Source organism: Sarcophilus harrisii, chromosome 3 (assembly GCF_902635505.1).
Source record: "Sarcophilus harrisii chromosome 3, mSarHar1.11, whole genome shotgun sequence".
Classification (NCBI taxonomy): Eukaryota; Metazoa; Chordata; class Mammalia; order Dasyuromorphia; family Dasyuridae; genus Sarcophilus; species Sarcophilus harrisii.
Window position 1 is genome coordinate 169,320,711 of NC_045428.1, and position 576,716 is coordinate 169,897,426.

At 34.2% G+C, this 576,716-nt stretch overlaps 6 protein-coding genes and 1 non-coding gene across 14 annotated transcripts; 1 reads left to right on the forward strand and 6 right to left on the reverse strand.

The window, feature by feature from the left end:
- Positions 1-11,225: 11,225 nt before the first annotated feature.
- On the reverse strand, positions 11,226-65,658 carry CCDC138 (coiled-coil domain containing 138). Of its 2 annotated transcripts, XM_031958773.1 has the most exons (15): positions 62,165-65,658; positions 58,869-58,926; positions 57,499-57,628; positions 54,154-54,281; positions 51,489-51,676; positions 49,548-49,706; positions 48,745-48,864; positions 45,441-45,518; positions 45,231-45,338; positions 43,476-43,637; positions 42,396-42,512; positions 35,737-35,926; positions 30,860-31,036; positions 13,547-13,685; positions 11,226-11,747 (listed from the first exon to the last, which is right to left on the reverse strand). In XM_031958773.1, the coding sequence occupies exons 1-15, from the start codon at positions 62,255-62,257 to the stop codon at positions 11,582-11,584; spliced, it is 2,013 nt and encodes a 670-aa protein (XP_031814633.1). In that variant the 5' UTR covers positions 62,258-65,658; the 3' UTR covers positions 11,226-11,581. The 2 variants fall into 2 exon arrangements, with proteins under 2 accessions (XP_031814633.1, XP_031814634.1); XM_031958774.1 differs by lacking the exon at positions 42,396-42,512.
- A 669-nt stretch (positions 65,659-66,327) lies between these two features.
- LOC100934513 (E3 SUMO-protein ligase RanBP2) lies at positions 66,328-139,530 on the reverse strand. The gene is made up of 29 exons (XM_012546188.3): positions 139,317-139,530; positions 110,254-110,321; positions 103,733-103,844; positions 102,908-103,060; positions 99,288-99,518; positions 98,466-98,611; positions 95,905-96,097; positions 95,020-95,110; positions 93,647-93,856; positions 92,954-93,135; positions 92,592-92,767; positions 92,274-92,397; positions 91,610-91,771; positions 91,162-91,299; positions 90,934-91,080; positions 89,295-89,474; positions 89,112-89,195; positions 86,544-86,682; positions 85,279-85,373; positions 80,324-84,728; positions 75,522-75,689; positions 74,857-74,949; positions 73,203-73,396; positions 72,501-72,699; positions 70,446-70,550; positions 69,762-69,907; positions 68,519-68,792; positions 68,069-68,403; positions 66,328-66,843 (listed from the first exon to the last, which is right to left on the reverse strand). Exons 1-29 carry the CDS (start codon positions 139,386-139,388, stop codon positions 66,538-66,540), a joined length of 8,928 nt encoding a protein of 2,975 aa, XP_012401642.1. The 5' UTR covers positions 139,389-139,530; the 3' UTR covers positions 66,328-66,537.
- Positions 139,531-146,001: 6,471 nt separating this feature from the next.
- LIMS1 (LIM zinc finger domain containing 1) lies at positions 146,002-354,608 on the reverse strand. 5 transcript variants are annotated; one of them, XM_031958778.1, is made up of 11 exons: positions 354,505-354,608; positions 314,573-314,683; positions 178,195-178,354; positions 162,573-162,639; positions 161,349-161,469; positions 159,523-159,672; positions 158,162-158,312; positions 156,360-156,452; positions 155,803-155,851; positions 153,726-153,801; positions 146,002-148,863 (listed from the first exon to the last, which is right to left on the reverse strand). In XM_031958778.1, the coding sequence occupies exons 1-11, from the start codon at positions 354,534-354,536 to the stop codon at positions 148,749-148,751; spliced, it is 1,125 nt and encodes a 374-aa protein (XP_031814638.1). In that variant the 5' UTR covers positions 354,537-354,608; the 3' UTR covers positions 146,002-148,748. The 5 variants fall into 5 exon arrangements, with proteins under 5 accessions (XP_031814638.1, XP_031814640.1, XP_031814641.1 ...); XM_031958780.1 differs by lacking the exon at positions 354,505-354,608 and adding an exon at positions 323,150-323,290; XM_031958781.1 differs by lacking the exons at positions 314,573-314,683; positions 354,505-354,608 and adding an exon at positions 268,595-269,731.
- Positions 240,870-240,976, forward strand: LOC111719999. Its single transcript, XR_002769893.1, has one exon. It is a non-coding gene; the product is annotated as a U6 spliceosomal RNA (small nuclear RNA).
- Positions 354,609-400,080: 45,472 nt separating the features above from the next.
- On the reverse strand, positions 400,081-460,367 carry GCC2 (GRIP and coiled-coil domain containing 2). Of its 2 annotated transcripts, none has more exons than XM_031958775.1 (23): positions 460,220-460,367; positions 459,684-459,740; positions 458,215-458,299; positions 457,193-457,260; positions 455,735-455,839; positions 451,421-453,880; positions 450,571-450,640; positions 444,735-444,835; positions 444,544-444,642; positions 440,087-440,206; positions 435,679-435,843; positions 434,001-434,105; positions 433,148-433,310; positions 432,090-432,190; positions 431,929-432,006; positions 429,735-429,872; positions 425,083-425,204; positions 418,119-418,295; positions 410,282-410,499; positions 408,766-408,960; positions 405,204-405,343; positions 403,317-403,518; positions 400,081-401,765 (listed from the first exon to the last, which is right to left on the reverse strand). In XM_031958775.1, the coding sequence occupies exons 1-23, from the start codon at positions 460,223-460,225 to the stop codon at positions 401,695-401,697; spliced, it is 5,046 nt and encodes a 1,681-aa protein (XP_031814635.1). In that variant the 5' UTR covers positions 460,226-460,367; the 3' UTR covers positions 400,081-401,694. The 2 variants fall into 2 exon arrangements, with proteins under 2 accessions (XP_031814635.1, XP_031814636.1); XM_031958776.1 differs by having other exon boundaries at positions 400,081-401,571; positions 460,220-460,323.
- A 25,838-nt stretch (positions 460,368-486,205) lies between these two features.
- Positions 486,206-503,592, reverse strand: LOC100933477 (sulfotransferase 1C4). Its single transcript, XM_003765694.4, has 8 exons — positions 503,352-503,592; positions 502,460-502,721; positions 498,160-498,285; positions 491,346-491,443; positions 490,493-490,619; positions 490,213-490,307; positions 487,406-487,586; positions 486,206-486,519 (listed from the first exon to the last, which is right to left on the reverse strand). The coding sequence occupies exons 2-8, from the start codon at positions 502,626-502,628 to the stop codon at positions 486,407-486,409; spliced, it is 909 nt and encodes a 302-aa protein (XP_003765742.2). The 5' UTR covers positions 502,629-502,721; positions 503,352-503,592; the 3' UTR covers positions 486,206-486,406.
- A 17,598-nt stretch (positions 503,593-521,190) lies between these two features.
- On the reverse strand, positions 521,191-557,717 carry LOC100933728 (sulfotransferase 1C4). Of its 2 annotated transcripts, none has more exons than XM_031958782.1 (9): positions 557,612-557,717; positions 557,044-557,100; positions 554,688-554,871; positions 542,658-542,780; positions 538,962-539,059; positions 534,323-534,449; positions 530,011-530,105; positions 525,773-525,947; positions 521,191-521,567 (listed from the first exon to the last, which is right to left on the reverse strand). In XM_031958782.1, the coding sequence occupies exons 3-9, from the start codon at positions 554,836-554,838 to the stop codon at positions 521,455-521,457; spliced, it is 882 nt and encodes a 293-aa protein (XP_031814642.1). In that variant the 5' UTR covers positions 554,839-554,871; positions 557,044-557,100; positions 557,612-557,717; the 3' UTR covers positions 521,191-521,454. The 2 variants fall into 2 exon arrangements, with proteins under 2 accessions (XP_031814642.1, XP_003765743.1); XM_003765695.3 differs by having other exon boundaries at positions 557,044-557,105.
- Between the last annotated feature and the right edge of the window lie 18,999 nt (positions 557,718-576,716).

A 576,716-nucleotide genomic window follows, 5' to 3' on the forward strand; every position in this document is an offset into this window, starting at 1 on the left:
GGACTGTGTGGACTGCTTGTACAACATAGTTTTATTTTTTGTTGTTGTTGTTTGCTTGTTTTTGGTTTTCTTTCTCCTTTTCCTCCCTTTTGATCTGATTTTTTCCTGTGCAGCACAATTGTGGAAATTTGTATAGAATAATTGCACATGTTTAACATAGATTACTTGCTGTCTAGGAGAGGGGAAGAGGGGAAGAGAGAGAAAAATTGGAAGGCAAGGTTTTGGTAAGGTGAATGTTGAAAACTATCTTTGCATGTATTTAAAAAATAAAAAGCTATTATTAAAAAATAAAAGTTAGAATCCAAGAAAATGCACAAAATGTAGAACATTTAGACACAAAGTAAACATCAATATACAGTGAAGATTGTCTATATAACATATAGATCAACCCATCTTCAAGCTGTACAATAGTTGGGAAATGCTATATGACTGAAAAAGATATAAATTAAGTATAAAATTGGATTGGGAATAGCAAAGTAGACTGTTTAATGTTGAGATGGCAGTGTTACAGTGATTCATTCTTTGGTGTTTATCTGGTTCCTGAGAAGTCCAAGAGAAGAATTAGGGTAAGGCAGATGAGACTTTGCCCTTTGCTGCTGAAATTCAAGGAGGATACCTCTTTCCTCAGCTATGATCACAGACTCATTAGCTGGCATTAGCTATAAAAACCAGTCAGAACACTAAAAGCATTACCCTTCTGTTTCACAAATCACATAATAATAACAACAACAATAGCTAGCATTTATATAGCACCTACGGTTTCTAGGCAGTGTGATAAATGTTTTACAAATACTGTCTCATTCGATTCTCTGAGAGAGAGATGCTATTATTATCTTCATTTTATAGTTGAGGAAACTGAGGGAAATGGAGATTAAGATTGCCCACAGTAACACTGCTAGTCAGTGTGTGACAAATTGGGTCTTCCTGACTTCAGGTCCAGGATGCTATCTCCACTGCACCACCTAGTTGCCTCTAATTACTAAACTTGGACTAAAATCCAAGTCAAACTACCCCCTTTGACCCTAAAACCTCTAGTCTTAAGCCTAATTTTCTCCACTTCTAGTAGCACATTTTGGAAATTTTGAAAAGAAAAATCTTTTTTAAACATAAATCTCATAGCCAAACTTCTTTTGGAGGTAAAATACCTCTGCAAACAGATTAATAAAATGATTCACATCTAGATTGTAGGTAATTCCCCCTAAAGATTTCGTTCCAAAGATTACAGCCCTGGGCTTTTGCAAATAAACTAGCTCTCCCAGGAGGGCAGTCATCTAAGGCGTGAAAACCATTGTTCTGCCTCTGGTTATAGCAAAATTTAGGCCAAGGTTCTTATTACAAAACCTATTTCTTTTAGCCACTCAAATGCCAACATTCAAGGGGAACAAGAGGGAAAAGGTAAAAAATAAAGTTTCGAGAGTTTCAGTATCACTGATTCTCTGATGAGGTTTCATTCAACAAAGGAAGGTGAGGAGGGACAGAGTTAAGGGGGCAACCCAAAGAAGGGTCAAAACTGGGAGATGATAGAGCTGAATGGATTCTTACTTATAAAATTCAAAGACCCAATCTCTCAGGAGCTACTAATAATAGCTTATGACCCTCCGTTTTGTAGCAACTGCCCGTTAAGATTGGGCCTAAAAATGCTAGCAACTAACCTGTTACTTTAAGTTCAATTTGGGTCAAAATGAGGCATTCATGTCATTGAACAGTTAACAAAATGGGGTTAATTTGTCCTAACACAGAAAGCACATGCAATAAGAAAATAGTAGCACTTATTCCCCTAGCATTTGGAAACAGTTTGGTGAGCAGGGCAATATATGCTAATTGACCCGGTATTCAGGCATCCCCGTAGTTGGAAAAGCACCAGTTCCACTGGGTTTTATGCTCTTAAGGGAATAGAAAGCAAAAAAGTACAAGTAAGGTAAAGACCAATCAGGTCCCTGATTGGGAGAATTAATAAATCTCTTTCAGGGTAATAAGAAACCCTGAATCTATCACTCACCCAAGCTCAACCACCATCTTTTCTGTTGCATATTATCGATACATCTCAGATTTGAGGGATACATCAATGCCTACCATGCTTTCCTCTTCCCTCCTCAACTTTGTGGAGCTTAGAAGAGTTGAAGGGAATGAATCACATCTCCCCCAACATTCACCAAAGATCCTCCTCCTGTGGTCCATAAAGGTGAAGGTCCCGTGACATAAAGGTGGAACTAGGAAACCTTCCTGCAACAGAGATGAGTTCCTCTTTGGTCCTAAATGTTCTGCTCCCTTCCTTTATTTGGCCTCAGATTCTACTGTATCTTTCAGCTTTTTTCCTAGGCACCTGAATTACTAGTTTTAACTTTGGGAAGAATAAACCTTTTATTGGGAAATATTGGGAAAAATAAACTTTTAAAATGTTCTCGATCATAGTCACTCACCAGTATTCTGAAATTGCTAATCTCTGAATTCTACTAGAGATTTGTTCTATTCTTCTACAAAGAGTGCCCTTGGATGCCCTCTTAACTATTTTTTTTTTTAAGTTCAATTTTCATCATACTGGATCTAGTAAAGAAAATCATTTCCACCTCACTGCCCATATCTTTCCCACCCAAACCACACCCAAACTTTCTCACAGAACACACACCCACTCTTATATTTCACAAAGGAAATTGCCAGTGAGAGATCAGAAAGGCAAAGGAGATTGAAAATAAAGATGTTGCCACAGACTAGGCCTCCTGGGGGCCAGGTATTGCTGACTCAAAAGATGTTAAGGTTTGGGCTGGAAACTAAGGAATAAAACCCTACCCTAAGTTCAAGAACACCACAGGCACAGCCTTGGGATGAAATGTCTGTAACATACTTGGAAATCACTGGCTGCAAAGATACTCATCATTTTTCAGAATAAACTATTACAAGTATAAAGGTTTTTTCATATATAAAAAAGTAGTAAGAGATGCTAAACTTATTTAAATGCAAACTCATGCTCGATATTTGTTGAATATCAATCCGATCTAGGAGTAAATTACAGGAAGAGAACCACAGTATTGGAGGAAATCATCTTTGACCAACAGTTAAAAAAATGTGAGTTTTTGACATGGGTTTTAACTAAGTATGTGCTTGTGAGCTAATAACCATTCAGGGTTTGTATCTTCATCTTTACAATGAGAGAGTTAGATTAAGTTACCTAAATTATCTTTAGCTTAAATGTTTTATTCACTTAAGCAAAAATACTTTTAATTCTACAAGGAGAATAATAAGTGAAAAAAAAAAAACCCTAATCAAATAAGTTCATGCTTCTAGACATTTACATACAGAAACCCTACTTCTATTTTGTTGAAAGATAGAAAGTCCAATCAAAAAGAATATTATGATTTTTCATCAAAAAAGAAAATCTTGAGTTTTTGCTTTTAGGGACTAAGTTTTGAGGCAATTATTCATTTTGGAACAACCATGAGATACAGTATGAAAAAAAATTCCCTTTTCTGCTACATAAATATTCTTTATTTCCTTTAAATCTACTTAAGTTGTAAATTAATTAATAAATTCTGTTGTTACTGCTGTTCAGTCATTTCAATCATGCCTGACTCTTCATGACCCCATTTGGAGTTTCTTGGCAAAGACGGTTGTTTGCCATTTACTTCTCCAAAGCATTTTACAGATGAAGATACTGAGGCAAATCTCTAGTAGAATTCAGAGATTAGCAATTTCAGAAACTGGTGAGTGACTATGAACAAGAACATTTTAAAAGGCATGGGTTTATTCTTCCCAAAGTTAACTTCCCAGAGTTAAATGACACACAATTGGTATCTGAAGCCAGATTTGAACTCAGGTCTTCCTGACTCCAGCCCTGGTATACCTAGTTGCCCAATTAATAAAAAGAGCACTCTTTGTTGGAAATAACATACATTTTATAAGAGTGAGAATCCTATTATCAAATTTCACTTTAGGTTAGATTTTCATCCCAAAGAACCTATATTGAGTACCTATCACCTAAAAGTATAAAATGTGCTAAAATTAACCTTGCCCATATACAGTGAGAATGATGTGAGTATCTTCGTGCTATAAGAGATGAAGAAAGAAAATGGCAGCATCATTGCCTTTCTGAAAATGGGATTTGAATGACTATATATAGAAAATGAATATATTCAAGGCTGCAAGGACATGAATTTGGCCATATTCACTGGTAGTTTTACTTACTTAAATTCATCTTTTTCAAAAACTCTATTTTAACTTTGAATTTCCCTGAGCAGGAGAAATTGCAAAAATTATAAACTGGGGATACTTGTTGTGAATATAAATAACCACAAATTGGCTTGGACATAACAACATAGGCTTATAAACAGTATCACATTCTCTGAAATAATTGTTTTACATATACAAGTTTTACAAAGAATTTTTAAAGAATTCAACCACTCCTTACAAACCCTAAAGGTAATTATAAATGTTCAATATTATTAATTCTTATTTTCTATTAGATGTATTGCTTGTGAGCACAATTCAGAGAAAATCATAGGATCATAATAGAGTTGGGAAAGACCTGAGAAATCAAATTCCCTCCCATTTTATGGATAAGGGTTATTGTTATTGTTTGTCCTTCATTCTACAAAAGGACTAAGGACATCTTGACTTTCAAGTGAATTGGATATAAGAGAGGCAGGGTTGCACAAAATCATTGATCTCTCTCTTCCAGAGTCATGGAAGTTCAATGACAAAACAAAGGTCAAAATGACTGGCAATGGCCTAAGTCATATAGTCATAAAAATAAGGGAACCAAAGCTCAGAGGGATTAAGTGATTTGCCCAATACATTGATCACTCAATCAGAAAGCATTTATTAAGCACCTACTGTGTGCCAGGTAATTCTAATTCTAGGTGCTAGAATTAGAAAAATAAAAAAGTCAAAAGTCCTTAAGGAACTTGCCTTTTATCTACTAAATTTGGGAACTAATACTTAAAATTCAGACCCTCTGACTCCAAATGCAGGAGGCTGCTTTTAAAAAGTAAAATCTCCAAAGAGGCAGCTAGATCTTGTGGAAAATGCATTGGATCTTAAGTCAAATTTACTATTTTGATTAATAACTTTGGGTCTTAGTTGCCTTATCTGTAACAAATAAAGGAGTTGGACTAGATTCCCTTCAGCTCTAAATCTATGATTCAATGCCAGTTCGATAATTGAAACTGTCCAGAACTGTATCTGGAGTCTGTGTCAACTGTGTGATTAGGCACTCATCTTTCAATTCATCCTTTTTGACCAGGGCACCTGGTAAAGATTCTCCTTTAGGGAGTTTTTCCTCCTTGTGTTGTTATGAATTTTAACCCACATATCTTTTTTATCTTTTCCTCCTCTTATCATCACCTTCATAGTCCTCAGTAAATTTTCCTAACCCAGATCTATTGATTTCTATAGAAATATATTTTCTTCATAGATAAGCAATGTCATTGTGGTAACACCCACCCCCTTCAAATCTATATGGCTTTCCAACGCTTGGATGGCAACCTCAAGTTGTATCCCAACAATTAATCATATTGATCTTGTATTAAGACCTCAAACTCTCCTTGTTTATACTTCCTACTTCTCCTTCTCCTCTGATATGGATGCTCTCTGACAGTCAAAAAAAACCAGATAACCCTGGAGACAAGGTGTTACAGACCAGATAATAGGTCAGAAAAGTAGTAAACACATTTTTCCTTGGATCATATCAACTTGGAAGAGCTGAAAATTTACAGATCTCCAGAAGGATCTCTGAAAACTGTTGCACAAAACTGCCAAAGCGTCTACCCTGGAACCAGAACCCCAGTTTAACTAAGACTTAAAAGTCAAGTAATAAAGTGGGAAAATGAGCAAACAACAGAAATAAATTCTGACTATAGAAATTTACTATGATGACAAAGAAGATCGAAATAAACAGTCAGAAGAAGATAACAAAGTCAAAGCTCCCATATCCAAAGCCTCCAAGAAAAAAAAAAAAGCAATAGTCTCAGGGCATGGTCTGAGTTCAAAAGAGTCCAAAAAATTCAAGTTAGAGAAGCAGAGGAAAAATTGGAAAGAAAAATGAGAGTGTTGCAAAAGGAAGTATAAAAGGCTAATGAGGAAAATGCCTTAAAAAGCAAAATTTCCCAACTGGAAAAGGAGCTACAAAAGCTCACTTTTCCTTAAAAATTAGAATTGAGCAAATGGAAGCTGATGACTTTATGAGAAATCAAGAAACAATAAAACCAAAAGAATGAAAAAAAAGGAAACAATGTGAAATATCTCATTGGAAAAAACAACTATTATGGAAAATAAATCCAGGAGATAAAATTTTTAAATTATTGGCATACCCAAAAGCCATGATCAAAAAAAAAAAAAAAAAAAAAAAAAAGAGCATAGACATCATCTTTCAAGAATTTATCAAGAAAAACTATCCTGGTTCTAGAACCAACGGGTAAAATAGAAACTGAAAGAATCCATCATCTCCTAAAAGAAATTCCAAGATGAAAACCCCCAGGAATATTATAACCAAATTCCAGAACTCCCAAATTAAGGAGAAAATATTGCAAGTATCCAAAAAGAAGCAATTCAAATATAGTGGAGCCACAGTCAGGATAGCACAAGATTTAGCAGCTTCTACATTAAAGAATCAAAAGGCTTAGAATATGACATCCCAGAGAGCAAGAGTTAGAATTATAACCAAGAATCACCTAGGCAGCAAAACTGAATAAATTCCTTTAGGAGAAAAATAGACATTTGATGATATAGAAGGCTTTCAAGAATTTGTGATGAAAAGACCAGAGCTCACTAGAAAATATGACTTTTGAATATAGGTCTCAGGAGAAACCAGAAAGGTGGGAAAAATTTTTAACATGCAGTGTTTCTGACAAAGGCCTCATTTCTAAAATATATAGACAATTGACTCAAATTTATAAGAATACAAGCCATTCCCCAACTGATAAATGGTCAAAGGATACAATTTTCAAATGATGAAATTAAAGCCATCTTTAATTACATGAAAAAATGTTCTAAATCAGTATAGAGAAGTGCAAATTAAAATAACTGAGGTACCACCTCCCACCTCTCTTGGCTAATTTGACAGGAGAAATAATAAATGTTGGAGGGGATGTGGGAAAACTGGAACACAATAATTGCATTGTTGGAGGAGTTGTAAATTGATCCATTTTGAAGTGCAATTTGGAACTATGCTCAAAGGACTGCTAAACTGTGATCCAGCAGTGACTCTACTAAGCCTATATCCCAAAGAGATCACAAAAAAAGGACCTATGTGTATAAGAATGTTTGTGGCAGCCCTTTTTGTAATGGCAAGGAACTGGGAATTGAATGCATGCCCATCAGTTGGGGAACGGATGAATAAATTGTGGTATATGAATGCTATGGAATATTATTGTTCTGTAAGAAACTACCAGCAAGATGATTTCAGAAAGGTTTGGAGAGACCTACATGAACTGATGCAAAGTGAAATGAGCAGCACCAAGAGAACATTATACACAGCAACAAGATTATATGATGATCAATTCTGATAGACGTGGCTCTTTTCAACAATGAAATGATTCAAGGCAATACCAAGACTTGTGATGGAAAGAGACAATTCTCTCCAGAGAAAGAACTATGGAGACTGAATGTGGATCAAAGCAAAGTATTTTCACTTTTTGTTATTGCTACTGGGTTTTTTTCCTTGTGCTTTTTTTTATTTTATCTTTTGGCCTAATTTTTCTTGTGCAGTATGATGAATATAGAAGTATGTATGGAAGAATTGCACAAGTTTAATCTATATTTGATTACTTGCTGTCTAGGCAAGGTGGTGGGGGGAGAAGAGAGAAAATTTTGGAAGACAAGGTTTTGCAAAAGTCAATCTTTACATGTATTTGTAAAAATAAAATACTATTTAAAAAATAAAAAGTTTACATGTAACTGGGGGAAAATAAAATATTAAATAGGAAAAAAAAGGAAAAATAGATGGCCCTAGTCTAGGTGGTATGATTAACAATGCATTCAGAACAGTAAGGGAATCTACCAATATTATGAGATCAAATTAGACTAGTGTGCATAAAGTTTTGATTTGCCAATCTTTAGGCCCTATGTAAATGTCAATTATTATTACTTAAACAAGTATTTAAAATTAAATGTCTATTATATGCTGTAATGTGGTTGGGACTATAAAGACATAAAGATATAAACAGAACAGTCCTGCCTCCCAAGAGTTTTTACTTTCATAACGATAAAAATAACAGTTACATGGCATCTTCTCTTCAGCATAGTCATGTTGTTTTGGCTCAGAAATCATCAATGACTTCTTATTACTTGTTGAGTCAAGTTCCAGCTCCTTAGTCTGGAATTCAATCTAATTATCACCCAACCTTTCCGTTCCCTTTTCATATTATAGTCTTCTATATTTCAGTATTCTGAATTTCTGTTAATATCGACTATTTTTTTTTAACTCCAACCCCAACCCAGCTGAACCCAATATAGCCCGCACTTTGTCCTCATGACATCATGGCTCACTGTTCCCTGTGCCTGGAACCTTTTCTCTTCTTATAAATTTCTATCCTCTAAAACTTAACACAAATGTTATATTCTCCATGAATATTTCTTTTATCTGATTTGTTAGCATAGACTTTCCTTACTCCTGGACATAATATTGCACTTCTTACAACTTTTTGGTGTAATATATTTGTAATCATCCTCATTTCCGTTTATTAATTAATTAAGCTTCACTTTGCTCATTTGTGAAATGGGGATATTAATAAAGGCAGTAGATAAGAGCACTGGGCTTGGAGTCAGGAAATCACAAGTTCAAATACAATCTCTGATACTTAAAGACAGTGCTGTGTGACCCCAGGAAAGTCGCTTAAACTCTGCCTGTTTAAAACTGTAAAAAGGGTTGTGAGAATCAAATGAAAAAATAACTGTAAAGAACTTGGCACAGTGCCTGGCATATAGTAAGAACAATATAAATGTCAGCTAGGCACTCTATTCACTACAAAACATTTAATAAATGCAAGCCATTAGTCTACCAGTTGTTATGCTTTGGAAATGTTTTGTTAAGGCCTTTTGGTTTTACATCATAAGTCATTTTTGAAAACCCACTTCTCAGATTTAATTCTCCTTTGTAATATATTAAACAAACAAACAAACAACTGATTGAATTAACACTACTTGGAGTTCACAGGGGTAAATGAAGAGGTAGTTAGTTCTAATTTCATTTATTACCATTTAGCAGCAAATGCTTGTTAAAAGAGATTTGGAGGTGAGGGTAGGAGAGGGAGAGATGTGGGTAAATCAGCATCTACACGAAGAAAAGAAAAATAGCCCAAATATGAAATATATTCAAATGAGGTTTATTAAAGAGTATTTTTAAACAACCAATAGATACTTCAGGAAGGCTAAAAATGGTGGAAGCATCAAGCCTTGAGTTTTAATGTGGACTTGTACAAGCAGATATATAGGCCAACTCATGGGGTGTGAGAACAAATTTGGTTATTTGTGTCAATGATTTATTATAATTTTCCTCCAACTTCCACAGGTTCTAAGGACAGTCATTGGTATGGAATTATTTCTCATACTCCCAGAATTATGCTGTGGACTCATTAAGAACTGTAATTACTCAAAGACAGCTTAGAGAGAAGAAAAAGAAAGTGGAAAGGAATTCTAACTCTGCACTTTATTGGTCCTGTTCCCATGGAGACAGAGGCCTGCTCCCAAGGCCCTGGTTAGATTCTACGAAAGATATGTGTAAATTTAACCAAAGTCCCGACACATTCTCCCACACAGATAACCATGGGAACCATAAGGGACTTCGTAGCAAAACAATGAACAAAAGTAACCTTAGAACTGTTCATAGTTTGTTACTTGACAATTCTACAGAATCTAAATATGTTATGAATTGTTATGCACATGAAAATGTACTCTGCTTTTGTTTAGGACTCCATATATTAAAATATCTTACATGTGAGACAGAGGAACATTCAATTCTACAAGAGTAACATGTTGAACATCTTATATGCGAATTTCCTTCCATTTTTAATCTTCAATTTCTCCTTATATACTTACATTTTCATATTTGTATATGTTTATGTATATATTATGTAAACTAGAGTTGGCTAAGTTTCCTCATCTCTAAAACAAGGATACAAACATATATATATATATAAATCCTTTCCATAAGATGTGAAGTGCTTCTAAGGTGCTCTGGTGCCTCTTCTTGTCATATCAGTAGAGCCCAAGTTCTGCAGAGGCTACTAAAAATAGAGATTTTAATTACTGGGATTGTTACAACCCCAGTAACATACTATCTATTTTCCAAGTTTGTAGAAAAAAGGTTTTAAGATGACAAATTTTTTAAGAAAGGGAATGACAAGGTTAAATCTGCATGATCTTAAAAATAATCTATCAAGAAAGTAGCTGCAATCTACACTGGTGGAGAAAATAGTCATTCTGATAAAACCAGGGTGAAGTGAAATAATGTAGAGGAATGAGTAATATGAGCTTGGTAACGAGCATGGTTGATGCTTTTTGATTCATGAATAAATTGGATTTAAGTGAGGCAGAACTATATGAAGTCATCAGCTTCACTCTCTCCTCCAAGAGTCAGTTGACTGTCTAGTGGCAGGACAGAGTCAAGACAATTGGTGATGGCTTGAGATACAGGGGATGACCTTGGCATCTTCAATGTCTACTAAGTGCTAAGTGTTCACTTCAACTGACTTCATGGCTGCTGGAACAAACTGTTCTCATCTGTCCATTCCACCTTCACATGTTTAGGGTAGACAATCCCCTAATTCACCAATAAGTTTAAGACCCCTTCAGTTACTCTCAATTTGGTGTAGCCCATCTGCCGAAATGGTTTACCAGGGTGTGGCCACTATGCATGCTAAAGCTTCTCAGAGCTACAGAGATTTAGGTGGTTCAGGTAGACATCAGAAGTGGAAAGCAATATTGAAGGGCTTAGTTAGCAGCTCTCATACCAGTGGTACTAGTCTTCTCTGAACATAACCTATTCCCCAGTAATGTGCAAAAAGCTTATTAGAGAACCAATAATATTATATAATCTCTTTGTGACTAGTCAAAGACATACACCTAGTGAGAAAAACCACAAACAGGCATTCCTAGATATTATAAAGTTTTCTCAAAGTATGATACTCAGAAAAGCTCATGACAAGAGTATAGCTAGTATACAAAGATGAAAAGTGGCTTCTACTTAAGAAAAAATTATTTCAGAAAATGGAAAAGACAAGCTCAAGCCCTATTTGCAAGTTAATATCAACTTTATTCAGAATTAACAATCACATAATTTTAAAATGATTTTCCTGAAAGACTTGTACAAAAAATAACCTTTACTTTTACAATTACCATGTACTCTGAAAGTTTGGTCTATTATATTGACTAATCAGTCTTTGAAAAAAAAAAAAGAATTTTAATAGTTCCACAATATCTATTTATTTAATTAAAAACAAAAACATTTAAAATGTTAACCATTTGTCCTTCATGATAAACAATGCTGTCCTACAACATGTTTTAAAACTTCACTTAGCAAAATTTTAGTCACTCTGGTCAATCTTTCAAATTTTACAAATAAGTAACATGCATAGAAAAAAAATAACCTTGTCTAACTGCTTGCAGTAGTAACAAGGGAATTACACTTAGTTAAACCCAAATTAAAGAGAGTTGAATTAAGGTTGATACAAAGAAAGATATGCTCTGGATTTGCCGTCCTCTGGATTTCTTGAAGCATCAGATGAAGTGTAAAGAGTTCAAAGAACTTCTTATTACTCCTGTAAGAAATATTTTTTCATTAAATTATTAATCATGTAAAACGTCAATAATGATATAAGAAATAAGTTATCTAGTAACATTAAAAATAAAAGAATGATAGAATTCCCTGGGAATTTTAATGAACTGCAATCACAATAAGAATCAACAGTGCCATTTAGAAGTACAAAAAGACTAATGCAATCTTAGCTTACATAGAGAAAAAACATAATGCCTAGAATTATGTTTTTTCTGTATATAGGAAATTTATATGATTGTTGACTTTAGGCAACAAAATTTGGTTGGACTCTGAACCTTAATTACATATTTATGGTAATATGCTATTGACAAACTGTGGAGTTTGAGGAAGAAGGAGAAAAGAATGTCCAAAAGACATGGAGAGGGACTTTGATACTATATTACCAGTTGAATGAACTAGGAATATTTCATCTAAGAAAAGATGAAACAAATACGGGGGGGTTTCTTCAAGTATTAGAATAGACTTGTTCTATTTGAGCTCAGAAGACAATCTATATCAGTCAGAAGAAACTGCTGAGACAAAACAGAAATGAACCTAAGGAAAAGATTCCTAACATTTAGGAAGTGGAATAAGCTGCCTTGACAGGGAGTGGGCTTTCCTTTACTAAAAGTCTTTGAGCCACAACTACAGGGACCACTAATTAATAGTCTTATTAGGAATTCCTATATAGGTTTAGGTTGAGCTTGGATATCCTTTCCAATTCAGACTCTTGTTATTCTGAGTTATGTTCCTTTTATAAAATTAAAGCCCCAGAATTGACTACCAAGTTTTTTATCTAACTTCTTACATTTGACTTAAATTCCAGAGATAAAGTCATTGCAGAGATAAAGATCTAGAGGTTTTCAAACATTCATCATTCATCACTTCTCCCCCACTGACTTTTCCCCCTAAACTCCCAGGCAATTTTGTCTGCAATAAGAATTAGATTTTATATATTTCAAATTTTCTTGCCATGGTACATTTATTTTATGTGAGAAACCATGAATGACCTTATGTATCCATCAATTTAAATATAAAAGGTTTTAATTTGCATCTTTGTGGCTTCAAAGCTTTACTAAAAAATTCGAGAATTATACTATTCCCAGCCCTTTATTCAAATTTTGTTCAAGTTGTTTATCTCAGTTTGAAATGGGCAGATCAAAAATAGGAAATTTAATAGTAATGCATGTGAAGCCAAGATTTTACAGATGAGGAGACTAAGGTGCAGAAAGGTTAAGTAACACACCCAATGAATAATAGCTAGGAACAGCTAGCTAGTAAGTCAAGTGAGATATAAATCCAGCTCCTGACTCCCCATCTAGCTCTCTTTCCACTGCAACAGGATACCTCTTCTACACCAGAGGTGTCCAACAAACAAAATTAAATGAAATTAGGAAACATTTAACAAAAGAAATAAAAATACAATACACAACACAAACATCATTTTCTACTTGAGTTTGACACCATTGCTCTAATTTTACCTTCACCATTAATTTTTAAGAGCATTTTTGGGAACGAGGACTTATAGATGTAATCTAACATCCATCTTCACTGCAAAGATAAAGAAAAGGATACCCAAAAAATAAAGTAACTTGCCCAGAGTAATACAAGAAAAATTAAGATTTCAACCACAGGTTCTTTGACTCCAAAGGCAGACTTATTTTCATTATATTTTACTGTCTCTACTAAAGCATTTTCTTGTAATAAAACTAATAAATAATAAATAAAATTTGCCTAAATTTAAAAGAAGGATGGTAAGAGAGGTGTAAAGAGAAAAACACTATAAATGAACAAAGTCTTTACTTGATTTTGGAGAGTTTCTGAAGTATAATGCTGAGTTTTTCCAATATTTGTACATCAAGTTTCGGGTGTCGGAGTAGTACAGAACAAGTACGAAAAAACAGTATATTGCTACAGGCTTCTAGGAAAGGCTGCAAGAATCCTATAAAAAACAAAATGAATTGTGTTAATAATGAACAATAAGAAAAATAGAAACTACATGTTTTTGATGATTTTTACTTGATTTTAAACTTTTAAAAAATTCTACAGTAACACTGGATCTTAGAAAACACTAGTCTTAGAAAGAGTCCAATGAAATTAATCTAGTCTGGTTTTTTTTAAAAAAACAAATGAAGAAACTAAGGGCCAGAAAGGCTAACTGATCTAAACCTCAGTTTCTTAAACTGTGATTCATGACCTCAAAAGGGATCTCATAATTGATTGTGGGGTTTGCAAAATTTGTGATTATCACTAAATGTTTGATTTGTATACCTGTTTTACATACTTATATAGTCAGGGCGATACAAAAATTTGGAGGACAAAAAGAGGTTACAAATGGAAAAAGTATGAGAAGCCCAAACCTAACCAAGTCAATTAAGTAATATGTAGCAAAGTTGAGATTTGAACTCATCTTTGCTGACTCTAAATCCAATGTGCTTGCTTCATATTATTCTAAATCATATTGCCTCTAAATCATTATTATATTTGGAGGAGTTCAGGGAGAGAAGAATCTACTACTTAACTTTTTTCTCCATTTTTTTCCCCCTAAGGCAATTGGGGTTAAGTGACTTGCCCAGGGTCACACAACTAGGAAGCATTAAGTGTCTGAGGCCAGGTTTAAACTCAGGTCCGCCTGACTTCAGATATTATAGATATATGCAATTATGTAAAATATATTTATATTTGCCATTTACAAGAAACCTTGAATAAAAGAAAAAATGAAAGTGAAAAACAGCATTTTTAGTCTATATTCAATCAATATCAGTTCTTTCTCTGGAAGTAGATATTAATCCATTCATTATTAATCCTTTGGTATTGTCTTAAACCACTGTCTTTCTGAGAATAGTTATTCACAATTCTTCATGGAATGATATTGTTATTACTATGAACCTCATTTTCATGGCTCATTTCATTTTACAATGCATCAGTTCAAGTCACTTTTTCCAAATTTTTCTTGAAAGCATCCTGTTTGTCATTTTTTATAATGCAATAATATTCCATTACAATCATATACCACACTTTGTTTAGCCATTCCCCAATTGATGGATATTCCTTTGGCTTTCAATTCTTGGTCACCACAAAAAGAGCTGCTATAAATATTTTTGTGCAAATAGGTCTTTTTCTTTTTGGATGTCTTTGGGATATAGACCTAGCACTGGTATTGCTTATAGCCCTTTGGGTATAGCTCCAAATTGCTCTCCAGAATCGTTGATCAGTTCACAATTCTATTGACAATACATTAGTGTCCTATCTTTCCCACATCCCCTCTAACATCCATCATCTTCCTGTTTTTGTCACATTAGCCATTTAATAAATGTGGGTTGGTATATCAGAGTTGTTTTAATTTGCATTTCTCTGATCAATAGTGACTTAGAGCTTTTTTTCATGAGACTAATAGTTCAATTCTCTATATATATGAAAAATGAGGCTGTTATCAGAGATATTTGTTGTAAAATCTCCCCCCCCATTTTCTTTATAATTTTGAACTTTTAAAAATTTTACATAATCAAAATTATCCATTTTATATTTTGATAATGCTTTCTATTATCATCTTCTTTGGTTCTAAATTCTCCCCATATCTATAAATCTGACAAGCCTTCTTACTTTACTTATGATGATATCACCCTTTATTCACATATAGCCATTTTGACACTATTATTCTCTTTTAAATTTTATGCTTTTCAGTGCTGAAAAATTACCTATGCATATATCTTGTAAATAAAAAGCTATAATAATAATAAAAAAAATTATGCTTTGATCCTCCCTATCTCCATAGTAACTTTTTATAGTCAAGTTTTTTTTTTTTTTTTTTGTATTTTGTTCATTTTGAGGGACTTCTTTTGGTGATTTTGTGTTTTTATGTAAAAGTTGGGCTCTGGTCTCGTAAGTGTTCAAATCTTTTTGTGGGGTTATCTGCCTGTTTTTTCCATAGGCTAGGCTTCCTTTCTGGCCTATACTGGGAAGTGCAGTCTCCCCATTGGCCTCCCATGGGTATAAAGTTTAGCTGTTGGCCTGTTTCAAGGATAGGGGCCTTGCTTTTGGGTTGCTATGTTAACAGTGTTTCTGGTGGCTGGGCATGGAGGAGGGATCTTATTACTTGTTTGTCCCAGGGGTGGGATCCTGCTGTTGGTAGCAGGATGGGGTCTTGCTCTTTGATGGCCTTGGGGTAGAGCTTCCTATTGGTCAGCAATGGGATCAAGGTTTCACTGGTAGCTTGTGCTGGTGGAGGATCACTGAGGTGGGGTCTTGCTGTGTATCACAAACAGCTCACTTACCTAATGGGCTGCTGGGCTGTGGTAAAATGGGGCCTCTCTGATAGACTGTCTCAGACTTGGAGTCTCATTGCATACCCTCTGCTATGAGGCTAGCTGCTAATACTGTACTTGGCTCTCACTTCCATTTCACCCCAGAGACAGACACCTTTCTTCCTGTGCTTCCCTGCTCCTAGACCAATTCTGAGGAGTTTTTTTAAGCTCTTTGGGGGGAAATTTGGGAAGGTTTTTGAGAGTTCCTTTCTCACACAACCATCTTTTTTTTTTTTTTTTTTTTTTAATAGAAGCAAAGCAAAGTTTATTTTACATTCTGGAGAGAAGGGTGTCCCCTCCCACCCATCTCTGGGGCAGACAATCCAAGGGAGGAAGCACCTTCTGGGGCAGGGTAAACACTTTTAATCCCCAATGCAAATACCCCCTCCTACCACTGACCCTCATCCTTATTGTCACACAACCATCTTAGCACTAGAAGTCTATGATTGCATTTTAAATGAAAGTACCATTTATATTTCAATAAATGCTACAAAAATCAAGGTTTTCTTAAGAAGTTTTCATCAAACCAGAATGTGCTAAAATTTTTTTTTGTTTTGAGAGGGGAAAGGACAAACTCTTCTTCAATTAACCTAAGCTAAAATACTGAATTTCCCTTGTTAATGCTATAAAATTTCCTTAAGAATAAGCTAAAGGATTACAGAAAACTTAATGAGGAACTTAAAACACCTCACTTTCAAGAATTGCTTGCATAACTTATGACTGTTTAAATTTAAATAGTAGCTGGCAATGAGATGGGGCAGTGGATAGAATACTTGACTTGGAATCAGGAAGATTCCTCTTCATGATTTCAAATGTGACCTCAGGCACTTTGTAACTGTGGGCAAGACTTAATTTAACCCTGTTTAATTCAGTTTCCTCATTTTTAAAATGAGCTAAAGAAGAAAATAGCAAACAACTCCAGTATGTTATCTGCCAAAAAACCAAACCAAAACAAAATCCAAATTGGGTCACAGAGTCAGATACAACTAAAAAAAAAACCTGAATGACAACATTAGGTATTAGACAACCTGAAAAAATGTGTGTGTACACATAGAGAGATAAATATGAATTAAAACAAGTTCAAGGTTTAAGTTTAAATAAAAATTTTTTATAACTCAAGTAAACAGAAAATACGCTAAAAGTCTTTTCAAAAATCCAGAGTTTTATTAATAAGTTGAACTTAAAACTCTCTAAAAGTGTTTCCATTAGAAAAGGAAACAAAAGAAATTAAAACAAGGACTATTTTAAGAATAATACTGATATTTCCATAATAATAACAAAAGTGTAAAGACTTTTCTGGTGGGGAAGGTGAGGTAGTCGGAATTAAGTGATGTGCCTAGGAATACACAACTAACATATGACTTTGGACTTACTTTTTAAGTGTTAAGTTTCTATACTTCAGTTTCTGATAAAATAAAAATGATATTCTTTTTACTACCTGCTATACAAGGAAGTTTCAATTATATACATTTCAAGACATTATTCAAAGGGTGCTATTTGAAAATGGACACTTTTTTGAACTAAGAGCACTAATTCTAGTCAAGCGGAAGAAAACTAAGCTAAAATGCATTGAGGTGAGAGAGTGTCTTATTGGGGAATAACAAGGAGGCTGGTGTCACAGTAGAGGATATAAAATGTAGGAAGATTAATGGAGGAGAATGGGCAAGGTGAAGGTTATGAAATTCGATTCTCCAGATGACAAGAACCCAGCAGAGTTAACTGAGAAAGATAGAGACAGAGAGAGAGACAGACAGACACACACACACACAAGATCAGATCAGCACTTTAGGAAAATTATTTTTACAAGTAAGGAAAAGATGAACTGGAATGGGAAGACCACTGGTGTGCAAAACCACCAGTTGTGTACTGCAATAGTCCAGGCAAGAGGTGCTGTCCTAGAGTAACAACACACACACACACACACACACACACACACACACATCCCTAAGGATTTAAAGGGTTAAAATGAAAAGTGCTTGTATTCTAGCAATGGGGATCAAGTCAAGGATGAAACAGTGAGGAGAAAAATGACCAACATTTAACACAGTTTTTCTGGAATATCTGGTTTAATTTATAAATCTTGACTTTCAGGAAGAAGTATGAATAAGATATATGCTCAGTAAAGAAATAGGCCTTTTGTTTGGTCACTGTTTTGGTCTTTGATCATATTAAGAGAGATGATTCTTGCATATCAATAAATGAATACTAGATCACATATGGAGTATATTCATAAAGACTAGGTACATTTAAAAACTTTAATAAATCAGATTGTATAACCTATACCTGATTGCTTACCATCTCAGGGAGGAAATGGAGGAAGAAAAAGAATTTGGAACTCAAAATTTTACACAAATTTCCCCCCCCCAAAAAATTAAATAAATCAGGTTTCAGGTACTGTCCATGAACATGTAAACAGCATTTAAAAGTTATTATATCAGGGGTGGAGCCACAGTGGCAGAGTAGAGGCAAGAATTCACCTAACCACTCCAAATTGCTTTAAATTATGGTTTTTAAACAAATTTTAAAGCATCAAAACACCCCCAAAAATAAGGAGTAGAACATTTTCCAGCTGAAGACAACTTAGAAGTTCAGCAGGAAAGGTCTGTGACACCAGAATGAGGTTCAGAGCGTAGCCCTGGCCCAGTTCTGATCTCTAAATCAGCGGCTTCCAGACCTCTCAGCTCAGGGACACTAGGGAAGACCTGGAAGATCAGCAGAAAAGGTCTATGGTTCGAGTGGGACTTGAGTGAGCAATCTCAGAATAGGCCTGGCCCCAGCTCCAGCATCCATGAGGGAGGACCTCTGAATCAGCAGCAGTGCTGGAGACTTCTGGACCTCTTAGCCTTGGGACACCAGGGAGGACTCGGAAGGTAATTGGAGAGGGTCTGTGGCAATGGGGAATAGGCTAGAAAAATAAGCAGAAAACAGAAAAAGTTTCTGACCACTGAAAATTATTATGAAGACAAGGAAAATTAAACTACACATTCAGAAGATGGTAATAAAGTCAAAGCTCCTACATCCAAAGTCTCCAAGAAAAATAAGAATTGGGCTCAGGCCATTCAAAAGGGACTTTGGAAATCTAGTAAGAAAGACAGAGGAAAAATTAGGGAAAGAATTGAGAGAGATGCAAAAGAAATATAAAAAGCTAATGAAGAGAAGAATGCCCTAAAAAGCTAAATTGGCCAACCAGAAAAGGAGGTACAAAAGCTCACTGAGGAAAACAATTCCTTTAAAAACAGAATTGAGCAAATGGAAGCTAATGGCTTTGGGAGAAATCAAGATACAATAAAGCAAATCCAAAAAAATGAAAATTTATTTTTAAAATGTGAAATATCTCATTGGAAAAAAACAACTGACCTGGAAAATAGATCCAGAAAAGATAATTTAAAACTTATTGGTCCACCTGAAAGTCATAATTTTTTTAAAAAAGAGCCTTGACATCATCTTTCAGAGGAAAAGGTTGCCATTCAATGAAAAAAGAGGACTTTCAAGCATTTTTGATAAAAAGATTAAAATTGAATGGAAAATCTGATTTTTCTTTTTCTTTTTGACGCAATTAGGGTTAAGTGACTTGCCCAGAAAAAATGTGATTTTCAAATAGAGGACTCTGGAGAAGCATAAGGAGGTAATGAGAAAAGTGACATTATAAAGGATTTAATACAATTTATCTGTTTACATTCCTACATGGGAGGATAACATTTAATTCATTATAAAGTTCTCATAATTACAGCAGTTAGATGGCATATATATAGTCAGAGGGCACAAGTGTGGGTTGAACATGAAGAGATAATGTCTATTTTAAAAAATGATGAAATTAAGGGGTAAGAGACGAATGTACTTGGAGAAAGGGAAAAGAAGTAGAACAGTGCAGATCTCTGCCATAAAAAAAGACAGGAAAAAGAGGGGAAGAGGGGGAGGAGAGGGTAAGTGAGTGAACCTTACTCTCATCAGAATTGGCTCAAATAGGAAATAATATATTCACTAGAGATAAAGAAATTTATCTATGGGATATGGGGAGGGGAGAAGGTGATAAAAGGAAGGGCATATTGGGGGAGAAAGTGGTCAATAGCAAAACCCTTTTGAGGAGGTACAGGGTAAAAAGAGACAGAATAAAGGGGGGAATATATAGAAGGAACAGTCAAGTGTATATTAAAAAAAAATAAGAGCCATGCTGCAATTGATAAATGATCAAAAGATATGATGTATGCCCAAAGGACTATAAATTCATGTATATCTTTTGATCTAACAATACCACACTAGTAGGCATGAATACCCAAAGAGATTTGGGGGAAAACAAAACAAAACAAAACAAAAGGAAAGTGACCTATGTGTGTACCAAAAAATATTTATAATAGCTCTCTTGTCAGGGCAAAAAAAATTGGAAATTGAGGAGATGTCCAATAATTGGGGAATGGCTCAATAAACTGTGGTACAGGTAATGGAATATTCTCATTCTCTGGAGATTGATGAGCAGGATGCTCTCGGAGAAAAAAAAAACACCTGGAAAATCCTCCACGAACAAAGTAAAATATACTATATACAAGTAGTAACAATGTTCTAAATGACCAGCTGTAGGTGACTTTGCTATTTTCAGCTATTCGCTACAACTATTCTGAAGGGCTTATGATGAAAAATCCTATCCATACCCAGAGAAGAAACTGACTGTGGCTGAATAAAGACCAAAGCATTCTCTTTCTCTATCTTCTTTTTAATTTAATTTTTCTCAAGAGTTTTTATTTTCATTAGGGTGGGAGATCCATATTTTCTCACAATTTGACTTTTGTGGAAATTTTTTGCATAACTTCACATATGATTTCTTAATTGTGGGTGGGGATAAGGGAGAGAACCTGGAACTCACAATTCTTAAAAATATGTAAAAAAAAATGTTTTAAATTAGGGAAAAATACTAAATAAATAAGTTACTAAACCCTGAAACTACACAAAAATTAATTTTCATTTCAGATTCTATAAAAAATGAAAAACCATTGCCACAGATCAGAAGGAGAAAAGTGTCATATGGCCAGAAAAATTAAAACTAATGTGAGAAGATAATTCACTTGGTGTAACCACTGAGTCTTCTATTTCCCTGAACTCTGGCATCTAATCACCTTCCTTTTACTCATATAGCCTCTCACTTTATTAAGTCCTTTATCTTTGTTTCTTCAAAGCTCAGCTCAAGTGTCATCTATTCCATGAAGCTGTTACTGACTTCCCTCATAACCAATTCATTCCTTTTTTCAAATTACTTTGTTTTCATTCCAGTAGAATGTGAGCTTATTGATGGCAGAGACTTTTTTGTAATTGTATCACCAGTGCTATATTTTAAATAGGCAACTAATTAATTAAAAGGTATCTGATAAAATATTTGTTGAATTGAATTAAAACAAATACATAAAATAAAATACTTAAGATTACATGAATTCTAAGATATCCTCTATCTTTTAAATCTATAATCCAGAGAGTTTATAAATATAAAAACCAAAATTATTAAAATTCAAAAAGCCTATCCCAGGAATTATTATTTACTTATCTGTATACATGTTGTTTCCTCTTAAAATAACATAAGCTCTTAGAAATTATTTATTATGTTTATTATTATTATTGATTATATTTATATAATATTTATTTATTTATTATAATTTATTTAAATTAATTATTTTTATTTATGGCTTTGGCTCAATGGATAAGTCAGGAAAACCTAAATTCAAACTTGGTCTCAGGCACTTCTTAGCTGTGTGACTCTGAGCAAGTCACTTAACCTCTGTTTGCCTCAGTTATCTCATCTCTAAAACAGGGACAATAGCAGCTACCTTGCAGTTATGGTGAGGGTCAAATGATATGTATTTGTAAAATATTTAGCACAGTGCCTGAAGCTAACATTATGTTAATGTTAGCTATTATCATCACCATCTTTATACCTTCAATACCATACTTGACACTTAAATATTTATAAAACTTTTGAAAGAGAACAGAACCTTATGAAGGATGTGCCTATAAACATGAATGTGAGTATCTATGTATTCCAATATAAAAAAAGACTAATAGTTTTTAAGAAACTGGTCTATCACATCTGAAATCAACCAATAATCAGTCAAAAAACAATTATTAAATAAATATTTAAATACTTAAGTATGGACCAGATACTGTTTAATGCTGGAAATACAAAGAAAGGCCAAAAATAATTTTGTTTGTGAGGAGAACAACTCATTGGAGAGAACATGCAAACAGCAAGGCACAAATAAGTTATATACAGGATAAACTGAAAATAATGAACAGAATTAAGATAGACTGAGAAAGATAACCTATGGAAAATGAACATTTTATCTGGGACTTGAAGGAATCTAGGAGGCCAAGATGAAGACACTTGACCAAGTCAGGCCATCCCAACTCAATGAGAAAGCCAGCAGCATCTCCAGCCCCAGAATGGAAACCTAGTAATGAGATCCTTGTCTCCTTGCAAAAGAAGCTTAGGACAGTCTCCCCTGTGCCCTAGGAGTAGAGCTCAATTTTAAAAAAAGAGCAGAAAATAAAAAAAGAGCCCTCACCATAGAAAGCTACTAGGGCAATGAGGAAGATTAGAATATAAACTCACTTAGAAGAGGATAGCAATGAGAAAATACCTTATATGTGAAGCCTTAAAGGGGAATATGAATTAGTCTCAAACTCAAAAGGCTCTCGTGGAAGAGCTCAAAAAGCATTTAAATCAAATAACGAAGAAAAAAAATTGGGTTAAGAAATGAGAACTATGCAGGAGAATTATGAAAAAAAAAAGTTAACAGCTTGGAAAAGGAAACACAAAGATTGAGGAAAACAAGTCCTAAAAAAATTGGATTTGGCAATTTGGGGGGGAAAACCCACTCAAGAAAACAACTCCTTTAAAAGAAGAATTGGCCAAAGAGAAATGGAGGCTTAAAAAACTAACTGAAATAATTCATTAAAAATTAGAATAAGAGAAGTAGAAGCTAATGAATGACTCAACGAGAGATCAAGAATCAGTCAAACAAAAACAAAAAAAAAGGGAAAGAAATAGAAGAAAATGCAAAACACCTCTTTGGAAAAACAACCAATATAGAAAACAGAACCAGAAAAAACAATATCAGAATTACTGGGCTACCTGAAAGTTATGATCAAAAAGATTGGACAGCATCTTTCAAGGAATCAAGGAAAACTGCCCAGAAATCTTAGAACCAGAAAGGAAAATAGTCATTGGGAGAATCTACTGATCATTTCCTGAAAGAGACCATTGTCCTCTCAAATAACTATTCTCAAACTCTGCCAACTTCATTGAAAAGAACTTATTTCAATAATGAACTCCCCAAAGAGTTCAATGTCCCCCCAAACTTAAAATACCAAAAACCAAAAACATTTTATATACACTAAAACATTTATAGCAGCATTTTTCATGGAAGTAAAGAACTAGAAACAACGCAGATGCCCACTGATTAGGAAATGGCTAAGCAAATTATGGTACAAAACTATAACAAACCATTATTGTGCTTTAAAAAATTATGAATAAGAGGAATACCAATAAGCACAGAAGGACCTACATGAACTAATAGAAGCAAAGCAGGCAAAGTCAGGAAAATAACACATACACAATGATTATAACAATGTTAATGCAAAGAACCACCACTATAAAACAATAAAAATTAAATATTGCAAAGTTATAAAGTTTGGTTCTTTGGAAAAAATATGAAAAGACATCCTCCCACAACTCCTTTGTAGAAATTTATGCACAATGGTTTGAATGCTGCATAAAATGCCAGATTTTTTTCTATTGTGTAATTGGTTTTGCTGAATCTTTTGATACTTTATCATAAAGGATGGATCCCTCTCAAGAAAGGAAAAGAATAAATGAAGAAATTTAGGCAATGTTAAAGTAGTTATCAATAAATAACTATTTTTAAAAAAAGAAGTCCAGAGAAATATAATTTTTTTTTATTAATTCATAATTTTGGAGTTGATTTCAAGAAGTTTCAAATTCAAAGTTATATGCCATAATAATTACTTGTCAGATCTCACTGAAGAAAAAAATAGAAGGGGACCCTATAAAAGATGATTTCCATTTCTGCATTTTGGTTACAGACCCCAACTCAGGCATCACTAAAACAAAAATCTAAACATTTGACTGAACCTTGAGCTTACCTTGCATTTAAGTCTGAAAGTCCATTTTCATAACTGCTAATTTTCTACTTTTTTAATGGTTGATAATATGTACCTTTGTCTTAGTACATATTTTAAGCTGCATTTAACTGAATTAAAAATATTTATCTGTTAAGAGATTTTCAATTAATACATTAGTAAGTCATTCTTTTTAAGAATTCAGTGCTAAAATGAAGTTTTACAAAGGCAGTCAGAATAAAAGACAACTAGAACAGGATTTCTTATTAAATAGGAGAGCTGGGGCAGCCAGATGAAACAGTGGATAGAGCACCAGCCCTGAAGTCAGGAGGACTTGAGTTCAAATTTGTTCTCAGACACTTAACACTTCCTAACTGTGTGACTCTGGGCAAGTCACTTAACCCCAACTGCCTCAGGGGAAAAAATAATAAAATAAATAGGTGAGCTGGATTCTTTATCCTGTAAGTTAGAAATCTTTTGAACTTTTGAGTTCACTATTTTGTGGAAAAAATTAAATTCACTTTATAAATAAAAGGGAAAAATATAATGTCTACCAATACTATTTATTAAAATGAAGTTTGAAGGAGGGTTCAAGTAAAAGATATTTTTTAAATTATTATGTTTTTCCTTCAATACTTCTTATGAGCAATTTAAAAAAAAGTTTAAAAGTAAACTTTCATTACATATCTACATAGTCCAGCAAAACAAATTCCCATAGTATCCATTTCTGAAAATGCTTCATCACCCTTCTGCCAATAACTGTCTCATCTTTACTTTTTTGTATTCCTGTTTTTTCACTGTATTGATTACAGTTCTAAATTCATTAAAGGTGGTTGTTCTCTACAACCTAAAATTTTTTCTCCTGAGGCAATTGGGGTTAAGTGACTTGCCCAGGGTCACACAGCTAAGATGTGTTAAGTGTCTGAGACCAAATTTGAACTCAGGACCTCCTGAATTCAGGGCTGGTGCTCTATCCACTGCATCACCTAGATGCCCTGATTTAAATTTTTTTTATTCAGCTAGTTTATGTTCAAAAAAGTGATTAACCTTTCTATATGCTATGTTACATAACTCAATACTGAATGATCTTGACTTACTAGTGGGTTATTAGTTTTCATTAAGACTTCACAAGGAAAAGAACTTATACCATAGTATGTGACACATTATTACACAAGTAGAACCTCATGAATTAATAAAAAATTCATTTGACCTATGCAGAATCAATCTAGAACCTAAATATTTTGTATAGTATTATTTACTGATCCTTTAGGTTGAAAGTTGACAGAGTAATTTTTTGGTTTGATTATTGTGAGAATGCAAATTTTATTCAGCATAATAGAGGTAATGCCAGAAAAAAGTAATGAGACTTTATCAAAAGTTCACACTCGTCTCATATTAGTATTTTTATACATCTTAAATGAGATGAGTAGGAAATACTCTGCTAACCAGAAATCCATATATTAGTTTCAGATCAACAAATATTGCCTCTGTACCAGCTTTTCCAAAGTTCTTCTCTAAAGGATCCCATGCCCCATCTTCCTTTTTTCATGGTAGTTAATTTCTCCTATATTAAGAATCTCATTCCCTGAGATTATAAATAAACTGGAAGAGCATAGGATAGTTTACTTCTCAGACCCGTGGAAGAGGAAGGAATTTTTGACCAAAGAAGAACTAGAGATCATTATTGATCACAAAATAGAAAATTTTGATTATATCAAATTGAAAAGTTTTGTACAAACAAAACTAATGCAGGCAAGATTAGAAGGGAAGCAATAAACTGGGAAAACATTTTTACAATCAAAGGTTCTGAAAGGATATGAACAGACAATTCTCAGACAAAGAAACTGAAACTATTTCTAGCTATATGAAAAGGTGCTTCAAGTCATTACTAATCAGAGAAATGCAAATTAAGACAACTCTGAGATACCACTACCCACCTGTCAGATTGACTAGAATGACAGGGAAAGATAATGTGGAATGTTGGAGGGGATGTGGGAAAACAGGGACACTAATACATTGTTGGTGGAATTGTGAATACATCCAGCCATTCTGGAGAGCAATTTGGAACTATGCTCAAAAAGTTATCAAACTGTGCATACCTTTTGATCCAGCAGTGTTTCTACTGGGCTTATATCCCAAAGAGATCTTAAAGAAGGGAAAGGGACTTATATGTGCACAAATGTTTGTGGCAGGTCTCTTTGTAGTGGCCAGAAACTGGAAACTGAGTAGATGCCCATCAATTGGAGAATGGCTGAATAAATTGTGGTATATGAATATTATGGAATATTATTGTTCTATAAGAAATGACCAGCAGGAGGATTTCAGAAAGGGCTGGAAAGACTTACATGAATTGATACTGAGTGAAATGAGCAGAAACAGGAGATCATTATATACTTCAACAACAATACTATATGCTATCAATTCTGATGGACCTGGGTCCATTTTCAACAATGAGATGAACCAAAGCAGCTCCAATAGAGCAGTAATGAATTGAACCAGCTACTCCTAGAGAAAGAACTCTGGGAGATGACTATGAACCATTACATAGAATTCCCAATCCCTATATTTTTGTCTGCCTGAATTTTTCATTTCCTTCACAGGCTAATAGTACACTATTTCAAACTCCAATTCTTTTTGTACAGAAAAATAACTGGACATGTATACTTATATTGTATTTAATTTATACTTTAACATACTTAACATGTATTGATCAACTTGCCATAGGGGGGAGGGCATGGGGGGAAGGAGGGGAAAAATTGGAACAAAAGGTTTGGCAATTGTTAATGCTGTAAAATTACCCATGCATATAACTTGTAAATAAAAAGCTATTTAAAAAAAAAAGAATCTCATTCACCAACTGATGAATGGTCAAAAGAAACAGACAATTTTCAAATGATTAAATTAAAGCCATCTACATGGCTTCATGAAGCTATATGAAAAATGTTCTAAATCACTACTGATTAAAGAAATGCAAATTAAATCAACTTGGAATTAAATCAACCACTACACACCTCTCAGATTGGCTAAGATGACAGGAAAAGCTAATGATGAATGTTGGAGGGGATGTGGGAAAACAGGACACTAATGCATTGTTGGTGGAATTGTGAACTGATCCACCACTCTGGAGAGCAATTTGGACTTATGTCCAAAGAGCTATAAAACCCTTTGACCCAGCAGTGCCATTACTGGATGGGTATCCCAAGGAAACCATAAAGAAGGGAAATGGACCTACATGTGCAAAAATGTTTGTAGCAGCACCTTTTGTGGTGGCAAAGTAGAAAATGAGCAGATACTCATCAATTGGGGAATGGCTGAATAAGCTGCGGTATATGAAAGTAATACAATATTATTGTTTTATAAAAAAATGATGAACAAGCCAATTTCAGAAAGGCCTGGAAAAATTTACACAAATTGATGCTAAACAAAACAAGTAGAATTAGGAATACATTGTATAATATTTTCAACAAATATGTGACTTGCTGTAACAGCAAGACTGTGCAATAATCAACTATAAAAGACTCGGTTCTTCTCAGTGGTTCAATGATCCAAGGCAAATCTAATAAACTTTACACAGAAAACGCAATTTACATCCAGAGATAAAACTATAGAGACTGAATGTAAATCAAAACATGCTATATTCACTTTTTTTCCTTTTTCTTGTTTTCTCTCTCGGTTTTTCCCTTTTGTTCTGAATTCTCTCCCAACATGATTCTTAATGAAAAGTTTTTTTTTTTTTAAAGTGTGTATGTATAACCAGAAAAAAAAAAAAAGAAAAAAATTAAGGAGGAAAAAAAAAGAAATTAGTTCAATAAATTTAATTTATCTAATACTTAAAAAAAATCTATCAACAATATTTATCTTTTCTTCTTCCAAACCTCAAATTTCATCCTACATCTTCATCTACACTCTCTCCCATCAGTCCCCATCTAATGAAGTGATGGTGGTATTCTAGCCACCACTTACTCTTCTCTGCTGGAACCCTGTAAACTTGATCCAGCTTCTCTTCACTTTCTATTTTAAAATCTCTTGCATTTTACTTGGTTTCTTAATATAAACATGATCACATCTTTTCCATTCTAAAAAAAAAGCTTCACTTGACTAGACTAATCCCCCGAATAATTATATATCTTCCAGTTTTCACTGCTAACCTTGAGTGGTCGAATGCCTTCATTTGCTCAACAAACAATCACTTCTCAAGCCCTTGGCAAATTGGTTTCTGGCCCTTCTCCTTGACTAAAATCAAACTATCAAAGGTCAAAATTGATCTCGACATAAATTCAGTGGCCTTTTCTCAGTCCTCTATGTCTTAAGTCTATCCTTGACATCTCAAACTTTTGATACTGATAATTACTACTCTTTAATTCCCTAACATAGAATATTTAGACTCTACCTAAAGTTTCCTTTTTCCATATCTTCTTCCTTAATGATCTCATCATCTCCTAATGTATAAAATTGTTATTCCAACTCAGATAATTAAAATATCCACAAATCCAACTTTAATATCTCTTCTGAACTCTAGTACTTCATTATCAATGATCATCATCTTCACTGGATATCCTTTCAGTATTTCAAAATGAATATGTACAAAATAGAGCTATAAACCAGGGGTAGGTAATGTTTGTCTCATAGCCCATAAAGTCATTTCTAAAGCAACCCACAAGTGGTGATGATCTGAAAGCTAGGGTACCTCCCACTGCTTGAGTTCCATAAGTTGATAATTTTGTATTGCTTGAGAATAATGTCATAAATATCCAAAAGACCCCTGGCAGAAAAAAGGTTCTCCAACTGTTAAAAACCACAACTAAGTGTGAAGAGGTAGGTCATTCTCCAAAAGCCTCCACAGTTATGAATCATAACACACTTGAAGGAATTGCAAATCAGACTTTACTGACTCAGGTGTTGCTTGTGGACTGGGAATGAAATAAATTGGAGGCAAGAGGAAAGAGGAGAGAGGTCAGAGAATGCAAGTGCCTCTCAGTCTCCTTGTATCATTATCAACCTCTCACATGAAGAGATCTATTCTGCTGGTCAGAATTAGATTCCCAGCAGCCACTAGCAGGTGGCTCCCATAATATCCAGCAGCCACTAGCAGGTTGTTCCCGTAATACCTAACCCTGCTATAAACCTTCCCCTATATCCACTGAAAATAAGCACCTGACTTCCAGTTTTTTTCATAATGTTAGGCTCATCTTTGACCTTTCCATGAATAGGAGACTTACAGGACAAATAAGAGCAGTAGAGATGGTCTGGTCAGGTAAGTGTTTTCTAAGGATGACAGAGACACAGAATTTTTGTAGGAAGCAAAGAAACAACCAGAAGTTAAGAATGAGAAAGAAGATTAGTGAGAAAGTGGGACTGAATCAGGAAAGGCACTGCTGGAGAAGACAGGACAGAATGGGATCATGGGAACATATCTCTTCCTTCTTTAAGCCCATTCTGAGTTTAACAACCACTTCCTGCAGGAATATATTACTATTTTAAATTGCTTCACTCCTGAGTTTGTTCATTTACTATGCCCTTACTTGGGGTTCAAAATTTTTGTTTCCTATATAACTAGATGCAAGAAAGGCCATCTCTCTTTATGTGAGATAAATAAAGGAGATAGAGTAAAGTGACATGAGGAGGTAAATGGCTTCACATTTTTTGGTGTAAGGCAAATATGAGGCAAGTCCCTTAGCAAAAAATGAGGAGTGGATACCATGGGAGGTATGAGGAGGGATATAAAGGTTTGGAATACTTAATATGATGAAATAGTGAAATGATTAGGGATATATAAAAGGAATGCATTGCTTCAGCAAGAGTCCAGTTGAGATTACATAGTGTAGTTGAGATTATGTTAACAAATTTGTAGTGAACCTAGTTAGGATGTTTTAGCTCCATTCAGCAGCTCTGTTACAACCAAACAGAGGATCCTCTCAATATAAAAAATCCTCTAAAGTGAAGATTCCATTGAGAATCAGGACAGGGGTGACCTCTCTCAATCTTTATTTTCCCTCAAGATTCACTTCCTGTGTCAATTTTTCAAGGGTTCCTTACTTCCTAATACTTTTTCATTCCTAAAATGACATCACATTTATCCATTTGAATATGTACTGTACTGCCTTCATGGAATGGAATAAGCTCCTTTAAAGGCAGAGAATATTTTATTTTTATCCTTGCATCTAATGCCACCCACCTCAGTTCTTTACTCGCTAATCAACATTCAGTTGAAATTAGCAAATAAAAAGATGATAAAATCTAATGTTGATGGAGCTGTGGGTAAAAAAAAGGAATCATGCCATTATAATGACAATAGAGCTGAAAATTGGTCCAAACTTTTGGGGAAATAATATGTAATTATGTATTAAAGTCAAAAAAGGAGCAGGAAATGTGGACAATCCAGGTATAACTACATTAAAGAAAATGAACATCACTTGACAGTAAGTTAATAATTAATAAATAACAAATTATAAACATGTATAATCAATTATAATATTTAACTTATTGTTCTCAGCTTGCATGCTAATTTTCTTTTCATATTAATATTAACTTGTAAATCAACATCAAATTAAAATTTTACTTTTTTAATGTGCTATAAATTTGTATTGAAATGAAATGAACTATTGTCCCTGGATATTCTAAAGGTGACCTCCCAGAGTAAAAGAAAAACATAATTCAATTTTTTCTAAAGATAGGCAATTTAAAAACTTACGAGATTCCACAGTCATTTGCAGTAAGCTATCCATGACATTGGAAAGCAGTCCTTTATTGGTTATTTTTAGATGACTTAGTATAACTGGTACAGCTTGATATTCCAAAAACAAGGCTTTTCCTTCATCTATCTTCAAGTCCAAACAAAGAGAATCAAATGCCTGAGCCAGGTAATCAACTGAAACACATTAAAAAATGAATCAACAATTTCCATAATCACTGCCATAATCATTAATCAGATGGAAGAAAACCAGAAATTGTCACTAACATATCTTCAAAAGAAACAAAAATTAATTATTTCGGAAAAGACTTTTTTTCAAAACTAAATCTAGTCCCCTCCCACTCCAAGAAAGAAAAAATATATGAGCATTTCTCACTTCCTTCAAGGCTCAATTTTAAGTCTCATCTTTTACTAGGCCTTTTTTGATTGTCTCAATTTTTAGCATTAACCTTTTTCCACAAAAAAATTATTTTTGTGAAAGTTTGGATAAGAACTTTGGAACAACTGCTACAAGGGCAATAGTTGTCAAAGTGAGACTAAAATATAGATTTCTGGCTAGTAGGGAGAGTTCAATAGATGTTTGGATAATTTTCTAGGATTCTCTAAGTATATCATCAAAGCATTTGTAGAGAGTGAAATATTTCCTCATTGCCTATTCTAATTCCTTTAAATTATTTTTCTTTTCTTACTGCTAAAGCCAACATTTCTAGTACAATGGTGAATAATAGCAGTGATAATGGGCACTCTTGTTTCTCCTGATCTAATTGAGAATGTGTCCAGCTTCTCTCCATTACAAATAATGTTTGCTGTAGGTTTTAGATAGATACTGCTTATTATTTTAAAGAAAGCTCCCTTTATCCCTTCTGCTCTCTAGCATGTTTATTAGGAATGGATGTTGTATTTTGTCAAAAGCTTTTTCTGTATCTACTGAGATTATCCATGATTTCTGTTGGTTTTGTTATTCATATGGTCGATTATGGTAACAGTATTCTTGATATTGAACAGCCCTGTACTCCTGGTACAAATCCCATTTGGTCATAGTGTATTATCCTGCTGATAAGTCTTTGCTATTATTTTATTTAAAATTTTTGCATCAATATTCATTAGGAAGATTGGTCTATAATTTTCTTTCTCTGTCTTGGCCTTTCCTAGTTTAGATATCAGTGCCATAAAGGGCATTTGGCATGACTCCCCTTTGTGTATTTTTCCAAATAGTTTATATAGTATTGGAATTAATTGTTCTTCAAATGTTTGAAAAAATTTACCTAAATCCATCTGGTCCTACAGATGTTTTCTTAGGGAGTTCATTAATGACTTGTTCGATTTCTTTTTTTTAAATTAACATACTTTCTAAGGCAGTCCATTATCGTTTTGGTTAGTTCTATTTGCTAGGGATTTTGTCCTTTCATGAAGCCTAAATCTTCCCAGTTTTACCTTTCAACCATGGCTCCTACTATGCCCCTTTAAGTCTGGAATAAGTCTGAATCCCTATTTCCAATAAGACACTTCAAATACTTAAAGATAGCTAGCTAAGTACATCCTTGCCAAATCTTCTCTATTCTAAGCTTAACATCATCATGCACCATCAATAATGCATTTTTCATTAAGTCTTAAGGATACTTCATATGTCAAAAGTAATGTAAATATAAAGATGGCACCTTGGTGGTGAAAGGCACCAGGCCTGGAGTCAGAAAGACTCATCTTGCTAATGACCCCATACAGTATTACCCTGGGCAAGTCACTTAACCCCATTTGTCTCAGTTTCCCCATCTGTAAAATGAGCTAAAGAGGAAAACAGCAAACCACTTAATTTGCCAAGAAAAGTCCAAATGAGGTCACAAAGAGTAGGATACAGTTAAACTGAATAACAATAAATATATAGCTTCCAAAATGCTTATGTGCTTAGCATTTAAAATCCTTTACAAACCTGGATTCAACTCAACTTTTCTATTCTTTGAAAATATCATTTGGTGTGTAGTGAATAAAGTACCTGCCCTGAAGTCAGGAGAACCTGAGTTCAAATCTGACCTCAGACACTTAACACTTCTTACCTGTGTGAGCTTGGGCAAGATACTTTACTTGAATTGCCTCAGCATTTAAAAAAAAAAAAAAAAAAAGGAAGAAAAGAAAAAGAAAAAAATATCATACCCTTCATATACTTGTACTTATTTTGTATATGTGCATGTTGTCTACCCTGGTGGAATATAATATCTATAAAGGCAAGAAGCATTTATTTGGGCTTTTTTTATTCCTCAGCACCAAGATAAATACTTCTTGACTGAAATGTAGTTTTAGAGTTGTCTTTGGTGACACACTTAATAAAACATCTAATGAGGCATTTATTTCACAAAAGAATAAATTATTTAAGCTGCTGTTATTAGTTTTAACAATTCAACATTTATTAAATTCCTACATCACTCACACTACTAGGCCCACATCATTCCTCACCATGACAACTACAAAAGTTTCCTCTTTTATTCCTCCTGCCTCAAGCTTCTGGCTAATAAAATCCATACTCCATAGAGCAACCAATGTATTTTACCTAAAGCACAAGTCTGATCGTGTCACTAACTCAAAAAACTCCAATAGTTCCCTACACCTCAAGGATTCAATATAAATTCATCACTTAGGCATTTTAATCTCTGCACAACCATTTTTATCTTCTTACACATTACCTTCTCCATATACTTTGCAATCCATTCATCTTGCTGAACCCCCACACTTTCCACTCTAGCTCCCATCTTCACACCTTCATATTGACTGTCCTTCATTCCTTCCTCTCAAAATCCTTCAAAAACTCAACTCAAGTGTCACATGTACCTGAAACCTTGCCTGACTCACCTACATATTAATGTAATCACCTCTTTGTATGCAATTTGTATGCATTATGTATTATATATACAATAATGTGTAAATGTTTTATCCTCTTGAAGTAGAATTCAAGTTCCATGAGTTTAGAAAGAAATTCATTTTTGTATTTGTATCTCTACAGTTTAGTACAGTGCCTAGCATATAGTAATAGGCCATTTGATAATTACTTATTGATTAAACAAAACTGTTTGCATTATATTTTAGAAAAGTTTACAAATGTCACAAAGCATAAAATCCTAAAATTCTCCTCCTATAGTAATGGCTAGAAAATAGTTGCTGTCCAAATAATAGCAATAGTTATTTGTTGCAAGAGAAATTTAATTTTTCTACTACATAATATAAGTTTAGCATACTGCAATTTATCCTCAAGTTACCTTTGTATTTTTTACATTTTAGGTCGCTTGAACAGAAATCTGACAAAGAAATTAGAATTGTAGATTGTATCAGAGTGCAAAGCATTGATATGAAAATATTATCTACATGAAGAAAAAAAAACCTTCAGAAATAAAGATTTTAACCTAGCAGGTACCAATTTAATTAATTATTTCTTATAAAATCTGATTCAAAGAACAGAGAATGGTCTCCCTAACAAAATTTCTAATGTTTTTCATTTTAATTTAGCAAGAATAAAGTAATCTGAAGTAGACGTAACTCATGAACTAATTTTTTAAAGTAGGAACAAAAGTTTAATCACAGCGCCACCTACTGCATTTTTTTAAGTTGACAAGAATGATAATTTCTCATTAACATCCAATCTTCTGATATAGTTTAAAATGAGTTGTATATTTCAAGGTATTATCAATTTTCCAAAATAGTACACAATATCCTTTTAAAATAACAGCTTTATGATCTTAATTTTTCTAACATTGAAGTTTCTAAAAAACAGCACCAAAAATTTCTTATTCCAAAGAACTGGAAAGTACCTGGGAGAGGAAATAAAGAAACTGAACTCCCTAAAGTTACAGGACTTGGTCTGAAGTCACAGGCAATGGCAGAACTGGAATTAGAAGCTGCATCTTAATTCAGGACTTTTTAGGTGTAAGCTCTCTATCTCTTGTTAGTCCCTACAAGTCTTTAATCAGATACTCTCTGATATATAGTAAGAAAGAAAGCTGGTTGTAGCAATTGGTATATGGATAGGTCTTCAAACCACAACAGTGATAAGTGTTTGTTGTAGTAAAAAATAAGTAGAAAATACCTCCAAAGCTTCATTTCTCTTCTGTATCTACTTTTCTCAAAAAAAAAAAAAAAAAAAAAGGAGCAATGATGTAATAACAGTTACATAGAATGAGTAATGCATTACAAATGAAGCAGTGTAAAACTGTAAAACTTTATGAGGATTTACTATTCCTTCCTCCTACTGGCCAGCAATATGAGATTGATGGGCAGGAAAGGGAAAGTACACATTCAAGAGTAAAAGGATTAGGGTCCCACCAAAGAATATAACCACATAATATAAATATAATGTCAAGTTTCAGATACTGGAATATCAATTTTTTTTTCTCCCCCTCCTCCAAACACAGCCCCTCTCCAGTCTAGTGTTAAAGAAAATTAAAAGCAGAAACAGGTAAACAACTTAAACTAAGTCATTTTTCACATAAGTAACTAAACAATGTGACTGAGAAAATTTAGGATTTGGCAGTAACTGTGTAAGAAACCATGGTCCTGGTTACTAGACTCAGATTTTCTAAAAGGATTTTCTCCTGTTGCTCATCCACTAGATGAGCAAAAGAAATTCACTCTGAATAAACTGTCTCTTTGAACTACAGAACTAAACTCTACTTAAAACACAATCAATTAGTGTCAACTTATGATATTCATGACATATCAAAAGCTACCATAATAGCATCAGAAAAGTGATAACCCAGATAAAATGATAACCCAAATCAGAACCTTACACCCAAAACCCATAAAATTGGTACAGACAGTAGAAACTATTGAATAATAGTTTTCCCTTACATCCCAGATATTTACCAAAAGTAAAGCTACAGATTGCAAGAGCTTACCTTGAGTTACTGTTTTGAGTACAATTAAAGTTGACAGAAATCTTAAAGATAAATTCGAGCTTTTAAAGAAAACTGCTGTCTTTGGCTTAGTTGCCACAAAAAGTTCTGGAGAAGCATCATGAATTCCCTTAGTTACTCCTTTGAAGAGTTCTTCACCCAGTCGCCTCATTGTTGCTGTCATAGTTGCATGCTATTAAAAAGATGTACTATTTTTACAATGTGGGCACACATACATAAATTGAAGCCAAAATACAAATTCTAAGTAGTTTGTGATTCAAATTCTATATTAAAAAATTAACGCAAGTCTAAATCATGAAAAAAAAATTTAATGACTTAGGGAAATAATGGCGAAAAAAGATCTTATTAAAATATAAAATGCTTAATTAAGAATTGCATACTGGGATATATTTAAGAAATTCAAACTCTTAACTGAAATTAACTGTCTACTAGAATCAAGATAAAATCGTCATTTAAATTATTTATATCCAGAAAAGAAGGTATACCAAAAATGAGAGGGTAAGAGATGGTCAGCCCAAGTGAAGTATCCATTGAATCCAAATGAAGTATCAAGCCCTTTCCATAAAATCCTCCTCCAATGAATCACTGTAATAGGAAGGAAATCCTAGGTTCCAAAGACCATACCAATACATTGCAAATTCTTTCAGGTTCTACACCAAGGTGGAAAGGCTTCAAGGTATGGTCACAGTCAACAAACTCTATTACCTAAAATTAACCTAGAAACATAAGGAAATATATTTCAATAGCAAACTGGCTATAAGTAATCAATTCTTTGGTCACAGGGAAACATGAAACAAAGAAAAATGTAAAAATGCTGTGCAGTCCTGTTCCACATCTATAGTAACAGTGACAGAATGGCAGAAAAGGAAACAGGAAGCAGCTCTTTTTGTAGTGGCAAGGAATTGGAAACTGACTGAATGCCCATCAGTTGAGAATGAATAAGTTATAGAATATGAATGTTATGGAATGTTATTGTTCTATAAAAAACAATCAGCAAGATGATTTCAGAAAAGTCTGGAGAGATTTACATGAACTGATGCTAAGTGAAATAAGTAGAAATAAAAGAATACTGTACACAGAAACAAGATTATGGGATGATCAATTCTGATGAACCTGGATCTTTTCAACAGAGGTTATTCAGACCAGTAATAATGATCTTGTGATGAAGAAAGCCATCTATACTCAGAGAGAGAACTGTGGGAACTGAGTATGGACCACAATGTAGTATTTTCACTTTTTTTGTCATTGTTTGCTTACATTTTATTTTCTTATTTTTTTCCTTGTGCAGCATGGTAATTGTGGAAATATGTATAAAAGAACTGCACATGTTTAACATATATAGGATTACTTGCAGTCTAGGGGAGTGTGTGAGAGGAAGGGAAGGGGAAAAATTTTGGAACACAAGGTTTTGCAAGGGTGAATGATGAAAACTATCTATGCATGTATTTTGAAAATAAAAAGCTACCGGAAAAAAGGAAAGGAATAAGGAAGTACTTTTAATGTCAAAATCTTTTGTCCAATAACCAATGAATTTATGCCTTCCTGGAGGAATGAATCAAATCCACATTGACATTCTTACTACAAATAAAACCAGAAGATATAAAAGGACTGCAATTAAATGGAAGGCTCATAGATTCTATTCTGAAAAGAGAAATAAAAGAGGATATGGACAACTGATTTCCTCCTAAGATCAAATGCAACACAAATATAACATGGTTCATCTGTACATCTCACATTGCAGTACCCATGATAACAACCAACAGAATACTCTGAAGATAACTGAAATTCTGTGCACTCTCCCAAAAAAGTCCCAGAATGGTCAGAAAGTTAGATCAGGGATATCAGGAGTACATAGTAGTACAGAGATCTAAACATCTCAGGGTTAGAGGTTTTAAGATCCCTATCCCTCTGAAACCACAAAGGGCCTTGAAAATTCAGCACTCTACCTGCCAAGATAAACCCAGAAACTGTATAAACACAATTATAAACTGTCATCTAAACAAGTAGGAAAATATCAATTTGCTCATAGATAGGCTGAGCTAATATAATAAAAATGACAATTCTATCTAAATTGGTCTATTTATTAAACTGACAAAAAATTATTTCCCAGAGCTAGAAAAAATAACAGTAAAATTCACTTGGAAGAATAAAAAAGCAAGAAAATCAAGGAAATAAATGAAAAGAAAATACAAAGGATGGTGACCTAGTCAGTACCTAGTAATAGTGCTTTATTATAAAGCAGCAGTAATCAAAATCATTTGGTAGTGGTTAAGAAATAAAGAATAATGGATCAGTGGAATAGATTAAATATACAAAAGACAATAATCAATGACTATAGTAATCTAGTATTTGATAAACCCCCAAGCTCTAGTTTCTGAGATAAGAAAATGAGTCCAATCACAAATCAAAGAGAGAGGAAGTCAATACAAAAACCAAATGGCCTAGGTCAAGACCAAGAGAGACCACTTTTCTTAAAAACATAAAAGGAGGCAGGGCCTGGCCCTTATACAAAATTCTCCATAGCAACTAGGGACAGTGAGATAAGTAAAGATAAGATGGTAAAGTCTATGCTAATTATAATAAATCCCCCAAAATCCAATTCAGAAGAACTTCTCAACTTTGAGATGAGATTGCAAAGGAAAAAATTCTCCACAGGGATATGAATTCCTAAGGGGGAAAAATCAAGTAAAAGGTTTTTTTTAATTGAAAATTTCTATTAACTATTGCCTGGAGTTTAAAAAAGGCAAAGCAAATAAGAAACACATGCAAGTCACTAACCCTGATATGAGATATGCCTTAAAAAGAAAAAAAAAAAAAAAAAAAAAAAAGGGAAGAAACAATAGTCAAGCAAACAAGAAAAAAAATGATAAAACGATTGAAAAAGGGAAAAAAGAAACACAAAAAGATCACAAATAAAAAACAGGTAAGAAAACAAGTAAAATCAAGGTAAAGAATATTTCAGTGGATCTTTCTTCATAATGAAGATTGTTATGTCTAACTGCAATAGCCTCAATCCAACCAACTTCTTAAACTTACGCAACTCTTGTCCATGTCCTCCTATAAACTTTCACAAGGTCCCTCCAATGTGCCGACAGCTTTCCTCTAGATTCCTTGATATCACATACATAAAAACGAGTCATATCAACTAGTTATCCCTAAATAACCCCTGTAACAGTGCCCTACTTCCTCAGGCTATCCAACTCCGATATCCTTTATACTACTTTTATTGAAGAACATTTCTTTTTTTTTAGAAGCATCATGGTGTAAGTGAAGAAAGCCTACCAAGGAGTCAAAAAGAACAAACAGGGTCCAAGTCTTACCTGATACATACTAACTATTGTGATCATGGGCAAATCGATTAAACACCACTGTGTCTCAGGAAACTTTCTATAAGTAGACAAACTGCCTTGTTGTCTTGCTAAAAGGAGTATCCAAATGAAATTACCTGAAGCAATGAAATCACCACTTCCTCTCCAACAATTAAATCTCATATTCTTTCTTCTAATCTGGTGATTTTTCACTTTTACGCCAACAAGTGACAATCTAGTGGACAAAGACCACTGATTGAGAATGTTAAGGAATTATTTTCTATCAGAATACAATTAATTGCTTTTGGGGAGTTAGGGGGAATAAATACTACTTAGTGCTTATCATGTCTAGACCCTCTCAATTCACTTCCTGAAGAAAATGAAGAATACGAAACTTCTGAATAATTTGTAAGTCTTTGACTTCTTTCCCTTTACTGAGTTATATGGACAACACATTCCACTTGCTACCTTTGTTTTAAAACTTATCAAGTACTAAAGTCTGTGTTGACTTAATTGGAAGGGGAATAGAATTCATCTCCACATTCTTTGCAAAAGCCATTGACACAAAACATACAAAAATCTTGGTGGTCAAAATAAATGTTCATCATAAGCAATGCAATATATTATAAGCAATATCCTATTAAATATTTATTGTTGCTTTTGGAGAGACAATGAAACTGACTTAATTAACTTTTTGTCTTTCCAAGGAGAATTTTGAAGTCATTCTTCCATTTGGCTATAACTTTTTTTTTTATTTTTTGGTTTTGTTTATTGTAAAAATGTCAATGTTGATATAATTGATAGTTCTTTTAGAAGTATGTTTACTGACTGGTTACTAGACAAGAAATACAATTAATCTACAAGCATTTATTGAGCATCTATTTCCCAGGCAACATGTCGGATGATAGGAATGTGAGAAAAAGTCAAAAATGAAATAGTCCTATCAGGAAACCATCATGAACACACACAGGATAAAAAAGCAATTTGGCTGTAGGATAAGGGGAAGGTACCTAGTAGTTAGGGAGAATCAGATATTTTAGTGCACAATATGATATTTAAGCTGAATCTTGATAGAAATTAGGGATTCCAAGAAGAAAGCTGTTATTTTCATAGTCCTAATGAAAGTTATAAGGCTTGAACTAGAGTGATGGCTATGTTAATAAAGAGAAAAGATCCAAAAAATGTCAGAAGTATAAATTGCAAGAATTGGGTACTGTTTAGATATGTGAGCTCACAGTGAGGAGTTGAGGTAAATAGGTATTCTGAGATGTAAATGTAAATAATGTTAAAAGTATTACTGATAGATATGTTCCCCAGTAAGAACAAAGAATAGCTGTTCACCACTACAAATGCTTCTGTATTCCCCCAACTCCCCACCCCAGAATAAACCTGACAATAAGATAGGCCAGTTCCATAAAGCACAGAAAAACTGCTAATGTCCACTTGCAGTCGAATCATTTTAATCAAATAGCTACAAATGAGATAAGAGGGACTCTCTATAATGATAGGTCAAACTGGCAAAATTTAGCGCCTCAAAGGATGATGTTATCCTTAACTAAAATAGTCAACTTCAGAATAGAGACAGGTTTGTGGGCAAGATGCAAGTTCTATATTGGGACATGTCAAGTTTGAGATGCCTATGAGATATCCACTATGAAGTGTATAATAGGCAGCAGGTAATATAGATCTGGAACTCAGAAGAAAGCCTGATCCTGAATATATTTATATATATAGATTCACAAGATCTGTTTAGGAACAATGAAATTAAACTCACAAGAGATGGTGATGTCACCAAAGGAGAAAGAATAGGAAAAAAAAAAAAAAAGAGTGGGGAACATCTATAACTCAGAGGTAAGAGATGGATGAAGACCCAGTAAAGGATACTGGTAGCACTAAAGAGTGACTAAATAGACTGGTAGAAGAACCGAAAAGAAAAAAATGTCACAAAAAACCAAATCGTAAAAGTATTCAGGAAAGGCTGATTAACCATTTCAAATGTTACCAAAAGGTCAAGAAAGATTAGGACTGAGGAAAAAGTTAATAGATTTGTAAATAAAGACATTGATAACTTTGAACAAAGCAGCTTGAGTGATGTGATAAAATGAGAGGCAAAATAAGTGAAAGAATAAGTGAAAGAAAAAGTAATTATAGACAAAGATTTGGAATGAAAAAGAGAAGAGAAATTTAAAACAGTAATTTAAAAGTATGCTTTTTTTTTTTTTGGGTGACTTCAGGGCTACTACATCTAGCTGCTCCCCAATGTGGTTTCTTAATTGGGGGATGGGGATTAGGAAGAGAACCTGGAACTCAAAAGTTTAAAAAAAAATTGTTTTAAATGTAACTTGGGAAAAATACTAAATATATCTTTAAAATAAAATTTTTAAAAAGATATAAGAAATTCTGAGTTCTTGAGTATGGAAGAAACTTCTTTTGGGTGAAGGCAAGATCAAGAGCATGACTATGCCATTGTAGAGCTTAAGGGAACAAAAGAGTGGGTCATGGGAGTTGAGTAAATTTAGAAAATTAAGAAGGTGGGATGTTTGAGGGAAATAATTAATATATATACCCTAGGGCAAAAAGTAGAATAGGCTAGGTACTTAATGAACTCTTCTGGAAACCAGGGAAAATGACCTGGAAGCCAGAAATAGCCATCATCAGGATATAAATTAGGTGATAAATTTAAATAAAAGTGAATCTTAAAGGGAAGATGCCAAGTAATGGTGACAAAGTGAGAATACAGAAATGGAAGTGGGAAATGAAAAATATATCAGTTCTCCTTCTAGGATTTTTGTGTGTTAAAGATGGGGGTGGGGTGGGGCAATGGAAGGTTTATAGGATCACTAAAAATACAGTATCAACTCAGGTGAACCATGTCTCTTTGGGTGCCAAAATATGGAAAAATCATGATAGGAAGAAGTCCTAAATGAAAGAAAGTTTATTATTTATAAAACAGGGGATACATATGACATAATACAAAAAGCAGGAAATCAATTGTATGGTTAGGACTGAACAATAGGAATGAGAGAATAGGCTGTAGCATATTCCTATTTAGAGTAGCAGCAACAACTAAATTAATATTTCTACCATTGAAAATCTGTGTTATCATTCACTGCCCCCTTTCTCAGTGCTCTGCATCGATCATTACAAGAGCAGACAGGAAGCTCAAAGGACTAAGTAGAATTTTGCACTTTTCTCAGTTTCATGGAATCATTACCTTATTATTAGGCTATTGGTAAAAAGACATTCTGTACTTAATTAGGCTGGTTATCCAGGACTATATTCAAGAAAGAATAATGGATGATTGTTAGTTGAAAACAGAAAACTATTAATTACCTGTGTTCCGTAATCCAGCTGCCTTATAGACCAATAAATAAATTTTATTACAGGCAAATGCAGTTTGAGGTTAACAAATGGCATCCACTGTAGTTGCTCTGCAATCACAGGCAAAAGCTGGAGGAAAAAATGTTTGGTTTTTTTTTAAAATGAAGGCATTATATTTGAATGTGTCCAAAAAATGTCTTCTGCACAAGACTTTTTTTTAAAAAATTTTTTTTGCAATTATAGTATTATTAGAATAATTATAAGACTTTCTTCAAATTGACTATAATAGAGATGATACTTTTAGACATCTAAGTTCTAATATTTTTGTTTAAAACAAAACTTACATGCATCAGTTCTGACATGTTGGTTCAAAAAAGTTATAGTCTCTTATAATTATAATTCATGAGTAATCAAAAAACCTTTTTATTATTTTATCTACTTTTTATAACAGCAAAGACCAAATAACAATTCGTTAACAAGAATTCTATTAATTCTCAGTTTATTATCAATACTATTCATCTTTAAGTAAGACATTTGCCTTAATTAAAATGTTTCCCACAAAACACTCCTTGTAAGTAAATGAGTTAAGAGGAAAACAAGATTGTGTCCTCATACCATGTTCTGATACTTAATAATAATCAACTAAGGTAAGTTCCTCATTCACAAAAGAAATTTAAACAGAATTCTAAGCCCTTAATATGCTAAGTGTTGTTCTCTTTTTGCTATTATAGTGTTGGTATATAATTGTCAGTTTTAATATCTGATGAATATTTTACCTTTTTTGGGAAAAGATTTACTTAACAGTGTATTTATAAATAAGGGAAAATATTTCTATTATTTAAAGACAATACACTGAACTTGAGGAGAAAAAGATATGGGCTACTCCTTTGGAGTTTTACCTAAGTAAAATGTACTTGAAATAAATAACAATAAAAGAAAATACCTTTAAAGTTCTCATTTCAAGAACTATGTTTAGTATTAAAAAAAAAACAATGAAAATCATTTTCAATCCTTTTAACATCTTCAGTTACAATGTTGTTTTTGGAAAATGCAATATGGTTTTATAAATATATTTTAAAATTTAAAATATACCTTTATACATTTCTCTTGAATATAGCTTTTATGAGTAGAAAACTGGCATGACTGCTTTTGATCATCTCCTTCACCATCTTCTGATGTCATCAATTTGCTAAGATGATGGTCTGAGATCCATTCCATCAAAACAATTAAAATCTCATAGACACGTCCATTAACCTATTAAATTAGAAATCGGGTCAAAATTCTTTGATTTCAATTCATTCTCACCACAGGAAATGTAAAACTTGATTTATCAGATGGATTGGAGAAAAACCAACATAAATATTTTACTACAAAAGTTTACACTTGATCCAAAATAACAAACAAACAAAAAAATCCTTATGGACAATGATAATTGTTAACATACTGTGCAATAAATAAGGCTCCCAAAGAATAAGCATGTATGAAAATATTTGCCTTCTCAAAACACTTTATATATAAATTTGAGATGATGGAATTTCCTTTTTTACAAATGGATATGAACAGCCACAATAAAGGATTAACAAACAAAAAATATTGATAGCAAATTTCTGTTTTAGGAATCTCTGCAGCAATTTCTTTCATCAAAGAATAATAGAGAGAAGTAATTTAAAAAAAAAAAAAACCTATTTAGTTATCTCTTCACTGAGATATCCTCAGTTTCTAAAAAGTTATGCTTGTAGAGCGCCACAGCAGATCCTATGCTAGGCTAGGAAGACATATATATCTGACAACCAACCCAGCTAAACTAGGATCATAGCAATTTACCAAATCATCTCATGGTACAAAGAGCAGCTTCTGTTTGCACCAAATTTCTGAAATTTTGACATGGGTATATACATATTTATACCATTAAAAAATATATATAAACTTAGAAAAACCTGGCTTAGATTTCACCTCTTATACTTCGTGGCTGGTAGATTAGTCTAACTGCTATGTGCCCCATGCAACTCCCTAAAATATCTTCTGAGTTCTATGGACAGATTACTGATCTCTTCAGTTGAAAGAAAGAGTTCTCACATTGGGACTCCCTGTACTAAAGAAAAAAATCCTTCAAATATTAAAGTATTACCATATTCTCTGAGAACTAATCAATGTGAAAGAAAAAAAAAAGAGAGTAAGGATGTAGTAACTCAAAAACAATTTATATAACTGCATAGATTACTCTGACCCGTTCTATATCAAAAGGTTACTAAATTGAGAGACAGAAAGACAGTATAACAGTGGAAACAATGCTGGACTAGACCTCAGAAGAGATTTGGGTTCAAATTCAGGCTCAAATGTTTCCTAGATGTGTGACCATGGAAATCTATCTCATCTGCAAAATGAGAATAATGCCTGTAATACTTATCTCATATTTACTGTGACTCATACAAAATTAACATATACATAAATCACAAACCTTAAATGTACTAAAGAAAGCTCTATGATCCAAGAAGGTAAAATAATTTAGCAAACACACAGCATTGGGTGACATTTTACAACAGATTAGGTAGTGGTCAAAAGATTTTTCAAGTATCAACAGGTAACAAATCTCAATGTAAAGAAAACTTAGGGAGAAATAATTTTTTTTTAAAGCCACAACAGCAAAATTTATTATAGCAAGAAGTTTTTATTCTGAGTTCCTGCTTCCCTATCTTCTTCAAACGCTTCACATATTTATTTAAGCATCAGACTATAATGCTCTAATTTTTTATTTTGGATTGCTTTTGATAAAGGGCTAGAAATGATCATCAAATATGTCCACTTTATCTTTCCTTTTTATTTATAAAGTTATTGCTCACATTGTACCTTGTTAATTCTTGAAGTTGATGTTTTTTCTTGTTTTGTAATTTTCATTTCATGAAGTGATGGAGAAATAGCTTTACATTTCTGTACTGCCACAAAATCACACTTTCTCTGTAAAGGCACATTACCCATGAAATAAATTATATTTATTTTTAAAACTATCAAAAACAAAAGGATCTTTTAAAAAATTATGTGAAAGAATAGGAAACTCACCTGTAAATTCTCTAAACGACCTTGAACTTTTTTAGCCTGAACTTCCATTTTCTTATTTTGTTCACTTATATCATTTAACTAAAAAAGTAGTTACAGAAATAAAATGTAATTACATTTTCAATCATACTTCAGTCAATCAATAAACATTTATTAAGTACACACTCAGTGCCAGACATTGTGCTAAACTCTATGGACACAAGAAAAGACAGTCCCCTACTCTCAAGGTATTCACAATCCAATGTAGGGGAAAATAGGCAAATAATTTTGTATAGACAAACTATACATAGAATAAACTGGATAAAATCAACAGAAGAAAGGGGCTATAATTAAAAAAGACTAGGAAAGATCTCCTGCAAAAGATGGGATTTTATCTAGTACCTAAAAGAAGCCAGGAAGAGAGAATTTCAATAAAGAAAGACAGTAAAAATATCCCAAGTTGGTAGTTAGGGTTATTTTGTTGAAGGAATAGCATGGAAGCTAGTATCAATGGACTGAAGGAGGGGAAGGGAAGTATAAGGAGTAAGCAAGATTTGGGGGTCCCAGAGATTTTTCAAAACTCCAAAGTACCAAAGTTCACATATATGTGTTTTTTATAACTCAAACTGAAATAGTTTTAAAGACTTACAAAATAAATAACTAAACCCACAACTCAGAAAAGAAATGTCAGGAGTAAATCTAGAAAGGACAATGTCCTTTCTATTCCAGAAACATAATTCTCAATGCATCATATATAAAATTCATATATACTGGCATAAAAAATAAATTATTTTTTTCTGTCAGCCATGGTGAGAAATGATTATTTGTGTTTCTAAGTGACAAAAGAGAGATATATATGTATAAAATCACACACATATTCACACACATGTGATATATATATATACTATATAATTCATTAATATAATTATAATAAATCATATAATAACAAATAATTGTGATATATGATAAAACTATAATAATATATAATTAAATATATATGTATATGCACATATATATGCTTATCTACATCTTCATATATAGATAGATAGATAGATAGATCTACACACACACACACACACATATATATGCATTGGCTTCTTTCAACAATTTGAGAGTACAAATCTATCAATATTCAATCTAGGCTAGCGTGAGGTCACTGTGAAAAAAACATTGTCGCTTAATAATGTGCAAAAGAATTAATCAATCCCAATTTTATTATAGTCCAGAACAAAATAGTCTACATTTGACCAACTATATCAATGAGGTAGGTAAGCCATCCAAGCTTAAAATAGGGAGGTGCCCTGAGTAGAGAGGAGTGGCATATGCCAGAGTGTCAAACCATTATCACACCATACCTCCTTTCTGCTGCCAGTAAAAACAGACCAGAACCCAGTGACTAAAAACACCAGGAAATGTAGTGCTCCTGAGACCAACAGTCCAATTTGTAGCCTAGCTCCCACAGCTATTATGTAGAGAAGCAACCTTTGTTGGAGCTCACCAGCCCCATCACAACCAATATTACAACTGGCAACCAATAGGCAGGCAAGCCCAAGAGACCGAAGGAAAACAGCACTCCCAGATCTCATCCAAAGGAGCAAACCTTATATAGAAGGGTCCTACCATTCCCAGAACCAGGTGCTGCCATATATATATACGGCAGGCAAGTAAGCCTGACTTAAGCAGCAAAGGTGGTTCAGAGAGAGAAATAAACAACATGTACCAAGCATTTCAAACCAATACAACTTTGATCACCACCTTCCCTTTCACCATAAAGGAGAAAACCTAGGACAATGAGAGTCCAAGAGCAGTGGGTATTGCAACATCCTCCAAACTACTAGTCCTGTTTTCCAATTAACGTCTCAAAACTATCATAAAAAAAGTCAACCACTGTAAAGAAGGAGCTTGCCACTGTAACTAGCACCAGTCCTCCCCACTGACCAACTGCTATCCATGGGCAAGTAAACCCAAGAGTCCCAAGAATATCAATGCCCTCTCAGATCACAAGTCATTATTTTGGAAAGTAAAATCTGTGAATCTACAACCAGTTATCAGCCTCTGTAGGTGCCATCATCCATTCCTTTTCTCAAAAGTCACAAATACTAAAGAACTAAAAAAGGAAATTCTCAACACAAAAATATCACCAAATAACTTAGCATCAGAAACATATATATATATATATATATATGTGGGTTTTTTTCAGTGGAAAAGAAATTTTAAAAGATGCATTATCATCTGCTTTGCCACTTTACCTTAGATCAGGAGCTGTCAATGCTTTCATATTTATCCTAATACTTAGCACATTATCCATACATTTTTCTTTATCAAATATGACAGACAGATAAAAGAAGATAAAGACAGACACAGACTCCTTTTTCCTGTTACAAATTTTCCATTATGAAGAGCCTAAGATTCAAAATTTTCAGAAGAAAAGAAACTTGTAACAACACTGAAAACAGTCTTTTAAAATATCATTTATTCTCAAAGACAAAGTATTTTTATTACTGGTTACTAATGGCTAATTAAAAAAAAAACAACTATAGTAATCACTTTGTAATCTATAAAATTTCATCTTGTCAAGGACCCATACATGCAAAAATGTTCGCAGCAGTCCTTTTTGTAAAGAAACAATCAGCAGGATGATTTCAGAAAGGTCTAGAGAGATTTACATGAACTGATGTTAAATGAAGAAAATAGAACCAAGAGAACATTATAGACAGAAACAACAAAATTATGCAATAGTCAACTTTGATGGACTTGGCTCTTTTCAAAAGTAAAGTAATTCAGATCAGTTCTAATGGTCTTATGATGGAGAAAGCCATATGCAACCAGAAAGAGAATTGTAGAGACTGTGTAAATCACAACATAGTATTTTCACCCTTCTGGTTATTGTTGGCTTGCTTTTTTGATCTATTTTTTCTTGTGTAGTATAATCGTGGAAATATATATAGAAATCGCATGTGTTTAACATGTACTGGATTACATGCTGACTCAGGAAGGGCATGAAAAGAGAGAAACCAAAAAATTTGTAATACAAGGTTTTGCAAGGGTAAATGTTTTGAAAACTCTTTTTGCATATATTTTGAAAATAAAAAGCTATTATTTTAAAAAACAGAAATTTCAATATTGTTAACATCTAAGCTAGTTGCCAAAATGATTGAAGAAAAAGATGATCACTTATGAAGAAAAAGATGATCACTTACGTATTGTAATATTGTTATGCTTAAAATAAGTCTTTGATAAAATTACTATTGTTACCAAGTATTTTCTAAACATAACATGTCTTCTGATTTAAGTTTTACACACAAATAAGATTGAAAATAGTTCTTGCCTGTTTTTTCAGGGTATCATTTAATTCTTTCAGTGTGTCAAAAGATGACTTGAGTCTCTTGTTTTCTTTAGTCTTTTCTTTAAGAGCTTCTGTTAAGTGCTTAATTTCTTCAATGTGATGCTTAAGGGAAAAAATAACTTCTAAAAATTAGGTAAGGATATAGTATCAGTATTATGTTCAGAAAGTCACCAATTAATATCAATTAATTAAAAGTTATTGATGTTTTGAATAGTCAGCATTTTAAATCATGCAAATAAAACTAAATTATAAAACTTTATGGCATAAAGCTTACTACACCTAATGACTTAATCATCATAGGAATTATGGTCACTTAATCTAAGTTCGTATCACTAAGAATGAAATCTTAAAAAATAATTTTATTTCATTAAATTATAATCAAGTCAAAAAGTCAACAAGTATTTATTCAGTCTAATACATGCCAGGCTAGTCACAAGCATCATAATAAGTTAACTTCATTCCGTTTTTCCTCATGAAACAACTTTCAAACTGCCAATTGTAAGCTTTGTTTGGTCTCAAGCTTTAGTTTTGGTTGAAATACATAAAAGAAAAAAAAAAGAAAGAAAAGAAAAGCTGCATTAAACACACCCACATTTACTTACACTGATTAAAGTTACTTAAATCCTACTTTCCCCAACTCCAAATGAAAATAAATGTTCATTTCTACAGGGCCATTTTCATACCAAGTATGTTCATAATGAAATCAACTAGTAAAACTTAAATTTTTTAACTAACTCTATGAAAAGGGAAATTGTACACTAAACTTAGTCTTTTTCTATAGTTACCTCTTTCATAATTTGAAATTTTGTATGAATTTCTTCTTCAACACTTTTAATTTTAGTCAAAGCAACTTCATGTTGGATTAGCAGCTCTTCTTTTTGACTTAAAAAATGTTCCCGCTTTTGAAGTTGTGCAGCAAATTCCTGTTGTCCCACAGTTTCTTGCTGTATCAAGATAACATCAAGTTTTTAAAATAATTTTTATTATAAAAATAATATCCAAAATACACATACATTGGATGCAAAACATTGCTTCTTTTGGTGCAAGTTTAACTCAATGCAATAAATCTTTAGAAAATACTTGGGAATCTCACTTAAATGTGAATTACACAATTACACAACAGCTAAAAACAGCATTATGAGGACATTTTAACAGAAATCTTACAAAAGATATATGTGTCCTAAATCACAGAAAGTGGTCCCTTAAGAGAATCTAATTACAGTTACCGACGTTGTGTTTTTGTCCTTAAACCAAAGCATGTTAAATGAAATGTCAGTTCTTTTAAAGAATAAAATGCTCCATTATGAGCAAGAAAATTATAATACTATTATAAGAATTAGCAATAATATTTCTGCTTGTTTCTGCTCAAAATTTCTTTATTAAAGAGTTGAGAACTGAAAGAGATGTTACACACGTAATTTCTTTAAAAGTGAAACTACATAAATCATAAACATAGGTAACAGGACTCTGAATTGCAGACTTACAGAAAAATGTGAATACCGTGTCTCTGAAAACTCTAATAATTTTACAACCAATAAAAGATGATTTTCTTCCACTGGGGTCCCAGAATTTTACCTTACATCACACTCTTCTATCATTACAAGAAAAATACCATCTACTTTTAGCCGATAAGAAATAAGGTAATTTTCTTTAAAAGTGTTTTCCTGAAGAACTTTTGTGAAAGAAAAATTTTAAAGTGTGTTTACTAGGGATATGAGGAACCATCAATGAAGTAATTTTCATCAGAGGGGACTGTTGAGATAATAAGTGGAATGGGCTAGAACTCTGGAGAAACGTACTTGAAACAAGGATTCTTAATACAAGGTGCTAACTCAGTGGAATTGATAATACAATGGTTATCTAGTTTAGCATGAGTTCTCTAGTTCAGTATGATTGATTTAATCCTCCAACAACAAGGTTTTAACTCAGTGGAATTGATAAGACAATGATTATCTAATTTACATATACTTAATACTTAGCATGGTAATGTAACAGTTCTACAGTTGATGTAATTGTAATAGAGTATATAAACTGAGGATAAAGTCAGCCACAGAAATTCCATCTTTGATCAGCTTCTTGGCGGCTCTCCTGCCTCCTGCACTTTGGGAGAGACAGGTTCAGACTGGGAGACTGAAGGAGACAATAAAGACTTTGGACTTTATTCCTGACTATTCTTGTGGTAATTATTCTGCTAAAATCAAGGTCCATTCAAAGGACCTCCAGAAAGTTAACCAGAACATTACAAATAAGGAAAAAGGATCATAATCTAAATCTCTGATTTTACAAATGAGAAAAATCAAAGCTCAGAAAGTAAACTTACTTTCTTTCAAGCTCTAAATTTATGATTTTATGATCTTGTATGTCAGGAAGATCTGGATTAAAGTTCAAGAGACTGATACTGTATGTTGCCTATGTAACCCTGGGCAAATCCATCAATACTAAATCTACAAATTACAGAACATGTGCTTATGTGAGTAGGAGGAAACTTCTTCATGAATTCGTCTGTACTTATCAAATCACAAATTTAACACTCTCCACTCTCCACCCCCCCCAAAAAAATTCCTCCAATTCTTCCCCTTAAAAAGTTATCACAGATGAACATTCATTCCTCTTCATTATCACTACTGCTTTTAATAATTAATATACATTATATTCAAATTTTATTGGATGCTAACTGCGAAGGATGTAAAATTATACATTTCAAATTTCAATTCATCATGTCTCACCTGTAGTTTCTGATGTATCAGAGATAACTCACTGTATATCCGATTGATATGAGGTGGAAGTGAACTTTTCCTGTGTTTGTTAGACATCTTGTTAAATGACGTTGACTTGTCAATATACTTTGAGGGAGAACAATATCCATCATAGAAATAATCACTACACGGCACTGAATCACATAGCAAGGTAACATCTAAAAATAAGTGAAAAAATTTAAAAAGTCAAATTTATTTGTTAATACTTAAAGTGCTAAGTAAAACTAAGTATATTTAAGCTTCTTTAATATCTGAATGAATTTAGGTTAACCAGGAGGATCTCTGAACTTCTTGGAAAAAGCTGTTTTCCCCCCTCCCCCCAAGAAATTACAAACAGCAAAAAGGGAAACATGGTAACAAGTAATCTCCTCTACTACTGGGGACTAATATTCTAAAGAATTTGGGATATTTCACATAAAACATTAAAAGATAATACAATTAAAATTATAATTTACTCATCTCCTAACAATGGCAACAAAAATGAATCAAAGACATCACTCAGACTAAATTATGTTAGAGTGTGTGTGTGTGTGTGTGTGTGTGTGTTGAGTTTTTTTTGGCTGAGGTAATTGGGGTGAAGTGACTTGCCCAGGGTCACACAGTGGTAAGTGTCTGAGGTCAAATTTGAATTCAGGTCCTCCTGACTTCAGGGCTGGTACTCTATCCACTGCACCACCTAGCTGAAGCTAGTTTGTGATTTTCTAAGTCAAAATGCTATCACTTCTATTTTGAGTTTGACATCAGTGGGCTAGACCTATGGTTTCACTAACCAGTAAAACTGGTTAGGTTAGGTCAGCTAGTAAATAAACATTTATTAAACAATTACTATGTGCTAGGTACTGTGCTAATTGCTGGAGATAAAGAGAAATGCAAAAGGCAGCTTATGTCTCTCAAGACCTCTAATGGGGGAGACACCAAGCAAACAAACCTCTAACAACAAAGGGAATACAGAATAAACTGGCAGTAGGAGGATAAGAAAGAATAAGGCATGATTTTAGGTGAGATTCAAAGGAAGTTAGAGGAGCCAAGAGGCAGCAATAAGGAGGGAGAGAACTTCAGACAAGAGAACAACCAGTGAAGATGCCCCATAAAAGAATATGGAGTTTAAAGAAGCCAGTATCAGTGGATTAAAGAATATGTGAGGGGGTGTTAAGATGAAAGAAAGAAAAGAAGGGATGGAGAGCCCAGTTATGAAAAGTTTTGATCATCAAACATAAAGATTTCATATTTGATCCTGGAACTAAAAAGGAACCACTGGAGTTTACTAAACAGATGAGTTACATATCAGACTTGTGCTTGAGGAAGATCACTTTGATAGTAGAGGGGAAAATGTAATGGGAAAAGATGGAAGACCAACAATCAAGCTACTTCAAGAGCATTTCCCATCCATACATGATAAAAAATGGAAATAACCACTGTTGAAAGAGTTGTGGGGAAAAAAGTATGAGTACACTAATACACAACTGATGGACATGTGAACTAGTTCAAGCATTTGGGAAAAAATGGGCAATTATTACATACATAACTATTCCAATTCCTTTGATTGAGCAATCTTTTTATTAGGCATGTACCCAAAGCAGGTAAATGACAGAAAAAAATATTTAGAGCAACTTTCTTTATAATAACAAAAAACTGGAAACAGATTAAGTGCCAATACATAAACAAAAAAACCAAGAAGACAGAATGGTACTGTTAAAGTGTCAGTATAAATTTGATCTCATCTCTGATTATAATCTATTTGTGAATTTAGAAATGTCTCAACTTCTTTTATGTGAACCTAGCCTTTTGGTAGTCTGGAGAACCTGGAGAAACCTATGGAACTTCTCAGAACAATGTTTTTAAAAACATAAAATAGAGGCAGCCAGATGATATGATGGTTAAAACACTAGGCTTAGAATCAGGAAGGGCCGAGTTAAAATAAAGCCTTAGACATTATAATGACCAAACATGATTCCTAAAAATTGAGAAAATTTATATTTCTACAGAGACTGTGTGGAATACTAAAGAAATCAGCCTCAATTGTTATCTTGGTTACATTTGTCAAGTTGTCCTCCCTAACCCCCTTTTTTAGTTCTAAGGGATGGAGGATGTTCAGGAAGGGAGGAAGAAAGGATATGTCTGGAAATGTAAATTATTTAAAAAAAAATAACTTTTTTAAACTAGAAAAAGCTTTATAGCTGGAAGAGATTTTAGAGGCCATCTAGTCCAATTAAAAGATAGGTGACCAGCCCAAAGTCACACAGAGATTAAATAAACCTGGGCAGAAAAAAACAAACAAAACAAAATCGAATGTGTCATTCTATGATTAAATTTGACTTAGTTGAAACAATAAACAGGTACCTCCTCTCTCTTCTTTGTGCAGAAGTACTTTCTTCCACACACACCATCAGACCAACCTGATGTGTTGATTTTCTTTTTCCTGCTTATTTTTTCACAGATAGTGAAATGGAGCAAGGAAAAGATTATCTTCAAAAATATAGATGAATTTAAAATTATCAATACAATTTATAAAAAGGTACATTTTTAATACATAGATAACTCAGCATCTAAACACTTCCAGAAATTAAGTTTTATTCTTCATTCTTGGCTAAGTTAAAATTAAATGACTATTATGAAACAGAATTTTTTTATTTACCTAAAGGTGTTTCTTTTGCAAGTGGTTTAACTGCCTGTGCAATACTGATGTTCTGATCACCTTCAACTAACTCTTCTTCCAATTCCAGTGGACTCAAATCATGAAAATAATCCAGGTCATCATCTAGACTTTAAAGAAAAAAATTATACATTTAAAAATCCTACAAAATATTCTATGCTATTAAAATTAAAATGAATTAACAGTTCTCATTTATGAGTGTGTGTATGTATATGTGTGTATGTACACACACACACACATATGTAAAATTTAAATAGCACTTTCCTCACCACAAAATAATGAAGAATAACAAATATCCTTATTTCATAGATGAAGTAACTGAGACTCATAGGGACAAAGTGACCTAGCCAAAGTCATTACAGAGTTGTAAAGATTTTAATGATATTTAAAGACAAATAACTACTACATATATTCAAACTTGTTTAGATACAAAATGAGAAAATTAATTTGTAAATTCTATTAGAATTATATTAAAAGGTTAAAAATTCTATAGAATACATAAGTAAAAAAGCAACATAGCACAAGACTATAGTAATAGAGGGATAACTGCAGCAATTAGGATGATCTAGTTGGCTTAAATCTAGTTTCTGAATTATACTGGCTATGTGTGACACAGGACAAATCCCTTAGCATCCTAGTGCTCCAATTCTCTAAGACTATAAATAATAAAAGGCTCAGAGGGTGTGTATGGTCACATATATATATATATATATATATATATATATATATATATATATATTTATTTATTTCATACATGTGACTCTCTCTATATATATATGGACAAATAACATGTAACAGAAGTATATGTAAAAGAAAATGCAGGGGCAGTTAGGTGGCATAGTAGATAGAGCAACAGCCCTTAAGTCAGGAGGACCTGAGTTCAAATCTGGTCTCAGGCACTTAATACTTCCTAGCTGTGTGACCTTGGGCAAGTCATAACTAACTGCCTCAGTCAAAAAAAAAAATTTGCAGAAAATCATTCTCCCTTATCCCACATAGCCAATTAGTTGCCCAATCTTATTATTCCTACTTCTCAACCAACTTTTATATCTTCTTACACCTATATCCACCATAATAACTTATGTTCTCAGTACTTCTCATTGGTTTCCTAATTGGCCCTCCTATATCTGGTTTCTCTCCTCTTCAATCTTTCATATCAGATATCAAACATAGCAGTCCACAATTCCAGATGCAGATTAAAATATAATTGGGAAATATTTAACAAAATAAAAATAAAATAGGATATATAGATGCTAATAATGGTTTTCTAAATCAATCTGTGGCCTACTCCTTGGGATAGTTTAATGATCCCCATTTCTATTTGAGATTGATATAAAAGGGGGCAGCTAGATGACGTAATGATAAGAGCACTAGGCCTGTAAACAGGAGATACCACTATTCTACACAGCTATCAAAGCGATTTTCCTTAAGTACAGATATGGCCATGTCTCTCCTTAATTCGATAAACTCTTAAGGATCCCTACAATCCTTTAAAAGAAAATCTATAATCTCTTTTTGTTTATTAAGTCCTTTGTAATATGTCTCCAATTTATTTTTAAACTCATATATTATTCCCTTTCCAAACTTGATAATCTGGCTAAGTTTACTTTCTATTCTTTAATCAAGACACAATCTCCCACCTCAATGATTTTGCACTAGTGATGCATATCTACAGAATGCACTACCTCATTACCTCTGCAATTCCCTCTTTCTTTCCAACACAGCTCCAGCACTACCATGAAGCCTTTCCTGACTTCCCTCTTAACTTCCAATTCCAATTTGATCATTTACTTTTTTTTTTTATTATTCTGAATACTCTTATTGTTTCCCCAATAGAATATAAGCTTCTTGACAGTGAAATGATTTCAGTCTTTGCAATTGTATTCCTGGCATTGTGTATATAGTATGGACTTAGTATATACTAACTTATTGACTGAAAACTGTATTACTGGTGTCCATTTTTGCATCTTATCTCTTTTCCTAGACTGTGAGATCCACAGCAGGTAGATCTTATCTAAATGTATTTTCTCTATTACAAAATCTTCTTCATATAAGATGTACTCATTACATGTTTTAAATAAAGCTAAAGTTATAAATCATCCCCAGATTATTTCCTAGAAAAATAGAATAGTGACAAAGCCGCATTTCTTTTTTTGCCTATACTCAAGTTCCAACAGCAAAAAGTGGCAGTGTCTGCGGATGCCAAGTAGAGAAATTAAAGATAAACATGTACTTTTCATTTGAAATCTGCAGATAATTTTACAAAGATGGGGGTAGTCCTGCTTGAACTCTCTGGAGAATTGCTCTTTTATGTTCTACATGTATATACTTGCTTTAAGAAAGCAATAGGCCCTAGACCTGTGACCAAAGGAATCAATGTTATAGTCAATTGCAACTCTCAAGTAAGGAAACCCCATCCAGTCCAGAATGTTTCCATGTAAACCATGAGCTTCTTGGGCACAAATTATGCTCTTCTTTTGTATCTTCAACCACACTGCACACAATAGGAACTCAATACTTTACAAGATCTAAAAAACTACCATGAAAATGCTATTATTATTATTTATTAAAGTGAATTAAACAGCTCATTGCCCAAGAAACATGGATTCAAATGAAAACAGACCCTCAATCTGAATTTTTGAATCTTGGATTATTCAAATGGTAAGAACAAATATAAAAATGTTATTCATATATTTTAGATGTTCCAATCCTGACTACTTCTAAGTAAAAATGAAGAAGTGCCTTTCAACCAGGTCTTCTACCTCTCTTCCTATCCACCTGCTCAAAATTCATTCACCACCCTTAACCCCTCCCCAGCATAATCTTGGGCTCAGACAACCAACATTTATTTAATTTCTATTATTTGCCCATCACTGTAAACAATAGGAATACAAAGAAAGGAGGGGAAAAAAAAAACAAAACTCTGTCTCCAAAAAAGCTCACAATCTACATGGAAACTACAGGACTTTAAATAATTGAACTTTCATTCAATTTTCCTGGAACACACCTACACCTCACACTTCCAGGGCACCAGTACTAGCAACTTCCCTTTTATTAACTGTTTCCTCTATTAGAAGGCAAGTTCCTTAAGGCCAGGCCCTGGATTGGTAGCTTTATTTATATTTTTCAGTAGTTGTTACAGCACCCTGCACCTACTTAAGCACTTAATAAAGCCTAATCTACCTATTTCTTTAATTGTAAAAGATAATTAAAGTTAACAACACTCAAATTACTAGGTTGAAATCTCTAAAGAAAAAAAAAATAATCTAGTTTTTAGCATGTCTATTAAACATTAAGTGGCCAACATTACTAGGGATACTGGCATACCAATTCACATTTTTCTTAAACAAGTCACAGAGGTGTTTTGCAGAATTTATTCTTGTATTATGAGAAAATGTTGCCGCTGAGTCAGTAGGCAGAGGCATGACTGGATCTGATGAAGAATTATCCAGTACATCTACAGCAAATAGAAAACATAAAAAATTACAGATTGAAATACCGACTTTTTCATGTAACACTGTTCCTAAAAATTTAAGACTACTTTAAGTATGTAACATCTTGACTCCATAACTAAACTATGAAGGACCCCCAAAGGCAAGTATATTGGATTTTTTAATATCCTCCTCAATATAGTTATTTCTTACATATATATATTACATATTATTACATTACATATAATACATGTAATAAGTTCTCAATACATATTTAATGAATAAAACCTTAGGTCATGTTCATTTGAACTCAATGACACAAAAGGGAGGATTATATGACCGAAAATTATAAATATTTTAAATTAAGATTTTTAAAAAAGTACAAGTCCTTCTTCCTTTCTCAGAAATTTAAGATTGGAACTGTCAAATAAATATAATTTTAATTTAAAATCCTGAACATCTATTCACCTATTAAACATATTTAAGTTCTCTTAAAATCAACTAATTTCAATTCTAAAATCTATAATCATAACTAAGAAGTATTATGTATAAAAGTAAATATTTTAAAAACTGTTTTATATATATTAATTGATGAATTTTTTTTTAAAGTTAATCTTAGAAAAATCCTGAACCCATTAAAGTTAATAATTGGAATAGTCAAAGACTAAATTTAGGAAACAATGAACAAATTTAAAAAAAAGAATTTTTGCATTTTTTTCTTTTTAAAGACATTTTAGTACCCAAACAACACTGAATAAATAACTAGCAATTCACAATTAAGTAATTGACATGTTATGAGGACTTTTACCAAGATATAAACCAAAGTAAATGTCACCTTGGAATCGGAGCTACATCCTGCTATTAATATAAACCACTCACTATAGTATATTACAATAACATTTAGTTAATAACTTAATTGTTTTAATTCAATAACTGGGATCTTAGTAACATAAGAATGGGTATATGCCACCAAATATATGTTTTTCTTAACCCAATATAAAGAAATTTCAATGTTGGAGGGAAGAAAAGGTAGGAGCAAACGAGTTTAAAAAAATGACAGAACCAATGCAGCTCATACAGTTTTATTACAGGTTTGTAAGAAATTTATTAAGCACCTATTAGTTTTGAAGAGTTGAAAAATCATAGTATTTGTTATTCACACTACTATCAACAAAACTTTCCACAAGCACAGTATACTAATTTTCTAGTACTGTCCTCTCAAATCGAATTTCATTATGAAATATACGATAGATTTAATTTTCCTACCTGTATAGGTAAGAGATCTTCTGCTTTTACATCTGACCTGAGTATCTAAATCAAGAAACTAAAGAAATAACACATTTAATATATTTTTTAATACTTAAAAGAATCTTTAAAATATTCAAATTTTCATTATAAGTTAAAATATAAAACCAAATTTTACAATTTTTATAACATATTTTTAACACAAATACACTTTTTAAAAGTTTTATTAGGTAGGGGAAAATTTTTAGAACAATTTAGCCACAAGGAAAATGAATTTGGTGCCATACTCATCTCATTTGATCCTTATAATCACTTAGTGATATAGAAAGAGCATTTCTACTTTGAGATGTCCCTAAAAAGGTTTATAATTCTCTATACCCTGATCTATCAGGTCATTAATGGCTTTCTTTCCCAGGATTCAGCATTTTATTTGTAACCACTTATACAAATAGTGTTTAAAACACCCCTCAATTAGATTGTAGGCTCCTGTTTTATCTAAACTTTTTTCAATTTCCATATTAAATAGTACAGTGCTAAGGGCACAGGAGATGGTGGATAAACATTTCTTGTGTTTTATCATTTCCACTTTTTTAACAGATATGAAAACTGAGGTCCAGAGGGATCAAGAGATTTAGAAAAGGTTTTCACCTAAAAAGCAAAGCAGGGACAAGTGCAAGTTAGCCTTATGTTCAACTCTCTTATCACTGCCTCCAGTTGTTTCTAGGGAAGGAGCAATAGTGTGGTGAAAGCAATAATGTATTTAAATATATAAATTCTGGGCTTAAGTCCTAGCTCTGATACCTATTATTAGCTTAGTGGCTATGCATGTTCCTTAACTCCGGAGCTGAAGAAGCATTATGGTATAACAGATAAGATAGTGGACTGAAAAGTCAAGAAAAAAGTCAAGTTCATTTCTCACCAACTATGTTGTGCCAATTTCCTTTTATTGTTCTGCCTCAGTTTCCCTAAATTATTCTGCCTCAGTTCCTTGAATTGTTCTGCCTCAATTCCCCTGGTTGCAAACGCCCCTTTCCTGTTCATCAGGACTTAAATAATTAAGGCTGTGGAGATCTGGCCACTCTGGCATTCTAAAAGATAAAACTCCAGATGTCCTATCTCAGAGATCTAATGGGCATCCTCTACCTCTTATCTCTCCAGATTTCCTGTCTCTAGCTGAATACCACCTTCACTCCCAATTTATCAGAATTTATGGTCCTACCCCCAATCTGTCAGAACCAAATTGATGAACCCTTTCTGGAAATTCCCTCCCTCACCAGTGTTCAGACACCACCCCTTTGTTTCTCCTGATCTCTAGAGCCATATAAAAATCAATTGGAATCTTACATTCCATGCTGAAAGTCCAATTCAGCTCTGGAGGGGCAAATGGATTCTGATCTGCTCCTCAGAAAATCTCTCCCTCTCAAAAACTCAAATAAAATATTAAAAACTTTCTAATCTCTATCTTGCTTCAGTTTCTCCGCCATTACAATGTTAACTCTCTTATCATTTTATCTCCTCTTAGCTTCAGTTTCCTTAACTATAAAATATGAGGAGTTGGACTCAGTAACTTATATGGTGCCTTCTAGCTCTAAATTCAAAATATCATGAGTTTTCTGAGATTATAAAAACTTTTAGGTATTTACCTTAAACCTCTAAGTAAATATGAGGTATCATTAACAGAAATATTTACACAGGGGATCATGTTAATTATTATTATCTTGGAGTAGTAGTATTCTTCAAAGGGTAAAGAAATGTCTACATATTAATTCTCATGACCATAGTTTTTTTTTTTTTTATGTTTACAAACTTCCAATAAACTGCTCTTCTTAGGAACACCTCCAAAATTTTCTAAATTCATGTTTGAAGGGTAGAATGTAGATGTTAAATGAAATACACATTTATGGACATGTCCACTGTAGAAATTTGCTTTGCTTGACTATTACATATTCGAGTTATAAGGGTTCTCCCTCCCCCCCTCCCCCATTTCTTCTATTGGAATAAGATATGAGAAAATAAATTTTTGGTAATTAAAAATGATACAATTTTAAAATAAAAAGTAAAATAAGGTGTTTCCTTGGGAGCTGGGCTCAAGATTGATAGCTAGGTAAGCAATGGACTTAGAAATTAGAAAGACCTATATTCTAATTCTATCCAAAGACACTATTTATAGGGTTGTCTCAATGCTCTCATCTTAAACCTGACATATCTAAACATAATTTAGTATTCCCACTAAAATCTCCCTCCCTTTTCCCTAACTTCTTTATTCTGAAATTTTACCCCAATCCCTCCCCCCCAATTAAATCAACTTCAGGAGCTCATCATTTCCAGTTCGCTGGAAGCAAATTCAGAATAAAATCCTGTTTGGCATTTAAAATCCTTTCTAATCTAGACTCTTCCTACTATTTCCAGGCTTCTTGTGCCTTATTTCTCCTCAAACTCATTCTTGCTGTTCCTCTCTCTGATACTCCATTTTCTAATTAGTATTTCCACTAGCTGCTCCCATGACTGGCACTTTCTCCCTCCTCCCAATCTCCCTTTCTGAGTTTCCTTCAAATGCCAGATAAAACCGCATCCCCAATGATGCCCTTTAATTAATCTTCTATGTCGGTCCCTAGCTGTCTCCATTATTACAAGGTGAGGAAACTGTCTTTTGCCTTTCTTTGTATTTCCAAGCACTGCCTGGTTCATAGCATAAATACTTGGCAACTTGATTTATGTATCTCCAATGCTTGCTCAAGGCACAATCCCGGCCCATAATAAGAAATTAACATCTCCGTGACTTGATTGTCTAGCTCCTGTGCTTTACGCTCGCCGGGACCATAGTAAGAGTTTAATTAATGCTCGGTAACTTAACTGTGCTTGCATTAATAAATGCTTACGGCTTCTACTCTGTGTAGTGTGGGTAATTAGATAGAGAGAGATAACACATGTAAAAGCACGCTGCAAACTTTAGAGCGCTACAGAAATGTCAGCTCTGTCAGTCCCCTAAGAATCGGGATAGCAAACTGCAGCCGTTCCCGCCCGCAAGCACCACCTCCGGCTCCCCGCCCCCTCCCCAGGAGGCGCCCCAGCAGAGATCTCGCCAAACTTAAAAATTAGCCAGCAGGAGAGGAGGGGAAAGAGGGGGAACCAGCAACCAGGCCCACGGATGCGAAGGGGAACGCGGGAAGGGCTACAAGGCTCCAGTCCCTGGCGGGGAATGTCAGGGGAGGAGGGGGACGAGCAGGCAGCTCCGGGAGCACGGCGGGACCCAGGAAACCGACTGGGGCACAAGAGGGAGAAGAAATAGCCTCTTTGCCCTCTGCTCGGGGGTTTACCTCAGACTGGAAAGCGCTACAGATTCCGTAACGGTTCTTGAGACGCTCCAAGGCCACGTCCTGACCCGGAGGCTTAACTAATTTCGGCTCCATGGCTCGCCTTTTTCTTGGGTCTCGCCCACCGTTGTCTCCCGGGGAAACCGCGTTCAAACCAAGAGCCGGGGATGGCGGGATCTCGCGACGCCGGAAGTGCGTCGCACGCGCTCTCGGATGCGCTCCGCCCTCCCCAGCTAGAACAAAAATGTAGCTGAACACCCCAGGGCAACGGGGCCGTGGAAGCCGAAGACCTAGGTGCCCACCTACATTTTCATCAATACTGTCATTATGAGTTCAAACCATTATCTAGGATATTTTCAGTTCAGTTGTTTTTCCGGTTATATCTTACTTTTCTTGATCACATTTGGGATTTTTTTGGCAATGATACTGGAGTAGTTTGCAGTTTCCTTTTTTTCCTAAGCAAGTCACCCGTCTTTCCTTTCTCCAAGCTGTCCTATCTTTCTACCTTTAGGATTTCCTTGTTGCCTTTAGGTTGGGCAATTCAGTAATTTAAAGCCCTCTGGTTTTTGGCACCAATATAATTTTCCATTTTTTTAAGCAGTCTACTCTCTCCTGTATAGCCTCTGTCATTCCAACCAAAGTGGATTAACACCTATTCTTTTATTATATTTTAATAATTACATTTAATAATTTACAAAATGTGTCAATATTATGTATCATAGTCGTTGATATTATACTATCTTTATCTTTTATACTATGCTATATACTAAAGATATACTATATTTTTATATACTATCGTTATATTATACTATCTTTAACTCGAATACTTCCCTGCATTTATTTGCACATGCCATTCCCAATGTCTGTTGAAGCTTTCTCTTTCTTCAAGGTCTCATTCATGCTTTCGTGAATCAATAAAAGGTATAGTGTTAAAGTTTTACTCTAAATTTCCTTATAATACTTTGAATTTTTACTTGCACTCCCATCACACCCTACCTTGTACTATACTTACTTGTACACCTATTATGTCCCCTCAAAAGAATGCAGTGCAGATTTTCATCTTTTTTTATTACCAAGACCTATATTAGTACCTTGCATATAATAAGCTACTGATAAACTTTTTAATTCTACAGTCATATTATCTGTGAGTAAAACCTAGCTTTCTTGACTCCTCACAACTCAGGCTGTTACACAAAACATACACCATAAACCTATTTATTATGTTGAAATCACAACTTTCTGCCACTTCTCAAGTCTGTTCTGCCTTACTAGAAGTCTACAGAGACCACAAAACTATTCTAATATAAAACCTCAATCAGGAGGATTATGGTCATTACTTTTTTGTGATAACAACTTCAAGTCCCACTCTAAAGATGCTATTTGATCATACTTCTATTAATTCTAATATCAGATTCTAAGATATTCAAATGTTATGTTCTGATGGTTTTTTCTTATTTCAGTCTCGCATATCTCTGGCATAAATCAGACCATGTATAGCCTACCTTTCTGTTGGCTTGAGGATTTGGGATTAAAAAGCCAAAGATTTAGGGATAGGCGATACCCAAAATAGAATATCTAGTCTAATATCGTTACTTTATTGATAAGAAAACTAAGATCCAGAAAAATGCAGTAGCAGAACTGGGTTAACTCAGCTTTAATGACTCCAAATCCAGACTTCTTAAATTGTTAGGTGACATATAAATATTACAGGAACCATTTATTACTACTTCTGTTATTTAAAAAGTACAAGCAAATAAGTGTAAGAGCATGTGAAGAAAATGCAATTTTGGCAAGTTTCTTTTATAGGTCTTTTTCTTTTTTCCATGCTCCTCTTCGATTGTGGTTTGTCTATCTCCAGTGCTTAGCACACTATAGAACATAATAAATGCTTTTTAATTTACTGTTCATTTTCCCTTTTCCTTTTTCCAGGAATTTTAAAACAATGGCTAAAATAGGTGGTACAAAACTGAATACTAAAGAACCAATCTAATACTATAAATTTACTAGGCCATTTTTACTTACCATGGACTCTTAGAACTTAACTCTAACTGTACAGATAAAGAATAATCAACTTTCCTACACTCAGTGAGACTGTAACATGATTTCTCAAGTAATGAAAATTATTCAACACCTGTCATTTCTAAAATATGAGACCTATTTAACATTTGTTTTGCCAAACCTAAATAATGGCAATGTTAAGTTATTATCTCCTTTGAAAATTTAGTTTTACTAATCACCTAAACTGATCTACATGAAAGCCATAATTTCATTTAATATTAGTTTTTAGAATTTGCTTAAAAGTTCATTTATAAATAAATGTACAAAATGGTGAGTTTCTATTCCATTTAAAAGGTTTTAATGAAGACAATATAAAAATGATCAGTGATACAAAGAAATTCAATAAAATGCTGTGCTTCTATACAGTTCATTTTTCTTTCAGTTGGGTCTTAAAACTCCTTCCAAAAATGTGACAAATAGCCTTTGGTACAATGTCTCAAGTCATTTTTACTTTAGAACAAGTATAGGGATTATCAGAATGGGAGAAGAACAGAATGCCATAAACATTCTTTGCCAGAGTATAAAAAAAAATCACTATCAGAATATAACATGACATCATTTATTAGTCAAGATTAAAGTTCCCTCAAGCTTTATAATGTATAGTTTTAAAATTTCATAAAGAAGCCAATTCAAAAAAATTTTTTACTGCCTTTAAAGTTAGTGGTAGTTGATATTTCAGAATTTCTAGGATTGTCACAAAGGCCATCAATCATTTTTAAAATCCATTTTCTATACCACCATATCACGAAATACCAATTAAGACAAAGAAACCATGTTAAAGAGCATTTCATGTATTAGTGAAACCACCATTCCCTTTATTTTCCTAGTCAATTTGGAGAATGTAAATTAGTTTTGAATTTAAATTCTTAGGACAAGCAAACTTTTTCTTTTTGATACTCCAAAATCACAGACACATAAATCCTAATCTGCTACCATAAAACGCTTCCCCAGAAATTTAATCTTAAACAGATAACTATGTAGGGCAAATTTCCATTTCTTTACAATTAAAACTGAGCTAAGTAACCTATTACATTGATTAAAAAAGGAAGAAAAGTAGATGTTATATACTCAATATTGGCATATACTAATCTTACATCACTCATAATAAACATGTCACGTTATTTTTAATAAGGATGCAGGGGAATGATATTCTCCTAATCTTATAATGTACAATCACCTCATTCTCCTTCTGTTTTATGATACAATCCACACCTTTATTATTTCCAAATGTTTTCAGTTTGCATCTGAGGAGGGAAAAATATGGCCTAAAATTTCATGGCCAACTAGTTTTTTCACCCTTTACCTGCCTTCCCTACTTTTGATGTAGTGCTAGAATGGATAAAGGAACATCTAGCTATACAATAATTTTAAAAATTGTTGTGGTTGATGTTTCTTTTATTTTACAAAATTCATCAAGAACAGATAGTGAAGTAACATAGTATTAAGTAACCAGAAAAGCAATGAACATGGTACAAAGCTATTTTAAAATGTGCAATATATACTCAATTGCAAGGGAAAAAAATCCAAGTTCTGTTGAAAGAACTAGGCTATGAACTCTGAGGTAGTAGAGACTGATGACAGGAAAATAAAGCCCAAAATTTCCTAAACACTAAGGAACTAGTCAAATGATCTATCTAAAATATAAGAAAATAAAGTCCTGCCTTTTATAAGTAACACAGAAAGCTACAAATGATTGGAAGAGGGAAGGCATTCAATTAAAAATTGACTCAAGACTACACATGGAGGTGAAGATCTCAGAAGAGCACTTTGGGTAAGCCACGGCTCTCTTCATAGCTCCACCCAAATATAAATGGGTCTCCATGCACTTTTGTGTCCCCCTCAAAAAAAGGCACACCAATAGGTAAGATATCATAGTAAGTATATTTAAAATCTAAAAAAGATCCAAGTTGTGGTCCCTTCATTTAAAAGGTCAGGTACATGGATGCACGAAGTAAAATACTTTAAAATCAATTTAACAGAATCAAATTGCTTATGTCATATTCTTTCAACAACCTAAAAAGGGCTATTGCTTTAACAATACTTATTTCATGTTGATTTTTAATACAAATCTCTGTCAGGAGTACATAAACACAAGTACACCTGAAATAGACCAGTGTTTAAACTTTTATTTCACACCATGCAATGTCAATTTTAACACATTAAAAAAAATGACAACAGCTATAAGCTGCAATTTTACATTTATACATTGGAAATGTCCATTTTCAAAAGCTGAACATAATCACTATATTGTTGAGAACAGCTAAGCCTCAATTTAATTGTTTACAAAGATAAAAGTTTGCTATGAAAAAGCAGTGATTTTATATTTGTCCACACTCTGTGATCATAATTCTTTTGCTCACCAACCCTGAAGGAGAACCAAATGATTCAATCTTTTTCACAGTATCCATGCCATCTTTAACAAATCCAAATACTACATGCTTAAAGTCCAAATGTTCTGCTTTCTTCAGAAGGATAAAAAATTGAGAGTTATTGGTGTCTCGGCCACGATTAGCCATAGACAATAAACCAGGACTAGTATGTCTCACTGTAAAGTTTTCATCTTCAAATGCATTCCCATAAATGGACCGTCCTCCAGTTCCATCATGTTTGGTGATATCTCCTCCCTAAAAAGAGAACAATTAAAATAATTATGAACAAGTTGATCTCAACCAAATCTAAAATTTAAAGTTAACTTCCTCAATAATAAACAATCAAAAAACATTAATTTCATTAGAAAATTAAGGACAATCTATTTCCGAATAAACACAAGCTTCAAAGCATTAATAATATCACATTGAGCCACAAACAGAAATTAAAACTTTTGATAATTTTTAAAGGCAGTGTTCATCTAGAAAAGAAACTTCAAAGAAGTTATTCACAAAAGGAAAAAGTTTTTCACAAAAGAAGCTATTTAATTTAATCCTTCATTTTTATGTATGAGGAAACTAATAAGAAAAGGATGTTAGACTGTCACAGAATCCTGGCTAAAATTTGAGTTCAAGCGCTCCGATTTCTAAGTCAGTGTCCTTTCCACTCTACCATGAGGCCACAGAGAAAGCCAAATACCAAGAGGATAAAAAAACCCATAGATTTATAAAGTGAAACTACATGTCATCCTCTTCATTTTATAGATCAAAAGACGTCCAGAAATTTGGGGTGACTTTTCCAAGATTACCCAGAATTTTAACTGAGTTTCTGTCATTTAACTCCTTACACTATTGCCAACTGCCTTTCCTAATATGACAAAAATCATATTTTAGGAAGGTTTTCTGGCAACAAGATACAAAACAGGTATATAGGAGGAAACTATAGCAGGAGACCATCTAGAAGGTTTTTGCAGTAACCCAATTACCAAATAACAAGGGCTTGGAACTGGGGATAAAAACATCAGGAGTCAAAAAAGATATGAATGTTTCTGATTCATAGAGTAAAAAACAATAAAAGTAACAGGCATTTAATAGTGACAAATTAAGGCAAGTCATCACAACAAATAAGACAAAAATCACAATAAAATTTTATTTTGAAAAAAGGATGTGGGCAAAACAGTTAAAAAGAAAAAAAGATCCAATAGAAAGTTTGATAAGGATGGTCTTGCACCTCCACATATAAATCTAATTAATAGAATTAGGATTTCTAACCAAGTATCTATAAAAGTTTTGGTGAACTAAAGAAAAAATTGGGAAAGAATTCATTATTTTACATATGAATTTGAGAAAATCAGTTGGCAACTTGGTAGAAAACGAATTTGGACTTATCTCATTTGTGGAAGAAAGATAAGTTATTCTGGGCAATTTATTTCTAATTAGTTCACTAAGTCTGTTCTCTAAAATAGTCTTGGTTTATACTTACATGGCAAACAAAATCTGGAATTACACGGTGAAAAAGTGAGTTCTTATAACCAAAGCCCTTTTCTCCTGTGCATAGTGCCCTAAAGTTCTCAGCAGTTTGAGGCACAATGTTTGCAAATAGTTCCATAGTGATACGTCCCAGAGGTTCATCACCAGCAAATATTTCAAAAAATACCAAGGGATTTGTTTCCTGTGACAATTCTGCTATAAGTGATACTTGTCTCTTCTGCAGTTTTGATAAATTTTCCTGACATTCTTCAAATCTCTTCTTAAAAGTATCGGACATTTCTTTAGTTTTAAATCTTACTGCAAGCTGTTCAATTTTTCCTTCTCCATCTATAAGCACCCCCCCCCAAAAAAAAGAGATACAATTAGTGACACTCAATCTTATGAATGGTTTCTATTATATATAAGTCAAACTGAAAAGGGTACTAGAAATGTTGAAACACACCTGCATAGTCTGTAGCGGTCCAAACTAAAGTATTATTTGAAACATTTAAGGATTTTAATTCCATTGCTTTGGTAATAGCATGATTTGCACAAACTTTAAAGACCTGGTCTCTTCTCATAAGGATTCGATAATAGTTCTTCATTGTATGGAAAAGGATCTTTATCTCTCCAACTCCCCGTTCTTTCCACTGAACAACATCTCTGTCCCACCTGTAAAGTTTGGCTCTTTCTTTAAACAAAATTTCTTCATCTTCTTCTCCAGATTTCACTTCTACCTAAAATAGACAAATGGAAAGGACATTTTTCTACAGGTGTAGCACTGAGTAGCACAACCTGCTGGATTAAATCCTAGATCCAATATTACTAGTGACATGTCCTTTAGACTGTCTGAACCACAATCTCTTCATCAGTGTCACATGCATTATCTCCCAAAGAAAGTTATGACTAGAACATAGTTAATAACCTGTAACTAGGAGCTATCATGTACTACTATACTTGTTGATCTTAGCTTCAATTACCACAAATACTACAAACCAAGTGGTTAAGAACCAGAAATTCCAATGAGTCATTCTTTTAAGATATGTGAGTAATGATATTTACCCTAAGAGTAATTCAGTAGTACCTTTTAGTGTTAGCAGAATACATCATTTGGCTAGACCACTGACAAAAAATATAGATTCTCTTCCCACCTTTTGCTTATATTTTTCTTTTGGGAATTAAATAATTTCCATTTCAAAAATCTATATGCACTACTTCTTTGTGTATAAAGGCATTTTAAAAACCTATCTATTCTTGATGTGGAAAATCAGCTTAATGGCTGAAGTTGGCCAAACAATTTGTTGACAAAGCAACTTGAAAAACTCCCTGAGTAATAGATGATATATTATCAGTATAAGTTTGAGGTATGGTCTTTGTTCAAAAATATTAAAATGTCAGTATCCAAATGACATTTAGCATAAATTTTAGCCTAAGCATAAAAAACCATTTTTTCTGAAAGCTCGAAATCAATAGGCAAATGCCTGTTAAAAACTTAAGTGTCTGTTATGGGACTGATATTTAATAATTAAGGATTGAGAGAGGGTCCACTTAATACCATTAATCATGAACTACCTCATGTTATGTCAGGATGTTATGAGGATTAAATGAGATTAAAAAATCTAAATAGTTTCATACAATTTGAAGCATTATAAAAATATATGTCAATAAATTCTACTGATAGCTTGTTAAGCAATGACTCTAATTACCTCTGGTAAAGATACAATTGGTTCAAAATGTATATCTTCATTATGTACAACTTCTTCATCACTACCTTCTTCATCTTCTCCACTTTTACTGGTTGCTTGTTTCCCAAACACAGTAGCTCCAGTATTTGCCCACTGGAAATTTTTATCTATGAAAATAAATTTTAAAAGATATTTAGTAACTTACTGTAATGCATAAATTCTGAATTCTTTGCCAAATGATAAATATATGGAAATTAAACTTTTTATAAGGTATTTATTGTCAAATATGTGACATTTCTTATAAACATTAACCTACTTCCACTTAAAATTTAAAATTCTTCTTAATTAAAGATCTATAAATTGAGGCTAGGGCCTACATAGAACAATGTTGAACCCATAACCTTTAATTCTCCTGGATAAGAAATGGGACACTTTATGGTTTACAACACACAACTTTACTACTAGAAAATTAATGCTGACACTGAAGCAATATATCTGCAATCATGTTATCTTTTCCCAAAACAAAGACAAAAGGCCAGATCATTAAAACTATAACTGGAAAGAAAATAACTAGTTAAAATGCCATATAGTTTATTATAATATTTTATGATTATTAACTGTGATTCTAGAGTTTCTTAAACAACAGCAAATAAAAAATATCATCAATTTTTCAAATTAGTTGCCTTGAGTTTAATGTTACCTTACCTTTTGAACCAAAAGCAAAATCCCCAGAATTACCAGAAGCCAAATCTGCAAATGACAATCCCGTACTAGTGCCAAATCCAAATGACACAGTTCTGCTTTCTACTTCTAAATGAAAAATATAATAAAAAAGAATGAAAATCTTCCATAGAAGATTTATGACATTTTATAACTTCTTTATACTAGACAAATGAATGGAAGAATCCAATAATTTCCAACTTCTAAGAGCTATACATACAGCTGGACAATAATATCATACTTTCTTATGAAAAAAAAAAAGTCATCAAAAATAATTAGATACCTACTTGCATATAGCACTTGTCCAAGCACTCTACAGAAGTATAAAAGCATGGTTTCATTTCTCTCTCTCTTCCCCCAACCTCTCTTGCTTGAGGGTAGATAAAATGCCAATTTTAAGAACAAGTAGGTTGGTTTGAAAGGAAAGTAAGAATAAATGAAGAAAATTAATGTAAAGAAAGCATGGAAAGGTAGACTAGTTGCAAATGTGAAGGCCTAGAATACTGTAGGAAGTGGCATAACAACTTAGGGAGATTATTTTAGCAGGAATTATTAGAAAGGGGAGAAAATGGATGCAAGGAGTCCAATTAGAATATAAATGCAATAGTCTAGGTAAGAGGTGAAGACCTGAACTAGGGTGGTAGCTCTCTCAAGGGAGAGAAATAAAAGGATTCAAGAGATGATGTAAAGTAAAATTGACAACACATTTCAAATGAATGAATCCTTGGAAAGACGGAGAAGTTAAAGGAAAGGATAAGGGATAACTTCAAGTTTAAGAAAAGAAGATAGTTGTTATTTTCCAACAGAAAAAAAAAGAAATTTGAACATGAGGTGTTTTGTTGTTGTTGTTGTTTTGTTTTGTTTTTTGATAGACTGAGCTTAAAATACTTATAGAACACTTGGTTGGAAATATACTTATAGAACACTAGAAATATCTGATAGGCAGTTCATAATGTGGGACTGGAAGTTACAAAAGATTAGAACTAGACATTTGTATATTAGAATCAACTGTGTAGAGTTATCTTTTGATCCATGAGAGTTGATAAAATTACCAAGAGAGAAAAGGAGTTTAAGGGTCAATTCACAAGGTGAAAAGTGGTCCAGAAAAAAAGAAACTGAGAAATAATAACCAGACTGAGGAGAATCAGAAGAGCATATCAAGAAGGCATAGTGACTGCTATAGAAATGTCAAGAAGGATTGAGTCCACTGAATTAAGCAATTAATAGATGATTGGCAACTTAAAAAAAAAAAGCTATTTGATTTGAGTGGTGAGGTTGATAGCCAGCCTGGAAGAAGTTGAGGAATGGTAAAAACTTAAATGAAATGCAACTGGCATATCAGGAGATGAAATAGAAAAGATGTGGGGCGAGTTATATTTGTCTTCAAATATTTGAAGAAGGACTGTCAAAAGTTAAATTTATATTCAGAATTCAGAACAAAGGAAATGGGAAGAAACTCTGGAGAGTCAGAATTAATTTCAGTAGAGTGAACCAAAATAGAATATGGACTGCCATGGGGGAGAAAGTCTTCAAACAAAACTTGCCAAATATGTTATATGAAGGAGATGCTTGTTCAGCTAGGAGTTAGAATAGATCAACTTTGTGATCACATTGCAACTCAAATCTCAAAGGATATACAGAGAATCATAGATTTAGAACTGAGAGAGTCATTTTACAGATGAACAAACTGCCCAAAGTTAAATGATTTACCCACAGTCATAGAGATGGTAAGCACTAGAGATAGGATCTGACTCCACAGTTGGTACTTTTTCTTCTATATCATTTCACCTCATAAAAACCCTTGTTTTGTAAACATCTTAATGAAGTCACCAAAGTAAGCTTAGTACTGAATTTAGTAAATCATTTTTCTGGTTACTGTTCCTGTAAGCCTTTATACAATTTACACATTAGAACAAGTTTGTAAATTATTAGGAAAGAATATATAACTTTTCTTAAGTGTTCAAATATGGATAGTTACTCAATAAACATTTTTCCTAAAAAACCTATCTATCCACAAGTAAAAGCCAGCAGAATTTTTACCTTGACTTGTGGAATCTGCCTCATTTTCTTTTTTATTAGATAAATCTACAGGTTTGTCATTAGTCCCAGATGTAGCATCAGAAGATTCAGTAGTAGAGTCAACTTCTTCAGATTTACATGTGAATGAAGTAGGAAGTTCAGTCCCTCTAGTAGATGCTGTATCAGTTGAACTTGTAACCTCTTCCTCATCATGCGATTTCTTAAAAAACAACAACAACAACAACTAAGTAACAATAAAAATATTTCACTTCAAATGAAACTATGAAACGTGTGACTGTAGTAACTAACATTTTTGCTAATATCTCTTTCTGTTTTCAACCCTTCTACCCAAGATTAAAAAAATCTTAAAAATCTACTTCTGTTTCAGTTATCTTCTTTGGAATAAAAATGCTAACTTATTTAAGAATTAAGTCTTGGGACCCAATAGGAAGTTTTAGAAAACGTATATAGAGTTGCTGATCACGCCTAAGGCAAATTCAGGACAAGGCAAAGAAAGGAAATAGAGGGGGCTAGGGCAGAGCAGTGGAAGAAATGGGGGGGGGGGGGGGGAAAGAATCAAGGAGGAATACAAAGGCATAACATATGTTAGAGATAATTCAGATTGTTATATATATAAAATGAGCTATTAGGTAAATCAGTTTGGAATTTTTAATGTTAAATGTACCAGGTGTCAGTTACATAAGAAAAGAAATAAATCCTTACCTTTGCTTCCTGGACTTTTTGAACCTCTGAGTTAAAGTCTTCTGGATGGCTGCTATCCTCATCAGTATCACTGCAAACACCACAGAAAAAAGTAGGAGGAAGTTGTAGTGTTTCTGCTTTTGCTTTTTCTTCAGATGTTGGTTTCTTTTCCCAGACAATCATACATTCTTTATCCTGGTCTGAAATAACTTCTTCTGCAAGAACAAATATAATAAAAGCAACAAATTTATTAACAAAGGGGAAAGAGGCTTAAGGCTAAAGTACTTCAATATGATAACATCAAAATGTATTCATAAACCAACCAATAGTAATATGTCTCCTAAAGAGAGGTTATAATGATTTTTAAAATGTCTCTGTAGGACTGGTCATTTACTATAGTAAAATCAAATCTTGCCTCTCCTTCCCTACTGATATTTCCTTCTCTTTATATTTTCAATTCCATTCCCTTTCCCCTCTACCCTTTTCATCTCATCAAAATCATTCTCCTTCATTCATTATAAAAAATTCCTCTCCTTTCTCCTTGTGATAAATAGGGAAAGAAAAAAATTATAATTGTATACAGTAATGTTCCCTTTTCAACATACTGCAATGTAAAATTTTTATTTATTTTACTTACATATTTATAATTACTTTAAATTATGTAAGATGTTTTTAGTTACACCTAAATAAATAATTTTGCTATGGAATTACTGATAAATTTTACCTTAAAGAACATTTACTAAAACATGTGTTAGACTAACACCTACTGCAAGAATACAATCTAGTTCCATTTTATAGTAGAAATTTCAAGATAAATGGGAGGAAAAATATGTGAAGTAAATGAATTTTAATATGGATTACCACATAGAGAGATCTATGTAGATCTATGTAGATTGAATGTGGATCAAAGTATAGTATTTTCGTCTTTTTGTTGTTTGCTTGATTTTTTTTTCTCTCATCATTTTCTTTTCCCTTTTGATATGATTTTTCTTGAGCAACATAATGAATATGGAAATATGCTTAGAGGAATTGGACATGTTTAACCTATTTCAAATTGCTCGCAATCTTGGAGAAGGGAAAGGGGGAAGATGGGGAAAAATTTGGAACAAGTTCTGAAAAAGTGAATACTGAAAACTATCTTTGCATCTAACTTGGAAAAATAAAATATTATTAAAAAAAAATTTTTTTAAAGTATGGGATTCTTAAACTTAGATTTTCTAAAGTTCCAGGAAAAGATTATGAATTGAAAAAAATGATGCAAAAGATAAGTAAAAAGAAAACAGCATAAATCCCAGAATCCATAAAAGTTGCTAGTTTCCTATAATACCCAGGATAATAACCTAATTATCTTAATTCCAATCCCATAGAATATTTTCTCTCCAGCACAATGGCAGATTTTATTTTATGATGATAGGGTAGGTAGATAGGGTAAGGCATAGGGTAAAAATAGAATTTCTATTTACCACTCACAATCAATTTTACTAAAATTACTAAAATTAATTTATTAAAACAATGGTCATTTATATAGTTTGAACTCATAAATCTCTATGGAACTTTTTATGTACTTTTCTGGTTAACATTAAATAGGTACTATGAGATTTATTTATTTACAGAAATAGACTTATTTATTTACAAAAAGTTTAAGTAGCATAACATTATTCTTCATTAAGTTTACCTCTTACAAATTCTTGGGATCCTTTACATTCATCTTGGTCATCTGGATATAGCTTTCCATTAAGTTTCTTGACAGCTGATTCAAAATCTTCATCTTAAAAATATGATTGGTAGTATCAAAAGATGATTAAATATTGGAAATTTGGGAGGCAATATGTGATGATGGAAGGTAAGTGAAAAAGTATTGAATTCAATTAATATAAATAGAATCCAATGACTAATTTGACCTAATAGACATAAATGTTAGAATTAAGAATTAAAAAGACTAGCTTTGTGAATAAGGCAAAGTCATCTAACTTAAGCATTAAGTAACTCCCCAAAACAGGTTATAACCTTCATCACTGAAGGAAATTTCCAATAACAAAATCATAGCAAACAAATATATTTGTATATGTTATATTCATGTTTTACTCTAAACCAGATGGACTACGATTTCTTTTAACTCCAAGATTCTTTAATTCTAAGATTGTTCTAATTCTAGAAAACAAACTATAGGATCTCTCAAAAAATTTCTTAGTGCAATTCTAAGTTTCAATAGTTTAATTAGCACTGGAAACATTGTAGTGAGTTATCTTAAATATTCATATTAATACTAATATTCTACAGTATTCTACACAAGAGATGTATTCTAAACAAGAGAGTAAGTAGGATGACACGGGGCCTTACCATCATCTTCTTCCTCACTAACGTAATCTGGTCTATTCTTATAGCAGAAAAAAGTCGGAGGAAGTTTAAGATCGACAGCAAGAGCTTTTTGTTCAGGAGTAGGAGTTAGTTCATATATAATGAGCACATCATCTGTGGAAAGTTCTTCTGGTTCCTTCTTTACCTCGACTATAAGAAATAAAGCAAAATTACAAAGCCTAAGTTTTAAATTAAAAAACAAACAAACCCTATTTGAGTCTAAAATCAAAATTATGGCATAATTTCTACAATAAGATATATATTTTAAAGCAAAAAATTATAATTTCTACAATAACATGTATATTTTAAAGCAAAAAATTCATGAAGCAATCTTTTGATTTATTTTTTTAAATTCTATCAGACACACTGCTTATCTTTCCTTTAATGAACACAAGATTTTTTTAGTTTTAAAGAAGTATTATTTATTTAGGTAAAATAATATATTATGATCCAATTCTTAAAATTTTGTAAAATGTAAATGATTAGAAATGAACCTTTTACATGCTAATAATAACTAGTAAAGAGCCATGCACATGCAACTGAAGAAATGCCTTAAATTAGGAAAACATAATATAGAATTAGTCTAATCTAAATTTTAAAAAATCAAACTTAATAACTTAGGTGAAACTATAAGGTAATCTCAGAAATACTCTAAAAATGTTGTGATATTAGTTTAAAAGTTCCTTATATGCCAGATTGTTTTGTGTGTGCATGTGTGCACATGAACACACTTGTGCACATACCATTTTACACAACTACTCAATACAGTATTAAAGAATACCCCTACCCCCACTCCCACTCCTGCTCCCACCCTGCAATATTCATCTGAGCTTCAATACTATACTCCTTTAGGCAAAACTCCTATAGCTAAACATAAAGCAAAAACTTAAAATTTCTTGATCCTAAAATGACTACTTGTGCTTAAAGGATAGGTGACTAGATCTAAAAACAGCCAGTGAAATTTTTGACTTTAAGGAGCAGCAAAAATATTAAATTAATTCATGGAAGGTAATGATTATTTATCAATTAAGTGAAATAAATTCTCTCCTTTCTCCCCTGCTGTCTTTTACTACAATCTCTCGTCACCATATTTAAAAATACTCATAACTTTATGTTGGAAGACTATATGGGAGGAAAGGGCATACAAATAGCACAATGATAATTATAGTAGAAATGAAGTCAGGAGACACTAGGTTCTGATGCTGGTTTTATGATCTAAGTGATTTCATTTTTCTAAGACTCAAAAATTTCCTCATTTCTAAGATGAAGGTATGTAGTCATTAGAGGACCTAAATCCATTCCAAATAAAATATTATATGCCTAAGACTGATTTCTGCTATTCTACTTCTGTTTACAATATAGTTCTATTTCTTTTCAACATCAAGGGCTCTAGAGTTTTGTTTTTTTTTATTTAAAATACCTACAACCATTATCACTTAATAACATGTATATTCAAAAAAATACTACATAAGTTGGAGCCTACTTATGTACATGGAGAGACATGAGATGAATGTACAATACTCTACTGAAATCTGTTCAATCAAGAACATAATGGAAAAATTTGTTACAGGCAGTCACCTTTTACTTGTAACACTTGAAGATTATTTCCTAAAACAGAAGTTTGATCATTAACTATGTAATACCTTATTTCCTGATTGTATATTTCCTATTGTCCAGCACTATCAATGGAACAAATGAACAAAGCATTGAGAAGTGAAGGCAGTAGGTAGAGAGTGTCAAAATGCACTAAAAGTGCAGTAGAGAAATGCAACATAGCAGAGAGTAGGTGGACTGTTTAAAACTTAACTAACCTCAAAATAGAATAAAGCAATGAAAATAACGACTATGTGCAAGCATTAAAGTGTGTTAAACTACTATCAAGAGACCTTTTCACCTAAACCAGCATACTTAACATGCATATTATAAATTGTTAAATATTCGATTTCATGAAGCAAAGCTACTTTTATCAAAGACTGCCAACTTCTAAGAAAACTAAAGTCATCTCACACTGAGTGCACTTTATACCTTTGCTCTCAGGCTGTGAGGAGGGGAAACTGGTCCAAAAAGCCATTGGATTAGATTTAAAAAGACTAAAGTTAAATCCTAGAAAATAAACAATATTAAGGATTTGGGAGTTTAGAGGGACAAAATAAAATAAAACTTAATTTCCCTTTTCTGGATTAAAAGCACACCATCCCCTCCCCATTCCACCCCCACATAAGAAAACATAAGATAATAGGGATAATAATTCAGTAATACTTCATAGTCCCCATAATGACTTGGGAATTAAACAGATCATGTATCAGTTCTCACTGCACTTCCATTTTAAGTATTTTGACCATATCTCTGAGAAAAAAAAAAAAATCACACCAGGTAAAAAATAAATTACCTGTGCTTTTTCATCTACACTTCAAAACATTTACAGGGAGTTAAAGAGGTCAATAATGATAATCTTATACTCTGAAATGTGCTTTTTAATTATTCCAGCATAACTATATTTTCTAGTTAATGTATTCTACAAATTAGTTAAGCAACAATAAGTGCTACTGTTTAAACATTCTCTAGTTACATTATATCAGTAAGAACAATGTCAAGACCCGATTCTGACACTACCTGTGTTACACCTTGGCAAGTCATTTAACCCCTGTGGACCTCAATTTCCTCATCTGTAAAATGAGGAGGCAGCACTGATGGCCTCTGAGGTGCCTTCCAGCTCTAGATCTATGATATTATATGAAATCAACTGTGTGCTTGGAGGACTGTCTAAAAAGAAAGTTAATGTTAACTGCCATAGTATTACACATAGAACAGTAACTTTGTTGCAAACATTTTTTGGTTTATGTAGTGTAGATCAATTATTCAAGAACTATTAATTTTAAAAAGCTGCTTGCTATGCTTCCCTAAGTACAAGAGCATAATTCATTTTTAAACACACACACAAAAACTTCTATAGAAATTCACTATCAATTTCTTAAAAATTTATAGGAAGAATTCTTTCAGGTAACAAAGTAAGTTTATCAAAGGGATATAACAATTGAGGACCAAATAAAAACTAAAATTTCACCTAAGAAATTACTTAGAAGTACAGCCATTTTCAAACAAAGGATAGAAATAAAACAAACAGCCACAAAGACTTATATTTTTTCTACTTTCAAAAGACTTTACCACATGTCTTCAACTAAATACTGTACTAAGAACAAAATTTCAGTACTATGTGTAATTTAAACCTATTAACCTTGATTCAAATATATATACTGCAAATATTAAAGTGAATTGGACATTCTACTGACTTTTGTAGAGGTGGTATGGTAAAGTTAAAAATACAGAAGAAAAAAAGAGTTCTTTTAAAGTTGAGGTAAAACTTCTTAAAAAAATATTTTGATAAATGTTATTTCAATATAATTCATTTCCTTGGTAATCTTCTATTTTGTATATTTAAAAACATATGGAGAAAAGGATGATGGTTTCACTAGGAGACCAGAAAAGTACATTAAAAAAAAAAAAAAAAAGAATTAGAGAATCCCTACTTTAAAAAACAAATTAAGAGCTTTATATATAACTTTTTTTTTTTTTTGGTGATATAACCTCTCTGAAATCTTAACGTGTTTTTTTCAGAATGTACCCATGCATGGAAGTTTTAAAAATAATTATTTTTCCTGTAGAGATTTGATTTTTGTGTTAAAATATTTTTTCTATCTAAAATATAGTTACTAAATTATGTATCAAAATATTTATAATATGTGATATTTTAAAAAACAAAATATGCTTAACTTCTTTTATCTGGAACCAAAATTTCCTCAGCCTACCCCCATCAAAGAGGCACTACTTTCTATCCTAAATATTCTGTGGAGAAATTAATTTAAGAAATTCTAAATCTAATTGCACATGTTTAACCCATATTGGATTACTCACTGTCTAGGGGACAGGTCACACACTTAGGACATACTGTGTGTGAGGGCAGATTTGAACTCAGATCCTCCTGACTTCATGGCTGGTGGTCTATCTACTGTGCCATCTAGCTGCCCCAAAAAGCTATTAAAAAAAAAAAAATCCTACTCTGCTCATGTCCCTTAATATAAACTGTTTCATATGACATGATAAAGAAGCCCAGATTTTTCAACTAGTCCAGTCAATGCCCAGATTCCTCTACAATTCAACCACCATTTATTTAGATAAAAGTTTATTTAATATAATAAGTTCTAAACTCAAATTCAATTCATATCAAATGCATATATTTTAAAACAACTCAATTTAAAAAATGCAGAGCATCAAAAATTTAAGATCTGTCTTTATAGGATAAAACACTAAATAAGAGTAATGAAAGACCCTGTACTTCTATAAGGGTGGGGAAAAAAAACACTTTTAAAAATTAGTTTGCAACAAGTTAAGTAGTATCATAATTTTGGGTGAGAATATGAAATTTAAATATTCTAAGGGTAAATTACATCTTCTTAACAAAAGTCTAACACTCAAGTACCTTTATTAAATGTTACACGAAAATATTAATGCTGTAAATTTTTATGACATAAGCCTCATGTCAAATATGAATTCTGTCCAATTACTGTAATTGGAATTCTGTCCAATTTTTACAAGACACACTTCCAAGTTATCTCTGAAAGAATTCAAATTAACCTACTTTCCTTTATTAATCCAATCTGTAAGGAAACTGGGTTAATTTAATTAAACAATCCTAATTAATACATATCTATATATAAACCAAAGTAATCTCCAATAAAATTTTAACATAATATTTTTTGAAATAAAAAAATAAACTTTACACTTACCCTTTTCTAATGTTTTAAATGCGCAGGTAGAGGGCTCTTCCTTTGAAAAAGGAGTCAAGGACTTTTCTGCTTTGTTTTCAACAAATGGTTTGATGTTCAAGCTCTTCTGTGCCTCACAATTAGTAGAATCTGATTTTCTTTCGATCTCACCTGAAACATCTTCGCCACTTTTGCTTTTCAAAGGTGCATTAAAACTGAATCCAAATAAAGAGCCTGTAGCTGAATTATTGCCAAATGCAAATGGTTTTGATTTCTCACTACTAAAAATGCTTTTAACAGATTCAGAGCCAAATACAAACTTTGGAGGAGAAACAACTGCTTTAGTTGGCGTTTCAGAAGTGCTACATACTTCTCCAACTTCTAGAATTGTATCTGTTGTATCAGAATCTTGGTTTAAATCTGTTCTCTCCCTTGTGGTTTCTTCTAATACGGCTACTGCAATTTTGCCACATGGGAATTCTCGAGGAGTGGCAGCACGGGAAAAGTGTGGTGTAAGCAAGGAATCTTTTTCTTGGGCCTGTTTTGCTTCATCAAAAATTTGTTTGAACGCATCTGCAACATCTTGCAGTTTAAAACGGACAGCTAATTGTTCTACTTTTCTTTCTCCATCAGCAAAGTCACATGCAGTCCAAACCCATACTCTTTCTGTCCCTTTCATGTTTTGCAAAGTCATATCTGGTGTTACTCTATGATTGGCACAAAGTTTCAATACTTGGTCCCTTCGCATCACTATGCGCACATGTTTATTATCATAATTCTGCAAAATCTTTATATCACCTATTCCTCTTTCCTTCCACTGGCCAGCATCTTTGTCATATCTATAGAGTTTGGCTCGATGACTAAAGATAACTTGTTCATTTTCCTCACCACTAGACACTTCTATCAGATCAGGTAATGGTACTACTGGCTCAAAGTACTGCCCATCTTTCTCCTCTTCTTGGGTAACATCAGACTCTTCATCAGTGCCAACAGAAGTCCTACTCTGATTCAACTTGGCAGGGGATTTCGATGGACTCAAAGCAGATTTAAAACTGAAATTAAACCCTGTTGTTGAATCACCAAAACGGAAGAGATTTTTCCTCACAGGACTATTTGATAATGGAGATGCATATACTGAGCTACTGCTTACACTATCATCCAAAGCATCCTCTCTTAAATCATAATTATCCCATTCTAATGAAGGTCCAGTAGTTTCAGCATGTGGTTTAACTGTTAAGTCAGAAGTACTGGCTGCTAAACCTGAATTGTTATTCTCTTCCTCAGTGAGCTTTTTGTCATTTGTCAAAAACGTTTTAAGATCCTTTAGTCCAGTTTTCATTTCTTCAGCTCTCTGTATTAGTTTGGCAGCTCTCCCAGTATCTACAAGTTTATGAGGTGTTTGAAGTGGTATATCTAGTAAAAGTCTCTGGCATTCTTCAAATTTCTGCTTGAATTCTTCAGCCAGCTCTGGTGTTTTAAACTTGGCTGCTAATTGTTCCAATTTAGCATCTCCATCAGAAAAATCGCTAGCTAGCCACATCCATGCTCTGTCTGAACCAGATAAAGGTTTAAGGTTCATTGTAGTAGTGATCCAGTGATTAGCACATACTTTTAGTACTTGTTCTCGTCGCATCAGCATTCTTAGTTTGCCATTGACTTCATTTTTAAGAATCTTTAAATTTCCTAAGCCCCTTTCTTTCCATTGACTTATCTCTGCATCAAATCTAAATAATTTCACTCTCTGCGAATATAGAACCTTTTCATCTTCTTCTCCTGTGACGAGTTCCACTTTTTCAGGCATCTGAACTACAGGTTCAAAATGGATATCGTCATTGTCCTCGGTCTTATATGCATCATCATCTTTCTCAATGTCTGATGAAGTATTGGCCTTAGGGGACATTTTAGCACTCTGTGATGAAAAAAGTTTTTCACCTGCACCTGAAAACCCTTTAAAATTTGGATCTTTTTTACCAAACTGAAATCCTTCCCCTGACTTTGCAAGGTCAGCAAAAGTGAAATTGCTACTACTATTTCCAAAAACTAAATCGCTACTATTTTGCTTGGTATCATGAGACTTGACAGCAGCATCTCCTTCAATGGCCTTCTCATTACCCTTTTGATCACTAGAGTCTTGTATCCCAAATTTAAATCCACCAGCAGATGCAGGCATAGTAAAACTAAATCCTTCTTTTGTGGGTTTGGCATCCGTACCAGAGGGAACCTGAAATGTGAAGGAAGAAGGTGAGCTTCCTTGCTCAACATGGCCAAATTTAAAACCTTGTTCTGCACTGCCAAATTTAAAAGTTTTTTCTGAAAAGTCACATTTAAAACCAGTTGCCATCTGACTCCCAGAAGGTTCAGATAATTTACTCTTGAAACCAAATGTAAAATCTGAAGATGCTTCTGCAACAGGTTTATTGACTGGATTTGGTGCTTCACAGGCAACACATTTCAAGGAAGAGCTTTCATTTCGTACTAAGCAAACACTACAGTCCCACTGTCCTTCCTTCTTATTAAACTTTCCCTCAAATCCATCTTTAGTAGACTTGCTGGTCTCTGCAGTAGTAAGCTTCAAAGCAGTAGGTGCTGGAATTGTGTAACTGGGCTGACTTTGTAAATTTGGATTCTGACAAGCAACACATTTTTTATCACTTACTTCATTCTGTACCAAACACACACTGCAATTCCACTGTCCATCCTTCTTAGGAAATAGAGTGCCCAAATCACTGGTAGTAGGTTTAGAAAGCTCTCCCTGACCAAACTTGAAGGGAGTTTGCTGACTAAATGATGGAATAGTTTTATTTGCTGTGTTTGTATTCTGGCAAGCTATACACTTAGATACCGTTGGTTCATTCCTCACTAAACATACACTGCAATCCCAGTGACCTTCTTTCTTAGCAAACATCAATCCAAAACCTTCTTGAGTCTTTTCTGTGCCAGGCTTAAAAGCTGGAGAGTTTTCAACTAATGGTGGGCCCAAAAGCTCCTTATTATTTGGATTTAGGGTTTTGCATGATACACATTTCTTTGCTGTTGCAACATTCTTTACTGAGCAGTTGTTACAATCCCATAGCCCGTCTTTCTTCGAAATTTGGAAACCAAAATTTGGATGTCCAGAGTCAGGTTTTCCAGTATCCTTGTTATCCTGATTCTTGGTGTCTTTCAGAATCCTAACATTTTGGTTTGTTGTGGAAATATTTGAAGCTGCAGATTTTAAGATTCCCTGGGCCTCTTCAAACTTGCGTTTGAAATGAGCTGCCTCCTCTGGTGTTTTAAATTTAATGGCAAGTTGCTCTGGCTTTGGTAATTCATCTGCATAGTCAAGAGCATGCCATACAAATGATTTATCTGAGCCAGCATTGGGTGTCAGCTTCATATCTGGATTTATATAATGATTAGCACAGATTTTGAGTACTTGTTCTCGTCTCATGAGAAGACGAATTTTGCCAGATATTTTATGCCTCAGTATCTTAACATTGCCAATGCCTCGTTCCTTCCATTCTTTGGATTCTGCATCAAAACGGAACAATTTTGCACGATTACAAAAGAATTCTTCTTCATCTTCCTCACCAGTTTTCACTTCTATTTTATCAGGAAGTGGAACTACTGGTTCAAAGTGAGGACCATCATCATCATCATCTCCATGAGTACTTCCTCCATCTGTTTCATGACTCTTGTTTGCTAAGTCTGGAGTTGGTGTTCCAAATACTGTTTTGCTTGGACTTTGGAAAGTAAACATGTCGTCATTACGGCCAAAAAGAGAATTTTTACATTGATTGTGTGCCATGCCTTCTGTAAATGAAACATTAGAAATATTCTTGCTACCAAAATTGAACGTATTCCGTGGTGCACTTGTCTGACTAGGAATTGGTTTTGTTCCACTGTAACCATCATCATGTGAAGGTTTATCTGAAGTTAGGAGACCTAAGAGACTCTCACTATTACTGAAAGCTGCAGGAGGAGGGTGCCCCACAACTTCAGGTGATGAAAATGTAAAGTCACCATCATTGGATTTAAAATTGGAGTTAAATTTAAAGGTGGTTGGCTGCGTTGCCTGTGCTGAAGTTGTTAAAGGTGGCCTTACTCCTTCACCTGGCATAGGCTGTCCAAAGTTAGATTTCCCAAATTCTATAACTCTGGATTCTGCAGATTTTGAAGGATGAGGCACAACTGGAGGTTTTGTGAAATAACCTGGTTCAGGCAAAGGTGGATTTGTGCTTGTCTGTTGAACATTGTAATTGAAATAATCATCTCCTCGAGGTGACAGAATTCCAGTTGCAGGGGAATCAAAACGCAAAGGAGGACCATACATCTCTTGAGAGAACATACAGGCAGGTGGATTTTGCACTGGAGGTGTATGCATTTGTTGTGGGTAAGCATAAATATGCTGTTGAGGTGTAAGCCGGTTCATGCCATAAACAGGAGCCTATAAATATAAAAAATGAGTGCATTTTCTTAGAGATATCTAAATATCTAATTTCCTGTCACTTCCCAGACAACTTTAAAATACATCTCAGAGCAGTCATTGGAGCCAATGGATGTGAAGTGATACCATGAAGGCTCACAGTATTTCTCTTCAGCAAATATATAATCAAATAATCTTGTACCATATTAGAACTATGAAAACACACTTCCTGCCATTATTTTTGCACATGGACAAAGAAGTAAAGCAAATTCCCAGGTCAACAAAAGCTTATCACAATGATGACTGAGAAAAGCATAACAAAGATTCTTCCCTACTTTTCCTTCAAAATGGATAGAATAATAAGAAATTTTACCTCTACTATAATTATTATAAAGGATAGATTCCATACTATATTTTTCTACCTGGAAAGAAATTTAAAATACATGTTTAATCTGAAAGAGTTTTACAAGTTTCAGTGCTATGTGATCTCTTAAATTCTTCCAAAGTCTCAATTCTTAAAAGGAGTTTAAACTAAGATGGAGGAGTATTTTTAAATATTCCCTTTTGTTACCTTTGTTGGTGTAACATTAGCTGCTGTTCTGAGAAGATACTGGGAATTATATGCTGGTGACTGACTGTAATACCCTGAAGGGCCAGTAGTTGCAACTGAAAAAAGAAAAACAGTCTGTTAAAGTTCAATAGTAAAAGTGAGATTAAATGTCCCTAGGGGAATGCTTATTTCTATAACACCTGAGAGTACTGGGCCAATTTTGCCAGTTATTTCAGTTGTGAAAAAATACATGAATTTGTGTATCTCAAGGGATAATTCTTCTTTTTTTAAATTTATTTATTTTTTTATTAAATAGCCTTTTATTTACAAGTTATATGTATGGGTAACTTTACAGCATTAAATTGCCAAATCTCTTGTTCCAATTTTTCACCTCTTACCCCCCACCCCCTCCCCACCAGATGGCAGGATGACCTCAAGGGATAATTCTTAACACTTGCTTTTTTCTACTTCTTACAAAGCATTACTCTAAAAGTAATGCAAAAAGAATGCGAGAAAGTATAAAATGCTATTTACACAAATGTAATATTGAAAGGTTTGCACACTTTTCAGACTTTATAATATATAATAGTATCAATGTTGAGACTTAATGGCTTTCTTCCCCTTCCTAATTTGTTTACAGGTCAGATTCTGCTGCCACCACCAGGTTATATCTTTTTCGTATTAACAGACAAGTTTTCTAGAAGCATACTTAACAGATATTTATAAATAATCTCTTTTGAAGAAGAGTATTTTTAAATTTATAATGAAAAAAGAACCTATTACATAGTTAAGTATTATGCAATGACCAAAATACTATTTTAAAATTATATACCACTGTACAAATGCTATTCTGGTAGTCTAATGACAGACCTTTCATTTGTTTTCACTTTTCTAATTTTACCATATCTAAGTGTCCAGGCAAGCCACCATAGCCACTAACTATACAGTACTTCAGCTAAGTTAATAATTCCTATTTTACTCTTCTTCATAGGGCCTACAACTAAAATAATTCCCCTGAGGCTCTCAGTATTCTTTTCTTCTTGAAAGCTTTTCGCTTTGAAAGCTCTTCTCTTTTCCCCATTTATACAGCAAAAAAATACTTAATAACAAGGATATCTACAAAACTTTTAGTAAGCTGTTAAAACAAATATAGGAGGATTTCATCCATTGTTAAATATAGGAGGATTACATCGAAGTTGCTTTCTAAGTTGGCTAAATAATTTAAAACAAAAAGACAAAAAGCTTTTTAACGTAAAATGCATTAGGTACTTACTAACTTATTTTACCTGTGAGTGGAGCTCCATGATAATTTTGGGATCCCTGATAACCATCAGGCACTGAATCTGTTCCATAGGCTTCTGCAGGCCAACGGTGAGGGGACATAGTAGAATTACTGCTGTTTAGCTTCAACTCATGCATTTCTTTCTATCAGAAACATAATTTAATCTGAATAAATTCTATGCTAGTCACTAAAAACATTAAAATTATCAGAACAAAGAGACAAAACCTTTAAATCAAAACTCTCCATACAAATGTTTCTTAGCAATAATAACATTTTTAAGGGCTCTAGATGCCACACATTGATTTATACCAGAAATTGATAAGCACCTTAAAAAAAATTTACATGTTTTTAAGAGTCAAGTTAAAAGGATTCAAATGGTTAATGCTGTACAGATAATTTGGTAGTAAAGTAGGCAGAATGTTGAATGTTGAAGTCTGGAAGTCACATCCTGCCTCGTCACTTACTAGCTATATGACCCTGGATAAGTTGCTTAATTTCTTTTCATCTGTTTCAACTGTAAAATACACCACCATCTAGCTCACAAGATTTGTTATGGAGAGAACATACACAAAGCTCTCTGCTAAAGCACACAAATATATTGGCCATTATAGCAGCAAATATTCAAGAAACTTAAAAAAAAAAAAAAAATCTAAAGGGAACTCCCTGTGTGAAAATGCTATTTAGCAATGTTGATAAACACCACCTGTTCTACAACTTAGTGCAAGAATGCTTAACCTGAGGTCTAAATTTTTAAAAAATTATCAATATTTCATGAGGAAAGGGAAAAAGAGGGAAAGGAAGGAAAGAGAAGGGGAAGGGATGAATGTAAAAATTACATTAAAAAGTTTGCTCCCAAAATATAGATTCTCCTTTCAAAAGAGAAACAAGAGAGAAATTGCATATATTATCAGATATGGCCTTCTGGCACAATCTGTTTTTTTGGTTTTGTCTGTTTTTGTTGCAAAGAAGGGTTCCTGAGAGTAATAAGGAGGAAATATCAAGGATGTCCAGTGTAATAAGAAGACAAGAATGAAACTTTTTAAAAAACGCTCTTGAGGGTTTTTAAAAACTCCTTTGTTAATGGCTTATATTTAGAAAAATGCTAGTTATCTTAAACTGGACTGAGAACTAGACATATAAACTTAATTACCCACAGATTAAAAAAAAAGCAAGTTATGTGCCTTGACCAAAGAAAATACATGCATCATCCATATCAATACAAGAAACCAATTTTTGCTCCACTAGAAGAAGCTATTTCACTTTTTGAATATAGTTATGAAAAATCATTCAAGAATCAAGCTATAAGTATTCCAACTTTTTCAAAATAACAATACTTTATTCCTACTATATTTATTGCTTAATTTTTCCTTTCTCCAAGTTACTTCATCTCAGATATTCCATATATCTGGAACTAAACAATAGTTTGTAAAGCAATAATCGCCAAATCATAATCACAAATCTAAGAAATTTAAGCCTCTAAAACCAAGAGATAAAAAAAAAAAAAAAAAAAAAAAAAGCTTTCAAATTCAGCTCTCAAGGATACTGAAAAGGAGATTTCTGCTTTGGATAAGAGCTGAAATATGTCTTATGCTTATCATCTGGACTATGATTTTTTAGAGGGTTCTAGAGTAAGTAGTGCTAGTATCAGGAAGATCTGAAATTCCAATTAAGTATTAGATATAATATTGTGTGATTAGATAAGTCATTTTTATCCTTTGTCTGCCTTAGCTTCTTCATCTATAAAATGGGAATAATAATAGCACCCATTTCACAGGGTTATAATGAGGGTATAACGTATCACTGTACAATAATACAATGAATATTGTAAAGTACTTTGCAATTCTTAACTACATAAATATGCTAATGAAAATCATTTATTTATTTCTAATAAGTATGGTCATAGATTTTTAAAGCTAGAAGGAATATTGAAGATTATCACTTGTCAACAATTTCATTTTACTTTAAGAAAACCAAATTCTACAGTTTACTGATCTGTCCAAGAGCAGGTCTCTTGATTCCACACAAATGCTTTTTAATCTCTGTGAAATCTTAAGTTTGTTCATCTCAAATAATATTCTTAAAAAATTCTCAAACTGTTAACCTAATTCAAAATAAAATCTCATTTTCATGCTAGAATGTGCTTGGAATGATTTTGTTTAGACTATACTGTAGAAGAATATCAGAAAAACTTCAAAAAACTTTTATTTTACCAATTACAACTATGAAAGTTATATTTCTACTGGTCCATTAAAAAAAAAAGTTAAAACTCCTTTATTCACTACAGCTATAACAACTGGTTTGAGAGTCCCTTTTATGATTTACATGCTAAAATATTCTATTATTCTTTAACTTCCTTTTAGAAATCGGCTTTGATGCTTTATTTTAAAGATCACATTGTATCTACTATTTCATAAAACACTTAGGATAGTATTTGACCAATAATGAAATTCTGACTTAACCACTTTTGTTCAAACAAATTTTTCAAACAAGTTTCAAACAATCTGTAAGATAAATGCAGAATATACTTAAATTCCTACCTTATAATCACTTCAAGAAAACTTAGTCAATTTACCTTAATAGCTTCTACTTGTTGGCAAATCATTTTCAATAAAGAATTTTGATCTTCTGCCCATCGAGGAGGAGTTTTAGGAGAAAACTAAAAAAAAACAAAAAACAAAAAACAAATAAAAACCCTATAAATGTTTAAAGAGATCACATATTATTCTATGTAAGACTCTTTGTTTTTGCTACATACCTTGTAACTTTTACTTGGTGATAAAGAAAATTTGGTTGGAGATGGTGTAGAATGTTTTATTTCAGAATCTATATTTCTAGGTGAACCATTTTTACCATGGGGACCTCCTTCACTATATTCCTCAAGTTCTTGCATTACTGAATTAAGCATTTCTTTTACAGACTCCAAAGGAACTGGAAGCTAAAAATAGAAGGCATTAAGTCAAGGGCTTTGGAAATATGCCAAAGCAAAGACCATTATGTGTATTAAATAACAAGTTTAATTATCTTATAGATGTATTATATATTATATAGATATTTACAAATCACATCTATATTATGTAATATAACATCTATAATACCTATAACCAGCAGAATAATACTGATAAAACTGCCAATGCATAAAAAACTGTACAGTTCAACTCTAACCTCAGATATTTATTAGCTGTATACCTTTGGGCAAATTCTTTAACCCTGTTTGTCTTTTCTTTTTCTGTAACTACTCTTATTATCTTTGCCAAGAAACCCCAAATGGGTCACAGAGTGAGCTATAACTGAAACCGCTATACAACAAAAGAATTAGATGCTCATCAAGTATAACCCCCTCACTTTATAAATTGAGAAAAGTGTGTAGAGGCACCATGTAAAGCAGAAAAAGAGATGGATGAGTCAGAAGATACAAATCCCAGTTCTGCCCTTTGTTTATCAACCATGCCACTCTGTATACATAACCTATTTTTAGCCATAACTTCCTCATCTCTTCCATTCTATATTCTATGATCCAATATTACTCATAGCAAGTGAAAGAAGTAGGTTTCCTAAGCCCTGGTTTTCCCTGAATCCCAGACCAAAACTCTACAAATCTTCAAGAGGATATCTGCAACATCATTTATACTGTTTAATTAAGCATCGTCATTTGATCTTAACGAAAATCAGCTTTTAATTCTTACCTCCTTTTTCAATACTGGTCTTATTTTTACTAATAAAGAACATTTAACTTTTTTGAAAAAATTGCCTTTGAAAGTACATTCTTTATATATTCCACTTTCAAAAATGTTTACTTTCACATAGAGCAAAAAGAAAATAAATTCTAACATGTGGCAGAAGAAAAACTATTAATATAGTACCAACAAAATCTGTCTAGCATTAGAAAAGAATGAAATTAACCTAAAGAATTTAAATGCCAATTATGTGCCAGGCATTTCACTTATTATTAGTTCTCCACAGAGGAGCGGTCTTTAAAAAAAAAAAAAAAAAAAAAGACTATTGAGAATGCATATTAATTATATTTCAAGGAGTGGTGGGAATGACAGCTATTAAAAAAAAAAAACCTGCAATAGCAAAGACATGAATGGCGATCACTGACTGTATGGTATTACTAGGTTTTATATGATAACTATTTGTGCCATCATATCCAGCTGAGCTGTTAGCTCCACAAAGACAAGAAGATAGCTCTCTAAAGTTTTGCATCTTTCCCAGGTGCCTAATATAGTACTTTTAACATTGAGATGATTAATAAATTTTTGAGTATTGCTAAAGAAAAAAATAAAAATAAAAATTCATCAATGAGTATTATTTGAAGGCTAGCAACATGTCAAACCATTAGATACTTCAGAAGAAAAATGGAGCTCAACACACAGAAAGAGAAATTACTGCCTCACCTTTCTAGCTACAGCAGGATCTGTGCAACTTTCATCTGAAATTTTTATTAAGTAGTCTCTAGATTTTCTTAAGTAGTTTTTGCATTCTTCTCGTTCTTCTGGGGAAAGAGCATCATTCTCAATGTCTTCTGCTTTCCTATGAAAAATCTATAATAAAAAGTTATGGCTTTATGAACTAGTAATTTCTTAAAAAGTTAAACTGACTATTACAAATAATTAGATATTTACCAGGGCAAGATTCCAATAGGAAACAACATTTTTTATAGCTTCAAATGCCGACATAGCATCTTCAGTTTTCCCATCAACTGCATCCAACATAGCAAATGTTATGTGTGCTTCTTCCTCATATTCCCCAACTTCAGATATCTAAAGATAGGGAATTTTAAGAGTTAATTTTATTTACACTTTTACTATAAATTTGGAAGTTAACTGTTTAATAAATTAGTCATAAATTAACTAGCCTCTTAGTATTATCATTATTATGTTACTTTTCAGAAAATATAGGCAATCTAGATTCAGGCTTTGTCTTTTTTGCAAATTATCATTACTGTAGATAAATAGAATCAATAAAAATAGTTAGTGAACGATAACATCTTCTCTATACTCAGGTGTTTTCCTCAACTATAAAATGGAACACACATTTCTCCATTAAATTCTCAACTTTATGCTGCAGTACCTGAATATCTGCACTATGAAAATGTTTGAACAGAGGATCAATGGGTTCAGGAATATTACTCTTCTTTTTAATTGTCTTCAATAATGGCAGAACTTTCTTCCAGTAATGAACACTTCTTCCTATATATTCCCGCTGATCATAAAAAGAATTAAGTCCACTGCCCTAGGATAAAGGACATTATATTAAAATGACAATTTTTAACCAGCACACATTACTATTCAACTCTGTTTAACAAATTCTAGTTAACAAGAAACTCACAACCTCACGCTTTCTAATTAGCCCTGAATAAATTCTATACACTGAACCAAAATTTATTTCCCTATAATATTCACTTATCAGTCCTAACTGCCCCCCCAAAAAACAAAATCTCATGTTTCTTTCCTCTTTATAGCTCTTCCGATAAAAACTATTCCCTATTTATTCATCCCACCAGCTTTGTCTTTTTTCAGACTTTAAGCCTAAGAATCCAAGTATCCCTTTATATAACAGTAATTTTATAAACAAGAAAAAGACAGGGGAAAACAACTTTAAATAGCATGACCTAATCAAGATTGCACTATATGCATAATTTTCAAAATGTCAATTAAGATAGTTGTGTTTTCTTTTAAGATTTAAATTGAGGGACAAATCTCTTCAAAGAAAATGTTTATGTAACTTAACTTACTGTTTTCTGAAGACTTTTTGCCCAATGTACAAGCATAGCAGGTTGAAGACCATGCTTGCCCTGACCCCTTAGTGTGTTTATTTCATGTTGAACCAGAAGGCGTAACTTTGCAGAGGTTCCAGACCTTAAATAAAAATTAAAAAAAATAAAATTAATAAAAGGACTGCATGAACATGGATATTAAGTGAGTTTGAAACACATTATTTTCAGAATTAACAATTTTCACAAGAGCTGAATGTAATTTTAGGTCAAAAGATATATCTACTTATTCCAAATAAAATTATAAAAGGGTTACAGTGTTATGGAGTAAGTACTTACACTGCTTTTCTGTGAATAAGATTATAAGCTGCATCCCACCAGGATTTTTGTCGGTCTGTACAAAGCTGTTTGCAAACAGGTAGTGGCAAGCATGGAGGTTGATGTGAATTGTAGTGAAAATTGGATTTCTCTTGTAATTGTAAGTGGCTGGTAAATATCACCCCAAGTAGAAACACCTGTTTTTGTTTTTAAAAATAATAATAAATATAAATATAATAATATAATATATATAACATATAATATTATATAAATATAATATATAATATAATAATAAAATATATAATATATAATAATATAATATAAATAATAAAAATAAAAGAGAATTTTTTCCAATCCATTTGATTCTTTAAAATTTTACTTACTTCAAGATCTAATAAACAAATTGACTCAGGAGCATTAGTTTCAAGTCTAGAGGTTTCTTGTGGCAAATGATGAAAAAGCTGTTTAAGCCATTTTCGGATTGTTGGTAAGGTAGACAATGAGTTCCACTGTAACCCAAGCCAAGTGAGATGCTGAAGACTACCATTATGTGCTCTAATGGCCCCTATGAAAGCAAAATAATAATATTTAGAGAAAAAAAACCTTTAGAATTTGGATCAGCTTTGCTTGTACAACACGTTTGTTTTAGTTTCCAACGATTTTTCTTTCAATATATTTCAGAAATGTTTACTTCAAGCAAATATCCATATTCCCCCCTCAAGACAAGACTTTTTATCTCATTAAAACTGATCAAAAAAAACACAAAAACAAAACAAACCCAAAACCTGTTTGATCATATCACTATCCTATCAATATCCCAAACAAAAAAACCCCAAAACCAAATAATCAGAAAATTCAATGTTTAAGCCTTTAAATTAATGGAGATTCACAAGACTACTAGTAGAAACAAAATGACAGTACAAAAATGACATAGAAAAGTTAAAGCAATGATCAAAATCTATCATTCAAAATCTAAGATGAAATTAAATGGGAGATTTATCAAAATTTCCAAGAGCCCTTATACTATATCATAATGCTTCTAACATGCAAATACTACTTAGGTGTTTCTTACTTACCAATATCATATCTAGCCAGTTCTTCAGGTTCTGGCGTCTGTATGCTAACATTTCTGATATCATCACTACCCAAAAATGATTTATCCTTAGGTGATTGACTATCGAACAAGGCATCATACAAGGCAGACTGTCCACTTTTATTGGCAAATGATTCCACAACCTCTTTTAAGAAGTCTTGTTTGCCACGACTTAAATTTAGCAGCATATGTCCTGTAAAAGACACGTTAAACAATTATTCACACAAATCACACAATTTTCCCTTTTGGGAAACAGCTGGGACTGGTAAGTCGAAGTTATAGAAAAATAAATTTTGATTCAGTGTAAAGAATTTATTCAAGCTAATAAAAACAAGAGTGAGGTACTGAAGTTTCTTGTTAAGTAGAATTGGTTCGACAGAGACTAACCACCTATAAAAGATGTCATATGGGGAATTCCTTCATTGGATGGGAGACAGTAGCGATTGACCTCAGAGATTTCAGCTTGCTTTATTCTAAGATTCAATGACAATTATTTTGAGGCAGGTTTGAAATAAATTAATATCAGATGGTAATATGTGCTGGTAAAAATTGTCATTTTAACACAATGTCATTCATTCTAGTGCAATGGACTTACATCTGATTTGTATACATCTAATTAAACTGAATACTGCTTACCTGAAATACTATGAGATAGCGTAAGGCCCATTAGATTTCTTTACATTTTCCCCTAATATTTTCATTCAAATAAAGTGTGATAGTTGATATTCAGATCTTTATTTTTTCATTCAGATCTAACTTAGAACAAATCCAAACTTAGAACATTTTACATCATGAATTTTAAAACATCTGAATACTTGATTATATATATCAGCATATCAAGAGCAGAAAGTTAAGAAAATATTTGATAGACATTGAAACATACCATTTTATTTTATTTTTACTTATTTTATTTTCAGGACTGAAAGGAAAAGTTTCAAGTATACAGAATTAAATTATCACAAGAAAAAGCAAAGTATGTAAAGAAGACTTACTTAGTCTAATACAGGGAATACTGCTATCTTTTGGGGTTAAAGTTTACCATTTATATGGCAGTTGTAATATTTCATTACTATTTGCGTATATGTCATCTCTTTCTTACCAGGGTTTAAGCTCCTTGAGGTAAAGTCACAATACATATCTGTATCCCACTGTATCCCTTGTATACAAAAGGTTTCAAATATTTGCTGAATGAAAAAATGAATCAATCTATAGAACTCAAAGCACTTTATGCATACTTCCTAGCAATTATCTTGCACTATAATTGCATGTGTGTGTACACACACACACACACACACACACACACACTCACTCTATCATACTAAGTAAACTAGAGGAATAACAAAACTCTGTTGTTACCAGTCTGGCTCAGACGATCATAGGCCATCATTTCCAACAAATTTTGTCCAGCATTTTCTCCTTTCATTAATTTAGTCTTTGGTCTTGGAACCTGATAAAAATATCAGAAATCAGAATATTTTCAATTCACAGATTGAAAATAAAAAATTCTATAGAGCATAATGTTGTATCCTATGAATACAGATTTAAAAAAAGACATATTAAGTTTCCAAAATTAAACTATACAGTATATTGAAAGACACTGTGTCCTAAAAATGCAGAATTAAACAATGAAAAACATACTAAAAGTACCTCTAAGGAATTCTCTTTTACTATATAAACATTCAATTTAACTTCACTTAAAAATGTTCATGGCAGTGAACCATTTAAATAAAATGTTGCAGATAGACTTTATAAACAGAGGCAGAGCTGGCCTTAGGATCATAAAGAGGGTTCAAGTTCAACTTATGATTCACACTGACCAGCCACTGGCACAGCCACTTATGTCTCAAGGCAACTCTCTAAGACTAACTTGCACAGAAAGATTTTCTTGACTACTTATTAGGTAGAGAATTCCCTCAAACCTCAAAACCACAAGTTTAATCACTATCCCAAGCCTAAGTCCCAACCATATTAAGTAATCTAGATATTAATGGGGAGGGAATTCAAATAGCTGAAAACAGAAAATTATGAGGAAACTTATTTGTTTAAATTTTTTTTTTTAATTTTCATTTTTACATTCTAATTCTTTCTCTCCAGTCCTTCCCTGAAATGGTAAGAACAATAATATTCATTATACATGTGAGGTCATGCAAAACATTTTCATATTATCACTTTTTTCTAAGTAAACAAATATGAAAATCAACTGGGTGAAATGTATACTGAATTAAACTGAAAACTGCATACCTGAAATGCTATGAGATAGCATAAGGCTGCCAATTCAGATAGAGCTCTCCATTGTACTTCACTGTGCTGAGCCATTTTCAAAAGCAGAGTACCAGCATGCATATAGAAGTGACCTTTCATTTCAAGGAAAGTAACTGATAACTCATCATTCCCACTCATAAAAGATTTCACAGACTGAAGTGCATCATCAAAACTATAACACAAAAATGTTGCAAAAAATAGCATTCAAAGTTACTGAACTGAGTATATAATCTATATCTTCCATAGTAAATGGTTAACTTTATTTCACAAAGAAAGGTAAATATATTTTTTAAAATGTGAAGATAAAGAAATAATGCTTAAGACAAGAGTTGTGGAAATAGGTTAGGTGATACAACCTATCACTACAACAGAAAAGAAGAAATGTGAAATATTAGTGAAACATTAAAAAATACAGCAAAGGGAAACTCAGACAGGGACACATACTAGCAGAATAGTTCTGATATTACTACATTACATTATGTTTTTAAATGTTCAATTTCAAATAATAATCTTTTTACAGATTTTGTATATTGAAATGTTGTTTATTGATGTTTGTCAAATTCCCTTACTACTCTCAAAAAATTGAGGGGAAAAAGAATACTTCAGATAAGAATATAAATTAAAATGTATATATCTTTACAAATTGCCATATAATTCAGCCACACATTTTGCTTTTGAAGATGAAGAACAATATTGACAATTATTATTTAATTCAATCTGCACAGTACCTGGTGAATTTACCTGGTCTTCCTAGGACTCATTTCCTAATATTTTATGTAAAAGAAGAGGGATTCCAGAGGAAGATTACAAAACTAGATCTATGATTGAAAAACATCATCAACCATTCTCTTTATTTGAATACTTATTTGAAACATGTCTTATTTTGCTCATATCCTAAAGTCCCACAAAAAATTGTTTAACCCTATATTCAGGCTCAACTATTGGGGAAAGGTTTATTGCAAAACATCTGAAAAATATGAATTTACTAGAAAATTTAAATTGTTCCTTTCCTTAAGGATGGTGAATCTGCCCAAAAGCAAGATGTCCATCCTTAACCTAAAAAGCAAGGACCTAAAATAGATTTGAAGACTGGGAATGGGAAGGGAAGGGAAATCAATTGTCTTTCACTTCCTTCAAATCTTTTTATAATCTATTAATTATTTGATTCATTATTAGGAAAATTCCCAGGCCAGGCATACACGCATACAAACACACACACACACACACACACACACACACACACTCTTAAATTCTACAGTCAAAACTCACCAAAACCTCTCCATTAATACCTATTCTTTGTTAAGCATATCCAACCATATACCATGTTGGTATATGTTATTCTGGGTTCTCAAAAGATGTCCTTTATCAACTTGAAAAGTTTTAAATACCAAAAAGCAACGGCTTAAGCTAATTTTGGAAAGGCTTATTACTAAGAGGCTGGCTAATTTCTTTCCCAGGAATTGATATGTTATACTTTAAAATTAGTGACAAGTCTAAGCTGCAATAAGAAATTCCTTTATATTACTACAAAGTTGAAAAGGCTTCAAATAGCCTTCATATTCCAGCTATAATCAACTAATAAGAGCCTTTAATATAGCAAAGCTTACTGATACTTTTCAAGAGATTAGTATCTTTTTTTTTTCTGAAAAGATTTATTCTCTTCCTCCTTTCTATTTTATTTCAGTTGTATTTAGCCAATTAATATAATCTTATATTTTATGTCAAGCAATAAATTAACACATTTTCATACAGGTAAAATGTAAATTGTGGATTTGTTTACTAATTTGCTAATTAACTAATTAAGGTAGGGATCTTTAAAACTAGGTTTAAAAAAACTGAGAAAATGTAATATTTGTAAATATTTTAAAAATATAAAAATAAAAACCACTAAGCACCTTTCTACAATACCAAGAATCCCCAATGAAGTCAAGTAAAATAGTCATCTTTTAAGGGTCATTTGAAAGTACTAAATATGAATTATACATCTATTCAGTAACACTAAGTTCAGATGGAAAGAAAATCCCACATAGAGACAGGAAATATAATAATAGTATTATTATATAACATAGTATAATAACAGTAACCAAAAAAATCACATTTATATAATGTTTTAGGAACTGAAAAGTACTATCCTCTTTTAAGTACATTACAGGATTTGCTCATGATCAAATAATTATTAAGTCTTTCAAGTGCAATTCAAACCAAAGATTGCTTGGTTCCGAGTCTAGGACTTAAGTCATTTTCATTATGCATTAATTTAAAATATTAACATAACATTAGTTTGTGCATTTTTGTTCTTTTTCAAAACCAAAGTAGAAGAGACTCAGAGAGACAAAATTATGCAAAATAAAATCTTAATACTCCTGCAGAGGATTGGTAATTGATAATTTTTATCATAGTCTATCAAGTTTCTACACTCCTCTAGATACAGAATGTGAACAAACATTTTGGGAAAGAGATTAGTTCAACCAACAAACAGTGAAGCTGTTCCTTAAAATATAAAATGTCATTTAGACTTAATTGCTTGCTTTCTATCATACCTTTCCAATAATTCTCTACTTTCCTGTACATCTCTAGTAGAAAGCGTAAGAAGCATAAGATTAGCATAGGCCAGAAGTAAGTCTTTATTGGTTGTTCGCCAGTTGCTTTTATTGGCCTCCAAACTCTGTAGAGACTCCAGATATTCCTATTGGGTAGAAAAAAATTAAAATGCATTTATTATAACTACATTTAATCACCAGATATTTTGTGTTCTTTGTTCTTGGCTATATAACAGTAAATATCCCTCAATGAAACCAAAATATATACACTTGATATGATAAATAAAATTTCAAAAATATCCTTTTTACCATTCTAGTTTTTCCTCAAATAAGATGAAATAAATTCATCACATACTTAAGTTACTCAAACAACGTAAATTACTAGTCATCTTGGACAAATACGGGATTTACACAGAGCCTGGTATAATGCTTTACAGAGAAATGACAGAAATTTACTGAATGGTTAAGAACTGCCTTATATATAAAAAATAGATATCAATGATGTCATTAATTTACTATCAAGAATTTTAAAAATGGAAAACAGAAGAAATTAAAGTACAAAACAAAAATGCCTCTTAGAGCAGTGGTTCTCAAAATGTGGAATCCTGGGTAGTCTCTGAAACCCATTTCAGAAGGTCTATAAATTCAAAATTAATTTTTATTCCTAATATGGTAAAAATCTATAAATATAACTCACATAAATAACTCTTTAGACAGATACAAAGATACTGAGAACAAAACTTTGAGAATCACTGTTTTAAAGAATATTAAACTAAATATTAAACACGACAAAAAAAATATAGAGAGTAGGCTTCTACGTACCTTAAGTGTTCGTACAACACATGAATACCATTCCAAACTTGTTCGCAGGGCAAGATTTCTTTCTGCCTCACAGCAGTGGGCCACAGCATCTTTCAGTCTCTTATTTGACCTATACAGCTCTACTAATCGGATGTTCACATATACATCATCTGGTCTTGCATAAAGCTCTGACTGAATCAAGTCAAAAAGTTGATTCCATCCATCTTCACCTTTACAATCTAAAAGCTGCTCCTATTAACATTTTTACATTCAGTTTAGAATTAATGCCTCTAAACATTTAAGTTTATCAATCAATCAACAATCATTTATCAAGTGTCTACATGCGAGGAACTGTGCCAACACCACAATACAAAAACGAGACAGTACCCACACTCAAAATAAATTTTTCTCTTTGGCATTTAATACCCACCCCAATCTAGCTCCAAGCTATCTATTATAAATTAATGCCTTTCCAACATTCTACATTATAACCAATCTGACCTTCTTGCTGTTTGTACTGGTAAACAGCAGGCCTGGAATACTCTCCCTCTTTTCTTCTAAATTAAAATAAATCCATTATTATTCTCATGACTTAGTTCAAGTATATCTTTTTATGATATCTTTCTTATCTTTTTATATTCTTATATTTTTCTTATCTTTTATGATATCTTTCTTAATTCTCAAAATGTCAGTGCCCTCCCCTCCCCAAAGAACCTTATATCTTACTTTGTAAATTATTCTGTACTTATGTATGTATGCATTATGTTCCCTGACAGAATATAAGCTCTGTGAGAGTACGAATTGTTTTACTTTTTCTATCACAAGCACCTAGCAGTTGTTTAATTGATGTTTTTAATTGAAGTGTTAAAAGATACCTTTAGTTATAAATAAAACATATTTAAATCAGATACTAAGGAGCTATTCTATTTTTAACCTTAGTCCATAAAAATGAGTGCTAGAGTTTTTACTACAGAATAATTTAGTTTCTAAAATTAGAAATAGCTGCAATTTCCAGATTAGATGGCTGTCTAAATGGAAGCAATTAACCCAGTTACCACATACCTACTCCAGGAAAAACCAAAAAACTGTACCAGACCAAATTATGATCAAGAAATCTAATAAGAATACATGATTTCAACCCAAGAAATGCACAAAAAGCAATAAATAAACAGACAAAACAGAGACAGTCAGACAGACAAATAAATAAGATGACCAGGATCTACAAAACCAGAACCAGTTATAGGCTTTGTATCCACAAACAGCAGAAATGGATATCTCCCCATGAAACTTAGAGCAGAAGAAAACCCAGAATGTGGACCTTAAAAAATAACAGAATATCACTTCATCAGTCCAGGTACATTTGTGTTCAGATGTGAATGCCACAGAGCTCCAAAGCCCCCCACTCTGTCCCAAGAGAACACAAAGGACCCTGAAGATCCACAGCTTTTAACCTCAAAGATTCAAGGGCAAATGTGGGATCAACTGAAGGGCAGGGATTAACTCCAAAAGATAGTGGTCACAGAAACCCAAGTGACCCTGGTTGGGATCAAACAGTGACAACTATCACAGGTGCAACAAAAGGCTGCTCCCAGACGTGTTACAAGGACAACAGTTCAGAAAATAAGAATGAAGAGATGAGTAACCAAAGTAAATACCAACAACTATAAAAAATTGCTAGATTAAAAGAAGCCAACATTCAAATTATGAGGAAAAAAATGCCATAACAGTTCAAGAGAGTCAAAAGAGAAAATTCATATAGTCACAAAACTATATGAATCCCTAGAAGAAATAAAGCAAAAGACTTGGAAAAAAAAAAAAAAGTAAAAGTCCTAAAAGATTGAAAGAATGATTTACAATAAAAAGTTGTTAAAATATATCCAAATACAGATTCCCTAAAAATTAATCTAAACCAAATTGAAATTAATTATTCCATAAATCAAAAGATTAAGAGAAAAGAATGAAATTTGCTATAGGATAAGGAGAAATAATTTTATGAATAATCATACTTAGATACTATTAGAACTATTTATTAAAACAAAAAGACAAAGAAAGAATCCACTGATCATCTGAAAGAAACACCAAAAGGTAATTCCATGATTACCATTGTTAAAATTCAGGGCTTCAAAGTGGTTTATGGACACACAAACATACTTTGCAGGTAGACAAATCAAATCAACAAGCAGTTGTATTATGTATATTATGTATAAAGGAGTTCAGGTACCAAGGCATCATCAAAGTAAGGATTCACACAAGACCTACCTGCTTCTGTTATAAATGAAATGAAATTTTAAAATACAAAGATCAGTGTCAGTTAATACAGTTGGCTTTTTGTCTTTTAAAAAAAAAAAAATACAAAGATCAAAGGTACAAGCTTGAAATTGAAAATAAGTTGCTTTGCAAAGTTGAGAATAAGTCTACAGGGGAAAAAACAGACATTTAGGGAAACAGAGGATGTCCAAGCATTACTGATGAAAAGAATAGAAAGGAATAAGAATTTTAAAATATAAGCAAAAAGAATCGAGAGTAACCGAGAGTGCTAACATTCTAATAAGGAATAAGTATCCCTTTCAAACCTGAATGTTTTCAAAAGGGTATTGAGAAAGTCAAATAATGAAAATAAAGGACTTGGGGATGTTTCACTTTTTTTTTGGAGGATTTAAAAAGGAGAAAGAAAAAGGAGGATAAAAGATTTCTTGTAATTGAAGTATATGGAAAACTATGGAGGAAAGGAGAGGGGATTAATTATCAAATAATTCTCACTCTTATTTAAATAAGACAAAGAAAGGTAGAACACATATACACATAGAGTTTGGTGTAGAAATATATGAAACACAACAAAGAAACAAGCAGTATAGGGTAATGGAAGGTATATGAGGAAGTTAAATCCAGAGAGGAAACAGTCACTCCCTGATAATAAAGAGGAAGAGTAAAAGAAAAAGAACAAGTAAGGAAGCCAATTAATGGAATATTATGATGCTGTAAAAAATGACAAAAAGAAATGACGTGGGAATTATAGAAAACATTGATGCAAAGTAAAGTGAGCAGAACCAGGATAAAAATTTATATACAAAGACAACATTGTTATGGAGGAAAAAACACAATTTGGAAAGTTTTAAGGACTCTGATCAAAGAAATGAAATGCTTTGTCATCAGAATAATGACTGATACAGATAAGAGTCAAGGTGCAAGAAACAAACACACATTATTAGATGTGGCAACTATGTAGAATCATTTTGTTGGAGTGTTTGTTTATGGAAGAGATTTCTTTTTTCCCCCTCTCTTAAAAGTGAGAGATCTGTAATACTATCACCATAAAAAGGAAAGAGGACCATTGAAACATTTTTTTAAATGCCACAAGTAGAACAGAACCAACTTCTAAAGAAAGCATAGATAAGTAGAATAGTTTTGAAAGTAGTATGTGTGTAAGGTTATAATTTATGTGTGTATATTTAGGCATGTATATGAATACATATGTGTGTGTATATATATATTTCTAAAAGCAAACAGTATGAAATTAGATTCATGATTTCATATGCAATGTTTCTGTTTTGTAGAATTTGTGGAAATAGCTTGTTTCTTGTATTTAAGTTTAGAAGGAAAAAACTATATAATTTTCACTTAATGAAAACCAAGATTTTTACCTTCAACCTATAAATGGTAGGATTTCCAGGGAAAAGCTTAGAAGCTCTTTCAACCCAGTATTTTGCCCTTCCATCAGAAGCATCATTTTCACACAACAATTCTGCAATCTTGAGCACAAGATCTTTTTGCGTTGGGTTTAATTCTACTGAACGCTGGCAATTTGAAAGAAAAAAAAAAAGGAACATTAACCAGTAAATAATGCTAAAATACATGCATAAGGTGACAAATTATGAATTTGTTGAATCATAGATAAATAACTGTATTTTGATAATCCTAGGAAAATGGCACTTCAAAATTAGTGAAATCAGTTAAGTTTGAATTGCAAATAATACAAGTACCTTTAAAAAGCAGTATTTTGCTCTTTTGTTTAATGTTTAAAATGAGCATCTTTATTCACACAAAAGGACTGAAATTTATAAACATCACAAAAATATGTCTAGATGAGCTGTCTGGAAATCTTAAGAAGATTCTAAAACACCAAAGAAATTAGTTAAAACCAAAGAATGTAGTTAAAAAAACTTGCTGTCAGATCAACTATAACATATACATACTTTAAAATATTTTCATTTATTCAAAGTTTTTAGAAATATCTTTTATTTTTTTTTAATTTTAATCAAAATTTTTTTAAGTGGATGGTTTTATTGCAGACATGTAAGTTCAACAATTTGGAAAATTTTCATTTTTAGAGAATTTCCTGGAATATTAAGAGATTAAATGATTTGCAACACAGCTCTTCCTGACTCCCAAGGTTCATGAAGCCTCAAATAACTACAGCTACAACAGAGGATGAAAGAATTCACATTCTAATCACACTCATTACCTACCTTGTAACATCCAACAGCTTTGTCAATATTTCCCTCAGCTTCATAGAGAAGACCCAGGAACTTGTGTGCTTTGGGATCCCTCTCTTGTACATTAAGGTAAGTAGATATATATCTATGAAATAATTAAATGTTCAATTTAAAGAGGCTTCTACAACATCTAAATTTAATGCAGCTCTAAACTACAACTTGACAGAAATTTCTAACTTGGAACAAAAAAAAAAATTACTATCAACCTAATACATTTCAAGATTAACAGAGCAACTGACACCTCTAATTCTAATGAGGATGATATAAAATCAAACCCCACAAATATCAAACTCATCTAATCAAATGTTTTAGGCGATGCTGAAAACAAGAAACAGAAAAATTCAACTTTTTACATTTTCCCCCATTCTATTCACCAGCCTAAATTCTAAAATTAATCAAAATCCTTGAAATACTTTCTTTCATGAATTTATGTATTATTTTAAAAATTATAAAGTACTGTAATATATATTGCTATAATCTCTTTCAATAATCCTTAAAATAATCACTCTATTACTCTGGGGGGAAAAAAAAACCTAGGTAGTAAAACCTGATCAGAATCAGAAAAGCAACTGTACATAAATACAAAAAGCTTTCAATCACATGGTATTAAGTCATCATTCCTTAATTTGCATGAAAACATAAAATTTACATATAAAAGATTTAGACTCAGTAATTTCAGACAATTACACCCAAAGACCAAGATTCTGATTGATCCTAGAGAAGTCAAATTAAAATGAAAGAAGTTTCAATGAGTAAAAATAACTTAATACATTTTAAGTTTAAACTGAAGAGATTTAAATATTTTGATCAGAATTAGAGGTTTGAAACCAAGGACATTTTCTACCTAATTGAAAGTTATGGCTCATACATAATATGGTAATTATGCCTATATAAGTGCATATAAAAGAGCAACAGATAGAAAAATAAAACACTAGGGTGCTAGTCTTCTGATTTTGCTAATGTAATTTTGGAAAAGTCACTTTACATTTCCTTGCCTCAATTCTCTCATCATTAAAATGTAAGATTATCATCTAGAAGAGATAAGGTCCTGGTTGGGTTGGCAGAAAAAACCTTAAGTACTGATGAGATTACTCCCTATGCTAAGCAGGGAAAGGAATTGATGAAGAATATCAGCTCAATTTTAGTCCCATGCCCTGTGAAGACTTTGAGTAACCCCATCTTAACTTGCCTTTCCCCTCATAAATGCTGAATTCCTTTTGAGTTAGGCCACCATGGCTTTCTGCCTCATGGTGTCTTTATTCTCATCCCTCCTCAATGCCTCAAAGTCTCTTTCTCATTATAGCTAACACTTTTAGGTGCTCTTTTAGAATTTAGCCTATCAATCAGTGCATATTTCTACTTCATGGAATATTCCCTTTATACTGGTTAATTGTGAGTTCACTGGAAAACTTGTCTTTTTTACTTTAATTGCTAAAAATCTCTTTCCTTGTTAACTACATGCTCTTTCTCAAACCTAGTTGATATTTACCACTCCTGATATCTATTTTAACTCTTCATTTTGTCTGTAACCTCTTAAGAAGCAAAAAGAAAGTCATTGTGAACCCGGTCATTTGATGCTAATTTTTCTCCTAAATCTCAACAGTTCCACCCTATTCCTTGTGTATTTTTCAAATTTGGTCAATGAGTTGGTTACTGAATTTCCTTTTTTATATTTTATTACAAAAAATATATAGGGAATCATGGGAGGGATATATCTTCATGACAAGCACTGCCTTGAAGATAATTTCTTTTAGGCTTAGGAATTTTATAGTTTTGAAGAATTCGTGAATCACGAGATCTTAGAGATAGAAGGGATCTTAAGAGACCATCTAAGTCCATCTCATTCATTTCAATCACAGACACTAAATGATTTGTCCACAAGGTAAAAAATTACTTAGTTGCAGAGAATGTACTATAGAAACAAAGTCTCTGATTTCTAATCTGGTGCTATTGCTAATAAAATGGCAAGCAACAATGACAAAAGGATACAATCTCCATAGATTACTCTCTGAGTAAATCAGTATCTGTGATAAGTCTGTTTCTTACCTCCCTTAACAAACTCTAAAACAAGGGGCAACACTCAACAGTTCCTCCATCTTGGAACTATCTTGCTCCCACACTAGTTTTTGCTTCCCACTCTTAAATGTAGGTTTTCAGTCTTCCCCCTTTGTCAATCTCAACATTCCCTATCTCTATTGTTCCAAGTTCTGTTTTTGTCTTGAGTTTACAAGCTAGATTTCTTAAGGAATAGGTCTTAACTTACATGAATTGATGCTAAGTAAAATGAGCAGAACTAGAAGATTATTATACAGGGCAACAACAAAATTATCCAATGATCAACTCTGATGGATGTGGCTCTCTTCAACAATGAAATTATTCAAACTAGTTCCAATTGTTTAATAATGAAGAGAGTCAGATATACCCACAGAGAGAGAACTTTGGACTACAACATAGCATTTCCACTCTTTCTGTTAAGGTTTGCTTGGATTTTTGTTTTCCTTCTCGGGTTTTTTTCTTTCTAGATCCAATTTTTCTTGTGCAGCAAGATAACTATATAAATATGTATAAATATTTGGATTTAACATATACTTTAATATATTTAACATGTATTGGACTACCTGTCATCTAGGGCAGGGGGTGAGCGGAAGGAGGGGAAAAGTTGGAACAGAAGGTTTTGCAAGGATCAATGTTGAAAAATTACCCATGCATATGTTTTGTAAATAAAAAGCTATTCAGTGTTACTACTGGGCTTATATCTCAAAAGACATCTTAAAGAAGGGAAAGTGACCTCTATGTGCAAAAATGTTTGTGGCAGCCCTTTTTGTAGCGGCTAGAAACTGGAAATTGAAAGGATGCCCATCAATTGGAGAATGGCTGAATAAATTGTGGTATATGAATGTTATGGAACGTTATTGTTCTGTAAAAAATGACCAGCAGGATGATTTCAGAAAGGCCTGGAGAGATTTACAAGAACTGATGCTGAGTGAAATGAGCAGGATCAGTAGATTATATACTTCAACAACAATACTACATGATGATCAATTCTGATGGATGTGGCTCTCTTCAACAATGAGATGAACCAAATCAGTTCCATTTGTTCAATAATGAAGAGAACCAACTACACCCAGCAAGAGAACTCTGGGAGATGAGTGTGAACCACAACATAGCATGTCTACTCCCTCTGTTTTTGTCTGCTTGCGTTTTTGATTTCCTTCTCAGGCTCATTTTACCTTATTTCTAAGTCTGATTTTTCTTGTGCAGCAAAATAACTATATGGATATGATACATATATATTGTATTTAACATACTTTAACATATTTAACATGTATTGGTCTACCTGCCATCTAGGGGAGGAGATGGGGGAATGGGGGGAAGGAGGGGAAAAGTTGGAACAGAAGGTTTTTTGCAAGGGTCAATGCTGAAAAATTACCCATGCATATATCTTGTAAATAAAAAACTATAATTAAAAAAAAAAAAGAAGTCTTGAACCCAAATTATTCAGGTGCTCATTGACTGACATACAATAGGTCCCAAACCAAACCCTATTTGGTCATAGTTTTGGGCCCAAATTGGTTCAGAGTAAATGTAAATAACTTATAGTTTTTGTTTGGGCCAAACTATTTAAAGACCTTAGCTTAAAAAGGCCAAGATCTCTTACTACATTCAGAGCTATCTCTAGTCATCCTGATTTATATCTGGTCACAAGATCCAGATGGCTCCAAAGGAAAAAGTGAGACTGGTAACTTTGCACAGCCCTCTCTCACTTAACTCTAATTCAGTTACAAATCATGGCATCAGCTCCTTAATGTCAGGATCCTCTTCAAGAACAAAAGACAAATAACCTGTATGACAGTGCTGAAATTTCAAATGTTTATTAGACATTAAAACTTGGTTGACCTACTGGAGCATCTCATTAAACAAGTACAAAACCAAATTCAGCTTCACCTGAAAAAGAGCTCCTCCTTCCTTATTTCTTCATTTCTGTTAAAGTAAACCACCACTAAGGATAAAAACGTTTTGCCTCCCACTGGTTATATGTGTCCAATCAGTTCTAATAGTTACCCATTTTACCTCACACTTTGATCTATGAGGGTTTAGACTCTCATACTAATGAATAGAGAATGTGAGAACATCCCAGTTATATAGATGAAACAACTGACATACAACCAGCCAAGGCTGAAGTCAGAACTTGAAGTCAAGTCTTTTGTGACATAATGCATTGTTTGTTGCCCATTGTACCTCTTCTAAGAAACCAAACATCCGAATTAACAGACATCATTAAACTGCTAAACAATATAAATGGTACATAATTGTACTTGAATAATACTACTGGCTAAAAAATTATGAATGTGAAGAATTCAGACAAACACAGAAAGTTCATATAAATCTAATACAAAGAGAAGAAATCAGGAAAAACATATATAATAAAAATGTAAAAGGAAAGAACAAAGACATTTAGGTGGAGGCAGTGTAATTATAAGGACCAAATTTAGCCTCCAAATAGAGATCATAAAATGCACTTCTCTCCTTTCTGGGAGAGATATTTTAAGATTAAACTGAAAATAGATTTAATATTTTAATACATATGGACATGCTGTCAGAATCCTTTAAGGAGTTGGCTAATTTTGCTGAAAATATTTCTCTTTTCTTCTTTGTTATTGTTATGAGTGGTTCACTAGAAAAGGGGGAAGCCTAGTTTCACAAAGAGATATCTTAAAAACTTATAAAAGAAATGTTTAATGAGATAGCATTTACAGTGCAGAGGCTCTACCAGTTAAATATGCTTACTCACAGGCTCTTCTCTCACTTAATTCTTGGAATTAGAATGTTCTAGACTAAAACTTTTGGGTCATGGAACCATTTGGGAGTCTGTTAAATCATATAAATCTCTTCCCAGAATAATGTAGCTTATTCTGTTCTGAATAAAACTCTAGATTTCAGTCCGACGTTACTGAAAATGAAAATGTGATTCTTCTTCATCCATGTCCATGAACACCTGGTTCAAAAACATTGTTCTGATGATTTAAGTTGTAACTGAGGCATATTTGCACTTTGGTACATTGAAATACATGATTTTCATTGGTAGAACACCATCCCTGACATCAGGAGGACCTGAGTTCAAATCTGGTCTCGCACACTTAACACTTCCTAGCTATGTGACCCTGGGCAAGTCACTTAACCCCAACTGCCTCAGCAAAAAAAAAAAAAAAAAAAAAAGACAGAAAAGAAATATATGACTTTATTTTACACTACTCCAAAATAAATTGAAAGAGAAAGTTATTTAAACCAAAACCATGACCAGATGTGAACCTGGTATGTAGAGTATGTATGCAGAGAAGTATGTAGAAATTCTACTTCAATAAATCTTAACAGTAGTAACTCTATTTTAATCTGACCTTTTAACATCAGTATGAGAAGTGACAAAGTCACTAGCATAATAATAGGAACAACCAAAAAGGTGAACCAGGAGCATAATGACAATTACATGATGTAATTCTGAAGAATTACAAAGAGGTTTCTTTAGGTAAATTCCTAAATTTAGGTGTCCATTCCAATTATGGTAATCTATTATTTGCTATTAACTACACTTCCACCTGCAGTACAGCACAAATAATTGAAATTACCTCTAGAAAAGAATTTTCGAAGACTACAACTAAATAATAAATATGTAAAATATAGTTTTTATCCAGAATAGCTGTTACAATGGTCAATTTTAAGTCATGTCACCACTAATTCTTGTTTCTGACTATAAATCCACTAAATTTAGATACAACAGAATATTTAAATCATTACACTTGAGTAAATCAGTTAATAATAAAATACAATCTACACAGAAAAGTTAAGGAATAATGCTTCAGCTAATAACTTTGATTAAAAATTTACCATATATACCAATTTTCAATTATAATAATTGTTAATGATTTGGAAGCTCATGGGGAACATTAATGCCTCCTAATTAAAGGAGATGGATTTTTGTTAAAATCATACTGAATCTTTAACATTTGACAAAGTTACACTACTGCGTTAGAGTCAAGTTAGTGTTCAATTGTGACTGATTAAACCAATACAAGCTCAGAATGTTCTATCACAACTCAGATACTAATGGTCCCTATAAACATTTGGGGTAGATTCTCCAACTTTGCCTTTCTGCTGAACTAATTCAATTTTGCTTTGCTCGTAAATCACAACACTTTCTCTGATAAAGGCTCACTGTGCTGGGTAAGCCTATAAGATGTCATGCAAACAGTTCTTAAGAGAGACCTTGAGAATATCTTTGTAACAATTTTTCTGATAACCAAGTGAGTGCTTGTCTTGTGTGAATTCTTCATAAACCATCTTTTTGGCAAGTGTACATTTGGTATTCAAAAATTGTGATGTGGCCAACCCATATTAGTTATACTTTAATGTAGCAGATATAGTAAAGCAATTAAAATATTAGGTTATCTTTTTTCTAAAAACTTAAAATGTTATATCTTATAAAAATATTACTTTACCTTTTAGCAAGATCATATTCTTTAGCTTCATAGTATAACTTAGCAAAAAGGAATCCTTTCATTGACTTCTAAAAAGGAAAAAAAAAATTTAAAGCATTACTGTCTGCATATTGTAATCTTTTTACTTTCTCTCTCAAAAAAGGGCTATCTTCCCCAGAAAATTTTAGTAAAATAATTTTACTTCATATGATAATCTATATGATTATGCCATTTTGTAATAGCACATACTTGCAGATATTACAGAACATGAATCACATACAACAGTTTTCAAGTCAAAATTCCAGCTACTTGACTGTACTGATTTTTTACAAAGTAGGAAACACATCTTTATGAAAAACAGTATTGGGTAGAAAAAAAAAGAGATTTAGCTATTCAACTTAAACTTTTATGCAAGGCAAATGATAAGTTTTTCTAACCTAATAATTGGATTGAAAAAATAGACACAGACAACAGGGATTCCTTTTTTCCTGGCATGACAAACTACATAGGACAGAAGTTCTTACTGGGGTTCCATGATCTTTTGTTTGATATATCTGTTTTGATACCTTTGTTTTAATATATTTAAACATTATTAATTCCCTTAAAAAGGTTAAGAACTTCTAATGTAGAAGGAAAAGGGAAAAAGCAACATATTTATTTGGTGATATCCTAGATGGGCACATATATTGCCAGCTCTTATCATAACCAAAAATCAACTTGTTAAGTGATCAAGTATAAGTAAGAAGAATATAAAGACATCCCCAACACTTGGCCATAGTGTTTCTACTTCCCTATTTTCCTATGAATCCTGCTGTATCTCCTCTTAGCTACAAGAGACAGGCCAAAGGTTTTTTGGTATATCAGTGTATCCTCCAGGTAAAGTCACATAATTAGAGATTTTTAGAATAAGAGAGTTCTAGGGCCATCTAGTCAAACCCAAACACAAAGGAATCCATCCACTAAAACATACAAATTGGTCATCCAGACTCCACATAAAGACAAACCAAGAAAAATCATGACTTTCTCATCACAACTGATTCTACTCTTGGCTACTGAATTACAGCAAAGTTCTTCCTGAAATGAGGGTGATTTGTCTCAAACTCACCCACTGTTCCTGGCACCTCTCTCACTGTCTTCCCACTCCCACCAAGGAACAGAAAAATCTGATCCCCTTTCAGACTTTTTTTTTAAGCTGAACATCTTCAATTCCTCCTCCAATATATACGCAAATGGCAGATTCAAGGCATTCAAGGTTATCCACCTTTAGATTAACCATCTTTTGTAAAAAATAGGCCCAGAACTTAGTGTACTGATCCAAGCCTTTAGAGCAAGAACTATCATATGATAAAAACAGCTGGTAAAACCAGAAAGCAGTTTGGCAGAAACTAAACATAGACCAATTATCTGAAACCATATACCAAGATAAAGTCAAAATGGGTATATGATTTAGACAAAGATGCTATCTTAAATAAATCAGGGAAGCATGAAAAAATTTATGAGTAACATCTATGGATAACGGGAGATTTTCTGACCAACCATGACAGAGGGGATCATGAGATATAAAAGATAATCTTGAAAACATGAAATTAAAAATAGGTCTCACAAACAAAAATAATGCAGCCAAAATTAGAAGGAAAGCAAGAACTGGGAGAAAATTTTATATAGCAAATTATTCTGATATTATTCTTCCCAAGGAGTAAGGGAGGCAAGGGAAAGAATAAAAAAGAAAGTATGAAACCCAAATTTTTAAAAATATATATGAATGTTTAAAATAAAGTGTAATTGAGTAATATTTAACAAAATAAAATGTTTTCCAAAAATAACAATATAGGTCAATTCTCCGAGAGCCTCCACAGCTGTGGATCATAACATCTGAAGGAGTTGTAAGGTAGCCTTAGCTGACACAGATATTGCAGACTGGGAATTATCTCATTCCCAGATAAACTGGAGGGAGAGGGAAGAGGAGAGAGGTCAGACAACACGCAATGGCTTCTCAATCAGAGAGGTCAGAGAACAGCAACTGCCTCTCAGTCTCTTTTTATCATCCACTCACAAGAGGAGATCCATTTTGGATTGGATCTCCAGCAGCCAGTGTCAGGTGGCTCCTGTGTATTCCAACAGGTCATAGCATAAATACTAATATTAATAATGTTCTATAGGTACTGGGATTAAATTCTGTAGTAAACAAAATGATGCTACTTTTTTCACCATAATGTTCTTATTAATAAGAAGTACCTGTACCCTTTACAATATTCTTTACTTCCACAAAATGTACATTATTTTTAAACCTACCAGCTATGAAAGTTCATGACAAATTTCATGTAGTGCAATACAAGATTTTTAAAAATCAGTCATATTCAAAGTGATACATTCAGGGACTACTCCCCAAAACACAATATTACTATTATTAAGGGAAATGATATACTGTATGGGGGGTTTAGTTGTACCCCAAAACAGATGTGCTGCTCTATCATGCTTTCTGCCTCCATTTTTCTTAGCACACAGAAAATGTGATGAGTCCTTGATATGGTAAGGGCAGATCTAAAACTAGAAGACCATTTTAACCCCAACAGGGTACTTTGCCATGTCTCAATTTATTTTTTTTTTTGCAACTTTCAAATTTAATATTTTATTCCTCCAATTAAACCATTTTTAACATTCATTTAAAAATCTTTTTCAGTTCGAAATTCTTTCCACTCCCTTTTTACAGAGAAGACAAGCAACTGATAAGTTATACATGTGTAGTCAGGCAAAACATACTTCTATACTAGCTATAGCCGTATTAACATAGACCAAAAAAAAAAAAAAATTAAAAGTATTAAATTTAAAAAAATAAATAATTCAAACTCTACCAGTTATTTCTCTAGAGATGGATAGTATTTTTCATCTTAAGTCCTTCAAAATTATCTTAAATCATTGCATTGCTGAGAATAGCTAAGTCATTCACAGCTGATCATCAAACAATATTGTTATTGCTGTACACAGCATTAATATCATGGCTCTGCTCACTTCACTTTATACCCATTCATGTGAAGTCAGTTTTTCTGAAAGCACCTAAAAATACAAGTTCAGGTTGGGATGATAACTATTTGAACTCAAGAGTTCTCAACATAGAATCTTACTATTTCTGTGTAAGATGTTTTCCTGATTCTGTTATTTCACTCAGTATCAATTAGCGTAAATCTTTCCAAGTCTTTCTAAAATCAGCCTATTTGTTTCTTATAGAAAAAAAATATTCCTTTTTGTACAGCAAAATAACATTTTGGTCATGTATACTTATTGTGTATCTAATTTATATTTTAATATATTTAACATCTACTGGTCATCCTGCCATCTAGGGGAGGGGGTGGGGGGGTAAGAGGTGAAAAATTGGAACAAGAGATTTGGCAATTGTTAATGCTGTAAAGTTACCCATGCATATATCCTGTAAATAAAAGGCTATTAAATTTAAAAAAAAAAAAAAAAAGAAAAAGAAAAATAATATTCTCTTACTTTCTTATACAATAATTTATTTAGCCACTTCCTAATTGACGGGCATCTGCACATTTTCCAATTCTTTGCCACAACAAAAAAAGCTGCTACATTCATTTTTACACATGTGAGTCCTTTTCCCTCTTTTATGATCTCTTTGGCATACAGATCTAGTAGAGACACTGCTGCTGAATCAAAGGTATGCAGTTTCTTTGCTCTCCAGAATGATTGGATCAATTCACAACTCCACCAACAATGTATTAGTATCTTATTTTCCCCACTTCTCCTTTAAGATTTATCATTATCTTTTCCTGTCATCTTAGCTAACCTGATAGGTATGAGTTGGTACCTCAAAAATTTTTTAATTTATATTTTAATAATTTTTGGAGCATTTTTTCATATGGCTATCGATTAATTTCTTCATCTGAAGATTGTCCATTTGTATCTTTTGATCATTTATCAATTGGGAAATGACTTGGGTTTTTTTTTTTTTTTTTTTAATTTAATAGCCTTTTATTTACAGGTTATATGCATGGGTAACTTTACAGCATTAACAATTGCCAAACCTGTTGTTCCAATTTTTCACCTCTTACCCCCCCCCCCCCCTCCCCTAGATGGCAGGATGACCAGTAGATGTTAAATATATTAAAATATAACTTAGATACACAATAAGTATACATGACCAAAACATTATTTTGCTGTACAAAAAGAATCAGACTCTGAATTATTGTACAATTAGCTTGTGAAGGAAATCAAAAATGCAGGTGGGCATAGATATAGGGATTGGGAATTCAATGTAATGGTTTTTAATGACTTGTGTTTTTATAAATTTGACACAATTATTTATATGTTTTAGAAATGAGGTGCTACAAAAATTTTCCCCAGTTTTCTGCTTCCCTTCTAATCTTGGCTACATTGGTTTTGGCTGTACAGAAACTTTTAAATTTAATATAATTCAAAGTTATCCATTTTGCATTTCCTAACCTAACATTCCCTATTTCTTTGGCCATAAATTCCTCTCTTCTCCAAAGATCTAATAGGTAAACTCTCTCACCTAATTTGTTTATAGTATCACCTTTTATACCTAAATCATGTGCCCATTTTGACCTTATTTTGGTATGAGACGTTAGATGTGGATCTATGCTAAGTTTCTCACATATTTTCCCAGTCTTTCCCAGGAATTTTCAAACAATGAATTTTTATCCCAAAAGCTGGAATCTTTGGGTTTATCAAACAGTAGGTTACAATAGTCGTTGATAATTGTGTCATGTGTACCTACTTATTCACTAATTCACTACTCTATGCTCTATTTCTTTTTTTTTTCCCCATAGAAAGTAGAATTATTTATTAGAATCTTTTTTTTTTTTTAAATAACTTTTTACTGACAGAACCCATGCCAGGGTAATTTTTTACAACATTATCCCTTGCACTCACTTCTGTTCCGATGTTTCCCCTCTCTCCCTACACCCCCCTCCTTCAGATGGCAAGCAGTCTTATACATGTTAAATAGGTTACAGTATATTCTAGATACAATATATGTGTGCAGAACCAAACAGTTCTCTTGTTGCACAGGGAGAATTGGATTCAGAAGGTATAAATAACCCGGGAAGAAAAACAAAAATGCAAGCAGTTTACATTCATTTCCCAGTGTTCTTTCTTTGGGTGTAGCTGCTTCTGTCCATCCTTGATTAATTGAAACTGAGTTAGATCTACACTCTATTTCATAACCAGTACCAGATGGTTTTGATGACTGCTCCTTTACAGTACTTTTAGGCCTGCTAACTTCTAGGCCATCATTCTTTCTATTTTATTTCCCATTAATTCCTTTGATATTCTTGACCTTTTCTTTTTCCAGATGAATTTGTTATTTTTTCAACTTACAAAATAATTTTTTGGCAGTTTGATCAATATGGCACTGAACAAGTAGACTAATTTAGGTAGTATTGTTGTCAGGGAGGAAAGAAACAACTTTAAAACTAGAATTGGGCAACAGGAAGAGAATGACATAATAAGAGATTAAGAAAGATAATGCTGTACCCTTTGATCCAGCAGTGTTACTACTGGGATTATATCCCAAAGAGATTATAAAGAAGGGAAAGGGACCTGTATGTGCACGAATGTTTGTGGCAGCCCTTTTTGTAGTGGCTAGAAACTGGAAACTGAATGGATGTCCATCAGTTGGAGAATGGCTGAATAAATTGTGGTATATGAAAATTATGGAATATTACTGTTCTGTAAGAAATGACCAACAGGATGATTTCAGAAAGGCCTGGAGAGACTTACACGAACTGATGCGGAGTGAAATGAGCAGGACCAGGAGATCATTATATACTTCAACAACAATACTAGATGATGACCAGTCCTGATGGATCAGGCCATCCTCAGCAACGAGATCAACCAAATCATTTCTAATGGAGCAGTAATGAACTGAACTAGCTATACCCAGAAAAAGAACTCTGGGAGATGACTAAAAACCATTACATTGAATTCCCAATCCCTATATTTATGCACACCTGCATTTTTGATTTCCTTCACAAGCTAATTGTACAATAATTCAGAGTCTGATTCTTTTTGTACAGCAAAATAATGTTTTGGTCATGTATACTTATTGTGTATCTAAGTTATATTTTAATATATTTAACATCTACTGGTCATCCTGCCATTTAGGGGAGGGGGTGGGGGGGGTAAGAGGTGAAAAATTGGAACAAGAGGTTTGGCAATTGTTAATGCTGTAAAGTTACCCATGTATATATCCTGTAAATTAAAGGCTATTAAATTAAAAAAAAAAAAAAAAGAAATATAATGCTGAATGTTGGAGGGGATGTGGGAAAACTGCGACACTGATGCATTATTGGTGGAATTGTGAATGAATTCAACTATTCTGGATGCCCATCAATTGGAGAATGGCTGAATAAGTTATGGAATATTATTGTTCTGTAAGAAATGACCAGCAGGATGATTTCAGAAAGCTGGAGAGACTTATATGAACGATGCTGAGTGAAATGAGCAGGACCAATATATACCTCAACAACAATACTATATCATGATCAATTCTGATGGACGTGGCTCTCTTCAACAATGAGATGAACCAATCAGTTCCATTTGTTCAATAATGAAGAGAACCAACTACACCCAGCAAGCGAACTCTGGGAGATGAATGTGAACCACAACAGCATTTCTACTCTCTCCGTTTTTGTCTACTTGCATTTGTGATTTCCTTCTCAGGTTATTTTTACCTTATGTTTAAGTCCGATTTTTCTTGTGCAGCAAAATAACTGTATGGATATGATACATATATATTGTATTTAACATATTTTAACATATTTAACATGTATTAGCCAACCTGCCATCTAGGGGAGGGGATAGGGAGGAGGGGAAAAGTTGGAAAAAAGGGTTTTGCAAGGGTCAGTGCTGAAAAATTACCCATGTATATATCTTGTAAATAAAAAGCTATAATTAAAAAAGAGAGAGATTAAGAAATAATAAAACAAAATAAAAAAGAATGACAAAAAAGAGAATGAGAAATGTAAGAAAAACTACTGATTTAAAAACAATCAAAAAGAGAAAACATGAGAATAAATGGACTACTTAAAAACTACAAGTTAAAAAACAAAAAGAATCTTGATGTAATAATACAAGAAATAATTAAAGAATATTGCCCTATAATTTTAGAAGAGAAAAGTAGAGAAAAAAATCCAGTGATTACCACCTGAAAGAGATTCCAGGAATATAATAGCCAAATTCCCAAACCCCCAAGTTAAGGGTAAAATATTACAAAACAACAAGAAAAAAACAAGTACTGCAGAGCTACAATCAGAATTAGCACCTGCTACATTAAAACAATGCTAAAAGACTAAAAGATCTTAAAACACTATAGAAGAGCAAAAGAACTGGGGTATGGCCAAAAATAACTTAACCAGCAAAATTAAATATAATTGTGAATAAACCAAAAACCAAAACAAAACAAAACAAAGAATATTCAATGAGTTGACAGATTTTCTGGATTTTGTCACAAAAAGGCCATAACTTAATAGAAAATCTGACAAAGAAGATGCAAGAGAAATGTAAGATAAACCTCAAAGATCAATTACAAGAGATGCAATAAGAACAAATTTTCCTCCCTCCCTTAACACCTCCCATTTCGCCCAGACAGCAAGCAATACAAAATAGGCCAAATGTGCAATTCTTCTAAACATATTTCCACATTTATGAAGCTGCACAAGAAAAATCAGATCACAATGAGGGAAAAAATACAATATATCATAATTTATTCAGTCACTTCCCAACTGATGGGCATCCATTCACTATATATATATATATATATATATATATATATATATAACACAAACCATATGCTTAAGATTCGCATTAATAATTGGATAGTTCAAAAGGAATACTGGGGAAGAACCGAGAATGATGTAGTGATGCTAAAAAAGCAAAACTGTGTAGGAAAAAGGTATATCATCCCTTTTTAGTAAATCCCCAATTAAATACTAAATTATAAATTCTAAAAATTAAAGATGAAAATAAAACAGGGTAAAACCCCTGCCATTAAACTAATTAAACTAGGAGTTGGTATTATTATGCAAAAATAAAATAAACCATTGGTTAGTATGGTTTTTAAAAAGAGAAAACAAAATTACTAGTATCAAAAATGAAAAAGATGCAATTATAAGGAATTATGCCCAATTATGCCAATAAATTTAACAAGTGAAATTAAAGAATGCTTACAAAAATACAAAGTACCCAGGTCAGCTGAAGAGAAATAAATAGGTTTAGTTTAGAAAAAGAAATTGAAAAAGCCATAAATGAGTTTCTCAAAAAAAAAAAAAAAAAAAAAAAAAAAAAAAAAATTACCAGGACCAGACAGATTTGCAAATGAGTTATCAAATACTTAGATACCAATTAATTCCAATATTAAATAATGGAATAATAAGCAAAGAAAAATCCTACAAACTCCTTTTAGGAACAAGTATGACAATAAGGATTCAAAAACAAATAAAAAAACTACCTAAAAGATTACAGCAATATATTAGAAATATATTATAGCCAAGTGGGATTCATATCAGGAAGACAAGAAAGGTTTAATATACTGAAAACTATTAACATAACTGATTACCAAAATTAACCTACATATTCAAAGTTATCTTAAATTTTACAAATTCATTTGAAAGAACAAAAGGTCAAGAATATCAAAGGAACTAAGGAATAAAAGGTAAAGAAAGAAGATTTAGCAGTATCAGATCTTTTGATCAGAACTATCTGATACTGGCTAAGAAACAGAAAGGCAGAAGAGAATAGATATACAATCTACAGCAGCAGACAAAAATAATTTTCCAGTGTTTCATAAGTGTAAAGACAAATCTAGAGAAGAATTTATTATGTAGTAAAAATTGTTCAGAATCAACTACCCAACAAAGTTGACCACAATTACCCCTTTCACATCATGACTTTATCACTGTTTCAATGTCACAGATCAGCTTAAGAAATCAAATAGGAATTTGGGGGAAGTTTTGCAGAAGTTACAGCTAAAACCAGCAAACACAGAAAAAGTTTAGAAATTCAGATATGCATAAAAAATGTGCTATATTGATATATTGATATTATAATATCAACCTATATTTTACAATAAGGTATACACTTCAAGAAAGAAAAAGGAAAAAATTCGGATTTCTCTGGTACAAAGGAGGGCCATTTAATAATGAAATAGAGGACTTGCAAGCATCCCTGATGAAAAGACCAAAGCTGAATGAAAAATCTGACATTGAAACACAAGACTCAAAAAAGCACAAAAAAATAAACCTGAAAGTATAATTGTAAGGATCTCAATAAAACTGTTTATCTTTCTATATGGAAAAATGACACATGTAACTTCTAAGAACCTTATCAGTAGTAGGGCACTTAAAAGGAGTTTGCAAAGATTTGATGTCATAGATGTGAATCAAATATATGATCTCCCCCAAAAAAATGAAGGGCGAGAAAGAAGAATGCACTGGGAGAAGAAAGCAGACACTCTCTCTCCTCTCTCTCAGGAGCAACAGAATAAATAGAAAAAAAAGAGAATAAAAAAAATAGAAAAAAGAACTAAAAGTAAGATGAAGAACATACAGTAATCACACAACTGTGAATGTGAAAAGGATGAGTTCATCCACTATAATATTGAAATACCATTATTGAGTACATATTGCAGTCCACCATTTTATGAAGTCCCAAAATTATCCGAGTTTTGAAAAAGTTACAAGATTACTCATTCCCCCACTCCTATAGTCACCCAATTTAAGAAGGTCACAAAATAACACTTTTGATTCTCTCTTCAGCGTCTCCTATCTTCCTAATACTCTCCATACAACCTTCACCTTTTGTCTCCAGATCTTGTCCTCCTGTAGGAAGCCAGGTGGCTTAACATCCTGTGTTTCATGCCTTCCAAAATGTGTATTAGCTAGGTAAAAATCAAAGTTCTGGGTGCTTGGCTACCAAAAGAAACCAGTCTACTTTCTAAGTGCATGCACAGCAGCATAAATTGCTTGTCTGAGGCCGATTTCAGAAAAGCCTGGAAACATGCACATGAATTGATGCTAAGTGAAGTGAGCAGAACCAAGAGCTCATTGAACATAGAAACAAGATTATGTAATGATCAAATGTGATAGACTTGGCTCTTTTGAATAATGAGGTAGGTGATTCAAGGCAATTCCATCAGACTTGGAATGGAAAGTGCCACCAGCAGTTAAAGAGAGAACTATGGGGACTAAATGTGGATTAAAGCATATTATTTTCACTTTTTGTGGTTTGCTTTTTTCCCCCCTTTCTCGTGGTTTTTTTTTTTTCTTTTTGATTTGATTTTGCTTGCAGCATGAAAAATATGGAAATGTATTTAGGAGAATTACATATGTTTAACTTATATTGGGATTGCTTACTGTCTTGGGGATAGAAGGGAAGGAAGGAGGGAGGAAGAAACATTTTGGAAAAAAAGGGTTTTACAAAGATGAATGCTGAAAACTATCTTTTCATACACTTGGAAAAATAAATACTACTGTAAAATAAATAAATGAATAAAAACAAGGAATAAATTGCTTGTCTGGATGAAAATCAAGTTTATTATTTAACTGGAATGCTCACAAAATGAAAGTAGACAACAAAATGGATTAGAAACCATTAACAAAATTATGTTTACAAAAGACATATGAAATAGGAAAACACACAGAATTGAAATAAAAGGCCAAAGCAGAATCAAATTTGCTTCAGCCAAATTAAAAAAAATAAATAAATAAAAAATAAACAGTAGCAACCATAATCTCAGATAAAAAAAAAAAAGAATTAAAAAGAATGAGCTTTAAGAAAACTACATTTCACTAAAAGGAATCAAAGACGATGAATATCAAAAATTCACAGCAAATTTCCCTGATAAGACTCTCATTTCTCAAATAGTGTATGGAACTAAGTCAAATTTATAAAAAACAAGAGTCATTCCCTAATTAAAAGTCAAAAGAGATGAACAGTTTTCAGAAAAAATTAAAGTTATCTACAATCATTTGGGAAAATGCTCTAAAATCACTATTGATTAGAGAAAGCCAATTAAATAAGGTACCATCTCCCACCACATCACACACAATGCTGGGGGGAAATGAGACTGTTGGTAGAATAATAAATTGGTCCAACTATTCTAGAGAATAATTTTAAACTACACACAAAGGGCTATCAAACTGTGGATATCTTTTGATCCAAGAATATCACTACTAAATCTATACTCCAAAGAGATCAAGGAAAAAAGGATCTATAGATACAAAAATATGTATGCAAGGAACTGGAAATCAAAGGAATGCTCCTCAATTGGGAAATAGCTCAACAAGCTGTGGCATGTGATTTTGATGGAGTACTAACTACTGTACTGTGGGAAGATGCAGAGGGGTGAGGTAGGCTCAGAAAAAAAAAATAGCAAGAACTATATGAACTCATGCAAAGTTAAGTGAGAACCACCAGATCATTGCATATAGTAACAAAAATGTAAAATAACGATTAATTATGAGACTTGTCTATTGTGATCAATACAATGATGCAACACAATTTCAAAGGACCAAGGAGGGGAAAAAAATGCAATCAAGTCCAGAAAGAACTGATGAACACTGAGTATAAATCGAAATATAATTCTCTCAATTTATTTACTGCCTTTTAAACAAATATATCAAATGAGAACATATCTGCCTAAGTGACAAGTTTGTCTTCTCAATAGGTGGGGAAGAGGTAGAAGAAAGAAATTTGGAAAAGACAAAAAAGAGTTAAACTGAAAATGTTTTTTAAAGGAGAAAAAAAATAAACCTTGCAATGGACAAAATGTGAAGACAAACTCACACTGGAAGAACTAGATAAATTCATACAAGTGACACAGGCAAGAACTTGTATCTGGTCCCAGATCCTGATTTCCAAATTCAACATAGTTTCTACTACACTGCCTTTCCCTATGAATCATTTATTAATGGAAATTAGTAATTTGATTATTTTTTTTTTTAAATCTAAAAGTCAGGGGGCAACTAGGTAGAGCAGTGGATAGAGCACCAGCCCTGAAGTCAGGAGAACCTGAGTCCAAATTTGTCCTCAGACACTTAACACTTCCTAGCTGTGTGACCCTGGGCAAGTAACTTAACCCCAAATGCCTCAGCAAAAACAATAAAACAAATCTTCAACTGTGATTTACTTACTGCCAAATCCTCAATCAGTATTTAAACATTTTCATAGGAAAATGACACCTTTTACAATGAAAAAACATTATAACACCATGTGACATCTGTTTTGTAACACAATTTCATCAACTTAATTTCATGACCTTTTGCAAAAATAACTAGTAACCTAGTTACTAGAAAAAGAAGATGGGATCTAACATGTATTTCAACATATTTAACATGCGTTTGGACTACCTGCCAGCTAGGGGAGGGAGTGGGAGGAAGGAAGGGAAAATTTGGAACAAAAAGTTATACAAGGGTCAATGTTGGCACCATGCATATGCTTTGTAAACAAAAAGCTTTAATTTAAAAAAAAAAAAAAAAAAGGATTAGGTTTGACAGGGCATAAGGTCAGGCAGTCTCTTAGTGGAAAATTTTAACAGACTGATTCAGTTTAAAAACCTGAAGATTACATATATAAGAAATTCCAGTATGTATTCTTGACAGCAGGGATCATATAATTTCTTTTCACATATATAATTTCTTTGTGCCTAAAACAGTGCCTAATACATTTCAGATACTTAATAATAAAAAAAAATCTAATGAATTCAATCTCTTTCAGGAGGGATTCTCTGTTTTCATTTCTGGCTGAGATGCAATATTCTTAGAAACTAAGTACATAATACAATGCTTTACACAAAATAGGAATTTAATTTTTACAAAAAAGCCAGAAAACCATGCAAGGAGAAAAAGAATGGCACAGAGGAGAATCAAAAGCACTTAAATGAGGGTGGCAAATAAATGATACAAAAGAAGACTTGTGTGTGTGTGTGTGTGTGTGTGTGTGTGTAAAATGATGTTCTTCCCAAAGATTAAGTATAGACTAGCTAAAGAAACATTAGGATGTGTGTTGGGGACACAACATACTTCTGATTAAAAAGTTGGGCCTACGGTCCATAAACTGTTGCAGACTGACACAGAGCAGCATGCCCAGCAACTTAGAACACCAACCAGTCTTTGAAGATACTATTTGCTATAGAGATGGAACATGAAGTACTTAACTAGGTCACAACCAAAGAATTCTACTAAAACTACCACCATAAGGTGGCAAGAGCATAAGTTCCATGGTCAGATGCTATGCAGATTGTAGCTGAAAACACAGAGCCTTAAGAAGCTGAGAAGAGAGGTATGGAAGCACCTTCCAGAGCCTCACATCCTACTCCTGATCATCCCTTCCATCACCTCTATTATTTATTCCTACATATCTTCTAGTTGTATGATTCTGGTGTTTGATGTGGGAGAGTTGTTTGACTACCTTACAAAGAAGACTGCCCTTAGAGGAGGGCCATGGCTATTATGTAGTAAACTGAATTATTTTCACAACAACAAATTTCATGCACCATGACCTATTCTCCTAGATGATAATTTGTAAATTTGACTTTCTGCCTTGTTTTTCCTGATGAGAAACTCTGAAAATTGTGTGGCACTCCAGGATACATTGCTCCAAAGATCCTGAAGTGCTCCACAGATGAAACTCACTGTGGTTATGGCAAGGGAATTAACATCTGCACTGGTGGGTAGTTTCTGGTCAACCCTTGTTGCAAACAAAATCTCAGTATTTTGGGAGATCCCAATTAAGGGCATAGTAAACAACCTCAGGATGAGTGAACAGTTTAAATTTTTATTATGTTTTTGCAGACACTGGTGTGAAAACTCAAAATGAGCTCACATTGTTTTCAGGAGCAAGAACATAATCCTTTATTCCTGATCCCGGCTGCAAAATCCCTCCCCCATCTCTCCATTGGCTGGGGAGATTTAATATTCTTTCCCCATCCTCCTATATTTAAATAATATATGTCTCTCTCTCCTCACCTCCCCATCCACCTCCAATTCCACCCACCCCACATACATACAAACACTAATGACCATTAAAATGAGTCTTAGCTTCTCCTAGGAAGGAGAATTTATGAAGCAATTAAGCATGGGCAGTCTAGCTAAGCTATGAACTTTATCCTATTTTCAGCTTTTATTTAATTGTTCCATTTCTTTCTTTCTTTTTTTTTTTTTAAAGTATTTATTTATTTGTTTAGCTGGGCAACTACTTATGTCCAGTTTTACCTAGTTTCAACTGGTTTCTGGCGCTCCCCTGCTCCCCTCCTGTGGACTACTTCCACTTCCAGACTTCCATTTTTCCTGCTATAGGAACATAACTTTTTGTTGTTTTTCACAATCCCTCCTCTTTCTTTTTGATTTTTATGTTTCCGTATGCTTCAATTCCCCTCAAGATTTCTCTAGGGCACAAGAACAAGTCTCCTTCAACTGGTTTTCTTGAATAAATTACTGTTTATACTGAATTGGTCTTTGCTTGGTCAAAGCAGTCTCCCTAAATCTCTCAGGTAAGGCCTCTCACATAAGGAATTATGCAGCATCCTATGGCCGTTAAAACTCCAGCCACCACAATTAGGAAGGTTATGATAGAGACCACCATCGCCTCCTATTTGCCAAACCATAATTCTAACTAACCTGTTATAGGATTGCTGATGCTATAGTGCTATAAATCTTTGTAAGCCTTATAGTTTCAGCAGGTGCAGTGATATTTGGGACAAAACAGCAACTACCTCTTGTCATTTTATATACCCCCCCCCCTTTCTCTGCTAATATATCCAATCTATTTTCCCAAGTCATCTAACTAATAGAGGCCAATTGTTCTGCTATTCCCTTTACTACATCTTTGGTATGTAATTTATGAACCTTTGTTGATTATAATAGATACAATTAATCCAATCCACATTTTTATTAATAGTGGCCCACCAAAATAGGAATGATTCAAACCCAAAAGCAATTTGATTTCTTATCTTGTTTCATTAGGTACTCCCCTTGGGACTCCTATACTACCTAAATAAATTGTTTCATCAAATGACCCATATGGCAAACTTTTTTCCTTCTGAAATTGTTTGACCTTACTTCTCCTGAATGCCAGCATAAAAAAAAAAATAAAAAAAATTGCTAAATGGACTAGTAGACAGGTGGTTGCCCAATCCCCAGGCAGAGTAGGTCAGACTGTGTTTCTTCCACAATATCTTCCAAGGTCAGCTGGAGGTATATTCATCTCTTGAGATATTACCAGAATTATCCCCAATTATATTCTAGCTTTGAATATATGAAGACAATCACCTTGGAATCCTTCACCCTGTCGTGAGACACAAGCCAAATGATTTCCCAAATCTGCACGAGACTATATTGTTCCCCCTTCTTTACAAAAGAGGATAGGTAGGACAAGGAACTGCAATGCTTTACAAAGACATTAACTCTGGAACAGGAGTACCTCATACTTGAATTCACTCTATATTTTTCCTGGCCTAAAGGGAATGGTACTATTTGGACAATGGGGTAACCAGTTGTGCAGTATAATTTACCCATTCTACCCAGACATTGATGTTTCCATATCCTATTTCCATCTTCATTCTGTCTAAGATCCTTAACATTGCTAACTTCCACTACCTTAGGGGTCATTTTGGAGATTCCCACTCCTTTACTAGAGGTCTTTTTTCATCTGTAGTTTAAGAACTTTGATTCCATATCTCCCTTAGGGATCTGTACCTATTACTTCTATTCCCAAACCATATGTCTGATTTACACTTTGATTTGCATTTTGGATAGTCAGAATTATAGGATTACACTTGAGGTTTTGACAATTAGGTTTGGTGCCCCTTGAAACACTTTACCTTGCAGTCTTAGTTCTTCTACCTAGATATTCACTCCCTCTAAGCTGTAGTAAAGCAAAGGTTATCCCAATAAGGACATGAAATCCTGACAAACTCACTTTCTCTCTCTTGAAGGCATAAATATTTATCATGACTGCTTAGTTGCCTTCAACTAGTCAAATCTCCACATTTTGTAATTTGGCAGGCCTCAAATTAAACTGTCTAAGGAGTAGTTTTTTTCAGTGATGTTTATCCCTATTTTAACCAGGTATTCCCCATACTCCTTATCCTAAACATTTTTGAAGCAGGAAGAAAATTATAGTTATGTACTAGGTTCATCAACAGTAGTAGTCTCCCTCCCCCTTCCTCCATAAATTTCCCAGCTGTTTCATAGTATTGTATTAATGTTTCTCATCCTAATTACTGGGCATTCCTCCTGGTCTCCTGTAGAACTAATATTCCCCATATAAGTGGATAGATGCTTGTTCTACCAATGATTCTTTCAGGAAATATAGTTCTAAGTATTGTCAAATTTATAACTCCTAAAGTTACACATAGGAGCCCTACACTTATCTCTACCTAACTTCTGTAACAAAAGGATCTCTTCTCTTTATCATTTGCAAATAAAAGTCAATCCTAGATATACCAACATTCCTTTCCTTTCTGGTACAAAGTAACGTTTAAGAAATCAGGCTCACTTTAATAGCCCTAGTCCATACACCAAGGGTTCCTTTGACTCTGCTATAAGTTATCTGTCTAACTCTTCTCGGCTGTCCAGACTGCTATTTCTGTAATCAGCAACACTTAGTAGGATTCTTCCCAATCAGGATAAAGTTTGGTTTTCTTCCAGGATTTTGCTTTCTTAATATCTTATTTATTTTTCTACATCTAAGATACTTTTCATAAACTTGTTTAACAACTACACACACACACACACACACACACACACACACCCTATGCATATGTACTTTCTCAAATTATTAAAGCTAGATTACATTGTTTGTATTCTCCAATAACTTCCTTGATGCAGAACTTTTTCCCCACAACTTGTTTATTAACCATTATTCTCCCAGCTGGTAATAACCAAAGACCTTGCTCAATTTCAATTGCTCCAATTTTAATAAATTCTTTCTTTTCAGCTTCCATAAATACAAGGGTCACTCTTGTCTCAGGGACTTAGTTAACTGGCATATGTATTTTTGTAGGCTTCCTGAATAAAGTTGCCTCCTTAGTCTTCTCATCTGCTCAATGTATATCCATCCCTTCTTGCACCTTTATATCGCTCCTCCCTGGTGTCCACTTATATATACTATGGCCATTTCATTTGATAACAGTAAATTAGCCAGCACCTATTTTACTTATTCTCCATATATTAATTCCTTCCCTTCGCTGTTTATCACACCAAATTTTCACTGTCTCCCCTTTCTGAAGGAAAGAAACAGGAATGATCTAAGATTCAGTCACTAATACTAGACCATCATCTTTCCAATTTATATGGCCCTCATATTTTAATATTCCTTAATTCCTTCTCTACAAACTGTAATTTCTTTTTAGATACTCTTAAGACTGTCTTTCCCAGGAAACTTAGCAAGAGTTACTTCTGTTAACCTCATTTTTCTCTTTTCCAGATATCAACAAACCATTCACATATTTCAGTAAAGATATTCCCTTTTAGAACTGGAAATTAATATAAGAATTCTTCTAACACTTGTTCAAATGACCTGGGGACTCTGTAAATCCTTAAGGTAAAAGAGTCCATCTAAATTCTTCCTTTCTTTCTGTAAAAGGATTTTCCCATTCAACAGCAAATAAACCTCTACTTTCCAAAGCTAAAGGGCAGGCCCCAAATCCTTTAACTCTACTACATAAACCATTTAAGCTGGTGAGGAATTTTTCTCAAGATAGTATAAGGTTTTAAGACCACAGCTTCTTCCTCTCTTCCATAGGAAGAGGATACTATCTTTTTTTAGACCCCTTCTGTTTTCTTCTCTAACCCAAACTACCAGGTCTAATTTTTTTTTTCCTTCTGTTAATAAAGATATTTTAAACTTGCCTTTCCTGATTGTACACTTCCATTTTAAAACATAGTTTTACTATTAAATCCCTTTCTAATATATTATTCCTTGCCTCAGTTGTCCAAGTAATTCTTCTTCTTTTAATTTTAACTTAATAGGTTCAAATATGCATACTTAAAATCCCTCTTCTTTTATTCCTGAGACCAAGTTTCTATGTGAAAAATCTTACCCTTTTTGGTTTAAAATTCAAAGATGAGCTAGTCACTCCAGTATTTGCTAAAAGAAAGTAAAATTAAAGGAGGAAGGGAGGGAAGGAGGTAGGGCAAAGGAAGGAACCTGGCAAGCTTGCAAATCCTAGAGAAAGGGGATGAGCTTCTTGTTCTAGTCTGGTCATCCCAATTATTCTTGTGGATTTTGTTCTGAAATCTCTTTCCCTTCTTCTGTGAAGAGGGGAAGGGAACAGCACATTCTCAGATCTCCCAAATTGCTCTAAAATGTTAAACCAATCTAGATAAGCTACTCACCTTATCCCCTTTGCACCCCCTTTCATACAAAGCAATTACCAAGTTTAGATTTAACATGACAATACTCCAAACAAGTTAGTTAGGTCTTACAATTTTTGTAAGAACTAAATTGTTTCAGCTGTAATTTCTTCTCCTAACTCAAATGGAAATACCCAATTCCTAAATTGCATTCACAAAATATTATATACAAAATAACATAACTTGTTCTAAACATTTTCCCACAAGTTTTTAGTTACAAGCCAAATCTCAGTACTAGCATTTCAGCAAGAACCTATTACTTGTTAATTAGAATTCACTGAGTCTCATCATTCAGTAGTGGACACAGGTAGTAAGTCTTTTTCTTGTATTAGGGAGAATACAAAAAAATTCTTGTAAAATTCAGACCGAATAGAATATATCACAAAAATGGATGAGTTCTCATTAATTTACAGTCAAGTTTCCAACTCATGTAATTTACTGTTGTTTCCAACACACAAATTAACATCTATTTTAAGTTATTTTAAATTAACCAGTACTTTAGTTTGTGAGATTCCCAAAGTTATTTTAAATTAACCAGTACTTTAGTTTGTGAGATTCCCAAAGTTATTTTAAATTAACCAGTACTTTAGTTTGTGAGATTCCCAATTCCCTAAATTCTAAGTAGATGTTATGTCGAACAAAATTTTCTTTCAGTTGTTGCCCAATTCACACAAACCTTTTTCTATTTGTGAGCTAAGAAAGAGTTAAGTGGCAGTTTTTGCTTTAAGATGCACACTTTCACCTTGAAATTTTCCCTGGCAGTTTCACAAACCTGAGAACTGATAATGCAGTTGCAGGGTCCTATTTGGGCTGGAGTTTGTAAGTGGCAATATGTTGCTTTTGTTTTCCCCAGAGTCTCCAAATTCTCAAATCCCTTTTAGCCCATACTCTTTTCATTCTTATTTTTTTCACCTACCTTTCTATAAACATATCTCTTTAATGAACTTTGATTAAAGTCTCTTTAAAACTGCATGTCTTCTTTCTTTCCCACTTTGAACTGACACTTCTCTTTCCCTCTCCTACTTGCTTCTACCATCACATTTCAAATAATTTCCACTATCCTAAGCACAGTTCTTTCCACTCTCATCCACCTTCCTTGCACTCAGGAAAGGAATGGGTAAGGGGAAGTAAAGAGAAAAACCCTCCTCCCTCTCTGCTCTGGAATAACTCTTCTAGTAGATTGTAACTTAGCTGGAGAGAGAAGTTCAGAGCAACCAAGATGGAACCAGGACACAGGCACACATAGAATCACACCCACAGAAATGGAGTTTACTTCATATATCCCTCCAAAAAAACAGAGACAGAGAAAAGAAAAAGTGCACACATTTTAAACCCCTTATCTTTTTATTTTTACCCCAGGTAGACTCAGTGTCTTCCCAGCACTTAAGCATTTTCCCCAGTAGGCTAGAGGAGGAAATTTCCACATGATCTGAACCTCCCTTCTCATTCAGGGAATTTTAACTCCATTTCAAAGCACCAACAAGGAAGTACTTAGACGCTGATAGTTCCTTGCATCGCACTGTGCCAAGTTACCTAGCACTGGCCAACCATTTCACTTTCTTATCATTTGTTGATTCATTCACCCTTTTGGAATATTGAATTCTGGGTCCTGCACAGTCAGAATAGAGAAGTTACTACCCAAACAACAAAGCCACTAAATTTGGCAGTGGGGATCCACTTCGTTCCCTGAGATGGCTAACCCCAACTTGGTATTGTCATCCTGGATAAGGCTCCCCGCCTCCTCAATTGTTGGAAATAAAAACCTGAACCCCAAATAAGGGTATAGTAAATAAACAACCTCAGGATGAATGAAGCAGTTTAAACTTTTAATACATTCCTGCAAGAGGTGTGAAAACTCAAAATGAGTTCATACAGTTTTCAGGAACAAGAACACAAACTTTTATCCCTGATCCCAGCTGTGATCCCTCCCACATCTCCCTATTGGCTGGGGAGATGAGGTTAACATTCTTTCCCAATCCTCCTACAACATATTACTCCTTAACATGTCTGTCGTCCCCCACTCACAACTCCAAATAGAACTATTGTCATAGAAACTCTTAGCAAATGGGAAGATTCATATTTACTACTGACAACACAACTTTAAGAGTTAATGACCTCCTATCAAGGAATACAGGGATACAGAGTATGTACTTGAATGTTACATTTCAAGAAAGTACTTTCTTCCTGAAGCATTTATCCAAGATGTAGACCATGCCAAACCCAGCAAATCCATTAATCAACACCTATTAATTGATGGGGAAATAAAGGATATTTTCAAAAGAAAACAAATGCATCGATAAAAACTAAAATCCTAAGCAAAAACTGAAGGACCCGAGGAGTCACTTTTTTTTTTTTATGGCAATTTAAAGTCAATAGAATATTGAAAGTAAACAGCTGGCTGTATTTTGTTGTTTGTCTTTCATTTTCAAAGAGTACTATAACATTAGGAAGTTGATGCCATGAAGAGAGAATGAAAGAACAGAGAGAGACGGATAGTGCTGCCCAAGTGACCAGGCAGTTGGGTCTTCAGTAGAGCAGCTGTACTCATAGAGGCAGTTTTTGTCTTCATTTTTAAAGAAGACCATAACAAGGGGAGGTGATGCCATGACATGCAAGTGAGTTGTAAAAAAGTGAGCAAGGGCTGTGCTATCTAGAAATTTGAATAAAAAAGTACTGAACCTATTTTGTCTTTTAATTGACACAAGCACCCTTCCTTCACACTCACAGGGATGGGGTTAGTTTGAGGTTTCACTTGAGAACTGCCACATCATACCAAAGTTCATGGGTCACCATTTGCCATGAAGCAGATCCCACACTTCCTACATAATCAACCAGGACCAAGAATTGCAGTTATAATAATGGCTCCCACAGACTAAATTAATGACTCTCATTTATACTGTGCTTTAACAATTTATTTGATTCTCACAACTACCAGTAAGATAAATGCTGCTATCCCCATTTACAGATGAGCAACTAAGTCTAAGACACATTAAGAAACTTACCCAGGATCACATGGTAAGCAATTAGTAAGTGTCTGAAGTAGGATTTGAAACTCAGGTCGCCTTAACTTCAGGTCCAGCACTCTTATCTACAATACTCCAGAGTATGGCAGGAACCAGATTAAAATGTAGATAAGAAATACTTAGCAAAATAAACTAAAATACAAATCACAGTTATTTGTGTTTTTTACTGAGGTTGGACCTCATTTCTATTTGAATATGACATCACAGTACTACATCATCTGATTACAATTCAACTTCAAAAGTTTGAGGCCCCAAAATCAAATCCATCTGGGGTAGAACTTTTAATAGGAAAATGTTTCTTGGGTAGTCTTTTCACTTTTTAGGAATCTTCTTTTTCTCTAATTAGAAAAATAAAATTAGAAATTCATCTTAACTAGTTAAGACTACATGAGTATTTCTACCAAATACAGAGAATGGAAAAACTGGAGGAACAAAAAAAGTACAAGCAACAGTGAGTGTGAGTGACATAAAGGAAAATATTGTTGGGGAGAATGATAGAATGCTGAGTAAATCTAAAACCAAATTTTATGATAGTCAAAAATTTAGGTATAGCCAAAGAATTTACACCATATACCAAAATAACATCAAAATGTTGACATAAAGAGCAAGTTAGAATATAGAATAGGTTACCCGTTAGATTTATGGAGAAAGGAAGAATTTATGACCAAGAAACAGAATTAATAGATATAAAATGGATGATATTCATTATAATATAAACATAAACGATACAACCAAAATTAAAAGGAAAGCTGAAAGCTAGGGAAAAAAATTATTTATATATATATATATATATATTTTTTTTTTTACAAATTTTACAAAATTTACTCATTTCTCAAATGAGTCAAATTTGTAATACAAGTCATTCCCCAATCCACAGTCAAAGGGTTATGAATAAACAAGTTTTCAAAATATATGTATATGTCAAAATGACTTGAAATCAGTCATATATGGAAAAAAAATGCTCTAAATTACTATTGTTTAGAGAAATTCAAATTGAAACAACTCTAAGGTGGCACCTCACATTTATCAGATTGGCTAAGATGAAAGAAAAAGAACATTATAAATGTTCAAAGTGATATGAAAAAATTGGAATACTAATGTATCATTGGTGGAATTGTGAACTAATCCGACTATTCTGAAGAGCAATTTGGCCCTTTGATGCAAAAACATTACTATATCTGTATCCAGAGATTGAACCATTTGTACAAAAATATTCATATTTAGTTCTTTTTGTGGCAAAGAATAGGAGACTGGGGGAATTAAGGAACGGTTGAACAAGTTGTGGTCTATGATTGTATTGGTTAATGTAAGTCTTTCCAGATGTTATTAGAAATGAGCAGGATGATTTCAGAAACATCTGGAAAGACTTACATTAACCAATGCAGAATGATGTAAGCAGAACCAGAACACCAAACCTAGTAAGAGAAATACTACACAATAATCAACTGTTAGTGATTTAGTCATTCTAAGTTATACAATCCAAGACAATTGCAAAGGACAATTTTTACAATTGTAAAAAATGCTATCTGCTTCCAGAAGAACTAATAGCATCTTAATGTGGATCAAAGCATACTATTTTTCACTTCACTTGCTACAGCTTCTTGGAGGCAGAGGTAAAAGTTGGGGAAAGATGGACACACCAATGATAGATTAGCAGCCCTGAAAAGCACTCAGCAAACTCTTATACCAGAGGTGCAAATACTCCCTGAATAGCTAAGAAATCCCAAACGTAGACAGCCAGGTAGTACTGTGCTGGGCCTGAAGTCAGGAATATTTTAGTACAAATCCAGTTTCAGATACTTACTAGCTTGTGTCACTCTGATCCAAGTCAGTTCTCTGCCTCAATATCCTCAATTATAAAATGGGGATAATAACAGCAGTACCTATTTCCCAGGGTTGTTGTGAAGATCAAATGAGATAATATTTAGCACAGTATCTGTCACATAATAGGTGCCATAAAATACTTATTTACATCCCTGTTCTTCCACCCCCACATCCCAATAAAATTGCGTGCAAACAGGTTCTAATATAATATGGAAAAAATAGCACTACATGTCAAACAGGCATAAACTTACATGGAAATCCATGATTTTAGGATAGAAATACAGTGTAACTATTTAGAAGACAAAAATTGTTTGAAATGTATTAGTATTATCACTGTGTTAATATGGTTTGTTGGGCAGAACACTGGATTTGAAGTTAAAATAAACTAGGATTGAACTGAATCCTAGCTGTCATTTATTACTTTTAAAATGAAGGAGGGAAGGAATGGCACAGAGAATGAAAAAGTAGATATGTGTCCTTTAAGATTCCTTCCAGCTTTAAATCTTTGATCCTAAAATCAGATGACTTTTATGATTTCGATTAGCTTTAAGTTCTTTGATGGGGAAAATAGATGATTATTTCCTAATACAAATTATAAAGCAATGATAAGGTAAGATATTATAGTAAGGAGAACAACTTCAACTATTTTAATATTTGCCATCATTTAATATTTGCCAGTTAATTCATGTCTTGATAAAAATTTTATCTTAAAAAAAAAAATAGTAGCAACAAAATCAACTGTTACCCTAAATCTTGACCCTTTATTTAATTAAAAATGTGGAAGTGTAGGGAATTTGAAAAAAAAGTGATTATATGTAAAAAATTCCAAATAAACAAATGGAGGGCTAGGCATAGACATTACAACAGATATTAGGAAAATATTCCTAAAAACTACAAAGACATGTAAAAATGGATTATGGGCTCAAGAGAGATGAAATACCATTAAATTTAAACAAAACAAAAAGAAACGTTTTACTATACAGAGATTCCAATACAAAACATCTTTAAAAAAACCTTCTATGATAACACAGGTATCCCTACTCCTCCCCCCCCCAAAAAAAAACTTAATGTGATGACAAAGGTACCCATTCCAATGAAGCTTTTTGTTTTTTCAAGATAGATAAAAGATTTATGGTATGACTGAATCAAAGAATCAAAACTAAAAGGTATGGCCATCTAATCTAACCGTACATAAAAAAATTTTTTTTTAAAAATAAAAAAGAAACTTCCCTACAATATACTTAATTGAGTGGTTATTTAGCTTCTCTTTGACTAACTCCAATAAAGGAAATCCTATTACTTTCTGAAGCAAGGACAGATAATCAGTACAAAATAAAAAAAGTTGCAGGTACTCTAAGAAATATAAGGTTGAAGCCCAAACGAATGAAGGAGATAAAGAACTGAAAGCAAAGATTTTTTTTTCCTAAAGGTTTAATCAAGACAAAAATAGAAAATATGATCCCTACTTGAGAGACTAACATTTACAGATGTTAAGAGAAAAAGCACAAATAGAGTATTTGTAATACTCACTCTCTCTGTGCCTTCTCCCTATGGAACTGTTAAAGGAGTGCTAGATTCAATTAAGAAGATCAGAGTTCAAATACCAGTTCTAACACTTACTACTTATGGGACCTTGGGTAAGTCACTATGGGCCTCAGAATCAGGGATTATTCAACAGTCTGTAAACTAACAGGAGTCATCACAGGTAACCACCAAAGTTTCAATAAGAACACCTAATACTAAATGCTTTTTGGTAAAATAAGTAAATTAGATCAGAAAAATGTTACAGACTAATTATATAACTTAATTTCAGCAAGGCATATTAAAAAGTCTTATGATATGTGAAGGCAAGGTACATAAGTGTGAACTGCATAATATAACTTCCCCCAAATTCATGGATTAATATCTGGAAGGAAAGTTCCAGTGGGGGGGGGGGGGGGGGGGGGGGGTTTTTTTTTTTTTTAAATACCAACAGAACCAGATTTTCAGAATGACTATAGTTTTATTTAAGACCAAAAAAAAAAAAAAAAGACACTATGGTAAGATAAAAATTTTTATTTCAAAGTAAATTACATTTTTGAATCAAAGGACACACCTGGTCTATCTTTAACCAACAACTTAGATAAAGACATAAAAGGTATGCTCATCCAATTTGAAGATGACACAAAACAGGACTATAAAAATGATCCAAAAAGAAATCTTAGAAGCAAAGGCTCTTAGAGCTGTAAGAGAACAAACATAGAAAGGTTTAAGTAGCTTATCCTGAGAGGTAGTGTGATGTAGTAGACTTGGGAGATCAGACAGAATAGGATTTAAATATCACTTCTAACAATCACTAGCAGTGTGATCATGGGCAATCTACTTATGTTCTTTGGGATATGGTTTCCTCTGTAAATTGGGCATAATACTCTAAATACTTACCTCACATGGTTCTTTGGAAATTCAAATGAGATAATGTACAAAAAGTACAAATTTAAGAATAACAGGCCAAATAATGTAAAATTTAACAAAAGATACAATTTTGCATTTAGGTTAACAAATTCAATTATATATAAATTGGGAGAAACTTCACTTAGGCAGTTCCTATGAAAAAAGATGTGTTTTTACCAGCCTACAAAGTAGAAAGTTAACTGTGTGATGAAGCTGTTAATGCAATTTTAGGAATCCTTAATATAAGTATAATAATATTCAAGTTCTATCTCAATCAATGCTGATCAGATTACATTTAGAAAAGTTATGTTCAGCTCTAGGACACATTAATGTGTTACATGTGCAAAACTGGTGTTATCAATTGTCAGAATGATATATGACAAAACATGATCTAAGTGGAAGTTTACTTTTGAACTACAAATTTTTAACTGTTAAGCCTAATGCACAACTATTAACTTTTTTATACTAGAAAAAGTATTATCTTTTGTAAGGTTTGGGGGGGTGAACAGTGTAACAGGCTGAATTATCGTATGTTCTGAGTGGTGAAGAAGACTGGTTACCTACTTAATAAGGAGAGAAATAACAGCATTTGGCAGATCATAGTAGCTCCTTAGTACATTAACAGATCTTAGTAAAGAGGGAAATAGTTTTTGGCAATCATCCCATTGATTGACATAATCAAGAAGCATCCTAATTGAGAACTATGTCTTCCAAAGAGATTGAGCCAAAGTTCCCAGATAAACTAATCCTAAATCAGCATGTAGGATATTGTGGAGCAGGAACAGTCATTCTCATCAAGGGCAGCAAAAGAATCAATCTTGTACTCAAGACCTACAGAAGAATCATGGAATCCAAACTAAAGCATTTTTTTTTGAAAATATCACTTTAGAAACACAAATGGCATCTAGTTTGGATTCTCTGTAATTTTCTTTTGTCAACACTTCTAATTACTTACCCTTATGTTATTTCAGAATTCATATATATTCATCAATTAGATATCAAGTGTAACAGACAGCTAAAACAGCATGCAGGAAAACTGAGAACAAAAATTTCATAAAGTCTGGTACAATTTATAAGTCAGTTAACATTAAAAGATAACAAAAGTAGGAGATCCAGGGCCAAGGTCCCCTGAGACTGGTTCCAAGGAGATATAATAAAGAGAACTAAACCAAAGTGTAAGATCTTTTACAGCTATGAAAGAAAGCTTATTCCACATCATTGCAGAAAGCAGAATTAGTATAAATGAAAGGGAGACATTTCTATTCAATAAAAGAACTTTTGAAAAATGAAATGGATTACCTCACCATTAAAACATGTTCAAAAAGAAAGAGGGCAACCATTTATCAGTCATATCGTGCTGAATTATAAGCCTCTCGGAAGGATCATATCTAATTTATCTTTTGATACCCCTTTGAGCCTAGTTTAGAGCAAGCAATTAAGAAAGGTTTGTTATACTGAAATAAAATTCCTGATCAGGTAGGAAGCTGAACTAAGTAACTTCTCTGCTCCTTTTTAAATTCCAATATTCTACCTTAGAAAGGATTTTGAAATGACCGGCCATCGGATACAGGTTAAATAAGAATCAAAAATTGGGTAAAGTCAAGTAAGGCTAGTTAAGTGAAGCCACAAAGGAGCTAATAGCACGGATCAGATAGGTGGTAAAAAGGCTGCGGGTCACAATGAGGACAAAGAGAATAAGTTCCAATGGCTTGGTAACAGAGAACAGTTAGGTAAGGATCATTATGCTCAGAAAATCTAGATTAAGATTTAGGGTTATAGTGAGTGATTATATTTCCCTTGCATTGCAGCTCAACAGTAAAACTCCCAATTATTCCTAGAACCTCCAACATCCCCAAAATATGGTTATTTCCATAAAGAGCTTTCCCTAAGCTAACTAAGCAGAGACCTCCATTCCTATTCCCTTTTCTTCTATGCCCTCTTCCCCCAATTCCAGCGCCTTTACACTACCTCCCTGGATACCCAATACCTACCTAAAACCCAGAAAACCCTACTTTCTTGAGGCATCCCAGATTAATCAGATTCCCAGATTAAAATCTTTTTCCTCTTGATTTATCAATCTCTCAAAATGATTATTTCCAGCTAGTTGTTAGGACATCCGATTAAAATTCCCTTGACCAGAAATGACTAAATACTTCCATCCTTTCAAAGGCTGAATTTCAACAGAACTGTTTGAATGGGATGAGCCTGCCTTTCATATTACATCTATACAGATGGCTACACTTGTGAATATGCGTGCTTAAAGAGCTAAAAATCTAAGCACTAGACTTAAATACATTAACGGTGGTATAGCAGGACCTGTCAAGCTGTTCTTTGTCCTAATCATTTTAAAGAGACATTTGATAGATATATCAAAACACGAGGCAGTGTGACAGCTCTGGAGTCAGGAGAGAAAACCTCAGTAAGTCCTACCTCCGAACACCTGTGTGACAACTCATTCAGCCACATAGGGCCTGTTTCCTTTTAGCCCCTGCGATCTCTCTAGTCCCCTTTCTGGGATCTTTTTATTTTTTTTTTTTAAATAAAGACTACCAAGAGCTATCTCAAAAACAGATTTAGGATGCAGCATAAACTTTCCTGAGAATCGTTTAAAAAAAAAAATAACTTTTTTCAAAGACAGCTTGTAAATATGTAAATAAACCACCGAGGTATTCTGCATTATGCAGCTTTCCTCTCGCTGCTTCTCCATTTCTCTGGCTATTTTTTTTAAGAGAGTCCACCATTCAAGACCCATTAGGCAGCCATCAGATCGCGAGATACACGAAGTATCCAGAACTGTACCCTGTCTCCCACTTTTCTTCCTTTCATTCCTTCTTTCTGAGTCACGGCACATTTGAGGCCTGGGCGATGTAAAAGGAGCGGGATCCGCGGACTTCAGGGACCTGCGACACAAGGCCGGGGCGGAGCTTCGGCCGCTCTCCCTCTCCGAGTCCCTTTCCTTCCCCTCCGGCCCTTCTCGGGGAAAGCCAACGGCGGCGAGGGGGGAAGCAGACTGGCGAGGCCGCAGAGCGGGAGAAGGGAGAGCGCGCGCGAGCAGCCGCCACCTTCTCCCGGCCCCAAGATAAACACTGACGTGGGAACGGGTGGCGCGAGAGGGAAAAGTCAGAGCAAGGGGGGAGGGGTGACAGCGACCGCTCTCCCTGCTCTCCCCAGCCTCTACCCGTTTCCCAGGCGGCCCTCGCGCGCAATCCCCGTCTTCCTCCTTCCCTCCCCCGCCCACCCTCGTGGGCTGGCGCGAGGCACCCCGCCCCAGGCGCGCGCGGGCGGCCGGCGGCTCAACGAAGCGCCACAGGGAAAAGGCAGAGGCATCGGGGATGGCAGTGGGGGCGGGGGTCCAGGAGCCTGGATCCCCGGGCTTGAGAGGGAGGCTGTCTTTCCCTCAGTTCACCAGCTCGTCGCTTACCTCTCGAGGCGAGGGGGCGGAGCCTTGTACGGAGGCGATGTACCGCTCCACCTCGGCCTTGCTGCGCCTCATCGCTCCAGTCACGCAGTCCGTAGGCTCTCCGGGAGTCCGGCTCGGGGAGCCCGGCAGCGTTCGTCTCCGGGCTGGTTGCGCCTAAAACTCAGTGACGCCGCCACCGTCGCCGGGGCCTAAACAGCGGGCTGACGTCATCTGCGTGTTGCGTCAGTGCTGCGCGCCGCGGCGGCAATGGAGGCGATGCCGCCGGGGAATCCCGCCCCGAGGGACCGGCTGACTGATGACTGAGGACGCACCGGGGCGGAGTCTGCGGAAGCCCTGCTAGGAATGAAGCGAATTCCCAGCATGTTGCTGTTTGAGTTTTAAACCTTCCACAGCTGCCCTGGACTCTGCCGGGCCCCTTCTGGGCCTTGGATAGGGTGGGAAGTTAGATAAGATGTTCTTTCACCTCCCACAAGGAAAATATGAAAATGCTTTAGAAAGAGTGAAAAACAACGTAGAAATAATGCATCTTTTATCTATCTATCCATCTATTCAACTATCTATCTGTCTATCCATCTATCCAACTGGCTATTTATCTATCTATCTATCTGTCTGTCTGTCTGTCTATCCATCTATCCAACTGACTATCTGTCTGTCAGTCTGTCTATCTATCCATCTATCCAACTGACTATCTATCTGTCTGTCTGTCTGTCTGTCTATCCATCTATCCAACTGACTGTCTGTCTATCCATCTATCCAACTGACTATCTGTCTGTCTGTCTGTCTATCCATCTATCCAACTGACTGTCTGTCTATCTGACTGTCTGTCAGTCTGTCTATCCATCTATCCAACTGACTATCTGTCTATCCATCTATCCAACTGACTATCTATCTGTCTGTCAGTCTGTCTATCCATCTATCCAACTGACTATCTGTCTATCCATCTATCCAACTGACTATCTATCTGTCTGTCTGTCTGTCTATCCATCTATCCAACTGACTGTCTGTCTATCTGACTGTCTGTCATCGTCTATCATCTATCCACTGCTATCTGTCTATCTCATCATGACTATCCATCTGTCTGTCTGTCTATCCATCTATCCAACTGATTATCTGTCTATCTATCCATCTATCCAACTGACTATCTATTGTCTGTCTGTCTGTCTATCCATCTATCAACTGACTGTCTGTCTTATCTGACATCTGTCACTGCTATCCATCTATCCACTGACTATCTCTGTCTATCCATCTATCCAACTGACTATCTATCTGTCTGTCTGTCTATCCATCTATCCAACTGATTATCTGTCTATCTATCCATCTATCCAACTGACTATCTATCTGTCTGTCTATCCATCTATCCAACTGACTATCTGTCTGTCTATCTATCCATCTATCCAACTGACTATCTATCTGTCTATCTGTCTGTCTATCCATCTATCCAACTGACTGTCTGTCAGTCTGTCTGTCTATCTATCCATCTATCCAACTGACTGTCTGTCAGTCTGTCTGTCTGTCTATCCATCTATCCAACTGACTATCTGTCTGTCTATCCATCTATCAACTGACTATCTGTCTGTCTATCTATCCATCTATCCAACTGACTATCTATCTGTCTGTCTGTCTATCCATCTATCCAACTGACTATCTGTCAGTCTCTTCTTCATCCATCTATCCAACTGACTATCTATCTGTCTGTCTGTCTATCTATCCATCTATCCAACTGACTATCTGTCTGTCTGTCTATCTATCCATCTATCCAACTATCTATCTATCTGTCTGTCTGTCTATCAATCAATCTATCTATCCAACTGACTATCTATCTATCTGTCTGTCTGTCTATCTATCCATCTATCCAACTGACTGTCTGTTTGTCTGTCTATCCATCTATCCAACTGACTGTCTGTCTGTCTGTCTATCCATCTATCCAACTGACTATCTATCTGTCTGTCTATCTATCCATCTATCCAACTGACTATCTGCCTGTCAGTCTGTCTGTCTATCTATCCATCTATCCAACTGACTATCTATCTGTCTATCCATCTATCCAACTGACTATCTGTCTGTCTATCCATCTATCCAACTGACTATCTGTCTGTTTGTCTATCTATCCATCTATCCAACTATCTATCTGTCTGTCTGTCTGTCTATCAATCAATCTATCTATCCAACTGACTATCTATCTGTCTGTCTGTCTGTCTATCCATCTATCCAACTGACTGTTTGTCTGTCTATCCATCTATCCAACTGACTATCTGTCTGTCTATCTATCCAACTGACTATCTATCTGTCTGTCTATCTATCCATCTATCCAACTGACAATCTGCCTGTCAGTCTGTCTGTCTATCTATCCAACTGACTATCTATCTGTCTGTCTGTCTGTCTATCCATCTATCCAACTGACTATCTGTCTGTCTGTTTGTCTATCTATCCATCTATCCAACTATCTATCTGTCTGTCTGTCTGTCTATCAATCAATCTATCTATCCATCTATCCAACTGACTATCTGTCTATCTATCATCTATCCAACTGACTATGTCTGTCTATCTTATCTATCTATCCATCTATCCAACTATCTGTCTATCTATCCATCTATCCAACTGTCTGTCTATCTGACTATCTGTCTGTCAGTCTGTCTGTCTATCTATCCATCTATCCAACTGACTATCTATCTCTCTGTCTGTCTGTCTATCCATCTATCCAACTGACTGTCTGTTTGTCTGTCTATCCATCTATCCAACTGACTATCTGTCTGTCTGTCTATCCATCTATCCAACTGACTATCTATCTGTCTGTCTGTCTATCCATCTATCCAACTGACTATCTATCTGTCTGTCTGTCTATCCATCTATCCAACTGACTATCTGTCTGTCTATCCATCTATCCAACTGACTATCTGTCTGTCTGTTTGTCTATCTATCCATCTATCCAACTATCTATCTGTCTGTCTGTCTATCTATCCATCTATCCAACTGACTATGTCTATCTATCCATCTATCCAACTATCTATCTGTCTGTCTGTCTATCTATCTATCTACCTATCTAGCATAGCTAACATGAGAGAGTTTTAAAGAGCTTCACAATTTCTTTTAGAAGAATTGCACATGTTTAAACGATATTGGTTTGCTTGTGTTTAAGGAGAGGGGAAGGAAAGGAGGAAAAATTTGGAACGCAAAGTTTTGCAAGGGTTCATGTTGAAAACCTTTGCATGTATTTGGGAAAATGAAAAGCTATTATTACAGAAAGAAAAAGGAAAACCTGAGTTAAAATCTGGCTTCAGATTCTTAACTGTGTAACCCTAGGCAAGTCACTTAACCCCAATTGTCTCACCAAAAACAAAACCAGAAAAACAGTATACTTCATGGGAAAAAGTGGATATTCAATGAAATAAAAGAGATTCAGGCATTCTTAATGAAAAGACTAGAACTGAATTGAAAATTTGGCTTTAAAAAATAGGATTAGGAGTGGATCAGTAGAATAGGGTAGGTTCACAAGACACAATAGTCAATGATTATAGTAATTTAGTGTTTGATAAACGCAAAGACTTTAGCTTCTGAGATAAGGACTCACTGATAAAAATTGCTGGGAAAACTGGAAAATAGTATGGCAGAAATAGTTGAAATAGGTTCAGGATTCAGACATAAAAGGTGATATTATAAACAAATTAGGAGAACAAGAAATAGACTACCTCTCAGATCTGTGGGAAAAGTCAGAATGAAGAACTAGAGAACATTATGAAATGCAAAATGGATAATTTTGATAACATTAAATTAAAAAGGTTTTGTACAAACAAAACCAATGCAATAAAGATTAGAAAGGGAAGCAGAAAACTGGGGGGAAATTTTTGCAGCCAGTATTTCTGATAAAAGCCTCATTTCTAAAATGCATAGGGAATTAGCTCAATTCCCTATGTATTGACTCAATTGATTCAAACCATTCTCCAATTGATAAATGGCCAAAGAAAATGAACAATTTTCAGATGAAATTAAAACTATTTCTAGTCATATGAAAAAATGCTATAATTGAAGTGAGCAGAACCAGGATATTATTGTAAATAGCAACAAGATTATGGGATGATCAGTTCTGATGGAATTGGCTCTTTTCAACAGTGATGTGATTTAGGCCAGTTCTAAGGATCTTGTGTTGAAGAGAACCCAGAGAGAGAACTGTGAGGACTGATTGTGAATCACAAACATAGCATTTTCACTTTTTTGCTGTTTGCATTTTTTTTCTTATTTTTTCTTTTTTTAATTTGATTTTTCTTGTGCAGCATGATAATTGTGGAAATATGTATAAAAGAATTGCACATGTTTAACATATTTTGGATTACTTGACATGTAGGGGGGGATAAGGGGAAGGGAGGGAAAAAATTTTGGAACACAAGGTTTTGCAAGGGTGAATGAATGTTGAAAATTATGCATATTTTTTGAAAATTAAAAAAAAACTTTAATAAATAAAAATATATATAATTCACTCAAATTTATTTTTAAAAAAAGTCATTCCCCAATTATTAAATGGTCAAAGGATATAGAGACAATTTTTAGAAAAATTAAAACTATTTCTAGTCACATGAAAAACGGCTATAAATCACTACTGATTAGAGAAATGCAAACTAAGGCAACTCTTAATGTACCACTTTACACCTCAGATTGGCTAAGATGACAGGAAAAGATAATGATAAATATTTTTGTGGGAAAACCAGGACACTAATACATTATTGGTAGAGTTGTGAAATGATCCAACTATTATGGAGAGTGGTTTGGGACTATCACCAAAGGGCTATAAAACTGTGCATACCCCTTTGATTCACCTACCCTTTGATTCACAAGGCTCTCTACTGGGTCTGTATCCCAAAAAGATCATTAAAAAAGGAAAAGGACCACATGTGCAAAAATGTTTGTAGCAGCCATTTTTGTAATGGCAAGAAACTGGAAATTAAATGGATGTCCATCATTTGGGTAACAGCTAAATAAGTTATATACCTAAATAAGGTATATAAAAGGAATGTAATATTGTTCTATAAAAAATAATGAGCTGGCTGGTTTCAGAAAATCCTGGAAACACATGAATTAATAGTAAGTGAAGTGAGCAGAACCAAGAGAACATTATACACAGCAACAAGATTACATGATGATCAACTGATAGACTTGGCTCATTTCAACAATGAGATGATTCAGATCCAATTGTCTTATGATGAAGAGAGTTGCCTGATTCCAGAGGGAGGACTGTAGGGACTGAATGTGGATTACAACATAGTATTTTCACCTTTTTTTGTTGTTTCTTTTTTTTGTTATTTCTCCTTTTTTTTTTCCTTTTTTTGATCTGATTTTTCCTGTGCAGCATAATTGTGGAAATATGTATACAAGAATTGCACATGTTTAACATATATTAGATTACTATGGGGGGGGGGGGAGAAGAAAGGAACACAAGGTTTTGCAAGAGTAAATATTGAAAACTATCTTGCATATGTTTTGAAAATAAAGTGATTCATTTTTAAAAAAGGCTTTTCCCATTGACATTTTTTATCCTTGAGCTTTCCATGGTCTTTATGATGGGAACCTTTTGCTCTTTCTCCTTTCACTCAATCTTGTCAATATATGTCTATAATGTTTTCCTTATTTTTCTGCTTCTAATTTTGGTCATATTCATTGCATAATCCCTTTTCGATTGAATGAAATCAGTTATCCATTTTACATTTCACAATGCCATTTCTTCTTTATTCATAAATCCTTCTTATCCTTAAGTCTGATAAGTAATATATTCTATGTTCTTCTAATTTACTTACGAGATCTTAGCAAATAGAAGATAATTGGTCTATACTTTGTTTATGCCAAACTGCTTTTCAGCTTTCCCAACAAATTTATTTAAATCAAATAGTTAATTCTTAGCCCCAAATCTTAAACTCTTTACATTTGTCAAACACGAAATTCCTATAATCATTTCTGCTGTGAATTGCATGTCTAATGTTCCATCTTTCAACTTCTTAACCAGTACCAGAGAGCTTAAAATCACTGGTACTGCTAGACCTCTTTTCTTTACATTTTAAAAAATTGATTTCTTTAATATTTTTGACTTTTTGTTCTTCCAAATAAATTTCATTTTTTCTAGTTTTTTTGTTTTTTTTTTTTTTGGTAACTTAATTGGAAGGTTATTAAATAAGTAGATTAGTTTAGGTGGAAATGTCATTTTTATTATATGAAGCTTTCCTTGTCTTGAAACTCAGATTTAAATTCTTTGTATGATGAATTTTCTGTTAGGTAAGAGAAAAACTGTCCTCTATTTGATACATTGTTAGTGTAAATATTTGTTGGGAACAGAGGGTTCTTCTCTCTTTTAAATCATTTTGTAGAGACCTGGGAAGATCTATGCTGTTTCCAGAGAATATTTACTAAAGAATGATTTATGAGAAGTTACTCAAGTTTGAACAGGACCTAGTTAACCCCTGGGCCATTGATTATACATGTGTCTGTACCTAGATCTGATCATGTCCCCATAAATATAATCCTCTAATGAAAGTATATATGTGAATACATGTATACACACATGTATATAATCACATTATTACTGAATACTGGATGTATAATTAGCCCATATAACACATTAAAAGTCTATTTGCCCTTTGACACTATTGAACGAATTCTCATGGTATCTCAAACCCATTCAAATGAAAAACACACAATAGACCATTGTTAATTATTTTAAATATTTATTAAGCACCAAGGATATACTGCTAGATAAGACATTAAAATATTAATATAGTGTCCCTGCCATTAGGCTTACAATCTAGAAGTCATAGATTTAGGTATATTATTAGCCTTTTTACATTTTCTTTCACTTGGAAAGAGCTATTTTAGCAAATAGGTAAGGCAACATAATGTCTTATTTCAAATATAGTGTTAATAGTCAATTTTCTTTGTACCTTAACATATTTCCCCTACATATTTGGCTTATTTCTAAGAGAAATTGCACCTACTCACATGTAAGTAAGCGCCATGGTTTATTTCATAACATTTAGTTTCTTACACCAAGGACTTAAATGTTAAGACAAAGATGTAGAACAGACTACTGTCTACAAATTGTGAAGCTTAACTAGTACTAACCTTACTAACCTGACAAGAATTGTGGTTAGAATAAGGTCTATGGACAAAAATTGCCCAGTAGGCAGCTTGTCTTTGGCATTCCTTTCCTAAGAACTTTCTCCCTTCCCTGATAATCTCTGCCCTTCACACTGCCAGTGGCTCTAATACTTTCCTCCACAAAGGACCTCATATGTAATGAGCAAATATATATTATAGAGTTAAGGGATATTGACCCTCTCAAGTAATCTGCATTTTAAATGACATCTATGCCAAAATATAGAAATGAATTGTTAATAAAATTTCAGTTATTAGGGATATACTAGTAGGCAAAAACCTACTTTGCCTACTTATGTATTGAGTATATCCTTATTAAACTCATACAATCCATGAACGTAGTGGTGTTTTTTCCTGTCTCTCCTCTGACAAATTTGTGTCGCTCTTCTTAATATTTAGACTAGTTTTGAAAATTCTCTCCAACTTAGTGACTGGTATTTAAAAAGTATTTTTTAGATTTTATGTTGCTGGTCATATTTGAGATGATAAAGGCACAATTTTAAAGAAAAGTAACCAAAGGTTAAATTGAAAAAATTATTTTTTTAGCATCTATCGATCCTACAACTTGCAAATAACAGGAATCCAGACTGTTGAATGAATACACTTAACTTCAATCTACCTATTAATTCAATGTTTTACATGAGGGGTTTACATGTTGGGCTACCATATGATGCTAAAACACTAAAAACAAAAACCCATGTAATTTGCTACAGCAAGTTTGAAATCAATACGAAAATTTACTTTGGTGAAAGTTGTCTGAGAAATAACTACTTATTCAAAAGTATTCAAGGGAGCCTAGTAGTTGACAGTTTATCAAAGAGATGGAAAAATCATAAAAATCATTTCCAAAGATGCTTTGGCAAACTAAGGTTTTTCCCTTTTAGAGTTCATTTTGAGCACTTTATCTTAGACTGATCCTGATGCCAAAAATAGTATTTTATAAAAAACGTTTCTAGAATTGCATTTCTATTATGTAACAAATTCATATGGACTGTCAGGTTGAAAAATTGTTGAGTATCTTATCTGGGGGCTAAAATTAACTTTTAAGAAAATGCTTCTGTCTAATCTAAGGTTACATTTACTTCCTTTCTGTAAGAAAAAAAAAAGTATCTTACTGAATAATGAAAACAAGATAGAAATTCTGAAGCATAGTATGTACATCTCTCCCTTTCTGAGAAACAAGTAATAAATTCCATGAACTTTATCTGGAAAAATATTTTTAAAATATTTAAGGCCATGGTAAAGGAATTTGGGTTTACTAGTCTAATTAAGTTCACTTTTTTTTTTTAATTTGGTATTGTACCAAGCAGCAAGAGCTTGTGATTAAAAGACACACTTTTCTAAGGCAAAGTGAGTTTGATTGTATATAAAGCATAGCTATTAGAGAGAATATTAAAAGAAGTCTGACCAATATAGATACATACATTCACTGTTTTTAAAAGTGTCAACATTCCAAGATTACATAAAATTGAGTTCTATATCCTATTCTAAGACTATAACTTGTCAAAACCTAAAAGCATGATAAGAATATTTGCTTTAATACATTAAAAAAAATACTTCATATGTCCAATATAGTTAAAGTATAATGTCTTTTCAAATCCTGGTATAAATTCTCTGCACACAAAAAAAGGAAATTTTAAAAACTGAATACATATTTGCTAGATATCCTAAACTATTATTATATATCTGAAAGAATAAGATTCATAAAGAATAAGAGTAAAATATAAAACCATGCAGAATAATCATTTCATTTAACAGAAAAATAGCAAACTTCAAGTAGTTCCAAATAAACTGTTTTCCTATCTTGGCAATCTGAAAATCAAGAACTCTTATCTGATACTCAAAAAAAGTTTTATGATTTACATGTTAATTTTTGCTCAAATGGCAGTAATTTTCTTTTAACTCTGATTCAAAATTATTCCATAATTTGGTAGCTGAATCATCCAAAAGCTAAGACTTTCATAAAAATAAGTTAGATTTTTTTTTGCCTTAATTAATTTGAATTTAATCATATGAAACTTGCCATGCAAATATAGTCTATATCTACAAATGAGTTTGTGTTGAGAGGGCAAATAGAGAATTTCAGATGTGTTCTACATACGGCCATATGAAAGTTAAAGTTTTTTTTAAAGGAAAAAAGGGCAGTAAAACAACATTGTGAAGCTATTTGAGTTATAGAAGCTTTTAAATCCTTACTCCTATGGAATAAAACCACGAAAGAAGGTTAATGAAATCAAGTAAAGTAACATTTCCTAATCTTTGTATATGAAACAAGAGATTTAAAAAACAAACAAAAAATAATTATTTTCTCCCCAAGGTTTCAGCCAATTTCTTAAGTCTTTTCTTCAGTTCTAATGGAAATTTCTCGTAGCATTTCTTACAGACAGGCTTCATGTCAAACTCCACAAATTTATTCCTAAAAATGTTTTTAAAAAGGTGGGGTGGGGGGAGGAAGAGAAAGAAGATACATTAGTGGAAATGTTTTAAACATGACAACCTAAATAATATGAAATGATTTTGCTGAGGCAAATTAATATATCATGATATCCTTCCTGTGTAAACAAAAGACTAAAGTCTTAACTTAATCCCTCTCACTAAGGGAAAGATACACTTCCAATCTACCCTGATAGTTTTATTATGCTAATGTACATCTGGATACGCACATCTGGCTTTGCCATTTTTAGGCAATTAAAAAAAATTGTAGAAGCTTGCCATTAAAAAAGTTTATGTTCCTGAAATGTTAACCTACATCTATTGTGTTCTCATTTTAACCGTTTTAAGTATTAGGAAATTCTTTATTTAAAGAAAATTTTTAGTAAATACTTTTGGTAAACTGAAGAATCTTTTAGCAATGCTAGTACTTTTAATTTCTCTTTAATAAAATCTATTATACACACACACACACACACATATATTATTTATGGGACTATAAACACATCATTGTATCACGGGTTTGCTGTGATCACTTGGTAGCAACATTGTATATTATCAAAAATTTTAGATTAAGTAACTTTGAAGATTTTATCCTTAAAATGGATTTTCCCAAAAAATAGTTGTTTTAACCATGAAAAAAGTAAAGTGACAAAATGGTTATGTTACAAAAAAATTTCACAGAAATCATAAAGTTTTTGAAAATTTTTAGACATCTTCCCATTCCCAGGTTATTCTGTAGATATATACAAATCCTAAATTAATATCAAAGGTCAAACAGCACAACTTTCACTTCATGGCAAAACTTGTAGCAAAAAAAAAAAAAAAAAAAAAAAGTAAGATTTGTGCTGCCTCCCTTTCTACTGCCAGAAGGTAGATACCATTTCAAAAAGGCCATCTCAATGATTTGCTAGTTTTAGAATCTAGGGTCAAGAGTTTGAAATTAAATAAGAGTTAAATAAATTAAATAATATTCTAACTTGTAAACATTATCTAACTCTTTGAAATTCAGTCAACAAGTATTCAATGATTGAGAAGGTCATACTCAAAAAAAAAAAGATAAATAGATGAAATATTTTAGATTTCAAAAAATTCTATTTTTAAGTAGTAATTTTTAAATCAACATAATAGCAGTACTTAACACTGAGCCTCAACAAAAGTTTAACATTTGAGCAACTTTGTTATATTAAATTATTAATAATTTGTTCTTAAGAAGATACTTTGTTTTGTTTTTTTTACATCAATTTGGAAATTACTTTTTAGATCTTCCTATAAAAAGGTTCTTTCATAGGCAATTCAAAAAAGTGCTATTTTCAATTGGAATAAAAATAGAGCTAAGTTTTATCACTACAAATAATGAACCTCCTGAATCTCCTGAAATGGAGGCCTGTATTGAAATTCACACTATCTAAAATGATAATTATATAAAATATGTTCGCTGGTTCCAACCTAATGGAAAGATATAATAGGAATTTTGTATTAATGTTGCCACTTCAGGAGATTCATTATTTGTACTAATAGGGATCTAGCTACTCAAATACTTCAGCACAACCCTCGCCACAAAATAATTTCTTAATAGATACTGTTTCTTTCATTAATTCAAATGCTATTATTAGATGATGTCTTTTCCACAAATGTGATCCTATTACTAAAAGTACTGAGAAATTCTACTCTTTTTAATAAAATTAGACATTATTTTCTAGAAAGATTTTAATAATCTCTCCATATTTTTATGTTTACTGCTGTGTTAGATTCCTTTCTATGGAAATTTTAAGTTTAAAAAAGAAATGCAAACATTGTTATGATAAGTCAATTTTTAAAAAAACAAAACCCGTAAGAATAGAAAAACAGGGAAAGCATGCTTGCTATGCAACAGGATGAAATACTATTCTTTGAATTCTAGAATTAAATATATATTATAAGTATCAAAACCATTTAAAGGCAAATAGACACATAAGATTTAATTTTTTTTTTTGGCTGAGGCAATTGAGGTTAAGTGACTTGCCCAGGGTCACACAGCTAGGTTTTTGTTTTTTTTTTTAATGATAAATTCTTGAGTAGAGAAAGAAGCCAGAGTCTGCCAGACAGGTGACTTTATTGAAAGGATTTTTAAAAAAGGAATCGTTTTAGGTTCGTACAGATGAAATTGTTGAATGCTACTGTGTTTAACACTCAAAAGTATTATGGTATCACAAGAATATAGTCACATATAAAGTGTTTTGAAAAAGTAAATCAAGGGTGGGCTAGGAATCAGTAAAAGCTAAAATACATCAGATTAAAATACACCTCCATATATTTGAGGTACTATGCTATTTATTAAGAATGCCAAAATGGATAGGATCTAGATCCTGTTCTCCCTAGTTTACAATCTAATTGGGGAAGTAGGATAAGGAGAGAGGCTCTCAATCCCTTGTAGCTGGTAGGAAGAAGAGGCCTTTCAAAGACTAAGAAGGCATTGAGGAAGTGGGAAGAGAGGGGAATAAACATTTTAGGTATAATTGGATGATAGAAGCAAAGGTATGAAGACAGAACAGAACTGGATGAAAGAGGAATCAGCAGTAGTTTATCTAGAAAGGAGAATACATGAAGGGGAGTAATATGATAAAAGTCTGAAAGGGTAAGAACCAGACTGGATGGTTTTGAATGCCAAGATTAGTTTAAATTTTATTCATCAGTCAATGGTAGGCCAAACCACTATGGATTGTAAAGTAGTGAAGATTAAAAAACAAAAAGCACAATAATGCAAAAATAAAGTACAATTATAGGTTGTGAAGGATGAATTAAAGACTGGACAGAATGGGGATCTGAGGACCAAATAGGATGATATTAGAATAGTGTAGTCAAGAGGTTTGAAGTTACAGGAGTGGAAAGTAAAGGATGAATCTGACAAATACTGTCAATGTAGACTTGATAAGACTTGGTGACTGATTGGCTGTGGAAAAAAGATGAAAATCAAAGGTAATTTTAATCCAGGAACCTTTGAGAGAGAGTGGTGGTATCAATAACAACTAAGAATTTAGGAGAAGGGGCAGGTTTTGAGGGAAAGAGGAAATAAATTCTGAACATGTTGAGTATTGGTGGGACATAAAAGTGGAGCTAGTCTAACTAGTCATCAGGCAGATTGATATAAGTGGAAAAACTACAGAATGGTTAGAAATCTTCCTCACAGGGTGACAACTAAAGCTGTGGATTGATGGATTTACCAAGGAGAAAGAAGAATGAAGAAAAAAGTATCAAAGACTGAATGAATCTCAGAGGAAAAATTTAAAGGTTGGGAGGAGCCCACAAAAGAGTTAAAGAGAGGTTCAGAGAGACCATGAGAATTTGATCAGAAAAGCCAGGGAATGAGACATTATTAAGAATGGTGGAGATCAACAATGAGAGATCAACAAAAACGTTATAAAAGAACAGAAAAAAAAAAATAACATTTAATGATAAGAAGGTTTTAATGACCTTACAAATGCTTTGGCAAGGAGAAGGACTATCATTTTTGGAGAAAATGTTGGGAATGAAGAAAGAACAGGTAAGGATATTGAGAAGTTTGGAGAGAAAATATTTGCAAAGTATTTAGTACAACACCCAATACATAACAGTCACTTTATAAATGTTAGCTATTATTATTATTATTAGGTAGAAAAAGGGAGCTTAAGGAGTCCATAATGGAAACTCAAGAGTAGGAGATGAGGGTATCTGTTGAAGTAAGAAAAAGGGATAAAATTTGAGGGCATAAGGATTAAAGAGGAGAGTCAACAGGAGACAAAAATCACTTGTGAGAATACAGCTGAGCTTAATTAAGCACAAATTAGAATGGATCCAATCGTAATAGTTTCATGATGTCCTTTAGCAGCATTCAGAGAATAGTAGCAGAAGAGGCAAATAGTAGGGGTTGAGGATCAGCAAAGCAGAAATAGAAGAAAAGTCAAGTGAATAAAAGTAAGGAATATTTACACAACTGTCCCATTCTATTTAACAAAATCAATGTTTTACTCCTATAAATACATTTATTTTGAGGGACTAGATAGAGTCAAGAAGACCCAAGTTCATATTTAGTCTTAGTCATTTAACTGTATGATACTAGCCAAGTCACAATTTCAGTCTGCCTCAGTTCCTTTATCTATAAAATGGAGATGAGTTTTTGCAAAATGGTTTGCAAACTTTAAAGTGCTATAATTAGCTATCATTTTTACACACTGATATCTAGGTAAAATAAAAAGAGTGTAAAAACAAAATTATTTGTCTTGCAAAAAAAAAAAAAAAAAAAACCCAAACCCCAAAACCAAAAAGCATACCTAACAGGATTAGTTGATAAGTAATCTAACTGGCAGACCTCAGATGCACATAATTATTACCAGTATTTCAACTTCTTGGACAGTCAAACACATGCAAAAAAAGAGGAAAAAAAAGAAAGAAAGAAAGAAAAAAAGGAGAAAAAATGAAAAGAAAAGAAAAAGTTCCTAAAGCACTAACCAAAGGAGAAAGTACTGGAAATGTTGAAAGAAGGGATAGAAAAGTTTACAAACAGATTGGCTTTTTCTTTTTCTGCTTGTCCTTATCCTTTGCTTCTTTCTCCCGTTTAGCAAGTCGCCGTTTAAATTCTTCTGGCATTTTCTCGTAACAGTGTTTGCAGACTGGTTTTAGATCAATTTCAATAAACTTATCCCTTTGAGCAGAACAAAGAAGAGACAGAAGAAAGAATACAGAAGAGTTAAGGAATCTTTGATTTTAAGAGTTCAGACAGAAAGGACAGAGAAAAAGTTGAAATCACAGGACCACTTTTTCTTTACCTCTGCTTATTTTTTTTTTTAAACATCTAAAAGATTCATATGGACTTAAATCACATTAACTTACTTGAGTGTTAACTTAGTGTTGCAAGTAGAACAGGCAAAGCAGTTCACACACCAGGCCTTATTCAGAGCTGAAACAACTAGAAAGAAAAGTAACAGATTCTGTCAATAGTCACAAAGTTGCTGGTATTGAGTCAAAAATATCTAAAATTCATTAACTTAAAATGTAGCCAAAACTATTTCATTCCTTTGCCTTGAATCAGCAATCAATGGCAACACTAGTGAAAGTATCCAGTAGTCACCTTTTAATAAAGATTTAAATTAAATGGTGTTGTCTCCAAATTAAAAATAAAACAAAACCTCTCACACAAATTTAACCTAACTGCCCCAAATTGGGTATTCATTTTTCACCTTTGAACAGGATAAAACTCAGGAGTGACTCTTGCCATTTTTTAATAACATTTTTCTTTTAAAAAATTGATTCCACAACTAATGTTTGGCATCAATATAACTAATTAAACACATTTGGTAGCTATTTATATTTAAATACATTTCAACACAAAGTATCTCACAATGTTTTTTTACTTCTCAACTTCCATCAGGATTCTGTGTCCTTCATTTTTCTCCTCTATTGATTTTATCAGTATATATCCTGTTCCCCCCCCCCCTTTTCATTATTTCATAAAAATTTTTCTAGATTTTTTACATTCCTTTGATTTGCCTTCATTGTTTTATAGTATTCCAATACATTATTGTTTATTTAACTCTTTCCACCACCATTCCCCCCCCCCTTTTTTTTTTTTACCAGTAAATTACTCTCCTTTTTTTTTTACCCGATAAGCTATTTTACACAGGAAAGAAGTAAGTATTTGTGACTTTCATAGGTTTTATTGCTTGCTTTCTGAACATTAATCCTTTGCCAATTGCATGGGGGCAGCCTGTTTGAGAAAGTACTTCCTGAGTAATAAAGCATGCTGGCAACAAGCACATTCAAAACTTGCATCCAGGATGTTTCTGGTAGATTTGTGCTTGACAACCATTTCCAAACACAGCTGTTTCCTTTTTGTTTCAGTCAAACAGAATTACATGATTACCAAAGTATATGGATGATAAGAACAACAGAAATGTTTCTTGGTGCCTGGGCCAGGGTATTAGCATTTGCAGGGTTAGGGTTGTCTTCCCAAACAACCTGAGAGGCTAGAGTTGTTCCTTATAAACATATTCTCTCAGCCTCCATGATTGCTAATCCATAATTAGTATGAAAATAAAACAGAATCCCTACTCCCTGTGTATTAGTACAAAATTTAAAACAATGGTTCTCACACTATTCATTGTCATCAATGACATCTTGTGAGAGTGAACATCTGTGACCACAAGAAGCAGAGGATCAAGTGCTATGTCATACTGAAGTCCTTGTTTAAAATTCCTAATTGCCCATAATCTAATTCTTTTAGAATTTAGCTTTATACTAATTGACTGAAATAAATATAATGCTGCATTTAGAATCTGCTTCTTTAATCATGAGCCTCATATAAGATATGAAATAACTATTCTGATTTATGCCAGTTCCAATGATCTTGTGATGGAGAGCTATCCACACTCAGAGAGCAGCCTGTGGGAACTGAATGTGGATCACAACATAATATTCTCACTCTTTTTGATGTTGTTCACTTGTATTTTCTTTCCTTACTCATTTTCTTTCCTTTTTGATTTGATTTTTCTTGTCAACAAGAGAATTGTATAAATATGTTTACACATATTGGATTTAACATATATTTTTTAACATGTATAACATATATTAGATTCCTTGCTATCTAGGGGAGAGAGTGGGGGAAAGGAGGGGAAAATCTGAAACACAAGGCTTTGCAAGTGTCAATGTTGAAAAATTATCCATGCAAATGTTTTGAAAATAAAAAGCTTTTTTAAAAAAAATGAGATAACTATTCTAAACTCAAGGTATTAAACATCTTTCCTTTTATTGGTAACAAATCTGATTCTGCTCACATTGTCAGAGACTCACTCCATAGTGGTAGAAAGAGAAATGAAGATGATAATCACATTTTATAATTAAAAAAAGCAAACTCATTCCTTATAATTTTCTACATGTTTCAAATTATAATGACATCTTATAAGAGGCTTACCATCCCCTTCAATAACACGATTACAGTGGAAACAAACATCACCAAATAGCTGTGGAAGGAAAAAAAAAAAAAAAAAAAAAAGGAAAGTTTAAAATTTCACTGGCAATACAAACAACCATTCTATATCTCTCTTATGCTTAGAAGCAAAAAGTATTGGGTAACTATTAAAAATTACACTTCAGGTTAGCAATCCAATTATCCATAGTAGGAATTTGGCCAAAACAAAACAAAACAAAAAACCACCCAAAACAAAACAAAGGATCCAATCGTAATAGTTTCATGATATCCTTTAGCAGCATTCAGAGAATAGTAGCAGAAGAGGCAAATAGTAGGGGTTGAGGATCAGCAAAGCAGAAATAGAAGAAAAGTCAAGTGAATAAAAGGAAAAAAATTTCGAGGAAAAAAAGCCCACCTCTTACATAGTTGTACTCCATACCCATAGTCCCCAATTTTTGCCAAGGAGGGAAAGAGGTAACTTTTATATTATTTTATTATAAGACAAAATCTTAAAATTCATAAGAACAAGCAAATATGGTTTTAAAAAATATAACAATCACCTGATTGTAGTGAGTTTCACAATACGCCAGGCCCTTCCTTTCATAATGACGATGCCCAAGAAATGGCTTCTCACACTTGGCACAGACAAAATGCTGCAAAAAAAAAAAAAAAAAAAAAAATGTATAGATCATTTCTGAGTTGCCTTGTTTTTATACTTGCATATTGAAAATCTGAAATACAAAAATCTACATCTGATAAAATGGCCATTTTTTTTTTTTTTTTTTTTTAAACCATTGAGCAAATTCTATACTCTGTCCTCTAAAAATCAGAAGAGGCTGCTTTGGAACATGACTTATTGAAATGCAAATTCAAAAAAAGGGATGAGGATTTTTTTGCTGCAGAAATAAGGAACTCTAGTGATACGGAGGGAAAATATCAGAAAGACCTATAGCACAAATCTGATACTCAAATATACTCTGTACTGGTGTGTAGTATAAACAACTGGTTTGGTTCTCATATTCTATACTTACCTTAACCTCTAGATTTCAGTGAATTTTTTCACACCCTCTATTTAAAATAAAAGGAAATAGATTCTGGAGTTTATTGTGTGTCTGTGATACATACATATATATATACACACACACACACACACACACATACATACACATACACATATGTATATGTAATTTAAAATTTACTAAAATTTTAGTTAGTACCAAATAGGTTTTTATAACAAAACTGTTAGATATTTATCAAAACATAGTGAAGTTAAGTCCCTTGATTTGGCTTGTCAGTAAATAGCATTATTTTTTATGTAGTTTTTGGAACAGATACCTACAAATTATGTTCAATTGCCAGTTCATTTCTTCCTTTGTATTTGATTGAGAGTGAAAATAAGGTGTACAGAGATAAGTTGTTACCATAAACATGCCTTGTAAGCATCTTTGGTATGAATGAGATAGGCTATTACAGAATATAACAATTCTGTGACTTCACTAACTATAAATCAATATGGAATTTTGGATTATGTAAGAGATCAGTTGGCTTGTCTTTCAGCAAGTTGCTGCCACTGAGATTTTTCATCTAAATCTCATTCATTTGATTTTGGTCAATAGGAATTATTCCTTCAGTCATCTCTTTCAAGTTTTTCAAATGCTCTACAATGCTCCCTCCTCCCTTTCCTACCTTATCTTCTAAGCCATTCTCTCTCTGTATTCCATAAATGTTTTCACTAACTCAACAACAACTGTAATATTTCAGTAGGATAAAAGTTATTTATAAAATATTACCTCTGCTCTTGAGAAGATTTGTGTAGTATATGTACTTCAGATTGGAAACAACTGTTCCCATTAATATGAAAGATCTTAAAAGTGTTAAGTGATCTCAGTGTTTCATCTCACAATGAAAAGTCTAATAGTTTTCTGTATTTATTTGAAAATTAAGAGATATTCTTGATATTTCAGGAGTGACTCTTTTTTAATAACATTTTTCTTTTAAAAAATTGATTCCACAACTAATGTTTGGCATCAATATAATTAATTAAACACATTTGGTAGCTATTTATATTTAAATACATTTCAACACAAAGTATCTTACAATGTTTTTTTAACTTCTCAACTTCCATCAGGATTCTGTGTCCTTCATTTTTCTCCTCTATTGATTTTATCAGTATATATCCTGTTCCCCCCCCCTTTTCATTATTTCATAAAAATTTTTCTAGATTTTTTACATTCCTTTGATTTGCCTTCATTGTTTTATAGTATTCCAATACATTATTGTTTATTTAACTCTTTCCACCACCATTCCCCCACCCCCTTTTTTTTTTTTTTTACCAGTAAATTACTCACAACCTAGTTCTTACCTCCACATGCCACTGCTTGCCCATAGCATTTACAACACGTCCTTCGATAGGCCGTCTACAGGCGCCACAAATGGGAACTCCCATTTTGTCATGACATGGCAAACAATATAGTTCTCCTTTCAATTCACGAGCATCAGCAGTCAATTCTTTCCTATCCCCCCAAAAAAGTCAGCAAAATTAGCACATATTCCTACATTCAAAGGATACCAAAACCAAAACCAAAACAAAAAAACCCAAAACAGTATTCTTCACCTATGCACTCTTTGAAATGATTTTGTTTTTAAGAACATCATTAGAGCGTCTCTTTTTATCTCACTTTCATTTTTTGGTTTCTATTTTCTTAAAACTCAAGTAATTAAGAGAGAAATGGGAATCACAGTAGCTAATAAAAGACTGGGCCCTTCAATTCTTATCAAAATCATCCAGGATGGTTACAGTATAACCAAAAATCCTTTAAGATAACATAATATGGATAGGCTGCAGGGAAAGTCAGATATATAGTACCATATTAAACAATCATATTTATCTTTTTTCTATCATGTAATCTCATTTTATTCTAGATCCTCTCATTTACACGTTATAGCAAAAACAATCACCATTTCTAAGATCAGTCTCAATGCAACTATCAAAGCTGAGGGAGTTTTTACTTTTTTTCTGTATTAGCAAAAATATAATTTTTCTCTTCTACTGCACTCTCCCAGGGGGAAAAAAGACAAGCAAAATCTTCATAACAAATAGACATAATCAAACTGAGGGAATCTTTCAAAACTAAGCTAGAAACCAATTTTATTTAATATTATTCATAATATAATGTTGCTATGAAGAACAGTCATTTCTGTATTAATAAATAAGTAGTATGAAATGGGAAGAACTTGACTGAAACCTAAAGAAGAAAAAAATTAAATTTTCTGTCAGTTTCTCTTCTGTTTCATTACATCATTTGCCAAGGCTGCTAAAATAAATCAAAAAGAATGGTTTGAGTTTCATTTCCATCTGACATTTCCTATGTAATAATATTCACATCTCTAATGAAGGTGTTAATAGAAACTAAATGGCCAATGGGTCACAAGAATGAGAGCACATAATTCTTAAGTTATATGATTAAATCTTTGAAAGCTTTCTAGTTGATAACACAGAAGAATTTTATTTTAACCTTTAAACTCCCAACAATATAGCATACAGAACAAATTTTAAATGGGCATTTTTCTGTTGTTGATAGCTAATTGGTTGAAAATGCATACCCCATGACATTAAAGGAAGAAGTGTTTTGTTTTAAGACAGAAACTGTTCTTTTCAAATTAAAATCAAACCAAATTAAACTATTCTGATTTAAATAAAGTAAAACTCTTAAAACATTTTACCCGCAGTTGGCACAGTTGAAATGATCTGGATGGTAAGGGTCATTCTTGAATATAAGAGGCTGCTCATCAATGATGGCATGGCACTTCTGGCAAATATATTTCCCAAGGCCCCTGGCTTTCTCACGATTATGGCAAGGACGACAAAGATGTCTACAAGAGCCAAGAAAGAAGACCAAATCCAGTAAATTTGTTTATATGGAATATTATATACTGAAATTAAGAAAAAACTTTTAAGGCTTTTCCCAGTGACCTAGAAAAATAAAATAGAATTTTGTAAGGGCGTCCCAAGTTTCAAAAAGAAAAAAATAAATCTAAAACCAAAGTGAGTTAATCTTTAGCCACCAGGGGGCCTAAACATTTAGCAAGATGAAATGAGCATAGAATCATAGATTTTATAGATAAGGAAACTGAGGGCAATTGAGGTTAAGTGAATTGCCCAATATTAAGTAGCAGAGCTGGCATTCTAACCTACATCTTCTGATTCCAAATTCTGCATACTTTTCACTGAGTCATGAAAGTCTGAAGGGGATGGTAGTAAAAGAAATGGAGCACTTCTTAGTATTTGTTAGTGAATAACTACAACAGAAATATTCATACAACCTCATATAATTATTTAAGACTTACTGCTATGTAAAGATGATTTAAAAAAAAGTTTGTTATAAAAAACACTAATATACACAAACACACATGCCAGAAAAAATAAATTTAATTAAAACAAAAAAATGTTTTATATCTTTGATGATATAAATGATCTCTTGAGATATCTTTGAAAATAGCCATTTCCTGATAAATCTCTTACAAGTATCAAAAACAGTTAAGCAAAACCGATTAAAACAGTAACTATCTTAATGTATGCAACATTCTGCACATGTAGTTTTCCACATTGTACAAAAAGACAACACTATTTTTCATCATCTATTAATTAGCTCAAGGAATGAAAGGCATTTCAGCATATCCTGCCCAGCTGATTAGATTCTGAGAATGAGTGGAGGACTAAAATTTGATTGCAACAATTCATGAAGACCACCTAAGATAGCAGGGACAAGGAGCTGGGATCTGTCCCTATAAGCAGTACTTACATGGATAAAATCTTTGGAAAGATTTAAGTAATGAGTTGGAGGGTGAAGTAATGGCTTTTCTCAGAGGAAATTGGTTTTAAAATCGCAAAGAATGTGATTTAGACAGTATTCACAATAATAATGGAAAGCATCATGGCAACAGAAATATGTCAATTAAAAATGTCCTTTGGGAATAAGACAAATCTAAAGACAGAAGTAAGTGTCTCAAAGTTTCTTGCTTGATACCAGATGATTTAATCTCTTTTCTGTATTCAATGCAATTCAACAAATATTTGGTAAGCATCAGGAAGACCTAAGTTCAAATGCCAGACACTTACTAGCTGCATAATCCTAGGCAAATCATTTAACTTCTGTCTGCCAAAATTTCCTCAATTGTAAAATGGGGATGATAATAATAGCACTTATATCTAAGAGTTGTTGTGAGAATTAAATGATTGATTTTTATAAATCAAAGTTACTTAGCACAGTGGTTGGTACTTAGGATGTACTTCATAAATGGAATACACATTCCTATGTCACCTTCTCCAAGCATCCTGGATCCCTTTCCTAGAAATTGAGTAGAACGGGAGACTTTAGTCAACCTAATGAATTCTCTCACTCAGGCCTTATTTCTATTCAGATTTCTAGAACTGACCTCAAAAAAGCCCTGGAAGAGAGGAAGGGGAGAAATTAATACACATTACTCTTATGATAATCACTTTCTGGAAATCAGAATTTTTGTTTGACATGGATATAGTCATACCCTACCTCCCAGCATTCTTGACAAACCCAATGTCTGCTAGGACTTGCTGGCAGAGATCACAGCAGAAGCATCCAGGGTGCCAGCTGTTGTTCATAGCTTTAATAACTCGACCAATGATAAATTCACCTGTGAGAAATAAAATCCTAGTCTGTTTAAAAGGGTATCAAAGGTGCTAGTGCTGAAGACAACATATAAAAGTTCTAGAAGAGACAGTTTCATTCTCTATTAATGACTATGTCTGTGTGTGTACACGTGTATAAAATTTTAAAATTCTAGGAGAATTTTATGGACTTCCTGCTGATGCTTGTTATTCAAGCTGTAGTTTTATGCTTTCACTATTTTAACCTTTCACTTGCTACTGCTATTCAATTTTTATTCTCTAAGAGGACCAATGAAATCATGAGGATAATATCTTAATTTGTGAATAAACTAGATATGAGAGCAAATCCATAAAGTCATCACCCTTTGACATATGTCCATGACAAGACAAAGGTCAAGGTGACTGGTGATCCTGACCTTTCTAAATTAAGGTCTTTCCATATTTCTGAAATTTTTTTTTAACTATATAATGGATTTTCTTCTATTTGCATATATTATTGCTAGTAAAGTACAGCATGAATAGTTGAAATTCAGAGATACCTTAAAATCTCCTTTTTAGGCCATAGTTAATTTTTATTACTAAACTTTTGCTAAGGTTCATGAACTACTGATCCCAGTTTTTCTCGACTTCTGCAAATTCTAGTGGAAGTACTAAGTTGCTAAAAAGCAGGCAAAGGAAAAAAGCACAAGCAAAAGACATGGCTAACTTATGAATAATGGCTGAATGTTTTCCTCCTTTGATTTCATTTCTTTTTTTCCCCTTTACATGGAACCAGAAAGCAAAGGCCTGTCTAGTAGGCTGTAGAACAGCATTAGAAGTATATTTCAAAGCTGTTATCCAAGAGAAGGCTGAGGCAATTGCAATCGATTTGTGAATATTCTGAAAGCCATCAAGTTCTAATGAATTAAGTTCAGTGTGGGCTGTGTGTGTATGCTTGTTTTGATGCCCCTAAAGTTATTTTTCTTCCTGCAGACATTTTAAAAGATTCACTAAGGATGTTGAAGTTTTTTGGCAGGTTTAATGGAAACTATTATTATGATTTACACTTTTTAATCCAGGTTTGTTGACTTGTTTATATGTGGAGGAAATCCAAAAAAGATTCACATCTCACTTAGGTGCTAGGACTTACCACACTGGTGACAGCAAGGGGCAAAAAGCATCTGAAAATCATGTTCACAGTATTTCCTTCCTTCAAACTACAAGAAAAATAAGCATCAGTTAACATGTGTTGAGCACCCACAGGGTTTAAGAGGTACTATGTTATGAAGAAATACAGAAAAGCAGTTACTAAAAAAAAAACAAAACAAAACAAAACAAAAACAAAACGTGTTCTACAAGTTTATAAATTCACTTGAGACAAAACAAACATTTTGCTGAAATAGATTCCTGTGTGTGTGTGTGTATGTACAAGTATATATATATATATATATATATATATATATATATATATATATTCAAGAATCAATACATGATTTGATAGAAAAGTCAAGTATAGGCTAGACCTGAACTTGTACTCCTTGCTAATGCTGTCAAAGGAAAAACATAATTTAATAAATGAGACTAAGGAGACTAACTTTAAGGTGGCTCAGGGTGAGAGAGGGCTATTAGGAAACAAAGAAAAGGAAGAGCAGACTGATAGAAACCGATGTGGAAGTGAAGATGCCCATGGGAAGAATGTTGTAAGATGGGAGGACTTAGGAGCTGCAAGGGAATAGAGATCACCTATCCCAAACAAAAGAGGAAACTGAAGCCCACTATCCACACTTTAAAAGTCAACTCAAATAGTACCTCTTTCTTCACAATGCTTTCTCTAATCTCCCTAGTTCATAAAGACCTTGGTCCTCAGATCCCATACATTTTAGGGATCCTCCAATACACTTTTAAATTTAAACACTGTGTGGGAGATTTTTTGTTTTTGTGGTTCCTGCTAAGACTGCATCCAAATCCAGCTCCTTCCAAAGGTCCCCACAGGCTGTTTCTGCAGAGCTAGCCTGGAATTATTTGCACTTCACACAGGCTAATCCCGAGCATGGGGTCTTTCCTTCGATCTTTTTGCACTCCATTCTACCCCAATTTTTCTTGGTTTTATACCAGTCTATGTTTTCCCTGAGGCTCAAATTTGTTCTCTTTGTGGAGGAAATTTGGAGAGCTTGAAATTTACTGATCTCCTACACATCTTCCCAGAATCCTCCCCTCACCAAACACTTTTCATTTAACTTCTGGAAATTTGACTCCTGTCAATACTCTACTGAAATTGCTCTCTTATTTAAGATCACCAAGGCCATTCTAATCATCAAATCCAATGGCTTTTTAACAATACTCGCTGCCCACTGTTCTGTTTACCAACCTCTTTTAGTGGGTAGGGCTATTTTCCTTTGGTTTCTGATTCCCCCGATTCTTTTCACTAATTTTGCTCCTTTGTACTCTCATTATCTTTCCATCTTCTCAAGTTGGGCATGTCTTGAAGGATGTCATCATCCCTTTTCTCCACTTTCTCCCCAATCCCCCCCTTTGGGGGGAGATTTAAGTTAAAGCCACTTTCCTGGATTTAACTACTCCCTCTATACAGGTGGCTCCCAAATTTGTATCTCCAGTTCTGGCCAATCTTCTGAAATTTAGATCCAGATCCCCATCTCAAATATTATCTTTTCTTGCATGTTCCACTGCCACTTTAAATTCCTCAGAAACCTTATGCCCCAGCAAAGATGATTTGACATCATCATGCAGAATGACTCTGTGCAGATATACTATACTTTTCTGTCTCCTTCTACTCTCTAGCTTTCCAATCAGATGGGAGAAGTTGAACACTAAACTCCTTCTAAGGCTTTCCTTTAGAGAGAGGTCAAAGATCTGGACTTTCCAGCTAACTTACACTTGCCTTTTGCAGTTGTTTGTTTTGGACTCCAAGTACCCCCAACTGCCCCTTCTTTTCCATTTATTTTTGTGTTTTCTTCCCCTGTTAAACTATAAAGTCCTTGGAGGCAGGCATTATTTTTCTTTTTCTTATTTGTATCCCCAGCATTTAGCAGTGTCAAGCCTGTACTAGGCACTTAAATGTTTATTGAATTTTAAAAACTAAACTAATTATGTTTCCCCAAAAACTTGTTCTTTCTTTTGAACTCACTAGAAACCTTGAGGAATTTTTGGCTCTTCATCTTGATCTAACTTCTGTTCATAGGTGCAGAGACTCAGAGGTAGAATTATTACATGTAGTAGCAATAAAGTTACATATTGGTATTTTATCCTTCTATTAGACTGTAAGCCTCATGAATGTACAAAATCATATCTCACAAAAATTTTATATCTTTCCTGTTGTCAAGCAAAGTGCTTTAATAAAGAAGAATAATAAATGTTTCTTGAGTGAGGGAATTTGGGATTTATATTATATGGTGCAATACTAGCCAAATACATTTCCATTTCTCTGCCTTTCCTGAATGATATAATTCACGATTAGAGGAAATGAGAACGATGGCTTTGCCAGAAATCTGTGCAAAGCAGCTTTCCAATATATCACTCATCATAAGGGCAGCTTTCCTGTTATGTATTTTTAATAGAGGAAAAATTAGGAGAAAAACATTTATCTAGTTAACATGGAGTATACCTTGAAGATATGTTTTAAAATGGGTTTTATCCCAAAATCTCAGAAGTAGAATTTTGATACCTATTTTATGGAAGAAACAAGAAATATTAGGCAAAAGAGCAATCCTATGGCACACATTGTCTCTGGCACACACACACAAAAAAAAGTGAGAAGTAGGATTTTGGATGTGCCAATCGTGTCATCAACTTCAGTGGAACTGTGATTACTCATCATTGCTTATTAGTTTTTATATCATTTAGAGTTTCATTGGAGCAAGTTCAAGACATCTTGGGATATCATAAAACCAGAATTAGGACTCTTCTCTCTTAGTGACTTAATTATGTATCATGGGACCTAATGATCATTGCCATGTAGATGATTCCTGCATCCATATGTTCAACCCTTCTTTCTCCTGAGCTCTACTTGTGTACCTCCAGCAATCTTATGGGATTTTGCCAACTAGATATCCCACTAATATCTCAAAAATCATCATCATCATCTTCCAGCATCACTATCACTAATATATGCAGAAATTATTATGCATCAGGTATTATACACTTTATTTATAATTATCTTATTTGAGCTTCACAATCCCTGGAAAGTAAGTACTCTTAGACCTATTTTACAGATGAAGAAACAGAGAAGAAATAAAATCCAGGTTATCCAGTGATACTTTTATCCCATATCCAAAACAGAAATCATACTTCCCAAACACATATGAAGTATGTATTTCTATTACTTCATACATACTTCATATTTCTGTTCATATAATCCAGGTCCCCAATTACCATATCCTTTTGACACTGTAGTGTCAAATTCAATAGAATTCAGTAGAAGCAGGGGCTGCTAAAATCCAGGTATACTATACTACATACTGATTTAGTAAACACATTGACATTAACAAAATAAATAAAATACAATAAAACATAAACATTTACTAATTACATTTATAATTATTATTATTATTTTACTAATTACATTTTTTATTTTGTTAACCATTTACTAATTACATTTATAATTATTATTATTATTATTTTACCAATTACATTTTAATCAAGTTCTGATCTAGGCTACTGAAATAGTGTGTGTGGGAGGGAGACTTTCATTCAGTTTTAAAAATTTGGAGTTCCAAATTCTCTTCCTCCCTCTCCACTTCCTTCATCACTCACTGAGAAGTAATATGATATGCATTATACATATAAAGTCATGCAAAACATTCCATATAGGAGAAAAACAATATGCTTCATTCTACACTGAAGACTTTGTCAGTTTTCTTTCTGGAGTCAGGTTGTATTTTTCACCATAAATTTTTTGGAATTGTCTTGTATCAATGAATCAATCAAAATAGTAAAGTAGTTCACTATTGAGCGTAGTTGTGGCTATTATGTACAATGGTCTCCTGGATCTGTTCGCTTCACTTTGCATCAGTGCATATGAGTCTTTCCAGACTTTTCTGAAAAAATTTCCCTCCTCATCATAACTTATAGCACATTAATATTTCATCACAATCATATCACAGTTTGTTTAGCTATTCCCAAATGATGGGAATTCCCTCAATTTCCAATTCTTTCCTACCACAAAAAGAGCTATATGTATTTTTGTACTCATAGAGCCTTTTCCTTTGAAATAGCTTCCTAACTGATCTTCCTTGTTGCCAATCTCTCCTCTTTCGGGGACCTCTTTCAGCAGCCAAACTAAGATTCTTAAAACACAGGTTTGAATATATGAAGTTCCTACTCAAAAAGCTTCAACAACTCCCTTTAGCATAAATAGAAAGTGTCCAGTTTGGCATTTACATGCTCCAGATTTATTTACACATAACTGGGAAAAAAAAACAAAATTCTCTATAAGTAAAATAAGTCCATTGTCTAAAGCTGGGTAAAGACAAAAACAAAAAACAACAACAACAACAAAATAAAAACAAATAAAAAATAAAAATATGCTATCTTCTAGTCAAACCAAGTTTTTTTTATTATTTCTTTATCAAACTTAGGATTCTCTCTCTCAGTTCATGACATTGAATAAGCTTCTCCCTTATGCCTGGAATGCAGATTTACTTCACTTTTCCAGGTAAAATAGCTCTTTTATTTTTATCTTTTTAAAGTTAATCATTGCAATCTCCTGAACTAGATTTCAAATTGGAGATACGAATTATCTTTTAAAGTCTTAAACTTTATACTTTTGTTCCTTCATAATTAATGATCTCACTTATACCTGTCTCCAGTAGTGCAGAATGAAAGCCATACTATACACCTTCTGAGTCTTGGTGATTCTCAACCAGATCCTCTTATAAATCCTCTACAGAAGATCTACCCAATGTCCTTGAAAGTCTTATTTTCTTGCTCTTTTAGCCACCCTTTTTCTCTTGAATTTCTTTTGTCTTCAACCAGTCAGAATAAATCATAACATCACAATAATATTTATTTTAAAAATAATACAAGATAAGGTAAGTAACAAAGAATAAAATCAATGCTCAAACGTTTTTGCCATCACTTACTACCGTGATCATTTTTACCCTTCAGGGACTAAAAATTTTGAGTTTACTTATCTATTCCCTCAATGACTTGTCAACCCAACACTGTAATCTAGAGCAGTAGAGTCATATTTCAATAGAAATGGATCTGTGTTACTACATATTAACAAAGAAAACCACAAATATTAACTATGCTGTATTAATTTTTAATTAGCTTGTTAAACATTTCTCAATTACATTTTAATATGGTTCTTCATTTGTAGTTTAGCTGAGAGTTTGACATCTCTTACTTAGACAATGATCAAAAATAGTGATAGTAACTTGTTCACTGGACACTCACAGAAGTCTCTATGTCTTAAATCTCTGAAATAGAGCTTGAATTTCTTGGAAGCTAATGCTTCCAAAGCATTACTGAGAACTTATTCCACCTTCTTGAGAATGACTATTAAAATGCCTCATCACAGTTTCTACCAAGTGAGTAAGAAGTCTTCTGCTAGTCCCAGCAAGCATAAAATGCAGCCCAAGGAATAGTCCTAGGTCCATTTTCCTCTTCTTTCCTCTCCATCTTTGTCTCTTTATTTTTTCTCTTCTCCTCTAGGATCAAAATTTTTCTTTCAAGAAACTGCTGCGGATCCCCGCCCCCCCATATGCTGCAAGTTCATGATGTAACTCTGAATGCCTAGCACAGAGTTCAGCACCCAATAGGCAAAACAAATGCTAATTGGAAGTGTTAGTGGTTTAAGGTTGAAAAAAATCTGAGGAATTTTCCTGGAGAAGGTGGCATTGGAACTGGAACTTGAAAGCTAGGAAAATTCTGAAACCTCAAGATGAGATCAAAAGAACTCTCCAAGGCACAGAAACAGCAAATTGTATTTATAATAGTTCTGAAGATCATAATTCAGGAATTAGTGATTCTATTTGGCCGAAACATAAGGGAGGATTAGTTAAACTCTGGAAAGATGGTTTGGGATCAGAAAGTGGCAAGAAGGCTGGACTTAATTCTATAGGCAACATGGAATCCTTGGTTATTTTTAATCATAGCACCAAACTGAGCAGAGCTGTGGTAAGTGGTAAAGCCAGTTCACCTCGTGAGTCAGGGAAAGATAATAATTTTGATTATTTATATAGCACTTTATGAGTTAGAGATACAAAAAATGCTTTCCTTACAATAATCCTGTCAAGTAAGTATCACAGATAGTTACTGTCACTGTATAGATGAGGATATGGAGGCTGAGAGATTAAGTAGCTTGCCCATGGTCCTGCAGAAGTGGAAGTACCAGCGCTGAAACCTAATTCTGATGGCAAATCCAATGCTCTTTCTGCTACACTTTTTCCACATCTGAAATATATTTGGGAATAAATCAATTTAATGTTTACCAACCAAGAGCCTATTTCCAGTGCTTGAAATGTTTTCCCCTTCTTAACTTCAATTGTTCAATTCTTTCCCACCCTTTAAAACAACAAAAAAAAAAAAGTTTATTTGCTTGCTGTCTTGGGGAGAGGGGGAGTTAAGAGAAGGAGACCAAAAAAATTTGGAACACAAGGTTTTGCAAGGGTGATTGTTGAAAATTATCCATGCATATATTTTGAAAATAAAAAGCTTTAATTAAAAAAAGAAAACTATCTTTGCATGTATTTGGAAAACTAAAATACTATTGGAAAAAAAAAGTTTAAGTTGTAAGGAAAAAACCCTATAACATGGTTTGAGAAAGAATTTTTTTTTTGCTTTGACAAGTAAATTAGTGAGCTAGGGCAAGGGCCACCATATCCTTTGTTATGTTCAAGTTTATAAGTGGCTTTAGAGAATCCATGTAGGTACATGTTGATTTGTCTTCACTTTTTACCAGTATCCCCACTGATCTAGAAGAATACTGCTAGCATGCTCAATTTAGAATGATTATTTAACCCAGGCTTTCTTGTCCCTTGCTTTCCTGAGTTTATATCACAAGAATCAGAAGAGACAACTATCAGTTCTTACACTGATTCACTTGGTAACCTTCATTTCACAAGCCCTTCCTGGCAATGTCTTCTTTCCTGAACACAGAAGAAGTGGTTATTCTGTTGGACTTAATGCAGTTTTCTACTATGTATAAAGCCCAGGAGGGCTTTCTGACAGTATAAAAAAAGTTGTATTTTTGCTTGAGAGAAGCATAAATTTTGAATGGGTAGCAAGACTATGAGCTAAAAAAGCAGTACCTATAAATTATTGTGACTCAGCTGTCAAGAATGGATAATAGACTCATCAATAAATATTTATTGAATGTCTATATTCAAGGTGCTATAATGGGTACATTAAAAAAACACAATACCATTTGTATGTAATTGGGTTTGAATATGTGTGTGTGTGTGTGTGTAACTTTCAGGGCACCTAGATGGCTCAGTGGATAGATAACTGGCCCAGGAGGATCTGAGTTCAAATTCAGCCTCAGACATTTAACATTTCCTAGCTGTGACCCTCACTTAATCCCAATTGCCTCAACTATATGTATACAAACATACATATATATATACACACATACATGTTGCTAAATCTACCTATCATCTTAAACCTTAAACAGTGAAAATTAGGCCAAAGAACTTAATCAACTTGCTATCTATCATCCAAGATCTCTATAGAGTAATTAGGAAGGGGGGGTGTCACCATTACTTTAGACTTTTAGAAGAGTCAAAATTAATGGACCACAAGTATTATCAATACTTATTCTTTATGAAACTCGCATGAACTCCTCACCTCTCCTCCTTTGCCACTGTGGATCATTATTTTGGGGGAGGGTAGTCTTACTTCACTTTTCTTACAATTCAATTAGAAAGACTCTTCCACCCCCACACCATCCTTGCCGACTGCTTTCTTTAATTAAAATGTAGACTTGTTTGTATTTGGATCATGGTATGTGACATTTGAATCATGATGACACACAGTATGTGCTTAATAAATACTCACTCTATATCTACCTCTGTTCTGCCAGTGCCATATTGGATAATTAGAAGGCAAACACAAATATCTAGGTACCTAGGGGGTTCCTTTATTGAACATACAGAAAATAATATGCTCTTCTCAGCCAGAGAACCATTTTCTGTGTAAATTATAAGAGGCAAAGAGGCCCAAATTTTAAATCAACATTGGCAGGAAGCTACCAGTGAAAAACAGATAGGTGGTGAAAAGGAATGATGATAATTAATGAAGTAGGATGAAGCATCTCCGTTGTCAGTAGAGAGAAAATTATTAGACAAATGATTAAAAAAATAACTCCATAAACTATTACAATCTTTTGGATTATCTCAAAAAGTAGAAATTTGAGGGTTTAAAAAAAAATTATTATATAATGTAACTTTGCTGAAGCCATACGATTAGGCATTGGTTTAAGCTGAACATTTCCATCTCATTGTAACAAAATTCCTATCTCTTTGCCTCCCACGAGATTATGAATTGTGTGAAATTAGACAGACGTTTCCTGATGTGAACAAAACATTCACATGCAGTGAGTCCAGATTATTGTAAAACAAATCAGGATACAATAGTACCAGAAGTCTGAGTGTACTGGGCAGCTGAGATATAGCTTATTTAAAAGTACTCACAATTTTGTGAAGTGTGAAAAAAGAAATCTCTCACTTGCAAGCATGAAAGCCTACTAAATAATCCTTAATCTAAGGTCAAGTGGTGAACCATTCTCTCAAGTGACCAGTGTCACAAAAGATGATGGAAGGGAAGGTTCTTTTGAGATTTTTGTCAAGCAAAGTCTATGCCTGTATAAACTTTAATCAGTACAGAATGAAGCCACAAACAAGTGAAAGCAAACATCAAATTGGAGGAGGCACAAATCTAGAGTATTGAAAACAGGGCTTCATAAATCAGGGCTCAGAATGTCTACTCTGCGCTTTGCCAATACCTCAGTACGTGCATATGGTCTATTTAACTACTGAGAATGCATTCCTAGCATATATTTGCTCTGCAGATGTGAGTATAAAGTTTAATACAAGTTTATGAGATGATTTGAGATCTTTTGATTAAAAGTACAAGGAGTTCAGAATGTGGCTCTTAATCTCTGGGGTCAGAAAAATGAGGTGCACAAATGAAACTTCAATACAGCAGCATGATGGTATATCAACTTTCAGTACAGAATATTTTAATCATAAATCTAATTGTCCTCTTTGGGCTTTGATGTTCCAGATCCAATTATGTGATAAGATTATCAGAGGTAGTTCTGTAGTCTATTTTTGAATGACTTAAATACCAAGGGCTATGTGACCCATTTCAGAGTAATACTAAAAATCTCATGAGAATTAATTAGTAATTAATCTAAGATTGTTAAGCACCTACTTGTGCTAAGTTTCTAGTTCAACTTCTTCATTTTTACAAATAAGGAAACTGAGGCTTAGAAAGTTAAAATAGTTTGTCCATGGACATATAGGATATGAATCTAAATCCTCTTGAATTACAATCTAGTGTTCTTTTTACTATCTTCTAACCACAATCAAAAAAAAAAAAAGCTCATATATAAATTCTTTAGGGACCATGGACTGCTAAAATCATCACTTTTAATTCAGTTTAAAGCAGAAAAATGACTAGTGAGATACATGCTGTCAATCTATCCCTTCCTTCTTATATTTTCTCTTCCCTCAGTTCCCCACCAACACCCCCTAGTCGGCTCTCTTACCTGTTGTGCCATTTCTCCATCTATTTTACAGATTCCACTTCCAATTCATGCTAAGAATAGATATGTCACCATCTCCTCAAGGTTCTCTTTTGAACCTTTTCTTTTAAAATCTCTTCCTTAAAACTATCCTATCCACTTCTGATCACAATGTAAGCTCACTGTGAGTAGGGGTCATTACTTTCTTATTACTTGTATTCCCAGCATCTACATAGTGCCTGGAACATTTTTGTTGTATTTCAGTCACATCCAATTCTTCATAATTTTATTAGATTTTTTTTCTGGTAAAAATACTGGAGTGCTTTGTCATTTCTTTCTCTATCTCATTTGACAGATGAGGAAATTGAGACAAACAGGGTTATGTGACTTGTCCAGGATCATATAACTAGTGAATGTTTAAGGCTATATTTTAACTTAGGAGGATGAGTCTTTCTGACGTTAAGCCTGGCACTCAATCCACTCACTGTGCCATTTAGCTACCCCATACAGAGCAGATGTTTAATACTTAAGTAATGCTATGACTTCAATGACTGCCTCTATATAAATTTTTATTTACAAGGGGGGCAAGCTAGGTTGCAAAGAGGATAAAGTTCAAGGCCTAGAACTTGGTCAAGATCTGACTTCAAATGCTACTTGGCCCCGAATTGATTAATGAATTTGCCTCAGTTTCCTCATCTATAAGATGGTAATAGGGTTGTTATGAGAATCAAATGAGATGATAATTTTGAAGTGCTCAGCACAATGCATGACACATAGTAAGTGTTATGTAAATATCAACTATTATTATCTTTCCTAAGATTTCTAATTGCCTCTCAGATATTATATTACAATTCAAAATTGAACATTGATAAAACGGCTTCCACAAATCTGCCATTTACCTTGTCTTCCACCCTATTCAGTCACCTAAGTTGGAACCATTTGAGTCATTTTTCTCTGATTTTCCATCTAATTAGTTAATAAATCCTATCAAATCTATCAGGGCAATTTATCTTCTTTTTCACTAGCCTAATTTTGGCCTTGTCTCATCCAGGCTACTTTAATAATTTCCTAATTGATTTTAATGAACAAGCCTGATTTTTACATCACTTATCTACTCAAAAACCTTAAACAACTCCCCATTGATAAAATATAAACTTCTTATTGTGACAATCAGAGATTCTAACAATTTACCTTTTCAAGATTTATTTTAAACTACTTGTTTTTACATCAACTATATTCTAGTCAAACTGTATTGCTAGCCATTCCCGGATCTTGTCTTGCTCACTCCTGTGTCCATATGTTCATACATACCATCATCCCTTATATCTAAATGGGAATCCATTTCCACTTGTGAAAAGCAGGATTTTTACTGAGGACTCAGTTTTTACCTCTCATATACCCCTTTTTAGATAGCTAAGTAGCTTAGTGGGTAGAACTCTGGGCCTGGAATAAAATCTCAGACATTCACTATCTCTGTGACTTGTCATTGTGATTTAAACTTTTTCCTGCCTTTTCTCAACTACAGAATGGTGATGGAGCCCTAAAATTTTTGAGAAACAAATTAAATAATACTGCACAGTGCCCGATATATGGAAGTTCAATGAATGCTTGTTCCGTTTTCCCTCCTTCCCTTTTTTCATTCTAAATCAAGGATCCAGAAGGTTAATTTGTATACATTTCATCTTAGATCCTTGAGAATAGAGATTGTCATTTTCCGATTGCAGCTTAGTATAATACACATAATCTCATTAATAAAAGCATTTAATTTTTTAAAATGTTTTATTTTTATATTAGAAGTATTTAGAGATTATTCCCACTCCATGAGGTCTCTTGCAACAAACTAAAACAATTAAGCAAAATTAACAATAAAGTAGCCTCTTCTGAAAGTGAATGTACCATCTATATCAATAGTACCTCTCTACAACCTCTATTTGAAAAAGAAAAAAACAAAACAAAAACAGCAAGCTATACTCTTTCCCTCTTGAATTTAATGAAACCCATGGTTAACACCTATCATTACCAACTACTGAAGCATTCCAGGAGATCCCAGAGCAGAGGGGGTGAGATCATTACTCTCCAGGCCTTCCCGATTTATAAAAGCAAAAAGCTGAGAGAGGATAAGAGAAAAAAAAAAAAAAAAAAAAAAAAAGCGCAAATGAGCAAAAAGCCCAGAAGATGTAGTGAAATTGTATGAGGTGTCAACATTCTACAACTAATTAGCTGGCTGATTTCAGGGATACTCTCTTGCTCTCAACTTCCTCAACATAAAATAAAGGTAAGTTTCAAGGGAAGAATTTTCACAGTTAATTTTTTTATGGCTTTTAAGTCAGAAAAACAATAATCTGATCTGAGAAGACTTTATGGCAAAATAATGAGAAAAATTAAAGAGCTCTAATTGAAAATCTCCAGAAGTGCTGCTACAACAAAATTATGCCATGGAAAACTAGGCAAAGAGGAAAAACAGGCAGTGTTCTAGAAGCCACTAACAAGCACTTTCCTGGTATGTTTCTGAGCAAGAGAAGAATAAAAAATGGGGCAACAGCTTGCTTAAATATCAAAGAAAAGGAACTAATCAACCAATGACACAAAACTGATAATGGAGGAAGAGATAAAATTATCACTGCATGAAGGCAAAGCACAAACTGACTCACTCTCAAATGGAAAAAAAGGCAAATGATTTCCCCTATCCAAAATGTTCTTTTGCAAAAAGGCAACCAATTGTTGCTGGGTCTTATTCTACATGCTGTTTGTTTCTAGAAAGCTCTGAAAAACATTCTTAAAAATCGTAAAAATCAACTAAAAACTAAACTAAAATTTTTTTCTATTCATCCTTTAGGGCTCCATCACCTGAAAATTTGTTTATGTATATTTTGTTTTTTACTTGATTTTTTAAAGGGGGGTGTGGGAGAAGGAGAGGTATTTTATATCAGAGACAGCTACCACCTACAAACTGTGAGAGACCAAGATAAGTGAGAAGTTCAGCTCAAAAACTGGTTCTGGGTATTTATAATGTCATTTTGAATATCAGGCAGACCTAGGAAGGTATTTATAGTTGGATAGTAGAAGGAAGGCAAGAGTAGGATGGGTGAGTCATAAATTATTCTGTTCTATTCAAGGATTGTTATAGTACTTTCCCTGAAACAAAGAGCATTATAGATAATGACCTTAAAATTTTAACTCATAGTCTATTTTTGAGATGGTCTCACCAGTTAACTGGGGGTAGTTTTTTTTGTTGTGGATAAAAAGACAATAGTGAAAGGAATATGGGACAAGCTTACAGGCTTTCAAATATGTCTGTTCCTCCCAATCTTTACTGAAAACATCTTTACTAGTTACTTATACTTTGAAAGTAACACAGAGAATGTCTTGGATTTTTAAAAAATTAGCATGTGAAATAGATTCATGGTTTCAACACAGAATCCTTTTTTATGTTTCCTTCTGTGCATGTAAATACTCCGTGAGCTTAAGTTTAGACTAAAAAATAATATAACCTTCCTTGGACTCTAGCATCTCTTCAAGCTATATTTCTTTGTTCTTTTTAAACCATATCCTTAATAAAGCAAATTATTCTCATTACCTCTACTTCCTCTACTTTCACTCTATTTAAACCTTTCTTTCTGGATACCTTTTCATATTTGGGGTTTAGCTTGGTTCTCCTATCTATCTGATGATTCCTTTTCATATTGCTTTGCAGGATCATCATTATCATGACCTTTGACTACATGGAGAGAGAGGAAAGCAGAACTCTCAAAACTCTGTCTTTGGCCCTCTACTTTCACTCTTAAATTTCTCTATTTCCATGTCAAGAGCTCCATGGTCCTTTCTACAGATCATGAATCCTTGGCCTGGACTCCCATTTCATGAGAAATCTGGGCCATGTTTGCTTCATTTCTGGTTCTACACTTTATTTATTTTTTTAACTTCTCTTTAGCCTGGACTCTTTCACCTTCTTCCTCCCTCCTGCCCCCCCCCCCCTTTTAAAACTTCTCTTTTATGTGCTATCTTCCCCCATTAGAATACAAACTCCTTGAAGGTAAGTTTGTGTTTTGTTTTGTTTTTGCTTATTTTACTAGTGCTTCAAGGGGTGCCTGGCCCTACTAAAGGTTGAATAAATCTACTCTCTATTTATCTCTTAGTGACCTTATTAGCTCCTATGAATTTAATCTTCACCACAATGTAGATCACTATATATCCAGTCCTAATTTCTGTACTGAGTTTCAGTCCCACATCACTAATGAACTACTGTGTTTTTCAAACTGGATGTCCCACAGATAACTCAATTTCACCATGTCCTCAATTGAAATCATAATCTTTCTCCCCAGCCAATCTTCCCCATTTCTGTCAAGGTTATCATCATCATCTTTCTGGTATCTCAGGGCTTCAACCTCAGTGTTATTCTTGGATCCTCAATTTCTTTCACCCCATATAACAAGTCAGATGCCAAAACTTAATTTTTTACCTCCATCATTACTTCTAGCATCTTGACATGTCTTTGAAGATACAGACATCATCTTATTTAAGACATCCATTACATTTATTGAGGTGATTTTTTTTTTAATTTTTGGTCTCCCCTCCTTAAATTTTTTTGCCCACTCCAATCCTTCAATATAGCTATCAACATGATTTTCTTTAAATAAAGATCTGACCAAAATCACTCTATTCAACAAATTTCTGTGGCTACTTATAAACTCTACAATAAAAAAAATAAACATTGTTTTGCCCTTCACAATCAACTGTTATCAACTTAACTTTCTAGTCTTACTATATTTTATTCCTCTACTGATACTCTACAGGTGGCACAAGGCGTGGATCCAAGTTCAACTTTGTCTTCAAACACTTACTAGTTACTAGGCAAGCCAATTAATCTCTACTCTCAGTTGAGGAAACTGTAAAATGATAATTTGATAAAATGTCCACCTACCTCTTAGGATTGTAGAGGACCAAATGAAATAACATCCATAAAGATGTGTAAGTGCAGTGTCTGACACCCAGTAGATGTTCCCTTCCAGTACTAGCCAAATGGGCCTTCTCTCCCATATGTGCCTCTGTATTAGCTGTTCCACATTCCTAGACTGTCTTCCTTGTCCACCTCTGCTTTACAAACTTGCCTCTCTTCCTAGTTCCTTTCTTTCCAAACTTAGCTGCAAGTACCTTTTACACAAGAACTTTGACTTTGCCAGCTGTTAAGGTCCTTTTTTTTAAACTAAAGCATCTAGTGTGTGTGTGTGTGTGTATATCTCTATATATAAAATTTTTTTGTGCAAACAACTATGCAAAAGAGATATGTGTTTCTGGGAGGGAGTAGTAGTAAAAACTACAATCTATACAACTGTAGTGACCATAAATAGCAACTCCCGAACAATCTGAACAATTTTTTTAAAATGAAGTTGTTAATGTAGATTACTGGTTATCCCATTTATCTGTGACACGCCTTTTCCAAGGTTTCAACTTGGCCAATTTTTGAGGGGTACTATGATGCTAATGGAGATTCAAAAGAGGTAGCAGAGGTGGAATTCTAGCTCCTGAAAGAGCTGGTTGAAAAATCTCTCTCTCTCTCTCTCTCTCTCTCTCTCTCTCTCTCTCTCACACACACACACACACACACACACACACACACACACACACAACAAAAGCAAAAAAGACAAGGATATAACTTAGCAGGGTCTTGTGTTGCTGGAGATTCAAAACAGCTCTTAAAAGAGCTGACTGAAAAATACACACACACACTCTAGACAAAAGCAGGTTATATGACTGCTTATAATTTTGTGATGCCCCAGAAGATTTTTAAAGTGGCAACAAAGGTACTAATCTGCCTTGGTGGAGAGTTTTCACTATTTATGAAATCCCAATTACAGTGAGAGAGAGAAAGAAAAAGAGACAGAGACAAGACAGAGAGAAATGTACCTACAATGGAAACTCATTGCTGTAGTGAAATTTTTAAAAAAGAAATTCATATTTTTTCTCAACATCTTAACCAAGAACAAAATACAGCATTTATCATTTTAGTATCATCTTAGAGGCTAGAAATTGGAAGCAGACAAAAATTTCTATGTCAGGGTTGGCTCACCTCATAGAAGAGGCCTTCAGGGAACTGCTGGAAACACTGGGCACAGACGAAGCACTGCTCATGATACAGCTCGCCATTGCTGTTCACAATCTTCTCAGCCGGTGCAAAGCCTCCTTTACAGCGCTCACACAGGGCATTAGCCAGGGCATTTGCCATGTTGCTGTAAAAGACAAAGTGGGGGTGGTGGTGGAGATAACAGAGAATGAATCTTTTTTTCACACTTAATGTTGCAGAGATAAAATGAACACAATTATAACATCCAGGGCTAGAATCTCCATTTTATACGTGAGGAAATGTTAAGGACCATGCACAGGTGAAAAGGCAGGTCAATTCTCTGAGAGCCTCCACAGCTGTCAATCATAAACTTGAAGGGATGCGAAGAGGCCTTTGCTGACACAGGTGTTCCTTGTGGATTGGGAATGATATTGGGAATGAAATAAATTGGAGGCCTCTTAGTCTCCTTCTATCATCTCAATCATCATCTTCTCACAGTAAGAAATCCATTCTACAGGTCTGAGTTAGATCTGGCAGCCACTGGCAGGTGGCTCCCAAACCACAACAAGGAAACATAGGAAAATGAGGTGATGGGCTCCAAATCTTTTATTACGGTTTAGTTGTTTCAACTTAAAAAAAATCTCCATTACTAATATGTTTAAACTATGGTGGATGTCAATAACTATGCTTTCTAATCTCTAGGAATTTACATTAAAAATTTAAATTAAGGGGCCTTTAGGTGGTAAAGTGGATAGAGCACCAGCCCTGTAGTGACGAGTCAGGGGGACGAGTTCAAATCTGATCTCAGACACTTAATACTTCCTATTTGTGTGACCCAGTGCAAGTCACTTAACTCCAATTGCCTCAGCCCCCCTCCCCCAAATTAAGACCTTTAACTGGATAATTAAGTACAAAGCATGCTAGAATAAATGCAAAACAATTTTGGGAATGAATATTTATAACTGGACTAAGAAGATTAAGATAGTAGAGTTTATAAAAAGTTAGGATAAGGAAAGTCAGTTTGGATGGCCTGAAGGACACTCATGAGATGAGGGGTGAAAAAATGGGTGACAGACTGTGGGATATTTGAAATGCCAAGTTTTAGGGCTACATTTTATCCAGAAATAACTGGAAATCACTGAAGTTTTTCTAACTTGTGTTCAATTTTTCTTAATATAGACAAATAAATATAATACTTCCTTTGGCATTACGCACAACTTAAAGGGTTTAAAAAACACCCCAAATGATGCGGGAAAACTGGGACACTGATGCATTGTTGGTGGAGTTGTGAATGAATCCAACCATTCTGGAGAGCAATCTGGAATTATGCCCAGAAAGTTATCAAACTGTGCATACCCTTTGATCCAGCAGTGCTACTACTGGGCTTATATCCCAAGGAGATACAAAAGAAGGGAAAGGGACCTGTATGTGCCAAAATGTTTGTGGCAGCCCTGTTTGTAGTGGCTAGAAACTGGAAAATGAATAGATGCCCATCAACTGGAGAAGGGTTGGGGTAATTGTGGTATATGAATGTTATGGAATATTATTGTTGTGTAAGAAATGACCAGCAGGAGGAATACAGAGAGGCTTGGAGAGATTTACATGAACTGATGCTAATAGAAATGAGCAGAACCAGGAGATCATTATATACCTCAACAACAATACTGTATGAGGATGTATTCTGATGGAAGGGGATATCTTCGACAAAGAGAACTCAGTTTCAATTGATCAATGATGTTCTCACAGAAGCAGCTACACCCAAAGAAAGAACACTGGGAAATGAATGTAAACTGCTTGCATTTTTGTTTTTCTTCCCAGGTTATTTTTACCTTCTAAATCCAATTCTTCCTATGCAACAAGAGAACTGTTTGGTTCTGCACACATATATTGTGTCTAGGATATACTGCGACATATTTAACATGTATAGGACTGCTTGTTATCTGGGGGAGTAGGTGGAGGGAGGGAGGGAAAAAGTTGGAACAGAAGTGAGTGCAAGGGATAACGTAATTTTTTTCAAAATAAAAAAAAATGAAAAAAAAAAACGCCCTAAATATTAAGCTATCAAATAAAATCATCTCAAAAGTCTCTTTAATAAAAATGCTAATGAGATTCTAAAATATAGTATTATTGCCAAACAGAACAAGTTTTACGGGTAGATATCTTGATACTTTAACCCAGGTGGCCCTTTGTTTATAAACTATGAAAAAGCTACCACTTAAGTTACTATTTCCATACGGTAATATTATTAGCTTCCATACAACGTGAGGGAGGTGGTGTGAGCATGACTAAACCCATTTTGCAGATGTTAAAACTAGGTGCTCACATTCATCAATAGCCAGACAAGAAGCAGCTTTTCAAATTGCACCTAGCACACTTATTAGTTCGGTCACCTTGGACAAGTTACTTAACCTCTGCCTCAATTTTCTCATCTGCGAAATGGGGTTGTGGGGCAGCTAATGACAGAGTAAATAGGGTGCCAGGACTGAAGTTAGGAAATCATTTTTTCTGAGTTCAAAGGTGACTTCAGAAACTTACTAGCTGTATGATTTGGGGAAAGTCATTTAACTCTGTTTGCCTCGGTTTTCTCACCTGTCAAACAAGATGAAGAAGGAAATGGCAAACCATTCTAGTATTTTCTCCAAAAAAAAAAAAACCCAAACAGGGTCACAAAGAGGCATGACTGAAATGATTGAACTTGGAGCTGTTGTGAAGATCAAATGAAATAATAACTATAAAGTGCCTGAAGCAGTGTAAGTACCTAATAAACGCTAGCTGTTATTAGTTAATACTTAAGAAAGGAATGTAGCATGTACTCCCCTCCCATTACTTGGGATTTAAAGCTTGAAGGTAAATTTTTTTTTAGAGGGCAGAAGGGTAGGAAGAAGGTAACAGAAACAAAATGAAGAGTTACTTAGTCTATTTCAAAATCCACTGTTACCCATTTTTCTTTTTAAAGGTAACATAATAACAATTCATATTTATGAGGTCGTAAATTGTGCAAAGTGCTCTTTTTACAGTATCTCTGTGATGTAACTAGCCCTAGTATTATTGTGTCTATATTACATAGGAGAAAACTGAGGTGCAGTATGACTCCTTGACTTGTTCAAACTCATACTGCAAGTGAGTTATAATTGGATTTTCTGACTCCAAGACCAATACTTTTTCCACAATAGCATTATAAGTTAAAATCAAACTCTTTTGTTAACCAAAAAGAAACATCACCTTCTCCTTCCTATGGAAGCTAGATCTTCAAGAAAGTGACTAGAAAAAGGAAAGAAAAAAAAAAAAAAACTAGCATAATATAAAAAAATCCCTGCCTAAACAAAGGCTATTATAAATAATTCTATAGTGAATAACTCAGATTAACAGACTAAAACCACAATTGTACTTGTAATGATTATAATTTGCAAATAAATTATACCTTGTATTTGCAGGGGTTTATGCTTTCCAAATACCTTTCACATACACTTATTTAATCCAGTATTGAGTCAATCAGAATATATTTATTAAAGACTTCCCAGGGGAATTGCTTAATTCTCATTTACATTTTATATATAATCAGGAGAAAGCACAGGATAGTTAAATAATGTGCCCTAGGTCATACATTTTGATTATGACAGTTTATCTGGATTGAATTCAAGACTCATTCTAGGTCCAAGATCTGACTTATGCCTTTTATAAATAATTAGAAGTTATATTAAATTCAGCTAAGGATTTAAATTATATCACATCAAGGTAGAGTTTTAACTCTTCTCATCTTCCTTCTCCCACCCACCAAAAAAGGGGGGGGGGAGGGGGACAAGGAGAGGGAGAAACAGGATAATATTCACAATATACCTCACTTGAATGGTATACTTCCTGTTTCCCTCCTTCGCCCATAACAATATAGTCCCATTTTTTAGTCTAACTGAAATGAAATCTGTGTGAAAACAGTATAACCATCATCCCACGCCTTCTACAGGAAGCCTTTCCCAGCCCCCTTTAATTCTAGTGCCTTCCCTCTTTTAATTATTTCCTATTTATGCTATAAATAGTTTAGTTTGTCACATATTTGTTTACTTGTTGTCTCCCCCATTGGATTATGGATTCTTTTAGGGCAGGGACTATCTTTTGTAATTTTTTTGTGTAGCAGGAATAGGGAGAGGGGAATTGGGGTAATGCCCAGTGCTTAAGCACACTGTACAAAGCAGGTAGTCAGATTTGAAGAAATGATGTAATCTAGTTTCTAAAAAACTCATTGTAGAATAATTGTTACATATCATGGAGAGTGTAATTTTGTGATAGAAATAATCAGACTATGAAGAATCATTAAAGCTGTCTGGTATCAAAGGAGAAATCAAATGAGAGCTCACAGAAGCAACATGACCAATTATAATCAGTTAATCTGCCAGGATGTAAAAATCAAAGTGTTCATGCAAAACCTGTGAACACTTAAACCCTCAGGATAGAATCTTCTGAAACAATCTATCACTGATTAAGTCAATTTACTCTAAAACAAGTATTACATATAATCTAAGCTTTCCACATTTAAATGTCAGCCTCTTCTCTCCTATTTGTTGTAACTTTCTGAAAACAATAATTTCATATATTTCTGTAGCATAACATTTTACAAAACATTATTCATAATAACTATGAAGTAGGTAGTATAATGATAAATACTTGTATCTTACAAATGAAGAAGCTGAGGCCACAGAATCAGAAATTTAAAGCTCAAAGAGAAATCACCCAATCTTATTTTACAAAAGAGAAAACTTGAGTCCAGAGAGGTTGAATCATTTACCCACTATCACAAGAGAAACTTAGACCTTCTGACTCTAAATACTGCAGCCTTTCTACTACATTGTACAAGAATAATCAATAATTCAACAACGAGCACTTAAAAAGAGCTTACAAGCATCATAGGCTAAGAGAAAGCATTTTTCTGGTTTTAATCAGAATACCACATAATTCTAGAGATCATCTCTAGAAATTCCACTTCCCTTTGGGTATAAATCTGGGTACAGAACAGTGCAAATAGTTTCATATTCTTCACTCCCTTATCCCCACATCCCACACCCCAAATCCCCACCTAACTTGCCTGGCCATATTAGATTGCATTTAAAAATTTTAAAACAAAAATTCATTGGATAACACAAATCTTGATTATAATATAATGATAGCATTCCCTATTCTCTCAACAAATGGGACCAAAGGGACCACAATCTAGTACTGAAGAGCACTTAAGCATCACACCAGGAAGAGTAAAGGCAGTTGCCAAGTGTGGTAAACCAGACAAATGACAGTCATTAATTCAGTCTTTACTCATTTGGAATTCTCAATAATACAAAAAAAAATAATCATTTAACTTGGGCCTGTACTACTGACTAAAAAAAAAAAAATCGGAGCTCACCTAGCAAAGATATTTTACTTCCATAATTGGGATCTCATTACTGTGGGTGTTCCTATATCATTGCAGACTGCTAATCATTTATGCCTTGTCATATTTTGTGATAACTGTCCCCTTTCCCCCATTAATCTTACATAGAAGATGTTACGGTATTATTTATGTGATAATCTCTTTAAGAAACTCTAAAAGCATTTGTTTATAGGTACCCAATGTGGCCTTGCTATAAATTCATATATCTCTCTATATATATATCTATATCTATCTATCTATATACACACATACATATATATGTTCATGTATATATATATATATATACTATTTTTTTTTATTAATTTAAATTCCCTAAGAACCAGTATTAGATTACAGCCTAGTTCTGGACACTGTAGGTAGATGTATTAAAATATTATTATGTATTAAATATATTAAAATATACAAAATGTACAAAAAAAATTCTTGATAAATATGCTGCCTGAGCCTCTTTGCGATTCCTTGAATTTGTCTTGAAATTTAATAGTGTCTGAAATGGGCAAAAATTTTAACATCTGACAGGAAAACATAAGACTGCATTATTTGGGAACAAAAATTTCTTCATCACACTACAAAAGAAATGAAAATTTGCTTTGCCTAGCCCCTACTAAATGAAGAAGAGACTATTATCACATTTAACCTGAGCACATTTTGTTAATAATCACATTAACTAGCAAAATCAAGAGAAAATACAGAAGGTGGCAAACCCATCAACTTGTTAACAGCAAACATATTTAGCAATGTATCAATCACCCTTCAAAACTATTCCTATAAGGACACAGTGTCAAAACAACCATGGAGTTTAAAATGCTGAGAACCCTAGATTCCCATCAGCAAAGTACCCACCCTGGGATAGGGAAAACTTACAATCTTGCATAAAAGTCACAGAATTCCTTGTAGACTTTTATGTCACTTTGCCTATGCTGCAGTTTGGACACAGCCTTCTCGCCTTCATTCCCATCAGCATCGTGGACATCATTAATTACAGTCTGTGGGATTTCTTCGTTTTCTGGGATGACAAAGGGGTGTACCCTGCCTTGGAATGCCATTCTGAAGCAGTAACTTATCTGAGAGCTCTGATACTCTGTTACAGAAAACTGCAGAGTACATACACCAGCGAGAGAAGCAGTGTAAAGGACTTCCCCCCTGATTCCCAGCAATGGGATTCACTTCCACTGTTTACACGTCAGTTAGGCAGGCTTTATAAGGGCTTCACAGAAGCTTCAAGTTAAGAGCCCAGAGGCACAGCAGACAGGATGACAAGGTATGATTTACTTGGGCTTGCTGGAAGCTCTACACAGCAAGCAAGCATTCCACCAGAGGAAGGGAGGGAGGGCAGCCCTCACTATTATGGACCATGAACATTCTAGTCCAGTGAAGTATTTTATGACCAGTCAAGACTCTCTCTGTGTCTCTGTCTCTCTCTAACTCTCCCCCATACACAGAATAGATTTATTTCCAGATTCTGAAAATATTGTGTGTTTATGTATGTCTAAAGCACTAGACTCTAAACTCAAACAGGGGTTATTAAGCCATGCCTAAGGATTCCTACAGGCCACATAATGACATAGAAAATCACATTTTAACATTATCTATGTTTTACTGTACTGATCCTGAATCACAAAGTAAGATAGTTTGAAATTTAGAAAAAAGACTACTATACCCGTGCCTTCTTTTTTTTTTCCACTTGTATTTTTTTTTCTACAACTTTGCCTATGATTACATCCTCGCAAGGCTCATAATCAATAATTTTTAATAATTCAGAATTATCTCTAGGCTTCCATCCCAAAGGCTCCATAAGCAGCCAATATAGGGGCAGTTTTGTAGTCAATGACTTGTTCCACTCCAACACATACAAGACCTGTTTTAGTATTTTGTGCATCAGATCAATTTGCCCCACCCAAAGGCTCATTGTGGCTAGAAATGGCCAGAATTGTGTTTGTCAGTACTCTTTAAGATATTTTTTCCAGATCTAAATTCTTATTACTTTCTTTCTAAATGATACATAAAATGTCTGAATTTTGTCAGAGATCCGAAAAAACAAAAATGATGAGACAAAGATGTATTTCTACAAAGAAGCTTCCTATGATTTACAAAAGGATACACACAAACACACACACACACCCCACCTATACTATATATACACATGTATTTATATGCACACATTAGTACTATCTGCAACATATATCACAGTATGGAGATCATATTTGTTCACATATGAACATTTGGGCCACCTTGCCCCATCACTTGGCACGTATTCAAGAAATGCAAAATTGTTTTAATATTAATGAGCAAAAACATAATTATAATGGCAAATATACTATGAAATATAGTGTACCCTAATGCCAAGTGTAAATGTTTCATAATAATCTGTGATTTTCCTACAGAACTTTCCTCCAATCAATTTAGATAATTTAAAGTTTACCACCTAAAGAAGAAATAAACTGAAATAGCAGAGGTATTTAGGTCTGTTGTTAGTAGGTAATTGGAGAAGAATCTCTGATTTAGTGACAAAGTACTAGAATTGGAGTCAGCAAGAACTAAGTTTAAATCTCACTTCAAGATATTTACTATCTGTATGACCCCAAGCAAGTAACTTTAATCTTTTTTTTTTTTGAAGCATTAACCATCAAAAAAGAAATTATTTTATTTATCTTTCTGTCTCTCTTAGCACTCAGCAAGACACTGTGTTAAAATGTAATGAACTAATTACTAGATGAGGAAAAAAGACATACCTATTGTAGAATAATAATAGCTGATACTTATTATGGGGTTACATACATTTGTCCCTCATAACAACCAGCACTTAGCACACAGTAGGTGCCTAATAAATGTTTATTGATTAGTTGACTATTGATTGTAAGGTAAAAATTGTAAAAATTACTGTTCTCATTTTATATCAGAATAAAAGATCATAGGAATTAAGACAATTTCCCTGTTCATACAAGACTCAGTTTCCTCATCTATAAAATGGGGCCATTAACATTAGAACTAACCTTATATGACTTGTGGGAATCAAACAAATACTTAAATCATTATATAAATGCCAGTTGTCATCCTCATCATCATTATTACTAGGGCCAGTGAAAATCTGAAATTTAGCATGTGGCTCATAAAAAAAATTACTGTAACATTAAAAAATAAAATAGATTCTATCTTTGACTTAAGAAAGACTATAAAATATATTCACTTGTGAGCAAAATATTTATATAAAAAAGGCAAGTTATCACAAGCCATTCATAAGGTAACAGATTTTCAGACAGAAGGAACCTTGGGATAATATAGACCAACATTTTCATTTTGCAGAAAAGGCAACTGTGATATAGAAATTAAATGACTTGCTTTAGATCATAAAGGCAGCAAGTGGGAGAACAAGAATTTTAATCCAAGCCCTCTGACTTTAAAGACAATGTTCCCTCCCCCCAAAGCACTGCTAATAATCCAATAATTCTTTTATATATATATATATAAATTAAAGATAGATTAAGGAAATAGTAATTTAGTTTGATTTAGGCTGAATCATACTATGAAGGAGTAGTAGGAAGGGCTGGAGAAATCATTTAGTCAAACTGGGGAAAGCCTTGAAGGCCAAGTTTTTACAACTGACTAGTTAAACTTTTAATCTTTTTTGATCAGGGAAGTGACATGATCAAAAATCTATAAGTTAGGAAAATTTCTCTGAAGGCATTATACAACATAGGAGATATATTAGGAAATTGAGAATGGAAGACCAGAAAGAGTCAAAAAATGATTGGTCTGGAGCCTGGATGGTTGGGAGGATGTTAGTGCTATCAACAGAAAATAGTTTTTGAGATCATAAAGGGATTGGTTTTGGACATATTGAGTTTGGGATGCCATCAGAGTATTAATAGAAAGATAGATATGTGACTGGAAATGTTAGGGCATATGGAAGCTAGAGTTATGTACATTTGGGAACTGTCCACATAGATGGAATAGTTGAAGCCATGGGAATTGATGTGATTACACAAGTCAAAGATCTGAGGAATAAAGAAAATGACAAAGGATAGAACCTTAGGGAAGAACCATAGTAAGGAAGTAAGGAAAAAGAGAGAAGCCAACATGAAGGGATTACTCATCATTTAGAAGCTCCTTTATAAAAACTATTGTTGAACAAAAAAGAAAAGTGTCTAAGAAAAAAAAAATACTATTGTTCATATTACTTATCCTTATTTCTTATTATTCTTATTGCTTATAAATTATTCACATAATAATTTAGAGATCTGCATACATACCCATCATTTTGATATGAAAATATGCGAGGTCCTAAAGTCAATCTTCAAGAAGTCAAGAAGCCTCTGAATAGGGAAACAAATCATCCACACATGATACCTCCAAAGAAGGCAGCTAGGTGGCGCAGTGGACAGAGAACTTTGAATCAGAAAGACTCATCTTCCTGATGGTTCCAATTTTAGCTCAGACACTTAGAAGTTACTTAATCCTGTTAGAACTTAATCAGTTCTTCATTTGTAAAAATTAGCTGGAGAATCAAATGGCAAACCACTCTAATAAGTTTGCCAAAAAAAACCAAAACAACCCCAATAAGGTTCTGAAGAGTCAGACAAACTGAACAAAAACAGCACAACCACTAAAGCACTAAATGAAAGTGCAGGATGATGGAGCTCCAATAATCTTAAAAGGGCCAAGGTTTCTCACATCCTGTATAAGAAAGGACTGGAATCAGCTCTTCTACCACTGTAACATTATTTGACCCTACTCTTCTCAAAAGCCTATAATAGATGATAATTTAGTCAAGTAATCACTCATTTCATCTAGATACCAAGGATTAGAACTAAAGGAATTTTTATTTTTTGGTTTTGTTTTTAATTTTCAACATTCACTTTTATAAGATTTTGATTTCCATATTTTTTCTTTCATCCCTTCTTCTACTCACTTCTCAAGACAACAATCTGATATAGGTCATATATGTACAGACATATTAAACATATTTCCACATTAATCATGTTGTGAAAGAAAAATCAGAACAAAAGGGGAAAAATCATAAGAAAGAATTTTTTTTTTAAGTGAAAATAGTATGCTTCAATCTGTATTCAGATTCCATAGTTCCTTCTCTGGATGTGAAAAGCATTTCTATCATGAGTCTTTTAGAACAATCATATATCACTGTATTTCTGAAAAAAGCTAAGTCTATCAAAGTTGATCATCACATGTTGCTGTCATTGTGTACAATGTTCTCTTGCTCATTCAGTATCAGTTCATGTAAGTCTTTCCAGGTTTTTCTGAAATTCTCCTGCATCATTTCTTTTAGAAGAGTATCCCATTATATTCATATCATAATTTTTTCACCCATTCCCTAACTGATGGGCATCCCCTCAACTTCCAACTCCTTGCTATCACAAAAAGCTGCTGTAAACATTTTTTGTACATATGAGGCCAAAGGAATGGCTTTTTTTTTAAAGAATCTAAATATTTGAGTTATTTCCAACAGGGCAAAGATGAGGGAGTATTTAAGGTCATGTCAACAGTTGCTGAAATTCAAGTTTTCAAATCCAACCATTTTGTTATTTTTAAAGCATTTGTTGGCACCTAATAAAATCGGTTAAGAAAAAAACCATAAACAAGCTTTGGGGAAATAATTAATTCTGAGAGAAATATTTATCTCAAGTTACTTGGATTTATGGTATTACTACCATAGAAGCAGTACAATCAAACCAACAGCTATTAATGCAAGGGTGAGGATTGGGGGACAGTTAGAAAGAGAACTGTCATGTTGGACTGTCATATTTTTGCTTTAGCAGAAAGTAGTGATTGCATCAGGTAGGCTCTCTAGGATCACTGAATCTAAATTCCTAAGCTGAGTTTCACTGAGGTTCCAAAGATTGGGTCAATAAGAGTTCTGCCCAAGAGTAACTTAAATTGACTTATTTAATACATTTAATCTCTATTTGTTGAATTGGGATTGAATCCAGATTGAGCCCACACAACAAAATATAAAACATCTAAATTGATAAGTATATGCATATCTGATAATTTGAGCAGGATAAGAATACTCATAGTTAGGAAGATAAGAAATGTTTCCTATAGGAAGTAGCATGTGAGCTGAACTTTTAAGGAACTGAAGAATTCTAAGAGGCAAAAGTAAGAAGAGTATATTCTAGTTGAAACATGGAGAACAGTCTGTATAAAGTTAAAGAGAAAGAAGATGTAACGTCCAGTTTGAGAAAAAGCAAGTCACTCAGTCCATCTAGAAAAGTAAAATCCATGAAGGAGAGTAGTAGAAAAGAATTCTGGAAGAGTTAGGCTGAAGCCAGATTGGGCAAGGTTTTAAATGTTGCACTGAAGATGTTAAAATGTTTCACTGTATTTTGTTCATTGGGCAATAAGGATTAAATGAAGTGGTCAATCTACTCTTTAGGACAATTATTTTGACAACTGTCTAGAAGATGGAAGAAAGAATCCTAGAATCTAAGAATGAGACTGGATCTCAGTACTCAACTTGTCCAACTTGTACCTAAACACAAATTCATTCCACCTACAATATAAATGGTCTTCGCTTGGTGGCAGCATGGCTCAGTAGATAGGGCACCAGTCCTGAAGTTAAGAGGATCCAAGTTCAAACCTGACCTCACACACTTAACAAAGATTTGGAACCCTGACAAATCCTTAACCCCCAAAATCACCTCTTCTTGTCCCCTGGCTTCTAATGAGAATCAATCTACTTTCTCAAGTCATTATTCTATTTTTTTTTTTAGCTAGCTCTAGTTATGAAAATTTTCCTTATATAATACTTAAACCTACCTCTGTAAAGTTTTCCCCACTGGTTATAGTTCAAGGAGAACAAATCTAATCCTTTCTCCTACAGGAGAACTGCCTTTAATTATTTGAAGGCCTAAATAATTCATTTAACTAATCACCAAATGGAATAAATTCAAAAATCTTTCTTTGATTATCTCCCTTTAGTATTCTTTTGCTCTTCACCAAACTTGTTAAAATATTTAAATGGTATTTGGGAAAATTTTTTTTCTTGGATTGTCTGTAGATGTTTTTTCTTTCATTGTCAATGGGCAAGAGGATTAGAAAGAGAGAAAGAAAAGATAATGTAGTTTTCAGTTGGCATAAATTTAATTTTTAAAAAAGAAGGTAGTGTTTGAGTTATGTCTTGAAGGAAAAGAGGGTTTTTAAGAGGTAGTATAGAAAAGTCAGTTCATTACAGGACCAGATAATAGCCAGAACAAAAATAACAAGGAGGAAATATGGGAACATTCCTGGTAAGGAACAGTAAAGTCAGTTCAGATGGATCTATTATCTACATGAAAGTTTCCTGATCTCCACAACTCCCTTCCAACTATCTTATATTAATAACAAGCAATATCATCAGTAAACATTTATAAAGCATCGACTATATGCCAGATACCATGCTAGATGCTGGGAATACAAAGAAAAACAATTCCTATTCCTCAGGAGCTCACAGTCTAATGGGGAAGACCACATGAAAACAACTATATACAAACAAGATAGAGACAGGATAAATTGGAGATAATCAAAAGATAATCAAAAGAAAAAAGTATTAGCAGTGGAGGGGATGAGAGTAGGGAGGAATAAAGAACCTAATATTTACTCTTTTTATTTTCATTCTATGTATAAGAAGTGATAGAATGTAAGCTCTTTGAAAGTAGGGATTATTTCATACCTCATATTTACATCAATATCTACCACAGTTGATAAAACACGGCAGGCATTTAATAATAGGTATCGTTCCTTTGCTTGACAATTTGATAACACAACCAAAGTCAACAATCATTTTAAGTGCTTATTATGTGCCAGGCACTAATCTATGTACTAGGGACTCTAAGGTAACTAAGGCAAAATCAGGGTTCCTGCCCTCAAGGAGCTTCCATTCCAATGGAAGAGACAATATGCAAAAAAACTTATAGAAGGAAATTCTCTTCAAGAATAGTTATCACCTGACTATGAACCACTACATAGAATTCCCAATCCCTCTGTCTTTGTCCGCCTGCATTTTTTATTTCCTTCACAGGCTAATGGTACACTATTTCAAAGTCTGATTCTTTTTGTACAGCAAAATAACTGGACATGTACACTAATATTGTATTTAATTTATACTTTAATATATTTAACATGTATTGGTCAACCTGCCATCTGGGGGAGGGGGTGAAGGGAAGAAGGGGAAAAATTGGAACAAAAGGTTTGGCAATTGTCAATGCTGTAAAATTACCCATGCATATAACTTGTAAATAAAAAGCTATAATAAAAAATAAATAAATTAAAAAAAAAAAGAATAGTTATTACCTAGAAAGTGCCATCCACATCCAGAGAGAACTATGGAGACTGAATGTGGATCAAAGCATACATAGTATTTTCACCTTTTGTTGTGGTGGTGATTGCTTATTTTTTTTCTCCTTTTGATCTGATTTTTCTTGCACAGCATGACAAATATGGAAATATGTTTAGAAAAATTGCACATGTTTAACCTAAATTGGATTGCTTGCTGTCTTGGGGAGGGGAGAGTTGGGGAAAGAGGGAGAAAATTTGGGGACACAAGGTTTTGCAAAGGTCAGTGTTGAAAACTCTTCTTCCATGTATTTGGAAAAAGAAAATACTATTTAAAAAATAAAATAAAAGGACAGGTATCACCCTAACTCAGAAGCAGCTTTTTAATAAATGGCACCATTTATTAAAATGCCCCTAAAAAGCACTGGCTGAATTATTCAGCAGGATCTAAGTGCATCTCTACTAAGTACTTCATCTAGCAGGTTTTAAAACCTAGCTCATTTGCTTTAGGTAGCTGCCTATAAAATAAGGGTATGTGGGTGTAGGAGGCTGGGGGAGGGGAGGGTGGAGGGAAGGAAAGGAAGGGACTCTTATATAGGCAAAGGCATTAAGTGTCCAGCAAAATGTTTTATTTTATTCCACAAATAGATATGCATCATACTCAGATCTCTGAACTAGGTATTTGGCAATAACAGCTGCCATTGGGCAATGTAATTGCACTGCTGGAATCAAACTAGCCATCTTGCTCCAGCTCAAAGGCTTCTCTGTGTCATTTTGTGCAGTCCAAAGTGACAAAATATGCCTGCTAAGTTTCTGTGCGGCCAAACTGAACATTTTCAATGTGATTTTCAAACCCACTCAAATGGAAAGTTTAATCTTGAACTTCCCCAGACAGCTCAAAACAGAAGTAACATGACATGCAAATAAAGATACTGCAACTGGAAAATTCTCTCTTATTTCCAAGGTTCTAGTACCATGCCGTTTTTTGCTTTCCACAGACAATAAGAGAAAGGATTTGGCCAGAAAAGAGATATTAAGATTCAATTAGTGTACATTTTTGTTCTTTTTTTGTCCTAAAATGATGTCCAAATTGTAAGCAAAAAGAAGTCTTCTTTCTCTCTAAGGAGATTGAGAGTTAGGAATATTTTCCTCTTTCATATCATTTCTTCAAAAGTTCAAAATGATGAAAATTATTTACTTAAAAAACACTATTATTCCTGATAAAGTTGAGTATTAATCATCATTTTCAGGGCATGATAATACTTTGGCAAAAACAAAAAACCAAAAATTCCACAATATAAATAGAAAACAGGTTTAAGGAAGTGAGTAGGCAAATTCTTTACTTGATCAAAGAAATTTAGTAATATTTCTTTCCCTGACAAAAAGAGGAGTATGGCAAAAATGCTTATATGTAATAAGGGTTATTATTCTCTTAAAAAAAAAAACCTTTAGTTTGGTTGCTGTCTATGGGAGGGAGGGGAATTTAGAACACAAGGCTTTACAAAGATGAATGCTGAAAACTATCTTTTCATATATTTGGAAAAAATAAAAAGCTATTAAATTTTTTTTTAAATTTAAAAAGTTTAGTTTAAAATCTTTCCCTATTCTCCTAAGTCATAACCCCTGTTCTGACTTCACTGTTTTCTTTCTTCAATCTTGATCTTTTTTTAAGGGATTTTTTCCTCTACCCTTGGATTCCCCACTCTATCCATAGCTGTTCCTACCCGGCTAATACTCAACCATGGATCACCCCTTTACCAGCTGCCTTCTCTATATTTGCTTCCAAGTCATTGGATGATGCTACAGAGCAGATTACTTGATTGCACAAACTGAAGTCACTCATAATACAGTGGTTGGTGGTTAGCTAATCATAATTGGGCCCTCCCCACTACATGGCACACATTCTCTTAACTTTAACTTATGCCCTACCATACTTTGCAGAGTGGCTATATATACCAAATCATTTTCTTTTGCCCCAATCACATTCCTCTCTCCCTCATTTCCCCTCTCCCTGGAGATAAGCTGTTCCTTATATTGAGAACAGTAATGGTCACAGAGCATGAGATTTCATTTTTCTTTCATTTTCTATCCAGTCCATCCTGAAAGACTATATATTCTTACCATCCTTTCCTCTCAACTCAGTGGACAAAATAATCTATGTCTTTGTCAGGATTAACTAATCTCTTTACTTGGGTTATATTCTTGGTCTCATCCTTTTCCAATTTTCCTGGAACCTTCCTCTACTCATCATTCTTTCCAACCTCCCCCTTTTTTAAAATTTCTCCCTTTTTATTTATTATCCTTAATTTATTTTCTCCCTTTATTTATTATCTCCGTATTACTTACAACTCAGAACTTTGCTGACTTAAAAACTCACTAAATATCTAAATTCACTTCTTTCTTTGATTCTGCTACTTTTTTTCACTTATCCTATCTCATCTTCCCTTCATAACAAAATATATATATTTATACTTGGCTCTAATGGGAGTGAGGAGAAGAAGGGAGAGAGGGGAATAAGCATTTACTTAGCTCCTATTAAGTGACAGGGACTGTCCTAAATATTATCTCAGTTGATCTTCATAACTCTGGGAGGTAGGAGTTGTTATTATCCCCATTTTACAGTTGAGGAAGCAAACAGGTTAATGACTTGCCTAAGGTTGCAAAGTTATTAAATAACTAAAACTAGATTTGAACTCAGATATTTCTGACTCCAGGCTCAACATTCACTCCCTGAGAGTAGATAGCTTCCTAATCTTAGGGTTTGGTTATCCTCAACCTGCTTTAGCCTGTCTGCCAAAACGATTCACCTATGTGTGACTGCTATGCATGCTACAACTTCTTGGAGCTACAGGTTGAGAATTAGATGGTTCGAATGTTTGTGGCAGCCCTTTTTGTAGTGGCTAGAAACTGGAAACTGAATGGATGTCCATCAGTTGGAGAATGGCTGAATAAATTGTGGTATATGAAAATTATGGAATATTACTGTTCTGTAAGAAATGACCAACAGGATGATTTCAGAAAGGCCTGGAGAGACTTACACGAACTGATGCTGAGTGAAATGAGCAGGACCAGGAGATCATTATATACTTCAACAACAATACTATATGATGACCAGTTCTGATGGACCTGGCCATCCTCAGCAACGAGATCAACCAAATCATTTCTAATGGAGCAGTAATGAACTGAACTAGCTATACCCAGAAAAAGAACTCTGGGAGATGACTAAAAACCATTACATTGAATTCCCAATCCCTATATTTATGCACACCTGCATTTTTGATTTCCTTCACAAGCTAATTGTACAATATTTCAGAGTCTGATTCTTTTTGTACAGCAAAATAACGTTTTGGTCATGTATACTTATTGTGTATCTAATTTATATTTTAATATATTTAACATCTACTGGTCATCCTGCCATCTAGGGGAGGGGGTGGGGGGGTAAGAGGTGAAAAATTGGAACAAGAGGTTTGGCAATTGTTAATGCTGTAAAGTTACCCATGTTATATATCCTGTAAATAAAAGGCTATTAAATAAAAAAAAAATTAAAAAAAAAAGAGAATTAGATGGTTCAGGTGGACACCAAAGATGGAAAATAGCCCTGTAAAGAGCCTGGCAGCCTTCACCCCAGAGGTATTAGTCTTCCCTGAACACATCTGACCAAAGTTTTCAATGAACACAAACACAGTATCAATCAGCTAGTGCTCTGGTGGTACTAAATTGCCAAGTATTCAAACTCTACTGCAGTGAGCACAACTCTGTTGGGTTGACTATACTGTTTCAGTGTCAAACTTATGCTTGCCAAAGAAAGAACTCCAAAAGTGAAGAATTCACATAGGGCAAGAACTCACGAGATAGTTAGAAAAAGAGACACAAGGATATTCTCAAGGTCTCTCAAGAACTTTAGAATTGACAGTATGACATGGGAAATACTGGCACAGAAGCTCCCAATATGGCATGCCCTCATCAGAGAAGGTGCTGTGCTCTATGAGCAAAGAAGAATTGCATTAGCTCAGAAGAAACACAAGACGTGCAAAGTTAGACAATCCACCCCAAATGTTCATAAGGACTATTTGTGTCTAACTTCTGGCAGAGCTTGTAGTGATATGATCAGCCACAATTAAACACACTAACTTGACTCTAACATAGTAATGTTGTTTTGGTTCCCTTTGAGAACAAGGGACAACAATCAGCCAACCAACCCTGTGTCTTATGCTAATAAATCCAAAATCTTTACTCTTTCCAATGAACTCTAGTCATATATCTCCAAGTGCCTTGAGGGGCAACTCCATCTGTATCTCCAACACAAATCCTATACTAAATTTATTTTTTCTCCTAAATTTACTGTTTCTATTTCTGGTTATAGCAATATAATTTTCAGTCACCTAGACTAGAAATCTTGACTTCCTGCCAATCTTGGAATCCTGCCCCCAACCTATCCAATCAGTGGACTCTAACAATCAATCTTAGCTATTTCTTAAACAAAGCTTTTTCACTCTGTGTCAACATTTTAGTCCAAGTCCTTGGATCACTTCTGATCTTGAACTATCCTTCTCCCAAGTGGTCTCTTTGCTTTTAGTTCAGGGATTCTTAAATTTTTTGTGTCATGGGTTCCTTTAGAAGTCTGGTGAAAACTATGCATGATTCCCTTTTCAGGAAAAAAAAAAAGTCTCTTAAAAAATCACAACTAGAAAGAAATAATAAATTTCAATTAGCGTTTAGCAGAAAAACAAAATGTAATTTTTTTCCCCTATCTAAATTTACAAGTATGATAAAATCTAACCATTGGCCGTCAGGTTAAAAATCTTTGTTCTAATTTCTTCTTTTCTATTTTTAAAATTTAGGCACAAATTTTTTTTGGCCCACAGTTGCCACAATAAATTTCTCAGAGTACGAGTTCATCCATGTCACATTTCCCTACTCAAATATAAACCTCTCAGCCTGACATTTTGGGCCTCTTCCATGCTATTCCTAATATACCCTTCCTAACTTTGTTTCACATGCACTCTGGGTTCTAGCCATATTATAACTATTAGTAGTCTTTCTTGCCTCATGATGTTCATTTAGGCTTTTTCTTTTATGCCTTAATCATTGTTTCATTTTTTGTAACCCCAACTCTAGTATGGCATTTAATGCATTGTTATTTTTAGTCATGACTGACTCTCTATGACCCCACATGGGGTCTTGTCAGAGATACTGGAGTGGTTTGCCATTTCCTTCTCCAACTCTTTAACAGATGAGGAAAATGAGACAACCAGTTAAGTGTCTGAGGTCGGATCTGAACTCAGGAAGATGAGTCTTCTGACTTTAAGCACAGCACTTATCCACTTGCCATGTAGCTGTCATTTGTGCATAATCAGGGATTAAAAATAATTAGTGAATGGTTGGGTACTTTCTTTAGGGACCCAGATTATAACCCCTCCTTATCTTAGTAGGTTTTGCTGGCCAAAAATAAAATGATGACCTGGTGGCCATTTTCATGATGGATGAACATGGATGACCAAGCTGATTCTTTGAGAACAGACATAGGGTCTCTGTCTGTCACCAGGTGCATAATTAAAACATTTCCATGTTGGTCGGAGCTGCTAAGCCTGTTAAGCTCAGTGACATAAACTTAAGAACTTAATGTTACCACCATGCCAAAATGAGGCAATAGAGTAGAGATTTCACAGAAGCTACAGAGCCACCTGTTATTACCACTGAAAACCTATATTACTGCCATATACATATGTAGATCTCAGAGTGGTACACTAGCTGCTAAAACTGCTTTAAATATGCTTTCTGCTTATTCTACACCTCCATTTATGTCTTGTGATCCCTGTTCCATTATTCAAATGAGGCCATTAAGTGCTGGACACAACGGAAAAACAGAAACATGACAAAATGACTCAAGTGCAGGATTTGGAATCATGATGTCTGAGTTTGAATGCTCTGTCTCAGATCCTTATTACTGTGTGATCACATCAAAGTCTCCTTTATTCAAGAGTTTCAGTGAGCCTTGTCTGTAAAATGGGGATAGTAACATTTCCTCTACTTACTTACCTCATGAGGTTGTTGAGAGGAAGATACTTTGCAAACCTTACATTGTCATATAAATGTGAGTCATTACTTTTATAGTTACAGAATTTTTAGAGTGTGAAGAACTCAAGATATCACATGGCCCAATCCCTTCATATAATAGGGAAACTAGGGGTCAGGGAGGTTACATGATTTGATTAGCATCACACAAGCTGGAGGAGTAAGAACCAATCAAAACATGCTCTCTATTATGTGATTACAGTTACTGGGTATGTAATAATAACAATAATTAAAACAATAATTGGTATGGAAATAGCATTTCTCACACTTCTCTGCAATTTCTTTGCAAAAAAAACACTTCTCATAACTACTCTGTCAAACGATTCTTCCTATTTTATGAATAAGAAAATGAGTGCTCAGAGGAGATTGAATGACTTGCTTTAACGTGACCAAAAATTCAGTATTGAATATAGGTTTTAAGTAGCAAAAAGGAGACCATTGCTTCTTATAGATCCTTCCTATCTGACTTAATTTTAAAACGTAATGTTATCAATGCTTTACGGTACTTTTATTTATTTTGTAAAATATTTCCCAATTACATTTTGACCTTGTTGGAGTGTTGCTTCATGTTCGCTACCTCTGGTCTTTTTTGTTGTTGTTTTTCATAAAATCTTTAGTTTTATTTATGAGTTCAAGAGTTTTCCTACTTTCGATTTTATTAATCTCTTCTTTGATTTTCAGAATTTTCAATTTGGTATTTAATTTGGAGTTTGATCCCTCTAGACTAAAGGATGCATTTACTATCCCTTCAATCAGGATTATTCAATAACTCTACCCTTCTGCCTTTTCCACCTATCCTAAGCCACACATATTCTTTAAAGGCCTAGTTCAAACCTTCTAGGACACTAATAGCCAATTCTCTTTAATTTAATCAGCCAGGGCTTACACCAGACTTATTTTGTTCTCTGTTCCATTTGTGTCTCATGTCCCCCAAAGAGAAACCAAGCTCCTTAAGGGCAGGGAGTGAATTTTATAATCTTTGTATCCCAGTGAGTCAGTCTAACAATGGGCTAAAAATGTAGCAGGAGAGACTAGGAACAATGGGTGGGAGTTAAGGGAGGCAGATTTCATCTTAATGTAAAGAAAAACTTTTCAATAATCAATAAGCTCCTCATAAGTGGAATAGGTTATTTGTGATGGTAATCGATTCCCAATCACTGAAAGTCTTTCAGCAGAGACTGGATGACTATGACGATTTCTCTGGAGTATTCTAAACGGGAATTTCAGCAAAGATTGGATTAGATGAAGCCCTCTTCAATTCAGGGATTCTGTGAATTGAATCTTTTGTAAAGGTAGTTTTCTGACAACAGCAAAGGAAAATACCTACGGAGAGGTCAAAAAGAAGCCTTTTCCCATTTGATGAAATCAGCAAGATTTTTAGTTATACAACACTAAGGAATACCTCTATCCCAAAACAATGCAACAAGCTCTCAGAGTCAGCAACCACTTTTCTGGGTTGGTGAGTTGACAAGGGACACAGAGAGGCAATCAGCAGCTTTTGACCTTGGTGCTCTTCAGCATGAATTCTCTCTATTGGACAAGTAATGTAATTCATTTAAATAGTAAACAGACTGTATTTGTATAACACAACTGATTCCCAGATATATTGCATAAAAGTTAATAATAATCACTTAACCAGAGAATCTAGGTTAAGTAGATATTATTACCATCATTTCCTATTTTGTTTGTTTGTTGAGGCAATTGGGGTTAAGTGACTTGCCCAGGATCACACAAGCTAGGAAGTGTTAAGTGTCTGAGACCAGATTTAAACTCAGGTCCTCCTGACTCCATGGCTGGTGCTCTATCAACTGTACCACCTAGCTGCCCCCACTTCCTATTTTTAAAAAAACTCATAAAAAACTCAATATCTTTTTTTTTTTTAATTTTTTTTTTATTTAATAGCCTTATATTTACAGGATATATACATAGGTAACTTTACAGCATTAACAATTGCCAAACCTCTTGTTCCAATTTTTCACCTCTTACCCCCCACCCCTCCCTAAATGTCAGGATGACCAGTAGATGTTAAAATATATTAAAATATAACTTAGATACACAATAAGTATACATGACCAAAACATTATTTTGCTGTACAAAAAGAATCAGACTCTGAATTATTGTACAATTAGCTTGTGAAGGAAATCAAAAATGCAGGTGTGCATAACTATAGGGATTGGGAATTCAATGTAATGGTTTTAGTCATCTCCCAGAGTTCTTTTTCTGGGTATAGCTAAACTCAATATCTTTTAACAGATATTTCCTAACAAACCATCTTATAATATATAGCTTGGGGAGACACAATTTGTTGATTGTTAATAGGAAAGAAGGATCCTTTAATTATTGCAGTATGACACTAAAGTTGACTTTTCTTTGGGCCAAATTTTGATGTCTTTATTTTTTTGGGGGGGGGCTTAAGTAATGATGTATATTGGGGGGGGGAGAAAGAAAGGGGTTGCTGTTTTTTTCTCTGTGCACCAATTAAGATCTAAGGATCAGGCTTGAATGGAAGGACTTCAGGGATCATCATGACCATCCTTCTCATTTTGAGAAGGAAACTTAAGGCCTAGAATCAGGAAGCATCTTGATCAATGTTTCACAGGTAGGAGAAAAGACAGGGTTAGAATTTGAATCCAGGCCGCATGACTACAAATCAATCAATCAATATTTAGTGCCTACAAGCATTATTCTAACTAATGGGGCTACAAAAAGAAGCCAAAGATAGATCCTGCCCACAAGGAACTCAAAATCTACTGGAGAAGGACCAATTAGGTAGATAGAGGACTGGGCTTGAAGTCAGGAGAACTTAAGTTCAAATCTAGCCTAAGACACTTACTAGTTTGTGTGATCCTGAGCAAGTCACTTAACCCCATTGCCTACTCAAAAAAATCTAATGGAGAAGAAAACAAATATGTATAAATAAAGAGTGTGTGTGTGTGTGTGTGTGATAAATAAGTAATTAAAGAGAAAGAAGACTCTTGAATTAAGAGGAATTAGAAGAACCTTTTTATAGAAGCAAAAGGATTTTATTTTTTTATTTAAAGCTTTTTATTTTCAAAACATATGCATAGATAGTTTCAACATTCCACTGGAAACTGAGTGGATGTCCATCAATTGGAGAATGGCTGAATAAGTTATGGTATATGAATGTTATGGAATATTATTATCCTATAAAAAACAATCAACAACGATTTCAGAAAGGCTTGGAAGAGATTTATATGAACTGATGCTAAGTGAAATGAGTAGAACCAAGAGAACATTGTACACAGCAACAACAAGATTATGTGATGATCAATTTTGATAGACATGGTTCTTTTCAACAATGAGATGGTTCAGACGAGTTCCAATGGTCTTGTGATGCAGCCAGAGAGAAGACTATGGGGACTGAATGTGTGTTTTCATTTTTTGTTGTTGTTGTTTGCTTTTTTGATCTAATTATTTTTCTCTCCTTTTGATCTGATTTCTTTTGCAATATAATTGTGGAAATGTTTATAGAAAAACTACACAGGTTTAACCTTTAGATTACTTGTCATCCAGAGGAGGAGGTGAAGAGAAAAAAATATGGAATAAAAGGTTCTGCAAGGGTGAATATTGAAAACTATGCAGGTGTTTTGAAAAAAAAAACTTTAAAAACAGAAAAAAAAATAAAAGAATTATAGACCAAAAACCCCCTTGTGTTCCAAAATTTTCTCCCTTTCTCCCCTTTTCTCCAAGACAGCAAGCAATCTAATATAGGTTAAACATACATAATTCTTCTAAACATATTTCCATATTTGTCATGCTGTGCAAGAAAAAAATCTGATCAAAAGGGAAAAAAACACAAGAAAGAAGAAACAAACAATAAACAACAAAAAAGGTAAAAAATACTATGCTTTGATCCAAATTCAGTCTCCATTGTTCTCTCTCTAGATATGGATGGCACTTTCCATCACAAAATATTTTTTTTTTTTACACATTTTAAGAAAGATAGGATCTGCTAAACAAATAACAAGGTGGTTCACTGGTCAGAGTTCTGGGTCTGGAGTCAAGAAAGACCCAAATTCAAATCTTAGTTGAGATGTTAAATACATTTCTTAACCTACTTGCCTCAATTTCTTCATCTATAACTCAAAAATTAATAATCGTAGTATGTACCTTCCAGGATTGTTATGAGGATCAATTGAAACAATAATTGTCAAGTGCTCAGCACAGTGCAGAGCTATTTGTTGTTTAGGTGTTTCAGTTGTGAAACGTTGTGACCCCATTTGGGGGGTTTTCTTGGCAAAAATACTGAAGTGATTTGCCATTTCCTTCTCTAATTGATTTTGCAGATGAGGAAACTGAGGTAAGCAGGGGTAAGTGTCTTGCTCAGGGTCACATAGCTGGAATGAAGTCTTCTTGATTCCAGGTCCAGAGCTTTATCCACTGAATCGCCTAACTGCCCCAGGTGCCCAAGCATGTGAATATATATGTGTGTGTGTGTGTGTGTGTGTGTACATATATAACTAAGAAAAAATAAATTGTCAATTTTAAGGAAACTATGCAAATCAGACACAGAAGACCCATAATCGTTATAGATATAACATTTTAACTTTTATAAAATAGCCAGACTGCCTTTGAAATCTGGCTAATATGTCCATGAAGTGCTTTTTACAGCTGAGATAGGTGTCAGCAGCAGATTCCTGGCTGTAATTCTACATTCTTATTATAGTTATGACTCAGTCAAAAGATACCACATCGAAGATTAACCTTCAGCTCAGCTGGTAGAGGAAACCAGTGAGTGGGAGTTTTTACTTTGCTACCAAGTATCAAATAAGAGCTAGTTATCCCTATGCTAAACTAAAGTATTAAACATCCTGAAATTTTTAAGGATGCCAGTTGACTACTTTGTTTCCAGAAATTGAGGCTAAGTTCCCATTGTTCAGTAATCAAGAGAGCCATCTATACCCAAAGACAGGACTATGGAAACTGAGTGTGGACCACGACATAGCATTTTTCACTCTTTCTGTTATTGTTTGCTTGCATTTTTGTTTCCCTTCTCAGGTTTTGTTTTTTTTTTTCTTTCTAGATCTTTTTTTCCTAGATTTTTCTTGTGCAGCAAGATAACTGTATAAATATGTATACATATATTGGATTTAACATATATTTTCACATAATTAACATGTATTACTACCTGCCATATAGGGAAAGGGGTGGGGGGAAGGAGGGGAAAATTTGGAACACAAGGTTTTGCAAGGGTCAATGCTGAAAAATTACCCATGCATATGTTTTGTAAATAAAAAGCTATAATAAAATAAAATAAAATGAGGCTAGCATACCCTTCCAACTTACATATGTTTCTAAGTCCTATGGTCAATGATTTTGTATTTTTAAGGAATTTCTTATTATATCAAAGTATTTTTTCTGTTTTTTTTTTTGAGCAGGATGAATCAAAGTTCTAATAATATTAAAAACAAAATATAGTCAAGGGCAGATAGATTAAAAAAGAAAGAGAACACTCTTCTGCCTAATTTAATATATTTCAGACATGTCTGAAACATCTATTAAAGGGCACCATATTATTTTAGTTGATATGTAATCACAGAATTTAGGAAATAGCAAAAAGACTTAAAAACACAAACAACATACTCTAGTAGGGGTCAACATAATTATCTCCAGTGAGACAGCTATGAAGTGAGATTGTTGAGTAAATTGGTTTTCTGATGCTTTTGGTTGGTATTGTCTCTAGGAAATGGTTCCTCTCCTCTCACTCAAAAGTGAGTATTTTCTCACCTTTCTGTTACTTTCTTTAGTTAGGTGGATTAAGAGACATTCACTATCAAAAGTATGAAATTATTCAAAGTCTTAAGGGGTATTTTTGTTTTGTTTTGTTTTTTGCTGAGGCAACTGGGGTTAAGTGACTTGCCCAGGGTCACCCAGCTAGTGTCTGAAGTCATATTTGAACTCAGGTCCGCCTGACTTCAGAGCTGGTGCTCTATCCACTACGCCACCCAGCTGCCCCAGTTTTGTTTTGTTTTTACAGTAAAGTTGCTCTATAAATCCAATAGTGAAGAAAATAGAGAGAGATAAGACCTCAAGCGCACCCACTTGCTTTCTGTATGTCTAGGAAACTAGAAAGAAACCCTGAAAATCTGGAAATTGCTTCTTTTTGTGGGGGAAAGGGGAGTACTATACTAGAAATATGAGAGCCCTTAGGTCCTAAAAATCCTGTGCAAGGTAATTCAATGTACAAGGTAAATTTATGGCCAGAAAATGACTTGCTCACATCACCTCCTTCTCTCTTACACTCTCCCTCCCCTCCCCCAACAAATACCAACAAGAGGGAATGAGCCAATCTTTGAGGCATGTGACTTACAACAATTTTATTTGTTCTTAGTAGGAGTTAGATGGGAAAGGGAGTGGCAGAGTATGTATGGTTATGAAGAAAAGGGGGAGAGAGGTGAAATGTGGGGCAGAGGAGGTGCAATTCTAGGACATCATTTTCTATATGAAACTTTGATCAGAAAGAACGCTGCAGTTCGCAGTGTTATTTAAACTTTAGACATAAAACACTAGAATTATTTCAAGGACCAGCGATTTTATTGTTCACTGAATCACAGATTTTGAGCTAAGAGGGAGTTTAGAGATCCTTGAGTTCAATTCTCTTACTTTATAGATGAGCAGACTAAGGGTTCCCCTTCAATGTCCACAGAGGTAATTATGCCTATATGAATAATCCCTAGAGGTTGAAATATATTAAATTTAATTTGTTCTACATTGCACAGGAATGTATCTATGTGAATAAGTGGAACAAAATATTCCCAAAGCAATTACCTTTCAGTATATTAAATATTCCTATCTCTAAAATTAATTTTTTTGCTACATAACAGCACTTAAATCCAAGTGCAAGTATTATTACATTAAGCTCTTCAAGTAAAGAAATACAGAGAAAAGAATAAAGAGCATTTTTTTTTCTTTTTCCTGGGGAAATAAGTTTTCTTATCAGTGGAAGAATATTTTTTGCTAATGTACCACTAATAATATTATATGTTATTGTTTAGTCATTTCAATCTGATTCTTTGTGAGCCCATCTAGGGTTTTCTTGGCAAAGAGCCTTGAGGGGTCTACCATTTCCTTCTCAAACTTTTATAAATTTGTAAAAAATATATTTTAAGAGTGAGGGAACTGAGGCAGGCAGGATTAAGTGAGGTTACCTAGCCAGTATCTGTTGTGGATTTTGAAAACAGGTCCTTTTGACTCTGTCTACATCCATACTAGTAGTTCTCACTGTGTCCATAGACCCCAGGGTGGGTTGGGGGAGTAGGTGGGAGGAGAGAATATCCAGACCCTTTGGAAAAGGAGCACATAATTATAATACAAAAGACATTATTTGCCTATTAAAATCTACTCCCTTTTCCAATTACATATCTAGGAGTCTTCATACTTCAAACAATAGCTATCCCAGGAACTGCCTGACCTGTAGAATTTTCATCCACAGTTTTACTCTTAATAATTCAATTAAATTTAAGCACAATGAACTCAATGAAGACTTATTAAGTGCCTGGTCTCTCCAAGGTACTAATAGGTGCTGGGAAGTGTAAAGGCAAAAATAAAAAATGTCTCAGAAAAGAACTTATAGTCTAATGGGGAAACATCAAATAAACAAGGAAGTTAATACATGATCTTTGAGAAAGAATATGGCACTTATTAAACATCCAGCCTACTCTGGATTCCAAAGGGTTCAGGGAGGTTCATGTTAGTATAATAGAAACTTTCTAACAGCTGATTGGCTCTCTACCACTTAACCCCTTATTCCCAAATTGCTGTGAAAAAAAGAATCCAAACTTGCAAGTTTTTAGATTAGCCATGGGCAAGGATTCTTTAGGGAAGCTGACTCTTAAGAGGACTTCCCAGAACTGACAGATTGTTTTTGCAGTGTTCTACCTGTTTAAAAACTTCCTTAAGTTTTTATATATTTAACATATAAATTATATATTTAATATATATTATACATATATAATATACTATATATGTGTGTGTATATAGAGAGAGTATATACTGCCTTAAATTTTTAAAAAAAGTTTTAAAAGCCCAATATTCTACCCAGCAAAATTTCATTTGAATTAAAACATCTACTTTTTAACTATCATCTACAGAAGCAGATTCTTATTTCTCTTGACTTCCCATCCAAAGTTATCTTGTATATGTCTTATATATACTTATACACATATAGGCTTTCTTCACTAATAAATAGAATGTAGTAAGCTTCATTTTTGTCTCTTTACCCTTAGCTCCTGCCATACAGTAGGTACTTAATAATGCTTTTTTGATTTTAATAATAATTCCTGTTGCTACTATAGTGATTTGGACAGCTTGACACAGTAGATAGAATGCTAGACCAATCATCTTCCTGGGTTCAAATCCAGCCCTACACATTTACCAGCTATGTGACCCTAGACAAATCATTTGACCCTATTTGCCTCAGTTTTCACATCTGTAAAATGAGCTGGAGAAGGATAAGGTAAACCACTCTAAGATTTTGCCAAGAAAACATCAAATTAGGTCACAAAAAGTCAGATGTGACTGAACAATAGCAACAAATAGAATGTTTTCCATACATATGTTAATTGTTCTTCACAACTAATTCATGACATAAGCACTACAAATATCATTACCTTTATTTCATAAAAGAGGAAACTGAGGTTATGTGACTTGACTGTGCTTAGTCATTTAAATATTAGAGGTGAAATCCAAATCCCAGGACTCTCTAGCCTCCATGTCAAGCATTCTTACCCACTTTTCATGACTACTTCTCCATTGTAAAGAATGTAAAATTCAAGGAAGATTAAACCTATAGCTTCCCAATTCAAAAGAATGGAAGTTCTGATTAGGGGGAATACAGACAAGTAATTTTAAAAAATATATTTTTTAAAAGGCAAGTAAGATATTGTTAGAAGGATAGTCCTGGGATGGGTGGTGACCTTCCTTTCTTAGGCTTTATAGAACAATTTGTTTCGCAATACTTCATGCAATTATTATGAAATACCAAATATTATAGTAACTTGTGTTTGTGCCATCCCCTGACAAGTCTGTAAGTACCATGAAAATTGGGAGCAAGTCCTCTAAAATTTCAATGAAATTATTTGGTGCTTTAAACTCTGTACATAGTTAATAAATGTTTGTTGATGAACAAATTAGGTCAATTTGAGGGCTCTGTCTATTTGACAGGTCACTGAAAAAAGTAGTGGTAGTCAGAGACATACTTCCTCTATTTAAAAATATCTGCAAGGGGCTAGCTCTGAGTCCTGGAAAGGAGAAGTAAACTCTCAAATTGTCTTCTGAACCATATGGCTTCATGCTAATCTGCCCTATTCTAATAGCACTATTATCCTAATTAGCATTGTTGTCCAGCTATATTATAAACCAAACAGATTTTCTTGTGAGTTAAAGTAGAATCTAACTTTAATAAAAGTGCTTTGGGTTGCTTGTCACAGTGGATAGCACTAACTTTAATAATATGGCATTGATGAAAATGTATTGGATTTAGCCCCAAACTGGCCAAACTGGATTACTGAAGTTGCTTGCTAGTCTTCCTTTCTACTTTAATCCACCCTTCTCTCACATAGTTGCCAGAATAATTTTTTTAAAAAGTACAGGTCTGACTTTGTTACTGACCTATACAATAAAATTCACTGGCTCCCTATTACAACAATCAAATAGAAACTTTTTGGTTGGGCATTTAAAGCTTTTTATAACTGACTCCTTTCTACCTTTCCAGTCTTCGTACACATTACTTCCTTCTATGACTCTTTAGTCCCATGGCTATACTGGCCTAGTAGCTGCCCCTTAATACATGACCGTTTTTATCTCTTATCCATCTCTCATCTCTGGAATATTCTGCCACCTTGCTGCTGCTGTTAGAATCTTTGGCTTATCTGGGAGAAGGGGTGGAGGGAGGGAGGGGAAAAGTCTGAACAGAAGTGAGTGCAAGGGATAATGTTGTAAAAAATTAACCATGCATATGTTCTGTCAATAAAAAGTTATAATTATTAATATATATGCACGCATATATATATATATATATATATATATATATATATATATAAACTTTATTTTCAAAAAAGGAAAAAAAAAAAAGAATCTTTGGCTTCCTTTAAGACTTAACTCAAATACTACCTTCTAAAGGAGGCCTTTCCCTGCCCTTCAATCTGCCAGTGCCTTCTCTTTAAAACTGGTTTCCACCTACTCTCTGTATGTGGGTAGTCAAGTAAATAGATAGATAGATGTACAGAAAGATGTATGGTTAAGTGAACACAGAGAGACAAATAGATAAGAGACAGATGGATAAATGAATGGATGGATTAGGTGGATAGACAGATAAGAGGATGGAAACAGCAAAGAAATGAACAGGCAGACAGGTAGATAAGTAGAAAGACAAACATGGATGGGTAGAGAGATAGAAGAATGGATGGACAGACAGGAGAATAGACAGATCAAAAGATGGATGGGTGGGTGGATTGATGGGTGGGTAAATAAGAGCAGATTATAATTACCCATTTACATGCATGATGTCATTCTTATTAGAATATAAAATCACTAAAGGCAAGGATTTTTTTTGTTTTCTCTATTGAATCCCTTGTAATTAGCAAAGTGTCTTGCATGTAGTAGGCTTTTAAATGCTTGTTAATTAACTAACTAAAAAGAGATAACACAAATTTTTGGAACAACCTACTGAATCCAACTACTCCTTGTACAGCATTTTACTTTTAACACTGATTCACATTAATAATATAAACAGAAAGCTTCCTGACTATAAGGTTAGAAAATATAGAAAAATATATATTATATAATATACATTGTAATATATATTATATGGTTCAATTCAGAATTTATACAGTGCAGGAAATTTCCTCAACTGAAGTCATTTTAAAAATAGGACTGATACCCATTTCTCTGAAATGGCTAATGTTCAATCTAGTTAGAAGGCAAGAGAGAAACTTAGACAACTTATTTATTTTTTTTCTTTTCTTTTCTTTTTTTTTTTTTTGGCAAGGCAATTGGGGTTAAGTGATTTGCCTAGAGTCACAAAGCTAGTGTTAAGTGACTGAAGCTGGATTTAAACTCTGGTCCTCATGAATTCTAGGCTAGTACTCTATCCAATGTGCCATCTAGGTGACCCAAAACTTACATAACTTCTAAAGATTTTTAATGAGTTTCTTTTCATCCCAGGACCCTGAGGTAAAAGCACCGGAAACTCACAGGTGATAGAAACTATAGAGATCATTTAGTCTAACCTCTTTATTGTACAGATAAGGAAACCAGAGTTTCAGTAACGTCCTCAAGATCACCACAATAGCAAAGGGGCACAGTCAGGATTCAAAAACCAGGACTTTTAACTCCAAATATACTATGCTAAGATTTAAGGATTAAACTTTTCATTAGTAGTTTGCAAAAATTAAAAAAAAAAACAATGCAAATATCACTCATATAAGTACTTTCTATAGTATAGGGAAAAATTAAACCAGGTAATAATAAACAAAAGCTGAATGATGATGATGAAGAAAACGGACTCCCTGATCATTATAATGTGTCCAGAAAGGTAGGATTCACACATATAAACTAAGTAAATGTTTACAGAATCCCAAAATAAATAATGACAAATTCATATAACAATCTAGGTAGGGGAACTTAAAAATTTCAGTCAAAGAGCTACAAGTGGCAATCAATAAAAGAATTGGACCTAACTATAATCCTGAATTCTAACCTACCAGATATGTACCAGTTATGTGACACTGAGCAAGATACACCTTTTTTTGAACCCAAGTTTTCTCATCTATAAAACAGGGACATATTATCTGCATCTATAAAATGTGGGGATATAGATACTATATACAAAAGGTTATTATAAGGATTAAATGAAATGCTTTGTTCCTAAAAAGCTGGCAATTATTAGCAGGGCATGGGGGTGGGATAGTGGATAAAATACCCTGCCAAGAGACTCAAATCCAGTCTCAGACAGATTCTAGCTGTGTGACTCTGTACAAATCATTTAATCCTGCTGCCTCCATTTTCTCAACTATAAAATGAGCTGGAGAAAGAAATGACAAACCATTCCAGTATATTTGCCAAGAAAACTTCCCAAGGATTACGGGAAAACCAAATTATTATTAGCCGTTATCATTTTTATTAATCCAAGGTAACTCCTGCCATAAGGACTAAAATAATCCTTATTAGGAATTAAAAATGTTCTGCTCAAAAGGAAGCTATGGTCAATCTAACTTTTTTTTTTCCAGAAAGTACTACTATATTTAGTTCTAAGGGCCAACCAGATAAAGTGACTAACATGAGTGCAACACACTTCTACATTAGTGAAAAGAGTTTTTAAAAGTCTACACATGAAAGAAGGGGCAGTAAGGCCAAAATGAAATAATCTGTGTAAACAAATATAGCCACATAAATTCTTCCCTTATCCAACAAGGACAACACTTTAAAAAAATTTCCATGAGGAGAAAATTTGTAATGCCAAATCAATTTAATTAAGAGGAAGGATGCTGGCAAGACTTAGAGCAGGGAGGAAAAGAACAAATACTAAAAAAAAAGTCCAAATAGCAAAAACTCAAATTATAATCATGATCACAGTGTTTTCAGTCACGTGGGGGAAGTGTGATAACATTTCCTGAAACAGCCGACTCTTTTTAACTCACCTCTTCCCCCAGAAGAAAATTTGCTTGGCACCAATTAGTAATCTAGGAGGCAAATATAATCAGAAAAATGATAATGTAATGGTTCACAGGAGAAAGTCAATATTTTCCTGTTCAGAAATTACTTTGTCTCCGCCTACAAAGCAGATATGAATCAATTCCAAACAAATTACTTATATAAACAAACTTAAAAGCCAATTTGTCTTCTTTTTTGTTTAATAGCTTCCATATATTTAAGACAGTCTGGAAATACAAACCCAGTTCTTATGGACATAGGACTAGTCATACCATAATCAATATTCCTGTTTTTCTGTTGCATTCAGTTTATGTACCCACTATCATTTTAAAGGTTAATGAGCAAAAAAGAGAAGTCAGCATCTCCTAAAAATCATCTTGCACTAGGTCCCAGTTATTGGACTAGGTTTAGAACAGAGAATAGCTCAGAGAGGACTAGCCAGATGAATTTCAGATTATCTAGTGTTCAAATTCAAATAGAGAGGAATCACTATAGAAAACTACTAATTAACATTATGTTATACTGCATTTTTATTTTGTTAAATATGTTCCAATAACATTTCAGTTTTCTCACAGATCCTTCTTGAGTTTATTTCTTACTTTTCCTTTTGTAGAAATTCTACAAAGTGTGCTTTGTAGACCTTGAATACACTATTTTTTTCTTACTCTCTCTTAGTCAGACAAGGGAATCATTAGACCAACATAGAAATACTAACTTGGAGAGGAGATATAGTTGAGTCTTTGTGAGTAAAATTACTAGAAATGCCACATTGACTTTTTTGATGTTCAATATTCATTCACTCAACAAATCTTTATTATATTAAATAATAATAGCATCAGGGTTGTATAATAAAACTTATAAGGTTTTGGGGGCATCGAGGTGGCACAGTATATAGAGCATCCAGCTTGGAGTCAGGAAGACCTAAGTTCAAATCCAACCTCAGATTCTAACTGGGTAATCTGGGCAAATTACTTTAACGCTGTTTGCCTCATTTTCCTAATATGCAAAATGAGATGGAGAAGGAAATGGCAAACCATTTCAGTAGCTCCTCAATTACAAGATTTACAAAGTAATGTACATGCTCTTTCATTTGATCTTTATAACAACCCTGGGAAGTAGGTGGTTATTATTCCCATTTTACAGGTGAGGAAACTGAGGCAGGTGGAGATTAAGTGACTTCTTTACATCCTAGAAAGTATCTGAGTTAGTACCTGAACCAACTTTTCCTAACTCCAAGTATCATATTCTGACCTAGCTACCCAAGAAAGAAAGTAAGGAGTAGCAGGTGGCCAAACAAGTATGACATACCCTGGCTATGTAATTCTGAACAAATCACCGACCTTCTCAGCGTCCCAAGCAACTCAATTTATGCTTATAAATTTCAGAGCAATTGCTGATCATTGTTATTAAAGGGAGTTTCCAATATCCGTGAAATCACTGATAAGTGAATCTGGTTAAAACAATATTTAAATTCATTGCTACTGTACAAAGAGATAGGAAACAGAATTTGTACTATAAGAGCTCAACAATTTAAGAAAAGAGAGGAGGAAGGAGAACATATACACATAAATTAACTATGATACAAAAGACAAATGTGCTAAGTGTGAGGGAGAGGGTCCAGACAAAATTTTAATTTAAAGGAATGATCATTTTCATCTGGAGGGTGAGAGGGAGGAGTGTCACTGGAACCGATCTGTGAATCAACTGAGGAACTTCCAAAGAGAGTGACTGAGGGCATCAAGTTCCTAAGATTCTGAAACAGACCTTGAGGGGCCATCAAACCTAATCTTCTTATTTTATAGGTGAGAAAACTGAGACCCAGAGAGGTTAAAAAGCTGTCCAAAGTTACAGGGGAATCTACTCTTTCAATTTATCTTTGCCTTTTGGCTTTCCTGAAACTTAGCTAAAATCCCATCTCATCTTCTTCAATTCTAGTGTTTGCCTGTTGATTATCTCCAGCCTAACCTGTATATATCTTGTTTGTACTTAGTTCTTTGCATGTTCTCTTCCCCATTATAGTCAGCTTCTTGAGAACAGGGACTTCTTTTTTGCCTATATTCATGCCCCCAGTGCTTAGCATAGTACCTGGTTCATAGCAGGCACTTGGTAAATGGTTGTTGATTGCAACTGTACTATAGTGTCTCCAATCATAGCATGATAATGCCTTTTTTTTTTTTTGTAGTAAGTATTTAGCAGATATGGAAGCATTCAATAAATACTTGTTGAATGGTTAGAGAATGGTTGAACAAATCACAAAATAAAACTACTACTCTCTGACTACTACTATCTGTTGATTCCTCTTTATTCCTCCAACATTCAGAGAAGAAATTACTGATAAATTATGATCATACACATACAGTAGAATACTATTGTGCTAGAAGAAAAGTTGAAAAAGAATTCAGAAAAGCCTAAGACTTGAATGAACTGATGCAGAGTGAAGCAAAGAGAATCACAACAATTTATTTGATGACTATAATAAGGTAAAGGGAAACAACTCTGAAAGACCTAAGGACTTTGTACAGAGCAATGACCAATCCTTTGAAAGACCTAAGGACTTTGTTCAATGCAATGACCAATCATGATTCCACAGTCTTACTATGAAACATGTTTCCCAACTCTTGCCACAGAGGGAATGGACTGGAGGTTCAGATTGAGATACAAGTTTTATAGACAGTTCTGTTATCTGTACAGTGAAATGTTCAATAAGTTCACAATAAAAATAATTTTAAAAAAATGAAATGAATTGCCAATGGTCATACAGAAAGCATTAGAAATGGGATTATTAATTATTAAATCATGAATTATTAATTATTAAATCAACAAGCAGTGAGATGGCACAGTGGATAGAGCACCAGCCCTTAAGTCAGAAGGACCTGTGTGACCCTGGGCAAGTCACTTAACTACAACCGTCTCAGCCTTACCCCCCCTCAAAAAATTAACAAATAATTAAGTATCAAGTATAAGTTCTTTTCTGAGACATTTTTTATTTTTGCCTTTACACTTCCCAGCACCTATTAGTGCCTTGCAGAGACCAGACACTTAATAAGTCTTCATTGAGTTCATTGTGCTTAAATTTAATTGAATTATTAAGAGTAAAACTGTGGATGAAAATTCTACAGGTCAGGCAGTTCCTGGGATAGCTATTGTTTGAAGTATATGGAGAAAATGAAGACTCCTAGATATGTAATTGGAAAAGGGAGTAAGATTTTAATAGGCAAATAATGTCTTTGTATTATAATTGTGTGTTCCTTTTCCAAAGGGTCTGGATATTCTTCCTGACTTCAGGCCTGGCACTCTACCCCTTAGACCACTTAGCTGCCCTATTTCTATCCTGAGCCCCTTCTTTAAATGGATAGGAAAAGCTCTCTTGATGTCCACCTTTCACCCTCACAAACCAGGAGGGAGAGGTCTAAGAGGAAATGGGTTCTGAAAAGAGTTGATTTGATCTTACAAGAAAATGTGCTGCCTTGGAATTGGAGTAGAGGAAGGAGATGAATAGTGCGAATAATCCTTAGTTTAGAGAAAGAGAAAAGAGAAAAGCAGCAACAAAAGAAGAGAACTCTATTACATTAAGCTAAATTGCTATAGGAAAAGTGGGTTAGAGGCACAATTTAGAGCATAGATGTCAAATAAATAGCCCAGAAGTAGTATGCAACATTCCTGCATAACTGGGAAATATTTAACAAAATAGACAAAAGTAAAATATAAGAGAGAATGTTAATATGTACTTTTCTAAGTCAATATGCTACCAGGAGGAATCCTTATGAACCACTTAGTATTCTATCATTTTCTATTTTGAGTTCTACACCACTGTTCTTGAAAGAATCTTGAATACTCAGGTCAAGTGATTAAAAGTTTACTTTAAAATTAAATATAATATGATCAGAGTAGTGAATTAAGATTATTCAAATCTTGGAAGAAACTTTATATAGGGGATATATTCATAGAATAATAAGTTCGTATCAACTGCCAAATCATATCAACTATTTCCACAAAACTGTTTAACCTCATTCCCTCCTTAATACTTTTATTGATAATACTTTAATTGAAGCCATCATTACTTCATGCCTGGAACCATCATAATGTAACTAATCTCCCTATCTCCTGGCATTTCATTTACCAATCATTGAGCTTTTCATCACTGCCAAAGAAAATCTGCCACTGGCCTTTGCACAAGCTTTCAGTGGTTTAGCATCACTTGCAGGTAAAAATTATAAAGTCTTGTCCTAACATCCCCCTCCCTAATTAATAAGCAATTTCCTTTTTCTCTCACCTCCCCCCCCAAAAAAAATAGAAAACCAAATATTTATTACCAGGAAAAAACAAATTTCTACATTGGTCATGTTAAAAAAAAAATGTCACTTTCTGAATATTAAATTCATCATTTCTCTGTCAAGAGATGGGCAGAATTTTTCATCATCAGTTGATGGAGTGAAAAGTTGGTTCTCTAAGTTCCTCTCATTTCACAGTTCATATAAGTCTTTGCATGTTTCTCTTTTGCAATTTCTTACAGAACAATATTATTTCATTATATTCGCATATTGTAATTTTTTAAGGCATTCCAATTGATGGGCATTCTCTTAGTTCATGGTTCCTTGACAACTCCAGCCTCCTCCAAAGAGCTGCTATAAACATACAGTATCAATTCTTTCAAGACAGAACTAAAGAAATCCTTACAATTAGCTTTCAATCTACTTTCCCTTGTAGAATTATTTAACACTACTCCTTTTCAAATATAATTTGGTGTTCCAGTCACACTGAGCTGTTCTCAATTTTATCCTACCTGTCCCTTTTCATCTCCTGAATTTTACCCATGACATTTCCTTTTGTTCTGTGATTAATCAAGTTCTCATTGCCTTGTTTCCTTTACATTCTGTTTTCTGAATTTAGACAGCATGCTATTCTAGAGATACATCAAGCAATTCAATATTTTCTATTCTTATTTAAAACTTTGCCCATTGGTAAACTGCTGTGATGATGAATCCAGAAAGGTATGTTTTTCATTTTTTATCTGGGAGCAAACAAGGGTTTTTAAATATTAACTTTTATGACCGCTATCTTCATAGAATGTCAATATTTAAGAAATGATCAGCTGTATTCAGAACATTCAATATCTTAAAAGTCTTGTTCTGAAATTTACCTATTATTTAATATAAAGGCACTTATTAAGTGCCTACTATATGCCCAAAATATTGTAATTGGACCCATGATTTCAATAGTAAAGGAAATTTCTAGGTAAGAAACTACCTCTATAAATACGTATCTTCTTTGCAATTTACACTATTAGAGAAAGTAAGGGCAGCTAGGTGGCATAGTGGATAGATTACCTGACCTCAAATCTAATCTCAGTCATATATATATGACCCTAAGCAAATCACTTAATCTCGACTGCCTCAAAGAAAAAAAAAATGGAGAGGAAAGTATAGTCCAGGGACCTCTGGAAGTACTTGGGACCTTTTTAGGGAGCTCCTTAAGATCAAAATTATCTTTCATAACACTAAGATATTTTAACTTTTTATCAGGCAAATACTAGTAGATTAGCAGTATATACTTTCCAGGGATATCTACATTGTTAAGATATAAGCCACATAAACAAAAGTTTTTTAGGGAAAAGCCCTTTATAATTTTTAAGAGTATAAAGTGATTTTGAGACTTAAAAGTTTGAGAATCACTGGCCAAAAGCACTGAGATGGCAAGTGACTTGCCCAGAGTTATACAATCATTATGTGTCAGGGGGGAGGGCTTGAGCTGAGGTTTTAGGGGCTTTAAAGCCACCCTTTCTTTCTGCAATATCATGCTGACTTTCAGATAGTCTTGTTCTCCAGGAGTTGGCATTATACCACACCACCTGCCTTTCAAATAGTCCTGCTCTCTAGGAGCTTGTATTATAAACATTATAAAATTCAAAAGTCATACAAAATAAATACAAGGAAATTTTAGAAGAAAGGTCACTAGTAGCTGGGAGACTGGGAAAGTCTTCTTGCAGAAGAGGTGGCAGTGGAAATTTAAGGAAGCCAGGGAAGAAGGAAAAAGAGGGCACATGAGTATTTATGTGTATTTGTATATATGTACACATTTATTAGGCACATATTATATGTGTAAAAACATTTATTTTTTAAAATTATTTATTTTTTTGGTTACAATTTAAGTTTTGAACTGTCTTCTTCCTTTCTAGCCTCAAATAGAGAAAGCCATTATTTCATCATTTCTCTCTCTCTCTCTCTCTCTGTTTCCCCCCCCCCCCCTCAAACACACACAATTTCTATTTATCAGTTCTTTCTCTGGAGGTAGATAGCATTTTTCTTTCCTAAGTATACTAGCATTTACTAGATACCCACTTGTTGTTATTGTTGTTTGTTCTTTTTTCTCAAAGAGGACCAAAACATCAGGAAGGAGATGCTATGCCATGCAAGTCAACTGAATTTGAGTGAAGGAGGGCTTGCAAGGTCACCTGCCTCACTTTTCCCTGCAGAGTCATCTGGGTCCAGTGGCCAGTTATAGATCAATAACTGAAGATGGCTCTGGTTGCAATGGGAGATGCTAGCCTTTTTTAAGCTAAGGTCTTCAACAAATCTATTTGACTGAGGCTATACCTATTCAGTGATTAAGGCTAGGTAGCAACTGAGGCAAAGAATCTCCTGCCAACTTTATGTATAAGTATATGAAAAGGGAGAAAGAGAGAGAGAGAGAGAGAGAGAGAGAGAGAGAGAGAGAGAGAGAGAGAGAGAGAGAGAATGATTATCTGGCAATATACATGATTCTCCTGGTTCTCCAAATATATTAGTATTATTTTACTTTTAACAATAGTAGAAAATAAAACCATATATCCAAGCTCAGTTTTAGTCAAATTACTTTTCTTGCTATGGTGAATGAATGACATCTGGATATTTCCAGAGATAAGAAAATTAGTTGTAATTCTTTTCCAATCTGATGATATAAAATATAAAGAATGTGGAAGTCAATGATAAGTTAGATTATTGGAAATTTAATTTTGCCATGGGAATCCACACTTGGAAAATGTGTGATATGCATGTTGTGCAACAACCAACAGAGTAGGTCTGTTAAGAATTCATGTTTATCTTTCAGATACACAGAGAACTGATACAAAAAGAACTCAATACATATTTCAAAGAGCTTTATTTCCTTCTACTTTGCCTCTTGTAGGCTTCAGTTTTGAAGGCAGCTACCTTAATTTTCCATTTCAACAATGCTCTCTACTACACAGAAACATTTCAAATGGCAGATAAACTAATATATAATATATTCCCTTCAGGAAATGTGTCATGTGGTCTAATCAGAGGTATGAGTTAGAGTGGAACTCAGAGATCATTTGGTCCAATCTCACTGGAGAGACTGAAATCTAGAAAGGGCAAATGAATAATTGCCTATGATTTATGTAGCTGGCAGAACGAGGGGAAAAAACCCCAATAACTAGCATTTATATAGTAATTTAAGGTTTACAAAGTGTTCTATTCAAATAAAAACTCATTTGAACCTTACAAAAACTTTGCATGGTAGGTGCTATAATTATCATTATTATTATTCTCATTTTAGAGAAGAAGCAGAAATCAAGTTTGACTTTTTCTGGATCACACAGCTAGTTGAGTCCCTGAGGCATGTGTTTTCCACTTTAAATCCTAGAATCATAGATTTAGAGCTTCAAAGAGACCTGAGGCATTATCTAGTCACAGTGGTTCTCAAAGTATGGTCTAGAGAATCCTGGGGATCTCTGAAATCCTTTTAGAGGGTCTACAAATTCAAAAATAGTTTTTATTTCCAATATGGTATGTCTATAAATATAATTCAGATAAACAAAAACGCTTTGGAGAGATCCTCAATAATTTTTAATAGGATAAAGATACTGAAAACAAAAGTTTGAGAACCACTGATCTAGTACAATCCATTCATTTTAGAACTCTAGGTAATTCTCTTAAATTTATTTATTTAATATTTACCTCTGTTACATTTAAAACAATTTTTTACATTTGTTTTTTAAAACTTGAGTTCCAGATTCTTTCCCTTATCCCCAGGCGGAGCCCCCATTAAGAAACCACAAGTAAAGTTGTGCAAAACTAGATAATTCTCAAAGACTATAGAGTACAGAGAAGGAACAGACCTTCTTCATTGACAGAGGAGTTTCATTAACCAATAAAATCATTTTATGAAGAGTAACAAAAGGGACATTAGTAGTATGTAAATGATAACAAAGTAGATCAAGAGAACAAAAATGGAGGGTGAGAAGATCAGTTTTACCAATCATTTCTCCTCCTGTTCTCTAAAACAGGGTTTCATAATGTGCAGCATGATGAATAGACATAAGTGCCTACCGCATGTATATGTATCATAGAGGTTATTTCTGGCACTATTATTTTTAAAAGTTAATATTTTGTGTAATGGAAGTATATACACACATCCATATTTTTAAAAAGTTAATACTTTGCATAGCATGTAGAATCACAACTATTTTGAGGTCAAGTAGGCTATATTTTCAAAAGGATTGCTTCAGTCCGCTGAAGCAATTGCTGAAATATAACCCATCAGTCCAAATACAGACCTTACATTTTCCTCAAATATGCCTCAAATAAAATATGGATGTCACCTATTTTCCAACACTCACATAAGCAAAAATATTTCCATTTTTTTTCTGGGGTTGAAACATGATATATCAGATTTCACTACAGAAACACAATGAGAAAAGTCATCTTGCCCAATAATTTTCTATTAGTAGAAGCAGTAATAATTACCTTTCTAGAAGGAAAATCTTTATACAATACTATAATTAAGTTGAAATTCTATTTTGTCATTTTTTTATTTTGTTAAGTTATTGTTTGGGGCACATTTTAACCAAAGGAAATTCAGGCTATGACTGTCCAGTGGGGCACGAAAACTGAAATCAGAGTTCTTAACTATGCCATGAATTATATCATTGTACTATAAGAAATGACAAAAGTGGATAGTTTCAGAAAAACCTAGGAAGATTTATATGAACTGATGTAAAGAGAAAGAAAGTAGAGATCACTGTATATAGTAACAGCAATATTATAACAATAAAGAACTGAGAAAGATTTAGCAACTCTGGTCAATAAAATGATCTACAATTTGAATAGATTCATAATGGAAAATGCTAAACAAATTTTCTTTTATGTTCCTTTTTTTTTTTGCCTTTTCATGAGTTCCCATGTATAATGAATATTACATTGCTTTTCTTCTCACTGGGGGGGGGGGAAGGAGAAAATTTGGAGGAGAGAAAAAAATTTACTAAATATTACCATAATTTCAAGGCATCCTCCAAACTTCAAAACAAATCCCTTGGAAGGCATTTATCAGAAGCACTACATTCTCTTTCAAACTAAGAGTCCCTATAGTCATACAATCTAATACCACACAGTTTTTTTTCTTTTGGAAAGCCTTATGTAGCTAGCTAATTATTTGTATTTTATGTTTAGGGTTAAGCTGATTGCCATTTAATATTTCATTTTTGGTATCAGGTATGTAACTTTTTTTGGCAACAGTAATATTGACTTTCACCCTACTGACATGATGCCAAGGAAACAAATCTATGAGTGAGAAAAGGATTAAGCATGTGTTAGTAGCTAACTGGGCATCAGGGTTTGATTATGTGTACCAACTTTTAAAATCTTAATTCTATTTAGAAATAGCATAAATCTGGGGGTGGGGAGTAAATTATCAAATTATCTAAATTAAAAATAAAATGAAAACTGACAAGATGATCTCTGTTCTCTGGCCACTGCTGCTACTAAAATAAAAAGTAAATGAACATGGGAAATAGAGTAGAAAACAGAACTGATACCTGTTTGTGAATGAATTCCTTAAAGTAGAGTGAGGTCAACCTTAATTGACTTAATTGTACTAACAGGATTTAGTTAGCCATGCACTTATCTTTTGGATTTATCTTTTATCAAAGCTCAAAGGCAAAAACAGCTGGTCTCTTCAAAAGATATAATAAAGAATGTCTAAATAGTTCATTCCCTGGATTATTTATTTATAGATAACAAAACTCATCCTTAATATCCCATGAAATATAACAAAGGTTTAGGTTTAGTCCAAAGTTATGTTGTATGAATGTGAGTTGAGCATTAACTGCATCTACTGCCTATAATATAATGTCCAATACTAGATTGCAAATATTAATAGAAAAACTCTTTTATTCTATTACCCAAAATCTGAAATAAAATTTATCCAGAACATCTAAGTAGCTTAGACCAGTGTTATATTAGACTTTCGAAGTAATTTTCAATATGTCTATCAAGTTGGGAGAAGAAAACTAAATACAAATAAATAAATAAATGGAAGCTCACCTCACACAAGCTTTTATTAAAGTGCTATGCTCTTAAGTTGGAGCTCTGCATCTTCTTCCCTTCACTATGATAAAATAGGTTAATATTTCTTCAATAACATATGTTTTTTTCACACAAACTATGATACACTTTGCATATAATTTAATATTTAAATATTTAATATTAATATTTAAAATGAAGGGAAAAGTCCAAAATTAAATGGCTTAAGGGCTAAATGATTACCTTCATCTTGCCCCAACAATTCCTCCCTATAATATTACCACTGTCTTTCAATGAAATATGAGTCTGAAAAAACATCTTTTACAGAAAATCAGAGTTTTACTTAAATTCAAGGTACAATATCTGGAAGTATGAAAGATAAAGCCCAATTCATAAAGGATAAAATGATCATTCAAGTGCTTCCAAATAGCTCTCTGAGTAAAAGGAAAAATAACTGTAAAACAAAATTTAAATGAACTTGTTTCTGAATTATAATTCCCATATAAATAATGCAAATATAAATTTAATCTTGAGGTTAAAATGTGCTTAGGATTAATCTTTATGTAAAATTTAAATTGGAAATGCTGAATTGCATCTGAAAAATGAGCATTTTATAGAAGAAAGATAATTCTTAACTGAGACTGTAGCAGTTTAATCAGGAAGCTCTAACGCTTAAATTAAGAATCTAAAAATAAGACAAAGTTTTATACAGTAAATGTAATTAAGAAACAGAGAACTCTCTTCCATTCCTTCTGTCTTTAGTTAACACTAAAACAGAAGTCCATTTCAGATCTGAAGCAAAAAGAACCTACATTCTTTCCTCAGTAGTTTATATATTTGTAATGCCTTTAAAGGTTTTTGGAAACTGAAGTGTAGAATTCTCACCACTTAAACTCAAAAAGTAAATTGTGTTATTTTAAGATAAATTAGACAGCCAGGAAACTTAACCTTTGTGGTAAAATAGTTCATAACTTTTTATTTCCCCTTCCTTCCTATTCACGTTAAGCAGATCTACAAGCAGTTTTCACTCTAAATTCATTTAAATAATAAATAACCCCCCTGGGAAGGAAGGGGGGAGTAGGAGACATCCCTACCCCAACTTTCTGTCTTAAAAAGAAATAAATAAAATTCCCTCGATCTAATAAGTTATATCAGGCCATTTTACAAATGTATACACACACACACACACACACACACACACACAGATACAGAATGTCATCAAAGATCCCAGAAAAGGCATGTATTCTAAGGTTTTAGCCAAATTATAAATTATAAATCAAAAATCATAACACATGTTTCCAAAAGAAAGTTTTACAAGATATCAGATAAAACCCAGAGGTATCATGGAAACCAGGAGACAAGGAATCTGTTTTTTTATAATTTGGAGCAAAAAAAGATCCTGAGTTTTTACAAAGCACCAATCTAATAATAGTGTAAGCTCCAGTGCTTCCACTTTATATCTGCCTTAGGGTTTTATTAAACTCTTCATTGTAGGCTTTAAATTACTACCTGAATTTTCTCTCCATTTATATTCCTTTATATTATCTCTATCTAAAAGTTCCGAAATGTAAGATGCCTTTACCTGGAGCTAACCATTAGTAAGCACTCACCTTAACTTCTCCTTGGGTAACTCATTTAGTCCCACACTATCTGGCCGTTCTCGCCTCCTCCTGTAAAGACCTGAATGGGAAAGTTCTTTCAGCTGTAATGTGGTCATACTTCTCTCTACACATCAATTTTTAAAGAATTTTTGTCGAAGTAAGTAGCTGCCAAGGTGTCTGGAGAGGAGATAAAATGAGCAGCTGAGCAGCCTGTCTACTGCACACCTGCACTAGCCTGAGTTAAAACCTCAACACAGGCAGTTAGAGTACAACTTCCTGTTTCTCGTATAGGTACACACCCTTGAGAGAGAGAAAAAACTGTACTTCCCTTATCATCTGAGCCTTGTACCTATGAGATCTTGTCATTTGCTGAAAAGCAAAAATGCAAAACTTTGTGTCAGAGAATAATCCCACTAACTTTTGAATGCCAAGGTTTCCATCAATGACTGAAAATCTGCAGTCATGAAATGACCTATTAACCACTGAGAATCTGCCTTTTTATTCCAGGAAAGCCATCTCAGCACTTCACAAGCAACAGTCCCCTTTAAAAGATGTGCCTCATCATCCCTGGTCTTGGGGATTCTTTGCTTAAGTAGGAACGCATGGCAACAGGAAGCAATTCAAAAGCAAGTTTCTAATTTATATGAAAGAAAAGGATGACCTGAGAAAAGTTTTGCCTTTCTCCTACCAAAATGTTTTCCAATCAATCATCTCTGAAGTTGTTTAATTGTTCAGCTAGGTGATTTCTTTTTCTAATTACATACTCATTTTCTGACCATCCACTTAAATTCCTCTTTACATTGTCTGCCATTAAACAATCAACAATTATTAAGAGCCTAACATGTGCAAGTCATTAATCAATCCCTGCTTTCAAGAAGCTTACCAGAGAGACAACATGAACATATACATTTATGGGACACCTATATGCAGGATTTTTTAAAACTGTGTTTTAAGCTAGTAAGACTTAAAAAGTGCAAGTGAGTTTTTGGGATAGCAAATAAAAGTATATAAAGAATAAAGAATATAAATAGGTGACACAGTGGATAGAATTCTGGGCTTGGAGTCAAGAAGACTCATATTTCTGATGTTGGACACATCACTTAACTCTGTTTGCCTCAGTTTCCTTATCTGTAAAATGAGCTGGAGAAGAAAATGGCAAACCACTTCAAAATTTTTGCTAAGAAAATCTCAAATGAGGTCATAGTCAGATAAGACCTAAAAAAAACAAAAAAACAAAAAACAAAAAACAAAAACCCAGACCAAATACAAAGTAGAGAAGGACAGAGGACATGAGCAGTTAGAGGAGATATTCTATCTTGATCTATCTTGAAATTGAGCTGAAAAACTGGTGTAAAGTTACACTAGAGTTTCTAAAATTGTTATTCTGAAACTGTGATTCCAAGAATGTAGGGAAACTCCTTTCCCCTCATGAAGATTTGTAACTCCTCCCTTAAAGGATAGCCTGCAGGCACTGAGAAAACCCTATCTTCCCTAAAACACAGAGCCACTATGTATGAGGAAGATAACATGAACCTCCATCTTGCTGACTTCAAGACTGGCCCCATAGTCATGAGAATTTATTGATTAATCCAAGCTGTCCCTTTCTAGAATTATTATTTTACAATATGCAGTCATTTTTCAATCATGTTTGACTCCTTGTGAGTCATTTGGGATTTTCTTGGCAAATATAGAGTGGTTTGCTTTTCCTTCTCCAGCTCATTTTACAGATAAGAAATTGGGGTTAAGTGACTTACTTAGGGTCACATAGTTATTAAGTGTCTGAGGCTAGATTTGAGCTCAAGAAGATGGGGCTGATTCCTGGCCCTGCATTTTATCCACTGTATGACCATGTATGAAATGGATACATTATAATATGTATATGAAATAATGTGTAATATAACGCATGTATATTTTTATGTACTTGTATAATATATATGTATACATTTCAAATTGGATGTCCAGAGGACATCTTAAACCAAACATGTTTAAAACTCTACTTAGTATCTTAGTACCCAAATCCCTCTCTCAACTTCTCTATTCTTTTTTTTTTTTTGCTGAGACAATTGGGGTTAAGTGACTTGCCCAGGGTCACACAGCTAGAAAATGTTAAGTTTCTGAGGCCAAATTTGAACATAGGTCCTGACTTCCGGGCTGGTGCTCTATCCACTGCGCCACTAGCTATTCCCCCCTTTTCTATTGTTCTTGAAATAGAGAAGTAAATTGAATAAAGAAATAAATTCGCTATTCTATTATCTTCCCAGTCTTTCAGACTGGAAACTTGGGTCTCACCTCAACTCTTCCTTACCTCTCACCCTTCTAAGATCCAATGTGTTGCCAAGGCCTGTGGATTTTACCTCTGCAATATCTCCTTAATACAGCTCCACATACATGCATACAGACACACAGACACACAGAGGCTTCTTTAGCCTTGTATGAAATAGTGCAGGGAGAAGACCTACCATAACATAAATGGAGGATTCCAACAATCAGCACAGGGGAGAGAGTGAGCAAGAGTTTATTTAGTGCCTACTATGTGCCAGGCGTTTTATATTTTCTCACTTGATCTTCATAATAACCCTCTGAGGAAGATCCTTATTTTACAAAAGAGAAAACTGAAGCTGACAGCAGCTAAGTCACATGTCTAGTAAAATGTCCAAGGCAGGAGTGTAAGGTCTTCTAAATTCCAAATAATACCTAAGCTGAAGACCTTCCCCTGCAAATCCCAGAGGTATCAAATAACAAGGCAGTAAATCCTGAGGGCAGCCAGATACAGATTACAACATTCTTAGGAAATACGTAAGGAAATACAATGTAAAAACAAAACAAAACAAACCAAACAAAAAAACAAAAAAAAACAAATGTAATAGAACACAGATAATGCTACTATATAGCTTTTTACATCAGGGATCTTCATTTATGGTTTGTTGGATCCTTGGTACTCGAGTGTGAAACCATTGCACTACACTAACCTTACTGCTCAGGGAAGAGAGAATGAGGTGAACTCTGCTTCAAATGCATTAACATACATGTCGAGATATTACTGGTCATGTCATTGGAAAACCAAGGACAACCAATAACAATTGTGCCTTCTCTTCTCCAAAACAGATGCCACTTGTATGTATTCTTGTGCCCAAATCTGCATCTTTTGTATTTTAACTAAATAAAATAGGAGACCAAGTTGGCAGGGGAATCATGTCTCTCCCCATTGCTATAAGATTAGCGTGGTGACTACTAGAACAATTTTTATATTCTCTCCTTTCTCATTTATAGCATATCTATTAGCTGTAAATAAAAGTGAGTGAATTTCAGCATGCCCCTAAGTATTCCACTCATTCTCAGGTTAGAGAAGGATCTGACATTACTCCTCAAAGGACTGTATTCTGGACCAAATGAAGATGAAGACACAAGTCGATCTTGAAAGGGGATTTCCTGGAATCAAGTTCCTTCTCCTCAACTTCTCAGTTGCCTTTGATACTATAATCACCCTCTCTTCCTTGATATTCTTAAACAACGCAATTAGGGTTAAGTGACTTGCCCAAGGCCACACAGCCAGCAAATATCTGAGGTTGGATTTGAATTCAGGTCCTCCTGACTTCTGGGCCGATGCTCTATGCTATCTAGTTGCTCCCCACTATCACCCTCACCCCCCCCTTAGATTTGGGGGACACTTCTCTCTTCTGGTTTTATTCCCCTTTAACTGATTTGATTGCTCCTTCTCAGTCTCCTTTGGAGACCATAGGATTCCAGAGTATTCTGTCCTAGATTGCCTTCTCTTGATCTCATCAGGTCCTATGGATGTGGATGGACCAATTTCTACACTGATAGATCTCTCTCTCTCTCTCTCTCTCTCTCTCTCTCTCTCTCTCTCTCTCTCTCCTTCCCTCCCTCCCTCTCCCTGTCCCTCTCCCCCCACCTCTCTCTCTTAGATTTTTTAATAGCTTTTTATTTACAAGGTATATGCATGGGTAATTTTACAGCAGACAATTGCCAAACCTTTTGTTCCAACTTTTCCCCTCTTTCCCCCCACCCCCTCCCCTAGATGGCAGGTTGACCAATATATGTTAAATATGTTAAAGTATAAATTAAGTACAAAATAAGTACACATGACCAAACCGTTATTTTGCTGTACAAAAAGAATTGGACTCTGAAATAGTGTACAATTATACGCTGATATTTCTCAAGTCTACTTCTGCCCAACAAACCTCTGCTGACCTCCAATATCCAACTGCCTTTCAGATACTTCAAACTGGATGTCCAATAAACATCTTAAACTAAACACAATCAAAACTGAACTTGGTATCTTCCTTCCTTCCTTCCCTCTCCATCTTCTCTATTATTCGTTTTTTTTTTTCTTTTTCTTTTTTTTAATTTAATAGCCTTTTATTTACAGGTTATATGCATGGGTAACTTTACAGCATTGACAATTGCCAAACCTCTTTTTCCAATTTTTCCCCTCTTTCCCCCATCCCTTCCCCCAGATGGCAGGATGACCAATAGATGTTACATATATTAAAATATAAATTAGATACACAATAAGTATACATGACCAAACCATTATTTTGCTGTACAAAAAGAATCAGACTCTGAAATATTGTACAATTAGCCTGTGAAGGAAATCCAAAATGCAGGTGGGCAAAAATATGGGGATTGGGAATTCAATGTAATGGTTCTTAATCATCTCCCAGAGTTCTTTTGCTGGGTGTAGCTGGTTCAGTTCATTACTGCTCCATTGGAAATGATTTGGTTGATCACATTGCTGAGGATGTTAAAGTCCATCAGAATTGGTCATCATATAGTATTGTTGTTGAAGTATATAATGATCTCTTGGCCCTGCTTGTTTCATTCAGCATCAATTCATGTAAGTCTCTCCAGGCCTTTCTGAAATCTTCCTGTTGGTCATTTCTTACAGAACAATGATATTCATTCATGACATTCATATACCACAGTTTATTCAATCATTCTCCAATTGATGGGCATCCACTCAGTTTCCAGTTTCTAGCCACTACAAACAGGGCTGCCACAAACATTCATGCACATACAGGTCCCTTTCCCTTCTTTATGATCTCTTTGGGATATAAGCCCTGTAGTAACACTGCTGGATCAAAGGGTACGCACAGTTTGATAACTTTTTGAGCATAGTTCCAAACTACTCTCCAGAACGGTTGGATTCGTTCATAACTCCACCAACAATGCATCAATGTCCCAGTTTTCCCACATCCCCTCCAACAATCATCATTATTTTTTCCTGTCATCTTAGCCAATCTGACAGGTGTGTAGTGGTATCTCAGAGTTGTCTTAATTTGCATTTCTCTGATTAATAATGACTTGGAGCATCTTTTCATATGACTAAAAATAGTTTCAATTTCTTCATCTGAGAATTCTCTGTTCATATCCTTTGACCATTTGACCATCAAGCCATGGAGATTGGCTTGACTTTTTATAAATTAGAATCAATTCTCTATATATTTTGGAAATGAGGCCTTTATCAGAACCTTTGACTGTAAAAATATTTTCCCAGTTTATTGCTTCCCTTCTAATCTTGTCTGCATTAGTTTTGTTTGTACAAAAACTTTTCAGTTTGGTATAGTGGAAAATTTCTATTTTGTGATTAGTAATGATCTCTAGTTCTTCATTGGTCATAAATTCCTTCCTCTTCCACAGGTCTTTCTCTATTATTTGTGAAAGCATCATTCCTCCCAATTCCTCAAACTGGTAATGTGGTTGTCATCTTCAGTTCTTCGCTCTCCCAGATCCAATCTATTGCTAAATTCTGTCAATTTCACCTCTGCAATAGCTCGTTAATACACCCTCTTCTCTCCTCCGGCACCATCACTGCCTGATGCAGACCGCTATCCCTTCATAACTGGACCATTTGCTAATACCTGCTTTGATTGTGCTTACTTCAAATGTCTCTCCACTACAATTCATCCTTTCAGCTACTAAGGTTATTTTCCCTAAAGGATATGGTTTGACATATCACCACATAACACAGTAAAATCCAGTGGCTTCAATTCTAATAGACTTGTGATGGAGAAAACCATCTGCATTCAGAGAAAAGACAATGGAAACTGAATGTGGATCACAACATAGTATTTTTACCTTCTTGATTTATTTTTCTTGTGCAACATGATAAATGTGGAAATCTGTTTAGAAGAACTGCATACGTTTAATCTATATTGGATGACTTGCTTTCTACGGAAGGGGGAGTTGGAGAGGTAGGAAGAAAAATTTGGAATACAAAGTTTTGCAAAGGTGAATGCTGAAAACTATCTTTGTATGTATTTCAAAAATAAAAAGCTATTACAAAAAAAATTCAATGTGTTATTATCATGTCTATAATCAAATACAAAAAAGCTGGTATTCAAAGCCCTTATAACTTAGCCCCCTCCTAACTTTTCTAGTCTTCTTACATCTGATTCCTCACCATATAACTTTTTCAACCAGAGACACTAGCACCCTGGCTATTTTATGAACAAGATAACCCATCTCTCAATTCTGAGTAGCTCCTCTGGCTATCATTTCCCAAAACTGGAATGTTCTCCCCTCCTTATTTCTACTTTCTGTAAATCCCTTCCTAAAAGGGATCCCTTTTCATCTTCTACAGGAAGTCTTTCCCAATCCCTTAAAATTCAAGTACTTTCTCTCTTTTAATTATTTCCTATTTATCCTGTATATGGCTTGTTTAAAAACTGGTTGCTTGTTGTCACTCACAAACAGTAATCTCCCTGAGGACAGGGAATGCCTTTTGCCTCTTTTTTTTTTATTCTGTGCTTAAGCACAACCGCCATGCCAAAAAAATGGAAGAAAGAAAAGACATGTCCAATGAACACATTTTTTTTTGCTCAACTATTCTTCTTTGATGAGGTCCTAAGTAACTGGGTGCGGTTGACAAAGAGAGGAGTTTTGATGGAATTGCTCCCTGGGGCAGGCAGAGAAGGACACTGATAATCCTCATAATTCCACCTTCTGTGGAGGTCTTACATAGAGGTACCTTGCTATGATGGTCAGAAATCTGAATTATGTCAAACCTCTGAGCCCCTCTCCCGTAGACATCTTGGGCAGCTCATGTCTCATCAGAAATCCCAGTCATGTCCCTGAGGTTAAATTTTTCCCTGTAAAATCTACTTATGGTCTATGCCATGACCACTATTCTCCTTGGGGTCAGTCTGCCCCCAAACTCTTCCTCCATTCCTTTACCTCTCCCATGCTACATGGTATCTCTCCCAACCCCACTGTGCTCCTAACTCCACTTCTCTTTTATAGCTAATTCTTTTAGGGGGCTAAATTCCTCTACAGTATCTAGCCTGTCAGCTAAGGCATATTCCACCCTCATGGGGTGTTCCCTTTCTAGAGAACCTGTCTTTTCCATCATTATTTATTAAAATCTCACTTCTTGCTGTGTACTCTCTCAACTCTATTTCATATTTATCCTTCATTTTGTCTGTAGCCTTTACTTTTATGTAAATCATGACCAAACCCCAACATTTAGTGCTTAAATCTCATCCTTTGGTACTAAACCCCAAACACATCATTTGGAACCAGATATTGTTCCCCTAATGCACATCGTAATTGTAACATTTGGTTTTTTTTTTCTCTCATTTACAATGGGGAAGGATGGGAGTAGGAAGGAGAGAGAACAGATTTTTGCTATGTGAAAAAAATTAAAATTAATTATAAAAGAGAAGATTTTTTAATATAGCATGTTCCTTGAGAAAGGAAGAGTCTTACAATTTCTGTTCAATTTTCTAACTGGAGAACAAAGGCAGTGAAGTTATTCAAACAACATGCAGGGCTGAAGTGTGGGTGGATAGGGAGATGCTCTTTAGCACTGGGTATCTAAAATGGAAACTATTATCTACATTTGAAACTTAAATGTGAGCAATAGGTAAGTTTTATTTTGAAGATATCTCTAAAGCAAAACTCCAGGGAAGAGATAACAAGTCAAAGACAGAAACTGACCATTTTTGGGACAGATGGACATTAGATCCAGTCCAGAATCCTTTGGGCTTCTAGCATTAGGACATGGGTTATACTAACTCAGTTGTTTTAAATTTACTCATCTGTGTACACACTATTCTCCTCTCCTCTCCCCTTACTTTTACAGGAAAATTTAAGTTCCTTTAGAGCAGGAGCTGTTTTTTTTTTTTTTTTTTAAATTTTAATCCTCAATTTCTAACATAGTACAAGACATAACACAAGCATTTAATAAATGTTATTGAATGGAAATTGAATCGAATAATTCACTAATAGAATTTAAAGTCATGAAAGAGGAAGACTCTTTTTTAAAAAGCTTTTTTCCTGCTGTCTTTAAATCAGAAGGTGTGGGGAATAACTATTCTATAAATGTCTAACATTCATCTTGATTCCCAATCCTACTACTTTTGATGACAGAATTTGGAGTGGACTTTGATTTCTCCTTTGATTTTCAAAATTTCTAATTTGGTATTTAATTGGGGGTTTTATTTTTATTTATTTATTTTGTTGTTGTTGTTGCATGACCAACTCATTGATCCCTTTCTGTTTTATTCATGTAAGCATCTAGAGATATAAAACTTCCCCCTAAGAACTGCTTTGGCCATCAGCTAGAATCTGGGTCTTCGGACTAATGGGCCAATGTTTGCATTATATCAATGTTAATGAAGAAGGGCAGTGTAACTACAGAAGTTTTTTAATTGATTTGGAATACCTGCCAACCAAATATTATTTATATATACATATATATTTACATATATGCTTGTTTAACAAGTTTTTGAGGATATAGAGGAGAAAAAAGAAAAATTATTTAAAACCTAGTCTAGTCTCAATTAAATAATGATGAGACTTGTAAAAGTTTCAGTGAATTCTGATTTTGTTTGCCATATGATGAGGATCCTATAGAAACTTCAAAACAGAGGGAAAACTTTTTCTTTCTTTCTTTTCTTTTCTTTTCTTTTTTTTTTTTTTTGCTGAGGCAATTGGGGTTAAGTGACTTGCCCAGGGTCACACAGCCAGAAAGTGTTAAGTCTGAGATCACATTTGAACTCAGATCTTCCTGACTTCAGGGATGGTGCTCTATCCACTGCACCACCTAGCTGCCCCCAGAGAGAAAACTTTTAAGCAAAGTGACTGTGAAGTTTACAAACTTCTATTAACCTAGGATGATGGATTCACATAGTTTTCAAACTTGTGTGACTCCCTCATCCTAGGTTCATAGATCACAGTTTTAGAGATGGAAGAGATCTCTGAGGTCATCTATATCAATCAATTCATTTTAAAATTGAGGAAATTGAGCAGAAAAGTTGAATGACTTGACCAAAGTCATATTGGTAGAAGAGGGGCCAAAGCTGAGATTTGAATTCCAATCTGTAGATTTCAAATCCAGCCCTCATTCCATTCTACCATCCTGCCTTTAAACAAAAATATTAGGAAACAAAATAGACCTCAGTAATTTTTTGAGAGGAAGTAAACATCCAAATAAAATGAAAATCAGCTGTATTCACTGTAAGCTGCATGCACACACAAAACTGATACGTGGGTGGTTCTTATGAAAAATAAATTGATAGGTCAAGATTTTTAAAAATGTTTTCAAATGTAAATGTGGCAGATTGAGGTGAAGAAAAACTGCTCAGTAGCTAAGCCATGACAAGGCAGGAAACACGTGACTGTGTGGGATACAATTTGTTTGATAAGCACATGTTGCTTGATAAATATGATGTAAAATACCAGACCCCAAACTACAAAAGAAACATGCAAAAAAATTTTTTTTCTTTGTTCGCTGACCAGAAATGAACATTGTCTTGAATAAAATGAGGGTTAAGTTAAATTAATTCTTATAAGTTAGTAAAAATATCAGAAAAGAAAAGCTTTTTTTTTTTTCTTTTCTATTTTACTATGATTAATGAAAGCTGCAAAGAGGCAGATCTAATCCTGGATGCAAAGGAAAAAACCTATTAATAATGACAGATATACAAAAGTAGAATGGGTTTAATTATTTGTGCCAAAGGGGGTTCTTGTCTGGAGGCAGCCTGGACAGCTACTTAACTCAGGTCATCAAGGATTTATTTATTAAATACCTACTATGCATTAGGCACTATGCTAGCATCCCTTTCTGATTCCATTCTACTGTAACATTTTTTAAAAAATGCCTTTAATTCCAGTTTTTTACTACCACAAAAATTGATGCTACCACTATTTTGCCATGTATATCAAATATCTCTTCCCATCTTTGGCTTTCTTGGGATATATACTCAACAGCGGGAAGATTATTGGATCAAAGGGTGTAAGTAGTTTGGTAACTTTTATTAATGCTAATTAATCAGTCCAAAATGATTCATATCTGTAGTAAGAAAGTACTAACTTTATACTGCTGGTAGATCTGTGAACTGGTCCAAACATTCTAGAGAACAATGCCTAAAGGGTTGTAAACTTGCACATACCTTGGGATCTAGCAATATAAGTATTAGGGCTATGCCCCCAAAAGATCAAAAGCAAAAGGACACATATATATTTCTAGTAGTTCTTTTGATGATGGCAAATAATTATAAACTGAGGAGATACCCATTATTTGGGGAATGACTGAATAAGGTAAGGTATATGATTGTGTTAGAATATTATTGTGCTAAAAGAAAAAATGAAGGAAGTTTCAGAAAAACCTAAAAAGACTATGCTATTTTCTTATTTCTAGGAATTCCTATTGCAAATATAATCAATATTCTACTGTCCAGGACTTCTTTTTTAAACTTTTAACAAGTATTAGCCTTGTTCTGTTCAATCAGTTATGAATTCCTTGGGACAGTCTATTTTAAATTTCTTTATAACTTCCAAAGCAAGTAACATAATGCTCAGCATAAGGCCTAACTTAATAAATGCCCAACTGATTTGGAAGGCCAAAGGCATGGAATGTCATAGAAAGAAAAGTAGATTTAGAGGTCAGAATTCCAGGTTCTGCTAACCTGTTACCCTTATAATCTAGCTCACTGCTCTCCTGTTCTAGTTTTATAAAATGATTAGGTGATCTAATCTTCATTTGAAAAATTTTTAAATATACATTTGAGAAATTTTAGAAAATAATTTTTAAGCTTCAATTGATGATTTCATATGTATTCAAAATGTTTTTTTGTATTCACATTAAAGAATTTACCACATAACATAGGTTTTATATGTAATTCCATATAAACTTTTAAATACACTATAGATTTTTAGAAAAGGCTCCTATAGTAAGAATGTGAAAATTCAAGCACTTTTCATGCTTACAGGGAATTATACAGTATTTTGCATATATACACTCAACACTTCACATATGAGGAAAATATCAAACTACAATCAGCCCTAGTTTTTGCTTAAGCTTATTAAACTTCAATTTTCAGTGTACTATTCCAAGTAAGCCCTTCATGCACCACTGGAGAAACTTCAAATATAATTATATATCACGCTCCCCCCCCCAAATTGGCAATTAGTGGTATTTAATGATCAGCTAATGTTTTCGCAATAATTTGTTAAGTAAGGTGATGGTAAACTTTTGAGCCTGAGCAGCTGTTAACAAGCTATCACTACCAGCAAGCCTGAGAGTTGGCTGAGTACCTGTGTATTTCCAAGTCACTGATTTCCATTTAAGACATAGAACAAGGGATAGATTTTATATTTTTCAACTAAGACCTAGAGTTTGATAGAAGTGAAACCTTTATATACCTAGAATAAATCATTGGCAGGGGAAACATTTCTGCAGGACAGCACAAATAACCTTTCTGTGCTCAGACATATTTTCTATGTGAGGGAATATGTACACCCACATATACATGTACACAACCAAGTTAAAAGTCCTGTAAAGGACACAGCTACACTTCCAACTCCAGGTTTCAGTTCTAAGTGAAGGCTCCTAGGGTAGATTGTGTCTTCTTGGTTACAGGCATTAACCAACGTGTTTTTGTGGATTTGCAGAAAGAGGTTCAAACCTCAACACTTACCACTGTGTGTGGGTTCAAGTTCAAACTCATGAGGTGAAGAATGTGGGAACAGATCACAATTCTTGAAACAAACAACAAAAAAAAGGGCAAGCCATGGAGATATGTTCTTTGTGGAAAAGCTATAAAAAAAGGTCATCAAGGTGGGAAGACAATGCCTCTGGCATGTACCTCTGAGACATGCAGCTGGACCCATGAACACACTTCATCATATTTCTGACACACCAATTTGACTATTGTCATCTACCAGATTTATTAACAAAAATGCTTGGATTGTTGTCTCACCTTATAACCAAAGGTCACCAAACAAATCACCACATTCTCTTGAAAAACGCATCAGAAAATATTATTAATATTTTTATTATAGTTTTTTACTTACGAGATATATGCATGGGTAATTTTTCAGCATTGACAATTGCAAAACCTTTTGTTCCAATTTTTCCTCTCCTTCCTCCCACCCCCTCCCCTAGATGGCAGATAGACTAATATATGTTAAATAAAAACATTATTAATATTACATGTCAAAAATATACCAGTTACCCAGAAACTTTCCTTTCCAGAGAGAGATTGAATAGCCAAATTGTCCATTAGGCCTAAATCTGACAAAGGAAAAGAAATTCATGGTAGCAGAATAGTTACTTAGTGATAACAGAGGGCTGACCTTGTCTGACTCCAGGAAAATCACTCAGCCTTTTAGCTCCAAGTAATTTTATAAGACTAAGGGTTACAGGGGAGTTGACAATCTGTACTGGTAGAAATTTCCTCATCAGAAATTTTTTTCACTAAGGAAATCATATGTCTGGAACCTGCCCTCCTCCTCAAATTGTTTTAAAGTGCTCTTCAGTGAGCCTTTATAAAGTGAACAAGATTTATCTTCCTAAATTCAAATCTGGCTTTAGGCAGATGTGACCCTGGGCAAATCATCTAACCCTGTGTGCCTCAGTTTCTTCAACTGTAAATAAGCTGGAGCAGGAAACAGCAAACCACTTCAGCATCTTTGCCAAGAAAATCCCATGACTGAAAATGACTGAACAAAAAGAGGAAAAACTACTGGCATGGATTATAATCCAATTACAGGCTTGATGTATCATCAGTATCTCAAGTCACTTCATCTTGGAGTTGCCATTGTCTCAGTTTCTTTATTTCTAAAGTTTCTTTGTGTTCTTAAAATTAGACTTTATTATGATTACCAGAGGGGACTATGGCTATCTAATGCTGAACAAATGATATTTATCAAATGATCTTAGATTAAAACCTGGAAAAGGGCCAATTAGTACAACCCCTTGTTTTACAGATGAGGGTGGGGAAGAACATAGAAATTAAATGAAGGGGCATTTAGAAGGCTCAGTGGATAGAGTACCAGCCCTAAAATCAGGAGGACCTGAGTTCAAATCTGGTTTTAGATAGTTAACACTTCCTAGCTGTATGACCCTGAGCAAGTTACTTAACCCCAATTGCCTCAGAAAAAGGAAAAAAAAAGAAGAAATTAGAATTAGAATTAGAATTAGAATTAGAAATTAGAAGAAATTAAATGAAGACCACAATGGTAATAATAACGGAAAGGATCTGAATCCATGTACTCAAGTGCCAATGTAGTGAAATTCCATTGCATGACCTCCAATGGAGGATGGCCAATAAAAGGTAGGGATTATATGGGTTTCTCATCAGGTGCTTGTTCAGAAATCTCATTTTTGAATGGAAAGCTGACAAATGAAAAGAAGAATGATTCATTATGTAATACATAACCAACACATCTGAAAAATAAAAGGCTGATTGCAGAAAGTTTCTATATTTCCTCATCAAATTATGAACCCTAAGGACTATAAAAAATAAAGAGGTAGTATTGCAGAATAGTGAATAAAGGATTGTCCTTGGAGCCAGGAAGGTCTTATTCCAAATACTACCTCTCTCTTAATTTCATAAGCCTCAGTTTTCATATTTGCAAATAATATAGGTAATAACACCTATAATAATACCTATTTCAAAAAGTTGTTTTGAAGTTCAAATGAAATATACATTCAATTCAATAAACATTTATTAAGTGCTAAGGCTGCCAACCACAGTGCTAATTCTTGGGGATATAAAAAGAGGCAAAAGACAATCCTTGATTTTAGGAAGTTTAATGGGGAAGACAGTAAGCAAACAAATAAGTACAAAAAGAGGCAAAAGACAGATCTTGCCCCCAAAGAGTTTACAATTTAATTAGGGGAAACAACACAGAAACAAATATAATGTTATATACAGGATAAATAAGAAATAATTTACAGAAGGAAGGCACTGGAATTAAAAAGGGTTGGAAAAGGCTTCCTGTAGGAGGTACGATGTTAATCTAGACTTAAAGGACACTAAGGAGGTCAACAGAAGGGGAAAAGGAGAACATTACAGATATGGGGTACAGCCAGGGAGAAAAGGTTCTGCAAACTTTAAGGTGATATATATCTAAATGTCTACATGTCTATAAATTTGAGTTACAATAAAGATACATCAGTGGTGGCTTTTTAATAATAGCTAACATCTTGCACAAAGAAAGTATTTAATAATTTATAGTATTAAGATCATAGCTTTAGACATAGAAGGAATCTCAAAGCTCCTTAGTTAAACATACCTTTTACAGACAATAAAACTGAGGCCTGAAGAACCTGACTTATCCAAGATCATTGTTAAATTCACAAACTCTGGCTACAAATCTAAACTCCCATCAAGAGAAAAAAAAAGAAGCAATAATCAGCCCCCTTCCTAGCTCTAAAGGTTAATCCTATTCAAAAACGTCATCAGGTTTAAAGAAGGAATAGCCTGGAGCAGTGGAACAAGAATAGGATTTAGAATCCCAGGCATCTCCTTTTCAAATCTTGGCTTTAACACTAAGTCTAGGCAAGTCATTTCACTTTTCTGGGACTCAAGTTTCCCCACCTGTAAACTAAGTGGATTATTAGCTTCAATGACCTCTGAGATTCCTTTTCTGCCTTTAAACATATGATACTCAAGTCCATGGAAGGGAATTTGGGGTATGCTGCATTATAGGGCACAGATGTATTCCAGAAAAGATGTGGCTAAATTTCATTTCTGTAAATTGCATCATGTAAAGTTCATCAAGGAAGTTCTTTGACCAAAGGTATTTTATTTTTAGTCATTTTGTTAAGTGAATAATTGCTTCCTAATGTCATTTTTTTTCAAAGCTAGAGTTTTACATGTTAATTGCCTTAACGTCAGATAGCACATGCCATATGGATCCCTGTAATGCTGCCAAATTTAATTCCATTTTGCTCTACCCACCTACCATGCACTTCATAATATCCAAATAACTGATATGATTTCCTAAAATAAACTTTTATTTTAAAAAATCAAAAAGTTCTTGGGCATGACAGGAGAGAAAATAAAAGCTTGTTTTATACATTCCAAGACGAGTAGAGATGAGAATCAGCAACTCTGTTTGTCTGAGCACTGTGGGCAACAAAATGGTTCCTCTCCCTTTCCTGGAATTCAGTGGTATGTACTCAAAATCTGCTCTTTTCTCTCTTCCCTCAATTTGGCACTAAAAGCCATGAACTTTGGATCTACTAAGCTGTCAAAATGTGCCTCTCATACCAAAATTATTCTCAAGTCATTGAAATGTTCACCAGCTCCTATGGAAACAGTATAATCTTGATATCAACATCTAAAAAAAATTGCTTCATTTCTGAAATCTGAAACTTTGTTTTTTTCATTTCTCTTTGCTCCCCTAATTCAGGCACAGGCCATTTATGATAACAACAAACAATCATATCTATAAGAAAGTATTCTCAAATCTCAGCTAAGGAACATCCAATTGAACAAAATTTTAAAAGAATGGTATATAGTCCGTGCGTTGGACTTAGTTGTTAATAGGAGTTAAACCAGATTTCACAAGAAAATGATATAACTTAACTTTTTGAATTATTCTGTAGTCACAACAAAGAGATACACAGCAAGTAGGAGTTAAGTATAACAAAGGAGAAGACAATAAAAATAATTAGTTAACAATAATTCCCTTCTAATCAAACAAAGATTATTACTGAGTAAGGTATTAAACAATCTACAGAATAAAGAAAAGAATTTGGCCTTAAAGTAAAATTTGGATAACATCTGAGCTGGTGAAGGATACAATATATTCATCCTTGGTGAGAAGAGCCACATTAAGAGAAAATACCATTTAATGGAAATAGAAATTATGTATAGAAGAATTGCACACATTTAACATATGTTGGATTACTTACCATCTAGAGGATGAGATAGGGAGAAGGGAAGAAAAAAATATTTGAAACACAAAATAAGGACATGAAAAGGCCTAATGCCATGTCCTAATTACTACTGTGAGGTAGTTAGCATTTAAAGAGATGGTGCTTATGCATATTTATAATCTCATTTGATCTTCCCAACAACTCCACAACAGTAGGTAATATTATCCCCATCTAACAGATGAAATGAGGGGTACAGGATGAGAGCAGCTAATTGATGTAGTGAACACAGGGCCTTGAGTTAGGAAGATCTGAGCAGTAAATAGTAGTTTGTGATCTTGGGCAAGTATCTTTGCTTGCCTCAGTTTCCTTGCCTGTGAAATGGGGATAATAGCACCTACTTTCCAGAGTAATTTTGAGAATCAAATGAGATAATCACTGTAAAGGACTTAGCATAGTGCCTGTCATATAATAGACACTACATAAATGATAGTGATGGTGATAAGGAGGAAGAGAAGGAGAAGGAGGATAGAACTTGTGAAGAGTCATACAGCTAAAAAGCATCTGAGGCAAGATTAGAACTCAGATTTCCTGATTTTAAATCCTGCACCCCATCTACCATGTTATCAAACTGCATTACTAACAAGCTATTTTTAATTATAGCTTCTTATTTGGTCTAGTTTCTATGATTTAATTGGGTTGGATACAGGAACTCTATCAATGAAGGTCTATCATTGTTCTGCAAATTAGTGTTGGAATGAAAGATTGACTTTCACAGTTATACTATGTGTAAAATAGGGAATTAAACCCCTGATGCCGGCTTTCTATCTGCTATCCAAATATTCCTTTCAGCAAAGCTCAAATTAGCTTGTTCCTCCCGCCTAATTACTTAGTTAATTATTTAACTTAATTATTTCCTGAACTCAATTAATTGAAGATGAAGTTACCCAGTATTGAAATACAGCATCTTGATGCCTCTTGTCCTTATTTGGGAAAGTGCACCTTGATCATCTTAGTTTTGCAACAGATGGCATTTTGGTCACATACTTCCCAACACCAAAGTTCAGCTTTCCAGGCCCCCTTATTCTTTCTTTCTACCTACTTTCTAATGAAAACAAGACACACATTTTATAAACTTCAAACCTTTTATTTCTTTCTCAGGTCTGAGATCTCTTCAGGAAATTTTTTACTATTTCTTTGTTTCTCTAAACATATTTTCAGAGGACTGTTGGGACTGAATGTGCATCACAACATAGTATCTTCATCTTTTTTTTGTTGTTTGCTTCCTTTTTGTTTTCTTTTTGATCTGATTTTTCTTATTCAGCATGATAATTGTGGGAATATGTCTAGAAGAAGTGCACACGTTTAACATTTATTGAATTACTTGCTGTCTAGGGGAGGGAGTGGGAGGAAGGGAGGGAGAAAAAATTTGGAACACAAGGTTTTATAAGAGTGAATGTTAAAAATGATCTTTGCATATATTTTAAAAATAAAAAAGTTATTATTAAAAAATAAATTCAAAAAATGAAGCTCTCCAATAAGGGGAGAAAAAGAAAAATTCAAAATAACAAAATAAATGATCGTTTATAGAGATTGTTTCTTCTCACCTCAGTTTTCTGTATAAGGGAATCAATTGAAAGGTTCAATTAACTTGTGGTTATATACAGAATAGATTAAAACTAAGATTTCTTGATATATTTTGAGGTCTTCCCAAAACATTGACTTGCAATCCTATCATATCTCCCCCATCTGCTATAGTAGCATTAACTGAGTTAAAATATAATGAGAGCTTTGCAGATTTTAATGCACTATATGTATGTTTAGCCATCATCATTTTTGTAGGGATTTTTGTTTAAGGCAGAGGCTGAATTGGATGATGTCTCTAAGATCTTCTTCAAATTCTATAACTCCACAGTTCCTTATCTAAGGCTTAGAATCATCCCCATTCCCAACCCCCATTCACCCCTTCTTCTTCTCATTCTCTCAAGTTTCTGTTTTTCTCTGTGTCTCTCTCTCTGCAGGTCTCTCTCTGTCTCTTTCTTGTCCCTTGAGTAGTTCCACAGACAGACCAGATAAGTAGATTGTAAATCAATGCCATTCCTATTTGGCACTTGCTTTTGCCCTTCCAAACTGACATTAGGTCCAGGCCTAAATGGAAATTTAGTGCCCATTTGCTTCTTCTCTTTTTCCTAACACATATTATAAATAAGTACATTTAATTGTTAACTTAGTCAGCATATAAATCAAAATTAGAATGATGCAACTAAGATTAGTATGGCATCTGCACAAGAATGACAACCAATTGTAAGAATTACTTTTCTTGTTTTCTCAATGAAGCAGAGGTAGGAGGGAGATAAAATGATTCTTCATTTGCAAACAAAATAAGATAAAATTAAAATAAGAGTGCATTCAGATTTTTTGTGTTATTTATTTAGGTTAAAGAAACAAAGACATTTTTGAACATTTCTGTCTAATGGAGAATTTTAATAATATGCATCTTTGACTAACTTTTTCATAATTATATAGAGTGAAAGAAAAGTAGTCAAACTGATGACCTTCAAATTAACGGAAATCTTGGTTTTTCTGGGGTCATCTGGTTGAATTTAGATAACCACACTTCATAGTTTCCTTGGAGGTTGTATCTGAATATTCACAAATGTTTCCAAGAATTCTAACTACCCAGGCCACATGTTGAGTCCTAAATTAATTGTCCTTTTCAAAGTGCTTCCATGGAAACTATAAAGATAATGCCACCTAAAAGCAGCAGCAGAAGCCACAGAGATGCACAATTTTGGAAAGCAGTGCTACTGATATGATACCAACAAGAATAATATCTAGCATTTATATGGCACACGAATGTTTTGGAGGGAGAGACTTGCAAATAGCTATTTTATTCATAGTCTTTGGGCAAATAATGCATTAAAGACAGAATCAGCAAAGAATATGAGATAAACATAAGAGCAAACTAACTGTTTTCTGGGTAGTAAGGCGCAGACAGGACAATCAGGACCCCAGATTTGGAGCCATTAAGGAATTCTTAGAGATCATCTAGTTCAGTCTCCTCTTTTTTACAAAAGAGTAAAATTGTGAGCCAGAGATCAAAGAGATCAAAGTATCAGAGCTGAAATCTGAACCCAAGACCTTAGACTCTAACATTCATCTAACATTTTTCCTATTTCACCACTCTTGCCTTCCCCCTCTAACAGCCTGCTGGGGCAGCTGAGTGATATAGTGGATAGAGCACTGGGCTTGGAATCAACAAGATTCAGTCATGAGTTCAAATCCATCCTTAGGAATTTACTAGTTGTGTAGTAACACACTGGACAAGTCCCTTAATCCTGGTTTGCCTCAGTTTCCTCATTGAAAAGGACTTAACAACAATAAGGACTTCTTTTCTTTCTTTTCTTTTATAACAGATTTTTATTTTTCCAAATTCATGCAAAGAGTTTTCAACATTCACCTTTGCAAAATCCTGTATTCCAAATTTTTTTTCCCTTCCTTCTCCCTTCCTCCCCTAGACAGCAAGCATATTCTATAAGTTAAACTATGTATGTTGTGCCACAGTTCTCTTTTAATTGTCCTCCTTCAGTTTCCCTAATTGGTCCTGCCTCAGTCTCCCTAATTGGTCCTGCCTCAATCTCCTTACTTGCAACCCCCCCCCCCCCCCCCCCCCCCCCCCCCCCCCCCCCCCCCCCCTTTTAATTGTCCTCCTTCAGTTTCCCTAATTGGTCCTGCCTCAGTCTCCCTAATTGGTCCTGCCTCAATCTCCTTACTTGCAACCCCCCCCCCCCCTCGGCCCTCCTCCCCCTTCCCCAGCCCCCTTTGGTTCATGAAGACTGATATAACTCAGGGCTATTTGCTCTAAGGTTATAAATTGTCAATGTGTAAATTCAGAAAGGGGGACTCCAGACTTTGTGTCTTAATTCCCAGTTGGTAAGAATTTAAGGCCCTCCCCCCCCCCACGCCCCAAACTGTCAGAACCGGATTTATGGTTCCTGCTTAGAGATTCCCCCTCACCAAAGTTTGGACTCCACCCCCTTGTCTTTGTTTAGCTACTGTGTATAAATATGTCACTGAGAACTCTCATTGGCTGCTGGCTGGATGCTGAATTCTTGGTGACGATAGTCTCATTCAACCCTGGGACCAAACCATGAATCCATTTGGTCCCAGTAAATCTCTCCTTTTCAAATAAAATATTAAAAACTCTCTAGTCTCTATCTTGTCTCAGTTTCTCTGCCATGACATGTGTAATTCTTCTAAACATATTTTTATATTCGACATGTTGTGCAAGAAAAATCAGATCAAAAGAGGAAAAAACATACACAAAGAGAAAAAACAAAGCAAACACCACAACCAAAAAAAAAAAAAAAAAAAAAAGGTGAAAATAATATGTTTTGATCCAAATGAATTCCCATAGTTCTCTCTCTGGATGTAGATGGCGCTTTCCATTACAAGTCTATTGGAATTGCCTTGAATCACTTCATTGTTGAAAAGAACCACATTCATCACAGTTTATTGTCACAATCTTGTTGCTGTGTATAACGTTCTTCTGGTTCTGCTCACTTCACTTAGCATCAGTTCATGTAAGTCTTTCCAGGCTTTTCTGCTATCAGCTTACTTATCATTTTTTATAGAATAATAATATTCCATTAACTTCATATACCATAACTGATGGGCATCCACACAATTTCCAGTGCTTTGCTACTACAAAAGGAGGTGTAACATATGCTTATACTTCTCTTCTGCATCCTTTAAAGGTGCAAACTTTTCCCACTTTTAAGTTGTGAAGCAATTAAAAAAATCCACCTTGGTAGAAGATCTAGAACAGAGATCTGACTTAGGAAAAATCATTATCAATAAAATAAATAAATAGATGAATAAACAACAAATAAATAACTCTTACAATTATCTCCATCTGTGATACTTCCACAATTACTTTTATTATATGATCAAATGACATAATATTTGTAAAAGTGCTTAGCACAGACCCTGGCATGTGGTTAGCACTAAATAAATGCTTGTTCTTTTCTTCTCCTTTTTCTAACATTTAGCTCCCTAGTGTGCGAAATGGTGAAGGGACAGAGCCCAGGACTTGAAGTCGGGAAGACTTGAGTTTGAATCTTGTCTCAGATAGTCCCTACCTGTATGACTCTCTTAATTATTCCATGCCTTGTTTCCTCATCTGTAAAATAGGAATTATAATAATGACTTAAATGTAAAGTGCTGTGAAAATCTTTAAGTATTATATAAATGCTAACTATTAATATCATATTTTATTACTTATGCTATTGAATATAGACTCATAAAATAGAAGGAAAGTATTTTTGAATTGGATAATTAAATTTAAATCAATTAAATTGAAGTGGATAATTAAAATTCTCAATGAAGGTGTTATCAGGAGTGTAGCACAAAAACATTAGTAGGATCAGATGGGGACTAATATTTCCGTAAACCAGGTTACTATTTATGTGGGAGATTGTAAAGCATGCTGTGGAGAGCACTAGACTTGGAATAAGGAAAACTTGGGTTAGAATTTAGCTTTTTTGCTAATTATTTTGCTCCTCTGAGCTCCACTCTATTAAATGGGAATAACAAGACCTGCACTACCTGTCTTACAGAGTTATTGTGAGGCTCAAGCAACATCATGAATGCAAGTGCAAGTGATCTGGAGTTTGTTTGTTTGTTTGTTTGTTTTTGCATGCTCTGCCTTTATTCCATACTTAAGCAATCCACAAAATCATCATAAGCCTCATAAGTCAAGGATCCTCCACTGTGATCTTATTCTATATTTCTTTTGTCCAACATGATAATTAACTACTAGTCACTAGTTAAAACACCTATTTTGTAATAATGGACCCTTAGGACACTGTCATATAGCCACTGAAAAAACTAGTCAGAGGATATGCTTTCTAAAAATTCTATTTGACAGTCTTAATGAAATATTCAACATTGAAATTTGCTCTCTGGTTCTTCTAGGGTCCTTACAATTTCAATCATTCTTAAAAGATCATAGTTTTTTAATTTTTTTAACTTTTCAAATGTTATTTTTGCCCCCATGTGGTTTATTAATTTTCAGAAAACTATCCCTTCAGAGATAATAATTTGAATTTCTCTTACTAACACACTCCTGGGTCAGATAATCCTTCATGAGGTTCCCTTTCTTTAAATATTAATTTCTCCTGCATGACTGTTTTTGAATTTTTTCCCCCAAATTCTTTCAAGAGATATTAATATTTACCACAAGAACCTGAGGAATTCTGGGTAGTCTGCTCAATTCCCAGGCACATATCTGGGGTCAACTAAGTTTCACAGAATTATAGATTTTGAAGGAGGCTTCAAAGGCCAATGATTCTAGCTGTTGCATTTTACTAATCAGGAAATTAAGGCACTGAGAAATTAAGTGACTTGCCCAGGGTCACATTCATCTAGTAATTAGCTTATACAGGATCTGAACAGGTCTTCCCGATTTCAAGTCTAGTGTTCTGCCCATTTCTCTAAACTACCTTTCCATAACTATTACCATAGAAATGACTCCTCTGAGAATGGGTCAAGCCCACATTACAAATGTAATGGAATATTATTGTAACTTAGGAAATGAATATTAACAATTCTGAAGCTAAAATGCATTAAATCTAGGAAAAAGTTAAGGAGAATCAGGAGAACAATTTACTTGAATATGATAGAGTAAATAAAAACAATCTTACAGGGAAGCCAATTTCTGACTATTTGTAATGACCAGTCGACTCTGGAGAATAAATGATCAATGTAATATATGAGATTTCTGTAGGATTTTAAAGTTCATAAGATAATTTACATATGTTATCTCAACTTGATCTTCCTGACAACACTGGGAGGTAGGTGATATTACCATCCCCATTTTGTAACTGAAGAAACAGACTCAAGAAGGTTCAATTATTTCCCCAGCATGATATTGGTGATAATGGTCCCCAGGTCTTCCTGACATTATTTACTATAATATGCTACCTCTGGCTCTACAGCTGCTAGACTGACATTTCTAAAATACAGATCTGGCAAGGTCTCAGTTTCCCCATTTGTTAAATAAGGGGGAGAAACTATTTGTTTTTTGAAGTTACTTCCAATGACTTTTTTTTTTTTTTTTTTTTTTTATCATTCCTTTTTAACCTTTAGGACAAAATACAAACTCTTCATTTGACATTTACAATCCTTCACATTATAACTCTAGCCTCTCCTCCCAGGTTGATTACTGCTTATTATATACTATAAATTCAAACCCAAATGACTTGTTTGCTGGCCTCCTACATAAAAGTCTCTCTTATCTCCAAACTTTTGCCAAAGCCCTCCCAGATACTTGGAATTCCTTCTCTCCTCACCTCTACCTTTCAGAATCTCTTAACTCCCTTCAAGAGTCAATCTAGAGAGTATCTCCATTATTGGTGTTATTCAGTGAATTTTAATCACTTCTAATTTTTCATTTGAGATATTGCCACTTCCTTTTCCAGTTCATTTTACAGATGAGGAAACTGAGATAAACAGAGTTAAGTAACTTGCCCAGAGTCACATAGCTAATAAATGTCTAAGGCTAAATTTGAATTCAGGAAGATGAACTTTGCTGACTCCAGGCCTGGCACTCTAAACACTATACTACCCAGTTGTTACTAGATAAATTCTTACTTCCAATTTTACTGGTTACTTTTGTAAATTATACTTTGTATATGTAAAGTATGTGCTTTTGTATATATTCATATATAGGTATATATGTGTATGTACACACACACACATACACACACACACACTGCTTTGTATTTACTTATGAGAGCTGGGAAGTTTACATGCTTTACAATTTTTTAGACTTCGTATCATTTCTCTGATGCCCCTACATAGAAGGGCATCTTAAAATGTTTGTTTCATTAAATATTTTCCCCCTCTCGGTTTAGAAAAAGAGAAAAAGAAATCTATGGATGCAACAGATTGTCAGGAATGAGTCTTATGAGCTTCTTGGAGGCATTTCATTAGTGTTCAGTACATAGTCTGCTTGGCACATAGTAAATGCTGAATAAGTGGTTACTGATTTACAGCTGGTTGATCTTATTTAATTGTTGGGCTTTTTTTCTTCTATGATACAAGAGAGAGTTCATTGAGAGGAGATACACAGGGAAAGGAATGTGATATACAAACAAAAAGCATGAATAAGCCTTTTTTAAAAAATAAACCTCGACAAAGGTGGGGAAGAGTGTATAAATTATTCAGTGGAAGAAAACTGAATCAGAAAGTATTAGAAGTAAGCTGTTGGTAAAGGATAAAGATCAGAATGAAACATATCTGAGTCTGAGAGATTAAAAAAAAAATCTCAGTTATAAGACTAATAACAATGGCAACTCAAGGGGTAGGCTGGGTTCCCGCCAAATTCAGTTGGAACAGTTGAATAAACAACCTTTCATAGCCTAAGCTTAAAATTCAGGAGTAAATATTTAGCACAAACAAGGAACAGAAAAGGCCAGTAAAGAAGCATTTGACTAGATCTACATGTGAAATTACTCACCAGCCTCTTTCAGAACAATACCTAGGGATTTCTCTAATTTCATTGTATAAATGGAGATTTTTTTTTTAAATAGTATTTTATTTTTCCAACTACATGCAAAGATAGTTTTCAACCTTCATTTTTGTAAAACTTTGTGTTTCCCTCCCTCCCTTAAAAAAAAGGTGAAAATACTATGCTTCGATCCACATTCAGGCTCCCTAGTTCTCTCTCTGGATATGGATGACATTTTCCATGCCAAGTCTGTTGGAATGGCTTCAAATCACAGCATTGCTGAAAAGAGCCAAGTCCATCAGAGCTGATCATCACATAATCTTATTAATGTGTACAATGTTCTCAATTCTGCTCAAGAAATGGAGCCCAGGCCAAAGGAAAACAAGTCCCATAACTACATTGCAATGGACTCCAAGGAGATAAGTTAGGCTGAATCAGTACATCTTGCCTCCTACCTTTGCCCCATCCTTAAGACACACTTATTCACAGAAGATTTCATACAATCTGCATTTACAATTTCCTGTTTCTCCCATGACTTCACCTCACTGATACTTGATAATTGGGTTCTAAGGCTTCCCTTCACTGCGGAGGGCATCACTGGAAATCCAGAGCCAAAGCAAAATAAAGAACAGAACATTTATGGAATTAAACACCTGCTATGTGCCAGATACCGTGCTATGTACTTTACAAATATCTCATTTTATCTTCATGATAATTCTGGGAAGTAAGTATTACTACTATTGCTATTTTATGGTGGAGGAAACCGAGGATAATTGAGGGACCTGCCCAAGGTTACACAATAAGGTAAATTTCTGAGCCTGGATTTGAACAAAAGTCTACTTGACTGCAGGACCAGCACTCCAATTACTTAGCGTATTCTTCTGCTTTTATGTTTTATACCTGGGAGGAAAAAAAAAAAACTACTCTTAAAAGATTCATTCCTAATTTTTGAAGTATGGATTTATCTTTGATCATTTCTTTTGCCCTTCAGCTTCAAACACAAGCACAGAGTTTCAAATTAATTCTAAGCTGTTGATTTGATAGGTAGATAGGTCAGAAATCAGGCTACCAGATGTTCTTTCTGTTAAATAGCCATGAAGTGCAATGGAAAGAGAGCTGGCCAAAAGATCTAAGATAAAATTCCCTCTGTAACACTTCCTCCTTATAGGGCCATAAGCAATTCACCTGGTTTTTTCCTTCTGTAAAATGACTAGCTGTCTTTCAACAACCCTTGAATCTCTACATCTATGATGCTCTGATTCTGTTGGTCAGTTGTTTCAGTTGAGTCCGACTCTTTGTGACCCCATTTGGGGTTTTCTTGGCAAAGATTCTGCAATGATTTTCTTTTCCAGCTCATTTTACAGATGAGGAAACTGAGGCAAACAGGATGAAGTGATTGCCCAGGATCACAAAGCTGGTAAGCATCTGAGACCAGATTTGAACTTGGGAAGATGAGAATCCCTGATTCCAAGTCTATTGCACCATCCACTGTGCCATCTAGCTGCCCTCTGATCCTAAGTACTCTCAACGTAGGCGGGAATCAGCTGCCAGAAGTCTTGGCTTTAATTTGCTATACTGTTATCATGACTACTTACCAACAGAGAATATGGGGTCAAGAGAACAGCAACTTTAGTTCTGTTTTTTTGCCTGGATTGAAAACAAGGGAACTATTTAGTGGCATTTGTAAGGATCCTGGTTTTGCAGCTAAGTTCTCTCCCCCCAACCCAGCCCAAACCCCAAATCTAATTAATTCTTGTTTAAATATGCTTCAGTACAGCTACCAGATGGTAGCATCCCAGGCACGAAACCAGCCCAGAACCAACAGGCTCCATTTGGCAGGCTGAGAAGAAAAGTTCCCAAATTCCATAATGTTAAAACATTCATCTAACCCTCCATTGAAATATTGCTCAAATAGGAATAAGTTGACTGGATGGGGAAAAAAAAAGTAGATCCTTAGAGATGAGTATCTTTTCTGTTAGTCTGACCATCTAAACAGAATATTGTATAAAGATGTATGTACTTCACGAAAGATTCATTTCAAGAGATAATCCAAAAAAGTACAGGCAGTGAAAGCTTTTTATCAAAGCGGACAGCTAGGTTGATCAATGGATAGAGTACTGGGCCTGGAGTTAGGAAAATTCCTCTTCCTGACTTCAGATCTGGCTTCAGACACTTACTAGCTATGGGACCCTGGAAAAGTCACTTATCCCAGTTTGCCTCAGTTTTCTCAATCTGTAAAATGAGAAGGAAAACTATGAATCACTCCATTATCTTAATCTAACAAAGAGTCAGATATAACTAAACAACAAAAACAGAAGAAAAACCATCAGCTTTCATTATCCATGTCAATGTTCCTATGAGTACAGAAGATTTTAAAGGGAAATAAACATTTATTAAGTGTCTCCTATGAATCAGGTACTATGTTGTATGCTTTACAAATATTATCTTTTTTTTCCTCTCAACCATCTGGGAAGTTAAGTGCTATTATAATCCCCATTTTATAGTTGAAGAAAATAAGGCAGACAGAGCTAATATTGTTAAATGAGTTGCCCAGGATCACACAGCTATTACATGCCTAAGGCTGGATTTGAACTTGGGTTTTCCTTATTCCAAGCAGCAGTTCACTATCCACTTTACCACCACCTCATAAATAAAATAAAAATGCAAGATTACCTCCCCCAAATATCAAATCTTCCTCAAATACCTACTGGCAGGAATATTCTTATTTTGTTTTATTATTTTGGCAAGACAATTGAGGATCACACAGCTACTAAATGTTAAGTGTATGAAGCCATATTTGAACTCAGGTCCTCCTTTCTCCAGGGCTGGTGCTTTATCCACTGTATTATCTAGCTGCCCCAAAATTCTTATTAAAAAGAGAAAGCTATGACTCATTGCAGTCGAGTAAGAGGTATACATGATTACCCCCACTCTCTCTCTCCCAATTTTCCTCCTCCCAAAATATCGTAGTTCCTAAGCAAAATTCTGAAGATTTGCTTTCTGTTTCTAGACTTGCTCCAGGTCCCTTCCATCCTCTGTTCTCTCTTTCTGTCTTGGACCTGACACTTTCTCAATAAGTACCCTAACGGCCCAGGGCACCGTACCAATACTACAATCCATCCCTTCAAAGATTATATGTCTGGTTCAGTTCTTTCCACTGTGCTAAATAACTACCAGACTGGTTTGATAAACTATCTTCACTAAGGTGGAAATGGCTTGTACTACTCCTGGACAACTCTCAAGATTTATTAATTTATATCAAAGAAGTAATAAGGGAATTTTACCCACTGAGAATGATAAAAGGTCTGGGTACTTTCCATGACAGACTCATAGAAGTACGCTTATTCAATGGATAATTTGTGCATGAATTCATTCAGGAATTAACTGTGAATCTAATTCAAAAGAAATTTGTATTCAGTACTAGAAAAGAATTAACCAAAACCCAGATAATTAATTTAGTGAACCTTCTATCTAATAGCCCTCTCTGTTCTCCTTGATAAAAGTTCTAAGGACGTTATGATAAAAAAAAATTATTACAATCTATGTTCTTAATTATTTTCTTCAAAATTACATTATCTTTATTATTCTGTTTCACCATATATGTAGAATATAAACTTTGAACAGCTTATAATCATCACTAACAGCTTACATGAATAAGTGGTAAAATATCACCCAAGTGGTTCTGAATCCAACTATAATTGCTGAGTAATTAGTTTTTTTGTATGCTGAATGGTATCAGGAAGGAGAAAGTATTTAATCACTGATAGAAAAATCCCAAATCACCTTTTTTTTGTCTGAAGTATTTGGATTTGTAATTTGATGAGTATTTAATGTGTTTGTATAATTGAAATAAATATTTGTTGCCTAGTCTTCACAAATCAGCTTGTCCAGATCTAAGAAATTAGACCTTTTCCAGATCTCCTTCTATAGTAGTGTGGTATCTCCTCACTTGGCATTTTGTTACCTTTTACTATTATTCATTTTATTATTATTCACTTCTCCACTTGGGCTGAAAAACTCTTAAGGAGTTTTTTAAGACTTCTTTATGTGTATCTTACATAATAGGGAGAGGTCTAGATAATGATGATAATAATAATTACTAGGATTTATAGAGTAACTATTGTATCCTGGGTGCTATGCACTTTACAAATATTTATTACATTTGATACTCACAATAACCCTGGTAGGTAGATGCTATAATTATCCCCATTTTACAGTTGAGGAAATTGAGGTAAGCAGAAATTAAGTTCACATAGCTATTTAGTTGTCTAAGGCAAGATTTGACCCCAGGTCTTACTAACTTCCTAACTTTCAGGTTTTATCTATTCTACTTCCTAAGAGGTAGAGAAACAGTAGGGGAAGGCATGGAGGAAGAATAAGAAGAAAAAGTGAAGGGCAGGACCAGCATGGAAATAACAGTTATCTTCTAGTATTTGAAGGGCTGTAGTAGTAAAGAGTATTAGTAAGAGAACTAGACATGGGCTGCTTGACCCCAGGTGAGAAGTAGAAGCAATTTTTTTTTTAAAGGTAAATAGCATAAGTTTCACATGATTGCATAAGTATAATCTTTATCAAATGGCTTACTGTCTTAGGGAGGGAGGTAGGGGAGGAAGAAGGGATAAAATCTATAAATCAAAATTAAAAATAAAGAATGTTAAAAGTTAATATTAACTAGAAAATTTTTGAAAGCAGATTTTGATATGAGGTGATTCAAGGTAATCCCAATAGAGCTGTGATAGAAAAAGCCATTCACATTCAGAGAGAGAGAACTATGGAGACTGAATGTGGATCTAACTATAGTAATTTTTCACCTTTTTTGGTGGTGGGATTTGCTTGATTTTTTTTCCCTTTCTCATGTGTTTTTTTTCCCCCATTTGAACTGATTTTTCTTGCACAGAATGACAAATATAGAAATATGTTTAGAAGAATTGCACATTTTTAACATATATTGGATTATTTGCTTTCTAGGAGAGGGGGAAGGAAGAGGAAGGGAGAAAAATTTGGAACACAAGGTTTTGCAAGGGTGAATGTTGAAAACGATCTTTGCATGTATTTGGAAAAATAAAAAGCTATCATAAAAATGGGGAAAAAAGAAAGCAGATGTTGAGCAAATAATATGCAAGGAAAACAAACCCACTTTATTGACCATGATTAGGAAGCAGATATTAAAATATATACCCTATATGCTTTCTCATCAAGAGTACTAAGACATCAAACATACAGTTCACAGGTCACATGAGGCCCTAAGTAAGGCTTTAACCAGATTAAATTGAAGTTCCTATCTTATTTTAATGAGTTGGTGAATAAATATATACACACACATACATGTATATATAAACATGTGTTTCTGAGTCAATATGTGGCCTTCAGAAAGTCTTATAAATATTTAATGGCCTCCATTTTCCTTTGAATTTGATGCCATTGGCCTTCCTTCATTGAAATCAGGTTGAAAAAATCATATATCCCGTACACAAATAACTGATTTATAATACAATGAAATATGGAAACACTGATTCTGAAACATAATATTTGATCATTTAGAAGTAAACTCAATGGATGTTTGCTAGTTGTATGATCTTAAACAAGTGGGACTCAGTCTGCCCATCAGTAAGATGAAGGAAGGGATTGAAATAGATGATCTTGGTGGTCCTTTCCAATGACTTTGGCATCTTATAAATGTCTAAGGAATATATTATCCTGTATCTCACAATGATGCTAATGATCCATAAAAGTAGAGTGGGAAGGAGGGAAAAGAAGAGGAGGAAGAGGGAGAAAGAGAGAAGTTCCCAAACTAGAGGTTAAAAAACTAATTTATTTATTTATTGCTAATTGAAAACAGATTAATACTAAAAGTTCTTCAATGTTATTGGAAACACTGCCCTCTAGTGACCACCATTGTTATATCTGCAGTATTTTTTCAGGAAATTAAATTACCTAAGGGGTGCCACAATATTTTAATTGGGTCCATTTTTGTTTAAAATTTAGACTCTAAGTACTCTAAACTATTCCAAATGGCTGGTGATATTTTTTTTACATTCTCTATTATGGTAGAGTGGAAAAAGAACGGATTCTGGAGCTGGAGGATCTGGTTTTACATCCGAACTCCGTTGTTCAATCATGTCCCATTTGGAGTTTTCTTGACAAAGATACTGGAATGGCTTGCTATTTTCTTCCTCAGCTTATTTTGCAAATGTGGAACTGAGGTAAATAGGATTAAATGACTTGTCTAGGGTCACACAGCCAGTAACTGTTTAAGGTTGGATCTGAACTCGGGTCTTCTCAACTTCAGTTAGGTATTGATTAACATGAAGAATAAATTCCCTGAAGTGGTTGCATGTAATCTAATTGATATTATAAGAGGTTATAATTATATACCATGCGATCCTGACTAAGTTACCCTTTCTGAGTCTATTTCCTCTTCCATAAAATGAAAGACTGGACTTAAATTCTAGAGTCCATCCTTTCCAATTCATAATCAGTGATCCTGTATATCCCAATACCCAAGAGTTACCATCATGCATATATAACCATATTAAAATAGTCAATGAATAGGAAATCTATCTCTTTTGGACCTGGCTCTTTTCAATAATGAGAATCTTCTTCAAGGCAATTCCACTAGATTTGGAATGGAAAATGCCATTTGCATCCAGAGAGAAAAATATGGAGATTAAATATAGATCAAGGCATAGTATTTTCACCTTTCTGTTGTTATTTGTATTTTTTCCTTTCTCATGTTCCCCCCCCCCCCTTTTGATCAGATTTTTCTTGCACAGCCTGATAAATATAGAAAAAGGTTTAGAAGAATTACACATGTTTAACCTATATCAGACTGCTTACTGTCTTGGGAAAGGGGGAAGAAAGGGAGAAAAATCTGAAACACAAGATTTTGCAAAGGTGAATGTTGAAAAATATCTTTGCATATAGTTGGAAAAATAAAATACTATAAACTAAAAAAAAAAAAGAAAATCTACATCTCACCAAAACTAAACCAAGACGAATTAAGATAAAAGAGATTATTTTAATCCTATAGGGATCATTTTTAGATTTTATTTCTTCATGTTTTCATATGTAAGTCATAGTTAGTCACCAAATTACTCTAAAACTCTCATTCATCTCCTCTTTACTTCACTCTAGACTCTCTCTCCATTTTATTGTAATTCAGTATCACCACACCCCAAATGGCTTCCCCCTTCTATCATACTACCCAAACTCTAGCTGGTGGAAGTTTCTCAATTTCCCTAAATTTACTTCTGTGAAATGTAATATCCTTTTGTTTCTTGGTTCAACCACATAACAGATTAAAACTGAGATCATGTAGTAAGAAAGAATGGTAGCTGTGGAGTCAGAGAGAATCTGAATTCACTTATCTGGGCCTAGTTTTCTCATCTGTAAAATGAAAAGGTTGGACTAAACTAAGGTCCCTTCAAACGCTAGAACAATTATCCTATGTTTTTATTAAATAAATACTAGACAAGGGTGTTAAAACAGCGTCCATATCTCAACATCCACATTCTCTTGGTTATTCTGAGTTTTTTTAAACAAATAGTTGTGGGTCCTGTTCATAATTCCTCTAAGACACAAACCTATGGACTAACAAATGGTAGGATGAAAGAAGCCAGTTTTTTAAAGGATGCTTGACTAGATTGTTTTTATTGTCAGTAAAATTCACAGAAAAGCAAAACATTAAGACAGTTTGAGGCAGGTTGGTTACTCTCAACCTGGTTTACCAGGAACTTGAACTGAGCTTTAAAGGAATTAGAACTCAGTTTCTCTGACTCCAAATACAATCCTCTTTCCACTCTGCCAAGTTTTCTCCCTATTAATGTCCCTTTAGGGATATCATTTTAAAAGGAATCCTGGTATGATTGCAAAAGGGGATGTTAAAATGTTCCATTAGCCATTCTTAGTCACAGTCATCTGGCACTTCAGTTAATTATAACTGAAGGAAAGAAAGCATGTAGTTAGGAGTCAAATTCCTATCCATTCAAAGTGAAACTGTGGAAATAAGTTCAAGGAACTCACTTTAAAACTAATTTTGAAGTAAATACACATTTAAATTGTTCTTTACCAATTTATTACAGATATTATTTAAAACAAATCCCTTTAATTTTTCCCCTTAAAAATTCAAAATCATTAACAATCCATTAGGAATGAAAAAACAATACAGAATAATTCAAATATACAATAAACAGAGTAATCTTTGGCAGACAGGGATAGGGAACTTAAGAAAATTAAATCATGAGTCAAAGACCACAAAAGTAAATTCAATACCACCCAAATACAAATTTAAAATAAAGTGAGAGGGTTTTTTTTTTTAAATGAAATCTCTCTCTCTCTCTCTCTCTCTCTCTCTCTCTCTCTCTCTCTCTCTCTCTCTCTCTCTCTCTCTCCCTTCCTCCTTCCCTTCCTTCCTCTCTCTCTCTCTTTCCCTCTTTCTCTCTCTCTTTCTCTCCCTCCCTCCCTTCTCCTTTTCTCCTTCTTCCTCTCTCCCTTTCTCCCCAACTCTTATTATTTTAATGTAATAGGGAACTCCCAATGAGAAAATCCTCCTCTATGAATGCAGATCAGCACCTGTTCGGAAACTTATATTCTCAGAAACAAGAGAAAGAAACATATAATACTCAATTCACTTGTTCAAGGAAAATAGAAATAAAACTTTAATATATAAGTATAATAAATGCTACATTCTCTTTCTTAATTGTGGGTAATTAAATGATACAAAAGATGAAAGGAAAAGAAAAGTGGATAATGAAGGTGGGAAAGAGAATACAGGAGGACTTGATAGGGGAAATAAAAGAAAAAAGGAAAACAAATTCATTTCATCTTTAGTTCCTAAGGATTCAGTTATCATCTCTATGCAGATGACTTCCAGATCTTTAAATTTAGTCCAACTCAGAGATCTAGTTCAATATCACCAACTACCTTTTAAAAATTCTGACCTGACTATATCTATATCTATATCTATCTCTCTACCTATCTATATATACCAATCACCAACTGCAGATATATTTCAAGCTCAACTTATATAAAGCTCATTATCAGTCCCCCTCAGAGCCATCTCCTTTATTTCCCCATTTCTAGTTTCATCATCCTCCATCAACCTCAACCTGTTTTATAACTTGCAGTCATTCTTCACACTTTACTCTCCATCATTCTCTATATCTAAATTACCAGGGCTTGTTGATTCAGCCTTTACAATACCTCTTGGATCTGTCTTCTCTCCACTCGTACTATCACCATGACTCTTGTTCATACTCTAATCATTTTTCAACCAGATTATTGTAATAGTCTCAAAATAGGTCTCCCTGTTTCATATTTCTTCCCTCTTCCATTCATTCTCCACTAAAGTCCTAAATTAAGATTCCTAAAGCAAAGGATCCATTGATCAAGAAACTAGGACAAAATACAAACTCACCTGTTTGGCATTTAGACCCCTTCAGATCACTGACTGAACATTATTCTCCTTCACATATTCTGTGAAGCCAATTGGATTACTTTCTGTTCCTTATATACAATATTCTTTCTTGGCTTTGTGCCCTATGCCTTATTTCAGGAATGCATTCTCTCCTCATCTTGAACCCTTAAAATCTCTAGTTTCATAGATCAATCCTGTTACCACTCTACATCTAGGATAAAATACAAACTCCTGTTTGGCATTTAATGCTTTTTACAACCAGGTTCTTACTTCATTTGACACATTATTCCTAATCTCCAGTTAAATTGGCTTTCTTGTTGTTCCTCACAAACTATATTCCATCTCCTAAACTCTGTGCATTGGAATTGGCAGACTCTAAATATACTTAAAATGCATTTCCACTCAGTTTCCAGTTCCTTGCCACTACAAAAAAGGCTACTACAAACATTTTTACACAAATGGCTCCAATAGAGACATTGCTGGATAAAAGGATATTTACACAGTTGGATAGCCCTTGGAGCACAGTTACTGGAATAATTTAGATGTGGGGTCTGCATTAGTGATGGCACTGTCAGAGGAAAAAAGGGGTACATATAAGAAAGAAGTTATAAAAATAAAACCAATTCAAACTCGTCTAGAGGAACTTCCATGAACTGATGCTAAGTGAAGTGAGTAGAACCAAGAGAACATTATGCACAGCAACAAGATTATATGATACTCAATTCTGATGGATGTGGCTTTTTTCAACATCGAGGTGATTCAGTCCAATTCCAATAGACTTATGAAAGAGAGAGCCATCTACATTCAGAAAGAGGATGGTGGGGACTAAATGTGGATCACAGCATAGTTTTTTGTTTTTTATTTTTACCTTTTGTTGTTGTTTCCTTGCTTTTTTGTTTTCTTCCTCATTTTTTTTCCTTTTTGATCTGATTTTTCTTGCACAGCATGATAATTGTGGAAATTACAGAGGAACTGCACATGTTTAACATCTATTGAATTACTTACTGTCTATAGGAGGTGATAGGGAGAAAGGAGGGAGAAAAATTTGTGGGAGGAAGGAGGAAGAAAAATTTGTAACACAAGGTTTTACAAAGGTGAATGTTGAAAACTATCTTTGCATATATTTTGAAAATAAAAACTATTATTTTAAAAAAATTAAATTAAATTAAAAAATGAAATCAACAGGCCTTGATATCCAGCTTGGATATGGGAGGTAAGATATAGTGAGGTGTCCAGGATTATTGCTGTGAGCCTGAGAGATTGGGAGGTAGATGTTGTTTTCTTTGGTACCTCTTTTGAAGATAGGAGGAAAAGAAGGCTTAGGAGGAAAGAAAATGAGTTCAATTTTGGATATAGAGAGTTTAAGGTATCTACGGGACATTTACTTCAAGATGTCTGAAAGGTAATTAGAGATGTGAGATGGAGGAGGCAAAAAAGTTGGGCTAAGAAAGGTAGATTTAAGATTTATCAGTTTAAAGATGTCACTCTAACAAGTGGAATAGTATAGAAGGAGAAGAGATCCTAAAATAGAACCCTGAGGGAAATCTATTGCCTAGAGGGCATGATTTGGAGATGATTTAGCAAAGGAGTCAGAAAAGGAGCAGTCATATAGGTAAAAGGGAAAGCAAAAGAGAATGACATTCCAAAAACCTTGGAAAAAAAGAGAGTATCAAGGAGGGAGTGATCAACAATGCTGAAGTCTATAAAAAGGTAAAGGAGAAGGAAGACTGAGGTTTGCTTGGTATCTTGGGGATTTGGCAACTAAGAGATCACTAGTAGCTCAATTTCAAGTTTAGCTCTTATTGTTCTGCTTACCAATTGTGAGATTCATGAGAAGTGACTATATAAACATCTATAAAACATTTATCTACCTATCATTCAATCTATAAGCATTTATTAAGTGCTCATGATCCAGGCACTATATGTATCAGATGTCAGAAATAGAAAAGACAAAAATGAAAAGTCACTGCCTTCAGAGAGCTTCACTTCATAAGCTTGCTAAGCTTGGAAAAAGAAGCATTAAGTGGCACCCAAATGGGGGTAAGCTTCTTTTATCTCTGGAAGAAAAAGAATTACAAGGAAAGAATTCAATACAGCCTTCAAGGTAACGAAGGATTGGAAAAAATGACTCAAGATATCAGACATAAGATCACAGAAACAGCTGGACTGGAAGTCAAACTGAGGCCACCATTTATCATGCATCTCTGACAGCTGGATTTTATGAAAATTCCCATATATAGTAGCTGTTCTGTATCATTTCCTCAAATGCACATTAAGCTTTTCCATCTGAGAAAGACATTAAGCCTTTGGGAAGGAGATAATTTGGCATCTGTTTCCGTGTACATTAAAGATAGTGCTATTTCCATGCTTAATCCTTTGCAGATTTGTCACTCAAGAGACCAGGACATGTCATTTCCCCCAAATATATATGCAAAGGGAGATAAAAGCTAAATTAACTTCATGAGCCTTTGACTCTACAAATAATAATCTAAGAATAACACTTAAAACGGGAACTTTTCCACCAAGTTTCTGTAGTTTTTATAGATTTAGCACTGGAATAGACGGACAATGGACCTTCCTTGGAAGTTATACCCTTCATTTTAGAGAGGGGTGGAACTGAAGGCTTGGGGAAAAAACTTAAGTCAAGGCCACATAGTAAGGATCAGAAACAGGGTTTGAATCCCGGTCCCCCTAACTTAAAGCTAGTGCTCTTCTTACTAAAACTTCTTTGACTATTACCCTCTCAATTTGTCTTTAGAATAGAGTTTGTTGTTCAGTCATTTCAATTGTGTCTTACTATTCATGACCTTATTTGGTGTTTTCTTGGCTAAGATACAGGAGTAGTCAGACATTTCCTTCTATGACTAATTTTACAGATGAGGAAACTGAGGCAAATAGGGGTTAAGTGACTTGTCTAGGGTCACACAGCTAATAAGTTCTGAGGACAGATCTGGACTGAACCCACAACAGTAAATCTTCCTGCCTCCAGGCCTAGCATTCTATCTACTACACCGCATAGTTTCTCATAAAAAGTGTAGGAGATATATAATTAAAAGATATTTAAATGGTTTTTCATAGCTGCCTTATTAGCTTTAACAAAAACAAGATTGTGATTATGTACAATATTAGAAGAAAGAAGAAATATTTCTATAAAACCTACTATTTGTTTTGTGCTAAGAGCTTTTCATAACATTGTATACAGCAACAATAAGATTATACGATGAGCAATTCTGAGAGATGTGGGCTTTTTTCAACAATGAGGTGATTCAGGCCAGTTCCAATGTTGAGAGATGGAGAGAGCCATTTGTACACAGAGGGAGGCCTGTGGAGACTGAGTGTGGATCACAACATAGTATTCTCACTTTTTGTTTTTGTTTGCTTTTTCATTTTTTTTTTCTTTTTTGACCTGATTTTTATTGTGCAGCATGATAATTTTGGAAATATGTTTAGAAGAACTGCATCTGTTTAAAATATATTGGATTATCTGTCTTCTAGGGGAGGAGGTGGGAGGAAAGGAAGGAAAAAATTTGCACCAAGGTTTTGTAAGGATGAAAGTTGAAAACTATCTATGCATAAAATGAAATAAATTGAAAATAAAAAGCTTTAAAAAGAAAAAAAAATTATCTTATTTGATTCTCACAACAACTCTGAAAGCTAGGTGCTATTATTATCTCCACTTTACAGTTGAGGAAACTCAGACAAACAGAAGTCTGACAGCTAGTAAGTGTCTGAGACCAAATCTGAATTTAGATCTTCCTGACTCCAGGTCCAGCATTTTAAAAACATCTTAGTCTTTTTCTCCTTCCTTCCTGATTTTCTTTTTTCCTTTTTTTCTTTCTTTCCTTTCTTCCTTCCTTCTTTTTTCTTCTTAATAGTATTTTACTTCTTTCCAATTATATATAAAGATAGATTTTAACTTTCATTTTTATGAGATTTTAAGCTCCAAATTTTTCTTTCTCTATCTACAAGACACTAAGCAATCTAATATAGGTTTTACATGTACAATCATGTTAAACATATTCCCACATTAGTCATGTTGTTAAAGAAGACTCAGAACAAAAGGGGAAAACCACAAGAATGAAAAAAAAAAAAAAAAGGAAAAATAGTATGCTTCAACCTGCATTCAGAATACATAGTTCTTTGTCTGGATGTGGTTAGCATTTTCTATCACATGTCCCCAAGGCCTAATATTGTAGCTTCTCAAAATCCTTTACATATAATTATTGTTAAAACACTTAGGTAGTTCTTCTACAATTATGGCCTAGCACCATGTACTAGCTCATTAGACAGTCTCAAAGACAGTCTGATGTTTGTAGTACTGGTTTCAGTGAAGAGACCTAGGTTCAAATTCCAATTGTGACAATTATCTACTGATGTTACATGCTGTTACCATGGGCAAACTTCTCTGGGCTTTAGTTTCTTTACTATAAAACGGGGATAATAATATTTACAATAAATAGGGATGACACTAGCCATAGAATTGTAAGAAAGGAGCTTTTCAAACCTCAAACTGTTATGTAAACACGTTATTTTGTCTTTTTTTAACTGGTGACCCAAAGTTGTTGCTAGTATATGACTACTAAAACCCAGAGGTTGTTATACTCTCAGTAAGTATTACAAAATTGACTTTAAATTAATTTCATAATTTGACCTCACTCGGGGTAGGAGGAAAAGGGGGCAGACAAGGAAACTAGTTTTAATCACTGCTTCACTCCCACCTTTACTCATTTACATTGACGAGGACATGTCTGATACATAAATAAAAGATTCAATTCAATAAACATGTATTTAGCACATTTTTTTTGTTAGGAATTATAATACACACTAACAATATAAAGACAAAAATGCAAAGTTTCTGTCCTTAAGAAACCTACATTCTTTTGCACTGCACAAATGATAGCATCTATGATTATGTGTCTATTCATAGATCCAATCCTCAGATCAGATGGAAGGAGACCTTCAAGATCCCCACTATGGCCTTCTAGTCTACTCAAATCATTATCTTCCTGTGCAAATCCCATTCCATCTCTTTGTCTTTGTTCATAATATTATTTTTATCCAAATTGTCTACTCAACCCATCTCCCCACCCAACTCTGCTGAGGAAAATCTGTAATTTCTGACCTCATTCTTAAGACCAAGTTCAAAGCTCCATTTATCCATTTACTCATTTAGCAACTATTTAAGCAGTATCTTAAAAGAAATGCTAGATACTGAGATAATAAAAAGAAGGGAGTTAGAATAAGACACTGAACACCAATCAAAGACATTAGATCAACTTCTAAATCTGCAACTGATTTCTTGTAGTCTTCTTGGGAATCACTTTCCTTATGTGTAAAAAAATTAAGCAATTAATTAAATTAGATAATCTCTAAAGTTCCTGGAAGATCTAACAGACTATAATTTTAAGGTCATTTCTATTACCTTATATTAGTACATATTATTTTATAGTTATTCTCTAACTGGTTAGTGTATGAATGATTTCTTTTCCCAATTCAGGACTTGACTTTTTAAGACATTTTAGTGCCTAATATGTATGCAGAAAGTGCTTAATAAATGGTTAGTGAATAAATAAATACTTGGCTTAAAAAAACAAAATAAAATGGAATGTCACTTTTTATCATTATCATTCCATTTATATAACTAAATTTTATAAAGGGGTGTGTGTGTGTGTGTGTGTGTATTAGCTAAGTGGAGTGCTAGACCTCAAGTCAATTAGACTCATTTTACTGAATTCAAGTTTAGCCTCAGACATTTACTTGCTATGTGACCCTGGACAAGTCACTTAACCCTATTTGTGCTAGTTTATTCATCTATAAATAAACAAGAGAAGGAAATGGCAAACCACTCAAATATCTCTGCCAGGAAAACCCCAGATGGGGTTATGAATAGTAAACCATCACTGAAACTTCTGAATACCACCATATATACACACTGAAATTTCTGAAAACACACACACACACACACACACACACACACACACACACAATTTCATTTGATTCTTACAATTCAATGAAGTATGTACAAGTCCCTAATTTCCAGAAGAAATAGTAGCTCTGAAAGGGTTTGGGATTGCCCTAAGGTCATTCAGTGGAAGAAGTGGTAGGACTGGAACTTAGATTTTCTAATTCCAGGTCCCAGTGTTCCAGTGTTCTTTGTTGTTCTTGCTTGTGTTTCTCTGGATCTGACAATTAGTGAAGAAAAGGTAGTGATCTGGTGATTATATAGGAATTACTGAACTGCTTGGTAGCTTAAAGCAGCTTTATAAATGAGGTCTCTCTGGAAAATTTGCTGGTTTCATATTCCCTCTTGCTAGTCACATGTGGGATTGTCAACCCCAATGACTAAATTATTCCTTAAGCATTTTTTTCCTTCCTCATTCATTTTCCAACTTTTAAAATTGTGATTCATGAACCTATATGGGGTCTTGAAATTATATATCAGTAAATGTTTGATTTGTATACCTATTTTATATACTTACATATCCAGAGTCATGTAAAAATATTTTGAGTGAAAAAGGATTGTGAATAGAAAAAGTTTAAGTCCTGATGTTCTGGTGCTGAATCTGAATATCCCATGGGATGGCTGAAGGTGCACAAGATTTGGAGTCACCTAATTTGTTCATTTAATTGCTATGTAATTTTACTTTTCTTTACTTCAATTTCCTCATCTGCCAAATGAAGATAATCCTTCAACCACCTGATTCATAAAATTATGAAAAAAGTACTTTAGACATGTGAATTATTATCTAGTGGAAAGTATGTATGATCAAGTGTTGAGAATGATTATCATTATTATAAGGCAACAATGATGAAAAGCTTTGGTAGTTTAAAAAATAGAAAAAAAAATAAGCCAGCTGAACAGACTAGTCATGCAAGAATTAGAAAGACAGGAACTCAAAATCTAGCATTTATAAACCCAACTAAGAAAAGGAACTACTTGGAGAAAGATACTCTTTCTAAGTTTTGGTCAATATTCTACAACATGCAACAATCAATTAATTAGTAAATACTTGTTTTTCAGTCATGTTTGGCTCTTCATGACTCCCATTTGGGATATTCTTGGCAAAGACACTAAACTGATTTGTCATTTCCTCTTCCAGATAATTTTACAGATGAGAAAAATGAAGCAAATACTGTTTAAGTGACTTATCCAAGGTCACCCAGCTGCTAAGTGTCTGAGGCCAGATTTGAACTCAGAAAGAGAAGTATTTTTGACTCTAGGCCCAGTACTCTTTCCACCGTGCCTTAAGTTGTAAAGGGCTGAAAGTCTGAATAGGTGCACTGGAATCAGACAACTGAGCACTTAAGGCTAATTATCTATTGAACAATGACTTTATTAGCATATGCTTGGAAAATGGCCCTTCCCATTATTCTGTGCTAGCTCAAGACAGATAATTGTAGGAGGGATTAGGGAGTGGAGTGACAAGCCAGAGTCACTTTGGAGGAGAAGGAGGAAGAGAACAAAGGTAGTGGAGAGCTCCTGGAGTTTTTGTCCATATCCTTTACTTCTTCTACTAAAGACCAAGGACTTTTTCTGATCCTGACTCTGGCTGATCCTGAAATCAACAGGGAACTGACCCAGACTTCACATTAAGTGCCTATTATGTGAACGAAGTGAGCTGCAAAAGCTGTTTCACAAGATGGAGACAGTTGTAAAAATTGAGTGAAGGTCAGCTGAGCCCCAGGGACAGGTTTTTAACCCAGACATCTTGTGGTTTACAAGGAGTGGGACCTTTTCTTTGTAAGACTAAATTAGGGCATCTTGACATTGAAACTTCCATATAAGGTAATTTAGTAACCCTGAAGATGTGGTTGGCTTGAAAGTTTTTCCTCATTTATGACTTAGAATGTGAGGTCATTTGTCCTTTGGATAATCATGGCAAAGATCCAGACTATAGGAAGTATTATCCCAGATTCCTATATAATTCTTGTCTGTTAAGTGGACCTCTCCTTTCCTTGCCTAACTGCTTGTGGGGAGGGAGACTCCCTTTCTTGTGAGACTGTAATAAAATTCCTTTCTGCTTTTACTTTGAGAAATATCCTTAATTTATTTGAGCCAGTGGAATTTGTCCCAAACATATGTGCTAAGCACTGTGCTAATCAGACAAAATTTTGATATTGATTTGGTTATTCAATCATAATTAATGACTACAAAAACATTCAATGATTGAACTGAATAAAAAAAAAAGGGAGATCTGGAAATGATTTTTTCCTACTACATATCAAATTCAATCAATTTTTCTTCCTTCTTTCCTTCCTTTGAGGTACTAAGAGTAAAGATAAAGTGGTAAAGCAGAAAAGCAATGCTGGAGAAAATTAGAGTCCTTGAAAAAAGCCTAGCAATTGCAACCCTGCCCTCTCCCTCTCCCTTTTCCTCTCCCTGTCCCTGTCCCTCTCCCTCTCTCTCAATAAAGTTAGTGGCCTTAAAAAAACATGCTTTTCCTTTCTCAGATTAAAAGACTAGAAAATTCAATTCTGAGAGAGCTTGATTCAAAATATTTAAGGAAAAAAAAGTATATAGTGAATTTTTAATTTAACTCCCTAAGTGTATTTTAGAAACCCTACAAAAATATTCTCTAGCAGTTCTCTAAACTTATAAATTACAAGATGCTGATCTGCATGGGCAGAAGATACTCCTAACCAGGAGCTCAAGACCAATCTATAAAAGTAGGGGAGGGGAGGCGAGGCAGAAGGATGTGGGAAGCAGGATGGGAATGTATTATTATTATTTTTTTAAGATTACAAGGATCATAGCTGCAGGAGGCTTAAAAGTCATTTAAGGCCAAGTCCTTCATTTTACAGAAAAAGGAACTGAAGATCTGATATGGCTGAGTTATTTAAGTTCAAAGATAATAAGACCTGTGACTCCAAATTTAATGCTCTTTCCACTATACCACACAGTTTCTGCTAACTATCTCCTAGGGATTGGTGGGGAGAAGCAAATATTTCTTCTGCTAAAATTGTCTTTATATAGAATCTTATTTGCTGTAGATCTAGGATGTCATCAGTAAGGTATTCCCTCTAACAATATGGATGCCTTCTCATTCTGTCTGATTCTTATCTCTTCAAAAATCTTCCAAAGAAGGTTGCTCAACACATCAGAGGCTCTTTTTTCTTTTCTTCCTTCTTTCCTTCCTTTCTTTCAAATATTTCACCAGTGTCAATGAAAGATTCTGGTATGTGCAACTGTTTTTGTTTTGTTTTTTAAAACATTTCTTACTCCTCTGGCTAAAGAAGCTGTCCATTTCCTTTTCTGATCCTAAATGTTCATGATGAAACAGGCCCTAAATATAGGAATTTAAATCAAAACTTCCAATGATTTCTTAGGGACACTTCAAGCTCTAAGAGTCATTGGTTCTTCTTCCACTCCTAGAGGCTAAAGCTGTGACAGAAATATTCCTATCCAAGTTACTGCAAAGCAGGCTGGGATATTATCATTGACTTTCTTTTTCTCTTTTGAACCTCAGAGTCTCCCTTTGTAAAAAGAAGCTCTGCATGAGATACTTCCATATTGGTAACTAGGTGCAGAGAGCCAGACTGAATGAAAAAATTAAGAGAATAAATGGCATACAGATGGATGGGCAGCACAGAGCCATCAACAGAGTGGAGGTAGGAATGGATGACTACAACAGTGACAAGGTGTAAAAAGAATCTTCTGCTTTCCTATCCTCCCAGTTCTCTGTTAATCCTGTACACAGCACATGAACTGGTAGTAACTTCCCCCCATCATTTATTAAAGTTAGACTTTAAATTTTAGCCTACAAGCTTCCAACGTTTAAATACCAGCTAATGATTCCATCAGCCAGTGCTAGAATTTACTTTGTAATATTCCAGGAAGCCTTTGTAAATAAATAAATCATGATTAAACATTAGTAAGAAGATAGAACTGAAAAGATCTTTTTGTTCTCCTGAACTCTCTCCTCCTTCACATCCCCCCTCCGCCTCCCCCCCCCCCCACACACATTGTCTCCCTGTAAAGAAGAGATAAACATTTCTACCTTGGGGTACACATAGATTTTTGCTACTGCATAACTCTTACAGGCATTAATTAGTATTACCCCAGGTCTATACCTACAAGTATACCTGTGTGGAATAAGAATATTTTTAAAGTTCCCTGCATAGAGTATTTTCTGGATCATGTAATTTAAACATACAAAGAGAATTCACATTTACACTGTGCTTTTAAAATTTATAAAGTGTTTTCCTCATACCTCTTATTAATAAGAGGTAGGTAATGAAAATACTGTTTTATAGATAAAGAAATTTAGGTTCAAAAAAGTGAACTTGTCCAGCGTCACAAAGTGATTGTCAAAGCTGGGATCTGAATCCAAGATTCTTCTAACTCCAAATCTGACATTCTCTACTACACTTTGCTGCCTTGCAGTGAATCATGGAGTACTTCTGAAATGCATATAGAAACCTTAGAATACCTCAGAAATTGGAAAAAACCTTAGAAGTCAATTAGTCCAAACCATATTTGTGTAAGAATCTTTTTGACAATAAGTATGACAAGTCATTGTTGAATCTTTCTGCATGAAGACCTCCAGTAGCCCCATATGTCCTTCAGACAGGCAGCCTACACCACCTTTGGACAGCTCTAATTGTTGGAAAAATTTTCCAGCAAAAACTTACTACTTGGAAACTTCTACTGCTACTCCTTCCAAGGTTCTGCTACTAAAGTCAAGCAGAATGAATCTATTTTTCTTTCACAGCCTTTAAAATACTTGAGGACAAGGATCATATCCTCCCTAAGTATTCTCTTTTTCTCAGTTTTTTTAGTGATCCTCCTAAGACATGGAGTCTAGCCCCTCTCATAATCCAAACTTGCCTCCTTTACAATTTGTCAGTTTTCCTAAAACACAATGTCCAGAACTTAATAATCCATATTCAGTCTAACATGCCAAGATACAAATCTAACTATTACCTTGCTCTGGGCACTATGCTCTTATTTAATAAAGCCTAAAATCTGGTTAGGTTTTTTTGCAGCTGCCATAGCAAAATGTTGACTCTTATTGCTCATAAAATGCTCAGCCAGATCCCTTCCATGTGAACTATTGTCTCTCATGCATCCTCATCTTGTAATTGTATATAGCTAAAATTTAAAAATCAACTTGAAGGCCATTATTTTTCTCCCCTATTAAATTTCATCTGATTAGATTGAGCAGTTAGATAGAACAGTGGTTAAAGTGCTGGGCTTGAAGTCAAGAAGACTCGACCAGCTTATCAGTCTTAGGTGCTTATTAGCTGTGTGACCCTGGACAACTTTTCTTTCCTCAGTTTACCTTATAAGTATTTACTAATAAGTAAAATGAGTTAGAAGAAAAAAAAAATGGCAAACCACTCCACTATCTCTGTCAATAAAACTCCAAATGGGGTCATCAGATATTACTGAAAAATGATTGAACAACAATAAAAGATTCTGTCTTATCATCTAATTACTGATTTCGGGGGGATATTGCTTCTGTCATCCAATACATGATTCTAACATATCCACTAAACCTCCCAGCTTTGCTCTTGAGCATATTACAAATTAGGGAAAGTCATAAGATAACAAACAAAAATCCTAATTGGTAATAGTTACTTTCCTCAAGTCATATTTGAAATATTCAATGAATAGTTGTAACAATAAATAGTAACAGTTATTCTGTTCGGGGTATATTAGGATGATCACAGGACATTATGTATTCTATGATTACTATTTCTTCTGGCAAAAAAGTATACTATTTCAAAATGTCCTGTCTTGAAATTAGCACAAGACAAAACTATTTTTATGTGTTTAATATATAAAAGCACACATAAAAGGTTAGAATAGGAGCCATATAAAAGAAACACTATTTAAAGAAACACCAAGACTCCTCACTCATGTCCCATTTAGACTCTTCTACAGTTCAATTCAGAGAAATTAACACTCACAATTCTTTGTGCATCATTCTCTCAAACTTTACATATTTTCATTCTAAAGCACTCTAAAAGCATATCATTCTTATTTCAGCCAATTCCCATTTTATATACTTTACCTAGTTTGCTTTTCCTTCTCCCTTTTGCAGATCCAGCAGAGAACCTCCTTTTTAGCAATTCTATTCTTTTAAAAATTCACTTATTGGACCTTTTAAAGTCAAACTTATATTTCAGTGAGTTATCTTTAACAGCTATTTCCTATATACTGCATAGTACTTCCTCCTCTCAATCTTGTCTCTGTAGTCTTCAACTATATTTAAACCAATGAAACCAAGTTGGGTTTTCTCCCTCGTATTCAAAGATACCATGTGACATGGTGTGTTGCATGATAACCCTACACTTCTGAAGGAACATGACAACACCCTAAAATGTTGTCATAGATCATATCCTGTTGTGCTATTACCAGAGTTCTATTAGCAAGAGAAGAAAATTAGTCAAAAATTAATCAATTATGAGCTGGCACATCCCTATGTCATAAATGAGTGCTAACCTGTTAGAATCCACAAAGGTATGTATCCTCTCCTTCCCTTCAAAAAAGTATGTTACCATTACTGAGCCAGACAAAAATAATGTCAAAATTCACTTGGAAAAAATAAAGAAAAAAGTATGAATGAAGTATGTAGCATTTCTAAGCCTCCAAGTAAAAACTATTTAATAGTAGTTTAAAATTATAAGGTTTTATATAAAAAATACAAAGATCAGTTTTAAAAAGGGAGACAGAGAATAAATGATAATGGGTCAGAAACAATGGAACTCAATCCAGTGTTTGATACGCTAGAAAATATAAACTATTTGTCAGTCAATAAACATTTATCAGAAATCTTTATTTAATAAGAACTGTTATGAAAACTGGAAAACGGTGTGGCAAAAATTAGGTTTAGGTCAACATCTTATCCCACAATCAATTCTAAATGGATATTCATATCATCAAAACATAACATCATCAAAGAACTGAAGAAAAATAGTCAGAGGTATCTTTCACAAATTGATAGAAGGACTAAACAACAGATAGATCACAAAAGACCAAATAAAGAACCTCATTTGAATAAAATTGAAGCATTTCTGCTCAGAGAAAAGGAATACAAACAGGATAAAAAGAGAACTTGTAGGGGGCATGTCATTGTATTAAATCTCTGGCAAATGGCAGATAACCAAAATATATAAAGAATTAACACAAACAACAAACATATCCCATTGGATAAAAAATTGGCAAATAAATACAGTTGCCTAAAGAATTGCATACTATTAATTATATTAAAGATAGTTCTCTTAATAAAAGAAATCCAAATTAATACAATTCTGAGATTTGATTTCACACACAGAAAACTGGCAAAGATGACAAAAAAAAAAAAAAGAGAGAGAGAACAGTTAATGTAGTGTTATAGGAAGAAAGACATGTTAATACACTAATCATAGAATTATACCAAGTAATGGTTTCTCATCTAATTAAGATAAATATGTAAAATAGTTTTGGTATAGTAGATAGAGTACCAACCCTGGAATCAGGAGGATCTGAGTTCATATCTGATCTCAGCCACTTAATAATACCTACTGTGTGACCCTAGGCTAATCACTTAATCCCAATTGCCTCAAAACAAAAATGCTATTTGAAATGATAATCTTTTTTTTTTTTAGTTGACTAAAACATCCATCTCCTTTGACCCAGATATTCCACATAAACCTCAAAGTAGACAAAGATAAAAGTTTCTAAACCTATCAAAATATCCATTGCAGCATTTTTTATGATAGCAAAGAATAAGCACCATGAATTTAATAGAATAATTATTATGTTGTAAGAAATAACAAATAGGAACAATGTTGAGAAACAAAGTCAGTCTTTGACTTGTCCTTCACTCATGACAGAGGTGGGAGACAATGGATATAGATGATTGCTTGTGCCAATGTAATGCCCTAAATAAAATTATTATACCCCCCCCCCCCCCCTCCCTTGCCATTAGGATTGGGAGAATTTAGTCAATAAAGAAGCCTAGACATACCATTGAGTCATAAAACTCCAGGAGTCTTATTTCAAAACTTGCTGGGATAATTCCTCCTCCATTTGAATACTGCCCCTGGCTGCTGTCTCCAGCTCTTGATCTTATCTTGACCTGTCAGGACTAAATTATGATTCTTTCCTAGAATTATGGCGAATTATGGTTTCTCAGCTCCCTCAATGTCCTCGCTCCCCCTTATCTGCCTTTATTTCCCCTATAAGATTGTAACTATATAAGTTCCCTGCCTTAGGTGCTAGCTGTTGAATGCTTTGGACAAGGGTCCCATATAGCCCACTAGCCTAAAACAGCAGCTAGTCTAAACTCTCCACAATTAAAATATTAAAAACTAATCTCTGTCTTGCCTCAGTTTCTCTAGCATTACATCAATAAATAGTAAATGTATGGGTTGGTTTTCCTGAATTTTTTCTTTCTTTCTTTTTTAGTCTTGCTATAAAAGAAGGTTACTTGGATGGGGGAAGGAAAAAGGATCTATTCAGAAATAAATGTGATCTATAAGCAAAAGGCATCAATAAAAGAGGGAAAAGGCTATAGAACTTTTTGTGGTAGCAAAGAACTAGAAATAAGAATAGAAGGACAAACTGCTAGTTTATCAGTTTAAAAGGCTTCAGAGAATATACCTTAAATGTTTTGTCCAGTGAGACTCTTATGAGACATCTGTTCAGTGTCCCCTAAGTCTCATGATTAAATTAACAATGTACTTCCTATGTGCCAGGCATAAATAGAAGAAATCAAGAGAGGAAATGAAGGAAGACAACACAAACCAGAGCTGAGATGGACTATGTATGGCAGTATCATCGAGAAATGGCCCAAAAGTACTATGAAGTCCTCATTCCAGGCAAGAGCTTGCCTATGACAGAATTTGCCCCATGGGCCAGTCTTTAACGTCTGTATGTTAAGTGCCTTAAAAATCATATTTAACAAGTCAGTATAATGCTGTCCAGGTTTATTAAAATATTCCAGGTTCAGCTAAGACACTAGTCTCCCTCTCACTTAGAAGTGGGAACTTAACGTTTCAAAACCTTTCAATCTCTCCCTTAAATACATTTGACAGATACCATGAAAAGAAAAATGATGCCCGTTTCTCCATAGACCTTTGCACAAGAATGCCTGAATGGGAAAACCTCCTGGGACTCCTCAATGCCAAATTTCCAATGAAGGATCAAGGATTCTTTGGTTAAGGCCACAAGAAAACCTCATAAGTAATTAATTCTCCTCCCTATAAATGCTGATTCCCTTGATCTGTTTCACTTTGAATATAACAGGGAAATTCTATAATACCTCTTAGTATTACAGTGGTATCTTTTTCATTCAATTTTATTTTATTATCAGGTCTCATTTCCTCTTTCCAAAGTCCCCTGTCCTCATAAAAAGCAAGAGAAATTAAAGTTTTACAATCATGGTTGTAACACAAGTTGGCAAAACAAATGTCCAGCACTGGGAAGTTGTAATTAGCCATCCCCATAGTACTGATCAGAATTCCAAAGTCTTTCGAAGTTGCTCTTAGAGTGGTATTCTTTTTAAAATAGTATTTTATTTTTCCAAATATATTCAAAGATAGTTTCAACATTCACCTCTTTTGCAAAACTTTGTGTTCCAAATTTTTCTTCCTCTCTCTCCTTCCATCTCCCCAAGATAGCAAACAATTTCATATAGATTAAACATGTGCAATTTAGAGTAGTGTTTTTATGAGTAAATATTGCATTGCTTAAAGATCATAGCATGTAATAACTGGAAGCAATCACCTGGTTCAATATTTTTTATTTCACACATTAGGAAACCCAGAGAAGGAAAATGAATGGGTCAATGTTACATAAGTAGGTAAGTAATAGGAAAAGAACTTAGAATTCACTATTCTGGACTTGCTTGCAGTGAATGATGTTACCATTTAGGAAATTATTGCTAGACCTAAGACATGTTTTTCTCCCAGGTTCAACTTTACCTTCCTTTTACTAGAGATACATCATCATTCACTAATATACATGGGGGAAATGGTTCAATTTTCCATTGGAAGAGAATGAACATATGCCTTGGTTCTATGCCATTTTAGCAATTTTTACAGCTACTTCTCTTTGTTCTGAAATGTGATAAATTCTTTTGAATAGCCTGAGATGAAGAAATACACAAGTAAACCAAGTTAAGGCTAAAAAAGACAGGAACACAAAAAGGATATGTGCTTATATTTGAAAAGGAAAATCTCATGAGGAAGTTACCTCTACAAAGAAACCAGCCCCTTCTCTACAACTTACATTCTTTAAAAAATTTTTAATAGTATTTTATTTTCCAAATACATGCAAAGATAGTTTTCAACATGCATTTTTGCAAAATTTTGTGTTCCAAATTTTTCTCCTCCCCCCTTCCCTTCTTCCTAAAATAGCAAACACATCTCCCTGATGTAGATTAAATATGTGCAATTCTTTTAAACATACTTCCATATTTGTCTTGTTGTACAAAATCAGATCAAAAGAAAAAAAAAAAACAAGCAAACAAACAAAAAAGGTGAAAACACTGTTCTTTGATCCACATTCAGTCTCCATAGTTCTTTCTCTGGATGTGAATGGCTATTTACATCACAAATCTTGAATCACTTATTGTTGAAAAGAGCCAAGTCCATCATAATTGATCATCACATAATCTTGTAACTGTGTACAGTGTTCTTCTGATTCTGTTCACTTTACTCAGCATCAGCTCATGTAAGTCTTAACAATAACGTTCTATTATATTCATATACTATAATTTATTCAACCATTCCCCAATTGATGGGCATCCACTCAATTTCCAGTTCTTTGCCACAACAAAAAGGGCTGCTACAAACATTTTTGCAATTTTGCAAAAGAGGGAAAAGGGTTCCCCCCTCTTTTATGATCTCTTTGAGATACAGAACTAGAAGAGGGAATATTAAAGAATATGCACAGTTTGATAGCCCTTTGGACATGGTTCCAAATTGCTTTTCAAAATGTTTGGATCATTTCACAATTCCACCAACAATGTATTAGTGTCCCAGTTTTCCCACATCCCCTCCAACATTTACCATTTTCTTTTTCTGTTATTTCAGCCAATCTTAGCCAATCTAAATGGTACCTCAGAGTACAACTTACATCCTTAAATACTCTACTCTAGCAACTGAGAGTTTAAGTGACAAGTAGGATGTGCCTAAGAAAATGTATTTTTGTAGTGTGTAGTTGCTTAATTGTGTCCGACTCTTCATGACCTATTTTGAGGTTTCCTTGGCAAAAATACTGGAGTGGTTTGCCATTTCCTTCTCCAGCTCATTTTACAGATAAGGAAACTGAGGCAAACAGGGTTAAGTGGTTTGTCTAGGGTCACACAGATAGAAAATATCTAAAATTGAATTTAAATTCAGGTCCCCCTGACTCCAAGGCTGGCACTGTGGCTCCTAGCTATCCCATTTTATTCTATACACAAGAAAATGGGACACAAAGAAGAAAGATGACAGCATTAGTAAGATAGCTAGGGTTAGAATTTGGATTCTCTAGAATTTTTCTGCAGAGAACATTAAAACTGAGAGTAAGAAGACCTGGATTCTACTTCTGTGAGTTATTCACTTATTTAGGTCTCAAATTTACACACAGAATTAGAGGATAGGGCAGACGACATAATCTGGAGAACCCCTTCCAGCTCTAACATTTTATGAGAATGATGACTAGAGTAGAATATAATTATTATGTGCAGAAAAAAGACCACATGTATCACTCTTTCATTTCATATATCACTCTTTCACGTTCAGCTACAAGGGAATGAGTTTAGGGTTCTCACTTAATATTCAAACCAGCTAAAAAAGAACTTAAAAATCAATGTGTTTATTTTGCACTTGAAGATGTGTGTGTGTGTGTGCGCACACACATACACATATGTGTTTGTTCCCTCTTTTGGAAGGGGAATGCAGAGTGATGAGCAGGGAAAAAAAACGAGGTAAGGATGCATATATTAGGAAGTTGGAGATAAAAAGCTATTTGTAGGAAAGCTGCAGGCTCTCTCGGGGATAGCCTTAGGTTCCATAGCCATTCATAAAGAGTTGATAGTCTATCTACCTCAGGGAGAAACAAAGCAGTCCAGCAACATTCCAAGTTGCAGTCTCCAGGATATGGAATTCTCTCTCGAGGAAAGTTTCTGAATTTGTTCCTTTAGCTAAAATCTTAATAAGTGGGTAGTTCATGTGAAAGAAAAATCTAAAGTCCAAAGAAGTATGTGCTCTCCTTAAAATAAAACTACTAGGAATTTACTTCAGATCCAAACTCAAAATACTTATTAGCTATATGACCCTGAACAAGTCACATAATTCTGTTTGCTTCAGTTTCCTCATCTGTAAAATGAGCTAAAAAGGAAATGGCAAACCATTCCAATATTTTGGCAAAGAAAGGGTCACAAAGAATTGGACAGGGGCAATTAGATGGCACAGAGGATAGAGCACTAACCCTGGAGTCAGGAGAACCTGAGTTCAAATCCATTCTCAGACACTTAACACTTCCTAGCTATGTGACCTTGGGAAGTTAATCCCAATTGCCTCAAACAAAACAAAACAAAACAAAACAAAACAAAGAATTGGACATGACTGAAACAAATGAACAACAAGAACACAGGAAGACATATACGTTGATGAAGAGGAAAAGAATTAGGACCAGGAAAACAATACATAGAGACTACAACAAGGTAAATAGGAAAAACAATGGCAAAAATAAAACAGGAAATTGGAGACTGTATAATTATAATGACCAAGGTTAATCTTGGTCAAGAGAAGTAATGACAGAATGTACTTCTTTTTCCCTACTGAGGGAGAAATGTGAAATAATGCATATACACAATTAGAATTAGTTGATGGCTAATTTTGCTAAACTGATTAACCCCCCTCTTTCTCTTTTATTTTTTGTTATAAGAAAAGACTTTCTTGGTAGGGGTGTATGTGTGTGTGATGGGAGAAATATACTTGGTAATGAAGATGATGTAAAGACAAAGGATATAAATAAATATTTTTAAAAATCTACTCCTGAAAGCACAAAAAATGCTCTTCAGAGATCTTTCTTGCTTTATTCCAGCAGATGGAACCAGAGATCTGTGAACCTCTTTCCTTTATCCTGTTATTTAAACACATTTCCAAGATATGTTTCAAAGGCTTGGGAAAGGAGCCAACCTTATTTTACCCACAAATTTTAGTGCCATTTTTTTCTCTTTACAAGAAAAAGTGTTCCACAAACACAAAAAAATCAAATTAAATATATTTTATACATTGTTATCTAAATGGATATATATCTATTATTTCTAAGTTGTCTGATTTCATTTATATTTGGGAATCTCTCCCTCTTAGATCCTTTCTTAATCTGAACTAATTCCTTCCCCTTTGAAATAAATAATAGTCCCCTGAAATCAGTCACGTTCATTCAATTTCTCCACCCCCAATATCTAATAAGTCTAACTGCTATGGAACACCATCTCTAATAATAAATGGATTTTATATAGGCATCTAGATAGTGGGCCTGGAGTGAGGAAAAAGAGTTCAAAAGCAGGTTCAGACACTTACTGTGTGATCCTGGGCAAGGTCACTTAAGCTCTGTTTGACTTAGTCTTCTCAATTGTAAAAATAAGGATAATAATTGCATTTAGCTCCAAAGATTTTGTGATAATTAAATGGGATAATTGTAAAGAGCTTAACACAATACCTGGCACATAGTAAGTGTTCTATAAATGTTAGCAGCTACTGCTCTCCTACTACTTTTACTACCCACCAACCTATCTAAACTCATTTTCCTTTACCCTAATACTTGTTCACCCTCTTTTCATTCTTTTTGTATAATGTTTACAGGCCAATACCTTCAAAAATGTCACTCTCCAGCCTTTAAATAGTTCAATGTCATTTCTTATGTGTCCCACATCTAAAACAAGTCTCTTTCCATTTCTCTCTCTCTCATGCTTTCATAAGCATTGCTTCCTTTAGTCAGTCATATCTAAGATTCTGATCTTTTGATTATATACTGCTTTTGTTTACAATCTACTTGCCCTATCAACTTTAAAATAGTCAAAATAGAACAATTAAAGAATAAAAACAAGCAAACAAAGACCACAGGGGAATAAGTTTCCCGTTAAAAGACATTTGAAATGAATTAATTACTACTTTTGGGCACTAAATTTGGTTCCAAGTTTCTTGGCTGCTAAAGTAAAAAGGGAAATGAATTGGTTACATAGTATTCATTGTCTGATAAGAGTATTCGCATTCATAAGCATACATTTTTTCCTGGAAATGAAACACAGTGGGAATTTAATACATGAGTCCTTGCATAAAATACTCTGGGATAATGTTGCTGATAATATCTCCAACTACAGATTTTTAAAAGGCACGGAAATATTACTCAAATGGACAATTCTTGTTATTGATTCCCTATAAACGTGGAGGACATAACATTAAACATAAGTCTGTGAAGGTGCTTCCGGGAGAGAGGTGGGAAGACTGCCAAGCATCCTTTGAACCAGCTAGCACATGGAAGCCATGTGCTCGTCATGATACCAGTCTCTCTCTTGAATGTAATGCCAGAGAAACTGAGGCAAGATAGAGAAAATTTTAATATTTTATTTGAAAGGGAGAGATTTACTGGGATCAAATGGATCCATGGTTTGGTCTGAGGCTGAATGAGACTATCGTCTCCAAGAATCCAGCAAACAATGTGAGTTCTCACTGACATAGATACATGTGGCTCAGATACAGGGGGTAGACCGAAGTGGGGGCGGAGTCAGGGTGCTGAGAGTGAGAAGGAGACTCTGACAGGGTGGGGTGAGCCACGGATGGGAATGACCTAATGGGGGGAGGTACCCCGAGATGGGGAGAGGCATCTTGATAAGACGGTATCTGATATTCAGATAGCTTGGGATGGAGAGAGGCATTCTGATATTCTAAAACATAAGATCTTTTATCCTTATCAAATATTCTGATAAAAGGGAGGGGAGGTTTTACAGGATTGAGCAGGACAATTTTATATATATATATATATATATTTAATTTAATAGCCTTTTATTTACAAGTTATATGCATGGGTAACTTTACAGCATTAACAATTGCCAAACCTCTTGTTCCAATTTTTTACCTCTTACCCCCCCACCCCCTCCCCTAGATGGCAGGATGACCAGTAGATGTTAAATATATTAAAATATAAATTAGATACACAATAAGTATACATGACCAAAACGTTATTTTGCTGTACAAAAAGAATCAGACTCTGAAATATTGTACAATTAGCTTGTGAAGGAAATTAAAAATGCAGGTTTGCATAAATATAGGGATTGGGAATTCAATGTAATGGTTTTTAGTCATCTCCCAGAGTTCTTTTTCTGGGCATAGCTGGTTCAGTTCATTACTGCTCCATTAGAAATGATTTGGTTGATCTCGTTGCTGAGGATGGCCTGGTCCATCAGAACTGGTCATCATATAGTATTGTTGTTGAAGTATATAATGATCTCCTGGTCCGAGCAGGACAATTATAAACTGAGGCAGAACAATTAGGGAAACTGAAGCAGAACAATTTAGGGAAACTGAGTCAGGATAATAAAAGAGAACTGTGGCCCAACAGAAATCCAAAATATACGTTATTTCTCTCTAGCATCTCTTCCAAACTTGCCTATTGCTGTCAAAGCTATCACTATCTTCCTAATCACCCAGGCTCACAAGTGGGGTACTATCCTTGACTCTTTATGGTCTCTCACTTCCCTGTATCCAGTTTGTTGCCAAACCCCGTCATTTCTGTCTTTGCAACATTTCTTGTATCTGTGTTTTTTCCTTTGATAAAGCCATCATCTTACTGTAGACCCTCTTCATCTCATAACTGGACTATATTAGCCTGTTGGCTGGTTGGTCATACTATCTCAAGTGTATCCCCATTTCTGCTCATATTCTAGTCATCTTCCTGAATTCAAATCTGGCTTTAGACCCTGGGTAAATCACTAAAACCTGTTTGTTTCAATAAAATGAGCTGGAGAAGGAAATGGCAAATCACTTCTTGTATCTTTGCCAAGAAAACTGCAAAGGGGATTACGAAGAGTCATACATGACTGAAATGCCTGAACAATATGAATGTAGTTTTCCACCCAGCAATGACCTTGCTATTCCTCACATATAGGACACTACTTTTCTACTCTGCCTCTGGTAGTCCCCCATGTTCTTCTTCCTCTTCTTCCCCTCTTGACTTCTTCAAAACTACTCAAATCTCACTTTTTGCAAGAAGCCTTTCCTGGTACTCCCTTCCCTCCATCTCCACCCCTTCATGCTAATGCTTCCAGTTTACATTTATCTTGCTCTTTCATAGTTCTCTGCATGTTATCTCTTCCATTAGATAGTGATCTGCTAGAGATCAGAAACTTTTTACTTTTCTTCATACTTCAAGGTTTTGCAGAATGCCTGGTACATAGTAAGGGCTTGATAAATGCCTAATGACTTATTGTTGACCTCTGTGGCAGTTTCTCCAGTAAAATACCTTCAGAAACCACTTTTCTTCTATGATTGGATAAAAAAAATCTCTTCATTTTCTGAGTGCCATGCTCACCATCTCTTCTCATCCCTGCTTTATTTTTCACAAGTATCAACATCTTTACATTCTTTTCTGCCATGTTCAATAACCAAAACAACTCCCTTTATTGATGCTTGCCAAGTCATCACCTCTGAAAGATACCTAAAATTTCATGGCCTAAAAGAAACCGAAATCAAAACAATCATTTACTATAGCAATCAACATGCCTTAGCTTGTGTGTCCTTTCTGTGCCTTCCTCAGACTAAGTAAACTCTGTAGATTTTTTTGGCAGCCCAGACTCTAAAGAGGCAGCAAATGCCAAAGTCCTAAAGAAAGGAAGAAAATCTTTTCTTGTTGTTGTTTTTTTAAATAGCATTTTATTTTTCCAAATACATGAAAAGATAGATTTCAACATTCAACATTCACTTTTGCAAAACCTTGTGTTACAAAGATTAAGTTAATAATCATCATCTTGGAATTTAAAAAAAAAATAAAACAATACTATATTGCACTGAATTCCCTCAGCAACCCTATTGCTTAAATGCTTTTACTCAATTTGTAGTCAATTTCTGATCACTCACACTAATTACAGAATGGAAGAGCAGCACAAATAATTTGAAACAGTAGGTAAATTAAAAAGCTATTTATAATCAGTTGTGGGATATTTTCTTAATTCACAACTACATTCAAGTAGCTCTAATATTCTGGGATTTCATAGTACTTGGAAATAAAGTTAACTTGTGGCTAAGTTTAAATCCTGGATCATCATGCAAAAATTTCATAAAGGCCCCTTTATCACTTGTCATCTGCATAATAAACAGATTTGTGATCCTTTCATCCCATGGTATTTATGCCCTTATGAGAATGTCTCAGTTGGTAAGAGCCTGTCTCTCTCTTCCATGAATAGAGAATTTCTTTATACTCTCCACTGCCTTTTACACCTGGCTCCTCCCCGAGATTAGAAACACATTTTAACCTTCGACAAGGAAAATAATTTATCTCCAAGTAATTGGGCAATACCTACCAGTCACGAAGGAAAAGATACTGAAGGGGTAATGGGCATAAGAATACCTTGCTTTCATTCCCTTTCTTCCCATACTGAACTCTGTCTTCAGTAGTTGCCTGTCCTGAGATGAAATCTAGTCAGGACCAGAGAAGCAGCCTTCTGGACTGAATACCCTTGGGCCTATGTCTGTTCTGGAAGGGCTGGTACTCAGCATGAATCCTGTCTGTCATCTTCTTGTCCTGGCTTTCACTTAACTTTGTACAGATCATTTTAATTCTCAGAATGACAGCGATCTACCCCTACCCAAATTGTTCTGTACTTAAGCAGTGTTGAGAAACACTTTATAAACATATAACATGAGATTCTAATGAAAAAATTAGAGTGATTGCTATGTGCTAGGCAAAACCACAAGCCCTCAAAGTGTTTACATTTTAATCAGGAATGACAATATAGCTAAGACGGTGGGAGTGAGGAGATAGGAGGTGAAAGAATGAGAATTTTCCAATATTCAAAGGGCATCATGATTGAAATCATTGGGCAAATAGTTGACATGAGCTTTCCAGGAAATTTAGTATTACTAAGATTACTATTCTCAGAATAGGGAGGATTGGTGAAGGAGGACAAACAGGATGGCTGGGATGATACTGAGAGGAAATAATGGATAATATTAACTTAATAATATTAACAAGAAGTTGAACAACCCTTGCCTTCCTTAGGCATCCAAAAATTTCAGAGGATCACATATTTAAGAGCTTTCAAGGTCATAAGAGGTCATCTTACTCAACTCTTTCATTTCACTGACTGGAGACATTAAGAAACTTCCTCAAGATCACACAAGTAGAAAATAACAGTTAATGTTAGAGCCCAGACTACCTAAATCACTTAATTATTATTTCTAGTTTAAAAAAACCAAATACTTTTATTTGCAACTTTCCCCCTTTTTTGCTCCATTCAAAAAGCAATTGACTAGTGATATAAGAACCTAGTTGTGCCATAGACTATGTGACCTTGGCTACCTCACTTAACTTCTTAGAATTGGATTAGATGTTTACTCCCAGCTTCAATGCACTATAATGCTAAAGTAAGTCATTAATAAAATACCAACACAGAAGGATTTGCCTGATTTTAATTTTTATTTATTTGGTAGAATCATAATGCATCAGTAGAGGTGATTTCCTCCATTCGTGGCAAATTGTAACTCTACTTAAGTACTGCATAATATATTAAATAACATATTACATACAAAGTAGAATTTAAAATTCATCTATAATTTGAATTTTTTGAATCAAAAGAACTGTTTTCCTAATACTTAAATCCCCAAATTAATTTTAAGGTTACTTTTATGGAACCCAGAAAGCATCTTCCAATAAAAAAATGTTATCCATAGTAATTTGTTTTTCTAGACAGTCTACAAGAATAACTTATCTCTAATAATACTTTTGTTGTCAAACAGGTACTTCTAATTAGTACTGTGGTATGTGTCCTTAAACCCCAAACTCTTAACCATGATTCTATGGGCACCCATCTCAGAATAAGCCTCTACAATAATGACCAAATGATCTCTAAATTTGTTCCTACATCTAGGATTCTATGAACAGTAAGATTGACTGTGGAAAACACATGCTCAGCATGAAGTTGCTTATAATTCAATACATATTAAGCACTGACTATACGCAAAAGTCCTAATGCTAAGTGCTAGAGATATGAAAAAACAAAACTGTCTATTCTCAAAGAACTTAATTCTATATTATTGTATTATTATAAAATATTCTATTCTATACATTCTATTTGAAGGACACAATTTAGTGTACACAAGATAATATTATCAGGAAGAGTGCATTAAATCTTTAAGACCACAAATATGTGGGTCTGAATTCCAGTTTAAGACTAAATCTATTCCTGAGAACAAAGGAAATGACACTCCTTCAAACATACTTTTGCGGGAGGCCAGAAGTTATTTCCTTAGAAGCAGTTCCCTAATATCATATATGGGAACTAATTTTTAAAAAATGTTTACATTCCTGGAAATCAAATAAACACTGTCAATATTTCCCACAGTTGAAGTGCTTTTAAGAGTTCAGTGAAAGCATTAACTCTTTTGTTAAAAACTCTAAGGGCTGGAATATGTCAAATGGTCAAGAATTTATGTTAACCACCAATTTACTGAAATATTTCAAAATAAATTTTTCAACTAAAAAGGTTATATTTGAATAGAGTAAAACTAAAGAGTAGTCAGTATGTGAAATAGTAATAGATGAACAAATGATTACATATCCAGATGCAAAAGATGAGCTTAGTAAAAATAGCTTAAAGAGGAAATGTGAGTCACATTCTGAAACTGTGTCCAATTAAAATCTTTATTGTAATTCAATTAAAGGACTCAAACATACACATTTTTACTACATTAGGTAAAAGGTATTTCTGGGAGTTAGAGGGAATAGTATATGTATGTATGTATATACTTATGTTTGTATGTATATCTATGAACAGAGGACCCAGATATGAGTTGAATATGAAGGGATGATATCTAAAAAAATAAAATAAAATTAAGGGAGGAAAGAAAAATGCACTGGAAGAAAGGGAAAGATAGACAAATGATCTCACATAAAAGAGGTAAAAAAAAGGAAAGATGAGGGAGGTGAGAAGGAATGAGTAAACCTTACTCACATTTGAATTGACTCAAAGAGGGAATAACATACACATTCAACTGGATATAGAAATATATCTTACCATACAGGAAAGGAGGATGAGAAGGGGATAACAGAATTGGTCTGGGAGTGGGGGGGGGAGAGGGGGAATTAGGTAGGGGGAAATGACAGAAAGGAGGACAGACTGGGGGCGGAGATAGTCAGATTGACAAATGATCAAAATCCATGAAGTTTTCAGATGAAGTAATCAAAACTAATTATAGCCATATGGGAAAAAAATGCTATAAATCACTATCGATCAAAGAAATGCAAATTAAAACTATTTGGAGGTATTACCTCATTAGATTGGCTAATAGGACAGAAAAGAAAAATGACAAGTATTCTAGGGGATGTGGGAAAAAACGGGACATTAATGAACTGTTGGTAGAGTTGTGACCTGATTCAACCATTCTGTAAAGCAAATTGGAACTATGTCCAAAGGTTTGTAAAACTCTGATTACCCCTTGACCTAGCAGTACCACTACTTGGTCTGTATCTCAAAAGAGATTTTAAAAAATGTTTTAAATGAAAAGGACCAATATATACAAAAATATTTATAGTAATTCTTTTCTGGTAGTGAAGAACTGGAATTGAATGGTACCTATCAATTGGGCAAAATGGCTGAACAAACTTATGATAGAATGTTACTTTTCTATAAGAAATTATGAGCAGGATGCTGTCAGAAAACCTGGACTTAGAGAAGCTGATGCAAAGTGACATGTATAACAATTAGACAATCAGCTGTTGCTGATTAACAGTCAGTACATAGATAATCTGACAGACAATCTCTTCTCAGCAATACAATGATCCAAGACAATTCTGAAGGACTATGATGAATAATGCTATCCATTCCCAGATAAAGAACTGATGGTATCTGAATACAGATAGAAGCATACCTTTTTTTTTTTCTTTATCTTTCTAGAGGTTTTTTTTTTTTTTTTTCTGGTCTATGTTTTCTTTGACAACATGACTAATATGGAAATATGTTTTGCATGACTACACATGTATAACCTATATAAAATTGTTTGCCTTCTCAATGAGGGAAGGAGTGAGAGAATTTGGAACTCAAACTTTTAAAAATAAATGTAAAAAAAATTGTTTTATATGTAACTGGGGGGAAATAAAATACTAAACAAAAATTTTTTTAGGAAAAAAAAGGAAGGGGAAGGAATCCATTGGGTTTATCATTCATTTAAGACTGAGGACAATATTTGACCTCAAAATAATTTTTAAAAAGACTAACCTATTATAAATTCTGTGTTACTAAGATAGATTAATATTGGGGATGAAATATGAATAAAAATGAGGAATTCATATGCAGTTCATCCAGAAGGAAAATCATTTGTTTGCAAGGACCATGGATCATAAGATATAGATGTAAATCTTAAAGGGACCTCAGAAGTCATGTAAACCAATTACATTGTATTTGGTTGTATCAATGTATTGTATCAATGAAGAGGCCTGAAGAAGTTAACTGAATTGCCAAGTCACATTTCAATCTATTAGCTTGCCCTACCTTGTAGAGATCTTTTTGGATCCATATTGTATTAATTAGTGTTTTAGCTATCCCTCCCAACTCTTGTCTACAAATTTATTAAGATACCACTGACACCTTTTTATCTATATTGTTGACAGAAATGTTGAACATCAGAGTGTCAGAGACAGATTTCTGAGTCTCTAATGGAGACAGCAGAGGAAAAGAAAGTTAATCCTCAAAAGAAAAAAAATAGAGAGAAAATTTTAAATTACCACAATTGGGAATGATTCTTAAACACAAAGTTTATCTTCCAAAGCCATTTACTACAGACATTGAGAGGGGTAGAATAAATGAACAGGCTATATAACCTGTATCTGGTTGCTCACTATTTCTGGGAGGGGGGAAGTGAAGAAGGAAAGTGTTTTGAGTTAGAACTCAAAACAACAAATAAACAAAACTCAAATGCTAAAAAAAAAAAATTGTTTAAAAATATAATATGGGAAAAAGAAAATATTTTATATGAATAAAAAATGGGCAGAGATTTCCCCAGGACTGGAATAAACTATCTCCATAACTCAATATGTTGAAATATTTTTCAAATTTTTTTTTAAAATGTATTTTCTTTTTTCTTCTTTTTGATTAAAGCCTTTTGTTTTCAAAACATATGCACAGATCATTTTCAACATTCACCCTTGCAAAACCTTGTGTTCCAAATTTTTCTCTTTCCTTCCCCGCTTCCTCTCCTCTAAATGGCAAGTAATCCAATATATGTTAAACTTGTGCAATTCTTCTATATATTTCCACAATTATCATGCTTCACAAGAAAAATCAGATCAAAAAGGAAAAAAAGATGGGAAAGAAAACAAAATGCAAATAAACAACAACAAAAAGGTGGAAAATACTAGGTTGCGATCAAAATTCAGTTCCCATAGTCTTTTGGATGCAGTTGATTCTCTCCATCATGACATTACTGGAATGGGCCTATATTATCTTGCTGTTGAAAAGAGCCATGTCCATCAGAATTGATTATCATATAATCTTGGTGTTGTTATGTACAATGTTTTCCTGGTTTTACTCACTTCACTCAGCATAAGTTCATCTAAGTCGCTCCAGAACTCTCTGAGATCATCCTGCTGATTGTTTCTTATAGAATAATAATATTCTATAACATTTATATGCCATAACTTATTTAGGCACTCTCCAAGTGATGGGCATCTACTCAGTTTCCAATTCCTTGCCAACATAAAAAGGGCTGCTACAAACACTTTTGCACATCTGGGTCCTTTTCCCTTTTTTTATGATTTCTTTGAGATATAGGCCCAGTAGAGACACTGTTGAATCAATCAAAGGGTATGCACAGTTTGATAGCCCTTTGGGTATAGTTCCATGTTGCTCTCCAGAATGGCTAGATCAATTCACAATTCCACCAACAATGTATTAGTGTCTCAGTTAAAAATGTATTTTATTTTTCCAAATACATGTAAAAATAATTTTCAGTATTCATTTTTATAAAACTTGGTGTTCTAAAATTTTTTTTACCTCCTCAGGTTAAATATGTACAATACTTTTAAAAATATTTCTATAATTGTCATGTTGTATAAGAAAAATCAGACCAAAAGGAAAAAAATTAACAAACAAACAAAAAGTTGAATATACTATACTTCAATCCACATTCAATCTGACAATTCTCTCTTTGGATGTGATTGGAGTTTTCCATTCCAAGTCCAAATACTGCTTTGTTTATGATATCTTCTAACTTCCCACTCCCTCCTAGCCTCCCTTCTTTTAATCTCTTACACTCCTATTTACTGACCTCCTAAGCAAACAGGAATTTCTATTACAGATTTTAAGTCTATCTTTTCCACCACCAAGACAGTAAGCTACTTCAGGCCAGGCACGGAATCATTTTATTTTCCAGATTATTCATAGCATTTAGCACAAAAAATTAGATATTATTAGGTATTTAGTAAATGCTTATTGTTGAGTTTGAACCCTTTCTTTTAAACTATTTTTCCCAAGAGGATATTTTAACTGATAATCAGTAGTTTGCCATCATTATTTTTCTCTGAAGAAAAGAACAGACATTCTGTTTTACCATCTTTTAAAAAAGAGTTGTCAACAAACTTAGCTTGGGACACATAAGGTACACTTCTGCTTGGAGGAAAGGGAATGAAGTAGAAGGTTTTTCAATCTCCTTTCAATGATATGACTGTCTATGCAGTGGTTTGCTATCACTTCCCCTTTAAGAAGACATCCTGTTCTATCACTTTTTAAGATTGGTCTGGGAATATATATGGTACACTTCTGCCTAGAGGAAAGGAAAGGGAGAAGCTCTTTCAGTGCTCCATTTAATAATACAACTCTCTGAAATCCTAAAAACAAAAACTATGCTACTTTGTTTACCATACATATTATATACATATGAATATATTTTTTAAATTCTGGGAAAACAATCAGTATTAACAAAATCTCTCTACCATTTGCTGAAAGACTATTGTCATCACAAGGATCAGTACCATTTTTTTCTCTCTTTTTTTTTGATGGGATTTTTTTGAGAGGCATCTGGGATTAAGTGGGGTTAAGCCTAGGATCACACAGCTAGCAAGTGTTAAGTATTTAAGGCCTGAGTCTAGGGCAGTTGCTTTATCCACTTTGCCTAGTTCTAGCTATCCCCCAACACATACCATTTTTGAGTTACTAAAAACAAACAAAAAACCAATTTCTCTTAATTGCTTATTTTATTCCCTGAAGAACTGCCTTAAACATTGACCTGCTTTGTTTTTCCAGGGTAAGTATGGAGCGCACACATGTATACTTCTTTTACTTTTTTTCCTTATGTCATTCTTTCTGGATTGGTATTGGTTGACTAAAAAGCTCCAAGATCATAGTAATGTTCTCAAAATATTTATTAAGCAACATTTTTAAAATAAAAAAAGAGGAGGATGGACATGAGACAATATGATATAGTACCAAAAACAAAAAATAAGCACTGATTTTGAAGATGTAGGTTATAAACCTAGCTTTGTCACTTATTGTAAGTCACTTCTGAGCTTCAATTTCTTTATCTTTAGATTGGGGGAGTGGAAGAGGGAAGTAACCAGATGACCCACTTCTAAAAAGGGGATCCTATAAGAAAAGTTTAAAAAACCCCAATTGACTCAAGACTACTTGCTGCACAGCCAGGTTCCAATTAACTTCCTTTAATGAATTTCCCACTAGTGTGACAGTAGTCACACTACTACAATTCATATGCATTGAGCCTGGATTTTGGGAAGACCTCAAGTTCAAATCAGATCTCAGATACTTATTAGCTCTGTACTAAGTTATCTTGTTCTGGGCAAGTCACTTACTGATTATTTCAATTTCTTCAACTATAAAATGAGGTTAATAACACCTATCTCAAAGAGATCAAATGAGATAATTTGTAAAAATGTAGGTACAGTAACTGACACATGGCAGACATTATAGAAATGCTTATTCTTTTCCCTTCCTTTAATATTGGATATACCCAAATTTTCCATAATTCTAACTCTGAAGAGTAGGAACTTGAATACATGGGATATATTTTTGGCACTAGAACTTAAGACAAAATAATGAAGGACAACTTTAAAATAAATGTTGTGGATGAAAGACAATATCCCCAGAAAAGGCCTTCAAGGGGTGATGAGGACAGGGGGTGATGGTGCAAAATTTAATCTGTGATAAACTAAAAATTTAAATTTTGTTTAAAATTATGTAATATGTGATAGTGCTTGAGATGTTAATCAAACAACAACAACCAGAAAAAAAAATTGGTGGGGGGAGCATTTTTATTTTTTCCTCAAAAGTATTTTATTTTTTCAAAAACATGTAAAGATAGTTTTCATCATTCATTTTAATAAGACTTTGTGTTCCAAAATTTTCTCCCTCCCTTCTTTACATCCCCCCTCCTAAAGACAATTAGCAATCTGATATAGGTTAAATATGTGCAATTCTTTTAAACATATTTCCATCTTGTTCATATTGTATAAGAAAAATCAGACCTAACAGGAAAAACTATGAGAAAGAAAAAACAAACCAAAAAAAAAAAAGTGAAAATACTATTCTTTGAACCACATTCAGTCTCCATAGTTCGCTCTCTGGATTAGATGACATTTTCCATCCTAAGTCTATCTATTGGAATGGCTTCGAATCACCTCACTGTTGAAAAGAGCCAAGTCCATCACAGTTGATCATCACATAATCTTGCTATTACAATGTTCTCGTTCTGCTCACATCACTCGGTATCAGATAGTTCATGAAAGTCTTTCCAAGCTTCATAAAAAATTTTTTAATTAAAAAAACAAAAGGAAATCAATGAAAGCTATATTGTGCTTATGTGTCATTTGTTCTTATATTGGAAAACCAAGATGATAGACATTGGCTTTAGAATCAGAGCAGAGCTGACATCTGACTTTCTTGTGCCTCAATGACCTGATTTATAAAATGGGAGAATTGGACGAGGTGACATCTTAGGGTCAATTTCAGCTCTAGAGCAATGATCCTAGATTTGTAGATGGTAGAACAGATAGGCAAGGTACTTCCATCACCATAACAACTCAAAGGCAGCTATCTGGTGATTAGAATACCTTGTGAATAAAAGGCAGCAAATACATTGAAGAAGGAGTGGAACAGAAACTTCTGTCAGAGGGAGGAGACCATAGAGCAGTTAATAAGGTAGTTTTCCTAGTGAAAAACAAAGGATGGGAAAGTGCAAAAACATCTGGATAGATAATAAGGCTCTGAACAAAAGAGTGATTATTAGTACTGGCTCAAACTATATTTAAGCTCCTTATGAACCCCGGGGGAAACAAAACTAACTTTGCTATTTCAAATTAAATTTAAGAAGACAGAGGTTTTTAGCATATAATTTACTATGACTAAAATTGTTGACTTCTGTTCTTTGCAAACTATTTTGGAAGGGATTGTGCTTAGACCATTTGAAGGCCTCGGTAATAATTTATTTTATGTTTTAATTTACAAAATAAAATAAGAATTTCATAACAGAATAAAAATGCATACCAAACTACAAATTAAACTTGCTATTCCTTTTAAATATAATAAAATTGCCATGTAATTTTTTTCTCCCCCACCCCCATGGCTATCATTAGATATATATGTATAAATATATAAAATTATTCTATATATGTTTCTATTTATCAATTCTTTCTAAGAATGCAGAAAGCATCTTCCTTCATAGTTCCTTTATAGTTAATTTGGTTATTTATAATAGTCAAAATTACTTTGTTGTTCAACATTGGGGGCCACTACCACTACTACCTGCCAAGAGCCCAGTGATGTCTTTTTTTAATTAAGTCAGAATGGCTGGAAAACCAGTGACTGTGAACAAAGTAGGCACAGTGCCTGAGACATTCCTATAGGGAGTATTTAAGTAAAACAATATTGCTATTATTGTATACAATGTTCTTTTGGTTCTGCTCATTTCACTCTTTATTATTTCATACAAGTCTACCCATGTTCTTTTAAGCTCATTATTTCTTATAGATCAGTATTTCATGACAATCATGTACCACAACTTGTTCGGCCATTCCCCAATTGATATGCATTTCTGCAATTTTCAGTTCTTTGGCACCACAAAGAGAGTTGCTATAAATATTTTAGAAAATATAGGTTCTTTCAGAAAGGCCTGGAGAGACTTACACGAACTGATGCAGAGTGAAACGAGCAGGGCCAGGAGATCATTATATACTTCCAACAACAATACTATATGATGATCAATTCTGATGGACCTGGCCATCCTCAACAATGAGATCAACCAAATCAGTTCCAATAGAGCAGTAATGAACTGAACCAGCTACGCCCAGCGACATTGAATTCCCAATCCCTATATTTTTGCCCACCTGCATTTTTGATTTCCTTCACAGGCTAATTGTACAATATTTCAGAGTCCGATTCTTTTTGTACAGCAAAACAACGGTTTGGTCATGTATACTTATTGTGTATATAATTTATATTTTAATATATTTAACATCTACTGGTCGTCCTGCCATCTAGGGGAGGGGGTGGGGGGAAGGAGAGGAAAAATTGGAACAAAAGGTTTGGCAACTGTCAATGCTGTAAAATTACCCATACATATAACTTGTCAATAAAAAGCTATTTAAAAAAAATATATAGGTTCTTCTTTTTCCCTAATCAATTTTAGAAACAGACCTAGTACTAGTATTGCTGGGTCAAAGGGTATAGGCAATTCAACAACTCTTTGGACATAATTTCAGATTGCTCTTCAAAATGGCTGCATCAGTTGACAGAACACTGAATTAAAATGCCAATTCTTCCCTCTAATATCTGCCATTTTCCCATTCAATCATTTTAGCAAATCTGATAGGAGTAATAAATTCATTCTCCTGACATGTTACACAATATATGTGAAGCTATTTGCAACCCAAAGGGTGTTGTGGCATGTTGCATAATAATGTTTGCCTACAGTTTATATCTATCCTAAGAGGGTTGTGGCCCTCGTAGGAACTAGGAGTTACCTGGAATCCCAACAAATGAAACATAGAGAAAATATATTACCTCTACTCCTAGCTTCTTAGAATGAACAATCTGATGATGAATTTTGACAGGTTCTTAACCTATCTTTTTTAAAAGTACCCACGTTTCAAATTTGGTCTTCAAAGTTGAGAATTTGAAGTTAATCAGGAGCCACTTTTGACACTTTCTATATTTTGACACACTTTATCTCACGCATTTCAGTTTTTTCATCTTAAATCATTAGACTAGATGTCTTTCTCAGATTCTTTCTCACTCTAGATCTAAGTGTTCACTTCCATTATTTTGTGATATAACCTACCAGCTAACCTCTGCTCTAAATTTACTATTTCTTGTCCCTACCTGCCTTCTACTTCCTTGCTCCTACTTGACATGAGTCCCTTTAGGAAAAAAAAAAAAAGTTATTTCAGATTCTATCTATGTCATTTCCAAGGTGGATCATTGCCTAAGGCTGGACTATTTCATTGAAAAACTAATCCTTTAATTGTCAAACCTCCAAAAAAAAAGCTTTGCAGGTGGAAAAGTCTAAGATGTTCATTTTATAGATGAGTAAACTTAAGCTCCAAAGATAAAATATCTTGCCTTAGGTCATGTACTTAGATGGTGGCTGGGGCATCTAGATGGTGTTATAATACTACAGCTGCTCAACAACTTAACACCATGTAATTCTTTTCACACAGGAAAAGGCCCCAAATGACTTCCCAAATTGTGTTTCTACTGGACTTGTTACTTCCTTTAAAAGTGAAAATAAAATGGCTGTAGCTATTGTACTTGAAGGAGGTACTAAAGGAGGAACTTTGAGACTGCAGTACAATTTGATTAGGACACCAAAGACCAACTTCCAATTTAATTATCCCTCCATGCTGTTGTATCTTCCATGAAATAGTATCTGTAAGCAGGATAGAGGCTATATTTGTAAAGAACTAAATTAAGTTTAGTAGAACTAAAATTTGGTAAAAATGTGAAAAACCAAACTCTAAATCCAAAATACCTTCCCATAACAGAGGTCTCCAAGAAAACGCTAACAGCTTTAATCAATTTTAATTTGGGAAAATACTCTTTCTTTAAACTGGAATGATTAAAAAAAACTTATGAAAACTTATGTCAAAAACATCTGTCTGAATCATTATTACTATATGTTTACTGAGCATTTTACATTGCTCTGAGCCAGGGCACCAGACATAAAGGAGAAAGGTTGTTGGCTAAAATAAAAACACATGCATGGGAAAGAAAAAAACAAAATACATTCGAGGACCGTAGAGACATGATGAGCAATTAAATGACTGGCAGATTTTTCCAATGAGTCAGAGTAAGCTAAGAAATTAAAATATTGGCCCTACCTTTCTTTTAAAAAAAAAAAGTAAAAACTCAAATACCAAAGCAATACCAAGTAGAAAGCAACTTGGCTTTACTTTCCCATTAATTTTCAATCTTTCCCTGGATATCTTCCCCATCATCGAGAAATGCTCACTTGATCTGTCCATCAGATCTCTCTCTTTCCTTTTTGTGAGAATGCAATCTACTAGGTGACTCTACTTCTTTCCTCCCACTTTATTCTTAACTTTCTGCAGTCTACCTTCCAAATTCATCATTAATTGAAAACACTCCTTTCAAAGTTATCAATGATCTCTTAATTGCCAAATCTCATAGCCTTTTTTTCAACCTTCATGCTTCTTGGTATCTCTGCAGTCTTTGACATTGCTGATCACTCTTTCCCCTTATATTTTCTTCTCTCTAAATTTTCAGAACCCTTCTCTATTTGGTTCTCTTCCTGTCCAGTTCAGTAGTCATTTTCCAGTCCCTTGCTGGATCTTTAGCCAAGTTGTTCCTGATAACTGTGGATGTTGCCCAAGTTTCTGTCCTTTTTTTGATCTATTTCACTAGGTGATCTCATTATCTCCAGGATTCATTACCTTCTGAATTCAATAATGATCTTTATGGAGATCTAATTGCCCAGTCCTAACTTATCTCTTATTTTCCAGTTTCACACCTTTAACTACCTAGTGGATCTCTTGAACTGGATGTCTGCAGAGATTCTTCAAAACTAAATTCATTATCACTCCTCTCAAACACCTATTATTGTTCAGGGCCCCACCATCTGCCCAAGACCCCCATGCTCACAACCTAGCTGTCACCCTTGACTTCTCACTGTCACCTCCCCCCTTCCATGCTTTGACTTATTTTTATCTCCCCTTGTAACATCTTTCATATATACCTTCTCTTCTCTGACACGGCCAGCAGCTTGGTGTAGGTCTCTATCACCTTACCCATGGACTAATGCTAGTGGGTCTATCTACGTTGAATCTCTCTCACTCAAAACCAGTTTTAAAATTCATCTTCCTATGGAGTGGATGTCCATCAGTTAGGAAATGGCTGAATAAGTTATGGTATATGAATATTTTGGGAACATTATTATTCTCTAAGAAATAATCAACAAACTGTCAGAAAATCCTGGAATTCCATGACCTGAAGCTAAGTGAAATGAAGTGAGCAGAACCAGGAGTCCATTATATACAGTAACAAGACTATATGATGATCAACTGTGATGGACTTGGCTTTTCTTGACAATGCAGTGATTCAAGAGACTTCCACTAGATTTGGGATGAAAAATGCTATCCAATCCAGATATCTATGGAGGCTGAATGTGAATTGAAGCATATTCTTTTCACAGTTTTTTGATTTGCATTTTCTTTCTCATTTTTTTTTCCCCTCTTTGGTCTGATTTTTCTTGCACAATATGAAAAATATAGAAATTTTATTTTTTTTTTATTTTTGGAAATATGTTAAAAGAGGATTGTATGTGTATAATCCATATCTGATTGCTTGTTATCTTGGGGAGGGAGGAATGTAAAAGAGAGAAAAAAAAGAGAAAAATATGAAACAAAAAAGACTGAAAATGAATGTTCAAAACTATCTTTACAGATATTTAGAAAAAAGAGAATTCTATTGAGAAAAAAAATTTAAAATAAAATTGATCTTCCTAAACCATCACAACACTTCAATAAACTACAGTGTTCCAAGTTCAATATATATAAAATCCTGTTTGGCTTTTAATCCCATTATAATCTTTTTTTCTAAAATTTTCAGTTTTCTAACATTTTACAAGCTACCTGATTTTCTTACCCATCATGTTCTCTGCTGTTTCAATGATGCTGAACGCAGATAAGACTTTCCATCTTCCAATTTTGTGCATTTTCACTGGCTGATTCCCATTGCCTAGATATCTTTCCCTCCTCAATTCCTTCAAGCCTCACCTGAAGTTCAACCTTCTTCTAGAAGCCTCACACAATTTTCCTTAATCTTAGAGGTGTCCTTCGAAGACTATATCTTGCAAAGTCATCTGCATGCTGTTTTTTCCATCAGACCATGAGCTCCCTGTAAGCTGGAACTGGTTTTTGCCTTTCTTAGCACAATGTATTGCATATAGTAAGTGCTTAAAAAATGCTTGTTGACTGTAAAGACTTATATGAACTAATGCAAAGTGAAGTGGAACAGAATCAGGAGAACAATGTACATAGTAACAGCAATATTTTGTAATGATCAGCATGAATGACAGTCGTTCTCAGCAATACAATAGTCCAAGACACTTTCAAAGGACTTATAATTAAAAATGCAATCTACCTCCAGAGAAATAACTGATGGAATGTGAATGCAGATCAAAGTATACTACTTTCCTTGTTTTGTTTTATTTTGGGGGGGAGAGGTCTGTTTTGTTTTGTTTTTGTGGCAACATGGCTAATATGGAAATGTGTTTTGCATGACTACACATACATAGTCTGTATTAAATTATTTGTTTTCTCAAGGAGGGAGTGGGTGGGAAGGAAGGGAATTTGGAACTCAAAATTTTAAATGCTAAAAATTGTTTTTACCTGTAATTTGAAAATAATATGAAAATGTTTACATTCAAAATGCTTATTGCCTAACTGCCTTTCATTTTTTAGACATGGTATAGAAAAATACCTTCTACTTCTTCGAATTTCATATAAAACCTGGCACAATGTCCACAGCTGAACACAGATGATTTTACCAGTAAAAACATTTTCGAATTCACTTAGTAAACTGTGTTACTTTGGACACGACACTGTCTAGGTTTCAGTTTCAACTTCTGTTCAAAAAAAAAATTACTGAACTAAGTGTCCAGGGTTTCTCAAGTGGGGTTTGAACTTATTTTGATTTTAAATATTAACTGTATCTCAACACAATTTATTTCATTTGTAATAACACATATTTTGTGCATTTGAAAACATTGTTGAGAAAGGATATATAAACTTCACTAGACAAAGAAGTTTAACATAAAAACAACTTCTGATTTGTTCAATCATATCCAACTCCTTCTGATCCCATTTTTTTATTAAAGCTTTTTATTTTTCAAAACATGCATGGACAATTCTTCAAAATTAGCCCTTGCAAAACCTTGTGTTCCAATTTCCACCTACTTCTCCCACGACCTCCCCTAGATGGCAAGTAGTTCAATACATGTTAAACATGGTAGAAATCCAATATATGCATACATATTTATACAATTATTGTGCCACACAAGAGAAAATCAAATCAAACAGCAAAAAAATAAAAATAATTTTTTTTTTAAAATTTAAAGGAGAAGCAAAATAAAACACAAGCAAACAACAAAAAGAGTGAAAATGCTATGTTGTGAACTACACTCAGCTCCCACAGTCCTTTCTCTGGGTGTAGGTGGCTCTCTTCACCACTGAACAATTGGAACCGGTTTGAATCATCTCATTGTTGAAGAGGGCTAATCCATCAGAACTGATCATCATGTAATCTTGTTGTTGCCATGGATAATGATCTCCTGGTTCTGCCCGTTTCACTCAGCATCAGTTCACATAAGTTTCTCCAGGCCTCTCGCCTCTCTGAAATCATCCTATTGGTCGTTTCTTACAAAACAATAGTATTCCAGATCATTCATGTACCATAACTTATTCAGCCACTCTCCAACTGATGGGCATCCACTCAGTGTTTCCAGTTTCTTTACACAATGAAAAAAGCTGCCACAAAGATTTTTGCACACGTGGGTCCCTTTCCCTCCTTTAAGGCTATAAGACCAGTAGAAACAATGCTGCTGATCCCATTTTTTAAAAGGCAAATTCTGCTTAACTTTATTTTTTTAAAAATGCATTTTGTCATTTAGGGTTTTCTTGGCAAAGACACTGGGAATGGTTTGCCATTTCTTTCTGCAGCTCATTTTACAGATAAGGAAATTGAGGCACACAGGATTAAATGACTTGCCCAGAGTCACATAGCTACTAAGTACCTGAACTCAAGTCTTCCTGACTCCAGGTTAGGTACTCTATTCACTGTGCAATCTTGCTGCCCAATTTCTGATGAGAGGACCTTTGTGGTACCTTCCAGTTCTTGCCTTCTAAGATTCTATCATTTTAAACCACCAAACCATCAAATTAAAGAGGGAAAATAAGAAAAAATTACAAAATGAAAAACATACCACAGTTCATATTATTTTCCTCAATACTGAAATCACAGAAATGAAAAAGTTGAATTTCAAGTGAAATGCTGAGTTTTGGAAAGTTTTTTATCCCCCGCCTTTTTACAACATAATCCAGAGAGTACTGAGTTTGCCAACTTAATTTTTAGTTTCTGATTCACTCAAATTATGCTTTTCTACCTAAGAAACAAAGGGGAAATTTCGAAAAAATTATCTCATAGACTGTCTCTTTGAAAAAAATTGACTTTCAAAAAGAAGGAAGTGTTCATTTGGGAAGTTTTAATTTCCTTTTATTGTGCAAACTTAGTAAAAATAGATATGTGATAGATCCAGATTGTACTCATTCAAAGTAATTTCCATCATTGTGTTTAACCTAGTTCCAATCTATTTGGAAACTAGAACAAAAAAATGGTCAGATAAAAGGAGAGGAAAAAGGAAAAAAGCCACCTAATCTATCCTTGAATGCAATAGCTTAGACTGGACAGTCAATCATATTAGCTTTTCAAAGGTAACTAGAAACTAGAAGAGAAATTTTCATACATTTTTAGGGGAGTGACAGCTAAAAATGAAAGGGATGCTTTATTTTTAAATTTTTTATTTATTTTTAATACACATTGGTTTATGAATCATGTTGGGAGAGAAAAATCAGAGCAAAAAGGAAAAATCATGGGAGAGAGGAAAAAACAAAAAACAAAAAAAGAAGTGAACATAGCATGTGTTGATTTATATTCAGTCTCTTTAGTTCTTTTTCTGGGTGCAGATGGCATTTTCTGTCCAAAGTATCTTGGGATTGCTTTGAATTACTGAACCCCTGAGAAGAACTAAGTCTTTCATAGCTGATCATTACACATTCTTGCTGTTATGTACAATGTGTTCCTGGTTCTGCTTGGTTCATTCTGCATCAGTTCATGTGAAGCTTTCTAAAATCATCTTATCATTTTTTAAATAGGACAATAATATTCCATTACCTTCATATATCATAGCTTGTTCAGCCATTCCCCAACAAATGGGCATTTACTCATTTTTTAATTCTTTGCTACCACAAAAAAAGCTACTACAAACATTTTTTATACATGTGGGTCCTTTTCACACCTTTGTGATTTCCTTGGGATACAGACCTAATAGTGGCACTCCTGGGTCAAAGGGTATGCAGAGTTTTATAGTCCTTTGGACATAATTCCAAGTTGCTCTCCAGAATGGTTGTTTTATTTCACAACTCCACCAACAATGCATCATATACCAGTTTTCCTACATCCCCTCTAACATTTAAAATTAGCTCCACCAACAATGCATTATATACCAGTTTTCCTACATCCCCTCTAACATTTAAAATTATCTTTTCCTGTCATCTTAGCCAATCTGAAAAGTGTGAAGTAGTATCTCAGAGTTGTTTTAATTTGCATTTCTCTAATCAATAGTGATTTTGAGCATTTTTTTCATATAACTATAAATGGCTTTAATTTCGACATCTGAAAATTGTTCAAATCTTTTGACCATTTATCAATTGGGAAATGGCTTGCATTCTTATAAATTTTCTATAGTTCTTAATATATTTTAGAAATGAGACCATTATCAAAAATACTGGCTGTAAAGATTTTCCCTTTGTACTTCCCTTTTAATTTTGTTTCTATTGGTTTTGTTTGTGCATTTAATTTAATATAAAAAATGTAAAACATAAAATAATATGGATACATTTAATTTAATGTAATCAAAGTTGTCCATTTTACTCTTCATAACGTTCTCTATTTCTTCTTTGGTTTTGATGACTGCTGCTTTATAATATAGTTTTAGATTTAGTATTGCTAAGCCACCATCCTTGGTAATTTTTTTCATTAATTCCCTTGATATTCTTGACTTTTTGTTCTTCTAGATGAATGTTGTTATTATTTTTTTTCTAGTTCTATAAAAATAATGTTTTAGCAATTTGATAAGTATGGCACTGGGGATTTTTAAAATAATTTTACCAGATATGGGTCAAAGTCTTTAATTTAATACCTTAAGCAATCAAGTACATGCTTCACATTAAATACAACATATTTGAAATTTACACGCAATGAATGAAAAGTAATCATATACTAAGAGTGTTCATACAACAGAAGTCAAGAGCCAAGTAAATATTGGATATAAATACCCTAGATTTAAAAAACTAAAACTCCACACATCCTTCTCAAAAAAAATTTTTTTTAAATAGATTGGAAATAGGTTAAACACAATGATGGAAATTACTTTGAATGAGTACAATCTGGATCTATTACATATCTATTTTTACTAAGTTTGCACAATAAAAGGAAATTAAAACTTCCCAAACGAACATTTCCTTCTTTTTGAAAGTCAATTTCTTTTTCAAAGAGACACGCTGTGAGATAAATTTGGCAACATTCTCAAACAGCAAGTAAGCCTCTAAATTTATGGAAAATTCTCAGCCACATTAGAAAATATGCTTAGGAAGATCATTATTGCCCAATATGTTTCTAACAGCTTTCCTCCATGCTTTATTGGTTTGAATAAACAGGAACATATCTTGCAATATCTCAGCAACCCTAAGTCTTTAGGGAAAAGAATGAGTTACATGTATTTGTGAAAGAGTTGAAAGTGTTGATTATTGTGCCCTCTCCTCTTAATATGGCTAACAAACATCCATGAAAACCCTGGAATTTTTCAGTAAGTTTAGATTCTGTGTCATGGTTAAAAATTACATGCCTCCCCAACTTGTGTATGTGCATATTTCTACCTATTTATCTATCCATCTAAACAAAAGTTGCTCAAAGTACAGAAACCTGGAAGCCAGAATCTTAATATGGTCTCCAGTGTATACAGACACCAAATATACACTGTTATTTTTTTTTAAAGTCTTGTTATTCCCATATAAACATTCCCATGAAATATCAGGCAGAAAGCAGCATATTGAAAGCCATGGAGGTGAATCCTGAACTCCTGACCAATTACCAAATCTTCAGCAATTCATAAAACAGAAATGCTCATAAAATCCCTTCTCTCTTACACATTTCTCATGTGGTTTTTATAAGAAGGATGAGATACAAATAGAGGAAATTTTGAGAAATATTATTTCTTTAAGAGTATGATTTCTTTAAATAGTATAGAACAGAAAAACCTTTATTATTGAAAACCAACAAGGAATACAGAATGGTTCAATGGAAAGAATACTGACTTTGCAACTGGAGGTTTGGGGTTTAAATTCTGCCTTTATTATTTACTTCTTGTGAGACTCTGGGCAAATAACAATCTCTTACAGCTTTGGTTTTCTTATTTATGAATATTTGTGAAAATTGTAAAGTAGTTTGAATTAGAGGCAGCTAGGTGATATAGTGGATAGAACACTGAGCTTGGAATTATGAAGACCTGAATGCAAATTCTACCTATAAATTTGGGCAAGTTATTTGAACCTCAATTTCCTCATCTGTAAAGTGGGAATAATAATAATAGTACCTACCTCCCAGAGTTGTTGTGAGGTTCAAAGTAAGATAATATGGCACACAGTTAGTGCCATATATAAATATTACTTATAGGTGGCTCCAGGATAGCTGGATAGCATGGTTGCACATGCCGGAACTAAAGTTGGGAAGACTCATATTTCTGAGTTCAAATCTGTCCTCAGCTAGCTGTTTGACACTGTACAACTCAATTAACTCTGTTTGCCTCTGTTTCTTCATCTGACGAATGAAGTGGAGAAGGAAATGGCAAATCATACTAGTATCTTTGACAATAAAATCCCAAGTAGAGTCACAAAGATTGGACATGACTGAAAAATGACTAAACAGAATACAGATGTCTCCATAACTCAATGGTTAAAGCACTTATAAATCAGGCTTAAGTTTGATCCTCTATGGAGCTTCTTTAATTGATCTGAAGAGACAATTCCTAATTGTGCGACCCTGATCAAGTCACTTAACTCAGTTTGCCTCAGTTTCCTCAACTGTGAAATGAGTTGGAGAAGAAAATGGCAAACCACTCCACTTCTTTGCCAAGAAAACTCCTAATGGGGGTCAATGAAGAGTCTGACAAAGCAGCATAATAACAATAACAAATTATTAGCATATCAATAATTCTTAAATTTTTGTTTTCAGTATCCCTTTTTACACTAAAAAACTGAAAATCCCTCAAAGAACCTATTTATGCTAGATTATATTTGTTGCTATTTACCATATTAGAAATTAAAATGTTTGGAGATTATTATGAAAATAGTTTCATCTTAGAACCCCCTGAAAGGCTTCCTGGAAAAGACTAGGAAAACCAATGGACTAATTTTTTTTTTTTTCAGTCCTAAATCTATTATTTAATCTCATGAAAACTCATGATTGAATGACAAATAAAATAGAGAAATCCCCCTTCTCCTGAAGAAAGTGGTACTGGAGCTAAAACTCTGAAGGAAACTGTATATTCTAAGAGCTGACAGTGGGAATGAGAGCTCTCAAATTGAAGAGGCAGTGGTGGGGTGGGTGGGGAAAGACCACAAGTCATTTTGGCCACAGTACACAGGGTATGTGGGGAGGAGTAATAGGTCATCAGCATGAAAAGATAAACTGGAGCCAGAATTTGAAGTACTTTAAATGCCAAACACTGAGTTAATCTTTGAGTCTTCTCTATTTATTGTTTTTTTGCCAATTGCTTAAAACCAGTTTTTGAAGACATGGAGAATTTTGCTCTGTTTCAGTTTTTTTAGGGACTGCTCAGGGGAATTGTAAAAGGAGGGAAAAGACTGTTTGGGGGAATTTTGGTTTTGAGCCAGGGTAATTTTTTGAAGCCAAAGCATTCCAGAGAGCAAATTTTGATATAGAAAAAATTTTACAATTTGAAAATGAGTTCCTCAGGAATTGCATTTCTTTCTTTAAATTTTTTTTATATCCCTAGTTACATGTAAAAACAACATTTTTTGGTTATATATGTACATTCACTTTAAATATATATATATACACATACATATATATAGATATATATACATACATACATACACAAATATTCTTACGAATCATATTGGGAGAGAAAAATCAGAACAAAAGAGAAAAACCATGAAAAACAGAAGGAAAAAAAAATGAACCACAGCAAGTATTTACTTTCAGTCTCCAGGAGTTGCATTTCTGACTTTGCAATCCTGTTTTTTTTTTTAAAATAATAATAGCTTTTTATTTTTCAAAATACATGCAAAGATAGTTTTCAACATTCATCCTTGCAAATCATGACTTTGTAATTCTTGTATATAGCACACTTTCTGGCCCATTGCTGTTATTATTCACCTGTATCTGATTACCTGATCCCGTGGATTTTTGTCCATGGGATTTTCTTAGAAAAGGTACTGGGAGTGATTTCCATTTCCTTCTCCAGTTCATTTTCCAGATGACAAACTAAGGAACAAGGTTAAGTGACTTGCCCAGGGTCACACAGCTAGTTAAGTGTCCGAGGTCAAATTTAAAGTCAGTTCTTCCTGACTTCAGGTCCAGTGCTCTACTCACTGTGTCACCTAGCTGTATAATAGGAATAATATTCTAACCTCCAAACCACCTTGCAATTTAAAATTAAACTGGCTCAGGAATCTAAAGGATCAAACCATGGGTATCAATTCTGATCCTTTTAGTACAAACAGTCACAAAGAGCTCCAATAGCATGGAGTATATCATTCAGCTGAATCAACCCTTAGGAAAGCATTTGTTCCCTGAGGTTTTGAAACACTTCATTTAGATCAAAGAAGATTATTCTCTGAATCTTGGCTATAACCTTTAATCATCAATGAGCAGCCAATGAGCAAATGGAATACAACAACCACCTCAAATCTTTTCCCTCAAAATTTGGGTAGAAGAAAAATGAATCAATCAACTACATGAAAAATACTGGGTTAGGTGATGGGATACACAAACATTCCCTTAATTTCACTAGTATTTTATTTTTCCAATTATATGTAAAGATAGTTTTCAACATTCATTTTTGTAAGATTTTGAGTTACAAATCTTTCTTTCTCCCTCCTTTCCTTCCTTTTCCCTTCCCCAAGAAAGCAACCAATGTGATATAGGTTATATATGTACAGTCATTTAAAACATTTCCATATTAAAATTCTCTTAGTAATTTAAGAGTGCTCATTCTAATTCTGTCACAGTCTATCAAAGTATGTCAATTATTTCCCCAAAATTCCCATATGAGACTTCATAGATAATGCAGCATTTACTAGACACCAATTCTAACAGATCAAAATATAGTATAGCTTAAAGAGAACATACTTTTATTGTGGTGATGTCTCCCAAGTGCCTGAGAAATCGAAATATTCTAAGCAGATGATACACAGGTTGTAGAAGTGGCAGAGACCATCTCTAATTAGATACAGTTCCAGACATTTAACCAAATGTTTTCAAATCAAACATGATTTATACCAAAAAGGTTTTTTGTTTTTTTAAACCTATAACTATACATTTCCTAAATCTTCAGACAGCAGAAGGGAAATAGAAATTCCAATTGGCATAAGAGAAATTCAATGTATGACAGAAAGTAACAAAAACTGCTACTTTACAAAACAAGTAAGAGTTGTTGGAGAAGTGAAAAGTGTCATCAACTGGTCTTTGTGTGATTTGTTACTGCTACACAATGCCAAATGCCTAATGACTGATTCTATTTCTTTAAACTAGGTCAACTGATGGTGATGAAATTCTGTAGACCACCTTCTACAAATGCCCACAAATTGCTTATAATTTCCTTTTAAAATAGTTTGGTGGGCAGGCATCTTAATGTAGCTATCAGGTTTTATAGATAAATCATACTTTTATCTTGTCAGGTTAGAGTACAATAGATATAAGATAGAATTAATACAGTGTAGCAAATATATAAAATTAAAACTAAATATTGCTTTCTCAGACATACATTAAGAACAATAATTTTCTTCAAATAGAATTATTAAGGAGATAGCAATACTCATTAACCTAAGAAAGATTCATTTGGTTACAGAGGAAGCATCTTTACTATACGAAGCCTATTTAGTTGTTAAGAACAACTTCAATGAATTGTTCATACATTAAATGGCCATTAAGTATCTGCTATATGAAAGACATTGTGTTAGAGGCTGACTTTATAAGGATATACAGTAGCACAGACTATGCCTTCAAGAAATCGGCACATGATAAAGGCACAAGATTCACATACTCTTAAATATAGGGCTGGAAAGGAGCTCAGAGACCACTATGTCAGGCCCTCTCATTTAACTGGGGATTTGACTGAGGCATTAGAAGTGGAATTTGAACCGAGATCCTACGTACCATAATGCCCACATAACACTGAAGCAAGAGAAAGTAGGATATAAGCAAAGAAAAGAGCCAATAAGAAAGTTGAGGAAGAAGAGCTAATTTTCACCAAAGAGTTCATTCCAATATCCTCTAAACTAATGGGTGAATAGAAAGGTTGAAACAAAAATCTTAGAAATAATTAAATCGAGGAGAAGGCCTACGGATAATGTTTAAAATTCAAAATTAGAAACCATACCCCCAAAGAGACTGGACCCTCTTACAGGGGTCCTCAAACTACAGCCCACAGCCAGATGCAACAGCTGAGGACAATTAGTCTGAGGGACAGTGAACTGGCCCCCTATGTAAAAAGTTTGAGGACCCTTGTATCTAGAACAATCCCAAAAGCTAATCAATCAATAAGCATTTATTAACATACACAAAGACTACTTAAAAGTAAGTCCTCTCCACTTCCTGTTGGAATGAAATAAAATTGTACTGTTGGTCTACCTCCTCCCCAGACTCTCTAAGGAACAGTTCCATCTAGTCTCTCACTCTGCTCATGAATTCTTCTCTGTTATCTGTTGCTCAAATGGGACTTGAGCCATTAGTTATTATTCCACATATATTCCAGTATTCACAGAACCTTAGATTTAGAGGTATAAGGGACCTTAGAGGTAATTTAGTTTGGTACTTCATTTTATTTAAATTTTAATGTGTTTTATTGATGCCATCAACCTCCTTTATTTTACAGGTGGACATTTTGAGTCCCAAAGAGGCTTAAGTGATTTGCCTGACACAACAGCACTATCCAAGGCACTTGGAAAAGTAGAACAAGGGAAGAAGAAGGGGAGAATCCCAAGGGCCAGTTTTCCTGATGGTTCAATTGTCTAGCTATTAAATACATTTTTATTATTCCAATGTCAGTGAACTCCCCTGGAGTGCTGTGAAAGGAGAGACATGAACGGATAACATGAGAGTTGGTACTTTTTCCATAGGTTAGCAGAGTTTACAGTATCCAATCCCATTTATTCTGTGAAGACAGTATGACACAAGAGAGAAAATCCTTCAAAATGTGGTTAAATTAATCTCTCAGAATTTTATTGTATTCAAAGAACAAATAGGAATAACAAAGGTGAATTTGGGAAGAGTGAACAAAGTGAGCAGAACCAAGAAAACCACAAATAAAATGATTATAATAATTGAAAGGAATATATTGATAAAAATCATCAAGGCAGCCACATGTTGACATGGATAGAAGGATAGATCTTGGTTGAATCCTACACCAGGCACTTATTAGCTAAGTGAATACTTAAATTTTGCCTCAGTTTCCTCATTTATAAAAATGGGGATAATAATAGGACCCACTTCCCAGAGTTGTGTTTTGCAAGCTTTAAAGCACTATAGAAATATTGTTAACATTATCATTACAGCTCAGATCAATACCATGACCAATTTTGACTGCAGCACTCTTTCTCTGTAATTCTTCTTCTATTTTGAGAGGCAGTGAATTACAGAAATGAAATGAGGAGCACACTGTCAGACACAATCAATATGTCCATTTGTTTCATTTAATTGTAATTCTTTGTTACAAGAGAGGACTCTACTGGGAGATAATGTGATATAGGGAAATGTGATATTAGAAAATATAGGATAATATGATATAGAAAAAGAAAGGCCGTTAGTTGGAACAGAGCACTGGTCTTAAAATCAGGAAAACTCCTCTTCTTGAGTTCAAATTTGACTTCAGATACTAATATTGTGACTGACCCTGGGCAAATCACTTAACTATGTTTGTCTAAGTTTCCTAATCAGTAAAATGAGTGGAGAAGGAAATAGCAAACCACTCCACTATCTCTGCTAAGAAAATTCCAAATGGGGTCATGAGTCAGAAAACACTGAAAAATGGTAACAAAAAAAACAGGAAAATAAAGAGGGGTCAATAAAAAATTTTAAATCTAGATTCAGATCCCTCTAACACCAAGTAACCTTGGCCAAAATTTTAAAAAAGTCTCCCTGAGCTTCAGTTTTGATATATAAAATAGATATGAAATCTGGCCTCCTTCTAGCTCATGGAGTTTGTTGTGAAGATCTTTTTAAAACTTAAAGAATATGAAAAACATGAGTTGTTATTCATATGAAACTATTTGAGACAAGAGGCCAATGGGTTTTAAGACAAAATTCCTTTAGGTTAAATGTATTAGCATTTTGATCACTGGTTCTTCTAACATTGCCTATTCACGACTAATAAAAGTGGGCAGCTTTATGACCTAAATGGGCACAAAATACACACTGCTGACAATACAAATAATGAGAAGTTAAAGTAATGATCAAATCACATATACGTGATTTTAAATAAATCAGCTTAAACAAAAATAACAAAGCTCTTAAAAATCCAACAATAGATTCTGAAAGACAGTGTATATGTCATTCCCAAACATCTCAATATTTCTGGCAGATTCCAAACAATAATCTACAAGTTGCCCATTCTCATGTTTTATAACTGAGTTCTATATACCACTGGCTGAAAATAATATCTAAGGCTATCAAGACACATTATGACTATTTTCATAATTCCCTATATAGGGCAAAGCAAATAATGAACTAAAAACAAACAAAAAAAAGTGTCACAAGGAATGATCTTTTATCCTAGACCAGAGGTTCTTAAATTAGGAGTCACAAACTTTGGAAAATACATTTCCATAAGAGTATTTTAATATAACTAATTTCCTTTGTAACCTTATATATTTTAATCCTTCATTTAAAAATGCTTTTCTGCAAAAAAGACCCAATTACCCACCTCTAAAATAAAATATAAACTCTCCCACAGCACAAATTCAAGTTATGAAAAAGGTTTTAAAAATTACTTTGGAAATTACTTAAGTAATTTATTCACAAAGTCCAGCAGAGAGTGGTTCAGAATTTAGTATCACTTACACATTCAAGAAAATGAAAAAAGATTGCAAAGGGATTTAGCGCACACCACTGGTCATGTCCTATGTTATAATGAGTCTCTTATTTAAGACCACAGATCTCGAAATGAAAGCGATTTTAGAGATTATCTTGTCTAACCCTCCCATTTTATATAGCAGGAAACTAAAGCATAAAGAGGCTGTGACTTTCCCCTTTGTCACAAAGGTAGGGCCATTTTAAGTCATCCTGCCCTATACCTGGTCACTGCACCTAGATGGTCCTCGAGGGCAAAGTGAGACAGGTGACCTTGCACAGCCTTCTCTCACTTCTATCCAATTCACTTGTGTGTCCCAGCATCACCTGCCTGATAACAGGGCACTCTTCAATAACAAAGGACAAACAACTATAACAGTGGATAGCTAGGACAGTGCTCTTTCACACATTTCTCTAAGATTTGTCAGGCTGGCTGAATGAGGCATCTAGGTTGGACAAGTGCCCAGTTGAGGTCCTATGTCTACGATCACATATTAGTTTCTTAATGTTTTGTTGTCCTGGGATAATTAATCAATCAGCACACATTTATTAAGAACCTACTACATGCCAGGTACTGGTCTAAGCACTAGGGAAACAAAAAGAAACAAAAGATAGTCTCTTCCATGAAGGAGTTTAAAATCTAATGGAGGAGCCAACATACAAGCAAATGTAGACAAAGCAAACTATATACAGGATAAACAGAAAATAAGAGGCAAGGGCCTGAAATTAAGAGGGGTTAGTGAAGGCTTCCTGTAGAAAGTAGAAGAGTTAAATGGAGCCAGGGAGGTCAATGTGAATGAGGAGGAGGGAAAGCATTCCAGGAATAGGGAATGATCAGAAAAAATGATCAGAGCCAAGAGATGGAGTATCTTGTACATTCAACAGCCTGGAGACCAGTGTCCCTGGATCAAAGAGGACGTGTTGGGGAAGACTGTTGTAAGACTGCAAAGACAGAAGAAAGCTAGGTCATAAAGATCTTTGAATGCTTCAGATGTGAATATGATTTGCTACCTGTAAAGGCTCTAGAAATGGAGTTAATATGCTCTCCAGGTAGTCCTTATTATTTAGAGATATTCAGAAGCTAAGCCCTATAGACAAAACACTTGGGAGGAATAATCAATGCTGATGAATAACCAATGACCTCTGTCCTAATGGGAAGCCATTATGTCATGGCACAAAGTCAGCTAGCACTTTATCATCCTTGGCTATAGATAGTAATGGATCGTTGCTATCTCTTAAAGAAAAAAGGAGGTTTTTTTCCCCCTCCAAGAATGTTTATAACAATTAGACAGTACTCCACATAAGAGTAAGTGTCAAACTGAAAGATCTGCTGGCAATCTTGTCCAAAGTTCCCAAGTGGAGGCAGACCTTGTAGTAAAGAGGATGTGAAATACCTTTTTTAAAGATAAAGTGAACTGAGTGTGTATCCCAAAGATTGTAAAAAAGGGAAAAGAACCCACATGTGCAAAAATATTTGTAGCAGCCCTTTATGTAGAGGCAAGGAACTGGAAACTGAGTGGGAAACTTAGTGGGAACCTGAGCTATCAGGTGGGGAATGGCTGAATAAATTGTGGTATATGATTATAATGAAATATATTAAGTATTTTATAAAAAATGATGAACAGATTTCAGAAAAGACTTATATAAACTGCTACTGAGTGAAGTAAGCAAAACCAAGAGAACATAGTACACAGTAACAACAAGATTATGTAAGGATCAACTTTGATAGATTTGGCTTTTCTCAGTAATGTGGTAATTCAAAGCAATTCCAACAGATTTGGGATGGAAAATGCCATCTGTACCCAAGAGAGATAAGGGAGATTGAATGTGTATTGAAGTTTAGTATTTCATTTTTGTTTGTTTGATTGATTGATTCTTTCTCGTTGTTTTTTCCCTTTTGGTCTGATTTTTCTTGTACAACATGACAAATATGAAAATATGCTTAAAAGAATTGCACATATTTAACATATATCAGATTGCTTGCACTCTTGGGAAGGGGGTGTGTAAAGGAGAGCAGGAGAAAAATTTGGAACACAAAAGTCTTATAAAAATGAATGGTGAAAACATGCATTTGGAAAATAAAATACTATTGAAAATTTTAGAAATTAAGTGAAAAGATATTCCTTTAAATGCTTCTGTGAACTACAATAGTTAAAAAGGTCTATGATTTTTCTTCTATATCTATTATAATAATATATAATTTGGTAGTACCTAGAACATAGTAGGCATTTAATAAATGTTGGTTGATTGATTACATAGTAACATCACAGTACTACCTCAATAAAAAATTCCTTACAAGTTGGAAGAGTATATTCTTATAAATGAAACAGAACTTTGCTTGATTTCAAAACAATTTGGTACATTTTGGTGATGTATCTCCAATCCCTCCTTAGCACAGATGCCAAACTGATTTTCCTATAGCAAAGATCTGTCCATGTTACTCTCCTAGCTCAAGAAAAGCCAGTGGCTCCCTCCTGCCTCTCAAATAAAATTCAGACTCTGCTGGCATTTAAAGACTTTCTCCAACTGGCTCTAACTTCTTCCAAAGTGACTTCAAAGTATTCCCACTTATGTATTTTACATTCCATTCCAATTAGCCTTCTTGCTGTTACTTGTAAAGAACATTCCACCTCTGTCTTCATGCTCTGGCACAACCTGTGTTCCATGCTTGACACACTCTCTTCTCACTTTCTTAAATCGCTATCTCCTTTCAAGGATCAAATTAAGTACAATCTCCTATATAAAGACCTTCTAGATGCCAGAAGTTGCCAATGCTCTTCCTTTCTTGCTGAAATTATTTTATATATGCTAATTTTTGTACATATTGTTTCCTCCTAGTTGAATGTAAGTTCCTTGAGGAGAGGATTTTTTTTCCCCTTGATATCCTCTTCACCTAGCACAGAGTCCAGAATGTTTAATAAATGATTATTTTATTTAATTTGATTTCAAGAAATTTCCCCAATCTCCTCATCTGTAAATACATATATTTATATATCCCCATCCTCCTCAGAGTTGTTATGAAGATCAAATGATAAGACTAAATATTAAAATGTTTTGACACAAAGTTAAAGGCCCTTAATCCTTGGCCTAGATAAAAACATTATTTTGTTGCTATTTAGTCATATTTGACTCCTCACTGTCCCATTTGGGGTTTTATAGGTGGCAAAAATACTGAAGTGGTTTTCATTTCCTTTTCCAATTCATTTTACAGATGAGAAAACAGATAGAGTTAAGTGACTTGGCTAGGATGACATAATTATTAAGTATCTGAGGCCACATTTGAACTCAGGAAGATGAGTTTTCCTGACTCCAGGCTCAGAACTCCACTGGGCCATCAGTTGCCTCTTATAATTAGATACAAAAATCACAGCATTAGATATTGCAGTATCAGTATATCGACGATCTGCTACTAGCTAACCCCCAAAACATAGGGCTGCAGACTGAATTCCACTCCTACATGTCCCTATAGTGATCTCACCCCTAAATGCCCAGAACTGATTTTAGAGACAGAAGAAGCATGTGAAATAACAGCTCCCCCCGCCCCCCAGAAATAAAGATCTTTTAAGGGAATTGATTCTGCAAGCAAGCCCTGAGTTGGGATAAGCAAGTTCTTTAATTTTAGTCTAATTGAGGCCAATTTTGAGGGAGAGAAAGGGAGTTACATTTGGCTGACCAAGTAGAAAGGGTATTGTCCTCACTGTGGGAAATGGCCAGTACAGAAATAATCTGGAATTTCCTGGGTCTTGTCAGTTTGCTATAATAGAAATCTATGAAAATGAATCTTCCTTCTTAAAGGCATACTGAAAATTATGGAAGTCATTATATCTAATGAGGGGGGGATGGGATGGAGGCGATCATGATGGTCTCTTCCAAGCTCTGTAGTTCTACAATCCTGTGATGCTCAAAGCAATTTTCTGTATTTCTTTTCATCTGGATTTATAAACTTTGCAAAGCCTTTATTACTGTGATCACTGGTTCATCATGCCAAATGTGAGCAGGATGTAAGCACAAATGACTCTTTCTCCCTTCATTTATATAAAGGTTAACAATAATGACTCACTTTAGTTAGTAACCATGAAGCAAAAATGGAGATAAAAAACAGAAAGCTCTCTTTAGGAGAACACTGAACTCCAAGCAGGAAATAAAAAAATTCTTTATCCTATGAGAATTTATTTAACAATGAGCAGAACTAGGGTTTGGAACAAGGCAAAGGCCCCAGCAAGAGAAGGAGCACTACCCCTGGCAGAGTTGGTAGTGAATAATGAGACATGTTTATAATAGTGAGAATTATCTCATACTTATTCTCTTCTTTTGTTTATTTTTGATAGTTAATCTTTGCCTTTGGGGATTTTTTTAGTCTCCTTCACTTTTCCAAAAGGAACCTCCCTAAAAAACTCAGACTCATTTTTTGTTAGTCATGGAGAGAACCAAGATTAGGAATCTTACCATCTCCTTTTTCTTATTCTACATAAAATCATCAGACAGTTCATGTAGCAAATAGTTATTACACAAATGGATGAAAACATTAAAGATACTGAATGAATCAGATTAGCAAACTGCAAAACTCTTATTTCATGCAAAAGTCTGGGATCTGATAGTACTTTTATTAACACTTATGGTAACTACTAGGGATAACAGGGTGATTCAGTAGATAACATGCAGGGTGCACATTGAGGAAGATTCATCTTCCTGAGTTCAGATCTGAGCTCACACATTTATTAGAAATGTGACTGTTTGCCTCAGTTTCCTCATCTGTAAAGTGAGCTGGAGAAAAAAATGCAAGCCCTTCCAGTATCTCTGCCAAAAAAATCTTGAAGGGTCATGATGAATTTGATGAAATAATTAAACAACATAGTAACTACTGGAAGAAAAAGACCCATATATATAAAAATATTTATAATAGCTCTTTTGTGATAGCAAAGAATCGAAAATTGATGCACATATTTAACCTATATCAGATTACTTGTCTTGGAGAAAGGGGAAATGAGGGATGGAGGGAGAAAAATCTGAAACAAAGTCTTGTAAGAAGGAATGTTGAAAACTATCTTTGCAAATGTTTTGGAAAATAAAATACTATTAAAAATTTTTAAAAAGTTAATCCATTTTAAAAATGAATTGAAAATTGAGGAGATACTCATCAATTGGGGCATGGCTATCCATATAAGTTATGGATATGATTATATTGTTCAAAAAGAAATGATAGAGAATTTCAGATTCCTGTGACCTGTAAGAGCTGATGCAAAGTGAAGGGAACAGAACCAGGAAATAATTTACATAATACCAATACAGTAAAGGCAAAAAATTAAAAAGACTGAGGAGTTCTGATCAATGATATGATTGAGTCTAGTTTTGGAAGATTCATTCAATTTAATAAACATTCATTAATTACCTATGTGCCAGACATTGTGCTAAGACATTGTGCTAAGCACTGGTTATACAATTAAGAAAAAGAAAGTCCTTGCTTAGAAAGTAGCTTAAAATCTAATGAAGGAAAATAATGCACAGAAAGAAGCTTAAAAGGAGGGGTGGGAGACTTGGGGGTAACCAACATAGGAACTGACAGAAAATGGAGATTTACCCAGAAAGTTCTGAGTCCTCTATAATTTTAGTCAATTTAAAATAGAATACTTTGTACAGCAAAGGCACTAAAATACATTAGACTGATTAAAGTTACTGAAACACTACAAGCAGCATCAAAGGCATCAAAACCATTATGCAAGAAGCTAGTCAAGTCCTCACATAACCTAGGCATGAAATCAATTTGCTTTACCTGAGTCACCAAGGAAAATAGCAGGACAGTTCTCTCACACAATATTACATATCCCCCTGCAAATTACACTGACGAGGCAAAGTCTGCAAATTTTGACTAAATAAATCAGAAAACTTCATTTGGAATTTAATCACCATTCCTGGGCACAATGCCTATTACAAGGATTTCTTCTATTATGCGAACTCTTTTCTCTTTCAATCAAGAATAGTGGGCTCCCTTGATTCATTCCTTTTTCTCCTTGAATGCATGCATTCCCCTTCATTAAATCTCTATGATTTTACAGTAATTGAATTTGGACACATTTGCTAAAATAGCATAACAAGGGAAGTGACTCCTACCCCCACCCCCAATTCTGTATGTTTAGTTGAAGATCAGCATTGGCTGGAGGTATAAATTACAAAACAATGTTATCAGTCCCTTCTATATTATGGACCCAATTAAAAACTGTCCTTCAATTTGTAGATACAGCCAATAATTTTTCATCAATTACAATAAAAATGTGGATTCACTCTACCACACTGCACTGAAAATACATTCTTTTTGTAAACATTTTTGGAATCCATGTTATTCTACATACCATTCTTCCAGGTAGCCAAATATAATAAACAAGGGTCTGGAATATATATCTACCAAATGCATTTATTATCATAATTACATGTAAACCTACTAATCTAAAAATAAAATATAAAATGTCAACCAAACTTACTAGGTAAAATACAAATTATTACTATGGTATATATTAAATTCATTCAGAACATTTTAGACAAAGCATTAAAAATAATATAGGGATAAAGTAAAAAGTTCCTCTTCTCTATATTCATATGCTTAGATTCAATTTTTCATAGCAAAACAGAGAAAACCAAATTGAATCATAGATATCAGTTCAGTAAGCATTATATTCACTCAAAATTTTTCTGTTAAAATCAATGTTCCATTATTCCTGATATCTACACTACTATGTTTTTATAAAATAACTTTCTTAAAGTAGCTAAATTTTAGATTTATTCATTATTCCTTATGTTGTGATAAATTATTTTAGTAGCTGGAAAGGCCCAAGATCACATAATTCAACCCTTTCATTTTATAGAGGTTATAATTCAGGGGTCCTCAAACTACAGCCCACAGCCAGATGCAACAGCTGAGGACAATTATCCCCCTCACCCAGGACTATGAAGTTTCTTTATTTAAAGGCCCACAAAACAAAGCTTTTGTTTTTACTCTAATCCGGCCCTCCAAAAGTCTGAGGGACGTGAACTGGCCCCCTATTTAAAAAGTTTGAGGACCCCTATACGATGTCTTGCCAATGGTCACAGACCTGAACACAGAATGAGAAACCAGTTCTTCTAAAACCTAGTCCAATGGTAGGGACAAGGGATTGAGTATATTTATCATTTCAGGTAAAAGGAAAACACATAGCAATTTTCCTGTAATGAGTAATGATGATGCAGAAGAGGAAATGTCTAACTATACTGTTACTGTAACTCTACTCACCTTTACATATAGCACTTTAAGGTTTATAAAGCTATTTCCTCATAATTACTCTGTGTGGTAGGCTGTTTTAGGGCTGAACAAAGATCAAAAACTGGTAACATAGTTAATGATGATCATGTACCACTTGAACATACATTTCCTCACTTTGAATCCAGGGGATCTTTCCACAAGATGATCCAACTTTTTATGTGTTTCCTTGCTAAAAGTAAACTTCTGATGTTTGCTTGACGGCTGTTTCCGTCCCATGGTAAAAAGACTGTGTGTATTCTAGGACTTTGTATCAAATTAGTCTTTAAGGCATTTCTGTCAAGGTGAAGAGGGACAACATGGGGCCATGACATTAACTTGACAATTGAACCTTTATTCCTTAAAGTGAAAGCAAGAGCCTCTAAAGACCTCAGTGTTCTGAGAAAGGTATTAGAGATGTGTGGGAGATGTTCATTTGGGAATCAATGCAAAATACACTGAATTGAAGGATGTAGTTTCAAATACTAACTCTGTTATTTACTACCTTAGGCTAAGTAATCTCCCTTTTCTGTACTTCGGTTTTCTTAATTACAAAGTGAGGGGGAGGGAAAGGATCTAGGTATAAATCTATGATTCCATTGCTCAAGAAACTAGCACTCTATATTAAAGGGAAAAAAGATCCTACTAGCCAAACTTAAGTCAGTAGATGAACTGATGAGGCTTTCAGACAAGGGATCCCAACAAAACAGCCTCAAACATTAATTCAGGGGTAGTTGTAGTTTAGAAAAAAATGCAAATTGCATTCTTTATTGACCATTATAACCTCAGTAGAAGAAGGGGGTTCAAAAATAATAACAAAATTACACACAGGCTTGATTGGTTTCCTGTATTCATATTCTTTGTAAAGCCAGCAGCCAACAACCATGCTTTATAATAGTGTATAATACATCATAAGCAGTTCCTACCTCACATCAGGAATGCCCGGAGTCCAACCCAGATGTCCAGTTTGAGTTGTTTCTTCACCCCTTAGTCCCAAGTGTTGTTTGTTGCTTCCTCCATCTGGCACAGGTGAATTTCTGGAAATTCAAGATCAATGTAAATTTACTGTTCAATTTTTCCAGTCTGTGGAGCATGACTTCTGAACCTAAGGCCTTAAGGCTCCCACTTTATTCAATCAGTTTCAATACATTACCCTCCTCCTTTCATACAAAGTCTAAGCTCTTTCCGTTTATTTGTTCCTCTGGAGAGAAAAGAATTTGAGACTACCCTCCCACCAAAAAATATTTCACTTAAGTCTTTTTTTTTTTTTAATGGCACCAATAGACCAGGGGAGACAAGCTTGTCCTTACTTATAAGGTCAGATTAAATGTAAGGCAGGAATCAACTCAAAGCAGATTCTGTATGCTGAGAAGAAAAAAGCTGAATCCATTAGTCCTCTATGTATCATCCATATCTTAAATGCCTTCCCTAGCACAAAACTAAGGAAAGGGTTAGGAATCAGGAAAACTCATATAGCAATAAGAGAGTACTATGAATATTGAATTTTTATTTATCCTCCTCATAAAGAACTCAAAATTCATAGTTGTCCCAATAAGGTGGTCAGGAAGTAAGGTTATATACTAGACCAAAGAAGAATTCTTGCCCTTTGGCCTAAAAAGTGAACCAACCACATTCATACTAGGAATCCCCAAGTGCAGGTAATTATCCTGAGCAGGTTGGGTGGGGGTCCTCTTTTCAAAGCAGAGGTAAGACTTTTAAATTAAATAGGCATTCTTTTCACAACAGAGGGCCATAAAGACAAGTTCCAAAAAAAGTAGGAATTACTAGCAAACATCATATCTTGTTTAAGAACCAATGGGTCAAGTGTAGGTAAAAAAAAAAAAAAAAAAGATGAGTCCAAAAAAATTGAAGAGATGGAGAGAGAGAGAGAGAGAGAGAGAGAGAGAGAGAGAGAGAAAGAAATGATGGACAAAAGAAATTTTGATGAGGGTAAAGATTTTACCACTAGTAGGGGAGATACAAGGCAAAAGAATAGAGCAAAAAGGAGAGGGCCTCATTTCACTTAATTTTTAATTCTGCCAAATTAGAATACCTGAAATTTATCCCTTTCTACCAAGTAACCCATCTTTGGTTTTCCTATGTTGCAAGTAACTTGGTCTTCATTAAGCATGACTTATCACAGGTTCCTTTTAGACTGAGATACAGAATGTTAACAAATTGGTCAGGTAGACCACTAATCCGGACATTTAGTCTCTATGTCATTTTTTTGGTTTGTTTTTTTTTTTAAATAAATTGATATCTACTTGGGATAGTAACAGACAAATGCTGCTAAGGCATAATTCAGGGTAACAGAGGTAATATTAAACTAACCTTTCCTAACCATGAGGTTAAAGCAACATTCTAATAACTAGCTAATGAGTTTAATCCTCTTCAGACTTGAACTGCTAAGAACTGATTGGCTCTTTCCAGAGTACATGTAGTTTCCCAGTCTAACCCTAGGTCCAAGGATTCCAAATTCTTTCCATTGTTCTTTCCATTGTAAATGAGATAATAGGGGAGCCAAATGAAGCAATGGATAGAGCATTGGTCCTAAAGTCAGAAGGAAATGAGTTAAAATCCATTCTCAGACACTTAACATTTACTAGGAGTATGATTCTTACCAAGTCATTTTAACCCCGATTGCCTCACCACAAACAAACCAGAAAATGAGAGAATAATTTTAAGTTCTTAATACCAGTGGTTGACGCATAGTAAATGCTATATAAATGTTAGTAATTAGCATTGGGTAGGTGTGTGAAGTGATGGAGTGCTAGACCTGATAGCAAAAAGATTCAACTATTTGCCTCAGTTTCCTCATCTGTCAAATGAGCAGCAAAAGGAAATGGGAAACTATTACAATATCTTTGCCAAGAACTTCCCAAATAGGGTCATGAAGAGTCAGACATGACTCAACAAAATTATAGTTGTTACCTCCAACTAAATCACATGTCAGGTGGGAATCTAATTGGTCTTTGTTACAGTAAGATACACTAGCACAGAAAACTCAAATTACACCTATACAAATTGATAAAAAGAATACTAAATGATCAGCAATCATTTATTAGGAATTTAGCCTATATTAGGCACTGTGATAGACATTGTTGAGACACAAATATAAAGAATGAAACAATCCTTACTCTTAAGAAGCTTCCATTCTAATGAAGAGATAACAAGTACATAAGTATATATAGAAGAAATATCAAAAGAATAAATACAAGGTAGTTTGTAAGGAAAGATACCAGCAGTTAAGGGAAAAAAGGCTTCATGCCGAAGATTGTGCTACTAGAGCAGCTTGAGGAAATCTAGGGATTCAATGCAACAAAAATGAGGGAATATATTCTGTGCATAGGATGGGGAAGATAGCACAAAGATAATTAAGAGATGAAGTGTCAGGAATGAGGAACAGAGAAAAGGCCAGCTTCAACCATGATGGAAATAAAGCTAAAAAAAAGTTTATATATTATTCTGGAGGCAAATGGGAACCACTAAAGTGAGGAGTGTCTTAAAGCAGGGAAGCCTTTGTAATGATGATGTTAGGTGAGAAGTGATGATAATTGAACTAAGAAGGTAGCTAAAAGAAAGGATTAGATGGAAGAGAGATTGTGGAGGTAGAAAAAGTTCTGGCAATCTATTGGATATTTATAAATTGGGAGAATGAGAAGGAATAATGGAGAGTAACAGCAAAATTACAAATCGGGAGACCAGAAATTAGGGTGGCCATGCAGAAACAGGAAAACACTGGTCACAGCAATAGCAAGATTATGCTATGATCAACTATGACAGACTTGGTGCTTTTTCAATGATTTGAAGCAATCTCAAGAAATTTTGGATGGAAAATGAGCACATAACAAAAAAATGTTTTATATATAACTGGGGAAAATAAAATTATTTTAAAAAATTAGTATGGGATGAAAGATGAATTTGGAGTGGGAAGAAGAGGATAAATTCTACTTTAGGAATGCTAAGTTTGAGATATTGTCAGGGATCTATTCAGTCTAAAATGTCCAGTAATCAATTAGAAGAATGAACTGAAGCTCAGGGGAGAGACAGAGGATGGCTATGTTAGCTCTTAGGGCATATACCCCAAGGGTATCCTTGATAAAAAGGCCCCATTTACATCAACATATTTACAGTAGTACTTTTTGTGGTGGCAAAGAACTGGAAATAAAGTAGATGCCTATCGATTGAAGAATGGCTAAACAAATTGTGGTATATGAATATAATGGAATATTACTATGCTGTAAGAAAAACATGATAAATACAGAACACTGAAAAAAATTACATGTATTAATGAAAAGTGAAGGAAGCCGAGCCAGGAAAACAGTATATACATGATAACAATAATGTAAAGTGAAAGAGCCACAAAACAATGCAAGATTTTTGAACAAGAGTCACAAAGAATAATATCTTTCATTCCACCCCTTTAGGGGTCTCCATGGGTGTGGAACACAGTATATTATCAGTTTTTCTAGAGGGCTTCTCTCTTTATTAAATAAGATCCCTATCCGGAAGGATGAAGGGAATGTAATACCAGAGAATTTTAAGCAATGTAAAAAAAAAATCAGTAAAATTTCATTTTTTGTAAAATAAAAAATCCATGTCAAAGTAACACTGCAGCAAATATTACAAGAAATGATGGAGATCTAGCAGCAAATGAATTAGACTAAGGAATGGAGGGCATGATAGAAAAACACATTTAACAAAAACAAAATTAACGATATAATCAGAGAATTGAATAACTTGAGAACTGAAGGGTGTAAATACATCATTATATAAAGGAATTCTGACTAACAAAATATAATCTCAAATGTGCATGTAAATAGTAAAGTGAAGAATTGTCAAAGCTAGAATATATATCATTCATCATTTTATTCTGTTAAGAGATTAATGAGTAACAAGAGAGAAAATTATGAAAACAGTTGCACTTGATTCTGCATCACTATGGAAAACACTGAATTCGGAGCCTGGATACAAACTTTGGCTCTGCTCCGTATTACCTTTGTGACATTTAGGAAAGCTTATTCTTTTGGGTGTCTCATTTTCATGAGCTATAAAATGCAAGGGTTGAATTAAATGACATTTGAGATTCTTTCCAACTCTAAATCCTGTGATGCTAAAAAAAAAAAGTTATAAAAATAAATAGAATAGGTTAAGATTTTCTTCTCATAAAGGCTGGATATAAAATCTATTAGAAGCAATCTGGTCCAGGCAAAGAGATGTTGGAGTCAGAAAAGGCTGAATTCAAGTTTGGCTCTCTGACATACACTGACCAGCAGACCCTGTGCAGGTCAATATTCCTCTTGGTGCCTGAGACATGAGCTAAGATTAAGCTGCAGAAAAAATGCTGACCTAAATTGGTAGAGGAAATTCTTGACTGGACACTTCCTGCCCAATAAGATCACAGGTCCAGTCCAAAGGAAACTAAAATAATTATAGAAACCACTATCATTTACTTTCTATGTGACCTGAGATAAATAACTTCTCTGGGTTTCAGTTTCCTCATTTGCAAAATAAAAAGGTTCTCAAACTTTTTGTTCTTACGACCCTTTATACCTTTAAAATTTACTGAGGATCCCAAAGAATTTTTATTTATGTAAGACAAACACACACACACACACACACACAACTTGGGAAAACAAACTTCAGAAGATCTTTTTTTTTCTTTTTTCAAAGGAAATAATTTTTGCTGAAAGTCTGTAAGAAAAACACTAAAAAAAATACTTAAGAGTTTAAGTTATATATGCATATCTAATACAGCATATATAGCTTAATCTTAGCTCATGTCTCAGGCACCAAGAGGAATATTGACCTGCACAGGGTCTGCTGGTATATATATATATATATATATATACACACACACACACACACACACACACACACACAACCCATATTAGAAACACAAACGTCTTAAATGATTTTGACCCCCTGAATCCTCTGAAGGAATTTCAGCGACCGCTGAGCATAGTGTGAGAACCATTGGACTAAATAACGTCCAAGACCCATTCTAGCTGTTACTCTCTGGTCGTATGAAAATAAAAAGTAGAAAAAGGCTGCCCGATTGCATACTACTTGTAAATGGGTAAAGAAATATAAAATTTTGCTAAAGATTTTATATAAATGTTTCTGACATTTATATAATGTCAGAAACTCACTAAAGAATCACAATCTATCTTATTAATGCTTCATGTGAAAATGGCTTCTTTAAATATCTGTCCCACATAAAATTAAACATTTGAAGACATCTTAAACACACACACACACACACCTGTAAAAACAAAGATACATTTATTGGCTAAGAGTAATACAGTATAGAATGGACATAGTATTTACATTACTCATTTCACTATTGTATCATTTTCTTTAAAGAAGGAGGTTGCTTTCTAATTCTAAATATGAATGATGATGATTGGTCTCATGGCCTCTTTCCTTTCTGTTGTCCTGTGGAATGTTTTATTAATGTTCGTGTTCAATAAACTGGAGATCATCCAGAAATGGGCAATCTGGATCAAGGGACCATAGATTCAGAGCTTGAAAAGTCTTTTTCAGTTCTGACACCCTCATTTTACAGATGTAGAAACTGAGGCTGATTATGGATAAGTGACCTGTCTTATCACACAATGAGTTAAGAATTGGGGGTAGTATTTGAACTCAGGTCTTCCTGATCCAACATTCTATCCACCGAACCTGTAAGGATCTACTCAAGATCATGCTAATGGTAAGCTCCCTGAGTGCAGGGTCCGATTTGTCTCTCCCCCACCCCCTCCTTTTTTAGTTTTCTTTTTTCTTTTTAAAATTTTTATTTTCCCCAGTTACATATAAAAACAAAATTTGGGGGTGTTATACATGTACACTTTTAAAAATCTATTTCCTTATGATTCGTGTTGGGAGAAAAAAAATCAGAACAAAAGGGAAACAACGGTAAAAGAAAAAACAGAAGAAAAAGGAAAAAAAGTAAACATAGCATATATTGATTTACATTCAGCCCCCATAGTTCTCTCTCTGGATATGGGTGGTGTTCCATCCAAAGTTTATTGGGATTGCTTTGGATCACTGAAACGCTGAGAACCAAGTCTTTCATAGTTGATCATCGCACAATCCTGCTGCTGTGTACAATGTTTTCCTGCTTCTGCTCATTTCACTCAGCATTAATTCATGTAAATCTTTGCAGGCCTTTTAAAAATCAGCTTGTTCATCATTTTTTACAGAATAATAATATTCCATTACTTTCACATACCATAACTTATTCAGCCATTCCCTAACTGATGGACATTTATTCATTTTCCCAATTCTTTGTCACCACAAAATAATAGCTGCTACAAACATTTTTGCACATGTGGGTCCTTTTCCCTCTTTTATGATTTCTTTGGGATACAGACCCAGTAGTGGCACTGGATTGGCTAGACTGAATGGTATGTGCAGTTTGACAGCCCTTTGGGCATAATTCTAAATTGCTTTCCAGAATACTTAAATCAGTTCACAACTCTACCAAAAATACATTAATGTCCTAGTTTTCCCACATCCCCTCCAACATTTATCATTATCTTTTCCTGTCATCTTAGCTAATCTAAGAGGTGGTACCTCAGAACTGTTTTAATTTGCATTTCTCTAATCAATAGATTAAGACCATTTTTTCATAAGACTTTAGATGTTTTGCCCCTTTTTCTAATCCCAGCTGGTGGCACAATATTTAGTACAAGGTAGATATTTAATAAATGTTTACTGACTTATTATATAAGACTCCTCAAATAATCAATTTATAAAGTTCCTACTCTACGCCAGGCACCATTATGCTAGGAACTGGGAATAAAAATTCAAAATCCCTGCCCTCAAGGAGCTTATGATCTAGCAGGGGTCCTCAAACTACTGCCCGCAGGCCAGATGCGGCAGCTGAGGACGTTTATCCCCTTCACCCAGGGCTATGAAGTTTCTTTATTTAAAGGCCCACAAAACAAAGTTTTTGTTTTTACTATAGTACGGCCCTCCAACAGTCTGAAGGACATTGAACTGGCCCCCTATTTAAAAAGTTTGAGGACCCCTGAAGAGGGAAGACATAGACTGTAACAGCAACATACAAAATAAATATGATATGATTATGGGAGAAAAAGCAGTGGTAAAAGCAGCTGGATGATTTAGTGGATAAAGCACTGGACACAGAATGAAGAATTCCTGAATTCAAATCCTAATTAGTGTGTGTGAAGAAAAGGAATCATTACCATAAGCTTAGAAATGGTTTAAATCATCTTAATGTTGAAGAGAGCCATGTCCATCAGATTTGATCATCATCATATAATCTTCTTGTTGCCATGTATAATGATCTCCTGGTTCTGATCATTTCATTTAGCTTCAGTTCATGTAAGTCTCTCCCGGACTCTCTGTATTCACCCTGTTGGTCATTTCTTACAGAACAATAATATCATATACTACATTTTATTCAGCCATTCTCCAGCTGATGGGCATCCATTCAGTTTCCAGTTTCTTGACACTACAAAAAAGGCTGCACAAACATTTTTGCATACGTGGGTCTCTTTCTCTCCTTTAAGATCTCTTTGGGATATAAGGCCAGTAAACACTGCTGGGTCAAAGGGTATGCACAGTTGGATAACTTTTTGAGTATAGTTCCAAAGTTGTCACCATAATTTTCATCATCATCATCCCACCCCTTCCTCTTCCTTATTTAACACCTCTTCCTATCCAGGATTCAGCTATTTAATATCCTCATACTACTGTAATAACTTCAAAACTAAAAGTAACTCCTCAAACAGACTGGATTCAATTTAAAACATTACAGCCTTCATTGTAAAAATCAAACATTGTCAAGACTAAAGAACCTGACCAAAGTTGGAACAACCAAAATACCAGAGAACAGAAAATGAAGAAACTAATCCATTTTTCTTACAGATGACTAAATCAAGATGCTGAATATTGACTATGAATGTTTATGCTAAAAAAGGCTTTTTCCTTCAAATGAATAGACAATGATGGGGGGCTGGGAAGGAAATTAAATGCTTTTTAATTAAAAAGCATACAAACATACACATTTTCTAAAAGACCGAAAACTAGTAAAAAATATAAGCTAAACCAATTCACACATATTTTACAACATAGAAAAACACCTGTTTCTAATATTTACTACCTTGAAACAAAGCAAGCACGTAACAGAAACAAACACTTCCAGATGTTTTAGGCTATACAAAAGTCTGGTCAAAGGAATCTCTCATTTCCTGCAATAGGTTAACAAAAAAATATCAAAAATGCAAAGCCCTAAATTCTATTTGTGACTCCCTTTGGAGTAGGTAACTGCCTCTTTAAAATCTTAGATTCTAAAGTTCATCTTGAAAAGAAAAACTAGTCTCTGACTAAGTTTATCTATGTTTTACTACTGCATAATCACTCATAATGGAAAACAAAAGGCTACTCATTTAACAAATAGATTATTGTACTACATCTCAACTTTCAAAATGGATATTACACATTACATATTCGTTAAAACACACCTCACTCACCATGACAAAGGCCACATTGTTTCCCCAAGAAAAAAGCTGCTCCAACAGTGAATGCACTAAAACCCCAGAGAACTTGCATCAATACTCTGCAGTGCTGGCAGTGACCTCGGACTATGTGAGATTTGGGACATCATTTCCTCCACACGTTCTGAATGAGAAAACTCATGAGCAGTGAATGAAGATCTGTTCCCTACTTACATTTCCTACTCTACACAATAGACAGAGGCATTCACAACAGGCCTGTGGAACCAAGGTAAACTTTAACCCACATTCACATGCTTGAATTTCCTAGTGAATTGCTTTTCAGGTCATGAGTAGAATAACCCAGAGAACAGATTGCAACTGAACATTTCAGAAATCTTCTCTCCCCAAGTACCTTTTCATTTTATTTTTTTAAATTTTAGCATTTACTTATTTTTAAGATTTTCTAAAAACTATGACTTCCAAATTTTCTCCCTCTCTTTCACCTCCCATTCCTTGAAAAGGCATGAAATGTGACATCAGTTGTATATATGAAATCAGGCAAAACATTTCCATATTAGTCATGTTGCAAAAGGAAGAGAAGAAAGAAAGGATGAAAGAAGAAAAGAAAACAAAGGGCAAAAATTTGTGCTTTAATCTGCATTCAGAATCCATGAGTTTTTTTTTTCTTTGAAGGTGGATAGCATTTAGGGGAGAGGCATTTTTTTTTTCTAAATGTATTTTACGTGAAGAAACAATAAGAAAAAAGAAAAACAGAAAAGCAATACAAAACAAAAGAAAATATTATCATATGCCCAACAGAACATCAGGAAAAATTCAAAATATATAACTACCAACTTAAGAAAGTACATATATTAGTAGAAGAAGTTATATTCATGAGTATCCATCCTTTCTTCACTTCCTTGTAAATTGTTTTTTTGTTCTCTGCTGCACACCTTTTTTACTTTATTCTTTTCCCCATCTTTCATCCCTCCCACCACCCCCAAGTTGGTTATAATTAAGAAAGAGATTACATATATATATGTAGATATACACACACAGAGACACAATATCTCACTTTCATCCCCCCATTATGCCCCAACTACCTTAAGAAAAGATATATTTATGCATACTTATGTACATACACATACATACAGACACACAGTCAGACATACACATACCTCCCATACACAGACATCTTTCCTATCCCTGCTAACTCTTCCATTAAATTCTGCTCCATAACTTGGCTTAATAAGCCAATAATAAGCCAGTTATAATATAACTTGACATCCCCCATCTAGGGATTCCTCTCTTACTTCTTCCCTCATCTTTTGCTTCCCCATCCACTTATCCTTCCCATCTTATTTCTTTTTAGATTTTGGAGGATGCTATACCCACCCTTCATGGTATATATGTGGTGTTGTCTATTGAACCCATTCCTAATGTGAGGTTTTCACAACTACAAGCCCGGCTCCCCTCTCTAATGTTTCTGTGTCTATTCTTTCTCTCATTTGTATTGTATTGTATTGTTTCATGATTACTATTTTTACCTTTAGTATGCCAATCTCTCTTTTGAGCTTACCCTATTGTTAATGTAAATTTTAAACATAAAACATACATTTCTCATGTAAAAAAAAAACCAATTTGTCCATGTTTAAACAGTTTGTCCATGTTGAGTTCCTTAAAATTGCTCTTTGATATTGGGTCTTATATGTTAAATTCTATTAAGTTTGGGTTTGATTGACAGAAAGTTCTGAAAATCTGCAAATTCGTTAAATGTCTGTTTTTCTCACTCAAAATTATAATTTTGCTGGGTATGATATTTTTGGCCATAGGCCTAGTTCTTTTGCTTGTCTGTAGATATGTTTTTAAGACCTTTTATTGTAGATGCTGATAAGTCTTGTACAATTCTAATTCTAGCTTCAGCATATTTGAATTGTTTTTTTCGTTTTTCTTACAAAATTTTCTCTTTGACCTGGGAGTTTCCAAATTTGGTAATAATTATTCCTATGTGTTTTCCACAAAGGATCTCCTTGAGGTGGTGATCTGTAGATTTTTTCTATTTCTACTCATGTTCTATCATTCCAGGACAATTTTCTAGAATTATTTCCTGCATTATTGTGTCAAGGTTTTCCTTTTGGTCACAACTTTCTGGCAATCCAATTATTCTTATATTTTCTCTTCTTGATCTGTTCTCCAGATCTGTTGCTTTTCTTATGAGATGTTCTGCTCTATTTTCTCATTCTTTATAATCTTTTTTGTTATTTCTTGGTCTGTCATAGCTTCACCGGCTTCTTTTTGCCTGATTCTAATTTTCAAAGGGTTATTCTCCTAAATTCATAATTTTTTTATTATTTCCTCAATGTCTCTCATTTGATTTTTGAATTCTATAAATTCTCTTTAGGGAGGGAGGCATTTCACATCACTCTTTGGAACAGAAGGTTTTTTTTACTCGTATCTTCTTCTGAAGGTCTTCCCTGTTCCCATAATGTCTTTCAATAGTAGAGTTCTTTCTTCTTTGCCAGTTCATTTTTTTTTTAATAAGAAGGATTAGTGTATCTCTAATATCTCTAATAAAAAGGATTAAGTATTCCTAATCTTAGGGGAGGGGGTGATGGTACCTCTAGCTTCCCTTCAGTTCTCCACTCTGACCAGGAACCCCCAAACCAAAAGCTCCATCCTCCTGCAAGTACCCACAGCCAGCAGCATCCTTACCCTGCTGCTTCTGCATTTACCAGGTGATGGTTCCTTCTTGCCTAAGACTATGGGTTTAGCATTCTTTTTTTTAAATAGCTTTTTATTTACAAGATATATGCATGGCTAACTTTTCAGTATTGACAAGTGCAAAACCTTTTGTTCCAACTTTTCCCCTCCTTCTCCCCACTCCTTCCCCTAGATGACAGGTTGACCAATACATGTTAAATATGTGGGCTTGGTATTCTTAATTAGGCCAGGTTCATTCTGTCTTCCTGGACTCAAACCCCCACTGGACAAACAGTTAGGAAGGTGAAAGTCTCTATGGTTCCTGCTGAGGCTCCAGTCACACCCAGCTGGCTTGAGGGGTCCCCTAGCCAGGGATTGTTTGCATTTTAAACAGGCTAATCTGGGCCCAGGATCTTCAGATCTTGCTGGGTTGTACCTCTTGGTCATCCAAATCTTGGTTTTTCATTACTCTTTGTTTCACCCTGAGGTGCAAATTTGGTGTATTTGTGGGAGAAATCAGGAGAGCTTGAAATTTACCAACCTATTCCGCCATCTTCCCAGAATCATCCCCTTGGATAGTATTTTTTTAAGCTTTTATTTTCAAAACAAATCCATAGATAATTTAACATTCACTCTTGGAAAACATTGTGTTCCAATTTTTTTTTCCCCCTCCTTTTCCCCCACTCCCTCCCCTAGATGCCAAGTAATTGGATAGCATTTTTCATCATGACTCCTTAGGGATGGTCATAGGTCACTGTCTTGATTAGAATTACCTAAATCATTCACAACTGATCATCGTTACAATATTGCTATAACTGTGTATAATTTTCTACTGGTTCTGCTCACTTTACTTTCATCCATTTTTATACGTTTTCCCAAATTTTTTTGAAATCATACTGCTCATTATTTCTATAGCACTATAGTATTCTGCCACAATCATATACCACAGCTTGTTTGGCCATTCCCCGACTGATGGGACTCCCCTCAATTTCCAATTCTTTGCCACCACAAAAATAGCTAATATATTTTTGTACAGATAGGTCCCTTTTCTTTTTCCTCTGATCTCTTTGGCATACAAACCTAGGAGAGGTATTAAAGGGTATGCAGTTTTATTAGTTCTTTGGGCATAATTCCAATTTGCTCTCCAAAATGGTTGAATCAGTTCATTAGTGGATTAGTTTTCCACATCCTTCAACTTTTGTCATTTTTCTTCTCTGTCATATTAGATTAGGCAGTCTGATAGGTGTGAGACTGTACCTAAGACTTATTTTAATTTGCATTTCTTTAATCAATAGAAATTTAGAGCATTTTTTTCTAAAAGACAAGATAATCAAAGATAACTTTGATTTTTTCCAAAAACTGCTTGTTCATATCCTTTATCAACTGAGGAATGACTTATATGCCAATTGATTTGACTCAATTTTTTATATTGAGAAATGAGAACCTTTATCTGAGAAACATGCTATAAAATTTTCCCCATTTTCCATCTTTTCCTTTAATCTTGGCTACAATGGTATTGTTTATGCCTAGAACTTTTAAATTTTGATCACAAATACTTCCCTTATGCATAGATCTGATTAGTAATCCATGCTTCCCTAATCTGATTATGATATGATTTATGCCTAAATCATGTATCCATTCTGACCTTATCTTGGTATATAGTGTCTATATCCAGATACCCTCTTTTAACATGATTTTGACTAACTTCTCTTTGCTTGGTACTTTAAAAAGAATTATCTTGGAGAGTAAATCAGAAATCTGACAAAAAACTTGTGGGATAATCTATATTTGTTCTCTCAACCCTATTTTCAAGATTATGAGAAGGAAAAAATTAGGCATCTGGCCAAATTGAGAGGCAGTGAGTTATAGAGCCAAGGCAATATGATATAAGACAAAAGCCCACTGGATTGGATTTTTTAAAATCTGAGGTTCCAATACTAACTCTGCCTTTAATCAGATTTCTGTCCCTGGGCAAGTCAGAGTCTTTTCCTGGTCTATAAAATAAACTTTAAAGTTTCTTCCTGCTCTAAAATTTAATGACAAAATGTGAGACACCTCAGCAATTGCTTGAAGATGAAATAAAGTTGAGTCCAGTAGTAAAATTCTGTGGCACCTACTGGGTAAGAAACAATATGGAAATTGTGGACACAAAAGTTTAGCAACACCTGGATTCAGGTTCTGTCCTTGATTACACTTATTTTTTATCTGTGTGATCTTAAGCAATTAATCACTTGAAAAGCATATATTTAATACCTATTATATGCCGTGCATTTTGTCAAGTTCTGGGGATACAATGAAGAAAATGAAATAATTCCTGAATTCAAGGAGCAGAAATAAATACATAAATAAATATATCTAGAATATATGCAAAATAAATTCAAGGGAATTTGGGGAAGGAGGACACTAGCAGCTAAGGCTTCATGTAAAAGATGATGCTTAACTTCTGGCCAAGATGGTTGTCTTCTAGTTCCTTGCTTGACAGAAATTTGCATTATGCAAATGTGATTTCATGTAAAAATTTTGGAAAATGAGAATTCAAAAAAAAAAAATAACCAAAGTTTCTTATGCAAATGCTGTCCTATCAGGCAGTATAAATAGTGTTTAAAAGTTGAGAAGCATCTCTAAGTCACTTTCTGCCTGTCTGCAGACAATGATTGTCTCTCCCTATGTTTGATAGTAATTCTTCTATTTTTACTGTTGCTGACAGCAAATGTACTTTTGAGGGGAAAAGTGAACCTTCTCAGTAGTGTAAACCAATAGCCTTGGAAATGAAAATAAAAATAATTAGAAAATATGGAGGAAAAAAATTATCATTGATAGTACATGAACTTGGGCTTGTGGTGTGGACACTACACACCATTTTGAAGGATGCTGCCCAGATAAAGGAAGATACAAAAGACAGTGCTTGCATTAAGCTGACTTATAAAAGTCCAAACAATAAAGAACCAAGAAACAGGCACTTGAATGTAGTTGATATATCTGTTGAAACAAAGAGAAGGTGCTAGTTAGAGATGAAGAAACTATTAATTGTGTGGACAGGAGATAGAAGAATATTTCTTTACGCTTGATGAAATTCAAGTCAAAACAAGTACTCTGAAGGAATTTGCACTGTGATTTGAAAATCATGTACTAGTGCAGATACTGAAGCAGCAAAGAGGATCCTACAGAAAGTAACAAAGGTGCCAATTTTCCAGAGCAATTCTTTAAAGCAGATGAAACCAGCATATTTTATCAAAGAATGCCATCTTGAACCTATATATTGTTGGAGGAAAAAAATTATGATAGGGATATATAATGTTTTGAAAAATAGTTATCTTCTCTCTAATACTACCTCATTATTTCAATTTATGAATTAAGGAAAGAATGAGAATTACATCTGCCTAGGCATTTACAGCTTTGGATGTAGGTAAGAATTTGTTCAGTCATGTCCCATTCTCTGTAACCCAACTTTGGGGTTCTCTTGTAAAAGACATTAGGGTGCTTTGCTATTTTCTTCTCCATTTCATTTTACAGATAAGGAAACTGAGGCACACAGTATTAAGTGGTTTGCCCAAGGTCACACTGCTAGTAAATGTTTGAGGCCACTTTTGAACTCAGGTTTTCCTGACTCTAGTATTAGTGTTCTATCTACCAGTATATCTAACTGCCAAAATACAGACTGAGAGACTTTCTGGAAATCTATAATTATCATGCAGTTTGGAATATTGATAGGACATAGAAAGCTATCACAGAAACATGTATGAAGAGTTTGAAAAAATCCCTCAAAGACTTGGAAATGAAAATAATTAGAAAATAGAGGAGAAAAATTATCACTGATAGTACATGAACTTGGTACTATGTTCCAAAACTTTCATGGATTTGATAAAGATGAAGCTGTTTGAAGAAGTAGCAAGATTGTACAATTAGCATGGAACTGGAGCTAGAAGTGGATGACAATTGATGTGAAGGAGTTAACTGAGTCTCATAGAAAAGAACTGTTGAATGAGGATCTGATTGAGCTGCTGATAGTTGCAAAGTCTGCGAAAAAGGGAGGTTTTGGAATCCGAGAATAAATTTTAAAAGATTCACAACAGAACAGGTGACAGAAGCATTTCATTATTTGAGTGAATTTTTTTTCTTGTGTTGAAAGGATGGATCAAAATATTCTAAGATTTTTAAAAGTTCAAAGATGAACTAAAGATAACTTTGCTTGCTATTGTCAGACATACAAAGAAAAAATGAGAGTCACTGTCCAAATACCTCTGGATGGCTTCAGAAACAAAGATTGTATGGTCAACCACTAGTGACAAAGGCTGTGGGCGAAGAAGGGGCAACATATGGCACATCTCTGTTAACTTTACTGAAGAGTAATACTGTGCATACTTGATCATTAACTTTACTTCCATTTATTATGATCCAGTAATTAAAATATCTGCATTGTAGTAAAATTCATGACTCGTGAAAGGTATTATTTTGTGTATGCCTTTGTCATATATGCTAAGTGAAGTGAATGGGTGAAGTAAATTCACATTAAGTAAAAACTGTTTTAAGTGGAAGAGTTTACTTAAAACAAGAACTATCTGAACCTATTCCAGCAAACCCTGAAATTCACCCCAGACAAATGATTAAGAAATCTATGAATAGGGGTTGTTAGATGGCACAGTGAATAAAGTACTGGTACTGAGTTCTGGAGAATCTGAGTTCAAATCCAGCCTCTGGATTTGACACTAATTTATGTAAACAAGTCACTTAGTCTATTAGCCCCAAATTCTCACCAAAAAAAAAAAATACTTATGAAAAACTTCAAGAAATGATTTCTATATTAGAAATGTACACAAATTCAAACTTCCCAGCAAAGTCAGTCAGCGACAATGCAAAAGTTGCCTCTCAGCATTACTAGAGCCAGACCATTGGCACATATAATCTGCAAAGCTCTGTGTCTGCAGAAGAGATAGCAAAAATGAAGGGCTCCCTTGAGAAAACCCAAAAGTAGTTAGAATGTCAATGTGTGTAACCAGTGACTAATGCAGTGCCAACTGCTCAGTCTAGAACAGTCCAGGCTTAGGAGCTCTGATGGCCTGTCTTAGGATGCTGGAAAGGACCTTAAAGATCCAGCATTTGGAATTTCAAGGATCTAGGATGGCCTGAAGGAGGTGCAAAAACCAGGGCCAACTATCCCACTGAGAAACACAAAAAAAGTCAAAGAAAATGGTGAACATCAACAATTATTGCAAATCTAAAGATCCTTAAAAAGAAGTCATGAAGAAATCCATAACAATTTCAAGAAAAGACTTAATGGGGAAAAATGGATTTTGAACAAATACTTCAAAGAAATGAATCAAGAGATATAAAAAATGAAAAAAAATTGTGGAGAAAATAAGTATTAGTCCAAGACAAAAAAAAAAATGTCTTGGAAAATACATTGCTTAGATGGCTAAGTGGTAAACTTTATCCAAGAAATGGATCTTTGAAAACTAGAGTGAACCAATCAATAATCAATGACTCCTTTCAGACAGCAATATTAGGATACAATTGAAAGGTCAAAGTATTGGAAGCAGAAATTAAAAGAAAATTTAAGACACTTGATTAAAAAAACAAACAAACTGGAAAACAGATCAAGGAAATAAAATTCAAGAAACACTTGATTCCTTGAAAATCCATGACTTAAAAAAAAATAACAATATAGTTAAAGAAATCATACACGAAAATTTCCTAGATATATTTGAATTAGAGAACAAAGATAGAATCTATCAATCATTTCCTGCAAGAAATCCCAAGAATTAAAGTCCACGAAAAAATAAGAGCCAAAGCCAGAGTTTCCACATTAAAAAAAAAAAAAAAATACTGTAAGCATTCGGAAAGAAGCAATTTCAAAACTAAGGAAGTATAGTTAGAATCTCACAAGACCTGGCAGCTTCTTGTATAAACAAGAGGACAAATCTTAGAATATAATATCCCAAAAGGCAAAAGATAAGGCACACAACCAAGAATAAGTTACTGTGTGATGATGAATCTAAACCTCAAGGGGGAGAAATGTTCTTTTAATGGAATACAAGATTTTCAAGCATTTCTGATAAAGTGACCAGCTGTTTGAAATAGAAACAAAAGAGTCCAGAGAAATCCAATGAAGTAAATTTATTTGAGCAACTGGAAAGAGATGCACAATGATATAATATTAACAGTCTACTAGGAAATAAATAAGTGTTCTTTAAGAATTTTAAGGTCTGCTAAGAGTAGTAAGGAAAAAAATGAAGGGAGGAAAAAAGGAGTAAGGGAGGGAAAAAAAAAAGAAGAAAGAAAGAGATCCTTAAAGGAGATTGGTTGTCTTCTAAGGACTGGAAAAGGGGAAGAGAAAATAAAGTAAAAAGAGAAATACACTAGTATAGAAAAAAGGAAGAAAGGGGTGAATCTTGCTATTTCCTTGGGGCACATGAGAATATAAATACATGCAGGAAGGTATGGGGCAAATGGGCATCAGAGAAACCTCACACCTTTCTAAAATAGACAAAATGAAAGTTGAACCCACACACATGCAAAGCAAATAATTTGATGTAGAAATTCATCAAACACAACAGGGAAACAAGTGGAGATAGAGATTTTTTTTTTTTAAGTTGGGGAGGAAACAGTCACAAACAAAACAACCTTTCTGATCCTGAAGAGATAAAAAGAGGGAAAAGAAAAAAAATAATCTAAAAGGGTACTATAGATTTTCAATTAAATTGTTGGGAAATGGCTGAACAAATTTTAATATATTTAGTAAAATATTATTGTACCATAAGAAATGATAAAAGAGATCATTTTAGAGAATCATAGGTAGAGTGAATCTATGCAGAGCGAAATGAGCTAAGTCAGAATAATTTTTAATGAGTTTTTACTGACGTCTTGTAGGTTTGTTTTGTTTTTTTTTAAACTGATATACTTTCCCTTCCCATATAACAACAGTATAACTAATAATATTTTTTAAAGAGGAACAAAAAATCATCACAATGATACATTTACAAAGTCTGAAGCATGCAACATGTAACATCTGTGGACCTTTCACTTCCACAAAAGAGCCAGTTCGAGGTGTCCTCTTATATCTCTTAATTCAAGTCATGCATAATCTTCACAATTTTGTTACACTGACTTTTGATTTTTTTGGTATGTGGTTTTCCTTTCCATTTATATTATAGTTAAAAAACAATACATAGGTATTTTGCTTCCTTGATTTTCTTTCATTCTTTCTCAGTTTGTATGGATCTTTCCAGGCTTCTCTATACTCATGACATTTGTAATTTATTTTTTCTTTTCTTTTCTTCCTCCCCCCCCCCCAAAATTGGGGGTTAAGTGACTTACCTAGGGTCACACAGCTAGGAAGTGTTAAGTGTCTGAGATCACATTTGAACTCAAGTCTTCCTGACTTCCAGACTGTTGCTTTATCCACTGCCCCAATAGTTGTAATTTCTTACAGAACACCAATATTCCATTACATTTATGTAATACAATTTGTTAAGCCATTCTTCAATAGGTATTGACTTCATTCCTATTATTTGATATTGCAAAGAGTGCTACCATAATTATTTTGATGTAAATGGAGACTTTCTTATTGATTTTCTTTCATCTTTCCTTTTTCCTTTCCTTCCATCTTCTTTCCCTTTCTCTCCCTTCTTTCCCTTTCTCTCCCTTCTTCCTCCCTCCTTCCTTCTTTTCTTCTTCCTTTCTCCCTTCTTCCCTCCTTCCTTCTTTTCTTTCTTTCCTTACTACTCTTACCAGGCATTAAGATGATATATGGGAATATAGCTCCATAATGGAATAAGAACAGTTTATATAGGAATGGCAAGACCATAAAGAAAAACTTGGAAAGACTTAAAAACTCATCAAATCAATGACCAATCATGTCTCTAGAGGTCAGATGATAAACCATGTGACTTTCTTCCTGAAAGGTGATGGATACACAAAGCACAGAAAGGAACATCCATTGGATGTGGACAGAATCAGGTTTTGCTGTATGAATTCATTTGGATTGATTATGTTTATTTGTTAAAAGGGTTTCTTTCGTTATTCAATTTTTTAATTGAGAGAAAAGAGAGAAGGGTAGATGTCCCCCCCAAAAAAGGCCATTATAACTTTTTTTTGACGCACAGAAGGGAACATAAGGACATTCAGATGGAAGCACAGACAAGAAGGTCAGCACTGGAAGTAGAACTTATTAGATGCTTTTTTTTAAAAAAGCAAACAGAATGAAATGGAGACTCACAGTTTCCCATAGAATTATTTTTTTTATTCTGGACATAAGGAAATGATTTTTTTTTGGGGGGGGGTGCTTAAGTTCAGAGCTTTTAAAATTTTTTTTTAAAAAGCAGCACTTAAGCTAAGTGTTGATGGTAACAAGAGATTCTGGGCAGTGAAGTTGACAAAGCGAGGCAGCTAAGTGGTGCAGTAGATAGAGCAACAGCCCTGAAGTCAGGAGGACCCGAGTTCAAATCCAACCTGAGACACTTATCACATCCCCAGCTGTGTAACCCTGGGCAAGTCACTTAATCCCACTTGCCTCACCAAACAAACAAACAAACAAACAAAAAAAAAAAACGTTGATAGAGGTAAGGAAAGAGGGCATTCTAGGCACCAAGATAAAGCCCAGGATATCCTATGCGAGGAACAGAAAACAGGACAAGTTAGCCAGACAAGTTAGCAGGACAAGTTAGTTCTTTTCTTAGCCAGAGGAAAGAATGTGTGACAAGAATAAATGTGTAATAAGACTGGAAAGATAGACTGTGGAGCTAAGTTGTAAAAGTCTGCAAAGGCAGAGACAGGAGTATACAGTCCTATAAAGCCATAAGGAATCACTAGGGGAGTGACATGGTCATTTAAATCATTTAAATTTAAAGCAGTGAGAGCATTGAAAATATGACGTCTAATAAGGAAGTTACTGCAAGAAAAAAGGAGAGCTGTAATGGCTGTGAGGAGAGAGAATATGAGATATGTGAATATGGATATTGGTATTTGTTGGTATGTGTGACTCTTCTTGATCCCATGGACCATAGCCCACCAGGCTCTTAGGTCATTCACTATCTAATTTCATGTTCATTAATTCTATGACAGTCTCTAGCCATCTCATTATCTGCCATCCCTTTTTCCTTTTGTCTTCAATCTTTTCCAACATTAAGGTCTTTTCCAAAGAGTTCCATTTTCTCATGAGGGAGGGCAAAGTATTTAAGCTTCATTTTCAATATCTGACCTTCTGGTGAGTAGTCTGAATTACTTTCTTAAAATATTGACTGATTTGATTGCCTTGCTGTCCAAAGGAGTCTCAAAAGTTGTCTTCAGCACCACAATTCAAAAGCATCCATTCTGCAGCACTCAGCTTTTCTTAGAATCCAACTCTCACCGTCAGTCATTGCTATTGGAAAAACTCTAACTTTGACTATATGGACCTTTGTCAGCCAGGTGATGTCTGCTTTTTAGTATGCTGTCCAGATTTGCCATAGCTTTTCTGCCAAGGATCAAGTATCTTTTAATTTTATGGCTGCAGCTAGCATCTGGAGTGATCTTTGGCCAAGACTATAAAGTCTGTCACTGCTTCCATTTCTTTTCCATCCATTTGGCCGGAAGTGATGGCTAAGTCGCTTAATTCTAAGATTTTTTGATATGAAATATTATGGGTGAACAAATGACAAAATTTTTTAATTCAATGAGTATATAAATATATATGCCAAGATTACACCCTTGGCAAACCAAAATGATGGTGATATTTTCAGTAAAAGTAAAGAAATTACATAAAGGGGAGGATTTGGGGGAAACTGTTCTATAAACATCCAGTTTGAAATGTCCAATAGGTAGCCAGTGATAAAAACGAGTTAGATATATAGATCACTGGCTCCATGTAGAACTTAGTTGCCTCATCTGTAAAATGAGAGTATTGTCCCTTTCATCTTTAATTCTTTGACCTATCAACAAATTAATTATATGGCCATGGGCAACTCATATAACTTCTCAATGGCCCCCTAGTAACTCTCTAAGACCGTAAATTACAGATAAATTGTCCATCTTACTTTGGTGGATGGAATTTCCATATGAGTAGTATGATCCAATGAAATAACAAATCCAGACAAAAACAAAACAAAACAAAGAACTTGCTATAAAATAATATGGCTCTCATACTTAGAGTAATGCTTAGAATTCATAATTTAACTTGGTGAAAGACCATTTAATCATCACTTCATAGTCCCAAGAGAGAGGAGGGAAAAATCTGTTTCAGCAAAGAACTAATACTTCATTTGATTCCAAAAGGGACTTTGCAAACGAAGCCTATCTTCAACCATTTCTCATCCCTTTAGTGAAGTCATAACTCTAAATCTACCACCCTTTGTCACTTCCTTGGCCACAGACTGAAATCACAAAAATAGAATTACAGGATGGCAGCTGCTTGAAAGAAGAAAATACAAGCATTTTCATTTTTTTCTTCCCTTCCAAAAAAAAAAAATCTAGACAACATGATACCAATTCAAATGATTTATGTGTTATTTTCTTTTTCTTTAAATAGTTCCTCAAATTTACTACTCTGCTCTCCAAATATTATCTTCCTTTCATATATGTCAATGAATAATCTTTCAATGAAGTTCTATAGAATCTTAAACATAAGATTTTATTACTGGCTAAAAATAAAAGACTTATTCAAAGTAGGCATAAGTTTTATAAAGGACTGATGGTCAAGGTTTGCTGATTTAGCTACAAGTGACCTATTATGTTAATGATTGTTTTGGTTGATGTGGCAGTCATTACATTTTAGGATCATAAGAACTTGGGGGCGGGGATAGAATTTTGGAGACCTCCAAATCCACACACCCCCATTTTACATTTCTTCTTGAAGAAAATGAAGTGAGATGAATTCTCTTAAGATTTCATTTGGAATATCTCATAAGTACATTAGGAACCCTTCAGATCACCTCTACCAATCCCAAAGTCCATGATGTATACAGCATTAAGCACAACACTGAAAGGATGATAGCAAATAGGAGATAGAGTCAAATATGAATTCAAGCTCCTAGGAACTATCACAGTGTTTGGATTATAGGAGTTACATCATCATCTGATCTTCATCATCAAGAATTTTTAAGTGCCTATTATATACCATCAATTATATTAATCACTGAGGACACCAATACAAAAGTAGATCAGTTACTGCCCTCAGAAGATTATATTTTTCAATTAAATGCTTTTTTCCCCTAAATTATACCATATGGAATAATTAGCAGGTCACTAGAATGGAAAGGACTTGAAAGAGTAACTTGGGTCATCTGTCTTGGGTCTTCTCTTTTCCAAGCTTTCTTTTTTTAAAATTTGAATTCAAATTATCTATCCTCCCTCCCCAAGAAGGCAAGTAATATATCAATTCTATGTCACATCAGCTTTTTCTTTGTTAATTTTTTTAAACAGTATTTTATTTTTCCAAATACATGTATAGATAGTTTTCAACATTCATTTTGGTAAAATTTTGTGTTCCAATTTTTTTCCCTCCTTTCCTTACCTTCCCCTTCCCCAAGACAGCAAGCAATCTGATATTGGTTAAATATCAGTTTTAATATCAGGCTAAAACATCAGTTTTTTTGGCTGGCATCTCACACTAACTTTCCCTTACCAATTTTCTTCTCTGTCTTTAAACTTTAAACTCTTCATCTTCTTGGTCTCTTTTCTTTCTCCCTAAGTTAGTCTTGGGCCACTCTTACCCACAAACAATCTTTTTTTAGATCCAGCTGTTCCACCAAAAGATTTATTCCATTACTTTTCTCCACTTCATTATTAACACTTCCTTCCACTTTTTCACAATCCAATACTTTTTCTTGCTGACCTCCACATATATTCTTTCCTCCTAGGTTTCTCCTTCTACCTCTCTGACCACATCTTCTATTCTTCTGCTGATTGCATCTCCAGAAGGAAACCTTAAAGCTCACTACTCTTGAGTCTTCTCTCTAAATTCTCTCCTTTGGTGGTAGTATTATTCATTCTCAATTTCAATTATCACTTCTACACAAATGGTTAATAAATTTCCATTTCTAGCCCCAACTTCTCCCCTAAGTGCATGAAGTTCACTGTTTCTGTCAACTTGATTACCCAGGTTCAATATCTTGGAGTAATCCTTGACTTTTACTCCCTTTCACTCCAAATATTGTAGTTTTACCTCCACAACATTTCATATCTATCCTCTTCCTTTCTCTTCACAGAATCACCACAAGAGTTAGGCTTTCATCATCTCTTGTGGTTTTTTGGTCCTAATTGCTTCAAATCCTTCCCATCATCATCCTTACAGCTGCCAAAAATTACTTTTCTGACATAGATATGACCATTTAACCTATTTAATATAACTCAACCCTATTTTAATATAATTCAAGTGGCTTCTCTGTAATTTTAGGATCAAATATTGCCTCATCTTTCTCTTCTATTTAATTTCTATTTTTGTATAAGTTTTATAATAAATTATTATTATAGTAGCACAAAAGTACAATTTATAAATAAATATGTTAATGTTGGAGTGAATGCTCAAAGCTGTATGCATGTACTGATGCTGAGTGAAATGAGCAGGACCAGGAGATCATTATATACTTCAACAACAATACTATATGATGATCAATTCTGATGGACGTGGCCCTCTTCAAGAAGGTGAACCAAATCAGCTCCAATAGAGCAGTAATGAATTGAACCAGCTACACCCAGCGAAAGAACTCTGGAGATGACTATGAACCATTACATAGAATTCCCAATCCCTATATTTTTTGATTTCCTTCACAAGCTAATAGTACACTATTTCAAAGTCCAATTCTTTTTGTACAGCAAAATAATTGTTAAGACATGTAGACTTATATTGTATTTAATTTATACTTTAACATACTTAATATGTATTGGTCAACCTGCCATTGGGGGGAGGGGATGGGAGGAAGGAGGGGAAAAATTGGAGCAAAAGTTTTGGGAATTGTCAATGCTGTAAAATTAACCATGTACATAACTTGCAAATAAAAAGCTATAATTTATTTTTTTTTATTTAATAGCCTTTTATTTACAGGATATATACATGGGTAACTTTACAGCATTAACAATTGCCAAACCTCTTGTTCCAATTTTTTACCTCTTACCACCCCCCCACCCCCTCCCCTAAATGGCAGGATGACCAGTAGATGTTAAATATATTAAAATATAACTTAGATACATAATAAGTATACATGACCAAAACATTATTTTGCTGTACAAAAAGAATCAGACTCTGAATTATTGTACATTTAGCTTGTGAAGGAAATCAAAAATGCAGGTGTGCATAAATATAGGGATTGGGAATTCAATGTAATGGTTTTTAGTCATCTCCCAGAGTTCTTTTTCTGGGTATAGAAAAGCTATAATTTAAAAAAAAAATTTAAAAGGCTGTATGCATGTATTTTTTTAAACCTAATAAGGTACAGGATTTTTAAAAAGTTTAGAGATTAATGTTAGAAGTCTCTCAAACTGGAAACTTTGTGTCATCTTTGATTTTGGCCTTCCCTCACAACTAATCAATGGTCAAGTCTGGTTGATTCTATTTTGAATAATCTTCTCTCTCTCCCCTCCCCTAATCCAGACCCTCAATAGTCTCTTTAGTCTGATCTCTTAGGTAGGACTCCCAGTCTCCAATCTCTCTGTCCTTTAATCCATCCTAGATAATTTTTCTAATACACAGTTCTGAGAACTTAGTACCATTGTTTAGATAACAACCCAGCCTGATTTTTCAAATTATGCTTGCTCTATCTCAAACTGGGATATTTGCCTAAACATCTACATATATTGGTTCTTCCTGGGCTAAAATACAACAATTCAGGACTGGGACCTATGTGTTACGGAATTTGCAGTAGTCACTCATGGACAAGGCATAAGTTATCCTCTCGATAACTCTAATGTACATAGAGAAAAGCAAATAGAGACCACTGCCCAGACTCAATATTAGGAAAAGCTTTCTAATAATTACGGTTATCCCTCACGATGGAATGGTTTAGATTATTGAATTCCTCATCACCAAGAGGTATCCAAACTAAGGTTAAATGACTAGCGTTTCTCAGGGATGTTGCAATGATGTTGCAGGGGTTCTGGCTCAGGTAGGGGCTGGACAAGACACTTCTGAGGTCTCTTACAAATCTATGTTTCTATGATTCCGTCACCACATAGAAGTAAAAGTTGCGATGACCCCACATCTACATTTTTGAGGTTGGAAAATGATACTAAAGGGTTTCCAAATATGTAGTCATTGAAAAGGATTTCATGCCCATAATTCTTGCATTGCTTTCCAAAGTTCCATGGCTACAGAGATTAATGGTTCCATATAACCATGGTGCAGAACAGATTCATACAGAGTTTGGCTAAATTAAACCAGATGCCCAAGCTCTCTCTGCATGTCTGTGACTCAAACACCACAGTATTCTCTAAAGCAGTACCGTCGCTGAACTTTTCAATTCAGAAAGACAGAAATGATGATCACTCATCACAAATTCTATGAGTGATGTGGAGTGGTTCAAATTGGCTGAGTGACTACAGCCCATAATGGAAGAAGGACTCTGGATAGGTACTGTGGAGCAGGAGAATGAGCTCTACCTCCAGAGTCAGCAGTGCTAGCCTCTGAATATGTAACCAGGGAAACCACTTAACTCCATCTGGTCTTCATTCTCTCATCTACAAAAACCAAGAATTTAAAAAGATCGCTTCTGGAGTCTCTTTCAGCTCTAGATCGAATTCTGTGCTGTCTCAGGATACTCTTCCAGTATCAAAAACAAGCTGCCCTACTGCAAAAGAGTGAGCTATATTTTGGACCTTCCTTTCCCCCATAATAGTGGCAAAGACAGATCCCATAAGAAAAAAGTCAATGAAAATTATGGTTGTAATCTTCTTGTTTTCACTTCCCAAATATACCAGCAGCCTTTTATTTTAAAATGTAAAACATTAAAAATAATTTAAAATGTAAAAAAAAAAATTTAAATTTACTTAAAAATTTTTAAAAATTGAGAACTATTCTTCTTCTACATTGTACCTGGAGTATTTTAAGCAGTTTTGATTCCATACACACTGCTCAATGAATTCTAGGATCCAAAAATGCATTAAAAACAAACCAAAAAACCCAGATTATTTGCAATAGCATGGCACAGTAGACAAAGACCTGAGTTCAAATTCTGATTCTACTGTCTATTACCTAGGTGATCTTCAGGTTATTAATCTGTAAAATGAGATTAGGGGTCCTCTCTACATTCCTTTGTACCTCTAAATCCTAAAATAATCCTTCTGATTTTTGTCAACAAAAATCTGACATGCTCAGGGTGGGTCTCTTCATATTAATTAAATTTAAGATTATGTCCCAACAAATTATCAACTCTAGGAATAGCCAAAGTAAAAGAATTCAACTCACTGACACATCAGTTCTTCTATTACCCATCCTATCTCCCTGGTATCTTCAGTTGAAGGTACAGAACACAATATACTTACTAATGCTCTGTTCTTACTATGTAATTCCTCCACTAAAATACCTTCAGTGGCTCCCAAATACCTACCCACATATTTAAGGGTTTCCATAATCTGATTTCTAAGCTAATCACCACTACTTCCTCAATTTTATTTTTTCAACTATCTTGCCCTCTCTTTTCTACTTCCAGATCATGGCTCACACTGTTCTCCAAGTTTAGAAGAGAAAAGATCTCATCTATTACTATTAAAATCTTTACTTCCTTTACAAGAATTAGATAGATACCTTCAGAGCCCAATTCTAGTGCCTACCATCTCATCCTTGAAACTTTCCCTACTTCTTTTCACCTGAAAGAGCTCTCCTTCAATAAAATTTTCAGGATATTTTGTATCATAGTTATTTATATGAATACTTCATTCCTTCTCTCTTGTTTTAGATTGTGAGCATTGTGAATGCAAGATCTGGGTCTTATTTCATTTTTATATCCCCAGCACGTAGCAGAATATCTAATATACAGGAAGTCCTTAAAAACTTTGAAATTGAACTGAAATACTGTTTTCTGAAATGCTTTGCTTCAAGAGTACACTTTTGAGTATTGGCTCATTTTCTGCTGAGTGAAAAAAATCTAGAAATACCCACAATGCTGCAATTCTACTGAAAAACACAAGTTCCTGAAAAGAAAGTCAGATTCTAAAGAACAGTTTGACCACTGAAAGGGATCCACAACTGTAAATAAATGTAAATTTTTTTAGATATTTATTCAAAATACATGTATTTTCAAGGCATTGAATGAGATACTAGGGGGAGTAAAATAATAGTTTCAGGGTTCCTTCAGGGTTTATTGGTCCTTAATCATAAGGACGGGAAAGAAGTAAAGAATGACAAAAAGGCTAATGTGGCTGAAGGATAGTACATGTGAATGGGGAGTAATGTAAAATAAATCTAGAAAGGGAAAAAGAACTAGCGACCCTGCCACATGAGGATTAGAAATGTTTAAGACTTGGAGAAGAGCGTATAGAGAAGGAATGTCATTGATAGTTTTTTTCAGTTTTGTCTAATACTTCATGACTCTATTTGGAGTTTTCTTGGCAAAGATACTATAGTGATTTATTCGTTTCCTACTGTGGATCACTTTATAGCTAAGGAAATAAAGACAAACAGGGTTAAGTGACTTATCCAGGATCACACAGCTAATAAGTGTCCGAAACCAAATTTGAACTCGGGAAAATAACTCTTCCTGACTCCAGGCTTGACACTCTAACTACGACCCTGCCTACCTGCCCTAGAGAAGATATGATAGATCCTAATTTCAAAGTTTCCTCAAGTATTTGAAGAGCCATCATTTAGAAGAGTTAAATTTATTGTCCTCAAAGACTAGAAGTAGGATCAATGAGAGAATTTAGGTTTAACCAAAAAGAAAATATTTCCCATAAATGAGATTTATCAAAAGGGAAATATAGTAACTTAGGGGATAATAGTCGCCCATCACTGTAGAAGGAGAATGCTTATTTAAAGAGATGATAAAGAACTTTTTGCTTAATCATGTGCTGGACTAACAGATGTCCAATTCTGAGATTCTGAGGCCTAAGGAAATTAAAGGATGCTATTACATGATAAGTCAGTACTAGACTTGCAGTTTTCCTGGTTCCCATTCCTATACAACTGTTATTTACCCCATACTGCTAACACACAGTAACAATGTAAGACAAAAAAAATTGAGAGAGAAAAGAAAATGTGGGCATGGGAAATATGCCCTAAATTACAGGTCAATGGTCTCCCAGCAAAGAAGTACAAAGAAGTACAGAACATTTTCTCCATGCCAGTTAGGCCTTTCAATATGATGAAAAGAGTACTACTAGGCTGCCTGAGGGGCTATGAGAAATCTAGGACACTTGTGCATTATTATTGGAATTGTGAAATGATCCAACCATTCTGGAGAACAATATGGAACTATGGCCAAAGGGCTATAAAAGTGGGCATACCCTTTGATCCGCCAAGGTCTCTACTGTATCCCAAAGAGATAATAAAAGACTGGGCCTTTTATTAAAAGACATATATATATATATATATATATATATATATATATGTAAAAGGACAAGGACTCACATGTGCAAAAGTGTCTGTGGCAGCCCTTTTTGTAGTGGCAATAAACTGGAAACTGAGTGGATGCCCATCAGTTGGAGAATGGCTGAATTATGGTATATGAATGTTATGGAATATTATTGTTCTATAAGAAATTTTCAGCAGGATGATTTCAGAGAGGCTTGGAGAGACTTACATGAACTGATGTTAATTGTAATGAGCAGAATCAGGAGATCATTATACACAGTAATAAGATTATGTGATGATCAACTGTGATGGACTTGGCTTTTTTCAACAGAGGTGATCCAAGACAATTCCAATAGATTTGTGATGGAAAGAGTCAGCCACATCTAGAGACAGAACCATGGAGACTGAATGTGGATCAAAGCATAGTATTTGCACCTTTTCTGCTGCTATTGTTTGCTTGGTTTTTTTTTTTTCTCTCCTGTTTTTTTTTTTTTTCTTTTGAACCAATTTTTCTTGTGCATCATGACAAGTAAGGAAATATCTTTAGAAGAATTATACATGTTTAATCTATATCAGATTGCTTACTGCCTTGGAGAGAGGGTAGAGAGAGGGAAAACTTTGGAACACAAGAGTTTTTGTGAATGTTTATATTGAAAACTATCTTTGCATGTATTTGGAAAAATAAAATACTATTAAAAACTGGGAGAAAAAAAGATGCAAGCCATCTAGTCTCACTAACTCAATGTGACTTTGGCCAAATTACTTACACTCTGAATCCTCATTCCTCATCTGTAGAAAACTGGGGTAAAAAAAAAATTTTAAGAACAAAAAAAAAAGATATCATAGCTTATAAAGCACAAGTTTTAAATATGTATTCATTATTATTTCTTCTTATTAGGAATGTCATCATTGGATCCTATTAAATCAACATTTTTTAAAATGTCTACAATGCACCAGTTACTGTTCTAGGCACTATGAATAAGAGACAAATGTAAAACCTATTAATGCCCTCAGGAAGACATAAGTATATACAATATACACCATATGATGACACAGAGGTCACCTTATATTCTTGAAGGCTACAATAACAGGGGATATAGTTAGCCAGTCCTCTTTGGCTGGGATGGCTTTAATTGCAAGGCCCTATTTAAGTTCACAGAAACTCACCATCAAAAGGCTGACCATTGGGTTACAATTTTATTTTGACCATAAAGAAACTAATGAGAAATTATACTATAGAAGAAATAGTAGAGAAAGTACTCACCAGGATGAAATCATGGATATTTTTCAGTATTGGAATATTAAGAGTAAACTTCCCAGTTTCAAGCTACTAGCTTTCTCAATGCTTTTCATGGCATTTAAAATGACTGAGCCTATTTTATTCCCTTTTTCCCTAACCCTGAATTAAATTACCTTGTAGAATTTAAGTAACACTGCCTAATATGAAAAAATTAAGTTATAAAATGCTCCTAGAGTGAAAATTTCTGATGACATCAAAAGTAACAGATGAGATGATGTCTGGTTTGTGGGGGTAAACAGCTGTTATAGAAAGGATATGAAAATTGCCAGGGGCTAATGACTGCTTCTGAAAACAATTTTAAGATTAAGACTTTTGGAAGACACCCTGGAAACAGAAAAAAAAATTAATATTTAACATGGATAAGGGAACAATCTCAATTTAAAGAGACAAAAAAGGCTTTTTATCCTTTTTATCAGACCATTTTTTAAAATTTTTTTTCTGTTTTCCCTTTAAATATGGACCACACTATAGAGGGGAGGGGAAGAGGGTAACTAGTTAGAGAAGGCAGAAAATAAAGTAGTTGCACAAATTTTCCCACTCAGTTATGAAAAAAAAACAGTAATATAACATAGACTTAATATAACATTTCATCATTTTAATGGACTTGAGATCTCAGTGATGGGTATACTCATTCCAATGGTGTGAATAACAACATCCACACCCTTTTCTGGGTGATTTGTGTCTGTGTCCTCCCATAATTCAGTCATGGAGCATCTGGACAGAACTTCAAATACCTTTCATCTAAATCTGAATATTCCATGAGTCTCACAGAAGCACTTTGGTTGCTCATTTACTGTCCCTCCCTACATGAATGACCTAACTTCTTTTCTAGAACAATTTTCATTGAAAAGGTGCAAGATATAAAGAATTAAATTTAGTTCAACAGGTATAGTATCCATCGTTGAACAGATAAGAAGGAATCCATACCCACTTAGAACTTAAATTTACTGTAAGACATAAGACATAATTATAATATTATATAAAGATAGTAGTTTGAATTTATGTGGCAGATTAAGGTTTGTAAGGTTCTTTACAAATTTATATCATTTGATCTTACCATCAATATTGTGGTAGAGGTATTATTACATTTCCACTTCACAGATGTAGAAACTGAGGCTAAAGGAGAAAAAGTCACAGAGCTAGTAAATGTTTAAAGCAGAATCTGGCTCCTTATCTTCCTTTTAAAGCAGAATCTGGCTCCTTATCTTCCTGACTCCAGTCCAGCACTTGAACATAAAAGCATTAAAGAGGTGCAAAACAATATTTTAAAAAATGAATCATGGTCTTGTCATTACTGGAGGAAAAATGAGGGACATCTGAGTAAAGTTTTAAAGCATGGGTAGAAATTCCACAGATAAAAAGGAGGCAAGAAATTATAGAATGAACTATCAGAAAAATAAGTTTGATTGGTTTAAAGCACTGAGTACAGAGTATATAGAGGGGGCTAATAAAAGATAAGGAGGCTGTAGAGGGCAAGAGAGTTTAAACTTTACTCAGGAGTCAATGGGGAACCACTGAAAAAAATTTTAGTGAATATCTGATATGACCAAGTCTAGATTATATATAATAATCAAAGATTATTCTGCCAGTTTAAGAAGGATATGTTGGAGCAAGGAGAGAGTAGTACTGATTAATATCTAAAAGAGTTTTTTTTAATTATGTAGCTGTGATCCCTTTTCCTCCTGTATAGTCTAGTAAACCAGGCAGTTTCTTGTTTAAAGAATTTAATTTGTACTCAAGTGGAGGAAGTGACCCTGAGGCTCTTGAAGGGAGCAGAAACTCCAACACCCCACTCATAAATAATACTTATAAATAACTATCCCAAGAGAGGACAGAAACTATTTCAGCTGGAATGAGTAGAAGTGAATGGGGTGGAAGTGATGATTGCTACAATGGGTACAGATCTCTGAGCCTACCATTCAGACTGATTAATAGTAAACTAAACAGTATTTTGAAGGTAGGAGGATCAAACTCTGAAAAAAATTCAGAACCTCACCCAATAGCAGTTGTATTATTACATGCCAGTGTGATTTAAGATATGTCACTTGTTCCAAACCTCAGTTTCCTACTCTTTAACATCAGAAGGTTGGACTAAATGAATAATAGTTGATCCAAGAGCCCTTCCAATTTTACATTAGTAAACCTAATATGCATTTTAAAAGGTGATTAAAAAGCTACCACAAATTTAAATTTTAAAAATAAATTAAAGTTTTATTTAAAATAAAAAATAAATTTAAAATTTAAAAATAAATTTAAAAAGTTAAATTTTAAAATAAATTTTTATTTTATTTACAACAGTATCTACACTCATTTGAAAAATTGAAATTTATTTATGTGCAAGACAGTTTAGTAGATTTGATATATAAAGATCAATTTAAATATTGATTGTCTATAAGCAGATCAAGCCAATATAAAAATTACAATACTATCTAAATTAATTTACTTATTCAGTGCTGGACGAAACTCCGCAAAGAATATTTTATAGAGCTAGAAAAAAATAAGATTCATATAGAGAAGTAAAAGATAAGAATCTCAAGGACAATAATGAAAAATAGTGGAGAGAAAAGGGGTCGATGAGTATCAGATCTCAAACTATACTACAAAATATCAAGAATAAATAATATGCTTTGGTACTGTTTAAAAAAAAGAGAGAGAGAGATCAATAAATAGGTTAGATTAAGAATACAAATACCAAAGCCAACAAAGCGCAGTAGCGGTGTTTAATAAACCCGAAGTTTATCATTTGCTATTTGACAAAAAACTGCTCAGGTTTCATATGCAATCATCTTTTGTTTTATTATACTATTACAGAATATGTTTGTACTATTACAGAAATGTTTGTTTTACTCCCTAAATTAAAAATTAGATAAATAAAAAAATATTGAAAATATTAGGAAAAACAACAACAATCTGATAAAAATTAGGTTTAGACCAACACTTCATAACACACACCAAGATAAATTCCAAAGGTATATATAATTTACATATATAAAATCAAATTATAAATTAAGAGGAAGGATAAAAGTATCCTATAACAAAGTTTCTTAAACCATGGGGCACAATCTCTTCACATGACTGAACGTGGGGGTTGCAGAAAAAGTTGGTAACAGTAAAAGGTATCAAATATTCCACCAAGATTTAATTATTTATGTAAAAATAAACAAGCACATACATCTCATTAGTATGCAAATCTTTCATCTTTAACAAATGTTAAAATGATATATATGTCAAAGAATTGTTTTAAAATAAATTCCTTTATTATTTATTATCAGTCAACATTTGATTTGTATAACTATTTTATTTACCTCAGGATAGCAAAAATATTTCTCAGCTGAAAAGGGATTACAAGTGGAAAACATTTAAGAAGTCTTGCCTATAAATCTATGGATAGAGAAGAATTAATTCATGACTGAACATGAGATAGTGAGATTCATAAAAGATAAAATGGTCAATTTTGATTACATAAAAATTTAAAGTTTTTACACAAAGAAATCAAATGTGGACAGAATTAGAAGAGAAACGGATTAAGAAATCTTTGTAGCATATTTGTCTTCCAAAATATGTAAGAAATTGAATTAAATTTATAACACAAAGAGCCATTCCCCAATGGATAAATGGTCAAAGACTATGAACAGGCACTTATTAAAGGAAGAAATCCAAACTAACAAAATTACATGGGAGGAAAAAGCTCTAAACCATTGCTAATTAGAGAAAAACAAATTAAAATAACTTTGAGATTTTTCCTTACACTTGAACTGGCAACTTTTGTCAAAAAGAAGAAAATTAGAATACAATGGGTGAAAGCTCAAATTGGTTTCACTATTTTAGTTAATTTGGAAAATTAAACTAAAATTTGGAAAGTTACCAAACTACACATATTCTTTGACAAACATCCCACTAGGCCTATATCCCAAAGAAATCAAAGAAAAAAGCAAAGGACCTATATGTACAAAAATATTTATAACAGCTCTTTTCATTTGTAGTCCAAAACTAGAAACCAATGAAGTGGCCTTAAGGGAATCACTAAATAAATTGTGATATGTGACTGTAAAGGAATATCACCATGCCATAAGATATGACATGACAAAATGGGATAAGGTAGGTTTGCACTGGATAGAGTACTGGCCCTGAAGTTAGGAGGACCTGAGTTCAAATTCAGTCTCAGACACAAGTTAGCTGTTGTGACTTGTGGGCAAGTCACTTAATCCCAATTGCCTCCCCCGCCAAATTATGAAATGGACAATTTCAGGGGAAACTGGGAAGAACTTTAGGAATGAATACAGAGCAAAGTGAACAGAACTAGGAACATCACTTATATAAGAATAACAATATTATAGAGAAAAAACAATTTTGAAAGACTTCACAACTCTTGATAACTCAGTGATATATCAGAAGCTCCCAAAAAATGAAGATGGAAAGTGCCATTTCACCTCCTAACAGAAAGGGAATGAACTTAAAATGCAGAAAGATATATACATTTTCTCAGCTAATGTCTGAACAAGGTAAATGTCTGAAATAATGAGAATTTGTTTTACTGAACTTGTGTAGCTATATAGTAAGATTTTTTAAAATTTGTTCAGTAGGAGGGTTAGAATAATCAGAAGCACAGATTAATTTAAAAAAACTACTTGTTGCTTGAAAAATTAATCAAAATGAAAAAGAGGAAAAAAATAGATCAAAGAACAATGTTTGGTGAGCATATAGATTCACGTGCCCTTTGCAAAAAACATGGTTCACAAGTAAGGAACTACTGATGTGATTGAAGCAATCTTATTTTATAGATGAGGTTAACTGGGACAGAGAGTGGAGAAATTTGCCACTTAAAAAGCTGAGATTCAAATACAGATCATAGTTTAAAAAAAAAAAAAAAAAACCCGCTTCCCCTCAACCCCCTTTTCCTATCTGGCCATTTATCTACTCCTCCTTGTTTGTCCTTTGTTTTAGAAGAGGACCAATGACATCATGAATTAGCTTTCTGGGAAGCAGAGTTGCACAAACTCATCAGGCTCACTCTAAGTCACTGAATTCCAGAGGCAGGACAAAAGTCAGAATAGCTGACAATGGTCAGGGATGTGGCGGATGGCCTGGGCATCTTCAATGTCTAACCAAGCTCCTCCATTAGTCGCTTTTGTAACTGTTGGACCAAACTGGTCTCATCTCCCCAGAGAAAGTCTTCATATGCTTAGGGAAATATCTTTTACTCACCAATGGGTTTGAGGCCTGCAGGTGACCCATTCCAGTTTAGCATGTCTGTCAGAAAGTTTATCAGGCGGTAGCCATTGTCCGAGCTTCTTGGAGCCACAGGTGAAAGTTGAGTGAATCAGGTGGACACCAAAGCTGGATGAGCCACCTTGAAAGGCCTTAGCAAGCCCTCATACCAAGGAATTAGTCCACTCCAAGTTTACATATATAATAATATTAAGCTATAGAGGATAAAGTGCTAGATCTAAAGTGACTAGGCAAGTCACATAATCACTGTCTGTTTTAGTTTCTTCATCTGTAAAATAGGGACAATAACGGCACTATCTCCTAAGAATTGTTGTAAGGATTAAATAAAATATTTCTAAAGAGAGCACTCTGCAAATTTGAAAGTGCTATAACAATGTTTCTCCCCAAACAAAACAAAACAAAAAACCCTGAAAATTCTTAATGGATTCTTAGAATGAATATTTTAACATTTATCATACTTTTTCTTCTCCCCAAGAAATGAGATATAAAAACTGATTAGAAAAGATTTATTAAGGGACAGCACAGATTTTAATTCCCAAGTGACTCAGAGACCCATGGAATGTTAGACCTGGAAAATACCTTAGAAATCATTCTGTCTACATTCCTTATTTCACCAATGAGGACTGTAGCCAGATCAACTGATTTGGCTTGTTACTCAGCAAGTTAGCAGAACCAAGAATAGAACCCAGATCTCCTGAAGAGTGTTCTTTCCATTTTAACAACAGCCTCATTTTATCCATCCATTGAACCAAAAAGACTTGAACCAAGTTCTATTAAGAACCTAAAAGTTGGTCTACTCATATACTAGGTGGTATCTGAATGATACTATGACCCTTCCCATTTTAAAACCACAAGTAAATTGCATGTATTTTTACAAATAAAATAGTAGGGAACACATCAGGAAAGACCTGGGTTTGAACACATACCTCTGACACTTAATACCTAAAATTATGGGCAAATTAATTTGGGGGCCCAGTTTCCTCATCTGTAAAATGAGGATAGAAACATCCATGGTAGCTATTTTACAGGATTTTTTGTTGGATTCCAAAGGGATAAGGCTTGTAAAGCTTAAAGTGCTACTTATGTACACTATTATATTTTTAAGCAAAGATTCATGCAGATGTATGCAGGGGTAGGGATAGTGAAAAGAATTTTATATTTGGATGTAGAGGATGCAAGTAGCAATTCCAGTCCTGACAATTCCTCTAGCTATAGATTCTTGGATAAATCATTTAACTAGGTCCTGAACTAAGAAATGTTTAATATGATAAATAAAAATTCAACACAATATGATGTTAATTTGTAATATTCTAAGTCAACATGCTCTGAAATTGAAGAACAAAATCATGGTTATGTTCCTATTTGAGATTAACACATTTGAATCAGGTAATCTATCTGGTTCCTTTCAGTTAATGATCAATGCCGCTCCCTTTTTTCTTCTTTATCTCCCTTCTTTTTCTTCCTTTTCCCTTATCCTTTTCCCTCTCCCCTCTTTTCTCAACTCATCTTTACTTCTCTTCCTTTTCTTTCTCTTCTTTCTTCCTGTTTCATCATGTGACAGACCAAATATTTAAAATCATCAAGTATGCAGTCAAGTATGTAGTAGAATTCTGAAAAATGTAACCTTATTTTGAATGAAAGCACAAGTGAATTGTGATCTAATAAACTAAGTGGGAGGTGACACTAATTAAATTAAGGCATTGCAATTCATCAGTAGCACCATCCAGAGTAAAAGCTCCTTAAGACAATGAACAGCGAATGGATGAAGAATGCCTATTGTTCAAGCTATGAGCAGTTATAGAGGTAGACCATTAATAAACATGTGCGTATGTATTTTGGACAAACACTGCCAATGGACAGTGATCTAGGCCCAGAAATTAATAGGAAAAGAAGAGACTGGATTGTATCTGCATTTGGGAAATCACACGTTTCAGTGCCTTCAAGCTTCCCTCTGAAACAAAAGCTCATCTTTTCACCCCCATACTCTTCTTGTGATGCTTTCTGACTTGGATTGTGGAATACCACAGTTTCCAAAAAATTTAAGTTGCAGGCTATCCAAAAGATGCCACAGCAGGGTAGAGATTGCAGCAAATTACTAGCAAATAATTAATAAACCCAGGAAAAATGGCAAAAGATCATTAAAAAGGTTTAACAAAGGACAACCAATAAGCATTCCTAAGCTCCACTGATATCCAGGAATTGTAAGCAATCCCCAGGAAAGTCCCCAGAAGGCTGGGCTGACCTTCTATAAAAGAATCTGCAATATCTAGGGCATCGTGCATAGAGATTGAAATCTAGACTCTAAAGCCCTAAGTTCAAATTCCACATCGGATAATTAACGTGGCTGGGCAAGTCACTTATTTTCTGTATGACTTGGTTTCTTCATCAGAAATATAGGGATAATAGTATCAATTAAATCCAAGGGCAGGTGAGAGAATCAAATAAGATAATATCCTTAAAGTGCTCTTTAAATTCTATTATTAACAATAGTTAAACAGAATAGTTATGTGTGCATGGGTGACATTCTGCACTGCTGAAGGGAGCAGTCACATCAAAGAAATCACAAATCCAAGAAATTGTCCAAGTATTTATCTCCTCCCACAGAGGGGAAAGGACAGCTTTATTGTGTATTTTGCTATCTCTGGTATATTGACTTACAATATCAGAACTGGAAGAGATCTTAGGTTCATCTAGTCCACCAATTTCATTTAACAAGAGAAAAACAGACTAAAGAAGTATACAACTTACCCAGTATTCCATACCCACCCTCGCTGGCATTACAGCAGGCAACTGATAGTCAATTTTAGACTCTCCCACCTACTTTTAACACAACATTGACATTTAAAGAAAAGTTATATTTTAAATTTAAAATTCATTATGTACATGGGAAAGTGAGCTCTTTGAGGGCAAGGGACAACTTCTGTCTTTCTTTGTCTTCCTGGCATTTAGCACAGCATCTGGCACAAAATAAGCATTAAGAAATACTTTTTTGATTATTGCACACAGAAGGGTCGTGTTTCACTTCTTAAAAACCAGGTTCTCAGACAAACGGTTCTCAGACACAAATGAACAACTCCGTAAAAAAAAAAAAAAATCATGGGGAATCTGACATTTATTATAACTAATAATTACTGGTATCTACATTGGGCTTTCCTCATAACTTTGGTTAACATTTCAAGTATTAACCACCCCCCTTCTACAAATGAGGAAATAGATTCAGAGAGCCTTAAGTGATTTGAGATACTATGTTTCAGATTTGTCTCCAGGTCACTAAGATTCCAGGTCCATTGACTCTTTCCACTATAACCACCTTGGCTCCAGTAACTCACAAGAACTAATCCACTTATTGCTTTCCCCACCCCCCAAAAGTGAATTCTCAGGGAAATGCACAAATATATTCGGTTTGCATTTCCTTTGCGGTTTAGAAGTGCAACAAGTTTGGGAGGGGAGGGGGGGAGAATAGCCGGGGGTGAAGGAGAATTTTAGGCAGAACTTTTAAGCAATAAGTAACTAAAAGTGCTAAGAGTTCCATTCTGCACGGGGAACAGCCACTAAAACAGCATTCGTGGGGCAAAATGAACATTGGCCCTCAGAGCTCCATCCCAGTCCTGAAAGAGCAGCCCCAACAAGCACACACATACTGTCGTGCCCTTAATTTGCTTCTCAGTTGCTTGGCTCAGGGGAATTGCGACGACAACACAGGTTTTTCAATTAACTGAGTGCTACTTTTAATCTTTTTCTGTTTTTTTTTTTCCGGGGCCAGCGGCTTCTCTTTCAGGCCGCATCGTTCCTCCAACCTTCCTGACCCACCCAAGGTTGGTTTAACCCCGGGTCACCCCTTCCCACACCCACTCAGATCCAGCCGGAGGTCAAAGTCCAGATCGTAGGCTGCAGAACAGGCAGACGCCCAGACTTCAGACTCAAAACGGACCCAGACATCCTCGGTGGGTCAGCCCACTCCAGGGGCCGGCGGAAGGGAGGAGCGAAAAGGCACGGTGGTAAAGACATCAAAAACCACCCGACGTCGCTACCGCCGACTGCACAATCGCTGACTCGGTTCAAAAAAGAACAAGACAAGTCTCTCGCCCTGGAGAGTCTCTTCCACTCCGAACCTGGCTTCTTACTAAACTTAGACAAATGCCCCTCTTTCCCCTCGGCTGGTAAGGCGGGCACAAAAGATCACCGCCCCACTAAATCAATATCGATGCCCTCTCTCTTCGGTGATGTGGTGAGCAAGGTGGTCGTCGCCTCACTAAACCAGGACACATAGTCCCCCCCTGCCCCCGCCTCGAAGGGTCATGGCCCTTTAGCCCACCCCAAAGACGGTGCTCTGGGAAGCCGAGCTCCAGGCGCGGAGGTGCGGCGCTGCGAACCTGGCCGCCGGGAGCGAGCCTTCCCCGCAGCCCCCGGGCAGCTTCTCGGGCGGCTCCGCCCGGCCCCTACAGCCGCGGGCAGCCGCTGCCACCTCCCTCCGCTTCCCTTCGCCCGAGGGAGCGAGAGAAGAAAGAGCGGACTACCAGCGTGGAGCAGCCCCACGTTGGCCGGCTCCGGGCACAACTCTCCGCACATTCCCCGCCTCCTCGTCCTGCGCTTTCTCCTCCCCTGGTAGTTGCCACCGCAGCAGCAGCAGCAGCAGCGGATGAATGGGGGCGGGAGGGCAGGCGTGGAAAAAAGGGAGTCATCTGTTACCTGTTGGTCATTCCCGCCGCAACACCCAACATCTTCCCGGCAGCGCTAGGACGCCCTCTGACACCCTCCGGCCGCCGCCGCCGCCGCCTCCGGTCCCCCCTCCGGCCGCCGCCGCCGCGAGTCTGGCTCCCCTCGCCCCCGGGGCACTAGCGCGCGCCCAGCCTGAGTCCCGGGCAGCAAGGGCTGCAGAAGCCTGGGCGCCGCGGGAACCGGGCCGGGCTGAGGGGCTGCTCCAAAAGCAGGAAGGGAGGGCGGAGAAAGCCGCGGGGGACGGGGCGGGGAGTGCAGGAGGGCTCGCCAGGCAGGCAGGCAGGCAGTCTCCTCCCCGGGACTTGTAATGGCGCGGCGCTGCAGGCGCTTCCCAGCCCCTCGCTCGCTCGCTCCCTCGCGGTGCCTTTTCGCAGTTGGCCGCCAGGGTGGGAACGCGAGCGCGGCTGCAAGCGCCCGGGACCTGGGGGAGGGGGCCGGGAAGGAGGCCCGCGGTACCGCCCTCCTAGCTACCCACGTCGCTGCCCCGGCTGGCCGAGCGCCCCGAGCCCGTCACTCTCTCCCTCCCCAGCTTCTGCAGGAAGCTACTCCCCCCCGGCCGGGGGGCCTCCCCCCAGATTGATTCTTGCACACCCTGAGCCCCTGAATCTGGCTAGATCGGGCACGGGCGCGGGTTGGAAGAAACTCAGACACGTGCACGCAGAACTTGGTCTGGGGCTGCTCTCAGAACTGGGCTGCGGTGATTCCGCGGTGCTTCTCGCCAGGCACGTTGTGCATAACTTTTTAGTCAACTCCTGCAGGGCTTTGCAGCACCCATTATTCCATTGGTTAGGACGCTGCTGGTACGTCAACAAGCAAAGCCAGGCTACTACCAGCGTCATCTCAGGGTCAGTTTGCAGTTTTGTCCCTTGGCTTGGCGGTAATAAAAGCTAATCAGGTAAGAAACTATGAATGGCTCACTAGGGCTGAGAACGAAAAGATTTGGGCTTTCCTCCTAAGCTTGCCACTCACTAACTAACCTTGTGAATCAAGAGAAATCACTTCCCCTTTTGAAATGAAGTGATTTTGTGCTGAAAACGGCCTGTGTAACTCCTCCCTCTCACACAGCCTCATTTTACAAGTGAGAAAACCAAGGTCACATGTTAGTAAGTAGAAGAGTAACAGTTTAAGCAGCGTCTGCTTTATTTGTAAAATAAGAATGAAATCAATTATGCTATTAAAAGGAAGAGAGCTCCTATCCAGGCAAAATTGTGAAACAGAAATTAAGGAGCTCCCAGGCTCAGTTCTGACACATCCTTAAAAGGGGAAAGCTAATAGTCCACTCACTCACTTTTCTCTTCATGTTTCTATCAAAATTTGTTGTCTGGAAAGATTCTAATATCAATAATTTACTTTCCTCTTGGAAGCAAAAGAAAAATTCTGCCTCCTAATTCCAGGCAGGATACATTTGGGTAAGACAAGAATCTTATTATTGAAAGAAGATCCAGCTAAGACTAGGGCTGTGGATAGAGCATTGACCTTGGAGGCAGAAGGACTCGAGTTCAAATTCAGCCTCACACAAGTAGTTATCAAAGCAAATCACTTCACCCCTATTGCCTCCAAAAATAAAAGATCTAGTTTCAGGTAAAACTGCCCTAGAAGATGTCAGTATCAGCCAGTGTTTTTATTAAATGCTTACTATGTTCCAGGCACTCAGTGGTCAGCCAAAGAAAGGCAAAAACAGTCCCTGACTTCAAGGGGCCTATCTTCTGGTAGGGAGGGGAGTGAGGGTAACAACATGCAAGGAACTATATATGAGATATATACTGAGAGGTAAGGAGGGGGAACCAAGAAAGGCCATTTGCAGGTGGTATTTGAGTCTTGAAAGAAACCAGGAGGGGAGATGAAGATAGGGAACACTCAAGAAATAGAGGTCCACTAGTGAAAAGTCATAGTATAGAGAAAAGCAGTGCCAGGCCTGTGTCCATGGGAAGATAGCATTTGTTATATGGCACTGGGGATTCAAAGAGAGGTAAAACAAGATCCTTGATTCAAGGAGTTCAGTTCTAATGGAGAAGACAAGATGCAAGCAACTATGGAAATAAAAGATGATACACACAGTACAAAAGAGATATAACAGGGAAGGTACCAATGCCTGCAAGGCAAGGGAGGTGAAGAGTAAAGGATTCCTACAGATGAAGGGATTTGAAAATGAGTCTTGAAGGAACCTAGGTGGGTGAGATGAGAAGTAACCTCTCCAGGTAGAGCGGAAAGCTCATAAAAAGCAAGAGCCCTGAGGTGGAATAACAGCAAGAAGGCCAGAAACAGACAACAAGATTTGAGAATACATAATAGGTTTGTAACTTCATTGGCAATGATTTTTTAAGTTTTATTTTCTTATGGAAATGCTTGTTTTATTCCATTAATTAAAAATAAAATTAATTAAAAAAAAAATCTGAGACTATGTCAAGCCTGAAGCAGGGTAGAGCAATAAGCTAAGCTAGGTATAGAGTAAATGTAAAATAGCTAGACTAGGTCTTTCTTCAAATGGAAATGCTGGAAACAAACTTACCAAATATTGGGGGAGACTGGAGGTAGAAAAAGGAGGTCTCTAGGGAACAGATTTTAGGAAGCTTTTGGCAGAGCAGTTGGATTGTAGAGTTATAGAGGGGAGTAAATTATAAAAAGATTAGAAAGGGTAAAAGTGACCTGGTTGTGAAGGGTTTGAAAGAATGGAATTTTTTTTTTTTAATGTTAAAGGTAGAAGGAAGGCATTGAAGTTTTAAGTAGCACAGGGTGAGATGGTCAGACTATGATTTAAGTCATATTGGCACATGAGAGGTAGATGGGCTAAAGTGAGGAGGGAGACATCAGAAGAGAATTATTACAATAATTCAGGCATTAGGAATTGAGGGCCTGGGCCAGGATGATTGAAGAAAAGAGATAAGAAAGTAGAAACAAGATTTGGCAACAGATTGAATATAATGAAGTGAGTACAAGTGAGGAATAGATGTTGTAGACAGAAAAGCATTTCAAGAAGTTAAAATACTATACAAATATATATATATATATATATATATATATATATATATATATATATATAAAAGTTGGTATAATTAGCATGGGCCCCTAGGTGGCAGAGTAGATGTGATGCGTTTAGTGGTTTAGTGGCAGTGCAGAGAGTTGTGGGAACCCCCTCTGGTCAACGCAGGTCCAACGTAAAAAGAATTCAGAACCTGAAAAGTTTGAATGGCAGAAGGGAGCTTATTCTGTTGGCACCGAGAAGCCACTTTGCTAGGAAGACTGACTACCTTAGTGGCAAGATCCTGGCAGAGAAATAGCAAGCGTTATTATCACTGGGAAGGAGGTCTCTTCCCCAGGAGTCCTGGTAGGTGCTGTGCCAAGGGGAGAGGTCCCTTGGCATGGCATCCTACTTTGGGCTTCTGCAAGAAAATGAGTTTAAAATTGCCTTTTTTACACCAAATCTGAGACTAGGGTTTCAACTGAATGAGATTCCTTCAATGTTGTCATTGCCCCTGTTGAATGAGACCACTTAAGTTCAAGCTACTAGGAGTAGTCCTGGGCTAGTTTTCAGCTCAGTAGAGGGTGCCACTAGTCACCACCAAGATAATTTATCTTGATTCCCTGAGGCGGGCCTCTCCCAGAGGAAAGTTTCTTAGAGTTCACCCTGTGGCTTCCCTAGGCAGGGAGAACAGTTTCAGGTTCCCCCATCATTTTTCTCCTTTCAAGCAGTCATCCCCAAACTCATTTGGGGAACATGTCCAAAGGTCCCTTCTGTAACTGTTTCCAGCTGGCAAGAGTCATAGAAATGTCCCTGAGTTCACTGGGGGTTCATGCCAGGAGGGGAAGATAACAGCAGCGCATCCTGGTCAGTGCCAACAGAATAAACTCTCTTCTGCCATTCAAACTTTTTGGGTTCTTGAATTCTTTTCATGTTGGACCTGCATCGACCAGAGGGGGTTCCCACAATCCCCTGCACTGCCACTAACCGCATCAGATGGAGTGCCAGGCTTTGAGTCAGGAAGTCTCATCTTTCTGAATTCAGAGACTTACTAATTATATGACCCAGATCAAGTCGCTTAACCTTGTTTCCTCATTTTCCTCATCTGTAAAATGAGCTGGAAAAAATTGGCAAACCATCCAGTATCTTTGCAAAAACAAAACCAAAACACAACTGGGGTCATAAAAAGTCGGACATGATTAAACAACAAAAAATATGAATTTATGAGAACACACATGGCCAGGAATCAAATAGGATGAGCAGACAAGGATGCAGTTCAGTCAGCATTATTGGAGATAAACCTGATAGGAGAGAAAGTCACAGATCAATTTGATTATGTGAGTATTTGGAAAAACAGCCACACGGATTCATAGGTGTTAATGTCATGTTGTTTGTGTGTTTTGTTGATGCAAACTTAGAAGTAGGGAGTCTACTTCTAGGGGAGTCACAATGATGAGAAATAGAGAGCTTTGAACATGCATTCTGTAGCTGCTTCAGGTCTGCTAACCACAAAGAGAGGAGGAATTTTGTTCAGTTGGTTTTCAATTCAATTTAACCTAAACTGAGAATTACAAAAAAAGTCAAACTCAGTTCAGTCTAGTTCTTTGGATTAGTCTCTTCATCTATTCTTATTATGGATGGAGAAACAATACTGGTGATATACAGTATTGTATAGGGAGAGATCTTAAGGCCAGATAGCCCTGAGAAATAGACCTCAGTTCTTGGCCTCTGTGTTTTTGCTCCCCATCCCTTTCTAAATGATTCCAATCTTGTGAGCTGAAAAAGAACATGAGAACTGTAATAGGGGACGGCCAAATTTCTCCCAAAGTGATATTTCTTTTGAATTTGGGGTATAAAATAAAAGCAACTTCCTTATTTGCCTTTTTAAGGATAACCTATGGTCCATTCTTCCAACTTCCTTATTTCTAGGTTCTATAAAATAAGAATGTCAATATTGATAAGGTTCAGATTCTCAAGTCATTGAATGACGAACTCACATGTAGAGTATCAGTAACTAAACTAATATTTATAGATGGCCAACAAACTACATGATTCATACTGCCCTTGATATTATGGAAGTGTTCTCTGTTTCTAGAACTATAGCTAAAGACTTTTAAGCATGGTAGCACCTAAGCAGGCTTGCAGTCCACTGGCTGTTAGCCTTCAAGAATCCAAGTAACTTCTACTCCACATTAATGCATCAGAGTAAACCTTGTATTGGACTGCCTTTTTTTTTTAATAGGATAGGGATGGTGACCAGACTGATTTTTCAGTGATAAGTAAGTCTGAGGTGAACAAATTCCTTCTAATAATGTAGGAATATACCTTCTTTGATTCTTCTGATTTTAAAGAGGTGCATAGAGCAGATGTGTCAAGCTAGAACCAGATTAAATTATTTCAATATATCGCTTGTAGGGTTTCTTTTTTTTTTATATAGCTTTTTATTTACAAGATATATGCGTGGGTAATTTTTCAGCATTGACAATTGCCAAACCTTTTGTTCCAATTTTTCTCCTCCTCAACCTTACCCCTTACCCCAGATGGCAGGTTGACTAATACATGTTAAATATGTTAAAGCTTGTAGGGTTTCTTATGTACAGATTAGTGACCCCCATATCCGAGTTAGAAACCACTAGCCTAGAGCCCTGAGAAGTTATGTTTTCTAGGAACTGGTATCATACAGCTACTATACACCACAGGTGGGATGTGAGCTGAGGTTTTCTTTGAGGCCAGTTAATATCTACTGTGTCATTCTGTGTGTCTCTTTCATATGTATAAAATTATGGCAATAATATATATATGAACCCAAGCTATCCTTAAGGAAAATTAGCAGGTTTCTGCAGAAAGTTTTCTATAGCATATCATATAGTTGTGACCACAAAACTAACAAAATGATGCACAAAATTTAAGATTGCACTGAGTTTATTTCTTGCTATTCTTATGAAAGTATTCAACTTGGTTAGTGCAAAATTCAACATTCACTGTCACTTTTTAATGGAGGAAAACCATACACCAGAGAGAATTGAGAAGTAAGGCATGTGGCAGTGCAGGGGTCTGGAAGATATAATAACAGGGCATTATTCTAAAATCCATTAGCCCTCCATCTTGCCAGAGATTTTAGTTGGTGACACTGTGCTTTTCAAAATGGTGTGAATAACTATGTCTGCTCCACAGCTGAAAAGTTATAGAGGGTTGGGCTTAACTATTTGGAAGGAGCAAACTAATCCAAAAGTCTAGGTAGATCAGGGTGTTGGAGGTCCCGCCACTGAGAAAGGGTTAAGCATCTAGTCTAGAAGGAAAAAGTTGAAAATTAGATAAAAGGAGAGAACATGGTGTGCTGAGATTAGGGGAATAGCTCCTCATGATCATGAGCAGAGAAAGATCCTCATCTTTCTACTGCTTGGTGAGCTTTCTGATGGAGAAAAAGGCTAAGATGCAAGGAGAAAACTAGGTTATGTAACAATAAAAGGTCCATTAAAATACTTATATCATGGACAAGTGCTGTGGATAGACAAGAATCTGCATTCTGAATCGAATAATAGGAAGAAATGAAGTTCAGTTGCTTTTAGTAAATTGTAGTTCTTTCAAATATCTTGAACTTTTGATTTGTCACAAATTGTCAGCTTTCTAATCCCAGTATTTGTGGCATTTAGAGCTGAGGAAAGAGATCTAGGAAAGTGAAGTAAATTTTTAAAAGTTAAAGCTTTTTTTATTTTCAAAATATATACATGGATAATTTTCAACAGTCACCCTTACAAAAACCTCGTGTTCTAATTTTTCCCTCTTTCCCCCCCAGTTCCTCCCCTAGAGGGCAAATATCAAACATGTGTAATTTGTGAAGTAATTTATAAATAATAAATAGGTTCTGGGGACCAAAAAACAAGGGCAACTCAAAGTACAGTGGGAAAACTTCCATTGCCTCTTAATCAATCTATCAGCAAGAATTCATTAAGTACCTACAATGTGCTAAGTATTGTACCAGGCACTAGGGATGCAAAGACAAAAGTGAAATAATGTCTTTCTTCAAGGAGCTTACAACCTAACTGGGAAAAATATCTACATATAGAAAAATATATGTAAAGATAAGTGAAAGATAAGGAGGAAGGACTCAATAATTGGGATATCAAGAAAGGTTTGCTTGGCAGATTCCAGACAGTGATGTTTGGTAGTATTTGAGCTATGTCTTGAAGGAAGCAAGGGATCCTAGGAAGCAAAGATGAGGAGGAAGCACGTTTAGGAATGGGAGATAGCAAGTCCCCCAAAGCTAGAGATGAGAGCTGGAATAGTGTATGTGGCACATAAAGGAAACCAATTTGGCTGGACTATAGAGAATGAGAACAGAAATAATTATTCTGAAAAAAAAAAGGTTGAGAGAAAATAATTGTGAAGATTTTAAAAGACAAAAGGGTTTACATTTTCATTTTAAGGCATTAGAGGCCACTGGAATTTATTCAACAAGGGAGTGAAACAAACAAATCTTTACTTAAGGAAAATCACTGATTTGGGAATATGCATATGAAATTTAAACCGAGTAAAGTCAGCGAAAACAGTCAACAATTTACATAGTAACAACAACATTGTAAAGAAAAACAACTGTGGAAGAGTTAATGCTTGTAAAAGTGAGGAACAACCATGAGTCCAGAGAACCAATGAATGATGAAGCATGTTGTCTACCTCATAATAAGAGGTGATGGACTCAGGGTACAGAATGAGACCTGTTTTTGCTTGACTATGTATATTTATTACCAGAGTTTTGCTTTGTTTTAGTTGACCCTGGAGTGGGGAAGAATGTTGGGAAATGGAAGAAATGCAAAATAAATGGTTATTAATTGAAAAAATAAAATCAAAATATATAAAATAAATAGAAAATCATTTTGGGAGCTGCATAAAGGATAGATTAGAAGGGGGCAAAACTAGAAACTCTAACTACAATTATAAGACTATTATCATAATCTAAGCAAGAAGTAATGGCAGCCTGAACTGGTTAAGAGGTGTTTGTGCGAGTAGAGAGGAGAAGTTGAATAAGAAATCTATTTTGGAAGTAAAATTGGCAAAATTTGGCAACTGCTTGGATTTGTAGGCAAGAGGAGAGTGAAAAAGACTGTTCCACTAAAACAGTCTAGGAGACTATCCTTATAACTATTATTCAGTCATGTGTCCTTGTGACCTCATTTGGGATTTTCTTGGCAGAGTTACTGGAATGATTTGCTATTTCCTGCTCCAGCTTATTTTATAGATGAGGAACTGAGGCAAACAGTTAACCCAGGATTACAGAGCTAATAAGTGTCTGAGGCCAGATTTGAACTCAGGAAGGTGGGTTTTCCTAACTCCAAGTCTGTCACTCTATTTGGTGTATCACCTAGCTGCCCTTGACAGAAATTAGAGGAGTGAGTTTTAGAGGGAAAATAATAAGTTCTGGTGGACTGTAGCACATAGAGACAATTTGTATATAATGAACGACTAAAAATATTATAGAGTACCATGTAAAGCTGGAAAAGGAGGTGGGTTAAGTCACGTAGCAAGAATGAAAGACAACAGCCTGAGTGTTACATCAGTACAGATTCCAAAAGAACTAAGAGGAAAGCCTCCAGTGTGTAGATTTTGTATGGAGCATTTATTAGAAAACATGTACAAGAATTCCGCAGTTTGAGAAGTCATGTAGAGGTTAGGATCTGCACAAGGGGAGGGAGTATTCACATTAATGAAATCATAGATCTACTAAAATACCAAATGTTTCCACTTTCAACTTGTGGAAGTTTTTGAACAGAATGTTTCCAGCCAATTGCATGAATCAAAGTGGTGCGCAGCATTTCAGGAAGGAAGGCAGAAACAATATAAATGATGAAATTGTTGTTGTTACTACCCAGGGGAGCTGATTCCCTTTAAATCTTTTCCGGTCCCTCTCTGGAAGAAGTTTGACAGCTGAAGAAAGAATACATTGGAGAAAGTATATTCTGAGTAGAAGAAGATCAATTAGGGTCTATTGCTGTACATTAGAAAAGATGAGGGTCTGAGTTAGGTGATTGTGGTGTTAATGGAAAGGGGAGATTCTAGAGAAGTGATGAAGATATAATTGACAAGACTTGGCAACTGATGGGTTATAGGGGGTGGAAAGGAGAGAGAAGGAAGAATTTACAATGTTTTTTAACCCAAGTTATTGGAAGAATGGTGGTTCCCTCAGCAGAAGTTGAGCCTTGTTGTTCTCCAACTGTTGATCCCCAGCTCATTTCTTTCCTTTTGTAAATATTCAAAACCCAGGTCAAAGGATTTTTTCTCTCCTACCTCTGCCTTCATCCATGCAAACTTTTGTATTTGTGTTAATTTCTCTTTAAATATAACTCCAAACACTAGTCTCCCAATTCAGCAAACTCCTCAACTTCCATCTTCTTTCTACTTTAAATACCCTGGTATGTTTGTGTGTGTGTGTGTGTGTGTGTGTGTGTGTGTGTGTGAGAGAGAGAGAGAGAGAGAGATTTCATACTTCAGTTTTTAAACTTTTATTTTACTTGCAGTTAAGAAGTACTTATTTTCTCTTCCTCCTATTTTTTTCCCTTTTGGGAAAAAAAAAAAAGAAGAAAATCCTTGTAACAAATATGTATAGACAAGCCAAGCAAATTTCCCCATTGACTTTGCCCCAAAATGTGTTTCATGTTGGGTCTATCACTTCACACATTATACTTCAACATCATTTTAAAGTATACCATTTCCGTGATTTTAAACTTTGAAATTCACCTGCCTCCCTGATCATAATCTGTCCTTCTATCTCTGTTTTTGCCTCATTCTTCCAAACTGGTTCTTCATCATTCAGTTCATCATTCAGTTAGCCAAATATTTATTAAGCATCTATTATGTTCCAGGTAGTCTTTTCAATATGACTTCCAATCCGTCTGTCCTCTATTTTCTATTCCCATCATTTCTGCTCTGGCTTCATTTTTTCCCTTCAGACTTGACTTTGACAGTGTCTTCCATTTACTACTTCCTCTGTTCACATCCTTGTGCCATTTCTTAGTACTAGACCACTTTTTCTCTGTCTTTTTCTCCTACTCTCAAACTGCTGAATGCTGCTCAGTGAGTTCAGAAATCATGCCAAATAAGGCCATTAAAAGAAAAATTAAGTTAACTAACCTTAATTGGTCTCTTCTCTGATTGTGTCCCACTGATTTGATTTGTCCTGTCTCATTTTCAGTTTCTCCTTATTTTTTAGCTTTTTTCTCCCTGCCTACAAATATTGTCACAAATGTCTTGCTTAACCTTAAAAAAATCTTCACTTGACCCTGAAATCCCCACAAGCCAATATTATTTTTCTCTTTCAATGCCAAATTCCTAGAAAGAATTGTCATATATAAATTTTTTTTTTGCTGCGTGTTTTTCACCCCACCCACTCATTTATCAAATCATTAAAATCCGGTATGTGTCTCCAGACTATATTGAAATTGTTCTTTCAAAATTACAGTATTCTAGCTAGCTTTAGCTGCTATCTCCTCCATGAAGCCTTCCTTGATCCTTCTAGTGATTCCCTTCAGAGAATCTTAGGATATTTTGATCTATCCTTTGCCTTTTTTACTCCTTACTCAATAGTATATTTATCTTTGTACATGCTGTATCTCCTTGAGATCAAAAATTGCTTTTTTGTGCACTTAATAAATGCATGCTGAATTGAATTAAAACTTTTGGAGTACAATCTATTCATCATTTCGGGACAGCCTCTACTACTAACATAATTATTATGCTAAATGATAAATAACACAAGCACTTCTGCTCTTGATTCTGCAGACTTTCTCCACCATGGCACAGAAGCTTCCTCTTCCCAAAAATTTACTTCAGTCTTGGATTTTGCACAATGGAAGCATTCTTGGTCACCTCCCACATACCGCTTTCCCCACCCTTCACTCTGAATGGCTGGTCCCTCCAAGAATGTCCAGGTCATTTCCTCTGCAGGTTCCACTCCTGCTTTCCAGACTTTCTTGACCCCACCCCCACTCCACCATAAACAATCTTAGCTCCCCCTCTCCACTTATTTTCAGCTTCCTCTTGTGATTTTTTTTTCCCTCTCTCATTAGAATGTAAATTCACGAGGGTAGGGATTTTCTTTTTGTTCACATTTGTAATCCCAGCATTTAGCACATAGCTTTACACATACTAAACAATAAAGGGTTCTTAGATTCAAAGCTTGCTTGTTGAACAACTCTCCTAAACTGAATAAATTCTGACATAGGTCCAGTAGAAGAACAGTAAACTAACTGCTCTGGAATCCTGGCTCTTCTCTGTGAACTTGGGCAGTTATTTAACTCCTGGAGTCCAATTTCCTCATCTATAAAATGGGAATATTGGACTAGATCATCTCTGAAATTCCTTCTACTTTCACATTGTGTACTTCTGTGAAACTAATACAAATGTCATTTTACTGTGATATTAGTTTACTGCCAACAAAGATAAAATTACTGATGTTTTAGAACAAATGGAAAGGTATAGGTATTGAGATGAACCCCACAACTCTCAGATAAAGCTGGGAAAATGTTCAGTTAATGAGCGAAGAAAATATTAAAATCCTAATATTATTCCCTGTATTTGTCGTAAGGTTATAAATTGGGGTTTTTTGGATCAATCATCATAGATTCACTTGCTGTTATAGCACGACACTGAATTATAGACAATCTGTAATGAAAGATATCATTTTTTTTGTTTTAAAAGGATTAAGTCATCTTTAAAATTGTACCCATGCTTTTAAGTTATAACCCCATTAAGTGGCCATATTATACTATGGATATGCAGTACAAATGGAAGGATATATGCTTCAGCATAATATCATGAAAAGAAATGGAAAATGTCTCTCAAGGTTCTAAGGCAATATGTTGTTTGTCCTTCATTCTGGAAGAGGACCATGGCATCAGGGAGGTGATGCAAACAAATTAGATTTAAGTGAGAGTGGGCTGTGCAAAGTCACTGCTTCACTTTCTCATCCAGAGCCATAAGGAGTAAGTATGTAAACAGAGGCAGAAGATCTGTGGTAGCTAGGGACTAGATAAGAGCATGTGATAAGGGGAAAAGAATGAATCTGGAGATAGGCTCTGGTTTCCTTATTTGGAGATAGAGGACCTGGGTTTGCATCCCAATTTTATTTCTTACTATCTGTGTATCTTTGGAGAAATCACTTGATCTCTCTAGGTCCCAATTTCCTTTTCTAAAAAAATAAGAGGGTTGAATTTACAGAACTCTAAGGTTCTTTTCCACTTGCTAGGTGGCTTAGTGGATGGAGCTAAATGACATGGATAAAAATAGGCAAATTAAAAAGAAAACCCACATAAGGAGTTAGAAGTGAGTGAGACAGAGTTGATGAAGTGAGTTTTTGAGAAAAGAAAGGTCATTCTAGAGGATGTGTCCTCTAACAATATCTTATAGATACTATGGTCAAGAATGAGCTGGACATGTAGATTTTGGTGCCCCATTACCACAGATTCTACAACGGAAGCATTGCAGAGCAAATTAGAGTAGAAGAATAGAAAAAATGAGAGCTATGTAAAATGAATTTTGGAACAGATGAATTTGAGGAAAGAGTGAATTAGTCAAATGGAAACATTTAGTAGTCAGTCAGTAGGAAAAATGGAAATAGATCTTTGGTGAACATAAAGACCTAGGAAAAAAATAGATCTGGGAGTTGCCATTATAGAGTAATGAAACTTAGTGAACTTTTTTTTTTTTTTTAAGATTATTGGGATTAAATGACTTGGCCAGGGTCACACAGCTAGTAAGTGAATATAGGTCCTTTTGACTCCAGAAGTAGAGCTTTATCTGCAACACCACACACTTGCTCCAAGTGAACTCTCTAAAAGAAGTCTAAAGGAAATCATTTTTTTTTTTTTTGTTAATTTCCAATAAAAATTCTTTTTGGTACTTATTTTGATTTTTCCTTTCTGGACTAAAAAAAAAAAAAAAAGAACAAGCTATAAAATCCTTCATAAGTTTTCTGAATAAACAATTTTCTCATCAAGGGGCCAATTGGTTCTACTAGCTTATCTTAAATTGTCCATTATAAAGGAGTTAATTATTTAAGCCAATGGTTTCAAACTTAAGTAGAAAGAGATCCCTGGGTTAACCCATATTGACTTAGACAATTACATATTAATTATCTATGTTGGGTTATATTTTTATTTTGTTGAACATTTCCAAATTGCATTATAAAATTTTCAGCTCTAAATTCCCTCTCACTTTCAAGCCCCTTTCCTACCCCTTGAGAAGGCAAGCAATAGGATATCAGTTCTACATGTGGTTGTGTAAAACATATTTCCATATAAGCCTTGTTGCAAAAAAGCAGGAAAAACAAAAAAAGAATATGCTTCAATATGTACTCAAAATGTATCATTTCTTTTTTTGGAAATGAATGGTATTTTCATCATGGGTCTGTTAGAAATATTTGGATCATTATATTGAGCTCAGAGTTGTATCTTTCAAGTTGATTATTGTTACAATATTGTTATTACTGTGTACAGTGTTCTCCTGGTTCCACTTCACTTTGCATATGTCTTCCCAAGTTTTTCTAAAATCATCATGCTTATCATTTCTTATACTACAATAGTAGTTCATCACAATTATAAACCACAACTTGTTTAGCCATTTCTTAATTGAGGTCATTACTATGATTGACAATTCTTTGCCACCACAAAAAAAGAGCAGTCATAACTATTTTTGTACATATAGATCCTTTTCCTTTTTCTTCTCTTTGAGGTGGTACATACCTGATAGTGATATTACTAGGTCAAAGTTATGCGCAGTTTTATAGTTCTTTGCTTATAGTTCCAAATTGTTCTCCAGAACAATTAATTCACGACTCCAGTGTTCCTTCACCAAGACTAGTATTGATTTTTCTACCTCTCTGCTGGCATTTATCATTTTCCTTTCCTTACATGAACCAGTCTTATAGCTGTGAATGGTAATTCAGAGTTGTTTGAATTTACATTTCTATGTTAGTGATTTAAAACATTTTAATATGACTTGATAACTTTGATTTCTTTTTTTGAAAACTCTTCATATCTTTTGATTTGGGGAATTGGCTCTTATTTGTATAAATTTCTCTATGTAGTCTATAATATTTGAAAAATTAGTTCCATATATATTTAAGAAATGAGACCTTTATCAAAGAAACTTTCTGTAAGTTCTCCTTACCTCATTTTCCTGTTTTCCTTCTAATTGGTTGCATTGGCTTTGTGCAAAAACTTTTAAATTTCATATAATCAAAATAATCTGTTATACTTCCCATGATCCTCTCTATCTCTTGTTTGGTCATAAACTTTTCTTTATCCATAGATTTAACAAGAAAATTTTTCTGTGCTTCCTAAATTTGTTTATGATATCACCTTTCATGTCTAAATCACATACCCACTTTGACCCTAATCTTAGTGTATGGTATAAGATGCCTATGTCTATGTCTACTTTTTGCCAGACTGCTTTCCAGTTTTTCCAGCAATTTTTGTCAAATAGTGACTTCTTGACCCAGTCACTAGGTTATTTTGGTTACTTCTATATGTTGTGTGCTTAATCTCTTTCAGTGATTAACCAATTCATTTCTTAACCACTACTGATTTATTGATGATTACCACTTTGTAGTGCAGCTAGAGATCTCATACTACTAGGCTGCCTTTACTTTCAAAAACTTGACTCCCTTGATATTCTTAACCTTTTGTTTTTCCAAATGGATTTTTCCCCCCCTCTAGCTTTATAAAATACTTCTTTGGCAGGACTGAATAAGGTAGGTAATATCATCATTTTTATTATATTGTCTTGGACTATCTATGAACAATCTTTCACCAATTGTTAAGATCTAACTTTATTTTGTGAAAAGTACTTTGTATCATATTGTTCATATATTTGTTCATTATTTTGTGTTCATATATATTTTTGTGGCTATCTTAGGAGGTATACTCATAGAGTATTTTATACTCTTTGCAGGTATTTTAAATGGAATTTTTCTGTTTATTTCTTTGGTTCGTTTTTTGTTGGTGGTGGTGGTGGTAATATATAGAAATACTGATAATTTATGTGGGTGTTTATTTTACATCCGGTAAATCTGCTAAGGTTAATTGTGTTGACTAGTTTTATTTTTTAATTGATTCTCTTGGGTGTTTTCTAAATATATCATTATTATTTTATCTACAGAACATAGTTTTCTTTTCTATGTCCCTTTGTTGCCTGTTCCTATTCTTTTGGTTTCTTTTCCTTGTCTTATTACCACAGCTAGCATTTCTAGTATAACATTGAATAATGATGATGATAATGGACATCCTTGCTTACTCTGATCTTACTGGGAAGACTTAAAATTTATCCCCATTACAGCTCTTGGTTTTAGATTGTTGCTGAAACTGAAAAATGGCTGAACAAAAACTTGTCATTTTAAGAAAAGCTCCACTTATTCCTATGTACCCTAGATTTAAAAAAAATAGGTTTATTATTGTATTTTGTCAAAAGCTTTTTCTGAATTTATTAATATAATAGATCATATAGTCATAATTTAATGCTATGATATAATTATATGATTTTTGATAGTTTTGCTAGTGATAATGGTCAGTGATTCTTAAAATTTTCCAAATAGTGAACCAATCCTGTATTCCTGGTATAGATCTGATCTGAACATATTCCATAATTTTGTGATATATTGCTGGTCTCCTTGCCAAAATTTTATTTAAAATTTTATATTAATATTTATTAGGGAAATATCCTTTCTTTTTGCTCTTCTTGCTTTAAATATCACAACTATATTTATGTCATGAAGGTATTTGGTAGAATTCCTTCCCTATGTTTTTTTTTCAAGGAGTTTATATAGTATGAAATTAATTTTTCTTTAAATGTTTGGTAGAACTTGTTTTGTAAATCCATGTAGTCCTGTGTTTTTTTTCTCATTGGGGAACTCACCTATGGTTTATTCAAGTTCTTTTCCTAAAATAAGGTTATTTAAATATTCTCTTTTTTTCTGTTAATCTGGGTAATATATATGCATATATATATATATATATATATATATATATATATATATATTTATAAGCATTCATCCATTTCATTTTGATTGTCAGGCCTATAATTAAACAAAATAACTCAATTTCATCATCTTTGGTTGTACATAGTCACCCTTTTCATTTTTGATTCTGGTAATTTTGTTTTCTTCTTTAAAAAAAATCATATTATCCAGTGGTTATCTATTCTACTACTGTTTTTCATAAAACTAGCTTCCAGTTTTATTTATTAGTCCAATGGTTGTTTTACTTTAAATTTCTCCTTTGATATTTAGGATTTCTATTTTGAGGTTTATGCTCTTTTTCAAGTTTTTTTTAATTGCATGGCAAATTTATTGACCTGTTCTTTCTCTATTTTATTGATGTAAGTATTTAGAGAGGAAAATTTCCCTCTAAATGCTGCTTTATCTGTATCTCACAATTTTTGACATGTTATTTTATTGTTGTTATCTTTACTTACAATTTTTTTGAATAATAGTTTTTTCCCCCAAATAATGTTAAAAACAGTTTTTTTTTTTTTTAACATTCATTTATTTTGAGTTCCAAATTTTCTCCCTCCCTCCCGCTTCCTTCCCTTTTATCCCTGTTTTGGTATGATAAGTAATTTGATATATAGGCTATACATGTTCATTTGTGCAAAACATATTACCATATTAATCATATTGTGAAAGAATACATGGACTCACAGATTAAAAACATGAAAAAATACAGAAAGTGAAAAATAGACCGCTTTGATCAGCATTCAGACTCCATCAGTTCTTTTTCTGGAAATGGTCATTTTTTTCCTTGTGAGTCCTTTGGAATTGTCTTGATCATAATTTTTTTTTTGGCTGAGGCAATTGGTAGTTTCCTGTGTGTGTGTGTGTGTGTGTCTGTATGTGTGTGTATTTGCTGAGGCAGTTGGGGTTAAGTGACTTACCCAGGGTCACACAGCTAGGAAATATTAAGTGTCTGAAGCCAAATTGATCTCAGGTCTTCCTGACTTTAGGGCTGGTACTCTATCCATTGCACCATCTAGCTGCCCCCAATAATTTTTTAATCTATATTTCAAAGCCTCTTTATTAAATGGAATTTTTGTTGCGTTATAGTCCTCAAAGGATGCATATAATATTTTTTTTCATTTGTTTGGGATGTTTTTATGTTCTAATACATGATCAGTTTTTATGAAGTTGCCATGCTTAGAAAAAGTTATATTAATTTCTATTCCCATTAAGTTTTTCCATAGTTCTATCATAATAAACTTTTCTAAAAATTCTACTTATCTTCTAAAATTATTTCTAATTTATTTAATGGTTAGATTTATCTAGTTCTGGTGGGGAAAGTTTGAGATCTTTTACTAGTATAGTTTTATTGTTTATTTCATTCTGTAAATCAATAAACTTTTCCTTTAAGATTTTGATTACTATATTATTTGGCATATATATGTTTAATATTGATATTACTTCATTGCTTATAGCACTTTTGAGCAAAATGTGGTCTCCTTGATTATCTCTTTTAATTAGATCTAGTTTTGATTTTGCTTTGCCTGTTACCATAATTGCTATCCTTGCCTTTTTTTTTAACATCAGATGAAAAAAAAACCAGAGTCACTTTTAGTCCTTTATTTTTATCTTGGTGTTTATCTTTCCATTTCAATACTATTAGATTCTGATTTCTGATACATTTTGTTAACTACTTCCATTTTATGGATGAATTAATCTTATTCAGATTCATGGTTATAATTTTGGTGTATTTCCATCCTATTCTTTTCTGTTTATCCTTCTCTCTCTTTTTTAAAATACTGTCCCTCCTTAAAGTCTGTTTTGCTTTTGATCACTTCTCCCTTGTGTGCCCTCTGTCTTATCAAACCCCCCTCCTTTTTAGCCCCCTTCCTTATTGAGTAAAATGGATTTTTCGAACTAACCCATACTGTGTACATATTCTTCTCTTTTTGAATCAATTCAGATGAGAGTGAAATTTTAGTGTTACCTGTTCCCCTTTGCCATTTTCTCTTCCATTGTAAAAACTCATCCTTTTGCATCTTTTTTATGAGAGATAATTTTGCTCATTCTTTCTCTATTTTCTCCCTTCTACCCTTTTTCTCATCCTTCCTTTTTTTTTCCCCCCAGAAAACCATCCCAGTATAATTGACTCATACCTGTGCCCTCTGCCTATGTAAAGTCCTTTTTAACTCATGATAATGATTAAGTTCTTAGGAATTATGCATGTCATCTTCCTATAGTATTATACTCAGATTTGTTGAATAAATTATTCTTGGTTGTAATCCTAGCTCCTTTGCCTTCTGGAATATCATATTCCAAACCTGCTCCTTTTATCATGGGAGCCATTAAATCTTTTTGTTGTGATCTTGACTATGGCTCCATAGTATTTGTTTCTTTCTGGTGGCTTGTAACATTTTCTCTTTGACCTGGATATTTGACTGCAATATTCTGGAAAATTTCATTTTGGAATTTTTTTAAAGTGGTGATTAGTGGATTCTTTCCATTTCTATTTTTGCCCCCGGTTCTAAAATATTTGGGCAATTTTGTTTTATAATTTCTTGAAATCACCTCAGATTTTTATGTTCCTTTTCTGCTCATGATTTTCAAGTAGTACTATAATTCATAAATTATCAATCAATATTCCAATTTGTTTTTCCTCTAGAATATTTCACATTTTCTTCTTTTTTGTTGTTAACTTTTGTTGTTTTTTTGATGTTTCATAAAGTCATTAACTTTTACTTTACTAATTCTAATTTTTAAGGAATTATTTTCTTCACTGATATTTTATATGTACTCTTTTTCCATTTAGCCAACTCTAATTTTTAAGGAATTAAGTTCTTCAGCATTTTTACACCTTTATTACCAAATTGTTATTTTTTTCATAATTTTCTTACTTTCATTTCTTTTCCCAATTTTTCCTTTCAACTTTTTTGATTTTAAATGTCATTTTTCTATTTTTTTTAAAGCTGGGGCAATTGGGGTTAAATGACTTGCCCAAGATCACACAGCTAAGAAGTGTTAAAGTGTCTGAGTCTAGGTTTGAACTCAGGTCCTTCTGACTTCAGGGTGGTGCTCCATCCACTGCACCACCTACCTGCCCCTTTGTATTCTTTTAAAATCTTTTTTTTTTTTCTTTTTAGCTCTACTAGGAATTCTTGTTGGACTGCTATCTTGTTGGGCTTATGTCCAATCTTCAGTTTTCTTTGTGTTTTCACTTATAGAAATGTTATTGTCAGGTTCTGAGTTTGTGTCTTGATCTTCTCTGTCAACATAACAGCTTTTTACGGTCTGGTTCTTTTTTTGTTTGTTTGCTCATATTTCCTACCCATTTCTTGGATTGTATGATAGAATTGGGCTCTGCTTATCTCTTAGGTGGGGTAGAGTTACTATTCTGAGCTTCAAGCTTTTTTTAGAGTTACTATTCTGAGCTTCAAGCTTTTTTATCCTTTTGCTTTTACAGCTTGTTCTGGAGGTCTGTGAGTTTTTGGTGCTTCCAAAGTAGTGTGATCTGGGGAGAGAGATAATCACTGTTCTCCTGCTCAGTGCCTTTTCATTATTCAGGTTCGGCCCCTGTTTTCTTATGATCCCTACAACTATTCCATATGCAGGAAGGGTCCTTGCTAACCTTGTGACTAGTAGCACTCCTCTCTGTCAGTCTAAAAATGCCAACCTGATCAGGGTAATGGACAGTGGAACTGCCAGATGGTACCTGGTCAAGGCTTCCCTGGGATCTCTTTCTAAACACTTGGTCAATTCCCTTACCGGCTCTGGATGTTGAGAGTTCTTTGTACCCCTGTAGCTACTGTGACTAGTACCTTTTGAAGATCATGCTGCTTTAGAATTTGATTTGATTCATCATTTCAAAGTTTTTAGAGGGAGAATTGATACACTGGGAGAATTTGATCCCTTTACTCCACCATCTTGTATATGATTTAGACATCACTTGGGAATTTGGCCAGCCATTGGCTAGTGGGCTATAAATTTAGTTAGCATCTCTGGTCTAAGCTACTTCTTGGTTACATTTGTATTTCTTTTTCTTTTTCTTTTTTTTTTTTTTTGCTGAGGCAATTGATATTTAGTAACTTGCCCAGGGTCCCACAACTAGGAAGTGTTAAGTGTCTGAGGCCACATTTGAACCCAGGTCTTCCAGAATTCAGGACTGTTGCTCTATCCACTTTACCATCTAGCTGCCCCGACATTTGAATTTCTTAAGGCATGTTTTTCTCTTACAATGGCTCATTATGTTACATTTTGAGTAGTTCTGTCAACTTAATCATTGACTATATATTGGTTCTCAATTTCTTATTGAAGTTTTCTATAATAGGGTATTATATTCAGCTTAGTTGTCTATTTGTTGCTCTGGTTAGATGATAACTGCTGTGATCATTAATGTATCTGTTTATATTAATGTATTTTGCGAAGTCTTCTATCCTGAATTTGACTTAAGTTTAATATGGCTTTATTTTCCATGAAGTGAAAGTTTCCCTATATAAAAACAATAGCAGTTTTTAATGAGGTTGTAAGTGCAAGTTCAGTTGTGCCTGTTCTATTTCCAGAAAAGTGGAACTTGCTATTAGTAATTTTAAAGAAATGTTATTAATAATAGGTATTGTGCTTCTGGGCAAGACTATGGAAACACTTTAATGGAAAATGTTTTTAAAGGTTATATGAATAATAGAAAAGTTATTGAAGATCATTGCTGTTCTGTAACTTTTCAGCTCTTTCAGCCAAGAGTCAAGTTTCTAAAGTGAAAAGTAAATTTGAAAAAGAGATAGTGAAAGAAATTCAGAATATTTTAGAATCACCTCACTCAAAGGCCACTTTTATTTTACCAAGTGATTATAAAAAAGCCAAAGTGGTAAAGTGTATGTAAAGCCTTGAACTTTAAGTCAGACACATGATAATAGCATTTTTTCCTTCTAAACCTGATTCAGTCCTCTGTGATAGCTATGCCTATCATATTCAACTCACCAAGGAATTCTATTTATAAGAAAAATCAAAACTAACAATTTTCTTAGCCATTTTTGACAAATTCTGAGTGTACCTCAGCAGTCATGATTTTGGGGATTATTAGTAATACTCTGTTGGCTGCTCTGTGTTGTATACTTAATCAGTTTCACTGTTCAACTTCTATTTTTTTGTGATTGTGAAGTTGTTTCAATCATGTCCAACTTTTAGTGATCCCATTTGGGATTTTCTTGGAAAAGATACTAAGTGGTTTCCAGCTCATTTTATAAATGAGGGAAACTGGCAAATGTTCAAGGTCCCACAGCAAATAAGTATTCTATCCATTGAACCATACTGCCTTTTTTGTTTTTTTATCATTATAAATCATTTTTATGAATACTGTTTTGTAGTATAGTTTGGAAGTAGGTTCTTTTTCTTCCTATCTTTTTTTTCAAATTTCCCTTGAAATTTTTGACTTTTTATTTCTCTAAGTGAATTTTCCCCCCAGTTCTTTTAATGGCACTGAATAAGTAAATTGATTTAGATGGCATTGTCATTTTTATTATACTGACTCAGTCCACTCATGAGTAATTCATATTTCTCCAATTATTTAGGTCCTTCTTTATTTCTATTGAGAGTGTTTATATTTAAATATTTATATAGTTCCTTTTATGTGTCTTGGTAGGTAGGCATCCAAATACTTTGTACATTCTGTAGGGTTTTTTGTGGGTTTTTTTGCAAGGTAATATGGGTTAAGTGAAAAGCCTGTACTAACCACTGTACCACCTACCTGCCCTCATTTTATAATTTTTTAAAATGAAATTTCTCTTTCTGTCTTTACTTGCCAAGTTTCATGGGTAATACATAGAAATATAATGATTTTGGCAAATGTTTTTATTCTGTAATCTTGCTTTTTAAATTTTTTTCATTTAAATTAGTTTTAGTTGATTTTTTAGAGTTAAGCCAATCATTATATATCTGCAAAAAGTGATATTAAATCAAAATTATTCTTTTGTTTTGTCCTGTGTTATAAGTGTGTACATATGTGTGCATAGGAGAGATGATTAGCATAATTCTCTTTTTCCCCAAAGTAGGTGTTTATGGTAACATTATTTCAGAATCTCTACCAGCTTCTTTTCCTTCCTTGAGAGATTCAGAAATACGGAGAAAATGAGTCAAAAATTTTCTGTATGTAATTATTGTTTATGTGCTTATGTAATTATTATTACTATGGGTCTAGTATTATACTAAGTATATGGAGAATACTTATGTTAAGTATGTGTTAAAGTGTATGACTTGAGTTCTACCCCTTAAGAAACTTTATATATTCCCCTAATAGGGAAACTTAAGGAAAGCAAAGGAGAAAATGGAGGTATATTGTATTCTCTGGTCACTTTCAGTTAGCTGCCTATTTCTGGAGATGTCTGCTGGCTTAAATTATTTCTGAAATCCTGCCTCTCCTTTTCTTGTATTTTCATATAACACCCTCTCCCTACACGTAGAGGCTATTCACACATTTTTTTGGTGTGTTTTTTTTAATAATATTTTTTTTGTTATTTTCAAAATATATGTAAAGATAGTTTTCACTACTTGCCCTTGCAAAATCTTGTGTTCCAAATTTTTTCTCCCTCTTTTCCCCCTCCTCCCTCCCCTATACAGCAAAATAATCCACTTTTTTTTTTTTTTTTTTTTTTTTTTGAGCAGTCTAGCTCACCAGTCATGATTAGGCCAAGATTTAGGATTGGCTGTAATCAAACCCTGTCCTTATCTTACTCTGTTAATTTGCCCTGGATTCATTGCTCTCCAGTTCTCTGTTTCCCCCTAAGAGAGGAAGAAATAAAAGTATTTAGAGACACAAACATGAATCAGGCATTAAATAGGCAATTTTATTCCCACACAGAAAGAGTAATGATGAGCAGTGCAGTATTACAGAATAATTACTCAGTGGAGAGGCTAATAAATCAGATGTAAGCCTGTGATTGAAACAACCCAGTTGCTTCTAGTGCCTTGACTAAGGGGGAACAATTTTTAATTGAATCAGCCCATTAGAATTGAGTGTGAAAAGGGCCTATACACCTCCCTGACCCATCAAAGCTGTTTAGTGAGAGACTAGGTCAAAGCAATTTATATAAAACAGAAATTCTATCTCAGAAGAGGGGAAAGACCCTGTGAATCTGGAGAAAGGAGGACTGAGCTGTGGCAGAGATGGGAGAGATTGAGGAAATTCATTAACTCTGAGGTATCTCAGAGAGAAGAATCTAAGTTGACAGTTTCTTTCCTCTTTTATACTTAATAGTATTTTTTTTCCTATTACATGTAAAGATTGTTTTCAATATTCATTTTTGTAAGATTTTGAGTTCCATATTTTTCTCCCTCTCTCCCTTCCCTTTGCCTTTCCCACGATAGCAAGAAATTTGATGTAGGTTATACATGTACAATTATGTTAAACACATTTCCAAATTAGTTTTATTATAATGAAGAATCAGAAAAAAGGGAAAACCACAAGGAATAAAAAAACAGATTTTTTAAAATGTAAAAATCTTCTGCAACCAGACTCCATTCTTTCTCTAGATGTGGATGGCATTTTCCTTTACAAAATTTTGGAATTGTCTTGGATAACTGTACTGCCAAGAAGAGCTTTAGTCTATCAAAGTTGATCATCATGCAATGTTGCTTTTACATTTTATACAATATTTTTCTGGTTTTGCTTACTTCACTTAGCATCAGTTCATTAAGCCTTTTCAGGTTTTTCTGAAATCTGCCTGCTCATCATTTCTTAAAGAACAATAGTATTGCATTATATTCATATACCACAACTTGTTTAGCCATTCCTCCATTGATGGGTATCCCCTTAATTTTCAATTCTTTGCCACCATAAAAAGAGCTGCCATAAATATTTTTGTACATGTGGGTCTTTTTTCCTTTTTAATGATCTCTTTGGGATTCAGTTCTAGTCATGGTACTTCTGGATCAAAGGATATAGACAGTTTTAAAGCCCTTTGGGCATAATTCCAAATTGCTCTCCAGAATGGCTGAATCAGTTCAAACTCTACCAACAATAGGTGGTTCAGTGGATAGAGGTTAGGTTTGGAGCCAGGAAGATATGAATTCAAATCTGGCCATAGATACTGATTAGCTGGTCAGCCACAGCCACTGTCATTACCCTGTCTACATTATTATCATCTGATGCCTAGGAAAGGGAGAAGATGGTATTTCACAAGGTTCACTAAAGAAAAGAACATAGATATATATAAAAATCTTAGTCACAGACTTGCCTAGAAAGCAACATGCTTAGTGTCTAAGCCCCCCCAAAAAAGTCATCTCCCTGGGAGAATTCAAAAAGTCATCCTTTTATACCAAGTGGAGTTCCAGTTCAAAAGCCAATTAATCATGATTAATAGAAAACAGAAGATATCAATGTAGTAAGGGAAGTAAGGGAAGGGCTCTTATATCATGCATCCTGCCACAGTAGGAATGTAGGTAGGAATGTGGTTTAGAAATTCCATCTTTCCAGTCACTTTTTGGTAATGAATACCATCTGTGTTTTTTCCCATTCTTTTGGAATATTCTTTGTGAGTATCTTGAAAATTGATTGTGATCATTTTGAAAATTTTGTTAGCTGCAGGATATTTGAAATAAAAGTTTCCTGCATATATTTGATCAGGTACTTTTGGCCACTCTTTTGGACTTAATTTTCTTAAATATCATTTCCATATTCTCATAGTGAGTACTAAAATGTTCTAAATATGGTTATTTCACTGTTACCACTGAGAAGAAATTGCTTTAGAAATGCTGACCAATCTATTTTATGTAAAAACATACTTGTTAGCTATGTTCAATGCATAAATTTACTTTGCTTGACCTTGCATATTTTTCTTTTAAGGGATTTTTTTTTCACTTTTTCATAATGAAAAGAAAGGGGGAAGGGAAAGAAAGCAAATTTTTGTTAAATGAAAAACATAAATCAGATGTTGAAAAGAGAAATGAAGATGATGTAAAAATGTCAATAATTTTTTTTTAAATCTGCTTAAACCAGGAGACTATTCTGCACAGTAATAGCAACATTGTACAATGATCAGCTATGAATCACTTAGCTCTTCTCAGCAGTACAACAACGCAAGACAATTCCAAAAGACTTATAATTGAAAAAGAGAAAGAACTGATGGAGTCTGAGTGCAAATCAAAGGATACTATTTTAATTTTTTTCTTTTTTCATGTTTTCTTTCCTTTTGTTCTGTTTCTTTCACAATATGATTAATCTGGAAATATGCTTATGGGATTATATGCATATCATTTACATTAAATTGCTTGCTGTCTTGGGGAGAGGAGAGAGGAGGGAAAGAGGGAGAAAATTTGAATTCAAAATTAAATATGAGTACTTAAAATTGTCTTTACAAGTAATTGGAAAAAATACTATTTTAAAAATATGCTTTTGTTGTCTCACTTCTCATATAAAAGCTGTCAGGATGCTCTGGCTTAATTGGGTCTCATGGCAAACTTAACACAGAATTGCTTCCTTTTCTCTGCTTTTTACTGTTTTTTAAGGCAATGCTGTTTGTAATCTTCCATCATCATTCTCCTTAATGTTTTGCAAATGATCTTGTATTCTAAACCAGTGTTGCCCTTGGCTGCCATATCTCTCTTTTTGGCAAGGGATCAAGTTTTTATTGGCTGAAGTGGTTTCTGGATTTTTTCAGCCTTCTTTTAGTAGTGACAAAAATAATTTATTGATATCTTTTGCTTTTATATCACCTCCATTCTAAATATATTTCTCTTTTGCCCCTTACCAGGGGAGTTTTCCCTTTTAACAAAGAATAAAAAGGAGAAGGAGGGAAGGAGGGAGAGAAAAAGAGAAAGAGAGAGAGAGAGAGAGAGAGAGAGAGAGAGAGAGAGAGAGATTTAGCAAACCTAGCTAATACATCAACCAAAGCTGACAGCTTATTCAATGTTCCACAAGTGATTATCCTTTTACATAGGTTATACTTTTCTAAGAAACAGTGATAAGCAGAATCAATGTCTTTATTTTTAAACGTTTTCCATTTTTAAGAGCCAGCTTCTTTGATACTTTGATAGTTCTGTGATTATACTGATGTAGTTACTATCTTCAATAGAACAGATCAAAACCTTCACATTCTATATGACTCTTAGCCATGATCTTCTTAAATCCATCCCATTGATGGTAAAGCATCTCCTCATGAGTCAGCATAAATTTCCATTGATCCCCTGAGGGCAAAGAGCTGTTAGGACCATTAAAAACACTGCCCAGTTTCTCCAGTGTCATCTAGTCCATTTCTTCAACCTGTGGGCTCAGCTCCAATTTCATTGCCTCTCTGAGATATAGGTACTGATAGGCCAACAAGAGGTATTCTTTAGCCATCTGTTTTTGCCATGTGGATAGTTAGAATGAACTCTTTGGAGTTATTCAGGATCTCATTTAAGGGGTTTCTAAAGGTTCTGGGGCATGATGCAATCAGTATGTTTTTGCATAATTAGGAACATCTGGAATAATTCCTTAAGAAGTATGGTGTAGTGAAGAAGTCCTGGCTCCAGAGTCAAGTGGATCCAAAATACCACCCCTGATATGTACAACTTATGTGACCTGAATCAAGTCATTTAAGCCATCCTTGGTTTCCTTACCTAGGATTGGGCTTGATGGCCTTCTGAGATTCCTTTTCACTCAGAATCTATGAACCTGTGAGTTAAAGGAAATCCTTATTCTATTACTGGATAGGACCATAGTCTTCTGCTTTATGACTCACTACACATTGATTAGTCATTGTGATATAAAAATTATGTTATTAAATGTTAGCTTGAGTTTTATTTGACACCTATTCATAATAATCTAATTTTTGGTAGCTTGTAAACTTCTTTTTGGATTCATATCCTTAGCATCTTGCACATAATAGATATTAAATAAATGTTCTTGTTATCTCTCATCTGTCAACTATCTTTCATGTATGTATCATCTGTCAATGATCATCTATTATCTATTAACTTGTATGACATAAGAGACACTGGCACAGGATCGCCCAGAATGGTGTGAAACAGAATTGAATTAGACCATAGAAAATGCAAAATACACAAAATTAGAGAAGCTACCCCAAATGTTCATATGGACTATTTGTGTCTGACCTGTGGCAGAGCATTCTGAACTCATATTGGTCTAATCAGCCACATACACTGTAACTCAATTCTAACAGTGATGTCATTTTGGTCCTCTTCAAAAACTAAGGACAACATACATCTATTAACTTATTTATTCATATTTATATATTTATAAATCATCTATTCACTAATTCATTTATTTTTACTTTTTCAATTCTATTATTTAATCATCTATCTATTCAGCCAGCCATCTACTTGTTCATCTGCCTGTCCATCCATTTACCCTATCCATCTATCCATTCAGCTATTAATCATCTATCTATCTATCTATCTAGTATTTATGTATGTTTAGTCCAGACTTATAGTTTTGCTAGTATAGGAAAATTCCTGGCGATGAAATTTTTTTTTCTATCAATCTAGATTAGTAGCCATACTATACCATACAGCTTTAGGGAGTTGTCTGGGGCCCTGAGAGTGCATCTTACCATACTATATGTATGAGAGGTGGAACTCAACCACAGGTCTTCTTGATTCTGAGTTGGGCTTTTTATCAAGTGTACCATCTCGGATTTCTAAAGAATTTGATTGCTTACAATTTCTGGGAGGTTTCACAACAAACTTATGAGGTAGAACACATAGTAAGTGTTATTATTCCAATTTATAGCCCCAAACATTTATGGTCACATCCTGTTAATAATTGTCAAAACTGGCACTCAGTTACCGATTTTATCTTCTAGATATGTCATTTGCTTCCAACTTTAAAATCTTAGAGGAAATATGACCAATCATCCTTTTTTCCTTCCTCCCCTCCTTTTTTATTTTTTGGCAATTCTGGCTGTAGATTACATGTTAAGTACCATTTGTAAATATCATTGACTTTTTCTTTTCAATATCCCTTACAATGAAAACTGTTCATTTTCTACTTAATTCTCTTTTTTTTTTGCTTTAGTAATTTTCTCAAGGTCTGTGACTGCTCGGTGGAATGTCCTCATGACTAACTAGTAACTAAATTAAAATTAACTTTAGTGACAAGTTTAAAAGTTTAGCAAAACCCAATGAATCCACCTTGTGTGTTTGTTTTGCTTCAGATATGTGAAACTTTGAGTTTCTTTGAAATCTGACCCTGAACATCTATACTTAGAAGATTCAACATTAGTCTGTAATTCAACACAAGATTCAACATTAGTCTGCAATCTAGGAAGTCAGTTCACATTATATTCACTGCATGTTGTTCAAAAACTGTATTCTTGTTCTCTAAAAAACTTCCTTTCTGACCTCATATCGACATTTTGAGGCTTGCTCCATGCACAGGCTCCTCCTTTCTTCCTTTTTTTCCGTTCCATTCTTGCTCAACCCTGTCTGTCCCCTCCCTGTACTCAAAGCCCTTCCTTTTGAAATATAATTTTTAAATGGCACTTTTCTTTGTGTTGTCTATTTTTATGCATTTTGTTCAGAGGTAATAGATAGAGACTCAAAATAAATGATTTCTACAGTGGAACCAGAATTCAGAGAAAAACAGAATATTAAGACTAAAAGAGACTGTTCAACAATTTGTAGAAGATTTTAGGGTGGAAAGCTGGATCATCAAGTCTACTTCCATTATTTTAATTCTTAATTATTATCAATCATTGAAGAAATTCAGGTCCAAAGAAGTTGTGATTTGCTCAATCATATACTAATAAGTAGCAAAGCCAGGACTCAAAGCTAGCTTAGCTTGACTCCATGTACAATGCCCTTTGTACTAAAATACTGATTGTGCTAATTTCTATTATAACACACATAAATTGTGTTTGCTAGTGTGAAAAATCAAGATAGCAAAGGTGACAACTAAAATTGACAGAAAGGTTATCAATTGAAAGTGGTAATATTTAAAATAAGAGATTAGAGGAGTTCCTTAGTTAAATTAATGCACTTATAAGGATGATAATAATAGCCTTTGTTTGAGACTGATTTAATCTAAGAAGGGTATGTCCTTGATTGACCTTTCTTAATTCAGTGAGGATCAGTTGGGGTTGGATTGCTGTACTGATTTATTGGTTGAGGGTCTGCGCCTTTGGGCTGACCTCTCAAAGACAATTATCACTGCTCACTTGGTAATTTTTGCTTTTTTGCTCTTTTTTTTCTTTATTCCTTTTCAGAGAACAAACCATCTAAAATCAGAATCAGCATTTAGCAAAGAGCTTGGCACATAGTAGCAATTTCATAAATGTTGTTTAATAATTTTCTGTGACTCTGTGTTGTTTTTTGTAGTTTTTCTGGGATGAAATAAAGTCTACTTTGTATTCAGTGAATGTTGTTATTTATAGAGTAATTGGACTCCTTTAAACCATAGCTGTCAAACATGCTGTCTGTGGGCCTCTTGAGTGTTGCTGAACCCTATTAAAATATAATTTGGAAACATTTAACAAAATATACATAAAAATTTAATAAAACATAACATTTTTTTAAAAAATGAAGTCAATATGCATTCCAGGGATCCTTATAAATCCTTGTTGCCTTTTTAAAAATTTGAGTTTGACAGTACTACTTTAAACCACATCTATAGAATTAGAGTAGGGATAATATGATATGATAATATAATATTTTATTTTGTTTTTGAGAGGCAAATGACTTGGCCAGGATCACACAGCTAGTACGTGCTAAGTGTCTTAGGCCAGATTTGAATTCAGGTCTTCCTGACTTCAGGGCTGGTGCTCTATCCACTGTGTGATCTACCTGCCTTTAATATAATATTTTAAATGAGAATATGATATAACATGATCATGTTTATAATTTTGTAGGGCCAAATCTAAGATCAGAACCAGTCTATGTAAGCTCAGAATTTGAGGTGCCAGATGTATCACTTGCATTATTAATATTTAAGGGTGTTTTCCCCCCACAAACAAATCAGATATTGCTAATATAGCACTAAAAAGTTATCTTCAAAAGTGTTTATCAAGTAGCAATAAGTTCATAGCAATGTATTAGAAGCACCAAAGAGTTAAGTAAATCAAGAAAGCAAGCATTTATGAAGCATTTATTATATGCGAGGCCAGGTGCTAAGTACTGGGAAATACAAATATAAGAAGAAAAAAAATTAGTTCCTGCCCTCAATGACCTCACATCTTAATGGGGAAATAAAATACAGAAAAAGAAGCTGAGGAAAGGCTAAAATTGAAAATACCCTCAAAGGAGAAGGGTAAAAAAAGTCCAGGGACTCAAAAATGAAGTTGGGCAAGAAATGGAAAGTTGACTGGCTTAGGCACTTTTTCCAAAATTGATGTTCTGGTACAAATCAGCCAATTTAAGGAAGTGGGCTATGGGTTTGAGCATGCTTGCTTCCTGAGAAGTATAGAGGCAGCAGAGTGAACTCCTAGGGTGAGAAAGCTGTTGCTGTTATTGTTGTTTGTCCTTCATTTCTGGAGGACCAGTGACATCAATGAAAGGGAGGTTGTAAGTGAATTGGATTTTAAATGAGTTAGAACTGGGCAAAATAATCAGCTTCACACTCTCATCAGGGTCATCTGAGTCCAATGGCAAGATGTAGCTCAGGACCACTGGAGATGACCTCAGCTGCAATAAGAGACGTTTTTCCCAGGTATCCCAGGTTTCCTAGGAACATGGTATTTGCATACAGAAGGACCCATGAGGTATATAACCCAAAGAGGTTTAAGGTAAGGGGATACCAAGGCCCCTGTATTTACAAATATACTTATAAAACACTTCTTGTAACATCTATTGGGGAAATTAGGCGTCTGTTGAATGGGCAGTAGCTGAATAAAATGCCATAAATAAGTGTAATGCAGTATTATTGTGTCATAAGAAAAGTCAAATATAAAGAAACTTCCTTGTATTAAAGAAGTCATAATGGAACTAAAAAGATGAATCCAGAAAGGGAGCATATGGAAAAATATTTTAGAAGTATCCAAGGATCATTTCTTAAAATATATCAAATAGGATAAGATGTCCAAAGGATAGAAAACTACTTTGGCATGGTAGAAGAAGTCTGGAGAATCAGAAATGGATCCTGGAGACAAATGCAACAACTAATTTTTAAGGACTCACAATAACTAAAGAAAGTTTTATTGCCTAGCATTACTAATGACAAAACAGGATACCCTTCTATGGCAGTGCATCCATATTGCTCCATGTAGTTCCTCACATAGCCCTTTCCTTTCCTCTAGTGTTCTAATTTCTTGCTTTCACTTTTCCTTCTCCTTCCCCACCACCCATCATCTTAATGCTGATGAATCTCAGCTATATGGTAGAGGAAAAGCAATTTGATTATTTTGATTAAAATAATTCATAGCAGGTTGCAAATGACATGCAGGTTGAACCTTCTCAGGACAATTTGTTCATTACAGAGGCATGTACTAATCCAAATGAAACTCTAGTTAATAGAGTAGCTGTGAGAAATGTTTTTGAGAGGGAGAGGATGTTTCCTTGCCTCTTGCCTGCTTTAGGGTCACTGCCTCTTCCATTCCCAGAAATACAAGGTAACTTAGTAACTTGGTATCTCCCTTTTAAAACATTTCTGAAACCCATTCTGAGATTACAAAAATTAAACCTTAATTTGTCCTACAACATTAGCAGACTAGCTCTCTGGACCTCTTCTATTTAACAGAACAAACAAGTTTTCTTTCAATTTTGTCTTTCAGCAGTCTATTTCTGTGTTTGGAAGGCTGGTTTGTATGATTTCTCCTATTCCAAATCAGCCTTCAAAATACAGAAATGCTCAGTCATGTAATTAAGTTTTCGGCATATTTTATGGGTCCCAGGAGATATGCACATGATCAAGGAGAATGATCTCATCAAGAAAGTCAGGATGAATCAAATGAATGAAACATTAGACAGTGTCCAGCCAGCAGCATAAGCTTATGGGTTACCATAAGAACACACTTTGGCACATTAAGCCTTCTGGCTGGTCTCCCTGCCTTAAGGATTTCTCCACTCCAGTCCATCCTCCATGGAGCTGTCAAATTAATCTTTCTTATGGGCAGTTTTGACCATATCACCTCTCTATTCAGTGAAGTCCAGTGGTTTCCTATCACTTCCAAGAGCAAATATAAAATCCTCTAATATTCAAAGACCTTCCTAAAATAGCTCCCCTCTTACCTTTCCATTCTTATACTTATTCCCTTACACGTACTGTGAAATCCAGTGACATGGGCTTCCTGGGTCTTTTTCATAAACAATATTTCATCTTTTGACTGACTGCTTTCATTGACTGTCTCTCATGTTTGAAATTCTCTTGCTCCTTATCTCTCGTTACTGGCAGAAGTCACAGTTAGTCCCATGTTCTACAAGAGATCTTTCCTAATTCCCCTTAGGGCGCTTAACTTTTTTCTGTTTTTTTTTTTTTTTTTATCCCCACTATATTCCATCTGAATGTTTTTTTGTATGCAATTATTTGCGTATTGTTCTCCCCATTAGAACGTGAATAATATTAGGAACTACCTTTTGCCTTCTTTGTATCCCTAGTGTTTAGCACTATGTCTGTTGACATACATTTGGAATTTTACTTACTACCAAGAGCTGAGCCATCCTCAGTGCTATATATAATATTGACAAATTGGTAATTATTCAGAGACCACATTTAGTGAAAAATGTTTTCATTTTATGAGATCATATATCCTACCAATTATCTTAAACTGATGCTAAAAAGAAAGGGGAAGAAAAGAAATATGTGATAAAGCTCAAGTTTCAAAGTATCTTGAACCCAGCTAGTAACTTGATTCTATAAAGAGAGGGCTTGGATCTATGAGTTCATTAGTATTTGGAGTTCCCAAGTAAGGAAAGCTATTTCCACAAATGTAAGTCAGCACCTTCTCTTGGATTTATACAGTAATATTAGAAGGTTGCCTATAGCAAAACAGGTTAAATGATTTGTCCAGGGTCACAGAGCTAATATATTATCAGAAATAGGATTGAACTCAGGTCTTACTTGGCTTTGAAGGGAGCTCTCTGCTGAATCTCAGGTTAGTTGCAATAAAAAAAATGTCAAATTTTTACAAATTAGATAAGTGGTTATCTTAGAAGCAACTTTATGGGTTAATAAATGGAGAGTATACTTTCTAACATTTACTGACACAGTCTCTTAAATTTTGGGCTTACGTGGATGGGGTCCAATGTTAGAAGCAGCTTTTTCCCAGTATGCTTCTACCTCCCCATCTCCTCTTTCATTTTTCACATCCCTGTCTCTTTGACTTTTTATGCCCCCATCCAGAATTTCAGAATATGATTCATATTTAGACTACATACTTGTAGGTAAAAAGCTCCTTCCTGAATCCTTACAAATATTCAATATAATGCATATGTAGTAAATAAAAGCCCATTTTATTTTATCATTCAGAAAATGAAGAAAAATATAAAGGATTCATAGTATTCTGTAAACAATCAATATAATTCTCTCACTCTTCAGGGATTTGTACTTGCCACCAGCGTTCAAAAGATCTCCAGATTTAGTAGCATACTATAATTTGCCTTTCATTTTGAAGGGAAGTGAATTTGGAACTGCCATTCTGTTGGGTTCCTGTTTCCACAGGGATGCATACAATTTCTCCACTATATAGAGCTGTTCTGTGGTTCAGACTGGCTCCAGCTTTTAAGTATTTCAGTGATCCCTTTTTTAGCTCAGAGAGAAAATATTTGGCATTGTATGATAGACAGCTCTCTATTGGAACTATACCAGTTGAATAAATTATAATCATTTGCAGAAAGTGCTAGGTTCCTTGTTTCATACCTATGTCATGATTTTAGCTCCTTGTTGTTTCTCCCAACACTAAGGAGTCAGATATAAAACAATCTTCTTTCTGTGAAATGAATTCTGTTCAGAAAAATATCCTCCTTTTGATAGACCAGATCCCTGAACTCTTGAATTTAGGGTTCCCTATAAGGTAAGCCTGAAAATTTGTCCTGCCTAGGAAATTTTCCCTTCTCTGGCTTGATAATTGCATTCTGAAACTAAATCTTGGGGAGGCAGTTCTTAGGATTTCTCACCACTTACTCAAGTGGTTCCCCTTTCAATTACTACCATAAGGTTGAGAGATTATACCATTGCATATCTCAGGCTGGAATTAAGAATCTGACATTGTCCAGTAACTTTCCTTTCAGGCTGTGTACTTCTGCTCCAAGACATCCATAAATTGGCCTTCTGCTTTCAAAAGTTCTTCAGAAAAAAAACTGAAAAGGCTGTTTGGCTCAAAGAGACCCCAAGTCAGCCAATTCACTTTGGGCAAATCCTCTTTTACTGAAACCCATCTTCCTAGAATGTTCTAGGTGTCATTTAGAGAGCATAGGAAAATGGGACTAAATATCCTATATATAGGCTCACTTCCCAGTAAAGTCACCAAATTGTTTAGGAAGTATAATTCCTTAATCTGACATTTCCATTTATTTCATAGAATTATAGAGGTGGGACAAGAAAATTACATTTTATAGATGAAAAAATTGAAGGCCAAAGAAGCCAACTGACTTATCCAAGCTAACACAACTTAGCAATTTTAAAAACATTTTACAAGACTTCTTTAATTGAGAAGATGAAAGGTTTCTGAGGTTAAAACCTTTAGCCTTTGGCTTCCACTGGGGTTTCTCATGTTGTTTTGTAATGTATAGAGTGTGTCTATGATAGGAAGAATGTTCCTTTTAGGTGACAGTTTTTACATTCCTGTAGATAAAATTTGTCCCTCTCCCCTTCTTCAAAAGAAGGTGGGAAAGGGCAGGTACTTAAGTTGGCTAATGATTAATAATGTGATAGAGTTCATGAGCCTGGCACCTAATCCCCTTCTTACCTTTCTTTCTGGGTGGACATATACTCAATCTTGCATTCACAGTATAAGATTGGAAATTCCCAGAAGGGTCAGTGTAACTTATAATTCTAAAGGTAACGCTAATGTAATAACTGTAATTCCCCTATTGACAACTAAGTTCTTGTATCTCTGCAAATGTGCTCTCCATTTAAGAAATCAGCTAAGAAGGTACCATTTTGCTTAATCAGAATTACTTGGTAAAAAAAAGACGAAGAATAGTTAAAAACAGCATTCGATCCATAAAGCTGGGACTTATTTTCCCAACAATGCTCACACAGTATCCAGGAAAGTTGGCAGAAACTTAAGGCATTGAGGTTCTTGAGTAGGGGACATATAAGCCTGAAACAACTCATTATGGACTCTATGCCTTAATATCTTTGATATCTTTCAGGGATAATTTGTACAACAGGCACTGATGGATGGATCTCTTCTGGCCTACTATGTTCTGATGAACTTCTCAGCTGGCTCTGCTGGTCAAATGACCCCTCTGTTGATAGGTAAGTTCTTTTTAGCAAATCAGAGATCCAGGGATCCATGGAACTTTTTCAAGTTTGCTCCCTTGGCTGATCTGTGATGCAGTAATATTTGCTTTTGGCAAAAACAGCAACCCTAAGCCTTGGATTTACAGAACTTTTTTCCAAGTCAAGCAAAACATTTCCAAGATTTATTTCATTTGGTGGCACTATTATACTCTTTTGGTAAAAATAGCTCCCCTAAATCTGGGATCAGTATAGTTTTTCTAGAGTTACCACCTCTGAGAGTAAATGCCAGTTCAGGGAAAGGGAAAGGTAGAAGATTTCTCTCTAGTCAGCTCTTTTAAATAGCAGAGCTTTCCCTTTAAACAACTTTTCTATGTAGCAGGTAACAGTGAAGACTGAGAACTCTTCTCAGCTCTATTTAGAACAATGATCACAGCCAAAATCTACTGCTCCAAAGGAGGATGTCTTGTGAAGTAACTCACTTCTGTCTACTTCTGTCTTATAGGGAGAAACCAAACCCAATTTTTGTCATCTGAGTCACAAATAGCCAATATAGAATTGTTCATTGTTCAATCTAACTCTCCACTTTATATCAGCAAAGGCAGAGATCTAAACTTTCTAGATAACCAGTTTTCATTAGCAACTCTGCTTGGTTTGTACTCCATAGAACATTTTGCTCTTGCACTGGTTACCCTGGTGTACACATTTCATCTTCCTTTCTCTATTAGATTGTAAACTCCTTGAGGGCAGGAGTTTTTTATTTGTATCCTTGACACTTAGCATAGTGCCTGACAAAATAGGTGCTTAATAAATGTTTATTTATTAAATATTTATAGTAGTGCTTTTTGAGGTGGCTAGGAATTAAGAATTTGAGGAGGCCCATTATTTGAGGAATGGCTGAATTATTTGTGGTATAAAATTGTAATGGAATATTATTGTGTAATAAATGAGCAGAATGATTTCAGAAAAACCTAGATTTATATGAACTGATACAAAGTGAAGTAAGCAAAACCAGGAGAGCATTGTACACAGTTAACAGCAGTATTGTATGAACTGTGGTGATTGACTCAGCAGTATGATGATCCATGACAGTCTCAAAGATCTCAGGATGAAAAATGCTGTCTCTGCAGAAAGAACTGGTGGTATTTGAATACAGACTGAAGCATACTATTTTTTTCATTTTACTTTTTATGATTCAAGTTTTCTTTCATAAAATGACTAACAGGGAAATATGTTTTACATAATTGCATATGTATAATCTATATCAAATTGCTTACAGTTTTGGGGAAGGGAAGAAGAGAAAAGGAAAGTTTGGAATTAAAAACTTAGAAATCAACATTAAAATATTTTTACATGTAATTGGAGAAAAATAAAATATTAAAAATATTTGTCTTGTCTTGTATGGTTACAAAGTTGTCAAATAGTTAATAAACTATTAAAAATGTTTGTCTTGTCTTGATAATCCAAGGTACCAGATCATCTCAGCTTTCATGTTTAAAGTATTGATATAAGCCATATGTAAAATATATGCTGTGAAACAGAACATTTTAGCATTTCATTGACATACTCCTGTGAATAAGTATACCACTACAAAGAGAAAAACTGACATCTGAAACACATATAAGGAAGAAGAAAAGATAGGCAGATCCTCAGTGACAAGAAGCTCAATGTTGTAGGGAGGATTAGGTTTCAGAGTGGGCTAAACTCTGATAATTCTAGCTTGTTCAGTGGTTAAGTGAGCAGAGGGTACAATGGTGCTGAGTAAAGGATTTCACTTATTTATAGATTATGGTAAGGAAAGTAGTGCCTAAACTGAGTTTTTCCCTGACTTAAGCAGGAGAGATCTCCAGTGAGTTGGTTCCCCAAACTGATGTTATGCTCAGATCAGCTTATGATTCTTTGTAGCCACAAAGGTCACTGCACATTGCATTTATATTTCTTTTAGAAGAAGGAATAATCAAAATTTCCCTTCTTTTTTTCCCTTTTACCCTAAATTGGTACAAGTTTCTACAAAAGCCAAATCAGATTTTTCAACTTATATTTCTTTGAGAGTTTAATAAAAACTACTCTTGAATCTGGAGTCATCCTTTTTGCTTTTAAATAATTACAAGATTAAATTACAAGACTGCATTAGGGAAATGTGGCAACTATAACATGAAATATAAAGTGTAGTTGTAGACTAAAAATGAAGGTTAAAAAAGGGGACTAAAGAATTCCAGCTCTCTTAATAGGCCCTAAAAAGTTATATCAGCTAGAATAACAACATATCAATGGCAGTGAGAATTGGGTCTTTTAGAAGAGGGGAAAAAACCAGTTTCTTTGCCTATACTTCAAGAAAACACTCAACTAGAAATGCTAAAAATTCCAATTATAATGAATTTTTGATTACTTATGTTAAAGAAAGCAGCAATTTCTTAAAACCATTGTTAGTAAAGTCTTGAAATCATACAATTGAGTACAATGTTAGAACTGAAAAGGATTTCAGATATGATATAGTCCAGTCCCCACCCTTACCCCATGGTTTTTTGGAAACAAATAAGTCATTTATATTTGGTTATAGTTTATAGTTATTTATTATAATGTTTATATTTAACATATTTTACCCTAATTGTATCTTGCTTTTGTTAATATTAAAATTATTCTTGTATCTGTATATGTATGGTTGGTGGTAATGATAATGACTGACATCTTAAAGGATGGTAGGAGACAAGATTGTTGTTGCATATCCTGTTTTAAAAGAGGACCAATGACATCAGGAAGGTAATGTCATGATTTGCAAGTGAGTTGGATTTAAGTGAGGGTGGGCTAAACAAAGTCACCTGCCTTACTTTCTCCTCCAGAGCCATCTGGATCCACTGGCGAGATATAGATGAGGATAACTGGAGATGGCTCTGGATATAGTGAGAGACTTTGGCCTTTTTAACTAAAATCTTTAACAAGTCTCATGAAGGATGATGGGAGATAGAAAGGATAGAGAGAAAAGTGGCTTATAATTAACCAGTTGCTAATTTAGGTAGTTCATTAATCAGCTTGATTACCTACTTCTCAATTGTTGGGCTTCTACACTAAAAATAAATTTCATAAAAACAAGGAACATAAACAGTTGCCATGTCTTCTGAATTAATAAAGGTCAGCTACCAATTTTAGATTTCTTCTTTTGCAAGGTAATTAGGGTTGATTTGCCCAGATTCAGAGAGCTAGTGGGTATTAAGTGTCTGAGGCCAGATTTAAACTCAGATCCTCCTGACTCCAGGGTTGGTGCTCCATCCACTAGGCCATCTAACTTAGCTACTCTTCGATTTCTTCTTCTTTTTGACCATTATATTTAATTCCAATATCATTTTGTTTATTAACTTGGGACTGAATTATGATCAAAAAAATGTGATTTAATGTCCAAAAAGTTCACCATTATTTGAGGCAGCTGGGTGATGCAGTAGATGGAGCTTTGGGTCTGTAGTCAGGTAGGTCTGATTTCAGATCCACCTTCACACATTAGCTGTGTGACCTGATCAAGTTCAGTTTCTTCAATTGTAAAATGAGGATAATAGCACCTATCTCCCAAGATGGTTGTGAGTATCAAATGAGATAATAATTGCAGTTTTTAGCACAGTACTTGGCACAAAGGAAGTGCATTATGTTATTAGTAATTATAGTATTAATAGCAGGAGTTGTAGTAGGTCTAAAGCATTTTTGTAGCATTCAACAAAAATATATCCTGTACAATTTCGCTAACCTACAAAGGGGGACCTTCTTAATAACAGTACACAGTAATGTACTCCATTAGGTGGGGCATATCATTAAAAGCTAGCATGTTTATAAGTTAAATGGAATAACATACTGAAGACTCCAGAAGTAGATATGATCTCCAAAGTCTTAATTTATAATATTCTATAATTTCTGTGTTTATATGGAAATCTGGCTCTCTATAAGGGTCAGTGCTCTTTCTTGTATATACATAGTTGTTTATGTTGTCTCTTCTATTAGAAAGAGAGCTCTATGAGGATAAGGTCTTTTTTGTGTGTCTTAGAATAAATAATTCCCCAATGGCTTTATGTTAAGACATAAATATATATAGATGCTTCTGCATCTATAAAAATGAATATTTGCTCTATTTACTTCATGATATTATTGGGATGAAGTGAAGTAATACAAATGAAAATATTCATTGACATATATATGCATATAAGGTATGATTATGATTTAGGATCCTAACATCAAATATGTCTTGATCACCATTTTTCTTTTTTTATCCATCTATTAATAATTTTTAAATAGTATTTTCCAAATACATGCAAAGATAGTTTTTAACATTCACCTTTGCAAAACCTTGAGTTCAAATATTTTTTCTTCTCTTCTCCTCTCCTCTCCCCCCCTTTCCCTAGATAGCAAGCAATAGGTTAAACATGGGTAATTCTTCTGAACATATTTTCATATTCATCATGCTATGTAAGAAAAATCAGATTAAAATGGTAAAAACAGAAGGAAAAAACCAAACAAGCAAACAACAAAACAGGTGAAAATACTATGCTTTGATCCAAAGTTTCCCCAGTTCTCTCTCTGGATACAGATGGCTCTTTTCATCATAATTCTATTGGAGTTCCCTTGAATCACCTCATTGTTGAAGAGTCAGTCCATCATGTTCTCTTGGTTCTGCTCACTTCACTTAGCATCAGTTCATGTAAGTCTTTTCAGACTTTTCTGAAAAAAGCCTGCTCATAATTTCTTATAGAATAATATTCCATTATATTCATTTGCTCATTCCTACAATAACAAAAAAGGAAGGAAGGAAAAAATAGAAAAGGGAGTGAAAAAGAAAGGGAAGGAGGAAGTAAGGTTGGGAGAGAAAAAGAACAAGTAAGATCAAGTAAGATCAAGAAAAGGGAAACAACAAAGAAAGAAGAAAGAGGGGGAAGGAAAGAGGAAGGATGGAAGAAATGAAGAAGGGAGGAAGGAATAAAGGAAAGAGAGAAAGAAGGAAAAATAAAGGAAGTAAAAAACATCAATAGAGCATTTATAGAAAAGTTTTAAAGAAGTTCACAAAACACAAATGGCAATTTTATTACTGCATTATATTTAATATATACTTAAATTTTCTAAGAGAAGTCCAATTTCATATGTGGTACTTTTTTGTTCTCTATCTATTGAGATGTTTTTGTTAATTATGCACGTAATTATGAAAAAAAGAAAAATGGGTAATTCTTTGAAGGTACTAACTTTAACTTACAAGATTTTTTGGACCAGAAAGTTTTCTCTCCTGGTTTGTTTTATAAGTATGTACAGTATACAAAAATATTTTGGGCTAGCTTTGTGATACTGCTGCAGCAGCTCCATTTTACTAATCCCTGTGGAAAAAGCTCAGCTGAAAGACATTAGCTGTGGGGAATTAAGTTCCGTTTCCTTGGTGTGAATTAAAAATTGATGCTGAAGCTGATTTTCAGTTGCTGATTTGTACTGGCATAGCCTTGGACAAGTTTAGAGCACTGAACATAATTTGGAAATGCTGATATCATCAGCATTTGTGTTTGGACCTAAAAAGTTCTTTAAATTATGTATATATATTTTTAAAGTTATTTTCTTATCCAACAATTAGCACATTCTCTTTTCATCTCTTAATAGTGAGCTTTTTTTCCCATTAAATTCCAATTTCTCTGTTGTTTTTGACGGCAAATTCATAACAATAAATATGTCATCTTTATCCTAATCCAAGATTTGAATAAAAGCAGCCCCCCCAAACAACACCCTGCCTCCCACATAGGCACACTAAAACATGTTTAGATTAAGAACATTAGGATTTTAAAATTTGTTTTGTTTGAATCTCATATTTATATATGCTTTCAAGGCTGAGCAGAGGTGGCAAAAAAAATTAGGAATTCAGTGCCTCTTTGTTCCTTATGTGATTCATAAACTTAAAAAATTTAAACAGACAAAAAGAACTCTTCAGCAACCCAGTTAGAGGGAAGAAGGAAAAAAAAGTCAAAAGTAGATAGGATTATTGCTAAAGCCACAATCATAATACATTTAAATAATTTCCTCTAATGTTAGTTTGCAAACTTCACTTTTTAAAAATATTCTTTGGTGTAGCACTCTGTCATAGCAGCAAAGTAGGCATTTTTTTTAAAAAGTAGAAGAGAAGGGATTAATTTGATCTTCTCAGTTTGAAGTTAGTGCTAAAATGGGTCCTTAAAAATATAAACCATACACTTATTTCTACAAAAGTCAGAGAAGCAACCAAATGAAATATTTGGCAGGCATCGTTGCATAACTTCTTAGTCAATTGTGTTTTGAGTAAACGTTTTGAATCAATATTGGAAAACCTCCTTCTCCAAACTTAGTAGGTGACACCTGTTTTGTAGGCTACAACCTTCCTCAGCATTAAAGTGCTGAAAGCATCTCTAATTTATTTTGGCTCCAGTGTTATTTAGACTTGCTTTTTAGATTAATTGAAGCTCTAGGCTTGATGTTTTCTCATGGTGGTCTTGGTGTCAGGTGTTTATACACTGAGAGTACACGTACACACACAAACATATATGTATATATAAAATTTGAGTGAAGGAAACTTGGTGGAACTTTGTTTTTGTAACCCTTGAATATGCACATTAATCTATCAGAATATCAAAGTCTCATTTCTAATTTCTAGGGGGAAAAAACAAATCAAGAAGCAATCTCCAAATCTTTATCGCTCAACATGTGACATAACAGATAACTCCTTTTCTAGTCAAAACTTTGAATCTTTATACTACTTCCAGTGAGTATTACTGTAGAATAAGACTAACTGCATAACTGCCTTTAAGGATCACTAATATAAAAAATGGAATCTATTGTTCTTTTTCAGTAAAATATTAATAGTAATTGACTGGTTGAAAGTAATGAGGAAAAAAATTCTAAAAGCCTTTGTAAAGATTTTATTTCCACTATATATTCATTAACAAAATCAGCTCATGTTAATTACATTTCTAATGAAGGGGATAGAAAAAGCCTAAGCCATTTAAAAATAAATGCATTCTCCATCTAAAACCACATTTTATTGACCTACCACAAGTATGTTATGTTCTCAAAGATCTAACCTTGTTCCATTGAGACATTTCATCACCTGTTTATGTTTTAAAGCTGAACTTAGTGAAATTTCCTTCTTGAAGCCTTCCCTGATCTCTTCATTGACAACAACCTTTCTGTCCTGACATAATACTGTGCACCCATTTATCCTTTTTAAATGTAATTATAGGGTATTACAGATATTTGTTTTATTCCCATTTAAGACCATATGATTCATGGTAGGAATAATATCCTATTTTAAGTTCATATCTCTCCCAAAACTTAAAGAGTGCTCTTTACACAGGAACTACTTCTAAAGAGTGCTCTTTACACAGGAACTACTTCATGTTTATTAAATTAAATTGAATTCACCCACTCCATTCCAGTTTATTCAGAAGAGCTGAAAGCATTGGTTAGAAAAATCCATAATTATTTTTCTTGGTAAAAGAGTAGGTAGCTTGAGGGGAAATGCTTATATAGCACTTACTATGTGCTGGGCACTGAATTAGTGCTTTACCATTATTATCTTATTTGATCTTCATAACCACTTTGGGAGATAGGTGATATTATCCTCATTTTACAGATGAAGAAACAGAATGAAGTGACTTGTCCAGAATCATAGGATTTGAACTCAGATCTTTGTGATTCCAGGCCTAGCACTTCACTACCAATACTAAAACAAAACACTAAAGCAAAATCATAAAGAAGTCAACTAGCCTCATTCGCAACCTTTGCTAGAAAACAGCAAGTTCTAAACTCAGAAAACAGGTTTTTAGTATTGATAATTTGGATGGAAATTATGTACCATGGAACCAGAGTGATTCCATACACAAAAGCATATTTAAACCACAAGATACTTTAAGAATATGGAATCTAACTAAAATATATTAAGTGTTTCTCTGAGACTTAAAACTTGGGATACCAGAAACACCTTTATTATCAGAAACTAACCTTTCCCTAACACCCTCCAATAGTTGTAAATAAGAAGAAGAATAGTTGTAAATAAGAATGTCATTAATAGGGGAGCTCATGGCCTGTGGCAGGCATGCCAACAGGAGGAAGATAGGGGAGGCTGGAGCTGTCCAGTGTAAATCATTCTCCAGGGATGCTGCTTGGTTAATTTAGGGTATGTTAACTGGTCACTCCATTTGTTTTCTGAGGGATATAGATTGCTTCATTTCCTTCACCAATACTCATTCCTTAGACCAGGATTTCTTTTCTTTTCCAGCCTATCAAGGAACAAAGGGCCATAACCACATAAATTCCAGGATAGAGGAATGCCATGTTTTTTTTCATTATATCCCTAGCATCTAGTTCAATGCCTCGAATATAATGGGCACTTAATAAATTAAATTGATCCAGAGTAGTGTTCTGTCATATAATTATTTCTGAGGCCTTATTAAGTACAATATTCCTGTGAAGTCACAGCAGAACAATCTTATACATTCTCTCCTGTTTCTAAAAGCAGCAATGTTTTTGGGATTTTTCCCTTTTTTAGCAGCATTAAGGTTATAGTTAAAAAAAAAGAAAAGAGAGAAAAGGCATATTCTCTCCAATGCCGACCTACTTTCTACCTTTTTTTTTTTTTTACTCCTCTCACTTTAAGACTCTTTATATAATAGATAGATTTATCATACAATAATAATGGGAAGTCTTTGGGCAAATCAATCTGAAAAATGGAGCTCCTGTTTGCACCATTTACTACACCATTTACTACACAGCATTGTGGAGGTTAAAGTACCTTATGTTATATAATGAATTAGCTAATCTCTCTCTATTCATTATATACCCCTTTTAGGTTTGTAAAACCTAAAAGTACATTATCTCAGTTGGATTTTCAATAATTCCAGTAGATTGGAGCCATTGTTATTATCCTTAGTCTACAATGAAGAAATTAGGTAATAAACTTTATTGATTGATCAAAGAAATTGTGCCTATGTGTGTCTAAGATGGCATTGTTTTCCTAATTCCAAGGTGATCCAAGTTGAATACTATTCACTAAGATATTCAGCCTCTCTGGAATTGTTATAATTAGATATAATATGTAAATTGAAAGTCTGCAATTAATAAAATAGATGTAAATATGTATACAATACTGAACAGAAAATATGCAATTATGTAATAGCTGACATTTATATAATACTTTGCAAAGTGCTTTAAACATTTAATTAATTCATTTGATCATTATTATTCCCATTTTACAGATGAATAAATTAGGGCACAGAGTAAATTATTTGCCTAAAGTCACAGTTTGAGGCAGATCTGACCATGGTTCTTTTTAATTCGAAGTTTTGTGCTCTAGACAGCTACTATTAAAAGTTATTGAGGAGAGCTGTCTAAAGAGTTTTTGCAGATCCTCAGGTTCCTCTGGACCACACTCTGAGAACTTGATCTAGGTTATTATTAATACAGGAAACTCTACCTATGAAGTTAATGGAACCTGTATGGGTCAGCTCCTTTGAGGCCATTCATTTGTAAGGAAGCTATATAAACAGCAGAATCTTGAATGGACTGTCTGTAAAATGCAATGAAGACTTCTAAGATTTAATATAACTTTATTTGTTGCTTATATTTAAAAAAATGAAAATCAGGGGAAAAAAAAGGCTTCGATTGCCTTTTGAAAGGCAATCATTTAAAAATTAAAACCATCCTATTTTCAGATGTCTCGTTTACTGACTAAGGTTTTTGCTAAGGCAGTTGAGGTTAAGTGACTTGCTCAGGGTCACACAGCTAGGAAGTGTTAAGTGTATGAGACCAGATTTGAACTCAGGTCCTCCTGACTTCAGGGCTGGTGCTCAATCCACTGTACCACCTAGCTGCCCCTATATGCTATTTTTAAAAGGGAATTTTAAAGTAACATTAATTACAATTTCACTAGTCTTATTTTTAGGGGTAGTTTTGGCTATATAGTTTGGTCATAATTTTATCAAAGTCTACTTACAGTGATAACTTTTGAATTGAGTAAAGATATATATAGTTTATATACTTATATACTCTAAAACTAGAGAAAAGATATCCTATCTAATGCTATCAAAGGAACAATCATTGTTTTTTCCCCCCAATATTCTAATATTGGAATTCTAACATACCTAAAGTTCTTGCTTTTATTGAATAAGGGCAGTAGTAACTGTAATCCACAAATAATTTTAATAAAAAATTTAACTATAAAAATGTATTATGCAGTGAAACATAAGTGTTTATTTCATTAAAGACTCAAAGAATATTCCCCCCTGTTATTAAAGTAACTATTTTAGGTCATGCAAAAGTATTTTTATTACATTGATGAATACAGACTCAATATTTCAATACAAGTATGTATACAATTCACAAATCAAAGGGTCAGTGAGAAATTAAAATTTCTTTAAATACTATCAAAGTTTTATATCATATGATATTGGCATACTTATATTCACAGTTTTCAAAGTAAGAAAAAATGTTTAATTTAACTTCAGTTCGAGACAAATGGATATAATAAGACACATTCACTAGTTTTGGTCTGTTCTTCTAAAAGATATGACAAAATTCACTTAGGAAAAGAAATTTCTTAAAAGAACAAACTCAACAAGTCAGCAGCATTTTTTCACTTAAACTTGTTTGAAAGTTAATATTATAGTAAACAAAGTGCAAAGTCAGTTCTCCAGCTGAGATTTTTAAAGTTAAAAGTACAAATCAATAGCCTTAAACAACTTTATCAAACTGGTTGTATGATGACATCATTAAATAGTAAACTAACCAGCTTGTTTTCAAATTTTAAGATCGAATACAACATTAAATACAATGTTGTATTCAACATTGATTTTATTAGCCAATTGTATACACTTATAAAAACAAGGAAGAAAGCAACCCTTCTCTGTATCATTTCCATTATTCACAGAGATTGTGGATTAGACAGCCTCCAAAATAAGTAGCCCCTAAGGAACCAATGCTTTTTCATTCCTTCTTACAGGAAAGCCTTTGGGGTTATACATTCTTCATGAATATAGGTAATTCTCTAGTGTTGTTTCACTGAAATATAAAGCCGAATTCTATGGCTCTGAGCATCCACATTCTCCCTGACTAGGGATGGGGTAAGTTGGGGTAGAGTGGAATAGAACAGAGAAACAGAGAACAAGTTTGTAATAATTTAGCTAAACTTTCAACAAAATGAAGGTTTACAAACAGCTTAACAGAAAGAAAAAGGTTATCATGCAAAAAATGCTTTTGTTCTGATTCAGTGTTCTATCATCTAATAGTATTTTCATTGTTGTAGCCATACAAAAAGACTGAAAGAAAATCATGTCTATATTCTAAATACATTTTAAAACATTTGTGTGGAATTCAGTAACCTAGCCTCATAATTCATTTGTAGTTACTTTTATTCAGGCCTTTAAGTTGATGAACATTTTTCCAGTTGTAAATTCTAATTGTACATTTCTCTTCATGTCTTTAAATTTAACTCCTAGCAATTTTACAGCCACTTAGTTTATAGCAACAACTCTTCCTGCAAATCATACGGTAGCAAAATATAATTAATACTAAATGCCCTAAATTCCAGTTCTATTACCAAAACCTGGGCTCAGGACCAATAGTATTCCTTAACAAGAATAGGATCTAGAGGCACTAAAAGAATGAGAAGACAGTACCCCTTCCTTTTCCATCCCCACGGGCAGCAAAAAGATCACAAAAAAGATGGTCTTGGTCTTGGCAGCTTCCAGTCTCTGGATTTGGTCTGCTCTTCAAGATGCTGTTGATGTACCTACATATATCCTGTTTGTGCACACACACACACAAATTCACAGAAGAAACAAAAAGGATTTCATGTGTCTGGGTATTTTTGTCACAAATACTCTATTTGGTTACAAGCTCAAAAAACATTTTCTTATCATCATGCTATCGAAGGCCTGACCAACTATGCAGATAAGATGCCCATCCAGAGGATCGAGAGGTACTTTCTTCTTCACCTTTGGACACACACAGAGAGAGGGAGAGAGAGAGAGAGAGAGAAAGAAAGAAAGAAAATCTATTTAAATTCTTTAGTAGCAGATATGCAATATGAAATAAAGACTAAGCAACCAAAATTTTACTATGGTTATTTCCAAAGGACTTCTGTAATTTATATTCTACATTCTAAAACCATTAGTTATGTACTATAATTATTATTTTTTGGTATAACACCATACTTATTTCATTATAGGAGAATAGCAATAGTTAACTTCCATAGGGTTGTAGAGTCAAAATAAACATGAAAATTTAAAAAGCATAACCAAAAAAAATATAGCTGTAGAAATTAAGGACTGATCTTTCTTTAAATATACATGCCAACAGTTCATGAAGTAGTATATTCATATCTCTAATCTTAAGATTAAAAAAAAAGTTTTAATTTTATTTTATTCTTCTTTCTAGTCCTCTTCCCTCTTCTCTCCCTGAGATAGCAAGCAATCAAATAAAGAACACAAGTGTGAAATTATGTAAATTATTTTCATATTAGTAATTTTGTACAAGACTCCCTGAATATAAGAAAAATAAAAAAGAACCAGTTAAAAATGGTATGTTTCAGTCTATATTCAAATTCATTTCTTTCTCTGGAGATGGATAGTATGCATTTTTGATTGAACAATACTGTTGCTACTGTGGACAATATTCTCCTGATTCTGATTTGTTCACTTCACTATGCATCAGTTCATATAAGTCTTTCCAAGTTGTTTTGAAATCATTCTGCTTATTATTTCTTATAGTACAATATTATTCCTTTTATAGTAGCTCTTTTTGTGGTGAGCATCCCCTTGATTTCCAATTTTTAGCCACCACAAAAAGAGCTACTATAAATTTTTTTTACAAGTTCTTTCCCCTTTTTGGGGTGTCTTTAAGACCTTGCAGTGATATTGCTGGATAAAAAGCTATACACACATAATTCCAAATTTTTCTGCAAAGAGATTTAAAAAAATATATATTTCAAAGTTTCTACATTTGCATTAATTATCCTTTAGGAACAAATTTTTAGAAAGGATAACTCTATCCTTTAACTGGAAAACAAAACTTTTCAGCTAGTCTGCACTGGAGAGTAACAACATTCATGTTCTGAGTGCCCATGAAACTGCTAGGAATTGTCTTCCTAATTTTTATGGATATATGCTTTGAGTATATGCTTTTTTTCTCCCCCCAAAGTGTAGATTTTTCAATAAAACCATGTTTTTAGATAGAATTTAGGGTTAGGATCACCAAAAATTAATGCTGAAAGATCATTATGAAATGTATACACTTGAAAGTTATGTTGAAATTTATAATTATTTTTCGTATCCTAATAACTTAGGTAAAGTGTCATTGAACAAAAATTTTCTTTTATACCTACAAGAGACAAAAAATTAAAAAGATCATTAGCTTGAGTTTAAACTTTGAATAAATTTATGAAGATATGCAATATACATGTATACATGATATATATGTCTACACATAGGCATGAACAACAGAAATCACTTTAAATCTGACATTTGAGGACAATTAATCTTACCCACCTTGTGCAATTGCAATAAGCTTTCCTTTCTCTTCAGGACTAAGCTGCAACATTGTGTCTATGACAGGAAGAAGCCTCTCTCTTTCACTCCCTGCTTTTAGAAATATAAACTGTAGCAGGACATTCTTCAAGTACTCTAGGTTAGCTACTGACTTCTCCCGTTCCTGATTCCTTTCCAATCTCCTTACTTCACTTTTGAGAAGCTATAAAGAAAAAGAGATTTGAAAACAAGTATAAAGGCAATAATTTGGTCCTTTATAAAAGAGTCATTAGTGTAATATCATAGACCAGCAGTCAAATCCTGCCTCCCCCAATTTTCTGGGATAAATTATCAAGAATAAGAGTGAATAACCCCATATTTACATAGAATATACCTTATCCACACTTGTTCCTAAGGTTTTAAGAACCACTGGGTGCAGTAGTATTGTTCTATGCTGCTGTGCTCTGCCTCCTTTTCTGCTTGGCAGTAAAATTGCTATATGAATTATATAGACTTTCAAGAGGTTCTAACAATCTAAACGATTTCTTTCCTTTTTAATAACCATGCTCCCCTTCTCCTCCCAGTTACAAGTCAAGGAACATTTACAATTCATTTTTGCAAGATTTTGAGTTCCCAATTTTTCTCCTTCCCTTTCTCCCCTCCTCTCTTCTGAAGACAGTAGGCAATTGGATATAGTTTATACATGTGCTATCATGTAAAACATATTTCTATATTAGTTACAGTTGTGAAAGAAGAAAAAGGAAAAAAGAGATATAAGCTAAAAGTGAAAAAAAAATGTCTTTTATCTGTGTTCTGAGCCCATCAGTTCTTTATCTGTCTAGCACTTTTCTTTGTGAGTCCTTAGTACTTGTCTTGGATCATTGTGTTGCTGAAATGAGCAGTCATTCACAGTAGGTAATCACACAATGTTACTAAATGCTATGTTCAATGTTTTCCTGTTTCTGGCTCATTTCAAGTCTTACCAAGTTTTCTGAAATCTGCCTATTTATCATTTCTTAATGAACAATCCCATTATATTTATTTACCACAAATCGTGCACTCCCCTTGATTTTTAATTTTTTGCCACCATGAAAAGGATTGCTATGAATATTTTTTACACATATAGGCCCTCTTACTTTTTCTTGTGATCTTTTTGGGATACAGACCCACTAGTGGTGTTGCTGAATCAAAAAGTATGCACAGTTTGGTTGCTCTTTGGCCACAGTTCCAAATTGCTCTCCAGAATGGGGATGAGTTCAAAACTAGATGATCTCTTTTAGATTTACCCTTTCTTGTACTTGTACTTAAGTGGCATCCATTGTCATGCCTATTCTCTACTGGGAAAAGTTAAAATGCTCTTACCTGGCATTCAAGGCTTTCTACAAATGCTCTCTTTCAGTCCTAACAATATATATCTAACCTGGTTCACTATTCTCTGAAGTCACCATGTTTCCTCTGTCCCTCTATTCTTTGGTCACAACATTACCTATGCAAGGAACCTCCCCCCAATTTTCCTTCTTCTGTGTGAGAATTCTTATTCATTCTTTAAAACTTTACCCAATGTCATCTCATCTTTAAGCTTTTTTTTTGATCTGTGGGTGGATAAAAATATCCCACTAGAATTTTATACAAAGGTTTTTGTCTTTTGCAGTCTTCCAATGAACATATCATATAATATACTTAGTTATTTACACTTGTTTTGTCCCCCCTTTAGACTGTAAGCACATAGCAGATGTCCAATCAATGTTTGATGAATGTTTCTTGAAGTTCAGGTAGTTCATGCTTTATAACTATTCTGTCCATAAAACATATAGTATAATCTTTTGTTGAAGATATGTTTAATGGACAACATCATGTAGACAGAATGTTTACAAATATTTACATAGTTTCACTGGTGACTGGATTTACCTTAATTTGCTCCATAAGAATTGCGTTGGTTGCTTCAGTCTCTCTAAGGAGACCATTCAAGTGGTCAGCACTCTTTGTGGTGGAATTGAGCTTCTGTACCAATTCTTCTTTGCTGAGTTCTTCATGCCACAGAGGAGGTTCTGAAATTTTATTTTTTGAAGATTAATTTCCAAATTAAAAAAAAAAAAACAATAATCAGGAAGTAGAATATCTTATGTGAGGAACAGCAAGGAAGCCAGTTGTCACTGGATCACAGAAATTGGGAAGGCTGGGGTAGGAAAAGTAAGGGGTTAAAAATTTTAGAAAGGTAGGTGAGGGACCAGGTTGTAAAGGACTTTGAATGCCAGATAGATTTTTTGCTCTTGGGGAAGGTGACAGAGGACCACAGGAATTTAGGCAACAGAAAAGCGACGTTATCACATCTGTACTTAACAATAATATGGGCTCTTGGTTAGCACCTGAAGTTTAGGAAGGAGAGATTTTAAGCTGATTTGGTTAACAACAAAAGACTAGAGGTTTTAGTAACTACTACAGACAAATCTCAGACAATTAACATCTGTAAGACCATATGTGCACAAGCACTAAAGAGGAGTTGCAAAATAAACACAAAGTCTTTATGGAAATAATGTTAGACAATGTTAGCCACTGAAAATGAAATAAATTTTCTAGTCCAACACTCTTATTATGGATAAGGAAACAAGAGGCCTATAGAGGTAAAGTCACAGAGCCTTTCCATGGCAGAACTTAGATCATGGGATTTAGTGCTAAAGAAGTCTTTTGGGATCATTTTAAATAGCAATGTCTTTATTTTTTAGATGAGTAAATGGAAGACCAGAGTTTTATTTTTCCAAGTTCAAAGAGCTGATATTTGTTGCAAAGCCATGATTTGAGCATTGATACTCTGGCTCCAGACTTCCAACCTCTATTCTACTAATCTGGAACAGATAGCAAGCCCCTTTTCTCAAAATTCTTAAGTTGGATCTACAGACTAATTTTTATATTTGATTAGGTTTTTCTAGGGCTACTCAAAAGGTTTCTCAAACTATTTACCTACCAGATCCTGATTCAGGGCAAAGGAATTCTGGAAAAGGACAGATGGTAAATATAAAAAAGATTGTCTTCAGAAAAAGATGCAGAGGGGAGGTTGAAAATTTAGTTCTATTTGTGCTACAGAATTATGCCTAGGACCAATTTTAATGATCATCAAGAAGGATATGGAATGGATACATTTCTTTCTCTATGTAGCCTAAGCTCTAAGGAATTTGAAATGAGAAAAAAAATGGTAAGGAATAAAAAAAAAAGTAAGTAAGGAACTCTTAAGTACACAAATAGGAAGGTTAACCCATGGTCTTATACAATAATTTGAGAATAAATCTACCAAATTTAATTTCTTGTCCTAAACTAATTTCCAGGATGAAGTACACAATGTCATAGCTCTATGGAGTATGGAAAAATTATTCCACCAGCAGTCTTAAGCCTTATTTTAGACAACAAGTTATTCTTGAGTCTTGTAGCAATCCAAAAATTTCCAAATGGATTTTCTTAATGAATTTTATGGATTTTTTTTTTTTTTGATTATACCTTTCAATACAAAGTGAAATGACTGGCTAGAGAAAAGGGGAGGACTAGGATAAAGTGGGATCAGGAGAAGGTAAAGAGTTAAAAAGGAACCTATAAAAAAATACACTGGCTTTATTGGACAAATAAGTAAGACTATAAGTTGATAGTAGGAAGGGACAAGAGTTTGTGCTTAATATTCTTTTAAACTCCACAGTATTATCTACCCAAGAACATATTATCACATGAGTCATCTGTGATCATATCAATTTGGAAGTTCCCTCCCATGACAAAGACCACTCATCCTGAGTGACTTTTGGGTACTTCCTCCTATATGTTCAATAGAGGGGGCTCATTAAACAGGCTGAAGGCCTACCTTAATCTCTGATACTATAAGGGTATCATAAAGGCACTCTGAATGTCTATTTGCCTGGGCCCCAGGACCAGCCCATTTTTCTTCCTATATCTTTTGGAGGATATCTTCTGCTCCTTTTCTTTTTTGGAAGTTCCTCATTGCTTATATGTTGTAAGTTATTTCCGCCTACTATGTTATTTTTCTATAGTCTTGGGTATGAGATTAATTTTTAATTCTAATAAATTCTAATAAATACTCTTGCCCCGCCTTCCTTTGATTTTTTTTTTTTTGAATCCAAAAGAAACAATGGATTCAAAGACACATTCTATGTAAAACTTGTAGTGCTCATGCTAAGTCCTTACTGATTAAAGAAAAATTTTCAAAATGAATTAATGTATTTCTCTTTGTTAAGTCATTCTGCTTCTCTGAATCTCCTTTGGAAAATGTGGGTATATCTGTGGTCCTTATAATGTTTAAGATACTCTTTAACATAAAATTTTCTAAATAGGCTCACAAATTGAAGAACTGCTTTAAGAGTTCCTAACTTTGTAAACTTCACAACCCTAGTCTTTATTATACTCATTTCAAATATTCACACATTAATTACTTTCTCTTATTTGCAGTTTTAATCCAACAAATGTTCATAGTTTCATTATTAAAGAATCAACCATACACTTATTCAAAGGATCTTTAAATGAAAGATTATTTGCAGTTTAAAAAAAAAAAGGAAAAAAATCAATATAATTTTCTGCCTTCAAAAAACTTAAAAGAATCTAGGTAATTCTAAGTTCTATTCTGCAGTTTGGTAAACTTTCATCTTTATAACTTTTTATCAAAACTGTCATTAATGTTCCAGCCATTTATCTATCTTTTCTGAGAACTGAAAGTATCTTGTTACACTTATAATCTACTAAGGGAAATTCAACAGGGCAACTGCATGGCCAGCAGCTACTGCCCACACCCTCCCAGTAGTTAAGACTTTTTGACTTCCTGCTTGGTGACAGTATTGCCATTAACACTCTCAGCCTGAGATCATAAGACTAGGAAAGAAAGGGAAACGATATGCTCATTTATGCAGTTTGTTATACAGCCAAGCACTGTTCATGGATTCAATTGTGAGGGAAAAATTTAATAAAATTTTAAAGGACAAAAGTTTACTGTTAAATAAAGGAAGCAATGTCACTAGTCCTGAATCCAGTAGGCAATTATGGAATCATATGAAAATAAAACTTTCAGTTAATAAATGGGTTCAAGGTATAATTAATATTATTAAAAAAATTTTTTTTTTTTTGAACCGGAACTATGATTTCATTAGTAGAGGGCAGATAAGATCCTGCCCAGGGCTTTAAGAGACTGTGACTTGACAAGAGTCACCCAGCTAGTGTCAGAGAAGAATTTATATGAAAGTCTTACTAACTCCAAAGTCAGCTCTCTATCCAGTAGGCCCAGCTTCCTCTTTTTTACTTTTTAATTGTGCCACAGAATTCTGATGCATCCTGCTGGGTCAGATTTAGAAGATAAATCTAAAACCACACTCTAGGTAAGGCTTACCATTTGCAAATCAGGAAGGAGTGCAATGGCATTCAAAAAAGTGTCATCATGACTCAAGAGGGGGCCCTCATAAATTATAGTAGAAGTAATTCTACATACCCAATTTTGTCTCTGGAGAATTAAGAAGCTGTTCCAGAGATGGTGTATGGATACTTGTAGAAGATACAGACTCGGTGTCAGTTGTTTCCATTCCCTCTCCCTCTTCCCTGGCTACAGTGTGCATTTCAAGGAGGGGTAAATCTGTGTTTCTCCTTTCACGAAGATTCTTCAGTGGTTGATGTGAAGAAGCTGAACCTAATTAGGAAAAAAGAAAATAGTTTGTCTTTGAATCCATAAATAGAAAAAAAGATCAAAATACTTTTCATGATCTGATGAAAGCAATTCCAAATAAGTTTGCACATACCTAAAAGTCAAAGACCAGTAATGAAGATGAGATAATTGGGACAAATTTCAAGGATGGGAAATTATTTAACATGGTCAAGTGGTACAAAAAAAGAATCTCTAGCTTACCCTTAAAAACCAGAAATGAATATACTTTATAATGACATGGAATTTTTTTTATCATTCAATTAATTTCTACAATGACTGAAAGTTACTGCTTTCTAAACAGATTGGATGAGGTAAAATCTTCACAAAAGTTTTCACAAAATATTTCTGAATGGGCAGCTTTTAATTCTCACAAATTTTGGTAACTCAAAGGTGGAATATTATTACACTATTAAAGAAATGCATACGTCTTAATTTCTCTTCTCCTCTCCTGTTGCTCCCACCCAATAATTGGATAATGTAGTAGAAAAAAACCTACGTGTGAGGGAATGGAAAAGAAAAAGATGATAACCAAATTCCATTTGGTATTGAAGGAAAAAAAACACAATATTGCTCTGTGCTGAACAAACCTAGCCTCAAAGTGTGCCACCTGCCTGCTTCCAAGATGCTACAATAGTTTTTACTTGATTCAGAGGCATTGTTAAGAGTCTAGTCAAACTTTTGGGCAGCAGAATCTAAATGTAACTAGTCATCTTGGTAAAGCTGAAGTCATAGCAACCTTTTCTAGATTATAAGGGTACCTGAAACTACTTTAAATACTATCCTAAAGATGTTGCTTCTATAATAACTTAAATTTTAACTTTCTTGTAAAAAAAATGTTTTGGAAAATGAGATGTTTTGTCATTCTTCTGATCATAAATATATTTAAATGTTTAATGAATAGCAATAATGAATATTATATTGTCCCTCAAAATATTAGAGACTAAGCATCAATCTATGCTTGATAGAGGAATTTAATGTGAAAGAAAAGGAAATATTACTTAACACAGTAAATAGTATATAAATGAGTATTTATTACTCTAAAAGGTTATATTGTCTGAAAGTATGAACTTAAAGATTTAGCTATATTTATGGATAATTCAGGATAAATTAAAGATATTAGTATGTTCTTAAAATTTCTAGTTGATTTAATGAAAGATAACTACTGCAAATACTTATAAACAGGAAGAAGGGTAGCATTTCTTATGGTCATATGAATTCTCAGGAATATAGAAGAAAAGTGATGAAAGTCTGAAAGTTACAAAAATGAGATAATCAAAAAGTTGCTACTTTCATGAATGATACATACTTCTGGTAGTAGGGTCACTCTTAAGTTGGAAATACTGAGCTTCCACTTTGGAAAGTTGTTGCTGCAGTGTCTCCATGGTCTTCCTGTGCTCTTCCTGCAAATGCCTCATTTGATCCCGGAAGTTATTGCGAAGTGTTTCATTCTGGGATGTTAGCTGACTCACAGTCTGTGCATGCTCTGACTTCATCATCATGTTCTCTGACTGTACTGCACAGAGTCTGAAGGATGAAAGCATTTATTTTTAATAGTATTTTATTTTTCCAAATACATGCAAAGATATGTTTTCAGCATTCACCTTTGTAAAACCTTGTGTTCCAAATTTTTCTTCTTCCCTCCCCACCTTTCCTCTTCCCTAGACAGCAAGCAATCCAATATAGGTTAAACATGTACAATTCTTCTAAACATATTCCCATATTCATCATACTGCGCAAGAAAAATCAGATCAAAAGAGGAAAAACCACAAGAACACAAAAACAAGAAAAAACAAAAAAACACACAAAAAACAAACAAGAGAAAGGTGAAAATATGCTTTGATCCACATTCAATCTCTGTAGTTCTCTGGATAAGATGGCTCTTTCCATCACAAGAATACTGGAATTGCCTTGAAGTTACTTCATTGTTGAAAAGTACCAAGTCCATCATTACATAATCTTGTTGCTTGTGTACAGTGTTTTTTTGGTTCTGTTCACTTCACTCAGCATCAGTTCATGTAGCTTTTTTGAAATCAGCCTGCTCATTATTTCTTATAGAACAATAATGTTTCATCACATTCACGTACCATAACTTATTCAACTGATAGGCATCCACTCAATTTCCAATTCCTTGCCATACAAAAAGGACTACTACAAACATTTTTGTACATGTGAGTATGATCTCTTTAGGATACAGACTTAGTAGACACATTGCTGAATCTTAGTTTCAAATTGCTTTCCAAAATGGTTGGATCAAGAAATTTATTTTCTAAAATCATTTAACTTTACTTTTAGCTTCTTTAGGGACTGGGTAAGAGAACAGAAAAATGTGCCTTTTAATGGAAATTTAGGTATACCTTCACTATGACAAAAGTCTTTCTATAGTCTCAATTTCATGTTTCTTTGAAATATGTTATAGCCTCATGTAGTTGCTCTTAGTATGAAATGCTAGATACCTCCTTGTGTGAGTTAAGTATTAAATACTATTTTATTTCTTCTTTCTAGGGTATGGCTATATTAATTTTAGTCACTTTCTAATCTCACTTAAAATAAAACCAAATTCCCAACAAATTATAACTCAAAAATATTGAAGATAAGCTATCATATTGTTTTATAATTGCACCAACAATTACATAAGAACATCAATGATATTTTCCCCTTATTATTCATGTTAAATTCTTTTTTGTTGAATTTTGAAAAAATATTTTATTTTTCCATTACATGTAAAACAATTTTTTAATATCATTAAAACTTTTGAGTTTTAGATTCTCTCTATCCCTCCCCCCCACTGAAAAAGCACATGTAAAAAAAAGCACAAAACATTTCCATAAAAGTCATATTGCAAAAGAAAACTTAGATCTCTCTCCTCCCCCAAAAAATTCTCAAAAAAGATAAAGTTTAAAAAAAGTATTTGTTAATCTGCTTTCAGACACAATCAATTCTTTCTCTGTGTATGGATAATAGCATTTTCATCCTAAGTCCTTCAGAGTAGTGCTGGATCACTGTACTGCTGAGAATAGCAAACTCATTCACAGGTGATCATCCCAGAACATTGCTATTACTGTGTTCACAGTACATTTCACTTTCATAATCAATTCCATCATATCCACAATTTATTCAGTCATTTCCTAATTGATGGGTATCTCCTCCATTTCCAGTTCTTTGCCCTAAGAGATGCTACAAATATTTTTGTACATATAGATCCTTTTCCTTTTTCTTTCTTTTTTTTTTTTTAAATCCCTTTTGGGTTTCTTGTCTAGTAGTAGTATTATTAGGACAAGGGATATGCATGATTTTAAAACTCTCTGGAAATGGTTCCTATCTTTTGATCATTTATCAACTGGGGAATGGCTCTTTTATAATTTGACTCCGTTCCCTATACATTTAAGAAATGAGGCCTCCACTGGAGAAACCCGATTCAAAATTCTTTTTACAAAGTACTACTGCTAACTCTATTTTCCCTGTTAATTCTATTCCCTCTCCCCTTTCACCCTATCTCGCCTCAACAGTGTTTTGCTTCTGACATTTCCCCCTCCCTCAATATGCCCACTATCACCCTTTACTCTTCTCATTTCCCCTTTCCCTCCTATTTTCTTGCAGAATACGACAGATTTCTATACCTATGCTGAATGTGTAGGTTTATTTCCTCTGAGTCAATTCTGAGGAGAGTAAGATTCATTCATTCCCCTTCTCTTTCCCCTTTTCTCCTCCACTATGAAAGCTTTTTCTTGCCTCTTTTATGGCAGATAAATCATACCATTCCATCTCTCCCTTTTTCTTTCTCCCAGTACAGTCATCCTCTTTCACCCCTTAAGTTAATTTAATGAGTTACAAGAATCATCCTCCCATGTAGGAATGTAAACAGATTTCCCTTTACTGATTACTCCCTTTATGCTTTTGAGTTTTGTATTTGAAAATCAAATTTTTTATTCAGTTCTGGTGTTTTCATCACCAATGTCTGAAAGTCCTCTATTTCACTGAATATCCACCTTTTCCTCTGAAGGCTTATATTCAGTTTTGCTGGGTAGGCGATTCTCCATTGCTTTCTGGAATATCACATCTCCAACCTTCTGATTTTTTAATGTAGAAGCTGCTAAATTTTGCATTATCCTGACTGTGGCTCCTATATCTGAATTATTCCTTTCTGGATACTTGCAATATTTTCTCGTTAACCTGGGAGTTCCAGAATTTGGCTATAATATTCCTGGGACTTTTTATCTTGGGATCTCTTTCAGGATGTAATAGGTAGATTCTAAATTTCTAATTTACCCTCTGGTTCTAGAATATCAGGATAGTTTTCCTTGATACTTTCTTAAATGGTACATGTTCTTTTTTTTGTTTTAATCATGACTTTCAGGTAGACCAATAATTTTAAAATTTTGTCACCTGGATCTATTTTTCAGGTCAGTTGTTATTCCATTGAGAAACTTCACATTGTTTTCGGTTTTTTTCATTCTTTTGCTTGATTGTTTCTCCTTTTCTCATAAAGTCATTAGCTTCTATATTTGCTCAAAAGTAATTTTTAAGAAATTATTTTTTATAGTGAGCTATTATATCTCCTTTCCCATTTCCAGTTTTCTTTTTAAAAGCCTTCTTTTCCTCATTGGTTTTTTGTATTTTCTTTTGCCTCAATCTTATTTCTCTTCCTAATTTTTCCTCTACCTCTCTTGATTTTCAAATCCTTTTTGGATTCTTCCATCACTTGAGACCAATTTTTATCTTTTTCTTGGAGACTTTGGATGTAGGCACTTTGACTTTGTTATCTTCTGCTTCTGAATATGTATTTTGAATATCCTTCTCACCATAGTATCTCTCTTTGGTCAGAATCTTTCCATTGTTTGCTCATTTTCCCCAGCCTATTACTTGAGTTTTAACTTTTTGTTAAAGGAGGGCTTTGTGGAGGGTACAATGTCTCTACCCTGAGATGTTTTGTGTAGCTATTCTCAGGTACCTGTAAATTTTCAGTTCTTCCAAGGTGGTATGATCCAAGGAGAAGTGTGTTTGAGTGACCACAAGCACTCTTCTGACCTGGAATTGAGGAGTGAAGGTTGAGGAGGGTCCTCACGCCATTGTGGCAGTAAGTTCTAATGTGCCAAAGCAACACAGTCCTTCTTGAGTGCTAGTAAAGAGACCAGTGTGACTCCCTTACCATTTGTGGGATAAGACCACTGGAAGCTGCCATCTCCACTGCCAATTTAGGGGCTTTCAAGCCCCACTTCTGGTTTGCTGGTTTCCTAAGGTCCTTTTCACCCTAGTAAGGTGGAAAATTCCTGCCAACTTTCCAAGTCATCTTTGGTATATGGATTGAGAGGTCTGGAAACTGACTGCTGCTACCACTGATTCAGAGGCCCCAAGATCTGCTCCTGGTTTGCTGAGAGCAGAACTGCTCTGGACTCCCACCCTGGTGCCACAGAATTGTCTTGCTGATCTTCTGAATTGTTCTACTCATCTTTTTGTGGGTTCCGGTGCTCTAAAATTTGTTTAGAGTCATTACTTAAAGGAATTTGGAAGGGTTTGAAGGAAAACTCTGGCACATAATGCATAGAGAGTACTGGATCTGGAATCAAGAAAATCTAAGTTCAAATCCTGGCTCAGACACTTTCAGCTGTGTAATTTTAGATAAATTACCTAACCTCTATCTGCTTCAGTTCCCCATCTTTGAAAGGAGGATGTAAAAATAGTATCTCCATCACTGGGTTGTTGTGAAGATAAAATGAAATGACACTTGTAAAAGCTTTTTGAAAACCTTAAAGCATTATATAAACATAAGATGTTGTTACAGTTCCAACATTTATTAAGAATTGATCAAATAGCTTTCCCTAGAATAAATAGCTTTCCCTAGAATAATAAGCCTTAATAAAAACTAATTTGGAAATGTAAAATTGATAGAATTTCTCTAAATATCCATATTATCAGAGTCAAATTAAACTGTGTCCACATGTTTATTAGTAAAACCTATTTAATGTTCATCCTTCTCTGTAAGCTTTTGTGATATGCTACACTTTCATCATAGTAAAACAGTAGAAAGTCTGCACCTAGGATTTTAGTTCTACATAATCTTGGATAAATTACTATTGGTAAAAATAGAATGAAATTTCTTTAAGGGTTGTTGCAGAGTTCAAAAAATGTATGTAAAATATTTCATAAATCATAAGGCATTTTACAAATATAAGGTACTGTTAACTTTCTTATTCAAACATCTCAAAACTATTTAAACAATTCTACTTATTCTCATAAAACCTTTTATGTATTATAGCTATAACAAAATTAAAATAAAGTTGCAATAAAAAACTAAGTTATATAACAAGCCGTGATTCTGCATTGATTAAATTCTCTTAATGAGAATGTTCTGTACCAATAAGTCACAAGTCTGGTTAAAAAATTGTATTATTATGACAAGTTGACGTTATAAAAATGAGCTTTTTTTTTTTTTTAATATTCGGAAGATATTTGAATCTCTTTCTCATGAAAGAAAAATACACTTACAAGAATCTAGAAATTGAGTGGATTCATATCAATTGAGTAATGGCTGACTAAGTTATAGAAGGTAATGGTTATTATTGTTCTATAAGAAAATGATGAGCAGGATTACTTCAGAAAAGCCTAGAAAGAACTACATGAATTGATGCCGAGTGAAATGAGTAGAAGTAGGAGAACACTGTACAGACTAATAGCAAAATTATGTGATGATCAACTGTGATGAATTTGATTCTATTCAAGGCAATTCTAATAGACTTGGGATGGAAAATGCTACCTATATCCAGAGAGAGAACTATGGAGATTGAAAGTGGATCAAAACATAGTATTTTCACCTTTTGTTGCTTGTTTTTATTTCTCATGTTTCTTTTTCCCTTTTGGTCTGATTTTTTTCTTTTACAACATGACAAATATGGAAATATGTTTAAAAGAATAGCACATATTTAACCTATGTCAGATCACTTGCTGTCTTGGGGAGGGAGGAGGTGAAGAAAGGAAGGAGAAAAATTTGGAACACATAAAATTTTACAAAAATGAATGTTGAAAACATAAAATACTGAAGAAAAAAAAGAAAAATACATTTTCCAGACTTAATATTTCTTTCTTTTTTTTTTTTGGGGGGGGGGGGAAGAAATGGGGAAGCAGGGACGGGACAGGATCACTATACTGATAGAATAGAGAAATGCAATAAATATAGTTTAGCAAAGTAACAGACAAAGTCTATCTTGTGTAAATGGATGAAGTCAGAGACAGAAGTTTAGTCTACTTGTCATGGACCCTTTTGGCAGTCTAATGAGTCCTGTAGACTCAATCTCAGAATATTTTAAAATGCAAACAATAAAATACATGAGATGAAATCAATTATATTAAAAGGAAATAAACAGTTATCAAAATATTTAAAACTAGTTCATGAAACCCCTGGTTAATAACCTCTAAACTTGATACTATAATTAGATAGGGTTTGGAAATATTTAATTGACCAGGTCAAAAAAGTCTTCATTGATGATTTAATAACCTTTCGATCGAAGCTTCTAATGGAGTGCTCCACGATCTATGCTTAGTTCAGTGCTGTTGAACCTTTTTATAAAATGGTTTAGATAAATATATTATGGGCTTATCAAAACTGAAATTGACACAAAGCAAAAAAGGAATAGCTAATACTGGATAATTGCATCAGGATGCAAGAAAGCCTTAGAATGTTGGATTGAAAAGAATAAGATAAATTTCAACAGGATTTCTATAAAGTCTTGTTACATTTGACTTCAAAATATCACCTGAATTGTAGAAGTTTATGAATCAACAGTAGAAAATGGTAGTCAGTAAATATAATTCAATCACTGGCTCCATTTAGAGTATAAATATTCCCAAACTGGTGATCAAAATGATAGTTTCTCCCGTTCTATCCCAGTCAAATCACATCTGAATCACTGTATTCACTTCTGAGCACATTTATGAAGGACACTCATAAAGCAGAAGGGCCTCAAGATCATGCCATTTCATTACTGGAAGGCAGCATGGTAAGACAGTGGACAGAGAGCTATACCTAAGAAATCTTGGGGTCCAGCCCAGCTTTAATACTTACTAGATGTATGACCCTAGAAAAATCACTAAATCTCTTGGGGCCTCATTTTTCTCATCTGTAAAAGAAGAGGGAGCTGAATGTTCAACTCTAAATCTATGATCCTATGAAATGTCCACATTTAGCCTGAAAAGGAGAAGAGTATAAGACAGATATTTCCAAGAAGCAAATACAGGCTTGGTGTCAGTAAAAACTTACTAACAATTAAAACTATGCCAAAATAGAATGAAAGACAATAGGTTTCCCTCATTGAAGGTCACTGAGCAAAAGCTATATAAATAAGTATTATAATGGTTAAATTATTAAGTGTGGGTCTATACAGCCTTTCTGAGTCTCAAATTCTGTGTGATACCTGTACTATGACCCTATTATTTTGAAACATCTACTATGGGATTAGCTGATTTAGGAAGACCACAGAAGATATAATTGTTAACTGAAATAAAACATTTTAAAGATAGAGCTCAAGTTCTAAGACAAGAAAGCTTATACCTTTTCTAAACTTGGATTTCCTGAAAGGCCTAGTCCAGTTCTGTAAAAAAGTAGAATCTTATTAATGTCTGCTGAGTGAATGATTCAAAAGGCCCAGGGCTTAAGTTCAAATTTGACTCTGCCATGCCTATGTATCCCTGGAATCTAACTCTTCTGGTCTGTTTTTTCATCCATAAAACAATCTGGATTAGATGAGCTCTAAAGTTTCTTCACGTTTTAGACCTATATTCCTGGTAGAATAACTTTCAAATATGTAAATAATATACTGATGAGCTTGATTTATAATGTAATTATAATTTCCAATTCATAAATTATAATGGCAAAATTACACTACCTTATAACAGTTCTTATTTCATATAATTTTCTTAGCTTTTTAGTTGGGCAGTTAGGTGGTGAAATAAAGCATTGGGCCTGATGTCAGCAAGACTCATCTTCCTGAGTTTAAATTTAGCCTCAGTTATTTACTAGCTGTGTGACTTTGGACAAGTCACTTAACCCTATTTTCCTCACCTGAAAATGAAGTCACAAAGAGTCAGATATGACTGAAAACAACTGTATGATATATGTCAAAAGATCATGTTAGTACTCCAAAAAAACATACTTTTCACGGAGTTCTGCTTCTTTCACGACTGTCTCCTGCAGCATCTTATTGTGCCTTTCCAGCAGAGTATCATGTTCGGACTGTAATATTTGAAGTTCAGATGCACTGGTCTGTAAATTATTCTGGGTGTCTTGCAATTTCATTTTTAGTTGGTCTATAATCATTTCCAGATGTTGTCTAGAGGGGGAAAAAAAGGAGGAAATAAAGGAGGAAATGTGACTTTGGGGTTTGAACTATATTTTGCTTTCTACAATTCAAGTCCTAATAGGTAAACAGTTTAACTATATCATCAGAAGATAGTACATGGTTACAGATAGATGTCAGAGTGGTGAAATTGTAACATTTAAGTTTGCACATATTAGGCAATTTGGGGCATGCAAAATATCCCCAAGTAAACATTTCACATCAGAATGGAATTCAAAAATTTAATAGCACTAATTTATTTGAAGTAATATGATTAGTTCATAAGTGAAATATGACATGGTTCTAAAGTTTGCTGAGGACAAGCTGGGCTACTCTCCAAGAGGAGGAAAAATGGAACCATTGAGATAGGGTAAAAGTAAAAGAGTAAGCAAAAATAGTTTCTGCTTTGTTAAATTCTACCTTCAGAAAAGGCTAACGCATAAGAGAATAAGAAAAACAATAAATAAGAAAATGGATTAGAAAGCAAGATAAAATTCAACACAACTATAGTTTATTATATGACCCCAGAATTCAGTAATATTAAAAAAAAAAAAACCCAAACCAGGCATTTTTGGAGCCTAATTATTATGTAAATAATTAATAGTTAATTAAATTCTTAAAGATCATATTGCACAATTTTTATAAATGACAGGTTGACTGCCATAATCAGCCTGCATAATCTGTCAACAGATTTCTAAATAAGAAGTTCCAGAGTTATAAATACATAAACATTCCAGGATATTTGATCTTGCTTAGAATAGTGAGATCCTGATGGGAAAATTCTTTTGAATGCTGAATCTCTAGTTATAAAAACAAAAACATATTCATCAAAAGAATTCCTTTTGCTTCAATTTTTTTTTTTTCAGGGTAATCCACAAAAAGTGATCAGAAAGTATTAAAACCACATACTATTTCTTTACGGTAATTGAGATACACAATAAAAAATAATCATTATATAAGCAAGTGTATTAACTAAAATTCAGATTTCAGCTTAAAATGATTTAAAATATCTACAGAAACTAGATCCAATCATTTCTCAATATGTATAAAAGTTTTTAAACATTCAAAACCTGAAAGTTTGAAAGACATCAGACTCAGAGAAATTTCAATGTTTGTATTTTTAATAAAAACAGAGGTTATGAGTTCAACATTAAGTTAACAAAGAATACAGTATACCATGTATTTATCTAAATAGTCATGCAGCTATTTTTTTTTTCCTTTATTCTCTGCCTGTTTTGCTATAGTGCCTTAATAAATGATAAAAAAAGTTTCTTCTCTTGTCCTTGATAGGCAGTGAAACTAAGGATACATTTTCTCATTGGTCTATGGGCTCCACTTCTCCCTAAATTGGAATTATGTGAAATTTGAGTAAGGCCTACACTTACCCTTTACATACCTAAGGCTTGTTAGTATTCCTTCAAAGAAATTTCATTTTAGAAGTATTATCTATATTTGGAGATGTCCTAAAATTTTTTTACCAATGTATTTACTTTTTAAAAAGAAAAATATTTTTATTGTGAATTTAAACACTAAAAAAAGGAACAAAAAAGAAGATATTCTATAAAAGTATAAAATCCCAATATTATGTCCCTTGCTGTAAAATTTAACACATACATACATTAAAAAAAAAATCTAAACATTAACTAATACCTCTTCCAATTAAAAATTGAGAAAGAAAAAAAAAACAACTTTTGACTAATAAGCATAGTCAAATAAAACTAATTCCTGCAGAAGCCATGTTCAAATATATTGTTTTGTTCACCATGTGTCAATCACCTCTCAGGAGGGGTATGACATAATCCATAGACCAGGGGTCCTCAAACTACAGCCCACAGGCCAGTTGCAGCAGCTGAGGACATTTATCCCCCTCACCCAGGGCTATGAAGTTTCTTTCTTTAAAGGCCCACAAAACAAAGTTTTTTTGTTTTTACTATAGTCCAGCCCCCTCCAACAGTCTGAGGGACAGTGAACTAGCCCCCTATTTAAAAAGTTTGAGGACCCCTGCCATAGACCCTTTGAGATACAATTACATTAATAAGAGTTCTTAAACTCTGGCAAGGTGTTTTTCTTTACAAAGTTGTCTTCCTTTTATAAATTTCTCTTGGTTCTCCTTACTTTATGTCATTTCTCACCAAGGGTTCTCTAAAAATGTCTCTTGTGATTTCTTACAATACAATAATATTGCATTATATTTATATGTCACTTGTTCAACTACTTCCCAACACTCTTAAGAGACAATCTATTATACCCTTCCTTTAGATCCCAGTCATTTTCTTTTTTCCTTTTTAAATTGCCTTTCAGGATCAGGGGGTTTGTGTTGCTTGGTAACTATTCTTTCCTCAGTAGTAGCCTTTCCTCCAACTACTCATTTCCTCCCTTATCACCTTGTTTCTTTGTTGAGCTTGATGAGTTTTCTATAACTTTGTGTGTATTTCAACACTCTCTTTAAATTTCAGACAATAAGGTTCATTTGATGCCTATTCTTCCACTCTTTCCTCTGTATTTTATATTCTTCTTAGATATCCCAATGAAGAGAAATAACTAGTTTTTTTCCTTGTTGCTCATTTTCAGTTGGCATATTCCTTAATTTTTCCTCTCTTCAAACCTTCAAAACAGAACCAATGCATTAAGGATCCTTTTTTTTTTTCTTTTTAAACACTCTTTGAAGACCTATTTATTTCTTCTCCCCCAATAGTGTGTTAGCACTACTTATTATATAGGTTCTTCCAATTGCTTAAATAAATTTAACTTTCTAGATTTCTCTGGACTCTAAAGTTTGTACTTCAAAATTCCTACTTAGATCTGATCTTTGGAACAAAAATGTTTGAAAAAGTTACTTTAAAAAAAACTACTGTAGACTTAGATTCATATGTGAAGTTGTTATTCTTGGTTATAAACTTATCTTTTGCCTTCTGGGTCCTTTTTTGATCCTAACTATCTTTCCTCTGTACCTGAATTGCTTCTTTTGGGATGGTTGTGGCATTCTTTCTTTGCTATTAGAGCTTTGGATTGTGGCTGTATCACTGCTGGGACTTTTCCTCTTTAAGTTTCTATCTTAATCCTCCCATTCTAATAATTCTAATCTGGGCATTTTCATTTTGTGATTTCTAGAAATAAAGTGTTCACTTTTTGAAATATGGAAATCCAGTGATTCCTAAATTATCTTTCCCTGTGCTGATAGCAGGGATTTCTGCTTTCTGTTTCTGATAGCAGACATATTAAATTTTCTTCTGTTTTATTTTTTCCAATCACTTAATTTTATTCTAATAGTTCTTGCTGTCTTTTGGAGTCATTGCTTCTATTCTATTCTAATTTTCAAGGATTATATTTCTTAGATAAAGTTAACCACTTTCTCAAGTTATTTATTCTCCTTGCCCTTCTTTCCTCCAGGGAACTTTTATTTCACATTTGTACATTTCATGTGTGTATGTATGTTTTAATTTCTTGCTTAATTTTTTTCTAAGCATTCACGTAGTTCTTGTGGGAAATCAAATATTTCCTTTAAGCCTCTGAGGCTGTTACAGTTACTTGCTCCTTCTTTTGAGGGTTTTCAAGACCATTAATAATTTTTGGTACTTGTTTTTAAATTTAGCTAATTTCTCTAGCTTGGGTTTCTGACTTGGGGATTTGTGCTAAAGCCTAAATGTGGTCCCTGCAAGGTTTTTTGGATAGGGAAGTTGGCTCTGCTTGGTCTTACCCTGGGTTCTTATCTAACTTCTATGTTCTGGGGCTGGCCCCTCTTTCCCCCTATCATTAAGGTTCCGAGTGTTGGATTTTCAGGTTCCCTCTTACATTTCAGGATGGCATTATGGGCCTTAGAATACCTACCCTAAACTGTCTTGACTTGAGTACGTTGGTAATTTGTTAGTGTTATTTTTGGCTATCATTATCCAGAACTTTCTGAGGGGAGCCTCTACTTTTGCTGCTTCTAGACAAATAGCAACTTACATATGCCTGGTCTCTAATTATGCTGGCAGGTTACTCTGTATTGATGCTGCTGGTGTGAACCTTATTTCCAACTATCTATTATCTGTGTTTATCTGGAGAACTTTGTATATGGATAGAGGAAATCAGAATTCTTGAGAAATTATAGCTCTTACAATACATACAGAAGTACAAAAACCCCCAAAAGTGGCATGATGTTTGAAAAACTCTTAAGACCTTAATTACCAGGGGGAAAAAGAAATGAAAAAACTGCTGAGAAAACTGGACAGCAGTCTGACAGGAGCTAAGTTTAGACCAGCACCAAAGACCCAAATATATAAAAATAAGCTCCAAATGATCATGAACTAGATATAAAGGGTCGCATCATAAACAAATTAGGAGCAAGGAGGAAATTACTTTTCAGATGTATGGAAAAGGGAAGAATTCATGACCAAAACAAGTGTTAGAAAGGATCACATAAAATAAAGTGGACACAAAACCTTTTGCATAAACAAATCTATCAAAATTAGATGAGAAACAAGTAACTAATAATACCTTTTTTTTTTTTTTTTTGCAACAAGTTTCTTTGATAAAGATCTCATATTCAAACTGTACAAGGAACTGGTTCAAATTTATAAAATAATCACCCTCCAATAAATAAATGGTCAAAGGATGCAAGCAGGCAGTTTTCAGAGAAAGACATCCAGGTTATTAGTAATCATTATGAAAAAATGCTTCAAATCATTAAAATTAGAATAGCAAAAATTCAGAAAACTTTGAGGTTCCCACCATCAGAATGGCATAGATGAAGAGGAAATTTACAAATGTTGAGGTTGCTTTGGGAAAATAGGTACATTAGTTAGTGGAGCTAATAAACTGGTTCAGCCATTCTGGAAAGGAATTTGGATCTATGTCAAGAAAGTTACCAAACCTTTGACCCAGCTATACCATAACTACAAGATCAATACTCCAAAGAAATAAAGAAGAAAATATTTGTAACAATTCTTTTCAAGATAGTCAAAAATTAGAAATAAAAGAGATCTCTTACAGAGGAATGGGTAAGTAAATTGTGGCATATCAATGTGTCCAAAGAAATGATGAAATAAGACAATTTCAGGAAAAACCACCTTGAGAAGACCTTTATGAACAGATGCAAAATGAAATGAATAAAACATGGAAAAAATATGAATAAAACATGGAAAAAAAGACTTTTAAATCATGATTTTGAAAAAATACAAATCATGCCATTCACTTCTTGACACAGAAGTGATGAATTTAAAATGAAGAAAGAAAAATACATTTTTGGATATGGCTAATATGGAAATTTGTTTGGTATGTAGACATGTTTAGAGAGATGGTTTTTCAGGTTTTGTTTCTTTTATATAGTTCACTCAAATGAGGATAAGGGTGAGAAGGTTAGAAAGAGGTTTTTAAAAACTGTGTAATTTGAAAATAAAAATAATAAATTATTTTAAAAAGAAACTAGTTTCTTATTGGAATTTTCATTTCATTTCATTATTAAGACGGATGTGAACTTTAGGGTTTTGCTGTATAAGGTTTTGCTGTAATAAGTATGTGTGAGCTGGGCAATCTGTCTCCCTTTCAGACAGCTATAGCATTCTCATTCAAATATTCTTGTGATTTCTTTGATTTGGGAGGTCCTTCCAAGGATGGAAATTATTCTTGCTTATCTTGCTTTAATCCATGTTCTCCTAATAGTCACTATAAGGCTAGGATTAAGAATGAATGGGAGGGGTCCATCCAACATGCTTTTTTAAGTCTTTTGCTTTCTCCTGACACTGTGAACACACTAGTAGGAATGTCAATGGATGTCAATCTCTCAACTCTTCTTGTCATTTCACTAGATTATCTTCCTTTTTGCTTGTCATACAATCATCTGATGAAATTCTTTACTTCTATTCCCCTTCTTCAAAGGTTCTCCTCTTCTTCAAAGGTTCCATAAAGTTGCTTGCTAATACCTATCATATGCCTCTCCATTGCCCTTTGTGTGAAAGTCATCTCTGGAGGTAGTGATGTTCCATGTCTGCTTGACATATAGCAATGTTAGTAAAATGTCAGTATTGAAAGGATAGGCCTTTGCTTTCATGGAACATTTGAAGTAAAAATTCTTTGTAATTTCAGTAGGTTCTGAAGAATTAGCAGTATCATGTCATATATAACAAAGAACATCAAGAAAACTTCACCATCCACAAGAAATTCCTCCTCAACCTGGATTTTGTCATGAATTTCCTCCATCAGTGGTGAATACCTCTGATGAGCACATATCTCCTTGTTTTATACCTTGTCTAATGTTAATAATCACAGGGTCACTGAAGAGGATAATTTTTCTTTTTGCCTTCCAACAATCCCTGAGTAATCTCAATGTATGGAAAGGAGACACCTTACTACAAGAAAATATTATGTCTTGCTAGACTCAATTTTTTTTCTCTTTATCACAAAACAATGAACACAATAGGTTCTTTTATTCTCTACATTTTTCATTTAATTGGGAGATGGTAAAAATGTGGTCCATGTTGAGGACCACTTGGGAAAGCCAGCTTGTTGCCTATTAATACCTTCATTGAGGATGCCCTTGATTCATCTAAAATGTATACATGTAAAACCTTAAAAATAAAAATAAAAGAATATTTCAAATTATTCAAAAGAACCTTGTCCATCCCTTTTATTTTAGAAGTTGATTTGCTTACTTAGAAAGTAAAAGGAAATAGAATTTTTAATTGTTAATTCATTTGATCATATTTTCTTACATCAGAAGGATTGTATGTTATATTTTATTCCTTATTTTGTTCATCTTTGTTGATAATTACTTTTATAGAAAAAATGAAAAAAAAATTACCTTTCCTGTTTGGCTCCTTCTGTTTCATTCTGGGACAAAGATTTATTTTTTTGTTGTTTTAAAACATTATGAACTCGGACTTTGTAGCTCTCGAATTCAGAGGCAATGGCAGCTTGCTCTGTCTAAAACATACAAAAGAAAAACACATTTTGGTCTCAAATACAACACACAAGCTCCTTTTATATTAAAGGAATTTATGTACAGAAAGGACTTATAAGGTATGGTATGGACAGGGAAAGAAATACTCATCTTCTGAATACATTTTTATTAAGTTCTAATGCAAGATTTGTTGCATTGGGGTTGTAGTTTTCTATTCAAAAGTTTTCAAAAAACTTATAAAAGAATATACTCTGAAAGATGGGTTTGTGTCTTCTTTTGATGCCTCTGACTGATAATCACCTAAAATTATTTGGGCTTCTATAAAATCTATAAAATAAAGGAGTTGAAGGAGGTAATTTCTAAGGTTCCTTCCAGTGCTAATATTCTATACTTCATATACTGGTAACTTAATTTAATACTTATGGGTTTAATACATTATTTTTCAATCTTCAGGGTTTTATCAAGATTATATAATATTGTTGCAATGCTACTATAAGAGGCAGAATAGTGTAGAGCATGTAGAAAGCCCAGCTTTGGCATGAGGAGGTCCTAGGTTCAAGTCTTATTGGTGACATTCTGGCTATCAAACTTAAATCACCTTTAAAAGTTAGAAAGCTTTCTAAGATTATGAGTTACAGACCCGATGTTGATTTGCACTGGTAGAAGGAGTTTCCTCACCAAGAGTTCCCCATACCAATGAAATAATATGCCCTGTCCAAACAATTCAGTGTCATTATTATACTTCTTTTCTAAAGAAATAAATTTGAATATTGGGAAATTAAGCAATTTATTACACAATACAGAAAAGTGAAATGAGTGGATGAAAAATTATCACAATAATTTAATTTCCAGAACACAGTGACTTAAGTTTAAATCAAATCAAGAAGCATTTGTTAAGAATCTTATATGCTCCACTTAAGTTGGACTTAAAAAAAAGTAAAAACTTCCTCAAAGAATTACTATCTAAAGAGGAAGACAACATGTAACGGACTTTGTACAAATGAAATGTGTACATTGTAATTGGAGAAAATCTCAGAGGAAATATACTAGTGTTAAAAGGGAAGAAAAGGAAGAAAGGCTTTTTCTAGAAATTAGGAAGTCAAGTATCTTGTATAAAGGAGAGCATGGAGGCCAACGTCACTGGATTGCTAAGTACATGGAAGGAAATAAGGTTTAAGAAACTAAAAATGTAGCAAAGAGCCTAGTAATGAAGGATGGTAAAAGCCAAACAAAAGATTTTGTATTTAATCCTAGAAATAAGAACTAGTTATTGGAATTACTGAATGATAAAAGTCAAGTCAATGCTTCAGAAAGATGATAGTTGAGTATAAGAAAGGAATGGATGGGTAGACTTGAGGCAGGAAAATCAGGGTCTGTATCAGGATGACAGTAATGTCAGAATATGAAGGTAATGAGAGATTTTATGCAGATAAAATCGATAAGACTTGGCAACAGGTATTGGTAGGGAACAGGGAGAGTAGAGTCAAGAAGGATCCTAGGTTGAAAGTGTAAGTGTCTGGGAGGATAGTAGTACCTCTGACATTAAAAGGGAAATTAAGGGAGAATTTTGGGAGAAAGTTTTAGGGAAAGATAATGAATTCAGTTTTGGACACGTTGAATTTTAAGATGTCTAGGTGACATCCAAGTTAAGATGTCCAATAGGTAATTAAAAGATGTGAGGCTTGGAGATCAGGAGAGAGGTTAGGGCTGGACAAATAGGTCTGAGAATCATCCATATAGAGATCATAAATTGAATCCATGAAAGCTGATATTGCCAAGTAAAATTCTATAAAGGGAGAAGAGGGCAGAGACAGAGGTTTGGAGGATATTAGTTAGTGGATGTTATTTAGATGAAGATCTAGCAAAAAATATGGAGAGGGACTAAACAGATAGATGGAAGGAGAAAGAGGAAGGAGTAAAGGTATGATAACCTAGAGAGAATAGAATATCAAAAAAAGAGGGTAATCAACAAAGTTAATGGTGCAGATAGATTAAAAAAAAATGAGAAAACGATCTCAGGATACATGGCCATTTGTGTCAATTTGTCAGTTAAGAGACTGTTAGTAACTCTAGAAAAAACAATTTCAATTAAGTCATGAAATCAGAAACAGACTGTGGTTAGAAAATGAGAGGAAAGGAAGGGGAGAAATGGATTAGAAATAGTCTTCTCAAGAAATTTAGTTACAAAAAGATGGTAATATACAGCATTGTAGCTACTGAGGATGGATAGATTAAGTGAGGCTTTTTTGAGGATGAGGGAGATATGGCTTTGTTTTTATCAGGAAAGCAACCATTAGTTAGAGAATGAAGACAAGTGAGAATGGGTATCTACTAGAAAAAATGGAATGGATATTGAGGGGGTTTGCCTTGGCAAGGAAAAAGATCTTCATGTGAGACAATAGTGAAGGAGACAGTGAGGAAGACATCTCAATGAAGGGAGATGAGGAGGAAGGAATGAAAGGGATCTTTTAGCAAATGGCCTCCAATTTTTAGTGAAATATGAATGAACATTCTCAGTTGAGAGGGTAAAGGGAGGGAGAGCAATAGAAGATTTTAGGAGGCATGGAAAGGTTTTGAAAAATTGTGTTAAGGAGAGTAGTAAAAAAAAAAAATTGGATTTAAAAGGAATGCCTTGCTAGTGAGGACCCAGTTATGATTATTTAGAGCAATCTGTAGTGGATCCCAAAGGAGACTTTACAGAAGATTACTTTTCAGCCCAGATATAACCTTTCTATGAAATTAATGAGAGTTCACTCATTGGGGTACTCTTTAAGCAGTAGTTATATATATATATATCCAAATATAAAAGAATGTTTTTGAACTAAAAGGGAACACCTTAACATGCCCTACTTTCACCCAAACAAGTAATGAACTCTAAGTACCTTAACTTTTATTTAGACCTACTCTAATTCCTATTTAGCAAATATTAATCAGAACCAATGTAGTCTTTCTAAAAGAAAACCAGTAAAACCATTAAAAATGGAAACAGCAAAAATAAGACTCAAAAAGACAATGGCATAGATATTTTAATATCTTCCTATTTAAACAAACTCTGATTCTTCAGTTACTTACATAGACCTAGTATTTAAATATCAATTCATAACTGAGTTCCATTTGAGTCATTTTGTATTTTCTTCCAAAATAGCACAAAGATGATAAGAAAACCTTTATTCACTAGTTTTCATTAATAAAAACAAAATTTATATTAGACCTTCTGTTTTGAAAATGCTTCTTCTAAATAAACTGTTGACATGAAATGTAACTGGCTTTACCTTTCCTCCCCCCCCAATAAAAAGAGATTAAAATATATATGCTCTTGAAGAAGACATTATAAAGAAGAAATGAAAAAATAAACAAATATTACAGAAAATGACTTGATTTTATTTTCTACTTATTAAGAACTCTGAAGGAAATTTATTTCTTTCAAATTATTGACACTATTATTATTATTATTATTATTATTTGGTCCAGATTTGAGACCTAACCAGGATGGAGAATTCCCTTGACTAAAGAACATGTATGGAAACTCCCTTTGATTAATATAGTTCTCAAAATTAACAATCAAAGTTAAGGATTTTCTATAGAGTTGCATGTGCTACTTCTGACAATAACAGGGAAATTAGGGGAGAATATTTGGGGGAAGTTTTTGGGAAAGATAATGAACTTAGTTTTGGACATGTTGAGTTTAAGATGTCTAGGAGACATCCAAGTCAAGACTCCAAAAGGCAATTAAAAGATGTGAAACTGGAGATCAGGAGAGAGGTTAGGGGTAGACGAAGAGGTCTAAGAATTATCTGCATGGAGGATAAATTGAATCCATGAGAGCTGATGATATTATCAAGAGAAATCCTATAAAGGGAGAGAAGAGTCCATAGGACAGAGGCTTGGAGGATATCTAGTTAGTGGGTTATATATTTTAGACACTCTCTCAGCACTTAAACTGCTTCTCAGATAAATATTTGGCAATCAGCAAGGATCTAAGAATGAGCAGCTATCAATCAAGTACTCAACATTTATTTAGTATTTACTAAATGCCAAACATAATGATACTTCATTTGAAATAATCAAACAAAACAAATTTTATTTTCTTCTCACTTTTCCCATTTTAGTTCTTTGGGACCCAACAATTTTGTATCAGTTAAAATTCAAGGCAAAACTCTATTCTTGTTCTTTATACCTTCTGAATCTGCTTTTTAAACTTCCAATAATGGACATTTCTATCAACTAGGGCAGAATGAGCTTTTACTTTTTAAGGGGTTGATAGAATGAAACAAGTATAATGAGTTAACATTAGTTACATTAAGGACAAAGTATGAAGGATTCCCTTTTTATGCATTTTTTTGCAGAATATTGGTTAGTATACCAGTTAGAATAATAACTGAGAAAATAAAGTTTTGATGAACAAAAATTCATGTTTGTAGGTTCCATTTAAGAGTATTCTAAGGTTTTTTTAAGTAACAATTCTGCACTAAAAAGGAAATTCATTTGAATAAATATGGAACAACAGAGAATGAATACTGTACAGCAAGTCAATACTATTTTGTATAAAGTACCTTAGCTGTCTTGCATTCTTCTTGCAGAATTGTGATTTTCTGGTGGCAAGAACTCAGAGCGCGCTGATGTTGTTCTATAGAAGACCTCAATTGTTCCTGGATTTTATGTTTCTCTGAAGTTATTTCAGCTAATTGAATCTGAAAAAAATATTGTTTCAAAATGGTGGTAGGAAATCAATTTCTCAGTCGTCAAACTAACTGATTAAATCACAAGGCATTAGGAAAATTTATTTTAAAACAAGTTATATTTATTATAACATTTAAAGACTTCATTTAAATAGTGAATAAAATGTAATTTTATTATTTATTTGTTTTTACTCATTCAATCATTCCTTCATTTATTTACTTATTTTACTGAGGCAACTGGGGTTAAGTGACTTGCCCAGGGTTACACAGCTAGGAAGTTTTAAATGTCTGAGACCAGATTTGAGCTCAGGTCCTCCTGACTTCAGGGCTAGTGCTCTATGTACTGCACTACCTAACTGCCCCTAAAATGTAATTTTAAAATTTGCTAGTTGTTATTAATAAAGAATCTAGGTCAAGAAGAAATAAACTTCCCAGAAGAATAAGTGCTGCTTATATAGATTAAAACTAGTGGCTTAGGTGGGATGTTACATTTTAATGTTTGTCTCAAACACCAAGAAACTGTCAGTTCGTTTTTTAAAACTTATGATTTATAAAAAATTTTAGAATTTGGGGGGTGGGGGTGGGGAGGGAGGTTAGTTTCCAAGACTCCAGCAGGAACGCCAGAAGATTAGACCCTATGGCACCCTCTTGTGGTTAGTTACTGCTTTTTTTTTTTTCCTTTTTTTTTTTGTTCCTTTGAGGGTTTTAATTTTCTTCATATTCAAGCTTAAACTGTAATAAAGGAATTGATTTTCCTTTTCACCCTGCTCTGCTCCTGAAAACTATATATCCCTTGCTTTAAGCATTTTAAATCATATTGCTACTAAGCACCAAAATAATGAATAAGTGTTATAGCTATACACACAATTGCAGGTTTCCTAAATACTAATACTGGTCCTATCTGAGTTCTGAAGTAATTAAAGCCTTGCTCATTCTTAGTTGCTCCCTCTAGCCTAGCAGATTTTTTCCCTGGAATAAGCTGACCCAATCCTGTTTACTGTTGATATATCAATAATTCTAAACTGACACAGATCAAACTTGACAATAATGACACATCATAGACTTTTTTTGCTGAAGCAATTGGGGTTAAGTGACTTGCCCAAGGTCACACAGCTAGGAAGTGTCTGAGGTCACATTTGAACTCAGTTCCTCCTGAATTCAGGGTTGGTGCTCTATCCACTGCGCTACCCCATGTCATAGACTTTTAAGAATTTTCTCAGATAGGGTTCAGATGTACGAATTCCATGCCTGTGGCTCCCTTCTCTTAAAAAAGAAATGATCATCTTCTTTCATCCTAGATCATTCTGGCTACAGACCAACTTAAAACCTGCCTATGCTTGGGGCTCCCCAGACAATAAAACTCTTTTCCCTATTACTCAAGGTTTTATCTTAAACCTTGATCTTCCTGCTGAACTTTGGCAGTTCCCAACTATACTCTTGAGATTCCAAAAGCTCTGACTTTAGACATGTACTTTAATCTCTGACCTATCTTTCTTTCCTGGATGGATTATGCACATAGCAGGCAAACACTGATATATGACTATTTAATCTGTCATCCCTTACATCTGCTTGACATAAACTTATGAATACTTTTAATAGCTGTTCATATGCTTATTGATGAAATTTATTTCTATACCATATTGCTTTGGACGTGGATCTAGGAAATATTTTCTCTGGAGACCAAGATTCTAGATGCAATTTAAACTACCATCCATGTTACACTCTAGGGAGTTTCAAGATTTGAAGGAGCAAACAATTCCCTCCATCTACAAAAGCCAGATCATGTTGTCATTTAACCATAAGTATTGGTTTGGAAACATGTTTATTTAGTTTGGTACAGAATATCACTATAGCTTTTCAAATGTTTTCTTTAATGGAGAAATCCATATGCTAAGCAACTGTTTACAATACTATCAAGACATTTAAAACAGTCTTTCAGACTGAAAAATCTTGCTTAATAAAATGAAACTATTTAGGAACATGTATAAGTTGCCCTACTTTCCAATGAAATAATATATTACTTGTCCTACTTTCCAATGAAATAATTTATTATTCAAATGAACCTTACTTTATAGTCTTCAACTTGCTGCTGGCTTGCTTCTAGTTCACCTTTTAAAGATGACTGAAGTATTAGTTGGTTGGTTTCCTAAAGAATGAAAATTTTGGTTAATTAGCAGAGTTAACAAATGGGTTATGAAGACAAAGAATAAAGTCAAGAAATTAACATACTGTTTGTTTTGAATCTGCTAGCTCTTTTTTGGTTTTCACTAGTAGTTGTTTAATTTTAGTGTTTTTATCTTCAGCTTGTTGCATTGAAGACTGAAGTGAACCTAGTGTAAGAAAAAAAGTTTAAGAAGTCAAGCTTTTTGTGGGTTACTTTAAGATGAACAATAATTTAAAATTAAAGAGATATTTCACTATAAAATCAATTACTTTCAAAGATAAATTTTTAATTTTTTGAAGAACTAATAAGGACCACAGAATTTAATGAGTTAAGGAAAGGTTACAACTTATTTGATGCTTTTCTTTGGAGCTTTTACATTTTATTGCTGCAATTGCTCTGTGAAAATACCTTTTGATAATTAACTTGATGAAGCTATATTCACATAGTTATAATGACTTATACTTCTCAAATATATCTAATAAACACAAATTTGTAATTTATACATGTTCATTGCTACAATTCAGATTCTACATTATAAATATGTAACTTAAGATTTACTGCTATTATTTTCCAATTCTACATCTTTCACCTCCTTCCTTTTTCTACTTCTACCATTTTGATTATAGGACTTTATTAACTCATGTCTTATTAATGTAATTATATAATCTGTCATCCCTTAAACAAACTGCCATTGTGAAAATTGAATCAGTTGTTAAATTATAGAACTGCAGAGATGAAAAAGGACTAAAGCAATTAATTTAAACTATTCCCTAAAAATCCTGACAAGCAGTCAAGTGCCTTCATCTGGTTCTAATGATGGGTGATCCCAAGGGGTTGGTTCAATGCATTCTGGGGTAACTAAGTATTAGAAAGTTGTAACTTACAAAGAAATAAAACCTGTTTCATTTTCACCCAGTGGATAACAAGGACAAAATTAAGATCAATCGTTTAACACTTCTTCCACTTGATAGCCTTCAAATATTTGAAGACAGCAGTTAAGTTACCCTCAGGTCTTCTCCAGATAATATGTCTTTCCAACATCACTTGTTCCCTTCAGCCATTCCTTGCATGTTATACTTAAAAGTTACATATAAAGAGAAAAGTGAGTTTACATTTTACTCACTCATTTCTTCTTGTAGGGTTTCTTGTTTTTGTTTATAAATTTTAATTTCTTGTTCTAAATCTTCAATTCTGCTGTTTTTATCAGTAATTTTTTGATTCAGTTCTTTCACTAAACGTTCATAATCAGCTATTTCCATGTCCATCAATGTAGTTTGCTGAGCATCCTGCATATTTTGTATATAGAAGATCCACACAAAATTTCAAATCAGTCCAAAATTACTTTAATTATTTGAAAAAATTATCAAGAGAACCCCAAACCCCTTCAATAAAAGAGGAATTATTTTATATATTGATGCCTAAAGCAAAAGATAATTCTTATTTGTCTAGTTTTCATTTTTACAAAGCTTTTCTTAGATTTATTCTAATTTTGTATTACTTCTTTTATTGTTTTACCTGCACAAAATAATTCTATACTAAATATTTCTATCATAAAATTCTGTAACTCTTACTGGGTTTTCTATTGTTATTCATATTCTTCAAATATATAAGTTAAATGTTTACAATTTGAAAATTTAAAGGTAATAAAAGTTTTTCTCCCTTCAATATAATAAATTCACAAAAGAAAAAACAAAACTTATGTATTTTAAAACAAATGTATAAAGTTAAATAAGATTTCAATATAGGTAAAATTATAAAAGGGATAGAATTCTTACAGGAAGACTAAGCAATTTCAAAGAGTACATAAATTCTTTCATTTTTGTGAAGGTACTATTTAGAATTTGCTAATTTTATATAACATAATTAAAAAACTTAAAAGACCTTTTAAAATATTTCTTCTTAAACTATTGGGAGTAACTTGATACAGTGAACATTTCATTTGGCTTACAAAATTCAATTAAATGGGCTTATTTTACCTTCCTAACCATCTCTAACTCTTGCATAGTTTTCTGAAGATGTTTCTTCTCCTTCTGAAGTTGTAACTGAAGCTCTTCAAGTTCCTTTAAAGTATTAGTATGCTCCTAAAAATTAAAACAAAACCGTTAAAAAAGCATTTGCAACCAATTTATTCAAATGAAATTATTGATATTTTCTCAGAAAGTCTTTCTTTCATTTAAATAATATCATACATAAACATTTAGCTCACAACACAGAATCAGAAAATTTAAAATCACAAGGGAATAAGCTAAAAGGTCACCTAGTCCAAAATTTAACCTATACATTATTCTCTTCAACTGTATCACTGACAAATGGTCATTTGCCTCTATTTGAATGACTCTAATAATGGGGACCACCATATTTTAAAAAACCTCTTCCAATTTTGGAATTCTTCCTTGTAAGTAATCTGAAATCTGCAGCCCTTCTATCCTTCTATCCAGTTCTCCCATTCTGGAGCTTTAAAGAATGTAGACTCTCTCTTGGATGCATAAAGAGACAACTAACAATCAGGTCTGATTCTCTTTTCTCTTGAACGTTATAATTTTATAGGACATAATATTTTTTGGTTGACATATACTACTGACTCAAATTTGTTTTGCAATTAACATCTTTTGGTTTTGTTTTTTTGCTCATGAATTGTTATTTTTCCAAACCTCCCCCAATCTCGAAAGTTGCTAAGTGTAGCTAAGTTTTTAAAACTGAATGACCTTTACACTTGTTATTAATTAATTTTTATTTGGTTTAGTCAATTGTTCCAGCTTGCCAGAACATTTGTTGGTTTCCAATTCCATCATGTAAAATAGCCTTCCCACCATACTTTTGTATCATTGTAACATTTTAGTAACCAATTAGTACCATCATTTAAAATCACTGATAAAAAATACAAAACCAAAAGGGCCAAGGACAAAATCATATAGCATGCCATTAGAAACCTCAGGATAGTATCGATCCAAAATCACTATTATGTGAACAAGATTATTTAACCAATTATTAATCCAGTTAACTGTATATCTCATACTTTTTTCATTTTGTCCGAATACAGCATATTAGTTTTCTAAGCTTTTATTCTTCTTCTTTGTGAACTTTATCATCCAATAAACTAGCCTTACTGCTATATTTCAGGCTACTCCATTTCACATTTCTGGGCCTTTGCAGAGGCTGCCCCAAGGAATTTACTTTCTCCTCACAATCATTTTTTATAATTCCTCATTTCCTTCAAAGCTCAGATTAAGCATCAACTTCTACTTCTACAGGAGGATTTTCTTTACTCTACCCAAATTCTAAAAGTCTTCTGTGGTATCAAGATACTCTATATCTATTCTAGTATATATTATACCCATATATATTTGTCTTCGTCAATGAAAAAAATAGGCTCTTTGTGAGCTTATATTATGTAAGCTTTTTGAGAGTAGGATCCATGTAACTATTCTCAGTACTTGGCATATAATAGGCACTTAATAAATGTTTGCTGATTGATTGATTGCACATCATAATTGCTAAGTTATCTGATGAACTGAAAGGGATATAATAAGAGTGTCAAATATTTTACCAAAATCCAAGGATAGTGTCTAAAGATTTCCTTTAATTGCCAACTGAGTAATATAAAATGAGAATAATAAAATATAAATGCATAAATAGACTTTACATTACAATTACCTTCATCTTTTGTTCTTTCTGAAGTTTTTCAGTTTCCAATTCTTTGTCCACTATGACCTTGGCTCGCTGAACTTCCAAAATCTGGTTTTCTAACAATTTGGCATTAGATTGTAGAGTTTCAATACGTGCTAGGAGATCTTCATTATCAGACGTCAGCTTGTCACACTAAAATGACAAATTTACAACCGTGAATCAAGAAATCAATAGTTTTTTAAAATGTGATTTTGCTTAAGGAAAGACTACCAAGTTGGAAAGGGAACAGATCAAAGCTTCTTTGCAGAATAGCCTCAGGAATAGCTGCTGTAAACTTCTAGCTTGGGTAAGCTAGGAAGATCTAGTTTCTCTCCCCTTCTTTCCCACCCCACCCCCAAAGTGACATTGGAAATCGCAGGGGGAGTTAAAGAATAGATGTCAGATGATTAGAAGCTTGAAAAGTAAAAACTCTACTTTTTTTAAGGTAAAAATTTCATAACTAATTTTAAAGTACAAAATATAATAAAGTTCATTTAGAAAAATGTCACTTAACATGATATAAATACCTTTAAAAAAATATCATGAAGAGAATGTGAAGGCTGCTTTAAACCCTACAAATGATCAAGTATGCAAGAAAAGTTAATGTGGAACACTGAAAAGAGAACTGGATATGGAGTTAGAAGAACTAGGAACAAATCCCACCTCTGTCACTACCTTCTTGACCAAGGGGAAAGTTACTTAATCTCTCTAGATCTACAAAATGAAGGGGGAGATTAGATGATTTTTTACATTTCCTTCCTTCTATGATCCTATGAAAAAGCAAAAAAAAAAAAAAAAAAAGGAAATAAGCAGAGAATAGGCTTGCCCATAGTCAGACAGTACTTAAATGTTTTAGATCACATCTGAACTCAAGTCTTTCTGAATCGAGACTCAGCTATATACATTGTTCTAGTCTGGTGCTTCTTAGAATAATAGTTTATGAAGAACTGTTTTAGTTCTCTGTCTTCTAGCAATTTAAAAATAAAAGGAAAAAATTCAATTTTTAATTAAGATTAGGATCTTGCAATTTATCGCTTTGTTCATGAGCTGCTTACTCCTGAGCCTGTTTCCTCATCTGTAATATATATTTATCCTACCCTCACAGGACTGTCATGAAGAGAACAGATACTTAAAGTACTCTGTAACAGCAGTAAAGGGTTATTTAAATTATTTAGAAAAACGACATTTATTTAGTGCTTTAAAGTTTGTAACGAGCTTTCTTCACAACAATTCCTTGGAGTTGAGTAGTATACTCATTTCCTTTTCCTCTTTTTTAAACAGATAGCCAGATCTTGAAGTTCTGGCAAATTAAACAAGTCGTCTAGGGTCATATACAACATCTAATGCTGGCTTTGAACCCAATTCTAAACTCTTTGATATTCTGATGTACCTATGATCTTAAGCATTTGGGCCCTCTTTTCATCAATGAAACCTATCCTTGCATTCTTCTCCATGTGACTCCTGTTCCTGTCCTATCATAAATCATCCAAAGGCATGGCCATCAATATTCTGGAGACTTCTGGATCATCTCAGTGAAGGCAACAGGCTGTCCAACAGTCTGATATGAACAGGCCTCATCCATTTTCAGTCAGACATCTCTTTGATGATAGACATCTCTTTGATGACTTCCTATGAGCTGTTTCTCTTGTGCACCTAGTTAAATGTTGCCACCATGTATTATTAATTATTAAATTATGCCCACCATGCACTTATATACCTTCTTGATCAATATCTTTAATTCTTCAAAGATTTGTTCTGACTTGTAGCTACATAACATTACTGGAAGAATATTGATGAAAAAAACTGGGTCTTTTTATTTTTCAGGGAGAAGTTTTGAGGTCACTAAAAGTTATAATTTTCCAAATAAATTCAGCCCACTCTTTCTCTTTCTCAATTTGAGTGCCAGATCAAAGTACATCTAAATGGTTTTGTCTTAGATATTTGTAATGGTGGACTAATTCTATCTATGCATTGTCTACTCAACAAGACAACAAAGTTAGAACACTATTTTTCATCCACTTAATTAAGGGTGAACTCTTGAGGATGCATATACAATAAGAGGCACTACAGGGTTTTAGGCTTGATACAATTAGCATAATATTATCTAGAAATATTGTTAAATGAAAGACTTCTTTTAGTTCCTGTGCTAGACATGAAAATCTTCAAAGAGAATTGGCAAATACTTTTGGTAAGCCTAAATCTTCCTGTTTTATGCCTGGGAGGTTCAAACTACATTTTCTATTATTCAGCTAAATAAATCTTGGATGATTCTGACATAGAGATTTTGTCGAAAGAGCATTTCTAAAGAGGAAATGTACTGTTTTTTATACTCAACAAACACATTAGGACTTTTGTTCTCTACACCATTTATTTAATTAAGATTTATGACTGTAAAAATGTAGACTGTTGTTTGTAAAGGCTTAACTGTTCTCTTGTCACACCTAAAATAAGAATATTTAAGATGCATATGTAAAATCTTTTATTTTCATAAATATCTTGTCAAAATGGAAAAGAAAATCTAAGTTAATAGTCGATTTTTTTTCTTGGTTGCTTTCTTTGGTTATGTAATTCTCTTCCACCCCACCCCCCAAGTACTTGGTATCTCTCTTGTTTTTTTCAGATTGAGAATTAATCTCTCTAACATGGTCGATTCTCTTCATGTTTGGTTTAGTATAGCTGCTAGCCTCATCCTTAGTGCCAGCTGTACTTCATCAAGTAGAACATAAAGGACTGTGATGCCAGAATTTATATATGGCAGCTGCACTGTCACTGACAAGATTGTTACAAAATCTTTATAGATCTTTTCTGTTGTTTGTTTGCCATCCTTCCAGAAATGCCTTTGGGATGACCCAACTCATTGGGTTATTTTGCCAAGAATTTTTAAACATAATCTTCTATGAGATTTACAAATAAGTTTATATTCTTCCAAAGCACTATTGCCCTTGGCTAGCATCTTTCCTTGCTTGGAAAAGAGAAAAGTATTTGCTGACTGAGGTGGTTTCTGTGGTCTTTGGGTTTCCCCTTCTGTTCCTATTGAGAGTTACAGTGTTAAACTTAAGAGTTTTTGTTTATTTGTTTGTTTGTTTTAGGCAATTGGGATTAAGTGACTTGTCCAGGGTCACACAACTAGTGTGTATTAAGTGTCTGAGGCTGGAAATGAGCTCAGGTTTTCTTGACTCCAGGACTGGTGCTCTATCCACTATGCTACTTAGCTGCCCCCTACATTTTTAAACTTGGGAAAATGTCAGTGTCTGTGTCAATGTCTATTATTTAATCCACTTTCCTTTTTTTTTTTTTTTTTTAAAAGCATCAACAGTTTTAAAAATACATCAAAATAAAAGTTGCCTTAATTGTGTTCCCTATAATTTTATTCTAATTTAGTAATGATGAAGTCACAGTCACATGTCCAAGTATTATTCTCAATTAGATTATAAACAACTCAGAGATATGGATTGTACCTTACACCTCTTTGTATTCTACCTACTACTCTCATTTACTTATTGATACAGTACCTGCAGACAGCAGAAAATTAAAAAAAATAAACTCTATTGATTAGTAACTGCAATTTTTATATTCTACTAAATAGTTAATCTGACTTATATTGGATGAAAAAGTTTTCTTAAAGAACCGAATATATTCTGCAGGATTAAGTGTTGATGACTCAAAAGCATTTAACACAGAAAAGGGACAAGTATCTATAATAATATATGTTTTAAATGAAATCCAACATAATTTAGTAGATAGTAATTACAGGTTTTACAAAAGAAAATCTTACTAAGTGAACTAAAAGATGTTCATTCAATCCCCTAAAGTGAATTTATCTCTCACTTATGCAGTTGTTCACATTTGTTTAAAAATATTTACTAACTGTTGCTGTGTTTCACATCCATTCCTCTAAACTAGAAAAAAAAATTACTAAAAAGAAATAATCTCATCCTCAAAATGTAAGAAACAGAAAAAATATAACCTAAGGACACAAAACCCATGAAATCCATGATTCCACAGTCATTTCTTTTGGTTACTTGTCAATCAAAATGAAAGCATAGTGCTTTTCTTTATATAGCTGATTTCTGCTGGAAACAAAAGAAAAACAGTCAGATGCTCAATTTTACTCCATGAGTAACTACTTCTAAGTATGGTATTTAAAAAAAAAAAAAAAAAAAAAAGACCCAGACAATGGCAAAGAACTCTATACTGTGAATAAGAGTTGATGACATTTGAAAAAGCTAACTGATAATTCCATTAATAATTATTGTTGTTTTATAAATGTTCTCCTTCTTAGGAAAAAAATCAGAATTTTAAAAATGTTATACATTAATATTTTTGATATCGTTTTCTTTCTTAAAATCAATAAGCATGCGTTAATTAGCATATCCAAGTAAAAATTTTTAAATACCTGAGAAGCTGAATTCTTTAACTGTCTTGTAAGATCTTCTATTTGGTGCTCAAAATTATTTGCACGCTCCTTTTCCATGTCCAATTGCTCTGCCTGTTTATCATATTCTAAGAAAAGATTCTTTAAAAAGACAAAACAATACCATAAGGGAAACATCAGAATACTAGAATGCTAAATCCTTTAGGGTAATATTTATTCTATTTAATATTTATAAATACCCACTAGATGTTAATAATTTTTATCAGGGCATATTATTCTATTGGAATACTTAATTAGCATAAAAACCAGGCAATGAAAACTACTTTTGCTATAGTTAAATAATTTTTTGCTATTAATGAGATGACTAAACAGATTAAAGGAAAAGAAATGTCTGTTTTTCAAATTTTAAAAGACTTGCTATGTACTAAAAGTCATCACTTCTAAACTCTACTTGGTTTTACAATATAAATTCCCACACTAAATTTAAATTAGGGTCTGGCAACTTTGAGCCTGTAAATCAAAATATCTATCTAAAACCAATAAAAAAAACCAGCTCTTAGTTGGATCCATCTAATAATGAGAATAATTATTTTTCCAGGCAACTATTATGTTCTTGATCTTTTGCCTTAATTTTTAGTTGTCATGTCCTACAAGTCAGGAAACATTCTTAACATGCACATTTTTTAAAAGCAAGAATAGAAACTATTCATTGAGCACTGCTCACCAATATTTAAAATAATATCCAATGACTATCAAGTTACTGTTTTTGTTTGACTTGGAGCTAATTGACTTGAATCTTCAAAAGGCTGGTTGTACATGTTGTACATGAAGGTATGGGTGGGGATAAAGAAATCAGCTCAATTTTCAGTTCTTTGCCCCTACAAAAAGAGCTGCTAAATTTTTGTACATATGAATCATTTTTTTTCTTTTCCTTTGAGATACAGACCTACTAATGGTATTGTTGAGTTAACAGATATACAGTTTTATAGCCCTTTTGATACAGTTTCAAATTGTTATTCAGAATGGTATGACCACCAACAGTATGTTTAGTTTACTTATTTTTTAACATCCCCTCTAGCATTTATCATTATCCTTTCCAATCCTATTAGTTAACCTTATAATTGTGAGGTTAACTCAAGTTGTTTTAATGTGAATTTCTTGAATTATTAGTGATTTGGAGCAATTGTTCATTTAATTATCGATAGCTTTCATTTCTCATTCTGAAAATTTCTTCTTCATATCCTTTGAATATTTATCAAATTTGGTTGTTTACTACACATTTGAGAAATGAAATATTTATTAGAGAAATCTACTGTAAATTCTTTCCCTCAAGTTTCCTGTAGTCTTTCTAACTGTGGTTGTATTGGTTTTGTTTGCACAAAAACTTTTTAATTTCATGTAATCAAAACGATTCATTATACTTTCCAAATTGTCTTTTTTGTTTGATCATAAATTTTCCCATATCCATAGAAAAAAGGCAATTTTTTTCATGTTCCTCTAATTTGTTTTTATCATATCATTCTCTTTGTCTAAATAATATTCCCATTTTGATATTATCATGGTATGTGACGTGAGAGGTTGGTTTATATCTACCTGCCAGATTGCTTTCATTTTTCCAGCAGAATTTGTTAAATAGTGAATTCCTGACCCAGTATCTTGGTTTGTTGAATTTATCAAATACAGGGTCACTATGATAAGATGGAATTATTGTAGTATATAACTGTTGTCTTTTTTGCTAATTTTTTTTGTAAAGTTTTTGCATCAATATTTATTAGGAATTACAGTTTTGTTTTTGCTCTCTCTGATTTAGATATCAAAACTATTTCTGAATCATAGAAGGAATTTGATAGGACTCATTTTTTCCCCCAGTTTATATAGTAATAGAATTATTTGGTAGAATTTACTTATAAATCCACCTCAATTTTTTTTTTTCTTTAGGGACTTCACTTATACTTTATTTAATTAATTTCTTTTTCTAAGATGGGGTTAGTGTTAATTAAATATTCTATTTCCTCTTTAATTATGCCAATTTGATTTTGTAAACATTCAATCACTTCATCTAGATTGTCAATTTTGTCATATAATTGGATAAAATAGCTCCTAATAATTTCTTTAATTCCATCTTCAATGGTTATTCATTTACCCTTTTTATTTTTGAACTTGTATTTTGCTTTTCTTGTTACATTGTTACCTAATTTTTAAAAAAAAAATCAAACTAACTAATGGTTTATCTCTTTTATTTTGTCAAAAACCAGCTTATAGTTTTACTTATTGGCTCCTTTTTTTTTTAATTTAAAATTTTAACAATTTCTCCTTTGATTTACAGGATTTCTAATTTGGTGTTTAATTGAAGATTTTCAATTTGTTCTCTCTCTTTTTTTTTTTTAAGTTGCATACCAATTCATTTATCTGTTTTTTCTCTTTTATTGATGTAAGGTTTCAGGACTCTAAGCACCATTTTGGCTACAGCCCCCAGATTATGGCATTATTTCATTGTTGTAATTATCTTTAATGAAATTATTGTTGCTATGATTTATTTTTTGAACCACTCATTCTTTAAGATTTGGATTATTTATTTTCAATTAATTTTTATTCTATGATTCAAAGGCCCTTTGTTAAAAATAATTTTTATTGCCTTGTGGTTCAAAAAGTGTATATTTAATATTTCTGATTAGAAAAGTTTGTTTGGGAAGTTTTTATGTCCAAGTACGTGGTCATTTTTTGTGAAAGTGCCATTTGTAGATGATAAAAATATATACTTCTTTCTATTCCCATTCAATATTCTTCAGAGAGCTATCATTCTATCATCTCTTTAATCTATTTCTTGATCTGGTTATGATTTATTTGGTTAAATTTAGCTAGACCTGAGAGGGCTAAATTGAGGTCCTTCACTAGCATAGTTTTACTGTCTTTTTCTTATTCAAAGTCATTAGCTTTTCCTTCAAGAATTTGGATGTGTACTTGCTACATATATGTTCAATATTGATATTTCTTTATTGTACTTTTACTAAAATTTAGATTGTCTTTTAATTAGGTGTATTTTTGCTTTTGCTTTGTCTGAGTTTATAAATGTTACAAGAGATAGGGCTAACTTGTAACACTTGTAAGAGAAAGATGTACATAAAGTTAACATAAAGGATTGGAGAAGTATGTTATGCTTCAGTTGAAGTAAAAAAAAAAAAAAAAAAAAAAGGCAGGGCAGCACTGCCTGGGTATATATCTGCACTATCTATTAAAAGTGTCTTGAAAATTACAGGTATTCCACCAAGATAAGGTCAAAATGGGTTTATGATCTAGGCATAAAGAATGAAATTATAAATAAATTAGAACATAAGGATAGTCTACCTCTCAGACCTGTGGAGGAAGAAGGAATTTGTGACCAAATAATAACTAGAGATCATTATTGATCACAAAATAGAAAATTTTGATTACATCAAATTGAAAAGCTTTTGTACAAACAAAACTAATGCAGATAACATTAGAAGGGAAACAATACTGGGAAAACATTTTTACAATCAAAGGTTCTGACAAAGGCCTTATTTCCAAAATATATAGGGAATTGACTCTAATTTATAAGAAATCAAGCCATTCTCCAATTGATAAATAATCAAAGGATATGAACAATTTTCAGATGAAGAAATTGAAACTATTTTTAGCCATATGAAAAGATGCTCCAAGTCATTATTAATCAGAGAATTGCAAATAAGACAACTCTGAGATACCATTACACACCTCTCAGATTGGCTCGGATGACAGCAAAAGATAATGACAAATGTTGGAGGGGATGTAGGAAAACTGGGACACTGATACGTTGTTGGTGGAATTGTGAATACATCCAACCATTATGGAGAGCGATTTGGAACTATGCTCAAAATGTGATCAAACTGTGCATATCCTTTGATCCAGCAGTGTTACTACTGGGCTTATATCCCAAAGAAATCTTAAAGAAGGGAAAGGGACCTGTATGTGCAAAAATGTTTGTGGCAGCCTTCTTTGTAGTGGCTAGAAACTGGAAACTGAGTGGATGCCCATCAATTGGAGAATGGTTGAATTTTATGGAATATTTTTGTTCTTTAAGAAATGACCAACAGGATGATTTCAGAAAGGTCTGGAGAGACTTATATGAACTGATGCTGAATGAAAAGAGCAGGACCAACAGATCATTTTACACTTCAACAACAATACTATATGATGATCAATTCTAATGAATTCTAATGAACAGTAAGATGAAGCAAATCAGTTCCATTTGTCCAATAATGAATAGAACCAGCTACACCCAGCGAAAGAACTCTGGGAAATGAGTGTAAACCACTATATAGCATTTCCAATCCCTCTGTTTTTGTCTGCTTGCATTTTTGATTTCCTTCGCAGGTTAATTGTCAAAGATTTCAAAGTTCGATTCTTCTTGTGTAGCATAGTTCACTTTGAAGGTATAAGTGAAATTTTAAAAAAATTATAAAGATAGTAACTATTTTTACCTTATAGCCTTCTGCTCCTTTAATGAGGTCTTTCATGGAAGTAGACAAGTGATCTCTTTCAGACCGAACCAATTCAAGTTCTTCCCTTAGAGACTGTGCCTATTTTATACACATATCAATATTGTGAATTTATTCCGCACAGAAAAATGTAGATTTACTTAAAATGTAAGTTTGCTTACAAGGTATCTTACCTCTTTTTTGCTGGAATCAAGTTCTTTCCTTGCTTTCAAGGCAACAACTTTTATCTTACTTAATTTCTCTTCTTTTTCTTTGGATTCTTTTTCTAAATTTACTGAAAATAAGGATGAAAAGAATCATGCTTACTGAACCGAATTGAACGTATAAGGAACTCTTCAGTAAAATGTTCTTGGAGGATCTGTTCACAGCTCTATTGGGATCAATAGTTTTAATAAAATACTTGAAGGAAGTCAGAGAGGGAATGGTTCATCAGATCTGTGAATAATCTGACTCTAGGAGGAATAGATAACATACAGCATGACAAAAGGGATCCAAAAAATTAACAACAGATTATTATTATAGTACAGCTTAGCAAGATGAAATCTACTAAGAACAAATAGTTTGGTTCTAGGCAAAACATTTAGAAAAGATACTGAAGATGGTGATGAGATTAGAAAATATGCTATATAAAAGCTGAAAATAGATAAAAGTTTAATTTGGAGATGAGAAGAGAGATTTTCTTGGGGTAGAAGTGCAGAATAGTTATGTGATACAGTAGAAAGTGTATTGGATTTGGAATCCAAAGTCTAGTATTCTAATTCTGGCTCTTACTGCCTGCATGACTTTGTACAAAGCCTTTGAACCTTTCTGGGCTTCAGTTTCCTCATCTATAAAGTGAAGGGGTTGGATCAAAGGTTCCATGAAACAATCTTTTACCCTATAGTACAAATGTCATCTCCCACTTCTGGGCTTTTATATATGTTGCCATCCATGTTTTCAATGGATCACAAAACTTTCAATGAAAGGACTAGATTTATTAATATTTTTGTCTTGTTTGTTTTTTGCTGAGCCAACTGGGATTAAGTAACTTGCCCAAGGTCACAGCTAGGAAGTGTTAAATGTCTGAGACCAGATTTAAATTCAGGTCCTCTTGACTTCAAGGCTGATGCTCTAGCCACTGTGCCACCTAGCTGCTTCTATTTTTTTTTAACCAAAAGACAAGGTTGGGAACAATGAGGAGTTTTAGAGATAAATTTAGAGATAAATAAAGCAGTTCACAATAAGGTTGCTTTTCTAGGTAATGAGTTCCCCAATATGTTATATGTTCAGTTGACAATCTGTCCACAATGTTACAGATTAGAAAACTGTTCCAAGTCTATGTTTGATTAGAAGACTTCTGAAAACACTTCCAATATTAAGGATACTAAGGATAAATGTAATTTAGAAATCAAGATGGAATGCAATAAACCTATTGCTGGGTTGTGGAAGTGGATTAGTCATTAATCTTTTTAATCATTTAAGGTTTGACTGTTCTTGGTTAATTTAAACAGTGGTTTCGTGGCATTAATATCCTTCAGTTTTCCCCCAAATCCTATATTTGGGAGCATTTCTGGTATGTCAAAGGTGATGGGAAAGCCAATATAATACAAAGTAGATAGCTAAGGATTATAGGGAATAAATTGTGAATAAGGGTTAGATCAAACAGAATAAACCACTCAGTGGAGTCAGTCATTACATCAGGCATTCTCATAGTTACAGGAGATATTTCTCATTTCCTAACCTACACTATGGTGTTTCCCATTCTTTCTCCACTTACTTACAATATTCTTGATATTGACATAATGATGTCTAAGCTCCTATATCCTTTCTTTTGCATATTTATCCTCTTCAATCTGAGTTTCTGATTTCAGTTTCATTAACTGGCTTCTGATTTCTCTTTGTTTGGAAGATAGCTCTTATACTAACCCTTGATAAAATTTTAATTAACTGAGACAAAGTAGTTTAGGAAAAAGAAAACCTGAACTCCCTCTCTTGATAATTTTCTTCCTCATTTCAATACTAGTACAAAATTTAGTTTTTGATATCTTTCTCCTAACTCAAATTTTCATTCCCAGTTAAAGAAATTTTTCATCTTCACTAAAAAGTTACATCAAGATGGTGGCTGATAACATAAAATATATTTCTTATCTGGTATATAGTTTTCATACTGTGTATTCCTTAGCTATCTGTCCACCTTGATGTTAAAAGGAAAGAAAAAGAAGAGAGATTGATTTGAGACATTTCTTGATCATGAATCTTGCATTTATAAATTAAATGTCAACTGAATTGAGGTTTTGATTGGGGATCTCTAAAGTTTAAATAGCAGGGCTGAGTTAGATTTTTTTTTCCCTTCATACTGACATAATAATAAAAATATTAGTTAACATTTTCAGTTGGGATTTCTGTGTTTTCAAATGAGAAATTTCCAAATGTTTTCTACTGTGGAAGATGTTTTTAATTAAAGAAATTGCTTTTTTTCATAATTAACTAGATAGGCCACTGTTATAAATAAACACATTCTTATTGAAAAGATTTTTTTTACATATCATCCCCAGTGCACTTCAGAGAGGAGATATACATAAAGGAAAACAGATTAAAATTAGCATTGGGGAAAAAAAAAAAAAAACAATCCAAGCCAATGATTACCTTAGCTGATTGAGAAAACTGATTTATAGAACAAAATGCTAAACATAACTTATCATACTACTCTTTCTAAGTGTTATATTATTTTGTCACATAACAACTATCTTTTATTTAGTCCTGGTCATTTTATAAAAATGACACTTAAGAAACAATTGCTATAAAAATAAATTTCTGCTAAATTATTTCTAAGTAGTCATAGAAATCAGTAATTATGATCCTGGAATACTTTAAAACTATCCTGTTTAAATGTTTGACCAGATTTCCTTTCCAGATGGGCTTTAACTTCCTATTCAAAAAGACAATGTTCAGAAAGAGTTAACTATTTCAAATCACCACATATAAAATATGTATTATTAAAAATCTAATATTGCATTGAAGTTTCTGGATCTTCCTTCCCTTATAATCCTTTAAGGATTTCATCCCATATCTCATTAAATCTGAGTAATTACAGAGGAAGTGAGGCAGAAAGTGGTATTAAGTGCCAGGCTTGGAGTTAGAAAACTCTTCTTCCCAAGTTACTTAACTCTATTTGCTTCAGTTTCCTCATTTGTAAAATGAGCTAGAGAAAGAAATGTCAAATTAATCTGGTATCTTTACCAGGAAAACCCCAAAGTGGAGTAACAAAAAATAGGATATGATTAAAAATGACTAACAAATACAATGATATATATGGTATCTGAAAATTATTTTATAACCCAGGAGCTTAACATGGAGCCTTATATAGAACCTGGCTTCTTAAACTGTAGTTTAAGGCTCCATATGGTATCCCATAACTAAATATAGGAGTCATGAAGTTATAACTTATTATCAGTAAATGTTTGATTTGTACACCTATTTTATATACCTATATATATATGTATGGAATAAAAATTTCTCAGGTGAAAAGGGGTCGTGAATGAAAAAAAGTTTAAAAAGTCCTGATATAGAACAAGTTAATCAACTTTTTAAGTGAACTGAATGAAGGAAAATACAATTAGTATTTTTATCTATAAAGACTGATTTATAAGAGATATTTATCCACATCACTACTTTTTTTCACTACTAGATAGTGCTAATGCCTCAGTATGCTCACTACCATTAGCAACCAGGGAAACTATCAAATGAGCATATTAAGATGGCAGAAGGCAAAGTAAAATTGGGCTTTCTCGTTTAGGCACATAAATGATGGGTTAAATGAACAACAAAAAGCAATGATCAGTTAAGTACTGGTTAGTTTCCTAAATGGAAATCTAAGGTCTCTTTTAGTAATGACTATTTTGGAGCTTGCTACTGAATGGTTAACAATCTAATCCTTTTGAGTTTCATGTCATCTGAACATACAAATTTGCTGAGTGGGACATGACTTTGGTGTCCCTTACTACAATCAGGAAACTAGATAAGACAAATGCAATCATCAGAGCAAGCTGCATGAATGTGTGCAGCTAGCTATTTGCATAAATGTAAAGTACTCCTACTAAGAATAAATTAAAAAGTTTCACCGGATCATAAATTTAGAGATGGAAAGGACCTCAGAGTTTATCTAATATAATTCCCTCATTTTACAAGTGAGGCTCAGAGATGATGAGTATTTTGCCTACAAGTAGCTAAGTGACAGGGCTAAGATTCAAAACCCAGTTCTCTATCTTGTACTCTTTCAAACTCTTAACACAGGTTTCTTTTTAGGATTCTATACTTCTATGTTATGTTATCTCACAGTGTTGCCAAACTTACTTCTTTAAACTTGTTAAAGATCACTGTTATATAAATGAAAATTTAAAATCAAAGTTACAAATTTCAGTGATCTTTAACAGATTATCTTTCGCCATTTTTTCCTTAAGTGATCCATCTTTCAAATTGTAATGACTAAAAATATCTCTTCTAATAAAATGCAACTATGTTTTAAAAATAAAACTATTTAAAACAACTATCCCATTAGATTAAGATGTCAATCTTTAACAAATTCTGTATTGCCCATTCATTTGCTTAGTCACCTGTACTCAAAAGTTTGGTGTCATCTGTTACTGCCTGATATTTCTTCACTTCCAACATCCAAAATGATTGACCAATCCTCTAATATACCTCGATGAATTCTATTCACTCACTGCCATCACTATAGTCCAAGTCTTCATGACTGTTTGGATTACAGAAGTGGCTTCCTAATCAATCTTCCTATTTAAAGTTTTCCACCCAACACATCCTCACAACAACGTCAAAGCAATCTTCACGCATTGTCAAAGTGCTCTTTTTAATTAAAGGTCTGACTATAAAACTTTACTACTCAAAAACTTTTATGTCTCTTTACTACCTACAACAAAATGTCCAAACAAGGTCCTTCATAATCTGGTACTCTTCAAGACTTCTCAAAGTAATATTCAAGTTCATGTAACAGGCACTCAAGTCAAACTGAACTACACTGTCATAAAGGGATACCACACTTCCTTTCCTTGATGTCAATATTTATTCCATTTTTCTATGCATAAAATTTTTCTGTCCCTCCCCATTTCTACTGGCTGAAATTGTAGTTATTGTTTAAAACTAGTTGAAATGCCACATTCTCCAAAGTTTTTCTGACCTTTCTAGTTGGAAAACAAATTTTTATTCTTGGAACTTTCATTACACTTTCTAATTATTTTAGACATTTATATTCTATATTATTTCTATAGCTCATATCATCTATTAAAAAGTTAACTCCTTAAGGACTGAATATTGTATATTTTAATACCACTATTTATTGAACAAATGTCTGAAACTGTGGTATGTTTTAATTTACAAAGATAAATGCTGTCTTAAGGCTGATTTCATTTTTGTCACAATCAACTCCAATTTGTATATTTTTTCAATTAAAGACTAGCAGTAATTCAACTGGCTAGGAAGTGATAAAGAAACAATATATTATGGTAATTGTATTATTTTATGGAAATTATTAATTGTAATCAAATAATATCTTGGGAGATGATTTGTTAGTGAAATCATGCACAATAAAATATATAATTACTTAAATGATGTCTTTAAAAATCTGTAGGAATAGTCAAATTAAAAATGATACACAGAAAATAATAAATTTGCAGAAATCAAGGATTGGACCTCCTCCTTAATCTAAACCTTTTCAGAAAAATTTAGTTCTTAAAGATTTTGTAACTTCCTTTGGTAATAAATTCTAATGTTTCACGTGTTTAGCTAAGTCAAACTTAACACCCTAGCCCTTTTAAATTCCCTTCTTCCCTACTAGATCAGATATCTTTTCTTACAGACAACTACTTGGAAAAGGAAGGCATAAATGAATAGTAACAGCACTGAGAAAAAAACATGTGCAATAAAAATCTTATAGCTACATAAATTCTTGTCATAACAGTAAAATGATATTAAAAGTTGTCTTATTAAAAAGATAGGTTAAACAAAAGTAATTACCAATTTTATCTTCTAGTTCCATTACTGAATGTTGATCACTTTTTACAGAGGATGAGTTCTCTAAAGAATCCTACATTTTAAACAAGGCCAAAAAAAAAAAAAAAAAAAAAGAGGCAAAATGATGTAATTAGACCAGTTTTGTTTTTTTTGTAACGAAGAGTTAGTGAGAATATCATTGTTTTGAAAAAAAGAAAAATTAAAATCACAAGTGATTTACTTCTTGGCCAACAAAGTAACCAATATTGAACTCACAGTAGTACTGTCAAAATTTTTGTCAATATAAATCAATATTACAAAAATGTAGAAAAGCAAAGCATCCTTGAATAAGATAGGCAATTTGTAACATAGAATCCTCATAATTAGAGAAAAGATGAAATAATTTTTCCTGCTCACCATGTCATTACAAAGTAAGTTTTTTGGTGGGAGAACCTCACATTTAAATTAAAGGGAAGTATCCACACAATACTATTTTGGTTTTCAAACTATTCTTTATCAAGAAACAAGTTTGTAGGCAAAATTTTATGGATCTTAAGTGATCTGCTATATAACAATGAACATGTCATTTAATCCTAGTATTCCTTTTCATATGCAAGATCAAGATAATTAGAATCTAAAAAAAATGTCTAGTATTATTGGATTAGGTTGAGCATTATGAAAAATCTTCAACAATTTTGAGAAAGCTTACCATTTAGAAATACTGTAAACTGTCAAATTCTCTTTTGAATTTAACTATTCTGTTTGTTCTGAAGGTTTTATGATTAAAAGCTAATATTTTGAATGAGCATGCACTATAATACACAACTAAATTGTCATACAACATAAATATTAATGAAATAAAATAACTTGCAACCTTTAAAGAGGTCAATTCTGCTTTCACATCATGTAGTTCAGCCTCTCTTTGCTCTAGCAACAGTCTTATATTTTCTTGTTCTTCTACAGAAGATTCTCCTTTATCCTGACCTTCAATTTTGCTACATGAAAGGTTCTCAGAAAGTTCTCTTATTTGAGCTAAAAGATCTAGGTTTTCAAGCCTAGTCTTTTCATTTACATTATTCATTTCATGAAGGTCAAGTTGTAACGTTGCTTTTTCTGACAGACATCCTTCCAATTCTTCTTTTAGAAGAATTTTTTCTTTTTTATAATCTTCAAGTAAAGTTCTAAGTTCTTCACAATGAGCCAAATTCTCTTCTTTAATAAGCTCATTTTCTTTCTGCAATTGTAGCACTTTTTCATTATTCTGAAAAACCAACTCCTGTTTTTCCTCTTTCATTTTTCCTAAAGAATCACTTACAGCTTGTAGGATAATCAGGGTATCATCTTCCTCATTTATTTCTGAAACTCCGGATTCCATCTCTTTCAGAAAATCACACAGCTGAATCCTAACAATTGAGTTTTGTGATTGTTCCTTTACAAATAATTTATTTAAATTATCTTTTTCTTCATTTACCAACTGTAGTTTATTTTGCAATTCTACAGCTTGCTCTTTAAAGCTGAAGTCTCCTCTTTTTTCAGATATGAAAGTGTCCAAATCTTTTCTCATTTGGTCCTTTTCCTTACTGAGTCTTTCATTTTCTTCCTGAAGGGACTTTATTTGAGATGACAACATTTCTTGTTCTTCAGAGAGAACTTTAATTTGAACCTCAAGTTTTTCCACATTTTGGTCGTTATGGTTTTTTTCTTTCAAGGTCTCTTCCCATGCTTCTGTTAATGCTTTCAACTTTTGTTCAAGTTCACCATTGTACTGAGTAATTTGATCTACTTTTTCCTGAAGTTCTACAGTCTCTTCCTCTTTCCTTTTACATTTTTCATAGAAACTGTCCAACTCCTCTTGAGCATTTCGTATTTTACTTAGGAAATGATCTTTTTCATCACTAAAAATACATATTTTTGCTTGTAGCTCTTCTATCATGATATCTTTTTGATTAAGACTAATCAATGTTTCTTCATTTTTCTCTTCAAAGTTCTTGATTACATTTTCATATTCCTGGGTCTCATTTTGCTTAGATAACAATACTTCCTTTTCTTCTTTTAGCCGATTCACAGTTTCAATGAGCCTATCTTTTTCATTAAAAGCTGCTCTGAGTTTTTGCTGCAATTCTTGAACATCAGAAGCTTGCTGTTGTTTCATGGATTCAAATTCTTGACTGATTTTTCCAGCTGACTCACCCAATTCTCTCTGTAAAATTTCCATGGTTTCTCGCAAACTCTCATAATTTGAAATTGCTTCTTCCTTTTCTTGCTGTATGTTTTCATACTGTTCCCTAAGATCCTGCATTTCAAACATTATGGTTAAATTTTCTTTTTCTGAGTCTGATAATAAATTTTGTTTTAGTTCTGATATTTCTTTTTGGTATTCCTCCTTAAGACTCTGTACTTCCATGTTATGTTGTTTCACAGTATTACTAAACTGATTTCTTGAAACTTCTAGCTCAGATTTTAATTTTTCAATTATACAACAGTGATCTTCTTTAACAAGTAGCAGTTCATTAACTTTAAATTCTAAATCTTCTCGTTCATGAAAAAACTCATCTTTTATATGCTGAGCATCCATCTCTAGTTTTAACTTAAGATTATTCATATAGGTAACTTCATCTTTTAACATACTATGCTGTGACTCCAGTTCTTTCAAGGAATCCTCTAAGTGTTTGACTTTTTCATTAACTATTTGTTTTACAGCTGTATCTTCTTGGATCTCCTTATCACATACCTGACTTTCTTTAACTGGATTCAATGTCTCTTTAAGGTTTTCAAATTCATGGTTGGACTTCTCCTGAATGTTTTTTTCATCTGCCATATTTTCCATTAGTTGTATCAATTTGTTTCTTTCTTCTTCATGCTCTTTATCAGAAGATTCAAGTTGATGCATCAGTGTTGCCATTTCTTCTTTGTGTGTAGTCTTCAATTGCAAAAGCTCCTCCTGTAAGCTACTTATTTCACTTTGGCAATGCTCAGAATTAGCCTTGATAATGTTTTGGAGATCATTAATTTCTTGGTTCTTTTCCTCAGCAATAGTTTCCAACTGCTTTTTCAAATGTAAAATTTGTTCTTCATAAGCTGGCTTAATTCTTTGAATCTCTTCTTGTAGTTTTTGGACATCATCTTGGGACTCACTATTAAATTTAAGCTGTTCTGAAAGTCCTTCTTGTTTTTTCACTGCTTCCTCCAATTCTTTTTGTAAGGCAGCTCTATCTTCATTGTACTTTGATTGTGCTTGAGTAAATTCAGTTTTCCAACTTTCAATTTCCTTCAAGTAACTTTTACTTGAGTGTTCAAACTTCTTCTGCAGGTCTTCCATCTTAGTTACAGAATGCTAGTTTAAAAAAAAAAAAAGCATATATTAATCATTTGAAAAGATAAAATTAACCTTTTTTGCATCTTTTTAGTTGTTGTCTAAGCAGATAAAAAAGGAACCAAATAGAGATGGTAGAGAATAATTACCTAAGGCAGGCTCAAGAATTTAGCCTAATTCCTGCTCCATCACAATAGGAACAAGGAGCAAAAAAATACAAAAAAAAAAAGCTTTTTACCTTTTTTTAAAACTCAGTCAGCCTGAATGAAAAAGCCAGATAAAGTTATTTTAAACAATATGACCACAGTTAACATTTTTTAATGAACATTATTGAAAAAGATACTATAAATAATAGTCAATGCTTGAACAAATAGCAGTCTCTGAATCTGACTTTTCTTTTAAAAAATGTACAATTTGTACAATATTTCAGAGTCTGATTCTTTTTGTACAGCAAAATAACGTTTTGGTCATGTATACTTATTGTGTATCTAATTTATATTTTAATATATTTAACATCTACTGGTCATCCTGCCATCTAGGGAAGGGGGTGGGGGAGTAAGAGGTGAAAAATTGGAACAAGAGGTTTGGCAATTGTTAATGCTGTAAAGTTACCCATGTATATATCCTGTAAATAAAAGGCTATTAAAAATAAATAAATAAATAAATAAATAAAAAATGTACAATTTATTTTTAATTTTTAAAAATAAACTTTGTTAATCAAATAAGACAAAATAATCAGACTCTGTTTAAAAGAAAAAAGGAATTTTATAGCCACAATTATGACAGAAATGGATGACACGTACTTTTTAAAACAAGGACATTTAGGATCTTAAGATATATCACAACTCTGATAATGGTTAAAAAACAAAAGGAAGCTTATATAAAAAAACAAAAGGAAGCTTATATAAGGAAAATCATGAAAAAAACCCCTCACTAAGGGACAAATTTGAAGAAGGTACTTCAAGCTCAAAAAAATCTATGCTCTTATTAACTGTACTTAGTTAAAAAAATTTTTAGTAATGTTATTCCATGTCTTTATATAATAAATATTACTTAATGTCTCATTGTCATTGTGCACCTACACCTTCACTTTGGGTATTTAGACTATATTATAAATTATGAGTATAAGTAATTTTTACCACTGTTCAATTGTTACTATCTGATTATAGCTGAAAGTAAAAAGTGCCTCTGGCTAACCTGGGAAGAAAACTTTTGATAGTGACTTTAGCAGATCTTTTTTGTGTTTTTTTCCCTCAGTGGTATTTCTTTCCTTTCCTCTGACTTTCTGCCCCCTTTAGCTTCTCAATGCCTAGCTTTCTAACCCTCTCGAACAATAAAAACTTTGGTTAAAACTCCTTTACAATAGTATTAGCTATTTTGGCTACTTGTTTGTTTAATCAACTAGGTGAACCATGGCAGTAAATTTGTGGGGAAAGGGAATTCTCTCCAAGGCCTTGAAATCATTCAGATTAGCATAGAAAGTAAAATTACTTTGATTGGTAAAGATTGGTGGGCTAAGCTAGAGGGTACAAGAGACAGCTAAACCAGTCTTTCTTCTATCCTTCCTCAATCCTCAACCCTTTCTTAACATATCTCTATATTTTTGACTCATACTGGAGAATCCAATGTATATCCATCAACCTAAGACTCATGCCATCATGACTAGATCCTGCTTTATCAGGACTAGATCCTGCTTTATACGTTAAACAGCACTGTAATTATCACTTACTTTGTTATGTTAAAAACATTAGAATTTTTCCTCCAAAATGATTTGTCTCAATACTGTCACCATGATTAAACAATGCAATAATAAAACTAAAGATACTAATTGAGAATATATTAAAAAACATTCATGAGAAAAAGTTGTTTCCATACTTCTGCTTCTTGCTTCATTTTAACATTTTCTTTCTTCAAAGCTAAACAGTGTTGTTCAACCTCTGCTTTTTCCAGAAGAATAGCATCCAGGCGTTCTGTGAGAGCCTATTTTTTAACAAGACAATGTATTAGTAAAGTATTAATCAAAAAGCAGCCACAGAACATCAATATAAAACATTTTCTGCTTTATATCAGGGAAATGGATGACCAGACATTTAATTTTAGAAACTCTTTATGATCTGCTATTTAAAAATAGTATACTAAAATTCTGAGGATATTCCAATAGTGGAAGAACAGCTAATTTTTCAAAAGAATTATTCTGAATTTAATTTAATCTCACAAAGGCTAACAAAGTAGAGGAATGATGATAGCTTTGAGAGAACTAAGAAAGTAGAAAAAAGGAACTGGTTTGAGAAAAGGAAGGGTTGAGGGGAAGGAGAAAAGAATATTTGGATTTGGTTTTGTTAGGTTGTGATGTAAAGACATCCAAAAACAATTTAAAAGATGATCACAATGATGCAAAGGAAAGCAATGCTGATAAACTTTGGAACTCTGATAAATGACATGATGAATCATTATTTTAGAAGACTAAACACAAATAATAACTCTTTTTCCTCAGTAGAGATGTGGTAGACTATAGGTATAGAATGAAGCCTATGTTTTAAGAACTGGTCGTGTGCTATGTACTTTGTTTGATTTTATTTACTTAGGTAGAGTAGAAGGTGGGAAGGAAAGTCAGTGGATAGGAGTGATACTTAAAAAAAAAATGAAGATATAAAACAACATTCAAATGAAGAAGCAAGGTCAATTAAATGGGCCTGTTAGCTAAAAGCACACAACTTTTAAGCTGAAGTGTATATAAAAGTGGTTTAGGTCTCAAAGGAAATCTACATAGAAATAAGTAGAGAAGCAGGATTACACCCAAAGTTAAGTGGTAAGGAAAAAGTCAAAGAATCACACAAACAGAAAACAATTTTTAGAGCTACAAATTATTTTAAAAACCAACTGAGCCCAAGGATTCTTAAAGTAGGGTCTGAGGATAGATTTCAAGGAGTCTGTGAATTTGGATAGAAAAAAAAATTTACACATTTCTTTTCTTAATTTTTGCTTTCCTTTATAATTCTATATATTTATGCCTTTACAAACATTATTCCAAGAAGGGATCCACTGATTTTAACAGACAACCAAAGGGGTTCAAGACTCAAAAGACATGAATAATTCCTGATCTTAGAGTCCTCTCTTCTTATTTTACAATGAAGAAATTGAGGCATTAAAAGTCTAAGTGACTTTTCCTGTATCAGAGAAGAACCAGGACTAGAACTCGACTCCTGATTTAAGTGGTTCCCCCCCAATAAACTAAGCTGCTAACCTATGTCCCCTTAGACATGACTTATTTCCCATGAAAGTAAATATGTATAAAAACAATCCCACCAGCACTATTCAGAAATATTCTATTACCTGAATTACATCATTAGCTCCCCCAGCAACAGGTTTTGATCTAAATTCTTCAATCTCCTTCTCTAATTCTAAAAAAAGTTTAAAAATTTGCCATTACATTTTGAACAAAATAATTCAGAAATTAGCAAAAAAAAAAAAAAAATTGCATAGAGATTCTATTAGAGTATTTTGTAAAACACAAAGTAGTTAAATTAAAAGTGGCAAAGCAACACTTTCAATCCTCCCTCCCTTCTCAACACTTATAATAACAACAACATAAAACCTACTTGGTGCTCTAAGATCAGCATCTAACAAGTAATATACAGACCTAAACATGGCTACATATATGCTTTCTTTCCAACTAAAATATTTTCCTTTTTAACTTGATCCACATATTACTGAAACACAAACTGACAATTTTTCTATTAAGAAATTAAGTCTTAAAGTGACATTTTAAAATCATTAAAAATTCAGGAAATAGGTAACACATACAAGTATTTACATTAAAGAAAGATTTCCCTTTTTTAAGAGGAAAAGAGAAACTGAAAACGGCACTCAGGCGCTGTCAGTGAATGATAATGATAAGTAGTAATATTTATATAGTTATAACTATGTGCCAGATACTAAATGCTTTAATATTATCTCATTAGATCCTCATTCTCTAATTTTTTTGATAGTCTCTAAAATAGTCCTAAAAATTTTAAATTATTTCATTGCTTCTTTTTTTCCATCCTTCATCTTCATATCCATTCACCGCAAACAAGCTTTGTTCTATCCTTCTAATATTTTTTCAGCTCAATCAGACCTTTGTCAGCTAGTTGCCTTTAGTGTGTTGAGATAATGAAAACATCAAAGTCTAGAGTGGGTGGAAACGTAAATGGCATTAAATTCCATAAGACAGTCTAGGAAGAATTATATGTTTTGCATGTTATCATCAAGGACCAGAGCCACGAAGGTGTAATATTAGCAATTATATACTTTTTAAAAAAAGAAGATGAAGATTTGGTTAGTTAAAAAAATGAACATTTTATCAATTCAATTACCTGTGCATCTTGATTTAACTTTTTGCATCAACATCATCTGCTTCTTGGCAAACTTAATGAGATCTTCCTTGGGTAATGTTTCCAACTGAAATGAAATGTATACAGATTCTGTTAAAATGGTTATATTTTTGTTATACCACAAAGAAAAAAATACTTTAATCTTTTGCTAAAAGCAGTTCTACATTGATGTTTAAATCTTTTGCTTTTCTTAAAATTTTTAAGTTAATTGAACAAACACTAGTCTTAGCTCCATGGTTACTTTTTAAACAATTATAAAAAGAATCTTGAAGCTTTTTTTTTTTTTTTTTTTTTTAAGATCATTCTCAAGTATGGGCTTAAGAAACTATGAAGTCTGATCACCTGAAAATTCAAGAACTCCAAGAAAATTCAAAGAAAAGAAGAGACAAGTTAGGACGACTATCAACAACTTGATGTTTTCATAAAGACTTTTGTGGAGAAATTACTGAAATTACTGTATAGAAATTAATATATATATATATAGAGAGAGAGAGACCGACCCCACACACACCTTAGAGGTCATGTGACCCCAAACCCTAATTTACAGAAAAAGAAACAAACATCTGAGATACAATTCATAACTAAGGATCATACCACAACTTAGGAAAACTATCCCAAGTCTTTTGATTTTTACTTATCTTACTGGAGTGCTTAATGTTTGGTCATGCAGGTTCTTTTAGTAGTTATAACATCAACATAAATAATAAAATCTCTGCCAATTAGACAATAAAAAGTATATGTCAAATGTATCTTAAAAACTAGATAGTAAAGATGTTCCTAAGGATTTTCTCCCTGTTTTCAAGTTGTAAATTAATGGGGATTCCACACTTTAGAGGTCATGTGACCCCAAACCCTAATTTATAGAAAAAGAAACAGACATCTGAGATACAAGTTATAACAAAAGATCATACCACAACTTAGGAAAACTATCCCAAGTCTTTTGATTTTTACTTATCTTACTGGAGTGCTTAATGTTTGGTCATGCAGGTTCTTTCAGTAGTTATAACATCAACATAAATAATAAAATCTCTGCCAATTAGACAATAAAAAGTATATGTCAAATGTATCTTAAAAACTAGATAGTAAAGATGTTCCTAAGGATTTTCTTCCTGTGCTCTCTAAGGTCTCTTTCAGTTCTCAATTAAAATTTCAGATATCCAACAAGCATTTATTATATTCCAAACACTGAGTTATAGTGTGGAAATGTGATCAAAAACCCAAGCTTCTCAAGGAATTGACTGAAGGGAAAACAGAAAGTAGAAAAATAAATATATGGGAAATAAATGCAAAGTTATTTGAGTAGTGAGGGCCTTAGAGGCAGCTAAGGGTTTCAGCAAGATTCCAGTTAAGCTGTAAAGGAAGCTACAGATTCTAAGAAGTTCTAGTGTGGAACGCTTCACAGAATTTCCCAAGTACTCTACAACAGTGAGGATTTATTTATTTGTTTTTACCTTAGATTTGCCAGCCCCAGGTGTGGCTGGTGAGGCCACCACATCTTGCCCGGAATCCTGCAAGAGAGACAAACTCAAACCTGTGAGTTGTCAGAATTGAATTCTTTTAAAGGGGATAGAAGGATAAAGTTAAAAAAAAAACAAAAAACAAAAAAAAAAAAAAAAACGATCTCCCGGAACCAGTCTTAAGCGTTAATGATTTAAAGTTGCACCAAGAATTTGGGGACACCTTGTACTCCTTTAAAGACAACGGTAAAGGCTTGGGGATATAGGCGGGAAAGGGGAAGGTTCGATACCGGGGGAGATGCTTTGGGCAGAGGTTGTCACTCCCGGGGGACTTCCTGGTACGGGGCAGGAAGGACCCGCGGCCAGAGGGGGGATGGGGGCGGGGCGGAGGCACCCACCGAGGGGTTCGGGACTCAGCGGAGGAGGCCGTCGACACTGGGAACGCTAGGGGAAGGCGGGAGAAAAGAGGGACGTTTACGTCGCAGGCACCACCATTTTCCCCCACTACCACAGCCCGGAAATAGATTTACCTCCATGTCCACGCCGGCATCACACAGACACAAACACACGAGCGCACACCCCCCTTGGCCGCGACTAGCCGGTAGCTGCTGCCGCCGCCGCTGCCACCCCCACCACCACTACCGCAGTGGCTTCACTTCCGGCTTCAGCAGCTGCCGAGACAGAGCCGCGGATGACGTGGGGAATCCACCCGCGAGTCAAGGGTGACGTTTCCCCGCAGCCCCTCCCCTCCCCCGGTGTTACCGCGGTAACCGCGGCCCCGCCTCTCTGCTTCTCCCTTCTTGCTCCGCCCTCCCGCTTCTTGGGCTTTGTCGGTTGGTTGAGCCGGCGCTTCCTTCTTCCGCCTTTCAGATCCGGGAGGAGGTGCTAAGCTGTAGTGGGGCTCTTCCTGCCTTCCTCCTGTTTGCTCAGGGAATCCTGAAGAAAACGGAGCTAAAGGGGAAAGGAAAAGACGGGGGAAGGAGGCTGAGAGGTGGACCAGATACTAAGCCAACCACGAGCTGTTTTTGTGAAGAAGACTCTTAAACACAACATATGTATTGGGGGAGCTGAGCGCGCTCAGAGCTAACCCACTTTTTCAAAAAGTCACTTAATCATAAACCTAGACCGGAAAGGCTAAGCTCACCTAGAGCCAGATCACTTCGCCAAAAAGGCGGCGCACACACACGCACGCGCACGCACGCACGCGCACGCGCACGTATGCACGCACACAGCGCTAAACTAAGCTCATGTAGGACTTTTGTCAGAGACAATATCGAGTAATAGGAGAGAACGTCATATATTAATGCCAGTCTTAAAATAACTCACAAAGGTTAATCGGGTCCAATCTATTAAGGGATTCTAAAAAAAAAAAAAACACTTGGTGACATTTAAGCATAAATAAGTGACAGCAAAGAAGAATTTTCTGCTCTGTTCATGGACCTTTGAAGGGATAATGGAAGATGGATGTCCGTGTTGCAGATCTCTCCCATCACCCCCCAAAGATTGATTTTCAGAATTGCCAGCAAAATCAGAAAAAATAGAATTGACTGCAATATTTATATCTGAATATAGGACCCACAACTGGTGGTCATTCATCAATCTGGATACCTTGTAAGGTTTGTGATTTTCCTATAGAATTAGACCTGACTACCCCTTTGAAACTTTGAGAACTTTTTTTTTTAATAACTTTTTATTGACAGAACCCATGCCAGGGTAATTTTTTTTACAACATTATCCCTTGCACTCACTTCTGTTCCGATTTTTCCCCTCCCTCCTTCCACCCCTTCCCCAGATGGCAAGCAGTCCTATACATGTTAAATATGTCACCGTATGCCCTAGATACAATGTATGTGTGCAGACCTGAACAGTTCTCTTGTTGCTCAGGGAGAATTGGATTCAGAAGGTATAAATAACCTGGGAGGAAAACAAAAAATGCAAGCAGTTTACATTCATTTCCCAGTGTTCTTTCTTTGGGTGTAGTTGCTCTGTCCATCCTTGATCAATTGAAACTGAGTTAGATCTTCTCTTTGTCAAAGAAATCCACTTCCATCAGAATATATCCTCATACAGTATCGTTGTTGAGGTATATAATGATCTCCTGGTTCTGCTCATTTCAATTAGCATCAGTTCATGTAAGTCTCTCCAATCATCTCTGTTTTCCATCCTGCTGGTCATTTCTTACAGAACAATGATATTCCATAACATTCATATGCCATAATGTATTCAACCATTCTCCAATTGATGGGCATCCATTCATTTTCCAGTTAATGGCCACTACAAAAAGGGCTGCCACAAACATTTGGCACATACAGGTCCCTTTCTCTTCTTTAGTATTTCCTTGGGGTATAAGCCCAGTAGTAGCACTGCTGGATCAGAGGGTATGCACAGTTGATATTTGTTTGTTCATAGTTCCAAAGTGTTCTCCAGAATGGCTGGATATATAAACAATTCCACCAACAATGTATCAGTGTCCCTGTTTTCCCACATCCCCTCCAACATTCTGCGCTATCGTTCCCTGTCATTCTAGCCAATCTGACAGGTGTGAAGTGGTATCTCAGAGTTGTCTTAATTTGCATTTCTCTGATTAATAATGACTTGGAGCATATTTTCATATGGCTAGAAATAGTTTCAATTTCTTTGTCTGAGAATTGTCTGTTCATATCCTTTGACCATTTATCAATTGGAGAAGAGAACTTCTGATAAAAAGAAAAGAATGCTGGATTCGAAGTCTACTACCATCACTCCTTATTATGAAATGATATGCTGAATGCTATCTATGCTTGCCCATCCTAAATAACCGTTAATTTCCTGTGTCTTCCCATAAATTCACCACAAGAGGTCTGTGTAATGTGCTGTGAAGGTGGTTAACCCTATCTATTCTTGCTTCCTTATCTCATACATTTCTTCTTTTGCAGCTATACATTTCTTTGATGTTTAGATAAATAGGTGGTTACACAAACTAGTAGGTGCTGCTGTTCTCTATTTACCTGTTCCTGTTCAACAGAAAGAATCAAAATCTAGGTGAGTCCCAGAACCTGGCTTCCATAGTATTTTATTGTTCTGGGCAGAGGTACCCAGTCTTTCTCTGAGTGGGCTTCATTAGAAGATATGTTAATGTTAATAGGATTTACCCAATTAAAATAACTCTCAAACTCCCATCTTACATGCAAAACCTAATCTTTTATTTGGACTTGTTATATCTTACTGAGTCCAAGATTCCATATAATAGAGTTCTTCCACTTAAGGAAAAAATAGAGCTTACCTATTTGTAAGGAGTATCTTATTTTTGGTAAAAAGAACATATAACATTATATATAATCATACATATATATTACAAATTATATAGATATACTCTATATACATATATATTTCATTTCCATTTAATTTGTATAATTCATGTATAAATATGAAATGTATATATATATATAAATATGAAATGTATATATATAATATAAATTTTCATTTGTTTCAATTCTTTCTCTATGTACATATAAATACATGATAGTTTCATTTCATGTACTTATGAATGAAACAATGAAGTTGAAATGAAATATACATGTGTATGTATTTATATGTGCATATATGATTACATACCTATGTATGTTTAAATATATGTGTGTGTATATATACACACACATATATAATATATGTGTTTATACATATTTGTATGTAGATAGGTATGTTTGTATACAGCTTATTACAAAGCTGTAGACTTGTGGCTTCTTCTAGATCTAGGCAGCCCCTCCTCCTGCCAATACTATTCAGTTCAATTTGAATCCTGAAATTCTTTGAAAGATACTTTTTTGTTTAGTTTCCATAGCTCCTTTTGTGCAGAAGAAAAAGAATAGACTAGAGATAAACACTGATCCCAGATAATATTTAATCCATGCCTTGAAGTAGTGCCAGTTATTAAATGAGGTCTTGATTACTCTGGACTTGGGACTCAGTCCCTCAACCTTGAAGTACAGGCCTTAGACTTGAGACTGGATAAAAACTTAGGCTCTTATTGCTGTTTGGGAAAAGCTCCCAAACATGCTTTGTTTCTGACAGAGATTTCTGACTTTTTTTCCCCTTAATGGTAGCTAACAGTGCATATTGTAGATATAGGTAAGGGCTAAACTTATAGACAACATAGAGAACTTGGAATTTCTGCACAGTCTAGTGAAGTGCTGTTGAGTCAATTGGAGAGAAAAACTTGCTTCCCTCTGAGAAGCCTCCCAGACTTGTCACAAACAGGTTTGTAGATTGAATCCTACCTAGTTCAGGGACTTTCTCACAGGTTCAAAGGATAGTCTGGGCTCCTGACCTCCCAATTATATGATTATATGATTATATGATTATATGATTGCCCACTAATTTAACTCTGGTAGTAAGGCAAGATCCAATTAGTTCAAAGACTGATATTACTAAGATATCACAGAACAACGAGTATAAAACATTCCCCTTCAGAAACCTGAGGTGCATTCCCCTGCAATACAATATTTGTGGCAAGACTGAATATAAATTGATAGTACCTTAATGAGGCACACACTGAGGAAACACATGTCAGGGAAATCCATACCTCTGGTACTAGTACTTTAATATCCTCTCCATCACTCTGCCTCCCACCTTCCACCTCTTTTTCCCCTAGAGGGTTTGTTCCTTGTCACTGTTCATCTCTTATTTGCCAGGGTTTGTTTTCTCTTAAGTCTAGAGTGGGTTTTCTTCTTTGCATCAGAGATCCTGATTCCTGAAGCTCTTTCCTGTCTCAAGTAATTGCCTTTCTCCTGGAGAGACTTATACGAACTGATGCTGAGTGAAATGAGCAGGACCAGGAGATCATTATACACTTCAACAACAATACTATATGATGACCAATTCTGATGGACCTGGCCATCCTCAGCAAGGAGATCAACCAAATCATTTCCAATGGAGCAGTAATGAACTGAACCAGCTATGCCCAGAGAAAGAACTCTGGGTGACGACTAAAAACCATTACATTGAACTCCCAATCCCTATATTTATGCCCACCTGCATTTTTTATTTCCTTCACAAGCTAATTGTACAATATTTCAGAGTCTGATTTTTTTTGTACAGCAAAATAACGGTTTGGTCATGTATACTTATTGTGTATCTAATTTATATTTTAATATATTTAACATCTACTGGTCATCCTGCCATCTGGGGGAGGGGGTGGGGGGTAAGAGGTGAAAACTTGGAACAAGAGGTTTGGCAATTGTTAATTCTGTAAAGTTACCCATGCATATAACCTGTAAATAAAAGGCTATTAAATTAAAAAAAAAAGTAATTGCCTTTCTATTTCTAGTGTATGCCTCTGCTTTCAATTGAATGAAGTATCTACTGGTAGTGGTGTTCTTCACTCTCAAAGAGAACCATGATGATTAGCTCCATAACGAAGTACCACAAGTGACTTGGGTAGATGGTTGAGAGGGAAGAGGATTCTTTTTCTTCTCCAGTCTTCTAAGTGATGGAATGATTCCTCTTCAGGGGCTGAATTCTTATCTGCCTGTTAACTAGCTACAAAGCTGGTGATCTCAAACCTTTAATGGTCTTCAAGCTAATCTTTACCTGGCCAAGGGCCAGTTCCCCTTCCAGTTGTCAAGGAAAACATCTTAATACTTCCACAGGGATCACAGAGTGTTAATATGTCTTTGCATTTAAGAAAATATCATTACTTCATTATTTTCTGTGATTACATCAAAAAACAAAATGGTGGGGAAAGGAACCAAATCATCTCTTCCTTTATTTCTATATTCCTGACATAGAGTTCTTTAGTTCCAGTTTTCAGTGTCTCAGAAGTATATTATGTTTTCTCTCATCCTTTAAGTCCTTGACATCCTTCTTCACTTGACTCCTTGTCTCATCATTATTACTTATACATTGGTTTTGTTTCCCCTGGAGGCAATAGAAGTTAGGTGACCTAAAATCATATAGCTAGTAAGTGTCCAAAACCAAATCCAGGCCCAGTGCTCTATCCACTGTACCACCAGCTGCCCCTTACTTATATACTTCTTTTGCTCCTCTATGAACAGCCAAAGCTTTACCATTTAACATTGAAGGACAAGCAAATCAAAATAAATGCTACAAATTACAGATTTTATATTACTTCACTAATTCATTGTTTCTAACACATTGCCTTGGGTTCACAAGTACCACATTCATAGTGCATCATGGGCCTACTTCATTGTTTATTTGCAGTGCATTTATTGCAATCAGTATCAAGAATGTGATGGACCTTGGAGATACAAACACAAACATGATTCTTCCTCAAGGATGTTATATATTATATGTTAGCCATCCACCTACATGTCATATTCTGAATATCAGGGATTCTTCAACCATTTGTTTCTTTCCTGGGTAGATCATCAATCTCATAGTTATTTCACAAGTTTTGAAGCCCAATTAGCTGGACTGAGAGATATAACAGGAATAATAATAGTTCACATTTGTTCAGTGCTTTAAGATTCACAAATAGTTTTATATATGTTATCTCATTTGAACCTCGCCGCAATACTATGAGGTTGGTCCTAATCTTAACTAACCCCTTTTGCTGAAGATGAAAGACATTAAAGAGATTTGTCTAGGGTCATTATAGCTCAGGCCTTTATGATTACAAGCCTGGTATCCATTGTGCCACCTGTAGCAGGTAAAGCTAGATTTGGGGTAAGAAAAATTGGGTTTTATTGACACCTAAGTCACAAACACATTGTTTGATTGTAGACATAGACTGTAGACATTTAATCTATCTAGGCCTTGGTTTCTTTCATCTGAAAATGAGATTTGATGAGATGAGATGATATGTGCATTGTGTGATTTTCTGAATAATAGAATGAATGAACAAGAACATGAAAGTCGAATTTGTAATGGTTAAGTTAAATGATTACAAATAGCTTTCATTTTCCCCCCATGTATAAGAAGGCCTCATAATAGTAAGCTAGAACTCAACTTCCAAAGAAAATACTCTGTTTAATGCAGTAAATTGTATTATGTTAATTCTATAACAAAGAAATGTCCACTACAAAGAGCTTTTATAATCATACTATAGATCCCTATCAGTTAATAGTTTGGAAGAAAATAATTTTCAAAATAATAACCCTAACAAAATAATAATGAGATAAATAGCTGTTATGATCATCCTAGCCTTTTAAAAGTTTCCCAGAAAAATATATTGGGAAAAAGGGATACATTGGAATGTTTCTTGTTTCTAAAGGGGAAAACAGATTTATTTATTTATTTACTTACTTACTTATTTGTCTGAGGTCAGATTTGAACACAGATCCTCCTGACTTCAGGGCTAGTGCTCTATCTACTGCACCAACAATAGATGAGGGAAGGGTTGGAGTATGGATGTGAGAATGGGATCATTATTTCCTGGGGCTACCTAGAAAATTCTTTTACTATTTTTTTTCTAGGCCCTTTCCATTGTCAATAGTGTTAGCAGTGTCAAAAAGATTGTTACCTTTAAGAAAATGGAGGCAGTTAGGCTGCTCTTGCTCTTATGTAAGACTAGAAAAAAAAAAAGTTTTCATTTCTGAATCTACCTTTCATTGTATTGGTGTAGTTGTTAGAGGGTTGGCCTTGAAGTTAAGAAGAACCAGGTTTAATATCTTGCCTTTATTGCATTATCCTAGTCAAGTTACTTAATCTCTTAGTGTTTTAGGCAACTCTCTAAGCCTCTATTATAGTGATGATGGTGATCTTCATTGTTTCCTCACTTGGGGGTTTTCTGTACTAATGAAATCACACAAATTCTTTCTGCTTGTGTTAATATGTTATATTTTATTCAATTATTCTCCAATAGTTGGATATAGCAATCCAGGTTTTTGTTTTTGAGGATTTTTTGCTATTATTCAAACAATAGTCCTGGGTATTTTTGTTTAGGTCTTTTTCCTTTTATTGTTTTGGATAAAGTCCTAGCAATGAAATTACTAGGTAAAGAATACATTACTGGATTTGGGGACATTCTAACAGTGTACATCCCTTGCTACATATCAGGCTTGTACCCTAGCCATTTTAGGTGATCACATGTATTCTAACTAGGCCTGTTTCTTTGCAAACTCTTTATTATTTAACTTTATATATATTGCTAATTTTGCCATTTTTATGAATATAAAGTACTATTTTAAAGTTGTCTGTATTTGTGTTTCTTTAATCAGCGGAGAATAGAAAATACAGAGTTCTGCTGGTACGGGGAGGATGTCATACCATTTTCATTTTGAAACTCATACCACCCCCCCCACCCCTCCATCTTCAACCAGTATCCAGACATGCTGAAATCTATCCCAACCACTTCCTTACTTCCTAACCCCCTAGTGAGAATTAAAAAGCTGGAGAAGTTGTTATAGTGAAGTAACTACAGTTTCCTTCCACCTCTTGGAGAATTTTAAGACATTTATCTCTCTTCTTATTCAAGTTGTTTTGTGATATTACCAGATCATTCTCCTTAGTTGGTGGTACCCATCTTCCATCTTCCAAGATCTACTCTTTCTGCCAATATATATTATATTATATATTATATATAATTATATATTAATATATTTAATATATTATTATAATTATATATTTAATAATATAATATATAATATATTAATAATTATAATATAATAATTATATATTATATAATATATAATATATTATTATTATTATTTCTTAGACTGTTGCTATCTAAACATAATTAATTTTCTTCTATTTGGCATTTTGCGTGTTAATTACTGAACTCACTTTTGATGAACAAGCTGATGAGATGAAAGCTAATGAGTATTCTTTTAATAGATTAGAAATTAGTTAAATGGTTGGCCTCTCAAAAATTTTATGACAGTTTGAAGAGTTTGAACAACATGGAACAAAAAGATGCACTCCCTAGAAATCAAGCTTAACATCAACAAAAACAAAAAAAGCTCCCAAACTCATCAGTACACTGTGAAAGATCTATGTAAAGGAAATTGAAAATATCTCCATTTGGGCATATAGTGGATAGGAAATGGTTGGAAAGAGATACAATAGTTGGTTAGCCAACCAGAGGGTAAAAATTTATTACTTATTCCTTCTCTCTGGTTGCCAGTGGCTACACTTCTGGTCTTCTAGAACTGTATCTTTCTTCACTCATCTTCATGTACTACCAAACTTCATGCATAGACAAGTTATCATATAATCTCATCTCAAACTCCAATATAAAGGTGATACTAATTCTCTCAAGGAAGTTAGCTCATTAGTTCTTGGAAGCTTGATAAGGATGATAAGAATATATACATTGTGCATAAGCTACTGTTTTTCAAAATGACCTGGAACACTGAAAAGTCTTTTAGGTCATAACCATTCTATATAAATTTTTTTTATTTTATTCTGCATTTAAATAAAATGTTTCTATAACATAGTAGGATGGGAAAAATGATTTTACATGAAACCTCAAGTTTAATATATGCAGCTTGTTATTCCTTTTAAATATATAATGTTATGTACTACTTCTTTTTTCTTCCTTTCTTCCCCACCCCCTTGAGAAGACTACCATTCTACACATATATACACACACATACACACACACACATAAAACCATTCTTTATACACTTCTATTTATGAGTTCTTTCTCTGGTTGCATATGGTGTCTTCCTGCATAGTAGGAATTTGTAGTTAATTTGGGTATAAAGTGACTTAAAACAATATTGATACTATATAAAACATTCTTTTAATTTTACTCATTTTCCTTATTATTTTGTGCAAGTCTATCCATGTTTTTCTAAGATCATTAAGGTCATCATTTCTCATGTACAGTAGTATTCCATCACAATCATATACCACAACTTGTTCAGCCATTCTAAAAAGTTTGACCTTATTATTCACATGTATAAATCATGCCAATAGCAAATGTCTACTCTTTAGACTGATGTATTATTAAATGGATGCTAGAGCTTATTGATTAACACACTATAGGGCAAATACAGAAAATGGGTGACATCAAAGTAATTGTTAGTATTTTTCCTTACTTCTGATACTTTGTGAATCACTTCTCTTCAACACATTCACAAATTTGTTATCATGAGCACAGTTCTCCTTTGTATATAGTTGGTTTAATACTATTGCTTTTCTCATATTTTTTTGTGTGTTTTTAATGCCATTTCCATATTTTCTAAAAACATATCCTGAACTGTGATGTTAGAATCTAAATAGGATGGCTCTACTGTCCTTAAACTGAAATGAATTTGTTTGTAGTGCTTTCCTTATTTCATCTATCTGTTGTCCTGTTTCTAGCTTTATCCTTATGTGCCCTTTGGATTACTTTGCTTTAATTCAGTCTCACAAAACTTACTCTAAACTAGTTTTATTCTACATTGTTTCTATTTTATGAAGAAATACTACTACTAATATTCCCATCATTTGTTTTTGTAAGATTATACAAATGAGTTCATATTCTAAAACAGTGTTGCCTTTCGCTATTATATATTTTCTCTTGACAAGTCATGGGTTTGCTGATTATGATGCTTTTCAGACTCTTAGTCCCATTATTATGGCAATTTATTTGTATTGGTTGAAATTCAACATGAAATTATTGTAATTGATGTCTTCATTATTTCTTTCATCTACATCCCATTTTTCATCATCAAGAACTAGTTTAACTTTGTCATGTTTCCATTGCTTTATTTGCCTGCCATTTCTAATTATAATTTTTAGTTCTTTTATTTATTCTTTTTTAATTTCTTTCCCTAATCTAGATAATTGATCCATTAAGATAGTGGCCTATCTGTATGCTGGCAATTGACTTTTCTTTCAGTAATAAACCATTTCTTGTCTGTTAAAACTTTCACAGTGCAGTCAGATTGATTTTGAAAGACACATCTGATCAGATCAGTTCCCTTCTCAAAAATTTAAATAACTATTACTTTTAGGATAAAAAGAAAAATCCTCAATTTAGCATCTAAAGTCCTCTAAAGTTTTTCACAAGTATCTTTTAAATCTTGTTTCATGTTGTTTCTCATTCATCATGAAAGTCAGCATGGCTTTATCAAAAGAGTACTTAAATTAGGATAAGGAAACCTGGGTTTGAAATCCATGTCATACACTTAATAGATTTATGTCCATGGGTAAATCATTTATCCTCTCAAGAGTCTTAGCTTTGGTATCCATAAAAATAAAAGTAATAAACTCCCAGTGGTTATCTCACAGGCTTTTACTAAGGCTCAAATGAGATAATATGGATTTGAAAACTTTTAAATAAATCATAATAATTGTTTAATAAATTCTCATTTTTTTAAATTAACATATTTTTAATTAACAAATACCTATTTTCTCTATTGTCTCCCCTCTCCACATTGAAAAAGAAAGAAAAAGAAATTCAGTATAATAAATATGCATAATCAAGCAAAACAAATTCCATATAACAACAATAAAAAAAGTCTTAGTTTGTACCCTGAGTTCGTTACCTCTCAGTGGGGGACAGAGGGGATTGCTGAGCATTAGTGACACTCACTTTGCTTCTCGCCCTGAAATGATGATTTTTTTTTCCATGAATTTTTTGCAGTCATGGCTTCACTAGATGCTGTGGAGCTGCTATCTTAACTCCCACTTGACCTAAGGAGTTGGTTCTCAGACCTTGACTATTACATCCTTTCAGGGATCACAGGTATCCCTGAAGTACTGAGGAATGTCTTTCTAGAATTATAGATCATAAGCCTACATTAATGTTTCCTGCCATGATTATCAGTTGATATTCTTTAGTTAGCCAGGTTCAAATAGTTTTCAGAAAGGAGACTTTAGTATAACACATCCTCCCCAATGCCTGTGACATTTTTTCATTAGCATGTGTAGAGTCCAGTGGAAAATGTATTAAAGTTAGATAGCATATATGGCAAAGAGGCAACTTACAGATTCTAATCGTTGGAAGTTATTTTCTCCTTTTTTGGGGAGTGCTCAAAAGGTTTATTTAGGTATGCTGTTTCTTTTTTGGAGAGGGAGCAGGGATCTTTGTAGATTTGTGGATACTTGTAAGTCTGTCCTTGGTGTCTAATGTGAACATGGCTGCCAGATATTCTAGGGATGCTGATGGGAAGGCCTCTGAACATCAGAGATTATTCACAAGGTTATTTACTCAATGGATGATGGGAGAGATCAAGATCAGAATGATTTGTTATTCCCCAAATAAATCCTTCTTGGGGGGTGGGGGTTAGTTGGAACTCTTTCTCCTCATTATTGCTCACTGGAGTCTCTATCTCTGCCAGTTGCTCAAATAACTTGGATTCTGAATTAATTTTCTATTTTATCTATGACTCTTAGCTCATCTAAATTTCCTCAACCAATCTGAACTCCCTTCTTATTAATGTCACTCCAACTCATGGAAGGACATTTTCCATTTAATCTAAATTGTTTAATTGAAACTTGTATCTAGGCATTTTATCACTTTAAGTAATAAGTGATAATTTAAGTGATAAGGGATAAGTTGATTTATTTACTCTATCAATTTCAAGTCTAGAAGTCTCTGCTAATAGATGAAATTTCTCTTCTGGTTGCTCTGGTTAGAAAATTCAACTTTCTTGGTCTGGTTCTTCCTTTCGCCTGTCTCTCTAAGAAATCTAATTTAGAGAAATCCAAAACTTAAGAAGTAAATTTTTTATTTCAGTTAAAAGCCTTTTGCTTAGTTCCTTTTGTGTGAGACAGGTGCTAGACCCCCTTCCCCAAATTAATTAATTAGAGACATCTTCAGGTACAAAGAGAAAGCATTTATTTAGTCCCTGCAGGGAGAGGCCCAAGCACACATGGGAAGCATCTCAGCTTCTAACATGTGCCCAACCTGACAAGCCGGAAACAGTAAAACTGATTAAATAGCAAAAGATACGAGTCTTTTCATCGGATAGACTAAAAAGAAGTAACCATCATTGACCAATGGTCACCAATGTTGTCTGCTTCCTATGGGTCATATCACTTCCTGTGTAATGCTGGAGAAACTGAGGCAAAATAGAGATTAGAGAATTTTTAATATTTGGGTTTCTGAGAGAAAGAGATTTTTTTGGGGGGGGCAGATCAAAATCCATTATTCATGGATTTCCTCTCAAAGAATCCAGCATTGAATGTGAGATTCCAATGATTTTTATATGGCTGAGTAATCAGGGAAGACAAAAGCAAGGGGTGAAGTCCGAACATGGGAGCACGGGAATTTCCAGGAAGGGGCTATCAATTTGGTAGGTTGGGGGTAGGACCATAAATTCTGATAATTTGGGAGTGAAGGGTGTAGTCCCTGAGACAGAAAGTCTGAAACAAGAGATATGTCAGCATGTCTCTTAGTAACTTATCTGTCTATGGAATGCTAATAGTCAGGGCTCTCAGACCTAATGATCTCAGTCCTAATGGTCAGGAAGGGGGTTTGCAACCAGGGGGATTGAGGCAGAACAATTCAAGGAACTGAGGAAGAACAATTTAGGGAAACTGAGGCAGGACAATAAAAGGAAACTGTGGCACAATCCCTGTAGCTGAATTAGGATATGATCTTTAGAGACCTGTAGGCCTAGAGATCATGTGACTTCCTGCAATCTAGGCCCAAGATCTGATCTTCCGGCTCTGCAGACCTTTGGGAATAGGGATCACATGACTAGTCTGACCTTTTGAGAAAGCTTTACCTGTTTTCACTCATTTTTGACAATGAAGAAAAATACTCCTTTATGTTTGATAAATGATTTGATTTCCTTCTGTAACCTGAAGTGTTTTTTCCAGACTCATTCTATTTTTGTACATTTTTCTACTCTCTTCTTTCTCTTCACTTTTATCATGTCAGTTCCATTTGACTTTTAATTTTTATTCACCAATACTTAATTTAGTGTCTAACACTTAGTCTTGCCTACCTTGCAAATAAGTATTTAATGGGAAAAATGAGCCCACTCCCACATCTTGCTTCAGACAAAGATATTCTCCACTACTTTCTATTAACTATAGGAATCATTTAAATTGCTTGTTGTTCTGAGTCACCATGGGTACAATAAGATGACAATTCTTGCTTTTCAAGGACTATTTTCCTAGCTACATTGTCCCAAGGTCCAGGGGGTTGCATGCCAGGAGTATTACCTCTTGAGGGCAACTAGATGGTACAGAGGCTAGATATAGTGGCCTGGGCCTGGAGTCAGGAAGACTTGAATTCAATCCAATCTTAGATACTTCTTAGTTGTGTAGCCCTAGAGGCAAGTCACTTAACCCTGTTTGACTCAGTTCCTTGTCTCTTAAATGAACTGGAAAAGGAAATGGCAAAACACTCCAGTATCTTTGCCAATAAAATCCTACATGGAGTCATGAAGAGTCAGACTTGACTATACAACTACAAAAGGAAGTTTGTGCCAAGGATAGGCCATCTTTTATGTATTTTTTTAAACTTTGGTACAGAACTGTAGAGTTATCCAAAAGATATCTGACATCTGTTTGTTCCACTTCTAGGACACCTATGCAGTAGAGTATTGACCATCCAAATAATTTCAGTGGCAATAACTGCCATTACACAACTGCTTTGGGGAAAAAAGTCATCTACACGGAGAGAAACCACAAAAAGAAAGAAAGCTCACAAATTTGAAATGCAAAAGTATTAATCAGCAGCTCTCACAAAGAAGTTTGCAAATGTCCCAATGAAGCTTGAATATTAGTCCTATTTGATTGGAATTCTCTGTATTTTTTTAAAATAAAAATTGCTTCCCCCTTTCTATGTTTGGGGATATAATTTATTCATATTGATAATATCGGTACCTAATTATCATATACCTGATTCATGTTGGTAACATGGAAACCTTTTTACTTCTCTTTTCCTTGCTGAAGGACTTCTTAGATTACAATCCAAAATAAAATTGTTCCTTAGAAATCTAGAATGGGAAAAGAACTGAAGCATTGGAAACCTGGTGATCTTCTTTAAGAGATGCTAACTCTAGAATCGTGAACCATGGTAATCCATGGAAGAAAAGACAGGGATTGGCAAAAGTCACCAGCTCCTGTGGCTTCATCTCTGGAGTTTCTGGTTTCCTTCTGTGCTAGAGAAATCTTTGCTGAATTTATTAATTTTCATTTTAAACATTTCTTGACCATTATATATTTCCACTTAAGCTACATTTATATTAAATTTTCAAGATTATTACTAGCCATACTAGCATGGTACATGGAATATTTTAGGAATGGAAGGTCGTAAAATTGTGATGATATCTAGATTATAGTCAGTTGTGCTATAATGGAAACAAGCCTGCCCCAAACAGAGAGGAAAATAGGACTAGTAGGCCCAAGGGTGAGTCCAAAAAACAATAGCCAGCCAGAGTATTGTATTAGTTTTTATATTTAATATGAAATAATAAAAGACTTAAAGGAGGTCTCTGAAAGGATGTGGAAGGGAATCTTATAGGATAAGAAGACATCATTGATTATTATTTCTATTATTTATTCACTTTGATGAAATAAATCATCCGTTCATTTAAGTATTAAAGCGTTAATTAAAAATTAAAGTTAAAGTAAATTTTATTGATTAAAGTGATATGTATATAAGGATGATACTGATAGATACATACATACATAAAATGAAAACATAGCATTTATATAGTACTTTAAATTTTTTGAATAACTTTACATGTATTACCTCATTTTATCCTCACAATAACTCTTGGAGATAGATATTTATCGTTTCCATTTTACAGATGAAGAAACTAAGAATGAAAAGTTTAATTCCCTTACCCAGGGTCACACAATTATGAAGTGGCTGAGGCCAGATTTGACTTCAGATCTGAATGCCTTCAGGTCCATGAAGGAAAAAAATGATTGATGCTTCTTTTGGAAATAGGAAAAGATATTACTTCTTTTTTCCCTGCTGAAAGACTTCTTAGATTAAGAATCCAAAATAAAATTGTTCCTGTAATTATTTTTATTTTGGGTGCAGAGGTCTCTCAGGTCAGAGAACTTTGATCAAATGAGGTCAAGATCTTCTTTTACAGTTTATAGTCTTGCCTAAACTACTGAGAATTTAATTGATATTTTAAAGATCACTAGTCAATTTGTGTTGAAAACAATACTTAATCCTTTTAGGAACATACCTTTTTTTGGCTTCAAAGTTATCAACTCTGCTGTACTACCTCATGTAAATAAAAAGTGCTTAAAATGAGTAAAAAATATGTAATCTTGCTTCTTAACACTTTGATACTGTCTACATTCCCTTCATGCTAAAATATGTTGAGTTGATAGAATCATAGATCTTGTTTGAATGAAACAAATCCATAATTGTAGATCAGACACAGCCTGGTTTAACACAGTAAATGTCACTAGAATTGTGAAACCAATGCTTGTACACATTTGGTTTTGGTATAAACTCAGGCTGTACCTAAGACTTTCAGATATAGTATGTAAAATCAGAAAAAGACTTACTAGAGGCAGATGCATTCAAATCTCCACTAAATGCTTTCCTATCGATGTAAATACCCTAAATTTCTTCTTCAATTAAAAAAAAAAAGAGATCAAATTACATGACTTCTTGAGGTCTATTATCACTTTACTTAAAATAGCCTATTCTCACTCCAGGACCCATACTCAATTATCCAAAAGGTTCTCTCACAGCTATACTATTTTAGTTTTGAGAAATCTAAGTTCTTTCTAGTCTATATATTAATTTCCTTAAGCTAAAACTCTCTAAAGTGTTTTTTACATCTCCAGTTTTGATAAGCTTGTGAGGCAGATTCCCATTATTCTCCATACCAAAGCCATTCTTTGAGAATGACTTTGAGAATGAGAAGACTGTTTATCAAACTCAAAATCATCTACTAATAATGTGTAACCCATTTATACACTGTGTATTATATAACAGGATTAAAATAGTTTTTTGGCTTTTTTCCTTCATTTTGATGAGGTTTACATTGGAACTTATTTGAATATCTACCAAGTGTGGAATAATTCAGTATTTAAGGAAACAATATTTCATCATTCAAAATATATTCTTACTAAAGCAACAGGATTTTGCTGTTGGCATAACCAAGGAAGGCATATTGTCTAGGTGGGTGGAGACCAATGATCTTGGCTTCTTAGTGTGACATTGTGTAGGTGGTGTTAGGTGTATAATTAATGGTGCTGCCAGAGCTACCCAACTGACTTCATTCCCCTGCTTTCTGTAATCTACAGACAAAAGTGGACTCATACAGATATATAGATAAGTAGAAAGACAGATGAATAGAAAGATGACTGGACGGATAGAGAAGACATTTGTTAATTATTGTGTATCAAGCACTTCTAAAAGTCCTGGGAATACAAGCAAGAGAGCCCCTGCCCTCAAGAAATACCACATAAATAGGAACCAGAAGGGTGGGGTAGTATTGGTCAGTATGGCTTGAAAACTGTGACCAGGAAGTGGATTCCTAGCTTGTTTCTGGGCAAGATAAGGTGAAAACTTATCCATCACAATTCAATTTCAGGGACAGAGTCCAAGGTTCTGGTGTATTTGTATGTGTGTGTGGAGGCAGAGATGTAGATGATAGTTTGAGTGGTTCTAGATTAGAGAAGGCAAGAGTTTATCAGAACCTGACATCCCAGTAGAGTCCAAGGTAATGAAGAGGTGTGAGGATGTAGCAAACCTGAGTCCTCAAACTACAGCCCATGGGCCAGATGTGGCAGCTGAGGACGATTATCCCCCTCATCCAGCGCTATGAAGTTTCTTTATTTAAAGGTCGACAAAACAAAGTTTTTGTTTTTACTATAGTCCGGCCCTCCAACAGTCTGAGGGACAGTGAACTGGCCCCCTTTTTAAAAAGTTTGAGGACCCCTGACTTAAGGTTTCCTAGCCTTGGGAGTACCATAAAAATGCTGGCCAATATGTTGGTCAATAAACTGTAGGGGAACTACCTCATCCCTACCACTCCTCAATTTTGTTTCTTTCCTATAAAATTATCTCCTTGATTCTGACTCTTTGCTAAAATTCCCTTGGAAAGTAGTCTGTTGTAAAGCAGCATAATAAATATTTGTTCTTTAACTTGGAGAATGAGGGTGTGAATTCTTTCTCCAAATCCACCACACCGACCAAAGGGAACCCTAATCTTATTAGGGTGATTTCCCTTCAACAGTATAATAAGTCCAATAAATAGATGACTGCAGTATTGCTGGCATACTTTGAAATTATGTAATTAATGAATTGAGTAATTCATTAATCAGAATGACATATATACATATATGCATATATATAACATATATCTATTAATTATGTATACATGTAATAGATATAAATAAACAAATAGATAATGTAAAATATAAATATAAAAATTTATAGATATAAATATATATACATACATAAATATGACCAACAGGTGGCAGTCCTGGAGGCCACACAGAGGTTACTGTAATAGCAAAGGCCTTATTGTCTTTCCTAATGGCTTTAGTTTCTCTCACTTTTTAGACTATATAAGAATGTCTTTCTGCCTTTTCCTATCATCTTGACTTTCCCAAGACATGGACAACTAGTTCAGGATTCTGTATAAATCTAGGACATGGATTGTGGCCAGAAATTACATATAATTTAACCAATAAAGTCTTGAAACTGCATCAACCATTGAGATTACCAAAAAAACCCTTCAAAAACTAAAACAGTTTAGCTCTATCATGATATACTTCTGCTACTTCATATATACATGAACAATATTACCCATTTCATTTGTATACTACTTGATATTTGTTTATGTAATGGATGACTGAGTTTTCATATATATATATATATATGTGTGTGTGTGTGTATGTGTATGCATATGCACACACATATATACATACTAAATATAAGGGAATTTTTGGAGGAAGGACACTAGCAGTTGAAGGGAATCTGAGAAGATCTTGTGTGAAACATCAAGTCAATAAGTATTAAGACCTTAGTATGTCCAAGACATTGTGCTAAGTACTGGGAATTTAAATACAAGCAGAAAGACAGTTCCTCAAGGACCTTACATTCTAATGGGTGAAGACAAGACATAAAAAGAAACTGGAAAGGGGGTGAGGATGCAATTACTTGATGCATTATGAGTGGTATGAGTTGGCTCAAGCGTATCACTAGGTAGAGCTATTTCTGATATGAAATTCAGGGCTGGTGTGAGCTTCACAATTTAGAAGTTAAGTCCAGGAAGAGAGAAGTGAAACCTGGAATGAAATGGAAACCAAGCTGAGGTGGTATTTGAGCTGAGCTCTAGAGGAAACTGGGTGGCAATAAGTGGTACGTTAGACAGTGTGCTGGGCTTGGAGTAAAGAGGATTCTTCTCCCTGAATTCAAATCTGGTCACACATACTTACCAGATGCATAAATCTGGGCAAGTTACTTCATCCTGTTTGCCTCAATTTCCTCATCTGTAAAGAAGGAAATGGCAAATAATTCCAGTATTTTTGTCAAGAAAGTACCAAGTGGATGACAGTGATGAGGAAATACATTACAGGCATTGGGGAAAGCCTATGAAAAGACAAGGATATAATTAAACATTCTAATTCATGGTCACTTGCTTTTTCCAGAAGCAGAAAATTGTTTTAAGTAAGTTATTTTTCATGTTACATATATTTAGATTTTATTTACAACACATTTCCATTTTTACCCATTTTCCTAATTTAAATAATTCTAAAAGATTAGCCTTTTTTTTTTTTCTTTGAAAACTATGGGCACAGAATTATGGTATGTCAGAGATGGAAAGGGAACTTAGTTCAGTAGTTCTTAAACTTTTTGGTTCCAAGACCTCTCTGTTGAGGTAGAAGACACCCCAACAAGATTAGGGTTCCCAAGTCGATGTCATGAGTTTGGTGAAAGAATTTGCACACTCAGTCTCCAGGTTAAGGGATAAAGATTTATTGTGCTTTTTGACAGTAGGCTAATTTCCAAGGGAATTTAGCAAAGAGTCAGCGTCAAGAAGATAATTTCATAGAAAAGAGAAACAGATTAGGTTGATATGCTATTATTATGGCTCAGAGGTACAATTGAGGAGTGGCAGGTATGGGATAGTTCCCCTAAGGCTTACTGACAAACAAATTGGCCAGCATTGTTTGTGGTACTCCCAAAGCCAGGAAGCGTTAGGTTGTGCCAACCATTGTATTAAATGGGAATACAAGAAGAAGCAAAAGACAGACTCTATTCTCACAGAGTTTACAATCTAAAATTACTCTTCGAATCTTAACTTTATTGGTTTAAAATAACCAAAAGTATCCATTGTTTTCTAGGATCATCTCTACCCAATATTCAATTAAGAACTGTCTTCTTAAGCTATAGTTGTGAAAAATAAATCCATCTCTTCTCTACTAGGTTTATGATATTACCTTTAATTTTTAGGTCATATATCAATTAGGAGATTATTTATGGTATTATAAGATGTTGATCTGGAATACAATTTATGCCAGTTCTTTTCAGTTTTTGTTTTGTTTTTTTTCAAGTAGATAATGTTTATAACATGATGTTTCTAGGCTTAATGAATACTATGTCATTATGTCCAATTGGTCTTGATTACCTAATCTGATCCATTAATAAAATAAATCAGATTTCCAAATGGAGAATGGCTGAATTATGATATATGACTGTAATGACATTTTTCTGTCCTGTAAGAAATTATTATAAAGTATTTAGAAAAACTTGAGAAGATTTATATGAACTGATACAGAATTGAGCAATATGATAACAATTAAAGATAACTTTGAAAGATTTTAGAATTCTGATCAATATCATGGCAAATCATGACTTCAGAACTTGTTAAAATTTAATAATATGGAATTAACATTGCTCTTTTGGTCTGACTTTTGTTGATTTTTAATATCATTTTTTTTGCAGTTTGCCTTCTTACCTCCTTACTCAATCAAAAGTGATCTTTTCTAGTAATCAACATTCTCTTAATTGTCAAATTCAATATCTTTTTTTCCACTTTTCTTGATTTCTCTACTGCATTTGACACTGGGCTTTCTCCTCCTGTTTGTATAGCACTGATGTAATATAGCTCCCAGGGAAATTGTAGCAATAACTCTAAGGCTTGGCCTTGGGAGTCCACAAACAATGCTAGCTGCCAGATAATAATCTGTTGGTCAGTAATAACAAAGTTTCTGAGACAATATGAATCACAGAATTCAATAATGGGGTGCAACTTCACCTCAGAGCCATAGAATTCAATATTTCTCAACTCCACCTTTAAGACCACACCTCACTTCTATCTCTGTCATAAAATTAGCAAATCAGTGACATGAAGCACTTTATTTTTCTATATTTTTTCCTCTAAATTTATCTTCTTAACCCTGGTTCTTTGCTAAGTTCTCTCAGAACTTAGCCCGTTTTAATTGGCATTACAATTGTAATAAACTTTGCTCCTTGACTTGGAGATGGGTCTGAGCCTGCAAAATTTTTTGAGACACTTCATAACACTGATCTGGAACTCTAACCGTTGTGCCGGCTCTTTTAAACCCCAACAGCACTGTTTTATCTGGTTCCCTTTCTGTCCATTTGAATGTACCTTCTCATTTTCATTTGCTAGTTCATTATCTGTAACATGCTGCTACCTAACCAGGTAAAATTTCTCAAAATATTCTCTATCCTGGGCTCCTTATCTTTTTTAGTTCTATACCTTTTCTTTTGGTGTAATCTCCTCAGATTCTTGTGGTTTAATGAAATCTTTTTTTTCTTTTTTGGTTGATGATTTACAGACTTACTAGATATATGTATCTAGTCCTAGTTCTTTCTCCTGGGTTTCAGAATGACAATTACCAACCGTGTTGAACATTTCAAGGTGAGTATCTTAGAGACATCCCAAATTCAATATATTCAGAACTAAACTTATTATCTTTCTCTACCATACCCCCTGTCTTCCAGACTTTGCTATTTCTATGGAAGGTCCCACCATTCTTATCTCTTAAATTCATAATCTCAGCATTTTCCTTTATTCTCACTCTTCTTTGCCCCATACATATAATCAATTGCTCTTTTTTGCTGTATTTGTTTCACTTACATCTGACCCTATTCTATTCATTCAACCAACACTTTAGTTTTTTTAATTATACTTCCTGCCTAAAATTTCTTCCCATTTGTAGAGAAAGCACTGAATTTGGAGTCAGGAAGACCTGGGTTTATGTCCTATCTTAGTTACTATCAGTTTGATCTCAGGCAGGACTCTGAACCTCAGTGCCTTAATAAGGGCTAGAACCTTTAAAAGGTTCTTTAAAGCCCCTTCCAAATCCAAATCCATGACACATCTTGCACAGAGAAGCCAGATTTTTTTGAAGGAACAGATCTGACCATATTACTTCAATACACTGTGGTGGCTCCCTGTTGCCTCAAGATAAAATAAAAATTCCTCTGTTTGACATTTAAAGCCCTTTACACTAGAGTCCTAACCTATTATCTCAGATTCATTATGCATTGCTCTCCAATCCTGCCAAAATGGTCTTCTCTCTGTTCCTCCCACAAGATATTTTATCTGCTGCTTCTGTATCTTTGTTTTCTCAATTGCTCTTCTGCAGAAAGTTTTTCCACCTCATAAGATCCCTTTCTTTCTTTAAGACACAGCTCATAAACCACTTAAATTTTTTTAAAATTATAATCTTAATAAAACAATAGAAAAGAAAAAAGTTTGTATGTGAAACTATGAATATCATATATTGATTGATGATTTTTCTTGAAATAATATTATGAATTCAACTTTTAACTTTCAACAAGTTTGTAAATTTCTAATGAAAATACCATTGATCCTCTCTTTTTCTTTTTTGGGGCTAAATGGGGAACAGGTAAAATTTCTTAAAAAGTCTATGAGATGGAGTGGGTCAGACCCTAGGCCTAGTCATATGACCCCTATTATTAGAGGGCTGAAGGGCAGAAAAGGTCAGACCTTAGGTCTAAGCTTTAGGAAATTACGTGTCCCATAAGAAGTAAATAGCATTGCTGACCATTGGTCAATAGTTACTTCCTTTTCAGTCCATCCAATGAATCCAAATCTTTTGCTATATAACTCACTCCCTGTTTCTGGCCCAGGGCTACACATATCAATGCTGGGCCACTCAGTTTGCTCTCCTTGCAGAACTGAATAAATGCTTTCTATTTATATCTTGGAGATGCCTCTGAGTAGTCATTTTGGGTAAGGGGGTCCAGTTCCCCATCCCACACAGTTTATGAGGGCTTGTCCGGGATCTATGATTTCCCAGAGAGATGGCTGAGATTCTGATGCAGGGCAGTCACCTTGGATTTTCTCTAACCATCCTTGAGATCAGACCCTCAAGCTCTCTTTCTCTCTATGAGGTGGAGGCCTAAGGCAGAGACATTCAGATAGAAACAGAAACAGAAGTTTCTGAAGAATTAGCCAAAAGCTAGAACAGTGATATAATCCAGAAGTAAGAGCATTGCCTGTGCCCTTAGACTGTCTTTAGGCTGAAAGGGACCCTGGAATTGTAAAGATTTAGTGATCCAAGGGAAGGGGTGACACCTAGTTAGCCAGAAGGAAGTCCTGATGAATGTCACACAGCAGAGGCACTCTGGATGAGTGGATAGTGGATCCCCTCCGGGATTGGGGATCTGAGTCAAGAGGTTCAGAGTATTACAGGATTGCAAACCATGAGATTGGAGCTTCTGTCCCCAAAATGGAAAGGGGAAGAAGCAGCCCAAACCCAAATCTTGTTACTATTGCTAGTTGTATTTCTCCCATTTATTCTCTTTCACTTTTCAACCTGGCTTTCCTCAAGTGTTTTGCTACTGACCACTGAGTCCCCTCAAATGACCTGTTCTTTTTATCACCCCTCTTTCCATATTTCATTCCCCTCCTATTTTTCTTCAGGCTAAGATAGATTTTTATACCCCTATTGAGTATTTATGGCCTCTCCTAATTGAGCCAATTCTAATGAAAATAAGGTTCACTCACTCAACCTCTCATCCCTCTCTTCTCCTCTACTGGAAAAGCTTTTTCTTAAGGCAGATAATTTGCACCATTCCACTTTTCCATTTCCCTTTTTCCAGTATATTTCTACCTCATTATTCTTTTCATCATTTTTTAAAAAAAAGATATCATGTTTTCATATTCAACTTACACCCTCTAGCTATGTATACTCCTTCTAACTATCATAATATTGAGGATGTCCTAAGGATTTAGAAATTTCATCCTCTTACATCAAATTGTAAACAGATAAAGCTTAAACCACCCCGGGGGATATTGATCCTGCCTCAGTCTCTCTCTTGCGTTCTCTTTCCCAATTCCCACATGATATCTGTTGGACATTTTGACCTGGATGCCCAGTTGCACTTGAATCTCAATGTGTCTATAGCACAATCCTTTCTTTGTCCTCCACCCCTGCTTTCCTGACATTCCCTTTTCTATCACCCAAGTTTGCAGGCTCAGTCATTCACCACTCTTCTCCTTGCTTAGCCCACATATCATCCATTTAGTTATGCATCTTTTAATTCCTTATTTAGCAACCTTTTTCCCCCAGAGGTTTTCTTTTCTTTCTTCCCATAGCTATCACCCTGGTGACTGTACACCTCTCTCCTAAACTATTCTGATAGCCTCATTGTTCCATTAGGAGTATGCCTTCTGACATAATTTTTATATACTTGGTATTTATCTGGCATATTCTAATTTATGTACTTTTTGTCCTCGTTCTTAGAATGAATTTTTTGGGTATCTTCCTATTTAATACAGTGATTGATATAAGAACAAGTATCTTTTCTATCTTTTCTATCACCATAGTAGCAATTTATTTGGCCTATTTGAGTTTTTCTCATTTTTTAAATTTTATTATACAAAATTTTTATATCCTATTTCTTGGTAACTTTATGTTGGGATCAGATTCTACTCTTGGGATATGGAAAATAATGTCTCTTGTGCTGTTGTTTTCTGAGCTCTATCTGGGGGCTTTCAACTTCTTGGTTCTTCTAGTGTTCTATAATCCAAGGCAAAGAATGGTCATTGCTCCTCTGATTCACATCTTAGGTGACAACATTAGGTTTTCCTCATTGCCTTTGAACTATGACCAGGACCCCTAGTATTGCTTCCCCAAATGCTCTTGCTCCTTTTAAACTTGAGGTAGTTGCATTTGTCAGTTTGTCCCTCTGCTTTAGAATGGAAACAAGAGACCCTGCTCTCCTGTGAGTGATATCAGCTAGTATAGGGCCTTGTACCTTTGGAACCCACATATATATATATATATATATATATATATATATATATATTCACTCCTTAATACTTGGGCTCTGCATCCAATGCCAGGGGAGAGCTTCCACAATCTTCTCAGATTAGCTCCCCACTCTCATATCATGCATTGGGTGAAAATTCCTGGAAGCTAAAGTTGCCTGTGAAATAGCAGCCCTTATTTGTTGATTCAGTGGTATCTGCCTGGAGGTATAGTACTTCAATCAAGTCTGATTACTATCCCAGGAGGTAGATTTTTCCTAATTTCCTCCCAAATTGGATGTTTATTCTAACTTTGAATTATTTCTGCCATGCTAAAATTTACTTTGAGACATTATTTTAAGTTGTTTGTGGGAGAATTTGGGAGAAAGAGGTAGTTTTCTGCTTTATTCTTCCATTTTCCACTTTCAAACTTAATTCTATATTTTAATTTGTTTGATTAATTTGTAACAAAAAACACAATTCAATTCAATAAACATTTATTAAATATGTATTATGTAACAGGTGCTGGGTTAATCTCTGGTGATTCAAAAAGAGGCAACAGCAGTCTGTCTTCTCAAGAAATTTATAATTAATAGGGAGAGAACATGCAAACAAATATACACAAAGTAACCTATGTTCAGGATAAATAAATAATTTTCAAAGGTAAAGCATTAGAATTAGTAAGGTTTAGGGAAGTCTTTCTATAGAAGGGAGGAGCATAATTGGGACTCAGAAACCAAGGAGGTCACTTGTCTGAGAGGAGTAGGAAGAGCACCCTCAGGCATAGTGAATATCTAGAGAAAGTACCCAGAGCTTGAGAACTGGAGTTTCTTGGGGCAGGCCACTGTTATTAGATTGAAGAACATGTATTAAAGAGTAGGGTGTAAGAAGACTGAAAAGGTAGGAGGGGGCCAGGTTTTGAAGGACTTTGAATGCCAAATAGGAAGCCATTGGAGTTTACTGTGGAGGATGTGTGTGTGTGTGTGTGTGTGTGTGTGTGTGTGTATATGTAAGTGATATGATCAGCCCTGCATTTCAAGAAAATCACTTTAGTGGCTAAATGGAGAATAGATTGGAGTGGGGAAAGACTTGTGGCAGGCATACCTACCAGCAGGCTAATGTATTAGTTCAGGTGTGAGGTGATGAGGTCTACACTGGAGGGGTGATGATGTCAGAGGAGCAAAAGAGGGATGTTGCAAAGGTAAAATTTGCAAGCCTTGACCACAGCTTGGATGTGAAGGTTAGGGTTTAGAGATAGAGAGGAATCCAGCATGACTCTTAGGTTGGGAGCCTGATAGACAGAGTGTGTGATGTTTTCCTTTACGGTAATATGAACGTTATAGGGATGGGGGAAAGAGAAAGTTTAGATAGATAATGTGTTCTATTTTGAACATGTGACATTAAGTCTATGACAACTTTAATCACAGAGTTTTTAGATTCTTGAGAAGGGAATAAATGAAAAGAAAATATAATCCCTTTATTTAACAGAATGATGATGACTAAACAAATTGAAAATAATGACATTGGTTAGCACTTATATAGCACTTTAAGATTTGCAAAGCACTTGAGATGGGTGCTATTATAAATGACAGGGTAATTAAATAGCATTTGCAGATAAGATTTTCATAAATTTGGATTCCTCCTGATTTCTTCTTAGAGATTAGAGCAGAAAGTCAGACTGGTATTCATCATTTTTTTCTTGTAGTCTTCATCAAATCTCTCATTCTGGGCCACTGTGAAGTGATTCTTCCAGTCTCCTACAGCCCCTGAATTACAGACAAGGGAGAGATATAGTGGCCTTTTAAAGTATTTTCTTTCCTTCCTCAACTCCCTCCTTCACCCAGTTTTCTTAAGAGCTTAATGTTTAACATATATGCAAACAGCTAAACTTGCTTAATGGTTATTTACATTTCAATTACTTAATTTAAATACATAAAGTATTATAATAATTTTGTAGTCATCATCTCTATATCCCCACAAGTATTCTATGTTCATTTCTTCTTGCTTACATGAATGTACAGCGATTTATTTAATTATGTCTTTTTTATTATTATTGGAAGTAAAGGACCTCTATCCTTTAGTCTAGGAGCTAAAAAGACTTGGGCTCAATTTCCACCTTTGAAACGTAATTGCTATGTGAACCTAGATAAATCATTTAATCTCTTAGTGTCTAAATTGTATTGATTTACATTGACAGATAAAGTCTTTTCACTTATGAGTTCCTATATCAGTGAAATCCCAGGTATATAAATAATATAAATCCTTATATTTCTATCCCAGATATTTTTAACTATCTATAATTTTATTATGGAAAATTTTCAACTTATAGTTCTTTTTTTTTGTTCATTTTGTTTTTCTTTTAAAATAACACTTTTAAGGTAATGGAATTACTAGGTTGAAGGATAATATTATTGCTTGTTCTGATATTTTTGTAACTACCAGTGAGTGTCTTCAGATTATTTTCCTAAATACGATTTTTTCATTTCATCAGTCATCTCTTAAAATAAGCATTTAGTGTTAAATACTTCCATTCTTGAAAGATCTATATCTATATCTAAATAACTGATTCTGAGAACAAATGAAAATTTCCAAATGATTTGAAATATAAGAAGAGAATATTCTTCAGAAAATGATAAAAAAAAATCTAGACACCTTTTCTCATAAATGGGGAAACAGATTGGTCCATAATTTCCTCAGAAATTGTTGTATAGTTTGCCATTGGATTCTTTTTCATTATGTCAAAAGAAGTATGATGCATGATTTTATCTAGAACATCTTCATCTAGGTTTTTTCCCATGAATTCCATTATTTTTCTAATTTCACACTTTGGGTGCTATATGAGAGTGGAAAAAGAAAAGAAAAATGCATTCAGAACAAGGCTAAAAACACAAGTACTGAAATTAATTCATCATAGTATCAAAAACTGACCATAAGACTACTTGTATTGGGAAGAGTTTAAGTAATTATTTTGAATATAAAAATTTGCTGGTTCCATATTTTGCTCTTGGAAATACACAATAATCATAATGTGAATGTGAATAGGATAAAGTCACCCCCAAAATGAAAGTGAAATTAGAAACCAGAATCCAACAGTATGTTGTTTAAGCTAGTGTTTGATAAACCCAAAGATCCAAGCTCTGGGGACAAGAACTCATTATTTGACAAAAATTACTGGGAAAATTGAAAAGCAGTTTGGTAGAAACAGGGCACAGACCAACATCTCATACCACATATCAAAACAAAGTGAGTACAATTTGATTTAGACATAAAGGGTAATATCATAAGCAAATTATGGGAACATGGAAGAATTAACCTGTCAGATTTATGGCTAAGGGAAAAATTTATGACCAGATAATATATACCACAAAGTTGTGGCATATAATTGTAATGGAATATTATTGTGTTATAAGAAGTGACCAGAGATATGGTTTCAGAAAAACCTGAAAAGATTTGCATGAAATGATGCAAAGTAAAGTGAATTGACCCAGGAGAACATTGTATAAAATAACAGCAATATTGTAAAGATGATCAATTGTGAAAGACTTAGCTATTCTCATCAATACAATGATACATGACAATTCCAAAGGACTCCTATTGAAAAATGTGATATTCCTCCAGAGAGATAATTAATGAACTATGAGCACAGATTGCAATATAATTTTTTCACTTAATTTTTCTTGATTTTTGGGGGGGGATAAAAATGTTTTAAAATTACTTCATATATATAATTGATAACCATATTGTTTGCCTTCTTAATAGGAGAAGAATTTGAACTGAAAATTTAAAACAAGAATGTGAGAAAGAAATAATACTTTTTAAAATGTTTACCTCTTTCTATGTTAAATTTTATACTGGGGCTATGAAAAGGTATTCTTCTCAAGGATACTTTTTTCCATTTCTGATATTTTTTCCCTTTTTTTCTTGGAAATTCTCTCCAGCGTGACACATTTGGTGATGTATTCACAGTGTATTATAGTGTGTTACATAGTACTTACGACAGAGAACCTTCAATCTACTGTAACACATAGTCCAATATAGTAGAAAGTACATTAGATTTTTTTCAGTTCTCTTTTATACACTTTTTTCACTATTAAATTTAAATGTATGGAATAAAATAAGAATTTCTATAATAGTGGAATAAAAAAGATAATTACCCATAAAATTGCAAATCTACTATGTATAACTTACTATACACAACAAAATTATCATGTAAATTTTTTCCAGATATAGCTATCATTTGATACAAATAAGTGTGTGTTTATGTGTGTATATAAAAATTATTTTATATATACTTCTATTTATCATTCTTTCTTTGGATGCATATAATATCTTTATTCATATCTTTATTATTAATTTGGGCATTTATAATAGTTAAAATAACTTATTTGTTCAAAGTCATTCTTAAAACAACATTGTTGTGACATTTTCTTGATTTTATTCATTTTGCTCGTCTTTCCATGTTTTTCTAAAATCATTGAGCTCATCATTTCTTATAACACAGTAATATCCCATCACAATCATATATTGCAACTTGTTCAGCCATTCCCCAACTAGTGGGCATCCACTCAATTTCGAGTTCCTTGCCATCACAGAAAATGCTGCAAACATTTTAGATTAAATAGATTATTTTCCTTGTTCTCTAATTATCTTCAAAAAATAGACCAAGTATTGCTGAGTCAAAGGGTAGGTAGTTTAATAACTCTTTGGGCATAATTATCTTAATCATCACTATCTCCAGGTAAGCTCTTTGAGGGTAAGAACTATGTTTTTTCTTGTTTTTTGCATTCCCAGTGCTTAGCACAATGCTTGGTACATAGTAAACACTTAATAAATGCTTGCTGACTTGACTTTATGACTAGGAAATAATAAAAGAGTAAGAGAGTGTGGTATCTGCCTGGAGGTATAATACTTCAATCAAGTCTGATCACTATCCCAGGAGGTAGATTTTTCCTAATTTCCTCTGGAAATAATTTCCTCTAAATTAGTATCACTCTGGGAAAGGGGAAATTTTTTTTATCTTTGTATCCTCAGTATTTAGCACAGTGCCTTTTGCATAGTAAGTGCTTAAAAATGTATGTTCATGACTTTAGGGATAGGTTATAATACCAGATAAAAAGGAATAAAGCACTACTTTTGGGAAAATTTATAAAGATGCAATTTTCACTGGGCAAAAAATCCAGAGCTTCTATAATGGGTTCTTAGAATCATGACAAGAGAATTGATTTCCTTCATATACAACAACTATGCAATTATGCATTAAAAAATCTTATTATCATTGCTTTAATAATGCATACTTAAAATGCAGCAATCAGTTGAAAACAATAAGATTATTATCAGGATAGTCTTCTGTTTCCTTATAAATGATCTTAAATGACAACTATAGCTATATGTACCTGGTACCCTTAGTAAATTTATCCTTAGTAAATACTATTGATTAGCAGATTGGATTTAGCCCTCACCTTCTTCATGTCCTCATAAAAGAGGTAGAGAATGGGATATTTGTCTTTTGCATCCCACCATCCTTTCACATGATCATACCAGGAACCCCAGCACACTGAAAGACAGGTAAAATATGTATATTTGTTTGAATGGAGGTTATACCTAGGAGAAAATGTAGGTCACCCTACTAATTCTTTGATGTTAAAAACAAAAGAGGGTGAACTCCTCATGAAGTAGTCAAATATTTCTCTATGTCTTCAAGGTTTTGCTGGCAACAACAATATAGTTGGATTCTGTCACCTTTTCCATCTAGGAAATCTTCAAAATATTCCTTCCAGGTTCCTGGATCAGGAAGTGCTGCATTCATCTTTTGGAAATGATAATATGATACCAAGTTGTCCTTGGCATTTCTTGCGACATAGATTATCTGAAATCATAGATAAAAGGAAAAGAAAAAAGAGATGTGAAAGTGTATGGAAAATTTTTTTACTATCCCAGCTATCATTGATTCATTTGTCAGTTAATCCTATAGGTATTAGTTTCCTTATCTGTGAAATGAAGACTTTGGACAAATTGACTTCTAGTTAGCGCCTATTGATTAGGTGCTGTATTGATATAAATATACAGATAGGAGTCTGTAATGTGTGTGTGTGTGTGTAGACATCTTTTTAGACCTTTCAGGTTTGGTAACTATGATGTTAATACTGTCTCACAATCACATTTAGTGGTTGCTTTTTTGGGAATTGCTTGCTATTTTTGTGAGTAATAGGAAGGGTTCCAAAGTCAGAATTAGTTACTGGGCTTAGAGACAGCATGGTATAGTTGATAGAGAATGAACCTCAGAGTCAGAAAGACTTAAGTTTAAGTCCTACCTTGAGTACATATTGATTGTGTGATTCCAAGAAAGTCACTGTTACTCTCATTGGTCTAGGCAACTCCTTAAGATTAAAAGTTGGAGATAGTGCCCATCTGTGTTAATAGAAAGAGTTTCCTATTTGGAAATTCCTCATGCCAACGAAATCCATCTCTCCTCTACTCCCATAAAAAACGAGCTACTGGACTTAATAGTAGATTAGTGCTTTTGAGACTAGAAGTTCATTTCTAGAAAACTAGCTGAAGCTTGCTGTAAGAGGTTCCAAGATTTGTATTTTACCTTACAGCCCTTCTCCAAGAACGATGGTGGCAATAGTTGGATGGGAAGGTGAGTTTTCAGTGTGCGTGGTGATGGCATTGCATTAGCTTGATCCAATCCTGAAAAACAGTTTTTGTCCATTTATAATCATTTTTATATTGTGATTCTAGGATCTTTCTTCTTGCATTGCTACAACTTTGGGAATAATTCAGGCCAGGTGCTAGAGCATTGTATTGTCTCTGGATCTCTGTGGCTAAATAATACCATGCTATCATTATCCTCATTCCCTCCCAATAGAATTGAAACCTCGTTTGCATATGACCTAGAAGTCCCCTAACTTTCAGGAATGTTTTCTTTATAAAAAGAGAAAATGCTGGACTTGAAAAGCTAACATCATCACAAAAAATGAAATGGACTATATATTAAAATATTGGAAATAGCTTGTTACTGATGTGAAAGTTACTTCCAAATTAGTTGATTGTGGTCAGTAAAATCATGTTAGGAAAAAGAAGAGAAATTAAGCATCCCCATAGAAAAAATAGGAAAAAAATAAGTGTATGCAAATATCATGTTTTCAATCTTTTCTAGTTAAATGAGCTATTGATGCTGAGAAATTGATACAGAAAAGAAAATACATTAACAAGAGCAAGCTGTCTCCTATACAAATTTAATTATTGTAAAGTAATTGTCACAAAAAGAATGCTAAAAAAACCCAGAAAATGAATTAGCCAGCAAACATTGATATTGACATATATGATTCAAGAACAACAGGTGAAACAGCTAGGTTGCAAAGTGGATATAATGCTGGATTGGGAGTTAGGAATATCTGAGTATGAATCCTGTATTAGCTCCCTATTAGCTATATGATCCTGAGCAAGCCACTTTTTTAGTTTCAGTTTTCTCTTCTATAAAATAGGGTTAATAATAGTATTTAACTGAAGGTCTATTATAGAATCAAATGAGATAATACATATAAAGTGTTTTGTAAACTTTAGCATAATAAATGATCTTATTTAGACTATATACTCATTTTAAAACATCAAGGAGAATGATTGAAAATTATTAAAAGTATTGTTTACAAAATAGCAAAGAATAATGGCAGTTTAAAGTGAGTCTGTAGGACAGATTAGGCCAAGTAGTAAAGGAGGTGCAAAAAACCAATGAGAAAAAGAATGCCTTAAAGAGGAAGAGAGGCACAAAAATTCACTGAAGAAAAAAAACTCCTTAAAAAGAGGACTTTGCAGTTGGTCTGGTATCCTGGTGGCTGGAACTGTGTTGGTGAGCTCAATTCTGATTGGTTACCAAAATATCTGTATAGTAAATAACTGGCTGGACTGGTTTGTATAATAGAGAATTAGTTTGATGAGCATTACAGTTCCCTAGCTTAAAAAGAACTATGATTTACATTATTAAAACTAACACATTCTGTCTTCTCCAGAAAGACATCATCAGAGTCCACATTAAGAAATACTTCTGAAGATGGCTGAGTAAAGGCAAATTTATTTGGAGGGATTTATGCAAATCCCTCCAAATATCTTTAAATAATGACTCTAAACAAATTCTAAAGTAGCTGAACCAAAAAAAGATGGAACAAAACCATTTTCTAGCCTAAGACAACTTAGAAAGTTGGCAGGAAAGATCTGTTGCAGCAGGGTAAGTGTGGAGCACAGCCCCATGCAGGCTTTAGCAGTACAAATTGCACCCCAGCAAATCAGGAGCAGTCCTTAAAGTGACTGAATCAATGACAACAGAAGCAGCAGTTGCTTCTGGAGCTCTCAGTCCACATATGATGATAAGGAGGGTGAACAATTAGACAAATATTACAGGGGTCTTTTTGCTAGCACCAAGGCAAGACTTTGTCCATGATCCGGGTTGCAGACATAGGTGGCAGTCCCAGGGTGTGGAGCAGCACTAGCACACCAGCATTTATAGCTACAGTGGAGCAGGAACCTTCCTCACACATCCAAAAGTGGAAAAGACTGCTTCTAATTCCTAAGAGTCCAGAGCACAGACAGGAGAGTAGTAAACACACTTTTCATTAGATGATTATACCACCTTGGAAAAATTGAAAACTTACAGTTCCTCATCTCTGAAAACAGCTGCACAAACCCCATGAACCTTGGGACAATGCACCTTGCAGCAGCCTGAAAGGTGAGTTCTACTTTAACAAAGAGTTAAATGTCAAGTAATAGGCTGAGAAAATGAGCAAACAACAGAAAAAATTCTGACCATAGAAAGTTATTATGTGACAAGGAAGATCAAAATTCACACTCAGAAAAAGATGACATGATCAAAGCTCCTACATCTAAAGCCCCCAAGAAAAATATGAATTGTTTTCAGGCCAAGTAAGAGCTCAAAAAAGATTTTGAAAATCAAATAAGAGAGGTAGAGGAAAAATTGGGAACAGAATTGAGAGTGATGCTAAGGAAATCATGAAAAATGAATCAACATTGGAAAAGGAAATACAAAAAAATACTGAAGGAAATAACACCTTAAAAAACAGACTAGGCCAAATGGTAACGGAGGTACAAAAAACCAATGAGGAGAACACCTTCAAGAGCAGAATTGGCCAGTTGGAAAGAGAGGCACAGAAATTCACTGAAGGGAAAAAAAACTCTTTAAAAAGTAGAATTGGCCAAATGGAAAAGGAGGTATAAAAGATCACTAAAAAGTACCTTAAAAATTAGAAGCGAATTGAAGCTAATGACTTTATGAGGAATCAAGAAACAAAACAAAAGCAGAAGAATGAAAAAAAAATAGAATATGATGTGAAATATTTCATTGGAAAAAACAATAGATTTGGAAAATAGATCCAAGATATATAATTTAAAATTTATTGGATTATTTGAAAGCTATTATCAAAAAAAGAATCTAGATATCATCTTTCAAGAAATTATCAAGGAAAATATAGAGTTGAATATGAAGGGATAATTTCTAAAAAATAAAATTAAGGGATGAGAGAGGAATGTACAGGGAGAAAGGAAGAAGAAAAGGTAGAATGGGGTAAATTATCTCACATAAAAGAAGCAATGGAGGGGAAGAAGGAGGGCATATGGGAGGCGGTGAGTGAGTGAATCTTACTCTCATCAGAATTGGGTTAAAGTGGAAATAGCATCCATACTCTATCTTATTCTACAGGAAAGTAGAAGGGGAAGAAGAAAAGAAGAGTGATGAGGAAGGAAGGGCAGATTTGAGGAGGGAGCAGTTAGAAGCAAAACACTTTTGAGTAGGGACAGGATGAATTGAAAGAAATGGGGTGGGGTATAGGATGGAGAGAAATACATTTAGCAGAAGTAAGTGAAAAAAAAATTGAAGCAAGTTTCTCTGATAAAGGCTTAATTTCTCAAACCTATAGAGAATTGAGTCAAATTTGTAAAAATAAGAATAATTCCCTAAGTGATAAATGATCAAAAGATATGAGCAGTTTTCAGATGAAGTAATCAAAGCCATTTATAGTCATATGAAAACAATGCTCTAAATTACTATTGAGTATAGAAATGAAAGTAAACAATTCTGAGGGATTACCTCATACTTATTAAATTGGCTAATAGGCCAGAAAAGGAAGATGATAAATGCTGCAGGGATTATGGGACAAATGAGACATTAATGCACCATTGATGGAATTGTGACCTGATTCAATCATTCTGTAGAGAAATTTTATCCCAAGAGCTATAAAATACTGTCAGTTGATGGTAAATGCATGTGGTAAAGTGGTAAAATACCACTACTAGGTCTGTATCTGAAAAAAGATAAAAAACAAAAAGGAAAAGAACCTATATGTACAAAAATATAGTCCTCTTCTAGTTGCAAAGAATTGGAAATTGGAGAGATGGCCATTAATTGGGGAATGGCTGAACAAATTGTGGTATGTGATTATGATGAAATACTTTTATGCTCTAAGAAATGTTGAGTAGGATGCTCTGCTCTCAGGAAAAAAACCTAGAAACATTTACATGAGCTGATGCTAAGTGAAATGTACTGTCTACAAAGCAACAGTAATATTGTAAGATGATCAGCTGTGAATGACTTAGCTATTTTCAGCAATACAATGATCCAAGACAACTCTGAAGGACTTAATGAAAAATGCTATCCATCCCTGGAGAAAGAACTAATGGTGTCTGAAGATAGATTGAAACATACTTTTTAAACTTAATTTTTCTTGGGGATTTTCTTTTTGGTCTTTGTTTTCTTTTACAACATAACTATTATGCAAGACTACACATGTATAATCTATATAGAATTGCTTGTCTTCTCAATGGGGGTAGGGAGTGGGGAAAGAATTTGGAACTCAAAGTTTTAAAAAATGAATGTAAAATTGTTTTTACATGTAATTGGAGAAAAATATTATACTAAATAATTTTTTAAGAAATTCATGAACCAAATTAAAAAAAAAAAGACAATTCTTCCTACCCCAAGCAAGCACAATCTTGTTCCATGTTACAAAAGTGAAAAGTTTGAATAAATATTAAATTTCAAAAGTCAAAAGTCAGGAAAGAGCTTAATTAATTATCAACCAAGTATTTATTTTGTGTTCTGAATCTTGAATGATAGTATGGCACACACAAAAAAACAAGGGTTGGAAGGCCAGTTCCCATACTAACTATTCTTCTTACTTTGGGTAAATTATTTAATATCCCTGAATCTTAGTTTCCTCATCAGTGAAACTCTTTAGTCTGGCCAAATCATCTTAAAATAAAATAGAGACATGCTTAAGAAAATAAATAAGATTATATCATATAGATATGATTTTGTGGTTTTCCAAGTTTTACAAGTGGTGCTTGTACTAGAGGAAAGCAATTTTTAAAAATAGTATTTTATTTTTCCAAGTACATGCAAAGATAGTTTCACCTTTTATTTACCTTTGCAAAACCTTGTGTTCCAAATTATCTTTCCTCTTCTCCCTGCCCACTCCCCCACAAGACAGCAAACAATCTGATAAAGATTAAACACGCGCAATTCTTCTAAACAAATTTCCGTATTTGATATACTGTGCAAGAAAAATCAGGTCAAAAGTTAAAAAACATGAAAAAGAAAAAAGACAAAAACAACAAAAAAATGAAAATACTATGCTTTGATCCACATCCAGTCTCCATATTTCTCTCTATGGAAGTGGATGACACTTTCTAACACAAGTTTATTGGAATTACCTTGAATCACCACATTGTTAAAAAAAAAAACCAAGTCCATCACAGTTGATCATAACATAATCTTGTTTCTACTGTATACAATGTTCTCTTCGTTCTTTTCACATCATTTAGCATCACATTATAAGTCTGCTCATCAGCCTGCTCATCATTTCTTATAGAATAATAATATTCCATAACATTCATATGACATAACTTATTCAGCCATTCTTGAACTGATGGGCATCCACTCAATCTCCAATCTCTTGCCACAAAATGGGCTGCTACAAATATGTGAGTCCTTTTCCCTTTTTTATGACCTTTAGGATACAGACCCAGTAGGGCCACTGCTGGATCAAAGGGTTTGCACAATTTTAAAGACTGATTTTTTTTTAAACCACAGATCTTGTGTTATATGTGGCATTTAAATTGTCAAGCTAATTCATACAAGTTCATAGTGTAACTAAAGCACATGTACCAAAACACCATCAAAACCAATTTTTTTGGAGGGAGAGCTGGTATATCAGGATTTCTTCACTTTTTCTCTCATCAACCTGGTGGCAATAAGAATGAGGACTTTTTCAATCCTGAGCCAAAAACGGAGAATCCTGTGACTTGGAGGCAGAGTTAAAATACAAGAATAGGGGTTTGTTACTCCTTAATCCTGGGGACAATTTTTAGTTAAGCTGCTATTTTTCCCAAAGTCTTTTTTTTTCTTTTCCTATTTATGTCATGTCTACTTCCTTTCTTTCGTTTTTTGTTTTGTTTTGTTTTTTGTTCTTCTCAGAAAAAATCTCTCCAAGTCTTGATTGCTTTTTAACCTAGATTCCCCAAAATTAGCATACTTTCTCTTCTTCATTCCTGAGTCTGAGGCAAATACACTTTATTTTGGAGTCTTTTAAAAGGATTTTTGCTAGGGGGTCTTTATACAAAAAGAACTGAATTAAGAACCATTTAAATTTCAGAGGGAAATAGTGATTTAGGTAATTATACATAGTTTGTTCTCTAATAGGATGGGCGAGAGATTATGGGGAAGAGGACAGATTCTTAATTTTTTCGTGTGTGCCATTGACCATTAGCAGTCTGGTGAAACCTATAAGACTCCTTCTCAGAATAATATTTTTTTAATAATTGAAGGAAATGTTAAATTTCAGTTAAAAGTTAATGAAAATAAAGATATAAGTTTTTTTCCCCATACAAGTTCACTCCTTGAACCCTATCCATGGACCCTTTAACTCTGTGAACCTCAGGTCAAGAACCTATGCTATACAGGGAATAAAGAGAATCTGGGTTATATGAATGTATGAACAAATAGGTTGAGACTTACTAAACCAGTGCTAGAACTGAAGAACCTATTGGCAATAATGTAGGAATAAGTGATGTTTGGGGGATAGGTATGGTAGGGAATTCCTCTTCTTCCTTGTCTTCCTCTGGCCACTACTAGTCCTGCTATTGCCTTGACTGATAGTCATTGGACTGATATTGGGAAAGTATGAAAAGACAGGGTAAAATATTGTCATTTTAGGTCTTAGGCAGCTGCTAAAAAATTGAGGGGAAAGTGAAGGCAGAAAAGTAAAGGACAAATTATGAACAGAAAGAAAAAAAAACAAATACATAGAAAAAGAATTTCTCTGGCCTTTATTTTTTATCAGGGAATGTTATAAGTCAGACATTGTTTATGGTCAAGTGTGGCTAATCATGCTGTCACTTACCACAGTCTTTTGATGAAATTCTCCATTCAATAAAAGGAAACCGGAGATGAGTAGGAGCTCTTTTACATTTCTCTATATTGCCATCATTTTGTATCATATCTACTATCTCCTGGGTCCAAGTTGTCCCTTATTTCATAGAAAGAAGTAAAAAAAAAAATAGAAGTTTGAGAAGGTTCTTGATATATTTTTAAAAATTTGAATTCATAGTTAGATTGTTACTAATAAAGTTTATAAAGAAATATAGAACAAAATTCCATATTGCCTTGTAAAAACTTCATTATTATTAACAAAGACAAAAAAGCATTGCATAATGGCATTCTATAAAGGAATGAAGATCTGAGTCATCATTTTCCTTCTCTCTAGAAATGGAGAACTTGTTATCTCACCACTGACTTCAGGTTCAAGTTTAAAGCAACCATACAGGAAAATAGCTTTCTCTTCTTTGATGCAACTAATAGAAAGACGACTTTAGATTTAGATTTGGAATCAAACGACTTGGGCTAGAATTTTTATTCAGCTATTTTATTATCTTTTTGATCATTCAGTCAGATTGAAGAAATGTAAGTTATGTTTGAAAAATATCAAAGGTAGGAAGGAAGAAAGAAACTGCAATGATCAGAATGTCAATTGATGCTTGATCTTTGGCAAGAGCAGATCTAGTATTCAATTTCTGTCTTTAATGATTATTTTTCATTCTTGAAGAAGTAGAGTACAAGGGGGCTGGATGAATCCTTTTTATAGAAATTTAGAATATATTCTCATTCAGATACATGTGGATCAGGTGATTTTTGAAGTCTCCCTTTATAAGATTCTATGATTTTAGTCAATTACCTGGTCTCTTTGGGCTGTATTCAGCATTTGTAAAAGGAGATCTAGGACCAGATGAGGTCTAAAACCCATTTAAATCTATGATGTGTATCTTAGACATATGAACCTGAGGTATAATATAATTTCTCCCGATCTATTGGCTCATTCTCACCACTTAGAGTTATTCAAAAGAAGAATCATCTGTTTGGAAGACTATGAATTCCCTCTCAGTAGAGGACTTCAATTAGAGACTGGATGATCATTTGTTTGATATGTAAACTCAAATGGACCCTCACTGAAGCAAGGCAACTGGAATCTTGAAATAATAATGCTGTAGTGACTATTCTAAAACTTCTCTTCTTAACTCTCCTTCACTATCCTATTCCCCTATCACTGCATCTCATACTTTTCTGAGAAAACAGAGTCTGTTCGCTGTGAGCTCCCTCTAAATTTACACTCAGAATTTCAAAACTTTGTAATATTATCTTCCATTATCTATTCCTTTACTTTAAATTCAGATGAAAAGGTGATGATTCTTTTTGCCAAGGTCAATCCTTATACTAACTTCTTTATTCTGTTTCTTTTATTGGCTCATTCCTGGCTGTTTTAGAATATAATCAAATTTCTCTTTCATATTTAAAAAGACCCTCACTTAACCCTATCATCTCTTCAAGCTATGGTCATATATTTCTCTTCCCATCCAAAGCCAAACTCCAAGAAAAAGCTGTTTACATTTCATTGCTGCCACTTTGCCTTTTTTTGTTGTCACTTGCAATCAGGTTTCTACCCTTATCAGTCTATTGAAACTGCTCTCTCTGAAGATAACACTGATCTCTTAATGGCCCTATGTGATAGTCTTTTCTCAGTGTTCTAGTTTCTTGATTTTTCAGTAGCATTTATTATTATTATTTTTTTTTGTTATTCATTCCTGATTACTTTATTCTTGCTGAGTTTTTGTAGTCCCCTCTTCCTCAGTTTCTCTCCTATTTATCTGACTACTCTTTGGTGGCTCATTTTCATAACTTTCTCTTAAACTGAGTCTCCTTTGGTAGCTCTTCATCCATGTTTTACCCTAAACTGTGTGTGTTCCCTATAACTTGGTAGTGGTCCCTCTCTTTACACTTTCTTAGTGACATCATCAGCTTCCATAAGTTTAGTTGTCACTTTTATTCAGATGATTTCCAGATAGTAATACTAGTCTTCTGAATTTCAAGTCTACTTCATCAACTGCATATTGAAAATATTGACCTAGATGTCCTCTGGGCAATTAAAATACTACATGTCCCAAAGAAAACTTATGCTCTTTCCCCCAATACCACCTCCCTTCACAACTTCTCTATTTCCATGGAAGAGATCAGTGTCCTACCAGTTTACCTAGGTTTGCAACTTTGGAAACAATCTCAATTTTCCAAATTTTCTCAGTAAATCAGTTGTTTAGTCTTGTCGATTATATCCCATCCCTTCTATCCCATGTATCCTTTTTCAAAGACATGCCGACATCTTTTATTCAGGTCCTCTAATCTTTCATCTGGATGATTGCAATAGTTTCAGTTGTCTTCACTGTATTCTTCACTCTCAGTTGCTAAAGTAATATTTCAAAAACAAAGGTCTGACCATGTTACTTATCTGTCCAATAAACTCTGGTGCTTACCAACTACTGCTAGGATCAAATACATCTTCCTTTGTTTAGAATGTAAAGCTTTTTGCAATCTAGCTCTAACTTACCTTTTCTAATTTATTGTATATTATTCCCCTTCCAAAACTTTATGATCTAGCCAAACAGACTTTTTAATTGTTTTTCTTATATGACACTCCATCTGTTTTTTCTGTTGCATTAGCTATCCTGTGTATTTAGAATTTTGTTCCTTCTCTTCTGCCTTTTAAGAACACCGATTTCCTTCAAACTTTTGGCTTAAATGCCACAACCTATATGAAGCCTTTGTGAATGTGCCTCAACTTGCTTCCCCCATTACCTTTTATTTACTTTATATACTTTTGTTTTTTTTCATATATAATGCAAGCTCCCATATTCAAAGATCACTTTAATTTCATATCCAAAGAACCCACATCATGTGCTAGTGTACATAGTGTATGTACTTAATAAATATTTCATGATTGATTATTGCATTGAGAAAGTTTTATTTATAGATGAATTAGATTGGATAGCCTCTCAAACCTTTTCCAACTCTGAAATTCTTTGCTTTTTTGAATTTTAAAAATTATACTTAGTATAGTGAAATTTTTTGAGTGTAATCATTAAAAAAAAAAAAAACTTTAGGTAATTAAGCAGATATAAAATATAAGACTTGGAGTCAGGAAGACCCATGTTTGAAACTTGTCCCAGATACTTGTTGGTTGTGCTGAGTTGCCTCTTTTCCTCATTCGTAAAATGGGGATAATAATGACACCTATATCACCAGATTGTTAGGAGGATCAATTGAGAGATGCATAAAGAGCTTTGTAAATCTTAAAAAGCTATATAAATTATTTATTATTATTATTAGAAAAATGTTATTCTTTGACTCTACTTGCAAATTTTACACATTTGAGTGTTTTTCATAAAGTTTAAGGCAGTCACAAATCATCTGAACCATTAGAAATTTTGAATGGTCAAATGGTATTAGGGAAAAAGTCATAAACTTTATATTAGTTGATAAAGGTAAGAAATTAATTAGAGCAAACATTCATTACAATGACAAAGATTGATCTTTATTCTCTCTCCTTCCTTCTCTCTCTCTCTCTCTCTCTCTCTCTCTCTCTCTCTCTCTCTCTCTCCCCTGTCTGTGTGTCTCTGTGTGTCTCTGTGTGTCTCTGTGTCTCTCTGTGTCTCTCTGTGTCTCTCTCTTGCTCCCCTTTCTCTCCAAAAGAGAATCATAAACACAGGATAAAGTCATTTGTTTCTTTTGTGAAATAGATAAAAAGAAAGAAATCAGGATCATTCCAGTCCACAATTCTTACTGATTTTTCCTGATATTTTGAAAGGATAGTTCATGTGTATATATATATATATATATATATATATATACTGATAAAAAACCTCAAACATTTATATATTTTGTTAGAGCTCTCTTCTACAGAAATCTTTGCAAACAAATTTGAAAACTAACAAATTTGAAAAATAAAACGTCATGATCCAAGAAGGAAAATGGAGCACATACTTGAGTAAATTGCTTCTTTATCTTTTTGTCATGTCTCTTATACAAATATTCTTTAATCTATTTTAATGACATCTCTATTCCACTTCAGTCTGAGAAATGGATCAAATCTTTAAAATTGTATTCCATGTTTATGCAACATCTCTTGGTAATCTCTCATTTTCCCTAGAAACATATTCATTTTAATCATGCCCATAAACTCCCTCACAAATCCAGTGCAAATTTTTATCTATTCAAGCATTCCATTTCTGTCATTCAATTAAAGAAATGTTTATTAAGGATCCACACTATGCAAAGCTCCTCCCTCCAAGTTCCCCCCAAGCCCTTCTCCTCCAGACCTGCTTTGGGATAGGTAGAAATAAGAAGATCATCTGACTTGGCTTGAAAGTTCCAGATTTTATCCCAGATGGCACAAGTGGGTGTAGGTTGAAGAATTCCCTTTATGTAATCAACGTCCATTCGTTCGTTTCTTTTTAGGTTCAATGACTTCATTTCTTTTAAAGTCATTAGGGTTAGAATTCAAAATGCTGTTTGCTACACAGACAATACCAATTTATCTGCAATTTATCAGCTGGAGTAACAGTCACCTTTTGAATTTATCTAGAAAGAGAAAGGAAGAAAGAATAAAAAAGAACTTTTACCCAATCAGCTTATGTTTTACTCAATCAGCACATGACTCTTGAATCATCTGGGATTTTCACTTGACCTGTTTTGTTTTTTAACCCTATTTTTGATGCCTAGAGTACTAATAAAGTTCTTGCAAATTATTTGAGTTTATAAACTCACTGGTGTTTTCAATGGTTTCTTAAGACAGAGGAGGGGTTGAATTAAATGATTCTGTCAGCTAATCCCTTTTGGCGCTAAAAGTAAAAAAAAAACAAAAAAACAAAAAAACCAGGAAATTACTTTCGCAATTACTGGCTTGCTGAGAAAAGGAAAGCTCCTGGCAGAGATAAAAAACGTTTTCATAAATTTTAAAGCAGTGATGAAGTTATGAGCAAAAACTTTAGAAAGGACCCTGGTTTTTTTTAAAAAGTACAAAATAAAGAGATTTCTGGCTTGATTTCCAGTCTCCCTTTGAAAAGAAAGGCACACATTCTGGGTGGGAGGAGAAGGGAATCAGTTAGATGATGCATGAGAACAGCTCTGAGAAATAAATATGAGCTCTGGAAGTTGAGAAGAGAATTAACTATAGAAGAATCCAGCTCTCAAAAGGGAATTATTCCTTACCTGCTAGGAGGAGGGAAAGAAGAGGATTTTTCTTTTTTTCTTTCTCGCCCACCATTGATGTGGAGACATAGAGTGCAGTTAAATGGTTAAGGAGCCCTGTGGAACTATTTGCTCAGCAGAGACACTGCACCCAGGGGAAGCAATGTGAAAACAGAAAAGATTCCATGCAACTTCAGAGGGATCACTCAACTTGGCTATGTGTTTCCCAAATGTGTCTCTCTACTAGTGTATGCTACTTATAGTCTGTTCTTCCAATAGTGCTGTGTATATATTTGTGTCTCAGATTTATGGTTGGGGGAAGGAGGATTCTTTTATTAGTACTGCCTATGTTATGCTGTTGAACCCTGAAAAAAAAAATCATAGCCATTTGCCGTCTCCCCTCCCCCCCACCTCCTGTCCTTACCATTAGGACTGGAAATTAAGTTTTAAAAAAAGAGCCCAGAAAAAGCCTTGGAGCTCTGATCACCTTTACATACTATTGTGTTGTAAACTCTCTGGGTACATTATCTTGATCCTTGGTAGGATAATTCCCTCTCCTCTTGAGTACTGCCCCTCACCTCACTGTCTCTTGCCCTTGACCTTCTTATCTTGACCCCTATCCTGTCAGGATTAAGTTATGATCCTTTTCTGGAATTATGGCTTATCTGCCCACCTAGTGTCCTTGCTCTCCCCTCCCCCCCCACCCCATATGCCTTTGTTTCCCCTATAAGATTGTATACTTAGATTATGTATTCTATTTGCAAATCCTAGTTAGCTAAAAAGTTATATATAAATATATGTAAAAAAAATTATATATAAATATATGTAAAAACTATATATATATAGTTTTATAGTGTATATATATATATATATATATATATATATATATACTATATAGCTATATAAGTTCCCTGCCTTAATTTATCTGGAACAAATTTGGATAAGAGTCCCATCCATTTGGCTAGCCTAAATTCCACATTAAAGATTAAAAAGCTGTTATGCCAAAGTTACCTTTTAATGTTGTGACCCAGTTTCTCCAATTGTCCTATTTCATTATTCTGCCTTAGGCTATAATCGTTTCCTCTTAATGTTTGAGATAAAGGTTTTATAGACATTCCTTAATGTTTGACAAGATAAAGGTTTATCCATTTTAGATGTCATTAGAATATCAGTAATGTCATTGTTCTGAATCTTTGAGATGATAGTCTCATCTAGTCCTGGGATCAACATGGATCTATTGGTCCCAGTATTTCTCTCCATTTAATAAACTATTGAATTGGTCTCTAATCTCTGTCTTGCTCAGTTTCTTTGGCATTACATTTGGAGGCCCCAGCGAGATAATTAGAAAATGATCAGGATTAGAGATGAGACTTTCGGGTCTCTGCCATGGGCAGGGTGGCTGCCAATCTGAATTCTTGGCCTGGAGAGGTTGGGCCCTCCTGGATTTCTTTCCAGAGCCTCCAGGAAAGAGAGCAGTTTCCAGCTACAATAGCCTGATGGTAGACAACCCCATTTCGGCCACAGGAGAGTAAGTTTGTCTGGGTACCTTTTGGGGTACCATTTGGTTATGTCTTAAGACTTGTTTTGTTTATTTGGTTGGTATGCTAGCATTTGGATTTTGGATTCCCAGAATTATAGATTCTGGGTGTGTGGCTAATCAGACATGGTGTCACTGTTGCGGCATCCTTGAGATGCTATTGATTCTTTATGAGTGGCCAACTGGACTCAGGGGTCACTAATGGAGTGTGAAATATGGAACTCTGGACAAGGTAAGAGACTTTTTCTTTCCTTATCTTGTGGTGGACACTGCAGGCATCAAGACTGCAGTCGTTGTTTGGAGCTCTTGGGAGCTCTGGCACAATTCTTTAGGAATTGCTGCGGCTCTATCTCTAAAATGAGATACGAGAGAGGCTGCAAAGATTTGGAAAACTAAGTTTTTACCTGTCCACAATCTAGACACTCCACTGCCTCAAAAAAAAAATCTTTTCTTGGAGCAGATGCTTTGCTTGAGGAAACTCTTTCTGTCCAAATTCTTTTCCAGAGACAAAGGCCCGTCCTTTGCATCTCCATGCATTTCTACCAGAGGTCCTCCCCCACCCTTACTCTGGAGTGGGGAGTATATACATTTGAAAACAGGACTCGGTTTCCCTGCTTGGGTCATCCTGTATTAGTTAGAGAATGCCCGCCCCTCCTGCTTTTGCATGCTCGGGGCTATCTACAAATACTGGGGATTTTAAAACACCATTTGGTTTGGCTTTAATGTTAATGTCCTACTGAATGTTGTAATTGTGCAGTCTAAGTGTGATCAATGTTCTGTATGTCTTGTATGTTATTAGACAGTCTAGTTGTCTCTGTGTTCTATGTGATTTTTGTCTGTGTTAAATTGTAATTTGTCTGTTTTGGTAACTTTAAGAGCTCTGTTAAATTTAAGAACAATAATCAAATTTGGGAATTGGTTATTTCAATACTGAACTCCACCTGGTGAAAATGTTTGATTAGGAATTTAAAGCTGATTCTAAATTTGGGAAATGAATTGGTTATCTTTAAGTGTAAGATCTTAAAGGAACAATAGCTTGTTAAAGAAATTCTGTTAACTTGTCTGAAAGAGGTCATGTGCTCTAATTTTACCTAAAGTTTGTAACAAGGACTTTTCTGAAAGCTTCATCCCTGTCCAAGCTGGGGCTTAGGAGAAGTCCATTGGGAATAATGGCCACATGGGGCCAGAAGGAGAGAAAGAAACTATGTTGTTTTATTATTTGAAATGAGATAGAAATGGATTATATGCTTTAAATCCAGCTCTGCTGGACATGTAGGTTTTATGGGATTCCCCCACCCACCCACTGATTTCTGCTACTTTAAATTTTGGGAGGGGTAGGGATCTTTTGTAAAGATTTAAACTCACCACCCACTGCTGCTACTTCAGCTAGAGGAGCATTTAGTTAGCCTGGAGTGAAGTTTAGTTCAACTTCGCTCCCCACTCTTGTCTCTTTGGAAGTGGAGTGGGGGAAGTGTAGTCACATGGAATCCTATCCTCCCTCCTCCCTCTAAACTCTTCCAGACATTTTTTAATCAAGTTGTAGCTACCTGGTTCTTGGTTAAAAGCAGAAAACTGATAAGGTTATGGTAAATATCTGTTTAGGATTTGTTACTAAAGGTAAAATTTCTTGGATTTGTAATTAATATGTCACTGCATTTTTTTCCTCCTGTAACTGATTTCTATAATCAGCAATGGTCAATAAGAAATTGTTAATTCAATTATGTCATCTGGTTATCTGTAATCATTATATCCTAAATACTTGAGCAAATAAGTATTTAGTCTGGTCATCTATTGGTTACTAGGTATTGTGTCTGGATATTTAAGTTTTTAAGGTTTATAACTAATGAGCGGCCCCATCTTGTAGCAGTCCTTGTGGATCAGTCTTTCTATCTCAGACTGTTCTAACTTTTCTTTGTTAGATTTGTTTTTATTTCTAGATTTGATCAAATTGCAGATATATTGACTTGCTTCTGGGACCTACATCAAGCTTTGATTGTCAGCATGCCACACTACATCCACCCATCCCCCTTGCAGATTGAGCATCATCCCTGTTCAGCAGGAAGAAGCAATTGAGAGCCATCGCCCACTTTTCTTGATGCAATTCGGACTGATATGGGGGAGTGGGAAGGTGGTTGACTTGTTAGAATTTTCACTGTATTACTATGCTGTGTCTAAGACTTGGGATGGAAATTGTTAAACTTGTGTAACTATTGCTGTTATGTTTGAGGGACTTTTAGTCTGTTATGTATATACATACGTGTATGATTTATATGTGGGATGGTCATTTGATAATTCCTTTCCAAAAGAAAAAAGGGAGGAGAAGAAATAGGAAATTGGGGAAACTGGTGTATTTCCTTAGGCACTTCTGCCTTATCTCCTGCTAGGTCAGATTTAATTGGAAGTCCTTTACTCCTTGCTTAAATTTACTAGACTATGATTTGCTGGTTGTGCTTTAATTTGAAATTCCCTTATTCTGTTGGAATTGCCCTGGCAGACTCAGCTTTTGGGATTATTTTTTAGAAACCACCAAAAATTGGATACCTGTCTTGGAACTGGAAGTCTCTCTGAGCTGTTTCTCCACTCCTGTTACCCCAGGTCCTTAATTAATAGTTCAGCGTACTTAAAAAGACCTTGTTGATATTGAGGCCTCTAAAAGTTTGGGATTTACCTGCCTTGGTCTAACTGTGCATAATCTGCTGAGAAATCTGTATTCTAATAGCAGCCCTGTTTGTTCCTCTGGGCAAGACAGGTGAGGCTACTCCAAGCCTTACCCTTCTCCCCTGGAGCAGGCTGCCCCTCTGAATGGGCAACACAACTGCCTTGAGCCTGCTGCTCTCTGTAAGCAGAGGCCGAGTCATGCACAAATGACCACAGCTGTCCATATGCTCCCCAACTGCAGAGGATCTGACAATTGATTGTCAGAAATAATTGAAATAAGCAACTTTGTGTATTGCTGATTAACTCTGGGGTTATCAGGGAGAGACTTGACCTTGCCATAAATCCTTGCATTGTTCTAGCTTTATTTTGATTTTTATTTGGTCTATTTACTTCACATAGGGCTGTTCAAATTATGGTGCTAAGACCTTCTAGAGGAAGGTAATTCAATGATTTGAATAGTTCCAAGAGAAAAAGTGGGGAATGTTATGCCAAAGTTCCCTTTTAATGTTGTGACCCAGTTTCTCCAATTGTCCTATTTTGTTATTCTGCCTCAGGTTATAACCTTTCCCTCTTAATGTTTGAGATAAAAGATTTTATAGACATTCCTTAATGTTTGACAAGATAAAGATTTATCCATTTTAGATGTCATTAGAATATCAGTAATGTCATTGTTCTTATTATTCCATAAAAAGCTTTCTGCCCCAATACTTAGGGCTAGACTCTTTGAGATGATAGTCTTGTCTAGCCCTGGAATCAACATGGATCCATTGGTCCCAGCATTTCTCTCCATTTAATAAACTATTGAATTGATCTCTAATTTCTGTCTTGCTCAGTTTCTATGGCATTACAAAACCAATTTCTTGTTTGCCTCAGTTTCTCTTATATTACAATCCTATCTTGGTAAATTTATTTTGAGTTAATTCTATCACCTGTTTGACTGATAAAGAAATATACAGTAGTGGGGACTTCTAAATTATAGTTTTAAGGTAATAGATCCAAAGAGTACATTGAACCTGACATAGCTGTACCTTGGGGGTACAATTTTCAAATGCAAATTGGAAGAAAGTACACATGGAGAGTTGTTTGTCCATTGTTCTGAAAGAGGACATAACATCTACAAAGTGATATGTAAGTGAATTGGATTTAAGTAAGGCTGGGCTGTGCAAAGTCACCAGCTTCATTCTCTCCTTTGGAACCATCTGGGTCCAGTGACAAAATATATATAGATCAGGATCACTGAAGGTGGCCACTTGGATGCAAAGGGGGATCTTGATCTTTTTAAGCTAAGGTTTTTCCCAGGTCTCAGTGTGTCTGAAGCAATGCCCACTCCTATGATTAAGATGAAGTGTGAATAGAAGCAAAGAATTACTTCTTTTACCTTATTAAAAAAACCTGGAGAAAACCCTCAGAGTTTCTGGACAAAACAGAGACAATTGTATTTATACTTTCTATAAGCCATCCAAGCCCAAACAATGATTGTATGATGTTCAATTTAGGGCCTAATGTTGGTCAATCAATGAGAGTCGGAGTGATCTGAGATTAAGGCATGATTCTTAAAAGAAATCTAGTCCAAAAGCCCTAAGGTTTCTAGTGAGGTTTCAGCAATCAAAATGTATGTTTCTTTGAATAGAGCACCTGCAGGAGGTAAGAGTATGATTCCCTATGTGGAGGGGAGGGAGGGAAGAGAGAGAGAGAGAGGAGAAATGGAGATGGGAGAGTTATAAAAAAAAAAAAAAGATCCCAGGGGAGGTATAAACACATCCAGAGCCAAATTGCCAGAATATAAGTATGAGCTCATGTCTATGTCAACAACTGAATAAGGTGTTATATAAAAAATATAGTTATATTTTAAAACAATTTTAAACATTCATTTTTAACAGTTTGGATTTCCAAATTCTCTTCCTTTCTCTTGCCTCAACCATCCTCCCTATGAATGCAAGAAGTTCTAATAGTCTATACATGTATAATCATGCAAAAATGTTCCATATTTATGTTGCAAAAGAAAACATAGGCAAAAAAAACCTCAAGAAAAATAAATTTTTTAAAAAAGTAAGCTTCAATCTGCATTCAAATGCGATCAGTACATTCTTTGGGACTGGATAGCATTTTTCTTCATAAGTCTTTCAGCTTTGTCTTGGATCATTGTGTTTCACTAGTTATGTTCTTCACAACTGATTAACTTACAATCTACTTTTTCTTATGCAAAAGGACAATTGACCAGAGATTTGACAATAAGTCAGGAGAGGAAAGCTGTCAGAAATCATGGAGATGAAAAGTAGTAGAGAAAGCTTCAGTTAGAAATAATAATGGAGGGTAGAAACTGCAAAGGCAGTAACTGATAGAAATTTAAGTAAATAGCTGGTATGGTGGTTGCAGAAGCTGCTGGTCAAGATTTAGAGAATCAATAAGAAAGTCTTTGAAAACTTGTTTATTTTTTGTCACCTCAAAGATAACTAGATTTCTTTTTATTTGATTGGTCCCAAAGCCTATTGAGATCTCTTAGTTTCTCAGATTGAACACACAGTATATTAACTCTCTTTCCTAGTGTTAGTCCTCTGCCAACCTGATAAATTTGCTTTCTATGATTTGGCCCAAATATGTGTCATTTTAATTCTTACCAGACATCTAAAAGCTAAATTTGAGTTACAGCTTCCTGGGGGGGAGGGGTTGTTCAAATAGATCATACCTTTCTATAACCAGGACAGAATGAGAAGTATCATAATTTGCTTAAATCTAGGTAAAATATATCCAGAGCCCTTTATCCATCAATCCAGCTTACCTTGTGAGTAAAAGGAAATTAAATTGGTTTGGCATGACCATCTCTTCTAGTTTAACATGGTTATCTTTTCTTAATAAAACTCGCTGGAATATAGTCAATCTGGTCCTAATCTTTGAAATCATCTAGGGCATTTAGAAACTTTAGAATTATCTTCCTACTTATCTTTAATTTCTAGTTTCTTTTAGCTACATTTGTTCTATTTTTTCTACTCCAAAATCCTAATCATTCTTGACAGAGAAAGCCAAAGCCAAAGTTTTCTTTTGTCTATTATCCATCATCCTTATTAAATTAATCCAAGAAGCAGCTCTCCCTCCTTGGGTCTTCCTTTTTTCTCCAATAGAATTTAAAACAACACTTTTTTTTTGGCTTTTAGTTTTCCTTGTCAACCTTAGCTCATTTTGAGTTTTTGCACTGGGAACACTATTCTTATAGGACAGTGTCGCATTCAAATTAAGACAATATTGTTACATGGGGAATATTTTGCAGAACATTTTTTTTGGATCAGAGAGTATATGAATAAAAGAATTAAATTATTAAATTAAAGTATAAAGTGCTTACACTGCACTAAGTAATGTGCTAAGTGCTAAAAAAGAGTAATGTGAGGGAATTGGAAAAATTAGGGAATTGAGTGAATCACATTAACTCCATCTTGTATCTCCATTCTGAAGAAAGTTTAGTTTCTATTTAATTATGAGTTTAGTTCAATATTTGTCTTGTGAAAAAAAAAACAAACAAAACTTTATCTCATTGTGGAAATTAGGAGAAAATTTTATTGTACTATTTGAATCCAGCCTTGAATAGATGAGAATTGGACTACCTCTACCTTAAGGTTAGAGATCTTAAGTAAGGGCTTTTATTTATATTGATTAAGATTAATCAAACCCAAATCTAAAGATTGATGTGAGGAGTTTTCTCACAATTGTACATTTCAAACAACACAAATGTCTTATTTGAAAACTGGCCTTGTATTGATCAATGAGTTATTCTTTCCATGTTTCATGATACTTTCCATGTTTCCAAGTATCTACAGATTCTTGGAGGGGAGTGGGATACTCTTTCTGAATTCATGGAATTGCATCTGTTTGCTCTCCCTTTCCCCACTTAGAAAGTCTCTAATCTTTTATCCAATTAAAAATCATGTTACTTAATGTATTCTGGTTGTTTCCCTTTAATTAATTGACCTTATTTGATTAATTGTTTTTAATTTATAAAAGTCTTTCTCCCATTGTGTTACAGGTCCAGCCCTAAGGCCTGGTCCTGATTTATTATTATTATTATTATACATTGTTTAATAAATTGAAATGTTTGGAAACTTGAATATTTACTCAGTAATTTCATCTTTCACTTATCACAAGCGGAAATTTTATGGAAAGGAAGATACAAAGGCTTTAAATACCAGAATAAAGCATTTAAATTTGTATTTTATCTTATTGGCAATAGATTGCCACAGAAATTTTCAAGCATGGAATGAGATGATCAAATCCATGCTTTATGAATATTAATTTTATAATTACATGGAGAATGAATTTGAGAAGAGAAAACTTGGAAGTAGGGATAGTAATTAGAAGGGTATTACACTACTACAAGGAAGCAGGGATGAGGATTTTATAACCTTTAGGGGAATCATTAAAATTGCCCTTCATTAGTTATTTGATTTCTTCTAATAGAATTGACATTTTGCCATGCTGAGGAAATTGAGATATATCAGACAGGGGAAAGAGCCAAAACTAAGAACCTCCATGGAATATATTCTTCCTCTGAGTCCCCAAAGTTCAAAATTATAGACTATTAGCAAGAACTCTGGCTGCTGGTAATTGCTGGGAGGGTGCCCATGATGAGATACAAATAATAATATATCCATGTCTCAAACCACATGGAGCTTCATTAAACAAAAGTAAAATATTGAATCTTTATAGGAACCATATGGACAGACATTGCATTGCTATATCCCAGGCTTTGTTAACACCTTGCACTCCAAAGAAGAAAGAAGCTTTATAAGTGGAAGGCCATATTGATAATGCTGCTAAAATGATAGTACTAAACACATCCTATTACTAAGTTACACACTTTGCTAAGTGGCAAGAGAATTAATAATGTTTTAATTTTTATTTTTTGCTTCTTATACAATTCTTCTTGGTATACATATGCCAGCAAAATTTTATCACACACTGTCTATTTTTATTATTGTACTATATAGTATGTTACTTTTAAATGTTTAAGTACTCACTCAAAGGTGTCAGTTCCTTCCTTTCTTCTTTCTATCTCCCTTTTTCTTTCTTCTTCTTTTCTTCTGATTTCCTTTCTGCCAAATAACTCCTTGGATTAAATTGGAAGTATTGTACATAGTGGGATGTTTGCTTCTTTAGATGTCTCTTGTTGTTGGTTTCATAGCAACCAGTTGAAACAGGAGGGAATAGGAAACTCTTCAATTCCCAATCTTGTCTCATGCTTTCTCTAAGTCATGACTTAAATCCACAGAGGATGTAGTGAGGAATTAATTAAATTCAAAGAGCAATAGTCAATAATGACATATTATTGGTATATTAAAAGGTGGAAGAAAGGAGGCATTTTTGAAAAGAAGAAACAGCTTAAAGTAGGGGCTCTTAACCTTTTTGTTGGCAGTATGGAGAAGTCTATTATGGTGAGACCCCTTCTCAGTATGGTGCTTTTAATTGCATACAATAAAATCATATAAGATTATAAAGGAAAACAATCATATTGAAATATAGTTCTCTATCTCTCTGTCTCTCTTACTCTAAATTAATGGGTCCCAGATTAAGAAACTCTGGCCTTGAGAAATTGGTTGTAGGAGAATGCTTCCAGAAGTAGAATTTGCCTATGGTTTTCTCTCAGTCCAAAAAAATCTTTCCTCTTAGTGACAGAAATTTTTCACTTAATTTTCTTAGGTTGCTTGAAATTCTTCCACTATTTGGCTTAATAAGTATCCTTGTTAAAAAAATGCAAGTACCACTAATGGGACTAAAAAGTCATAAATATTCAAATATGAACAAATAATGCAATATGAACTTGTTCAATGAGATTGTTTTTGTTAGCGAGATTAACTTGAGGGAATGGAAATTTTGATTTGTGGATTTTGATTCCTCACCCTCTCTCCAGGACAAACACTAGAAGAGGAGTAGAGTAATTGAGATTCTAAAGGCACAGGGTAAAGCATGATCTGGACCCTGGCCATGTCTCATTTCTATTTATCTCTGACCCACAAGACCACTGGGAGGACTGAGGGGAATGAGCTCATGTATCCCTAATAAGACAAAAGGCTGTATAGACATGCTTATCTCTAAATCTGGTGTTGCACTACCTCTTTGTCCTGATCTCACCAGCGCTTGCTTACTGACTTCTCTTTCTGCTGTGACTCTTCCTATTTCTGACTTTGGATTTTGCTTTTATCTGTTTCCAATGTGTTCAGCCTTAACTAGTTTGGGTCAACATGGTGGGGTTTCATCACATTTTAGAGCAAGTGGCTATCAGTCTTACCTCTTACCTCCCCATCTATATCTCTACATTTCTATATCTACAAAGATGAACTATTTGTAATGTTCTTTGCCCATTTACCTTGCTCCTTTGCTCCAGATTCAGATGCAACATGAAAGAAGGGAGGTAGATAATTTTAAGTGTAGAATATTTTCCAGGATAGAACAGGCCTGAATTGGGGACTTAGGATGGTATAATATCTGATGTTCCCAATAGCCTGGAGATTAAGTATTAAAAAGTGGGAAAGGGCTGCAAAAAGATTGCCAAAGACAAATTGGCAATTCCAAATTTTGTTTAAGTCTGGATCTGCACTTAGCAAAGAGGAGAGAGAAGACTTTTTCCTAAGTCAACAAACATTTATTAAGCTGCTACTATGCATCAAGCATGGTGCTAGCACTGAAATAATTCAATTGAATAATTCCAGGCTTGTTCAGCAATATTATGGGTTCAATTGACTCTAAAAATGCTAATGTGATCTTGGCCCACATTAAAAGTACAAAAAGTATTAAAAGGTAGGGAATAGTTTCACCGTTTTCTATGTCCTACATCTTCTGGAGCATTTTATTCAGTCCTGGTTACAGTGTGAAGGGGGAAGGAAACGGTTTTCCCCTTACTGAAGCTGTGTTACCTTTAAGATTATCACTCTGAAACTGTGTTCCCTTTTGATCTTTGATCCCTTTTGGAGTCTCCCTTCAGATAAGTTATCTTTTGAGGATGCTTTGATTCAATTAGAAATCATGGTCAAAAAGCAACCCTTTGAAATGTTGTTAATTCCAATAGGAGATCTAGGCTACTGATAAAGCATCTAGATTGAGAACTTTGGTTTCCTGAAGCCTCAAGACTCCTTTTAATGGGCAGTTTCTAAACTCACTCCTTGCAGAAGGTCCAAAGGATGAGAATCTCCTCTCAGTGCCAGACTCCATTTCCCCAATAGGAGGTCAGTTTCTTAGCAAACTGGTTTCTATCCAACAATGAACTTTCATTTTTGCCAATTAATAATTCGGGGTTTCATGAATTCTTTCATGAAGAACCTTTATGCTTATCATAAGGGGATTTTAACAACTCTCTGAGTGCCACTAACCTCATCAAGTGGATTGAGAAGGACTGAATAAACTGGTAAATGTACAGAGCAAGACAACTAGGTTGATAAAGACCTTGAATCCATGATAAAAGAACATCAGTTGAAGGAATCAGGAATGTTAGTCTGTGGGATAAGATAGCTGTCTTTAAGTATCTGGAAGGCTATTATATGCAGAAAGGACATAGTCTTTATGTACTCACAGGATAAAACCAGGAGCAAAAAATAGAAGTCCTAAAGAACATAATTCAGGCTTGATTTCTTAATAATTAGAGCTGTCCAAAAATGGAATCGACTACCTTGAGAAGAAGTAGCTTCACCTTCATTGGTGTTTTGGAGAATCTGTATATTAAAAGGTAGAAGAAAGGAACCATTTTTGAAAAGAAGAAAGCTTAAAGCAGGGGCTCTTAAGCTTTTTTTTTTTTTTTTTTTTTTTTTTTTGGCAGTATGGTGAAGCCTATAGACCTCTTTGGGGGCAAGATTCGTTTAGCATATGGGTTGGATTAGATCACCACTGAGGTTTCTTTCAACTATTGAATTCTATCATTGTGTGATGCTTTTGAAGGTTTTAAATTTTTATTATTTGTATTTTTCAATAGTATTTTTTCAATTATATGCAAAGACAACTTTAAACATTCATTTAAAAAATGTTAGTTTCAAATTTTCTTTCTCTTTCCATCTTTTTCCTCTTCTTTAAAATGGTAAAGCATTTTACATAAGTTGTATATGTGTAAATCTGTAAAACATATTTCCATATTAGTTGTGCTGTGAAAGAAGAAACAGACCAAAAGAACAAGAAACGTGGGGAAAAAATAAAGTAAAAATAGTGTGTTTCAACCTGCATTTAGAATCCATCAGTTCTTTCTCTGGAATAGAAAAAAATCGGCAAAACTGGTCAAAACATCAAAAAAGTTCGAAAATTAATACAAAGTACTATACCCCTGCAAAAGGAGTATCTTCTCATATAACTTCTTTCAAGTCATACTTGGGGTTTTTGTGGGTTTTTTTTTTGTAATATTAATCTTTTAATTGTTTTGGTACTTACATTCACACTGGGGCAATCAGAGCCAAAACAAAGATCAGATTACCTTGACCTGGGATCTTTTGTTAGCCAATAAATGAGAAAGCCAAAATGATTTACATTTAAACCTTGATCCTTAAGAAAGAAATTTAGTCTTCGAACTTAAGGAGAAAGAAAAGGAGTAAGAAAGGAAGGAAGGAAAAAGGGAAGGAAGAAAGGAAGGAAGTTCTAAAGAAGTTCAGGGTCATATCCAGATTTGATTTTCAAGGAGCTACTAATCAGAGGTAAAGACAGGTATATAAATAACTGATGTAAAGGACAATGGGATGAATATGAAGGGAAAATGCTATGAGGAATTTGAAGAAATAGATATTTCTTTTTGGGCAAGAAGGGGATAAACTGAGAAGAGTTCGGCAAAGCATTTGTGGCAAAGGTGATATCTCAGTGGGGTGGGTCTTGAAGGGATGGATCTACAGGAATGTATGATGGTATGTGGGGAAAGAATACTCTGAAATGTAGGGGTTAATGTGAGAAAAAGCATGGAGAAAGGAAGGTAAGGGACAAGAATATAGGCTGGTCCCCCATTCTTAGAATTCTCTCATTACTCAACCCTATTTTCTGATTTCACTGACTTCCTTCAAGTCCCATCTAAAATTTCATCTTATACTAGAACTCTTCTGCAACCTCCTTCCTTGGGAATAGGAACTTAAATACTTTTGTCTCTTTTTCTATCCATAGGACTTGGCTATAGTGCCTACAATCAATAACCTTAATAAAAGCTTATTGCTTGATTTACTGGGAATGTTTCTACCCTCAAGCAGTTTAAATTTAATGAGGGAGGCAGCATGAAGGCAAATATAGACAAAGTGAGTTATCTACTATATAAATAGGAAATAATTAATAGAGGGATGGCACTAGAATTAAAAAGGGATTGATGAAGATTTCTAGTGAAAGCTAAGATTTTAGATATGATTTGAAGGAAGCCAGAGAAAGGAGATAATACTCTATTTAGTAGACAATAAACAGTCACTATACTATGTCTATGTACAGGATGTAATATCATATGGATGTTTATTACTTGGTAGTGATATTGAAGTGAAAATAAAGACATCAGAAGTGATAGAAATAGGAAACAGATTTGAGAGAGCATAGTGGTGAGCTTCTTGAAACAAGCATCACAGACAATAGAGGTTTACCATTTATTCATGTGAAATAGCTTATGGACTCAAATTGATTGGTCAACTTGTTTTTGCGGGGGACACGCCTTTTAAAGTCTCAGGGGAGAGGAAGAGAAATGGGGGAGCAGGATCTGAGGAGTAAGGGGAGGAACCAGAAGGAATTTGGTTGTCTAAAGATATGTTAATCAAGACAGTCTCAGTGACTTGAAGACAGCATGAATGGATTAACAGTGGACTAAGGTTCACATAATTCTGTGCAAACAGGACAGCCTGGGAAAACTGACCTGATTATATGATTAATAATAGGAACAGGTTGAGTTTATTAGCAATTTCTGAGAATAAGCTGGTTTAGAATCATAAACTGGTTTAGGGTTCCCATCAATAGAAAGCAGGGCTTCTTAAACTTTTTCCATTTATGATCCCTTTTATCCCCAAAAATTTTTATACAACCTCGTATATAGAGATATATAAAATAGGTATACAAATCAAACATTTACTGATAATAAATTGTAATGTTCTTGTTGGTTTTCTGGAAATCTTTGGACCAACCTTCGTTTTGGTTCAGTAATCATTACGAGAATAGCCAGGGATAAAGTCCAAATTCTTTATTGTCTCCTTGCCTGGGGCTGGGCAGCTTTCTGGAGAGCCTTTCAGACCTGCCTTGGTCTCAATGGGGAAAGTGCAAGAGGATAGCCACCATAGTGGTGTGAGATGAAGTGAATGTCTCTCTCCTTGGCTCTGAGAGCTTGAGCTCCTGTCTCCAGTACTCTTGTTTTCTCTGGCTCTGGCTCTATGCTCTCTGAGTCTCTCTCTGGCTCTGACTCTAGCTGAGTTTGTCCCAGCTTTATATGTTCTATTTTAATTACATTATCATAGATGTGAATCTTGTGGAACTATATTAAGTACTAAATACATGTACTGAACTAGAGAACTATTAATCACCATGCTAAACTAGATAACCATTGTCTTATCAATTCCATTGAGTTAGTACCTTGTAAGATTTATCCTTGTTTCAAATACATAGTTCTGGCCATACATAGAAAAAAGAACTTTTTTTTTCCTGAGGCAATTGGGGTTAAGTGATTTGCCCAGGGTCACACAACTAGGAAGTGTTAAGTGTCTGAGGCTAGATTTAAACTCAGGTCCTCCTGACTTCCTGGCTGGTGCTCTGTACACTGTACCACCTAGCTGCCCCAGAACTTCTTTCCAAACAATTTTTTGGTATACATATAATTTTACCATTTATTAAAGATGAAAGCAATTTGCATCCTAATGAGGTGGATGTTGTGAGAATTAGATGAGGGTTTATGAAACTTCAAGAAATGCAGAGAAATGAAATTTAAATCAGAGAAATGAAACTAAAACCTAAGAAATGAAACCTAAGGATTAAGGCTGACATGGAACAAAGGAAAGAAAATTTATTGAGGGAAACCATAAATTAGAATAAGAAACAGGCTATGAGATGTAATCAGAGGTGGGGACTTAGACTCATACAGGGGAATTAGGTGCTCTGGATAGGCTGTATTTCTATCCTACCCAGCCAATGGGGAATTTGGGATGGAGATGGGGGGGGGTGGTGGTGGAAGGGAAAACTGAATTATGTCCAAATAAGGTGAATGCCAAAGAGAGATGTAATTGGGGTGGAGACTCAGCTGTGAGGGAATTAGGTGCTATGGGTAGGCTGTAACCTCTGTAATACCACATCAATGGGGAATCAGGGAAGGCACCTGCATTTGGGGCACAGAGTATAAAAGGGCAGCTGGTGATTCTAAGATTTTGGACATTGGTCCTTCAAGATTGTGAATAAAAATTCTTTCCTGGCTTCATCAGGGGAATTGTAGAGTTCTTGGTAAAATGCTTGTCTCTTATAATGTGCTTATTTTTTACATTAATAATTAAATCTTGTGATTCAAACCAGTTCCAATTCTTGTGATGAAGAGAGCCATCTACACCCAGAGAGAGGATTGTGGAAACTGAGTGTGGTTCACAACATAACATTTTCACTTTTTGTTTTCTTGCATTTCATTTTGCTTTTTTCTTGTGTGGCATGATAATCGTATTAATATGTGTGCATATATTGGATTTAACATATATTTCGACTACATTTAGCATACTTGCCATCTTGGGGAGGGCATGGGGGAAGTGGGAGAAAATTGAAACACAGGCTTTTGCAAGGGCTAATATTGAAGAATTGTCCACACATATGTTTTGAAAAATAAAAAGCTTAACAAAAATTAAATCTTGGCAGAATGGTTGTATCTTTTACTGTTGCCGAATTTTTTGTGATTTCCACATTTATGTGATCCCTATAAGGAGATATGACTCACAGTTTAAGAAGATTTGGATAAAGGTAAGAATAGATTGGAAATAGGCATTCAGGGAAGGAAGTGTAGGCTTTGACTCATGAGTTTCTGAAAACTTGAGTTTGAGTCTTGGTACTTCCCTATATTAGCTATATGACCATGGGTCAATTTTTTTTGTTTTAGTTTATTTACCTGTAAAGTGGCTGGATTTTGATTAGCTTCCAATATTCATTTCAGGTGTAATATTCTATGATTCTTTATGAATATTACAATAGTTTAGGTGGGAAGAGATGAGGGGTTCAACTAGGGTGGTTATAATGGAAAAGCAGAATAGGAGAAAGATGGAAGAGATGTTGTAGATATGTTGTCAATTTCATACTAAATATGTGAAGAGAATAATCATGATTTCATTCTTCACTGGAGAATGATTCTTTCCTCTTGATTCCCATTAGGTAATTTACATTATGTATTTGTCAAGAGGTTGCCATGGCTATGGTTTAGCTTCCCTCTGATAAATTGGAAAGGTGACTGTTTCAATATAGTGTGTTGACATCTTTCTAGACCCATATTCCCTTATGTATGATTTAGTTAGGTAAACAAAAAAAAATCAGGATTCTATTCATATAAGGATGAAAATACGGATACTTTCAGTGAGAAAGCAGCTTTCATATAATTCTAACAGGGTTGGATTTAGAAGGGAAATAGAAAAATTACCATATATTTAAATTAGAAACTATTCTGCATTGGGTTTTTGACTGTCATATTTCAGCTGTTAAATTCATGTCATATTATCTTAGGTATGGACAATATAAATTGATAAATTCTGCTCCTGGCTACATCAGAAACATTTGAAGATGAAAAATTAGAGTTTTTAATAGACTTCTAGGTCAATATGATTGATAGCATATACCGCCCCTGAAGCTAATTCAATTGTGGGCTTCATTAAAAGAGGCAGTTTTTCCAAGAAAATGGAGGTAATAATCTATCCTAGCCATTCAACTTCTGAACTATTATATACAGTTCTGGGCATGACATTTTATAAACTTGTTAAGTTGGAGAATATTTAAAGCAATCAGCCAGCTTGGCTAATACCCTTCATCTGTGATATGAAGATCCATTGAAGTTGAGGGTGATGTCTTATCTAGAGGGGAGGGAGAACTAAAGGGTATATGATTCTTTTCTCTTTTGCCTCCAACCAAATTATTGAAAGGCTGTCACACAGAAGAGGGAATAGATTATTTTTAGCCTCAAAAGGTTTCAGAACTAGGAACAATAGTTGAGAGAAGTGGAGGGAAATTTAGACTTGATATCAGGAAAAATAACTTCCTAATAATTGATGTTAATGAATTACTATACAACACTAGAGCTTTACTCTACTTTTAAGACTGAATAACCCTGTGACAGGTGGATTGTATTATGGAAACAAATTCATTTGGGGGTATATATTAATTTTGAGATATATGGCTAAAGTCCCTTCTAATTCTGAAATTCTATGATTCTAAGTTTTATTACTTAAATTAATTGTAATGAAAATTTACATGAAATAAGTATCTTTAAGGATTAGAATGAATTTGTCTATGCAATTTTTTTTTTGCTATAAGGGAACCAAGGAATAGGATGACTTGGCAAAAGTCATCATGCTTGCTAAACTTTTTCTATATTTTTCATTTTGTGGCTTAAAATTCAGAAGTCTATAGCTGTAACATGGTTATTTATGGATTTGGTAGACTGCAAATTATGGTAGCATAATCAAAGAGGGCATAAGATAAATAAAATTGAACATATATCAACACACATGCCAAAAATATGCTAGATTCAATTTTTATCATGAATAGTATCATGGAATTGCACTTATGTTAAATATCTATGGAGGAGAGAATGAAAAAAGAATATAGTTTGTGAGGTGATGGAACCACTATTCTAAAAAGGGTTCAGAAATGTGCCTAAATTTTTATTTATTTTTAGCCACTGTTATGAGAATATTGTATGTTGTATGAGAATATAATGACAGTTTCTTCAACTTTAAAACTCTGTGAGTACAAAATTCATCATTTTGTCTCAATCCCAGATTTTCCTTCTTAGTATTCCATGGAGAAAGAGAGTGTAGTATCGGCCATCTTTTCCCTATATTCTTCATTAAATCTCTCATTCTGAGCAACAGTGAAATAATTTTTCCAGTCTCCAATCATACCTAAAATATAGCAACAAAAATATTAGTAGGCATTTTTAATAAAAACAGATGACTCAAGATTCACATGATTCCTTTCTTTTTTACCTCCAACCAAATCATTGAAAGGCTGTCACACAGAAGAGGCAACACTCTATCGAGAGTTATATAGAGTTCTATAAAGAGTTATATAGAGAGTGTTATATATAATGTCATATAAATGACATTAAGAAGATAAAGGTTCAAATCCTATCTCTGACACTAGACATGTAATATTGAATAGGTTGCTTAATCTCCCTGAGCCTTAAGTTCCTTTCTGATAATTCAGGATAAGCCTGTAAGTGCCTACCTCATGGGTTTTTGAGAGATTGAAATGAAATTAGATATATATAAAAGAGCTTTGAACACTATAAAGCCTTATTTAAAAGAAGATAATTATTATTTCCTTTCTTCTCAACAGCATGTTGAGTATTCATATCTATAGTGATAGCAGTATGGATTTAGATCCAAAAGGGACATTACAAGCCTTGTAGTTCAACTATCACAGGTCATTTAAGTGACTTGTCCACAGTCACACATGCAATTAGTGACAGAGGCAGGATTTAAATCCAGGTTAGAGTTCTTTCTATGTGGTCCCAATTGATATAATCAGTCTTATTTTATGGAAGAAAAACTGAGGATATAGAATTGATCCTAAATTCCTAGTCATGATTCTCTATGATTATGTTGCTAGCTTGTTAATATTAGAGATTTTATTGATTTTAAAAATAATCTGGGGTAGTAGTTGGTGTAGTGGATAGAGAGAGCACCAGCCCTGAAATCAGGAGAACCTGAGTTTAAATCTGGTCTCAGACACTTAACACTTCCTGACTGTGTGACCCTGGGCAAGTTATTTAACTCCAATTGCTTCAGTAAAAAAAGAAATTATCCCACATATATAAATTTACAGTAACGAAACATGGAAAAAGTGAACCATTTTTTTTTTTTTAGTAATAATTTCTCCTTTTTTCCAAGAGTATGTTATTATTATTATTCAGCTCATGTCACTTCCTTTATGAAACTTTTTTTGATTGCCTCAGTTAGTTGTGCCCCCCCCCAACAAATTGCCTTATATTTATTTAGTATATGTTTTTCATTTATTCACCATATTAGAGTGAAAGTTCCTGGAGAGCAGGGACACTTTTGTTTTTATCATTGGATCCTCAGCCATCTAGCATGGTTTGGGTTCCTAGTACACAGTGTAATAGTAATCATATAGTAGGTACTTAATAAAGGCTTGCTGATTGTTGGAGTGCTTGGAAATAAACATGTATAGTAAGCTAACAAAATTGTACATGGGTTTACATATACCTTACCCATTGTGGCTGGTGCTACTACTTCTAATTTCATTACAACCTAAAGCATGGCATTCTAAACATATAAGATATCACTATTAACTATTAAGTAGCTTTCATTAATAGTAACATACCAAATATATGTTAAAATTTAAAGTCTAAGATCAAAAATATCCTGATTTTTAATTTGGAGAGGGAAGAAAATAAGCATTTATTAAGAATCCACTATGTGCCAGTCATTGTGTTACAAAAATTAACTCATTTGATTTTCACAACAACCCTGGAAGTCAGGTGTTATTATTCCCATTCTGCAGTTAAGGAAACAGGCAGATAGCTCCGTGATTTGCCCAGGGTTACATAGCTGGTTAGCATTTGAGGCTGGATTTTGAACTCAGGTCTTTTTCAATCTACACCTGTTCCATCCAATTATACCATCCACCTGCCTCTATTAAAAAAAATTTGTTCATTTACAACTTCGTAGTTTTGTTTGTGGGATGTCAACATTTTTTCCTAAATCTATTTTTACCAATATTCCTAAAACAAATTTATGCAGAAAATAATTCTATGGATGTGCATGAACAGGAATATTCACTTTTAAACCAACATAAATGATATAGATGGTAATAAAGGTAATAAAGCCTGCATGAGAAAAGCAGTTTTGGGTGGTGTATAAAAACTAAATATTTTATTTGAATTGGGAATAGCAAGCTCATTATTGAATAACTGAATATTTTAAGGAAGATAATTAAAGGACTTGTACTTTCCACTTCTAAGCGCTTGTATTTATAAAGCAAAATTAGACTCATCTATCTATGGATCTTTTTGCTCTTCAGAGGAAAGGGAACCTCTCTAAAAATTCAAAACAATATTGAAAGTCCTAGGGATCAATGTTAGAATGATAAAGAAAAGGCATTAATTATTCTACCTAATTGAAATCTTAACTAGAGGTTGTTTATAATATTATATACCCTGTAAACTAGCAAGCTAATTAAGGATAAACTGCTTTACTTCCTACTTAACATTTTGCTTTCAGGAACATCTTGTTCCTGAATATGATATTAAAAAAACTACATTTTGTAGTTTTGTCATATTGCTTCATTAGGGAGGAGGAACTTTTGAAGTTGGGCCTTGCCCAAATAATGTAAATTGTTCAAGTTTCCAGCACTGGAAGGCATCTCAAAACTCATTCAATCCAAATTTTTCATTTTGCTTATGGGGAAACAGAGGCCTGGGGAGGATAAATGACTTCCCCATTGTCACAGATACTATCTAGGATGGGATTTGAATGCAGATCCTCTGACTTCAGACTTAGCGAAGGTGCTTTTTTCTGTGCAATGCTGCCTTTTCAATAGTGAGACATGAAAGGAGCCAAATGGCTTGGTTGTAAGGTAACTGGAGTGTCATGTTGGGGAAAATATAAAAATACCATAAAATATATGATATTAATAAGTAGAAATATAAAAATACCATAAAAACAGAGAAAAGGTGAAGCAAGGAGAAGAGGCAAAATGGCCTTTGTTCTGCAGCCATTTCCTATGATAAGGTTTTAATGAGGAGGTTATCTATACTTTTGGAGAGAAGTAAATTTATGGGGTCAGTGGTGAGGCAGGGGATGTTGGAAGCAAGACTAGAACAGAACATGGCAAGAAGGAAATGTAGCTAGAGGAGGAGTTATCATCTGAATCTAAGTTGCTATTCTTTTAGGTAACCTAGAAGTGAATTGAGATGCCTCTGTTTCCCAAGTTCTCCATCTGATTTGATTGTGACCCTTTGCCAGTCCATGAGAAAGCTATTGGGGGACCCTTAGGACATTTTCTAAATTAAACATTGAGGATATTGAATGAGAGTTTCTAAGTCTAGATCTCTGAATGATGTGAGTCAGGTAACTTCTGGGTTTGGGGCATGCTTATAGATAAGTTGGAGGTAATCTAGATCTGGGAAAAATTATGGGCAAATAACCTTTGGTAGTTGTCTGAATATATTTCAAGTGTATTTCCTTTTTTCCCCTTTGTTCCTGAATATGATATTAAGCTATGTTTATATGTGAGAGAATTATTTCCTGATCCTGTATTTTATATTTGATTTTACTCTGTGATTTTTTTTCTATGACCATATTCTGTATTCCCTGTAACAAACTTAAAAGCTCTTCTATCTGAGGGAAGTAGCTTATGTGTACAAAAGTTCAATCACCTTTCTTTTTGAAGATACCAAAGGTCTAAACTTTCCCATAATTGTTAAAGAAAAACTCTATTCTCAATTCTCTCATAAACCATTATTTCAGCATTTTCTGCAAGGTTTGTGTGTTATCCTTGAGAAGCTGGACTAACTGACCTCTCATCTTTAGCAATTCATTGCTCTTATCTGTTTCTCAGATGCCAGTGAGTTTGTATATCTGGGTCTTTATAAGTAACTTCAGTATGCAGCTGGGATACTTAAATTCACAAAAGCATTCCTTAAAATTTGTTTCCATCTCACATGTCGGTTATGCCCACTTTCTTTGATGTAATCAGTAATGATCCCTCATCCCTGTAATAGTGGCTGATAATATGATTTCTGTTCTGTTCTTTGTTCTATGCTTATAAAAATAAATTGTATCTTCAATTTGGGGTCTTTTGGCCAGAAGTGGTATCATCTTTTATTAAAGTACTCCCATCTTTTATCAGGTTGCATGCTCCTCTCACTAAATAATATCTTGATTAGAGAATTGTTTCAGCTTTTCTTTTTGTTAAATTTTACATATGACATATGGCTGATTCTAGTATGACACATTCAAGTGATATTGAGGTTCAAAACTATGGGTGACAATGCAGTTTGGGTGCTTCCTGGGTGTTGACTTGAGCCACAAATTTAATTGGATAAATTCATATTAACTTAGTGAAAGAACATAGACATTACCTTTCCTCATGAATGGGGACACAGAATGATTCATTTGGGGTTCAGATGTGTAGTTTGCCATGGGATTCTTCTTCATTACATTAAATGAAGTATAATGGATAATTTTATCTAAAACTTTTTCTTCCAGGTTCTTCCCCAAGAATTCCATCACCTTCTTAATTTCACACCTGGGATCCTGCAGAGAAAATGGAAAGAAAAGTGAACTTCTTCACTTTATATTAAAATTGAATATCATAGCTGGTATGACAGCAGAGCACTAATCATGGGAGTTGTGATGCATCTCTTTATAAACCTGTTGCTTCTACTTACATGTTCTGAAGACCAGTTTTTTAAAGTAGTTTTTTTAAATTTTTCTAAATACATGCAAAGATAGTTTTGAACATTCACCTTCACAAAATCTTGTGTTCCATTTTTTTCTCTTGTTCCCCCCTCTCCCTTCTCAGACAGCAAGCAATCCAATCTAGATCTTCTAAACATATTTCTATATTCATCATATTGTACAAGAAGCTGTGAGTTTTGAGGGTAACTGAGATTTTAATAGGAAATTCTATCCAAAGGTCTTGGGCAATACAATTCTGTCAGAAGCAAGATTCTGATTCTTGGTCAGTGCTAAATTTGTAAACTTTGTGATTTTGTTTAAACTTAAAATCCCGTTTCATGCATCTTATTTGGTGATAAGAGAAGGGTTAATATTGCTTTCATGTAGCTTAAAAGGCACATATATATGATGGATTTTTTCCAATGTGGAGAGAGAGGGAAGCAATCCTTTATGAAAGTAGAGGTTTTTTTTTCTGTCTAGTTCAGAGATGCCAAATAGGTGGCATAGTAGATAGAATACTGCATCTGGAATAACAATAACAATAACAAGATAATATGAACATTTATTTTTTTTTAAATTTAATAGCTTTTTATTTACAGGATATATGCATGGGTAACTTTACAGCATTAACAATTGCCAAACCTCTTGTTCCAATTTTTCACTTCTTACCCCCCCACCCCCTCCCCTAGATGGCAGGATGACCAGTAGATGTTAAATATATTAAAATATAAATTAGATACACAATAAGTATACATGACCAAAACGTTATTTTGCTGTACAAAAGGAATCAGACTCTGAAATATTGTACAATTAGTTTGTGAAGGAAATCAAAAATGCAGGTGGGCATAAATATAGGGATTGGGAATTCAATGTAATGGTTTTTAGTCATCTCCCAGAGTTCTTTCTCTGGGAGTAGCTGGTTCAGTTCATTACTGCTCCATTGGAAATGATTTGGTTGATCTCGTTGCTGAGGATGGCCTGGTCCATCAGAACTGGTCATTCATATAGTATTGTTGTTGAAGTATATAATGATCTCCTGGTCCTGCTCATTTCACTCAGCATCAGTTCGTGTAAGTCTCTCCAGGCCTTTCTGAAATTATCCTGTTGGTCATTTCTTACAGAACAGTAATATTCCATAATGAATATGAACATTTATATAACTTTTACAATGAGCTAAGTACTATACTATGTGCTTTACAATTATCTCATTTGATTCTCATAACAACTCACTTTATATAGATGAGGATACTGGTACAATGACTTGCCCAGAGTCAAACAGTATGTGTTTGAAGTAAGACTTGAATTCAAGTCTTCCTGATTCCAGACTTGGTATGTTCTCCACTGCACCATCTAAATTTAAGTCCTTCCTTAAAAACAGGAGTAGCTGTGCAACACTGGATAAGTCATTTTACCTCTGTCTGCCTTGGTTGCCTCATTTGTAAATTGTATTAGCAATTATCTATTATCAGTCTTATTATCTGTAAAGTGTTTTGCAAACCTTAAAGCATAATAAAATGCCAATTATTTCATCATCATTATTATTAATCTCAGATCCTATTAATCTCAGATCCTATTTCAATAATACCTATTTATCATTACCCTAAGGTAGCTAACCCATTCCTTCCTATAATTCCTGAGTTAGTCATTTTTTCGATTGGCAATCTGAGGCAGTGATTTGCATGAATTTCAAGGCTTATTTGTTACTGGTATTTTGGGGTTGGTTCCTGACTGCTTCCCAGCTTTGGATTAATTTTAGTTAGATATTACTATCATTCCTGGAATAGAATAGACAGCCACAGACTACAAAAACAACCCTGGATCCCCATTCATATCTGTACTAGCTTATGAATTATATTTCAAACCTTGACTAATGAATTTCCTGAAAGAAGTTCATTGTAGGAGTCATGACCTCAAGATTATTTCCCTTAGGGTGTCTGGAGATTTTTCTTTCTATATTGTGAAACTTTGATGTTCTGCTCCAGTGATTAAGGTATCTCCTATTGATTAAGGATATGAAGGGCTTTTCATTGGGGTCCATATGTTCATAAGGGAGGGAATTAGAGACTTATTGTGGATTAGGTGAGTGGGATACCTGAAATCACTGCCAAAAATTGGAAGTAATATAATTTTGAGGTCTTCTACATATTCTAAATTGGGTATACAGCTCACTCTTGACCAATAGGGGGAAGCACAAGTAATATTCCAATGGGAGCAGCAGTAGTTCAGAAACAAAAAGGAAGAGAAGGAAAGAGAAAAGAAAATAATCAAGAGAATAATATTAGAGAATAATGGTCAGGGAAGAACTTTCAGATATAGACAGTTACTACATTATTCAAATGTTAGAATGAAAGGCCATAGAAAAGGGTTTGGAGAGTCAAGAAATTAAAACTTATTTAACCTTGAAAAAGGACAGAGATAATAATAAACAAACACAGGAGAAACAAAAATGTCTTGTCTTAAATGGATTGAGTTGATTGTCTTTGGGAAAGAGCCAAGTACAGTTTCTCTTCCCAGTAGATATGTGATGGAATGAATGGCAAAGTGGCTATCAGAAACTACTTTGTCCTAAATTACTAATAACTCTTGAAAGTTCTTGAAAAACACTAGAGATGTGGATTTTTAAGGTTTTTGTTTGTTGGATTCCCTATACTTTTTGTAGGTGCTAACTGATCTGTGCACAACTAAAAATGTAAGCCACTTAGGATTTATGTCTAATTTATACAGATCTGATATTGGAAGTTATTTTTATCTCTGTGCATCAATTCCCTCATATCTGAAATGAGGAAATTAGATTAGAGAACCCTGGAGGTTCTTGAGACCCTTTCATGGGATTTGTAAAAATCAAAATTATTTTCATACTGATTTGTTATTGTTTAGTTGTTAATGTCATATCCAACTCTTCATGACTCCTTTTGGTGTTTTCTTGACAAAGATTCTGGAATGATTTGAGATTTCCTTCTCCTGATCAAATGATCAAATGATCAGACATATGAGGAAACTGAGACAAACAGGATGAAGTGATTTGCCCAAGATGTGGCTTGAAAGTATCTAGGACAGTTTTGAACTCAGGAAGGATGTCTTCTTGACTCTAGGACCTATCAACTGATAGGACACTATCAACTGCATCATTTAGTAGCTCTTTAAGATTAATTCTAAGATATTATTTGTCCACGAAGGAGTCTTTCCTTTTCTCAATACATGTCTGTGTGAGGCCAGATTTTGTTTATAGATGTCAATCAAAACAACATATTACAACGTATTAAATGTACAAAGCATATACAAGACTCTAGCTGTTTTCTGTTAGCCAGATATTCCCTAGATTTGCAAATCTATGTTCAAAATGCTATTCTTTTCACGATTATGTTTTGGTTTGGAAAATGAAAATTTTAAAGTTAAACTATATTCCTTAAGTTAATGTGTAATGGCTGTTATTTTTTTTTTCATGGCAATTGGGGTTAAAGTTATTTGCCCAGGCTCACAAAGCTAGTAAGTATCAGGTGTGTAAGGTAAGATTTAAATTCATGTCCTCCTGACTGTAGGGTTGGTGCTCTATCCAACTTAGGTGTTCCTAAGTTATTTTTAAATAAATAAAATAAATATTTTAAAATATATCAATTACAGTTCCTAATATAGTAAATATCAATATATACTACTCACATAAAAAATTATTTGGAATCTCAGTAATTTTTAAGAATGTAGAATGTGTATGCAACCCAAAGAGTTTACTAAAATTTAGAAAGGTTATTTGACTGCCCTCAATCACAGAGTTACTAAATCAGAGGCAGAATTTGAACTCAGGTTTTCTTGACTCCAAGACCAACACTGTGACATGTTGCTAGTCTTTAGATTTCATTACTTTCATAAAGCTGAAATGGTTAGGTAAAATAGGAAAATAATCACAATCAAAATTATTATGTACTTTCTTAATGTCTTCATAGAAGAGGTAGAGAATGGGGTAAATGTCCTTTGCTTCCCACCATCCTTTCACGTGGTCGTACCAGGATCCCCATAGACCTGAAAGAGAAGAACATTGTTATCTTGGTCACAAATAGTTAAGGACAGAATGTCCCCTGCTACTTACTTGGAGGGATAAGAGACTTGTGCTTGCCATAAGCACACTTTTAGTTTATGGTCTGTTTCTGCCTCAAGTAGAAACTGACTGGGCCTTTGCCCCTGAATTTATGGACCCCACTTCCTCAGACTTTCTGGTTTCAACATTGGTCTTGATGCTGACCATCCTGTTGCTTTTTACTTCCTTTTTATTCTGACATACATATCCCAAATTCTGCTCCTGGTGTTTAATGTCCAGCTAACAAACTTAGTGGTTAAACCTAGCTTGCCTGATGCTAACTAACTGGACTTAACTTTTGGAATACCTATGTGAGGGAAGGGCTGAATCCAGCTATCAAGCAAGAGATGTTTGATTTTTTTATCTTATCTCTTCTTGCAGAATATCTCACTTTTCTCATGATCCAGAGACTTGATACATATATCATGTCTCCACACTTACTTCTATTAAAATGTCTGTTTTGTATCTTGAAGGGTCATTTAAAATATTTTAATAGTATTTTATTTTTAAAATACATGTAAAGATAGTTTTTAACATTCAGTTTTGTAAAAGCTTTGTGTTTCAAATTTTTCTCCCTCTCCCATCCTCTCCAATACAGTAAGTAATCTGACAGATTAAATATCGGCAGTTCTTTTAAACTGATTTCCACATTTGTGATATTGTGTAAGAAAAATCAGATCAAAAGAGGAAAAAACCCTTGAGAAAGAAAAGAAGATAGCAAACAACAACAATAATAATGAAAATGAAAATACTATACTTTGATCCACTTTCAGCCTCCATAGTTCTCTCTCTGGAAGTCTATTGGAATTGCCTTGAATCATCACATTGTTAAAAAGGCTAAATTGATGATAACTAAACATTATATAAATCTTGTTATTGTGGACAATGTTCTCTTGGTTCTGTTCACTTCACTCAGCATCAGTTCATATAAGTCTTTCCAGGCTTTTCTGAAATCAGCTTGCTCATCATTTCTTATAGAACAATAATATTCCATTGCATTCATATACCATAACCTTTTCATCCATCCATTCAGTTTCCAGTTTTTTGACGTACAAAAAGAGCTGCTACAAACATTTTTGTACTCTTCTGATCTCTTTGGGATACAGGCCCAGTAGACACTGTTGGATCAAAGGGTGTGCACAGTTTGATAGCCCTTTCGACGTAGTTTTGGAGACTCATTTTTTAATTCTGTCATATTAGCCACCAATATAATACTACCGTTCACACTAAGATTTTGATGACATATTGATGTTATCTGTCCCAGAGGGATTTGCATTTCAGGCTGTGTATGTGTTTGTACTATTGAGTTCACCATTGGTGTCTTTCTTCTGAGATTACCTCCAAGATTGAGTTTTTGCCTTTCTTTGTATCCACAGCACTTATTATAGTGCCTGACATAAAGTTGTTGGTGTTTGTCCTTCATTCTCAAAGAAGACCATGACATGCAAAATGAGTTGGATAAGTGAGGGAGCAAAGTCACCTACCTCACTTTCCCCTTCAGAACCATCTGGGTCCAGGGGCCAGATAAAGATCTGGATGCCTGAAGATGGCCCTGGATGCAGAGGGAGACCTTGACTTTTTTAAGCTAAGGTCTTCAATATATCTCAGTTAGACTGAGGACCCACAGGCTAGGTAGAAATCAAGACAAGGAATAGTCTGTTTCATGTAGTCAGAAAAAAAATCAAATATATAAATCCAGGAAGGAAAGACTCTCAGATTTTCTGGCCAAAATAGAAATGACTGCTATTTATAATCCCTCAGAGTTTATCAGGACTTAAACAGCGACCATTTGGGGCTTGGTTTGAGACCTATTGTTGGTCAGTCAATGAGAGTCAGAATGGTTGTTTAAGATATGGTCATAACATGCTGAATGCTTAAAAACTTGTTCGCTGACTGACTCCAATGACTAAGAAGTCCTGAGACATCCCAGGGTTGTGTGATATTTTCGAATATGGGAACTTTGGCCATATCTCTTAAATCACATGACATATTTTAAAATATTTTATGTTCAATAAGAATATTTTTTTCTTTCTTTGCTGAGGTAATGAGGTTAAGTGATTTGCCTAGGGTCACATAACTAGGAAGTGTTAAGTGTCTGAGGCCAGATTTGACCTCAGGTCCTCCTGACTTCAGGGTTGGTGCTCTATCCACTGCACCATCTAATTGCCCCAGACTATTCTTATTGGATGGTTTCCAATACTTGCTGCTTGGTTGCCAGCTTCCTTACTTTTCTCAAGGAAGTCAGGACATTTGTTTGTGGCTTAGGAAAACCCCAAGAAGTTTATCTTCTCCAGTTCATCAGTGGATCTATGATTTCATTGATATAAATAAAGCTTTTAATAATGTACATGGCAATTAACCCCTCCATACTGCGACTCTCTTGTCACTGTCTTTTAAATATGCAGGACCTATTTAATACACCTAGTAAAGGGGGTTTCCTTTTATGTCTTTTGACACTACCTAGTTATCAATGGAGTATATGGCCTGTTCATTAGCTAACTGTTCTTTAACCATTCTTTGCATCTCTTTGCTTTTTTCTGGTCAAACTTTTTTCTTCTGATGTTTACATAACTTATCTGCACATATTCTTTATAATGTGTTGCAGCTTGCTCATATGTATCATAATGTGTTTCTCTCTCTCCTCTTTCCTCCCTGCTTTTGATTATTTTAAACTTTAAATTATTGGAGATTATGGTAATCTATGATTTGTGATCAGTTGTATACAACTTTGCCAGAAGAATGGATGGATCACAAGATGGACCTTAGTTTCAGAGAGAATATGAGGTCAGTTAAAAAAAACTGCATTAAAAACCGTTATGTGTGTTTATATATGCACATATATTTGTAAGGCACATTTCAAACCTGAAATCACTACATAAATACTAGCCATTATTAGTGTGAATTATATGCTAATGGATGAGCGATGTGGATTGTTTGTCCAAGTGCACATCACATACAGGACAACAGACATTCTTTAATCTCTTGTTGTTGGGCTAAACTTTTGAATGATTAGGAATCCCATTTGAGGCCCCAAATTGTTCTAGGACTGAATGAGAAACCAGAGGGAGAGAACTGGTAGAAGGTTTTAAATTTGTAATAATAATAGCTAGTAGCATCTATATAAGACTTTAAGATTTGCAAAATTTTTTACAAATCTTATTCTCACAGCACTCCAGGAAGTAGGTTCTGTTATTATCCCCATTTTACAGATCAAGAAACTGAGGCAGAGAGGTTAAGTGACTTATACAGGATCACACAGTCCAGCGTCTGTGGTTGGATTTGAACTAAGGGCTTCTCTTTCTTGTTGTCATTTTATTGATTGGTCATGTCTGAGCCTTCATGATCCTATTCTTTTTTTTTTTGAAAGTGTATGTGGCAAAGGGTGTCATGCAGCTTGTACATATCTGAGGCCATTTTTGAGATCCTCCTGACCCCAGGATTCTTGCTCTATCCCACTGCACCACCTACTGGCCTTTTGTGATAAATACATCATATTTACTACTAAAGGGGAATTATTTTAAAAATGTTAAAAATACATACTTGAAAAAGTTATAAAACAATTCAAATCATTGGCAAGTCATAGAGAAGCAAGAATTGATGTGGCCCAAACAGTAATTTGTCAATGGTCATTGCTCTGGGAAAACTTATTAACATACATGTAAGAAAGTTATGAATTGGGTGGTTTTTCTTTTCTTTCTTTCTCTCTCTCTTTTTTTTTGCTGAAGTAATTGGAGTTAAGTGATTTGCCCAGGGTCACACAGCTCGGAAATGTTAAGTGTCTGAGGTCAGAATTGAACTCAGATCCTCCTGACTTCAGGGCTGGTGCTCTATCCACTGCACCACCTAACTGCCCCCTTGGATGTAGCTTTGAAAGCATGCTTACATATTAAAAAATTAATACAGATTAGAAAGTTGTTGATTTTAAATCAAATGCTCCCTGTTGAAATTGCCACATTTGTTCATGCTAAAAGATGTCTCAATTTCTTGTAGAGAAAATGAAGGTGGCCCGCCAATTGTACTCTACATGCAAACAGCCTTAATTCCCAATCCCTTGGTACTCCCACTGTTACAAGATTCATTACCCATCTGCCAGAACGTTTCAGAGCCCAGGTCTCCTTGTGGTGCTTCCTTTACAACAGAAGTGTTCTTGTATTTCACTCACCCTTGCCTTCCAAGAATGTTTGAAAATACTCTTGCCAGCTTCCTGGGTCTGGAAGTCCTTTATTCATTCTTTGGAAATGGAAAAAGGAGACCATGTTATCCTTGGCATTTCTTGCCACATAGATGATCTGGTGTATGTAGGAAGAAAGAGGAAAAAGAAAATATAAGAGAAAAGGATCAACACAAAGTACTGTATTTAGCTTACCTGTCATGTAGTCAGAGAGATAATGTGCTAGATATCTAGGGATGTGCTGGTAAATGTTAAAAGTATACTTGACACACTTTTGGGTTTAATTTATTAATATTTTCTCTATAATTTTCTTTAGCCTAGAAAATATACAAAACAATCAAACCCCAACCCTTTGCTGATTTTTGAGGTGTAAATGGCCACACTGAAAATTTAACAATCATTATGAGAGGGAATGGGCAGACATGACTATATAGAACTGTTTTTGAAGTCAGAAACACTTGGATTCAAGTCCTATCTGTCACACTTATTGGCTATGAAACCTTAAGAAGATCACTCAAAGGGGCAGCTAGGTGGTGTAGTGGATAGAGTACCAGCCCTGAAGTCAGGAGGACCTGAGTTCAAATCTGTTCTCAGACCCTTAAAGGGTCCTAGCTATGTGACCCTGGGCAAGTCACTTAACCCCAATTGCCTCAGGAAAAAAAAAAAAAAAAAAAAAAAAAAAAAAAAAGATCACTCAAATTCTCAGTAATGAAAGTAATTGTAAGATTGCCAGCTACAGAAAAGGTATTGATCTTCATAGGAAGAGTAAATTCTCTGTGTTGATATAATCACTGTTTCAATACCCAGTATGTAATCATAACTGAAAACTTTTTGTTTGCTTTCAAATTGGGTTCATTGACATATACTTTCACTTTACATTTATTCATAATTAGTTAATTTTTTCCTAACATTGACATTAGTAAATTTGCTATAGTAGTATGCCTTTCACATATTCCAATTCCAAAATTACTTGTAAATATAACATAAATGTTTGAAAAAGTCTTACGCTAAAACTGATATCTTTTGTCAGTGTAAATTTCTGCAAATGAAAGCAGAGTCTTTCTGCTAATTCCTGTTGTAGAGTTGAGATAACCTTTGTCATTTATACCTGAATATGGTTAATGCCAATTTGATTATGGGTGTGATTGCAATGACAAGAGTGAACAGTCTTCTATTTCCAAGAGAAGCTTACAACTCTGTTTCAGATTAGAATTTAGTTTAATATTTTGTGAAAAAATAAAGCCACTCTATCTGGGACAACAAAAGTTGCATCATATTTTTTCTGTCAAAGACCATCTAGTTAATACCAACAATCAATTTAGTATTACATAAATGGTTAAGTTGAACCACATGTATGTTATATTCTATTTATCTTTGCTTGGGGTGGGAAACGAGGTACTCTAAAATAATGGCAAACATTGGCTTACATGGGAAAGTGGAGCTCTGAATATTGTAGGTTGGTCCAAGGTGACAATGGTTGCCTTCTTATTTTTCCAGTCTTCTTATACTTTATTCTCCTCTTCACCCTCTATAATCCAACTACAGTGGCCTATTTGCTGCTCTTCACATACAACTCTATCTCTGGATGGTGATCCATGCCTAGAATACTCTTCCTTTTCACTTCCAACTCTTACTTGGCTTCCTTCAAGATTCAGATCAAACTACATCTTTCCTTGCTTTTACTATATCCTGATAGCGCCTTCCCTCTGAGATTACTTCCTGCATTTAGCTTCTACATACATAGGTGTTTGCATCCTGGATGAACTCTTTGAATAAGAGACTGTGTTTTGCCTTTCTATCATTTTCCTGGCACTTAGCACAGTGCCTGACACATTTTGCACAATAAATACTTGCTGACTTGCTGCTATATATACTATATAGTGGGTTGCTTTTTTTCAAACCTACTACACCTCCTTCTTTCCCTTCTTTCTCAGCTGAGAATGTTCCTTCATATTTAACTGAAAAATTAAGTGTATTAACTGAGAACATCTCCTCATCCCTTCTTTCTTAACTCATTTCTTGGTGGTCTTTTTTCAATTATCTTCTCTTTCATCTGTTACACATGACACTGTGGTCTTTCTCTTTGCCAAGATTAACTCCTCAATATACACAAGCATATATATATATTCTCTTCTCTGTGTCCCTCCCACATGGAAATTTCTCCCCCCCCCCCCCCCTTTTTCATCTTCTGGCTTTTCTGGGTTTCTTCAAGTTTTATTAAAATACCTTGTACAAGAAGTCTCTCCTGATCCTATTCTAGTGCCTGCCTTAAGAGACTACTCTACTTTATCCTTTTTATATATTTTCTGTACATAGTTGCTTTTCTAGTAGTCTTTCACATCTTTGAGATGCTAGTTTTGCCTTTCTTTGTGTCTCTAGGATGTATAGCATTATGCTTGCCCCATAGTATGTGCTTGTTGACTTGATTTAACTGTTTTGTGTGACTTGGAAAAAGGCCAAAGAGTCAGACTAGTGTATTGTATTTAGAAGTCAGAGACAAATTTAAAGTAACAGTCACTAGGATATAAGGAATACCAAAAGGCAAAGTTCTAGAGCAGAACCATAGATTCAGAGTATCGCTAGAATGAAAGAAATATAGGTTTGAATTGGCCCCATGCCTTGCTGTATCTAGATAAGCTAGGGCAAATTTCTTCACCTTTCTGGACTTAGATTTCCAACAAGCATTAAGCTGCCTTCCTCACTTAAATATATGATCTATTGGTCATAGTCTCTCTTTCAGTTAATTACAATGAATTGGATGACTTTTATGCCTGAGAGAATGGGGGAAGTGGGATAATAGCACTCTTCTTTCACTTGTGAGATGGGTAGTATTAAACTAAGTTAAAATAAAGACATCAAACTAGAATGCTCTCTAAGATTCTTCCTAGTTCTAAAAATTCTGTGATTCTTTGATTTTAGATCCTAGATAAACCTGGGGAACTTGGTAATGAAATTTAAGGATATTTATAATCTATATATATTTGGACCATAAAGTGCTTTGTAAATACTAATAGCACTATTAGGTTTATGAAGCACTTTATATGTTAGCTTATTTGTTTTATAAATGTTGGTTGTTGTATTATCATTTAGAAGAAAATGAAGAAAAATGTTGTTCCCTAAATATTACCTTGATATTTAAATGACTGGGGGAGTTGATAAAACATTTTTGAAATTATGGCTTATTCAACATTGCATACTCCCACCTTACTGTAATTCTTTAATAAAGAAATCTAGTTTCTTAGGCAATTTCTACCACTGGTAGCAGCAAGAGAGGTACCTTTATCTGAAGGTGGTAGGATACAGAGCCGTTGGGATGCAGTAAAGTGGATTGAAGAGATCAGTCTTTTGGAGCTAGTATCATCCTATATTTCCAGCTTTATCTCTCCTTGCCCCCACCCCTCTTCCCCCGGCAATTGGAGTTAAGTGACTTGCCCAGGGTCACACAGTTATTTACATAGATATTACAATTGAAGCAATGGGAACTGTTTGACCCTATCAAGAGAGAGTAGAGAGAGAATAGAAGATGGCCCTGAACAGAGTTTTACGATTAAGGAAGCAGGACAAAGTTGATGATTGAGCAAAGGAGATTGAAAAGCAGTGGTCATATGGCTAACAGATGAACTAGGAGAAATCTGAGTTAGGAAAGCAAAGAGAGGAGAGAATATCTAAAATGACAAGTTGCTGAAATGCTATTGGGTTCAGCAATTAAAAGATTGTTGATAGGCTTGGAGAAAGCAATTTCAGCCAAGTGGTGAGTTGGAAGTCAAATTGCAAATCTGAGGAGAGAGTGGGAAGAGATGAAGCTCAAGTAATGAACACAGATTTTTCCCAAAAGGAAGAACTGATATAGGATGATGGCTTGCTATTTGAGCTTCTATTGTTAACTAGGTGCTAATTAGCTAAGTTTGATAGCCAGTATAGAATTGAGGATCTGGGACCTTTCCCCCCATATGCTTTCCCCCTCTACTACCACTTTTTTTTGTTCTTAGGCAAGAGTGATTAGCGCATTTATCTCATCCTCTTGGATCTTATGGTAGAGTAGGCTTAGTCCCAGACAAGGTGTAAAAAATGTGAGATTCCCTGAAAACAAGGTAGGTTTTAAGTGGTTAAGTGATCACAGGTAATGAGGTTATGTGTGTACTGTGTGAGATAATAGTAGAAGGGAGAGAATTATATTTAGATGAGGGATTGATAGTCATGGATTGTCAAGATAGGAGAATATTTCCTCCTATCTTGTATTTTTTTTTTTATTGGGGCTGGGAAGGAGGTCATAATAAACCTGTTCAACTGACGCTAATCTACCTTTGTACCCCCTCCCACATCTATCTTTCTGTTGGGACTGTTAGCAAATCCCATCAAGTCTGGAATACCAATTTTGTACTCTCTAAATTAATCCATACTGGGGTAATGTCCTAAATCCCCCACTCTGGTTATACCTCTACACAGGATATCTCTTCAGATAGCAGAATCATAATGGACTACTTTCCTGGGGTAGCAGCCCTCTGGCCTTACCTACTCTGTGATAGAGTAGACATGTAATTTGATCAGGTTTTCTGATGGATAACATATAGTTCCATCTGCAATGCTCCTCTGGTTTCCACTTCTTTCTTCTCATTATGTTGCCACTTACCTTACAGTTTTCTTCCCAAAAGGATGGAGGCAGTAGTTGCACAGGAAGATGGGTTTTTAGGATTCTTGGTGAAGGCATTTCATTAGCCCTGTCTGGCCCTGCAAGATAGTTTATTTTCATTTCCTCATTACTTTCCTGTTTATAGTTATTTATAGAAACCCTAAAGAAAGTTGTTTATATGTTTTAGACAAGCAAACAGAAAGTCAGTCTTATTCTTCAGACTCCTTTACTTTCAAGATATGATAATGTGGGAGGGGGAAGGGAAAAAGTTTACACAATAATTTTCTTATGGATTTGGAAGGAATAGCAAGTTGTACATAGCTGTTTTGCAGTTTCATGTGTAATCATCTTTTTTTGCATGTGACAACTCTCATTGCTCTAGACAACTCTCTAAAATAGAGATTTTTAACCTTTCCTGTGTTATTGACCCCTTTTTCTGTCTTCTCAGAATAGTAATTTTCTATTGATTAATTTTTGTGGTGGAGAGTAAAAGGGGGGAAAACCTGTAAGAAGATTCTAGCAATAACTCAGGTAGGCAATAATGAAGGTCTGTTGTAGGTCAGTTCAGTGGATAGAGCACTGGGCCTGGAGTCAGGAAGACTTGAGTTCAAATTTGGCCTCAGACAACTTAATAGGTGTGTGATCCTGGGCAAGCCATTTAACCTCTGTCTTCCTTAATCCACTGAAGAAGGAAATAGCAAGTATTTTTGCCAAGAGACCTCAATGGCCAGTATAATCCTAAGGTCCTGAAGAGTTGGATACAAATGAGTAACAAACAACAATAAACTGTAGGGCTATGGCAATTAGAAAGGAATTAGATATGAAGGATCTTACAGAGATGGAAATTACAGGATTTGGTAATTGGTAATAATATTGAATTATTTTAAATTAATTAATAGTAATGATGATAAAAAAATGATAGTCAACAAGTTAAGTCAGCAAACCAACTTAAATGCCTACAGTGTGCCGGGCATTGTACTAAGCTAAGGTATAAAAAACAAAACAAATAAACAAACCCCCTAGTTCTTCTTCTCAAGGAGATAATCTAATGAGGAGAGATTCAAACATGCAACACAAACAAATATGTATGAACAAGATATATAATGAATAAACTAGAGATAATAAAAATGAAGGCACCAGCTTTAAGAGCAATAGTGAAAAGATTCTTTTAGAAGAGATCTGAAATTTTAAAGGACTCGAAAGTGATCCAGAAGAGTCAAAGATAACCCTAAATTTAGAACATTGAATACCAAGTGAACTGTGATGCAGATAGAAGTAATGATTTGAGAAGTAGGAGTCCATTTAGCCAATAAGATAGGTCTTGAATATGTTGAATTTGAGGTGCTGGTGGGATATTTGATTCATGTTGTCTTATATAGTGCTGGAAGTGGGGGCTCTGGAGATCAGAAGATAGCTCAGATTTGAGGATTTAGGTTTGAGAGTCATACATAGTCATGATAATTGAAGCTATGAATGGAGAGAAAAGATAGTAGTAAAGAAAATTCAAGATAGATTCTTGGCGAAACAGTTATGTTAAGGGATATGAGAAGACAGTGGAAGAGGCAGAAAAGCTCTTGTAGAAGTAGAAGAAATGCTAGCTCCTAAATTTTGTTGTTATTGTTGAGTCAAAACTCATTGTGACCCCATTTGGGGTTTTCTAGGAAGAAATACTGGAATGGTTTGTCATTTCCTTTTATAGCTCATTTAATAGATGAGGAATCTGGGCAAACAGGATTAAGTGACCTGTCCAGGGTTACTACATAGGTAGTGTCGGAGTTTTGAATTCAGGAAGATGAATCTGACTCTATACTCTGTGCCACTTAGCTGCTCTATTTAGGGGGAAGATATTGCTAACAGGATCAAAAGCTGTAAAGATTAAAAAAAAAAAAGAAAGATATTTAAAAAAGACCACTGGATCTGGCTTTTAGAAGTTTATTTTTTACCTCAAAGAGGGAAGTTTCTGTAGAGTAGTAGAAATGGAAACCTAATGGCAGAAGAATTAAGAATGTGTTATAAGCTTGTGAGGGCAATGATTATAGACAATACTTTCATCAGAGGAGATTCATGGTAGTAGATTACTGACATATATATATACACAAAAAGAATGAAATATTTAAAATGCATAGAATAAAACAAAAAAGTGTAGAAGGGGATATAAAACAGTTTTATTACTACTTTGCTCTATTACATATGTATTTTTTAAAGAAAACAAATAAGTTCACAGCTACTTATATAAACTTTTTCTTTGCGTATTTAAGTTTGTATTTGTTAGTGAATGTTAGACTCACAATTAAAAAGAACATTTATTATAAAAAATTTATCAGGGAAGGGGAAGAGAAATCTGGAACGCTAGCTGGATATAGTAGAAAGGTCAACATAAGATGATTTCCCCCCCAAAACTAAAGCTACTAGGTCCTCATTATAGGAAGATGGCAAAGGTTCAAATATTCTTCAGAGAGAAAGAACAGGGAGAACAGGAGTGAGAAACTGGAGAAAAAAGAGCTGATAGAATAGATAGAATCAAGAGCACAAATAGAGGGATGTTTTACTTGGAGAATGGGATAGTTCTTCTATGACCAGAAGGAGAGAAGAGAAAATGAGTGATCGTGCAGAGCAGAGGTATCAAACACCCTGCTCCCGCTGCGTTACCACTGTTGCAACAAAATAAATATACAACAAAACAGATATAATATTGCATTTTACAACTAAGTCATTCTATAAACAGCTGGGTACTTTTCACAGTGATTAGTGACCTGCACAGCTATTTGATTTTGATACCACTGCATTAGAATAGTTATGAAGAATGGGTAGGGAAGCATAGGGTTGGGGTTTCCCCCAAAATCTGTCTTCTCAGTGGAATGCTACATTTAATGTAAATGTGAGGCTGATAGTGTGGTTGGGGTAGTAGTAAGACAAGAGAAGAAAAGATTTGTTGTAATTGCTGATGGAAATGAGATAAAGAGTCCATAAACATATTTTAGAGGAGATCATAGAACTATGGAAGGACCTTGTTGAGTTTATGTACTAAATGTTTGAAGCGGGTAAAATGAGTTCCATTTTGTGAATTTCTCCAGAAGATCTGGAGTAAGACCAAAAGAATCAGAGGGTAGGGGTGATTGAAGGATGAGTGTCTAGGGGTTGGGAACATAGGATTTTTGGGGGTGCAAGGACATGGTACAATATTCAGGACAATATTTGAAGTCAGATAATCTGTTTCAAATCTTGGCTTTAGTACTTGCTGTCTATGTGCCCTTTGGTATTTAACCATTTGGGCTTTATTTGTAAAACTAGAGAATTGGACTTAGAAACAGATGGTTGGTCTAAAGTTTCTTGGAACTTGAATCATGAACTAGAATCTATGATTCTAGTGTAATAGCCAGTAAATTATATAAGGCTAGATGTGGAGGCAAATAAAGCCAGAGTGAGATGGGAGAAGTGAGATGGGTCATGGACCCATTATGATTTATGGATTATAGTGAAGGCAAGATATTAGAATTTAGATATTAGGATTTTTAAGATGTTTAGATGGACAGTGGAATATTAAATTTCCAGATTTTGGAAGTGGTGTAATTCTGAGATGATAGGATTTAAGTTGTGAGAATATTAGTAGTCTGTGATTAAAGTGAAGTAATAATAGTTATTGAGTTTATGGGTAAATTGTAGGTTGTGTTCTTAAATTGTTTCTATTTGACTTACCAACATAAGATAGGTTTACCCTTTCAAGGAAAGGATTTCGTATATTAATTGGAGCTCTTCTTGTTTTTTCAACATCTCCATTGTTCTGTATCATATCTACAATCTCTTGTAGCCATGTTGTTCCTGGTAGAAAAACAGAACAAACAAAACAACAAACCAAATAAATAATGCATTAAGATACAGGAACTGCTTTTTTTTATAATATTTAAAAGCATGGAAAAATGAAATCTATTTGTGTTTGTAGGCAATGGTGATGACAGAAAATGTCAAAGAGATATTTGATGATGGAGATAAGAGAGAACTATTAGAATTTATTGAGAAGGGGAGGGTGACATAATTAAGATAGGCCTATGTTTTAAGGAAAGTCATTTGACAGTGATGTGATTGAATTGGATCAGAGAAAGACTTGAGTCAGGGAGATTGATTATGAAGATTATTGCAGTGACTCAAGTGAGGGATGATGAAAGACTGAACTAAGATTGTGGTTGTTTGATAGATAAGGAGGTAGAAACTATAGGATTTGTAGGGTGAATGATAGGAAGGGATCAAGGATGATAACAAAGTTGAAATGAACCCAAGATGCCAGAAAATGGAGATGATCTTGAGAATATTTGGAAGAGGATTGAATTTTTGGGATGAGTTCTATTTTGAACATTTGCATTGGGTTGTTTTGTGACATCCAGATCCTAATATCATTAAGCAGTTGGTGAATTCAGAGTGGTGTTCAGAAGAGGGACTAGGACTAGAGATAAAATTCAGTAATTGAATATTTCTGGTCAACAGAAATTTTTGCTTATTTTAAGCTTGCCTGACAAAGGCAGTAAGCTTGCCCAATACCCATACTCTTACTCCAGCCAAAAAAAAAAAAAAAAAAAAAAAGTAACAACTAAAAATAGTCTTAGATCGCATAGTGTTCAAGAAATCCCTTGAGTAACTACAATGAATTTGTCTACCTCAGAACTCCAGAATTATGCAAAAAGTCAATCAGAACCTATAGAAAATAGGAAAGGGAGCTCATTACTCTTGTGCTTATGCAAATAAATCAGTAGCATTTCACTAGAAAATATTCAGAAATATGTTTTATATTCAGAGGCAGTAAGAGTAGCAGTTTCCTCCTAGAAAACTCCAGTGATTGGAAAACTACAATGTGGAAATCAGAAGTGACTGTGAGTGTTAAGATATAATATAGAAACTTGAACATCTATTGGAACTTCAAAAATCCAAGAGGTCAGTGCAGAAACCCTGATGCTCTAGGTTGAGACCTTATGAGGCCTCTAGCAGTAGCTGAGAGGGGATGTATTTTGCCTTTGGAATGTGAGGTGCAGTCTAGCAAGTTAATTGTGATCTGTGCCCCATTAATAGCCCCATAGTCACAGTTGTATCATCCCTAGTTCTTTTCTTGAAACATTTTTTTTTGTGAAGCTATAAATACACCATCCACATATCATAAATCTCCTCATAGCAACCAGTCACTCTAAGCTGAATGTGTCCTTTCTGTGAGAAATCAGATTTAGGGCCATAAAAAAAAGGAGGACTTACAAGCTAGAAGAGAACATAGCTCCTTATTTTTCTTTTGTCTACAGTAATAATTTTGTTGCTATAAAGAACTTTGAGGATGAATATTCCCTTTGCTAATTCAGATAGGTATTGTTTTTCAGTCATTTCAGTCATGTCCAACTCTTTGGGATCCTTTTTTTGGTTATTGCTATTTGGTTTTTTTGGCAGTGATATTAAAGTGGGTTGCCATTTCCTTCTCCAGCTCATGTTAAAGATAGGGAACCAAAGCAAGCTAGGTTAAGTAATTTTCCCAAAGTCACACAGCTAGAAAGTGTCTGAGATTGAATTAGAATTCATGAAGATAAGTCTTCTTGATTCCATTCTGGCATTCTATCCTCTGTGACACCTAGTACCAAAATAGATGGTAACTTTTCTGTAATTTATGGTCTTCAAGAGTTGTTTGAGAAATGATGAAGTTAAATGAATATTAAGTGAGTCATGCATGGTCACACAACTAGTATTGAAGGGGGAGGGGAACTGTTCCCTTTAAGATTATCACTCTGAGATTGTGTCCCCTTTTCTGATCTCAGAGATCAGGATCTCCCAGGCTCCAAGGAGACAGAGACAGAGCCCAAACCTTTCAGGATAAGAGAAGCAGTACTATTTAGGGGCAAATCAACTCCCATAGAAATTCTAAATTCTCATTCAATTGAGGAATCCTGATTTGATCAGCTCAGGCTGTCCTACCCCCACCTCTCACCCCCCATCCAGATACCCAATATAACAGCTTCTCTCAACTAAGGTCTTTGCAGATGGCCCATGAACTTTGCTAGGACCCTGCCCACTGAGCATTCTCAGCCCCAAAACTCCATTTCCCAGAAGATCTTTGCCACTATAGAAGTCAGCCCCTTAGCAAACTGATTTCTATCCAACAATAAACTTTCATTTTGCAACTAATAAGTTGGGAATGAGTGAATTCTTTCACTTTTAAACCTGGAGCCAATTGTACTAGCTCTCTTATTAATAGCCACTAATTTCTTGATGATCAGGAACTGAGAGCATTCAAATCACATCAGTATGATTTAAGAGGCAAGATCTGAATCCAGGTTTTCCTGACTTCAAAGTAGTCTCTCTATTCACTAATTCCATGCTGTTACCTCATTATGTTCTTCTAAAACATCATTAACAACAAAAAATATTATTTTTTTTTGGGGGGGAAGGAAAAATGAACAAACAAAAGCAGTGTCAACACAATGGAAAACATTATGGAATTAAGAGAAGCAAAATATAGTCAAATTATGCTAAGAGAATAACTTGAAAAAACTCTAGAGTTTCCTCAGAATCTAATAAAAAGGAAAATGAATGCACTGAACAAATTGAAGGAGGATATGAAATAAGCAAAAATATCAAATGATGAAACACATTGTGTATGTATGTATGTTTAGCTTTACTTAGTCCAGTTGTTGAGAATTGACAAACTGAATATGACCCAAGGACCAGATCTGGTCTGTTTTTTTAAATTTTTGTATAGTTTGTTAGCTGCCAATGTTTTTGGTTTTTGTTTTCTTACATTTTAATCTTAGCTTGTGGGCTAACAACAAAAGGCAGCAGGCTAGATTTGGCTCTTAAGCCATTATTTGCCATTTCCTGAAAGAATGATCTGAATAAGGCTAAGAAATCAGAATAAGACATGATGACAAAAAAGATTAAATAATTACTCTGTATGTAATCATTATAGGAAGACAAAAAAAGATGACCATTCTGTTTAAAAATTGAATGTCACAATTGGACTTCAAAGCAAAGAATAAGTTAATGAGAAATAAGCTGATTATAGATATATCACAGATGAATAAATGAGAGAAAAAAAACAGGGTAAAGAATGAGTCCTAAAATGAGTTGGGTCAAATGGGAAGGATAAGGGGAAATAAAATATTTCACTCCTTTCTTCTGGACAATAATCTTTTTAGTACTGCAGCTGAGGATGTTATAATTATCAAGCTATACTATTGATATATAGAGCTTGCTGTGCTGTAAAACTCTCAGATCTTTTTTTTTTCCAGAGGAATTTTTGTCAAGACATAACTTCTCCTTCCTGTTTATATAAAGGTTTTTTTTTTCCTTCTCCAAGTACAGAATTTTACATTTAGGCTATTTATATAACTTTTTTGTTCAGTTTTTTGTCATGTCTGACTCTTCTCCATTTGTTTTTTTTTGTTTGTTTGTTTTTTTTTTTTTTGTTTTGTTTTTGGCAAGGATATTGGAGTGGTTTGCTATTTTCTTTTGCAGCTCATTTTATAGATGAGGAACTGCGGTAAGTAAGATTTGCCTTGGGTCATTTAGTTAGTAGATATGAGACTAGATTCCAACTCAGGATGATTCTTTCTTCTCCTGGGTCCTTCAAGACATTATTAGAAAGAATGTTTGTTACTATTTTATCCTACATACTACATTACTTGATCTCAGTTTAAAAAATTTGCTCATCAGTTGACAGGAACCTTTTCATTAGTTCCAGGAAAAAAAAATTACATTACTATATAAGGTTATAGAAGACTGGTAACACAAAGCTTAGACCACCTTCAAAGATCACTCTTTGCTATTCCTTTCTTCCCCTGCAAAAGAACTATACTTAAATGAATGTTTTGATAAGCATGGGACAAATCTCACTTTTTGGGGTTCCTTCCTTTCTCATTGAATATTCAAATGGGTAACATTTGGTTAAAAGAAGTCACAGAAGGGGTTAATGACACTGGTTCAGAAATGGGGGAAAGGGGCAGTTATCTGAATTTGTATTAGTATTTAGTGAAGTAAGCTAAGGAAATTTGTATGATGATTATATGGATTTGAGTCTTTGGGAATTTTTAGTAGAAAATGGTGAAACCACCTTATTTTTCTTGTGGGTCTTCTCTCAAGTTGTCTAGTGGGTGTCCAAAATGTGGAACCTTGAATTATCATTGCATTTTATCACACTTCAGAGATGTAATCTAACATTGAAGGAAGAACTCTGAAGAAAATCCTGTTTTTCTTAGTATCTGTGAAAAGCTCTTTTCATTGCCAAAACTGTTTCACAAAGCAAACATCTTCCTTCTTTCTTGGATCTTAATCTCCAAACTTATTTGCAAATGATGTTTAGAGAATGTTTTCAATGTTTTATGGTGCCAAATAATTTTATTTGCAACTTAGATACTCATAAGGCAAATACCTTGATGACATTCCTCAGATTTTTTTTTTCCCCCACAAGGAAGTCATAGGATCATAAATTTAGAGCTAAAAGGGATGTTAGAGAACTAACTTTCCATTTGAAAGACTAAAAGAAAGTGAGATTTCTTAAGGTAAAGCAACTTTCCCAAGGTCACACAGGTAATTGAGCTGAGATTTGAACCTTTAACGCACAATGCAGGACACTTCAAATTAGTCACCATCTTGGATTATATCATCTTGAGTAAAATCTATAATAAAGAATAACTGGAAGTTTGTTATTCTAGACAGAAACAGGGAACTTTGAAAGGGGGGAGATTTGGGAAGAATGATAATGAATTCAGTTTTTGACATACTGAGTTTAAGATGCCTATAAAAATACAGTTTGAAATATTTAATAGGCAGTTGAACATGTAAGTACAAAGGTTAGGAGAGAGATTTGCACAATATGGGTAGAACTGAGAATCAGCAGCATAAAGCAGTTATTAATACTATGGGAGCTGATGAAATCATCAGTCAAAATACTAAAGAGGGGAAAAATAGTATATGTCCATTCTCTTAATTTTTTTTTTATTTCTTGAAAAAGATATGTATAAGGGAGACTTTTACAACAGTGTCAGTTTTAATTAATTAATTTATTTATTATTTTAATTTCTGGAAATCTGATATGTTAGACTGGTATGACTCTGTCAATGTTCTATAATATGTAGGACTTAAATTAACACAGCTCACTGGTTTAAATTATCCTTTACTTAGTTGAAGAATGTTGTGAATTTCAAGGAAGATTTTTCGTAGTAACTTTATCTCAAGTGGAAATTTATATCTGCACATAGTATCCCATTTGCAGTTTGGTATTATGGAAAGAATCCTTAACTCTGAATCAGGACCTCTGTATTCAAATCTCTATTTTGCTGCTTTATATGCATGACCTTAGGCAAATTACTTTTCTTTGTATTTAGTTTTCTCATCATGTCATTAATGGAAATGACAATATTTGCACTACCTTCCTTACAAAATTAATATGAGAAAAGCACTTTGAAAAGTTCTAGAACTGAAAAAAATGTATTTGCTCTACTCAATCTTTGGAAAGGGAATGCCAAGAAGCACTTAATTTTTCATTTCTCCTTCTTAGTCATTTTCCAAATGAATGTGGAAGAATTTCTCTGGCATTATTAAAAATCCTATATTCCATGAGAAAAGAACCCAAGCAAAGAACTTAGCCCATTTATTGGTCCTTTGCCAGTGGAACTACCTGTTAGGTTCCTTTGACACCTGCAAGAAACCCAAAACTTCCTAAACCCCTTAATTCCATGATACCCTTACCAGGACTTAATCTGTGGTTTTAAAGGAATTATAGAGATGTTTACTACTTCTTGCTGGGGGTAGAGTACACAGAAGTAGCCTGTGAAAGAACAGAAAAGAAAGGGAAAAGGAAAAGCAGTTCCAAAAAATGTAATGAATTAAGCCTTGACAGTACACCAGTGGTATCAAACTCAGAAACAACTTGACTAAACCAATAAGAATCCCTGTAGCCACATATTGATTTATTATTTGTTTTGTTGACTTTTTCCCAATTGAATTTTTTTATGAGGCTATTGGAATTGACTTGCCAAAGATCACATAGCTAGTAAGCTAGTTAAATATCTGAAGCCAGATTTAAACTTAGTTTTTCCTTCTGACTCTAGGACTGGTGCTCTATCCACCACACCATTTAGCTACCCCTTCCAATTCCACTTTTATCTGGTTTGAATCTCTAGTCGAAAATATTGAGGCAGCTATGTTGCCCATGCACAACACATTTGGCATGTCTGGTGTACATAGTCTTCCATCACTCATAGTATATGGTGGACACACTTTTTTTTTTAAAGGGAGAAAAGTACATTTTTTTCTCTTTGTTCATTTAAAAGAATAATATATATATTTGGGATAAGAATTCACTGTTTGACAAAAACTTCTGGGAAAATTGGAAACTAGGATGGAAAAAAACTAGGCATTGATCCATACCTAACACCCAAAATAAGGTTGAAATGGGTTCATGATCTAGGCACAAAGAATGATATTATAAACAAATTAGAAGAATATAGGATAGTTTACCTCTCAAACCTGTGGAGGAGGAAAGAATTTGTGACCAAAGAAGAAGATTTGTGACCAAATGTGAAGAATTTGTGACCAAAGAACTAGATATCATTATAGATCTCAAAATAGGTAATTTTGATTATATTGTTAAAAAGTCTTTGTACAAATAAAACTAATACAGACGATTAGAAGAGAAGCAATAAAATCTGTTTATATTCAAAGGTTTTGATAAAGGCCTCATTTCTAAAATATATAGAGAATTGACTCAAATTTATAAGAAATCAAGGCATTCTTCAATTGATAAATGGTCAAAAGATATGAATAGACAATTTTCAGATGAAGAAATTGAAACTATTTCTAATCATATGAAAAGGTGCTCCAGATCTCTACTGATCAGAGAAATGCAAATTAAGACTACTCTGAGATACCACTACACACCTCTCAGATTGGCTAAGATGACAGGAAAAGATAATAACGAATGTTGGAAGGGATGCGGGGAAAACTGGGACACTGATGCATTGTTGGTGGAACTGTGAATGGATCCAACCATTCTAGAGAGCAATTTGAAACTATGCTCAAAAAGTTATTAATCTGTGCATACTCTTTGACCCAACAGTGTTTCTACTGGGCTTATATCCCAAAAAGATCTTAAAGGAGAGAAAGGAACCCACATGTGCAAAAATGTTTATGGCAGCCCTATTTTTAGTGGCAAGAAACTGGATACTGAGTGGATGCCCATCAGTTGGAGAATGGTTGGGCAAATTGTGGTATATGAATGTTATGGAATATTATTGTTCTGTAAGAAACGACCAGCAGGATGAATACAGAGAGGCCTGGAGAGATTTTCATGAACTGATGCTAAGTGAAATGAGCAGAACCAGGAGATCATTATACACGGCAACAAGAAGATTATATGATGATCCATTCTGATGGATGTGGCTCTCTTCAACAATGAGATTATTCAAACCAGTTCCAATTGTTTGGTGATGAAGAGAGTTATCTACACCCAGAAAGAGGAATGTGGGAAATTAGTATGGACTACAAATAGCATTTTCATTCTTTCTGTTGCTGTTTGAGTACATTTTGTTTTCTTAGTTTTTTTTTTTCTTTTGTGATCCGATTTTTCTTGTGAGCAAGATAACTGTATAAATATGTATACATATATTGGATTTAACATATATTTTAACATATTTAACATGTATTTGACTACCTGCCATCTAGGAGTGGGTGTGGGGGGAAGGAGAGGAATATTTGGAACAGAAGGTTTTGTAAGGGTCAATGTTGAAAAATTACCCATGCACATGTCTTGTAAATAAAAAGCTTTAATAAAATAAAAAAAGGAATTAGAGTTAATAATGAGAAAACAAAAATATCACTCTTTGCAGATGATATGATAGTATATTTAGAATCAATTAAAAATTACTAGAAATAATTAACTTTAGCAAAGTTTCAGGATACAAAATAAATTCACATAAATCATAATCATTTCTATATGTTACCAACAAAGTCTAACAGCAAGAGATATAAAGAGAAATTCCATTTAAAATAACTGTAGATAAGATAAAATATTTGGGAGTTTATCTGCCAAGACAAAGTCAAGATCTATATGAACACAATTACACAACACTTTTCACACAAATAAAGTCAGATCTAAACAATTGGAAGAATATCAAGTACTCATGGGTAGACTGAGCTAATATAATAAAAATAACAATTCTACCTAAATTAATCTACTTATTCAGTGCCATACCAATCAAACTGCCAAGAAATACTTTACAGAGCTTGAAAAAATAATAAAAAAGTTCATCTGGAAGAACAAAAGGTCAAGAATTTCTAGGGAATTAATGAAAAAATGAAAATGAAGGTGGGCTAACTGAAGTGGACATAAAACTATATTATAAAGCAGTGATCATCAAAACTCTTTGGTATTGGCTAAGAAATGGAGTGGTTGATCAGTGTAATAGATTAGGTGCACAAGACACAATAGTCAATGTATAATAATCTAATGTTTAATGAACCCAAACATCCCAGCTTCTGGGATAGGAACTCACAATTTGACAAAAATTGCTGGGAAAATTAGAAAATAGTATGGCAGAAACTAGGTATTGATTAATACCTAACACCCTATACCAAGATAAGGTTGAAATAGGTTCATGATTTAGACATAAAAAGTGATAGTATAAGCAAATTAGAACAACAAAGGATAGTCTGCCTCTCAGATTGATGGAGCAGGAAGGAATTTGTCACCAATGAAGAACTAGAGTACATTATGAAATTATATTAAGTTAAAAAACTTTTGTACAAACAAAACCAATGTAAACAAGATTAGAAGGAAAAAAGAAAACTGGGGGAAATTTTTTACATCCAATGGTTCTGATAAATGTCTCATTTCCAAAATATATAGAGAATTGACTGAAATTTATAAAAATACAAGCCATCGTTCAATTGATAAACGGTCAAAACATATAAACAGACAATTTTCAGATGAAATTAAAATCATTTCTAGTCTTATGAAAAAAATGCTCTAAATTACTATTGATCAGAGGAATGCAAATTAAGACAACTCTTAAGGTACCACTAAACACCACTCAGATTGGCTAAGATGGGAGGAAAAGATACGGACAAATGTTGAAGGAGATGTGGGAAAACTGGGACACTTACTTTGTTGGTAGAGTTGTGAACTGATCCAACCATTCTAGAGAGCAATATGGAATTATGCCCAAAGAATTATCAAACTGCATACTCTTTTGAACCAGCAGTGTCTTTATTGGGTCTGTATCCCAAAGAGATAATTAAAAAAAGGACCTACATGTGCAAAAATGTTTGTAGTAACCCTTTGTGTAGTAGCAAGGAACTGGAAATTGAGTATTTGACCATCAGTTAGATAAGGTTAAATAAATTATGGCATATGAATGTACTGGAATATTATTTTTATATAAGAAATGACCTGCAGAATGATTTCAGAAAGGCCTGGAGAAACTTACATGAACTGTTACTAAAGGAAGTGAGTAGAACCAAGAGAATATTGTACATAGCAACAAGAAGATTATGCAATGATCAATTCTGGTGGACATGGCTTTTTTCAGCAATGAGGTGATCCAAACCAATTCCAATAGACTTGCAATAGAGAGAGCCATATGCACCTAGAGACAGGACTGTGGGGACTGAATGTGGATCACAACATAGTATTTTCACCTTTTTTGTTTTCTTTTTTCTTTTTGATCTGATTTTTCTAGTGCAGCATGATAATTGTGGAAATACGGATAGAAGAATTGCACATGTTTAACATATATTGGGTTACTTGCTGTCTCAGGGAGGGATGGGGGAAAGAGAGGGAGAAAAAATTTAGAAAACAAAGTTTTGTAGGGTGAATGTTGAAAACTATCTTTGTATATATTTTGAAAATAAAAACCTATTATTTAAAAAATAAAGTAAAAACCTCAATTTCACTATTAAAAAAAGAATTTTTTTGGTCCAAATGAGGTAACACATAGAAGGCACTTTGAAAATGAGAAGACATTAGATACATGTCAGTTACTATTTTGAAATTTTTTAAATGTATATTCTCTGATCAACAAGGGTACTAAATAAACTTCTTATGAAGTAATTAGTAATTTGTGTTATTTTTTCAATTAAATTCAATAAGCAAGGCTAATTAGGGGGCTTCTAAGATTTTAGCAAAAGAAACTCAGTAGACTGGTAAATTAAAAATTTGAATTCAACAATATGTGGCTTTCATTTCATTTTGGAATTCTATAAAAATGAGATATGCACATAAATATAAAATAAAGGTCAGGAATAAAATTCAAATATATACAAAAGAAGAGATAGTAATCATGATTTCAGACAAAGTTAAAGCTAAAATAGATAATCAAAAGAGAAAAATAGGAAAGCTGTAGTATGCATCAGCATTATTCAATATTGCTTTAGACCATTTGAAATAGAATAAAATATCTGAGTATACCTGCCAAAACAGACACAGTAACTGTATGAATATAAATATAAAACACTTTTTATACAATTAAGTTAGATCTAAATATTGGAAGTAATATTTATTGTTTTATGGGTAGTAAAGCCAATATAACAAATATGACAATTTTCCTAACCAATTTATTTATGTAATGCCATCACAATTAAATTATTTTTAAAAGTCTCACTGAATTAAAAAAAATAATAAAGTTTTTTTAAACTTTAAAAAAAACAATGTGTAGTATTTATTGTATAGGTTTTCTTGACATGAACCTTTATTGCTTTATATTGAATTTTCTCATTATCTGCTGCGTACATGTAATTTTTTCCTTTTCTTGTTTTGCACTTAAGTTTAAAAATAAATTTAAAAGCTTTTAAAAAAACAGTAATCAAAGGGGTAAAGAGAGAAATCAGGGGAGAGCAAGTCATAGAAACAAAGGGAAGAGAGTATTGGGAGTATGGTGGTCAACAGTGTGAAAAGCTGCATAGAAGTCAGGGAAATTATGGATTGAAAAATGACCACTGGATTTGGTATTTTAGGGGTTAATTGATATCCCTGAAGAACAGAGTATTGTGGTAAAGCAACAACAACAACAAATTGAAAGGACTTAAACAGGTGATAAGGAAACAGTCAGCAAGTATAGATGATTTTTTTTCTGGAGAGGAGCAGTAAAAGGGGAAAGAGATAAAGCATAGTATTTGAAGGAGATAGTGAAGTTTTAAGGATGTAGGAGACCTAAGTATGTTGCTAAGCTGCAGGAAAGAAGCTTGCAAATAAGGAAATATTGAAGAAAAGAAATGAATGAGTCACGCTTCCAAAAAAGATCAGAGGGAATGGGATCAAGGGCACAAGTTCATCTAAGGAAGAAGAAAAGGCCACTTCCTTCTTAGACATTGTCACAAAGAAGATGGGCAAACTTTAGAGGAATATTGCGTTGTGGAATAGAGGGAATGGCCTAATTTTCCTCGTAAAATAACTGAGGTCATATTCTGACACACAAGAAGGTGGGGTTGGTTTGGGGACATTGAGAAGGGAAGTTCTAGAAACTCGGGAACAACCATTATAAGGAGAGTTATAATTAATCAGGGAAGAATAATTGATGTAAGTAAATAATTATGATTTCTCTTCCTTTCAAAGTTGTGTCACTAGCTTAGGTCTTCTCAAGTCCTGTTTTATTTTAGAATGGTTCCTTTTTTTTTTTTTTTCTCCTTTAGGCTAAAGGATATGAGCCTGAGAAAAACTGACAAATTTTCTGTTTCCTATTTCTTACTTTCCCAATCTCAGAGACATACCTGCTTTAGGATAGGAAGAAATTAATAGATCATCAGGTTTGGCTTGGAAGTCCCAGATTTTATTCCAATAGTCACAGGTGCTCTTCAGCAGAACAACTCCTCTCACTTGGGAAACTTCCTCTCGATGAATCAAATTCCAGTCTACCTCCATTGTTTTTTGTTTTGTTTTGTTTTTTTCCTTCTCCTGGGACAGCAAGGCAGAGAATTAGGAAAGAAAAATGTACAAAATGAATTCAGAATTCACTTAGATTTATGTGAATTCTCAGACTGGAATTATGCAAATCTTTGCTTGTTTTGCTACCTAAGTAGTTTTGGCATTGGGAAGTTGGAAGGGAAGGGAAGGAAGTTGAAGATGAAAGAAAGCCAAAAAACCATTTGTTTTTCTTGATGGACTCAAGGCTAAAAGTTTTAAACCCTGGCCTTGTTTTTCACTTGTCAAGTGACAGTACCAGACTAATACCTATTGGAAAATTTGCTTCTTAAGTGAACAAGACCAAAGGTGTTAGCTTCCTCTAAAATCAAGCAAATACGATTAATAGTCCTCTGCTTTCTTAATAAGTATATGATCCTTACAGAAACTGGGGAAAATACTCTGACAAAGGTGATTTTCTATGATTTTTTTCATTATATGATTTAAGGAAGAAGTGGACAAGTCAAGAATTGGGTTCAAATCTTATCTCAGACACTTACTATGTGACCCTGAGCAATTTAACATTTCCGAATTTCAATTTTCTCTCCTCTGTAAAATTAATTGGATTAAATGGTCTGTAAGTTTGCTTCTAGCCTAAACCTAAAATAATGTGATTTTTTTATTAATAAGAGTTTCAGTCTCTGAAGTAATTCTAATTCTCGTTTTCTCTGACTCTGGTAAGATCTAGAGAACATTTCAGATAGGACAATCTCTCTCTCTCTCTCTCTCTCTCTCTCTCTCTCTCTGTTTCTCTCTCTCTGTGTCTCTCTGTCTCTCTCTGTTTCTGTCTGTCTCTGTCTTTCTCCTACATAAAGAGTATTAAGCCAGGAAAAAAAAATAAGACATGACATCTGGCAGCAGCAATGTTTTCCTTAACTCAGTGAAGTGAATTGTGGAAGCATTTCCTCCCTTTTAAATTGCTCAAGGAATTATGGGTATAGTAAGTAAAGTCTTCATAGAGGGGATAGACTTGTGATTTCACTACTACAAGGAACTCTTTGGTGAGAAAACCACGTACCAATGCAATGTGACACCTTCCCTATCACTCACACTATTAGAGAATTGCCTAACACACTAAGTGATGAAGTGCTTTCCCAGGGTACCACAACCAATATGTCAGAATGGAACTTGAAGGTCTCCATAAAGTTGTAGTCATTTCAGTTGTGTCTGATTGTGACTTTATTTGGTATTTTCTTGGAAAATACATTGGAGTAGTTTGTCATTTCCTTCTCTAGCTCATTTAAAGATGAGGAAATTGAGGCAAAGAGGGTAAAATGACTTGCTCAAGATCACACAGTCAGTAAGTATCTGAAGTCAAATTTGAACTCAGAAGATGAGTCTTCTTTACTCCAGGTTTGGCAGTCTATCCACTGGGCCACCTAATTGCTCCCTCAGAATGTAAAGATTTCAGAAATTTGTAACTGATAGATTTTTGTGAGAGTCAGGGAAACATTAGGGTAGACAAGTTATAGTCATAATTCTCACTTTTATTTTCTTAAGCCAAGACAAAGGTGTAGTAAGGATATCATTGTAATTTTAAAAAAATCATTTAGAGACTATTGCTGCTGTAATGATATTGGTTGTTCCTTCTATTTAGCAGAGGATAGCTTGGGAATGGAATGAACCTTAATGTCAATTATTTTTGTGAAATGATTTCCTATGATTTTTCTTGAGGATTTCTACTGCTCTTTGTTTTCATACATTGTAGGTGGCTCCATAAATGCATAGAGTGCTGGCCCTAGAGTTAGGAAGACTGATTCCTGAGTTAAAAACTGGTCTCAGACACTAGCTATGTGACCCTGGACAAGTCACTTAAATCTTGTTTGCCTCAGTTTCCTTATCTGTAAAATGAGCTGGAGAAGGAAATGGCAAATCACCTTAGTTTCTTATGAAGACCTTCAAATCCTATTTCTGACACTCTAGTATGTGTGCCAAGAAAAACCTGAGGTCATGTAGAGTTGGATGTGACTAAAAACCAACTGAATAACAACAGCAACAACCATAATTATATCTGGCTTGGTAGATATATTTATACCACATTCTTCCTTCTTGTTCCTTTTTATTTGCATTGCCATTTAAAGCCATTTTCTACTTGATTTCCACTATCAAGCTTCAGGATTAGACCAACTTATGTTCTCACTTACTTTCTTATTTTTATCAACTCACCTCTTGATTTCCTTTCTTCAATTAGCAACACTTTTGTAAAAGATGCAGGCTTTCCTCCTTTCCTTGGAACAAAATAATATTACTTTAGTGGTTCCTTCTCCATTACTCCTGCATTCCCCCAGAATCTTAGCTCTAAACTTTATGGGGAAATAAGTTGGTATTGGAAGAGAAAGGAGTAAAACAAGGAAGGAAGAATATATAACTATATCTTAATAGTTGCTCTTTAACATGCCAGAAATTCATCTTTGTTTCTCATTTCCTTTTCTCCTCCATACACATACAATGATTTATGTTTTTTGTTTCTAGAATGATCCCCAATCAATTTGGTTACACAATTTTTCTTCAGAATAAGTTATCCAGAAATGTTCTCTTTTCCTTAATGAAGAAAGCAGAAGGAAGGAGAATCTTCAAGTCTTTTTGTTTCCTTTGTCCCCCTTCAGATAGCATCTGAACTCCTAGAGCTATTTCCTCCCCCCAAGCACACACACACACACACACACACACACACACACACAAAGTCTGATTAAATTATTTAAATTGCACCTATCCAGGACTACACAGAATTTACATTTCAGAGGGACATCCAGCCTGATTCTCTTCATATTTATCACCCCTTTCACCTTAGGTCCCCCTGAACGGCAAGCTAATCAGCATAACTAAACAATCTGAGTGGAGATTTCATCATACCTAGTAGTACAATGACAAAGTAAGTCATAAAGCTGTAGAACTTTAGATCAGGAAGTCATTTAGCTCAACATTCCACACCATTTGTATTTGCATCTACAACTATAAAGCTACAGATCAGTACCAGGAAGTGAGTGGTACATTTGGCAATGATCTCATTAAAAACAGCCAATAGAAAAGTTGGAGTGAAACACTTAGTTATTTGTACTTCTTTTTTGTTTGTTTCATTTGACGTATTTAATAATGGTAACAAACACAGAAATCATTCTACATGTACATATACTGTTTCCAGATTATTTTACATTGTTCTTTTACCAAATAAAATTAATGATAAAATGATATCTTCTTGTAGGCCATTTAATAAAGTATATACCCCTCAGCCTAGCATTAAATCCCTTACTGTCTGAATCAAGTCTATTTTTCTGCCTTATCTCTTTTGAGTTATTAATAAAAAGATGTCCATTTGGCTGTGTTTCTCAGACCAAAGACAATTAGGGTGGCCTAGACTTACAGTTTATATTCTCTTCAAAACAGTTGGTGATCCATCAAACAGCAATTAAATCTAATTGATTAAACTGATTGGAGGTGGGTAAATCATTGGGAAATCTTGAGCCCCAGTGCAATGGAGCAGGCAAACACTAACATCAGAATCTCCATATAGCTAGAATAATGGGCAGAGTCCAGCTCTGAGAACCACTGTGCCTCAGTGTAGTCTCAGGTAACAGGCTGCCATCAGGTGGTCAACCTCGTGCTTCAGCATTAAAGGATTGGAGATCATGGAACAGAAAGCAGAGGAGCTAGGGCTATAACCAAGAATCACTTACCTGGCAAAATTAAGCACAATCCATCAAGGGAAAAATGGTCATTCAATGAAATAGAAGGATTTCATAAAAAGACCAGAACTAAACCACAAATTTGATCTCCAATATGAAGACCCAAGAGAAGTCTAAAAAGCCTAAAAAGGAAAAAAAGGGAAAAAAATATATAAGGGATTCAATGAAGCTGAATTGTTTATAATCCTACATGAGAAGATGATACTTGTAATTCTTAAAATTTTTAACATTAATAGTATAATTAGAAGGAATATACTTAAAGGGTATGGAGCTAAAGTGAATTTGAAGAAATGACAATAAAATAATTAAAGGATGAGAAAGAGGACTATGCTGGATGCAGAAGGAGGGGATAGGTAGAATGATATAAATTATTTCATATGAATAAGTACAAAAAACTTATTACAACAGAGGGCAAGATGGTAAGGTGGGTGACAAGCATTGCTTAATCCTTACTCTCATCAGTATTGGTTCAAAAAGAGGATAATATATACATCCAGTTGAATAAAAACCTATCTTACCAAACAGGGAAATAGGAGGGGAGGAGTTTAAATAAAAGATGGGGGAACTGACAGAAGGAAGGGAAGATCAGGAAGGTGGTAGACAGAAGCAAAATAATGATGAGGAGAGTAAGGATGAAAGGAGAGAGAGAACAAATAGGAAGAAAATAGGAGGGAAATACACAGTAATCATAACTGTGAATGGGAATGGGATTAACTCTCCCATAAAATGGAAGAGAAAGCAGAGTGGATCAAAAGCCATAATTCTATAATATGTTGTTTCCAAGAAACTCACTTGAAGGACAGACTAAACACAGAATAAAGGTAAAAGACTGAAGTAGAATGGCAAGCCTAATCTTAGACTAAGCAAAAACAAAAATAGATCTTAATAAAAGAGATAAATGGGAAAATCATCCTGCTAAAAAGTACTATAGACAAAGAAGTAATATCAATACTAAATATATATGCACCAAGTGATATGGATCCAAATTTTAAAAGGAGAAGTTAAGTGAGTTACAGGTTCATGACCAAACAAGAGATAAAGAACATGATGAAATGTAAAATAGACCATTTTAATTATATTTTTTGCTGAGGCAATTAGGGTTAAGAGACTTTCCTAGGGTCCCACAGCTAGGAAGTGTTAAGTGTCTGAGATCAGATTTTAACTCAGGTCTTCCTGACTTCAGGGTGGTGCTCTATTCACTATTTTAATTATATTAAATTAAAAAGATTTTGCATAAATTAAGACAACTCTGAGATACCACTATACACCTATCAGATTGGCTAAGATGACAGGAAAAGATAATGATGAATGTTGGAGGGGATGCGGGAAAACTGGGACACTGATGCATTGTTGTTGTGAATGAATCCAACCATTCTGGAGAGCAATTTGGAACTATGCTCAAAAAGTTATCAAACTGTGCATACCCTTTGATCCAGCAGTGCTACTACTGGGCTTATAACCCAAAGAGATTTTAAGAAGGGAAAGGGACCTGCATGTGCAAAAATGTTTGGGGCAGCCCTTTTTGTAGTGGCTAGAAACTGGAAACTGAGTAGATGCCCATCAATTGGAGAATGGTTGGACAAATTGTGGTATATGAATGTTATGGAATATTGTTCTGTAAGAAATGACCAGCAGGATGCAGAGAGAGACTTACATGAACTGATGCTGAGTGAAATGAATAGGAGCAGGAGATCATTACACACTTCAACAACAATACTATATGAGGATGTATTCTGATGGAAGTAGATATCTTTGACAAAGGGAAGATCTAATTGAGTTCCAATTGATCAATGATGGACAGAATCAGCTACTCAGAGAAGGAATACTGGGAAATAAATGTGGGCTACTTGCACTTTTGTTTTTCTTCCCAGGTTATTTTTACCTTCTGAATCCAATTCTTCTTGTGCAACAAGAGAACTATATGAATCTGCACATATATATTGTTTCTAGGATATACTTTAACATGTTTAACATGCATGAGACTGCCTGCCATCTAGGGGAGGGGGTGGAAGGAGGGAAGGGAAAAGGTGGAACAGAAGTGAGTGCAAGGGACAGTGTTGTAAAAAATTACCCATGCATTTGTTCTGTCAATAAAAACCTATAATTAAAAAAAAAGCTTTTGCATAAAGGTTAAAAGGAAAGCAGAAAGTTGGGAAACAATCTTTACAGCAAATATCTCTGATAAAAGCCTCATTTCTCAAATATATGGAGTACTGAATTTTAACAACACAGGCTATTCTTTGATTGATAAATGGTCAAAGGATACAAACAGGTAGTTTTCAGATGAAGAAATCAAAGCCATCCCTATGGACATGTGAAGAAGTACACTAAATTTCTTTTGATTAAAGAAATACAAAGGAAAACAACTCTTAGGTATCACCTTATACCTATCAGATTATCTAATATCATAAAAAAGGAAAATCATAAATGTTTGAGAAGGTATAGAAAATTGGGACACTAACACATTGTTGGTGAAAATGTGAACCGATTCAACCATTCTGGAGAGCAATTTGGAACTATGTCCAAAGGGCAACCAAACTGTAGATTAATAGCACTCCTAGGTCTATACCCCAAAGAGATCATAAAAAAGGAAAAAGAATCTAGATGTGCAAAAATATTTATAGCAGCCCTATTGAGGGGATGGTTATTAATTGGGAGATGACTGTGCAAGTTGTGAAATATGAAAATAATGGAATATTATTGTACAATAAGAAATGATTAGCATGTAAATTTCAGAAAAACTTGGAAAGACTTATATAAACTGATGCAAAGTGAAATGAGAAGAACCAGAATATTATCCATAGCATCAGCAACTTTGTGTGATGATTAACTATTGAGTGACTTAGCTCTTCTAAACAACACAGTGATCCAAGACAAGTACAAAAGTCTCACAAAGGAAGATGCTATTCACATACAACTAAAAAACTGATGGATTCTGAATGCAGATCAAAACATACTTTTTTCACTTACTATATTCTTTTTCAATGTTTTTTCTCCTTTTGATCTACTTCTTCTTTCACAACTGTGACTAATAAGGATATATATTCCACATGTATAAGCTACATAAAATAGTCTATCATTTTAGGAAGAGGGGAGGAGAAAGAGGAGGGAGAAAAATTTGTAACTCAAACTCATAAAAATGAATGCTAAAAATTATCTTGACATGTAATTGGGAAAAATACTATACATAATAAATTAAGTATTTGGAATATTATGAATTTAATAAAGAAAACTTTAAATTGGAAAGTAATGGAGGGAGAGAAAGTACTATATACATTACTTATAATGAAGGAAGGTGAACATCAGTTGTGAGGCCCAGAAATTGACAGGAGGTAAAGGAGACTACAATAAAAATATATTTTCAGAGATGTCTACACAAATACAGAAAGTATTGGTAAGAAGTAAGTATCTAATTCCACAGGTAAGGAAATATTTTAACATGCAATTTAAAAAAAAATTTTTAATAGCCTTTTATTTACAGGTTATATGTATGGTAACTTTACAGCATTAACAATTGCCAAACCTCTTGTTCCAATTTTTCACCTCTTACCCCCCACCCCCTCCCCCAGATGGCAGGATGACCAGTAGATTTAACATTCAATTTAAAAAACTTTTTGAGTTCCAAATTTTCTCCTTCTTATAATCATCTACCCCCTCCCTAAGACAGTAAGTAATTTGATATCGGTTATATATGTGCAATCACATAAAACATGTTTGTATATTAGTAATTTTGTAAAAGAACAAACAGGCCAAAAGGAAAAAAAAAACATGAAAGAAATAAAGTGAAAGACAGTATGTTTGATTTGCATTCAGATTCCATCAACTCTTTATCTGGAAGTAGGCAGTAATTTTTTTTTTAAATCATGAGTGCTTTGGAATTGTTTTGAATCACTGTATTGTTGAGAATAGTTTAAGTCATTCATATTTGATTATAGTACCATATTGCTATTTCTTTCAGTCAGTATCAGGTTAGATAGAAATTATTTCTTTCTAGAAATTCTGTGCAGGAAAGTGACCTAGGTTAATGTAGAGGCAAAGAATAGTCACTTATCTCAGAGTAGCAGAGAAGTAGCACAAAATGATGCAGAGAATTGTGGAATTAAAAACAAAAAAGCCAGACATTTGTAGCTGTGTGACTTTGGGCAAGTCAACGTTTCCGAGACTCAGTCTCCTCATCTGTAAAATGAGGATAATAGTTGTATCTTCCTCACAGGGTAGTTACAAGAATAGAATTAGGTAATTTATGTAAAGCAATTTGCAAATCCTAAAAAGTTATTATTATTATCATGCAGATCAGAATATTAAACAGTATGAATATTAGAGTATGAAATGCAGAGGATAGAGCACTGGACTTAGAATTAAGAAGATCTGAATTCAAATCTGGCCTCAGATACTGGTTATGTGACCTTGCAGTTTCCTCAACTGCAAAATGGTAATAATAATACCACCTACTTCCCAGAGTTGTTGTAAATATTAAATGATATAATATTTAGAAAGTGCTTAGGACAGTGTCTAATCTCTTCTATTTTATATATATATATATATATATATATATATATATATATATATATATTTTTAAATGGAAATTTATTGTTACATATTTTGAACTTTCCCTGATGTTCTGCTGGGCACATGGCAGTGTTTTGTTCTTGTTTTTTTCCTTTCTGTCTTTCTTTTTCTATTTTGTTTTTTCTTATTTTGCATTTAGTTTTAAATAAATGAATATGTTTTTAAAAAATAAAATTTAAGAAGTAGAATTGGACAAATGGAAAAAGAGCTACAAAAATACACTAAAGAAAATAATTCCCTAAAAATTAGAATAAAGCAAATGAAAGTTGTGACTTTATGAGAAATCAGGAAACAAGAAAACAAAACCAAAGGGATGAAAAAAATAGAAGACAATGCAAACTATCTTATTGTTAAAAAAAAAACAAAAAACAAAACCCTGATCAGGAGAATTTAAAAATTATTGGAATAACCAAAGTCCATGATAAAAAAAAAAAGTCTAGAAATGAAAGAATTCTTGATGAAAAGACCAGAAGTAAATAAAAAAAATTTGACTTTCAAAAACAAGACTCTAGTGAAGCATAACAATATAAACAGAAAAGGGAAATCATAAAGAACTTAGTAAGGTTAAACTGTTTACATTCCTACATGGCAAGAAAATACTTATAACTCAAGAATTTTCTCATTATTATGGCAGTTAGAAGAAGTATATATAGAAAGGTGTTATCTCATTGTAAAGGGATGACATAAAAAAAATAAAATGAAAAGGTTAAGGAAGAATATACTGGGAGGGGAAGGGATAGAATGGGATAAATTGTCACACATAAAAAAAAGGAAGAAAAAGCTTTTATAGTAGAGGGGAAGACTTTGGAGTTAAGGAGGAGTGAATGAACCTTACTCTCAATTGAATTAGCTCAAAGAGGGAATAACATACACCCTCAAATGGGATATAGAAATCTATTTTACTCAACAAGAGAGTAGGTGAGAAAGGAGATAAGGCAAGGGGTCAGGTAAGAGAAGGAAGGGAGTAGACAAAAGCAAAAACTTTAGAGTACAGACAGAGTAAAAGAGAGAAGGTGGAATACACAGGGAGAGGGGATGCAATTAACAAGAATAATTATGGGAAAAAATTAAAACAAATTTCTTTGATAAAGGCCTCATTTTGGGCAGAGCCAAGATGGCAGAGAGGACATACATTTCTTTCTGACTTTCTTCTACAACCCTCAGACTAATTCACAAATCCAACCTGTAAATTGGCTCTGGACCAGCAGAATCCACAAATATTGGGAATGCAACAAATTAGCAGCAGAAGATAATTTTGAAGATCGCCAGAAAAGATCTGTTTCAATTGGTAACAGGAGGGAGGCAGCCAAGTACAAATAGCTGAACATAAATGCCAGAGCAAACAGCACAGAGTCCCGGGGTGGTACGGTCTCTGCAGGTAGTGCAGTCTCCCCCTGGCAGAGAATTTATGGGGAGGAATGTACAGGAATCTATAGCAGTGTTGGCCACTCTGCCATGGTTGCAAGTGAGTAAATTATCAGAGAAGTTATAAAACATCCAACAAAAACACAAAAGATAAACAGTGAACTCCAAAACATCAGAATCTCATGAGACCTGGCCATGTCCACCCAGCACCCGGAGTGAATCAGCACTAACTCAGCACAGCCACAGCAGCTTGTAGAGGAAGCTGCTGCTTGTAGAGGAAGCTTGAAAAACATCCCTTGCCCTAAAAGCGGACCTAAATTTTTAAAAAATGAGAAAAAAATTTAAAAGGACTCTGACAATAGACAGCTTTTATGGTGGAAGAGAAGAACAGTTTTCAAACTCTGAGGAGACTAAAGGCACACTGTCTCCAGATGAAGCACTGAAATGTGATATAATTTGGGCCCCATCATACAAGGCTCTTCTAGAAGAAATTAAAAAGACTCTTAAAAGAGAAAAAAAATGGGGAAAGGAAATGAAAACTTGGTAAGAGGGTTTGGAAAAGGCATATAACTCATTCCATTTGACAAAATGGAAAAAGAAAACAACTCCCAGAAAAACAGAATTTGTGAAATAGAAAAAGAAAATAACTTCTTAAAAATGGAATTGGTGAAACAGAAAAAGAAAATAACTCCTTAAAAAACAGAATTTGTGAAATGGAAAAAAAATTCCAAAGAACAAAACAACTCATTTAAAAATTCAATTGGACAAATACAAAAAGAAGTAAAAAGAGTAAATGAAGAAAATATTTCATTAAAATTCATAACTGAACAAATGGAAATGAATGACTCAATGAGATAAGAATCAGTCAAGCAAAACCAAAAAAATGAAAAAACATAGAAAAAATGTAAATACCTAATTAGGAAAACAACCAACCTGGAAAATAGATCTAGGAGAGACAATCTAAGGATTGTTGGACTCCCTGAAATACATGATGACAAAAAGAGCCTAGACATTATTTTTCATAAAATCATCAAAGAAAACTGCTTGGATATCATAGAATCAGAAGGTAAAATGACCATTGAAAGAATTCACCAAACACCTCCTGAAAGAGTTCTCCAAAGTAAAACCCCAAGGAATATCATGGCTAAATTTCAGACCTATCAGACCAAGGAAAAAAATATTACAAGGAACTAGAAAGAAACAATTCTAATACCAAGGAGCCACAATAAGGACTACTCAGGATCTAGCAGCTTCCACTTTAAAGGATTGAAGGGCTTGGGATCTGATATTCCAAAAGGTGAAGGAACTTGGAGTGCAGCCAAGAATAAATTATCCTGCTAAACTGAGCATTTTCTTCAGGGAAAATGATGGACATTCAATGAAACTTGTGAATTCTATTTATTTTTGATGAAAAGACCAGAACTAAACAAAAACGTCAACTTCCAAATATAGGACTAAAGAGAAGCATAAAAAGGTAATAAAAACAAACAAACAGGCAAAAAAACCTCTTGAGAACTGTAATGATGAATGTGGGAAAACTGGGACACTGATACATTGTTGGTGAACCTGTGAATGGATCCAGCTATTCTGGAGTGCAGTTTGAAACTATGCTCAAAAAGTTATCAAACTGTGTATACCCTTTGATCCAGCAGTGTTTCTACTGGGATTATATCCCAAAGAGATCTTAAAGAAGGGAAAGGGACCTATATGTGCCAAAATGCCCTTTTTGTAGTGGCAAGATACTGGAAACTGAGAGGATGCCCATCAATTGGAGAATGGCTGAACAAATTGTTGTATATGAATACTATGGAATATTATTGTTCTATAAGAAACAACCAGCAGGATGATTTCAGAGAGGCCTGGAAAGACTTACATGAACTGATGCTAAGTGAAATGAACAGAACCAGAAGATCACTATACATGGCAACAAGATTATATGACAATCAATTCTGATGGACGTGGCTCTCTTCAACAATGAGAGGATTCAAACCAGTTCCACTTGTTCAGTAATGAAGAGAGCCATCTACACCCAGAGAGAGAATCGTGGGAACAGAGTGTGGAACACAACATAGAATTCTCACTCTTTCTGTTGCTATTTGCTTGCATTTTGTTTTCTTTCTCAGTTTTTCTTTTTCTTCCTTCTTGATCTGATTTTTCTTGTGCAGCAAGATAATTGTATAAATATGTATACATATATTCGATTTAATATATATTTTAACATATTTTACATGTATTGGATTACCTGCCACCTAGGGGAGGGGGTGAAGAGGAGGAAGATAAAATTTGGAGCAAAAGGTTTTGCAAGGATCAATGTTGGAAAAATTACCTATGCATATGTTTTGTAAATAAGAAGCTTTAATTAAAAAAAAATAAAGGCCCCAATTCTCCACTATAGTGTAATGTTCTCGCCAAAATGTAATGTTTTCTGTTGATGTTTTCTTGGGGTCTCTGGAGGTAGCCTTCATTTCAGTTCAGTAATCACCACACAAATACAGCCAGGTGTTAAAGTCCAAATCCTTTACTTGGGACTCGGCTAGTTTTCTGGAAGCCTTCCGGATCTTGGTTTCAGTGGAGAAGTAAAGGAGGAGAGCCTGCCACCAAGGTGGTGTGAGATGAGATGAATCTGTCTGAGTCCAAGAGTTTGTGCTTCAGTCTTCAGCCTCCAGCTTTTTGTCTGCTTGTCTCTGAATCTCTGAATCTCCCTGGCTGAGGCTTCTTGCTTATATGCTACACACTAAGTATCCATCAATCATTATATCACCAGGAAACCCTCATTTGTTGTAGGATTAAATCAACTAGATTTAACCATTGTCTCCTCAATTCCACTTAGTACCTTGTTTTAAGTTCTGGCCCATAACATCTCCTTGTAGGATTAAATCAATCATACTGAACGATGCTAAATTAGATACCTGTTGTTTCTATCAATTCCACTGATTTACTACTTTGTAAGAATCCTTTGTTTTAAGTTTAGAGGTCTGGCCCATAACAATATAGAGAACTGATAAAAATAAGAGCAATTCCCCAATTCATAAATGATAAAAAAGATAAGAATACTTTTTGGGTGAAGTAATCACAACTATTTATAGTGATTTGAAAGGTACAACTGTTCCAAACAATTAACTACTAGACAAGCATTTGCTCAATGGTTGCCACATATGGGTGCCACAATATGGGTGTTAATTGTACCAGGAACAGAAATAATTCATACAAAAGAAAAGACAGTCCATACCTTGAGCTGGTGGCCTTGAAGATCAAGGTCATGAATGGTGATATGAGAGAAACCTGGTATGTTAAAGAATAGTAAGTGTTAAGAAATGTAATCATTTTCTCTAAAATTAAACAGATTTAACCAACCCATTGTAATAATATTAGGAAAAAGGAAGAAATTAATATAACAATGGTTTCCTTTCCATTCTGACACCATTGCATCATGAGAATAAAATTTGTATCAATGAAAACCATCAGACCAGAAATCTGGAAAATGACATGGAAAAGACCATCCTTTAGCAGAATTATAAAGGATCCTTATCTTCAGCCATCATCTTGACCGTCTCTAATCAGAGCCATTCAATGTTATTTCTCATTCAGTCATTGTCCTAATAATCAACCCCCAAAGCCCATAGAAAAGGTAGAACTGCTCCTAACAATTAAGTACTTGGCAAACATTTGCTTCATGGCTGTTATGTGCCAGGAACTGTTTTAGGAATTGGGAATACAAATACAAAGAAAAATAAATACAAACACAGAGGCACATAAACATTCCTTCAATCTATTATACATATAAGATGTAAGGAAGAAGTATGCAAAATCAATAGCCATTGAGTCATAACCCTAAAAAGAGACCTCAGTCTATGAGAGTCCCTTGTTTCCTCCTCCCCACCCTAACCCATCCTTCTGTCAGGAATCTAGGTCTTTGTCTTATATTCTAACCACTTTCCCTAAATTAAATGGTTCTCCACTTGAGGAAATTGGCAAATTTACTTAATTTCTTTGAGTTTCAAGATTCTCATCCATACAATAAAGAAATGTCTGTTTTTTTCCCCCTAATGTCTTTCCTTTTCTATATCTTATCATTTTCCTTAATGGTCTGAAGAAACTGAGACTCAGAGTGAATTACATTAGGTCACATGGCTAATTAGAAATTTTTGAAATTTAAAAAATTATATTCCTTCTCCTCTTACCTGTCTTTGAAGGATAAAAAGCTTTGATCCCTAAAAAGGAAATTTCTCCTATTAGTAAGGATGTTGAAATCATGGGCACTAAATGCTTCATATTTAGTAAAGACCAGCCAAATTTATCAGATAATTTAAGATTCTCTGGCCAAAAAAATCTTCCTTTGTCCTCCAGAAATATTTAGTAAGAAAGGAGTTGCTAGAATCGATGATGGAAAATGACCAAGGTGCATATTTATTTTAAGGAACTGGCAAGTCCTTGTAACACAATGTCCTCAAAGAAAATGAAAAATGCCCAAGTATATGGAGTACTTATGACCAAGCTAATGAGTGATGAGTATGATAAAATATGGAACTTTCAAGCCAAGCCTAGTGACCTGTTCATTACAACTTACTTAGAAGCAGGCAAATGTAAGGAAATCATTGGTAATAAGCATGAATCTAGCTTCATTAAAACAGGTGTGGAGAGAGTGAACTTCTAATTGATTTTCATGGTCATTTTAGAGCTGACCCTGGGCAAGAAGGCAAATAGGGCCCTATCACCTAGCATTAATCCCAAACCCACATACTTACTTTACTTACTTTCCTAACAACTCATTGAATTCTTAATTAGGGGAATGGAGCATTTACTGAAGAAGACAATAATGAGAAAGAAATAATATTGCAATAAGGAACATTAGAAAACAAGACTTGGGGAAATATTGAAGCAGAGGGAAGCATACCAGATTCTCTGGGAAAAAGGGAGTGAGGTTGAAATAAGAAGACAGAAGGCAGTTATCTGTCTGCAGTTCTAGAATTCTAGAATGAATAGGAATAGGAATACTTTGCTGTAGTGTAAAATAATTGCACTATAATATCTAGAATGAAATGGAATAATGTAATAAATGTGATAAAATAATAATAATAATAATTATTATTATTATCAGTATCAGGGCAGTTCTGATACTGTCATACATAACTCTTCTCCTAATGACTAATGTTTGGAGAAAATTAAAAAGGTTTTCTCTTGGTGGAAGACTAGATACTGCTTGCTTACACTAGAGCATCTGGCATTTCATGTTTGGGAGGTAAGTCTCAGTCGCTTGGAGGAGCAGAAAGGACTTCAAGCTTAAAATGGAATTAAGTTAAAGGCACAAAGGGAATGCAATGTGTGAGGATGTGCGAAACAGCCTAGATTTTTTTGTATCACAGAGTGTTCCATAGGGAGTAATATCTAGGGAGGATGGAAACACAATTTGGGTCTATGTTGTAAAGAAAAGAAAAAAGGGAAAGGACTTTATAATAAGAAGCTAGTTCATAACAGATCTGGAATTATAAAAAATAACTTTATCACTACTGTGGAGGGTGGATTGTTGTTGAGAAAGACTTTAGGTAAGAAGAACATACAGGATTTTTTTTTGCCATAATCTGACTATAAGGTGAATCAGAGCTTGAATTAAGGTGGCAATTGCATGAGTGCATAAAAGAGATGGAATATAAGTCAGAGGATGCTTCCATGTTCTCTAAAAGAAAATGGATGTCTCCAGTGGACCAGAGTCCCTTTACCCACTCTCCTGCAACATGGCAAGAAGTCAGAGCTTTGGTCATTATTTGGTCACTGCTTCCTCTTCTGGAATGACAGTTGTAGTCCCACCAACACAGTGATACAAGAGCCACTTAAGAGTGTGGGAGTTTCAGAATGGTAAGAAAACAGGACTTAAAATCAGTTAGAAATGCATCTGAAACTTACCCCAGACACACTGACTTTATAATTCTTGGCAACTTATTTAATCCCCATCAATATGTTTCCTTCTCTATAAAATGTCGACAATGATAGCAGCTATCACAATAACAGGGTTATTGTGAGTATTCAATGAGATAACAAATGTAAATGGATAAGGACATAGACTGAATCTTTGACTTCATTGACATAGAGACCTCTGAGATTAAGAAACTCCAGCAAGTTACCACTTTCTCTAAAACTTACAGCATTAGAGAGGTCTGGGAAATAGGTTCAGTCACTTGTCTAGAGTCACATAACCCATGTGTGTTCAAGTTGGGACTGTGTGTGTGTGTGTGTGTGTGTACATATACATATATAGATGCTGCATGGATGAATATGTACAAACACATTAGTATATGCCATATGCATATATATGTGTTTATTTACATATATATGTATATATACCTATATTTATATTTATATGAGACAAGACGAGACAGATCAAGACTCCAGTTTTCTTCATTTAACAAGTGAGGAAACTGAGGTTTATAGAATTTAAGTGACTAACCCAAGAGCACCCAGTTACTGAGTGTCATCCAGGACAGAGAAGAACAAAGGATAATATAAGTTGGAGCCAGAAAGTACATGAGAGGACTTCTTGTCCAATTCCTCACTGTATATGAGAGAAACTCATATGTCAAATATGTCAATGTCAAAACAAGGTAATATATGAAGATGGCTGAGATTAAAACTAGAATCCAAGGCTTGTAATTGCCTAGATTTGAAAGAAAAAAGTCTTCCTGTTAATGTTCCTATACAAAGATGGGAAACTGTTGAATGGGGGTCCTGGTGAGAAAAGGATAATTACTGTTGTGTGAGAGATAGGGTGGACATCCTTCCTGGAGGCAGATTCTTGTGTACAAAGTTAACTTGGCTGAAGGTCACTTAGCATAAGTGACCCTCTGGATTCTGTCAAAAGCCTATCAGGAGGATGGGGAGAGTGATGGCTAGCATTGCTTGATTGCTGTGGAGTTTGAAAAGAAATATATCTTAAAGAATCTATTTCAAAAGAGACAAGTCCCTGTTGCTCAGAACTTAGTTTCCATGGCATTGGATGATTATCTGGTCTGGGAATTTCTTTTGGATGCCCCTTACCAGTATGTAGTATTCAAAACTCGAGTCAAAGATTATGTCTGTCTGTGATACCTCAATTTAACATGGAATTGAGCTGGGCCTTTTCAGGAGTCCAGTGGGATCCCAAACATTAGAAGGCTCTACCATGTGAAAGAAGCTAAGAGGATGGGCCAGATGCAGTATGGAGACACATCTCTTCAGTTCACCATTGGGATAGGACATTTTAAAGCTGTAATAACCCACACTAACCATAAGAAGCGAGTAGCAATCATCATTGCCTCCTGATATAGAGGATATGTACTGACCATTGCTGTTTGGGACCTTAGCAGAGTGTTCAGCAGTTGGATTGACCTGATAGGGACTTGTTTCATTTGAGAGCAGATACATTAGTTAATAAATGGAGAAAAGCACACTGGGCTAGAGAACAGTCAGGGAAATTCTGGGAAGGGACACAGAATAATTGGAGGTACAAAGATTGCATATTCTTGAGGCCATGCTGAGAGCAGGTGAGCCAGAGAGGCAAGGTTGGGATAGATGAAGGATACAGGGGCATGTAGGTAAAGATTTCATGGGCACCCAAACTTCTGGATCTTCTGGGCTCCTCCAGGCTCAGTCCTTTTGTTGGCTACACTTGGATCCTGCTTGTGCCCATTTCACCACCAGCTACTTTTTTTGGACCTTCTCACATATCTTTCAGTGACCACCTTTCAAGATAACGAGGGAATTGATTCAGATGCAAACAAATGGCAACATATTTGTGTCTTAATGTATAATTAAAATAAAAAGTTTAAAATTCATCATAAGCCTGTAATGTTTAACAACTCATATAGATCCTAGGTTGTATAAAGCAGTTGTATCAGCAGGGTGGATCTTGGTGCCTGAGACAGAGACCCTGGGATATGGAATCACTTTTCTATAGAGTGTTTATATCTTAGTTAAAGGTCCTGTCAGTTAATATTCTAGACCATCTTTCCTTGCTTTTCCCTTATCATGACATATAGCATGAGGAAAAATATGCCCCATTTGGAGTTTGGGGGTGCTGAATTAAAACTCTATCTCAACCACTTGTTATCTGTATGACTGTAGGCAAAATAACTCACCTCTAGAGACCTCAGTTTCTTTCTCTGCCCAATGAGAGCATTAGACCATAAATGAACCTGTAAGGTCCTTCCTAGCTCTAAGTCAATGATCTTTAGTTCCTGTCTTTTGGTATTCTTTCTGTTTACCTTTCCTCCTGATAACCACAGGCCATTTATGGAACATTTGCTTTGATTGGATTGAATTTAGGTCTTCCTGGTACTGAGACAATCTCTATTCAATACACCAAGCTGGCTCTCTCTCTCTCTCTCTCTCTCACACACACACACACACACATATAGCACTGTTTACAGACCTTAATGATAGACACGTCAAATGTTATTATAATTAATAGTCTCAAGAGCTTCTCTTTGATATAACAGCCAACTATATGGAAAATCTACTCACAAAAACAACAAAATTTAAGTGAGGTACAAGACAGAATAGTTTAGGGCATCTTTTTCTACTTGCATCAAAAACTTTTTTCTTTGTTACAAAGACTAGACACTGGAGGCTGGTAATTATTTTTCTCTGCTTTAGCTCCTCAATTTTACAAAACAAACCAGCATGTTATTACAACTCATAACTTGCTATTATGTGGATTACTACTGATATAAATTGTGTCCCCTTTGACTTTTGGGCGGCTCTGAAGTTTTGTCCCCCTTTTGGCAGAGAGGTTCCTGAGTCTCAAACTCTCCTCTGAAAGAGGCCTAGTTGGGAGCCCAGTTGGTGGTCTCATTCAGTTGGAGATCTTGGCCTGGGGCATTTAGGGTTAGGGTCAACACTGGCTCAAACTCCCAGTTAAGTAATCTCATTCAATTTTGAATTGAATCGAATACCCAGATGGCTAATAAAAGACAACTCCAAATCCCTTCCCAGAATCCTGAACAGGATTTATGCTTGCCAGAGAAGCAGTCTTTTTAGTAAGCTGTCCTGCCAGAACTCTGCCCACTAAGAAGTCTGTCTTCCTAGCAAGTTGGCTTTTCAGTGCCAATAAATCCCTTTTGTCACACAGATTTTGGGTTTGTGAATTCTTTTGCACAGGACCTGCGCCTCTGACCAGAGGGGATCTCCCACCCCAATTCTTGTACCTTATCAAAACTAGCACTAACCGCATCATTTGCACCTCATCACTACCACCGAAAAGGCACCTAAAACCATGACTGATAGGACCAGATCATGAGTAAGACAGACTGAAGAAATCATCAGGAAAACCCCATAATTTTCACTCTAGATCAAAGTCACTATCAAGTCACTGAGGAAGAAAGGAACTGTGAGATTGGTCATAACTTTATATATTTGAGTAGAGAAACCAGTACCCCAAAGCCTATTTGGCAAATTGACCCTTTCATGCGTCATTTAAATATGATTGGCAAAACCTAACCAATTTCATTCAGGTTTTGTCAATCCATATTTAAATAGCAAACTAAGTCAGAACTTTACTGACTCATACATTGTCTTAATCCTATTTAAAAACTAATTTCACTTGCAAATTCAAAATCTGCATTGCATTGGCCAGAGAATTCTATTTTAGCTGGGTAGGCTCTCTACAATCTAGTTCCTAAATTTAAATGATAACTTTTCTTTTTCTTGAAAGTCAAAATTCTCCTTAAAGTTTCCTACCCACATACTTCCTAAACTTCACCTTTGGAAAGCTTATACATCTTTCAAAAGCCCATAGCAAAAGCTGACCATCCCTATAAAGCTTGCATCACCACATTGGATCCTTATGACTTTGGGGAGGTCCCTTAATTGCTTTGGGTCTCAATCACTACATTTCTAAACAAACAGATTGGAACTAAAGGGCCTTTGATTTTTCTTGAACTCTAAATCTATGATTCTATGTGCTTTTGAGAGAGAACACAATATTTCCTTGTTATATTCATCATAGACAAAACTAGAAGAAACTTTAATTCAAATCCAATCAATTCACTTTACACATGCCTCCTCTTGTAATTATATTTATTATTTGTGATTCAACCTTTGATTTCATCTATTTAGGGAGCTCTCAGTATGGTAATTCTGTTCTTTGATGTAGATAAACAATTCCTCTGACCACTTACCTAGGGCAAGGAATAATCAAGTACCTTGCTCATAGCCCCCTGATATGTTTTTCAGAAGTAGCAGTCTCTTATCTTTTGGTTTCCAACTTGAATTCTCTAACTTCCAATATGTTGTTTCTAATCCCTTGTTTTATGGTAGTTTTTTTTTTTTTTAGTTATTCACATATGGGTTCTATCCACCTTAAAAAAATTATAACCTCCTAGAATATTATGAATACCTAATTCATTTCTCTCTCCATGTCAGTGCTCCAATTCAACTATTCTACAATCTTTTCTCTAAGTGTGTCAAATACCATTCTGCTTCTACTACTTTATCCGTATTATTTATTCCTCATAATTATTTAATTCCAATAATTAGAATATTGTCCCTAACCTCATCTACTATCCTTAGCCATGTATAAAACCTAGCTCCAATGTTGCCATTAAATATTCTATAATCTGCATGCATACTTCTCCCTCAAGCTGCTTGTCACTTTCCCCTTCAGACTTTTTATTTTTAAAAGCATTTTTAAGGATTAGTGATATTGCTTATCTTTGATTTTGTCTTACCCTTCTCAGAAGTTGTAATTCATTAATCTAAGTGTTTCATACTCAGCAGTGCCCTCTATGTAATGACCTCAAAATAAATGTTACTAAATAAATCTTTCACAATACTATGCACATAGAGAACATTCAATACATATATATATATGTTTATTAAATTAGTGAATGAATGGATTATATAAGGTTAAATTATGCTGTAAATAGATAAGCTAAAAAATGACCACAATAATTCTTTCAGGAACAACCTGGATAGAGATTGTAGACATGATCCAAAATGCTGGAAATGAAAAGAAGTGCCGATAGGCTAATACCTATGATAGGCAACCTTTTATTGAGGGAAAATCACACTTCACCCCTCTCATGTGATAAATTCAACTACAGTTATCCAACTGACTTAGAGTTTGGGTCTTGGACACATTAGCTTCTTTTAAAGGAAAACTCTTTCTAAACCACAAGGAATTTTTCTGACACTCCTTCTACCAAGAGAGGTTGGCATTATCTCTGTAAATTTTAGTTACATTTAAGCATTGAGAATTTGGGTATGGCACTCAGCTATAGATAAGTTATCAATAAGATTTGAACTATGTTCTTTTTGGCCCATAGGCTCCCTCTCTATTTGCTTTGCCAGGTAAATAGAACAGCTCAAATTCAAATTTGAATTTGAACAGCTCAGTTTCAAAAATAGGGGTAGTAAGGCATAGAGAAATCAAATAGACTTGTTACAGGTTTAAAATAAGGTAAGGGATATATTGAATTTAGAAATGGAAATATAGTGTATCTTTGGAAAGTATAGTGTATCAGATTGTACATTATTATTTGATGCTGTTTAAATAGCAAAAGTCATTTGGTGTGTTTGTGTAGGTGGAAGATGATAAAAACAATTAAAATATGCTGAAGTTACAATTAGAATTCTATAGGACTTACCAGCATTCTCAATAAAAGACCACAGGTCCTGGAATAATATATATCAGCAATCAAAAGAACAAGCTGTGCAGCCCAAAATATCATATCCAATAAAATTATCCATAATATTGCACCAAAAAAGGACATTCAGTGAACTTTCATATTTTTAGGACTTTGTCTCAAGCAAATCTCTGCTTAATAGAAAATTTAACATATTAAGAGCCAACATCAAAGATTAATTTCAAGAAACACAACATGGAAAAATCATTTGTGTGTTGTGCATAGAAATGTATGCTATATATTTAAGATTGATATTAGTAATTGAATAGATCAGAAGAAAGATTGGGGCAGAACTGAGTAAGATCTGATTCTAAAAAAGAAAATCTGTCTAGGAAAAGATGAAAATAATAATTATGTAATACAAATGAGATGCAGAGGGAGAAGCAATACAGAGGTATTAAAAGGGGGAGGAGAGCTCCTAATTCTAAAAACCTATTCATGTCAGGAATGAGTTAAATAGGAAACATTACATACACATACCATGAAGGATATAACACTCTCCAAAATCTATAAGGCAATAAGGTGAGGAAAGGACTAGGATAAGGTGGGGTAAAGAAGGATATGTAGA

Excerpts from the sequence above, each read along its gene's own strand:
- LIMS1 (XM_031958777.1), bottom strand. The coding sequence starts at position 184,650 with ATGGCATTCCAAGGCAGGGTACACCCCTTTGTCATCCCAGAAAACGAA. Across the intron at positions 158,313-159,522 it reads TTCAACTGTGCCAACTGCGG|GAAAGAATTGACTGCTGATG; the intron begins GTAAAATGTTTT and ends TTGGGGGGATAG. Across the intron at positions 148,864-153,725 it reads AACACTAAGTTAACACTCAA|GAATAAATTTGTGGAGTTTG; the intron begins GTAAGTTAATGT and ends AAACATTTTTAG.
- LOC100934513 (XM_012546188.3), bottom strand. The coding sequence starts at position 139,388 with ATGAGGCGCAGCAAGGCCGAGGTGGAGCGGTACATCGCCTCCGTACAA. Across the intron at positions 95,111-95,904 it reads GCTATCTCATAGCATTTCAG|GTTCCAAGACCAAAGACTAA; the intron begins GTATGCAGTTTT and ends TATTTTTATCAG. Across the intron at positions 75,690-80,323 it reads ATTTAAAACATTAGAAAAGG|TCGAGGTAAAGAAGGAACCA; the intron begins GTAAGTGTAAAG and ends TATTTCTTATAG.
- CCDC138 (XM_031958773.1), bottom strand. The coding sequence starts at position 62,257 with ATGGAGCCGAAATTAGTTAAGCCTCCGGGTCAGGACGTGGCCTTGGAG. Across the intron at positions 49,707-51,488 it reads TGATACATCAGAAACTACAG|CAAGAAACTGTGGGACAACA; the intron begins GTGAGACATGAT and ends ATCTTGATACAG. Across the intron at positions 13,686-30,859 it reads GCAAATGACTGTGGAATCTC|GATTCTTGCAGCCTTTCCTA; the intron begins GTAAGTTTTTAA and ends TGTTTTTTATAG.
- LOC100933728 (XM_031958782.1), bottom strand. The coding sequence starts at position 554,838 with ATGGAGGTAGACTGGAATTTGATTCATCGAGAGGAAGTTTCCCAAGTG. Across the intron at positions 530,106-534,322 it reads AACATTCTTGGAAGGCAAGG|GTCTATGGGGATCCTGGTAC; the intron begins GTGAGTGAAATA and ends CTTCTCTTTCAG. Across the intron at positions 525,948-530,010 it reads TCTATGAAGACATTAAGAAA|GATCCCAGGTGTGAAATTAA; the intron begins GTACATAATAAT and ends TTTTCTCTGCAG.
- GCC2 (XM_031958775.1), bottom strand. Across the intron at positions 457,261-458,214 it reads AGTTAAATCAAGATGCACAG|AATTAGAGAAGGAGATTGAA; the intron begins GTAATTGAATTG and ends AACTTTTTTTAG. Across the intron at positions 453,881-455,734 it reads AAATGAAGCAAGAAGCAGAA|CATTCTGTAACTAAGATGGA; the intron begins GTATGGAAACAA and ends TTTTTAAACTAG.
- LOC100933477 (XM_003765694.4), bottom strand. The coding sequence starts at position 502,628 with ATGACTTTAAAAGAAATGAAGTCATTGAACCTAAAAAGAAACGAACGA. Across the intron at positions 491,444-498,159 it reads AATTTCATCAAAAGACTGTG|GATTGGATCAAGCTAATGCA; the intron begins GTAAGTGACAGC and ends ACTGTTTTTCAG. Across the intron at positions 490,308-490,492 it reads AGATTTCCTAGATGGAAAAG|TGTGCTGGGGTTCCTGGTAT; the intron begins GTGACAGAATCC and ends CCTGTCTTTCAG.